General features: G+C 36.6%; 26 protein-coding genes and 17 non-coding genes across 63 annotated transcripts in view; 19 read left to right on the forward strand and 24 right to left on the reverse strand.

Moving 5' to 3' along the window:
* The window catches only part of LOC115443111, a 179,471-nt gene extending 171,997 nt beyond the window's left edge, over positions 1 to 7,474 (forward strand). Inside the window, 9 exon segments of the mRNA XM_037439568.1 lie at positions 1 to 57; positions 90 to 197; positions 352 to 425; positions 428 to 617; positions 4,455 to 4,515; positions 4,517 to 4,624; positions 5,005 to 5,217; positions 5,657 to 5,823; positions 6,077 to 7,474. The exon segment at positions 1 to 57 is cut by the window's left edge and continues 30 nt beyond it. Coding sequence (XP_037295465.1) covers positions 1 to 57; positions 90 to 197; positions 352 to 425; positions 428 to 617; positions 4,455 to 4,515; positions 4,517 to 4,624; positions 5,005 to 5,217; positions 5,657 to 5,823; positions 6,077 to 6,338 — 1,240 coding nt within the window. The 3' untranslated portion in view covers positions 6,339 to 7,474.
* Positions 7,475 to 8,205: 731 nt separating this feature from the next.
* LOC119189603 (plasminogen activator inhibitor 1 RNA-binding protein-like) lies at positions 8,206 to 9,662 on the reverse strand. Its single transcript, XM_037439777.1, is given in 4 exon segments — positions 8,206 to 8,802; positions 8,804 to 9,109; positions 9,111 to 9,350; positions 9,352 to 9,662. Coding segments are annotated over 4 exon segments (1,167 nt in total). The 5' UTR covers positions 9,481 to 9,662; the 3' UTR covers positions 8,206 to 8,310.
* Positions 9,663 to 10,757: 1,095 nt separating this feature from the next.
* On the reverse strand, positions 10,758 to 12,422 carry LOC115443072 (glutamine synthetase 1, mitochondrial). The gene has a single exon (XM_037439637.1). It carries the CDS (start codon positions 12,073 to 12,075, stop codon positions 10,861 to 10,863), a length of 1,215 nt encoding a protein of 404 aa, XP_037295534.1. The 5' UTR covers positions 12,076 to 12,422; the 3' UTR covers positions 10,758 to 10,860.
* Positions 12,423 to 12,483: 61 nt separating this feature from the next.
* LOC119189568 (glutamine synthetase cytosolic isozyme-like) lies at positions 12,484 to 13,918 on the reverse strand. Its single transcript, XM_037439638.1, has one exon. It carries the CDS (start codon positions 13,806 to 13,808, stop codon positions 12,642 to 12,644), a length of 1,167 nt encoding a protein of 388 aa, XP_037295535.1. The 5' UTR covers positions 13,809 to 13,918; the 3' UTR covers positions 12,484 to 12,641.
* A 353-nt stretch (positions 13,919 to 14,271) lies between these two features.
* LOC115443074 (DNA-directed RNA polymerase III subunit RPC9) lies at positions 14,272 to 18,452 on the forward strand. 4 transcript variants are annotated; one of them, XM_030168336.2, is made up of 4 exons: positions 14,272 to 14,473; positions 15,915 to 16,035; positions 16,330 to 16,482; positions 16,892 to 18,452. In XM_030168336.2, exons 1-4 carry the CDS (start codon positions 14,466 to 14,468, stop codon positions 16,988 to 16,990), a joined length of 381 nt encoding a protein of 126 aa, XP_030024196.1. In that variant the 5' UTR covers positions 14,272 to 14,465; the 3' UTR covers positions 16,991 to 18,452. The 4 variants fall into 4 exon arrangements, with proteins under 4 accessions (XP_030024196.1, XP_030024197.1, XP_030024199.1 ...); XM_030168337.2 differs by having other exon boundaries at positions 14,286 to 14,494; XM_030168339.2 differs by lacking the exon at positions 14,272 to 14,473 and adding an exon at positions 14,511 to 14,550.
* A 337-nt stretch (positions 18,453 to 18,789) lies between these two features.
* LOC119189569 (glutathione S-transferase 1-like) lies at positions 18,790 to 23,765 on the forward strand. 5 transcript variants are annotated; one of them, XM_037439640.1, is made up of 7 exons: positions 18,790 to 18,915; positions 19,286 to 19,388; positions 21,099 to 21,259; positions 21,881 to 21,939; positions 22,360 to 22,507; positions 22,777 to 22,970; positions 23,632 to 23,765. In XM_037439640.1, the coding sequence occupies exons 3-7, from the start codon at positions 21,116 to 21,118 to the stop codon at positions 23,762 to 23,764; spliced, it is 678 nt and encodes a 225-aa protein (XP_037295537.1). In that variant the 5' UTR covers positions 18,790 to 18,915; positions 19,286 to 19,388; positions 21,099 to 21,115; the 3' UTR covers position 23,765. The 5 variants fall into 5 exon arrangements, with proteins under 5 accessions (XP_037295537.1, XP_037295539.1, XP_037295540.1 ...); XM_037439642.1 differs by having other exon boundaries at positions 21,109 to 21,259; XM_037439643.1 differs by lacking the exon at positions 18,790 to 18,915 and adding an exon at positions 18,973 to 19,180 and having other exon boundaries at positions 21,109 to 21,259.
* Positions 23,766 to 31,284: 7,519 nt separating this feature from the next.
* On the forward strand, positions 31,285 to 34,888 carry LOC119189570 (glutathione S-transferase 1-like). Its single transcript, XM_037439645.1, has 5 exons — positions 31,285 to 31,437; positions 32,701 to 32,759; positions 33,155 to 33,302; positions 33,628 to 33,821; positions 34,705 to 34,888. Exons 1-5 carry the CDS (start codon positions 31,294 to 31,296, stop codon positions 34,832 to 34,834), a joined length of 675 nt encoding a protein of 224 aa, XP_037295542.1. The 5' UTR covers positions 31,285 to 31,293; the 3' UTR covers positions 34,835 to 34,888.
* A 2,202-nt stretch (positions 34,889 to 37,090) lies between these two features.
* Positions 37,091 to 245,238, forward strand: LOC115451782 (serine/threonine-protein kinase 17A). Its single transcript, XM_037439763.1, has 7 exons — positions 37,091 to 37,702; positions 238,135 to 238,306; positions 239,001 to 239,301; positions 241,694 to 241,922; positions 242,265 to 242,521; positions 242,855 to 242,988; positions 243,459 to 245,238. Exons 1-7 carry the CDS (start codon positions 37,557 to 37,559, stop codon positions 243,714 to 243,716), a joined length of 1,497 nt encoding a protein of 498 aa, XP_037295660.1. The 5' UTR covers positions 37,091 to 37,556; the 3' UTR covers positions 243,717 to 245,238.
* Positions 245,239 to 247,787: 2,549 nt separating this feature from the next.
* On the reverse strand, positions 247,788 to 270,715 carry LOC115451781 (protein HIRA homolog). The gene is made up of 20 exons (XM_037439717.1): positions 270,573 to 270,715; positions 270,332 to 270,505; positions 269,611 to 269,772; positions 268,962 to 269,119; positions 268,205 to 268,313; positions 266,346 to 266,509; positions 265,059 to 265,227; positions 264,056 to 264,150; positions 263,729 to 263,911; positions 263,047 to 263,156; positions 262,489 to 262,653; positions 261,930 to 262,128; positions 255,184 to 255,286; positions 254,770 to 254,913; positions 253,329 to 253,475; positions 253,022 to 253,118; positions 252,758 to 252,937; positions 252,265 to 252,389; positions 251,396 to 251,487; positions 247,788 to 250,902 (listed from the first exon to the last, which is right to left on the reverse strand). The coding sequence occupies exons 1-20, from the start codon at positions 270,607 to 270,609 to the stop codon at positions 250,762 to 250,764; spliced, it is 2,754 nt and encodes a 917-aa protein (XP_037295614.1). The 5' UTR covers positions 270,610 to 270,715; the 3' UTR covers positions 247,788 to 250,761.
* A 528-nt stretch (positions 270,716 to 271,243) lies between these two features.
* Positions 271,244 to 300,030, forward strand: LOC115451784 (solute carrier family 2, facilitated glucose transporter member 1). Of its 5 annotated transcripts, none has more exons than XM_037439719.1 (13): positions 271,244 to 271,492; positions 281,249 to 281,349; positions 286,663 to 286,852; positions 291,867 to 292,013; positions 292,415 to 292,575; positions 293,139 to 293,263; positions 294,118 to 294,258; positions 294,805 to 294,942; positions 296,200 to 296,399; positions 297,320 to 297,532; positions 297,928 to 298,030; positions 298,691 to 298,859; positions 299,149 to 300,030. In XM_037439719.1, exons 3-13 carry the CDS (start codon positions 286,820 to 286,822, stop codon positions 299,252 to 299,254), a joined length of 1,536 nt encoding a protein of 511 aa, XP_037295616.1. In that variant the 5' UTR covers positions 271,244 to 271,492; positions 281,249 to 281,349; positions 286,663 to 286,819; the 3' UTR covers positions 299,255 to 300,030. The 5 variants fall into 5 exon arrangements, with proteins under 5 accessions (XP_037295616.1, XP_037295615.1, XP_037295618.1 ...); XM_037439720.1 differs by lacking the exon at positions 271,244 to 271,492 and adding an exon at positions 276,187 to 276,259; XM_037439718.1 differs by lacking the exons at positions 281,249 to 281,349; positions 286,663 to 286,852.
* Positions 300,031 to 302,911: 2,881 nt separating this feature from the next.
* LOC115451787 (solute carrier family 25 member 35) lies at positions 302,912 to 315,476 on the reverse strand. Of its 3 annotated transcripts, none has more exons than XM_030180162.2 (5): positions 315,313 to 315,474; positions 306,286 to 306,575; positions 305,800 to 306,050; positions 305,246 to 305,464; positions 302,912 to 303,912 (listed from the first exon to the last, which is right to left on the reverse strand). In XM_030180162.2, exons 2-5 carry the CDS (start codon positions 306,564 to 306,566, stop codon positions 303,719 to 303,721), a joined length of 945 nt encoding a protein of 314 aa, XP_030036022.2. In that variant the 5' UTR covers positions 306,567 to 306,575; positions 315,313 to 315,474; the 3' UTR covers positions 302,912 to 303,718. The 3 variants fall into 3 exon arrangements, with proteins under 3 accessions (XP_030036022.2, XP_030036023.2, XP_037295620.1); XM_030180163.2 differs by lacking the exon at positions 315,313 to 315,474 and adding an exon at positions 306,666 to 306,714; XM_037439723.1 differs by lacking the exons at positions 302,912 to 303,912; positions 305,246 to 305,464; positions 305,800 to 306,050; positions 306,286 to 306,575 and adding exons at positions 308,008 to 311,224; positions 311,496 to 311,638; positions 311,915 to 312,241; positions 313,810 to 314,052 and having other exon boundaries at positions 315,313 to 315,476.
* LOC115451793 lies at positions 304,245 to 304,359 on the reverse strand. The gene has a single exon (XR_003939420.2). It is a non-coding gene; the product is annotated as a U5 spliceosomal RNA (small nuclear RNA).
* Positions 304,774 to 304,887, forward strand: LOC115451792. Its single transcript, XR_003939419.2, has one exon. It is a non-coding gene; the product is annotated as a U5 spliceosomal RNA (small nuclear RNA).
* Positions 315,477 to 315,808: 332 nt separating the features above from the next.
* Positions 315,809 to 320,206, forward strand: LOC115451785. The gene is made up of 3 exons (XM_030180159.2): positions 315,809 to 318,175; positions 318,244 to 318,347; positions 318,693 to 320,206. The coding sequence occupies exons 1-3, from the start codon at positions 315,889 to 315,891 to the stop codon at positions 320,190 to 320,192; spliced, it is 3,891 nt and encodes a 1,296-aa protein (XP_030036019.2). The 5' UTR covers positions 315,809 to 315,888; the 3' UTR covers positions 320,193 to 320,206.
* Positions 320,207 to 320,827: 621 nt separating this feature from the next.
* LOC115451786 lies at positions 320,828 to 324,296 on the forward strand. The gene is made up of 3 exons (XM_030180161.2): positions 320,828 to 322,304; positions 322,392 to 322,501; positions 322,573 to 324,296. Exons 1-3 carry the CDS (start codon positions 320,828 to 320,830, stop codon positions 324,118 to 324,120), a joined length of 3,135 nt encoding a protein of 1,044 aa, XP_030036021.2. The 3' UTR covers positions 324,121 to 324,296.
* An 862-nt stretch (positions 324,297 to 325,158) lies between these two features.
* On the reverse strand, positions 325,159 to 330,452 carry LOC115451783 (solute carrier family 25 member 35). 2 transcript variants are annotated; one of them, XM_030180157.2, is made up of 6 exons: positions 330,167 to 330,452; positions 328,982 to 329,221; positions 326,968 to 327,170; positions 326,470 to 326,593; positions 325,751 to 325,893; positions 325,159 to 325,355 (listed from the first exon to the last, which is right to left on the reverse strand). In XM_030180157.2, exons 2-6 carry the CDS (start codon positions 329,218 to 329,220, stop codon positions 325,165 to 325,167), a joined length of 900 nt encoding a protein of 299 aa, XP_030036017.2. In that variant the 5' UTR covers position 329,221; positions 330,167 to 330,452; the 3' UTR covers positions 325,159 to 325,164. The 2 variants fall into 2 exon arrangements, with proteins under 2 accessions (XP_030036017.2, XP_030036016.2); XM_030180156.2 differs by lacking the exon at positions 325,751 to 325,893 and adding an exon at positions 325,584 to 325,726 and having other exon boundaries at positions 330,167 to 330,451.
* A 14,360-nt stretch (positions 330,453 to 344,812) lies between these two features.
* On the reverse strand, positions 344,813 to 347,909 carry LOC115453651 (YEATS domain-containing protein 4). Its single transcript, XM_030182366.2, has 4 exons — positions 347,710 to 347,909; positions 347,280 to 347,561; positions 346,693 to 346,882; positions 344,813 to 346,442 (listed from the first exon to the last, which is right to left on the reverse strand). Exons 1-4 carry the CDS (start codon positions 347,755 to 347,757, stop codon positions 346,264 to 346,266), a joined length of 699 nt encoding a protein of 232 aa, XP_030038226.1. The 5' UTR covers positions 347,758 to 347,909; the 3' UTR covers positions 344,813 to 346,263.
* A 391-nt stretch (positions 347,910 to 348,300) lies between these two features.
* LOC115454246 lies at positions 348,301 to 356,330 on the reverse strand. Its single transcript, XM_037439797.1, has 7 exons — positions 356,095 to 356,330; positions 353,681 to 353,808; positions 352,500 to 352,713; positions 351,987 to 352,104; positions 350,126 to 350,193; positions 349,371 to 349,622; positions 348,301 to 349,195 (listed from the first exon to the last, which is right to left on the reverse strand). Exons 1-7 carry the CDS (start codon positions 356,188 to 356,190, stop codon positions 348,638 to 348,640), a joined length of 1,434 nt encoding a protein of 477 aa, XP_037295694.1. The 5' UTR covers positions 356,191 to 356,330; the 3' UTR covers positions 348,301 to 348,637.
* A 1,718-nt stretch (positions 356,331 to 358,048) lies between these two features.
* Positions 358,049 to 366,838, forward strand: LOC115453648 (dnaJ homolog subfamily C member 1). Its single transcript, XM_037439670.1, has 8 exons — positions 358,049 to 358,306; positions 358,612 to 358,760; positions 359,304 to 359,475; positions 359,698 to 359,924; positions 360,696 to 360,873; positions 362,383 to 362,610; positions 363,516 to 363,668; positions 365,084 to 366,838. Exons 1-8 carry the CDS (start codon positions 358,175 to 358,177, stop codon positions 365,219 to 365,221), a joined length of 1,377 nt encoding a protein of 458 aa, XP_037295567.1. The 5' UTR covers positions 358,049 to 358,174; the 3' UTR covers positions 365,222 to 366,838.
* Positions 366,839 to 369,030: 2,192 nt separating this feature from the next.
* On the reverse strand, positions 369,031 to 369,103 carry Trnaa-agc. The gene has a single exon. It is a non-coding gene; the product is annotated as a tRNA-Ala (tRNA).
* Positions 369,104 to 369,189: 86 nt separating this feature from the next.
* Positions 369,190 to 369,262, reverse strand: Trnaa-agc. The gene has a single exon. It is a non-coding gene; the product is annotated as a tRNA-Ala (tRNA).
* A 1,146-nt stretch (positions 369,263 to 370,408) lies between these two features.
* Trnaa-agc lies at positions 370,409 to 370,481 on the forward strand. Its single transcript has one exon. It is a non-coding gene; the product is annotated as a tRNA-Ala (tRNA).
* An 86-nt stretch (positions 370,482 to 370,567) lies between these two features.
* Trnaa-agc lies at positions 370,568 to 370,640 on the forward strand. The gene has a single exon. It is a non-coding gene; the product is annotated as a tRNA-Ala (tRNA).
* Positions 370,641 to 370,726: 86 nt separating this feature from the next.
* On the forward strand, positions 370,727 to 370,799 carry Trnaa-agc. Its single transcript has one exon. It is a non-coding gene; the product is annotated as a tRNA-Ala (tRNA).
* Positions 370,800 to 370,885: 86 nt separating this feature from the next.
* On the forward strand, positions 370,886 to 370,958 carry Trnaa-agc. The gene has a single exon. It is a non-coding gene; the product is annotated as a tRNA-Ala (tRNA).
* A 1,189-nt stretch (positions 370,959 to 372,147) lies between these two features.
* Positions 372,148 to 435,834, reverse strand: LOC115451500 (hemocytin). The gene is given in 79 exon segments (XM_037439762.1): positions 372,148 to 372,702; positions 372,926 to 373,105; positions 373,607 to 373,759; positions 374,357 to 374,530; positions 374,832 to 375,039; positions 375,310 to 375,456; positions 375,888 to 376,046; positions 376,512 to 376,631; positions 377,261 to 377,407; positions 377,799 to 377,957; positions 378,320 to 378,439; positions 378,988 to 379,203; positions 380,259 to 380,356; positions 381,022 to 381,240; positions 381,987 to 382,094; positions 382,833 to 382,995; positions 383,539 to 383,625; positions 383,792 to 383,921; positions 384,800 to 384,954; positions 384,956 to 384,964; positions 385,299 to 385,457; positions 385,736 to 385,885; positions 386,307 to 386,426; positions 387,943 to 388,056; positions 388,518 to 388,645; positions 389,251 to 389,442; positions 390,175 to 390,392; positions 390,734 to 390,951; positions 391,494 to 391,744; positions 391,970 to 392,118; positions 392,500 to 392,734; positions 392,988 to 393,209; positions 394,922 to 395,020; positions 395,224 to 395,491; positions 395,983 to 396,091; positions 401,125 to 401,305; positions 401,762 to 402,050; positions 403,576 to 403,734; positions 404,315 to 404,500; positions 404,882 to 405,075; positions 405,392 to 405,516; positions 407,202 to 407,491; positions 408,188 to 408,319; positions 408,845 to 408,972; positions 409,295 to 409,342; positions 409,625 to 409,888; positions 410,120 to 410,306; positions 410,579 to 410,737; positions 411,015 to 411,232; positions 411,515 to 411,643; positions 412,912 to 413,161; positions 413,373 to 413,519; positions 415,178 to 415,298; positions 415,541 to 415,671; positions 416,372 to 416,552; positions 418,929 to 419,107; positions 419,666 to 419,816; positions 420,459 to 420,577; positions 422,659 to 422,795; positions 423,602 to 423,772; positions 424,071 to 424,290; positions 424,581 to 424,669; positions 424,885 to 425,077; positions 425,332 to 425,527; positions 425,881 to 426,118; positions 426,438 to 426,539; positions 426,704 to 426,770; positions 426,979 to 427,103; positions 427,364 to 427,526; positions 427,767 to 427,909; positions 428,645 to 428,799; positions 429,223 to 429,437; positions 429,649 to 429,689; positions 429,896 to 430,087; positions 430,632 to 430,855; positions 431,495 to 431,654; positions 433,042 to 433,088; positions 434,326 to 434,631; positions 435,590 to 435,834. Coding segments are annotated over 79 exon segments (12,753 nt in total). The 5' UTR covers positions 435,685 to 435,834; the 3' UTR covers positions 372,148 to 372,580.
* LOC115451501 (cytochrome P450 6B5) lies at positions 397,522 to 399,913 on the reverse strand. The gene is made up of 2 exons (XM_030179842.2): positions 398,084 to 399,913; positions 397,522 to 397,705 (listed from the first exon to the last, which is right to left on the reverse strand). The coding sequence occupies exons 1-2, from the start codon at positions 399,450 to 399,452 to the stop codon at positions 397,533 to 397,535; spliced, it is 1,542 nt and encodes a 513-aa protein (XP_030035702.2). The 5' UTR covers positions 399,453 to 399,913; the 3' UTR covers positions 397,522 to 397,532.
* Trnaa-agc lies at positions 411,889 to 411,961 on the reverse strand. The gene has a single exon. It is a non-coding gene; the product is annotated as a tRNA-Ala (tRNA).
* Positions 412,049 to 412,121, reverse strand: Trnaa-agc. Its single transcript has one exon. It is a non-coding gene; the product is annotated as a tRNA-Ala (tRNA).
* On the reverse strand, positions 412,208 to 412,280 carry Trnaa-agc. Its single transcript has one exon. It is a non-coding gene; the product is annotated as a tRNA-Ala (tRNA).
* On the reverse strand, positions 412,367 to 412,439 carry Trnaa-agc. Its single transcript has one exon. It is a non-coding gene; the product is annotated as a tRNA-Ala (tRNA).
* Positions 417,333 to 417,405, reverse strand: Trnaa-agc. Its single transcript has one exon. It is a non-coding gene; the product is annotated as a tRNA-Ala (tRNA).
* Positions 417,492 to 417,564, reverse strand: Trnaa-agc. Its single transcript has one exon. It is a non-coding gene; the product is annotated as a tRNA-Ala (tRNA).
* On the reverse strand, positions 417,651 to 417,723 carry Trnaa-agc. The gene has a single exon. It is a non-coding gene; the product is annotated as a tRNA-Ala (tRNA).
* On the forward strand, positions 418,280 to 418,352 carry Trnaa-agc. The gene has a single exon. It is a non-coding gene; the product is annotated as a tRNA-Ala (tRNA).
* On the forward strand, positions 418,439 to 418,511 carry Trnaa-agc. Its single transcript has one exon. It is a non-coding gene; the product is annotated as a tRNA-Ala (tRNA).
* Positions 435,835 to 436,447: 613 nt separating the features above from the next.
* Positions 436,448 to 441,082, forward strand: LOC115451508 (kinesin-related protein 10). The gene is made up of 3 exons (XM_030179855.2): positions 436,448 to 436,545; positions 437,844 to 437,999; positions 439,636 to 441,082. The coding sequence occupies exons 1-3, from the start codon at positions 436,504 to 436,506 to the stop codon at positions 440,800 to 440,802; spliced, it is 1,365 nt and encodes a 454-aa protein (XP_030035715.2). The 5' UTR covers positions 436,448 to 436,503; the 3' UTR covers positions 440,803 to 441,082.
* A 4,545-nt stretch (positions 441,083 to 445,627) lies between these two features.
* LOC115451502 (tumor protein p63-regulated gene 1-like protein) lies at positions 445,628 to 453,895 on the reverse strand. Of its 5 annotated transcripts, none has more exons than XM_030179846.2 (6): positions 453,607 to 453,895; positions 451,935 to 452,151; positions 451,469 to 451,645; positions 450,879 to 451,016; positions 449,615 to 449,748; positions 445,628 to 449,311 (listed from the first exon to the last, which is right to left on the reverse strand). In XM_030179846.2, the coding sequence occupies exons 1-6, from the start codon at positions 453,767 to 453,769 to the stop codon at positions 449,109 to 449,111; spliced, it is 1,032 nt and encodes a 343-aa protein (XP_030035706.2). In that variant the 5' UTR covers positions 453,770 to 453,895; the 3' UTR covers positions 445,628 to 449,108. The 5 variants fall into 5 exon arrangements, with proteins under 5 accessions (XP_030035706.2, XP_030035703.2, XP_030035704.2 ...); XM_030179843.2 differs by having other exon boundaries at positions 451,935 to 452,166; positions 453,568 to 453,895; XM_030179844.2 differs by having other exon boundaries at positions 453,568 to 453,892.
* Positions 453,896 to 457,836: 3,941 nt separating this feature from the next.
* Positions 457,837 to 508,744, reverse strand: LOC115451507. Of its 2 annotated transcripts, XM_030179853.2 has the most exons (11): positions 508,343 to 508,744; positions 466,667 to 466,732; positions 465,663 to 465,801; positions 463,503 to 463,633; positions 463,113 to 463,222; positions 462,176 to 462,321; positions 461,688 to 461,895; positions 460,720 to 460,758; positions 460,597 to 460,647; positions 459,165 to 459,281; positions 457,837 to 458,835 (listed from the first exon to the last, which is right to left on the reverse strand). In XM_030179853.2, exons 1-11 carry the CDS (start codon positions 508,343 to 508,345, stop codon positions 458,718 to 458,720), a joined length of 1,128 nt encoding a protein of 375 aa, XP_030035713.1. In that variant the 5' UTR covers positions 508,346 to 508,744; the 3' UTR covers positions 457,837 to 458,717. The 2 variants fall into 2 exon arrangements, with proteins under 2 accessions (XP_030035713.1, XP_030035714.1); XM_030179854.2 differs by lacking the exons at positions 460,597 to 460,647; positions 460,720 to 460,758 and having other exon boundaries at positions 508,343 to 508,740.
* A 13,108-nt stretch (positions 508,745 to 521,852) lies between these two features.
* LOC115451237 (sin3 histone deacetylase corepressor complex component SDS3) lies at positions 521,853 to 526,108 on the reverse strand. Of its 2 annotated transcripts, none has more exons than XM_037439577.1 (7): positions 525,768 to 526,108; positions 525,278 to 525,341; positions 524,437 to 524,574; positions 523,862 to 524,039; positions 523,211 to 523,418; positions 522,568 to 522,737; positions 521,853 to 522,075 (listed from the first exon to the last, which is right to left on the reverse strand). In XM_037439577.1, exons 1-7 carry the CDS (start codon positions 525,931 to 525,933, stop codon positions 521,983 to 521,985), a joined length of 1,017 nt encoding a protein of 338 aa, XP_037295474.1. In that variant the 5' UTR covers positions 525,934 to 526,108; the 3' UTR covers positions 521,853 to 521,982. The 2 variants fall into 2 exon arrangements, with proteins under 2 accessions (XP_037295474.1, XP_037295473.1); XM_037439576.1 differs by having other exon boundaries at positions 522,568 to 522,740.
* A 1,068-nt stretch (positions 526,109 to 527,176) lies between these two features.
* LOC115452916 (SH3 domain-binding protein 5 homolog) lies at positions 527,177 to 552,538 on the forward strand. Its single transcript, XM_037439575.1, has 6 exons — positions 527,177 to 527,506; positions 532,408 to 532,470; positions 541,265 to 541,442; positions 550,532 to 550,650; positions 550,924 to 551,007; positions 551,340 to 552,538. The coding sequence occupies exons 1-6, from the start codon at positions 527,438 to 527,440 to the stop codon at positions 552,240 to 552,242; spliced, it is 1,416 nt and encodes a 471-aa protein (XP_037295472.1). The 5' UTR covers positions 527,177 to 527,437; the 3' UTR covers positions 552,243 to 552,538.
* LOC115451505 (F-BAR domain only protein 2) lies at positions 527,452 to 532,115 on the forward strand. Its single transcript, XM_030179851.2, has one exon. The coding sequence runs from the start codon at positions 527,569 to 527,571 to the stop codon at positions 530,236 to 530,238; it is 2,670 nt and encodes an 889-aa protein (XP_030035711.2). The 5' UTR covers positions 527,452 to 527,568; the 3' UTR covers positions 530,239 to 532,115.
* A 5,614-nt stretch (positions 552,539 to 558,152) lies between the features above and the next one.
* Positions 558,153 to 576,716, reverse strand: part of LOC115453027 (peroxisomal acyl-coenzyme A oxidase 3) — a 33,713-nt gene continuing 15,149 nt past the window's right edge. The window contains exons 6-13 of the mRNA XM_037439574.1: positions 576,101 to 576,275; positions 567,034 to 567,176; positions 566,508 to 566,641; positions 565,997 to 566,119; positions 565,554 to 565,673; positions 563,732 to 563,954; positions 563,119 to 563,558; positions 558,153 to 562,887 (exon numbers count right to left, since the gene is read on the reverse strand). Coding sequence (XP_037295471.1) covers positions 562,786 to 562,887; positions 563,119 to 563,558; positions 563,732 to 563,954; positions 565,554 to 565,673; positions 565,997 to 566,119; positions 566,508 to 566,641; positions 567,034 to 567,176; positions 576,101 to 576,275 — 1,460 coding nt within the window. The 3' untranslated portion in view covers positions 558,153 to 562,785. The remainder of the gene's footprint in view (positions 562,888 to 563,118; positions 563,559 to 563,731; positions 563,955 to 565,553; positions 565,674 to 565,996; positions 566,120 to 566,507; positions 566,642 to 567,033; positions 567,177 to 576,100; positions 576,276 to 576,716) is intronic.

Below are 576,716 nucleotides of genomic sequence, written 5' to 3' on the forward strand. Positions count from 1 at the left end.
GCCGGCGGGCGGGTGTGGTCCAACGAGCGGCGCGAGCGCGGCGGCGACAGCGGGCGCGTCCCCGCTGCTCTCGCTCGCTGCCGCGCGCGCAGCACGCGGGCGCCCGCGCCGCAGCGGCGAGACTTCGAGGCCAAGCTGCGGGCTTTCTATCGCAAACTTGAGAGCAAAGGATACGGCCAGGGACCCGGGAAACTCAAGTAAGTAACAAATGTTCTCTAATCTGAAAATTAAAATAACATTTGAATCAGAAATCACTTTTCTAATCAGTCTCAATCTTATTTTACTAAATAACTTACGTTTATGCATTTCAATTTCTGGAGTAATTTATAATATCTTAATAAATAATTCCAGATTACATATTCGAAGAGAGCATCTTTTAGAAGATGCATTCCGACGCATCATGTCATGTGGCAAGAAGGAGTTGCAAAGGGTAAGTTGTGCGTCCTGTGGGACGGCGAGGAAGGCCTGGACTACGGCGGACCGAGTCGGGAGTTCTTCTTCCTGTTGTCAAGAGAACTGTTCAACCCTTACTATGGACTGTTCGAGTACTCGGCGAACGACACGTACACCGTGCATGTCTCACCGATGTCCGCCTTCGTCGATAACCACCACGAATGGTAGGTATAGGGTTATATTTTCTGCTGATTTTTGCATTAATTATAAACCCTGAAAATATAATATTTTTAACTAAATATATTTAGTTAAAAACAATACAAATGAATCACGTCATCATGTCCACATACTTCTTGTTGTCAACCGAATAATATGCTGTAATGATCTTAGTAGCCTTCTGGTTCCACCTCCTGGTCACAGAAACGGTAGTTCATTATTATCTTATTATGTCGATCAATACTAACACGAAACACTATTATGCACCCTGATTATTATCCTCCATTACCATTTACCACACAACACGCGTTATTATTATGTTAGCGTGCCAATTCTCGTAATTAAGTCAATATCGAATTTATTTTTAACATCGGTTCTCTCGGAATTACTTATTCTAGATTCTAGAATAAACTATAGTGTTTGTTCAGCTGGGCTAAATTTAATGTGTTAATTATTTAAAATATTATATTAAAATTCACATCTTTATGACGTTAACAACACAAAAATATTCTTTCTTTTTCTTTAAGTGCCTCTTCATTGTCGAAGATTAGCCGTCAGCTTCTTGTATTTCTCTTTATCATTGACCAGGCGGAACAGGTGTTCAACGGAGATCATACCGGTCCACACAAAATATAAAGAATATAATTCTTATGATATAAATTAAATCTTCCAGACTCATAATTTCTCAGGATATTATATTTTATCAAAGAAGTTTACTGTCATCCGCTTATGTCTTGCGCCACAACATTACATACGTTAAATATTTTTATTTTTAAATTATATTTTTTAAAGGGTATTATAGATTGTATAATGTTGGTATGTAATTTTTTTGCCAATATTGTCATATATGAATGAATACAAAATTGCTCATTGCCAGGACGCGTAGCAAAGTATCGTGAGAACTTCCTTTACATTTTAAATTGTATTTTAATGTCACATTCATTACCACTTCCCAAAGTGTTGGAATTGTATTGTTTTTACAACTCATTACTAGCTTCATGCATTTTTAATCTTATGTGAAGCGAAATATGGTTAACAATTTCAATTGGTGTTCATTTTTTATAATGAAACATTTTGATTAAAGTTATTATCAGAGCCATTGATAAATTAAAAATAAATCTGAGAACTCTAATATTTAGTGATGATTGGATTTATAAGATACGTTTTATTAAAATAAAGAACTGCATGGTCACATAATATTGCATATACAAAGTCTTGCATCGTAAAATAATAGTAACTAGGGATGTTTACTCGCATATTATACCACGGAGTTTATCTAATTAATATATCGCATTTATATTAAACTAGGTATGGTTCACGGCTTCGCCCACATGAAAAGCCTTTCTCGCTGCAAAAGTGTCTAAATGACAGTAACTATCCATAACGCCACCTGGGACCTTATTATCTTTGCCACAAGTAATTTGTTTTTTGACAGCACATAACTCATGACGTCACGTTTAACACAATATAAATTGGCGTACAGAATATCACGTTAATTTAACAAAGAAGACGTAACCCGGTCGCGTTACGGGTTAACTCTGCCATAGAGGTGGCTGAACCGGTGTCTATGAAATAGTCTGATGAAAAAGAGTATGTTATGGTAATCCATCGACACATGTTCAAGAACATTCGCCAATTAATAATATAGTAAGATAACAGGAGAAATATAATGTTCATTACATTTAAACTAAAATACGTTGCAAATAAACGTAAAATAAATTACAAAGCTATATAATATGTATAGGTATATATAGTAAATAGTTTTGTAATTGCAATTCAGCGTACGTAATGTGTTGTATGTAACAAAAAAAACTTGCATACAAATGTTAATTGCAACACTAACTCCCAAACTAGACCACTACACGTTGTTTCCTATTTTTGTTATGAATCACACAAATTGAATTTTTAGACATAGCCTAATTTTTATATCACTTTTGTCGTGGTCGATATTTTGATTTCAAATGGCCCATTACTTAACACTTGGCAGGATATTGCCAAAAACACCGTAACTGCGGTCTTGCTCATTAAATTTACTACTTCACGAATCGCGACATTAATCAGGATAACTATTTTTGTGTCGAATTACATTAAAACCAGTTGCTTTATGTCCCCGAACACCTAATGCTTCCGTAAGTAATTCTTAAATGTGAATAAATTATAATTTTACTGTAATTATTATACTACGAAGTATAGATTATAATTTTTTTTATGTCATAAATAAAGTAGTAAGTTAAACTAAATATTTTAAGATAAATTAGCTTGTAAATTGAATTTAATATCGTTAAATATAAATATTGTCTATAGTATGACATTCTATAGTTTGACAAAGATTACGCCGTGTCGTTCGGCGAAGGAGAAATAAAGTTGTTCGGGTTGAATTGTTACAATATTTAATTTAAAATTTTAGGGTCATCTTTTTTCTATCTCTTTGGCAAGGCGTAGGGTCATCTCACAAGAACGTTCAAAGAAGCAATTTTAATTGGGATATTTTGATATCTACGCTTTTAACATCCGTCGTTAGTGCATCATGATAGTAATTTGATTAAAAGTGCTATAAATATTTATATTTATAAGATAAAAGTATTTTTTTGCATAAAAATATATACTTAGCTTCTCACTTTTATAATGATAAATAGGTTTGTTTCATTAGTTAGAATGGTGTCCACGCTTGGAAATTTTCTTTTTATTGCAAACTTACTTTTTATTGTGAATTAAATTTGAGAACTTACTGGTACAGAATTAGAACAATGAGACAAAGCATATTGTGTATTAAAATATAGACACCTTGTAATATTACCAATATCGATTTAACATAAAATTAGCTCCAGTCCCAAACAATGTCATTATTCAAATGCCATGCGATAATATCGACTACCGTGGCGTGTCGTCGTTGACGCGTGTCCATTGATTTTTGTATGAATATAGATTATTGTTGTCCAGACAATGCATTATGTGAATTGTTTCATACAATATAACAGCACTTGATTACATTATCATCGAGTGTAGTCATTGAATGAGCGACGCACTTTATTCTCAAATGCTCATGATAACTGTAAAGTGTATGGCTGAGAGCCAGTTTAGCACTGGAATTGCTATAATAATGAATGGGCATCCTGCCGCGGATCTACCATGAAGGCTTTTTGGACTGTAGCCCTGGGCCTAGATTGATAAGCAATCAGCGCCCTCTATATTCTGTTAAAATAAAACCCTTTGTAGTGTCATTGCGGACCATAACAATTTAGGTGTAGAGTTACAACAAACGTAACAAACAAACACGCGTACATTCCCAGCTGTGCACGGATTTTTTGTCGCGTCTCTCAGTAACATAAGTCGAAAATGTAACCCGAGATCGAGTTACAATGTTTTTAACTGATGTGTAACTAACGTTGAGACCGTACGTGAACTGTTCAAATGGTATTACGTAACGGGCTTGGATTTAATTTTTTTGTTATTAACGTATCTACTTTTGTCTTCTTTGGGCATCAACTAAAAGAAAATCAGTGCGTTTTTGTGACTTTTTTGTGAATAAACCACGAGAATCGCCGTGTTCTAATATTTTTCTATAATGACAAGTAGGCTTAGTTAAGTTTTGCGTTACTAATAAAAGAGGTCACCACAAGAAATCGATATATATAAACCGTATAGGTCACTCAGTTTATGCTGCCCTGCATTGCCTGCGTGCGGGTGCCTATTTGGTCGACCGAGCTCCCCGATTCAGTAACTCTTGGGAATAACCAAATACGACACTATGGCACATTTCCCTGTCTCATAATCACAAGATATCCATAGTTTGTATGACTACCCACTTTCGTTGACGGTGTGGCTAACAGTGCAGTATGGCGCAGGTTCCGTTTCTCGGGGCGCGTGCTGGGCCTGGCGCTGGTGCACGGGTACCTGCTGGAGGCAGTGGTTCACGCGCGCGCTGTACCGCGCGTTGTTGCGCCTGCCGCCCGCGCTCGAGGACGTCGACGCGCTCGACGCACAAGTTTCGCTGCTCTCGCTGCGCTGGCTGCAGGTATGGCGCCCAGTACTTACTGGACAAACGGTCGCAAGACTCCGAATGTACTCAAATATTAGAATTGCGATGCCTAAATAAAAAAAATTACGACCTGAGTGTTTTGTAAACTTATACCAAACTAGAATTGAGTGCACGCTATCCAAACGAGGCAGATCAAGTTACATGCCTATTATTAAAAAATAAAATTTGTCATTTTATGGAACAGCGCCATCTGTAATGGTATACTTGCACTAAGTGCGTAACTTACAGTAACAACAAACAACAGTAATTACCTATTTATGATCCATGAATATGACCTAATAAAGCTTAAAGGAAGACAATATGAAATAACTGATTTTCTGGTAATCTTCTAAATAACATTTTCATATTTCCAACAGTCCGCGCGTTGCGTGTCATCACTCGAGCTAACATTTGCGGTTTCGGAACGTCTCGCCGACGGGCGGGTGTTGGAACGGGAACTGAAGCCCGGCGGGAGGGACATAGCCGTCACGGAGAGGAACAAGAAGGAGTACCTGGAGAGGGTCGTGCGGTGGAGGGTCGAGAGGGGCGTCGCGGAGCAGACCGAGTGGCTTGTACGAGGGTTCCACGAGGTAAGATTTGATAGATGTTGATTATTAGTTTGTGTAGTTCTTTTATTCCTTGTGTATAGGTTCAATAGTTGTATATTATCCTACATTTCTAGAAGCTGTATTCTCTTGGCATTACGGTTTATAACGGATAGGGTAGATCATGTACTAGGTGTCAGATTTGCCCATTGAATTGTTTACTAACTTTTTTATATTTTTTTTTAAATCATTTGTTGGCAGACCCTAAACTTATACGTATATATTTTTAGATGTGTGTCAGTGTCTCATGTGGGTCGAATATCATATAAAATGGTAATAGTCATGTAAATTATATAACCCTCCGATCACGCATAGCTACAAATTCATTGTATAATATTGTTAGCTGTGTGCCTTTATACATTATTTGTTGTTTGTGTGTGTATCGTAAAATACATGGTTTAAAATGTGATGGTCGTTCCGTCAGGTGGTGGACCCTCGGCTGGTGGCGGCGTTCGACGCGCGCGAGCTGGAGCTGGTGATCGCGGGCGCGCCCGAGCTCGACGTGGCGGACTGGCGCGCCAACACCGAGTACCGCGGCGGCTACCACGACGCGCACCCCGTCATCATATGGTTCTGGCAGGCTATCGACAGGTATGCACTATGCGCCACACTCGACCCGGATTACAAATGTTGGAGTTTTCCGAAGCAATAGTAACGGAAATAGTTTGCACCATAATCAACATGAGATAAAGTTCTACTATTTCTTTGCCCCTTTGCTTCTCAGTTCTAGTAAAATAATATTGCTATTTGTATATATCAGATTAATCTAAATTTTGTTTTAATATTTTGGTGCCATTGCACTGTCGTAATTGATCTGTTTATTTAAACTGCATGGTGATTGCAGATTCACAAACGAGCAGCGTCTGCGGCTGGTGCAGTTCGTGACGGGCACGTCGTCGATCCCGTACGAGGGGTTCTCGGCGCTGCGCGGGTCGACGGGTCCGCGGCGGTTCTGCATCGAGCGCTGGGGCTGCGTGGAGTCGCTGCCTCGCGCCCACACCTGCTTCAACCGGCTCGACCTTGCCGCTTCCTACCCCACGCCGCAGCTGCTGCACGAGAAACTGCTGTTGGCCGTCGAAGAAACCAACACGTTCGGCATCGAGTGAAGCGGCGGCGATATCTTTTGGTCTAGAATTATTGTTCCGTGCAAATCGTAGAACGCTTCGGCGGCTCGCACGAACCGCAGTAATGTAGGTCGCGGTAGACTTAATTAGCGTTCAGTACTCACTGGCCAATACTGAAAATCTACATCCGATAAGGATTATCGGTGAGTTCGGTGACCTCGCGAACGTATTGAAAACGCATAAGCAGCTGTAAATAATCGTGACTAATATAAACACTTTTGTTGTCAATGTAAATAATAGTCAATTGATAAGGCAGACGAAGGACAAAGATAGTGTAGGGAGTGAAACATAAAGTAGATGTGCCTAGATATTTATTGTTGTAACTAAATAGCCACTTATCCTACGAGGTTTGTACTTTATTAACGCTTTTATTGTAAGTGAATGTATACTGTGGCTGTGAACGGGACTCAAGTCCTGTGTTTAGATATTACGCTTTACGTCACTAATTTATAATTATATCGTAAATGTAACCTATCTATGACCCTTCATAAGGATGTTTAATTTATTGGTACAGTAGCAAATACTTGAATGTGAGTTATGGAAAATAAGTATTTCAACAAAGTATTATAAATTTTGCTCATGAATTCAAATTCAGCAGATATAGGAGGATTACGTACGAGAGCCCTAGTCAGTTGTGTATATTACAGTAAATGGAGAAGGACTGGTTACTGGTGGTACTGGCATTTCAAACCTCTGTCTTCTAGCTTTCCTCGCATGTTTGGGGAGCACAGCGCTGCAACCCCTTGCTAACTCGACAACATACAAAACAATGTGTACTTGTGATGTGCAAATGTTGATGTTCCTTTGTTATTAGTAGTAATTTTTCTGTATGAACTTGTGTCACTATGTATTATTTCCCATATGAATATAATTTTACATGCAGTTCTTAGAACAAACCACCAAATTTGTATTTCAAATGTAAATAAATAACTTATTTATTGTGCTTAAGTATCCATTACAATACATAGTGTATGTTTAATGTTTATTTTTGTAAGTAATAGCTATATTGTGTTGAATATTTAACTATTTGTGTATTTGTTTATTGTCTGTGAATTTTAAATAAATTGTTTTTGTGTGAAAAATGGTGAAATGTGTCAATATACAACATTACTTACAAATATTTGTTTGATTTACCCAATATTATGAGCAACATGAGCAGCAGTGGGCTAACCACAAACCAAGAACAGATTGTGAAATCACACCCACTCCCACGCCCACCTATTACAAAACATGATCTTGCATATATTTAATAAAAGCAGATTAAGATAGTTGACACCCTTGCGTAGGCAATCAAGGGGGAGGAATGACTAGCAGGAAAAGAAAGGTAATAATGCACTGAATTTATGAAAATAATGAAGAAAAATATCACACATACAAAATGTTTATTTTCCAAGAAATTCGTGTAACAACAAAAATCAACCTTGTATTTTTAAAACCTTATCTTTTAAACATATACTATTTACAGTTCCCCAAGTCTGCATTTGTCAACACAAACTCATCTTGTTATAAAATGCAACAAGGGTTATTTTTTTCACAAATTACTATACTAAGTTGTGACGGAGTTATTTAATTATAGCATGTCACAGTCTGCAGTTTAAAATCTTAATTCTCAAGTTAAATGAAAGCTGTGATTACAATATAATAAAAGCTACTGTAACTAGATGCATTATTTGTTTAGCAGTGTATTCAAAATTAAAACTTAAAAATATCCTCCCCCTCCACTGCGACCGGGCGGTGCTTGAGCGCAATAAGTCAACCCCCTATCATAAACCCAAATAAGTCAAGTCGATTCACCTAATAAACTGTCAACATCTACATTGACAACACAATGTAATTATAATACACGCCCTCATGTAAATATTTTGTATATTTACTTCAAAAATAACGGTACAATATTTAATTTGTAACTCTATCGTAGTTTCGAAAGGGAGAAGAGCAAAGGCTCACTGCGAGTCTAGCTGAGAGAGGGGAAGTCCTTGCTGTCGTCCACCTTAGGCGGCGCCGTGGTCTGGCGCAGCACTGGACGCTCCTCGGGCTGCGGCTCTTCGCGGGGCGGAGCGCCCCTGCCGCGACCACGACCGCGTCCGCGCCCGCGTCCACCTGGGCCGCCGCGCCGCGCCTGGTCGTTGAACGTGAACTCAATGCCGAGCACGCGTTTTTGGCGGCCCACACGCTGCGGATAGTCCGACAGGTCATATTCCTCGTCGCTGTCCTCGTCCTCGCCGCGCTCGCCCTCCTTCTTACGCTCGAGCATCACCAAGTTCTTCCACTGGCTGAGGTCCTCTCCCTCGCCGGCCTTGCGCAGGTTGTACTGCGGCTGGGTGCGCTGTGCGTTGCGCAGCGCCTTGTACTCGTCGAGGGTGAGCTCGCGCGGCTCCTCCTCGGTGGGGGCGGCGCGCTCCGGCTCGGGCTGCTGTCCATCGCCGGCGCCAGCCTCGGGCGCCTTTCTCTTCTGTCGCCTCGCCCTCGGAGCCCGTCTTGTTAAACTCATCAATCTCGTCCTTGAGCGTGCCCCAGTTGTGCGGGCCGGCGCCCTCGCGCTTGTCGACCGGTTTCACGCCGGTCTTGTCGGATCCCGATCTCCTGTCGAACTCGCGCTTGCCCCGATTGTCATAGGGAGGCCGCGGCCCGCGCGGTCCGTCGCGAGGCTCACGCGGCGGTCTCGGTCCCCGGCGCTCTGCACCTTCGGGATTGTCGCTGAAGTTGCGCCGCTCGAAGTTGGGGCGACGGTCTCCAAACTCACGTCTTGGAGGGCCGCGGCGCCCCTTCCTTGTTCTCCACGGTGCCGTTCTGCGGCCGGTCTTCACGGCGGCGAGGCGGCGGGCGTTCCGCATTGCGCTCATTCGGCCGTGCTGGGCCCTTGCTCTTTAGTTGTTCGCCGCTCTTGATGTCCTGAGACTTCACATTTTGAGTCTCCTTGATTCCCTTCCGGGCGGGAGCAGTACCGCCTTTGGCGGGTTTCACCTCAGGTTTGCCTTTGTTCTCTTTTTTTCGGCATCTTTTGGTCTTTCTTTTTGAGCTCTTTCGCCTGCTCACGCGCTTTTAACGCATCAAGAGGATCGGACTCATCGTCCAAGAAAAGAGCATATCTGTTCACGACTCCCACACCGTAGGAATTCTCCATTGTGATCCTCTTGATGATTTAATCACACTAGAACTGGATGTTATTGGATTATTTTCACACACTTTAGTAAGGCGACATTTTGTCTTATTTTATTGATTTCATTTAATATGGCGGACAAAGCGAACACACTACTACGCCATATGACGAAAGGAATAGAGAAAAGATTGGAGATGGCGGAACACTTTTTTAAAAACTTTGTCTATGGTACATCACCAACAAATAAAACAAGTTGACATTCTCGACGTAAGTCTAACATGCGACCTACTTGCCGATAAATGTAATATACTTTATAAAATATATCCAATATTATTATATTATTATTATTTATAAGATAACTGTAATTTATAAATTATTTATAATTCTAAACTTGCGATTATAATAAATGTAATGTTACTATTTGCAAAAGTTTTATGAAATGTTAGGATGTCTGTCTGTATGTTTACTTATAAGCAAAGACTTAAAAACATTTCTTCGAAGAATATTATGAATCGACTATTTGCATGAATTATTGTATAGAAATTACCAAGAATTTGATTGATGGTTTTAAGTAAAAATATTTTTTTTATATTACTAGACTTACTAGATTTTACTCGTGGCTTTCCCGCTACAAAAGTCACTAAATCTTTATATTTTTCCATAGCACCATCTGTACCACGTCTACACCATTTATCTCAAAATCAGATTTAAAATAAACGAATACTCTGAGAGTAAATCATTAGGATAAAAAGTAGCGAATATATTAGTCTAGGACAATATGAAACATGCGCGTGCCAAATTTGATCCAAATATATTTAGTGATTTCTGCATTTACTTGTAAAAAAAGAGTTAAGTTTTTACTATATTATTATAGATGTTCACTCCTAAGCGTGAATAACTATAATAATATCGTGCTAGAGCTGTTCTGTATTTATTACTGAATAACGACATGTTGATCGGATTCAATATATTACGGCCGCACTGTTATTGTCTGTCGTAAAATCGCAATATCATGAAAGATTCTGACTTTTGTGATATTATGGATATATTTGGCAATACTGGCATCGTAGGTTTCTACTAGTTAGTCTTTTTTTTCTGGCGAAGGGATAAGTTAATGATTGTAGAGAAGAGTAAATGGGTTTTTCGTGCGTACGAATCTGAGCGGTTTTTTTAGGCTTAATCTTCAGCAGGTGATCCAATGCACGAGATCTGACTGATGCATCTTTCGACATTCGCCGTGACTGATTGAAAGCTGACTCCAGTAAATTTAAATGTCATTACACTACAGAGGAATGAAACAATTTTGGGAACTTCCTCTTTATGTATTATAGAAAGTGATACTAAATTTACAAAACGCCAAAACAATGTTCAAAAACCTTGAAATAACTGTTAATGAAACCTAATTCATTTCGTTGGACATGAACACGGAGATGATTTCGTGGACGCTGCAGGTCCTAAACAAGTTTCCATTAACAAGCCACAAACTAAATAAGGGTCACAATCACCGGCAGGTCTTCTGTCTTCTAAAAAGCCTTTACCTTTTTCCTTCACGTGCCTTTGGAGGCGAATGGAAGCTTTTCTACTAGCAACACCCCAAGAAAACTTATCGAAAGGTGCTGTTTCAAATTTCCCTGATAAACGCATTCTATTTGTAGTTTCATCATTACCGTATTTTTTCATATGCTTCATATGATTGGCTTCTAATTTTTTTATGCATTCTTCAATGAATTTAAAACCACCATCCGATCGCATTCTTTTTGTACTAAAATTGTGATGCATGCCTATACCAGGATGTAAGAGTCCCATAGGTTTAGGATGGTAGGTAATGTCAACGCCAAAATCTTCTGCTACGCGCGCCATAATATAACGCGACATCCACAGATCATCTGCCCCTTTGATACCAACCGAAGTACCTATCTGCCACTCCCAGCTCGCATGCATCACTTCAGCATTAGTTCCTTCAAAATCAATACCAGCATACAGGCATGCTTTCCCATGTCCTTCAGTTATATCTCTCCCAACCACGTATTTTGCGCCTACTCCACAATACGAAAACTGATATTTAAAAGATGGAAAGCCACCACCCTTTGGCCAGCCAAGTCCCCAACCATCCATATCCAGCATGGTGTATTCTTGCTCTAATCCAAACCAAGGCTCTTCAGCTGCATGATAATTACACAAGTCATTGCAGTACTTCCTATTGTTTGTAGCAGCAGGTTGACCATCGCCCTGATACACTTCACACATAATAAGCACATGTGGATCACAACGGAACGGGTCACGGTAAACGTAGGCAGGCTTCAATATAGTATCAGAATTATCGGTAGTAGCTTGCCCCGTAGAACTACCATCGAAGGCCCAGGGAGGTACTTGATCAGCTGAATATGGTACACAATGAAGGATTTTGTCCTTACTTCGCATATTTATGCCAGATCCATCAATCCAAACATATGTTGCTAATACTTTATTACATGGTAAAGGAAGTCTCATGTATCTGTCCATAACTTTTTTACCTAAAATGTGATTTATAGAATGTTTCAGTAAATTTCTTTTCTGTATATGAATCTGATAATTATTACTCTTCCTCAGTAAAATTACTAATTTGAACAAAGATTCCATAGTTTTTATTAAGAAGTTCACTAAAATTTTTCTATGTTTTACTTTATAACAGGTTTAATGACAGTAGTCAAAAAGAATTATGTATAAAAAACAATGCCTATTTATAAAGAGTATTATACATATTAGAGATATTTACAACAAAATATATTGTACCTTTGTTCCCTGTGTTGTACTTTGTAGCTACAGGAAGAAGCTGAAATAACTGGTTTAAGAGTCATTAATAATAATATGGATTAAATACAGGTCATCACAACAAATTGGAATTGGAAATTATTATAACGGAAATTAACTCCTTCTAACTTCTTCTTCGTAAAACAATGGAAATGACATTTCTCGTTACAAGGTGTAGAATATACGTCAATGTAAGTATATTATCATTTCTATGAAAAAAATGAAAGTGAATTAAAATATTTCAAATTATACAGTTTAATATCTCAAATCACAAAACTTTACCACATAATTTTCTTTCATCTATACTACGATTGAACGAAATCAATGATATTAAACAAATTGAGCTATAAAGCAGGCCAAAAATAATAATGTTCTGAAAATTACATTAAATGTTTTCAAAGACATGTCTCCGCCAGAAGAGCACATACTCTGTAGGGGTCACAATCTCCAGCAGGACGTCGATCTTCTAAAAAGCCCTTCCCTTCGGAAACTACACTTTTTTGAAGTCGGACCGATGCACCTCGGTCTGCTACACCCCATCGACATGAATCATAGGAGGCTGTTTCAAATTTTCCTGTTAGCCTCTTTTTATTTTCTTCTCCATTTCCGAGGCCATAATTTTTTATTAATTTGTCATGTTGATCACACAGAATTTTGCAGACCTTTTCTATTTCTTTTAATCCTCCATCACAACGCATCTTTTTGACGCTAAAATTATGGTGACATCCAATGCCTGGTTGATTTTTGCCGACTGGTTTTGGGTGATAACTAATAATTACTCCGAACTTTTCGGCTATTCTATTGAGAAGGAAACGACCTAACCACAAATCGTCAGCCGCTTTTACGCCCATCGTAGTGCCGACTTGAAACTCCCACGAACCTTTCATGACTTCCGCATTAGAACCTTCGTAATCCATTCCAGCATAAATACAAGCTCTAGTGTGGCATTCCACGATTTCCCTTCCGGCAACATGTTCACCGATACCACAGTAAGAATATTTTGATTTTGTTACTGGATAACCTCGTACTTTTGGCCAACCAAGTGGCCATAGATCGGTGTCAAACATAGTGTATTCCTGTTCTATTCCAAACCACGGTTCTTGGTCAGATATTTTACTGAGAATTTGAGCACAATGAGCCCTGTGGTTCGTCGGTGTGGGTGTTCCATCACCATAATAAGTTTCGCAAAGTACAATTACATGAGGACTTTTCCGAAAAGGATCTCTATATATGGCAGAAGGGATTAGGAAAGTATCCGAATCGTTTGTTTTAGCTTGTCCTGTTGAGCTTCCATCGAATGACCACTTAGGAACCATACTCAAGTCACAAGGTTCCTTATTTAAAATGCGATCTTTACAACGCATGTGTATTCCGCTTCCGTCTATCCATACATACGTGGCAAGTATTTTATTTTCTGATAACGGTAAATTTATATAATGGTTAAAGTAAGCATTTATTGGGCTTTTCACTCTAGACATACCTGTTGTAAAATTATCGAGACTTAGATTTCTGAAGAAAAATTTATTGATAGGCTGTCGGTTTATATATCTTAGCAGAGTCATTTTGGAATATTCTGTAAAGCTGTATGAAAATGTAATAACATAAAAATAATTTCAGACAAAACTTTGTATCTAGATGGCCATGCTTAAAACAGTCTCGAGTAGTTGTAAGATGGGTACATAAATAGGTAGTAATATAAAATATCAACCCAATATAATATACTGTCCCACTACAGGGCTCGGGCATTTTCTACTGGTCAGAAGGTTTTAGAACTTATTCCATCACCCTTCAACCTAGTAGCGTTAAAATTCTTACGGGAAACTCCTAGTCATACAGATTTACTTATTTTACTTCACCTTTAAGATGATTAATAATAATTAATTAACTAATGAAATAGGAAATAGAAAAATAATAAAAATATATATTATGTACCTAATAAAAAGTTTATAGTGGTTATTACCACTTCAATTATTGTTCTAAGGCATCACCAACGACCATAGCTTTCTAGAGTTTCTCAAATGTCAATCAAATGACAAAATAACTGTCAAATGAATGAAATCAAAACATCCGACATGGCGGCGCCTATTAAATTTTAATAAATATTAGAACATATCCTATAAAAAAGCAAATACCTAAAAGTACTGTATTAATAATAACAGCCCACTATTGCAGCTGCAGTGTTAAAGGATACACATATTTGTAACATTGGAGGAATCTAAATGGAAACGTAAATACTTATCCAATACCGGTATTTTACAACTATTAAAATTAAAATCTTATATTTCGTTAATTATTACACAGACGGTTGGTATTTGTAGCACAAATGTTTGATATATCATGAGTTTTACCTATATTCCACACCATCTTTAGTAGCAATAATTGTTCTTATTTATATTATTAATTTTAAAAACATTCATCTTCGTATCACAAGTCATTAACTATTGAGGTTATATTTTACCACATGATAATTTATATCCATGTGGTCATTCACATGTTATTTTTATGTTTATGTTGAAAGCATGAGTTTGACATGTGCTATAAATATAACCTTACCTACCTACTAAATAAAAACAACGTGGTTTACTGTTACGTAAAACACTGAAATTACGATATTTTGTTATACATTTTCGACAGCCATACCCTATATGTTATGAAAATTCTCGATAATCATAAGGGGAGAATTTTAGTTGACCTCTACAATGGGTAGAGGTCAAAATCTGTAAACAATTTTATAACCATAGTATTCAATATATGATATATTGAATAGGTGTGGTTTTAATTTTTATAAAATCGTATAAATTCTGTTAAGTTGGTCCCAGATTGAATTTAACTTCAACATCAAAAATAAATAAGAAATTTGTATGGTGTTGACCAATTTCTTTATAGAAACACACAGTTCTATAAAAGTATGTAACAATGAATATAAAAGTGCATTTCATCTGCAGATAAAATTTGATTAGTAATTTTATTGTAACAATGAGCAAGTCATTCCACTGACATTCAAATGTACTAGGCCTTACAAAAAATGATGTAATTGTTTAAATACATTTCTGTATTGTAAAATTATAGTTTTGTTGATGTCAGTGAACTGGCTATGTCTTGGAAACAATTGAGTATTTGAGAATCACTGTTATTAACACCACAATTAAAGATCAAAATGGGCATGTTCAAGTGGATAATAACATGTGCCTAATGAATATTGGAGTAAGTTTTTATTAACAAGACTGTTGATTTAAAATGCTGCTAATCTTTAGTCTAAGCTGACTGAGTACTTTCATCTGTTTGATTTTGTATGCTATTTTACATATATCAAAAATAATTTAAAAATAAATTCTCCCTTGAAATAAGCATTAAAATTGATTGAACATAAAAGTGATATTCATATTTGAAAAATTGTGCACTAAATTAGGGCCTATATTAGTTATTTATTATGAGTGATTAAGTAATTTATTATTATGGTTTCGATTATTCATATATTTTTGAAGAATATGTTTATAGAAGTACTTGACTACCCAGTTGTGGTATAAAATGGTACTTCAGACTATTGTTGTCCATGTCAGTAAATGTTAGGTTTAGTATTTATTTTGAACTAATGGTCCTTCGCCTTATCTCCAGAATATGTCAACACTGTTAACTCTATTAAACAAAGTATATTTGATTTATTTCAGTATAAATGTAAACGCCGCATTCCTGTGCAACTTTGAAGTGATGCAGATTCTTCAGAAGCTGAAAGATAACACACAGAAGAAACATAAGCGAGAGGCTTCATTGGCCACAGTCACCTATGAAGTAATCATATATTTTTTTTATTATATAATCTACATTAATCAGATAAGCACATTTTTTGATAAACACGATGCGACAATAAAGTTAAAACTTCAATAAGTTTATTTCAGCATAACATCATATTATTGCACTTCAGATATTATAATTGTTAAGAATTGAATACAAATACCTCTGGGCTGAAGCAAGATTTACATTTTAAGGCTTAGAACACAGAAAAATCATTTAGTCTGCTAAAGAAATATTGTGCAACTAAAAATTAGGTAACATTAATGTAAATAAAAACACTATCTGTTACAGACTGTTCACTATTTACAAGATACCGAATGTAAGAATCAAAATGCAAAGTCCATACAAAAATTTCTAGAAGCCATGAAGGTATACAAATTGACTAAAGTGGAGAAGTTGATGATGGTGAATACTCCACCAAGAACAGAATTGGAAATACAACTGGTGAGCTCTGAACTCAGATTATTAGGATATTATATTTTTATTAGTTATAAATTTTATTATAATACCATATTATGGTAATTATTCCATATTCAATTCAAAAGATGAGCACAAAAAATACTTTCCTTATTAATAATCTTTTTTTGCAAATTGTCTGATACATAGAACACATGTCGGTTACATTTCATTATGTCTTTTGTAGAATGTATTCATGGTAATATATTTATAAAAGTTACTACATTTATTTGTAGTGAAAATATTGAAACCATTTCTTGATATAAAACAAATATTACATTGGCTTACATCTCCTTCAAACAAACATAACAGTCCATACATGCCATTGCTTAGCGTCAGAACTAGATAATACAATATTACCATTCATCTTTGACTAAAAATGAATTTTTTCTTACAGATAGTGCAAGAGAGTGAAGAAAGGCTGTCAGAAGAACAAGTACAAGAAATAATCGCTTTGGTGAATAAATACCTTCCGGCCGCGCATGACAATACATGACCTTCGCCCTTGTCGCCTAAACGACCCAAATAGTGCGTGGGTACAATCAATGTAGGGTAACCACTATCACTTACTTGCGGTTAGATATCAGACGTATTGTGCGTGTAGGCTCGTTACAATGTATGCTAGTATGGCATGATGTCTGATGCCTAAATAATTGGAAACTCTTGTACAACCAGACTGATTTGTACCAGGTTAAGTTACTGATAAAAGGTATAAATTTATATTTAAGGTGTATCGAAATTATACATGCGCGTACGCGTGTTCAAGCACGTAAGAAGGTTTTGTAAAATCGTCAATATACATTTTAAAAGAGTGCAAATATGCCTAACGTGAGGTCTGGATATAGCTGTTATATTTTCATTATAATTCAGGTAGTTTCATGCTACATAAACAGAATTAAAAGCCTAAAACGTTAGACAACATACAATGTTAACATTAAGCCACTGTTGAATCATGTAGATCAATATTTTTTTAAACTGTGATCACGGAATAGGTCCTGATTTAGGATAGTACATGAACCAAACTGATTAACAGCACGTCGCCCCCTGAAGGATGAGAAATAAAACTAAAATTCTCATTGAAACTGCCCACCTTGTACTATGTATTATATGACTTCATGAATATATTCTATATTTTCACTGCAAAAGATGAGCTCAGAACTTGGAAATTTTTGGCAGGTGGCTCACAACCACTGATTTGAATAGTTATTTAACTAGTTAATTATCGGTTACAGTTATAATGGCTTAGTTGCATGTACCATTTCACATATTACATGGCGTCAATTCTAAAAACTTGTATGTCCAGCGGCATTAAAACTATAGGTTCGCCACCTATCAAATATTAAACCGGAAATATGCTCGGCGAAGTGTGGATGTTCTAGTTACGTCTCTGCCTACCTTCAGGAGGGTAAAGGCGTATGCGTATGTTCTATATATGTATATTTTCTTGTATGTATACCAATGTCGTATTTGATATTTCTGTGGCAAATATTCTATTGATATGTTTGTATAATGTAATGTAAATAATTCAGTATTTATTATGTTATTTTGTATTGTAAGGGTTACAATTTGTACATAGGTGTTACTTATAGATAAGTACAATATAGTAATATACTTATTTTGTGGTAGAATGTAATATTGTATTATTTCTTCAGGAAATTATCTTTTCAAAATCTGTATTAAAAAGTAGTTTTATATGTCCAAGACTGGTTAATACCTGCACCAAATTTTAACTAAATTCGTTCAGCGAAATATCCTAACATCTTGCTATCCAACATCCAAATTTGTTTACAAAGTATCGTTTTTTATACTGGGCCGCTAATACGCCGGTGGTCTACCAAAACAGTTTTTACCAGTTTTATACCAGTATGATCCATATTTATAGAGCATCATATATTTTTAAAAGATTTGTGAGAAAAAATATTTATTTTACCAATAAAACAAAAGGAGCTAAGTTTTAATTGTTGTTTTTTTTGTGTTAATAAAGTATCTATTTACAATTCATTGAATATTTTTATTCTTATAGGTTTGATATGCAGCTTAAGTGAGCTTAGTAAAATTTTATTCACTTTTAGTTTGTGATTTTTGTGAGCTACTTACAATTAATACTGTAGATATCTATAGCGCCATCTGTATGATGCCAGCGATATCTATTTCAAAATCAGATAAAAAATCCAAACATAATATAATATATACGCCACTTATTAACAAATGTGCAAGTGAGAAGTAAGAACTAAGATAAAATAATAGGATATAAGATAAGATGTCCTCGTCTATGGATTTATTTATCAGCAAGAATATGCCGTACATACACACTCGGATTTTGTGCAGGCTTATTATGGATAAAACCGTCACGTATTCTCGACATAGGCTCTTGTGATAGTAAAAATGTTTAGTTTTATTTATAACCGCACCGCGCCTCACGTAAGTTGTAAACTCAAACTTTGTAATCGCGATTATCCTCATGATTAATAATATAACTTATTATTATTTAAAACACTATAAAATACATTGCAAAACAATATTAAATGATATTCATTGTTTCTGTTAGTACTTATAATTGTGACTAGCAACACAGAAAGTTCAACAATTTGGTCCGAAGTACATTGCCGGCCAAGGTCGATGGAAACTGAATTACGACATTAGGTTATTGATAAACAAATGTGACTTAACAATAAAAAACAATTATGTAAGATTGTATAGTTTGAAATAACAAGGCAAAGATCACTGACGTGTTAATCTGTTTATAGAGGATTATTTTATTATAGACACGCATTGTAATTACGGCTTGCAGGTGCAAAACACTCGATGAATGAATTTCAAAATAAATAAATAAATAAAACCCGATGTAAGTTTATTATAAAGTGCAGCTAACTCGAAAGAAAGTAATAAGTAAGGTAAGTTGCTGCATCTATTACTTTATTTAGAGCTTATTTTTAACTGACTTCAAAAAAAGAGGTTCTATATTCGACTTGTGTGTACTTATCTTTGGATTTCCGCGTTTTTTCAAAAATGACTAATCTGTTTTGGATGTGGTTTCTTTATTTCAATGTTTATTTTTACAGCGTTAATAGATATTGCATTTAACGTGCGGGTTACGACCCGGCGTATGAGCACTAATTATTCGTAAATATTTGAAATCTTTCAGTTATTATGAAACTAAATATGAATTAAATGTCCAGTGTTACTTAAGTAATACGACTGTAGTAATCAGAGTAGTAATGGCACCGGTTACTAAGACACACAGAAAAAAAATCATTTTTTTATAGGTTATATAAATATCATATTTATTATCATATTTGGTTATGTGTTTCATACCTTTTACTTATAGCATGTAATATGTTTGAACATCAGTTTAGTGAATTAAATAAAAAAAAAACGATTTTGTTGGTGTTTTTATATGTTTAGAATGAAAGTGACGAGTTAATACTTACACTAAAATATATTTTTATCTTCCGGTAATATTGTTTATACATTATTCAAGAATAATGGTTCTAATAGAAAATCCGATTAATTCAGGTCATGATCTTTCTAGTGCGAATTTTCATCCAAATCCGTTCAGCTGTTTATACGTAATTGACTACTAAAAACTTCCAAACATTTTCAAAAACTTGCACATTTATAATGTTAGTAAGAGTGAGGTAAAATAGTTATGATTTATCTTGAATAGGTTTAAATTTGAGTATGTCAGATATATCAACTTCTATAATGAAACTTCGGTTTCCTTCAATATTAGTTCTTTTTTTTAGTTCCTAGTTCTACTATTATCAACATCGAACCCTCTTATACTGCCGTCACAAGGAAAATAACTTTTATATAATTTTATTTTTACACAAAATTAAAAAAGAAAATGTTAAATTTGTTTTTTTTTACGCATGTATATACGATACGATATGTATTTTAATTAAAATAAATGTAAGAGAAGAGACTTTCTTTTTCATTATGACCGCAGTATATCTAACTAAGTAGGCGACTTTAAATAACTAATCATAGTTCAGTATTCATTCATTTCTATCACCCGAATGTGTGTCGCTAGTATTAATATCAGTAGCCCGGGTAACCTATCTATAGGAATGCCTAGGCTTGGGCTCAAAGGTATATTTTATAAGTTATGGTTAGTACTAATGGCTTCATGTCCCCAAATCACCATAAATTTGGATTGTCAATTTTCACACTGCCCAGTGGTGGCCTTAGGCGGCATAAGGACCCGGGAGGAAGCAAAAAGAAAAGGCCTCATAGTACAATAACTTCGCAGACAAAATCTAAGATGCGTTGGTAACCAGGGTAGTAAGTACCTTCGTACATAAAAAGAGTCTTTATTTGGACATCGCAACATCCCTCGTTTAAGTGCGAAGCCCCGGGTGGATGCCGGTTCGCCCACCCCCTGCCCCTTAAGGCCGCTACTGCCACTGGCCGTCAAGGTGAAGAAATTCACTTCATTAATTAGAGTTTGTTTTTATGCCAATTACAAGGTCTAACAATATAATAGGATTTATAATGAGTACATAATTGCTTTTATAATCGTTATTATTGTACTTAGATGGCTGCGATAGAAAATACGCGAGAATTTAAGTCAATAAAAAAGTATAATTACGTACATTGTACAGATTTTTTCAGTGTTACAATGTCGCGGCTAATCCTCCACCGAGCTATAGCGAGTCCGCCGGCGCGGTCCGTCATGATGCTCGCCGACATACTCAGCCTAGATATGGAGATTAAAGACGTGAACCTATACAAAATGGAGCACATGACACCGGAGTTTAAAAAGGTAAGTTTTGTGCGTCATACCGCCATTTTCAATAAACGAACCCAATCGCTTTTTCGATCTGTCTCAAAAATTGACCAATCAGAACAAAGTATTTATTGACCAATTATAAATAAGTTATTTTGATTGGTTCATCCTCAGGATCGGATTGAAGATTGAGATTGAGATCGTTTATTGGAAACGATTGATAGTCTATTAGTATATTTCGACGAAATGCTGGTTTGGTACAATTTTATGGTAGAAAAGAAATTCACAGGGTATTGGAATTGATTGAAGAGCGCAATATGCTAAAAAAATCCATGGTAAACGAGTTGTGTAACTTGACTTAATAATACCAATTATCGCTGTCATGATTGTAATCAATAAAATGTTTTATAATTATGCATAATTAAAAATAATTATGCTACATTGTGTGGTTTTGTCTATACTATGGCTAATATATAAGTCAAATTTTCACATTTTTACAATAGAACAAAGTAAATAATAGCGTTAATATGATGATGTTTTTTTTTCATACACACTATGAAATATAAAGTAGACGGATTTCTTATTTAGTTCAATATAAGTTTTAGTTCGATATTGTTGGTGATATTTTTTTATTTTGTTGTCTAATTATGTTTTCAGTTAAATCCAATGCGAACAGTGCCTGTCCTGCAAGATGGGGACTACACTTTATGTGAAAGGTATTTAATTATCATCACTGCCATATTGCTGCTGTTAGGATATATTTTATATCCGCCGGAGAGCGACCACCGTACACAAGGTGTTAAAACCCGCCATAGTGGCTCACGTAAGTGTGTCGCGTTTCGGGATGATCCTGTGTATGCAATCTGGTTCCAACAGTCCGGCATAATTGTACCAACTGTCGAGGGGTAATCATCTCTCTTCAGTCGACATTCTATTGGACACTCCACTTACCATCAGGTACAGTGAGGACACTTTCCAGTGCCCGTATAAATTATTTAAAAAAAATAATACGTATAAGGTATGCATCGTATATCTTATGTAATATTTAAAAATATGCGATTAATGCCATGATAATACTTAAAAAGCGAGTAGAGATGATGTCATAAAATTGATTTAGAATGTATTCTTGGTTCCAGTCACTCAATTCTGAAGTACCTGTTGGAAAAGTACGGCGGGGAGCATCGCGAGCGCCTGTATCCAAGCGACCTGCGCACGCGCAGTATCGTCGACCAGTGCATGTTTTTCAACGCAGGCATGTTCTTCGTCCCCATCAGGAGTTTGGCAGTACGACTCATAGCTGTTTATTGTATAAATAATAATACCAACCCTTTATTATCAATTAGATTTTGACAATCCGTTCCATTTACAAAATTAATAAACTATCGCCACACCAGTTTGAAAAGTGTTATTATGAAAAGTCAATTGTTAATTGCATGACCTGTCGATAAATCTAGCGCTAGGATATTTCATTCTCATTCATAACATTAACAGATGTAGAAAGGCATCTTATCTACGAGCGCCGACTATTCTCAGACTCTACATTTATTTTTTAGTTCTTAACCTTCACGGGGCAGCTGTCAGGGCTGACGCCTGAGCACCAGGCGGAGATAGAGAAGTTGTTCGGCGTGGTAGAAGACTACCTCGCTGATCGGAAGTACATCGCAACCGATCGGCTCACGCTGGCGGACCTTTCCGCCGGCTCCACTGCTACTGCCGTGCAGGCTTTACACAGAACTGATCCTGATAAGTGAGTTGTGGTTCTTGCATGTATTCTTTGTTTTTTATAGGTCTATGTCGTCATGGGTGTAGCTGGTGTGGGTGGGAGGTAATTTTCGTGCTCCCACCAGCAGCGCACACTAGAAAAAAATCGCTTTGCCAATGTTTATCATTGTTTTAATGTCATGCTGTACTGACTAGGCAATAATATACAATTCTATTAGAGCGCTCTGAGTAGAAAAATTTTGCGTCCAATTTCTGGCGACCTTTTTTGGTCTTAACTGTATTTTTGTTAGCAGAACCATTATATCCCATGATAACAATTCAAAATAGTGGCGCTCTAAGCCATCGGCACCTCCTGGTTCAAAAAGGTCCTGTGGGTAAACAGTGGCTTCTCGACTCCCGAAGGCTCCTTGTATCAACGAGCTAAGTAAATATATGCCCAATAACCAACAGACTCTTATAGAACTAAAGGTGTTACATTCTCATTGGAAGGCAACACTAAAGCTCCCTCCGGTCATGTCGGATTCCCGTCTCAACAGACTATGAGAGTTAAAGAACATAGAGTGCTTGTGAATTGCGCACACACACTGCACTATATTTCCTTCGTGGCTGATCTCCGTTATGAGTGGCCGAAATTCGATTAGGAAGGAAAAATTTATTTGTAAAATAAAACTCTTATTTTGTTCCAGATTCCCCCTCTGCTACGATTGGATAAAACGGCTAGAACAAGAGCCGTTCTTCGAGAAAGTCAACGCTCCCGGAGTCGCATATTTTACTAAAATGGTCCATAACTTATGGGAGAAAAATAAAAAATCTAAATAAATTTATATTTTTTATTGTTATAATAATGTTGGTCTAGTATTGTTGAACATTCCTTCGAATTCCTTACAAAAATGACAACTAATTTATTATATGTCTGTAACCAAATATAATTTGTTTCTCAAAATAATGGTAATTTAACGATTTCATCGCGATTTTGCTTTATTTTTAAATCTTCGACGTTTCGAAGTTGGAATCTTGTACAAGCTTAGAATCATTTTGTGCCTTTAATTAAATCGCAACCCAAAAGACAAACTACCAGACCTCAAGATTATCCAAGTCCTTCCTGTATAGATCAGACCGCCAACATTTTATTTAAACCTATAAGTACATATTATAAAACAAAGTTTCCTTTTCTGCCTGTCTGTATGTCATAGATTTTCTCAAAATCTACTGAATGGATTTTTATGAAATTTGCTATGGAGATAGTTTAAGACTCTGGGAAAGTTATAGGCTACTTTCTATCCCGTGAAAGTATATATCAGGTCTTTTATCCCGGAAAACTCCTGCACGTGGGCGAAGTCGCGAGCAAAAGCCAGTTTGTATAAGTATACTTATATAATAAAGGTGCCTGGATAATAATGATTGTAACATTTGTTTTTGGACGACGAACACCTCGGTGACCAACGTGACTACGAAGGCCACATAGCCTTTTAAGCGTCGGGTGTAAAAAACGGCATATAACTTTAAATTAATTAGCTGGTAGTTTCTAAGTACCTTCATTAATTTTATGTTCCTTAATTTAATTCAGTTAATATAACCTGTTTGCGTACGTAAACATATAACTTTTATACTACAATTGACCGCATTTGCTCTAAGGTAGCGTTCATAGCCATGTTCACAATACCCGTAATTTTTGCGTCTAACCTGTGACGGGTGGACGGTTATCTCGGGCTCATCACTTCCGATTTAGCATCAAGTCATCAGTAAAATGACATCCGGTCTGAAGACTCATGCTCGTAATAACTCCAATCAAAACTCCGCGGTCTCTATCGGGGCCGCAAAGGGCGCAGTCGCAGTCCTTCTACGCCCGCAAACCCTGCTGGCCCCTTGTAAGTTACCTTTCACAACAAATAGGGGTAAGACGGCTTTGACCATGGCTGCTACCACGGATAGCAGAGGTTACTTCCGACGCTTGTTACAAAAGCGTTGCACTTATTATCTCAGGCTGGACAATCCTGGGACGTATGGTGGGATTTTTGTCGCATTGGAGACAGTACCGACTGTTCCTTTCCGGATACGCAGCACATCCGCGAGCATCTATGTCACTTCGGTTAGAACACACTATCACGGCGACCCGATAACCCGCATTATGGTTTCTTCAACCCTACTTCTTAATGGTCCTGCGAAGAGAGACGGGCTTAGCCTCCATTTCTCGTTCCACGACTGATGGCCTTCCTTCATTGAAAGGCGGCGAAGAGCATCATGGTAACCAATACCATTTTAAAGAAAGCCTATGATCACTCGTTGTGCCGTCATGCGCTTCGGCATATGAATAAAAGCGACGCATCGGTTGTTCAGAAATCTGGCCTCAACCGGACGGCAGGAAAGATCTGGATTGAACTACAATGTGCGCGTTAGTAAGTGCGGGCCAAATATCATGTGGCCACAAGGTGCGCTTGCACCGCGCCGTGAACATGCCTTATGAATAGAGACCGGATTATATGCATTTGCATATTTACATATGCATTTACATATTTGAGACGTTACCATATATAAGGTCAGGTGGGGCAAGTGCGCCGACGGGGTAAGTGCACCTACCCTAAAAAAATCGAGAACTATTGATGTTATACAATTACCGCAATCTTACATCTATGCTACTAACTGAAATACAGTTCCACTAAAAACATAAATGGCTATGTTCATTTTAATACGATTTATTCGCCATTTTATTTTAAGTGTCATTTAGACCTGTAAACCGAGATGACCCCGTGAAAGATAACATCAAATATTTCAAGATATATAACATATTTCTGTAAACCAGTAAGGTGAATACATAGTTTAAACCTTTTATTTTAACTTCCTGCCTGAATTTTATTTATATATACTCAAATAAATTATTTTTTAGCAATGCGAAAAATGTACCTAAAATTTTCGAGTAGGGCAAGTGCGCCACAGTTAATATTCGTATTGCGCACTTTCCCCTGATACAAATATAACCAAACTTTTTTGAGAATAATTTTTAATAATATGTATTATTATTATTAAAATGTTATACTTAAAAGCAGAATTTTTGTACTCAAGGTATTTCGTTTTGAGCCGACTTAAATAAAAGGGCGTATTAGTTAATTCGTTTTTACTAAAAGAAAAACTGAAATATCTTGGTCTAGAGCAACTTTACGTGAATAGGTTGCTGTTCGATCAGGCACGTTATCTGGATATAATGCAGCTAAAACATATCAAATGTCATAAGGCCAAATTCTAAGTAATTGAGTTATAACGCATTCAAAATTGTTAATTCCTAAATTTTTGTATGTTTTTTTAGTTTTAGAAATAAAATGGATTTTATATTAGGGCTAACATTTTTTTATTCCAACATAATATCCGCACACAATCCTCTAACATAGCAAAAAATTATAAATCAATAAAAATTCTGAAATGTTTTCAAGCCCTGATTTACATACATATGGCGCACTTACCACGAATTTGATTTGACAGCCATAGTTTGTTATAATATTGATTGATTAAAAATTATCCAAGAGCAATGCGTGTAAAACTTATTTCTCTATGGACTAAAGTGAGTGTTTTCTTTATAATGTTTCATATTGGCGTTTTTTTTACACAGGCGCACTTACCCCATTTCCGGAGGCAAGTGCGCCTACTACCATTTTTTTACGTTGAGCAAAATATTATTAATTTATGGTCCGATTTCCTTGAATGGCTATAGGTTGTTATCACAAAATACCAAATATTCTTAAATTAATAAAATTATATTCTTAAGTCAGCACAAAAAGAAATTATTTTGCATTGAATCCAGCTATGAAAATTTTATGGCGCACTTCCCCCGACTGACCTTATGTCATATTTTCTCTAAAATATGCATCCTGCATATTATCCATACATTTTACCAGAAACATATTTTTGCCAGAAACTATAACTACCGACATAGCACCCAAGTTCAAATTCTGTCTAGTTACCGTAGTGGATGTGGAGCGATCATTTTCCACTTATAAAAATATTTTGAATGATTGAAGTGACAATCTTACTACTGAACATTTGGAAGAGGACTTAATGTTTTACGTTTACAAAAATATAATGTTACTGTACCTATGATCAAATATAATGGATATTTTACTAATTAATTATAGTATGCTGAATTTGAAATAAAAAAATAAATCTTCGTTTTTTTTTGTTCCTAAAACTTATCATTTAATGTTGCATATTCTGCCAGTTTTCATGCATATACCGAGCTTTTTATGTTGCATATAATCCGGTTACTACTTATGAATATTCAATATGGACAAACTAGCGCCTCGACTAACGTACCGAAGCAAGAAGGAGTGGATAATATTTTGTTAAATATTTCTACTCAGATCTCATTCAGCGTATTACAGATTCAGAGAACGGATATCTCGTGAGTTCTTTTTAAAACAAGAAAATTTATAAGACAATCATCATAAGTGTTGCTTATATTTAACCCATATTCATCTGAATCTAAAAGTGGGTTTATCGTTGTGGAAAAGGTAAGTTGCTTCTTATTATATGTGCCTAATGTTACTTCATGTATTAGTTATTAACCTTTGGTTAAATGTATTAGACTTTTGGCTATAATATTGTTCTGAACACGCTATGTATATTTTTAATTATTAACTCGGCAAAATGAAGAAGAAATTAGGCAGGCTGGCATAATTGTTACGACCGTCAAGGAATACTTTCATCTTTTACTGGTCGAAATTTTCGTTGGGTTTTATTTTCCTTAAGGTGGTAGCTCAGGTCCATTTTCATACATTTTGTTTCGGCTTTAATCTGGGTAACTAAACAAGTATTGGCAAGTAAAGAATTTAAATTCACGTCTAGTTAGTGATTAGTTCTCGCAGTTGAAGAAAAATGTAAAAATAATTAATAATCATGGATATTTCTGCCTTTAAAATTTCGTCATATTAAATTTTAAAGGCCGAAATATCCATGATTATTAATTATTTTACATTTTCTTTCAACTGCGAGAACTAATCACTAACTAGACGTGAATTTACATTCTTTACTTGCCAATACTTGTTTAGTTACCCAGATTAAAGCCGAAACAAAATGTATGAAAATGGACCTTGAGCTACCACCTTAAGAGCGTTTACGCATCCGCGCGCCGTATGTCTCAAAAACAGCACTTTTCGAAGGAGATAATATCCATCAAAACATTATTTTAAAAACATATGAATTAGTAATTATTATAGAAAATTTTGTTGTCTAAAAAGTTAGTAGAGAAAATTTTTAGATTTATTGAGTATTTGTAAATTGTTTAATGATTACTGAACAGAGGGTTTTTCAAATTTGCGCTTCGAACGTCTATTTCGAAGCTCAAAATATCTTAAACCACTAAGGAACATAACAATATGTTATTTTTATCTAACTAAAAAGATCCTGAAGAAAAAAAGTTAGTAGAGAAAAATATCTTTTTATGTTTAATTCATGAGAAATAAAAATTCAAAGAAATCGAAAATTTCAGAAATGTTGGTCATTTAAATGATTTTTTTTTATCACTATATCTTACTTAATTGAATATAATTTTGGATTACTATAATAGAAGAACATCTCCTTAAAAACATACAATTTAAAAATTCTACAAAATTAGTTCTGTTATTTTTCTATAAATATTTTAAATACCACTATAAAACGCAACGCGCAAATCGTTTCAAATTAGTCCGCCTTGAGGCTTTCTAGAGAGAGGACGTATCGCTCGTCGCTCCGGTGAGACTCCAGTTGGACTTTGCTGTGCGTAGAAAAATAGTCACGTGTATACAGTGATTGCCACATCTTAGTACTTTAGTAAGTAAAATATTTTTTCTTTAATGATTAACAATAATTTTAGTAGTTACTATAAATTATTATTATATTATTATGTTTCAGACACAATGGGAAGTAAAGCTATTTCTAGGCAAGAAAAGGAAACGTAACAACGCTGAAACTTCGGCTAAAGCAAAAGCTAAAAGATTGATGTACTAATGTTATAACATGCGTCTGTAGTATGGTTGTTGCTTTTTTACTCATTAAACACTTGAGCATAGTTACTCGAAGGAAAAAATTGAACCTTAAGCTAAAAACAATTAGCCCATTGAAATGTTACATGAGCTTTGTATTTTTAGAGGACCCAATTTTATTTTTAGAACATGTGTCGGGGGTCAATAGAAGCTTAATCTCAAGTTTGTGAGGTCACCCCCTTGTCCCCTGGCCGCCATCATGGAAAAGTGGTGAAAACACTTTTTTGCGATATCTCAGAAACTATGCGTCTTACATAAATTTTGTAAAGTCATAATTTGTAGCAAATTGTTTTGCCTACAAATATGTTTATATAACTTTTTGCCCTAAATTAAAAATTAAAGAAGTTATAAGCAAAAATGTGAGAAAATGTTTATAAAAGTTTTGTTTTTGCTCTATAACTTTTTTACATTTTACAAAAAATTACCTCAAACTAACTTGTAAATGATCTTTTGAGGAAAATTGTTCCCTATACTTCAGTTTTATTTCATTCATTTAAAACGCTGTTACAGCGCTCCAAAGTTTACCGGGTTCGTCAATGCTCATGAGAATCCGGTCGAAACAAAATGTTTAACTTATTTTTGATTTTTTTTTATTGTAAATATATTATTAAAATTTTTTTGTTAAATTCGTACAACTTTACTTATTTATTCCTAACTCTTTTTTTGCCATAGAACTTACCAAATTTAACTTATTGAATGTTATGCAGGCAGAAAAGGTATGAGTTACCATTTGGGGATAAAGGAGAAAAAAACATATTTGCAGGCAAAACAATTTGCTACAAATTATGGCTTTACAAAAATTTTGTAAGACGTATAGTTTCCGAGATATCGCGAAAAAAGTGTTTTCACCCCTTTTTCCAAGATGGCGGCCGGAGGACAAGGGTGGCGACCCCACAAACTTGAGGTTAAGCTTCTATTGACCCCCCACACATGGCCAAAAATAAAATTGTGTCCTCCAAGAAATGCAATATTCGGTCCTTAAATTGTAACATTTCAATGGACTAAACGCACATTTCAAAACTCGTTTTACGCCCGCGGGGTGCGCGGTTGTATGCGGTACCCGCTGTATTGGCGGCCAACTATTAGAATCGTGCGGGCCACGGTAGCACCAGCGCGCTCTGTGGTTCGTAGGTGGGCGACTGCAGTAGTCGGTAGGGGAGGGGTGGTTACAGAAATCTGACGCCATTTCCCTCCATCGTGATCGTTTCTGATATGATATATAGCAATACCTATTAAAAAAAAAACTATCCAAAAAATATAACCAACTTCCGAAAAAAGAAGTCTTTTATTTCTCACTTTTTAGTTATACACCTAAAAATGACATCTCATTACATACACCTTCTGACTCAAAATATAAATTCCAATATGTAATTTCTAATGACTTAATTTAAACTTTCAATACGCTAAATATTAAAAACTGCAGATCTATGGAGTAATTATGTGGTCCATTATAAACATCGTAGCACAGTAATTTTCCTGATTTATTGTCTGATTACGGAGTTCTGGTGCCTATCTTTCGGCTTCATGATGAGCTCCACTTTACTAAAGGGTACTTTCTAAATGCAAATGCATTTGCATTTAAAAAGTGAAAAAAACAATTTGTAAAATTGCCGTTAAAATTTGTTAAAAATGTTTATTTTTTTTTACAATTACAAAATGATACATATAAACTATTTCATGATGAATTCTTATATATTTAATAATAGAATTCTTCATTTATCATAAATTCATAAATCATAAGTTACATTCCAATTAGATAATTAAAGCGAAAAGATCAAAATTGGTTGGTCTGACTATAAAGATAGCCGACGCGCTAACTCTACGCACACAGCTACGCAACGGCTCTGTGTGAGTGAATTTTGCGAAGAATTACCTATAGTTGACTTCACGCGCGGCACGTAAACGCTCTTAATACTAAGTACAGTGAAATCATTTTGCCGTGCAAGTTTGAAAAAAAAATAGTTAAGTAAATATAGGAAAAAGCAATTGACATACAATAGTAACAAAAATTAAAAAGGTTTATAACTGAATGTTTACAAAACTAAATAAGACTTTAATTACTATGATGATTAATGATTTTGAAAATAATTATGGAGAAAATATAATGTGTCGTGTCGCATCGAGCTTGAGACCGCCGTTTTCGCGAGTCATTCTCGTTACATCACACTATGGCTGGTATTAACATCGCTGGGTAACGCAAAAATCATAATATGAAATACTAGTACGATAGCACCCTTATCGTTTCGGTTTATTTTGTAGATAAGTGATTACAACGCCATAATCAGTTACGACACATTAAAAAACATAATATTTCGATATTTTTCTCCTCAGTCGGTCGATATGTCAGGCCTGGTGTTGTACAAGGTGGACGCGAGCCCGCCAGCATGTGCGGTGCGGGCGCTCGGCGATATGCTCGGATTGGCTTTCGATTACGAAAATCCCGACCTATTGAACTTGGAACACAAATCTGCTGAATTTATGAAGGTAATTTGTTTACTTATTTAGTTTTTAACGCCATTCAACCTTTTTTGTCTGTTCTGTTTTTTTTTTATATTTTCTGTGGACATTGTTAATTAATTCGCAGACTATAATATCGTTAATTACTTAATCTGTGTATATTATACTAACTTTTGGTTCGCGGCTTCGCTTGCGTGTAGGAGTTTTCCTGGATAAAGGTACCGCTATACATTTTCCCGGGATAGAAAGTAGCCTATAACCTCCCCTAGGTCAACTATCTCCATACGAAACTTCATTAGAATCCGTTCAGTAGATTTGTAGAAAACATACAGACAGACAGAAAAGGGACTTTGTTTTATAGGGAATATGTATAGGTTACAAAAAAAGACAAAGTTTATCTACATTAAATACTTAAGTCGATAAATGTATAAATAAATAATACCTATTCATCACGTAGGCGAACATAGTTGCACTTATGATAAGTCAAGGTACATAAAGTATTTATTTTGGTAAGAATTTGATAAATATTCTAAAATGAGCATTGTAAAAAAAGTATCTGATTTAATTATATTTATGGCTCATTATTTTGGTTATAGTGGCTTCTGTAACGGACTTTTATTTAGAACTATTTAAGATAAACAATCCCACGGTACATCATTTTTGTGTACTTAACTCCAACGGTTTCGACAGCGTACACCAATACAGCATTTTTTTTTCCGATTTACTTGATATGTATCGTTATGTTATGACCAAATTACACAAAATCATTATAAATTGTACCCTGTGTATTATCCTGGTGTATACCCATAATTACGGTAAAGTTTCATCCAAATTCGTTCAGTAGTTTTTTCGTGAAAGAGGAACAAACATACATACATACATCATCCATCCCCACAAACTTTCGCATTTATAATATAAGAAGGATATGATAGTAAGTTTTTCAGTAGGTGATTTTATATTCCCACGTCAGTGGACCGAATCGGGAAGATAATATAATAATTATATCTAAACGAATCTTGTGTAATTGGTACAAGAATAATAAGTATATTAAATAATTATTTCATAAGACGGCCTCAGACCCTTTTAGGCTCTATAGCTAGCAAGCATTTTGCTAGATAATTAGACATTAATAAGAACCACAGTAGGTTCGTTTGTAGTAAAGGAGTAAAATTAATTCGTAGTTCTTCAAAGTACTTTGAACCATATAAGAATAAAGAAAATGTAGTCACAATAAATCATTTTGGAAGAATAATAATATTAAATTGTTGAGAATAATATTATATATTTCAGATGAATCCTATGGGCACGATACCTGTGTTGAAAGATGACGACTTTGTTGTATCAGAGAGGTAAATTATATTTTTTTACCCTATCATGGTGTCTATATGAAAACCTAGATAGGTATAGTATGTAACTAGAAAAAACAAGTAGCTAAATAAACAAGGGCCCAGATACAACAAAAATGACGATGTTACACGTTACACAATCAATGGCTAACTTAACGGAGCTGAAAAAAAAGGGACCCCGATTAAACTTTTTGGGTGTTAGTTTTCACATGACGGTGACCTAAAAAAGGCACTAGTCAGGGTCCAAGGGCCCCGATGCACTAGCCCGCCTAGACCAACGGTAAATTCGCCCATGATAAAGCACATTATTTATTGTATCATTCTACATACATAGAGTTGTGACCATATTTCCCTGATCATATAATACTCAGTCATGCATTTAGTATAATATTTGACAGTAACGCCATAATGAAGTACCTGCTCGAAAAATACGGCGGGGAGCATCGCGAGCGGCTTTATCCGAGCGACCTGCGCACGCGCGCGATCGTCGACCAGTGCATGTTCTTCAACGCGGGCGTCTTCTTCATCAGGCTGAAAGTTGTTGTTGTACGTTTATTTCTTATAATTTTTTTAGAAGTAAAGTTATTTTGCAATTAACAGTTGTAGTATATTGCTCTTGCGCGCAGTGCTTACAGTAGCTACCCTGGCGAAACACATTAATTTTATCAACTTTTATTACCTACATGGTGCTTAATATAACTCCTGCGGATGATGATGAGGAAGTGACGACATCCCCTCCCACCTTTATTTTCGGTCACTATAGAACCTGTAGCGCCCCCTTAGAATTTGACGCCCTATGCAACCAATCACAATAAATAAAATAGATAAATCACTTAAAAAATATAAAGGAAACATTTAATATTACTTTCAGCTTCCAACAATACTCGAAGGTCTCAAAGAACCCTCGCCGAGGCAGCTGCAAGACGTAGACACCGCGTTCGGCGTAGTGGAGGCGTACCTTGAGAACAACAAGTACATCGCCTGCGATCACCTGACGTTGGCAGACCTCGCGGTGGGAAGCACCGCCGCGACTATACAGTGTTTCCGAAAACTAGATGCAGAGAGGTATGAGTATTGTCATAGATTTCGAATATCATTTTTTAGCCCTGTAATATGGCAGATTGTATGGTGCACAGCCCGAAAAGCTTTATTTTGTGTGATTTTCAAAATCCACGCAATGTTTAATAAGTTATAAAGCTTTAAAATTAGTTGTTAAATAACTAGTAGTAAACTGTGACGTCAACTAATGTCATTGGCCATAACGCTGCCATGCGTGACAAAGAAATAGCGCGATAATTCCCACGATGTTCCTAATTGCTCACAATATTTCAAATATGAATATTTAACTACAAATAAATAAATTTACCTTTTAAACAATTTTGATGTTGAATTCATAAAAGAATTGCTTTTTTGTATTATACTCTGTTACAACTTACCACGTTTAGAATTTTATTATGGTGAGTGAATTCAGAATATTTTAATAATAATATCAGCCCTGTATTATATACTTGCCCACTGCTGAGCACGGGCCTCCTCTACTACTGAGAGGGATTAGGCCTTAGTCCACCACGCTGGCCTAGTGCGGGTTGGTAGACTTCACACACCTTCGAAATTCCTATAGAGAACTTCTCAGATGTGCAGGTTTCCTCACGATGTTTTCCTTCACCGTTAAAGCGAACGATAAATTCACAAAGAATACACACATGATTTTTTAGAAAAGTCAGAGATGTGTGCCCTTGGGATTTGAACCTGCGGACATTCGTCTCGGCAGTCCGTTCCACACCCAACTAGGCTATCGCCGCTTCCCAGAATATTTTACTAGACTTTTAAACATTTGAAAGATGAACCTCAATTGTATACTTGGGGGGACAAATGATGACCAATTGACACTAAAAACTCTACAAGACAAATGTTATTATTATGATATTACATTTGTTTAATTTTTTAGATTCCCGCGCACTGCAAAATGGCTTGACTTGTTATATGAAGAGCCTGCGTTCAAGAAGTACATTGAACCTGCCACCAAACAACTCATCGAAATAATGCAGACCATGCAAGAAAAAAATAGGGCTTTATAAATAAATGATTCTTTATATTAAACGTGAAACAGTCAATATACATTCTGTTTTTCTTATGAACCTTCTTCTTTTCAAGGAATACTGTATACAGGACCATTTTGACATTTTGAAACAAACCTACAACCCCGGATCATGATATATTTCGTGGCGGGTCGAAATCTGGACAATGCCGCCCCGCCTTCCTTTATTAATTATACATTTAAATTAAATTTTGAAAATAATTTATGTGTTTAATGCACTGGACGTCTCAGTAGTCAAAGTTGCGTTAATCATGAGTTGACCGCTCGTCTGCCAAGTTAGAATTTGCCGCTCTTTGAATTCGCCGCCCGGGGCATGGGTCCTGGCTTGCCCCCCTCTAGATCCGGTACTGCTAACCTAAACCACATAGTTATAATTTTGATAATAACACTTTGCAATAAGTTACTTGACATGTAGATGTAAAATAAAAAGGGTAAGTTTCGAACAAAATAAATATCAACAGAAGTTATTTTATTTTCCATACCCTAATGCCACAACTGTACTACACTAATAGAAATTGTCGCAGCGGCAGTATCATGCAGTTATAGTTATGCATCAATGCAGTTAGAAATACATTCACGCACATGCCCTATAGGTACGTACTAAATTATAAAAAAATAAAAAGTAAAGCCGGTACTTTTGGTGAAAATGTTAGCAGAGATAAACATGAGTATGTGGTTTATTTTTGAATGCGATGTCAAAATAAAAATATATGGTAGGTACTTACAATAAAATAAATTAAAATTTTCAATCACCCCTATCACAAAAAACTAACTCATATTATAAGTACTTACTTAATAATATTTTGACACAAACGTCGTCATGTTAGGGGAATGTTAACGAATTATCCCCCTCCCCCCCTGGTTCATGACTCGGTTCCAGGAAACCTCTGTAGACCTGACTCTAATCCCGACCGCGGAAGTCATCATCTCCATAATTTTTCACTCATTGTCCCTTTCTTATTATAATTACGCATCATATTTTAATTTAAAAAAAGTCTGTATTAGAAAGTAGCCACAAAATATATCACGGTACACATTGTTATACATGAATCTGCCCTAACCTGTCTTCTTTTGAATGACGAGACGAACTTGCCGTTCGCTTGATCTTAAGCGACACGAGCCCATAAACAGTAGAAACATTATCCAACACGTTGAATTACAAAGTATTGGTTGGTATTCCACGACGCTGGCTATCCTGAGAAATGAGATGTTAAGTCTTATTATATCCAGTAGTTACACTGGCTACAATGTTCTTCAAACCGGAACACAACAGAGGCTACACACTACTGCTTGGCGACAGAAATAAACATTGCGATAGTACCTACCTAGGCGAACTGTCATATTTGAAAGACCTACCCCCAGTTTGCCTGTGTGCAAATATAAGTAACCTAAATATAAATTTTACCAAAACAACTTATTTAACACATTGTCAATTTATTTTTACACTCGCTATATTAACAACCCTCTATGAAAAAAAAAATACATTGTACTCTCTAGGAAGAATTCGGGAACGGTGAATGAAATTATAAAAGTAAATCAACGTTTTCTCTAGTCCCATCGCGGCAATGGAGGACTCTAAAAAACGACGCGCGGGAATGGGGCAAATGAGAATTACAACGTACACAGATAGGAATACCCACATAATACAAAAGATAATATGTCCTGCGGATGAATTTACCCAGAGATATATAAGAGCTAAATAAGTATCATAATATGATAATCTGTATACTAACATTGAAATTTGGCACGAATAGGGATAAATTTGCAATGACGGGAATACGTTACTGATTAACCACGATAAAATAATATGTTCACTTACCAAATAAAATAAATATACCAAATAACGTTAAAACTATAAGCTTTGCTGAATACTACTAACGCCATCTACCTGACATGATTTATTTACAATTAAAGCTATTACTTTAACTAGATGTCGCTGGTATACACTTTTCGAAGAAAGAAGATAGGTTTTTATAAATTAATGTTATAAATTATTTTATTACAATAAATCTAAGTAATTTTAACTTAAGTTTTATACATTTCTTTGGTGTTTATATTAATAAATAATAGCTAACAACGACATCTACATTTTATACGTTACAACTTTTAAGTTAGTTTTAAATTATATAAAAGCGCCATCTGTCAACAGTTGTTAATACTTTAAGTTAGACGTGGATTCGTGGAATGACCTTGCTGTGCAACTTTCGAACTTAGATCGTTGGAACAACGACATTCGCCGGAATCGGAATTTGAATGGCACGGTATCGCATGGTTGGCTGGTGAGCCGCCACAAACGGCAGAAACGTGTACGGCGAAGTGCGGTCGACTCGTCGATGCGCTGCTGTTCCGCCGCGCTTGTCAATTTTCAGTTTTTTCGAAACGCGTGTGTAAATAAACAAATTATTACTTTTCATTGCGATTTATGATGAAGTGATACAAATGTTTGTTTTATAATCGTGTCTTTACAAAGTGGAGCGTTTTGTATGTATCCGTAACCGCTTCTCGCAATGACAAGGGAGAGCACTCAGTTACCTTTTGAGAAACCGGAGGCATTAAAATGTTTCATGTGGCCTAATTGATGCCTCGTTTTTTGTATAAATAAGTGTATACGTTGATTTTAAGTACTACTGTGAATTGTTTAGTGACGCTTTTGAAGTTTAACCGTCGTTTCGACTCGGTCGTCAGTCGTCTACACGTTGAAAATGAGTGTGTTGAGTGGTTTGAGCAAAGCTGACTTCAAGACGGCAAGCGATGGGCTGCTGGAGTTGCCCGAGGAACGGCTCCGGAGTATCATGCGCACGGAGCCCATCACCTCCGTCTACCACGTAGAACAGACACCCTTTGCAAGGTTAGTCGCGACTCGCGCCCGCGCACTTACTATCACATGTTCTCAGTCGAAGGTGGAATGACCTTTTTTTACAATGATCGTACAGCCACTTGTTGTGACCGTAGATTCTTTTTGGTATGACAACTTGATGCAGTTTTCAGAGAGTTAACAAACTTTTGTAATAGTTAAGACGCGTATTGCGTAGTCATTAATCTTAGATAACTTAGTATTTTTACGGTCGTCGTCGATGTAAAAATCGCCAATCACGATTAGAATAGTGTGTCACTGTAATGAATACTAGTTAACAAGTGGTTGATTTTATTGGTGCTCAAGATAGCGTACTTATAGCTATTACTATTACTATTAGCCATAATTTCAGTACACTTACAAAATGGCGTGGTAATTATGTTTATCATTTTATTAAAGATAAAAAGTGACTGATGATAGTGGAAATGTTTGATAGGTGTAGATAAGTCTTATTTTTATATTAACATGATACTTAAACTGTGCTGTGATACCATTGTTCTATAAACATGATATGGTGTTATCTTTTACTGGAAACAATGCGAAAGTAATAATTATAGCTATGTAATAGGCAAACCATTCAACTAACTACTTAAAGATAAAGTTAGTGTGTTTTTCATATTACCTAAGTAATAACAATAACTTAATATTTATGTTTCCAGAAATTTATTAATCAATATGAGAATTCCAAATAAAATGGCTAAGGCCAATAAACTCTGTAGAAATAATTATTTTCATACTTACAATGCGTGTAACCTAGAGAAAACTTATACGTAGGTTTAACTAAGATAAACAACTGAATAAATAAGTGTTACTCTATGCAATGTTGCATTTTTAAATACAAAAATATTTACATTTCATATTGTTTGTTAATACATTGGATAACACATTGTGAAAGATACTCATACTTAAATAATTATATTCATGATATTGAGTCATCTGACATTTCCAATATTAATTTGTAATCAGGAATTAATTTACATTATTTAGAACATTGACAGGTGCCATTCTTTACACTCAGAATACAAGTAATATTTTCTTTTTTATCTGTGTGCAATTAAATATTAATAACATAGACAAAATAAAGAAATCAGTTCTAAATGACTAAGCACATTACATGATTCAATACATAAAATTTGTCACATATGGTATTTATTATGACAATACAAAATTGAAAATCGAAAACATAATCAAAAAACGTAAAAACTTTATGAAAAAAAATGCAACCTATTTATACCACAATATCATCTGAAATAATAGAATTAATTCTAAATAAAATTCTATAAAACTTTCAATAATCTCTGTAAAATAATCATTAGACAGGTCCATGGTATGGAATTTGTAAAGTGTAACTTTTTCTTTACATTTAATTTTTTCTCTTCCCTGAACATGGTATAGAATGTAATGATGTAAATTGTTCATTTATTAGTTGAGCTTAATAGTTCCTGGAAATTAATTCCATTTATAAGTTTAGACACATTGAAAGATATATAAAATTTTTAATTGCTTTAAATGTTGTTATAACATAGTTGTTCACTAGGATTTATATATCAAGTTCAAATTATGAAATTAGTTCTGAAATTTAATTTAGTGATTGTTTCTCATTTAATAAATTTGTCAGATACATTTTTTGTATATAATACCATACACCATTAGACTTCAGAATTACCAGGTTTTTGTTTGGGTTGTAAGTGCAACCATTTATAAAAATACTGACATTAATTATTTCCTTTTACGAAACATAAGAAACATACTTTTGGATTTATAAAAATATAGATGACAGTTGTAGGCTTTAAGAAGGTCACTGACTACAGTTGTTGCTATCGGTCGTTACGAGCTAATCGCACTTTTTGTTTGGCTGTTGCCATTTTTCTCTGGCTCCCCTCGCACCGCGCCGCGACGTCCACGCAACCGGTTTTGTGCGGCTAAGACCAGTTTGCGAAACGAATTGCTAACTAACGATTTTGAGACCATATTTTTTTTAAATACTTCCACTTTTATTGTTTGTAGCTTTGGACCAGATTGTTTCTGCCTACTCAATATATAAAAAAATATTATTATTCCTTTAATACATTCATGGCTAAGAAACGCAAATTATTTATTTGAAACAAAGGCACAGTGCCTTGTTTATATTTGACGATTATGTTTGTAGTCGAAGATTTATATTTTACCAAATGTGAGCCGTTTCGGAATCTGTTATCTCATTGCGTTTGTCAGATTGCAGGGTGCTGGCAGATAACTCGGCACCGGAAACTAGGCATAACAGATAAAATAATACCCTAGTTACAACAAAAGCGCTTCCCGCAAATTGTTACGTCACAAAATACTGACCTGACATTCAGTTCTGAAAATGACTATTTTAACAGCGTTTTTTCCGTCTGCATGAGCAATAATTCTGGGTATTCATACGGCACAGGATGATCAATTACCTGTTCAATTTGCTAACTATCCTTTTGTTTAAACCTTATAATATTGTATTATGTGCGTCATTAAAAGGGCTTGACCTAAATTGTGTATTGTAATTAGCATTGTTAGATAAATGAGTAGCGTGTATCGATTTAGGTCGTCGCATCGTAATGACCTGTTCTGTCACCGTTTAGTGTTTACCGTGTTTGTTTCCTGGTAATTTTCCATAAAGTTATATCCCATGCAAAGTGTGTTGCAATAGTATTGTACATTGAAAAAACAAGGAATATACAAATACAGAAACATTTATTCGCACAACACCATGACACATTCAATTCACAAAAAAAAAATGAAAAAAAATTGTTATAAAAACACACACACCAACAAATGGATGAAAATATAACAAGTAAATATATAATTTAATTACATTACTTAATTCCCTCAAGACATTTGTTTATTTTGCGCTTTTTTGTGTATTTATTGAAAGTAAATATTGTGTTAAAAGGTGTTATACATCGTGTCGCTATCTGTAGATATGCTTCCCGAGATCCAATGACGCTACTGCGGGCCTCAGATAATGTGGAGACCATTTATTGTTACAATAAAAAACTCTCGTATTAAACATAACATCTCAACGAAGGGAGGGCGGTTTGCCACTTATTTTCATTAATTTCAATTACAATAGTTGACATGAGACGTTTCAAGAAAACTATAAAAACATCGTACGTGTTTACTGAGAGGACTTCACCTCGCATGTAAACGCAGCAATTACAAAATCAAAGTGTAATACATTACGTGTTACAAAAGATTTAGGCAGTTATGGAAAGAAAATAACGTTTCAAAACCCGTTGGCGAGTAAAAGGCCCGATCCCAAACCGGATATGCAACTTCTTTCTAATATTTTCATACGAATGATCATATAAAAGTAACGTTAGATAATTTGGATGATTAGACCGGTCGCGGTGTGGCGTGTATTTTCGTGTATTACAAAAGTTAAGCATCGGAAATAGCCTGGGGTCAATAAGCGGCTAGTTTAAGTGAAATTCAACATTTCAACGAGCGTTCGCGTTCGCCGGTTGGCGTTTGAGTAAATGAAAGGAATCGTTTAGCGGTCGCCAGCGGTTATTCGCAATTTTCTCCGCGCGACGTCGCCCGGGGCGCCTCGTTTCCCGGGAGCCCAGCGCGACTCGCAGCGATAGCAGTTTTTGCTCGTCCGCCGTCGACGGCGCTGCACTGGCGAGATGTAATCTTGGACTTTCTACAGCTGAGCGGTTGCCGAAGCGGTTTCACTTTCATGCGGCGGCGGAATGCGGCCGGACCTCCGACCCGCGCGCCTTGTCACCGGCGCCTTACCTCCGCCCTGGCTGCCCTCGTCGCCCTTGCTCGCTACTGCACTGCTGCACCACCAGTGGAACAGTGCGTTCGGCAGCGGGTTAATTTAGACCACCATCGGCCCGAATAGTCGTGCGGGATGCCGGCGTCGGCGGGCAAGCTATCCGCGCTAATATCTTATTCGTGTCATTAGTGCGAAATGCCAGCCGTTTGGCACCCGCGGCGCCGGCCTCAGCGTTCCCTCGCGGCCGATGCACCGTTGGGCCGCACCGGCTAAATTCGGGACAGTTGCATCACGCATCACTTTCGGTTTCGTTTGTCACGCGACTATTTTAGATCGAGTGTCGATTATTAGAACGCCGTTTTTAGCGGTGGCAACCCATCGGTAGCGCGGGCCGCGTTGGGCCCGGCGACTAATTCCCGAAGCGCTTAGGAAGTCGGTTTAATCATTTTACTAACAGCGTAGCGTGGGTGTTCTCGCACGAACGTGACGAATAATGTTGATAAAGGACGTCGTGAGCCGTGAGCTGGGTGTTAGGTCCGTCGGGGCTCGGGGGCCCGCGGTGCGCGCCGTGCTGCAACAATGTCTGGTTTGCGGAACGAAACCTGATCCTTATGCAGCCGCGTGCGAGCGAGGCCAGCGCGTCCTCAGTCATACTACATTATATACTATTCGGTTTGAAAAAATCCGCGATCGTGACCTGTTCGTTGTTTCCTTTCCTGCTGAGCTTTTTTGCTTGGTGTTAGAGCATGATTTATGTTCACGTAAATACAACTAGTAGTCGATAGTGGTGTTTATTGCAATGGTATCCCATGAGTATGTTCGTATGAGGAATATCCACCTGCGCCGGGGAGCCGCTCGTGCGGGCGGCCCATTGCGCAAGCTGGGTGACAGCACAAGGCACGTGGGCGATCGTCGCCCAGATCGAGAACAATCGAGTGTTCCATTCAAATCGGACGGAGGAATGCGGGCTTTTGATATCGTTACAAAACCGTGTGTAACGGTGGGCCAATGTCAACACGGCTCCCGCGCTGATTCTAGATTGTGCGTATGGTAATGAACATGCCCGTGTCTACTGCTTAGGGTTACCATCTGCCTTAATCACTCCGGAATTGTCCCAGTGAGCAATGTTTTCGGGTAAATCCTGTGCTGACTGCTTAATGTCTAGGTTATCACAAAAATTATCGATTCGTGGGAAAATATTTATCTCATAATCGCTAAAACATAACACAAGCTAAATTGAGAATTTTATTACCAGGTTTTGGAGGACATTCCCTTTTATCCCTAGTCCAAATTTTGTCGACTTTGTCCAGCGTCAGCGTTAAAAGACGGTAAGCCTACTGGCTGCATCGAGTATTCACCACGCATTCGTGTAGGTGACTAGATTTTCCGTTGCTCGGCTCGGTCGCATAATGTGGCTACACAGCTCGCTCGCGCAGCGAAAGTCTGGCCGACCTTCGGCATCTAGATATGGGCGGCCAATATCTATCTAGGATCTCGAGACACCTGATACCGCGACACGCCGACATACATTATACACGCAGTCGACATCGCAAATGAATCTAGCGATGACTAATTTTAATTTGATTCCCGGCTCATTACTCAAATACACGCCGCACCGTTGACAACTAATTCATATTTATTACCTGAGTGCGAAAGGTGAAGGCGGCATGTAAACGGGCGGCGCGGACATAGTTCTCGGAATCAGTCGGATTGATCGCATGCTTGCCGAGATTATTCTCGAGATGTGATCGGCCGGCGACGGCGTTGTCCTGTCTATCGTTGACAATATTTTTAGTCCTAACAATCTCGAGTACTCGCGCGATTGCATCTCTTATCAGCCGTGTGTCAGTCGCTAATTTTAGAATACGATCAGATGGAATGTCGAGTAGTCGGCGCTTTCGTACCGCCTCGTCGTCGATCCGCCGTATCTCAGGCTGCACGCGTGGAATGCGACTGATTATCTGCTTGCATATAAAAATTCTCGACTGCACAGAAAATATGATGTTTACATTATACATAGATGGCCCACTGAGCCGATTAGCGCGCCTCGCGCCTGAATCAGACGCCCGCGTGAATCACAACCTCGCCACAGTAACAATGATGTAACGATACATGGGCTTTCCCAAGCAAGCTCACAAATTCGGACGACCTTAAAACCAGATTGCAATGTTTGCATATTGAAGTGAGCGATTTGTGTCAGCGAATGTCGAATTTCGAATGCGTTGGACGTATTTGTATGAATAAGCGGTGTGGCGGGCGCCGGACCGGCACAATAAATACGTTTCGCTATCGATGTTGATAAAGGCGCTAAATTATCTCGAAACTTGGTTAATGTATCGGCGATTTCTCTTTTCATGACTCGCACATATTGCGACGAGGGCACGTTATCGGCGTTCGTTATCTGGTGTTGCGAATTGGCGTCGGTGCAGTGTGTCGGCGAGAGGCGCGACAGGGCCCGCGCGGCCGGACTAATATTGACGCGAGGCGAGTACAATGTTTGCACGGTTGATGGATGCGGAGTGCGGACCGCGCCGCCGCCCCTGCCGCCCGTCGCCGAGATTCTGTGCGCGCTCCCTCCCATAACCTTGGTGCGAGTTCAGTGACTCGGCCACGGCACGCATCTCGCCCGTCTTTAATTGTACGCTTCCGGAGTATTTCCATCCGGGACCCGCGGTGGCGCGCTGGCGGGCGTCACGTTCCTTTGCATCCTTTTCGGTATCATAAATAAACATGACTCGTTGTAAGTCGAACGAAAATAGTGTAAGTGCGTTGTAATGTCTAAGCGTGTAAAATTTTATCGCGTCGTTGTCTAATTTCAAGCTAATACGCACGTCAGCGGTGATGGAGCCGGCGAGTGCTCGGTATTGGCCGTAAACGGCGCTGTTATTCCAACATTCCTGGAGGATTTATGGCGCGTCGACCGGCGCTGCGTAAATATAATTAGAGAGGCTATTTATCAGCTCGGCGGAAGGGCGCTCCGTATCGCGGCAGTAAATCTCGCGAGCCTCTGACGTCTCAATCCGGCGAAGAATTGGAATGTCATAGTTATCGCCAAGTCGGACCGGTGCCGGCCGCCGGCCGAGCGCCGCAGCCCGCGCCATACGTTACAATCATCCAGGATTACGGCGCTCGCGTCGCGTGTTAGTGTTTAGGATTAGATAAATTTACGGCGGCAGAGTGTTCCACATACCATCGTAAGTGACGGCCTGCTCGTTTGTGTGCTATGTGCTAAGTACAAGGGCGGCGTGGAGTGCCGCAGCGACGGCTGCGCGTGCGCACCGGCTTGGTAATTGGACCCGTCATCGATTGCGTCCACGCGTGTATTTCTGCTACCAACGCATAATGTGGCCCGCCCGACAAATATGCAACTGTTAGATATTCATGGGATATGAGCTATGCGCGATTTATATCTCGGCCGGTTTATAGTCAACATTTATAATTGTTAAGATTTTAAGGAACGATAATAGACCATGTTGTTACGAATTAAGGATCTGTTTTCATGAATTAAAAAAAACATTGTGATCTTATGTATCTAATCATAGTAAAGGAAATCAATTGATTGTAGGTATCTAAATAACAGCCATTCGGAATGGGAGTGTTGAGAACTGTGACTAATGTATGCACGCGAGCCCTCGGCTTGGGCCGGCTGCAGGGTGGTCAGGCTCGCCGGATTAGCATAAACCGTGCAGCACTACAGAAACGCCCCACGGTACGCCTCGACTAGCACCGAGGGCCTGGCGCAGATTGCGAATGACGCTTGACGAGGAAAATGTACAGGAAATATTTTAATGATAGACTTCATATAAGGTCAAACGTTTGTGGTGCATTTGGTTATACAAAAACATCACAAGTAACAAACTGGCGGTAAATCTCTTTAAACGTAAGCCTTATGTTTCCCACAACCACTTTATCTATTTCTGCCACCAAGCAATGTTTATATACAGATGTATAGGTTGACATTAAGCATACCATTATTCCAGATGATGTTATATCTGATATGTTAACAAAAATTCATTTTTACATTAATTCAAAATAGTTATTTTTTCATTTTCCTATAAAGTATAAAGAAAAAGAAAGAAAACGATTACAAAACTGACTAATCCACATGAATTAAAGAGAAGAGTCAGTGTGCTGTTACGGAGACATGAATGAGACAGCTTTGGTTTGTATTGCTAAAGAAGCATGACATTTGTTGCTTCGGCAAAAATATATCTCAATAAGACGAGAATTTTAAATTTATGTTTCCTACCACGCGATTACTTGCATATAGTGGGTGACTTCATTAATTCTCGTACGAAAGACACTTCGCTGTATTACTTAGTGGAAGACGACCACGCGACACATTTCCTGCGCAAATATTTTGACTGTGTGAGATAACATCGCATTGTATAATTTGGGTCAGTCGCCGACCGCACCGCGAATATCTTTCACAAATTGTGCCCGTTTTCATTCTTCTGACACGGATATGTCATTGTTGACTTCTGGAAAGCACAACGCTTTGTTGGGTTTTGAAAAGGTTTTTCATTATCATGACATTGTGTTCTGATCTTTATTCGTGAATTGTAAGAAATAACTGGGCTAAAAGAATTCATGGAATTCTGTCAATTTTAGTACGTTTTTCTATACAGAGAATCTCAGCTGAAACGTGTCTTAGTAATTGTTAAATTGTTAATAGTTTTAACTTGACTGAGGAGATGACTGCTTATTCTGACAGTGGAATGTCGAGAGAAAAGTTATTTAGTTTGATTCTAGGGCTCTCTTTTTGTGTTCAGAAATACATTACATACATTTATAATTATCATAAAGATGGATGATGATATCTTTAAGACAGCTAATGTAATTGCCAGTTTAACGTAGCTGTTTCGAAGATTTATGTGTGAAACGAAATTATATCTGTAATAAACAACAAAAACATTATAGTGTTGGAATGCCACGCTGATTATTACTGACATTGAAGGTAATATAAGAAATCACATCTTAATTTCATTATATCGTTTTACGACGGACCTCTGTCGGTTTATTGTCGCTGGTATCGCGGCGGGTGCATAAAAATATACATTTCCCTTTGTCGTACGATATGCGAATACCCCCATGAATATTTAATGGACGCACGCCTCTACCGTGACCTTTATTTTGGCCTTTCCTGTGGCCCATTGTTTGAGTTAACTGCGTTATAGGCAAAAGCTTGTGGTTGAACCTACGATGATTACAGGTGTTTAGCGTCAGTCTTGGACGTTCGTTAATTATTGCTAAATCAGGTAGACATCTTGGCGCTATATTATATATTAATTCATTAATATTTATTGTTAATTTTTGCTAAACCTTGCAGATATTTCAATATCAGTGTAGAGAATTAATAGCTCATTAACAATGATTAAATCAATGTGTATTCACTTTCTATCATTAAGTTTACAGAATGCCTATGTAATTTATATAGCAGGTTAGTTTGATTATATTGTCTGTTAGTAGCGAGTGGTATTGAAAAATACGGTAATACGATCGCGGTTGATCGGTTAACTATGACATAATGATGATCCTTTTGTTACGGGCTATAACTAAGGTCAACTTTTTGCGCGCATTTATATCCATCAAACATTATCTATTCTAGGCGACAGCTTCGAAAAAAACAAACAATCGCCATGTTGCCGCGGTGACGCAATCGACAGCCGATCTAACGATTATCCTTACTGCCGGTGACTCATCTGGTTGCCAAGGAGGGTGTGTTGAAATATTTCGATTTTAATTAATGCTTCCCACATGACTAATCCGACGAGAGCTTTTTATTTTCATTTCTTTGTCGACGAGACGGCTAGGCGGCCGCGTGCCGGCCACCGCGGGGTATTGGCGAATGATTCATTAAGACGCGAGTTCAACGTTCTATCACCAACTGGAAAACTCATAGGACGTTGTTAACTCCTCTAAAAAGACCATTAGTGATGTGACGGGCGACAGTGCTGCGCCCTGCGCGTCGTCACTCGTCCCTGCTTTTTTGTCGCCCAAGCCAACTTGTCGTCTTCCTCATCGGCCGCTTTGATTAACGACCGTAACACGATCCCGTGTGTTTTCGGTGTCACCTACCGTTCGGCCCACGTGAATAGATTAATTCCGCGCCGCGCACGCCCACGCGTGGGACATGCGCGGACTCGTAAATAACAGATTAACCATGTCGACTGTCGTTTAAATCATTGACGGACAAAAACTCAATTTACTCCCATTATGTAGAGAAATATTCGAGATCTAATTTTCGTATATGGCAGTAAATTGCGATATTAATGCTCCGGTCCGGAATTGTTTCGTTTGTTATTGATGTAATGGCTAAACGAGCGGAAATTGCGCTCAATTATGCACTTATGGTTCGGCGACCGATGATTACGGCAAACATCGAAACGGCTCGGTGACAGGCTGCCATTTGAGAAATCAACATCGCACGCCGCTATGGATTTGCGGCCCGTGCAGCTGTAGCCGCGGTGGAGATTCCGCGCGGACAAATTTGTAGAACGAGCATCCGATCAATGTGCGAGATCAAACAACCGGTGTAGTGCGGAGCACGGATGCCTGCACGCCAAATGTGCGCCTCCAGTGTGCTCGCACAATGATCGCGCGTCCCTGTCGCACATACGCGGCGTGCGCATCATGCGTCCCGCTCACGCGTCAGTTTGTTCGATTTTGGGCGATGACAAAGCGTCACTTTCTACGGTGAGCACGCGCAGCGCCAAATGAAGTGTGTCGCGTACGCAGACAGCTGCGCGATAGACTCTGCTCTAATGTGCACCGGAAACCATCAATTTAGATAGTGCGCCGGATTGCCGCGCAGCTTCTGCCCGTAGGACGCGACCGTTGCGCGGAGGAAGCTGTGATTTATGACCTTCATTGTTTTGTGGCCGAGATCTCGCGCCGCACCATCCTCATTTCATACACCACCTCGTTATTCACTTGGACGTTGCGACACGATCTGATACATTCGTAATATCATGTTATTTGACGATAAAGAAAATTTTGAACAATATTGACGGGTTTATTTAATTCGAAGATCCTATCTCAATCCATTTACCGCATTATTATTCGCGCAACATCTGTCAAGCTATTCCCCTAACCTAAATCCACTTATGCGATCTCAACCCCACGATGAATTTGTCTCTATTAGGAGCGGTGGAGCGAAACGAAGTTATAGCAGCTGTTTTATTGCCCGCACTAAACTTGATTATTGCCGTGTGTTTTTGATCAACTAGTCTATATACTATAGACAGTTGTTTACCGGAGCAGTTCCCACGCTAACATAATGTTTACTCGGAATCGGATACTGCTTTTCCGTGACTGAGCGAGTATTCAAATTTGCCTTACGCCAAACCCGGCAGTGGCCAATTTGACGTACCATTGAGTAGGTGCAGCGCCGTTCTAACTTACCAACTAGCAGTACACATTGTTTATGAGCTGTATAGTCCTAGATCTCTGTCAAAGCTGGTAATTTCTCAAGAAGTTGTAGTAAGATAGGCGCTCGGAGAATCCATATGGCGACACTTTGTTGCAATATTGATTAAACCTTAACTATTCCTTGTATAAAAGCAGGAAGATGTTGGTTATGTAAACTCTGATGGGGTATCGATTATCGAGCAATGCTATGGACCAGCACAACGATGGCACAGTGTTCTGGTCGTTGTCGACCACTTTCTCGCGTCCGAGCGAATGGATCGCCGCGCGAGTATTGTTTATGAAAAGGGGGTCATAAGAAAGCGATAGAGGGGCGAGAGCCGGCGGTCACTCGCTGATATCTCCCGGCGTAAGGTCACGGCCGTCACACAAAAATAAACCGAACACAAACGTTCCGCGGGTAACCCTTAATGGAGCGTTTTTTATCGCTGGTCGTTTTGTAACAACGGCTTTTTGTTACGATCCGTGAACGTCGTCCGATAAATGTTGGCCGATTTCTCTTTTTGCTCATTTTTCTGTCGCTAATTGGTTCTGTGTTTATTGTTGTGGAATTTTTATGTTTGACCACTTTCAAAATGAGAAGCGGCCGGCATTGTTCGCGTGAATATTCATTCAGTGCGAACGTGTTTCGCGTGTGTCGTCGTGGGACGAGCGGCGGTGGAGCGTCTTGACCAATGTTGCCATATGTCCTGGCTTATTTTATATGTTCCGTTTTAGCCTCAAGAAATTCTTCTATATATATCGAGCACTTGCATACTGAGAGTTCGAAATCCAGTTAAAAATTCTTTAGCTTACTAAAAAGCCACAAGTAGCTGACATGCGACTGTAAGGGAGAGGAGGTTCCATTGACTGTTACACGTGCATTCAAGTTGCGATATTTAGATTATAGCATCTGGTAACACTGGTGGTAGCTGGCAACGCCGTGTGGCGAATCAGGAATGCGTTCGTGGATCATGCACACCGACCATCGCGCGCCGCGCCGTGTCGCTGTCGGTGTCGCGCGATCGCGTTTCATACGCGATGTGTCGGGCACTGCCGACCGGCTGCGGACAATCGCCACTTCGCGGTTCTTTGTTTAAATGTTTTCTTGCCTCAAGGTCGGCGCGCGGATGCCGATATCTTTATTACTTATTCCCATGCCACGAAATTATTGGTTCCACATTTGATACACTATTCATCTCAATAGGCGTCAAGTTCAATGTGGCTTATGCTTCGCGAGTTCCAATCATGGCGAGCAACTAGCGCGTTATTGCCTGTCGCTTATTACCCGGAGCGGCGAGTAGCGGTGTACGCGCTGCGTCCATACATCAAAATGGCCGGAGTGTTATGGATATACCTTGATGATTGTTACCTCCGAGGCTCGGACGTGGTTAGGTTAAATAATAGACATGTATTTTCGCGTTTTATAATGGAATGATGGTAGACTTTGCTTTGGAAATATGTTAAAATAACATGCAAAAAACACTAGTTTGATGTGTATATTTAGTTTTGTATTGACGACGATTCATATAATACAAACGGCAGTGTAGTTGTAAAGCAAGTTCTAGATCCCAGTTCAAGTATACACATAAAGGTTACGTTTCTTTGGTTGTTTATGTCTCCACAGAATTCTAGGCATTGTATATCTCAACTAAAATACACCTCGAGCCATTCTGGACTTGAAAAAAACATGAAACCCACACCACATAACAACTGAAAAAGGACAAATGTTAATGGCAACGTTTTTAACTGCAATTAAAGCGAGATAATGTTTTTTACCCGCCACTATGGTTCAACATCTGGGCCATAATGTGGTGTTGCCAGATCCGTTTTTGAATCCGGGATTTGCATAAATAAGTTTCTACTGTTGTTTGTAAAACGTCTTCTGCTTGGAGAAACTTGAATGCAGTATACTTTGTTTTAATTTGAAATCCTTTGGAATTAAATTCTTGGCGGAAATGGACGGGTCTTCAGCGTTGCATGTTGGCGTACGCTTCCCGACAACATTAAAAGCTAAAAGCTACACATCTGGCAACACTACACTAACCATATTTATAACACTTGCGATTAATTAAATCGTGTTAACATTTCTCGGCTAATTGCAACTATTAGCGCAGCGAGTTTGTTTGTTCTTAAGTTTAATTGAACACGGGCACAGAGATTTCGCGATACGGCGCAACATTACTTTTTTTTATAGTTTTTGTTCTCTGCTCCGAGCCTTTTGCGCTTCGGTTTATGGGTCAATCTATCTGGGATTTGCGACTTTACGAGTTTGCGCAATTTATTTCATTTAATTGCTAAGCGCTAAGTGGTTCCATTCGCATAATATTCGTGTGATCATAAATTGAAGCTCGCTTACCAATATTGCTATAAAATACTCTATTTTAAAGGTCATTAAATTATGATTCATAGCTATAAACTGTAACAGCGCACCATAAACATTATAAACTAATGCGCCACAGTGATCACGTTTTCTTTGTGACAATGATTAAATGTGTATTATAAAGTTCTAATTGAACGGCTCTAAAACGTGTTAAAATATTAGTATGGTTTTATAATGGAGTCCACGTTGATCGTACGTGGGCCGCGCCCACTCCATACCGACTACTGATCAAAGAAGTGTGAAACTATTATAAAAACTATGTATTGGATTAGCAAAAACAAACAAAATGCTATTATAAACGTCAATACTGTAAAAGATATCAGATAGAAATTGGATAATGATATATGTTATCTGAAATGCCTAAGCCCCTATAATTAAATTAGCAAATAAAAAAACGATATAACACCTCTTTACTTATATAACTTTCAGAACTATTCTAGAGTAGATCTCAGTGGCCTATTAGCTTTCTAAATTTAAAATCCCATAGGCGAATTATTTGGTTAAATGACTCACAAATACCTGAACCTTAAACATAATGATGTACGATACATAAATTGAGGATATTGCATGAACTATGCAAACACATAAGTTTATCTCTCACCGCACGACCGTTTAGTCATCACGCAGGCCTTCCACACTTGCAGGGCGCGACCGGACGGTCCGACCGCTTTGCGTAAACTTTCCGCATATTTTATTGTTTTTTTTTTATTACCAAAGAGGCCTGACGTCAGGCCGGACGATTCTAAATTTAAATTTGAAGACGATGCCTATCACACAATGGTATAAGATTATTATGACGCAAGTATTGTCTCAAAGTCTATTTGGGACCTTAGTAAGGTAATGTATCAAATGATTTTAGTGTCTGTCTAAATTTATAGTCCGATTATGAAAAGATTCGGCATTCATGTTCTTTATTGGAAGTCCTAAAGCTACATTCGTTAGTGGCTAATATTTTTTCCGCAGGTGATTGTAGTGTCTATGCCTAAATTTATGATCAGATTATGAGAACTCCTAAAGCTAGATTTGGCAGTGGCTAATATTTTTTCTGCCACCGAGCAAACAGCTCGGCGTATCAACACATAATACCTAGAATCATTAGTCGCTAGGTTCGCCCCGATCAGTCTGAACTGTTCTTTACTTTTGCGTAATCAAATCGGCCCTATTCATTAGGATTAGTGACAAATTCAAGTCTTCGTTGGAGGTTGAATCTCATTACGCGGCCGGGAACGGAGCCAAGTTGGATGCTTTGCGAAGGCATTTAGTACCGTTTCCCTTCACCACAGCGAATAGAAATGCGACTCTAATCTTACGTAAAGTGCATGTCTAACACCTGGAATAAATAATGTGTTTATTAAGTAAATAAAATATTCAACGCGCGAACAGGTCTCGGTTATGCTCCTCGATTAAGATCTTTGTAGGCTTATATAAATATTAGATATTTTTACTACCGGTGAAATTCCTTTTCGCCTTCCTTTCAGTTCATCGTTCGATTAACCAATTTCTTAATTTCATAACGAGTTCTTTTGGTTGGTATTTTGTTAGTGGATAGAAATGTGCATCACAAAACTATGTACACTAAACTGATGATATGCGTTTAAATATGTATTATATCTCCTATATCACTATTATAGCTCCTAAACACTTATTGCGATAATCCTTAAAAAGATGGAGACGAAATAAATACACTTATAAAATACGAAGCTCCAAACCATGAACAGATGTCTTGAATATCAGGACATTTTTCGTCAACACGCATAATCAAACAGACATTTATCAAATCAGCTGCATCTTGCATCACAGATTACTGATGAATCGCGCCACGCAGAACAACATTGTTGCTTTACAAGAAAAATAAACAAACACGACATACAAGTTTATTCACGGCCCCGGGGAGTTATTTTAACAATTCGACATTTATTCCGTTCTCGTTGCACACACGGAACACAACTTCCATATACGAAGACAGGAAAGCTTTATTGTGGATTTGCATAAGGCGAGTGTCACAACTGATAATCTCGTTCAATCGTGTGACCACACCGGGCGCACGGCTTGCGGGGCGTCGCGTCGTGGTCGCCATCTTGTTAATAAACATTAGCTGTTATTGTTTTTTATGTGCCGAATGATAATTTTGTTAACGGTCTTCGTGTGTCGTTTTTAAATTTAACGATGTTAGGTTCAAAGATACGTAAGAGATAGGGACTGTCAGCCCGTTGGTCAGATGTATCTCAAGGTATGCCAGCGAATGATAGAGAGGGCGCGTATTCCTAGCAATGGGTGGATAGGGGCTAATTTTATTGATTGAAGGTTAGGTTAGTGTTTATTATTTATTATTTTATTATGACTGATCATAATAAAATAGACTCTGAAGTCTTTCTAGGGCTATAACCTTTACCTGCACAATCAGAGTCCCTTTAGGTTAATAGTCTCTCTACCCGCACCACTTAGTTTGTTCTTTTGCTATTTCACACCTGTTCTGTGGGAAAAGGTAACAACTAATATTAATGAGTCTGTATATGGCTTTATAGGTTTAAATAATTCAGACCATAAATTAGTTATTTCTATAAATAAGGAAAGTACTAATTATGTATTGTTTTAAGGCTGATTGTATCCATTTTTTCTACATACAAACCCACTTTGTTTTTTGGATAATATAAGCAACATAGGGAAAACAGACATTATAATAAATATAGCCTTATTTAGTAAATTTTGTTGCTGCGAATATATTGCGGTTATATTACGAATTTACTAATATAACCCACATTGTTATGAAAGTACAAAATATACAGTAAATGTTTCAGCGTACAAAGCTAGAGAAATATTTGTCGATGCCATTTTCAGTTGTACGTTGGTTACTCGGGGCGCGGTTGGAAGTCAATTTGGTAGTTTTTTTTGGCCATAACGGAATGATATGTGGGCGGATGAATCAGACCTCCTGCGTGGAGGTTAATTATAGACCGACAAATGGTTTTTAATTATCTGCCAGATTCGTTTTTGCGAGGAATGGAATGCGCAGTGAAACACAAATGCGAAATTATCGGAATTTTGCTGTGCTTTTATATTTTTATTAATAATAAAACATGATTTATGAGCTCTGCGCGAATGTCGCCGAGACACAACAAAACGTCCGTTTATTAAAAATGATCTCTATCGAAAAACCTGTTTTTCATTGATAAATTCACAAGTTTCACATCTATAAATTTTGATCCTTGTGCATAATGAATATTGATTCATGAGCTACATATTATATATAAATTTACACAGAAGAAGTGTTTGCAAACAACTTTAGTTTCTACCACGGAGCTGTATCCAAGAATATTACCTATCCCATAGTTTATTGAAAAGTAATTTATCGCACCATAACAATTATCTTCTTCGAAAGCAATTCATACTTAAAAGAAGACAAATTACCCTTTAAATCTCCGTTTGAAGTTATTTTCATACAGTTTTGGAGACAATGCAACACAATATTGATTTATTCACCTGATTCGAGTGTAAAGTGAAACCTGGCGGGTCTTTGTGTAAAAAACAATGGAATGCGTAATCTCGTGTACTTTTCTAGTGTTCAGCGATAAGATAATGAAAAGGAGCCACTGATAGCGATACGGTACGTGCTTCTTGTAACGGCCAGTGTTATATTTTACACTAAATTTTAATGCTATTGTTTTTTCTTTTCAAATTAGCACTGGCTAGTTAGGGATTCTTGTTAAGAAGGTTATTGTTTCCTTTTTTAAGTTAACGTTACTGGCTTTATATTTTTTGTTTTAAATTTTGTCTAAGGAAATATTTTTTAGGTAGTGTGGACAGAAACCGTAATACACGTGAGAGATTATGTTTCAAAGATTAATACAATTGTTATCGGCTGTGAAAATACGCAGTATGAACGTTCCATAATACGTTATGATTGCCGGATCGGATATGATTGATGATAGATATAAACATAATAAAATTTAAAAAAAATATCTATTCGTAGTAATGTGTGCTGTAAATGTTAAAAACATCGTTCACACATACCGCTATTTCAATTTTAATTATTTTCAATCATTTGGTATTAGAAATATTTTTTTTTTCGATACCTGAAATTTTACGACCTTCTTCAGTACATTCATTACAAATAACAATTTATTTCCAAATTCGGCCTTCATGGTTTCTCTTGTAACGTCGTCCTGATGTCGTATTGAAAATATTTCACGCCTATAAAGAAATAATTTTAAAAATACTCAATTTAAAATCTTATTGTTCTGTTATCGACCGTTAACGTTTCTCAATGTTTTGAAATGTTTGACGGTAGAGGATACTAGAGAATGTTGTTTTTTTAGGATAAAATAATTTATTCACATCGATATTCATTTTATATTTATAATGTTGTTCGTTAAATATTTATTTTAATACTATCGAATGACGTGCAGTTTGCTTTCTTAATGTGACACTGACTATACCAAAGAGTTGTCACTAATCCAAAATTTTTAAATTTTGAAACTATCAAGTTCTTTTGTCCTATATTGTCTAGTAATCACACTGGAAACTATTACGATAGTACTTAGTTAAACGACTGCTATTAAAAAAAATATTTATGTAAAAAATAATCAAACATTAAGAAAATCTGAATATTTTCGAAGTCACTTTCTGCGATTGTATTGATCGTTGGTATCACAAAACTGGAATAAGAGGAAAGTTGTTCATTGGCTGTTATAAATCTTCATTAATGTTTCCGTCTATGAGTATTGGTATACTTATTGCTGTACAACGTACAAAAAAGTTTGTAATGTATCGTAATTTATTTTATTCAGTCTTAATGGTGCAATCAGCAGCTACTTATTACTTAACATAATGTTAATGCGAATTTCTAATCGTGCGAAACTTGAAATGTTTGTGTGATGTATAAATTCCTTGATTGGATGCCTGTATATCGCCTAGAGGCTAGAAGTAGTTTTCGAGCGTACCAGCTAATGTAATGACATTTTAAAAGACATCCTATGTCACCCGGATGATGAGTACAATCTGCCATAGCAGCACTTTGTTATTTAATGTTTTGGGTAACCATCTGAAACCCAGCGCTACAACGCTTGCCATGTTGCAGCATTCTAAGTTGATATGGGACCCCTTGCGGACTCACACAACTGTTTAATAGGTACGGTGCACATAGCCTGTTATACTTGAAAGGCTTTTAGTGCAGTATCGTTTTATTTTATGTTTTTCCTTTTATTTTAAATTACTATAATTAGGCATCATTTCTGTTCATACTTATAATTATTTTTAGTGGGAGTTACCGCAATAAATGTATTTTCTTTCTTTCTTTCTATCTTTTGGAATGCGTTGAAACTGTCTCCAAGCAAGCGTGACAATCTCTTCCAACTAATTAACTTTATAAAAATAAAATACGTCAACTTATCCGAACTCTTTAGAACCTGCAGCATAAAACAATCCAACCCATAGACTCCGTTCTAGTTCCTTAATCGATACTCCGCCCGATACGACCGACCCATATTAATAAATTAACGTATAATTAAATATAAACAAACAATTACAATGCCTCCCACAAGTCGAAGCCCGGAAGCTGCCGCTGTTAATTTATTTCATTGGACGTTTCTCCGTCGTAAAATCGTTGGATTATCGCTCGTTCAACATGGGTTTAATGGGCTTGCGACATAAGTTGCAGTATTGCACGTGGTATTTGCTGATTAATTATGTTTATAAGAGTTAAATTTGCATTTGGTTAATTTTGATTAGGTATATTTTAAGTAAAAAGAGCAGACTGGCAAACACTTGATGAATACAAAAGTTACATGTTACAAGACGATACATAGCAATGATGTGACATCAATTTGAGCCTTGAGATGCTATGTCCCACAACGTAATCTAAAACGTTCTTTTATGAGGTCTGATATAAAATAGAAACATTAACTACAGAAATTACTATCGAAACCATATCACTAACATACATTGTACACTAAAAGCTCGACAAGAATTCATACACTCAATTCTATATTTAACGAACAAACATCCAAACAGTTTGCTATTTATACATCAACTTCCTTACTCCCGTACACGTCATATTTCAACCGGCCGATAAGATTAAGTGGGTTACCCACCGGGCTCTCCGACGTCGGATACACCCATCGGTTTGGCTGGTTGGCGCCACACTTGGCCATGTGTTCTTAATTATACAATTGGGCTGATCGGCTGTCTATATGGATTATGGAGTTAACATTGTAGATTTATTGCTCGATGTACGGTTTTGCGGATGTTGACGCATTTGAGATGGATTCATTTTATTGGTTGGTGTTATGTGTCGGATGGAGCTTTCGTCTATGTAAAATGGAAAAAACGTCAGTGGATGAAGTGACCTTTCTATAAACGCTCATTAAAGTCAACAGAATATACACAATCATTTTGAAATAACCGCGATAAACGACTGGGTAACACCGATCCAGATTCCACACCCATCAAGCGAAAGTGATATGACATTATTAGGTCTATAAATTATTTTTCTCAAAGACATTATCGTATCTGGTACCGCCTTTCATTTTCTGCGTGCAATAAAACGAAACCGTTGACGTCTCAATCGAAACACCGATAGAAAACATCGACAACGCATCAAATATGAAAGCTGATTTATATTCATGACATATAATAATCTGTGTTGCGAAATTAATTAGCCTAATGGGAGCCGTGAGACGTGTGGAAGTTATTCCATAAAGGTGTGTCCAAGGATGGGCGTGCAGTGTCCGATCCGTGGCAGGGACCTGATTTGGCATGTACAAAGAAAATTTATAAGGGTACGAACGAGTATACATGCATCGGTCGCCGGAGCTTCGAAGACTGTCAATCAGTTGTCAGTTCACTGTTCGTTTTGAGAGAATTCTGACGATATTCAAGATGCGGGACATCTCCTGCTGACATTATTTGGGTCAAACTGGATCGTACAGCCAGGTGTAGTGCACTCACAGACGAATATATTAAATGGCATTCCGCACTTCCTGACACTTGACGCCACGGGCCCGTTACGGATGGTGAGGTTAAATCTTGAGCATTACTCGCAGTGGACCGCGGCACTGCTTCATTTATCATAATATTGTCTGGCGGGCCCGTTTTATCTCGTTCCTGGCGAGGCAGGTGGGTGTCTGCCGCGACGTTATTAATTGATCCTGTGTTGCTGCACAATTGTTTTGTCCTTTTGCCTCCATTCTGCTGTTCCGCAATGGAATGTCTCGATATGTCATTTTATCTATTCGCATTGAGGAAGTAATGACTGCCAATTGATTTGCGTTTGGATTGTAGTATTGAATAATTGATCATAATGTTTTAGTCCTCAAAAAACGTACCGCAATCGAAGTTTGCAATCCGTATTACTCACGGTGTTTCTGCTGTTAATGAACTCGACTAATACAACGTGTTTGGACATGTTTGGAAACATTTTAATAATGACTCACGCGTGGTGGGAGAGCCTTCTTGTTAGAAAAATAGGATTGAGTTCGACATAACCAAATTAATTACTCAAAAAGATGTTGTTTTGATCCAAATATGCCCGTTTTAATTTATTGCGGGGCATAGGCACGCACACATGAATCCAAATAAATTATCGCTCGTCGAGAAACATAACATCAAAATTCAACGCATGCAAAGTCATTTAAGGAATAGTGATCAAATACTTAAACTGGTCTCAAAGGTCATTAAAAGAAGCGTTAGTGTCATCTGTGACCTTTGAATGGTTGTAATAAGAACCCGATCCAGCCTTTAAGTGCAACTGTGTGGAACACATTTCCTGATTGGGATTATATGTTAACAAGTTCCTTTGCTCACAATGTACTAATGCAGTATTTGTTAGTATTTCTCAGGCCAGATATCATCTATATCTTAGTACAAGTGGATCCCACAAGTAGAACAAAGCAGCAGCTTATTTTGATTTGTTGATTACTAGAATTCTTAGGATACGAAGCAGAAAATGCCCACGACTTTGCTAGTTGCTATATCATTTTGAACAAATTCTAAACAATAAAACAGTTGTTTAATTACATCAAGTAACACTGTTCCTATGTTCCGTATGACATTACACTCGTCTGAACTATGAACACGTGGAAGACAATCGCGCGAGGACGTTGACTGCTCACCAGCGCGACGCTCGGAATACGCTGCCAAAATGTACCAGATCGGACCGCCTTAATTCCATCTCGCGAATGTTTGCCCATACAGTTATCCGGCACACATTTACCGCCTGTTAGATGATTTGACGGCGCAAACTAGCCGCCGCGCTGTCGACCCCGCGACCTTTATTCAAAGTACTGATACATCGGCCGTCGTAAACTGATCCCTCATTCATTGATTGGTGTTCGGTAACGAGTGTCAGCGTTTATCGGCGATGGTGAGGGATGCCCGTTAGACTGGAGGTCATCGGCAGGTGCCGATTTGCACTTGACGAGCATGGTTTTCCTATTTTGGTTGTGCATTGTTAAGTGAACGTGTCTTGTTACGGCACAGCTTTAGTCGTTAAGGCGACCGTCGGCCGTCGACTTGCTGACGCGCTAAGTGCGCGCTCGGCAGCTATCGCAAAAACAATTACACATTCCCAACACCAATAAGTTAATAAGTTAATTGTGAAGTAGACGAGCACTTGGGATAATGATATGGTAGTACAAGGAGGTAAAAAATATACATTGTATGAAATCATTCATGATGTCATGTTATCGGTATTATTAATGGAATAATTTTAATTGATTTAGCTATATCCCATATCACGTTGTATGGAACAATATTAGATGTTTAAAAATGTATAGACACTACGTTCAAAATCCTAATATCACTGTAATGTCAGTATATTTAACCATTAATATAATATACGCCATAGCAATGTTAACTATAATAGAGTACAAGGTAACTGTAATCATTGAATAGCTCACTCTGATGTAAATAAAGCACAGGAGAATTTATTCATAATGAAAAGTACTTGCTGTCCAGCACAAACAAATATTTAAACCCTCATTATAAATCAATGAATGTTTTCCTAGTAACCGCAAGCCGATCATAAATTAATGCCGGGATTTTTCTCGATAAGCCGTATTAAAAAACAATTCCCTTGGATGCCATAAAAGATGTAATTGTCTGTCGTAATACCCTGGTGAAATTACAGCTTTCGTCGCGGAAGAGGCCCGTGGCCGAGCCTGGATGGATCATTATGTGGCGTTAAAAGGTAGTGGTGGCACATAAATTGATTAATCGTCGCCTATCTGACGGTAACGTTGGAAATTTAACACTTCTGGAATGTAGTCATGGCTGTTGTGATGTACGACAAACACACACACACAAAGTAACATACAGTCGAATTAAGAACCTCCTCCTTTTTTGAAGTCGGTTAAAAATGGAATTTGTTGTAGTTTTGAATTGATGAATGATTCAATTAACTTTTAATTGATCTGATTGGTTAATTTTATTAGTACCTATATTCAACCTGAAATATGGTTTAAATATATAAGTACAGAGGATTCTAAACAATAACAAAAAAAAATAAAAAAAATCACTTTGATTATTATTCACAAGAAGGGGAAGTAAGGCCTGCCGTACCAATAAAAAAAAGTAATTTTTAATCGCGGCACTATAATATTTTTCTTTATTAAAAATTGATGTCAATAAACAATTTACACGTACGCCGAGCCGTATCCTTTTTAAACGTGTCATTAAGAAATCATTAAGAAAATTCGATCGTTTATAAATAAAGCACATTAATATGGGCAAAATGAATTGGTTCTCTTTTTCGAGCGACGTACATTATGTTGACGTTGTAATTTACATATCATAATGGCAGCTCTTTCATATTTTCGTTAATGTTTCCTTATCGAAATTGTGTTTTTGCATTAATGAAGTCGTATTAATGTGATGTAGCGAGCGCAAGGACTATCGACGAGATAGCATTTTTATTAATTTCAGTTTATGAATAAGTTATGGGCTTTTTTAATTGGGAAGATTTATTTATAAAATTGCAAGTAATTAAATTCTTTATTCATTGTAATGTAAAAGTAATTGCGATTTGAAAGTGTTTATGATCGTTGCTGGTCGAAAGAGATTTATAGTGTTTTGTATTGGCTGTAATAATTTTATTTAATTAACAATTAATGTAATAACTCTTTGAGATCAGTCATGTCATGAACGTTGCCGATATTAGACATTATTACACGTTCTGCTGTATAAAAGGTTGGACTGTCTGTATTATTCATTGGTAAATATAGGTGCATAAGTTAGGTTCTGTAAGTGATGACCGAGCCATTAGTCTTTATAAAACAATAATTAGATTGTTATTACTTTATATGACTATGTAACTAAATACAACTTCCAGAGACGCTTACTTTGAACTTCGCATAGAAAGATCGCCAGTATAACTCATAAACTGCCTTATCACCTAGAAGAAATCAGATATATTAAAGTAAGTCTTACGAATTAAATTGTAAATATTGTCTATATTCCTGAATCCAGCAATGAAGCCGATCATAAAATTAGCAATAAAAGTATATCATATCCTTAACAAATTATTCCTATTTATGAATGTTAATTTCATGGATAATTTCAGTATGTCTCAAAATCCCATTAAATATTTTACATAAGCAATAAAATTATACACAAAAAGAACTAACAAATTCCTTGCAACTAAGTAAGTATGCACAAAAAGCAACATGATAAATATCAATGTATTATTACGAGCATATGTTCACCGAGCATTAAAAGTACAATTACGAATTAAGAAGACATCAAGCGGTTTGAAATGTGTGCGATGTGGTGCGAGATTAATAAATTACTATCTTATTAGCGTGTAATACGATCCGTGCGTTTTTTTAGCCGCCCGTGGTTATTTTAATTGTACGTCACACATGTCGACGTCCGCGCCGGGGACGTTTGGACAGCGGTGAAATATTTGAGTCGAGTTTTTAATTAATTGTAGTGTGAGATCAAATGACAAGTGTAGCGGGCTTTATGATTCTAAGACAGTTTGTTAATTGATACGCAAGAGTTTAGCCCTTAGTCCGGACTCCAGTAGTTGGATACTATTGGCATGATGTCATGCTACGACAGCAATTGGAAAGACACGTAAGCTTAGTATAGAAATACACTTTATAAGTACTTTGTTATATTAAAATCAGTAAATAAGTGCGTTTAGTAGCCGTTTAAAATCAATTTAGACATAATAACACCGAGGAATTACCAAAACTGATACATTACTCACATAGCTTTCGTTTTCCTCATAGTTTATTTACAACTCATTATAGTGGCGGAAAGTGAAACCTGTCGAAATAATGGAACATCCATACTAGCCCCATATTATCTAACATAATATAAGTTTAAGTAAACGTTTTCAAATATTTTGCTAGGCCAGTTGTTGTGTACACAGCCGCCCACAGTGGCCGGTACCCACGCTCCACCGTGGCAGAGTGTGAACCGTTTGTGTGTGGTTAGTTGACAGTTCCCACGAGGTTTGTGATGGTGAAATGTGAAATGAAATGATGACCCGTTATTTGTGGTTGCGGTAAACTCGTACTATCATTGACAGAGGTACAATACCAGCCCATTATAGATACAGTTTCTGTTGATACTTGATGTTTTGTTCAAAATCATCGTAGTAATGGATTAAGAAAAACATATATTTGCATAAATATGTTTTGGATTGCAAGGCGGTTTTGTTGCATGTTATTTGTATAGGTATAGCAACAATACATAAATCAACTATGTTTGTTTAATAGTATTTATTAAAATATTTATCAACTGATGTGTATACAGTGTTCATTTAATAAATCATCATTATTGTAATTAAAATATGTTTGTTATTGTTTTTATATTTGATTTATTGTAAATCTCTATTCGATTTCACATTACAATATGTTAAATAATATTTATGAGTCACTTCATAAGCCATACAAATGCCCCACTATCCCCGAATGGTTTTATTCATGGACCTCCAATTGACACAAATTAAATGTCTAGTAATATATTTGAAACGTTTTTTTAACAGTTATAATACCGCTACGGCATTAAGTTATCAGTGTACCGGTGGACTAATAGCGCACGTTGTTATAAAGTTGACATAATGTCGTTGTTTCGACATGACACATTAGCCGAACGGTTCTCCGTTACTTTGCATGACAACTAATTAAGATAACTGTTTTATTTAAAGTTCGGCACCAGTATTGAGTGACGTTCTGGCGCCGATCTCGTTTGGACTAAATTTTTCATAACATATTTCTCTTAATGATGATGTACGGCGGAACGTAAATGAAAAAAAAAATAGGTTTGTTTCAACCCTTAATTATGTCGTATGTTTTTGAAAAGAGAAACAATATAATATGTACATCAAGGCTACTGCAGAGATCAGTTTTTACACCCATTATAGCCTGACATATCCGGCTACTCACTCTCCATTATCAACATAACCACGTTTTTATAACCCACAAAAACACCTAATTATAACACATACAATGTAATGAAGGAAGTCCGTGGACCAATGGACGCTACGCACGTGCGACCGAATTCGGCTCGTTACCGTTAATTCGCGCTGCGCTCGCGCCGTCCGCCGATCCTTGCTCGATTTATAAGCGACGTAATCCAGTCCCGCCGACAGCGGATCCAGCGGCGATTTATGGGGAAAATTTGTTATAATCTTTAAATCGATAGGCTTTACGGCTTTAGCGAGACTTTGAATGATTACATTGGTGTACTTTATTGGTTCGTGAAATTGTAACAACTGCACTTAGAACAAAATATACCGTCGGTATAAAACTACTTTAATGTGGATAAAGAATCGTGAGTTCATGAGAAAAGTACGAACAATAAAACACTTTCAAATAATTTAACACATAATAAAATTTTGCGTTAATGTGAAAAGTTTAATTCCATGGACTCGTTTTCCCCACCACACTGTGAGACTTGTGATTTGCTCATTTGAAATTGATGAACATTATGGTATAAACAAATGGTAACTTTGACTTCCTTTGTACACTTGTTTAAAAAGAAACGCGTTTGAAACACTCTGAGCGTGGGAATACTGCACTCAGTTAGCCTCATCAAAATAAATTACTAACACTAAAAATATAAGAAGACGAAACTTGGAATCTAAATGTCTTGGAGAACGAAATTAATCTTTAGTCTCAATAAAATTGAAAAATTTGATCAACTTAATTTAAAATCATATTCTGTACCAGAGAATATTACATTTTCGGTAGCTTAGTAATAAATTTCTGTAAGCGAATCATTTGAATTGTGTTCACCTGAATAACACGTTTGCAACATTGTTACTACAATACAACTCGGATGCACACCGCCTCCGTTTCAACCCACAATCCACAACGGCACGATTGTCCAGCCTAGACACCTTCTGCGCCAGGCTATGTTAATCTCTGCATTGTTATTATGGATAACCTGCAAATTCTAGCCTGCTAATCAGCCACGTTTAAGGCATAACATAGACGTATGCAGGTCGTCGGCAAAAGAAATTGCGCGACATGATAGGGGGCTTCGTCCACCTGGGTCCGCAGCCTTACGGTAAACCTGATATGTTGCACACCGCTCCATAAAGCATGGGAGACACGCAACACGCTGTACACGTCACCATCGGCCCTCTTTGGACGCTTGCTCTCCCATATGTGTAATGGTTTTAAATCGGTCCGACATCGTCGTACGCATGCTGATTCTGTGCGGCTCGTTGATTCCTTTACGGACGTAACTGTTTAGTTAATGAATGACTTTACGTTTTTGATCTTGTTTTTATGCGTCGTGTGGCTTGTGTGAACGATGCGTGTACGTGTTTGGTGTTTGTAATAGCAATTATACCGAGAATATTAATGTCACTTCTGTAACAGCTGAAAAACGTCAATGGTTCTAGTCTTTTCCAAAGACGTCTGCGTGTCTTGGGCTGTGTCTAACTGCTTCCTGCTTCGCCAAGTAAATGATATTAAATAAATGTGCGTATAACTTCTTGCGCAAGTTTGATTAATATACATTTTACGTCCGAGATTCAGAGATAACATAGAACGTTAAATGTTATTTAGCTATTTATTATAACAAACTCTCAGATGTACAAACATTTCTGAGAGACGTAAACACGTCAATTTGCTTACTTCACGTAAAAATGTGTTTAATGTCGCCCGTTAACCTTTAAGCGGACAGACAGACAGATGTGCTCACAACTGATCATAATTGCGGAAGTGGATTGTCGCGCGACATTTGTACCCCGCTTTTCGACTTATCACACTATCTGCGGCTAAATGCCCGCGTATGGGACCGACGCCTTTGTCTCGACTCTCGCGCGACCTCCGCACAGATATAACATTTCTGTGACATTCTACATCCGCCTCGTAACGTTTTGTTGGATGATTTGCTTGTCTTTGTTTTGTTGTGCAAGAATTAATAAACCCAACGGTTACTATTACATGAGATTCATACAAGTTTTGTGGGAGGGGCCCGAAAAACTGTCAGTCAAAGATAATCAATAAAAGATTTTTCACAAAGCGGAATTCGAATTCGCAGTGTCTTGTTCCCCATAGGCTCATTGCCCGCTGCGCAATAAACGTTGACATACACCTCTATGCAAAATAACACTGCGTATTTACACTTACATTTTAAAGTGAGGTGTAAATAATATTTATGAATCTTATACACATTAAAAATGACTGCGCAGACACTTTATCAGTCTCGGAGATCGTATCTGTGTACTTCTGAAAGCCTTTTAGCATTTACGCCTTGAAGACAAAAGGAAATTATAGCAATCCTTTTGTTAAATTTCCGTACTGGTAATCCAGTAGTCAAAGACTTTAAAGGCCGTTCAAACCCAACGTCATAAGGAAAGTCGTAACTTAACGCGAAGGCGTGTTTCCGTCATGCCAAAAACGCACGACGTCTCAGGACGACGTATCAAGTAACGCGTGACGTTTATTAACGTCTGCATACTTTATGACACCTCTCAACACGATATACTTGTGATAAACACTCATAATGCACTTCTGATTTCCGCTATGTTGGTAATTTATATTATTTTAATTAAGATTGATTTTTATTTTTTCACGTTCGTAAATTGTTAATACTCGGTTAAAATTTTGTACATATTGACAATATTGTAGTTGCTTATAGTGTTGTGACATATGTCAAGTTGGTAGAAAAGAAAATGAACATTATATATTGGGAGCAGGGTCCAAGTTTCCTGCACGAGTAGTATAACCTGTCTACCAAGAAATGAAGTAATAACCCATGGCATTAAAGTAACATTGTGTTTAGTGGAACGGAGAGTTTGATTAAATTTTGAGTAATGATTTGCTTTGGTGTTTTAAGGTATATATACCTGAATAACTGCATTCTTTCTATCATACCTCTGCCCACCGACTTGTAAAGTTAGAAGTTTCTAATTTGCTGACCGACCAACGTCCAGCCCAATCGGCCGTGACGTCAATTAGTCATATCGTCACAAATCCTGAGTGACGTGTGCACGTAAGCCGACGGCACGAACGCACTCGCGCTGCGCCGGCGCCGGCGGCCGACCCAATTTCCACAGTGCGCCCGTCGCGCCAACACTTGATCCATCTGCATTATTGCCTCTTAACATTTATAATCCTTGGCGAGATTTACTGTGCCTTAAGCGATTGTATCGTTTTGGTGTGGTTTATGTCTATTCGTTTTCATGAATATGGTAGAAATTTGTATGCTGTGGTTGGTTTAAAAAGTATATGCACTTTTCTTTGTTTCTTGTGCCTACTATCATATTAAGAAATGATCTCCCCTTCAGTGTAGTTAAAAGTTTGTCCTTTGCTCCATAAACCATCTACACTTGAGCGAGGTGAATTTACATGATGCTCTAGTAAGCTATAAGGTCATCAAACGTGGCTTAGCGCATAATACCATCATATAGACAAACGTAACAGTGCAACATTGTCTTATGTCGGTAATTATCTTGTCCAACCCGTAGTTCTAACGACGCGTGTGTAATTCGGCGCTAGTTGTGGCAATGCGAGGACGTCAAAGTCACGTTTGTCTATGGTCAATAATGAGTGACGCTTAGAGCATGCGCGTGCGCCGCTCCCGTACACGATTGTCTATTGTGCAATATAATAATAGCGTGCCAGGGATCAAGGTTCTTATTTTTGAAACCGATATTTGATTAGTAGACCGGTTGCGAAATATATTATATTCAAAGCCAATAAACTGTTTTGGTTCAACCATAAACCTTTCATCTCAATGTGTTGTAGAAGATCGGTAAATTAGATATGGGTCAATTAATGGTAATTGATTAGTGTTCGTCATAACTGATGTCCACATATAAGAGAATCTTAACATAGCCAATCATCAAGAAAACTTATGGAGAATGAACAATTGGAACATTGCTTAGTGTCCAGCAATTTCACAAAACGCACGGTAACACAAGATGTTAATTCAAGACGGTTTCCTGACAGTTTGTGTGTTAAACTAAGTAGACAAAAAACTGCATAAACAAACAAGTATGTCGCATACTCGTTAGCTTAAGTGTGTTAGAAAAAGTAGTATCATTTGTGATATACCGTGAACAAGTGGTTAGATAAAATCTTCATGCGAGATGCCAGTGGCATGCAAGTCGCATGCCTTGACATTGATAGACAAGCCGACTGTCCCACTGCAAGCTTCGTTGAATAATTGATTCCAAACGGAAGCTCGTGTGCCATTTACTGGACATGTCGAAATGCCAAGCTGTGATGGCGATGCTATGGTTACATGGGCCATTGGTGTTACTGAAATTGTGCGCGGTTTAAGTCGTGCAGAAAACCTTTAAAATACCGGCAATTTATGTTGTTTCTCTATAACATTTTTGAACCCTTAATTCGTCCCTATAAAGTTTATATGTTATGAGACCATAATTTAAGTGCTCTCTGTTTGATGTACATTAAAACTGTCTAGAGACAGGCGATCTGGCGAGCGATCCAGTTTGCTACGTCAGTCAATTGTAAAAAGAAACATTGTTGCACTAGAACCCAACAATATTTTAACGTTATTGGTATCTACCATAAAATAATTTCCACTCCGCCCTTGCGATCGATGTGTTTACGACCCATTTCTGAATCGGCAATTGTTCGCAACGAGTGATGGAAAAGATTACGCGAACACAACGGCTTGCCGTGAATTAAATTCGAATCGATTCTCGCATAATAGCCCCGTTCGTGTCTTGTCTTATTCATGAGTCCGCATAAATATGGACAGTTTTAGACCGAAATGGGCGGCGATTTTATTTTTCTTTACCAGTAGACGCTTAAGCCACCATTTCGAACCTAACAAAAAGACCAATCAGATTCATTCCGTCCCGGCCCTTTGTGATATTTTGATTGATGCAAATACTATATGTGGCGCGTTCACTATGCACGTCGCAGCCGACCCTAGTTTTTTTTTAGAAATAAACATACATGCAACTTACGGTCCGTTTTCTTCGGCGTGTCCAATCAATCATTCGCACTCGATTCCAACGCAACGGCTGTCAGCAATTATGATGAATACTCTGCACACGATCCAATTCGATCGCATTAAAATAGTTACGAAACCGTATTGACTAGATTCAACGCAACCGTGAACTTCGGAGTGGCGAATCGACATCGCACAATAAAATATAATTAATCGATTACCATGACACGGTACAATCGATTCTCGGATAGCGCTCCTCGCGAGTCCTTGAACGGTATTAACCTTAATTGTGCAACATCGATATTGTGCGGCGTCGGTTCGGAATCGATTCGGCCCACTTGGCTCCCGTCTGTGTCAATCTATCGGGCGCGTTACGAAACCGCGGCCCTGCGCTGACGATGATGAATCGTCATTTTTACTACTATTATAGAGCGGTACACAATGACTATCGGATTGATTGTAATGATGCGAATCGATCATGAACCCGAATCAATTAGTTTGCTCTTTGATGCAACGCAGAAACAGGAAGTATGGTAATTGATGGAGTCCATTCATAGACGAACCGATTTATATGATAAAATAGTTCTTACAATACGAATTTGTATTCCGTTGTTAGCTTTTGCATGTCCTCAATACATGTCTAGACTGGACACTCAAATAACAAGCGCAAACAATGAAATGCCTATCTGTTATTCTAGAAAGTTGAAATATTTGATTTGTCACTTTGAATCCTTAGGTTTCTACATTTATTAGGAAATTAAGAAAGTGTTGTTTGTATAGGCTTTGACACGTGTTAGCATTTTGTAATTAGTGTTTACTTTCGACTAACTGTTGTGCAATGGTATGGAAATTTGGCCTTAATGAATGTTGCTTTGCTTATTAATTTTTTTTCAACATGTTATGTAAGAATTATTTCTAACAAAGTTATCTACAAATTATACAAAACGCATTGAAATGTTAGAAACAAAGATAATGAAATACACGAGTCCTTTTATCACTCACGAGTGGTCCAATTCGTACGACTACTAGAAACAAATGTTTACAACAAAATTGGACTCTAACTGCAGTGCAAAATGTCCTCGAAATTCATTTCTAACATGAACGTCCTAAGTGTGCTAATTGTTTAAATTCATACCATTAATCAAAATTATACCGTGTGTCGTTCAGTGACAGCGGAGTCTTGGGAGGATAAGTCCACGTCTTCTGCTTTTGTTAAAACGCGTGGGTAGATCTTGTATCTGATATGGATAGGCTTTCCAGCTCACATCATGCATTGGTGAGTGCACTTATTATGCTACTTATAGTCTTGGTATCAAAGATCTGCTACTAAGTGTTGATTAAATGCTATTGGACAAATAACACGTCCAATTACAAAAGTCTCGCGTCAGCTATCATCCCAAAAAAATTTATAACACTATAACCTCTCATATTAACCATGAGCGACAGAATTTGTGTGTTTGAATAATACGTGTCAATTTACCCACGCCTAGCCTACAGGATGTGTTCTAAATGTCTCTCGCATGCACGCTAAGTACATCGACAGCGCGGTTTATCTTGCACGAGTGGCCCACTTCGTTGTTCGTGGCTCGCTGTCTGATCATTGTTTAATTTGTGTTTATTAGTCGTGATTGTTGCGCGGGTCAAATGCAATTGTTCCGATACTATTGAGCTATTTGGGTTCACGTGCACTTGGGAACGAGGGCCTAGCTTCATGCTTGTTAGGAATATAGTGGGCTTTGTTTTATTTTGTTGTCTGGGATGGGTTTGTTTGATTTTTTGTTAGAAATTTATTAATTGATATTCCATAGTGTATCTAGATTTCAAAAGGATGTATTTTATTAGAGGAATAGAAAGAAATTTGCATCATCAAAAACATTTTGTAGAAAAACACATTTAAAATTACACTACGTAATATTTGAAGTTAAGAACACTTTGTCAACAAACTTATCAAATAGTTAAGACAAGTATTGCAAACTTTCCGATGATGTAAACACTGGCAAATTCAATGGAAAAGCGATGACTCCTCCACCGATCCACAGCGCATTAAGGATGCTCCACACGTCGCGAACATCGTATCGATTTATCGTCCGACGCGACGCACCGAGCGTTCGGGTATTTTCCCCACGGAATATTTATTAAATAACCGATGGTACGGTTTGAATGCGATATCCATTCGGCATTGTCGATGGTTGAGATAGATAGCTGCGATGTGAGCCGCATTAGTTAATCTCTTGCTGATTTACTACCGTTAGCGCATTCACGTTCTGTCCTTTGCGTGCGAGCGAGGAGAATATTGTGCCTTGATAAATGCTAATTGGTTCGTGATTTTTTTTTGTAATTTCATTTGCTAATCTCAATTTTGAGATCGTCTACACTCGAACGACTTATTGAATGATTTTTTTTTGTTTCAGGTAAGAATCGTGTTTGCTGTATAACAGACGTCAGTATTAAGTAAGGTTTGGAGAAACTTATCTATTTTTATATAGCTCATGAATTTGTCACGCGATCGTAAATATTAGCATAACGTATATGACATTGCTAAATTGAATGACAAAATCCCAGTGGCCGTAATTGGAAATTCGATTGTCCGGAATTGCAATTCCATTCTATTGAAATACGAATATATTTAAGTGTTACACCATAAACACGTCACATATCTATGTGAGTGTAATTAAACTGCGGCCAGGTTAAATGTTAATTATTCGTTTGCTCTGCTCCGGGCGGTGCTCGCTTAAATCAATTGATACGTCGGATTAGCCCTCGTCGGGGCAATTAGTGAATTACTCTCGACTTGATAAATTAGCTTCGTAATCAAATGATGTTAATTTAGGTTCGTAGTTAACGAGGTTTAACTAGTTTTCCAATGGGCACGCTCGCATTAACCTGGTGAAGATTTTAATTAACAAAAAGCGATAAATAAATAAGTTTTAGACGATTGCGGTCAAAGTGTCTTCTACAAGTACTTCAAATTAACAGATTAATATGTTTTGATTTGAATAAATTCTTCGTAATGATTTATTTCATGGAAAGATAAGAATCTACTTTAAATAAGTTGGCAATGATAACAAACAGTATACATAAAATATGTCCATTTTGTGAAAACACTTAATAAGTATTGGTTTCCTGATGCCAAGTCGAAGATCGATGCCAAAAGACGGGCTCATTTAAAATCTGACATTATGTTCCTAATGTGTTTAAATTTGTTAATTTAGTATGTTGATATTATGAAATCGAGAATGAATGTTTATTTGATCAGGCGACAATAAACAATGTTCTTTATTATACTTGAATTTGTGTGCATAACCTTATCAACTTGCGTATGCGCCGATAACAAAAACATTCGACCTTAAATAATGCAAAGGTTTTTTGTACGAATTGACAAATATTTATCGTAAAATATTATCGCTTATCATAATGTCAATTTAGTGTTTTAGTGTGAAAAGGATGCCGGAAACACGGCCTTGCTGGAGCCTTCGAGGTTTTTCCACGTAGTAATATGATGAGCTAAGTGACAAAATTTGAGGTAGCGGAAAGAAATGCCGATGGGGAATTGGGATGGGAAGGTCATATGAGTCTTCAGTAATCATAATCGACTCTAAATCAATAAAGATATGTTTTATTTTTTCTATGTATTATAATCTTATCGTAACAATATTATAAATGAAAATTTGTGCAAATGTTTGGGATGTTTGTAAGAAGTAAGCTCAGAAATAGCTGGAGGGACTTAGATTAAATTTAGCACACGGATAGAACGAGCCGTTGATTAACAAATCGACTAGTTTTACCCTCATGATATTTTTATCCCAATCTGCTAGTGGGATTTTAATCCATTTTTTTAGATGTCTCTGGCGTCCTCAAGAAGCTATATAAATCACTATTTAGCCCCTTTTTATCCCAATCTGTTAATAATACGATTATTAATCTATTTTTTTAAATAGATACCGCTACCGTCCTTCAGGTGGCGCTATAAATCGATAGAGTCTTAGGGACTTGTAGCGGGAAAGGCTTTCCACGCGAGCCAAGCCACGAGCGACGTCTTACAGTGTTATACAAGAAATATAATTATCTTGTATTTTGACATAGGTCCATAAAATGATAAGCCAATACCTATATCAAGTACAAATTCCAATTCTGGGTAACAGACAACATCGTGGCTTAACCACAGTATCTAGTATTATCATGACGTGAGGTCCGATTTGCTTGTGATTTCGGAATGTCCAGCTAGTTAATCCGGATTAACCGGCTAAGCACCCGGTACGGTATTTCGTTTCGTTGTTCTACTTATTTGTTACTAAGGCCAGTGTCCGATTTACGGCAAAGACGGATAATCCATCGAGAACTGTCCTTGAATATTAGCTTGACTCACGGATGTTTCGGAAAAGCCGGTTAACCGCAAGGTCGTTGGATTTAATCTTGTACTGATTACATAATTCGTCACTCATTATAACTGTCAATAAATAAATAACCATGACTGTACTAATAACTTATTAACAAGCTATTGATCGGTGTCGTGATATTGCAAATGAGGAATATGAAGAGAATGGTAATTAACGTCTTCACCTTGACTCTATCAAACGGTAAGAATTATTAGGGTGTGTACACATGACGTACTTCAATCGCAACTAAGACGCGCATTTATTATGTTTCAATTGCACTGGTAGAGATATTAACAGCTCAAACCGCGTACATAGCGCGCGTCATAAACTTTCCTTAGCTCTTTATAAAACTGTGTGTATACGCCCTTAGATTCAAAATCGATTTTGTCGTCCGATTACTTGGTCTTGCGATCAATCGATAAATCGTGTGGATATCGTAAATAAAATGGGGTGATATATTTTATTTTCCTCAAAGTTGGCGGCCACAATTCAGGGATTGATGGATGTTGGGCTGAAAGGATCTGTAATGGCATCCGTATAACTGGTGCAGATGATCCCTGTAGATGGATGGAGGGTTTAGTAAAAGTCGCGGGGGAACGTAGGGGATGAAGCAAACGTACAAAAATAGCATCCACCTGGCTTTTAGTGATGGGTTCATCCACATGATATTAATTTCCTTTGGTTCAGTAGTTCTAGAGATTTCCACTACAAACATAAAAACCTACCTCTTTTTAGTGTAAATTGCGACAATATTTTTCGATTAAACTATCTTATCATTACAGCTGAATTCAATTATAATCGACAATCGAAACATTTCCATTGACGTCATTATTACTTATGACATTTCTTGCGTTTTAAAGATATAAATATAAATCATGTTACTTGTAAATTACTTTATACTTTATAAGTGTTCAGAAAAAATGGTGTAAATACTTGGGAAATAGTAAAGCAGAGAGGCTTTAAAATTGACTAGCTCGATTTGAAATGGTCCATTGAATGTTACAAATAATGGATGCGGTCTAAGGCTATATCTAGTTTGTGCTCTTTACCGGTTAATCCATTTTGATTCTATACAAAATAAACAAGATACAATGTACGTTTACCAAATGCTAGTACATAGGATATAATAATGCATATAAATTAGGTTAGGTGTACACAGATAATAAGGCTAGCGACCTTATCGCTACGTACTTATGTTTGTTAGTCTCGTGTATACGTCCTACATTTGTATTACAAGCTTAATTAGTAATTAGAACGATAATATACTCCATATTATGTGCGCTATATGTTCATATGCTCGCCGATCATCATGGCAATAATGTTAGTAAATTGCATACATTGCTACTTTTATATTTCATTCTTGATGCATCAGGTCCTATTCCGCCCACAGGGTTAAATCCGTCATATTCCAATTACGGGCGTTCTAATCAAAGAATAGTTTTGATAGCTGAATCTCCTATTTACCGATACGTCTAAGCTGTCCTTCGATAAGAAGGCCCGTAATTACAAAAAGACGGATATCCCTCCCAGACGGTATTGGACCCCAAACTATAGAAACAAGTGCGAGCTTATGAATATGTAATTTTTATTAATTTTCAGTGTAAATTTATACTTATTATCCGAGCAGGGTTAAACAGAAGTGCAACTAGCGTTCTAACATTTGGCTGGTCTTATACCGAACCTATAATACTAAAGGCGGTGTTAAACATTTTGTCCAGTTTCACAATATATAATATTTAATCGCGTACATAAATTAGAAATCCGATGTCTGTATTTACTGCTACAAATCCCTTTAATCTATTAATTCATTACAACGGTACCTAAATACAATCCCTGATTTCCTATTTAGAACAATACAGTAGTGAGTGCTCATAAGATTTAGCGGCAGCTGTGGGCGGGCGCTGTCGAGCGGCGAGTAGGGCTCCGAGTGTCTGCAACAGGTAACGAATATCGATATTTAGTGCTCATTTGGTATTGGAACGTAAGATGTAGAACTATCCAGTTCAAAAATGCAATCATTCAGATGCTTTTTGGAAGAACGGATGTGTTTGGTCAAATTATTAAGCTATTTTGCTTTGTTGAGAATTTACTTTTTTTTCGATTCCTGGTTAAGAGCAATTTCAAATAAATTTCCAAGTACGGAGACAATACCTATAAATATTGTACGACCGAAAGACTCGTTATCTATCGACAAATTATCGATACCTCCTCATATCGATACAGTGGTATGATGGAACCCTAGCGGCGTGGCACGCGGTGCGCCGGCGCCGAGTTCCACCTGCCCACTTGCAACTAGATTTATGGGATCGGCAGCTGTAACACTTGACATAGAACAAGTCGAAAGTTGCCTTTACACGTGTGCGCGACATTCATTACGGTTTCCCTTCGATTATATTTTTAGATTGATTTTTATGCTTGCGTAGGGTGTAAAATTAACGATATGATCCTTGGACATGTTTGTAAGCGGTTTTACTTGGCTAAGCAGGACGAGGAAGCATGTAAGCAGATGGAAATACGATTACTGTCATGTATAAATTAGATCATAAAAAAAACATAATTTACCAGGTAGTGGATACAGAAATTTGTGTATAGTAATTGGTGCATAAAGCAAAATCTAAAGGTGAAGAGTTTGTTCGCTTGAATGCGCTAACTTAGGTTCTCCGAAACAGATTTTTAATTTTTTTCACTAATAGGAAGCTGCATTACTCCTGTGCTATAGGCTATTTTTTATCACGTAAAAACTTTTTCATGCGGACGGAGCAGTGAGCACAAGCTAATAATTAATATTGTTACCAACTAATTTTATATCTGCCTATGTTTAGAACGTGTGTTCAATTAATTAGTCCTCACATCATGGCATTCCAAACAAATTTCCTTAACAATTTATAGACTTATAGGAATATAGTCATCCCACGTTTTCCTCCATATAAAACGGCGCAAATCACGCCGTAATAAAATCATTTGTTTGTGACTCCACTCGTCTAAAGCATATATCTGGTATAATAGTAACTGTATAGGTAAGTAAGCATATAGCATCCGCAAAAAAAAACGAATCAATAGTTGCTTAGTTTACCACATACATCCACCAACCACTCCGACCCTTATAATATATGTAGTGCTGGCATATTGGGCGTATAGTTTGATAAAATTTTACTGTGGGTTGTAGTTCCGGAATGGAAAAAACGTTAGCGTGACTTGAAATAGTTTTTGGCATTTGCTGGGAATCCCGGTCTATTTCGGCTATTTGAAATTCTTTGTAGTTTCGCCGACTTAATTTTTTTATAGATTTAGCCCGGCTATTTAGTAAGTGAATTGGTAAGTGATACTTAAAGTTTATGAAATTACTGTATCCAAGGAATAGTGCTGTGATGCCTTTTGTTTTTTCTTGGTTGGGTAACAGGAGATAATACTAAAGGGGATCGGACGCCCGTTATAAGCTATGAACAATCTGATTGACTGCACTAAAAGCAAATCAGTTACTTTAATTACATTAATGACAACTAATCGTCTTATCATCTACCTGCAAGGTGGATAGACGACTTTATAAAGGTCGCAGGAACACGATGGATACAGGCCGCCTTCGACAGGACTGTATGGGAATCTTTAGGGGAGGCCTATGTTCAGCAGTGGACTTTATGAGGCTGATGATGATGAATCATCTTATAGAGAATATTAAGATCAAGAGAGCGACTCCACATTTATCGAATCGTGTATAATGGCGTCATAAAACTCCAAACAACTGCCTATACATGTTTCATCAAAATCCGGATATTATAACACAATTGAGCAACATCAAAACGAAAGTTTCGCATCGACAATATTAGTGTGAATTAACATTTATTAATACAAGCCGTCTGTGTTAACTTTCGTTTTGTTTTGATTACATCGGCTAACGACGCGGCCCGTGGGTCATAGTGTCAGCTTATGAAAGAGAGCGATTTCTTTATCGAAAGTGGTTGATCTTGAACCTGTCCGTCTGTACGTCACGCGGACTGGCGTACGCTTTCGTATGTGTGTAGATATTTTGTGCAAAAGGTGAATGTCACGTATGGAGATAAAATAAATACATTATTGGAAAAATAATAAAATATAGTATTTTTCAAATAATGTAAATAAACTGGTTTGCTATTTTTACATATGGTTCTTTGTAATTGAAATAAACGCGATTCAGGATCATGAGAATTGAGTTACACGTGGATTGAAACCATTGTTGCACTTTGTATCCTCATGAAATGTTGAGGAATATTAAGTTAGTGGGCCTTGTTGATTCTGTTGAAATGCTGTTTTTGTATTGGTCATACATTTTCATAGGAGTATTAAATCTTCAATGAATGTACTTTTTTAGCTTAGGCCGTGCCTGTGGCTTTGAAGAAGTCCACATAACTAGCCTCTTTCTTCCCTAAGTCCTACATTTATGTATTCCTCTTTAAAAATACCAATGTCTCAGGCTTACAAAGGTTTGGTCCATAACCTATTATAGTTTTATAGTTTGATTTTTAAAATATCGATTGTGGTGTCTTGTTACTGACAATCTTAAAGCACCGAGTATGTAGTTCATTTTGCATTGCACTTGATTAAAATTAATTAGTGAAGACATTAAAACCAACTTCTATTATTAGTGTGAGTGACAAGCGAAATGCTATCTTATATCTTCGACCTTTGAAGTTCTAATTACCCGATAAGTAATCAATGATGTGCCACGGTAGTTCGCACGTGACTCGGGACCCTGATCTTCCTGATACGGACACCCGTGACAGAGGTCCACACGTTGAAGGTCTTGCGATATCAAGATCGTTGCCCGTTACAATGTTTATGTTTACGAACATCTGGTGTTTATGCGTCGGCGCATAGGTCGTGTGTTTACTTTGTAAATGCCGCGTTTATTGCTTGTTATCGTTGCGTTTTTATTGATGAATTTGTATTGCATACATCAAGGGTTGTAATATATTTACCTATCTATTCTGATATAACGTCAGAGTAACTGTCTAGAGCTGTTAAATAGGATTTTGTTGGTAGGCATTTGTAATTTATTCGAAATATTATATAAAATGCTGTTTGGAAAGAAACAAATTATTATTTTGTTCGTAAACGAGATTTTAATGTTTGTGTAGGAAGTGCTCATTAGAAAATTGCGCGTGCGCATCTCACCGACCACTTTCACTGTTATCGAAATCGCGACCGTCTACTGTCAATGCGCCATCAGCCGGCCATCGTCGGTCTTAAACAAAAATATTCAAATGTGATGGTTATTTTATTAGTTCTATCGAATTCATAAATTAGGAATAGAATAATTTTCTTAGAAAATATATTAAAAAGCAGTTCTAAAACGTGGGTAAAGGAAACATAATCTCACTGTAATATGTTGGTAAGAATCGGAATGAACCACGTCTAGTTTCATGTATGTAAACATTTGTTACTAATAGTAATAATATAGATACGTAACAAAATGGGTTTGTTTCATATTCACAGCTAAACTACAGCACGCGATATGTAGATGTTTACCAAAAAACACATGTGACAAGACTAACTTTAAGAGGGTAAGAACTGTTGAAATTAGTTACACCTATTATAATTAAAGACGACACATGTGTGAGAGAAGCTATGTGAATCCTTTTTTATTTATAAAGGATAAAGGCGTGATGTGTGTCGATGTGTTTGTTTCGTAACAAACCATATCGGTACTTGACTAAGGTATCTAAAGGGACTCTGGCTACTTTTAGAATGTATATGTAAAATAATTTGAGCCCTGTATTATAAACTGTCCCACTGCTGGGCACGGGCTTCCTCTACTACGGAGAGGGTTTAGACCTTAGTCCAACACGCTGGCCTAGTGCGGATCGAGTAGATTTCACACACCCTCAAAATTCATTTACAGAATTTCTCAGGTATGCAGGTTTCCTCACGATGTTTCCCTTCACTATTAAAGCAAGCGATAATTCACAAAGAATACACACATAACTATTTTAGAAATTCAGAGGTGTGTGCACTTGGGATATGAACCTGCGGACATTCGTCTCGGCAGTCAGTTACACACCCAACTAAGCTTTTTAGAATGTATATGACATACTATTTTTTGTATAGAGCCATACAAGGCGTAATGACTGGCCGCGTCGGTCCGTTCATAATAGAGCTCTCGTTTTACACATTAGCATGTTTACATTCCTCCGCGGCACGTTGTATTGTTTCGTGTGACGCTACCAACTATTTACCACTTGCCAGCCGCTGAACGTCAATGTAAATAGTTTATTAGTGTACGGAATGTCAGCAGTGTGAGGAAGACTGTTCACATTGATTCATAAATCTTGTTCAAGTAATGAATGAGATATGTTGTAAGGAATCGTAAATGTCTATAGCAATATCCGCGAGATGGGAATTCGATAAGTGCTCCCTCGGTTTGGCGAGTCTGCTTCCGCTATTTGTGATTTGCGTCTGGTTTATTTCCGTAAAGTCCTTAAACCTTAAACAGTCTATTATGGTGGGGGATAATCTGTAAAATTAATAATCTTATGCTGAGAATTCTTAATAGGAAGCAAAATAACTTTTGAGTGGTATGAGGCTATTTTTTAACTTTTGTTTTACAAGTAAGATGGGAAATGTATAGGTACCGATCAAAGTGGACGTATGGAAATTGTAACATACGACAAAGGTCCTTAAACAAATATTAAAAATGGGTATAGTGTGGGCAAAAGCTAGTCGGGAATACAACTTAAATTCCGGGTTACGCGATTGAATTTACCTAACCTTGTTTCGACTGCACCAACAGAGGTTAGGAATTCATTACAATTTTAGTTAGCGGACGCATAAGGCTCAAAATGCCTTCAAATTCCTATTACATTATGGACCAGGATTGTTTTGTTTAAACTCCGTTGAGCACAACGAATACCCTCGTAGACAGCTACCCGACCGAAGTGTATAGTCTTCCATAGCCCACAAACTACAAACACGACAGTGTCTATGGAAAATAATAGTTTAATCATTGCGTAACGGGTCTATTAGAAAGAAACCGACGCAGAGCATTTGTACTTGGAAAAGTGTAATCAATCCCATTTCGTTTTCGTTGAAACTGGACGTGTGGATCAGCTGAAACTGACCGGCTTGGGTTCGAGCTATTGTTCATATTGTTTTTAATGCTAGGGATGCGTTACAACTTCTTGGAATATAAGCGAAGTTCAGTCACGGTTCGAAGCTTTCTGTATATATAAATTTATTATGAATATGCTGATTTTAAAAATAGCATCTGTAACACAGAATTAGTCTGTTAGTTTTACTGCGCTAATGGTAAGAATTTTTGATACGTGCGCGGCAAAGTGACCTGTACCTGATTGTAAGTGGAGTGGGGTCCAATAGAATGTCGACTGACGAGAGATGATTACCCCTCGACAGTCGTCACAATTATGCCGGCCTGTTGGTACCGGATATACACAGATTGAACCCGGAACGCGACACACTTACGACGGCCACTGTGGCGGGGTTTAACCCCTTTTGTACGGTCAAATTTAGTAATAATCGGGTACATATCGACCTCACAACTTACTGCGTTTCAATTCCACAAAACTCCGCCCATCACAATGTCATACAACAAACTGGACCACCGTCCGCCATTAAAATATACCAATTTGTTTGCTAAATCCGAATTAACTAACTACGTATCAAATAGCGGAACTTCCACCCCCCCCCCCCCCTCACTAGATGAGAGACACGAACTTTACCCCTTCTTTTGGAAAAAAAAAATCTCAATTAACTCGATACATGATCTCGTTACACGGCCGCCGTGTCCCGTTCCGTTCTCAAACGGTTATTACGTGAAATGGAAAGTGTTTCATACGGCACGGTGGCGGTTTATGGCGTACTTGTCACCTAATTACACCTCTTTAGCGTTGCAATCATTGTGTTGCAGTATGATTTGCAATTAGCACCGCGGGGGTGTTTCTAGCAAATTGTACGGTGAAGTAAGGTTTACGTGATTAGTTTGCGTTCGTAGTTAGTGGTTGGTAATATTATCGTGGGGTCTGTTAAGTGTAACTCTGGATAGATAGATTATGGATTGTGTACGAGCTTGGTAGAACACGTACGATTTTTTTAGTAGAAAGGTAGAAATGCGGTGTATTTATGGCAGTTGTGGCAATTTTAATTAAGAGAAACTGGATTATTTAAAGATATAATCGGAACTTGGAAAGAAAAGGATCAGTAATGTTTATCTGGAAAGGAAATCTAGTAAATAAATAATATTTTTTTATTTTATTCTGTATAATTAATATAGATCGAAGCTTCAAAGGCAATCATAACTCAAGCTATAACTGCCATATGCATATAGGTACTAATATGCATAAACGCGGTGTGCAAATTGTTTTGGTGACAAATAACTATATTCTACATAAAGGAAAGACGGCATTTGGGTTACATGGAACGTTCGCCACTGATACCTCGTTTAAAGAAATTTGATGCAACAATTAATCAGTATGAATTAAAAGGTACCTATCTCGAAAATAAAGTAACAAATCAACACGGTCACTGCGCAGCATACAAGATAGCCTTTTTATTTGCACTTCGCAAAATGGAGTATTAAGATCACCTTTGGTTAAAGCGTTTGTGCCCCCGAGCTGCGAGCGATTACGCTGAGTGCCCGTTGCCATATCTCGGATACATTGGCACTTTGATAGGGCTGTCACCATAGCGTTCCAGAAGGAAATGACCAGGAAAGGATTTCTTCTGGACTTAAAAATACAACTGGTGTGACAACCCTTGATGACTAAATAAGTTGAATTTGCAATATCTTAGAGCGTATTTTTGTTTTTAAATAAAGTTTTAATCGGGATTAGGGTTGCTAATTTTACTGATAAGCTCGATAATTATCACTTAGTATACTAAGATGAAATCTTTGCTCGAGATTTTAAGTGATAGTTTGAAAATAAAATAAACTTCTCCGTTATAGAGTTTCCCATCGAATTCGCTATTCTTACTCTAAATATCAACATTATACAGCAACCCTGCATATCAGACTTTATTGTATTTTTCATATAAAAGTGATTGATTTGCTTAATTGGCGGAGGTATGCACATATAAATTATATTGTAACGTGCTCGCGTATGTGCCAAAGGATTGGCCATTGGGCATTAAGCGGGAATACCAGTTTTTACGTCTCGCCGCGTTGTAAAATAAACTTTATTACGCGTTATGTTTATTTGTTTTTACAGGGCTGGTTAAAAAATCTTTTTATTCTCTACCCCGGTAGTCGATAAAGTGCACTGCGTCGCAAATTATACTTACTATGCGAAATCTTTTTTTCACATACGCATAATTTGCGAGTTTTTGTGATAATAAGAAGAAAAATGATGGTAATATTGTGCCTTGAGTTCAATATTGAGCATTAATAAGCGTATAAACCATTAAGCATAATAATGGCGATCGTTGATCTCGTTCACTTTTTTATGTCACTGTACTCGCTTTAAGTTCATAGTAATTAATTGTTTTTTACTACAGTAAGTACAGTTAAGTGCATAAATATCAATCGATTACTAACAATAGACGCAACTAATAACCTGTGTATTGCACTTTGCACGAGCGTCAAAACCCAAAACCTCATAATGACGCCCGTCGAATTTGTGGCCTGACCCTAATTACTTAGCCGTTAAAAGATAAAACTATTCACCGCCATGATACGTGCCCGATGACTTAATGACTTAATCATGTAATGCACACAAACACGCGGTAATGGCGCTTTTATTACGGCAAAAACATGTATTAGGCAATCTGTGTTAACGGTCCGTTGAATGCGGCTGTTAAGAACGTCATTGTTTGGCACTTTTGAATTTGGAAGGCAACTGTTTTGTTACAACGCCATCTTTTGATCGTAAATGAAAATATTTTTGACAACTTGATTTGATTTATTGGAGATCCTTGCTCCCCTTTTTTATTGGAAATCTTTTTTTTACACTAGGAATAATTAAAAAAATCCCTAGCTTCAAACTATTTCGTAAATAGGCATCTAATTGCTATGGATTATTATATGTCATCTCGTAAATAACTCGAGCGGCAACTGTGAAAAGAAAGTCCCCTAACGTTTGTGTAATGTTTATCGTCACCGGTTATCATGATTGATCATCTCCGTAGTGTTCTAATACTAGGAACACGGAGGTGAACTAGATATTATCGTATTACTTTCGTTCTATTTTTGGGATCAAACACATCACTGTGCTTTTAAAAGATCACTTCATACATACATACATACATAGTACATACATATATGATTTAACATATGACATACTGTAAGACGTACCGTACTAGAACCGTACGTATTGTTACCCAATAACAAAGTAATAAACTTTTGTATTGGCTTTATTTGGTTTGATTGATGACGGACCACCGCGAGCATTGTGTAACATTAACAACACCCTTATAACACATTGATTTAGAAACTATAATCGCTTGTGTTATTTTGCAAGATTTATAGAGGTCATTAGTTTATTTCAATTTGCCATATAAAACCGGTAGTTGGTCAAAGTAAGTGCTAATAAAGCACATTAATGTCCACACGGTATTATCTTTCAGAGATTCAATGTTAATCTTCACAATGGGCCTTAATTGCTTCCTGGATTGTGAACAGTGCGATGTGGCACGTGTAATGCTCTGGCTACATGCTGTCGTCGACTGAAAATATACTGAGAGTCATAACAAACTGCAGGGACTTTGTGACAGAAATGTTTGATCACGATTAGAGAAAAAAGAATTACCTATGGTTATGTTTCCGTAGCGCCTCGTTGCATATACAAGCCTATATCTAAATGTGCGTTATATATTTCAATTTTAAAATAATCTTAGTTGATTTTGTTCACGCTACATTCGTTGAAGACTAAACCTAGATTAGAAGACTAACTAGATTTTTATCTTTTACAATATTTATAAATGAACATATGCCCATCACCGTCCGGTTGTGTACCCAAAGGTTTAAGCTCCCGGCTCACGTAGGTAAATGCAGTTCCATTGATTTACGATATTGTTCATCGTCAGTTGCGTCTTAATTGCGTTACCTCGCGGGAAAGGCACGTTAATTGCAGCAATGGTTGTTATACAACGGCTTACACTTGTAACGTGTTGTCGGGATGCACTGTCGACGGTCGATTCGGATGACCGTTATGACTCTACCACGTCGGATGGTGATGGCAACAAATTACCATCGCTGCTCGTTTTCGACGCGCATTCGCTCGCCAAACGACGTCCGCCAGATTTATTCACTCGCGTGTGTAAAGCCGGCTGTTCAATGTGCAACAGGTTTGCTTCTGACTTGTCGTATGCTTGTTTAAATATTTGCACGTAGTGTTGTTTATTTTCATTAGCATGTATACTGTTTACGTTTAGAACGTGTTTTCATTTGTAATGCATAAATATGAGTTACGTGAAATTATGAATGATATAGTAAATATGTACAGGCGCATATAAGGTAGAAATGTAAATTGACAGCATACCTAACCTTTTAACCTTAACAATAAATGTAAAACCGTCCAAATTGACGTTAATGGAGCGAAGAATTTCTTTGAGTTTCTCAAAGAGCAGACGTTGTGCAAACAGTTCCGAGTAGAGTCGTGTAGTGTTAATGGTCCGGCCAATACCTGCGATTAACACGCGTTGTCGCAGCGTCGCGTCGCGCGCATTCCGCGTACAGTGAATGGGTCCGCTTACACGCCGCGCTGACGGTTTATGAACCCACTAACGACCGCTCGTAATACGACTCCACGTGTGAACAATCCCTGGAAGTTCGCTTATTATTAGTACCTGGAAGTGTTCCGCACCTAATCCCTAGCTAATGAAACCTTTCAATGCGCTATTGCTTTGGTTAAGTCTAGTCTCGAGTGAAAGTAATGAGTGGATAATCGTTTTGTTAGGAATTAATGTACACGTTGTGAGACTTTCTATGCTAATTAAGGGTTGATGTATCGATTACGTGTTCCTCGTGTGTATTGATTGCAAATGTAATTAGATTTGTGCCTGAATCTAACAATACCCTGGGCGGCTATAAATAGTAAGATGGTACATAACACCGATTATTTTATACTTACAAGTGACACCTCTTGTGTATTGGCACGCTAACATTCTTCAAGACATGCAACAAAACTATAGCCTAGTTTTATGATGGCGGGCGGTGGTTGTTTCGACGCGAAAGCGCGCGCAAATCGATCGCGAGTCGCGGGTAACAATGGTCACGGCGCTGCGCGGGCGCCGCCGGTGCCCAGCTCCGATAGCACGCCGGTACATACAGGCTGCTGCAGGAACTGTAGCACATACTGGGAAATGTGCTTCCTTTGTGGTTACTGTAATCCTAATCTGGCTTATAACTAAACAAAAAAGTACGTCGAATTGAGAACCTCCTATAAAATTTATAGATTCTTTCCCATCTTTCACTGGTGGGAACTGTTTCCTGAAAGAACATTAAAATTAAAAAAATCTACGTGTAACGCTTGGAGTAAAAATATTATTTTCATTATTCAACGAAGCGTGAATACTGTTTGGGTCGTTGATCTTCTTTAGCCTTTCGTCTTGTGAAGTATTCCGAACGACATCATTTACAGCTACATTTACCTCTAGTATGTTTTTTTTTCATAGGAATATTTAAATAATGTCACGCATGAAAAAATCGTTGAAAATTCCAGAAAAATACATTAAATACCCCAACATACCATGCGTAACGGCAGCCGTCTGCAGTCACCGTGGGTAAAGTAGAGCAACCTGTACGGTGAGGTCGGCGCGCGCCGGCGCTGCCTCTAATAATAGTCGCATTCCTTTCTTCCCCCTGGAAGGGCTCGCCTCGCCACCGAGCCGGCGGGCCGCGCACCTGCCCGCACTTTCCTTTTTCATTTTCCATACTTTCGCAACGTACGTGATTGCATTATGTTTTTTGCCGTGTTCAAGGTTGCGGGTTGAGCGGGATCGGCTGTCGGCGGTGTGAGGAATGTTGTAACATATATACTGTAATGTATAGGAACGTGTCACGTATCTTGTCTTGCTTATAATATAAGGTGCTTTAAGAAAGCTGAGGAAGCCAAAGGTAGAGTGAGAAGAGGTACAATATTTCTGATTATTCTTTTTATTTGTCTTACACTGTACTCACTAGTCACTATCAATGCGATAGTTACTGGTTTCAGAGGACAAAGAACAAATACCACTACTGAATACTTGCTATGCCAGTGAACACCGCCTTCGTACACCAGCTGGCTACGGAAGACAAGGGCATTGCTTCCACAAGAGGGGGCGATGTATCCAAACTATTAGGGCGCTCAGGAACCGTGGAGGGGCTAACGGAGCGGAACCGCGGCACGTAAGTGAAGGGCGACTTTTACTGCGTGAGAAAATTGTGAGGCCGTCGGTTTACGAGCCTTTAGCAATATTTTTAAAGTAGATTACGTTATTACACTTTGACCTACAGCTTTACCTTTAACGAACATACAGATGAGTATTTAAATGTAGAATTGAATTTCAAAAGAATTAAACGGTCTCATATGCGCAGGCGCAGAACGTAAACGTGAATTGATAGTTTCCGAATTCCGATATAAAACACATTAAGGACTATACCTTACTTAAATTCGAAGTTTAGTCATAAAGAAGTTTGTATTATATACCAAACCTAATAGTACACACCTACCCAAAATTATGCTTAGTAAAAATCAGCTGATGGTTGACTAACCACGTTATGAACGCAGTTCATTGACAACACCTTTTCCGATTCATCTCACATACAACATGGGAAAAGTGATGTATCATGTAAAACGCCATGAGAAACAGTTTTTGTTCGCATATTTCACTCGTGGTGTACCTATAAGAAGGCTCGCGTGTTGATTTTCTGCGTGTTACATCATGCAAAACAATTCTGTCTTATCGTGTTTGTATTTTTTCTGTGTTCTTGTAGTTACATCAGAGAGGATGATGTGTTTACATATTCATGTTGTATCCTCGTTATATAATCGTAATTGTAGTATTTGACAACTGTCTATGAATTTAAAATTTCAATTTTATTTTTACATTTGTATACATTGAGGGGGCCACGTTTGTTTCTTGTTTAGACCCTCGTCTCAAGACACTTAAAGGTCATAAAATGTGGATGCACTTATTAATAATAAAATATATAATTAACAATTAACATTACCTCTATTACGAACTCGACTCAACCACAACACAAATTCATAAAATATGACTCGCATAAAAAGACTCGAAAAAAAGACTCGACAACAAAAGTTTCGCAATATTAAAATCCCAGTTCGCATTCGCCGGGCGCTATCGGAACATCGAGCGGGCATTAATTAGCCGCGTTGAATATTCACGGCGGCATCACGGGGCGCGTGCCGGAAGGCTCGCTTCCGCCGCTCCGGGCCCCCCGCGCTGAGCTCCAACGGGATTCGGACAAGGACGCCAGAAGATCAGTGGAGATGGGGGTAATTCTAGACATTAATTAGCTCGGTTTTATGAGATGAGGCTGGTAATGAGATGATGTTAGGGGCATTATATTTGAGGCTTGACTATTCCAGATGTTATTGAACGGTGGGATTTGTAGGGTCGGGAATATGGTAATATTTAGGGGCAATATAATACATGTTGAGATCTGTTTCTGATGAGTTTTTAGATATTTATGCGAAATCTGGAATTATAATTTCTTATGTTTAAGCGAATGTGGGACATCGAAATATAATTAGTTTTCGGATTTCATTATTATTTGTATTTGTTCTGAAGTTTCGGAGACCTTGTAAATTCCTTGGTGACGGGACAGATATTGTATTTGTTGAACGAATTATGGAGAAGGCATGGACTTGCTATGCAATAAAATATTATACGTCTTCATTATTTAGTTCTCGACAATTATTACTCTTCCGCCAGTGCGGGTTATTTTATTTAATTAAAGGATGTGGCGAATGGGGATACTTTTGCCCAAGGCGATTGGGAACATACTCACCGCTGCAATGCGCCATTGCTGCTGTTTTTCTAACGGGTCTCAATCACGAGATATTTTTTTTCTAACATCCAATTCTACAAATGTATAATAAATTTCTAAGATTTCTTTCAGGATTTTGGCAGCCATTAATAAGACAATAAAAGTAATTTTTTATATTTGATATTTCTTTTAAATGATATATTGTACTCTAGCATACAATATTTATTTACCAACATCCTTTATACATATGACGAGCTGCAAACTGTACGGTGTTTGGTCTAAACTCTATAGTTACATCATAAAATGATTTCCCATACAAAGTGGCCGTGGTCCGTACGATATGCAGCGATGGTCCAATCGATGTGTAAATAACTTCATCGCATAAAAGATTATGGGCCGTGTGCCGGTGAAGGGTCAGGATTGCCACCTGACGTACGTAGGGGTGATGGAGTTTAAAAAGGAAGCCGAATTTGCTATTTATCATAGAATAGTTTAGTAAGTTACCGAGTTAGTTAGGTGTGTATGACTAGAGTTTTGCTACTGAATGACAGTTTTCACATTGTTAAAGCGATGTAAAAAAATGTTTATAGATCTGAATTATAATATATTTTTAGAGAAACATGAAATAGCACATTTGTATTTTTAAGTAATTATATACAATTGGTATGGAAGGGCTTGGCCAAGCACAGGCTTTCTATACGCTTGAAAGTTACTATAATTAACTAATATGGAAAATTTGTCTAAAAGTAAATAAAGATATTATATTTTATTTTTATAACCAACAGTTGCAATTTTAGTAGCGTGTGCCAACCCTGCGTATCAGGTGTTGAGTGCGGCATGGGCAGTAAGATGGGAGATTACAAGCGATCGCAGTCGTGAGGGCGTTGTCTGTGCGCATGCGCGTAACTATGCTATAAACTGTTAATGTTGTATGTCAGCGATGGGATGCTGTTTGTCGTGGTTCTAGAACGGGGACTTGAAGGTCCTTGTAGCGTTCCGGATGTATTACAAACATCTATTTAAATTGAAATGATTAAAACGAAGTTCGCGACAGAGTTAACCATGGGTTGGCGACGAAGATGCTGGCCGAGAGTCTTTCATATATAAACTCTCGTCTGTTTACTCGAAGTAAGAGTGGAAGTGTCATGCACCCATAGTTCGTCGAAACTATCAAGACTTAATGCGAAAGGAGCTGAGTCGATCGCCTGATTCCGCTTTGTGTTTTACGAATCTAAAAGAACCCACATTTATTAAAAAAAATCAGGAATTTTAATATTTCAGTACTCAAGTTTGAAACAACGCGCACATGCGTTTGACCGGTCAGTGTAACCGGTATCCGTGGATAATCTCACGGTTACCTAATACGTAACTCCATCCGTACACGTTTTAGGAAGTGGTAAATATGAAATAATCACACTCGAGCGCCCACGAGTGCGCCGCGCCGTGTCCTTCTGGTCTGTACGTTCAATTGCGACTTGTAGGTAACTTTAGCTTTTTATATTACGGTTCGACGGAAAACAGACGATAATTGCCCTTATTTTTTGGTTATTAAAGTTCAGTAATAGCTATTAATGGACGAGTAATTTAACAGCCAAAATCATTGACAATATAATTAATCTCAGAGTACCATATATCGAGTCCGTGCAAAATTGAAAGACTATATTACAATGACAACGTAGTATTATAATCAACACAGTGTATACATACAAGTTTAATTATAATTAAATTTAAACGACATTAAAGCGGGCCGGAAATGAACGTCGAAGGGCGTGCAACTGCATTTCTCGCTAACCAAAACACGTGAAGCGAGTAGCGACGCTGCAATCCAGTGTCGGAGAGCGGCGAGGCGAGGTGTGGTGCGGCGCGGTTCAACGGCCACCACGTGCATTATGCGAGCGTTCAACTTAAAAGGTTGTGACAGGGGTATTACGGTAATTACCTTAATTTGTAAACACAAAAAACGACCGTCCGCGCGGCGTGTTCCATCGAGCGAAAATTAAATAACAGACGACGCAACGTGCGCCTCACACCCGTTAATTCGAGTGCGGATTGCGCACCAATTAACGCATGGCCGTCCGTTCGTGAGAACATTATAAATTTTCCGTAGAAATTTATAATTGCGCAATGGTTTGTACCGAAACATCACATCACAGCTTTAGGAACCCGTTTGCGACGAACGCTGTCGAGCGTTTGTTGCGCGCGGTATCTTAGCGAAAAAATCGTCCGCGCCGGGTTCACACCGGGGCGAGTGGGGGCGCGCTCCTAACGGACGGCTTTGCATATCCTTTGCATGAATCTGCCCGTGACGAGGGCCGTCGGAATGCGTCCGGAGACCGCAGCGCCGGTCGTTGACTGATTGCCCAAACACAGCCCCGGCCGCGCGGCGCGGCGGCGTCAGCCATAGCGCGAGAACAAACGCGAGTGTCGGTGACTCACCGCGCCACCTTCGCGGAAGGTCGCAGGTTAACAGCACATCGGACAGGCACGCCAGGCACTGTGTAAATCGAATCGCTTTAACGAGGAAACATGATGGGCTGTCGACGACGAGCTAGCTTTAATTAAACATTGCCATAAAAGGGTGACCTTCGCCGAGACACCTCGAAATATTAATTCGCAAATGCGCATCACATTATACATTTAGCAGTACACTCATACCGAGACTTTATTTAATCATATTTTAAGATCATGTTTTATTTTAGCAACATATCAATAATGTGTTTATCATTTCTCGTATTAATCTCTACGCACCCATTCGTGTCTGCACTTTTCGCTTCACAACCGGACAGTATAAATTCGGAGCGAAATGTGAAATTTCCCGTTTTCACCTGAGAATTGGGTCGCGAGCGATTCACTTATCAGAAAATTTTCCGTTCGAGATGCTGTCACGCCACCCGGCTGTCGGACTAATTGGAGTGCGGATTGTGTCTTGTCCGAAAATGGTTCGCGCGTGACCATTGGCGCGGTGGCACGCGAGACCGCGACGTCTGTGATGTACCGCATTCATTACCCGGTGCAGTGCTTTGGGTGATGACAGCGCTAAGATAAGAACTGTCGTCATGACGGTCACTTTCTGTACGGTGTTTAGAAGCTCATTAATTTTATAATTCAGACTAGTACACATTTGAACAAAATACAAATCATGGAACTTAAAAAATGTTGAATATGTCATTTACATAAAAATACAACTAACAATAACAATACGTTCTGCGCAGTAAATAAACATTAACAAGCGAGCGTCTCTGCCCAAGTTGAGATAGCAATGTCAAGTGGACACCGCGACATTGTCGACACTCGGCGCCTTCGATAATGTGATTACAATGATGCTTCGCAAATTCGGCAGTGACCCACTTGGAGCAGTGAGATCGGCGCGCAGTGGGCGGCTCGCGGGCCGGAGTCCACTATCAACTCTTTAACTCCACACACGGCTTGCCAATTAGAACGGTGACTCGATCATTGTGATGTTTGTACACGTTTCGATTCGATTTTGCAATTTCAATTACGCACGAGATTTGTAATCGAACTCTCGCGGTTCGATTATTCCGATTTGGCGTTAGTCGCGGCGCGTTGGCGCGTACTATTGCTTCGGAATCGAGTTTGACAGATGATCGATAACGGAATGTTATGCAGTTTGCGTAAATGTTTATCGGCTGAACCGTTGAACTTTGCGTATCCGAAATAAAGTGGTTTGTGTGTTGAACTAGAAAATTATGTGTATTGGAAATTGATTGTTAAAATAATTTCTCCATATTTCGATCAAGCGACGAAAATGTAAACAATGTAAATGCATGTTTATTGTTTATGTTTAAAGTGTTACGCGGTGCGTAATGCCTGGTTGAGTAATTCAATCGGTTCGATAATCGGTATTTCATTGTTTGAGGGCAAGCGTCGTGTGAGATGAATACCATTGCGCCAGGTGTAGCGCTCTTTGTCTTCGCCACTTCACATATCGCGATGTTATCACTGTACAGCGCTGTATTACCAAAAGGCGGCGTCATCTCGACAGCCATTGTTGCGTTTCGCGGTCCAATTTCGACATGTGAACACTGAACATGCAAACATTCGCATGCAGCGTTAACGCGCTTGAAAGAGCTCGCCTTGACACAATATTGAGACAGGCTTTACAGCTTAATTAGTTGTTACTTATTATGCTTTAGATGGCTGACAATGAGCAGTAAAATAGCGTCAGCAAATTAGGTGTTTATATGCGAAACGGGTGAAGGGTCCGGCGATGATTAATCGGGGATATGGTGTGGTTGATCGTTTGGTATGCGACTCGTGCGCACCTCGTTCGTCATTTCGCCAGGCTTTCGAAGAAATAGAACTGGCCCACTGGCTGCCAGGAACTGCGCGCCGGACGCTATGGCCACCTCATACTAACTGTCCATTTTCACTTTTACCATTCAAACGGTTGTTTAGTTGCTATTATAGATGATACTGGAAGTTTTAGGATGAAAATTATTTAGATATAATGTTTGTCCATCTTCTTATGAAAATAATTGTTTTTGAGGATAATCTGAATCGCCTTCAAAGTGTAGTGTCAGTGTGAACAATAAATTAGGCGTCGAGCACCGTTCGGTTGTGTTAGTACTTATCGGTGCAGACAATACGAGTGTGGCGATGCGTCTGCGCACGCTATCTCGACCACCCGCTGAAGTCGTCGCAATGACGACGTCGATGCTTACTACAGCTCGGTATTCAAAATTTGACTACCCTTAATTCATGTATGGACTCGGAAAAGAAATTCACAAGAGCGAACGTATCATTCTCTGATAGATTTTTGTTCATTACCATAATAATATTATGAAGTTTATATTTTCTTAAGATTCAATAACTTCAAAGCACCACACACGGCCAATACTTGAAATAACCTGGATACTTCAAGAGCCAAAAATAACAACAACAACATATTTGGTTACATCTTTTCCTCAAATCTTAAAAGGTCGATTTAGTCATCGCCATGTTGGAATTGCAAACGCATACGATCAACATTGAGGTAACTAAGTAAAGTATAAGTAGCTAGATGTAGTGTTTTTATCTGGAGCGTTGTAAATCGACTATCGCCGAGAGCCGAGATTAATGAGATTATATTTTTTAATTAACGAGCCCCGTGCGCCCGCGAGTCGCGCACCGCTCTCGTATACTCAACAGGTAAATTATAAGCCGCTGTGGTGGTGAGGGGTGTTCAACTTATGGTATACGTTTCTATTTCCTAATATAGAAAGGACTATTGATGCAACTCAAGATTTTTTTTTAAATGGAACCAATCTGGGAGTAAAATAATCTTAAAGTATGTTAAAACGTTTATTCCTGTTGTCAAATTGCTTAATTTTTCCTAAAATTTTCACGAGTCTAACGATATATATTAACCATGTGAAATTCTTACATCGTCCTTCTCTCAATGTACATGTGTATCCAGGATGAAGTTTTTTGCAACATTGTCACGTAATTCAGAAAATGTTGGTCGCTCCTGGCGAAGTTGATTGCGTCCTTATCGACCACAGTCCGTTCCTCGTTCGATAGCGTTGTGTTTGTCATGCCGGCATGGCGTTGATTAACTTACTCTCTAAAGGCATGAGGGATGCCATTTTGGGATTTCGGATTGGTCATAACAACTTTGTTTATATGTTATCAGACAATATCTTGTACGTCATTGCCATATAAAGATATATAAACTCCATAGTGAGATGTATTGATCATATCAAAATATTTACTAGTTTGTTAAGGTATGGTAATTATGATGGTGATGGCAAAGCTTCTGTTGATATCTGAGTAGCTACGAACTCTTTGTTTCTTATTTCATGTTTGAAGGCAGAATTGGCTTTTGAGCAATAATATATTTTTACTCCGAAGACCTAGTCAACAACGGAGACACTTTTTCAGAAATACTGTTGAATACACACTTATCGTTATGTGAAAATGTACTGTATGACGAAGTATGTAAATTCATGGTTTTACACCGATTCGGGAATCGAAATGTTTACAACGAAATATGTGTAAATACGTCCACAATGTGAAAAGGCCAGCTCAAATTTGTAGTTTCCAATACTTAAAAATAAGGTGACGGGACAGTTTGTTGATGTTTATCTGATAGCGAGTGATCTCTAAATGCCTAAGCAAACCCCAATCTTTCCTGATCCCTATTTATTCTGTACTTAGGTTCAAATAACTGCTTCTCCAATTGGGACTTACCGACTTAACAATAGATGACTCATTTGATCGTTTCTCATATTATACAATAAGGTCACACCTCAGTCTAAGCTCATCCAATCACGTATAAATCCTTATGTAATACCATTTCACACGGTTCTTGTTCAGGTCGCACATTTTTATCACAATTTCAATATCATTAGCTACTAGTGTTTACACGCTCCGGCGCGCCTGTGTTTTGTACTCGAGATGCGTTGGTTCAACGCATTATTAATAGATTGCAATATCAGTAACGCGACCCTGGTGTTGATCTTAGTTGTAATTATAGACCTGTACGTGGGCATACATGGCGTTAAATGCATTCCGAACGGTTGTGTCGACTTTGCTATACTGCATGTGAAGGAAACGTATTTGTTAGCGGCAGATCTTTTTATAATGGATATTTTGAAATGTGATCCTCACGTTGTACTTGGAGGTTTGATAAATACATAAATACACTATTAAAAGTAACAGTTGTAGAGTTTTTTCGCGATTTGAAAACTTTCTGATTTGTTCCCATCCATTTAAATGTCTCCCTGTGCTACGGATATCCAAATTGATTTTTCTTAGGCTTCGTATTATCTAGGAGTAATGGTCAAATTATTAGATATTTAAGTTTTACAATTATTTGACACATAACACTTACCTTTTATCGTGAAATTATTCTCGCTATAGGAGACCATAATGGCGTCAGCACCCTTTCATTAAAACATAACGTCTAGCCCCAATCCACTTGAACTATGAACGAGATCTATGACAGTGTAGCCGGCGAGCGGCTCGAGTACCATAGCTAGGGTTGCCAGTGGAGCATTCAAAATATACATAGAAAATTTTAATGATGCTCTTTTTATCCTGCTCAGTGAAGAAAGCGAGGTCTACTGGAGACTAGAAAGTCTTTGTAATTAGGTTTCAGAATTCTCATTACCTTCTTCGATATATTTAATGTATAAAAAATTGAGATCGTTAGAAAAGCAGTAAAAACAACAAATGAGAATAACAAGTAATTTGCCAACCCTTGCGCCATTGTCGGACCGTGATCAAAAATTCCATCACCTTTTTGCGTCGTCCGCGGCGCACAGGTATCAGAATTGATACTCGACGTGCGAAGGGCTTCGTTAGCAAACTATTGAGTGTTGTCGGCGGTCTCACTTTACACTTTACACCTTTTGTAACGTGCCCTTTGAGTGCTAAATCTATTGTTATTCACACACTGTAGACGCAAGTGTCTGGATTTATTAGTCTTTGCATGTGGTCTGCGCTTTCTTTTCTTTGAACTTCGGTCATAGTGACTATTTTCGTGGTCAAATTACTGGCCAGTACTGTCTGGAGAATGAAATGCTCTTATGCAATGGAATATATTGTTTTCAAAACAATATTAGGATGTGTAGCTACTATTTTAAATATATCTTTAAGTAACCTGCTTGTATGTTCAGCCAATTATAATGGTTAATTATAAATTGAATTCTTAATATGAAATCAAACTTGAGGAAAACAATGGTCAGGCAATAAGTGCACCCAACAGTGTCCATATTTGGCAAACATTAACAAAAATCATCAGACTATTTGTCCAGACAGTTGAACAAAGACCTGAGTAAAGATCATAAGGCTCTGTCGCCCAAGTAGGATGTTTATTCTAACAATACAACCCTCGGTTTTGGCGTGTTTGCACACCGCGAGGTCTTTGTTTGGTTATCAGTGCGTTACCCTGGTTCGAGGTCGTAGCCATGTTATCATTGTTATTGCATTTATCCCTATTTGTACTACAAATGCAAACAATTATTTTGATTTAATTAAATGGTTTACCATACAATTAATTTAACGATTGGTTTCCCGTTTTAATTATACGTATGAGCTGATGTTTATTTATATATCGATGGTGCATTTTATGGCATTTATAAAATGCATAGGAACCTTGTTACTTGGTAATACTTGCCGGTATTGGACAGGTATGTGAAGCCTAACAATCTGCCTTAACCCTGTTTCAATCGTTGGGCGCCCAGCTATGGAACAAATTAATTTAAGACAGATTTTCAACTTGCATTATCTGGTATGCGATTTTGGTGCAAAACGCACTTTTTCACTTTTTTTTTTTTTTTTTTAATTTAATTCCTCTGACTTACGGCCAGAGACCTTATTCAGATTTAGATTTTTTTGATGTAAGTTTTTGTTAAGAGATTATTTCTTGTGTTATCTAAGCTATGTTTTACTTTTTATTCTATTTTCACTCTATTTTCAATCGTTTTATATGTACTTGCTTTTTCGACCTGTTATGTATCTTTTCTTTCTGTTTAAACTATTCTTATATAATCTTATATTATATATTTTAGTTTAATTTTTTATTTATTTCTTTGTATTGTTTGCCTGGCTACTTTTTTGCAGTATTCTATAAATTGAGGTCTTTTATCTTTGTTTTGCATGATGTTACTAATGTTCTCTATCGTGATGTTTGTTTCTATGCTGTGTTCTATTTCAAATCTTTGTCGCTCATATATAGGGCATTCGGTTAATATATGTGGCACAGTTTCTTTAATATCTGGGTCACATGGGCACGACGAGTTCTCCTTGCATCTGAAGCGGTTCAGATACTCGGAGAACCCCCCGTGCCCAGTGAATATCTGTGTCGTTGTAGGGTCTACTTGGAGCTGCTTCAAGATTTTGTGTGCCTCTACTGCGTTCGGAAAAAACAATTTGGTGACTGAGGCTGTTTCCCCGTGCTCGTACCTCCGGCTCCATTCCTCGATCGACTCCTGTCGGATTTGTCGCCGGAGGCACGAGACCGGGCACCGATCGTAGTTTGCCTTTGTTTTAAGGAGCAGCGCAGCATCCTTCGCGAGACTGTCCGCCCTTTCATTGCCCTCCCATCCTACATGTGCCTTGATCCAAAAAAGTTCAATTTTTTGTCTGCGTTCTTCCGCTGTTTTTAGATTTATGTTAATCTGGAACGCTATAGGATGGAGGGGAGTCTCCTCTAGCGACTTCTTCAAGGGCGGATCTAGCATCGCAGAAGATGCTGCACCGCTCAACTTTATTCTTTAGAGCCACCTCGGTTGCTTTTTGCAAGGCCAGCAATTCCGCCTGGTAGACCGTACAGTATGGCTCGAGCTTCAGCTTGACTGTTTTAGTCTCGGCGGCACCATCCCAAATCGATAGTGCCGCTCCGACTTTACCTTCTAGCTTACTACCGTCGGTGAAAATACACTGATTTCCACCGACGTGTCGAGCCAATTCCGCACCGTCCACCAGGCATTTGAATTTCTGGTCCGTCCGCTGAGAGGGGTGACTTTTTTTGATGAACGCTACTGGCGTCTCCACTTCTCGGTCCCCCACTAGTCGCCGGCAATACCCCTTTTTGGTCTCATACAGGAGGGCCGCCTCTCTTATCCTGATGTCCAATGGTAGTATGCCGGCGAGTAATAGGGCCCCGTTCAGGGAGACGGTTTTGTAGGCCCTCGTCAGTTTCTGTGCGAACCCCGTTGGACAGCGTCGAGCTGTTTTGACGCTCAATTTATTGGTGGCCGGTGCCCAAGCGCTCGCCGCGTACATTATGGTCGGCTCGACCACAGCCTGATAAAGTGTCTTTATGAGGTGTGGCCCTAGCCCCCACTGCACCTTCGCAGCTCGAGACAGGCATTTGTAGAAATTCAGAGATTTTCTGCATACTTCATCGACGTGGGCATTAAAAGTAAGGGCACTGTCGATGGTAAGGCCCAGTATTTTAATCTGTTTTGTCAGGCCAATATCGGTCCCGCCCATGTGCAGGATCGGGGAGTCATACTTCAACTTTTTTGTCACAACCATGGCTTGAGTTTTTTGTGGCGCGAATTTTAGTTTATTGCAGACTCCCCAGTCCCGCACATAGGCAAGGAAGCCGCATTAGCCTGTCTCTGAAATTCTTGCCCTGTGTGTCCCTCAAACACCATCACGATGTCATCGGCGAACGCCTGGCAGTAGTCACCTCTGTTTTCCAGCCCCTTGAGTAGTGGATCAAGGAGAAGGTTCCACAAGATTGGACCTCCAATCGATCCTTGTACGCATCCTTTGGAGGTCCATCTTGTGTGCTCCTCACCAGCATAGCGGACCTTGACTTTACGGGCTTGGAAGTAGCTGTCCATAACCCGTCTTAAGTTTTTCGGACATCCTTCCTCCAACAGTCTGACCTTTATGGCCGGCCACCACGCGTTGTCGAAAGCCCCCTCTATATCTAGGGAGACTACTGTGACGATCTTTTTCTCCGTCAACTTGGCCCTGATGTGTTTTAACAAGATATAGAGGGAGTCTTCCGTGCTCCGCTGGGGCATAAAGCCAAACTGTCGGGTACTCATCCTTGGGATTATGTGCCACTTTATTCTTTCCATCACCATTTTTTCCAGGATTTTACCCATCACTGGTAATAAGCCTATCGGTCTGTAGGACTTAGGATTCGTGTAGTCCTCCTTTCCGGGTTTCCGGAGAACCACGACCGTCGCCTCCTTCCAGATGGTCGGGAAGTGGCCTAATTCGAGGCATTTATTCACCAGTGAGAGGTACAATCCTGGATCTTGTCGGATGGCCTACCATGTACCTATATTACAGAAATGATTTATTAGATTAGTTTTTACGACCAGCTGCTTGACTGAATCCCAATACTGCTGGGGAATTTCAATTATAGGTTTAAACTAAAAAAAGACGACCAGTCGGAAATCGAAATCACGACACCTCGGTCTATGACGCCACACTGCCACTATACCAAGGAGGCGATACAGGGCTTATATTAAGTGTTATTAAATCGCCACTATCCGCGGTGTATTGCGAAGGCATTTTTCAATTAGAACCAACACCAACCACTTATCTAATAACGAAAACGTGACGCCGGTTTGGAAACATACCGTTCTGTTGCGACACGACGTGTAATTTGTATCGATTATGTATCTCGGATTAATATTTTACAGCGGCCTTGGATGTTAGCATACTTTCCAACCAATAGGAATGTAGGTGAAGATTTTTATGTATTGTTTTGTTTGTGATAGAGATATAATTTGGATCATTAATTATAGTTAGCTAAGGTTTTCGTATGGGAGAATTTTTCTGCTTGGGTGACGTTTTGTTTTTTTTTATTTTATTTTTAAGTATACTATAGCCAGTGTAATGGGTAATATGACGCTAGATATTTCTTGTCTATTCTTACTGTCTCTTTTGTCGGAAGAATCGTATTGCGCTGCAACATTTTGTATTACTATGTTCATGTATTTACATTGTTTAAGGGAAAGCCTGGCGCTTATCAAGCGAACTAACTTATTGTTTCATCATGAAGATACAAGATTGTCCTCATTTCTCAGATTACGAAACATTTTTTCCATAATGACATCACAGAAGATCGAATGCGGTCGCTCAAATATATTACAAACACCTTGCACAAGATTAATTCGCGCTACCTTTTGTGTACATAATTCAATGATGGAATCCCGTGTAAATGTCGTATTAATGATGATGGTAGAGTTGCATATCTATGTGGTGTTTCGTCAATGTTGGTCGGGTAATGCGTTGTAATGTTGCGCCAGTTGGACATACACAATCGTAGATTTGCAATGGCGCCGTGCCCTATCAGCAAATAATTATCATAATGTAATTCGGCCACATGTTATTTCAGCAAACTTGAGTTACTAACTTAAAATTATTTTTTGGGGTGGAACTTGCTATTTTTATACCTTGGTTGAGTTGTTTAGGCCGTTCCAATTATCTCAAAAATATTTTATTCTGTAATGTTTTGACAAAAATAAATGTAACGTATTTTTCTATCTTTGCAGGTAAGACACTTCCAAGTACATCAAAGAAGGGCCTAGATCGTGATAGCAGTAAGTGAGGGACCGTTGTCGAGATTGGAAACACGGCCTCGTAAGGAATCCACAGTGGGAGCTAGCGCATCAATATGCGCCCGCGCACCTCACGCGCACGATTTGACGAGTGACTCACAAGTCACTCCCGTTTCTGGGTAACGCGTGACGTCACGAATTCGGTGTCGCACGCGCACTACACTAAATTAAATTATCATAATTATTTAACATATCCGCTTGCGTAATTGTTCACCATCTCGAACGAGCGGTGAGATGTGTATCTTCACGGTTTGTTACCACTAAAATAGCAATGTTTATGTCGTCGTTTTAAGGTGATTTTGATCTTGTATTTACTGGGATTTACTGTTTACTTCACGTGGTTTTAAATCCGTTGCGCAGCGGCTAATTAGTCTGCTAAGAAAAATCGAGGATCTGGTAGTGCGAAGACTCTCTTAGAACAGAAGCTATCATCGCCTAGTTATCGGAATTGTATAAGTACATATTTCCTATTAAAACTGTTATAATTTTATTATTTATGCATATGATAGTTAATGAACACTTTTCTGGAATTGCTTTAAATTATTCTATACGTGTACTCAAATAGAATTCAGTTTTGGTCGTGTTAAATAATAATCATTTTATAAAGTGGATTATCATATAAAACACGATGAAAATATTCGTGACCGCACGACTCAAATGCTTAGTATTTGTATGGAGAAATCTTCATAATATTACCACAGGTGTGGCTCCTTTTGTATGTTATTTATGTCACTCCTGTCTGAACCCTCTTTCGTTGAGTGAATACGAAAATGTCAATTCACATCGTCCAGTCCTTTGTTTATTCGGTTGAAAATCCACGAATCCACAATCAAAGGACATGTACGGTGATGCGTGTAATGACGTTATGTATTTGTGAAATACAATCAACACGCGCCATGATATTAAGCGACGTTGCCAAATGTGTTAAGCGCCACAATGAATACATTAATCTAAGCAAATGCAGACAGCTAGAAATCTTCAAACGTCTATCGAAGGTTCAATAAAATAACATTCATACATATGCGGTTTCCCCGTCATTGTTCTTCAAATCATGTTCTGCGCTATTTTATATGAGTTACGGCCCTCCATTGTCTAAGCGTTCAATATTTATCGTGTATGCCAATAAATAGTGCGGCACGGATGATAATAAACATGCGACGTCGCCAGTCATGTAGATGCTCTTCGTCGGTCGGTACAACGGGACGCGGGCGCCCGGGACGCGCGGCTTTACGACCAATCGGTCAAACAGTGACGGGTGCCATTTAGTTTGCGCCTTGCGCCAACTTTTACGAGCTCCGGTCACCATTGTGTCGGTCGCGCTCAATCCGCACGTCACACCGCGGCCAAGCGAACAATGAGCGTTTGAAAAGTCACTTAGTTTCGTCGCGGGAATAGTGTAGGTCTGAGGGCCCGTAGCCCGGAATGCAATATTGCCGTGCGGTGAGGCGGCGCGGCGCGCGGCGTGCGGCGGGCAGATACCGTCCGCCGGCCGATCGCCCGCCAGATACGCACGCCATCGGACCGGCCCCCATTTCCATCATTATGCGAGTTTGCGTACTCCGGTTTTATCTGCCGTGAGCATCGAGCGCCCAGCTGAAAAATGGCCCACGAGAGCTCGGTACCGACGCGAAATCGAGCCTGAGTAGCGGTCCAGCCGCGGGGCGGCGCCGTAAGTAGGCCGCGCTGATTACACCTTTTCCTTAAAGTTATTAAACTCGCCAATGCCTCGGATGGCGTTTTGTCATGTTTCTCGTTAGTTTTCTACTGATATTCACATTACAACATCCGCGGTTGTCGCTCACGTTTGAAACGGACACTCGTAACCCGATCCAGCGTTCGGAGCTACTCTCTCCTTTTACCGCACGTATAGAAATGCAGAGCGGAACGTTTCCTGGTGTTGTTGGTGCGGCTTTTGTTTCCATTGTCGGTGGCACGTGCGTGGTTCGGTCACATGGCAGGGTCGGAGGGCGATCCGGCGCCCTCGCACAATAGCGAGAGTCCCGAGCCTTCCGCTGATGGTATCGAGACGCTCGTGCCGCACTTCCGACTCGCGGTCACTCTCGCTGCAGATGTGTTCGCGATGCCATTGTTGTCGCTATACAACTTTGATGACTATCTGTTTTTCTTTTCATCATCAACATTGTGATTTGTAGTTACTGTCTGCTTTTACTTTAAATATTCATACATCTAAATAATCATTAAAACGCAATACTTCTGATATATACCGACGAATATGGAATAGACGTGTCGACATGTTCAAAACTTAGATGAATTGATACGAAATCTGAAGGTAAACCAAGTTGCTCATTACCGCTGACATTGACGACTCGATGATTCTCACTTGGAGATTAGATCATATCCAAAACAGCACTCAAACGTAATTACGTCTAAGAAATGCAAATTAAAAATAATTACGGCCTCGCGTTTCCAACGCAGTTTATTAAAATTCCACGTGAATAACTCATCGCCGTGACGTAACCAAAACAAAACAACAAATTTGCCAAAATCGATCGTTTGCCCTCGATTTCGGGTGTTGCCAATTACGATGTTTACGAACTGCTGGCCGCGGTGTCCATGTATGGTACTCCCGGCTAACAAGACACGTAGTGCCGTGGGTGACCAGCTCGTTTGTGCCACGTTTTGTGGGAAAACGGCGGATGTCACGCGCGTAGCCATGTTAACGATGTTTCACGTTGCCATGTACGACCGAGCTGAGGTCGCTGTTTAATGTCGTAGGCGAGTTTTTGTGTTTGCCAACGGTTATTGCCGATTTTGGCGCGTAAAATTTGACCTTAATGAGTTTGTGATTTTTATGTGATGTGTCAGCATGTTTGGCTTTCTTTGCTAGGTTGTAATGACATATTTGGCTTCCCAATTTCTATGAATAGAAGAGTCAGGGTCATAACGCGTCGCTGGAACAATATGACATTGCTGGTGCGTAAATATAGTTTTTACATAATTACCATCCCCAAGGCAGATGGAAATCTAACCATTTGATTTGTTTCTGTTGATGCTAGACTACGCAATAAAGGATTTAATGTTTTTGATTCGAACATTTGACGTGTCTTAATATTATAATTATGATTTTAGTGTGTACAGTATTCTATATCTTACATTTATTGTGGAGATACCGCGATATTTCTCGGGAGCCCTGAGGGAGCTCGCGCTGCGTCTTCCGACCCGTTAGTAACTGCGTACAGGATTGCAATTCCATTTAGAATACTCTGTAATGTATACTGTTCAGATACTTGATTGATAATTTAAAAAATAGTAGTACTAAAGCTTCTTTTTTAAATTACGCGTAAACAAACTTCGTATTAATTAGCGGCAAAATTATTTATATTGGCAACTTTCAGAGGCGGCTGAGTGTTCCCAGTGACTTTCCAAATGTCATTGCTCGGTGTCTGGTAGTTTTCGATCTTTGCTTACAGCTTTCCGCAGTCTTCTAGTTTCGTCTAAACAAAAACAACAAATCGAAACATAATAAACATCAGTCCGTCACTAGTTCCGTGGTGGTTGCATCACGTGGTCTGGTTTAAACAATGCCCGCAGACAACTGATTGCGAGCTAGGATATTTGCATGAGCCCGACCCCCTGACCGCGCGGTACGGGCAGGCCGTGCGCATGCGCATTGTTTCGCCCCCTTTCAATGCATCGTTACGAGTGAGCATTCAATTTTGTAACACTTTAGAAATTGCCGACATTTACATGATTTCAGACCTTTCGTCTGTGCTATTGTTTTGTAATCGACTTGTAAAGTGATTTGTGTTATACTTTTACACTTAACAAAGGTGGTGCCACGTCGAGGTACATGTTTTGTGGGTATCTCAACTAGTTACATTCGCGAAACGTCCCACGACGAAACATTGTTTTAGGTTAAGAATGATACTTTTCAAAATATGCGTACATTGTGATATAAACTGTAAATTTTATTCCTCAGAAAGGTGTAATACTACGTATAATAGAGATTTCACGCCAAGTTACAAATTATGACCCAGGTTGTGTAAATTAGTGTTGCGATCGCTTTTTGCTATTGTAACAAAGGCTCGCGTATTGTCCGTCCGTATCCGACTAACTGGATCTCGGCTAGATTAGGAAAGCTGGGAAGCGGCCGCCGTGGCACTAACGGTCTGGGAGACTGAATTGTAATGCGAAACGTCAAGTCATTATTAACTCTGTAATATAATGGATAGGGTTTCTAATTTAATCGTATCATGGAATAACACGTATAATTCATAATATTAAACAATCTGTGGTTTTATTGCGATGTTATAAAATAGCTTAAAAATCTATAATTCGAGTGAAAGGCTAATTGACTTAAGAGTTTTTTTTTTGCGACACCATTTTTCATGCATTACATAATATTTCAAATCAGCTCTATTTTCTGTTTTTTTTAACCTAGCTAAAATTTTTGGAAAATAAAATGTCTTATGTCATTTAGTCTTTTTCTGCGACACTAAGTTTCATACGTATTCAAAATCAGCTCTCTTTTTTTGTTTTTTAAAGTAGACAAATAAAAAAAAAGAAAATTCGCTTATGTAACTTAGCCTTTCAACCGTTGATATGATAATACATTTCTGGTAGTGTATAATTACCACTGTAATACTTTTTCGATTCCTAATAAAATTGTGGGGATTCCGCGCTGTTTGTAAGCATAATTATACAAAAACATGTGATATTAAACACCGTAAACATACATACAAGTTATGTATGTAAGTGTCAAGCAAATGTTTCCGTGCTTTCCGTGTATTTTTTATCCCAGTGCTGGGCACGCACCCGTGGCCTCTCACAGTATGATCAAACTCTTACTGATACACTCCTATATGAGTGAGCATGCGTCCAGTAGTTAATCTCTAAGTATGACAAATCGCAAGAAAACAACAAAATTGCTCTATATTAGGTTTGCGTGTAAGCCGAGTGCACACTGAAGGGTCCATCTGTCAGTAACGTTTCGTCGGCTCGGCGGCCATTAATTATTCCATTAAGGCAATGGTTTCGTTGTGGAGTGCCAGTGTCCTTTGTGCCGCGCACCAATTGTATGCGCTGGTTCATAGTGTCTTCGTCTGTGTACGTAGCTTTATGCGTTATATGGATCTTGTTAGTAGTAGCTTATTGTTATGGATGTATTTGTTCAGCACGGATGAAAGTAAATTATGTCATTCTACATTCATTTTTCTGACAAACTTCGGACACCTGGTTAGTCTTATTGAACCAATATGGTCGGTGGCAAACCAAAATCCAATACCACCAAATAGGAAAGGTCGTACGTTGCCTACCAGTAGAATATTTTATTAACCAACATATTTTGACAATATAATCATAAATTGTTGTTATAATTATATTCTAACGTAAATATAGTGCTTGCAAGTCATTAAACAACTAAAATTAGACCTAAATCACTCACAGCACCTTGGAAAACGAGACAAAGAAGTTGCAATCGCGTCCTGTTCATTAATTATGATGAAATATCGAATGATGCATTAAAATAATGTCCATCATCACTCACAACACAAGTCATCACTCATCACCGGCAATCATCCCAATCATACGTAATTTAGTTACATTTAATAAAATAATGCGTGTGACTAATGATTATAAAGATTCACCACGTGACCCCGGTTCATTTGTAAAGCGAAGGTTGTGCTGCAAGCGGGTAAATGTAAACAGAAACGTTGTGTATAAGACAAAATGCTTTATCGTTACCACCACTTGGAGGGTGAGTAGAATGGTTATGTTGGTTTTACTGTTCTTACGTCCCAATGTCGGCACTCGGGAGTACAATATCATCCGAGCAGGCATTGGGCCAGACCGAGTCCCTAACCCCTGTATACCCTACACCGGCATACTAATCAAAACCTGCAGTGGCCTTCTTCGGCGCATACGGAACGGCCCCGGAGTATTTTGTTGTAGTGTATAGTTATCCCTGGAGGGGTAGGTAAAGGCGCTCTGCTTTAAAACGATGCTAACAAATAAATGGAGCGATTAAATAACAAATAAAATTCAATCTAGGTACTCGTGTTAATGCTTAATGATTATAATATTAGTATAACTCATAATTTGTGATAAAAGTAAAAGGCAAGAGCTAGTTATCGAACACTAACAGGTTTAGCATATGTTATGTTAGTTTGCCACGACTTTATAATTATTATGTCACGTTACATGTTATTTATTTTAAATCACGACGTCAAAGTATTGCTTGTAATTACACACGAAAAGCAAACACAACTCACAACTAATATCGGCAATTGCTAACGTTTGATATATTACCAACCTTCGGTAAAATAATTAGCGTCAATAAATCCGCTAATCGCCACCACTCCCACCACGGTAAAGGTGAAAGGCGTTTTCGTGATGCGTGCTCTCCCGCTCATTGCGCACGCGCACGACCCAATTCGTCTAAGTGCTCGTCTCACTGACGAATGGGGATCAATTTTAGTTTACGATAAAAACAATTTATTGCCCATTAATACACCGATAGTGAAGTAAAACGGCCAATTTGTTGTTTGATAATAAAATAGGTTGCCGCCAGCCCACATAACAGTTCGGTTGCGTCGGGCGCAGCTGTGCGAATTTAGTGGTCATTAAATTTGCAATAAAAATGTAAGACACGTTATGTTGATTACTACAACGGTTAGCGGTTAGGTTTATGACGTAATTTTAATTAAGAGCTTAGGATTTTGAGGTTGGAACAAAATCGACTCTGGCGCAGTCTCGCCGCGCCTCGTTTTGATGTGATGACATGTCAAAGTTTAAATTTATAATGTTAATTATTAGTCTAATGATAAAATGAGCACCGTTTTGAATACAACAAACATTAAGCCTTCTTTTTACTTCCTTAATATTGTCAGTTAATGATATGATTGTACTCATAATGCTAACAAACATCAGTTATTCGCGCAACGTCGCCTGTAAGCCGGCGCCTGCGCAGGCGCACTTAGGATCTGCTTCTAATTGTGCTAATGAGCGGCATCCTGCGCCGGTCGGCGCTACCAATCAGCTCGTTGCAATTAATTGCACTTTGTATTTACAGCACGTCACGCCTCGCTCTATACATAACAATTGCCTTCCGAGTGTGTTGGAAAAGTTTGTTTTACGCTTGGTTTATTGACACGGATTGAATTTTCTAGAGATTATCAACAGGTTCATTTGATTGCATTTTTAGAGGTGAAAGGTTGTTATGGATTGAATTAAATGCTACATTGGCATATATCTACTAGCAACTAACTAGCTGCAATCATTAGTGATTTTATTTGTCTCCAAACTTTTACATATTTTGTGCCATGCTAGCTGAAACTTGTTGCCTTGAAGAGATATGTACTGCAAACTGCATGTGTAAAAACTGCAAGCCGAGCTTACATAATCTCCCATGACCTCCAAACCTCACAACCATAGTCTGAGCTGTGAATCGGATCCAGTATCCGACAAGCTGCACCTCTTGAATGCTATTAACATTTTATGACAACCCTAAACGCGGACATGACGCGGTAGTTTTGTACAAACAAAGTCCACAAAAGCCGGTCCAAATTCGGGATATGCAGGCGCTCGCTAATCCATTTGGAACTCGTTTGATGCCATTGCCAGCCGCCCGGCAGCTGCGAAAATCCGTTGGCGGACGGACGAAAACTTTTTGTTGCATTGACAAGTGATGTACGAATTTTGACGGCGTTTTTGTGATGCTTTTGGGGGTATTTAGATGTATACTTAGTGTACAGTTGTATTAACATTAATGTGTGATGCATTATTATTAATACATGTGGAAGGGCGTCTGTATTCGAGATCGCGGGATCATAAATAAACGAAGGTCTAACAATCCCGAAACCCATAGTATTGTAATTAAAGGAATATAGTATAAATCAAATCCTTCCAAAATGCATATTGGGAACCTTTGGCTAAAAGTGACATAGACAAAAAATCGACACGAAATGAATTTGACCCATATTTGATCATGTGATTTGCATACAAACTGGAAAGTGCGACGTAACGTTACAAACTGTTCGTGTTAAAAAACGTTAACAAACAAAACGGTAGTTTCGTCTCCGTTACTTTGCAGATTACATTCCGAAATCACGCCAAACACAAACGCAAACGTTAACGTTAGCTCATCGACGCTCTTGCCATCACAATAGAAGCGCCAGCCATTATAATACAATAACAAGGTCAAAACTATTCACTTAGTTAATGCTGCCAAATAATATTCGACTAAATGCGATACCTTGATGTACCGATCAGGGTGCTTTCACATTTATCGGTTTATATGACGTATCCTATTAGTAGGATTGACGTTTGAATGAGTTGCGCGGCCGGCGACTGTTGGAGGGTCCGCGCATGCGCCGCTGTAATTAGGCATTTCAATGTCAGTACGAGGATTGTGCGGCCGTCAGTGCGCCCGCGCAACCGACTCTTCCTCGTCTATGGACTTTGTTTATTTTCGTTCTGTATTAATAGATCGATTAATATTTAATATGGCGGTCGGACGTCGCTCAGTCAACTGTGTAACCGTCATATCATGTCATTCCTTTGTGGGATATGTATGAGATTTGATCGTCCGTTTGTCTGTCATGAAATAATGTGCATGTACGTTACATTGTAAATGGTTTATGTTCTAGATACCGTTGTTATAAAGTAACTTTAAAGTTGTATGTTAACAACTGTACAATTATAAAACATTAATGCTTGTTTTATCCACCATGATTGTCATTAGAAGTTCCTTGAAGTTAAGGAATAAAGATAACGTGAGAAACAATCTTTAACGACGAAAGCGCCACGCTTAGTTATTTAAATAACAGACGCGAAGAAGCTAATGCAATGATTTTGCACAACAATGCCATGAAAACAAGTGTCACGTATTCGTGCCAGTAACATGGATTTGATGATCAGACAGAGCCTTGTGTGTCAAGATCATGCTCTTCAAAATGGGGTACCTTACAATAAAGTTTTAGGACATAGTTCCGATCTTTAGAAAACTAGATTAATGAAATAGTCGTCATCTAGTTATAAATTCGTCTTGGTTTACCACATTCATAGAAGACTCAATTGTAGCTATAGTTATTTGAATTTAAAAGGAAATACGAACGCAAAAAGAAACAAAAGTATTTTTAGCGAAGTCTGGACAAGTTAGAATATATTAAAAAAACTGCTTTTAATTCATCACGTAGGCCAAAATAGTTGCACTTATGATACGGCAAGGTACATGAGAATATTTAATTATTACTTAAATAATGTCGTTTATATAACTAAAGACATTTTATATTGGATTGAACTTGCAGATGCAAAAATACTACATAATGATGCAGCAATGCCCGACCTCCAATTCGCGAATCTTGGAACTTGACAGTGCGCAGTCGCCAGTGAGAGGTCTTACGCAAACGGCATGTCTAATCCATGACAAGCATCTAAATTCGCTAATTGAGATGCTCATTTGTATGCTTCTTACTTTACCGGTACTTTTCGTCAGTTGGCATTGAAGAATACCGCGTGATGGGATTAAGTCAAGACCAGAGTCGCGTTCTTCGAGCCGAATACGTTGATAAATGATGAAAGTAAATGAAATAGGCGAAATATTTGAATAAGAGAAGGTTTACGCTGCGGCCTGAACAATCTCATTAGGGTAGAGTCGAGAGTAGTCGTAGAGTCGAGTATCAATTACTCCATCTATCAATATCGTTCTCATCACAGTCCTTCAAGGAACAGTCACGCTAATTCCTCATCCACAATCCGCTGATGTTATCTGGAATTATGGCTGAGAAATGGAACTAGTTATCGCCGGTGACGACTATAAAACATGATTTATGTACGCACGCGAGCCCCTCGCATGATGTATGGATGATCCTTATCACCGGGTGATTTGTCTCCAGCGGTCACGTGACGTGATAACCGGTGAAAGTTACGCCCTCGACCGTTTATTGATATCAATTTTGAATGGGGTGAATGGGCTGGTTGTGGACTAGGAGATATAATTTTTTCTTAACTTGATTAGGTTAAATATTTTTTAATATTGATGTTGAGTACTATTTTTAATAGAAAAATACTGTTTAGAAATGTTCGGTCGATATTTTGTCAATTGTTTTCGCGGGAAAAACGATATTGTTTTAAACAGATTGGATTTTTAATAACAGAGTTGTTGCACTATGCTTATTACAGAGGTCATGTGATGCCATTGATACTTTTGTTTTAATAAGCATATATTTATGTTCTAATACGTGATTGATAATAATTTGAGAGATGAAATTTTGTGTCATTTAACAACTGCTTTAAAAAATGTAACATAAAGCATTTACCACATTTAGATCTGAAGTAATTGCTTCTCGTGTATACCCGTCCATATCCGAATATTTATTGCGTAATATTAGATTAGAGAAAGTATTGGACTATTATACGTTACAACGATGTGTGGTTGTAAATATAAAATTAATTAAGTGATGAAATAAAACCGAAGATTGGTCCGACGATAAACAAGATTAATGGACGAAACGTTTTGCACTGAACGATTTAAGTTATCAAACGATTTGCAAACATCTATCGTTCGGTATATTGAGCTACTGGTTTTTTTAAGTTTTCGATTTAGATAACGGTAATTAATCGAAGAGAGATTCCAGATGATTTTATGTAATAAAATGAGTTCACTGAAGCTTTCTATAAGATTAGTAGTGATGAAGACATTGGGAACAAAAGTGATGTCAAGTTGACAGCAGGATGTCGTGACCAGGCTGACTGACTTCCTGTATATTTATAATAGACCCATTTGAACTAATTTGAAGCAAAAAAATAATTACTCCGTTATCAAACATTACACGTTACGTTAAAAATAGCACCGTGTACTGTTTCGTTTTTTCTAAATGAATAGTTTTTTTTACGTGTATTTTTTACTAAGTATATAAATGTAAGTCCACATGATCTTCGAAATTAACTGTTAAAGTACAGTTAAGCATTCTAAATGTACCATTAGCGATTCTATGTATGTACGTATCGCGACGGGTTGTCTGTCGTTCGTTGTTCGGTCTAGATTTTAAAATTTGCATGTCTGAGCCATCGCGCCGCATCTGGGCCAACTGTCAATTGTGTATAAATTTATTTGTTATTGTCGCATTGCTTTAAACGTGGCGAATGAATGAACGAATCAGTTACGTCTTCTATCAATAGCTTTATTTGTTGGTATTTATAAAACTAGTTTGGTATTTAGGAGAACCCTAACAGGTAGGTAGATATAATCACACGCACAATCGCAAGTGTGGTGTACAAATGTACTATGTTGGTACAATGGTGATTGTTTCCTAAAATCAATTTATGGTGGTTGTTAGCGGGGATAAACCGCGTTATTACTACTGCCACGGGGGGGGGGGGGGGGACCAGTTATGTTGGTTTCACCGGTCTTACAGCCCAATGTCCACACTCAGGAGTAGAACATGATCTGAGGTTGGATTGGATTGGATTGAGTCCTTAACTCTTTGTACATTGTACAGCCTACAGATGACATATCAATCAAGCCCCGCGGTGGCCTTCTTCGGCGCATACGGGACGTGCCTGGTGTATCTTGTTGCATTAAGATAGCTGAGCAAAATCGTCGTTAAAGTAACATGACCTACAGTTTCAAACAAGCAATAATATTTCTCAAACTCGCGCCAAGAACACAAGTGCTAAACAAACATCGCAACAACTGAAATCATCGCGTACAAGTTATTACACGTATATATTACATAAAGTAACACGTCTGCGTGGTTTCGCAAACGTGTTACTCCACGCGATAGTATTGATGGGCTATTGTCTAGAAAATATCTGAATTATACGAAATATTTCTTTTTTTAAACACCAGTAGAATGAAATCTTTCGCAATGCTTTCTGTTTGTAGCTGGTTACTAGCGAAGGTGATGTGTGGCAAGGGATCTCCCTATACCATGGGACGGCTTTAATGTTATGGGAATTAATTATATTTTTGATCTATGAAAGAAATTAGGATAAGGTTGGTTTTTAAATTACGATGATTGCGGTAAACTTTGTCAAGTGGTCCAACCATCATTCTGTTAATGCTGTAGACTGGTTGCAACGCTGTGTCATTTAGTACCAGCATTATTCTGAATACACGTGAAATACGTGCAGTGACTACAGAATACCTGTGCCGCTCCGTCGACTCGAGGCCGGCGGGCTCGCGTGGATTTGAATTTGATACTTTTTCAAAGGTCTCGCCGATTGGATTCCACCGAGTGACTCACCGGGGTTAGTGTACGCACCTCCGCGACACCAACGCTTGCCAAATGGTAACACGTGGTGGTAACATTTTATAACGTGTTTATGTCATATGACCTATTTAGTTGGGGAATGCTTTGGCAAGGATCGTACGGGATCCGCGTATAGCGGTGACGTAATGTATGGTTAGATGAATTGTCCTATTGACTCGATCATGCGAGTGGCATCTCCCTTAGCAGGAATTTACACGTCATACTAAAGTATCGAGTAAGTTAACGTTTACGTATTTTTCTTGTTCTTTGACAATACTAAACGTCAAGAGATTCGTACTGCTGATTATCTTACGTTTTAAGTGTATGGTTACCATGGTTACACAATTTACTATTCAGAGTTTACACGTCTTGTTCACGCTACTGTATTTAGTTAAAATACGCAAACGGGCTGGTTAGTTTCTATGCAAAAGATAACTTTAACGAAACCATTACGTTAACGATACGATAACGAATCATTTATATGAAATACATTTCGTATAAAGGATGTAAGAGCATAGTCTAAATCAAATTAATAGCGAAAGCAAATACTAAAATTACTCCTTCCAATAATTTCTATATCCAGACTCCGGCGAAGTTGATTAAACCGTACAATAGGAACAGAAGGGGAGTATCATAGTTGAATATTCCTGTTCCCGTCCAAATTGGGAGACTGCAAATATTGAATTATCCTGATTAGTCCCGGGGAGACGGCGCGGTCGTGAGTGGCGAAACGTGAGCACTGCTCCTTCGAGATGACTATTTTTGATGCCAATACACCTTTATACAACAGTGGTTGGACAGTGCCGGCGCCAAGTGGGTCTTCAGGGGGTGGATTTATGTAGCAACTATGATCTATCAAATTACAGCGTGTAAGTAAGCAAAAGTAAAACAAAATGTTGTTCAAATTATTACAAATAACCGTCTCAATATTCTGCAAATAACAGCTGCTATTATTACTCAGATTAGTAGTAAAACGACACGCTGGCAGCAAAATCTTGGCAAACACAATAAAGGCTTTTTTCTAATTGCAATTCGAATAGAAATATGTATTGAATACAATCAATAAATCCGGCCCTGCCCGCCAGCACAATAAAACACGTATGAAACTGGCGGCCGACATTGTTTACGCAGTTGCGGACGCTCTCATTGTCTCGCTCACTATTGATAACAAAATTCCTCAGCTAAGAACAATAGTGGGGCTTACCTCGGACCATAATGTACAACTGCAACACTTTGAACATTTAAATGTGTTTAAATATGGAATATTTTTTTATTTTTAAACGGTTATAAAGCAACGTTCACGCGATGTAATCTAGCGTGTATGCAGGTTTAATACTAATACAATTCGATCAATTTCTTTGTGTAATTTGTGTCTTTTATAACTGTCACTTGGGTAAAATCTTTTGATGCTCATTATTATTTTAAAGAAATTCTTAGCAGAGCAGCTTAAAAATCTAGTATATTCAGCGTTTCTAGAACGGATGACAACCCTATACATAATCAATATGTTGACACTGCACTAGACTATGTAAAGAGCGCACGGCCTCGCGGAAAAATGGAATATAGAGTATAGACACAACAGTTAGCGCGCGAAGGTGATAACTTTTTATCTGTACCATTGTGACACGTCCATTTGCATACTTTTTCTGCTAAGTATGTACGTGACGCTTTTGACACGTCTGTTTTTGTGAGACGCTACGGCGCGCCTTGTCGCGGCGGCCATGGTTAGTGTCTAGACTCTTATTGCCTTTCTGGGATTGTGTTTTCGACGCATTCCGAAACGCAAGTGCCATGAATATGCGAAGACTCTTATTTAGGGCTGCCATCCGTCCGGAATTCCCCGGATTTGTCTTAGTTTGAAGGGCGTCCGGAGGCCGTCCGCAGGGGTATTTCAAAAGTGTCCGCTTTTGTTAGAGGAAATCCATTTTTTTTATAAATAAGTGATAAATTGAAATAAATCTTAGTTAAAAATTCATTCATAATAACCGTATTAAAAGAGGCATGCCAAAATAGTCTACGATTGAACTCCCCCACCTGTGCCCTGGGGCGTTGCTAAAAATATTTTTTCAGACGTGTCCGGGGAAATACCCATATTTCGCCCAAATGTTCGGGATATTTGCCGTGTTTATCCGGCGTCGGCAATTTAAGTGATGGCAGCCCTACTCTTATTTAATGCGTTTGTAGATAAAATGTCAAATAATTTTGTATAATAAATAACGGCTAAGTATACTAATTCGGTATTCAAATGACGATTCACCATCGAATCGATAAGATAGCTACGGATGATAGGGTTCTATTAATCAAATCATCATTTTACTGTTATAAAGGCCGGTTCACGTAATGGTGCCTCCGCACATTCCGAACATGTTTCTCAAGTTCAAAGCGCGTTTAATCAAACAAGCCATTGTCGCATATTTGACGCGTGGCTCTTCCCACGGCGATCGTATTATCTGCACTGACACGATCGCAGCTCTAAGAACCGTTGTGCTTACGATTAGTGTTGCCCAAATGCAAGAACAAGACGAGACTTAGCCAGTCTTGGTCTTGGTCTTGCGCCAATACACCTGATCTTGGTCTTGGTCTTGCGCTCCCAGTCTTGGTCTTGGTCTTGGTCTTGCAGCAAGAGTCTTGCAAGTCTTGCAATTACCTATTAGTCTATTACTATTTATTAAAGTTTACTTTAAATCTTAGAAAAACGTATTAGAATTGGAACATTGTGAGCTTGAATTAACATAGCCATAGTAAAGATCAAGCAGATTAATAAATAACTGAAGATTTGATAAGAAATTCGAAAAATCAACTGACCTATATGTCGTTTTCCATGGAAGTAACTGTTTCTTAACAAACATTTATGATTTATAAGCTTACATTTGCTAAAACATGTAAAAACAAATTAATTACAATAACTTGACTGTATTTTAAAGAACAATACTTATCTGTCTAGAAAGAGATTGAACCTTCAACTTTAAGAAATTTAATAAAAGAGTTTTACGATTTATCATTTATTTGAATAAAAATAAAATACAACACTAATCAACAGCTTTATCATTAGGTTATGATACTTTATATAAATTTTTTGACCAAGAATTAATACAAAGTAACCATCTGGCTGACTCATCACTTAACCTATTTCTATGTTTTCTAATTACTAATGATGCTTTAGAAAATAACCTCTCAGCAGGTACTGAAGTTGCAGGTATTGAGAGAAAATCACGGGCCATTTTCGATAAAATCGGATACTCTGTCTCATGCGTCCTCCACCAATCTAAAATGTCTTCCGAGCTGGCAGTTCTTGGTTTTCTCAGGTACTCCTCCAACTCGTCTATCACTAAGCCTTGAAGACAAGATCCAGATGACGTCGAGGGACATTCATAGAGTTTATCAAAGTCTATTACGTCTTCATCTTCATCACATACTTGATTTTCTTTTTCTGGTAATTCCAGAGATTTGTTCACTGAGTGTAGACTTTTATATTCTTCATAAAGTTCATTGAACTTGCGCAGACTTTCTGTTTTAAGTTGCTTCCCTCACATTGTCAGGTCAAAAGTCTGAGCCTTATGCCTTGGGTCTAAAATTAAAGAAGTATCAATAAACTATCAAATAAAGCGACGAATGTAATATTCCCGCTTGGACCAGTGGTAACGTGAACGACTGATGATCAAGAGGACCCTAGTTCGAGCCCAACTGACGACAAGGATGCATTCAACCAATAGTTCACTTTCTAATCGAAATATAAAGTTATAGTACCATCAGAGTCCGTAATTCAAAATTATTTTTGATTTTTGAAATTTTAGATTTTTATAAATTTAGATTGGGATCTGATGGCGATTTTCAATTGGGCCCCATTTGGGATTTTCCCAATGGGGGCCCATTTGGGATTTCCCAATGGGGGCCCAAGAGGGCTTTTGCGTGACATCCCAAAGTGGGCCCCAAGAGGGAAGCCCAAGAGGGGCCCCATTGGTCGCACTTTTAAATTTCTAGTCGGGCTATCCTTACCATTTTATCCCAATCATAATACTACTTGCGTGATCAGTATAATGTATTCATTTTCATTCTAAGCACTCTGAAACTTATTTATTCTTTGGAACACCTGTAGGTACTCTTAAAATTCGAAATTATTTTGCATGAGTATACCTACGCCCTATGGCGGCAATCAAATAGTGTCAAATGTTATGATTTCGGCGTGGCGGCAACGATTGTTTTAGATTTCAAAAGAAGCCGCCGGCGCGTGTATCATAACCATGTACTTCCGAAAAGCGGCAAATTTCTTTGAGAAGTAAGTACAAAACCTTTGATGCCGCATTATCAAAGTGCCGATGGTTAAAACATAGCTATGCATGCACTCAGTTTGATTTTAATAGATATTTTTTATTCGCTATGTTTATGGTATTAGTCGTAATGCGCATAGGTCCAGTTTTTCATATTCTTTGATACAGTTTTTGCGTCTCATAGAATTCCTAAGCGTACCTACCTATACACCGAACTGTTACACCTAACTACTCAGTGAAATAGCGCTAAGTCCTAGCTGCAAGACGCAAGAGTCTTGCAGGCTATGTCTTGTTCTTGCTCAAGTCTTGCACGGTCAGTCTTGGTCTTGGTCTTGCTAAAAATACGCGGTCTTGTTCTTGGTCTTGGTCTTGCAAAAACGCAAGAACAAGACCAAGACTGCAAGACCAAGACTGAATTTGGGCAACACTACTTACGATGCATTGTGATTTGCGCCGGCGCAGATGCCGACCGCGCGGCCGTTTCAACTCTAACATGCAGATAGGTATTGATTGAAGAGCAAACATCGAAAGGAGGATGCTTCGTAAGACCAATCGGTGATGGTCCAACGATTTGCGAATAGCCGATAAGAGGTCCAATTTGGCGCGACCCAAATACAACGTCCGATACGGTCGGGCGTTGCGATAAATCTGTGTGCGTTGCCGTAATTGTAATACAATATTATATTAATTTGGAGCACGCCAACGCCAGCGAGAGCGAGTGGGCGGCGAAGGGGCCGGGGGCTGGGACTGTTGCGACATCACTCAGATGGTCAACCGATACGATCACATGCAAATTAAACTAATAATGGCCGTATTCGCGACCGCTTTCCAAAACCATAGATATTTAATCGGAATCGGTCGAGGCATTATTTATTATCTATTTCCAGTTGGGTGTTCTATTGAAACTCCAGTCGGTACTAGTGGCGATTTCGATTCGTCTAAGTTAATGTTATGGTAAACACGTTGCTTTCCTGGATCCGTAAATCGAGAGGTACAAGAGTTTCCCGTCGCGAGAGTGGTTCGCTTGCGTAAACCGGTGTCGTGTGTCGTGCTGGCGCTGGCGGCGGCGGCTGGCGCAAGCGCATTATCTCCGCGCATCTAGAGCGACGATCCGCGACAACTCAAACGCCCACCGTCGCCGGTTGCGCAACACGAAAGGCTCGCGAAACGTGTATAAGGGCATCGGAATGCATAACGCGGATATCTGCCCGGATCATTACGGCGATCACGTTCTATCGCGCTCGGATGCCACGATCTCGATAATTGGCACATCTGAGGCAGGACTGGCGGGGGACGGCGCGGCGCGAGGCCTCCGCAGCACGTCGAGATGTGTCGCAATATTTGCACGGCTTCCAGAGACGGCGCCTTATCGCAGTGATAACAGCGCGATTGTGCAAACTGTTGCGACACGGCGCGCGCCAAGCGGCGCCGAGTGCGCAGGGATTAGTCGCCACTAATTGAAACGTCCGCATCTTCACTGTGGGCGGTTGTTGCGGCCGCAGCGAGACAACTTAATTACCTCTGTAAACAAATCGTGAACACCGCGCCTTACCGTTGAGCAACGAGACAGTGACCGCGGGAACCTACGCCCGATGTCCCAACTAATGTTGCGATACGCACAATCACACTTTCCGCTTGCCATTGTTCTGTAAACGTTTCGATATTTCGGCTGCAATAACCTGAGAAGGCGCGCGGGCCGCGGCGGGCGCAGTAAAAACCGTCGTTCGTTTGTTTAGTTTCGGGGAAGTGAACTTCGACGAAGCGGAAAGAAAGGAACTCGTTGATGCGTGCTCAGTGGTTTGTTTACATTGTGCCCATTGTGCGGCGGTTATCGAGCGCGTGTATAAATTTGGAGTTTGAGAAGTAAAGAAATATGTTTCTTAATGGATATATAAATAGTTATGTTGGCACCCCGGGGTGTGGTGAGAGCGTGCGCGTGCGCAATTAGCCGCGCCGCCCTCCCGTGACCCCGCTAAATGTCACCGGCTAGAGGCCGAGCCAAATGTAAACGAGATTTTAGTAAGTCACCTATGAGACGGCCGCCAGGGTCCGCCGGGTACCGTTTCCGGGAAGTAACACTTCGCCGCCGCGCCGTGCGGGGTTTTACAGCGGCCGTTAATTATTGAACCGGTCGCGCAGTTCTCGAAGCGATATTTCTAACTAAATGCTGGGTATTGGTTTGTTATCTAATAATGTTTTAGGAAATGGGCCGGGCCCGCCGACCCTGTCAGGTACAATGTGTACGTAATTAGCAAGCACTCTGTGAGAATTAATTAACACTAAAGCGTCGGATATCGGGTGCGCTCGTGTGAGCCGTCCGGCGCGCAGCGGGCCCACGTAAACGAGAGTACACCGCACTTACAACACCGCGTGGGCGCCTAATCGTTATAATTATTGCAGCTTAAACGACAGGTCAAGGATATAGAAAAGCTGAATGTGCCAACAAAGAAACAATACGGTTCGATATTCACTTAATTATAAATGTCAAAGTCAAGAATGGCATTGTGCCCACGACAATACGTCAAACTGACAATCGGCGAAAGGGTGGTCCGCCGTGGCCGATAACGATCTATGGCAATTAGTTGAACATAATCGCATTAGAGCTAACAATAGCGTCGGCCGTTGGTACCGCGGCGCGGGCGCAGCGCTGCGGGGCCGTAGCTAGTATTAAACTCAAGACAAGGTGTTGCAAATTAACGCGCAGCATTTAGGACATATCCGTTGAAATATTATGTCAAATTGTTGAAGGAAAGCGGCATAGAGACCCCTTTTGCAAGCAACAAAAATAAACCAAAACAATATTCTTGGATATTTAAGAAAGCAATTTAGATTTTGATACCAGATTAATACTGGAATTAGGTCACTGAACCATTTTACAGGACGTTATCCCTCAACATAGCCTATTTACAAGTCGCCGGGTGATATGCAAAGCGAACTTGCGTTGTCACGCTGACCTTACGTTCACTGCGCCCGCATAACTTAGGCATCAACCGGACCGGTTGTCGGTTCGCAAATTGCTATTTAGGTTCATAATTTATTGACGTTTAATGTCATGCCGTGTCCTTTATTTAGTACGCCCCATCCATCGCGTGATTGACGTGTACGAGCGGCCCGCGAATTATCGACGCATTCAATGAGGTAACAATCTATTGACAAAGCAATGTGGTCTTAATGACCTGTTTGTATAAAGCGATTTGAGATTTTCTTCTTTGATTAGAAAGGGTATGTTGATCTATGATTAACGAAACTATATTTATTTATTCATTATATTGTGTATTTTGTATTTCACTTTATACAATTCCCTTGCTCAATTTATGCAATGGCGACATGTAAAGACGTAACTTGTCCAATGGACACTCATTTTATGCACTCATAAGCGCCTGCATTTATGAATGTGTTTACTTATCGCTAGGGTTAGTATATTCGCATTTCTTCCAAAGATTAATAGACAACATTTTAATAATCCCGTTAGCCGTCAGATAATAAATCAGACTGGACCTTAGTCATAGTTATTCTGGACAATTCTATATAAGTCTCTATCAAAGTTAGTAGAGCTACTTCTTCAGAAGTAAATCAATTAAATTATAAGACTAACACTACTCATACGCGGAAGATAATTTTTTTATCATCCCTAAATTGCTTATCGTGCACCAAGATATTTCACTGCATTCCTTATTTACATTTTCTCAAGCTGTTTTCCACGATTGAAATTGCATTCACTCGCTATGAGTATAACTGTGAGCTATATGCATAAACTATAAGCGTTCTAATTGGATTGCTCGCTTTTAATGAATCTGTTACGTGGAAACGGAAAGTGAATACTGAAATGACGGTACACAGGAAATAATCCCGGCCCTAATAGTGGAATAATGACTAGAAATGCTAAACAATTTGCGATGATGATAATTGTTTTCCTGTCAGGGTTTTTTATAATTTAATTATTTTTTTATTTTGATATTTTTTTTTCTTTTAATGACTGTTTATGACAGGACATGCGATCGTCGTATTATGTTTAGATCAAATGAAAAAAGTTCAAAAGTACAGTAAAAACCGGTTATAGTGACATCGAAGCGATTGGCGAATCGGAACGCTAATTGCGATAGTCCTTATAAACGATACGCTTTGTATATGCACTTATTTAAATAGACCTTACTATTTAGTCGTTATAACCGATGTGTCGCTATAACCGGAGTCGTTATAACAGGTTTCTACTGTATAGCGATTTGCGCCTCAATAAATAGATGTAACAATAGCATCTACTTAGACCGGTTTACAAACTCATTAACAACTTAAGAGTCCGTTAAAATAGCGGTAAATTGACTGAGTAACTCAACGTCCGGTTGGCAAGTAATTAGTAGAACATAGAATCTGCCAAGGCCGGCAGTTTGGAACGTTGTCGCCAAAACAATGCGGACGCCTGCCGCTTATTGTGCTCGGGTCACGCCCAGGGTGCGGGCGTTATTACAGGACTCTCGATATACTGTCTGATGATAATAGTTGAAAGTCGCATAGAACAACAGGCAACAGATTTCGAGGCTTTTAGAACTGTACATTATACATTGTGAAAATATGCGAATTTTTGTACGATTCGTGTTTGAACTTTATAGACTTTTGAGTAAACTTATCATTATGTCTATGAAATTACATTTGCAGCACACTTTCAAACTATGCTTCATCATCATACTTAGATTTTATTCCGCAATATGAATATTTTTTTTTTATTCACATTCGTGCGAAATGTAGCATATTATTTTACCCTATACTTTGTAATTGGTTCACTATAACAGTTACAATTTAAAATGTTTTTTTTTTAAACTACGTTGCTGAATCATATTTTCTTACACAATCGAATTATTTCCTAACTTTTTTACATTACAACTTTACCAGCGACAATGTCAATCGTTACACAATATCGATGTAGTTAGAATAAAAAGTGCTTGTGTTACGTGTCTATCGGTGACGGATGCGGCAGCTTGTCACTTCCAGCCATTGATCGCGACCTTAAACTGAGCGCCATTGTGGTCGGTTACGCATTATTCGACATATTTGTGTCAGTTCCTTCCCAGGCCGTGCGCATTGTTGTCTATCGACTTGTAGAATAGTGTACTTTTAATAAATAGAACTAATTGCTTGGAATATTTTGTAGTTTGTAGACTCAAATCGTCTAGTGTCTTTTTTGATAATATTTTCCACTTTTGCAATAAAGGTTGTAACTTATTATTACATAGTTTCTAATGTTTGTTTTCATCTCAAATTCCAACCCATGTCGATATAGTAGTCGTAGCATCCATAAGGCCTTATGTCAAGCGGCATCAGCAATCAGGCTGACTAAATACGTAGTCGTAGGTAATTCAGTGGTCAGTATAGAAGGAAATCGCAGACGCGGGAACATGTGATACTGGTACAGGATTGACAGGGGTGGCGGGTCGGCCAGTCGACGACGAAGTGACAACCCTACGTCCCTTACAAGGCGGAGAGAATCGTGTTAGCTCCCATTCAATTGGATTTTTTAAACGATTTATTTGTCTATTTTAAGCCTCGGGTTATTTTAGCATATGAGTGTAACGCCTTCATATAATTAGCGTTGACGTAAGGCAGAGGGTAAATAGGGTTGTTACGAGTTTATGTAAAAAAATGCGAGATATCAAATATTAAAGGAACTTAGAAATCGACTCAATTTACTCCACAATTATTGAAAATATTGTTAATTATACAATGAAAATTCGCGTAATAATTTATGCTATAAATACGTATTTAAGATTATGCATTGCAATACCTTCGTGCCTTTACATCATCCTCATTAAATTCTAGAATAACGATATTATATCAAAACTTGGTCATCCAATTAAAAATATCTAAATCTACGAAGTCTCAACTCGGGTCAAGTTTGTAAGTATTTTATTTTTGGTTGCCTCGACTTGTGAGCTCTTGGAACTGGCATCGCTAATTGTACGAGCTGCTTGTGATGTCGCCTTCCCAACGTGTGGAGGAGCAAGTGTCAAGAAAATTTCGGCGGTAGTTGTAATTACACTTTCCACGCGAAAACAAAAAAGAAGAAAAAACGGGCAGGAATATGTATTTCAAGTCATGTGAGTGAAAATATTTACTTCTCGGTAATTGATATTATTTACGATGCATTTCATTTATGTTCAGATACGGTGCTATAAAAAAGAAGTTCTGAGAAATGCGGCAAAATAAATCGTTTATTGAAATAAAGTACCAAAACGCTAGCTTATTAATACAAGGTTCTGTTATATTTTTTTCACATATTCAATTATAACATATATACACATAATTCTATGTTTTTTCAGTAATCATTTCCAATAATTTCGAAATATAAAAAAAGGAGATTCCTGAATTATTGTCTTCTTTAATTTTTACTAATATGAACAATTTTATATAATTTTTCCAACATAAAGAAACATAATAATAGTGAACCAGCGAAATGTTGGCAATGGATGTTATTCCATGTTGTAGATCTGTTCCGAGTATTAAAGGTTTAAAGTATTATAGTGATGATAACAGTTGACGTCAAACTGCATGACTTGCATTAAAACACGAGCTGTCTTTATTTTCTTTAGTGGCTTAAGGCACAAACTTGATGACGTAGTGTGAAATTATCTATATTCCTGTATACTGGAAGTGACTGCCCAATGGTTAATACCTTCAATTCAGCTACAAATGGCAGCATCAACTGTATATTCTAAAAGACACTTCTTTATTATTAGAAAGCAATAGATTTGACTTAATCATACAAAAACCGCAACAAGTAGTCACCTGTGTCGTAAACTTTAACAGTAAATATATTCCGATTAGTCATCGTTGTTAGTGTTTTACACTCACGTTTGAAGAAATGATGCTATTGTATAGGAATGTTCAAATCTTTAGGCAAACTACGGCATTAGGTTAGTGGTACGACTGCGGTTCGTATGGTCCGAAGTGATAATATGTCATGGAAATAGTGTCAATTGAACATTCACGACCCTAGATCTCCAAGAACGTCTCTGGCATCTGCACTATTCAACAAATGCTTTACGATCTTTTGTTATACAGAATTATATTCGCCAAATATTAAGCAAAGACCTTCTAAACGATATAAAAGTGATATAATTGAATCGAATAAAATAAATATTGAATTTATAACATATTGCACTATAAGGTATGAAAGTAAAGTGTTTTAGCTTATCAAGGTGACAAGATTATCTAGCTTGTTGAGATAATGTCTTGCAATGTGACGACATTTATTGTATAGATAAAAGAAAAGCCCCGTCTCAACGATTGATATCTTAATTAAAAAATGCGCAATTCCAATATGGCGCGTAAATGTTGACAGCTGTCAGTGCAAAAAAATGGACGACAATGTAATCTGTTGTGATTTTGTAACTTAGTTTTGCATTTGTTTTATCGCGTAACAACAATCGATATTGTCTTTTGTTTGCCAATTTATTTAAACAATACAACGTATTATTTTCAGTTTGTAAGTTGTTACAAAATAATTAAATGAAAATGAGTTAGTGTGTAACCCACTGTGACTGATCCTAAATAGGGGTTATGTTTTATGACCACATAGATTATCCGTTATGCAGTATTTAAGTTAGATTATTTAACACGAGTGGGTTGTGTAAGGTTTATTAAAACTAGTTTGAGAACATTCCAATTACATCAATTTAAGTTTTATTAAACAAGATTTAAATTATATTGCTATTTACGCAAACTCTAAGAAACAAACAAATGACGTAAAACGAGCACTGTTTACTAAAAATCCTACAACTAGAAACACTTTTTTTCCAATAATCTGCATTAAAGAGTGCGCAGGCGCACGCACAAACAAGCGGTTACTGCGATGTCCTTGCGTCATTACATTTTCGCCACATTTAGGTCTAGGGAAGGCACGTATTCGTATTGCCTATAATGTCGTCGTTAGTTGATACCAAGATCAGCTTTATTACCTGTGGGCGTTTGTTTACGTAACTATGTAAGGCTGTATGGCCGCTGTGACTTTTGCCTGAACGTTTGCTGTCGATTTAAAACATATTTATGAGAATTTAATATTGATTTCATTACGTTTATTAAGGATGATAGTCTGGCGTTATTGGAACGGACTTCGGACGTTAATCTCGGGTAATATTCCTGGTAAAGAGATGAAATTCTGTATACATAAAAATTCCAGGAATTTTGAATGAATATTAAGTATGCCAGCCAGAATAAGCCAATCGCAAAATATGTTCGTGCATATGTCTTAGACAATAATTTAATAGAGATTATATTAAATGGCAAATATTACGGATAAAATAATAACGAGGAAGAGCATGGACCAAGCCTATGACGTCATTATTTACCGTAACGTTGGTTTTGTAATCTAAAACCGCGTCGGTTTTATTGTTCAAGTTATATTTGTTTACACAAGGCTGTCCGATTTGAGTGCCTTTGCCTGTCATTTGCTTTTCTGTCTTATATGTTGAGATTTTGTTCCAAGGTTGCGGTCCTTTACGCCATATATTTTTTAAGAAGAGCGCATGCGCAAATTGTCTACGCTGGCATGAAGTAGATTGTGTTAACTCTAGCTTTTGTGGGGGCTTGCTTTCGTCTAAAACAGGAATGATCTACTGTAGCTTTTTAGTTACCACACATTTTCTTACTTTTCATAATAGAAAATAATAAAATCCTATATTCACTATTTCCATATTAAGCTGGGATGATTCGGGTGAGAATTGTACAATAAATATTGTGATAGCTCTACTTGAGTTACAGTAGTGCAGCGTAATCACTTGCCTATGATAAAAAGAAGGCAATAAATTTACCAGTTCGAACTCAACATAAACCAGGAACAATCCGGACCCCAATCATCCAGATCGCTACCTGATTGCCGATAATTCAACACCATTCGCGCACAATAGAAACTTAGAGCGTTGCGTATGCGCAGTGAAAACGTACCATTCTCGCGTTTCTGCAAAGGCGAAACAAATTAGTGCACACCACGCCGATATCGTTTCCTGGTGTTGGATCGATTTCACCAGCGGCACCCGTGGCCCCGGTGGCCCATTGTTCGCGACCGAACTAATGGTTATGACCATTTTGAGTGGTTACCTTTGGTCTTTGCCGGTTGCTTGACCTCCGATTTGATTCGCGTTTACGTGAGTTTTGTTTTGTTTGTTTTTGGACTTCGTTTTCGACTTCGAATTAATGGTGAGCGGTTCCAAAACATTATTAAATGTTAAAATAGTGTTAAAAATAATCGACGGAAACTAAGAATGTGTTGAAAAATTGTAACCCGCTCAAGCAGTGTTTTGATCTCTCACTTATTTCGACAATCATCAATATCATTCAATTATGCGTTATACTTAAAAACTATGTTCTGTGCCTGCGCCCATGAATATGTTAGATGGGACTGATCCAAATAATTTGATGTACTGTCCCGTTTTCACTATAAACAGACTCTCCACTGTTGTGAATTTGCCTTAAGTAGTTTGACCAGTAAACCTAGATCCTAGTACATCCATTACACGGCGCTGTTCCACTCGCGTCACTCGCAGTCACTCGCGGCGCGGGGCAGGAGGTCGCCCTCTGAACTGGCCGTGGGCTCCAGCGTACGACTAACAATTTAATCGTGCAATCCTGCACGCCCCATTGTCTGTTCGTCATATTTGGTTTTGGTAATAGTAGAGATAAGCAAAAGTTTTTGTATTGTATGGTTTAAGACGTATTCGAAGTTGTCACTGATTATACATGATCACCGCTCATAAACTATTATGACAAGAAACGTAGATGCGTCCATAATTTTAAGAAAAGAAATAGTGCGCACGCGCGTCTCAAGATCCGCTAGTTGGGTTATACTGTACGCAAATTTGGCTACAGCTTAACTCTACCCCCGTGAAATTATAACGTGGTATTATCTCATGGCTAGTTACTCTTTAAACTGGTGTATCATACTCACGAATATCGCCAGTCATTACGCATTTTCGAATAACACCAAGGCTGGGAACACTTACACATTTGCCAACATTCGTGGTAACCCCGTTTCGTCTACATTATCACGTAATTAAGTTTTCGTGTCGTGCATGTATTGTTTACGTTGCAGTCCGGTTCAGTTTGCGGATACTGACGCGACCTCAGGCCGAAGGCTGAGCGCAGTCATTAACGCAACGGCTTAATTTGTTAAATAATTATAATTAATTAAATTTTGTAGTCGCGCTGCAGTTTGGGCTACTGTAGTACGTTGTTTGGCTATGTTAATTATAAATACAGCCTACAGTCAATTGTCACACTGAATCTTGAGTTGAGACCATAATTGGAACTTGGGATTTGGATTCTACACACCTGTTGATCCAAGGGTCAGTAACAGTATATAATATTCGTATAATAATAAATATTATGACGTCACAATAATGATGTAATCAATACTTGTGTTCTGTAGTGCGGTCGTTTATATCACTGTTGTTTACATAAACAAACGTATAGTTTGTATGTTCTTACAAATTAATATGATAGCGTGATTGTAAATTTGTCACAAGTAAGAATGCGACAAACAATAAGGTTAGACTGGGAATTGTACTTGCGTATTGTTGTTTCTAAAGCTTTTTTTTTACCAACACGACAAAGTGACCTCACTGCACCTGATGGTTAGTGGAGTGGGAACAGAATGTCGACTGACGAGAGATGATTACCCCTCGACAGTCGACACAATCATGCCGGCCTGTTGGAGCCGGATATACATAGGCTGATCCCCGAATTTGTGCCCGATATGGCGATAGGCTCGCCACCTGTCACATCATGGGACGGAACATACTTGGCGAAAAGTGGGTGCCTTAGTTGCGCCTCTGCATACCCCTTCGGGGATAAATGCGTGATGTTATGTATGTATGTATGATCCCCGAACGCGATACACTAACGTGGGCCACTATGGTCACTATTCGGGTGGATATAAAATATATCCTACCACTAGTAAAAACTCCTTTGTAATGGTAAGATATTAAATAAGGACGATTTACATATTTTTATGTTGATAGATTCATTTTTGCTTGGCTTTTATAACTTATTGCATTAAAAAAAAATCAAGTATGTTTTATGTAAAGTGCTAAGTGGCCATTAGTAACTTGACTTCGCTTAATGTCAACAATTAAAGTAAAAGTGTAACGCACGTATTCTCCACTCGTTCGACATTAACTCTACCACTGACTGGATGGATTGCCCACGTAACAAAGTTATTAGAGCTGCCATTAATATACTATCTATTACAGTGCATAAGGGTTGCCACAAGGAAAATATATCGTGAATGTTGTCATTTCTTAAGATAGGTGTTTTAATAAAATATTAGCTGTTTCAACAACAGACAATACAATCGCGACTGTAGGTAATTTTAGACCCCAATTCAATTCAATCAATATATTAATGTCAAATAACAGCTGTAATATTTCAGCACTTTAAATTAACACGTAATTGATATTGTGAAAAATACTCCATTACACCAATACAAAGCACTATCTGACACTCGATCTATAGAGCCGGCAACCTTATTCGCGAGAGTTGTTTTAACTTACTGCCGACAAATGCAAATTTATAGAATGTGAATATCACCGTGTTTTTATCTAGACCAGTTTGTTTTATAAGCTTATGATATGAAAATAAATCTCGAGGTTGCACCGGTGCCGAGATCACATCGCGTTGATACGCCGAAAATTAATTAAATAGCATGTGTTAACGGCTAGTTTGGATCGAGTGACGACGGCGTGGAATACACAAGCAGATGCATTGTTGTTCCATTATGTAGCGTAGCCTCTGTGATAAGCGTGAATAGGAGCGAGGTGCGCGTGCGCAGCGGGCAGTGCGCAGTTTCCGCTATACTTGACCCGATTTGCGGTTATTATATCTCTTCAAATACTATAACATGGCAACGATACGTAAGCAAAACAATAGATATACATTTATTGCGCTATTATAACAAATGAGGTGATTTCTCACGGGAAACGCAATCTGAGCGTTGATTCCCGAAGCGCTCAGCGTTAACGCGTAACGCAATTGCTAGTATTTGTTTGATAAATCGTCGGTTGTCGCTCTATAGACAATTCGACGGGCGACGGTTTCGAAATCCGCGCACGGCCGAACAAAAGCGACGGTTAGCGCGCATTCTGAATGCGATATATCGAAATTTAATCACGTAGCTAATTTCGCACGCGATATCTCACGTACCTTTTCGGAGATCTTAGAATCGGGCCCTTGAGGCTTTACTAAGAAACTGTCGCTTATTTTGTCTTTTAAAATTAGAGATCTTTTGTATTTGTTAATTTTGTCTTTATAAGACGACCGACTCGCCACCAACAGCCACACTAGAAATACGGTACTAAGGTAAAATAATTACATTAAGTGTCTAGAATCCAAAGAACTTTTAATCACTCAACTTAGATGTAATTTATCAGAGAGAGCACTAGATATTTAAAAATAAAAATAAATATGAAATTTTCTCTATAATTCGATAGCGGAACTACAACACAAATGAAACTGCAGTACACAAAAACCGTAAGGACAAGTTGTGGCTGTCGTTCGTCAAACACACGTCGTGTTTGAGCCGAGCGGCGGTTCCGCGCGGCGACAAATCAGAAGTGTCCGGCGATACCGCATGTTTATTGGACCCGGCTGGATTTACACGGGTTAACTGGCTGCGGTGCGAGTTATGAGAGATGTTACTCGTGTAAGCACGGATATACTAAGTCCGACACGCGTCGTTAAGACGGCCAAATACAACCATGCGATTAAATAATGGTAATCCAGTTCTATTTATGTTATCTAATAAGGTTTATGTAAAGGGGTGTCAGATTAGCGATACATATTTTTCCTATTACAATTATATTTTATTTGTTAATAATAAGTTAAAATCCTTGGCATCTGTAAAAACTAGAAAATCTCAAAATACAGTATGTCACCTAGCATGCACTATTGACCAAACATAACGTCTATTATAGACAGTAACAAAACCTCGCAGATTTTTTTATTCTAATTCATGACACTGCGCTGCGCTCGTCACCCTTAAACAAAATGTTATGACAAATACTGGCCAATAAAATTCACTTTAATAAAATTAAATTCCGCCACCACTCATCCCTCGCACCACACAAATCTTATAACCGATACGTGTAAAACTCAAATACGTGTATATACGTGCACATATTGAGCATAAACAAAATAAATCCACATGTTGCGCGTGTTAACTGCGCGTACACGGGGCGTACGGCGATAAATCTCGGCCGCGGTCGCTTCCACCACAATGCATCATAGGGTTAGATGCGCGTGTGGTCCGCGGTTCAATGCACTAAAAAAAATATACGTCTATCAGTCTAAGGAAGGGTTGATTTTCTATAATTGGTCCTAGTTTTCTGCTAATGTTGACCTAATGATTCAACTGGAGGAGCTTTTGGCTAACATTAAGATGGTGTGCCTGAAGGCTTACATTACTCATTTGCAGGCAGTCACAAGAATTTCATTTTCAAATTGATATTGTGCTCGATAAAAAGTTCTTAGTATTACGTGTTTTTTTAGATTAGTCCTACAGATAAAATCCGTGGGAAGCGAATAACAAAACAATTAAATCAAACTCATGAAAGTCTATATTACTTCACATATTCTTTACAAACTTTTGTTTTTTCCGCGAAGTTTGCACACCTTTCACCTTTGAACTGAAAACTATATTTATTTTAGCACAAAAATCGCTCTTATGCATTTCAAAATGCCGAGTAAAATCTAGTGCAATTCCTAGGCGTTAGGGTGGTTATCGCGATCTATACGAGTGTTGCGCACGCGCACTGTATTGTTCCGCTTGAGATGCGAGCGCGATACCGCTCGGGTCACCGCCTGTTGTTATATGTTGAATAATGTTACATATGCATCGGTATGCAGATTTAAGGCTACTTTTGCTATACGGTTATATTGGACTTACAGCCAGGAGAGTGTGGTTCAGGCTCGGAAAAGGAATTGTGGACTTTAATCAAATGCTAAGTCGGCGCATTCCGAACATGCCTTATTAAATTTTTGCGATTGTTCGTTGACGTTGTATATATAGCTCATAGTAGATGCTGTTTCATATAACATGGCTATTGTTTATAGTCTACATAAAGGACATGAAAATGCAATCCAGCTTCCGAATTCGGTTTAAAAGAAAGTATTATAAATCACCAGTATTAGTTCACGCCTTACGTATCTGACCTGACAAGTTCTAAGTATCGCTGTCAAGGTTACACATATTATTAGAACGTGACGGAATTAGGACAGGCGAGGCGGTAAGTTATTAAACGTTACATTCTTGACAATCATAAATTCACCATGTCGTATCAAGTGAAATAGGCCAAGGTCTCGGACAACTAATTGCCGTTCAGCAGTGTACAGTCATATTAGTGAATAATTTGACTGTTTGTGCTTAGAAAATCATAAATCATTCATGGGCTTAGAATTCATTAGAGTGAACTCTTATTTATCTTTGTCAATTTATCAAAAAATAATTTCAATTGAAATAATAGGCATATAGTTCTTAAGGTCAAACATAATTTGCTGGTGGTAGGATATATTTTATATCCGCCCGAATAGAGACCACGGTACACAAGGTGTTAAAACCCGGTATAGTGGCTCATGTAAGTGTGTCGCGTTCCGGGATCAGCCGTGTATATCCGGTTCCAACAGGCATAATTGTGTCGACTGCCAAAGAGTAATTGTTCTCGTCAGCCAACATTCTGTTGGACCTCACTCTACATACCATCAGGTGCAGTGAGGATATTTGACGTGCATGTTTAAAAAAATGTTAATTCCCGCTATTACAATTTGGACTATTGATTGATATTGATTATGTTACTAACAATTCGATTGTAGCATAGCCGCGCCAGGTGCACATGAGGTATTTTTGAAAGCAACTCCCAGGATTGCATTAAAAAAATATAATAATGCGTAGTTCACGCCAAAATTTTTACAAAAGTATTCTCATTTCAACACAAAGACGGTTAGAGAATTTGAAAGTAGGATCAACAGTTACTCCGAAAATTCGAATAAATTCCACAGCTGGAAGTGTCCATATTGCGAAACTCGTCGTTTGATATTTACCGCGTAAAGTGCGAGTGCCGATCCTTTGTTCCCGTCGTTGGATGCTCCGCGGCCATGAGAGCCGCGTGCAGAGCGGGATACTGCCATTTACTATATCCAGAATGGGTGCAAAGATCGCTTTTCATTTGCTCCATTGTTATCTGTCCTTTTTTTGTAACGGCCGGTTATGCATTGTTCTTATTTGGACTTTTTTTTTTATAAAATTTGTTCCAAAAGTGCACGACCCGTGACTTTTAATGGTGATATTTCATTTCCAAGGTAAAGTAAATGTTGCACGAGTCTCAGGCGCGATGAATAGAAATAAACAGACGCTTTGATATCGTGAATGCGATATTTGACATGTTTGTAAACAAAGGCTGTAATATATCACCAATTTTACTAAAATTTGGTACATGTATGAAAGAGTTAATTAAATCCCAGAAACACATAAATATAGCTCTTAAAGTACCTAAGGGCCCGTCCAAGTATTACGTAATGAATTTGGAGAGGCGGGGGTCTTGTAAAATGTTACGATGCGTTACTTGGGGGGGGGGGGGGTTCTAATATCTTCAAACATTGCGTTACGTAATACTTGAGCGACCACTAATACATATTAGCTTATAAGAATTTTATAAATTGTTTTAATATTTAATGGCCCGATATCAACTCGCACACTCACTAACGTCCCCTTTCGTTTGTTCCAGGTAAGACTCGTAAGCCGCTGAGGATTTCTGGGAATCGGTGGAAGTTGCCACGACTCAGCATGACGGATGACGTATTAGCAGCTTTAGGGGATCCAGGGTAAAAACGGTAGGGTGATGCGAAATTTCTTGGAATAGGATTTGTGTTATTGTTGTCATTTGACTTTAATACTTTTGACGTTTACAATACGGTCTAATGTCACATATTTGTGATGAATTCTATGATAATATCAGGGGTATATATAGATAACCATAATAGGAATATTGAAACTTGATAAATTAATTGCAAGTCTAGTTAGACATGTCGCACGATTAAATATTAATTCCTAGATTGCAATCTAGACATTTATTACACAAACAAGCAACCTTTAAACACAATAACCCAGGCTGAATTAAAGGTTACGCTAGTTCATAAATCATATCCAGCGTGTTACAATCAGTCATATTTTTACCTACGTACGAGCATGAATTAATAACTGCAATGTCCGATTGGATTACCGCCTTGAGCATAATGGCAAAACTTAATATACCAATATAATTTATGCAAGTAAGTCACCTACAAACGGCAGGTTTTAAACTTATAATTGATCGTATTGACAACTGTATTGTACTATAGTTTGCGGATGCAATACAATCATTAGTAGATTGATCACCAGAGCTAGTTAATGATTGGAAATATTTGTCATTTCTTTGAGACACGTTAAAATTTCTAGTGTATAAATATCGAATATTAGATAATGTGTAAATGAATATTATTCCAAATTTTTGGGAATTACTAGTTAACTTTACCAAACTATGTCTCTCAAGTTACTCATTGCAGCTATGTTAGACAAATTATCAGCTTTTAGAATCTTCTATAGGCCTCTAGCATTTACAGTGTTTTGCCTCGTTGAGTGGCATTTGAAGTCAAACGAAGCGAGACAAAACATTGTTTAACGATTACAGATATATACAATTATTAGTAAAGCTCTTTATCTTAAATGTATAAGCAAAGGTCGTAGGCGGTGCCTAAAGAGATCTCTCAGATAACCCAAACCTTTCGGCTCACATTTAAACGCGTGATACATACAAATCAGGCATGCATAATCAATACGCGACATTTTACAAGTTATAAATACGATCATAAAATACAAAATTCGAATTTTAGTAGCGACGCCACTCAGCATCTTCACTTTTTTCTTCCCTTCAGCATCTAAAATAAAAAAAGTTATATTTGTACAACTGACTGAATGACTAGACGACCAAACGACTCGCCTTGAGTAAAGTGCAACATTGTCCATAAATAGCAACAGCACTGTAAGACTGAACTGGATTCGTCATCCTGAGACATGAGATGTTGGTCTCGTATTGCGCAGTAACAACACTGGGCCACAATGTCCTTCGGATCCCGGAAACAACAGTGCTGGCGTACTGTTGCTTGGCTGAATGACGTTTCATGTTTATCAACATTCACTCTTTACGTCCAACTCTGTTCTACATAAGGAAACATGTAAATGCGTTTTGAATAATAATGCCGTACTAACATAAAATTGCTTCAGAATCGAGGGTTTAGCCCAATAGATGTATTATTAGCGAATTCGCTAGTAGAAAGGTCTAAATATGAAGTTAAACCAGTAATTGTGATACTTGGTGGTCATGATAGAAGATTAATAGTGATGCTCGTGGTGCGTAAACTCTCACGACACCCCCAAGAGGAATTGTCAAAGTGTTGCCAATCAAAGAAAAGACAGAACTGGGTGGATAAGGTAAATTTAGGTGAAGCATACTACGAAATATACTGAACGGGGTGTGATCATCGCATTATAAATATATTATGCCTTCCAGAAGAATCTTGAGAGTCCCACTGAATAAAAGAAACCAAAGATATGGTGAGGGGTATGCTAGAAAAATCTCGTGCCCAAACGTATTGTTATTTTGCATTCATTTTTGTGAATCAGTAGCAACCTGATGTAGTCGCCTTACATCTTATACACAAAATTTACTTGCAATTGGTATATATAGACCTTATATGGATATAGTAATTGCTTTCAAACAACATAAGGTCATACGTATTGATGAATCAAATGTTCCTTTTAATTTGACGTTTGATAACCACAAACCAACATGAACGAAGTTTCATCGTTGCCATACGAGTATATTGTCGTTGTCGAATTATTTTTGCATCATGTAGGACAATAAACTGCAAATTTTCTGAATATAGTTAGTTCCAATATACAATTAGTCAACGAGTCAATGGAAATTAGGACAACCCTTTAATTGTTCATACTGACCTGCCTTACTTCATGCGCAGTGTAGACTGACGTGTGACTGACTACGAAACGAGACACTATGACGGGTTTTTCATTAGTTATATATTGACCTCTGAGTCGTGAAGTGCTAAATACATCCTGTGCTCTTCCTCGAATTCCAATAATAAAATCATTTCAACGCGATTGCCTCATCTCTACGTTTTCATAGTAACATTCCATACACGTTGAGGAAATTATAACGTCTCTAATTAACTCTGTTATACCGATTTGCAGTTACAGTTTCTAATGAAATTGTGTTTCCGTGTTTGTACTCGAGTGGAATTTCCAATGTGCCGATCGGTACACCATCGGCGAGATTTTGTATCGTTTCTCGGTGGCTGTATGCTTATCACCGTTGCCTTTAACAGTACACTTGTGGCCATATCAGGCGTTATCAGGGCGTGTTGTTGAGTTACTATCGTGTTTGCTTGCTGCTGTTGTTCGAGTTAGTGTGTACTTTGTGTATTTTTACAAGATTCGCCGGAGCAATGCGTTTGCGCCGATAGTTACTCTAATCCTATAGCGATAAAGTCTGAAACTGATCTAGATAGTGGTTTAGTTTTATTCATATTGTTTTTTTTATCTTGCCGCTGTAGAGGTAGAGATACGTTATTTGTGTAAATTATATTAATGTCAGCGAATTATCGTTATGGTCAGAGAGACTCCAGGTGGCGAAGTCCCCAATCCCTAGAGCGTCTAGACAGAAAGTGAAAACCACCTAATTATCGTAGATACAGAGTCAATAACGTCATATAAAACCATCATAATAGATGTTTATATGAATACCAATAGGATTTTATGCGTGCGTTCAGCTTTTATTTTCATTCCGGTGCGCAAGCGCAGGCCTCGTTCGAAATTAGGGTTGTCGAATGTTAAGTACCAATATCGACTTGTATTTGAAATAATTTGAATTTTGCGTCATACGTTCTAAATCGGTTGTTTCGAAACCATTGGTTAAAGTGTTGATTAAAGGCATTGGTTGGTTCGCTAAAATGAACGTTCGCTAAGAATATTTTAATACTTGGACATTGTTTCGAAACTGCATAAAACTTGTAAAAAAAACTTATTGTGTGTCAGTACTAAGTATTTCATGCTTTTGTAAATTAGGACGTTTAAAATTTAGCATATGAGGTCATATATTCATAAATTTATTAAAAACAAACAGATGTGATATTGAATGTTTATCTAATCTAGTTTTCTCATATGATTATAAAAAACATTTTCTAGGCGTAACAGATAGAAAAAGAGTTATAATAGAATTGCACAAATCTAGGTCTTATCTATTTACGCTAAACAGCCCCGACGTGCACGTTAAAATGAAAATTTATAGCCGATTTCCTGTAAAGTCAGGCAAACACACGCTTATGACAAGATTCCGAAGCCGTTCCGATCCGATAAAGTAACTTAAGAAGTGAGTGCCAGCCCTAATCCGATGCATCTGAGAACGGTATCAACTCGTTGCGTGCGAGGTGGTTATGCAACTCGGAGGCGGCGTCCTTGCGCGGGCGCGGGGGTGGGACGAAGGCCGCCCGGGGCCGAGGACCCCGGCCCGTTCCCTAACCGGTAACCACCCTGGATTTTTATTGGCCAACCTTAGTTTGTTCCCGTTGTGATATTGGTAATATATATTTTTTTTAAATCATGAGTGTCTTTGGTCATAAAACACTGAATTAATGGCGACTGGTTAGTGGTTGGCCAGTAAGAAACGTGAATGAGGATGGGACGGGCTTAGTGAATATAATCTAGCTTTATAATGACGATTAAAACTGGAAATTTCAACGTATTCAATGGGTTTTATGATGATAAAACACAAATGGAATGATTAAAGTTATGTTTCAATTGTATAACGTGTGTTATGTGCAAAAATTTAGACGCTTATCATTTCCATTCCCCGAATGAAATAGATCGCGGAATAAATGTAGGTGGCCTGAATCCCGTTTCCTCTGTTGTTTAATAATATGTACGTGTTAACGAAATTTTAGTACTGCGTAATAGTTTACTGTACGCAATTTTCTCGGTAACATTTTTATTACGAACATTCGCGAAATTTAGATCATAACGTGAACCGAACGTATTTGGGTCGTAAATATTTTGATATTTCCAATAATTCGAGTAACAAAAGCGGTTTGTACAAAACAGTGGGCAGAAATGTGGGTTAGAAGGGGAACGAAGCGGTGTCGACAACTCGACTCGCCCACGGTCGCCGCGTCCGAGAGTTATACCCGCTGATAGAGCGAACATAATTTTTCGATGTAAGAATTGCAAATTCCATCGGGTTTCGGTACGGAAGAAATGTATTTCTCGGCAAAACGAGACCATAACTGACTGTTTACGCTGGTTTCCTTTGCATAAAGTGTTGTGTGTTATAATTAGTTTACGTGGCTTGTTTCAACATTTAATGTTGAATAAGTAAATTGAAAGTGAGTAGAAAATGAATGCAATGTTCTTCCGTGCTATCGGGCGGTTGATTAAAGTGCGTTGAGGCTGCGCCCGCGCACCTCATGGCAATATGGCGCCGCAATAAATAACTACAGATATGGACATTAGTTTCAAACGTACATTTTGTTGCCGACATTGTTGTTTTTTTTTATAAATGATCTAAGGATTTATTGTGGTTTTAGATTTCCTTTGTTCGTGTTTAAAAAATAATAAATATATAATAGATTTTTAAATCGAATGAATTTGTTATTGGCATGATCATATCGTGTTTAGTGATTAAAAAAAAATAATGATTACTGAGTAAGATGTCAAGGTACTCAGCACGGTTATCATACTACTATTAAAAATGTAATCAATTCCTGGGATTTTAATTAACTTAATGTCGACTACGAATCAAATCACAAGGTTGCGACTTACGACCCGTCGATTAATATAATTTTTCTAACGACATAAATATTTTTTAAATTACATAAGTATTTTTTTTAATCAAACTGTCAGAATCGCATTGAAAACAACCTTACCACAGTCCTTGACACGCTCACACAAAAATACTAAAATTGCGATGAAATAAATTTACCACCTAATTACGTAAATAGATAAACGTTAGCCGATCTGACAGTGATGGAGTGTGCACGTTTGCGACACTGTTTCGCTTCAAGTTTTGGCAATAGTTGGGTGTTGACGAAGTGCAGCGTACGCGTCTATGGCAATCGCGATCGCTTTTTTTTCTGTTAATTACGACCGGCTCGACATTGACCAATGAAATTTGAATTTAGAATGAATTGCCATAGCAACAATGGTATGTAAGGAAATGTGTGAAAAAGAAAAAAGGAATCGATTTCGACTCCAGACTTTCGACTCCTTACGTTTTTCGCACTTTAATGTTACGTGATAAATTCGACGTGTTAAGTGGAGAACAGCAACCATCAAGTGCCTTCTCTGTTGAATACGCATCCATTAGCTCAGTCGCAGTGGCCGAAATCGTTTATTAGGACCATCATAACAGCAAGTTATTTTAACATAGCCATTAGCCATTTTAGCACAAACCCTCCCCTTAAAAAATTCAAAACATTTTTCCCACCAACACGACACCAGCACCCATCGGCAAAGTTGTATCACGCAGTTTCGTTCGTGTCGGTTAATTTGGCGTGGAATCGCGCGAAATGCACACGTTAGCGATGTACGACTGTGACATTGACCCGAATCGTGTCTTCCTCGTGGTGTGTTTTTTTTTTCCTCGTTACGTCACTATTGGATCATCGTTGATAACAATTTAATGTATTGTAGTATTTTAAAGAAACTATTATTCTTTTTGCTATACTTGACGGTACAGGTGGTAGAAGGATAGTGTGTGTGTAATGTGTATACGTTTAGTTGAAAATCATCAGTTAGTCTATTTCTGTCGCCATGTAGCAGTCAAAAACGCTATGTTATTCACATTACTAATAGGTGGTAGAAGGATAAATAGTTGGGGTATCAGTCAGTTAGTCTATTTCCATCGCTAATTAGCAGTCAAAATGAAATTTCTAGTATTCAAGCCTATTGTATTTGTATGCTGATATTTTGAATAATTTACCCAAGTTTTATGCTCAGAATTTGACCCGCATTTAATTTCGACCCCCACGTTTATAATTGCCCATTGAACACAACACCCAGCCATAACTATTGACAACAATGTTGCCAATATTTAACAGTACAAAATGCAAACTTTCCATTAGTTTCGTAAGTACCGCGCTCGCGGGAACCGTTTCTTGTAACTTGTGATTTAATGAACTAGTTCGTGGCCGCGTCTATCGCCGTTTAGCTCTTTAATGGACTGTTTGTTATAAACGCCATGTTCAGTTATGTCATTCTCCATCGTGGTATGGAAATTAAATGGTTTGTGATTTAAAATTGTACTTGGATAGTTGTTTTGTTGAGTATGTAGTTAGTATATAAAACGTATAATGCAGTGTGTTCAATCAGTATAATAAAAAGGGAAACACTATCAACACGTCTCTATATTAATCCGACCTTATAATACATAAGTCACTTTAAAGCATTGAATATTTGAGAAATTGTCGTATATACAGATAGCTGATTAGGAGGAGCATAAAGCTTATACCTATTATACAAAATGTGTTATAACATTTTTTTAAAAATTCTTGACAGTCCATCACTAGTTAAATATCTACACATCTCGATTGCAATGCTTAAATTTCGTATCTTGAATAATTGAGTAAACTAGACTACAATAGATCGGATAATATTCATTGATTGTGACAAAAAAGTGTTGAAATGCCTACCACCTGAAATGAACACAAGTAGTGAAAAAAAAAGAAACAAAAACTATTGAATTTGACGTTAATACTAGGCTGTCAGTAACGCCAGCAAAAAAAAACCTTTTTTACGACCGCAACGTTTTGACGGTCTATTTAATATTCTAATTCAATTTTTTATCATTAAGCACACTCCATTAGTCATACACAAATCGTAGTTGAACACGAGGAAATATAGTGTTTTAGTTTTTTGATTCGCAGGCCGCAAAGGTAATTTACCTGAGCCCAACAAATCGATTCGGTTTGGTGCTCGTTTAAAAACTAAAAAAAAAAGTTAGAAGGTCAACACGGAAAGGGCATTCAGCCTCGCAGACGATCTGCAGGATTAAATTCACATCCGAATTCGATTAGCCACACTGTCGGCCACGAAATTATTGCCTCCATTTTTAAATGGTTTTTCGTGTAGTGATGCGCGTTCTTAAACACGGAGGTAACGTTTCCTATGAGTTTCGCTTTACGCGTATTTGTCTTGGGTTTAGCAAAATACAATGAAAATAGAAAGTCCGCGATTTGCTGTCACTAACATATTCCATTTCCAGTTTAACATTGTCTTCGACTTGTCCATTCGGAGTTATCTAATGGCTAGTTTCTTTCACTAACAAGTATTGCACGTCATTGTTCCTATTTTCTCCGTCGATCGATATCCTATTAATAAAATAAAAATTCCGCCCGATTAAACGTCCTATTCTTATTCACGTGTCCCAAATAAATTCACGACAACGGCGAAATTACCTGCCCGGCATTATAATCAGCCGGTGCCTTTGGGCGGTTCGGAGAAAAAATGGTACCGCATTAAAATTCGTTCGTCGTACTAAAAGAAGAATACGCGTTGGTGTCCTTCGGGAGAGGCGCGTGTGCCGCGGCCTTCGCTCGGACACGCTAAAAATAGCCCGGCGCCCTTGAGGGATACGTCGAACAGGATTTATCGACCGCCACCCGTCCGCGCGGACGGCTTTGCATTTTCTAACGCGGTGCCCATTGTGGCTCCGGGGGTTTTGTTTATAAATTTTTATGAAAATGTTATAAAAAGAAAGTATTTGTGGGGATTTTTTTTTTATTAATTTGGATGACGTGACTTGCTTGCCGTTCGCCTGATGGTAAGCGATACGACCGCCCATAAACAGTAGAAACATCAACAGACAATGTCTTTCAAACCGGAACACAATAGTGACTACACACTGCTGCTTGGCGGCAAAAATAGAAAAAGAAATATATTAGATGCCTTTAACTGCATAATGGAGAAAATTTATTTAGGAATTACAGACAGTTCCTGTCTTATTTCAAACACTAGAATTTTAAACGTTACTATGCTCGCTCGACTGTTTGCTTTCTGTTAATTGAATCGAATTGCAAAAGATATTTATCAAATAGTTCATTGATTCAAAGAGGAATGAACTTAAGGACAATGACACAAAAATAAAAATGAACCTTTCTATACAATGTCCGTACTACAAGTTCGCGGTCAGTTTTTTATCGTCCTGTACGACGTCAATCGAGAAATTAATGAGCTAATCGAACTATATCTACTCGTAACAAGGTGTTTGATAGACACATTGAATGCATTACTATGGAACCGTCTCGAGAACGCATTAAAAACACGACACGTCATATTTATCATTGCATACAAAAACGCATTAATGCTACTTACAAATCTCACTATAAAGATTGTCTTTTATCGTAATAATGGGGGTTGAATTAAAAATGTCGACAATCGAAACAGCGCTAAACAACGCACTAATTAAGGTCCATATTCCAGTGTGGGAATCCTTGTCGATATTCGATATCGGCACACGTGGCCCATTAGTGTACGCAGTCGAGATACAGTCGCAATGCATCGGTAATGCGCGTGCGCAACCACATACAAATGTATTATTTTTACATGCCCAATGGTTGCTCGCCCTTTCATTAAACGGATCAAGTGAAGTGTGCTAATAAAGCCTCGTTATTGTCACTTGTGCTCGTAATAAAGTAATCATTTATTCATGTGTGAAAGGAGTTAATATGTTAAAAGCCTTTGTGGTTGGTTTTGCATTCGCAGTTTGTTTTGTCTGGACTTTTTCTGCGCCTGAATTGCTCTAAAGGACTTTGTTCGTCGCTTACTGCGCTATATTTTTTTCTAGAGGAATACGATTCACTACCCGTTAATGGAGTACAAAGAGGTCCTTTATGGACGAAATAAAGCTTCAAAATAGATCATGTTACATCCTAAACTATTTGGTCTTAGTGTTTTTATTCAAAATACGCTGCGGTGTTAGGTTGCAAGAATACATCCGGCTAGCTTAGCAAATTCTGTACTTCAAACAACTCAAATAAACATACAGACTGTCACTTCGATGCGAACGGCGCGGTGGCAACTAGGTTAGCAATATTAGCCGTTTAGGTTTCAAAATGTTTTCCTAGATGGTCAATAAGCCGCGCACATTCTATTTTCACTATCAGCGAGTGCAAACGTTGCAAAATGTTGGTGTCACCTCTTCACAAAGTGGGTTAACACACTTTATAACGGTGCACGCTACTCGTGGGTGTGACAAAGATACTTACACTCGGATTTCTATTCCAATAATACGTGATTTTCACTCAAAATGAACACCAATTTTAAGTTATCGCAATACCTATCTAATCCTATCGAAATTCGATTTATTCTGATTGTGTGAACAGTTCTGTTATATAGTCTTTAATCGTTTTCCGACGATATATTTTAACATAATGAGTTGCTAATGGTAAGGGAAAGTTTAAAGCGAAGGAAACGATGAAACGTATGAAAATAATTAAATACAAATACATTTGCGATCCAATAAAGTCCGTCTGCATCATTGTAAGCGCAATTAGTGTACATTTATTAAAAGCGCGCGGTCGGCCACGTGGCGAAACCGCCGGGCGTCGGGAGGGGGCGCTCGGATCGCATCGGGTGGTCTTTGATTACTCACACGTGAAATATAAACACGGAAACGGGAGTGTTTGGCCGTGAATATTGTTGGGCATGGAGCATGTGCGAAATGGAAATTTCACCCACACTGCACATTATGATTTAAGAAGTTTGATGTGAAAAGAGCTGAAAGTTGCTTAAACTTATATTTTGTAGTCATTTATAATAACTTCATTTTTCTATGAAGATCTGCCACAACACAGTTTTTATTTGATTTATTAAAGCACAATTACACGCTTACAGTTTAAATTATGAGAGCCTAAAAATAATTAACTTTGTATATATGTCGCAGTACTCATAATAAACTTAAATTCAAAATTAATCTCAAATCGTTGAGTACAATTTAACATTCACACATAAATCATGTACAAACCCATAAACTTAACTTAGTGTGAGGGAGTATGATTCGAGGCGCCCCGCTGACGCCGATGGCGCCCGCCGTGGTGCTATTATTTTAAGGTACGATTCTCAACATCACCGCAGCGACAACATCAATCGTTTGGTTTATAACTGCTGATTAAATTCTAGCCGGAGTCTAAGGTATAACAACGTTTATTGAAGTCGTAAACTAGTTGCGATTTGCTCGAAATTTATATATATTTATTTTTTTTATTTATTATTATTAATCAAGTAACACAGACTCATTTGGGGTTAGTAAAACAATACTTATATTTATATTAGTAAGATTATATACCGTGGAAATATAATAAATTTGTTTTTTTTATAACAGACAAGCTCAAGAAACTAGTGGCGACTTAATAGTGTGCCTTATTGTAACTAATAACCCCTGTTTGAAAATACTAGCAACATTTGCGGCGCGTTAATAAAATTTGAAGGTTATCAACCATCAGTTACGTACAAAACAGTCCCTTTATTCCTTCACTTGAGTTAATGTGCTCCCGCGAATTGCTGATCTGTTTGCCAAAGGGCTCTGATAACGCAGCCCTTGTTTATAAGTTAAACAATTGCTTCAAACAATAAATCATGGTTTGTTTAGGATGCGGAACATCAAACGCACCGACGCGCGGCGCTGCCTCTCGTGCCATTGTTTACCCAAAAATGGACGCGGTAACGGTTATCTGAGCAAACCGTATGTTATTACATCGGCATTGTTTGTGTGTTTGTTTCTGAACGTGTGTTGTATTTTTAACGCAACTGTAATGTAATTACTGGGTAGATATTAGAAGAGTAATTCGTGTCTGTTAGAAACAGGCCAAGCTTCAGCAACATCTAACGGTGTGTGTTTGGATCACATTCGCTACGAGCCAAATTCTGTCGGCCGACTCTAATATGCGTAACGGTTTTTGTCATGTCACCATAACAAGACCGTATAAAGTGTGCGTATAATGTGGAAATAATTCACAACGTCGGATATTATATCGCCCACGCTCGCGTGCACGACAATTAGTCGGTGTGCGCGGTCGTCACGTGTATCCGCACTCGGAAAAATCACATTGCACAATATTCGCCACCTCTGATTGTTCGCTCCTTTGATAGAGCATCGGCGACGATTGTTAGTCGTAATGCGAAGTGATCGGCTATTAATCGCGTGGGTCGCCGTATAACATTAGGCTCTGTCGGAAGCGTACCCAAGACCGCGAACAAGCCATGCCTGATTTAATTAAGCGAAACAAGAGTCCCATTATGGAGTTTAGCAGAACGCCGACATTAACGCACAGATTATAGATTAATACAAGTTTAGTTATATGCTATTAAGTTTTTCTCAATGCTAAAACGTCGATGGATCGGTCGGGTGTAGGCGATGTCTCGGAGACTCTCAGCCACTTGTGTTAGATTCCTAACTGTACCCGCGCACAGTTTATGGCCTTCACGACATACATTCACACGTAAAATAGACAATAAAAATTCAATTCAAATGTATATTCTTCATTTTATGTAAAAAGTTTTGTTGCGCAAGGTTCGTTGGCGCCGGTATAAAACGATGGCTCTTATTGGGTGTGTGTTAATGGTGTTACGTAGCTCCAATTCCAATTCCCAAACTGCGGATAAGCTGATAATCCTATAATACTATAATCGGATAAGCTGGTTTCGTAATTTAAGTAATTACCGAATCTGAAATGGACGCAGACGTTTGGTGGATGTCGTAAAGCGTTGTTTTTTTATTTACAATAGTATATCGTACCATGTATATTTGTGTGCAAGATATAAAGATGTTCTATATGTCACTCCTGGCGCCATAGACATTCCTCTCGTCAGATTTTTTGTACATTATTTTTTCTGTCGTCTGAGCAGCAAATCACTTTTTAATTTAAACATAATGATAGCGACAACGTTATGTGAGCGTTGAAATTAACAAACGGATTAGATTGTGTGAAACCGCTCGAAATTGTATAGTCTTAATTGAATGTAGTATCTGTTAGTTTTTATGTATTTAATATTATGATATGGACTAATAACCAATAAACATTTGACAAACCGGTTAGACACGGTGATGTTACAGACAAAAAAACAAATCTCTATAAAATATTTCATCGCTCACCGACAGGTTTACGTGAGAATATCCTATCTGATATAAATGAGTATCTGTAACACTCGTGGAATTCACACGATTTTGTAACCCGCTCCCGGCCGCCCGACGCGGCGTGCGAGCGACGTCTATGTGACATTTGCCAAAGTTTACTGTTACATGGTCTAGCCGTTGAAAGGCGCACCGAGCGTGTGCGGACGGACGGTTTAATTGCCGCTCGTGACATGCAAACTTGTCATAGCCGACGTAATTAACAGCGAGCTTGTAGCAATTTGTAAACTCGTGGCCAGGTTTTTGATGTATGGATTATTTTTAGTAGAGTTTGCTGCGTGTAAGGGATTTGTATTTTGTATATTACAGAAAGATAGTATTGTTTCGATAAGCGTTAATGATTATATAAAACCTTTTTTACATTATATTGCCACAAACATATATCATTTAACGCAAAATCCTTGGTATTTTCTGTACCACATGCCCCAGGGGAACAAGGTCAGGATTATGCAAATCATACATTATTTCCAGCTAAATCTCATTGCTTCTGTTCAAACAGCGGTGATCTCAACCGAAGCAATCAAGATCTTTATCATCGCCATCCTACGCGTCAATTTTGATGACATTCCATTCAACAGAACCTATAATCTAATGCGTCTGTCACGTTGTTAATTTTTCACCACGGCAACTAATGGCCGATAGGTTTTTTGTGTACATCTGTGTTTACACAATGACTGACTGTAGATCTGGACGATTACAAGTCAGCTTTGTGTTGTCGTCTCCTTGTATGTATTATTAATGATTTCGGTTTTTGTTGGGATCATGTTTCCTATTAGTCTTGGAGAGAGACTTGTCTCTTGGCTAGTTGTGAAGGGATTTGAAGCTTACTTGTGTTGTAACAAAGTTTTGTTACAATAAGATTTGAAAAGATATTTTTGTAACCCAATCTTAATGTGGCATTATCTGTCTGTATCAATTACTTACCTCGATTAATTGCATTTTGTGAAGGCATATAAGCCCGTGTTTTTTTTTATAATTTGCGAACTATTTCTCTGTAATTTATTTGATTCATAAACGAGAGTCATAAACACAAGAATGTTAAACCCGACATAAATGGTATTTAAAGTCGCGTTGGTGTAAACATACGTGATATATTTCGTAGATTTGCCGTGGCGTATAAATCTTGACGAGTGGCCTGTTGCGTGGAATGAAGGAAGACATTAATTAAACGTCGCGTCACGGCCGTTTTTTGCGTTCACGCGCGTATTTTATGCGCGTATGTGTTGACTGCGCGCATTTTATTGTTCTAGTGGCGCCTGCACATCTTGCAGATACAGTCGGGAGGTTTTATTGTAAATGTTGTGTATTTTTGCTAGACGAGACATTTTTATTGTTATTAATAATAATGTTCAAATGTCTAACTTCTCATGAATATACTAGTTTCTTCACATGTCTAAGAAAATCATTCTTTGTCGCGGCGTCGAAAATACGTTAGAAATCCTTTGAGTTTCAACTTTTTTTTATCAAAAATATTCATCTTAAAGATTCTCTTCGATATTCGTTAAAACATGACGCGATCGCATCATACCCCCGGCATTGGCATCACAGCAAACACATCCTTATTGCCTCCCAACGGTTCTCAGAGGTCGTCGGTATTACTCCGTGACTGTACTATGGTTTTTTGTGATCGTAAATTTGTGGCGAGATTCGCTTGACGGACTGCGGAGGAAGTTATTCGCTGCGGCTTCATACAGATTTATCTTCTTTTTAGCGATTTATAATTTAATTACGTTGCAGGATATAAATATAAATAACGACTTCGATAATATTTGAAGAGTGAATTTGTTATCGGAGTTAAATAAATATTAACTAAATGCGATATGTTTATTGAATTTGTTTGCTGTGTAGTTCAATCATATATTTATTTTTAAATTTAAGAACGTTTATGGTTGAGTTTTTTTTAATGTTCCATAGAAAAATTATATGAATACTAATTCGTGTATCCGCAAATTTAATATCTTCATAGTTCCAAACGGCGCGACCTCAATCATTCCATTTATAGTCGATAATTATTAATGCTCAGTGCATGCTAATTTTGCCAAAACTAACAGCCTTGGAGTCAATAATTAAACAATGATTATAAATCAACGTTTGCTACGTGGGACGCGAATTAAATTTAAATGAAGTAAACAACAACGGTCCAATAAGGCAAACGCAATGGCAAACAAATCGTAAATAATTGTTATATCACGAGCGCCATAAAAATTGATTCGATTTGAATTGTTTATAAGGTTTTTGTTCAGTGCCCAGTGGCGGTGTATTAAGAATATTAATCCATGGACATTGGTTCGAATCTCAGGTCTGGAATTTTTGTGACAGAATTTTTTATTGCTTTGAATGACGAGACGAGCTTGCCTTTCGCCTGATGGTAAGCGATCGCACATAAACAATATAAACACCATCCAACACCTTGAATTACAAAGTATGGTTTGGTATCTACTGCGCTCGCCATCTTGAGACATGAGATGTTAGATCTTATTATGTTCAGTAGCTACCCTGGCTACAATGTTCTCAAAACCGGAAAACAACGGGACTACACACTACTGCTTGGCGGTAAAAATAGACATTACGGTGGTACTCTCTCTCTGTCTCTCTCTCATACATATGGGAGACCTACCACCAGTAAATTCCATCCCGGTCTTTTAAAACCATTGGCAATGTAAGAGAGCTTTAAGGTAAACACAACTAACAAGACATAAGGTAAACGCAATGACAAACGAATCGTAAATAACTATATTATATGATACATCATGGTCGCTATAAAATGGATTAATTTAAATTACATATTGGAACTATTTATTGCAATTTAATATGATCATGTCGAGCGTTTCTTTTGTGAAAAATCCACAATTTTAATAGCTTTACCAAGTTTATGGCAAGTATTAAAATTCGTTTTGTATATTATGCATTTTGTGGTATTTTTGTTCGGTCGTCTAGTGTATGTTATGTCTAAGTTATATTGATCAAAATATACATAAAATCAGTGGCGAAGCCCATATAATCCGATTCCTGCCGGCTTTCCTTTCATAATTTATGTGAAATTTAATTATCATTAGAACGATATTAGTATCTATATGTTGTTTCGGATTCCCTATTCAAAAATGTCACCCTACGCCGCTGATCCATATCGATATTTTATACCTGCAGTTATGTATTTGTTTTATGAAGCCGCTAATTTAGACTTACTTATTATCAAACAATCTTTGAATGTACGAAAACCATGTCTAGACGAAAGCGAATCTTGTATCACACAAATTAACAAGAAAACGAATACAATCAACTCAATTGTTACGCAACGTGTGACAAAAGATTCTTCCTCGAGTTAATGATTAATTAATGGATATCGAGGACACTTGTGAGTGCGCTCACGATGCACGCCAGGTGGCTGTTGATCACAGATTTCTATCGTATTGATACTATCGGTGTTAAGGATAAACAGGAGGTTTGCACGTTGTAGATTCTAGAGAAAAACAATGATTTGCGTAGTAAGCATTGTGACGTCGATTAGAGATCTTAATTTAGTCCGACGTCAGTTGTTTTGTGTTGATACCTTATTTTATTAGGTTTTTATATTTGACCAAGTTAGAAGCTAGTTATTCCTTATTGTTGCAAAGGTTTGGGGGATGGAATTTTTATTTTATTTTCAAAATAGAGTAACCTCTTTAATTTCATATTGGTAAACACAAGTAAGTGTTTAATTGAGATATAACTTAACATTGTTTCTTTAATGAATTATTTACACAAGGACCATACAGCCCCAAAACATATTACTAATAGCAAAAAATATTTAATCAAATCACTAAATCTGAACCATAGGGATTAAAGATTTCGTAGTATAACTCACCCCAGAGTTTTGTCATACTTTCGATTAACAAGTCGCCAGCTACGTCAAGTCTGCAAGGGTGGTTTTAAAAGCAGGGGATGCTTTAATACGAGCTAAAATACACACTCACACACATAACATCGAAAAATGTCACACACATGTTTATGATTCGTATCGTTTTTTAGTATTAAAATGAAACCACACTGTCTGGGGAATTACAAGAGGTACTCTGCATGGTAATAACGAGTGATTTTTCGAAAACATAAAAACGAATACTCTGTGTGTTGCTGTTACTTTGTGCGGCTGTTTTAACAGGGTGTCAGTTGTACTCCCACAGGAAAATGGGAAAAAATGTTGTCGCCGAATGTCCTTTTACTTTGTTTAGTAATAGTAATATATAAAATGATATTTTTTTTTTTACTAATTTAAATTTATTTTGTTACAGGTATGTTCCGAGGAAATCTTTTATGCTAGTTTGGAGTAAAATCATAAGATTGGTATGCCTAGAAATTTTGTTATTTTCATACGACCCTAAATTAACTGCATAGAGGTTTTGCTGTGTTTTAAAAATTAAGCAGCGCGGTAATTAAAAGTATGATTATAATACAATCACTATATTGCCTCGATGGCGTAGTTGTATTGCGTGCGCGGTATGACTACTGCTTTGAGGTCTCGGGTTCGACTCCCGGGTCGGGCTGATATTCTACTGAAAATGGGCTCTGAGTTTGTAATTTGTGGCCGATATGGTCACATGCTCGCCCTATTACACTATCACATCGTGAGACTGAACACACATGGCAAAAATGGTTGCCCTAGTAGCACGTCTGTATACCCCTTCGTGGATAAATGCGTGATTTGTGTGTTTATACACAATAAAGATTATACCAGTCATAATAATAAACTAGACACCATTTGTAGTTATTTAATGTTGCATAAGTAAGACGTCAATACCCTCTATGTTGGTAACACAAATTACTATCAATTCGGTTATCTATCGCAAACATTGTGACGTGTCGTGTGACGCGTAGCTACGTGCCGTATCGGCGCCGGCGCAGCTGCGCGTGCGCACGCGCTATTGACACCGCTGCATAAAGACAGCTGGCTCAAATTTCGACTATCTGGTTTCCCTAAATATTTCGAGAAATAGAAACCGTTCCCATTTAGTGCACATCGATAAATAGAGGTTGATTATTCAATCAACAGCAGCAACATTTTAAGGCAATTGAGAAACTGAGTTTTATTCGATTATAAGAACTTTGTAGTCTAAATATAATATCGACTGACGGAAGACACTGCGCACATGAACGTCCTTAAAATGATGCTTAGCACACAATACTGCATGCGTAATGGCCGGCACACATCTAGAGCACATTGCCAGTTAGTGGGGGGAGCTTAGGCAAGAAGATTAACGTACAAAAAATCAAAATCTACTGAACGGATTTTTTATGAAATTTGGTATGGAGATAGTTTAAGACCCTGTGAAGGTTATAAGCTACTACCTATCCTGAGAATCTCCTCATGCGGGTGAAGCCGCGAGCAAAAGCTAGTTTATGATAAATAAGTAAAAAATACCCATGCTTGTTTGTTTAACGATTACATTAGGATGCTTATCTTATTTCCTTATACGATTGTCCTGTCACTTATGTAATGGAATAGTGGTAGTATTACTATTATCGAGTCGTTTATTACGACTCTGGTTTATTATAGGTTAGTTCACAATGTCAATATATCTATATTAATTCTTTGACGTTTATGTTAATACAATTATGCATTTGTAATAAATCATGCATCGATAAAAGAAAACCGCTTGTTAATAATGTTAATTGTTTAGAATTCTTTACTGTAGTTTTTATATGTGAAATAGTTATTTCAGTACTAGCCCGTAGCTAAGGAATAAGAGAACTAATTAATATATTAGTGCTTTTCTGTCTGTGTGTATGTTATCTTTTTAATCAAAACCTACTGATCGCATTTTTATGAAATTTGGTATGGAGATAGTTTAAGGCCCCGGGAAGATTATAGGCTACTTTCTATCCTGGGAAAATATATAGCGGGACTTTTCTTCCGGAAAACTACTTCACGTGGGCGAAACCGCGAGCAAAAGCTAGTGTGATATAAAATAGTACATTAATTATTCGATAATATCAACAAACTGTACAGATTTAACGACCAAGGTCTCACAAAGGCTTTTTCCAACTTCAGCCATTTAAACACGGAAATACTTGAGCACCTGCCGAGACGAATGAAAAAAACCTCAGGCCGCCAGTTGTATAAACCTAACAATGTTCACATTACCATCCACCACACTAATGTACTATGTACAATGAATTACGAAGCGTTTAGTGTTTACTGAATAAAATACAAGGTGAAATGACGCGATGTAGGGTTACCTTTTCTTGACAGTATTTAACAGACTTCGAAAAAAGGAGCAGGTTCTGAATTCGACTTTTTTCATGTTATATCAGAATTTTTGATTAGGTGAACCGATATTGATGATCCTTTTTTTATTTGAAAGATAATGTTAAATTATTGTTTAGTTTTTAGTGGTTTATGAAGGTGGTATAATTTTTGTTAAAAAGTTTTTATTTTAAAATATATCAGTGAACTAATAAAATTGATAAATATTGAGACGAATAAGTAGTTCGTTTAATATTAAATCATTGATCATTAATAATTCTCACTATAAATATTTAGTGTAGCGTAGTGTGCCGAGACTCAAAACCTCATGAAGATGTTACTGTTAAATTATAATTAGCAGATCTCAAGTAGGGCCAAGTCTCTTACCCTGGAAGACCCGATTGACCTGGCTTGAAAAATCATTCATGAAAATAGTTTTGCTTGATTGTTAAATGTTCGTGAAACTATTGATATCAAATATCATTTAAGACCATTGATTTAATTTCTAACCGTACTTCTTGAGAATTTCTGCGCGATAACTACAGCGAAGCATCCTTCCACCCAGACCTTCACTTAACACATCTCCAAATATCCACATTTTTTTTCATTCACAGGCATTGTAATTGTCATGTCAACCCTGTATTTTGATAGGAAACGCGTGTCGACGCAGGGTCGTAGCATCGCTGAGTCAGCTTCACCCCTGTCCCCTTTGCTTCTCCTTTCCCCTTAGCCGCAGATTGATGACGCTCATTGTTTACCGGCACCAGACTCTCACTGACACACGTCTGCGGTCGTTTTCGACGGCGCCCGCTTCGTACGGTGAATGTGGTTGCATAGCAATTAAAATAACAGTGCGTACAACGCAATTGGTTGCTATTGTTTAATGGGGAAATGTATTATAAAGTTGTATACCTGTATCTACAAGATAGACAAGTGTAGTACGTGTCGTCGCTCCTTCCTCATGATGTTAATAGGGAATAGTCTTGCCACATTTAGTACAGTATACGGAAACCAATGACGGCAACTCACGGATGCTTTTTTATTTATACTGGTGGTAGGATATATTTTATATCTGCCTGGATAGCGAACACCGTACACAAGGTGTTAAAGCCCGCCATAGTAGCCCACGTAAGTGTGTCACATTCCGATATCAGCCTGTATATCTCCGGTTCTACCAGTACGGATATACACAGACTGATCCTGGAACTGCCAAGGGGTAATCATCTCTCGTCAGACGACATTCTATTGGACCCCGCGCAACTTACCATCAGGTGCAGTGGGGCCACTAGCATCCTAAAATTTATTTGTGGCTTAAAATAATCTCGGTCTGTATATAATAAGTGCAGTACGTGTCGTCGCTTGATCTCTCTCCTCATGATGTTAATAGATAAGAATCTGTTGCAACATTTAGTACTCCACAGAAACCAATGACGGCAACTCACGGGTGCTTTTTCAATTAAACTGGTATTGCATTAGCATCCTAAAAAATATTGTGGCTTAAAATAATCTCGGTCTGTATAAAGTGTATTCACGAATTGTCGTGCTCGTCGGCGGCTGTTCAATTCAAAATACATAATATCTCATGTCATTCCGAGTCGCGTTTAATAAACACTTTTTGCTCACCGTGGGAATCTCTGAATAGCTCGTTTATACGTAATTAGTTACTCATTAAGCACGTTTTGTCCCTTTAATCACGATACGTTTCGTTTTTCGTGTAATTTAGTCGTTTTGTGCGCCGACGAATGCGACTCACCGCCGTGCGTGTATGTACACTATGCCCATTCAGATTGCACGCGATTTAAACGTGTTGACGTCTTGTTTGTTTTTTTTTTTTATATATTAAGCTATAATTTCTTATTGCTCTTGTTTTAATCTGGTCATGATTTATTATTTATTTAGCGTTGTGCTTATTTTTTGCTTTATGAGTGTGTATAAAAACTAGACGAGTATAATCTTAAGCTCCAACTGAACAGAATCGCGTACGCTCATAAACCATGTAATCTTTTGAAATTCTAAATGCCTGGTTCTGACCCCCGTTTATTGTCTAAAAACATCATATATCAAATCCCTTAATACGAAATAATTTCACCACCTCCTACTCCAAATCAAAACAGCAATACTCGTAAATGAACACCAACATCATTTACATACACCGTACAAACCGCGTGTGATTTTTTGCGCAAAAACAATTTCTCACAGCCCTCACCTACATGCGAAGTTAAAAATCCATATCATAACATGGTATTGCTCGGTATCGCGTGAGTCATTGCAAATACCCTCGCGGCTGGCACCGCCCACGTCCCTACACGGGCACACATGTATCACAGCGCATTTTTATCCCATATATGCGCCAAACGTGGGAACAACTAGATTGTCTCGCAATGTGGCGTATTGCCAACTGCCAATAGTTTGGGCTGCGTGACTATAGGGATAGGCGGGTTTCCCACGCGATGGTTTTCATGAGGATCGTTTTTCTAGATAGGTGAGGAGCGAAGACTTCGTGCGGTAGCAAATCGGTCTAGTATAAGAATGATCTTGTGTTTGTTTCGGGTTCCAAGACAATTGTGATTTTGAATACACACAATACGACTTATAGTAGAGTCAGGCATGACTCAGGACTAAATGTGTGTTGGATCATGGGTCATCATTTGTTTGTAAATATCATGATTATTACTTTGTGTAACTTAATATAGACAATTCATCTTCTACATAAAAAACTTCAGTTGTAGTTTAATCGGTTTCAAATGAAAATGCAATGAAATCTATAACCAATGAAGGTACCTACATAGTTGCAATTTGCCGCTCTAATCTCGCCTAGGAGAACTCCGTTTGACATTCATGTCCATTGTTTCCCAATAGATATTTTACAAAGTGTAATCTGGTTTTAGAAGGCGGCGCAATGCTGAGATGTCATAATATCTATTTAATGGAGTCGTGGAAGGTAAATGAAGCGGTCATGCGCCTGCGCAGCGTGCTGTGCGACCGACAGTGTACCGCGCCGGTGATAAGTTTAGCACTAGTTGTGGGCAGCGTGGACTGACTCAAATATCTTCGTGATGGCTATTATGAGGATAAAGATTGAAGTAAAATTAAAGTAGTAAATATAATTGTTTCGTAGGTTTGGCAAAATACATATTACGCCGAATATAATGATATCGAACATACATAAAATATTAAAATTCAAGACGAAAATTGCAGCATAGACGAAAGGAAGCATATGGTAAAACAAAAGACATTAGATTGTCTGCGCCAGATACCACGTGATCTAATGCCGTTGAAACGCTGTCATGCGAAGTTTTGCCATTCCCTTCCTAAACGAAATAAAAATGTTCTCGACCAATAAAAATTACTTCTATTTTTATTGTACAAACATTTCCTAATAGTAAATCATCAATAAATTGTCTGTGTGGATACTAACTTCACATCTCTTGGAAAGTTGCCAGAGAAAAACATGGAAATGACTTGGCACAAATGAATGGCGCAAATTAATTTTTAATTCTGCTAATGTTATCACTTTTATGAGCAAAACTGCTGATGACTATGCGTGACTAGCACATTTGAAATGTGGGAATTTTTTATAGCTCCAATGTTTGATCAAATGTCGTCGCTCATAAATACCTAATACTGCTGAGTCTCGAAGGACCCCTGTCTGGAAGGTCGCCAACCCTGTCTCCATGTGGTGACATTGATACGAGCTTATGTCCATGGCAGAAAAGAAACCAATCTACTTAATTAGGTATTGTCTTCAAAAGTAAAATCGCAGTTACTTTTGTTTATCGACCTTGAGATGAAAATCAAGGACGCAGCTTAATTGACACTTATTGTAAAATGTATTTTAATTGCTTAAGGTTTCTATTTGTCACATCACCGTTTATTATTTTCTTCAATTGTTCATGTCAAAAATCAAGTCTCGAAATTATTGTCGCCGAGTGTATTGTGTAAGCGTAACGTAAAAGTTTGCGATTCCCTCAAAATGGAAAGTGGTAAATTGCCGTTTTCAAAACTGCCAAATTGCTAAACTGTCGCACGAGTAGTTGCGAGTTTCGAGATAGTTGCAAAATTGTTTAGGTATTGTTTCCTTTGCCAAGTGATCTGGCGGTGGAAATACAATTGCCAACTTGATAGCGACAGTTTCGCATTTAATGTTGCAGTTTGTTGTCTCCTTTGCCAAATCGTCGGCAATAAAACCTATACAAGATCCTTGACTGTGAAAAAATATCGCCAACAATTACCAACTTCTTATGACATTAAATTACTAAATTATTATTGCGTTTATCTTCATTATTGCTGATGAATCTGAATCCTTATGGAGTAAATTATTATCCTATTCAGTTGAATTTTCAACTCTTTTCCAATTACTACTAAGTCTTCAATCCTTCACGGCATCACAAGAATGGTCTATCGGCGTCCGGTAATACAACTTAGTTGGAATATGACGTAATGGCGCCACAAGGCTCATTTGTAACAACAATTAGCTGCAACCGACGAACCAGTCTTCAGCTTCCCTTAACCGTTTCTCCGGAACTATAAAATTACAGCACAGGTATGCGGTCAGGGGCAAAAACTGCAAGCGGACTGGTCTCGACTAAAAATAACGCTCATGTTAATGGACACCGAGACCGGATCGTGTGTGACAGACGGACAACGGCCTGATGGATTGTGGATTGCTGTAGAGCATCTAGAGTACATGGGTGAAGCGATTTTTGTGTACATTGGTGTTAATAATAGATTTTAAGTGCAAGGAAATGCTTGAGGCTTTTGAATGTTTGAAATATACGTTACGAAGAATGGATATTTGTCTCGACTTAGTGAGGGTAAATTTTGGCTGAGATAGGGCACAAGGAGAAAGGTTCTAACAAGGTTTTCATTGGTTTGAAATAAGTATGAAAGGTTTCTCATGAACTGCCCCACACACTTGTAAGAGCTTTTTGCTCTATCAAACGACTAGTTTCAGGATACATTAGGGACCGTAATCGACACCTTGAGCATCATCAAATTGCACTTAAGTTTAAGCATCGTGTTCACAACATTTGAAGAGAATCATAACAAGTTGATCAACATTATGCAAAACATATTGTGTTATTTAACCAAGATATCTCCTCATTGATAGAGCAACGTATTTGGGCTATGAATCGTTCCAGGTTTGATTCTCTGTATATGAAATCTAACATATCCATATAAAATAAGTTCACCCGACTAAATTCTCTAGTAGCGTTTTTCCTAGTTTTTAGATTATAATAAAGACATGAACTCGATCTCATCACGGACATATTCGCGTCACGTTGCGCATCCTCCGTTGCAAAACCTGTGCAACAAGAGATACCTAGTGCACAACACTGCATTTCCCAAGACGGTGCACAAAAACCACCATCGAGAGGCGCAGCAGCGTTGGTTGCGCAAACCCCCGGCGCCGCGGCCGACCTATTTCGATTAGATCGACAGTCGGGACGATTGTTGGCCCGTTACCGATCACGAACAGTTTCGCAAAGGTGAAAAATACATAGAGAATGCCACGACTTGTCATTTCGCAGTCACGATTCCACTTCCAAATGTCATCTGGATGTGTGGAGCAATGAATGGGCACGGCACGAGCGTTGTTCGTGTGCGTGTTGCTTAATACGTGTTTGTTTTGTTGTTGTCGGTGTCACGTGATGTTTGTTTACGTTTTAGGTTAGTGTAGTTTTGCATTAGAATAGGATAAGGTATGGTGAACGGTAGAGTATTATGTGTGAAGTAATTTCAGTCACGTCAAACTACGTCGGTAGGTATTCGGTATATTTTTTTTGTTATGTTTATGTACTTTTTGTTATGTTAGTAGATATGGTACGTCGCATTGTAATATGTGACGAAAAACCCGATTCTTAATGCTGCTGTAGTGTCATGGAGCTCTAGATTATACGAAATTACGTCAATTAAAGCATATAAAAAGATCGGAGGCGAAATTTACCTGTCGACATACAAAATGTAATGATTTTCAGGTAATCGTATTAAGAACATCGAAATCGATGAAATTATGCCGATCCGATGTGCAATAATCACATAAAATCATACATTCACCTGTTACCCTCGTTGTGCACACCTCAGGAGGCATTAGGAAGTCGTAAAGTTTCTCTCGATAAAGGCTCTCTCGGAGCGATTTGAATCGGATTATTACGATGGCACCACATTCCTGCTTTTACAACTGTTGACTTAATTACAAAACCACCAGTTTTGAAAGAAATCGGGTCAGTGTGGCTTTTCCGAAAATGTGGTAGTGTGGCCTTTATTAATTACAGACTAAATAATTTATAGAAAAGTTAAGAGTATACTTCTTAGGCATAAGCAGTCTTACTTATAAACTTGTTTTAGCGTTAAGGACGTGGTTAAGAATTGCTTAAATAACTGTCAAAAACATCACCGGTTTCCTAGTTTAAACCTTATTTAGGGGATGCGGGTTTTGACTTACAGCTGGTCGAGTAAATTTGTGTTTTAACTAAGCATAGCTTTGCGATTTTTTTTTAAGCTAAGGCTGTTAGTATTTAAACTGTTTTAGAAAAACGCATGCAAAACTGCGCACTGTGTGGAAGTGAGGTTATAAACACGCATACAGACGGATAAGTTCCCATTTACGTACTGTGACTGAGTCATGACAACGTATTATTAAAAAACCGATACAAAAAAAAAAAAGATTTTTTTAATTAACAAATTTCATTTTAATACACCAACAATCTCCATACGTACTTAAAATCAAATCTTAATTGTACCGTTACATTTATTTAATTCATTTACAGTAAGTGACATCCGACATTAGCCACCCGTATCGGATACTTATAGATACCAGTTGCATACCGTTGTGGGATTGGCATTTTTTTTTATCAACCGATAGGTGTGACCCGTCCGACAAGAGTTAAACCGGGTTCACATATGTGGCAATTGACTGATCCGACAATTCAAATTCAAATAGTTTATTACAAATCAGCTTAAAATATATAAAAATAAATAAAATTACAGGAAATTATAAACAACAACGCAAATTACCAGGGGTATTATATTCGAATTATCATTTGACTAGCTTTTGCTTGCGGTTTCGCCCGCGGGATAAAAATCCATCTATATAATTTCCCGGGATAAAAAGTAGCTTTAACCTTCCCAGGTTTTAAAGTATCTTTATATCAAATTTCATAAAAATCCATTCAAGAGATTTTGAAGAAATCTATAACACACAGACAGACAGAAAAGGGGTCTTTGTTTTGTAATATATTATATAGATATGTCGTGTCTATCAAGCTTGGTATCTAAGGGATTAATAAATAAATCTCAATTTTAAGCAGGATATCAAGTAGACAATAAATTTATTAAACTAAAATTGTTTTTAAGAGCTTGTTCTCACCTAAATCGGTGTTGTTTTATGAACAAAATCCAGCTGTTAAATTCGTCGTATGTTGTGACTTAAGATATCATTTCAGGCGTCGTTGATTTCTGTTTATTAAATAACAACGATCTTAAGATGCTAATTTTGATTTGACAGCGTCTCAGTTGATATCGCACTTAAGAGCGGTACTGAATTGAGGTAATCAATACAAGCCTAGTTGTCAAAGCCATGGTTGTAGTTTTTCGTCGAGATTTTCATATTGGCTCGTATCAGTTATGGCGCCTACGTTTATTGCTTTTGATTGGACTAATACAGACTCGAAATTTAACAGCCCATGTCTCGTATTATATTAAAACGGCTTAAGACGCAATCCACACAAGACAATATACACATCAACGAATATTTTTAATGGACATGTGGACGCAGCTTTAGGTACGAGTGACTTCCCGAAAAGGTCGCGCGTTATTTATCACCCACATTCGAATAAACGTTTAATTAAAAACAGATTCCTTTCGTCAACGCGGAGTCGATCGGCCATCGACATATTCGGAGCAAGAGCGCTCACGCTTCGATTATTAACGTAGATTTAACATATTTTTGAATATTGTCTTCGAATGGGTTTTTTCTTCTTTATATGGCTTAGATTGTATTAAGTTTATATGGAATTAAATATGCTGCAGTTAGAATTTATAAAGTCATGAATGATTCACAAGTACATTGTTATATCGTTTTAGAATGTATGGGATTTTTTTTTTTAATATTAAACAATTGTAACATATTATGTTATAATAGTGTATTTTCCTAAAATATCTATTAACTGCAGATTAGATTTATAAATCACACAATGACTATATTAAACGGAAACGTTTATACAATTGTGTATAGGTGAAAATCAGAAGAATAAATGCCATGATTCGCTTACAAAAATCAGTGTATCGTCATCTTAATTTATAATAAATGATCTGTTTGTCGACATTGGCGCGCAGGTAATTGGGCACGGACGCGTTGCTAGTTGCTATCCCAATTGCCATTGTCGGCAATTAACCGATGTTTCGGGAGTAGCGCCTTGCATCTCTTCCTGCTCCGCTAATGATGCCGGATGTGCGAATCATCACGGACAATCCGTTTTTTTACCTCATCAGCGAGGATATCGGTGAATCGAGGTTTTTTGGAGTTGAATCAGTTGTGGAGAGCTACTTAAGTGAGAGGTTGAGTATTCGATTATTTAAACATATGTTTATTATCACTGTCTGAGAATAAGAGTAATATAAAAATGTTTGTTTTTTACATATTACTAAATTCCTGTGCCTTTTCGTGAAGATAAAAGATTTACAAAATTCGCTGATCTAAGTTTCCAATACCATACAGTCACCCTATACACCCAACTTTTAATTCTATAAAAAAAATCACATGAAGTACATAGAGCATACACGGCGAGCGCAAAAAGTGTGCAGCGCTCGGTATGCCGGGTCAGTGGTACAACGAAGCCGGATCAGTGACCGGTGCGGTACAATGTCGCGTTACTGGTGGGCACGCGGACCTCGTGAGCTATCTAACGTTCATATTGTTTGGACAAAGGTGATTAATGGACGGAGAGGTTGAAAATTTTTAGTGGATTTAAGGTTTGGTTTTGTTTGGAAAAGCGACTTGTGGAGGATTGGGGTAGGTCTATGTTGTGAGGCAAGACAAACAGATCACAGCAATTGACCATTCAGGAGAGGCATCTGGTCGTCAAAAGGAATTTGGTAGCCTCTGAATCTCATTTCTGACTTTTATTAGGTTATCTATCAATCTCGTGAGTGGACGTCCGGTGCTGCGCTTGCCAGTTCATGGCTTCCACTTCAGAACCTATCGCATGCTGACTCATTAATAGTCTAAACAATATCTACATGGTCTTTAGTTACAAAACACATTGGCAGCAATACCCTCTTCTCCTTTTAATTTCATCATTAACATGTTCTTGATGACTTGTCTATAACATCATTATCGTTTTAATCATTACAGTCAATGTTTCAAATGTTTCACGTTTAATATTCTCATCTATTCTCATTCGTGAAGCAGTGTTTTATCACAAAGCAGAACGCATTAACCTTTTGCACGCGCGGACGTTTCCTCGTCCAAACGACAATATAATTGACATAGCACCGATGAACCTTATGGCATTCTTTTGGAACATTAGCTTACCATTAGGACTATAATCCTGCTAGTCCTCCTAATATTAACGTGGAAGATTGTGAAAATGTTTGTATGTTTGTTTGAAGTAGATAGATTTGGACGAAATTTGGCACCCATTTTGATCAAATATTGGATTTATATGAACATGAAGACTATAATTATGAGAAGTAGAACAGGCAGTTAATGATTCGAAAACAGCTGTTTATTAGAGTAAAAATTATAGATTGATTTTAAATGAAATCCCGCCCCTAATGACGTATTCATTCGAATTAAATCGATAAGTACGATTTATTCGTAATGCCAGATCGATCGATACTTTCGTTGAAAAATTGAGATTAATCAAAACCGGATTTGCGGTTTTATTTTTTAACACCCACATCGGTTTGTATGCTGAAATTAGTATAACGGAACGCATTGTCTTCTTCAATTATACTTATTTGTATTACAGAATTTATACTAGAAAATAACAATAGCGAAAAAAACTGTTCATTGAAATTTAACATATATTAATATTCTAGAAAGTAATGTCCGAAAAGCTATGTCAGATAAAGGGTCCGCGCCAGGATGACTAGATTCCATTGGGAATGTCAACAACTCCTATTTTAAATTGGAATTAATGTCTATAATCATTTTACTTTCTTTATATCATTTACTACCATAATCTTAAATAAATTTTATTTCTAAGTTTCAATTATCATTGACTAATAAAAATATGATTATTTGAAAGAAAATATTTAGTTAACATTGAATAGGGCAAAACGAATTCTCTAATAATAGAAGGATATTGCGGATACCTCGTCCCGACTGCTGTGACCTTGCACTGATACTTTGGACAGGGACGCATTTAAACCTTGTTGTGGGAGGTCGGGCCTCCACAAATTTCCCAATGTTACGGTAATATTTTGATAGTTTCTAGATTTTGAATCTTTACTTTTGCAATATAATTAGAAAATATTCATTGTAGAATTACATGATATTTATTTATTGCAGCATTTCTTTTATATCATATTGTATTACAGCAATACTTATTGATAAAGTTTACGTAAGAAATAAATGTATTTTACATGACGTGATTAAGAAATTTTATGTCTTGATTTAGAGAAAAAGATTTTAAATTCCGATAACATTGATCTAATTATTTATAAAGATAAAATTAATAAGCTCAACGCTCTGTTTAATGTTTTCTTAGCGAGTACATTATTGTTTCTTATCTGTCCTTCAAATATTATTAATCTGAAAGTAATATTGGGTGTTTGTTTGTTATTCATTCACGACGTTCTATAAATAATGTCACGAATGCCGATTTATAACTTGATAAGCTGAGATTTCAACATCGAATCGTATTTGCTTTGTTAGAATGATTGCTGTACTTAGATTGAAGTTTTTCGATTATTAGTTATAAGAAACTATAAACATTTAATGAAAGAAATGACTAATAAAATTATATAAAAAAAATGTAAGACCCCTACCATGGTCTCTCGAGTACAACCAGTGAGATCTCGTCGCAATTATGGTTGCCCCTTAATAGCCGCTAATGACATCGGCGGCTTCCTCGTGCCGGCCGCGTAACGTGACCGCGCCGTCATTCAGATGATTCCGCTCGCTCTTAATGAACGCCCCTGTGACGAATCGGCAAAAAACCACACGCCCGTTTAATTGATCATGAACTTTGTCAATTCGTCTCGATCATTTCCAACGTAATTTGACTATTTTGAGAACGATGGTACGTTATTTACGGATGTGTGTTGTCGATTTTTGTGCTCAAATTGGTTTTACCTTTACTAGGGCTATGGATTGCGTGTTAATTATGCCCTGTTTAAAATAAAATGTTAATTTCGTAGTGATCGCAGGTAATAAATGTTTTTAATTCCAATTAAACACCCGTAATTGACGTGGTGCGCCGGTGTATAAACAAAATTACACAATTAAAGGCCATTCGAACAGCAATTATTCCACGTCATTAATACAACTATTTATTAGTCTATTAAACTATTTTTACTATACCGCGTTTTGACAAGTCGATGTCATTCCGTTGTCATTATGTGGGACGTGATAGAATTAAGTGCTGTTTTACATCGAGTTATCTTTGTAGGGGCAAAAAGGTTTGTAAAATAAGGAAATGGTTGGTGCAAGGCTCATAAGGCACGCCGGCGCACGTACCACGGGTTCTCACAATCGCAATTACAATGGCGGTGTGTTGAAATGTTTGAGCAAGGGCCGCTCTCGTTTCACTGTCGAGGGATGCCTCATGCGGCTGTGGTTATCTAATGTCGATGTTACTGTTGACATAACAATTATTGTTATCATGTATCTGAAATTGTTGTGTATCAGTTTGAGTATACGAGTAAAGCATCAATAAATAGAAATAAAGTTGAAGTTGTTAATAGTGCAGCTCTAATACCTATTTAACTGCCTTCCAAAGTAGAAGACTATTGTATAAGCAATATTTAATTGAATATATCAAATAATGTTCCATTATAAAATATTAAATTCCATGTCAAAATGTAAATAAATTTTATCACATTTTTTGTCATCTTGCGAAATTGTGATCGATTAATTTATATCAAGTTTTATATTTGTGCAATAAACTATTTTAAATCACATTCATAATACTAAAAGTAAATGCAATCAACGTAAATCAACAAATCCTCTGTATCGATAATATAAAATAAGAACAGCACAACCCTAGCGCGGCATGGTAATTAGTGATGTGCCGGGCGTCTCATCAGCGCTTACCATTTCGAGCGACACGTTCGATTCGCACGCTCCACATCGCTCGCTCCGTCCGCAATCCGTCCGCATTCGTCCTCAATCGTCCGCAAACGCCGATACCATCCGCCATCGGTTGCGAGTAAAAGTTTTTGCACCGGTTATTAACCACGATCCTCTCTATAAACGGGATGAAAGGCGCTTGCGATAATTAAATTAATGCAACTTTGTATGAATATGTGATGTGGGGTAGTGTTTTTATTTAGATTAGAGCTTTAAGATAAAATAACTGAAATTTTGTAACTGTATAGTGTTATTCGTAGCTGTAAGCGAAGTCTTCTCGAAGATATTTTTAATGCCAAACGGTGATAACCTCCTTTCCTCTTCTTTAAGTTAGTATTATCACTGTTCATACAAAAGGATGGTCAATTACAATCAGTTGACTAACTCGCTTCCATCAGCATACGAACAAACTTCAACAGCTCAAAAAATATCAAAAGGAAATTTCTAGTTTTCTACAATAATAACAGAAGCTAGCCTTTACTTCAAACCGTATATATAAAAAAGACGCACCACTCCCAATACTTTCCCTTATCTCCGCGGGTCCGCTCGGTGCCTTATCGAACCAACCGCGGTGTCACGCAGGCATTGTGCTCCGGTTTAGCAGATAGGATCGCGCTGCGCCATCGGCACCGCGGCACACGACAACTATAAATTTAATTAAAACCACCTGCTTAATCTCGCCTTGTTGGTGTAGTAGTAGAGGACTGAGACATCAGGTTCCAGTCCCAGGTCAGAAAAAATGATGTAGCTTCCATTTTGATTGGGTTTTACTTCATCTTCAGAGTGTTTTTGTAAAGCAGGATGGTTGTCAAAACTAAAAACCAACGTTATTTTTTTGGCACTATGATGAAATACATTAAGCGACGTTGAAGTTTTTGTAATATGGTTTAAGGCGTGCGTTGGGTCGACTTTACTTTGAAGAGGAATAAGGGAATGTAACCTGTTTTCACCGTGCCGTGATTATCTGCCGCGAAATACGCACGCGTTCGGGTTAAAGTGCCGGGAAATTACTCTGATAATGTTATCGTTCGTGATACCCGTGATGTGTTGCTTTATTTTTGTCACAATTATAGGCGGTAGTAATTGGAATGTCTAGGAAAAAGTACTAGATATTTACATGCATTGAACTGTCGTAAGTTGCGTATGGACTATGATGTTAAATCTAAATAGTTATACGAATTTGTCCTATTGGATGTCCAAAATACCGTCTGCTTCATAGTTTTCATCCTTATCTAAAGTAGGCTGCTTGGATAGCGACCACCGTACACAAGATGTTAAAACCCACAATATTGGCCCACGTAAGTGTGTCGCGTTCCGGGATCAGCCTGTGTGTATCCGGTCCCAACAAGCCGGCATAATTGTGTCGACTGCTGAGGGGTAATCATCTCTCGTCTGTCGACATTCTATTGGACCCCACTCTACTTACCATCAAATGCAGAGAGGTCACTTTGCTCTGCACGTATTAAAAAAAAATTATAGTTCATTTAAAAACTAATCCATCCGCTTATTAAGCTATATTCACATCAAAAGGGTTCGTAATGTTGTTTATGTAATAAATATCAATGTCTTGTAGATTATCCCGATCGTTTCAAAAGGGTATCGTTTCGTAGATCACCTCCAGTTTTGTAAACACGCTCTCTATGACCTCACCTAAACAACATTTAGTTTTACCGCTGCAACTTGATTTGAATGGATGTCATGATATTTATTGCTATTATGTTGTTTAGCACCAAACAACTCACGCTTGTATGTTGTTGATAAAGTTTTTGTATTTTAAGACACCTGCTGTGTCTCTTTATAGACTTATATGTTATTTAAAGTTGAGGTCCTCTTTGAACTTGATTAATCAGATGTATTTTTGAGCGTTATCGATTGAGATTAGCGTTGAAATATCCAGCAATATACACTCCGTCAATTTATGTTTATTATATTATTATAAAAGTGTAGATTTGGCGGTTACGATATTTTTTTTTACTTTTCTCCTAATTTGATCTAAAATTCCAGAATCTATTTTTTGAAACTGTCCGAACGTAAAAATGTGTTCACTCCGCCGCTAATGAACTAACGGCCTACAAAAGCTGCGCTTGCGAGTACAAATAAAGTGTAATATATTGCGCAATAAACTAAACCGAACCGTGAACCAACAAATAAGTCCAAAACTCGAACAATACGACATCGTTAAAATTCATTGCGCATTGAAACGTGTACACAAAATGTATGTTTGTCTGTCGTGACGTCGGCGCGTTTCCGCCCGCCGCTAATGAGACCAGTGGTAGTGGGTTTGTAACCTCGTTACGGTATTAAATATGGTTTAGAATTTAAGGGTCCGTTTAGAAAAAAAATGGCCGCTGTTGAGCGTCTTTTTAGGCAAGTTTTTTTTTTCGATACTATTCTCTGTAGGGGAAGCGTGGAATATTAAGGTAACATATATTACAAAAATATGGATTCCCAATTCAATGCAGCACTATGATGCTGGCGTTTCAAAACTGTTCATCAGTCTTCTGATCCGCATTGGCGCGAAAAATGTCGAAATAGCCCAAATCTAGGTATGTAAATTTGGAAATGATTAATTACCTATAAGGAGTTTAATAATCCATCGCGACGCTCCGCGAAAATGTTCTGAAAACGCGTAAAATAGGGTTGAATGATATGTTTATTTTAGTTATGTACGGAACACTCAACGTCCGAGGTACTCGCACTTGGCCAGCTATTTATAAATAAAATGTAATTAGAGGGAGGATGCTCGCTTGCCCGCGCACTTGGAAATTGTGTGGGGATATTTTTTATTTTAGATTTTCAAGTGAAAATATGCTAGAATTTTTAATTATTTTTCTGGACTTTTAATCTTTCGAAAGCTTTAGTAATGAATATACCAATGCCATTTTTAGGGGAGAATATGCACAATTTAAATAAGCGAAACAGAAAATTAAATTCAACATGCTAAACTAAAATGGTTAGAAATTTTAATTATTTGCTTTTAGTTATTCATTCCCTTGACAAAATTGAAGCTAACAAGTAACAACGAACAAACAAATTTGTCTAAAGTTCAAACTCTTCGTCTAATTACAAAAGTAAAACATGTTTTTGTTAGGTCATATCTTATTAATCAGTAACGATTCGTCGAATTCCGAAGGACGAGCGCGATTACGTCACCGGGCCCATCCGATGATATAACTACGACAAATCGAAACAAACTCGCGACGCGTCCGCCGTGTCGAATCGTTTCGACGCGTGACGTTTCGATCCTCGCTTTTTGTCGCCAAACGCCATCAACAGCCACCGCAGTTGCGATACCGGCAAAAACCAACCGACGATTTAATGTTCGTCTCGTGAAGTGCGTCCGATTGATAAACGACGTTTTGGCATTATACTTAATTGCTGTGGGCTCAGAGCTTATAATGTACTTCGATTGCCTCAAATAAGTAGGTTGAAAAAAACAAAGTTTAAATCTTAAAAAGTACTTCGATTACTTCAAATAAGTAAGTTGACAAAAACAAAGTTTAAGAAAAAAAAACACTTTTTTGTACTATTACGAAAATGAGAACTATGAAATAAAAACACCGTATATCTTAATGTTTTTATCACTTAGATTGGATTAAATTGGATATAAGCGACAGGCTGTTTGATAACATCGCGCCTCTCCTGAATATTTGATGAAAATTGTGTAAAAGACGCAGGAGTAATAATACATCAGTATGATTTATAACTCAGATGACGGTTTCGATCTTGATCTTATTCATCATGATATCCCCATAATTAACTCGCGTACGAGCATTTCATTTTACGCCCAAATACGATAGGCTACTTAACAATGATTAATTGGCATGGGAAAATCCTTCATGTGTAGACTTTTAGGTCAATAATATCGTTAACCGAACTTAGATCAATGCATAGATAACTAACGCGTACACTTACAGTCTTACTTAGAAACTTGTTTTAGCGTTAAGAAGTGATTGAGTATTGCTTAAATAGCTGTCAAAAACATCATCGGTTTCCTAATTTAAACCTTATTAAGAGCCAAGATCGCGGTTTTTGACTTACAGCTGATCGAGTAAATTTGTGTTTTAACTAAGCAAATTTTTTATAAGACTGTTAATAAATCATAAATGTCGATTACTTAACAATATCGCATGGGACAAGTCGAACGGATCTCAAGCGACCCCTAACCTTTGCAATGGTCACGCGGGACCTTGGGTATCGGGCCCCTTGGTTGCTCTTTCTAAACGTGACTAGCCGCCCGGCCTTCGTAGTCCGCTCCCTTTTATACAGCCGATACGGATCTGCACTTATTTATACGCTTTTGTTGCGGTGCAAATTGTGAGTTGTGGGAAAGACGAGTTGGTTTTCATGGGAAGTGACTTGTGATCTTGACTTGACTGGTGAGCGTTGGTGCGCTTTCCTTTTTGGGTTTATCTGGATTATTTGGTGTTGGCGAGTATGATTGTAATGATTTGATAGTTTAGAAGCTTTACAGAAGTCAAATCTAATATTTACTACGAGTATTTCTCGTATAATTCAAAAGAGACCTTAGTCCATATGACGGTCTATAGTATAGACTATACTGTAGCGGCTGTTTTGAATTTGTTTATATTGTGAACGAACTAGATTTACCGCTTCGTTAGTAGTCTTTTAGAAAACTTATGTGAAGTAAAAACTTTACTGTTTATTGTTTTGCCAGAAGCCGTAGACACCATAAACCTACGTATAACCATTATTACATCCTTACGTATTAATTAAAAATGTGGACATTCTTCGACCATAATGAACATTTACAAAGAAATAAATAATTTCCTTATTCACTGACGATAAAAAATAATTATTAATTAACCAGAACGTAATACATATTAAACAATACCATTTCAAACAATGCAATGTAGTTTAAATTATTTACACAATGTTTGCGATTAATTGTAATTTTCCGTTGAATTGTGACGGAGAGCGCGCCGCGTACTTCGTGGCCGCACCTTTTTAACCACGATAGCGATCTGAGAATGTTATTGCTAGGTTATTATTAGCGAATGGATGCTTGTGTAGCTAAATTATGTCATAATAGTGTCGTGGTTGTGAGGAATTCTGGCGCTGTTAGGGTTTTGGTTCGTGTTGGGACAAATGTTTGTGATACGTTTATGTTGGCTTAGTTATTGGAAGTATTGCTATGTGGATATGGTGCATATATATGTTTCCTTTTTATACGGTAATGTGACCCCACTGCTGATGTTAAATGGAGTGGAGGCCAATAGAATGTCAACTGACGAAATATGATTACCCTCGGCAGTCGACACAACACAGGCTGATGCCAGAACGCGACATTCTTATGTGGGCTACTATGGCGGGTGTGGAAGGCTTGTGAAAGGTCGCTATCCGGGCGGATATAAAATATATCCTACCACCAGCAAAATCCTCCGTCAATCGCCTTGCCTCCAATTATGTAGAGTATACGTTTTTAACCTAAATCGTATTTTATTGCAAAATATTTTTATTAATATTGTAAATAAATGTGTTTTCTTGTTTACCGATCAGAATCCGCGGTACACTATTGCTATCAATTTTCTTTAATTCTACTGCTCTAGTGCTTAACATGTCACCTCTTTCTTTTAAACACATAAATCAATCAGGGTCTTATCGTAAACCAATCGGCAACTTTCAAAACACCTAATGCGTTCATTGGTGTACACTTGGTGTACTTAGTCAACTTAATGAATCCCTCCTAACCGAATTTCGGCCACGGCGGCCAATCTCAACGGAGATCAGCCAGGTACGCAGGATATATTATAGTGCACAAGTGTGTGCGCAATACACAGGTGCACTCTCTGTTCCTTCACTCTCATAGTTCGGTGAGACGGCAACCGGAGAGAGATCAGGCGCAGGACGAACGGCTTTACGTGCTTTCCGAGGCACGGGGGTATCACACCGCCAACTTCCTGACTCCGAGCTGCGACTGAGTAATTTTTTAGATGGAAAAACCCAGTCACAATTATTTTGGCCCGACCCGGGATTCGAACCCAGGACCTCAGCGCGGCAGTCGTACTTGTACCGTGTACGATGTACACTTACAACTACGCCACCGAGGCAGTTAGTCAACTAAATAATTGTAACTGGTCATGGTTTCATTATGACCATATCCTTTTACGTGGCTGTTAACTAAAATATCACTGTGATTATTATAATGTATTAAAATCGTACTGGTATTTTGATTACTTCACTTGGTAAGGGAAAACGGCCGACTGCCGCCGTCCGCTACACGATTCTGACAATGTTGTAATCCACGATATGTGATATGTTTGGACGGAATTTCATAGGATTTTTATTGCAGTCGCCGTGTGTTTTGTATGAAAATTGAATTGTTAATTTGGTAATTGATACTTCTATTACGTAAGATTTTCTCACTTTCTTGACGCGTTGTATTTAAAAAAGAGTTCTTTAAACGATAAAATAGTGATTTATGAAAGGATTTTGAAGCAATCTTTGAGCAATTTCATTAGACACCACATATACGATTTAATGTTAATTTTGGATTGTACAATTAATTCGAACAAAACAACTCTAAATGCATCACACGAACCTTGTGTTTCAAGAAATCCAAGATCCGCGATCAAGAGTAACGTAAACAACAGTTTGAGGAAACATAAATGAATAAATTTAACGGATCAACGATCCTGCATATGCAAATACATTGGACACGTGATCTGTGAATCATATAGCGGGTGATTGCGCATGCGATTAATGTAAACTATTAAATACACTCTCACGCCAACGTACGTTTGATAACAAACGCGGTGTCGAACGTGTCGTGACACTGCTGACCTAATAGGTGGTGTGGTTTAGGGTAAGATTTTTTGGATGAACAGGGGTTTGGTTTTAAGCTGTTTAAGGTTATAGCTTAAGGTCCATTTTTCATACATTTTGTTTCACCTTTAATCTGGGTAACTAAACAAGTATTGACAAGTAAAGAATTTAAATTCACGTCTAGTTAGTGATTAGTTCTCGCAGTTGAAAGAAAAACGTAAAAATAATTAATATGCATGGATATTTCGGCCTTTAAAATTTCGTCGTATTAAATTTTAAACATTGACAGTTCTAGAAGTTTCATTAATTTGCGAATTTGTTTTTCTGGTACCGAATATCGGTAAATCCATCATCGATATAATTGTTGATAGAATTACATCGTATTCGTTTGAGAGGTAGCAAATCCTCGTCATAATATATATTTTTTTAATGACTTTTTTAAACTGTTCAAAGAAAAGTTCTTAAATACAATAACATTTAAAACGATCGTTCGAATAGGCCTCGAAACTCGATATCTTTGTATTTAATGTGTGGCCCACATATCAATGGTCAGTCGTAAATCACCAGGCCCATTGTTAAAGCCGAAAAAAACACAATTGGCCATCAACGTCGGTCGATTAACATGGTGATAGTCGTTTCGCGAATTCCGAAGTTTTGTTTTACAAACAATAAAAAATCCTTATGAGACGACTCGGATTGGGGTTAAAGATTTAGCTGAATTTAACATGGCGATAAAATGGTCTTAAATGTGGAGAAATTTTTGTTGTTTTGACTATAATCGGTAGTAAAAGATAATGTTGGGTCGAAAGTGAACAGTGTTGCGCAATACGTTGCTCAACACTGAAAGAATGCGACGTATTAGGAAATTATGAATAAACGTATAGTATTACATTAGTTGTTAATTGCTATATGATGCTTTATAAGGTGCGACAGATATCGAGATATGAAACGATCGAAACAAAGATAATAATTTTAAAATCAAATGGTTTTTATAAAATAGGCAAAGAATTTTTATTAGTAATTATAGTTATGTAACCTCTGGAAAGTGAGCGGTTCTAGTATGCTTGGAATCCAAACAAGCCTATACGTAGTGCTGTTAGCTTCCAGAGGTGGGTCTGGTGGGCTATCAAAACCTCCCATTGAGATGGATTGTAGTCTTACAACAGCAATGAAATATTTAAAAGACTGTAAAGTACAGAAAAAAGGAAGCTTCGAAAACTACCATCTTTAGAAATCAATATCTTCAAGTAAAGACATCAAAGAGTAAATATGAATGCTTCAAACATTAGACGATGTATCGGTTGGCAATAAAAAGCCACTTCCCGGTTGAGTCAGCCGTGAAGGCATACCATCAAAGCATAATTATAGCTATTTTATCGTATCTATTGCCAATATAGTAGAAATACTTTTTTCGTGAATTTTGTCGCGATGTTAGTTCCAACGCTTTGCAGCTTTCTGGTCACGGGGCAGAAGCCTTAAAATCTTCAAGAGTAAAATTAAACATAAAAACGGTAAATAAAATTCCATTGTTACAAATCTTTGTATTCTTAGAAATTAGTCAAAGAAAGAATTCAACACCTATTAACAAAGGCCACGCACCTACAGTGGCGGAGAAATCGAGAGATGTCGCCGACCTATCAAGGTAGGAATGATGATTAGGAGAGTGGAATTTTTGGACCTCAAACAATTTCACACCATAGGAAACTCCCCAACAATGCAACTAATGATCATGATTTTATGATCGAATCGGACTATTTATAGCAAAATAGAACAGCCTCAGTTTACCGCATACAAAAATTATTTTGACATTGCTTTGTGCGTTAGCGGGCCTTGAACTTCTTTTGTTGTTCGAAATAATTTGACATTTCGACAAAATTCGTTTCTAATAATAACTGTGCTGAAGAAAACGTATCGACCTTGTATTGTAAAATTGTGGCTTTAGATTATTCGATACAAAAAGTTACAACACTAACGTTATGTTGCAAAAACGTTTCGTTGATTTTGTTTCCTTATTTTGTTATATTTATGATCTTGTTTCGGATTTTTAACGTGCATTTTAACGCAGTAATATTTATGTAGGCTCTCTCGTACTGCAAAAGGTGTGTAAAGTTTACGATTATTACTTATTTTGGAAATGCCTAGGTTTATGGACAACACACCCAAAATCCACGTTGAGTATTGCTAATTGTACCCGAACAGCTTTCGCTTGCAGTATTTAACAGATCGATTTAGAACTCTTAAAGTCTATTCGTATAGTAAAATCCGACGACTCCATGATTTCTTTATTATTGTGTGCGTTAATGATCCACTGGTTCATGTTCCTCTTCTATCAATAAGGATAATTAGACAATCACATAAGTCACAAAATATGCTATACCTTTTCAAGCAAATCTCATGGTTAATGTTTCCTTTCCCACTTCGGTGGACACACAGCCCAATACAATTACTTACAACCGGATACAAACGGTTGTTTACTCCATAACGAACAGCTCTGAACTCGAACTGCAATAACTAATAGCCAATAAAACCTTTTACAGCTTTGAACTAGTATTTACTAAGTTTAAACACCATATAAAAACTAAACGATGTCTTAATTCGAACTCTCGTTTTAATATCGGCGCGATGGTTTTTGTATGCATTTCTTGACTGCCTCAGTAGAGTTGTGTTGAGGGCTCGGATTTGTTGCCCGGGTTGTAAAGTGCTATTTTTTTTGGTCGCTAAGAGCTCGGAATAACTCATGGTCGATTTGGCATTAGCATCCTATCAGGTTATAGTTTGGAATGGCGAAAAATAGGTGCTCCGGTCGCGTCTCCGACTATACCTTTAGAGATGAAAGGCGTGAATACGTGTGTATTTCTTAACTCGGCATAAATTCCACGCGAGTTTTACATGAGATGCGAGACGCGACGTTTCTCTCGTTAGTGTCATCCGATTTTTATATTTAATAGGTCTGCGGCGCTGCGATGTATCCGTGGTGCTGTCGATGTGTGGGGAGATGCAGTATGCCGACTTTAGAATAGGACAATATTTAGTTAAGGAAGTTATCGTCATTATATAATTATATTTGAGATGAGGAAGATGATGAAATTGTGATTTGTTAATAGTAAATTTGTTAATTTATATCAATTTAATGTCTGATTGAGAAGTTATATAAGATTTCAAGTAATATGCTATCATAAAGTAATTAAGTAAGGAATACTAAATATCGCAAGAATAACTTTGTTTAAGTTTTACAGAGTAATGTCCGAGAAGGTATAAAATGCTAATGAACACGAATCTTAAAGACGAACGGCCCGTTTCTTGTTATGTTTACATTGTGTATGTGGTACAAACATGCAATACTGTTAATTCTGGTTATTTATATCTGAGTTAAGAATGCGCACCACTTCCGCCATATGGCCGGCGGCGCCCGCGCACCGTGCGCTTTACGATGCCTGCGTGCTGTCGCGGTTACACTTTGTTGGTTTTTCTTTCTCTAAACACCGGTTTAGGGCTGATTGAACAACATAAACCTGACTCATTTTCACGAAAAATATTGATTTCACTGAATATTTTATTGTACTAAAATTTAATACTATTTACATCTTTATGCCAGCGAGATACAGTCGAACACCTTTTAATGATAAAAAAGGGTGCACCTGCACTTTTACTTTACCAATTTAGTATTCCATATTACATACTAAACATGTCAAATGACAGCCCTACACAGAACTGGAACAAAGCTCCTTTCATTGAGACCACACGTCGCGTCGCCCAAACACACTGTATCCTTACGTGGCACCTGTTTGTGTGTACATGTACCCAGGCAGTAACACGGGTTCCGTGTGTGGTCCCCCGCCGTACGCGGTTCCTAGAATATCGATAACGATTGACGATACGATCGAGTGTCCTTACTGATGCTCTCATACTTGTGATTGTTATTGTATTTTTTAAAATGCTATTTTTTGTGTTGTGTTTGTAACTTCAGGATCAATTGGAAGTTGTTACGACTAGATTGGTGTTTCTTGTGTGAGAGTCTATGTGGGAAGGTTCTATCTTGCCTACTGCCATCAAGTAAAAGAACACAGCAATGCTGTGTTTCGGTTTGAAGGATATTGCATTTAGTTTAATTGGTGTTCTTAAACTCTATATTTAATGTTTATGCGTAAAGAGGAGAGAGCTTTGCCATTGAAAATTATTTATACAATGTTTCTTTGTAAACAAACTAACAATTTTTTTTCTTGTCCACAGGTAAGTTACTGATACACGACTGCTGTAAAACTAATGTCTGTGAGTATAAAAATGATGCTAGTCGTTGCAAATATTCCTGATGTTTTAAATAAGTAACTGTAATTAAGTAACAAAACTAAATTTATATTAATTTCATTGGCACTTTACAAAATGTCAGTAGTTGCGGAAACGAAAGCAAGAAGGCGAGGGTTGTGAATATCACAAAGTAAAATCCTCAGGAGATTTACGGGATTTCAGTAATTTGTCAAAATGTACTTCTTTTTTAATTTCAAGTTTTAAATTGTAATAGGTATTAACTTTTATTTATAAAATATTTAGATAATACGCATTAATTAATATCCCACACATCGAATCCAAAACCTTCGACCGCAACGCGCCCCGCACGCAGTCCTCGGTTACCCAATAAATAAACAAGTACCCTTGACCCAGGTAGGTACACCTGCCCATCCGTCGGACTTGGGGATAGACAATAGCTTCTAATGCGCGAACAATGGCCGCTAATACGCACCCAATGTCTATTGTGATGGCTTTTTGTATCGGAGATAGATTGTTTGAAAGTTGACCTTGATGGTAATTTCTTTATTGTTTATTGATTTTATGACTGTTGTTGTCTGGATTTTTTTAATGATTCACTAAATTGTTAGCGTTTCGCTTAAAATTAATGGTACTAGTATCTTATGATTAGGGTGTTAGAGGAGGGTGAGGTTCTGCTATTTGTTACGTAGCTCAACCCCATGTCGACTGGTTGTAAATGCTAAACCAAGTGTATGTAACATGTTAGTATGCATCAAAAAGTTTGTTGGATCAACTCCCCATTACTGTAGAAGGACAGGTAGAAGAAAAAACAAATATGGTTCAATTATAAATATGAGGGAATAAGCGAAAGACATGATTAGTAGATGAAGTAGTTTTAAATATGTCGTAATTTTCTGAATCTAAAAGGAGCATTTTATTTTTATGTCTAATACGGCATCTTTTCTTGTTAATACAATGTAGATATAACGATAATAAACAATTGTTTTATTAATTCTTCATCCACGTTAGAACTAGCAAAACACAAAAGTTGTGATGTCATAAATTAACAACAAATAAATGGAAATTTGTGACATAAAAACTGATACAATACCAAATGACACATTGCCGAGTAATACCTACATTTTACTTGTGAGGAATAAGTCGCAGTACCAAAATACATGTCGTAAATCTGCCAAAGCCGAGAAGTTAATTGGCACCAATCAAGGTGAAAGTTATCGAACTTTTTCGATCCTTCATCAGTATGTGATCGGGCTTTTGTGCGTAGATAAGTGAGACAAGTGGAGTAGAGTTGAGATGCGAGTTGTGACTGACGGAAGACTGTTCTTCGTCAGGCGCCAAAATTATACAGGCTTATGTATGCGTCGAAAGAACTGTCACCTAACGTGATAGTCTTCTGGCTGTAAGTGATCATAGCCCACGATGTACATTCCAATATCAGAGAAGAGTTTGCGCTTTATTTTATTACTTCAATGCTCGAAACCCAAGAGGAAAGAAGAAAAGAAAAGCCTGTATTCTAGTTCTATGTTCTGTGAGGCAGTGGTCACCCGGTCGAGGTACTAGCTTAAATAAGACGAGCTTTAGTAAATTCAATTATGTAATTGAGAAAAATGAGCCTTTTGAGTGTAGTCAACTTATACAAAACTATTATCATGTATCTGACTCATAGAAAGACGCCGCTGTGGCGGGTAAAATATAGGGTACATTTCCACCAGACCAAAACAATCAGTTATTATAATGAATGCACTCCTTAATATAGCTATTAAGGGACTCCATCCATCTGCACTCTATCATTGGTCCCAAGACATTATATTTTTAAGAAAAAGCAACTGAAATTTCATCATCAATTGGGCATAATTCGTGCTTCTGTCCCGGTTTGCCATTGTCTGGTCGAAAGCCGGCTCCGTCTCGGGCGCGTTAATTGGCGGATATTAATCATAGCTCAGTGCTGCGAGCAATTTATGCCCCCATAAAGATACACATTTACCTGACGCCGTGATGTATGTCTCAGTTAGTTCTCAGGTAAGGATTTTGTGTTTATGTTTCTCGGTGCGGTTTTACGCGAGCGATTGATTGGCCGTTTATTTAGGTCGAGTTGTGGTGAAATGGAGCGTATTTATGGGGTGAAATGGGTAGAAAGTTGCGATTAGAATTTTGATATAATACTTTTTTTTAGAACATGAATATACATCTTTTTTTATTAATTTTATTTTATACATTTTTTTGATAATGTCGCTTTTCGTGTTGCAATGTGTAAAATTTTTAGATATTTGACATTGTAATTATACAAATATACATAATAAATGATTACTTTAATAGTTGCATTTAACTTGAAGTTAGTACTTCCTGCGTTTACTGTAATAAGTTTGATTAAATTCAAAATATTATGGTCCTTAATGCTTTGCATTAAAACACAAGACCATATTTATTATCAAGCGATGTGTCGTATAAGTTATTTGCTACAAGCCATTGCGATAATTACACATAATATCTGAATTTTATATACATCACAATATCTTGATGATAAAATAATTCTATAAATCTGATCGAAACGATTTCTGAAGAAATACATCAGACGTTCATGTTGAAATGTTTAGAATGGTACTACATAATTACAATATATAACTGTTAAAGGTGAAACTATAACACCATAGGTTTTCGTAACATCCTCTATAAATTAGTCTTGTTTTGAAATAACAGTTGCTGCATATGTGTAACACATTACAGTATTTTTAAATGAGAATTGCAGTGACGAATATTTTATCATGAAATATCATAGTTCTTCATATTTGAGGTGGGACGTATCGCTGGCTCATTATTACAAGGTCCTATATACATTTTTATTTATGTTGTCAAAATAAGATTTATAAAATTAAATATTAGCAAAATTTTAAGATAATATTCATGGTTCATCCTTTATTTATCTAGGGGATTATTGAAAATGTTTACTGAAAAGTACTTAGAATTATGTAATATAATTATAATTAAATTTTCAAGGCAAATATAATGTAGAACCGTGTAATAGCAAACCAGCGATATAGTCTTTATTCTGAACAGCACTAAAGATAAAAAAAGTCTAGTTTATCTTTGAAGTGTACTTCAGTCATACATTCCATCTCCCATTGCTCTTATCGCCTCCATCTAACATAGCTAACGAAATGTGAACGTGTGACAACTCTGCCTACACCTCCAAAGGGAACGCCACGATAATATATTTATGTTTTATATCTGCCCCGTTTAATCACAGAGAATTTCCCTTACATCCGCCCAACGTCCGTGTGGTCCGCAATTTTTCACCATCACAGTAAAAAATGGATGTCGTAACACCAATTACGTTGTCGATTCATCATCATCACCGGTGATGTACCGTTGCGGGGTATTTATCGTCGTTCCGAGCGAATGCGATGTACTTCAATGCATTACGGTCGTAAGTCAACGGTTAATCGCCATGCAGATGGAGCCAAGTTTCTCTTTTGAAATTCGGCCGTTTCAATAATTAAACGTTTCATGGAATCATAGTGGTATTAACTGAAAATAAGGCCGATGTATTTAATTAATTTGGGTCTGTTTTATTGCAAGGTATATGTTAGTATAGATCATTAAATTGTGAAGACCACAGAAGCACGTCAAACTCCTGAATTTTCAATATTTATTTTGGGCTGTGCGTATGAAACAATGGATTAATTCCATCACTGTTTCAACGAACAACATTTAAATTTAATAAAGTACAAATAGGTAATATAACATTAAAGTAATTCGAAAATTCTTTACCAAACGAGATACAAATCAAAACGTAAATAATTTCGCCAACATCACTTAAAATTCTGCATAACGCGCATGCAAATTTATGCAAATCTCATGACCCCAAAACTGATAGCTTTTAGTCGGTCCGACTTTGACGGACGACCGCCGTGATGCGTGTTGTATAATGGTTGGAAATTGTTTTTAATGCCGTCGTTATCGGTAATAGGTGTGATGCAACCGGATAATTCACGTTTGTTTCGACGCAAATTACGTTTTCACTCGCTCATCTGATTTCAACGAGATTTGTGTGACACGCGATGGTTGGCTGTATGATGTCTATTATTGCGTTGTTTCAAAACGGTTATGAGTTGAGATTGTTACGTAGGAACTACTAGTGGTACTACGAATTTTTATAATTAAATTTATTACGAAATATTTAATACTTACGTAGGTCAATAATTGGATTCAGAATTAAATATAGAAACGAAAAAAAAAATTGGCAACAGATTAGGTGGTAAACATAATTTACAATAAATTTCTTATGAGGTCGAAAAATCAAAAAGAAAATATTTTTTATAGTTACGTACGTTTAGACATAAGTACTCAGAAATTCCACACTTCTGAGCACTGTTTGTACGGTATATGACCTACCACAACAGAGCCAATAGGATGTAGATCAACAAATGCTTGACGCTGATTTTCCAGACCCCAGAGTAACATCAAACAAAAAAAAACAAATACACGAAAGAATATACGATATGTAAATGTGTAGATTTCATGAATAACTGTTGTTTGTCTTTAAAAAAAAAAACAAACGAGCCCCAGTAATAAACGTTTAAAGTGATACTGAAGCAGTCACAGTACTAATTTTTTTTTCGTTTAACACACTCTATAACTTATATTTTTCTATGTCAAACACTAATGGATTTTTCGAAAGTAAAATATTAATTAACATAATGTGACTTTCAATACAAATGCATGTATAAAAACATTAATACTCAAACGACAGGTGCGTCTATTCTAAGAATACAACAGAACAATATTACATAACATACATAACAATATTTTATTCTCGCCAAAACTAAAGTCGTAGTCATAAACTAGACGATTAATTTAAATCTAAACGTTCACAATCGACATTACGGTGTAATTTGCATACATCCGGTAATATCGCGTCATCGATTGTTGCCAAAAACTGGGACAGTGTTTTGTTCTTGCTCGATTTCACTCAAAAGACGTAAAGGCTTCGGATGCAAGAAAGGTGTTGCATAATTCGCCCAGTGGGACCTTTTCATGCTTTCTAATTAATTGCATAATTTTAATCTTACACCGCTAATTGTGACGGTCGGTGATTCGCGATATCGATTAATCGATTTTAATATCGATAATTCGGTGCGCGGCGCGTAATCGTTTTTTATTTCGCGCGGAACTAGTTCCGTTAAATCCACTAACCTGGTTATGAACCCGTCGGATTCTTTCATTAGCCGAAGATTTAAATCGATTCGGGTCACATTCGATGTAAATTATTTTCGTCTTTTACGTTACGATTTCTTCGTAAGCAAATTGTGTCGATTAATTTGTCGGTGTTTAAACAGTGTATTTATATCTGTAAGAAATTGTTTGCGTTTTGTAAAACTTTTTAAACGTTTTTAAACTATCGTTTACTTTTGAAATTAATTCATAGTATAATAAATCAGTTAAAGTAATGTAAAATGACGCAATAAAACACATTAGTTATAAAGCAGATGTGCCAAAAGGATTTATTGGGATCCAATGTATGAAATACGATTTAAATTTATCAAAATGAATACGTAAGAGTTTTAAAACATTAATTATCAAAACATAATGTAATCATTTGAAAAAATATAGTCAAGATAAGTAATCTTCTACAAACCTCAGTTTAACTTTTTTTTTTAATTATATGTCTTCTATTTACATAATGGTTAAAAATAAAAAAAAAAACTTTTTTTAATTCTCAGAACCGTCACATCTTCATTATTTCGAACGTTTAAACTCCCTTATCATTACCGGAACCCATTAGCCTCTCATTTAAAACGCACTTACAGTTAGTCGAAGGTAATATACAAAACACCGGACGTGAGTACGAAGACTTCGTCCATTCCGCGTTCCTACGCTAACTCATCTTAGCTCGGCTGTTGATATGTGGGATTTAGGTGTGCAGGGGCGTTATTCTCTATCCCGCACGTTATTTTAACCGTGCGTAACAAGCACGTAACACGACGCATCATGTTTAGGACTATAGAAATGTGGCTTACAGAATAGCATTCCACGCACATTTCTCGAAGATAACATGACACGGCCGCGTTACGCGTTTACACTACCATACAGAATAAGGGCCCAGTTTGTGATTAACCTCATTATACTATGTGTTATGTCATTAAAAGTAATGTAACGTGTGCCATAGGCTCACATACTTATTCACTTAGGGGTAGGCAGATGTGCAACTACATTTCACCGAACCTGTGTCAGTCATGACGTGATAGAGGGCGAGCCTCTCGCCATACTGCGTATAAATTCCATACAAATTTCTGGGTAATTGATTTTTGAAGCCGAAAATTACACAAATGTATTATTATTCGACCCTGAGAATCAAAGCAACAAATTAAACTTCATAGCCAAAATACACTGTCACTAGACCAATGAGACGATATTTCTGTACACTAACGTAGTTATTTCAGCGAATACTCTAGACATCATGTAATATTTACAACATATTTCCTGCTAAAAACGCCTCTAGCGCGAGTACAATTACAACTGTCACCTTTCTATTAGTGTGTCACGTTTGACAGCTTGACTACAAGACGTCACTAGGAGGAGGGAGAGAGGAGGAAACCGTGCAAAGTAACAGCTGGGACACGGTGGCTAATCGCTATTTTTATGTGCGGCTTTTAAAAACCGTGATATTCTTGTTTAAGATGGTTGTTACCGGTTACTGGCTTTGTTCCGGCAGTTCAGAAAATTGTGCGGTTGTAAATCGCTCCTGAGAGGCTGGTCTTAATTTGCATTTTTTCGCAGTGTTGGGGCTTTTTTAGTACTCATTTTATTGATATAATGTATAGAAATATTTATTATCTACCCACTCGAATAATAAAATAAATAAAATGCGACAACCCTAACAGTAGCAATTGACAGTGCCCACGCGCGGTGCGTAAGCGCAGGCGCTATTTGCGAAGCCCTTGGCACCTTTAAACCCTGACAGCTAAAAATAACTACTCGTTATATTTTACAGTTTATTTTTAGCTAATACAATTTTACTTAAATAGTTATGCTCGCAATATAAGTTACTTTTAGTATTTATTCCACACAACGCTGAGCTTGTCCCATCCCATGATGAGTACGAGTTTAATTCGGAATCATTATTTATACAAAAGTACCCATCACACAAAATGTACTTATCTAATTCAGCTATACTCTAAGTGTGTTCCGCGGAACCCTAGGGTTCCGTGATACCTCTGTCGGGGTTCCGCAAGAATTTAGAAAAAAAAAAATCAAAACACCTCTCTCAATAATAATTAGTAACTGTGACATTGTACTTTTATTATGCTGATTAATAAAAAATACACTTATAAAAACAATTGTTTTATTGTAGGGTTCCATCAAGTATTTTGCTTCCCAAAAGGGTTCCGTCATTTAAAAAGTTTGAGAACCACTGATCTAATTATATATTTTTTCCATTTCAATTGTAAAGCCACGTTTAGTATGACAATCGAAATGGAAAGCCAAATAAACCTGCACTCATCTCTGATTCCGCAATTACTTCCGCAACAAAAACATAGCAGTTGCAACAAATCCTAGGTAAAACTTGAGTAGTATGATAATAGCTCTCACACAGGATTGTAAAGTACTCGGCTCTTTGTTAGACGGCGGTTAGTGAATAACAGCGCGGGAATCCGCCCGTCATCGCTCTCAACACCCGGATAGACGTTTTGTATGTCGTGTTGCGGTGTCGCTTAGTACATTTGTTTTAAACTAACTAAAGTAATTTATCCAATGTGATGATCGGTTAAAAAGCTTTTGTGTAATATAGAACAGCAAAGACCTTTATCGGTAAGTACGGAGTCTTTTGGGCCACCGTGGCCCAAATTAAAAGACGGCTCTTGTCAACGAGATTAATGAATATTGTGTGATTAATAAACGATTGTGGTTAAGTCGTCAAGTGCAATTTTGGGGTACTGCTCTCCCTTTATACAAGCCTAAATCATCTCCCGCACGACTGGTGTAAAATTAAGCGAAGTTGTTCTCTTCTACAAAAAAATAAGTACTAAGCGACAATATAATACTAAACATTAAGGAAGTCATAATAAATTCTTTATTAACAACACATGTGGTTATTATTATCAAATACAATAACAATTTGCATTTTATTATAAAGTACAGCGGCGTTGCGCTGTTGTGTGATCATCTTTGTAATGAGCTAGCGATTGCGTTATGTGTTTGCGGTTGTAATGTGGATATTATTTCTTTTATGATAGTGTCGTTGGATAATAATATGTTAATGCATGTATTGTTTACATAAAACGTATGTGTAAAAAAATACTTTGTGTGATATAGTAATTTTTATATTTTGTTTTACATTTCTCTTGCGTGTGGATAAACTACGTCGGATAAAAGTTATAGATATTTATAAAAGTATAAGTTACTGTCATAAAAATATTTGCTACAAAAATTTAAATTATTGCTTCCAGTTTACTTTTTTTTATTAGTTTTTAAATACGAATGCTTTCCTTTTATGAAGACAATTGTTGTAATTTTTTTTGCCAATACACAATAAATATCGGACATTTTAAAAAGGATTTTAAAATTAAAGGTAACATCCCAAAACACGGGACAATACAAATACATCCGGTAAAACCCCATTTAAATTTTCAAAATGGTGCATACAAAAATTACTGAGAAATTTGTGGGTATTACCCGGACTATTGTTGGGCGTCTTCTCGAAACGTGCAAGTGCGTTTTACCACCGACAAAATTGTCGGTTATCGTACATAATGTTCGCGGTAGTTGATTTATAGTATCGCTGTAACGTAATTCGTCAGCTTCAAGTACTGTTACACGTCGCTTGGTAAAAATAATTATCATAATTCCCGTGGCAGGGGTAACGTTTCGGTTTGCGTTACGTTATTTTGTACTATGACGTGTTGTTTTGTGTTGGCCCTTTTTTATAAATTGAATAAGCCCGCGATAGAGAAATGTCACAGTGTAACAAAAACAAAGTGAAGAGATAGAGAATTCATAAGTGCCAATACAATGTCAATCTTTAGTGAAGATTTTTGTCCTCAATTAGCCTGGTATATTAAATGTTTATATAGGATAGCTTTTACCTGCGGTTCCGCCCGCCTGCAAAAGCTTTTCCGGGATAAACATGTTATATAAGATATGGATAAAAAGTAGCATATTGCACTCAGAAGTAATGTAGCTTTCAACTTAAAAAGGAGTCCAAATCGCTTTAGTTGTTCCTAAGATTGGCGTGTTCAAACAAACTCTTCAGCTTTGTGATAGTATAGATTAAAAGATTGCTATTAAGTGAATTAACTTCACATTTCCTCGTAAGTTTTTATTGCCTGTCCAATGATTTAAAACAATACACTTAACACAATTGTTGGCAATTACACCTAATCATTGTTACGGCCGTACATCCTCCACTATAAGCTAAACACAGTTATGATATATACAGCGATATATCTTAAACAAATTGAGTTCTAAACAACAAGAAATAAAGCTCTTGTAAAAGTCATTTCTCATGCGCGTCGCACCGCATTAAACTCCACTTTTAACTACATTCGTTCGCAGATAAAGACAAATGACACGGATAATAATATTTTTGTAAAGGATGGTCGCGAAATGTAAAAAAAAACATGCTGACTAATTTTGCGGCGCTAGTTATGGTTGTGTACGATTTTTTTAAGTTTTTCCTTGAACATCTTCGTGTTATAGCTTCTCGGAAGATGTAATAAGTTTTATTTCGAGTTAAGAGTTGAATGTACACGTGCGAAGTTGTTTTTTGTGAAAACATTAATACAATGCGTCTTTTGGAAGTTATTTTAACGAGATATCAAGATTACTATGACGGAATTTACCCTTAATGTATTAATTTTGTAAATTTTGTATAATTGTAAAAATGTGGGTAGATATTTTAACTATGACTTTTCGGACGATCAACACCACAATCCCCCCTGTGATCATGAAGGCGGCAAAATCTTCGAAACATGGGAGAAAATTCTAAAACCGCAATAAAATCCGAAAATAAAACTATTTCGATGTTGTTATCAAATTATAATAAAACACAGTACACACTAGCAAAAGTATATGTATTTTATAAAACAATACAAGATTCGCAATATATTTTATTTACGCACGTTAATTACAATAAAATTATTACGAAACGCATTGAGCCCGGATCAGTCCAATTACTAGCAAAAAACAGAACCGGATTTAAAATTAAAGCATGTGCTTATTTTTACCTGTATTGTTTCCACTATTGATCCAATTAAGCGTATAAAGCATGCTCATTCTACGATGGGGGACAATTAAGATAGATTGCTTAATTAAGACCTCATTAGCGGCTGTAAAAGAATCTTGCCAACAACCTGGATTACATTTCTAGTTTTTTTTTGCCTACAGAAGCGGTTTTGTCCGGTTTTTGCTTGATTGCATGATTTCTGTTATGATCTGAAATACTTTATTTAGTTGGTGAAGGTCCACTAGGTTGGTGTTTATACAAATGTCACACTGCTGGGCAAATGTTTGGTCAAACTTGTGTTGTAGGATATGAATGATAATCCGCCATGTTTGAATAAAACAAATTGATTTTCATAATCCAGGTCCTGGTCTTTTAACCACTGAACAGTATAATATACTTGTAATTAAAGGTTTGTCTTCGACAAACGTTAGTTACAAGGGCGTAGTTTTCGCTGCAGCAGCCGTATAAGTGACACTGAACTCCGAGCTTAAGGGGCTCCTCTTAGCCCTTACGCTAAAATTAAGAAGATGTCCCACTTAAGAATATTTAATTTGCTCCCGCCCAAAATGCACCCGGACAGAGGACATTCGGGCCATATCTAAATAGACCTTTACTTGAAGAAACTTTAATCCCATCGCTGGAATAGCCTCTAAAAATGTGACTATAGGGCCTTTCTCCGGCAAGCCACGCCGTTAGTAACTTATACTAGTCTTGATAAAAATAGATAGCTCATATTTATAATGTTAAGCCGTCTGCCAAAATATTTTAGAGAACTCCGACGCGGCTTAACAACAGCTGTCATTTGACAGCCGGGCTTAACGGGGCTCGAGGGCTTAACGTTTTGAGATCTGATTCGAGACTGTCCCGTTTGATTTCTCTTTGTGAGTTTAGAGGTACTCTATTTAATTCATTTGTGAATTACTACAATGTGGATTATGTCGAGTAATTTTGTTTTACTGATATTGTCACGCATGTATACCTATTCGAAGATGTAGGTAGAAGTGTATACCGGCATTGCTTGCCAATTGTATAAGCGTTGCATAATTCAATATATGTACATGTATTATATGTAATCACTTAAATTCCTAGATCTAAACTCGCTTTTTTTTTAACTCACATGTCTATCGAACCCAAGATCCCAATGGTATCGTAACGCGCACAAACATCACCCACTGCACCAATGAGGCGATACTTAAACTAATTCGCACTTTATACCACTTTTCAAGCGACTACTGCAGACTTCCGATGCTTTTATTTTACGGAATGTTGGGAGTTTTTGAGGGTCTCTTAGTGGGCCGTTGCTGTAGAGCTTTGGCGAGCGCTTAAGGCGCTTTAAAGCTCTCCAAACAAAATTACACTCATTTGGCGTACGAAGGAAAATTGTTCTCAGAAATCTTAAAGAGTGTTTATTTTTCAATATTGTTTGGTTGAAAATTGGCGAACGTAATCAATCTTCTTCAATTCGTTTACAAAGTTACGCGTTAACAAATTATTGTGTTTTAATTGCATTGCTGTTTTGATTCCGTGATGACTATCTGTTCGAAACGTGAATAATGAAAGTAATTGTTGTCTAATTTCCTAATACTAAGCACGATCATAAACAAATATAATCAGAGAACGTAAAAAAAAATTACAAGGAATGTCTTCATTAAATCTTTTTATGCGAATTACATAGAATATACGACAGATAATTGTAAAATGGTAGACTTATGTTCATTTAAACTATGGCGTATGTAATTGGGTTTTTTGTTGTCATTTGGGTGTTTTAGTATTGAAAACAATGTGCAAGAATGTATTTATTTGGTTTATAATTTGTTTTGATTAACATTTACGGATGGTCCTAAACAAACAGAGTTAATATGATGATATTCTTTTAAGAATTTTCTGTTAAAATGTTAACGTTGGTGTTGGTTACATGTTTATTAAAGCAGTAGCTGTGTAATTTTATTCTTTACTTATTATGTGTAACTGTTATCCGTTCCTCTTGAATCAAATAAAATAAAAAAATACTTTCACCACTTATTTGTCCAGTCGTATTCAATTTGTCAAAACTAGAGACATACGTTGTAAAGCTGTAAATTATTTAAAATAGATCAACAGTGTGAGGTTATTGTTCTGGTGGCGTAGTTGTATTTCCGTACGACAGTGCTGTGGTCTCGGGTTCGATCCCCAGGTAGATTATTATTGGGTTTTTCTACTGTCTTAGCCCGGAATCTGATACTTGCTAAGGAAGGTTCGCCCTTTATCACATAATGGGCGGAAGACACAAGGCGGAAATTCGGTGCACTAGTTGCGCCTCTGCCTACCCCTTCGGAGATAAAAGGCGTGTGTGTGTGTGTGTGTTAAGTCATCTATCACACATTTTTAATTTACATATACAAAAAACCCTACACACGTTTAATGGAGGTCTTTTTTTATAAATTAGTTATGTTCATTTGAATTACTCTTTAATTTCAGTAGCCGTGACTTTTTGTACGGTATTACGAGGTGCCAAAGTTAAATTTATTTATTATTTTTTTGCCGTCATAACAATGATTGCAATCATTTTGTTGATTGGCTAGTTATCGTAATACAATATTGATTTTGTATTCATTATAGTGAAGGTAATATGAAATTTTAAAGTGAGATATTAATTACACCAGCTTGTCTACTGATGTTCGATGTCCTGGCAGCTTCAAGATAGCGCAATTATATGAACAATGATTGACAAATGATAAACAATATTAGTTAATATATATAACGTAGGTTACATACCTATATGTATTAATATTATTTTATACCTAATAACGCGTGGTTACATCTCACGCCCAATGCAGTGTTTTTTTTTAAATAACTGTATAATGAAATGTACAAATAGCTTAACGGCAAGTTACATGGCGACTGTCAATAAGTCAACCCAAGTTAGAACTTTGAAGCAGTATATGCAACTGTTCTGCGGCCATTATCCTGCGTCATTATATGTTAACTCTCATAATTCCCAATATTTATATTGTTTTTTTAAACAAAACAGCACTTTTATCGCTGTTTGAAAGTAGAAATAACCGGACTCTATACTAGAAACCAAACAACCGAATAACAGCCAAAGCTTTCCTGTCCTCGTCAATATGAAATCACTACAGCCCGCCACATAAGTTCGCAATAATGTTAATCATTGGACGTGTAAACTTGCGCTGTTAATTACATACGTACAGTCGTACGCGCATGTTGCCGCGCGATTAACTGTAATTACAATGCGTGTTGCGAAACTGCGCGGTGCGTTGTACGCAACAATGTTTGCTGGGCGAAGTTATGATTATGTCCCGAGCTTTTAAATGTTTCTCGTTGTATTGTTGCAGTGTAAATAAAAGAACAGGGCGATGTAAAAAGTAATATGCTATGTTAGAGTGTAGTGCTATAATAGGGTACTTTTCCAAGGTCTGTGCATTATTTTATATAATATAACTGAAAATAATACGAAAAATAAATTGTTTTGTGGGAATAGCATCAAAATTAGTTGAAAAATAAAGCAGTTATTCATATGTGAAGTATTGTGAGCAAAATTGGGGGCGTGGTAGAATTATTGCACTATCTTTTCGCACACTCATAACAATATGGCCAGTGACACTCGATGACGTCACAGTTTGCTATAACGGTAATTTGACAGCCAATTCGTCTTCTAAATTTAAAAGCTACATAACTGTATTTATTATTGCCGATTCTTTTATTCTTTTTCAGTTAGTTTTTGACGTACATTTTGATAAAAGTATTAAAAACAAGTAGTCACTTGCCCTAATGGGGTCTCAATGAATCTCGTATCGACGAATATTTAGTGACAATCGCGACATAATTTTTCGATCTTAAGTTACTTGTGCATGGTTTTTTCACAAAACATTATTATGTTGTCAGCTATGAATTCCCTTTTATTCTGAGCATGCGTATTTGATGAGGAACTATGCAAACGTAGGCAATGTGTCATAAAGAATTCTTCGGAAAGTCCTAACTGGTACATAACACGTTATACATTGTATTAAATTCTTGCGAAGTGTGTTAACATGAAAAACTATTTATTTTGCATACTCGCCACGTTTTATCATTGTGAAGGCAGGAATATAAATTGTCATTATCACTCATATCTTTCCTTCCAAACCGTGGCGACGTATATTGCTTATCATAATGCATTTGTAAACCAGGATATGTATTTGCATTTTATAATGCTAGATAATAGTGGTAATGATATGCTAATATTGCTAAGCTATGTTTAATATATAAATGTATTTAATACTAGATATCGCTTACGGATTCGTTCGGGTAAAAGTTTTCCTCGAATGAAGTTTTACTGTGGAATTTTCCAAGATAATAAATAGTCTATAAATTAATTCACAATTATCGGTTTATTCTTTGTAATCTAGTACCCTGTGCCTCTGGGAGTCTCCGTATTTGAGAGGTCCGTATTCACAAACTTCGTACTAACCGAGGACGGAGCAATGCTGAGTTATGTCTGTTTCTCAGTGCTTTCGGTATGATAGCCTTCGCAGAGCGTGGGCATGGGGGCGCTATAATTAGCTAATAATGAAATACAACTTTATTTTAGTTGGCCGTCGGGTAAACAAAGTTGAACAAGATAAGGAAAACTATGAAATTTCCGATACTATCCGTTGGGCGCACTGTGCGTCCTCATGGCATTGTTTGTGAACACAGGCATTAGTTTTCCGGTATTCTAGATGAAATAAATCACTTTTAGCCTATAAAAAATATACAACATTGTTCAAAATATAATCTGTATAATATTTTTGCAAAACATAAGCTACGATATTACATAAAACTAAATTGTTATTCTAAGGTCGCCACTCGCCAGTCTGCGCCTTCGACCGTTTGATCGAACCAATTATGTATGATTTTATAATTTTAATTGTTTTGTTTTAGGTGAGTCATGCAAGGTCACACGTCGCGGTCTGTGAGTTGTTTATAATCTAAGGAACCTTATTTGAACGCGGTTTTTTTATTTTAATTACTAGGTTTTTGCTTGGCGAAGTATCATTGGCTTACATATTATTAACAATAATTTATTAAAACTATAAGATTTGATACTTGATATAGGATCTGGTAAGTCAGCTGAACCAATTTTGATGCAGTTCTGATTATTGTGTTAAAGGAAACGTGAATAAACTATAGGCTATAAAAATAGCATGAATGTGTTGTAAATAGGATTAATTCTATGTAGATCGAAACCCTGACACAATTAGTGCGAAAAATACTACAATGGAATTATAAATACATCGTGTATTCATACATGGAATATGAAATAGCACAAAAGGTCGTTTGTTTTATATACTATTATTACTTGGTATTGTTGTACAGAATGTGTAATAATTTTATAAATACTTTAATAACAAATGTTCTACTGGTTTAATACGAAATTGTTACATACCATGGAAAAAATATACCTATTTGATAGTAGAAGAATGCTATAATGTTTTTTTTAGTTTATCCTTGCTCTGTAATAAACTTTTATTTAATTAACAAAGACACAAACAAAGATAAGGCTAATTTCTTGAAAATAATTTTAAAATATACGCGCCAACATATAACCACTTTTATTCGTCGGTAATAAAATGTGGTAATCAATACTTAGTACTTAATATTATGATGAAGCCCATTAAGACTACAAAAATAAATAAGTAAAAAATAATTCCAGCACTCATCAATGCGGGAAGTCAAAGGAAAAAAAGCATAAAGCCAACAATGTTGCCAGACATTTTTTCAACCCTCTCCCACGGAAACTACCGTTCCAAGTAATTGCCATTAAGGTTATGGCTTAAGGTCCATTTTCATACATTTTGTTTCACCTTTAATCTGGGTAACTAAACAAGTATTGACAAGTAAAGAATTTAAATTCACGTCTAGTTAGTGATTAGTTCTCGCAGTTGAAAGAAAAACGTAAAAATAATTAATATGCATGGATATTTCGGCCTTTAAAATTTAATATATGAAAATGGACCTTAAGCTATAACCTTAAGAGCTGTTGTGAATTGCGACAAATGATTTAGTGTCGGTGAAATGTCCCTCTTCCGCGCATGCCCATTGTGTTAATTGCAATGGACAGACGGACAAAAAACGGCACTCCGTTTTTAAATTACAACCCCGGGAAGGACAAATAAAAGGAATGTTTTGGTAAAGCGCGTTTGGCGAGCGATGGGTGGGTTCCGTGAGATTAGATAATATTTACTGTTCGACAAAATGGTATGTTGATAATTACACGCCTTCAAAGATTTGGGAAAGTTTTTTTTTACTTAACATTTATTTATTCGAGTAACATAGGTCTCATATTGAAAAGGATATTTTTTTACTTAAAACTATGTTAGTAATTAAAATAAAAATTAATTAATTTTTTTTATTGATCCGCCAGTCGCATTCGCTCTGACGATTTTCACAATACCCGTTGTTCTTGAAATAACCATCAAATCAGCGAATACTTTGACGTATTTCAAATCTGCGAAATGTGCAAAAAGTAATAAATAAATGTTTGTCCCGCATCGGTCCGCAGCAATATTTCCATACAAATGGTTTATTTGAACAGTCTTATTGCCGTCTGTTGTATTGTTAGAAAGAAAAGAAGTCTCACTCGCTAGGCGGTCTAGTGATTTCGTTGAATGACTTAACCGCGCACCCGTAATAGCTTTTGACAAGAAATTGCGCCTCCCTGCGCGCCTACCGTATTGTGAACAGACACAGAGATTTTATTATTTATGCTACCTTTATTATGGTACTTAAGTTGTGATACTTACATTTTACGCTTAATATTTAATTAAATTTCCTTAGAAGATCGTGGTCTGTATTTATTGAAAAAAATAGCTGTATCTAAGATCCATTTATAATAAATGTTTTGTTATGATGTCCGACTAAATTCCGATAACGGTAAATAAACTATAAATCAGATAGATTTAACGTTTTATTTCCATTGACGGAACCCCAAAAAATAAAACAATAGTGTTCGTTTGCCGCGGTTCACAGTCGCCGTTATCTTCGCCCAAGGACTATTACATGCGGTAACATAATAAAAAGGTTCCCACCTACGTGGTGCACACAAAAAGAGGGGGTTGGACGGACAGCTGCGCACGCGCATATATCAGTGTGTGTTTGTTATAGATGTCACGAGAGGATAGCGGCCCTCGTGTTCTTTTATAAAGTTTTAAACCAGTAAGCATGGAGAAGTCTATGTTGAGCAATGTGTCGATTATAAATTCAATTAGTATTTCGATGCTTTGATATAGAGTGATGACGTAATCTCCGACTGTAATACTGATGGTATTCTATGAAAGTATTATTTAAAAAAGTTCCTACAGTTTTTTTTGCAACATCCTCACATATCTTTATAACATATAGAGCAAGACACACGTGATTCTCCACTTATCATGTGTCGATGTAAACTCAACCTTATACCTATATTTTTAGAAACCGCTTTCCGCTACCGCTATCGCTTTACACTCACACCATCCCTTATGTTCGTATCTCAATCCACTGAATACTGATACAGAGCGGGGCACAGTTAAAGCCACATTTGTCATGCGCCGACGTACTCGACAATATGATAATATTTTTGTCCCCGCGGATGAGAGGGAAACGCAAAGTTGGTAGGGTTGCCATGTTCAGGGGTATATCCAGAACTTATCTGGGGGTTTTTCGGAAAAATTTGGAGTCAAAGATTAACTTTGAGATGATAGAAAAATTTATTAAACTCAGGAATGTAGCATTTTTTTAAAACAATAAATATAATCAAAAAAGAATTGGTTAAAATTATATTATTTAACATTAATTACATATTATTACGTAGTATACACTTATTTTTGCGTATTAATATTTTTAACCCGCCACTGTGGATAATCATAACTTAAAAACTAGAATTTGAAAGTTTCGGAACAGTAAAGTACAGTACGTAATAAATACAGTACAGTTTAAATACTAAACAGACGGTAGATCGCAAAACTCCCAAGATTATCCCGAATTTCACAGTTCTCCGTCACCCTCAGAGGCAGGCAATAAATAACAACACTACATAGACATTTTTTCCTCTTTACATTCGCATTAATGTTGAGAATGGGTTACAAATATGTCGAACGGTCCTGTGGTGTTGTGTAAATTAGGTTAACCATAAAAGGGTGACAGTTGTGAACCACTTTTTACAGGTTAAAGAATGTATGAAGAATGCTTGTATTAAAGTACTTAAGGCTTATGAAGTGATAAATCTACTTTATTCTCTTTCATTTTTTTTAAGTGTTTGTTCCCCATTTCGTGTTTGTTCCAAGGAATTGTGAATATTTTAAATACATTTTGAAATTTGTGTATTGGATTTTGTGCTAGAAGTGGCCTTATGTTATTAAATCGATGAGATCCAGATTTCAGTTCTCAGGTCGCGCAATTAGGTTATTCAATTTGTAGGATTTTTTTTAAATTTTGGTTTTAATTTCGCGGTTTTTATCTTTAGTAGTAATAATAACCTCATCATAACTTGTTACAATGTAAATACATAATGTAATTAAATAACATAGTCTTGATACTGCTATTATCGCCTATCTCTTCGGACTTACACCTGAGTTTACTTTACTCCAAGTCTTACTAATATATTAATATTAAAACATTAATTAATTACATTTAAATTAAACTATTTTACGATTTTTTAACGGCCATGACCGTGAAGACTGCAAAGTCTTCGAAACGTCGGGAGAAAAGTAAAATATTAAAACCGCGATAAAATTCGTAAAATAGTCTAATTTAAATGTCTAACATTCGCGTGAACATAAGAAATCATTATTAATTTATCACGTTTACATACGGTACATATTTCTCAAACAGGATACCATTCCGTTCACGCCGTTCCGCAATCATAACTAACAGTCAATGTGTCGATAATATATTTAAATTTGAACCGTGTGTGACTTTCTCCTTTCACGCCTCGGACTATATTTATAACGCCATTACGGTTCCCATGCTCTTGTGTTTGGCGCGTGTCTATGAATATTGTAGCGGTGGATGCGGTGGCATGTCCAAGTTCTGTGGGAGTATATAATAATATCAGCCCTGTATACTGTTCTATTGCTGGGCACGGGCCTCTTCTACTATTGAGACTAGGCCTTAGTTCACCGCGCTGGCCTAGTGCGGATTGGTAGACTTCATACACCTTTAAAATTCCTATAGAGAACTTCACACGTATGCAGGTTTCCTCGCGATGTTTTCCTTCACCGTTAAAGCAAGCCATAATTCACAATTAATACACACATAATTATAGAAAAATCAAAGGGTGTGCCTTTGGGATTTGAACCAACGTATAGTCTCGACAGTCCGTTCCACACCCAACTAGGCTATCGCCGCTATTTATATAAGAGCATGTGGGATATTTTTAATAAATATCTATATAAGACGGAATTATCGATAATTTGTATGATTGATACAGCCGTACGCACACAAACTTCACCATAGTGCATCATTCCGATGAGTTCTTTGTCATATGCATATATTCACAAAACATTCACTTCTTGGAGGAAATACGGCCTTTTATGGTCATTTAGTAGTGCTAAAAAATTCAAATGTCTTTAGTTATGATGTAATTTTTTTAAAAGTAAAGTCAAAATACGTTAACAAGATGAAATTACTCACCGAAACCACAACACCGGCTCTTTCATCTCATCATTTTATCAGCCGATTTGCCGAAAGCTTATCGTCGCATCTGAAGATGTTTGCGAGCTGGTCGGCGTTTCAAACAACGCTCCCGATATGTCTTAATGTTCTTTTGCGTGTGACCAGGTCATACTTATTCGTGAAAGTGGTACATGAGACTTATGTCTAAGCTGCGAAATTTTTGTTATAAATATGCAGGATCTAGTTGTTTTACAAGAAATGGATGATGTGAATCCTTAAGTGTGACTGTTGTATTTGAAAACAAATATAGTAGGAAGATAGGAGACTGACAATGTTGTATAAGGCGAGTGTGGATGGAAAACAGAAGGGGTTGAAGATACCGAACTTTTGAATGGCAGATATCTAACATTTTCCGTAAATATCGGGTCAGAAGTACCCTGACCTAGCGGAAATGCACTAGAAGATTGACGAAAATGAAAGAAGCTGGTACATAATCCGTTCCTAGATATCGGATAGAGGCGTGATATTATACTATATGTAGATAAATGTAGTAACACCGTTCGATCGTCACCAAATTCTGTCATATCCATTGTAATACCACTGGTTTGGACGTCCTTCAAACAGGTCTGTGCTTGCACTCTTCTGCTTGACAGAAATGGTTTGTGTTGGTTTACAGTGATTCCTTCTTAATTGAATTTTGGCCACGGTAGCCAATCTCAGCGGAGATCATACAAGTACAAAGGAGATATAGTGCACAAGTGTGTGCGCAATACACAGGTGCATTCTGTTCCTTGCTTCTCATAGTGTACAGACAGTCCAGTACGAGAAATCATTCTGTAACAAGTTTTTCTGACTCCTAGCGGGAACATGTCTCCGCACCTACGCAGCTTGGTCTGTTTTTTGAATTCCCGCCAACGAGTGAAACCATTTTTTCCCCCCGAGTGCTTCGTAGAATGCTGAGCCCTGCGGGCGGTCGATTTATACTCAATTTTCTCGAATTGATAACGTATTTTTTTTTCTTATACAACACGTTCCCATTTACCGCGGGCAATATTTCACCTTGACGTGGGTGGAATATGGGACCGGCCATTTTTCAGTCGACGTTTTTTATCATGTATAAAATGGTATTAACAGTTGCGCATGCGGTTCGTTTTTAATACGAATGCGTTCGTGGCCCGCATTCGTTGTCGTAAAGCAAAAATACCGATGAATGATATTAAAAACAGTCGTTAAGTTTACGATAGTAAAGTCTGGTACGCGATCGGCAATTATAACAACAATGTTGGAGTAATGCAATAAAGGAAATACCGCGGCGTTTGCTCTATGATTAGTGTCGGTTGCATTGTAAGGGATGCTAGAAATAGATTCGTTTTATAATGATTTCTTATGTTTAGGCGAATGTTGGACATTCAAATAAAACTATTTTACGGATTTTAATTTTCTTGTGACGTTCCGAAGACTACAGCCATTGTGGTCACGGAGGACTGAGTTGTTGGTCATCCGAAAAGTCAATTACAATATCTACATACATTTTCCATTATTATTAGATTTATTTTATTGAAATTCTCCATTATTATATTTTAATTTAAAAATCAATGTTAGAGTAAAAAGTAGTAATGTCACTTCTAGAATGAAATTGGTTACTCATTTCGTACACGCCGCTCTGACGCGAAATTACCAAAAAGATTATCTTTATAATAATTCCAAACAATGATTTGTGTGACTTAGGTACTTAAATATTTCACTTAAATAAAAGTAATATTTGATTTTATTGTTACAAAAAAAAACTATTATAAAACATATTTCCCTACACCCGACATTAATAAATACAACAATAAATTACCCCAACACGAAAATAAACAAAGCCAACCGTCACAAACACAATTACAATAATAACACGCCGATTGAGACGCGTTTAAATACGTCCACATAACTCGAAGTTAATTAACAAATTCCACGTAACAAAATAAACGATTGTGACGATCGTTTCGTTCTTATTTCAAAATATTATGGCATTTTTGTTGGGGAAACTATTTAACCGTTTCTCTGCGGCATCCGGGCGGCGACGGATGGGCTTCCTGATGTGGTGTGATGTGCATCTGTTTGTTTGATTGATTGTGTGGGGTTCGTTTAGGGTTAGGATTTAGGGTTGTATTATTAATGATGGTTTGTGTTTGAGGGTTGTTGAGGTGTGGATTAGAATTTGCGTTAATTTTACTACATCTATAAAGTGTATATAACACATTAGTTACTTTTATTATAGCTGTAGAATTATTATGTCCACTTGTGAAACCATGAAGACTACATGAAAATGTATGCAGTACAGAAGATAGACAGAAAAGAGAAAAAATCGTTCATATGTATTCTATTACTCTCCTCCAGTCCTTTTTTATCAATTTCAATGTACAGACATACCAAATTCTGCTGTTTATTTATATTATTATTATATTCATGAATTATTTTGTTATAAAACATTACATTTAATATTATAACAACGTAGATAATACGGACAGCAATAACACCACAACATAAAGACGAGAGGTATCGTGTACCCTCGTTGTAACAATACGCGGCCCTCTCGGTTAATGAGGTGATATAAAACGCCAACCTCCATTGTCGGCGCTATAAAATGTTTACGATCGGAGCTGCTACGCATAGCAGCCGTGCCGCACTGTGCAGTCGATCAGCTCGGGTTCCTGCACTGCACTGATTAGGTATAAACACTGCATGGGAAAGTTTTTAGTTGCTACTTTGTGCACACAGGTTATCGAATCGCGTGTATTTTTAATTTTTTGAAATCGCATTCTAATTTAAAAAAAAAATATTTAATTTTCGAATCATTACGTAATATACTAATGGCTGATTTTTTAATAATCAGATATTATATAATTTGGTCTGACTATTGACAAATTCGCCTTTAATAAATTGCAATAAAAAGTTCATATATTTCGCAAGTATACACGATCCTCATTTTCGCTATTCACGTCGCGTTCTGTCGAGAATGAGATAAATTGCATAATAATTGAATATTTTCGCATATATTTGCAATTCATAATGATTCCTAATTATGCGTATTGGATAATTGAATTCGTTTAGTTGCGTTAATCACTACGCGGGATGCAAAGCGTTACGTGTACGTTGTTAATGTGTGTAGTGACACGCGCGTTCGGAGAATTGTTGTGATTTCTCCAACGTGTGTTTGTGTTGCTTTCCTGTTTACAAATACTGTCCTGCACTTGTGGAATGCGTTTGTGACGTATTTATTATAGGCTACTGAGTAAAGAGTCGGCTTTGAAATTATTTCGTTAATATTTATCGATCGAGCAGCTGTTATATGTAGACTCAATGTTAAGAGCGAGTCGTAAAGAAGTTAAGGTACAAAGGTTATAGATATGTATTAGGACTCGTACACAACCGAGCGAATCATAAATGACATAGAAAAACATACAATAAAGTACAATAGACATGAGCGACGTTCACACGTATAACACTAGTGAGCCTACGTCCCAGTTCGCGGCACTAATTTGACTACAACATCGGTTGGTGCGCACGCGACTGACAACAGTGTCGTGTGTGTTGCAACACATTCTTAGGCAACGCACGCTATCGTTTTGGTAATACGCGATCACGTAGATTTTTCGTCAGAGCGCATCCTAAATTGGCTTATCGCGTCATCGCGTGCATGCGCAACGACAATGAACTTGCGCCTGTGCTTGCGCCGCTCCGCCCCGTCCCGCTGCGCCCCGCCGCTCCCCGCCCGACGTCGATTCGTGTGATGTAAACCGCGGTGAACTGCGCGTTTGCTGTCTTTTGCGCTTTTCACAAGTACCAATATGCGATATTGTTTTGAAGTTTATTCTTGCGTTTGTCCATTTTCGGTAAAAAAATTCGATAAATCGATGTTTGCAGGCCCTATATGAAAATATTATGGTACAGTAAAATCAAATATTCCTTATTTCTCTGTCGTGTTACACTCAACTATCAAAAGAACACTCATATTTGTTTTTCAAACATCCCTTTCCACACACACTTGAGAATGTCCTCAGGGAACCTCTTTCATGTCTGTCTGGCATCAAATCGAAATCCCTCATCGCGTGAAATCGCATCCACCCGACATCAATGAGCGCGCCGACAGACACTCGACATAAAGCTCTCAGCCGAACCGTCAGAGGAGCCCCGCGCAGGGCTCGCAGACTAGGGCCCACCCGCGCCTCGAGAGCGCTGATGCACAAATTTGAAAAACACATTCGCGGAACGCATAATGAGTCCCCTCTCCCTCCGCAACCCTACCCTCGTCTGCAAGCAGATGCACGTGTGAACAAACGCCGCGCGAGCTTTTCGGTATTTACACGCAGTATGAATATCAAAACGCCGACGCCCCGCGCCGGTGTAAGGTTTCAACGTAACATTTTTTTTTTGCCGCTCTTAAATGTTTCCGCGAGGGTGCGTTGACCCCGCGGTGCGGGTTCACGACCGTTCCGGACACTTCACGCAAAAAGTGCGAGTCCAATGCAAATCTACCGCTCTATGTGCGCTTGATGGATTTTTTTTATTAACGTTCATAATGCCATGTTTCGTGTAGGCCGGTGTTAATCGTTTAGGCTCTACCACGTTGTTCTGTGTTCTATTTTTGAAATAAATTATTTCCTTTTTTTAATAACAGCTGGCGCTGGGCAATTCTTACTTTTTGTTTATTGACAATTATGATTTTAGAAATTAATTTCTTTTTTAATTTTATTTTTAATTCATTGACTTTAGGAAGTAATAGTAATTATGTCTAATAACAAAGAAAGAAACGTCATTAAAATTGTAAAAAGTCAGTTTCACTACGATATATTTGTTGTGCAATATGTTTGGGAACATTACCCAAACAATTTGTGTATATTTGCCCAGTAAATACAAGGCTTTTAAGCCAAATGTTATCATGAATGACTCAAAGTATACAAGAATCCATTGCTCGTACGAATTTGAACGCAAACAACGCTCTTTATCCACACTTGATTTTTAACCATCCGCGAATAACCAAACAAGTATACCTAAATCAATATTTGGCAATCCACCGAAAGAGGCCAAAATGTTTTTCTTTTTAAAACCAACATCGACGGACCGTTAAAGTTGTTCGCAATACAAACACGGACACGAGATTATAGCGAAAGAGCCCGGGGTTGAAATATATATTGTTTGAGGTTCAAATGAATCTTCTTCGTAGTCGTACACTCTTGGTTGTGGTAATATGCGGGCTATTTGAAAAGCTGCCGTTTTCGAAATGCGTCGCCACATCCCTTGACATACGTTGAAATGCATGAAAATAAAGAAATTGTTTAAAAAATACAGTTTCGGACGTTAATAACACTTGGCTGGCTCACTAATACAAGGTTTTATGCTATATTTTATGCACAAATTACATTACAATGTTAAATAATCCCAAAACATAAATAAAGGGGAGACATAAATATATTATATATTCTAATTTTTACCAATGATGAAATTTTTATATTTTTTCCAAAACATGTAATAATTAACATAGGATCATGTAAGTGAGCCAGCTACTTATGTCCAATGCTTTGGACTTTGAAGATTCTCATTTATTACAAAAAAATTACATTCCAAAACTTTCTTCCAAAAACCCACAATACACGATATTATGTCGGTTTTAAAGTACATTTGTAATATCTACGATGCCAACAGGGGACCGGCCTATGCTTGATTTTGTACATTATTCTATATGTAATGGTTAATAATACGAAAAAGAAGCACTCCTGCAAAAACTGCATAACAATTGGTTAAAAAATGAGCGAGTAATTCATATTTAAAATATTGTAACGTGCAGAATTGGGCGCGATGTGGGGATATCGCTTCATCTCTTTTTCGCACGCGTCGTAATTCCCGATGACGTCACATGTGGATATTTCGTCTCTTTTCTGTTTCTTGTTAATTACCCTTCCACCGAAATTCAAAGACTTATAACTTGTTGATTTTTTACCGGATTTTAATAATTCCTTCTGTGTTATAATTTATATTATGTAAATATTTGATAATAGTAAAGAACAAAAATGAGTCCGGTACCCTACTGCATGTGTGTTATTATGACGAAAAGTGTTTCGAAATATTTTACAAAAGTAATTTTCTTATTGCATATATCAGACGACACGTTAAACAAGCTCTTGAGACCGCAAATTAATATCATGTCGAATAACCAAATATATTACAAGAGGTCCACCCTGCATGTAGAGATAAGTAATATTTTTTTCAATACAAAATGGAGATGATAATTTTTTTGTGTTGCAATTGAATGTCAGATAAGTTAGGAGGCCATGACAGCTCTTAAATAGTTCATGCAGTATTTTGAATTATAAATTGCATCGAAATGATCTGAGCTCGCCATCTTGGTATCACTATCTCATAGAAAATATACGTGAAATACAACTGTCGTTTGGTGCCATTGAGGCTTGTCAAACCCAAAAAAAATCTTTATTATTATTGACTTAAAGGTCAAATACAGTGACTCACAATTCACATGCTCGCTGGCCATCTATAAAAAACTTAACATAAACAATATTGGATATACACGTGAAAGAGAAACTCTTCGGTACCAATGTTAATAAAGCGGCGTGAAGTGTGTTAATATGTGTAACATATTTAAAATTCACACGACCCCGATAAGTACCGGTTCGGTAATGACCGCCGCCATGTTTGTTTTGCATCTTTTAAAATCTGCCGGTATTCGGAGTTTTCATACGATCAAAAGATTTTGAATGGGTGATGATTCGCTGTCTGACTTGGATTTAGACCACTACTATACCTTTTTTTTATAGCGGGCAAAAACGCGTTATCGCTACCATCACTTGGGGGGTTGGAATGGTTATATTGGTTTCACCGGTCTCACGGCCTAATGATATTCGGGAGTATAGCGTCGTCCGAGCGAACATTAAACCGAGTCCCTAATCCCTGTATAGTCTATATACCAACCAAAACATGCAGTGGCCTTCTTCGGCGCATACGGGACAGTCCCGGGGTATCTTGTTACACTAAGATAGCTGCTCAGAACTGTCCCTCACTACAGCTTTACCTGATATCTAAGATCGTATTTCACTTATGTCGTTATAATGCTTGCGATATATCCGTAAAACATTATTATTCTTTGTTGTTACGCTATACCTCACCTCTGGCTCGAATTGTATCGGCCCAAATCGTTTGGAGGTGATAAATCAAACAAAGCCCTTTCTCTCGACCGCGCCAGCGCAGTGAGTCGACTGCGTAAACATCTTAATGACACACGACGAGTGATCGGAACGCATGCGCATATACCGCTGTCGTTTACGGACGGACGGCGGACGCTGGTCAACTAATTCAAGTTGGCGGAGTTTAGCGGTTGTTTTGGCGCGTATTTCTTGTTCTATTTTCAAGTTTGACAGATTGTTTTTTAATTTTTGAATTTGTTCGAAATCCTGCAATCTTGGTCTGTTTTATAGAGCGAATTCCCGCTTGCGCACATACAAGTGCTTAACCTTTTTATTTTAAGAATAACCTTAAAAGCGTTACGCAATAGATTCTAAGTAGCTCTCAAAACAATTGTATTTCGCTTATTTCTAAAATATTAGTGTGATTAGAATGCTAGAATACCATAATTCACCGTTATATGATGGTAACATCGCGTATCATGTGTCATACACAAAAGTATTTAAGATTTTGCAATGTTTGTTCACTATGATGAATTTTATTAAGAATGTCGTATGTTCTACTTATTTCCTTCTACGCGATATCATTTTCATCTTCACAAAGTTTTTCAGAATCCTAGTCTAGTACTTCGAAGCAGGGACAACCCCAGACTATTTGAACAAGTAAAGTGATATTTTCATTTTCTAGTAGTTCACAATGACTCATGTAGTTTTCTGAAAACTAAACAGATAGGTAATAGTGTTAATCATAATTTCATTAGCTCCTTTTTTTCACTGATTAGTAATTATCTTGTTCTTTTTCCTTATTCATTATTTTGAATCTATTACTCAATCACTTCTAAAACTTAGCATTTATATTTCGATAAACTGTTACTTTTTTTAATAATACACGACCCTTAATCCAATACACTGATAGAATAACTTCAAGAAATGTCAAAACTTCTGCTTGTAAATCGAGCATGTACTGCCAAAACCCACTTTTGATTCGAAGATTATTCGTCTTACATTTAATTGTTTTTTATAATATCGCGTAAGTTTATCTCTTAAGCCACGGCGCATCGCTGGCGCCTCCTCCTCTCATACAATATTAATGTTTTCGCCCATCGGCGGCTATGATCGAGTAATTAACTACCTATTGCGATTAAAAAAAACGCATCGAAAGTACTCGCAATCGTTTTCTAATACACGGGTTGATAGACTACATAGATATACTAACGGTTTGGTGTCTTAGTAAAAACTTATAAAGTAAATTTTGTTTATGATTTTTTTTTATTTACAATTCCGAGTGTGTGTCGCCCCATTTCGCTGGCAGACTTTTGAGCTGTCTTTTGAATCGGTTTAAATGAAAGCAGAAACATCGATCATATCAATTTTGTAAGTATGGTAAGTAAATAAGCAGGCCGGCATAATTGTGCCGACCGTCCGGAGATGTTTACCTATTGCCGGTCGATACGTTTTGGGCATCTCTTCACTTACCATCAGGTGCAGTGGGGACACTTTGGCCGCGCTCACAATAAAAATATAAAAAAAAAACTATCTTATTTAGAGTCAGCGTAGCTATCCTCAATACAAATGATATCACTGTTATAATAACTTAGCGTATCCCTTAGTCTGCAGTTGGCATTATGCCGATCCTTGTAACGCATGAGTGATTTTGCTGAAGTTCTTACAACTCTACTATCATCTTATAATTTCCTCGAGGATCAGCAACGCACTCATGATCCTCTTGTGCTATGAGCGATGCCAATCTCTCACTGTCAGGTGCCCTATTGACGCGTTTGCCAACACTGAAATGTTTCGCAATACATTTCGTTACAATTTTGTTTCATTACGATGTAATCGCAATGTACATTGTTTTATTTCGTCTGATCTATTTCGCCATATTGATTTAGAATGTTTGGACGTTTGTAACTGTTGAGGATAATGTAGGGTATAATTTAGTTTCATCATTTATTCGGTATCTTGTGTTATACATTCTAATGAAATATATATAGAATTTCTTAAGCTTTTAGATGTTGTAAACAAACATGTAATGTTAAAAGTTTCTAAGACTTTTAAATATAATGAAATAGATAGTAATTTTATAATTTAAATCAAAAAAAAATTTAGGCATATTATATATCGTTATCTTACATTGTTTACAATTAAAGTCAAGTGAAACACACTGCGTACTTTTCTCTCCAAAAAAAACGTTGCTCGCGCCGCGCAACCACTTTAGGAAATTGTTTTTAATGCTCATTAAAACCGACCAAGGCATCAATAACAAGTTTTTATTATAGCAATAAAATCAATGTGAGCCTCGGTGTAACGCAATTCCGACATACATTTACAGACTTTGTTGTAGAAATCACGTATTGCCAGCAAATTGTACGCAGACAAGATGGGAAAATGTTCATGGGACTTTTTTGTAGTACAAATAGGCAAAAGGCGGGTCGTCAAGACTCTAGAGTGATCTCCACTGCGCAAAAATATTTAATGTATTGTTAGGAACTGAAGGGATTTTTATTAAAATGAAAAGAAATATTATCACTGAGTACAGATATACTTTCAAAAATATTACACAAATGTTGGCTTCAAAGGTATATGGATTATAGGAGAGGGATTTATCAGTCCTACCTTCTTTTAAATAGTCCAAAACATTCCAATTCCACTTCTCATGATAGTATTTGGATTATGGTTCAAAAATGGAACAGTCTTTAGTTCAACAGTTGAATGTGTGTCCCAATAGGTAATGTGCAATATTGTGACATGCTAACACTGATACGTATACCTATAAATATATATTAGAAATGTATGCCAACGTGATAAAAGTGAATTTCAAAAGTTCATTACATAATTATTACAATAAAAATCCTAGTTGATAATAGATTCATGCCGACAGGATAATGAAGATTGCCGCGCGGTCGATAATGCACGTTTGACATTTAGCTATGTCGGTGACGGCTGACGTGAGCTGTCAACGTCAACTGACGTTGCTGAGGCATGAGATCAGACTTGAGTTATAGTTTTTGCACGAAATCTTTGTTCAGTTTGTTCTTTAGTTTATATACGACTGAGTTCATATATCATTCCAAGTAATGCAAAAGACATAAAAGAGAAGGTAATAGGTATCAAGCAATTTGAAGTTACAGTATTGTTTTGACAATTAAATGACGAAACGAGCAAGACGCTCGCCTGAAGGCACCACGACCGCAATGCCATCAACCAAAACAAAAAATTACAAATCACGTCACGCCTCTGGATTAGTTTTAATACAAAGTGTAACCAACATTGATATTTCTGTTTAAATTCGTCACAAATCTAATTTCCAATATTGAATAATTTTGCAAGCATTGTTACGCTTTAAAAACTAATATCTTGGTGGAACATTTCAATTATGTGCGTCAGGAATTGCATGATTGGTTTGTAATGACTTTTAGGCGTAATATCGTTAAATGCCTTCAGATTTCGAGTCGAAAACTACTACTGCTACATAAGTTTGTGAATAAATTTGATTGTTTACATGTAGCTTGAAAGTGAATGAAATAAATACGGTTACCAAACAAAATAAATACAACGATCTTTGCAGTTTCATTTAAATCCATTAGCAGATACATAAACAAATGCGAAGTAGTAGTTAGTACTAATTTGTTTTCATTTGTAAGGTGTAATAATTACTAAAATTTTATAGTTACAGAGGACATTTCTTTTATATCTATACTTGTATATAAAACTGAAGAGTTTAATTGTTTGTTTGAACGCGCTAATATCAGAAATTACTTAAACGATTTCGAAAAAATTTCACTAATAGGAAGCTACATTACTTCTCAGTGCTATAGGCTTCTTTTAATCCCGCGAAAATATAAAGCGGGAGTTTTATCCCGGAAAAACTTTAGCAAGATGGCGGAACCGCGAGCAAAAGGTATCTAAAGTTAAAAATATTCGCTTCACCATACATTCATAGATAATCACTTGTACTATTTATTGTTTCACATAACGATGTTCTCGAATGTTCTACGCTTGTTGCTGCATTAGTTTACAATGTCGATGTGAATTGATTTCATTGATATTGCGCGCACATTTGGCGCGGCGACCTTCGGCATGTCAGTGAACCGGGGCTCGGTGCCGGGAACTGCGGAAACCGTTGATGCGAGACCGCGCGTGACAAGTGCCTGGTGATGACAGCGTCCCGAAATTATATTCAGTCAAGGCTGACAGTAGGAGTTAATGGCGGGTTGTTTTAGATGAATAGCTTTTTCTCTTTGTTTTGAGGCAAGGTTTGTAAATCAAGGGTGACATTTGTTTTGTTCAAGGGCCGATGGTGATGAATAATAGCGGGTTGTGTTAGACGAATAGTTCTCTCTTTGTTTTGTGGTAAGGTTTGTGAATCAAGTGTGACATTAGTCAAATGTTTATGTCTTGTATGCGTCGCGAAGTAAGGTCCTGTGATGATGTATTAAGCTGTTAAATAGTGCAGTAACCACTGACTAAGAGTTATTGCAAACATTTAAAGAAATGATGAATGGTACACACTGTATCAAAATTTCTATTATAGAGAACGAGCCGATCAAGTGTACTCATCACGAAAACTACAGGTTAGACGTTAAGAAATCAAAACACACTCGCAAATGCAATTGTTGCGTAACCCAATATCCATCACATTTCGCTACTGTAACGTCTCGCGTCATTAAACAAATCAGCAGCATCTATAAATAGGCAAGGTCGATCAACAGCCGAGGCGGGTGACCGCACGCTGCACACTGGATGTGACCAGGCCGCAGCGGCGCGTGACCAGCCGCCACGGGCGACCCTCGCCCTTGACACCGGCGCACTTGACTTGCCTCATGCGATGTGACAGGCTGGCATGGACTTGTGGACGGTTGTAAGCATGTTATTGGAATTATCATTTACGGGCTACTTATTGGGTTTTATAAGGGATACTTGCTAATTTTGGACAACATCGGATGCTGGATGTCGCTTTTAGTATACTATCAAGCTTGCATAGCAAAAACTACACTAAGTTAATGCCAGTCCAGATACAATGTTTCCGAAAGACTCTTCGTTCTTCAGCGATCGCCAGAATTATGTCCATCTGACTCGCTCCAGGTCTAAAGGCGGTCCTTCACCCTCACACCTCCAGTCACGTACAAAATTCATCGGATCCCTACTCACATATATCTACTCACCGTACATCGTGCATGCCACATAAAAGTTACACTAAATTGAAGTGAGGTTTCATAGGTCCCCTGAGAGTTGGAGCTCGATAAACTCAAAAGTACAACGGTCCGCTGAGACTGCTGGTAATACATTTTATCACTTTATTTTGATTGCCAGACGAACAAGTTACGCAAGAGGTTATTAAGAGAATTGAGTTGTTAAAAAAGGGAAAATTGGATTTATAACAAGACAGAGACATTCCTGTGTAACATTATGGCCAATCGAGGCTTAAATAACATATCATATTTGTTTATGAATGTATTGTAATTAAAATTGGAAGAGAATCTTATTGTTTTTATTTAAACAATGATTATAGTAGCAGATAAAAAATCGATTGAACTGTGTATAAAATTGAGAGGGAAACACTGGGTGTCTTGAAAACTATTTTCACTTCTACCTATACTATTGAGTATATAGCGTAAACCGTTGTTATACATATCTAAAAACAAACTTACGAAACAAAACTAAGCCATCTAATTCCGTTTCCAAATAGACACAAAGAAACGTTTGTTTTCGTAACGCACGATGCTCCTTGACCCGTGTCGTTTCGTGATTACAACGAGATCTCGTCTAATTACAGTTGTAATCCGTCTGTAATAGAAATTACAATGTAATCGGTGCCCGCGGTGCGATTCGTCAGCCGTCATTGTGCCGAGTTCCGCGTAAGGTTTCCCATGACCCGGCGTGTTCCACTTTTATTCATATTGCTTGATTTATGGATGCAATGTTTTTGTAAGTTCATTGTACAGGAGTTTATGTGGGTGTTGTTTTGTTTGTGTTTTATACTTTGTCCTGTAATGAAATTGTTTACCTTATGGTGTTATTGCAAACGCGAAATTGACGATTTTATTCCCACTCAATGCGTTTCCTCGGATAGAGAGTAGTCTATAACCTTCCCAGGGTCTTGAACTATCTCCATACCAAATTTCATAAAAATCCGTTCAATCAATTATGGGAAAATCGATCGCATACAGACAGACAGCTTTTGGCGACTTTGTTTTATAATATGTATAGATAAGATCTTGTCACATTGGATACAGCCAAAACCAATTATTCTTATACTAATACAGAAAGAATAATTCACTTCTAGTACATTTCATCGGTTATCTTTACGACCTACCTTCATTGAAGAAAACCTTTGTGCGACCCCATACTGCCGATAGACAGCGGCCATAGACAATATACCCATTCAACCAGAGACTAGGAATTTAGCGGTATTTTTAGATGGCATTCAAGGGTCAACCGTCAGCCTCGTACGTTTCGCGTGGGCCTGAATGGGTCTCTTTGATCCGTCGGTGAATGGACGGGTCATTCATGCGGACGGACAAACGATCTTTGTTATGTGTAGGTGTGAATACTTTTTGCCGAGTTGATGGTGCGGATGGTCGTTTTCTATTGTCTAAGAAATAACTACATTGTTAATACCAACATTTCAAGTAACGGAATATTTTTACGACGATTTCATCAAGTACTTGTTTAGTTACCCAGATTAAAGGTAAAACAAAATGTATGAAAATGGACCTTGAGGTATCGCCTTAACGTAAGTTGCGTAATATTTTTATGCAGTTCCATTTTTAAATATTTATTAGATTAATTTTCAAAATGCATTTATTGGTGGAATAATTTGTGTATTTTAATTGAATTACTATTGGCAGCAATTATTAACAACTACAATTGAATTGCAATATTGAATATTCTTATCCATTCACCACTTTATATCGACCAGTCACAACTCACAACACAATTAAATCCATTCAGCGCTAACACGAGTGCCGAGCAATTTCCAACATTAAACACATCAATTTATACCCAATAAATCACATTTTAGTATGACAACAAATATTTATGCCGCGATCATGCCATTTTAAGCCGTCCGTTGTCTCACGGCATGCCTTATTGGGCGTTTAGCATCACATCGAGGCGCATAATTGGCATGTCACTGGAAACAACAGGTTCATGTCGGGCAATTAAATTATCATACCCACGTTGCCTTTTAGGGGTGTATTGTGATAATAACAATGTTAGTTGATTTATTGCTTGTTGCACGTCCGGTTCGACGATATGACGGTAAATGTTAGGAATTTCATTCTGTTCTAGAAATTGTACGATATGTTGTTGAAATGTTACAGCTTACAATACAGTAGCGGACGGTTGACAGAAATGAAAGGTTGGTTCAATTGCTGCAAATTTCGTTTTAACGGGGATAACTAGATTATTTTAAACTTTCCAATAACATACAAGCGTTTGGGAAGATTCCCGATAAATTCACTATCTTCGACACGTCAGAAATGGCTCAGAAGTCATAGTGTGGGCCGTAGACACACAATCAGTCCAATGACAGTTGACCTAACAAAATTAAATTGGCAACACGGCCTTATTTCACACACTCGCACATAAAACCGACGTATGCAGAGATGTGGTTAATAAACGTTAACTATGATGCATGGCTTTCAATCAGTGCGCTATGGTTGGTAATTGAAGGGGCGAGCGGATGAACGCTCGCGAGTTGCGCAAGCGCAAGTGTACCGCTCGGAACGCTTAAATTATCGTCTTTATTACGTTTTGTATATGCAGTTTACGGCTTTTTCTAATGGGAAGTAATTATTGTTATCATTATATGGATTGTTTGGGATTTGTAGAGTGTTACGCAATTTAACTCAGGAAAGTAATCCGGTACGTTTGGTAAAAATATTCGTTATTCATGGATGACTTTTGGCACAATGTTAGCAGAGGTAAACTTGAGTATGTAGTTTTTTTTACTAACGCAATGTCATAACGACTGTATAACACGAAAGTTTTAGGAAGCATAGATACTGTTCATAGCCAAGCAATTACAATCAGAAGATATTAATTTAAATAAAGAACGCCGGCACAAGTTTTAAATTCCGAATTCCATTTTCAAATTTCCACTAACGCAGGCTTCTCATATCGTATTACAATAGACTCACGGTATTAAGAAGATAATGAGCTTAGAACACCGTGCGTGTCACATGAACGTACTCTGTCAGTGTCACACGTTGACACAATCTAATCTGCGGACGTGTCAGTACCGCCGCGTGTCACATTTCGCCGCGTACAATACCGCTATCGATCATTTTTATTTATCTCATAATGGCTTTGTCATTTTTATTGCAAGTTTGTGTGGACTGAGAGCTGTTTGCGAGACATATAATAATATTGTGGCATTTACGAACTTGAAGGCATTGACGTATATTCTATAGACACGAACGTCCTTATAAACTATTTGTTCAAAATCTGAACTAAAATGGCAACTAAATCGTCACTGTTATAACCTATTTATTCACTTGAACAACAAATAATTATACTTATTTTAGTAATATTTTTTATTCAAATCCAGGTTTACACTTAGACTCGAATACTCATCACACTTACACTCCGTACATAACCACAAGCTGTCAATATTGACCATACTAAACTCAGCTTGAATGGATTGCAGTTCAATTCAGTTGAACACAATGAATGTTCGCCAAATCTAGTACGTAGTACATATATATCGATGCTTGAGGATATTTTTTTAATTTCTCAAAGGAAAAGAAGCACGATTAGTCTATTTAAAATGCGTGGAGCTAATATCCGTCCCAAGATGTAGTTGAGCCTATATCCATATCAGGCACAAACTCCAATCTAAATTAATTGTCATCTTTCTCTTCTCAATCGAAAACTTATCCTTTTCAATTTTCAAATACAACCACGATACTAAAATCGATTATCATTTTATATAGAAAATATCGTTTATCTTAATGTTAAAAATAAAAATGCTCGTGCTACAAATATTGTTAATATACGTTTTGTAATCAACGTAATGAATAAAAGAAAAAAAAAACGTAATTACACGAATCCGATAATCGCATAGAAACCAATTATAACCATGGCCATCGCGATGCAAAAAAAAAACAAAAAACGAATGAAAAATTATGCAAAAATAATTTTCATTAACAAACGGTTCTCATTCATTGAGTGCGAGGGGAGGTCGGGCCGCGGCGGGCTCGGCGACGGAAACATACGGACGGGCGACGCGACGCATAAATTGTTGGATTGTTATCGCCGTTGGTCTAGAGTCTAGACCACCGCGATTTGGGCGTGCGCTAATCAGCTCGCGTGACATTTTAGATTTGGTAATGAGTTTGTAATGTATGAACGTTGTTTATTGTATCATGCAATGAAATGTATCTTAAGTAATTAAGGAATCTATGCAGATGAGTTATGGCCCAAAACGCCAGTTTTTAGCAATTAGCCTTTGCTTGTTTTGCAAGTTTAGAGAATTCAAGTCTTTTCCATGTTGAAGTAAACTATACTAATATTTTAAAGAGGAAAAGTTTGTAAGTTTGTTTGTTTGTAGGGGCTAATCTCTGGAACTCCTGAACCGATTTTTAAAATTCTTTTATTAAAAGGAAGATAAATTACTCCTGAGTTCTATACTTTTACCCCATAAAATATAAATAAGTAATTTTATTCCGGAAAAACTTAACACGCGAGAGGAGCTGCGGGCAACAGCTAGTAGAAAATATTTTGCTCACGTAAATACATGAAATTGAACCCATAAATATTTATAGCTTGTAGCGCGTAGTCGTTGCCATGAGTTCTTTGCTCCTTCCCAATTCACAAGTGCCAATAAATAAAAGTCGAGTGCGAGGGGAGGTCGGGCCGAGGCGGTCGGGTTCAACGCGATGTAAACATACGGACGGGCGACGCGTCCCCGCCGCCGCGGCACATAAATTGTTATCATGCGCTGTCGGTCTAGACTCGACCACCGCGATAGGTTTAGGCTCGCCACATACGATACTCAATGGGTTGAGAGCTGAATTTTGTAGACTTTCTGTTAAGTTTGTTTAATCCATTGTAATATTGTGAAGATTAAAATGTTATATTTTGCCTTAAATTGGGCAGACTGCTGAGGGCAAAAAAATTTTTTTTTATCGCCACATGAAACTAATTATAGAACTAGAGGTGCAGGTTCACCGACCGAAGTCTAGTACGTAAATCACGATGACGGATGTAACTATGCTTGACATTTTAAACATTTCCTTAATGAAAATGATCGATGCAACTTTTAGATAACGCTTATCAAAAGTTTACCACAAAAATATCTCGAAATCAATAACACCGTAAAAAAATATTTGCATTCTTATCTAACTCGGTTAAGTCGAAATGATCTCAAAGTAAACATGATTCAATCACTGCAAAAGGGGTAAAGTGAGGTAATTTGACGAAATATCACTTTTGTTGACAACGCAAATAGATGCCACAATCGATTCCGATTTAGGCATCGGATGACGCAGCGCAGACTACGAAACATGACGTAGTGGAATGTTCTGGATTTGAATAGGTTTGTTTACGAAACTTATGACAGGACATCGGCTTGGTCTGGTAGCAACATTCTTAATTTGAATACCGCGACGTCATTATAGAGAAATTTAGTTTTTAAATTTACGACAGCCAGTAGTGAAACATACTTTTTTTTATGTGTTATTAAGATTACCTAATTAAAACCAGCCAGTCATAAAAAAAAACTAAACTTTGATTCCATTTCTAGGAAAATACGTTCTAATACGAACAAGGAGTTTAAGGTTAAGGTGTGTTCCGAACCTAACAAAAGGATTGTACATACGGGCATAAACGAAACGAACATTTATGTTAATGAACCGCGGCTTCAATGAGCGTGGTTTTAAAACGCACCCCCGATTCGTGTCGGCGTTAAAATCTCAACATATTGGACGGTTTCGTTTTGTTTCAAGTGGGATTCGATTAATACTTGCTTTTAATCGAATGTGGAGATCGGCAAAGATGAACCGCTTTTGAAATAATCAACGTTTTATTCGCATTCATATATGCTGCGCTAATCTGAGAATACAGAATTACTTTCGTTATGTATATTTTTTAATGAATACTCTTTTTAATTATTACAAAATGATTAAGTCGTACTTAAATTATGAAATACACTAATACATAGAAAAAATATTTACAACCATTACAAATCAAAAAAATAATCCTAATTGACACAAATGCCACGTAATTAAATTCAAGTTTTTATTTCTTAAAAATTGCACGAACAATACCTTTTTAATTGGCAACCTTTATGGTCAACGGAGGTATAATCTCTCAATTAAACACGAGCAGCAAGGCCGGCATTGGCGGCGCGTTGAGTGATTCGTGATCATCCGCCTTGCGAACTTGGTCATTAACACAATTCCTACTGTTATTTAGCAAATTGTTTAACATTCGTGTAATCGAATCGAAGTTATTGCAAATTACGTTGGACGGCCTTTATTATTTTTTAAAAATGATTGAAGTCGTTGGTTTGAATGTTTCTTTTAGGCGGTTAGTGATATTGTTGTTTGATAATTTATTAAGTTCTAGCAAGTGTATCAGGCTGGATTTCAGCTATCAGTTGACGCAAAGCAACAGTGGACAAACACCGATACAATTTGAGTTACAATTTGATCTATAATCTATACTATTATATAAAGCTGAAGAGTTTGTTTGTTTGTTTGTTTGAACGCGCTAATCTCAGGAACTACGGGTCCAAACTGAAAAATTCTTTTTGCGCTGGATAGCCCTTTATTTGTGGTGTGCTATAGGCTATATATCATCACGCTATACCCAACAGGAGCGGAGTAGTAATGGCTAATCTCAGGAACTACCAGTCCAAACTGAAAAATTCTTTTTGCGTTGGATAGCCCTTTGTTCGTGGAGTGCTATAGGCTATATATCATCACGCATTACCCAATAGGAGCGGAGCAGTAATGGCTAATCTCAGGAACTACCGATCCGAACTGAGAAATTATTTTTGTGTTAAATAGTCTTTTGTTAGTAGAGTGCTCAAAGTTATATATCATCACGCTATGACCAAAAGGAGCGGAGCAGTAATGGCTAATCTCAGGAACTACCGGTTTGAAATGAAAAAATCTTTTTGTGTTGGATAGCCCTTTGTTCCCGGAGTGCTATAGGCTATATATCATCACGCTATGACCAATAGGAGCGGAGCAGTAAAGATACATGTTGCAAAAACGGGGAAAAGTTTTGAGAGCTTCCGTTGCGAGGGCTGCGTAAACGGTTAAAGTTATGCAACAATGATGTATGACGGGATTGTTTCTCTTAAAAAGTTCTAAAAAATATATTATAAAAGAAAGTCCCCCGCTGCATCTGTCTGCCTGAACGTCTTAAACTCAAAAACTACCCAACGTATTAAGATGAAATTTGGTATGGAGACAGTTTGGGACCCTGGGATGAACATAGGCTCCCGGGAAACTACTACTTTTATAACGGAAAACTTTAGCCTGAAAAACTTTATAACGCGGGCGGAGCCGCGGGCAAAAGCTAGTAATATTATAAAGCTGAAGAGTTTGTTTGTTTGAACGTGCTAATCTCCGAAACTATTAAACCGATTTTGAAATTATCTTCACTGATAGAAAGCTACATTACTCCTGAGTGCTATAGGCTACTTTTAACCCGAGAAAATATTTATCCTAGAAAAATGTGTTTCACACTGACAGTACCTAGTTAACTAATATAATAACTGATTATCCCACGATGTTATTGTAGTACTAGGTCAGTAATATGCTCTTTATCTATCTATATATATAAAAATGAATCCCTGTTTCCCTTGGTCACGCCATCACGCGTGAGCGGCTGGACCGACTTCACAAATTTTTTTTTGTTGTGTTTGTTATTGTCACAGGAGAAGGATCTTATGAAAGAAAAAATTAAGGAAGTTGAGCGGCACGTAAAAAAAATTAAAAACAGTTAATTTCAGCGATTGACAGAATGCGCGCTGCAAATTCATAGTTAAGACGGGACAACGTCTGTCGGGTCAACTAGTATTAGATAAAAAAACGTCTATGAATAGGGGGTTTATTTACCATACAAAAGTATACAAAATCGTGACATAACTCCATTTAACCATCGCACCCTCACGTATAAGCGACAACGGCAACAAACGTCGCGGTGTCGTCCGCAATCGTTTCGTTTCGTGTAAACATCTCGCTTGCGCGTTTCGTCACGCGATCCGATTGTGAAACGAGTTCGTGCCCCCGTATCTGGTTGGTTTTGAAATCGATTTAAATGTGTTACGGACTTATTAAGGCGTTTTAAAACGTCGAGTGACTCTGCAGCGTGAGTGGGTCAGGAAGAATGAGAATTTTTTCGAAAAAGTAGATGATTATTTTTATTTATTGAAGCGATTATTTAAAAAAACAACACACATTATGCCTTTATCACCGAAGGAGTAGGCAAGTAATTATTCAAAGTCTAGTATATTTTATCAATTTCATAAGTTTGCAAGATTAGCCTGTACCCAACCAATCGGGGTAGCTCTTTAAAAAAATAGACAATTGAACCGCGATTCAAATATTATCTTTTGAAAACACCGTCAATATATTTAATTGAAAATAGTTCGCTGGAGATTATTAGTGCATTTATTTGCTAGAAGTCAATAGCCGTGTCCCACGTTCGCAATATCCGAATCCGTCCCCGGTCGCAACTAGCCGATTCTCGGCATAAATCGAAACGCGTCGGGTGACCAGTTTCGGGTGCATGTGGGCGCCGTAGGTGTACTGACCGCGTGCCGCCCACACTACGCCGACGACGTTGCGACACCAACGACTTGCACATTTTTGTGCCTCTTTATGACATCTGAATGCTGGCCTGCGTGATGGGTCAATTGGGGGATAGAATTGTGATTATGATGTTACGGGTCCTTATTGTAATAATGGAGTATGCACTGTCGACCAATAAGCATTAGGCTCAAATCATAAAACTGACATTTTGTATGACTTAAAAAAAATGAGCTCTGATGGGACTCTGCTACCGTTTACAAATAATAAATATAACGATATAGAATAACATACCCTTCTGTGCACCCTCCTAGGACGGAGCGCGTTTGTGTTAAATATATCGTCGAGTCCAAGCAACTCTTACTATCCATAACAATGCAGCCCGATGTGCGCGTTCCTTTTCTCCAAAGCTATGCTGCTAATCTCATTGTACCCACTAAAATGGTGTCAACAGAGGATTACGCCTCAAGGCCTTTCTCCGAGCGTCGCTGATCTAGTTTAATACGTACTTAAATATACGTGAGTAGGGTTTTTTCAACAGCCCTACAGTGTAAACAAACGTTGCGAGATGGTTGCTCTCATATGTGCGTGTTGGATGCAGAGGCGGCCTTAGGGGCAGAAGAACCGGGCAACCAAGATGTCAAGCTAAGATGACATAGTTTACTTGCATGCAGAGCTTGGTAACCCATATCTCTGGTTCTAATATTATAGATGATTATTCCGCTTACTATCAGCCGAGTTACTTGCTAAAAAAAATCACATTTTAAACATAAAAATTATAAAAAAAACGTCAAAACGCGTAAATTCCAAACAATAGACGATCGTGTCGCGTGCAAAAAACAATAAATAATTTATCAAAAATCCAACCGCAGAATGGTATCGTGCGCAAACTAACGAAACGAATTAACGTTCGCTAATCTAGTTTAACCAAATAGAACGATTTTGTGTTTATGGCATTATGGCTTCCCACGGCGTGTTTGATTTATATCGGCTTATCGAGGTTTAGAGCGTTAAGGTTCTGCGATGACTATTATTGGTCAGAGTCGGGGCAGTAGAGAGAGAGTGTTATCAGAAACAATTAGATGCATAATATATTCCACCACAGTCACTTATATTTGTAGTGATGGAATTTAATAAGTTAAGAAAACTTGAGGGCGTCTTGCTAAAAGATTATTTCTTTTATTATAATTAACAGATTCATCAGTTGGTGTTCTGTAATGCGGTTGTTGTGGTTTGCTGTGGTGTGTAGTCATTTCTTGCAGTCGATTTCAAAACATAATATTAATAATATTGAATGTCCATATAATCTCTAGCAAAAGAGCCTATGTTGATGTTCAATTTTCATTACAAAAATCCCTATCAACGCACTGCCCGGACACTGCACGTAAATATACCACAAAAATCGCTCCGCAGACGTGCGCCGGCGCCTCCTCCAATTAAAACGTAATATTAATATATCATTATTTTGTTTCAGGTGAGTCATACACAAGGTCGACTAAACATCGTCGCGGTCTGTGAGTTATGTTTACGATATTTCCTTATTCAGATGAGGTTTTTTGATTCGAGCAAAAAGTTTGTTATTATTATTGCAACTTATATTTAGGAACAATGTAACGTGTGATGGAAATCACAATTAATTCAGATGAATCTATTCGCGTTATTACTACGATAGTTAGGCAAGTTAGAGATGAACTGTTTTCTTGCCGATTTAATGGCAAATTTTCCTGTAAAAGTCTATCCTTTGTAGTCATATTTCATCTGTTCAAGAAAGGAGGATATCTCGCAAAATCTATAAATCACTTTGTTGTTAATTTAATATATAATGAGATGCGTTATATTTGAGATTTGCGTTACAAAACATAGGCTGCTACTTTGTACCAGTATTTAAAAAGTATGTTTTCAAATTTCGAACACGTTTGACAGCTGTCTAACCAAACATAAGCAATTACGTGTCTATGGCGCGTAGGCAGGCTCAGCGGGAAACGTTGCAAATTGTGCGTTTTTTAAAAGTCCGTGATGTCCGTTTTAGTTGATTTAATTGGTCGTTACGGCGAATAAGTTTCAATGCCTTCATTATTTTTAACAAATTTGTTTTGGTGCGTTTGTTAATTGGTTTATTGTTTGGTTTAAAACTTGCGCTCACGTTTCCTTATTGCGATATTCCAATTTTAAATTTTGTAATTGGATTAATATATGAGTTGATAAACGAAGAAGTTTTAATATCTGCCAATTATATTTTTGTTGTTTCATCTTTATTAAGGTTAAATATTTCCGTTTCTTTTTTTTTTTTGTAAATTACACGTTGATATTGGCATTTTTCGCCAATTCTGTTCATTACTGGGTACAAAAGTCATAAAACGATTATATTCGAATATTATGATTTCGTTCGCGTTTCGACAGAATATGTCAAGGGTTGATATTTATTGAAGTGTACGATAATTATCATTGACATTTGTGCACTTATTTACCTTTATTAAAGCTTTAATTAAACACTATTTACAAGATAAATATATACTAATTGGATGTACGGTTTTGAAATAATTATTAGATGGTAATGAATTCTGTTGTTAAGTATGTATTTACATACATAGATGGTTGTATGTTACGCATACATTATCCCGATATGGCGATAGGCTCGCCCCCTATCACATCATGGGACGGAACATACTTGGCGAAAAGTGGGTGCCCTAGTTGCGCCTCTGCATACCCCTTCGGGGATAAAATGCGTGATGTTATGTATGTATGTATGTTACGCATACATAGATTAATATAGTCTCAAAACTGGCAAAGTTTATCATCCGGTTCTATTTTAAAAATCGTCAAAATGTTCGTATTACTATATAGAAAAATTTCATAACAGATTTTTGACTTAGACGTCAATTTAGTAAATTTTTCTTAGTCGGAATCTTAAATATCATTTTAATATAGACTTTTTTAATTTAATAGACAATTAAATCTAATATAAATGTATAAGATTCCATGTAGTGCTTATTATCGAATATAATTCCTTTTGCCTTTCATCCTAACAACAGATTTTTATCCCTCAAGTATTGACGTTAAATGTGATGTTAATGTGACATTACCAGGAATTCTTTAACACGTATAAAATACTAAATAGATACACCAATACATACACTTAACGGTTATTACAAGCTGTATGTAATATTCTTTATATTATGTCTGATGACCATATTTTTTTGTTTCGAAGGGATAGTCTGTATCTATATTTGAAGCCGATGTTATATTCTACACAAAATAACATCGGTTTCAAATATAGCACCTATAAATTTTCCTTAAGTTATTTAATTTTTTTAACCGTGTCGATAAATTCGTAACTACGTGCATACTTTTTGTTTACAATTGACGGATATAAAAATATTTAAATCGGGACATATCCATTGTTATCCGCACACAAAAGCACAAGGCGTGAAGTTGATATACTAAACGGGCAATTAAATTAAAAGTTCTCAACTAAACGTAGACAAGCGGATAATTATCGGATAAAATTCAGTGCTCGTGCGTTCCCGCTGTGGGGCCATTAGAATAAAATTGCACTGTTTACGGCGCTCGGGACGAACATCTTAATGTTTTAGCCGTACTATAAATATATTGTTTTAATGTACGGCTCGGGTAAGCGCATGAGTTGAATGCGTTTCGCAATAAAGTGATTGTCATTCTTCCGTTGAATTAGGATTGTGATTATAATTAAATTATATTAATTTTTAGATTGACGTCCCCCGCGTGACATCGGCTTCCCAAAATTTAATTCCAAAATATGTCGACTTTGGATTTGTTGTCTCCTGTAGTGTTTATAGTCTTGTGTGTGTTTTTATTGAATATTCTAATATTCGGGTACTTTGTGAGAGTGTGCTGCTAAATCCCAAGAGCATGCCTTTTTGATTTTTTTCTCTAAATACTATCGGAAATAGTGTTTTCATTTTTGATTGAGGTCACGTTTTATTTATCCGAAAAACAATCTCAAATTACCTGATCCCGATTCTATGATGGAACTATGATTAATAACAATATTATAAGACGTCTAGACCTCTGATAGCTGGTTAACCCTTCGGTTATAAGGTCTGTTTGAGGTCAAACTGTAACAGGGCAAATTATAATCCTTAGTGGGTCACCGTGTTGCCCTGAATTACTGTAATCTATGTGAGCTGAACTAAAACATTTCCATCAGAAAGGTCGTGAGTTCATCGTAAAGATATAACATATTTGGAATTGACCGTCAACGTTGGACCAGTGGCAGCGTACTTAGGCAGTATACTGTTAGGTTCTGGGTTTGATTTGGAAGCTTTGAAGACATAAAGAGTATCCAGGTCTTCTTACAATGATGCTACAAACGACCGCCTTGATACACCCTTTTACATATATCATTATCCTCTTGCACCTAGATAAAATAAATGTGCCCCAACTCGCAACCAACTTCAAACCGGCAATCTTTAAATCGCTTTACTATACAAACAAACTCACAAACCCTATATTAAATATAGTTAGCAGTCATAGAACCGCGTTAATGCTCAAGTATTACAATAAATATATAATTTTAATGCGCTCGTTGTCGCCGTAAATTATTGCGCGCCGCGTCACCGAAAACCATCTTGTTTCTTTGTCTACTACAGTACTTAGTTTAGTGTAAGCCGTTGTCTATGGCTGGCTTTAGTGATACTGTTTATGGAATGAGAATGCTAGCGGTTGCTTGTTGGGTTTATTTAAATATATTGTATGCATTTTGATTATTTCGTGAATTAAAAGCCGGTAGTTATAAGACAATGGAAATCTTTTGTGATGCTTACCTACTCACAAATTAATCAGCATCGATACTTTTTACACTGAATGGATTTTGCCTGAGTATATTATGTTAAGGTTCATTTCAAGTGCTATTACAATTTGCGCTCATACGAGAAACCTAAACAAATTCTTTTAGGTAACATAACACGTGGATACAAAAGCCTCCGCAACTTCTTAGAAATTTGTAAAAGAGTTTCATTTACACCCCAAATTCCATCGTGAAACGTAATCGAACACCAAAGTTAATCGATAGTTGTTAAACCGCACTCAACGGCTTCCGAATTACGTTAACCGGCGCGTTTGCGTTATGTCCCCGCGTCGATCTGCGTTAGGGAATACGGTGTAGACATCAACAGCACCTTGCATCGCTCTCACTGCCCGCATTAGCTCCGGCGAGTCCGCGTTTATTCTGGCGCGGTTCGACGAACCGAAAATATGTTTATTTAACAAATCGCCTCGCTATGCGCCCGTCACAACTCACACCGAACGGAATGCCGCCGGCGACGTATCGCCTTAATGAGCCATAAATCCATTAGATATTATTGAGTGTCCGCGGCCGGAATTAGAGTCGCGGACGGGTCGCGGACGAGGCGCAGACGGGGCGCGGACGGGGCGCGTGAGCGTTGACCGCGCCGCGGCATCTCATTCATGCGAAGGCCGATGGGGAATGAAAGGAGAAAATCAAACGCGCCGTCGCCGTTTCCGTTATTCTAAATTTAATTCTGTTACAAACACATCGCGCGATAATGAACCTTATTTTATATTAATTAAGAGTGATGCGCGATTGATGAACAAAAAATAATACGGCTCGGCGGGAGTCATACACGGACTCATTGCTGCGCGGATGATTCACGCAACACCACAGACGTACTACAGACGGTATGTCTTGAAATTTTGCCAATGGTTGTTATCGTAAAATTCTACTATGTGCTGGCAATGACCCATATTGAGGCGGGTCACGGGCGGAGTTCGGCGGGCCGTTGATCCTGCGTATCGGCTGTCTAGAAATCTAGATGCTAACTGGCCGCTGTAAGCGATACTGATCTTTATTGCGACGCTCTGACCCCATAACTCATATCGTATTAGATCGTTCTCGAATATGGCCAGTATTATTCATCATTATAATCCTAGACATAGTTTCGTAGAAGTGTTTGTCGCAATTTTTCCTTCGCTTTTATTTAATACTAATTTTCTAAACAGTTTATTAACAATTTATTATACCTCTCAAGTTTTTAAGTCAGTGTCAGTTCAAATAGTCCAAATTGCTGCTTACTCGATGAATGAGTAAGATGCTAATCTCGTAAAAACACTAATAGAATGGATGATAATACAAAGACGAATGCCACCAAGCTCCGGGCGCCGTCGTGTGGGCGACTTGGCGAGCAGTAACATAGTCGCACTGTCCTTTTACAGCTAACACCTCGACCAGCTGTGCAGAACAAAGCGTCTAATGCGAGTTACTTGTTAGCGCTGGGAATAGCCGGAGTCGGCTACAGCTGTAGCGAGCGGATGTCACGTTCCGATTGTGTTGTGGATTGTATTGGTGGAAGCTGTGTTGAGTTTGGTTTAGTTTCCTATGTTCTATGTTGACGGGCTCCTTTTTCCGCACTTAGCTCGTAGTAGGTCGGGCCGTTGTATGGATGCCGACTATGGGTCTAGCCAGCCTAACTCCTTCCAGAAGCGCACGATCTTCCTGATTCCTCCACAAGCTTCTCTTAAGGCTTGGTTTACTTCCCTCAATGAGATTATTTATTATAGAATAATTTATTTACTAACGTTGCGTTTGTCCTCACGACCAATAAAAGCAGGGTTTTCAAACCTCTTAAATCATACATACTTACCTCATTTCATCGAATTCATTAAGACTTGCCAAGACTATGGTTCATCTTCGAGGCAACGCTATAAATATTATGTTAAATTAAAATTTGTATCGTTAGCCGTAAAAATATTCAAGTTAGTGTAAACAAAAGATATAAAACAGCGTCCTATTCGCAAGTGTCACGCTAACCCGTCCAGCGCGGGCGCATCGTTATCACATGTCCATTTCCGGCAATACCGCGGCACCGGCGATACCGGCATCGGCAATACCGTCAACCGGCAAAACCGTCAGCCGGCGATACCGACGCGCCGTCCCTCGCCGAATGATTTATTGCATCTCATTACGTTGAAATTGTACAATGTAATCTTCGGTCCCGCTGGATGTTACCGTTTTTGAGGTTATGTGTGAGCAGTGGAGCTCAGTAGCTCCAACGGCATTTTGCTTACCATCTTAATAACTATCCGGTGTTAAAAACAACTTGCACGCAGTATTTGTATGCGATATTGTTCGTCCTAAATAGTAAGTGGTGGGCAAAGAAACGATGCAATATATGTCATGTTTCTTGAATTAATTACCATATTCTGATACAAAAGATTAGTGATAGTCGAAAGATGGTTATAGAGCTGCTATACTTAAATGAGGTTGGAAATAAAAGAACGGAATACTATTAATAGATTAAATACTGCTACAGTTCAACCCTTAAAAAATAATGTTGACGTCATGTTTACCTGCCTACCCTATCAACAATACAAAAGAGGGTACCATCGGTTTTAAGATAACCATCACTCATCCAATATAGGAAGCAATGATTAATTGCTTTACACGCCAGTCACATGGAAGAATGAACTTTAAACCACAATTTTAAGCCGGCATTTCGCATTAAACCTGGTCAAACGAGTCGGCTAATGGCACGTGAAAACCAGAGATTATTGATGAGGAAATATCGATTTGTACCACGCATTGAATTTAAGTAATTAAGCGTAAAGTCCTTGCGCGTGTAAGTTGGCTAGGGTAATGTTCATCATTGGTGATACATCAATTTACTGATGGTAGATCTCTCATATGTGAGAGTCCGCCTGAGTAGGTACCACCGCAATGTCTATTTCTACCGCCAAAGCAGTGTGTAGTCATTGTTGTGTTCCGGTTTGAAGGACATTGTAGCCAGTGTAACTACTGGACATAGTGAGACTTAACATCTCATGTCTCAGGATGGCGAGCGCAGTGGAATACCAAACAATATTTTGTAATTCAAGGTTTTGGATGGTGTTTTTACTGTTTATGGGCGGTCATATCACTTACCATCAGGCGAACGGCAAGCTCATCTCATCATTCAAACAATAAAGCAATAAAAAAATAAAAGCACGTCAAATAAAGAAATGATTGTATGGAAGTGGTATTAAAGGGGTTGTTTGCGATGAATAAACTTAGCATAGAGGCCTGTCTAAGACAATTGCAAGTTGGTTTTCAAATACGTTTGAGAATTCCTAATTCATATCGAAAAGATCTGTAGCTGTAGTTTGTAGGTGGCATAATTGATTGAACAATTAATCCGCATAAATAACTTCTTAGTGAGAATTGCCACCCCTGGGATCTTAATACGTTAAGAACTTGTTCATTTTGCTTATTTTTACGGGGTCAAAATTAAACTACACTAAAAAAGTAATAACACCATCCCTTCCGTCACGCTGATAAGAGACGGGACCCATTGACACAGTGGTTCGGTAGAAATGTACACAGCGATACCGCCGACCTTGCTCTGTTTCCGCCCGCATTGTCATCGCGATGCCGCGCCGTGCGCCAGATATCAATGTGTTTGCTTTTTGTCCCGTCCACAAACGTATCGGATTTTGTTAGGGTTGTCACTAAATTTGTATATTGATTTTCAATTGTGAACAGGTACCTTTGTTTTTTGTTATTATTAGGGTATAAAGATAATGTAGTCACTAGCGATGATTCAATGGGCTTACGGAATAGTTTTTTATCTTTCGATTGTGGCTGTTCGTGTGTTTTCAACTGTCAAACAAGTCTATAATATAGTAAATGTATGAGAAAATTATTGTAAACCATATATACAAAGAAAAACTATGTAAAAGTAGTAGTAGTATGTATTATAGCAGTAATGCACATCAGCACCTATTCCGGTAGAATATATTGGAAAGAGAGAGAGATAGAACATTTTTATAATTAAAAACCACCTGCATATTAGGTATCTACATTCTGCAATAAAGGATTTCTATATCTATTTCTAATGTGCTAACGCTTAATCATTGTAGAAACCGCGAAAAATATATTAAATAACAAATCACGTGGATGTTTGCAATTCACGGGCGTACAGCCAAGAATTAATAACGACGCATTTATTGGCGGATTTATTGTTTATGCAGATTGTATGAATTATCGTTTCATTACAAAGTAGCATAATAAAAACAACCACAGGATATGAGAGATATAATCAAGATTTATTAAGGCACTCTACATTTTTTTTATTTATTTATGCAATTTAATTTGCCAACCCTGCATATTATGAGTCCACACGCTGCCGAAGTTTATCAGATAGTAACAGCTCGGTATAGAAAGCGAAGCGGGCCGAATAAGGAGCGGGTATGATCGACCGCGCTCGCCGGCGCCTGCGCTCGTGAGGTCGCCGATCCAGCATCACAGCCCGCCGCAAAGGTTATCGGGAGAAAGTGTTACCTGGCCCGAAGGACCCCGCCGTGCATTTTTTGACAATGACTCCGCTGATCGATGTCGGCTCATCAATATCGATTTGATCCGGTCGGTGATTTATTTCTTGGGGGGTTTTTTTTAATGACATTTTTTGTTCTTCGTCGTCTGATTAACGTACGTGTTATAACTGGACAAAAAATAATTTTATTATTTTATTACTTGAATCTTATTACTGGTTAAGAAAACCGAAGACTCGATTACCGTTTATAAACCTTTATACGCAAAGTTTGCAATTAGAACCCGCCTTCGACGAATAAAAAAACAAATACTCGCAAATGCGACGCGTTTCGAAACAGTTTCTGTTTTTCTTGACGTGCGATATCCTCCACGTACAAGCACGCGGCAATTGTACCGAGTCACGTAACCCTTTGCGCGAAGGACGCACCGCCTTCCGGGTGCGCGATATCATACGCATTTGCATCGGCGCAACGGGCCCGACCGGTCCCCGGGCCCAATAGACCGGTCCATTGTCGCCGGCTATTAAGATCGCCGGCTTCCGATACCGTGATAACGTACTGTTCGGTCCATTAGACCCGCTGATGGACGATTGTTTCTAAATAAATGTATGCGTCGGAGGGTTATATTTCATATTGATGTGTAGGAAGTGATTTGATGTCGGATCGTGTTGGAAGGTTCTTGGTAATGGGGCCGTATTGTGGAATACTGGAATATCCTTAAGATTTGTTTTTCTTTTAATTGAATGATTAGGCGAGCTACTCGCTTTTCTAATGCTTGTAGTTACGACTGACCATATTATATGGTAGCAGCACAAGACAGTCCTTCCAATTTAAAAGCAGTGTACGGCACCGAGCAACCTAAATGACAAGTCTCTGCATCAATATTACAAGGTTCCATATTTTATTTCTTGCACGAATTTAATTAGATAATTATGTCTTTTGTAAGTAGACATAATCAATTAATCCCGAAATAAATATAGGGGGAATCTTATCAAATTTTTACCAACACGAAAATTTTCAATCTCATTTATCCAACGTAAGTAAAAAATTACATAGTACCTACCTTGTAATAATGAACCAGCTAAAAAATAGAGCGAGATTATACAATAAAGTTCCTGTTTTATTTATTTTCGTTTTAAAAAACCCAACTATAATCAGTTTACTGCAAAAATCGTTACAATAAATATTCTATTAATATCAGATCTATTTTATCATTTTGCGAGGTGGCGACGTGTGGCGGTATATTAAAAGTGATGGGCGTTGCGCGTGGGCCGACCAATTACGATATTGTTTGCAGCGACGCTTCCGCGCCGGCGCCCGCGCATCGCGCACCTTGATTGAGAACGCCATTGTTATCGTGCAATTAGGTTAATTATGGATATTTTAAGATATGAGAGTGTATGTGAGGCCTGAGATGAGTTGTTTGGTTTTGATTAACCCAGCCGTAATATAGGTAATTGCTTATTCCATTCATAAACACACATAATAGAGCAGTGAAGAAGAATCCAAGGAACCCAAATCCCGAGGACTTCCTTTTCGAAGTTTATATAAAATTTAATTATCATAAGAGCGATTTGCAGACCGAAATTATACGTATGAGTACTTACATGCTGTGTCGGGTTTCCCTTTCGGAATATTTCACCTTTCACCACTATAATGGTAGGAGTATTTGTGCAACTAGACCGCATACTAGCCCACGACACTCACTGACAATGCGGCTTCCCATGAGTTAAAAAATATTCCGATTCACAAGAGTAATTGCATAATGGCGCATACAAAAATAAGCAATATCTAGCCTTATACAATTGTATATTATTTAAGTTTAATACTTTTAAAACGTTAACAAGCCTTGTGCCAATTCTTTTAACAAGTTGTTAAAAAACTGGCATCGGACATAAATTGCATTAAATAATTGATATCAAATCAAAATCTAACCCAAGGTTGAATAGTAAAACGAAATTAAATATATCCATAACAAATGAATGTGCTAAATACTTAAAACGTTTTACAACTCAGTATACTATATTTTAACCAGTTTTTACTTGCGATTAAACCCTGTATCCATGTAAACTATGAATTATAATGTACCAGATGACATCAATAGTGTTGATGTTGATTTATTTCATTTCAAAACCTACACAATCTCACGCTTTGATCCCGGAAGGGTTAGGTAGAGACGCAGAGAGTGCACCCACATTCCGCCGGAGGCCGAGTTTATATCCGTCCTATGATGTGATAGGAGGCGAACCTGTCTCGATTTCGGGCAAAATCCAAATCACCGGTAAGTGAGGTGATTTTAAAACGAAAAGCTGACACAAAAATTTTCTCGACATGGGCTTCGAACGTCGAAATATTAGTTAGGCCTTTTTTTATTATTATTTTTTTGCTTCAGTAGACAAACGAGCAAGCATCCGGCGCCCGTGAACTAAAGCAATGCCATATATTACAGGCAATAATTGTACGTTAATTCTAGGTCAATAATTGTAATCATAAACATATCAAAACGGTTCAATCCCAATACAACTTCGATCCAACTCTTCCATTGTCGGTCCAACAGACCCGCACGCGTATCAATTCAAGTTCATTGCTGCGTGATGTAACAAGTGTTTGGTACATGAGCGGCGCTCGCGAGCCGCCCCCGTCGCGCTGCAGCGCTGCGAGTAGCGAATTAACGAGCGCGGAAACAGCTTGTTAACCGAAATCTAACCTTATAGTCGTATTGTAGTTAGTATGTGTATATTATATGTATATTTTTATTTGGTGTTGTTCGCTGCGCAGAATAAGATACCCACTGTTTATTTTTCAGTAATAAAAATTCGAAAACTTTCTTGCGGTCGCAGCTGCGATCAAAAGTTCGTTTAATAACTGGAATAAATACCTAATAACCTAAGTCCTGTATAAGCCATATTGCTATAATTATTCCTAATCACCCAATTTGTGATGTTATTAAACGTAATTTGTTAGTTTTATATGTTGATTGGGGTCGTTAAAATCCAGATTTCCATACGTAATGCGGCATATGGCAGGTGTGCATTGCAGCTGCGCGTGCGCACGTCACGCTGCAGGTATAATGCAGTTTTTGCGGGCTACACGAGCCCACGTGTTAATATTTTGGGAGTGGTGTTTTTGCGGTCCGGTAATTTTGTGTCATGTGGTGTAACGGAGAAGTGAAAGGGCGCGTCTGTTCAGAATATGCCATAGTTTTTGATAATGGGTCATATGCTGGCTAATAACCAACTTTATAAGAAACATCAACAATGTCAGAGATGTTTGTTCGTCCTTTAGCTAAAGTGTTTATAATGTGTTGGAAGCTACCTCAAACTACACAGCAATTTTCAAATCCTATAGTAGTAGGCGCCAAATCTTAAAAAACTCTCATTTAAAACGTCGTAAAGTACATTTCTATATTTAATAAATTTTGTGTACACATTTCAATCCCGATTTACTCAAACAGTTTGGGCTCTACTCGGCATCGTCCGAAAGGCGGTAAAGGCTAAGCATATGTTATATCGATGAGCACAAAACAGAAAAGCATATTTCAAATAAAACACTTAATTTTCACACAATGTATAAGGTTCTTTATGCGAATTAACGTCGCTTTCAGTTCCATACATGTTCAATTATAGTTGTGACTTTTATTATTTCTTTGATTATGAATCATTATTTTTTTTTCTGTACTGGCACGACAAAGTGTCCCCACTGCAACTGATGGTAAGTGCAGTGGGGTCCAATAGAATGGCGACTGACGAGAGATGCTTAACCCTCGGCAGTTGACACAATTATTCCGGCCTGTTGGAAATGGATATACACAGGCTAATCCCGGAACGCGACACACTTACGTGGGCCACTATGGCGGGTTTTAACACCTTGTTGACGATGGTCGCTATCCGAGCGAATATATAATAAATTCTACCAAAATCAATCCGTGTTCAACTGTGCTGTGTCGAGTACACTGTATCATACACGCATTACAATTCTCGTTCCGCATCACGGTGAGTGTTGCCAATAAACGCAAATTATCTGAACAAAACACGACAATTAACATGCAAGTTTTGACACTTGGTCGAGTTGGCTTTATTTCCAATCTCTGACATTGAGATGTGACTAACGAAACGAGTATGTGGGTAATGCACATATGTTTCTATTAATGTATGATCGATTTGAGTTGCAATTAATTTGTTTTACTTTAAATTATATTTATATTTCCATGTCATCATTTTCGTGGGTTAAAAATAGCTAAACACAAAAAGGTACATAACAGATTTAACAACTAGTATAAAAGAGATTTCAAAATAGAGTTGTCCATAAATATAGATGTAATATAAAGAATATCGATAAAGCGGTCGATACACATGTCTCCATTAGGTGAGCCACGCCTCCGCTGCGCCCGCGCAGCCTCTCGCTCCATAGCTAATAATACGGACGGGCGGATGATAACTGTGTATATTTCATTATTTTCTTTATTATTATGATGGTTGGTGTAAATTATCATTGTCAAGTAAAGTTTTATGTTTAGGGAAGTTACTTACGTGGTTGTTAATCCTTATTAAAGTATGAGTACTTTATATTTTACTATTTGAAATAATATATCTTAGTTCGTTGTGTTTCTTTTTGGACCTACAGGAATACCCAAAACATATTATTGATACGTGAAAACGTGTTTTATGTTACGCCCAGATTATTTATTTTAACCAAACCAATTATTATTATGTCGTCCCTTATACGTTGCGCAATAGATACAGTAAACCTATCTGATATTGAGCAACGCGGTGCGATGCGCGCACCGCCCCGGCCCGGGAGGTGTTGCGTTATCTTCTTTGTATGCAAAGCGGATCTGTTTCATCTTGATAACAGTTTTCAAGGATCGTGACGCGTGTGGGGATTTGATGGCCCTTTTTACGTAACGCGACAAAGAAAGCCGGAATAGTTTCGTAAACACAGAATTTTGAATTAGTAACTTAAAGTGTATATATACTAATAGGTATAGTGTTATAACTATAACACAAATAATTACTTTTTTTTTTAATTTTTTTAACCATACTCGATAATTGTAAGGTAATGGAACTACTGATGGCTTATTTAAATTTAAAATCTCCATCCATGAAATATAAAGAATGAACTTTGATTAAATTGAAACATCAATCACTACATAATATAGAATTCAATGATAAAAGAAATAACACAATTGTTGTGTTTTATTGCATTAGAACACTAAGAAAAAAACAAAAATATGGATAGTGGGTCAAGTTAGGAACCGGGCTATCTTCGGTCACACTATCTTACAATCTTACAATTACCTCACAGTGTACGATGCGTGTAGTTGTAGTGTTACGCTTGTTGTAGCCTCGACAGTCGAAATCGGCGTGTATTCTAAAACGCGTTTCAATTCCGCCATCATTCATCATTCGGTGCTAATTATGCTCTGAGACGAAAATGATGTCGACGAAAAGTGGATGCACCTTCCCCTAACAAACCCTGATGGCACATTGGACGTAAAGTTTATTTCATTGAAACATGACTCCGACGAGGGGACGATTCTAAGAAAATAATTATATTTATTTATAAAATGACTAGAATTAAATATGAAATGAAGCAACGTGAGACAATACACGCAATTTGAGACAATTGTTCCCCGAACAATAGTTTGTAACAGCCCCAAAATTATAACAGTGTGTGGGGGTGATTCATTCAAACGATGCCCAGCTTTGTTATTATTTAACAACAAGCACGCTTGATAAGCCTATGTACTAGATTTAATATCGCGACGACTTGCAGCTAGCTGTGGCAGTGTCACATCTTTTTCAATTTTGAATGACGCGACGGGTAAGCCGTTTAACAAATTGTAAACAGGACTGCTTATTGTACTATGTTCTGAGTAGTATTATTCGTGATTCAACATTGTGTTGAACTATGCATGAAATTTTGAAATACAATGAAGTTAGTATAGAATCTACTCAGTCAATAGTACCCCAACGTGTTGTACAAATTTTCTTAATCTCCTGTCTACTATAATAAGAGTGTGGAGATGCCGTGTCCTCGCACCCTTAAACCATCCGTCTGGCACGGACTATTGACCCCGCAGTTCGTCTACATACGCAATAAACCTTCCAAAAACCGAATGGTGTGAGGGCCCTCCAACAACCAACGCAATACTGTACGACGACTGCCGCGCGAGCGTTCGCCCGGCGCGCGAATCTCCGCGACACCGCGAAGGTCGTCACGCGTGTAATTAACCGGTCGCAAGGCCGTCACGTCCGCACCTCTCGTTATGTCGCTTAGACGGTTGATCTGCATAATTGTGACCAAATGTGGTCGGCGACAGTGCGACCAGCATCGGTGGTAACCGTAATTGTAGGTGGTTGTGCCTTTTTCGTGTGGCAGCTAAACGCCGGCGTTCGGCCCGCCCGCGTGTCCTTATATACGGAATGTAAGCTTTTATGACATTCACGACAAATGATTCATCGAAGGCGGGTTTGAGCTAGGGTTAGCATGTTTATCGCCTTTACACTCTAGATGGCTACGGTTCAGAGTATGTAAAAAAATATATATAAGTATATGTATAAGTTTATTCAAAAATAGTGTACTAATTATCCCAAAAATCTGAGATTTTGACATCTTTGCAATGCATCAATTTAAATTACCATGCGATGTATAGGTAGCTTATGTTCAATTTTATTTCGTAATATTTTAAAGCTGTTATGGTGTCGAAGCGGTGAGTGTGCGTCAACCTTTCAAACGCGTGACGAGCGACGGCGCGTCGAATAACGAGCGATGATAGATCGCCGCGACCCGTTCCTGTTACGGTGGCCGATCATCGATGACGCTGATATTGATCGATATCGGCCGCCGAAGCCATCGCCTCGCCGCACTGTTGCGCAACTCATGAATAATTACCGGGACGGCGCGTTTCACTGTCAAGGACGCGGTTTCGCTTTTGGCCGGTCATCGCTCCGGTGCTTGCGCAAGTGCGTAGGTATCCGGGTCCCGCCGCAGGGCCCGTTGCGCCATGCTAAAGTGCGTGAGTTGCCCAATCTGAACACGAATTGTGCTGAAAGTAAGTTTAAAGATCGATGCGACTCTTGGTCAAGCTGTCACAGCATTTTAGGGCACTACCATTCACTACGTAAATTTAAAACTCATATATTAAGTGACGTTACTACGGTCTTACCGTTTAGGCAAACACCTTGCTAACCACGTTATTTAATTCTATAAAAATTAATTGTCGATAGCGATATTACCGATACGATCGTTCGCTATCTACTCCCGCAAAACCCCTACGAAATTGACCGCTGACGCACCGATTTATAGTAATTGTGACAAACGACTAACATCGTTCACATTGCCGTGTTTATATGAAAAAATGCGAGTTTTATCATCTCGTCGGACGCTCGCATATTCATAAAGCTGGCGCTCGTAAATATTTGTCGGAGTGCAACTTCATCATGGGCACGGCGAGCGATAAATTGCGCAATTGAGTGAGATCGGCGCGTCGCGTAGCTATCTGATTATGACGTTCTAATGGGTTCGCCATTCAATTTGTTACGCAGGATGTCGGCTGATAGCGATTGTGACCCGAGTGGCTATGCGGACGTTCGATACGTTGCAACTAAGTTGAGCTAATGTGGAGTACTTTGATTTTATTGTAGAATTGAAGACGCCACTAGCGCGACGTCTGATCTATCTCTACATGACACGTAAAGTTCAGAGAAAATCATACAGTGGAAACTTTGTTTTCTCGTCTTTTAAATCTGTATGGTTTCGATTGTACTGATCTAATCTGCCTTCATGCCTTCTTCTGAAAACAAAGAGTCGCGCCGCGGCCACAGTACTAACTTTTGTCCATAGCCATACCTCGGACCGGGTAAAGACATGTGCAATACATAGTGTATGAGTCTGGAATGTACGGTTGTTACGGAAGCGTTCGTTACGGGACAGCGGGGAACATTAATCCATAATCTAGCCACTAGTGTCCCCATTTGTAATGTAAACTATTTTGTATCTATACGAAGAAAAGTTGATGTTTTATATCTGCACCTATCCCTGAAGGAAGATAAGGAATTAATTCGTGATATTATGTTGTCTACACAAATTAAGTCTGCCCCTTATCTGTTAAATCAAAATTAGAGTTTTTCTTTAACTTAAAATGTCAGTGAGATGCATTATGAAAGAACAATTAATATTCCCACGGTTAACAAGCGCTGTTCACACTTAATTTGAAATTGAGTGTTTTCTACTTATAGCTAGAGTTTACCATCACCGGCCGGCTTGCTCGTCTCGGCAAATAAAAAAAAAAACCACGACTCTCAGCGATCGACATGACAATGCGACAAAAGGCAGGTGCACACGAATCTCCCTTTCACACAGTTGTTTACAATTAGTCTGCCGAAATGCTCTGCACCTCCGCGGCCCATCCGGCGAAGGTTTTTTCGCCTGCCATCTGCTCTCGACAGCGGCAGGTGCGCGCCGTTTCGCCGAATTCCCTCGAAATGTGCGCCCGCGCATGCAGGTTTTGTACGGATTGTGTGTTCAGGATTGGTATTTAAATCGCATACCATAAATTAGTCTGGACGGTTAGTGTTTTTGCTTTTGCGTTCGGTTTGAATTGTTGCATTTCGATGAATTGTAGTTTGATTTTATTTTGTAACCATTTTGTATATAATAGTGAACATAATATATAAACTCACGTGCATCTTCGATAAGACAGGCAGACTGCAAAGCCGCACAGTGTACCACACATCGACAAATTTATATCCATCCACGTGATTTCATGCCATCCCATCATGACATTAAGGGCCAATCTTTCATACAAGTATTGTCGATTCTCGATATAAATCTCGAATAAATCCCATAAATATTCGTCCCGTGTTTTTTGCAACGCAATTCATCATAGTGACACAAGTTCTTTCCCACAAGTCACGTATAAAAAATAGTGTTTGAGTAATGACACGTCAAAAGTCTTGTAGTGAGGTGACACGGCGAGTTGAACTTTTTGCGACGTCGCGGGCTCAAGTCACGGCTAAAAATATTCAGCATTCCGATTTATTGACGATACGGTTGATGTTATTGCATTACCTGGACCAAATTGAGTATTTTTAAACAGAAAATGATTGATTGTGTAGATGCATTAAGATTTAAGAATGAGAGAAATAAAGACGAACGAATCTCTGGATACGAAGAATAATAAAATCAACTTGATGAAAAAGAACATTAAATTCCAATGATCCTAATCGCTCTCAAATTTTCCCATTTGTACACCACAACTTGCACCATTGTACCATTGGTCGAGCTACGTGTCAAATAGCGGAAACTCGACCACCCCCCACAACCGAATTGTGAAACACCTTTTTGATTCATTTGGAAAAAGAAAAGAAAGCCAAGTACACCCATACCAATTATGATCCCAATCGTCCCCAACTTTGCCCATTTGTATACCACAACTTGCACCATTGTACTATAAGTCAAGCTACGTGTCAAATAGCGGACATTCACCACCCCCCACAACCAAATTGTGAAACACCTTTTTGATTCATTTGGAAAGAGAAAAGAAACCCAAATACACCCAAACCAATCATCGAAATGACATTTCACTTCACCAGGCGATAAACTTGTCCTATTCATCATTCAAACGGTCGCTGCTCGGAGGGGGCGAATCGCAAGCAGTCCGCGCCGTGTCGCGGCCCTTCGCCCTTATCTAGGGCAGTGTGACGGCCGCCGGCGCATCGATCCGTTGTCGTCCCGCCCTTTGTCCTTTAAGGACGCGTGGGTACGTCCTTTGGGGTTGAATATTCGTGCGATGAAATTACGTATTTGTTTTTGGGGTCACTTGATGTTCAGTGCGATGTATTATTGTAGGTCAGTAGAGCGACTGGAGAAGATATCTTGTAGATTTTGATATTGAGACAGGGTAATAGGTGCATATTAGAGGAGGCCTATGTCCAGCAGTGGTCAAAGATGATGATAATGATGAGATGTTGATATTGTGACGCCAGACTTAGTGTAGGGTCGGGATTGCGCGTGTCAATTGTATTTCTTTTGTTTTAATTACTCAACATCTACTGGTTAGGTTATCGTTCAATTTAATATACTTTTTTATTGAATTGTTTTATAAGGTTTACCCTATCAATATACCTCTTTTGTAAATTGTTTTATAGGGTCAATAGGGACCCCTATAAATAGGCTCGCCCCCTATTATGTCGGCGATTGTAGTGGACCTAACTTATCGCTCACACTTAATCTTTAGCATTAAACTGATTGAAGGGTTGGGCTTTCAGGTCAATAAAGTAGGGCGAGGGAACATCACAATACCTGCCTATTCCCCACAAATCTAGATATATGTTAAAATTCCGAGAATGTCTCGGAATTTCAATTGTATTTTTTATAGTCTCAACGTAATTGCTATACATTTAAATACGTTTTTATACTCCATGCGCGTTGAAAAAGCCATTCTCTAATAGTGTTTGTGTTATTTTTATTGAACCGTTTTATTATTTAGTTATTTTAACATTCGAACGTGGTTATGTAATTTATTTAAATCAGTATGGCAACACTGTCAGTGTCGTCATATTCGTGGAATTTACATAGAAATGTCGCTTGACGAGACATAAATCTGTCGCGTATCGTTACGTACGGTTCATTTCGTTTTTGTAATAGAAATATCTGTTTTTAAGACGTGATAGTTGTATGGATTACAGTATTACTTTATAAGAACATAGGTTATCATATAAATTAAGTATATTTTTAAAGGACAGTTCTAAAGTCGACGGTTTAGTCTACGTCGTCGGATTTCAGTTTACATTCATGGTGTAGATTCCAGAGGATGTATGCAACCTTATCACTTCCTATTTTGTAACCAACTACGGTTCGACTAGTATTATGAGTGTTTGAAGCATTTTCTACTGGCTTTATACCATTTGATTCATTTGCCTGTTATATTGATTTTGGTTATTAAAACAATCGATTTACTTAGTAATTTGAAGTAACTATGTTGAATTATAAACTTTACTGTACGTAAAAATAAGGTTGCCTAAATACCATTTTGAACATAAATATAATTTTTGCATCGTTAATTTATTTTCACATGGCAACCCTATTACCACCCCGCAGTGGAGCGCGCCCAGTGGCATTGACCCCGATGTTGTGTTCAACATAATTCAAGTAACAAATTACTTATAAATACGCGTTTAGAGTACATCAACGGCATTGAACTACATACGTGAGAAATTTCACTCGTAACTTTTTATTAAGCGTTTCTTGAATATACTCGTATAAGGCGTCATTTAGGGTTGTCACTAATCATCTGCTTTTTTGTTATTTAATAACAGCCCTATGGTAGTATACTGCCAAATTTATTACAAGATATTTGATTTAATTACTTTAACCCTGTCACATTTTTTTTACCTATGATAATTGTTAATTGAAGCAAAAAACGAATTTCATAGAACAAATTGCGGATGAATGAAAACACAATTATTTTGTATTTATGGATTTTCCTACCGCATTGTAACCACGTAAAACTGAACTGAAATTCTTGTAATGTTTATTTTCGGCGCGTGCGCATCACGAGTTATTTTTTTGACCACAAAACGTCTCTACACACATTGTTTGAGAGTTAGAAATCCCGTCTAATGAATTAAAAACGGCTGATTCACTCGGTTTTAATGAGTGACAAATTGAGAGTCACCGTGGTTGTTGTCTAGTTATGACCTAGTTCCATACAGTATAAATATTATTATAAGGCTTGGTATTTCTGGTAATATTGTTGCACATTAGGTGTATTTCACATATACACCCGTATAACATTAGTTATACGGGTGTATATGTGAAATACAAATATAATATAATACTGGTAATCCAGTCTTATTTTAATCTCCCTATTCTGCCGTGCTTACCTCAAAAGCGGTATCTAAAAAAAAAACAATATCATGATTTTTACGTCGTCAGATATGTAGCTTAAAGAAATAGCCATCCAATGAACTTACCTAAATAACGCTATCTTGTTTAGAACTTGTTAAAAAAACCTTAAAATAGTTTCTTTATCTTAGTTTTACATACAAAACTATATTTACAAAACTTCGATTATCTCGAAATACGGTTTCCCTGACATACCGCTTTTGCGCTTAGCGCGGTAGTATTCCTCTCATCCAATACGAAAATCGTATCCTGCTAATGCTGACACACATGCACAATAGCTCATTAGCATGAGACCACCGTGTGAATAAACAAACGCACCGGTGTGCACAAGGCCTTATACAGCGCTGTACATTGTACAGCTAGTTCCGCGTACAGCATAAATCCGAGCTGGCAATTAACACGTGGCGCCTGCGATGTCGCATGTCGACGAATGCGGAATTACGCGCACGTCTCGATCTGTGTCAAGTGTATGCCATGATGAGCTTGTAAGAAATACAATCTACAATTAATGTTTCTACATAGTGTTTTTAAAGGATTTTTTGTCGGTGTAAGCTCTAACAGTTCGGTGGAAAAGAAGCGTACTTATACATATGTTATGATTTAGTCTATTGAAGTTCGAGACTTAGTCCGAATTCGTTCAGCGTTTACTTATAACAAATGTTCAGATAATAATTTCTTGTACGTAAGTGTTCGATATTGAAATTAAACAACTTAACAATTTTTTTCCGATAAATTTCTTTCATTTTGTCTTCAAACGTTGCAAAGACCTTCGTGGTTATGAAGGCTGCAAGCTTCGAAACTTCGATTACTTGTATATATCTTAATATGAAAATCCAACCCAAAACATCTGAAGCAAGTTCAGCCTTAGCTATTCAGAATTGTTTTTTAGGCTCCTTTTTTCTGGCGACTTTTTTTTAGATCCTAATTTTATGCCTGTGGTGGCTTCCCTTGGACCTGGCGCCCCGGGAAACGATCAGCCCGCACCTAGAAGGCTTCGCCATCACGGGTCAGAGGCCGTCCCTTGACCCTCGGCGCCTGGTGCGGCTGCTACGTCCGCCCGATAGAAGGGCCGGCCCTGTTCCCAAGTCTTAGCGTACTCACCATCCAAAGTAATAAACCATGTCGCAACCAAACACTAGTCCATAGCTCATAGCTCTCCCGTGCTAATAATTCACAGCGCGGGGTTAATTGCGGTGAGTGACGCGACCGGCGCCGCGTGAAGTGTTTATGGCTCTGTTTGTCATGGCTCGAGACAGCTTAATGAAAATGCACTATGGTCGGTTGTTCGGTGTTCTCTGCTCGATGATTTGTTGTGCCGCTTTCTACCCCCAGTGGGGAGGCTGTGTTTCGAGTGTTGAGATTTCTATTTGAATTTTGGTCATTTAATAATCTTTATTTTATACGCGATAATTTGTTATAATTTCATTCCAAGCTGCTCATTTATTATGATCATAAAAACTAAGAAACTGTGAGTTTCTTTAGCTTATGCAAAGGAAATTCTGTTGTATATATCATGTTTACTAAAGAACCTAGAATAAGTAAAGGATTCAGAGAGATATACCGAATTAAATGCCATTAAGCTTGACGCGAATTAAAAATAATTCATGTTTTACTTTTAGGAAATTATTATCAATTCCATCTTTGAGAGACTTTCCCGTCCTCACACCCACCACTACAACTCCTGTAAGCCAGGATCAGCAGTGGCGCGCATATTGCACCGAGCAGTGAAGCTCGGCCAGTCTTAGGGAAAACAATTTGTCATTATTCACAACGAAATTGATTCGAGGAGTTGGAAATATGAGTTCCATATATAATTTAAACGCTCTTAACAGAAACTTGTCTATCACAGTGAATAACAATTCCTTCTTCATGTTCCAGGGGCAAATTCGCGTCAGTCCGCAAGATCCGGCACCTGGTGTCGGGCAAGGAGTACGCGGCCAAGTTCATCAGGAAGCGGCGGCGCGCGGCCGACACCACGCGCGAGATACTTCACGAGGTGGCCGTGCTGGCGCTGTGCGCGGACTGCACGCGTGTCGTCAGCTTGCACGAGGTACTACATATGCCATATTTATAGTATACTAGTGTTTGCTCGTGGCTTGGCCCGTGTGGAATTCAGGTTGTAATAAAATTTGCCTATGACCTATCTTCCTGTTCAAAATCCTCTGATCCTCCTCCTGAGTGCTCTTGAGTATAGTCATTTTATCCCGGGAAAATATTTATCCCTGATTTTTTTCACGCGAGTGGAGCCACGAGCATAAGCTAGTAATATTAAAATGTAATCGCTATTACATCACAAACGGCAAGAACTAAAGAACAGTTAGAGTTACACGACATTAGCGGAGAAGACAAAGGTCGAAGCGATGGCGCCGCGGTGGAAAACCTCTCTGCCGATGTAATTGCGGAATTATTTACTCGTTACCAGCGTTTCAAAAGAAATGTTATCGCTAAGCTTATATGTGTAAGAAATGAGACATGAATTATAATGTAGATATACTTTTTGGTATTAACATAAATTGTTTCGTGATGAAATGAGATGTTGAATGATGCTTTAGATATATATTTTTTTCCTTTAATGTTAATGATATTGACATTGCTATATCGCAGTAAAATCATAGGAAACCGAAAAACAATTATTTCTACATTAAACCGAATAGAAACCTTAAGATATAACGTAAAAAATCTATGAAACAGTTGTATATATTTATTAAATATTTATTAAATAAATATATTTTCACAATTTCCAGGTATACGAAACACGTTCAGAAGTGGCCATAGTGCTAGAACTATGCGCGGGCGGCGAGCTCCAGCGCTTACTAGACGAGGAGGAGCGGCTCTCGGAGGGCGCGGCGAGGCGAGCGCTCCGCCACGTGCTGGAGGGCCTGGCGCACCTGCACGCGCGCCGGGTCGCGCACCTGGACCTCAAGCCGCAGAACCTGCTGCTCACCGCCAGCGGGGAGGAGCTGCTCATCTGCGACTTCGGCATCAGCAGAGCGATACAGTCCGGCGCACACGTCAGGGAAATATTAGGCACGAGGGATTATGTCGGTGAGTTGACGATGTTTTTTTTATACCGCCACGAAAAGGTACACCTTAGGGTTCTCACAAAGAGTCGACCGACGAGAGGTGATTACTCCGTGCCAGTTGACATTATTATGCTGAAACCGGAATACGACACTCTTACTTGGATGTTGGTAAACGGTACTCGCTATCCGTGTGGATACAAATATCTTAATAGCAATTTCAATGTCTGGGAAGTTGCAAGTGATTCAATTGGTAGTCCAAGACCACTGGTAATGTTAGGAAATTGTGTGGAAACTACCTTCAAAGAAGCAAAGATTTGGAAGTGAAAGAGTGCTAACGAAATATTTGAGTCTCCGTTAGATTCACAGTTAGGTATTCAATTCTTAACTAAACTTAGGTTTTGAGGGGAAACATTATGAAATTTTTATTTAGCTAGACTTTAGCTTACCGTTTATTTATTTATCATTTGTACATAATATCATCTTTAACAAATATGCAGTATGTTAAACAGTACTGTGGATGTAATGAAGTCACAAATAATGCAATCTTTGCGTATGGCCCGCGGGCCCGCGCGCGCTGCGTTATAACGTGAATAGGTCCACAATATTAAAGTTAATTGAGAAATTTCCAGCGCTACGACACGCAAACTTATGTGAAATGGGGGCGTACTTAGGGAGGCGATTGGGGGGCCTTGGAACCCAAAGGAAAATTTGTCAAAGCCATAACGGCACGTTTGAAAACTATTAATATCTTTATTGTAAATAAATTATATTTTCCATATAGATACTTATACGTTAAACGGGTAATTTAATGTCAAAAAGATCCCTTTGCTATTGGGAAATATCAAACTTGCGAAAATGCTATTTGCCAACTGTCACAATAAAAAATAAAAGGAATATAATGTTTGTGACATAAACCACTATGTTTATTCGCATTAAGTCCACCTAATAGCAAATGAAAACACCTTTACGCTACATGCTTTAATTATAATTCAATAAGACACCCAACAAGAAGCCTAAATACCACCCTGCCTGGATGTAAATATTTATATTTTGTCATCCAAAGACTATGGTTACGATCTCGTATGAATATGTACATGGAACAGCTCTCAGACTCACTCGGATAATGACAAAATTATGATACTTTACTTTAACGGTGGGGTATATTTAATTAATGATATTTTTATTATATACATTGAATTTATTTATGGACACGGAATAAATAAAACTTGTCACGCATAAACGTATTTATGTAGTTTTATTATAATAAGTTTTTATATAAAAATGATTCCTGCGTCCTAAGCGTTGAGGTCGTTATTTGTTTATTACAGTAGTTTTATGATTTTTTGCTGTACTGTTTAAATTAGGTCATTGGAGCCAGTATAGTCATTGGATATTATGAGATTTTACATCTTTGATTCCCTAGGGCAGGGATGGCGAACCAGTGGCACGCGACAAAATAAAAATAATTCGGGCACGCGAGTAATATGCCAAACATTGATATGCTTTTTTCTTTGGGCTTAACTTCGTTTTAACATCAGATGCAGTGAAGGCTCTGCCGAGTCCAAATAAAAAATAAATATGGATAGAAAAAGTCGCTAAAAAGGAGCACTTGGATAAATAAAACCGTTCCTGGAGGGCATGTTACCCATTAAAGGTTCGCCATCCCTGTCCTAGGGTGAAAGATATATTGCAATGACATATAGTAAATGAAACTTATAATCCAATATTACTGAAAAATGTGCTCGCCTTTTTAATTAATTGAAAAAAATATAAATACATTTTTATTACGCTTTTCTTGGTAGATACAGATTTTTTCAGAGAGTGATTTAATCTTTATTAAGCTATGCCCATAGCCGCGAATCAAAGCTACTGCCAAGTTATATCGAAATAAAATTTGTTCTCGGACTTTGTCGAGGTTTCTTATGTTCTATTTTTTCCCGACGTTTCGAAGGTTTAGCAAATTTCATGGCATGGGGTGGGCTGAGTTGTAGGACATCCAAAAAGTCAACGTAACAATATTTATCAACATTTTAAAATGATATAAAATTAAAAAAATGAGCCCATGCGGGTCCGATCTGCGCAGAACAAGCTCACAATGCCGTAAAGTTATCACCAGCAAAGCTAGTTTCATTTCGATGTCTAACATTTGCGTAAACATAACAAAAACAGTACACAATTAATTAATTAATTTATTTGAAGCTTTATTGTACACCGAAAATATAAATAAACGAAGACAAATTTTTATACAGACGGTGGAAATGATTAAATTGGTGGTACAAATGGCGGTCTTATCGCTCGAGGCGATCTCTACCAGACAAGCATTGGATGGAGATGATAAAAATAGTCGAAAGGGCAGTTTAGGGCGTACGTAAAATAGATAATAAATTAATCGGTAACAATGTTTCCTGTTCCAGCGCCAGAGATCCTGTCATACGAGCCGCTGTCGCTGGCCGCGGACATATGGTCCGTGGGGGTGCTTGCGTACGTGCTGCTCAGCGGGTACTCGCCGTTCGCGGGCGACACCAAACAGGAGACGTACCTGAACATTGCGCAATGCCAGCTCTCGTTCCCGAGGGACTTGTTCCGCGGCGTCTCGCAGCGCGCCGTGCATTTCATAAGGGAGACCCTTGTTGTTGATCCGAAGTGAGTTTGGTTTATTGGAGCCGGTGTTATTACCTCCTTTAATTACTATTCGATATCTTTACTTTTGACGTGAGTTGGTATTGTTGTAGGAAGATCATAATGACTTTTTCTTGTTAAATATTTAAGACCATGTAATGCAAGCATTCTTGCAGTATATGTGCAAGTCCATGAGCTGTGGTGATCACCATCAGTTAAACAATTCCCTGGTCTTCCTTTTGCTAGAACAAAATAAGTATAACTTTCAGATATAATAAAAAAAATACATTATAAGATTTGGATATGAATAAACTATTGATGACCCTTCCCTCTCTTCACTTCTGTAAGTAATATTTTCATTTCCAGGGGTCGTCTTACAGTGGAAGAGTGCCTGGAGCACCCCTGGTTGAAAGACGAGGCGGACATGCCGCGCGTCATCGTAGGCGTCGGCTACGAGGCCGCGACGCACTCCGACGACGAGGCGGACGAGCACAGCCTTAACGGAGTTAACGGCGTTAACGGAATTAACGGCGTAAACGGTATTAACGGATGCAACGGCATCAACGGTGTCAACGGTCACAACGGATGCAACGGCACTAATGGCACACACGACGACGAGACAGGTGAGGCTTAGGTGGACATTGTGTTTATAATGGCCTATAAATTTCCTTTCCTTGAAAAAAAAGGGGGTGCCAATTTTGCTGTTAGTTTGTATTAGTCGTGTCTGTGGATGATGGCAAGAGAACCCTCTGTATCTGTTATATTAGTAAACATTATTAATAAGCGATGTATATTTTTGGTCCTTCGAGTCGGATGAAATCAAAAACTATAGTGGAGTGTACACCAATCTCAGAGTTCATATTTTAAAATGAGCTGGTATATTTAGCGAGATAGTAGCAAGCGGGGAATGCAACGTCTTGCCTTCATTAAGCTAACATTTGTGTGTTTGTTTCCAGAGTCGTCGCGGCCGTCGTCGCCGAGCGCGCCCGGCGCCCGCGACGAGCGCGACGACGAACGCGACAAACCGCTCAAGCATGCGCATGCGCGCGACAACTCGCCGCCCTGCACCGACGCACCCTCCACACCCAAGGTCAGCAGACTCCACTCACTCGAGTTGTACTTGTAGCTGCCGAGAAATACGAACAGTATTCAAGATATCGATAACTCTTGATAAATTCGTATTATCAATTAATTTAATTAGAAAAAATTCAAATCTTTCAATTTTAGAATGTTATTAAGGTGGTAGCTCAAGGTCCATTTTCATACATTTTGTTTCGGCTTTAATCTGGGTAACTAAACAAGTATTTCGTCATATTAAATTTTAAAGGCCGAAATACCCATGATTATTAATTATTTTTACATTTTTCTTTCAACTGCGAGAACTAATCACTAACTAGACGTGAATTTAAATTCTTTACTTGCCAATACTTGTTTAGTTACCCAGATTAAAGCCGAAACAAAATGTATGAAAATGGACCTTGAGCTACCACCTTAAAACACATTTAAACTTTCTAATTTTATGTTTTTTTATAGTTATTTAATACGTATCTCCTCGGGCAGGTGTCGCGCAAATCACACCCACATCCTCCGTCAGTGCTGGCGCTCTGCAAGAAATTTCAACCCGACTACGAAAAGCCGGCGAAACTGTCACACGCCCTGTCGCCGCCCGCGACAACGACAGATTGCGCGTGCGCAAACACACGAGACACAGCGGGGAGCGGCGCGAGCGTGGGGTCGGTGGGGTCGGTGGGGTCGGTGGGCACGTGCCTGCGCGTGCGCGCGGCGCGGCCGCCGCCGGACCGCGCCGTGCTGTGCTAGCGCTACCTGTGCTGCGCGCTGCGGCGGCCCTAGCGTCGCCGCCGCGCCCTGCAGCGCGGAGCCCCCGGCACCACCCGGCACCACCCGGCACCACCCGGCCACACCCAGCCTCACCCGGCCTCACCCGGCCGCTCCTCCGCCGACGGTACAAAACGCATAATCGTCACGCGAGCGTCGTCGCGACCCGCGGCGACACCGCCCGCTCCGATCGATATACGACGATGGCCTTATTCGGTGTTCAGATTGTGTAGTAGATGGTTAACAGAGTACGTACTTATCGGACAAGGATTCGCCGAAACAGTATGTTATTATATTATGATAGGAGATGTTTTGTTTTGATTTCTATGGCGGGGAGCGGGCGGTGCCGCGGCGCGTCGCCAGTGTAGTGCGGGAGAGAGAAGGGAGGCGTCGCACGCGGACCACGCCACGCCGCACCAGTTGTAAATAATCTAATAATGTCGTGTTTATTTATTTGATAATGGGCTGCACATGCGGACGTTTCCGTCGATGTCGATAGACGCAACTTCGACCCGCAAGTGGACAAAATCGACTTTTCGACTACAGCCGTGCTATTCTATTGTATCGATTGAGTCGAATGATGTTTGTGAAGTTTGTACAGTGCGTAAAGCCGCAGCTGTACCTATCGCGCCCGTCACGCGTCCGTGTCGTGCCCGTAACGCGCTCGTCACGCGTCTGTGTCGTGCCCGTCACGCGCTCGTCACGCGCCCGTCACGCGCCCGTCACGCGCCCGTCACGCGCCCGTCACGCGCCCGTCACGCGCTCGTCACGCGCCCGGCACGCGCCGGCGCCGCGCCACGTTACATACTTACTTAGTTATTAAATGAAATTGTTAATGTGTCGGTCACATCGCGTGACGTCTATATTGTAGATGTAAGTGTTCAGATTGATGCAGAGGAGAGTACTTGAGAGGGCGGCGGCGCGGTGATACGCCTCCGCCCGGTCGCGTCGTCGAGTGTCTGGGACCAAAATTTGATTGTCTAGCAGTCGCAATACGAGTCCGCGCGGATTGTGAAGCCGCGCGGATGGATATTTTTAATAAAATGGCCGGATGAAGTCGGTCGAGTCAATTGTGACAGTTAATATTGTAGCTATGGGTACCTAATCGTTGATCTATCGCTTATGGCCAAGAGTTGTTAAATGTTTGATATGTACAATATTGAAATTTTATCACTAGGAGTGACCGTTTTCGGGTTGTTATTTAGATAGGATAAATTACGTAGTTCGTGCGATGGTCTTATGAGCTCAAATCTTGCGTCTCGTTATATTTTGTGTTGATGTTTATCATCGAAGTGCTTAAGCGCGATGTCTAGTTAGAACATTATTTCCACATTGAAAAATCTATTTCTATGTCTCATTGTGTATTTTTTTGTTTTCTTTGTCATTCATAGTGATTTTTTTGTTTCATTTTAACCATTTTCTTTGAACTAAACACGAAGATTACCTTTTGAAAACTGTTGTGATTCAAAACTCATTTGTAAAAAATAAATTATTGTGATATAAATATGGTTTTTCTATTTATTTTTATACCCTGAAAATTACACACTTATCTTAACTTTTATTTTAGAAAAGTAAACAAAACATCTGCCCACAGCTTTATTGTTACTATCGATAAAAAATCGTAATTCGTACTATTATTTGACAAGTGAAATTACGTATAAGGTGTTGAAACTGCTACCTGGGTATGGCTCATATTTTTAGCGCATTTTGTAAAATGTTTGTGTCCGAAGAGTTAGACTCCAAAAAATAAATAAAAAAAATATAATAAATCTACTTTTTATAAATATGAAATATAGTACGTACAATTTTTTATTATGTCAAATTTTTTCATAAACATATTTCTAGTATTTATTTCTCCACATTAAAATAAAAAAAGTTCGACTTTTTCATTCCATACATTTTGTTGGTGTCTGCATACGCCCACTCCACATAAATCATTACACATATAATTTTTTATCATTATGACTTTTTATTTTTCGTATATATCTTATTCTATAGGATATTAACTACGAAAAAAAACGACAACAACTACAATTAATCACCCCGTATTGTTTATATTAACAACTTAAGAGGTGTCCCAAATTTTATTCTCTTGTAACACGTCAGTTGTGTAACGCGATATTTCCTGGTCTTGTTTATAATCTACCATAAAGAATTAATTTATTTGAAGTGACAATACTAGCTCATCGTACTTGACACCTGATTCCTGAACAATTCCGCCATCTTTTTTTCGTGTTAGTTAAGAAAAGGTAAGATTTATTCCTTGGAATTATCATTAATTAAATAGTTGTCCTGATTTTTTGTTTTAAATCATACAAAACAATCATTTCTTTGTTGAACTATGACAGTTTTTGAAGGCTATATTTATTACTTTACATGTTATGATTTTTTTTAGGTTAGTTCGTGTTGTAAATTACATCCGTTGTGCGACAGAGTGACACAAATTGTGCGACGTATTACAACGGAAATTATAAAGGAAAGTGTAGATTGTAATATTTTAGAACAATTAAATTTTTGATCACTACACAAACTGTATTTATTTTTCCACAACATTTATAAAAGATAATTTAAAAATAAGTCAGCTGAATCTGAAAATAAACAACTTAATAATACGTCATATATAATAAAAAATATATACAAAAAATCATGTTTTTAATTTAATATTATTATTTATTTTATCAATTTATTACACACAAAATAATTCGAAAACTAAATATACATACTAAATACAAACATACATAAAAAATGAAATATATATACCACTCACTTATTTAAAATGCAAAATAAGCTCTGTCAGTCTTACTGTGTAAAAAGGTTTACAAATTCTGTTGTAACACATTATTTCAGTTGTGACACCTTCTGTTGTGATCTCATGTATGCGATAGCGCTAAAAATATGAGCCTTACCCACCTAAGACTTATGGCAGTGTAAGGATAGAATTAAATAAGTTATTAAGAAGTCTGGGTAGATATTTGTTTATCTTATTGGAATAAGATCTATAAACCCTCATGTCCGAGAAAGTAACTTTTTCCAACTTAAAAAAGCATTTGCATTACAAAAGTTCTAGTTTCACAATTCTAAAGGTTTGCACACTATTGTTTGATTTTGGCATAGCACTGCTTCAATGGGTTCTCTTAAAAACAAAAATACTAGGTCCAAATAAATTCTATGGGGCGCATTATTTTTGCATAGTATGTAGTCTTAATATCTTATTTATACTACCGGAGAATAATTCGCCGAATTATTTGTTCATGAATATGTCTGAATTACGAGTAAACATTATTATATTAATATGCAATAATAAGCTGTTTAATGTATGACAATGGGCTGGTCACATGACGCAGAACAGATATTCGCTACAGTAAGCATGTTCTGGAGTGGAGACTGCGTCTTGGCAAACGTAGTGTGGGATGCCATCTGGCCAGATAGCGGGACGACTTACATATGAGGGTCAGTAGCGACTGGACGGATAAAACAGTAGACCAGGCTTGTGGCGTACCTTGGGAGAGGCCTATGTCCAGCAGTAGATTGCAATGAGCTGAGATGATGAAGCTGTTCAAACATTCGTATTTGTGACTATTTGTCTTTACTTGGCAAGTATCTAAATCAAGTTCAAGGTTCGAATTAAAACAAAAGTATTAGCCTCACATAAAGATAATGGTTCAGTAGCGAATTATGTAACAAAACATCAAAAGTACTAGCCTAGTAAAGCCAAAGCAGTTGATTGATCTAATATAATATGAAGTGAGCAAGCTGGTAGAACAAAAAAATAAATTAAAAATTGCACACAGGGTCTATTTTCCTGATTATATATTCCATACTAATGTGGGGTTGGTATATTCTTTGCATATTGCAGGTTATATTTTGTTTAGTTCCTTAATCCCAGCGCTTATTAGAAATTAATCCTTTTGACACCTCCAAACCTGGGCAAATGGTTTAAAAGCCAAGTCAGCCAAGTGGATATCGAACCCAAGAACTCTATTCCATAGCTATTTATACTGTGTAAAGTCGAAACCAAGGAGCCTAAAAGGTTTCAAAAATAAAAAATACATCTGATGTATAAAAAGATTTTAATTACATCTTTAAACATAGTTATATGTTTTAATTCACATAATACATTATGCCTTTTAGAAAAGGGTATATTAATTCATTATAACACATAATATTCATATATTTTTACATAAAACATCGCCCCGTAAAACCGAGCGAAGTGAATTATTCATTTCTACCTACATGCGGCAGTGTTGAAGTAATTTAGTTATCTAATTACATTTAAATCATTATCTAATTACACTTTCTAGATTCGTAGCCTAAAATCACAACGTATGACATATCACTTCAATAATATTTTTAAATAGGATCCAGGGAACTGTGTAATTGTGGGTAAAGTATTAATTGTTATAAAAGTTTCTATAAGACCTACCCACTTTTGTACACGGTTTTACCCATAATTTCGTCTAATTGTAAGATTAAAAATATTATTGTTATAGCCAGGGGCGTAGCTACCGCCGTATCAGTGATCCGGGTCCCCCCGAGCTTTGGGACCCTCTTAGCCCATACCTTCATTAAACTAAGCGGGGGCCCAAAAGTTCGCACTGCCCTGAAGAGCCCTCAATAAATATAGGTTTAAGGACCCCCCCTATGGCAAGCAACGCCACTGGTTATAGCTATTGCATACCTACTATTAATATCTTTGTACGAATCACAACTTCGCTACATTTTGATATTCTGGGCCTGTTGGTACAGAACCAAGACATCTTTCTGCAGTCGTCTACGCAGAAAATAAAATTTTATATAATATCCAAACGACGGCATGACAACATGGCATTCCCATATTTTTTTTTGTCTATTGATTTACAATTGCAGAAGCCGTCTTGGCTCCAACCTCTGGGTAGATATCTATTATATACAGGGTCATTTTAACATTGCGTTCCTAAATAAAACCACATGCTTATATTCTTGAAAATAATACTACAAGAAGTTATTGGAACCGTAGATGATAGTAAAAAAGTGGAAGTTACGAACAAAATAAATATTGAAAAGTAATTTTAATTTTAAAAGCCCTCATGCCACTGCTTCTACTCTAAAAGAATTCATCATGGTAGCAATATCACTTTTTTACTCAGATATACACTCCCTCACACGCCATATTCTCACTAAACTATAAAATGATCCAAAAATATATAAGTAAATTAGGATATTTGGTGATAATATTCAATATTTGTGAAACATTTTTGGCACAATGTTAGCAGAGATAAAGACGAGTAGGTATGCGTTTCATTAATCAACGCAATGTCAAAAGAATCCTATATTTTGTAAATAAATAACCGTATTACTATAATAATAGAGTACAAATTTAAGGTTTACTGTTGCGCTGCGCTCGGCTTGCCTGCCATAGGCTGACGCTAAACCTCCAATAGACTATCATCCTTATTCATAGACTTTTTTTACCTAAAGAAGAAGCATTGCTGTGATAACAAGTCTGTTTCTCAGCTTTGTTTATCTGACAGGCCAACTAGATTCAAGTTGTATCTCAATATTAGCCAATCACAACGGCCCTATATCTACGCAATGGGAAGGCTGTCATGCCGTCAGCACTGAGAAACAGACTTTTTATCACAGCAATATTCCGTCCTTAGATAAATAACGTCTATGAATTAGGGGGTATAAACATATCTATTAGTATATTATACCTTATATAGTATACATTCTACATTAGGTTACATTTAAAAATACTTCCTAATATTATTTATAATACTTTCAAACGACTTTTTCGGCCAGCACTTCAGACACTGGACAAATATTTCTGGTCCAATAATATATTTTTCAAGTGTTCCGATAATAATCGATTTTAATCGATATCTCCATATCGATCGCTAAAAATCGTTTGATGCTAAACATGATATCTTATTTCATTCATTGATTTATTTTCTCAATGGATTTGGAAAGTTATTTATTAGGCTAGTTAAATATAACATATAGTTACAAAACTGGAAGTTATTTTCTGAGAAAAGTGATAACTATCTGAAATTAGTGATGAAAATAAAATGAGTTAGTGTTTGGCCAAAATAGGGAAAGTGAAAATTTTTCGTGGAACAAAGTGAGTCTACGGGCTATTTACTTTTACTGGTCTAAATTTACTTACTCGTGATGTTACAATTATATGTATTGACGATGGATTTTGACTTCACATCGACATTGTTTATTGCGCGTAATACAAAATCTTATAATTTAAAATGAACACAATAATTTTATAGCTAACAAATCCAAATGCTGAGGCCGTGTTAACGTCTAATGACATTAACTATCGCATTAATTTATATGTACGTAGGACGTGTACCCACTTACCTTAATAATTTTACGAGATTTTACATACATTTTAATGCAGTATTTTAATGCGTTGATTAATGCTATAATTAGGTTTGATATTAATGTTCTCCGGGCACAATAGTACATCATGGGATTGATATATTTATTTCATTAATACCTTAATTAGAAAGGTGATAGTTACCCCAGTGGACATAATGGCGGCTCATATAAATTTATAAAATCATTTTTTTGAACCAAGAGCAAATGAGAGCTTCACCAATAACTTTAATACTTTAAAAACATTTATCAAATTTGAGCAAAAAATGCCAAAGTTGTGTTGTGATAATTATAAAAAAGACAAACATACATTATTACGAATTGTCGATAAATTTCTATCACTCAATCAAACAAAAAGCACGCTTTATGTAATTATCGTGTTTTATAAAGACAATATATCTTCCAACTGCATAACCGAACAATAAAAAATATTTTTTAGCCCTTCATAAATAGGTATTGTTTTCACCGGACATTTTAACACTATACTAAGTCTCGACCCATACTGTTCACAATTTCATCGATAACATTTTTAACGTCACTTTTATCGATAACACTAGCACTGGCAGATATAAATCTCATAATCTTGTACAGCGATTATTTTCACGCGCAATCTAGCGGGTAGCTCGCCCGCGCCAGCGTTTCACGCCGTAGCGTGCGCGCGTCAATGACCGTTCATGACGCTATTCGACGCGTTTTTTAAATCGTTCAATTGTTCTGAATACTCGGTGTACAGGCGTTGCCATCTCAACTGGCGTATAAGGAGTGCTAGCATTTCTTCCAAGATATCGTGTTTGTTTATACCCTGAGAAAAAAAAGAAGTTTACAGCAATCGATCACATCGGAGCGTTGGGCGTCATAACAACCAGTCATGAGTGTGCTCACGAATTGTGCCGCTATCTGTTCCAACTATATTATCAATTACATTTATCTATCGATTATTTCGGTTTATGTATTTATGAATCATGTTTAATAACTGTATTTATCCATTAATATCGATATAAACATTCGATGTTATAAAGACAACGAACAATGGAGGTGATGTAAAAAGTATGGACAACTTTCTAAAAGCCGTTTTCAATAAATAATCCCAATCTGAATCTTCAATCCGCTTCTGAGAATGAACCGATCAAAATAACCCATTTGCAAGTATGTCAAAAAAATAGTTTGTTCTGATTGGTACATTTTTGAGACAGATAGAAAGTAGTGGATATGCCATCCGCTATTTATTGAAAACGGCGGTTAGTCGTCAAGCAATATTCTGACATATCAAATAAGTAATCAGTACGAACACTTACTAATATAGTCGATTGCCATTTCTTAGGCGTTGATGTGCAGTGGCTGGGCCCGAGCATGTCGTCCAATATCGTCCGCAGCTGTTCCTCTGTGCCTGGAATTGTTCAGTTAGTATTGTTGAACGTTTGTCACGCTTTTTATTTAAGTTTACACTATTGATATTGGAATGGCATACATTTTGTAAGTGTGGATCTTATGATGATGATGATGAATGATGATGAATGCGGCTGATAGTGATTATTCATTATCAGCCGCAGGAGCCTTATTCTCTATCCCGCACGTTATTTTGACAGTGTGTAACAAGCACGTAACACAACGCATCATGTTTAGGACTATAGAAATTTGGCTTACAGGATACCATTCCACGCACATTTCTCGAAGATAACATGACACGGCCGCGTTACGCGTTTACACTATCATACAGAACAAGGGCCCAGGATGTTCACTGCTGAACATGGGTTGAGTATGGGTTATTATGAATTTATCTATCGAAATTCAGTTAAATTATTTTTGTATTGCATATCAAATATCCAATAAATATTTTCGATAAATTATAATTTTGCAACACCTATGCCTATTTCTTTCATAGGTAATATTTTCGATAGTTTTTGTCTAAGAAATAATGTATCAATATTTATCCATTTTGATCCTTCAGTCAATCATCTGACATTCATATGTATGAGAAGGATGAGTAAACAATACGATATATAAGTTACTTCAATTAAGTAATAATTAAATATTCTCATGTACCTTGACTTATCATAAGTGCAACTATGTTCGCCTGCGTGATGAATAAAGCATTTTATTTTTATTTTTTTTAATAGGAAGGAGCAAGGTAGGCTGTATAGGGATTATATAACTATAACAGTACCATGGTTGACAAGGTGTTCGAACAGCGATGCTATCCAGTGTCGGTAGTCCTTCGCTAGCCGGAGATGTAGACAGGACGCCACGTGTGCCTCTAGCCAGCTGCGAGCCGCCTCTGATACCATGGAGCTGCGAGTGTAATAAAATATGGTATAGTATTTACATACTCTTACTAATTGACGAGGCCTAGTAGTGGGTCATTACATTATAATATAGGTCTGGTATTATAAGTTAGTAGCGTATTTATAGTATAAATTTGAAATACGTTGTGGATACATTTATTTCATTTATGTTTGGTTATTTAAGAAAAAAAATTAAGTCATCTTTTTTGTAACAGCCTGTATACGTTATACAGGTAGGTAGGTAGGTAACAAACTCGAAATATTATAAAAAATAAAAAAATATATATTTAGCGAGTTAATACGAAAATATGTTGAAATAGGTTACTTTAGATCGTAATAAAAAAAATAGATTTTAATAAAAAAAACGGTATATACCTTTCGGAGTATACATGCGCGCCGGTGGCGGACTGCGCCCGCGGGTACAGGGCGGGCGGCAGGCGCGAGGCGCGGTGGGTCGCGTGGCGCAGGGCGGGCGCGGGGGGCGCGGCGCGGGGGCCGCCCGCACGCGCCGAGCACGCGCGCCACACCGGGTCCACCGGGTTGCACCACACCACCCTGTGCATACGCAAAAACATATTTATACTAAAGTTACAGTTTATACTAAACTTAATAAATACTTCTTTCGTAAAAATAACTTACCAAGCGCATAATTTCTTGCAGTATATATAACTTTTTCCATTACTCAATAAGATCATAGGGTTTCCGTCTTCTAATAAAATGCAGTTCGTCACCGTGACTGAAAATTCACATATCAGTGTAATATAATTTGATACCTAAATTTTTCAACATGCTGTATACATATTTTTAAAATTATGATTTATTAATTAAATAATCAGTGTCCTCAAAATAAGGTAACACAAATACGAAATTGTGAATCCAATAAAAATAATTTGTGCTTTTATAAAACAACTATATACAGTGAATTTTTTTTCAAATAGTAATATACCTGTAGGTGACAATAGTTCTCTGAAGCACAGCGGTTTCACGAGACAGGTGGCGGTGGCGAGGTCCCACACGGCGAGCTGGGCAGTCGTGGTCACCACCGCCAGTGTGTCACCGTTTAACGTCAGCCGAGCCGCCGGTGAGGGTAGAGCTGAAACCAAACAATTGTCATATAAAGTATGCTTTTGGGTGCGTTATACCGCCATTTTTATTGAACAAACTTAATTGCTTTTTATTATCTATTTCAATAATGGACCAATCAGAACAAGGTTTTTTTACATGCTTTCAAATGAGTTACATGATTGGTTTATTCTTAAAATCGGATTAAAGATTGAGATTGGGATCGTTTCATGAAAACGGCTGTTAGAATGGCAATAGTACGAGCTATATAAAGCATGTTTGGTAAACTGGCAAGTAGGTCATTGAGTATGGCGATCTCCACGACCCAATAATACAGACCTAGAAAACACATAGATGCGGCCTCGAAGGAGTAAGAAAGGCGTGGTATTGTTTATGTTACAGGGAACACTCAAAAGAGAACACCATGTATAATACACTAGCTTTTGCCCGCGGCTCCGCCCGCGTTATAAAGTTTTTTAGGCTAAAGTTTTCCGTTATAAAAGTAGTAGTTTCCCGGGAGCCTCTCAAACTGTCTCCATACCAAATTTCATCTTAATACGTTGGGTAGTTTTTGAGTTTAACACGTTCAGGCAGACAGATGCAGCGGGGGACTTTGTTTTATAATATATATTTTTAGAACTTTTTAAGAGGAACAATCCCGTCATACATCATTGTTGCATAACTTTAACCGTTTACGCAGCGCACGCAACGGAAGCTCTCAAAACTAATAATTTTTCCCCGTTTTTGCAACATGTTTCATTACTGCTCCGCTCCTATTGGTCATAGCGTGATGATATATAGCCTATAGCACTCCGGGATCAAAGGGCTATCCAACACAATAATATTTTTTCAGTTCAAACCGGTAGTTCCTGAGATTAGCCATTACTGCTCCACTCCTATTGGCCATAGCGTGATGATATATAGCCTATAGTACTCCACAAATAAAGGGCTATCCAACACAAAAATAATTTTTCAGTTTGGACCGGTAGTTCCTGAGATTAGCCATTACTGCTCCGCTCCTATTGGGTATAGCGTGATGATATATAGCCCATAGCACTCCACGAACAAAGGGCTATCCAACGCAAAAAGAATTTTTCAGTTTGGACCGGTAGTTCCTGAGATTAGCGCGTTCAAACAAACAAACAAACAAACAAACTCTTCAGCTTTATATAATAGTATAGATATAGATTTACGAGCAATATAATGTATACGCATTGGACACTATGTCACTTCATAGAACACAGTCGGTTATTTTATAGGGTGGATATTGTGACTTCGCTTGGTGTTTAGAGTTTAGATGAAAAACATAGTGTGTCGATGCGTACCGATGGGCGGCAGCGCCCTCTGCGGCGTGTAGGCGGCGGGCGCCACGGTGCCGGGCGTGGCGAGCGACCACGCGTGCAGCGCGGCGTCCGCGCAGCACACGCACGCCCACCGCGCGTCGCACGCGATGCACGTCACCGGCGAGCCTGGCGCACGGGCAACGGTTACACTAACGCACTTCGAGACTAATGTTAGATAATAATATATGGGGTGAATTGGGATACCAAGGTGTATAGATACAATTAGACGTATATTTTTTACATATATGTGGACTTGGCTATAAATCTTTTATTTTTAATTTTAGAAGCAAAAATGTATTTTTTTGTGTTCATGAAATTTTCTGTGTATTCAGTAATTTAATTTTTATTCCCATAAATTGTGGTTCAAGTCGTTTATAGCTTGAATATAATTTTTACCTAAGTAAGTTTCCCATAAGGGATCGTTGGACGCAGAGTTGTTTGGTATAAGCTGCAGCCGAGACAGTGTGCCGTACTGAGTGTTGCAAGCTTTGTTTACAACCTGGGAATGGAAAAAAAAAGAATAATAAATATTTAAGAATTTTTGTTTTTATATGAGCATATTATAGTCATATTCGTGGGCCACTATGGCGTGTTTCACATGTTGTACGGTGGTTGATATCCGGGTGAGTACAGATATCCTACTACCAGCAAGTATTTACGAGACTATCGCCCGAATACTGAAACGCTACTCAACCAACCAACTTGTCTGAGGCCTACTTAAATTTAACAGGCTACTTAATTTAAATGGCATTCTCAAACGTACATTAACGCCCGAATACTGAAACGCCACTTAAATATTTAAGATGGCCTCACGGATTTAAGCATTCGTTATCTTTGAAATTGGTATACTGAAACGTCACTTATTTCCTAACCTTAAATTTAAGGCGACGAAGGTTTAAGGTCCGCTTATTGATTCAAACGGTATTCACAAACCCTGCTTAAAGTTTGACAGCTATTTAAGGCCGCCTTATATGGCTGTTAATTGAGATTAATTTGAGAGTGCTTGCGACTACTCTCAAATCTTTACGCTAAAATATTTATTGTTGTGTTAGTTGTTATTATATTCTCTTTCGATTTAATAAAATGTCTTTTTCTTCACTATCATCAATGTCTGAAGAAGAATATAGGGTCAATCGAAGAAATCGAGAGAAATTAGACACTTTCGAAGAGTATTTATGTTCATTAATTCAGGAATTGTCCTAAATTATGCTTTTTAATTCAGGAATTGTCATTTCAGCAATGTTCATTCATCATATTGATTTAAACTGGATATTGATCCAGCCTAGCCGGTCATAACAAGAAATACCAGATATTTATTGCCCTTTGTTTCTTTACCACAGGCACCAATCAAAGGGTCTTCTGGGATATTTTTCATGTGTAGGAACCTACGGTACATCATGGTGTACTCATATCATGGCACTAGTTGTGCCTGTGCTTATATCATGGAACTAGTTGTGCCTCTGCCTACCCCTTCTAGGATGATTAGCTTTATTATGTGTGTATGTAACAGTTATAAGGGAAATAAATTTTATTGAAAGTCAACATGTCTGAATGAAGAAATAATTATTAGAGAAGCAAGAAGAAACTTTATTGTAATCATTATATTTTTTAATTGTAATTCTTATATATCAGAGATATAAACATTAAATTACAGACATTTTGCTACACATAGTACATATATATAGATATAAGTACAATATGGTACATCATATTGTACTCATATCATGGAACTAGTTGTGCCTGCGCTCATATCATGGAACTAGTTGTGCCTCTGCCTACCCCTTCTAGGATGATTAGCTTTATTATGTGTGTATGTAACAATTTTAAGGGAATTTAATTTTATTGAAAGTCTGAACATGTCTGAATGAAGAAATATTTATTAGAGAAGCAAGAAGAAACTTTATTGTAATTATTATATTTTTTAATTGTAATTCTTATATATCAGACATATAAAATTTTATTACAGACATTTTGCTACACATAGTACATATATATAGATGCCTGCAGAAGTCTATTTCTTGAATAAATTATTGATAGATTGATTGATTATATATATCACACAAGAGAACCCACGGCCTCTCACTTCACAGCCGGCTACTCGCCCACAGCTCACTGCTTGTGTTCCTCACGAGAGCTGCCAATAAAACAAATATATTTTTAAAAATTATTATAAAAAAACATTATCAGCCACATGATATCCATTGCTGAACAAAGGCCTCCCGCAAAATTTCCAGATTGAATGTCGGAAGCAGCCCGCATCGAGCAATGCCCTTTTTCTTAATTCGATGGGCCTCCAAATAAATCCAATACTTACTTTTCACTATATCCAGCATTTCTTGTTTTTCTATTTAGGTATAATTTCAACCCCTTTTTTGGGTTTTGTTATTTGCAGACTCCATTGATTATATTTATATAAAATAGAAACTTCTGTGGTAAGACACGAAATAAGAATTATGTTGTTAACAAAGAGAAAATAATCACTACGATTTAATTGTTGACGAAAATTTGACAGATACAGAAGTCTCTTTTTCTAAAGTGACTAATGTCAATACTGATCATGCTGCCAAATGGCAAGTATAAATAAGTTGGAATGTATTTACTACATCAATGTTGAGAATTTAATAATTAAAAATCATTTTTAATTAAACTGCGTATTACGTTATTTGATTTTTTATGTTTCATAAATTATGCTGCGTGGAACGACACATAAATATCATTTTATTAAAATTATGTAAACGAAAACAAACTTTTATAATCTATAGCAAATTAACTGCTCCTCAACTGAGTTTTCCGTAAAATCTTTTAATGTACGTTTGAGAATGCCATTTAAATTAAGTAGCCTGTTAAATTTAAGTAGGCCTCAGACAAGTTGGTTGGTTGAGTAGCGTTTCAGTATTCGGGCGTAAAAGATTTTACGGAAAACTCAGTTGAAGAGCAGTTAATTTGCTATAGATTATAAAACGTTTGTTTTCGTTTACATAATTTTAATAAAATGATATTTATGTGTCGTTTCACGCAGCATAATTTATGAAACATAAAAAAAAATCAATAACGTAATACGCAGTTTAATTAAAAATGATTTTTAATTATTAAATTCTCAACATTGATGTAGTAAATACATTCCAACTTATTTATACTTGCCATTTGGCAGCATGATCAGTATTGACATTAGTCACTTTAGAAAAAAAAACTTCTGTATCTGTCAAATTTTCGTCAACAATTAAATCGTAGTGATTATTTTCTCTTTGTTAACAACATAATTCTTATTTCGTGTCTTACCACAGAAGTTTCTATTTAGTAATTATACAAATATAATCAATGGAGTCTGCAAATAACAAAACCCAAAAAAGGGGTTGAAATTATACCTAAATAGAAAAACAAGAAATGCTGGATATAGTGAAAAAGTAAGTATTGGATTTATTTGGAGGCCCATCGAATTAAGAAAAAGGGGCATTGATGGCATCGATGCGGGCTGCTTCCGACAATCAATCTGGAAATTTTTGCGGGAGGCCTTTGTTCAGCAATGGATATCATGTGGCTGATAATGTTTTTTTTTTTTATAATAATTTTTAAAAATATATTTGTTTTATTGGCAGCTCTCGTGAGGAACACAAGCAGTGAGCTGTGGGCGAGTAGCCGGCTGTGAAGTGAGAGGCCGTGGGTTCTCTTGTGTGATATATATAATCAATCAATCAATCAATAATTTATTCAAGAAATAGACTTCTGCAGGCATCTATATATATGTCTGTAATGTAATGTTTATATCTCTGATATATAAGAATTACAATAAAGTTTCTTCTTGCTTCTCTAATAATTATTTCTTCATTCAGACATGTTGACTTTCAATAAAATTTATTTCCCTTAAAACTGTTACATACACACATAATAAAGCTAATCATCCTAGAAGGGGTAGGCAGAGGCACAACTAGTTCCATGATATAAGCACAGGCACAACTAGTGCCATGATATGAGTACACCATGATGTACCGTAGGTTCCTACACATGAAAAATATCCCAGAAGACCCTTTGATTGGTGCCTGTGGTAAAGAAACAAAGGGCAATAAATATCTGGTATTTCTTTTTATGACCGGCTAGGCTGGATCAATATCCAGTTTAAATCAATATGATGAATGAACATTGCTGAAATGACAATTCCTGAATTAAAAAGCATAATTTAGGACAATTCCTGAATTAATGAACATAAATACTCTTCGAAAGTGTCTAATTTCTCTCGATTTCTTCGATTGACCCTATATTCTTCTTCAGACAGTGATGATAGTGAAGAAAAAGACATTTTATTAAATCGAAAGAGAATATAATAACAACTAACACAACAATAAATATTTTAGCGTAAAGATTTGAGAGTAGTCGCAAGCACTCTCAAATTAATCTCAATTAACAGCCATATAAGGCGGCCTTAAATAGCTGTCAAACTTTAAGGGGCATTCCACGTGAAGCGGGCACGAAAAAAAACCCGATGTCTCAGATTTTCGTAATATTTGATTATGTTATACCTGCATATGTCCTCGATCCAGATACAAAATATTATTAAAGTATAAAGCCTGGTTAGCGAGTAAAAGGACTTTGAAGTTTTGACTGGCCGGCTGGTATACGCCACTTCGAATCCAATTATCAAGTTTTTAAATGTTACAATAAAATAAATAAAGCAATGAAATTAATACTTCATTTAATGAGCTTTTTTATTGTATGTTTGGAAATTGAAAAATGATTTTTTTTCTTTGAAAAAAATGTGTTTGAAAGTTTCAAACTTGAATTTCACAAAGTTGGCATATTTATATATTTTTTTTCTAAAAATAGCTACTATTGTATAGATAATCCCTGCGAAGTTTCATAATGGGTTGAGAAGTAGTTTAGGAGCTAAAACCGATTACAGTGCCGAAGCGCGGCGGTCGCTAGAAAGAGCGAATTAGTAAAAACTTTCAATTAAACTAAATACTTTCGATCAGAGTATTTTATCATGTTTTGCATCGCTCTAACGATTCAATTACATCTATACTATTATATAAAGCTGAAGAGTTTGTTTGTTTGTTTGTTTGTTTGTTTGTTTGTTTGTTTGTTTGTTTGTTTGTTTGTTTGAACGCGCTAATCTCAGGAACTACCGGTCCAAACTGAAAAATTCTTTTTGCGTTGGATAGCCCTTTGTTCGTGGAGTGCTATAGGCTATATATCATCACGCTATACCCAATAGGAGCGGGGCAGTAATGGCTAATCTCAGGAACTACCGGTCCAAACTGAAAAATTCTTTTGCGTTGGATAGCCCTTTGTTCGTGGAGTGCTATAGGCTATATATCATCACGCTATACCCAATAGGAGCGGGGCAGTAATGGTTAATCTCAGGAACTACCGGTCCAAACTGAAAAATTCTTTTTGCGTTGGATAGCCCTTTGTTCGTGGAGAGCTATAGGCTATATATCATCACGCTATATTCAATAGGAGCGGAGCAGTAATGGCTAATCTCAGGAACTACCGATTCGAACTGAAAAAATATTTTTGTGTTGAATAGTTCTTTGTTTGTGGAGTGCTCAAAGTTATATATCATCACGCTATGACCAATAGGAGCGGAGCAGTAATGGCTAATCTCAGGAACTACCGGTTTGAACTGAAAAAATCTTTTTGTGTTGGATAGCCCTTTGTTCCTGGAGTGCTTTAGGCTATATATCATCATGCTATAACCAATAGGAGCGGAGCAGTAATGAAACATGTTGCAAAAACGGGGAAAATTATGAGTTTTGAGAGCTTCCGTTGCCTGCGCTGCGTAAACGGTTAAATTTATGCAACAATGATGTATGACGGGATTGTTTCACTTAAAAAGTTCTAAATAATATAACAAAAGCCCCCCGCTGCATCTGTCTGCCTTAACGTGTTAAACTCAAAAACTACCTAACGTATTAAGATGAAATTTGGTATGGAGACAGTTTGAGACCCTGGGAAGAACAAAGGCTCCCGGGAAACTACTATTTTTATAACGGAAAACTTTAGCCTGAAAAACGTTATAACGCGGGCGGAGCCGCGAGCAAAAGCTAGTCTGATTATAATATAAAAAAATATATTTATATTACTGACGGTGCACAACAACATTTTAAAAAGATTTAATTGTATTAACTTGTTATATTTCAAACAGGATTGTGGTAAAGATGCAGAATTTCATTTTCGTGCCACTTCACATGGCAGAAGGGCAATTTGACGGTCTCGGTGGTAACCTAAAACGCCTGGAGATACAAGATAGTTTACATAACGCATCAAACAAAGCCATCACGATACCCGACCGCTTATACATATAGGCTAGAACATCAATGCCACAAACTCATATTTATTATTACTACTACTATTTATTATTATTATTCATATATATTTTAATGTTTCAAACTTGTATTTCACAAAGTTGGCATATTTATATAATAACTTTTTTCTACTAAAATAGCCAATATTGTATATAGATTATCCTTGCCAAGTTTCAAATGTTGTTGTGCACCGTCAGTAATATAAATATGTTTTTTAATATTATAATCAGATGTACTTGAATCATTAGAGCGATGCAAAACATGATAAAATACTCTGATCGAAAGTATTTAGTTTAATTGAAAGTTTTTACTACTTCGCTCTTTCTGGCGACCGCCCCGCTTCGGCACTGTAATCGGTCTACCTCCTAAACTACTTCTCAGCCCATTATGAAACTTCGCAGGGATTATTTATACAATAGTAGCTATTTTTAGAAAAAAAAAAATATAAATATGCCAACTTTGTGAAATTCAAGTTTGAAACTTTCAAACTCATTTTTTCAAAGAAAAAAAATCATTTTTCAATTTCCAAAAATACAATAAAAAAGCTCATTAAATGAAGTATTTATTTCATTGCTTTATTTATTTTATTGTAACATTTAAAAACTTGATAATTGGATTCGAAGTGGCGTATACCAGCCGGCCAGTCAAAACTTCAAAGTCCTTTTACTCGCTAACCAGGCTTTATACTTTAATAATATTTTGTATCTGGATCGAGGACATATGCAGGTATAACATAATCAAATATTACGAAAATCTGAGACATCGAGTTTTTTTTCGTGCCCGCTTCACGTGGAATGCCCCATATATAACAAGGGAGGTAATAAGGGGGTAGGTGTTTACCTGCAGCCGCAGCATCCCGGCGGCGCGCACCACGGGCCCGGCCAGCCCCAGCGCGGGCGGCGCCAGCAGCGCGGGCGCGGGGGCGAGGACGCCGGGGGTGGCGGGGGCGGGCGCGCCGGGCGCGGCGGCCGGGGCGTCGGGCGCGCGCGGGCCGGGCAGCGCGCCGCCCCCGCGCTTGCGCAGCCGCCCGTCCAACCCGCTGATACACAACAAATGATAACAACTACACGTCACAACTCTTGTAAGCGTACCACATATCATAATCACTGTCTTCAGATCACATACAAAGATAACCCTATCGGAATAAACGTCTGCGTCCCAAATTCTGATTAATACTATTTGTGAAATAATAAGTCGATCAAATACAAAAGTCACAGTATAATCTATCTTCCCAATAAATGATAATAAAATGAGTACCATCTACTTTACCTGTTTAATATGATAACTGTCAATACAATTTACTTAAACTTTGTGCCCTAAAATTCAACGTTCATATTTATAAAAAGATCGTATAAATTTATTAAACCTTCAACAATAATTTTAACTTGTAACCACTTACTTGTCAGGCACCTTAGGGTTGACGGGTGTGGTGGGCGTGGCGTGGTTGCTGACGTTTGGATGTATGACGATGTCGTCGCGCACCTCCACGCGGATCCTGGACTTGCTCTGCGAGGATGTGCTGAAGCAGTTCTCGGTGCCGCCCGGCTGAGAGCCCAGGGATTCGCTGTAATTATATTATTTTATAAAACCCGTAATATTAGAACAGCCTGTATATAAATTACACCCAGATCATTTCATTATTTAATTAAAACCGACTATAACAACACGCTGTATGTTATGCACAATTATTTTTCAAAATATGGCTCAATGTCTATGTTAAACTTGGAAAATAATTTCATGTATATACAAAAATTGTGTAATAACTAATATAACCACACTTTTCAGTTTTTATTTCCGTCCCAAGATAAAATATAAGATCAAGAACCCATCGCTATGTCAGAGACAACTAATTCTTATAGAAGTCGTAATTGGGTTTTAAAAATTGCAGTCATTCTTTCAATGGAATCCACCATTTAAAAATAAGATCTAAGTCAATAGTAGTAAAGTGCATGTTTACTTGGCGTCGGCCTGCGCGTAGGGTATGAAGACGGGCGTGATGCGCCGCTTGCCGTCCGACGTGCGCGTCTCGATCTGCCGGTCCATGGGACGCAGCGGCGCCGGACCGGGCTGGGGAAACGAGACTTGATATTTAAAGTGAAAGCAATAGGGGTTATTTTAGCATGGGCACATCTATTCTATAAATAAAACTTATCACTAATAAATAAAGATATTTTTTTTACCAAACCAACATCTAGAAATACTGAGTAAATTGTCACTCCGTTCTTTTAGTGTGCATTTTATCGTTTTTATATTGAAAAATAATGTCAATATTATCTAGTCTTACTAATATTATAGTTGCGAATCTATTTGCTATTGTTGGGATGTTTCTTATAAGTAAACGCGGCAACAGCTGAACTGATTTGGACGAAATTTTGCACAAATATAGACCTCGTCTTGGATTAATATATGCTATAGTTTTTATCCCGGTAATGTTCTGCTGTGGAAAATATTTTTTTAAGTAGATGGCGCTGATGTCGTACTAAAAGTTTTAATGATCGCTCATAGTTATATAGGGATTAGTGTAGCGGGAAAGACTTTTCCAGGCCAAGCCGCGAGCAACACCTAGTCACAGATAAAATCAGTCTATGGTCTGCTAATGGCTACTCCATACATCTGGTAATCTTATTTCTGGTTCTCACCGGTGTCTTATCAACTATTTTTGGTGTTATCTCCAAGGAGGTGTCCTTGACGGCTTCCTTTTTCGCCTCCTGTTCCTCCCTCGCCAGGAGTATGTCTGGGCACTCCACCAGCAGATTAGAAGAGAGGTCATCCACAGATTCATTCGCTAAGCATTTGCCGTATATTTTTTCGTATAGCGCATTCTGGAAATATACAGGATGTTTTATAAAGATTACATAACGGATCCATATACAGGTTGATTCAATTTTGGTATAATGAAAAATTAGTACAAAAAACTTTTTTTTGGTGCATGAGCTAAATAGCTTATCATAATTGATATATCATACCTTTTCGTCTAAAGTGAGAGGCGTTCCAATTTCTATATTTGTAAACTGTATGCATGCCACCGTGCCGTCGGAACTGCACGCCAATAGATTAAGACCTGAAGGGCAAAACATGTTAAATCTAAACTAATATATAAAGCTGTAAAGTATGTTTGTTTGAATACGCTAATCTTGGAAATTACTAAACGGATTTTGATTTTTTTTCATAATAGGAAGCTATGTTACCCCTGAGTGCTATAGATATTTTATTCCAGGAAAATATAAAGCGGGACTTTTATGCATGAAACACTTTTTGACGCAGGCGGAGCCGCGATTAAAAGCTAGCCATATATTTTTATATGGCTAGCTTTTAATCGCGGTTCTATCTTATACAATGCATATTTCGAACAGTCTTCGCTGAGATGAGACACAATGATACAATATGTAAATTTTTTTCGACCTTCAAGCATTCTCATTTGTACATTAGTTCGAAAATGCAACAGAAAACTTACCACTTCAAGTCTGCAAGACACTAAAAGCCTATATGCCTATAGCCATGACTTCAATCACAAATATTTATCTCAAGTCAATGATTCTCACAATAAAGTTGTTTCCTATGTTTGATTTAGTTTATAATTTTATATGTAACAGAAAATAATATGAAAAAGAAAATCTTCTGTGAAATCAGCATCAAAAGTGGTTGTAAAATAAAGCAGTTATTCATATTTGAAATATTTTTGTGAGCAAAATGCAGGCGTGATGGAGGTATCGCGTTGTCCCTTTCACACTCACGCAGCGTTATGGTCATTGGCACTGGGTGACGTCACATTTCACTGTTCACTGTAATTTGACACCTTCCCTTTCCACCAAATTTCAAAACTTTATAATTTATTATTGCGTGTATTTTGAAAACTCTTTTACCGTTCGATTTTAAAATAAATGTTTGATAAATGTATTTAAAAAATTTCGTCACCTACCTTATTGGCTCCTGTTAACGCTCTACAAGGACTATATTATAAATACTCACCATCAGAACTCCACGAGAGGTCCAGCACGCTGTCACTGAACAGTTCGTGCACGACGACTAGAGGTCGCTTGAGTGAGGTGAGCCAGATGCTGAGCGCGCGGTCCCGGGATCCTACCGCCGCGCAACAACACTTCTTTCCCTCTTTCACGAATATGTTGCTGTTGAAACGCTGTACACAACATGGACTATCAAGTTAATGTTTTACTTAAATAAAAGTTTTTTGTTTTGGTGCCCATGAAGGCGGCGAGTCATCGAACGGTCGGGAGAAAATTGTAATATAAAAAACTAGGATAAGATAGTTTTATTTTATTGTCTGATATTCGAATAAAGATAGAACTTTATAATTGATTTTATGCAAAGAATTGTTGTTACTTCGACGTTTTAACATGCAACCATACAAAAATGATCACAAACTTTTTCTCTTATTAGTTAGATAAAGGCGGACTTAATTCAGAGGATCTTCTCAGGTTGGTAAGGATATAAAACAGATGCAGTGTAGTCTACTCTACGAGACGTCGACGTTAATATGGCGATCAAGATGTAAGCCAATAGACTCGAGAAACTTAACTTGGTGGTTGTTATCCAGACGAAATATAATTTAATAGCCTTCCAGTTTATCTATATTGAATGAACAAGTAAATACTTGCCTTGTCATGCCTTGGGAATGGCGTACTATATCGATTACTCACAAGTACATGGCTCGAAGGACCACACCTTTCACACAAATTTAAACTTTGATCTATACCTATCTTATTATGTAATCTTTATTAACAATTCGTGTATTTTCTTTTTTTTTTTAGTCTATCGCGTCATCGTTGACTGCTATTCTTGTAAATTAATTCAGAATATTGATAACAGATGGCACTACACCTACAAATGGCAACTTTGGTTATGGTAAAGTATTCATATCCTTCCAGATAGCAACCAGTGTATGGGTGCCAAAACCATAGTGGGTCACGTAAATGTGGCATTCAGACATTAGCCTTCGTATTAGCAGTTTGCAGCAGCATAACTGTGTCGACTAGCCCTTGCTAGTATTTGCAACTAACAATCGGCTAACATCTCGACAATCAATATTCTATCTAGAGACTTTACCTAAGGGGGTGAGCTATGTACTAAATACTACATAGCGGACCTCGCACCCCTTCGGCACCCAAGTGTAAAACACATTATAATTATGCATTATTAATTATAGCTTAAATATACAAACAATATGCGAACTCATTTGAAATAAAAACCTATAACGTATTAGTCACTTTGCCTTTAAAAAAAATTTGATATACTGACCGAACAAGTGACCGCTTTCCTATGACCCACGAAGTCCTTGTCGCATCGCCATCCGTCCCGCTCCACCACCTGTGCTGTCGGCCCGCCTCCATTCATCGCGTGGGCTGAGAGGACGTACTGCCCGTCAGGGGACCACGACAGTCGCAGCACGTGGGTGGTGCCGGCTACGGAGATTAGACATTATATAATGTAACTAGCTTTTGCTCGCGGCTCCGCCCGCGTTATAAAGTTGTTCAGGCTAAAGTTTTCCATTATTAAAGTAGTAGTTTCCCGGGAGCCTATGTTCTTCCCAGGGTTTCAAACTGTCTCCATACCAAAGTTCATCTTAATACGTTGGGTAGTTTTTGAGTTTAAGACGTTTAGGCAGACGGATGCAGCGGGGGACTTTGTTTTATAATATATTTTTTTAGAACGTTTTAAGAGGAACAATCCCGTCATACATCATTGTTGCATAACTTTAACCGTTTACGCAGCGCACGCAACGGAAGCTCTCAAATCTAATAAATTATCCCCGTATTTGCAACATGTTTCATTACTGCTCCGCTCCTATTGGTATATAGCGTGATGATATACAGCCTATAGCACCCCACAAATAAAGGGCTATCCAACACAAAGGATTTTTTTAGTTCAAACTGGTAGTTCCTGAGATTAGCCATTACTGCTCCGCTCCTATTGGTCATAGCGTGATGATATATAACTTAGAGCACTCCACAAACAAAGAGCTATTCAACACAAAATTATTTTTTCAGTTCGAATCGGTAGTTCCTGAGATTAGCCATTACTGCTCCGCTCCTATTGGGTATAGCGTGATGATATATAGCCTATAGCACTTCACGAACAAAGGGCTATCCAACGCAAAAAGAATTTTTCAGTTTGGACCGGTAGTTCCTGAGATTAGCCATTACTGCTCCGCTCCTTTTTGGGTATAGCGTGATGATATATAGCCCATAGCAATTCACGAACAAAGGGCTATCCAACGCAAAAAGAATTTTTCAGTTTGGACCGGTAGTTCCTGAGATTAGCCATTACTGCTCCGCTCCTATTGGGTATAGCGTGATGATATATAGCCCATAGCAATTCACGAACAAAGGGCTATCCAACGCAAAAAGAATTTTTCAATTTGGACCGGTAGTTCCTGAGATTAGCCATTACTGCTCCGCTCCTATTGGGTATAGCGTGATGATATATAGCCCATAGCAATTCACGAACAAAGGGCTATCCAACGCAAAAAGAATTTTTCAGTTTGGACCGGTAGTTCCTGAGATTAGCCATTACTGCTCCGCTCCTAATGGGTATAGCGTGATGATATATAGCCTATAGCACTCCACGGACAAAGGGCTATCCAACGCAAAAAGAATTTTTCAGTTTGGACTGGTAGTTCCTGAGATTAGCGCGTTCAAACAAACAAACAAACAAACAAACAAACTCTTCAGCTTTATATAATAGTATAGATAAAATGCACATTTTTAAATAAATAAAATAAAATACTTTATCACGTAGGCAAACAGAGTTGCACTTATGATACGTCAAAATAATGTACAAAAATAATGATTATTATTTTTAAATAACAATTAAAATTACTTATATGCCTATGGAAATTTTAAATTACGGAAAAATGAGCTTTTATAGACGTGTTGTAAAACATTTGCAATGGTACCTATCCAGGCGGATTCTCAGCAGTAAAATAAGATAACAAAATCAACTTATGTTTAAAAAGATGTTAAATGTGCACTACAACAATATAATACCAATTTATTATCTAGACCGCAAAATATGTGTACAATTAATGTTTGATAAAGCCCAGTTGTATAAAAAAGGTTTCTTGTACATTCAAATGTAAGTCATATAAAACAATCTACCTCCACATTCATAAAAGGGCTCTTTGATCACAGTCTCCTGAGCCCAATCAGCTGTCTTCCACACTCTTAACGACTTGTCATCTGATTGCGATGCCAGATATTTGCCTACCTGAAATATGTATGAAAAAGGAAAAATTCTTTATCTATATATATATAAAAATGAATCCCTATTTCCCTCGGTCACTCCATCACGCGTGAACGGCTGGACCGATTACACAAATTTTTTGTTATGTCTTATGAAAAAAAAAATCCAAAAATTGCGCGGAAAATTACAAAATTTAAGAAAACTTAACGAAAATATTCATTTTATGTAACTGTCAATTGTTGGAATAACTGTCAACGATTGACAGAATGCGCGCTGCAAATTCATAGTTAAGAAGGGCAACGTCTGTCGGGTCAGCTTGTTTAAATATAAGAAAGATACAAAAAATAATAACGAGAGGTTTTCAAATTAGGCTGAGCTTGTGTCTTGATAAACCAATTAATTAAAGTGAAGTTAAGTATCACATGAATTTTATAATTATTTTGCTTTATATTATTTCGATTATTTTAAAATTAAGACTATTTAGATTATTGCTATAATAGAATTTGAAACGGTTATCAAATACATATAACTTTTATAAACACAATTAAAACAAATTATAATATTTGAATAGAAATAGGCAAATTAAAAAGAAAAAAGAAATATAAAAATTGAAAAATAAAATCTATATGATGAAAGTTACAATTTTCAGTAAAATCACTATAATTTACTCACCGGATCCCAAGTAACACCCTTCACTAAACCAGTGTGACCGTTTAGCACAACAACCATCTCTGGAAACTTCTCACCATTCCATATGATGATGGTGTTGTCCACACTGCAGCTGGCCAGCCATCGATCCAGCGGTGACCACGCTAAGTCTAATACATCGCCTGAAAATATTAGGGTGTACGATTGGATCTTTAAAATGTATTTAAAACATAAAATTTGGTAAATAAGTAATGGTGTATTGTTGGATGTCTTAGTAGTTATGCTACAGGCAGGCTGTTCTCCATTTGATCATATACTAGAATGTTTATAAACTTTTATATTAATCACTTCCATATTTCATAAGCTATTTTATGTTTATTCCATACATGCTTTTTGATTTAATGCATGAGATTTTTAAAAGCAAATATTGTACATTATGCAAAATTATAAAACACAAAACAGATTCAATTAAATAATTTACGAAATATAACTATTTTTCATATTTCATTGTGTTTTTTTATGTTATAATTTTCTCCTTACATTTCAAGACTGCAACCTTAAATTTCCTTGAATTTCACATTACTATGCAAAGTGGATGACTATATTATTGAATTTTTTTTTTTATCGCAATACATTAAGTCTGATATTAAAATGAGAAAATATAAACAATAACCTGCATGGCCTCTAAGTGTGGCGAGACACCTCCAAGTCTCAGCCTTGTGCTTGCCAGGTGTACCGATAGCACCGCTCAGCCCCCAAACCATCACAAGCCTGTCGTCCCCTCCAGATGCCAGATATTTACCACCATTACTCCACCTCACCGAGTTTACACAAGCTGAAATGTTATTGAGGACTTAATTAAGGAAATAAAACAGTACGGATTGCATCGGAAAAGGTTGCAATACTTCAGTGGAACTGACACTTTTATGTGTAAAGCAATAATTATGGAAGATGTGTTATACACTCGACATTTAAATACAAAAGCCTGTATTTACTTTAAATAAAGTACATTATTTAAAACTTTAATTTTAGCCATATTTCACGCAGTCCTCTTTAAAGCTTGTCCTTTTGGCAAAACACCTTCTAACATTCTTTCAGCTCTTGTTCACTGGTCCAGCAACCTTCTTTAGGTTATCCGACCACGTTCTGAGTTGCTTATATCTTATAAGTTATATTTTTCTTGACAATTGCACAATGGACATTAACCATATTCAGAATAAATGAATGTTTCGATTTGTACGCCTTCGGACTGACAGGTAAAGGAGAAGAAATTATGACTATAACTTAAACAGCTAGCCATAGCCATAGCTAAGAATCAATATTTTATAAAGAAAAATATTGTATGAGCTGAATAAGAATTTCTCTTTAAAAATAGCATTCGTATCGGTGCTTACCCAAGTGGTTATCCATTTGACACAACATTTTCGGGACATTAGGATCCACTTCAACAGATTCAAATAAAACTGAGTTTAAGTTCCATACAACCACTCGGCCGGAGTCGCCGCCTTGTCCGCCAGTCGCGAACCGCTTCCCCGCCGGGTGTATGTCCACAGAAAATATAGGTTTATCTGAAAAAGTAGCGCTCCAAATTAGCACCTAACAAAACTCTTCACGTATGAAATCTAACGAACTTACCATCGTGATTTACCCAACTGGGTTTTAGTAGCTTCATTTAAGATACGTTATGTGTGTTTCTGAAAATAAAATTGGAAGATGTATTTAATAAATAAAGCAATGCCACTTTATTTATTTTACATAAAATGTATGACATTGACAGATGCAATGCCGGCATTGCAATCGGGATGCGTTCGAAAATTACGATTTCTAATTTAATAATTTTGCACAACCAAAATATTATCCGAATTATGAAATAAAAACACACCCTTTTATATTTATTACCATTGAAACAATAAGGAATACTCACGTTATTTGTTTATTTAGATTTTACTAAACGAAGGAATAAAAACAGCAAAACCAAGACATTAAAACCTAACACATTTTAAGTTAAAAATACGAATGATATAGATTGTTTTTCGTAGTTAAAAGTTTTAAATGAAAATGATATAACAAATAGGACAGATAAAAAACTTCAATGTTTATTGGAAAGTAATAATTATTTTAGATGGTTATTCGGATTCAGTTAACTTCATCGAGGTCATTGAACCTCAGTTGAATTTGCAAATCAATATTTGCATGTTCCATAGACTTCAGTTTCAATATCTAACTTTTCTAGCATTAACTCTCTTTCTAACTCATTAAAGTCAAACACATGTTGGTTGGCAAGTAACTATTTATTTCAACACTGACACGAAACACCATTCAGAAAATTTGAATGCCGGACGTGCTTCTATTTTATCGACGTAAAATTTAAATTGCATATTATTAAAACAAAAGAACGGCATGAAAGGAGTAGAGGCGCTGATTATTGCTAGATTCCTGACCCTTCTCAGCCATTTGGACGTGCTGATCAGCTTATTATGGGAGAGCGAGAAGACGGTGCAGCATTGTTTGCCGATGGGGTACCACGAACATGTTTTCCAGACATACTACAGGCTGTAAGTGACCATTTCCATTGTGTGTACTAAAGATAGCTGTAACCTACTTTTGCTACAATACGAGTATGTACAGTAGACACTCGTGAGCGATTTTAGATATTTTTTTACCACGTTAATAGAGTAAGGAAGTTAGCTTATAATATTATTTTTATAAAAAAAACTTACGCGTCGTCACAATATTAAAATTACATTAGTATTTATAGTACCGGATGTAAAACATTAAATAGTTAAATTGAGGTACTTTATTGGATGTTGAAGTACCAGTATTTTTTTATGAAATAATTAAAAGTAATTGTTTCAGCTGGGATGTATTAGCTATTAGATTACTATGTTAATGTTTTCGCGCGAAATGTAACTTAACGCCTCGTAGAAAATTCATAGCAAGTATTAAGAATTTAAATGTGTGTCAAATGTAGGTAAGGAGTGTATGCTGGGGTGTACCAAAAATTCACAAATTTAATATTTTTTTCATCTTAGTAAAGCTTGATTGAGCTGCGATTACATAATAATTATACTTACAATGCAAGTATTCACACTTTCAGCTGTTTATATTAATTTAAATGAAATTTATATTATCATTAAACATGAATTTATAAATTATTTGAGCATAATAATAAAAAAAAAAGAATAGATCAAAATGTTCACAGATACAATATAAAATAATCCCACATTAGGAAAAGCACTGAAAATTATTAGACATAAGTTTTCATTAATACAAAATAAACTAATTTAACATGAGGAAAACAAAAATATTTGTCAATATACTAACTAGCATGTTCCTTGTTACTCAGTTACATGCACAATATTGTTATTTGTTATGATATCATCAGTTTACAGTAATGCTGGTCTAACAACACATTTACTCATGTTTTTGAATCATACTGTATATGAAATACCCTATGTTATGACAAATCCTGTTGTGTATGGTACTTAATATATCAACTACAGTTGCTACGGTAATCATAAAGGAATTATTAATAATAACAGCTCTGTTTGTTTATTAGTCTTGCTTTATGATTTTAAAAGGTGACATACAAACATCATAACTTATTCAATATATGACTAAAAAAAATATGTCTGTTATTTAAAATTTTGATTTCGTACCAATATTTTGTCTTATAATTTTCATTTAAATGTAACAATTATTTTTACGCATTGTTACAATATATATTTTTTAAAATATTGAAGTCTGTTGCAGACTTAGTTACAATATTGCCATAAGTATATTACTGTGAAAATGTTTCATGTCGTATTCTAGTAAAACAATTTATAATTATTTAAGCTTATTTTGTCTCTCCACCCGCGTTAAAAGCTCGCTCGCTAAAAACACAATGAAACTTATAAAAAAAAAAGTATTATGTGAAAACATTTTCAAATTTCCGAATCCGATCAGTAGCTTACGAAATCATGTTGATGCAAAACTCTTCTGCTTTAAAAATAATGGCGTAGATAATCTACTTTCTCATATGTTAACAATAGTTACCAACCGACGCCAGGTGGGAAGCTGGTTGTATGAAGAGCACTGAACTGGTTAAATGCAGTTTAATGGAGTATGTGTGTTTATGCGGCGGACTTGTTTAGGATCGTCGGGCTATTGTGAGTTGTGTGTGTGCTGTGTTCAGCGATAGTCGTTGTAGGGTTGGTGAAGTACTTGGCAGGAATTATTCAATATTGCGATGGGTCGACGTAATATTAAATAAACATATGAATAAAAAATGTTATAGCTAAGTATTTCAAAGTTTTAAAGATTTTTGTTGAACTATGACAAATTTAAAAAGTTTTTAATGTTTAAATCGCTCTCCTGTAAAGATGTTGTTTTTGCCATTGTACTAGATACGTAGGACCCGTCGAATTTAGATACAATAATGGGTAAATGAGAAGGGTTAGGTTAGAGCGTCGTTTCTGTCACACATGTATGCTGCGTTGACTTCTAGATTCACTCTAAAATATTACTGTTAAGCAGATTATAGTTAAGGTAAGCCTTTGGTAGTCCACTGCTGAACGCATGCCTGTTCTAAAGATTTCTAAACTAAGCAGCCTGCATCCAGCGATTTTGCTACTTTGTATTTAATAAATCCTTTAACATTTGTGTAATTTGTGGATATTACGAGGCTTGTCTAAAGTCTCAGTCTCTTGCCGATCGTTGCTTTTCTTAGAATTCGCTTCGTTAACATCAGGTGCCGTGGAGTCACTTTGCCGTGCGTCGCTAACATCGTTGCCTGTGTAATGGGTTTTCCTGGTATAAAAGTTGCCTACTTCTGGATATAAAAGTGTTAATTCGGGACATGAGCTCTTATTGCAAGCAAAATCCGTTCACCGACTTCTTTTGTCTCCGATCATTTCCCAATACAAGAATGTCTACTGTTGAACTTACGCCTTATAATGATTTTCAGACCGATCAGAATTATTTCGTGGAAATCGAAAGGAGTAGCGAGAAAATCAACTTTGATAGATCTATGAAAGTACAGTAGAAAAACCCAATATCACTGCTCGACTCCAGGGATCGAACCCGAGACTTAAGCACTGCAGTCGTATCGTAATACAAGTACGCCGCTGAGGCAGTCTTGGATATATTATAACAACACGCATCTTGCATTCATCTCCGAAGGGGTATGCAGAGGCGCAACTAGGGCACCCACTTTTTGCTAAGTACGTCCAGTCCCATGCTTTGATAGGGGACGAGAGCCTATCGCCGTATCAAGCACAAATTCCTGATTCAGGGCTGATGCCTAGCAGTAAAAACCCAAATATCACTTCTCGACACGGGATTCGGCCCCAGGACCTCAGAGCGCTGCCGCAACTACGCCATCGAGGCAGTCTATTACTGGATATATTACAATACCTAGGTGATACATTTAGACTACAGATTTGAAGGATTTTATAGTCGGAGCTGGAAAGCCTGTCCCCTATCAGGTCCGTCGCTGAATAGTGCAGCAAACAGATTTTAGATTTTTTTGGATGCTTAGATTGTGATATGAGAAATTTTCCATAAATACATGAAACAAGGAGAGTGGTATTGAATGTAAAAGTAAGCGTTAAATGTACATTAGAAACAATAGGAAATTACAGTTAATTTCCTAATATATAATATAGTTATCTGCATAAGTATTATATTTACTCTATTTAAACATCTCTTTGTTGTATATGTTAAGATCAAATGTTTGCAGTTGTTTTGCAGATCTTGTCGGTAGTTTTTGTCAACAAATTAATGCAAATGTTTGTAATATTTTTATTGCGGTTATAAATAAAAATGTTTTCATAGAATAAAGGCAAAGAATATATCTATCTATAAACGATATCAAGAATTGTTGCTAATTTGGTTTTTGACGAAATCAGGTAATATTTGATTTTATGGTATAGTTTCCCGTTTTGTACACATACAAGTACAAAGGGGTGAGCAGAGATGCAGTAATTTCGGTGCTTAGTTGTTAGTCTTCGTTGAGTTAAACACTAAGTGCTGGTACTAACACTAAATGCTTGTGATCAAGGCTCTTGTAGCTCGTTGAGTTGTTTACTGTAATGAGAAAAGGTAAAATAATCTCGGTGCTAATTTACTTTTGCCAATTGTTTTTCGGCGGCTACTCTATAGTTTATACCTTTATTTAAACCCAAAGCGATAGAGCCTTTCATAAGTGATAGACCTTCGTATTAGATATAATCGCCCACATTGTAGATATCTTATAGAAATCCCAACATAAATCGACAGCCTGGTAGCACTTCGTGTGGTGCGTGTGATATCTGGGTCTAAATTCTTTTGAGGTTGATAATACCTTATGCCAGTTACCAGTGGAGCTTACTTAACATCAAAGGAGTCAGAATATGATATATTGGATAATAAAGTAAAAATACCTAAGGAAAATAGATTGTATTAAGATTTTGCTATTGATTTATTAACTAGGAAATAGGCTTCATCTATTACCTGCTATTGTACTCCATTTACTAATTTAAAGGTGACAGCCCTGAGTACGTTGACCTACCTTAATATCCAGATATAACCGGTGACAATTGTCAACTGCCATGTATAGTTTATAAAACAAGAAGTTATATTAGCGACCACGGGCCGGTTGCGCGTAGTGCGCCCGCGCTTCTTGGTGCTGCGGCCCAGTTACCGGTGTTAAGTGATAGAAAACTGAATTTGACAGAGGATTAAGCAAGGATTGGTCTGTTTGAGGAAATTAATAAGTTTATAAATAAATTACATAACAGAGGATTTGCTCAGCGAGTGCAAATTAAAAACGCAATTGTATAAACGGAAGATAAAGAAGGCCTTGATCTTCAGAACTCAAATAAAATCGGTTTATAAACAGGAGATAAAGTTATTGCTTTGCGAGAACAAATTAAAAACATAATTAATTAAAAGAGATAAGTGGGTACCGATTTTTTTGCGTGACCAAGCGAGATAGACAAAATTGAAAATACAGTAAGAAGAGATAAAAGAATTGTTTAACGAGATACTACAAACAAAGCAAACTAGATTGAAATCACAGTTAATAATCCAGATTTTCACAAGGAAGCTGTAACTCTGCGTGACCTAGATTCATCTTATGGGTTCATCGTCCTCAAGCATCGGATCGGTACGTTTTTCAAACTCTTTTTCATTTATGTGTTGATTACTGCGCGTCACGGCGTGCGGTTCAAGGTTTCTGACCTAGCGGCATATATTAGCTGGTATCAGTATGTTTTACCTCATTCACATCTCGTCTGTACTAAAATTAACTGTGCCGCGAACAGTTTCAGTCAATAATGTCGCGTGAATATGAGAAAAAGGTTAGTTGGTATTGTGTTATGTATTTAGTTGGTGTTTAATGTGCGTGTGTTGGATTATGTAGAATGTAAGTCGAAAATAGTTTCACGGAGTTTATTTTTGTTCGTCGCGTTGTCTTTAAGAGAGCACGTTTCGTTTCGCGATTGAATGAAATGCGATTTATTTAACATTTTGAAATTATAAACAGTTTCGTAATTTACATCTGGATTGCACGTATTTCGGTTTACAGCTGTTACAGTTGTGTTAGAGAATTAACATGTTTAAGTTAAAAAACCTCTCGGTGAAGGTTATATCATAGTGTGAACTAAATATTACGTTTAACATATATTAGAAAACAAGATGTATATTTGCCAATAATTCTATATGACATAATATTACGAAGATGGAATGCAATTAAACTCGAATTGATTTTATTATAGTATTTCCTATATCTAATCGTCCTGCTTTATTACCACGAAACAAGCTATCTTTATAATAGTTTTAAATACCTAGAATTATCTACTGTTTTTATCCCTATATATGGTGTTACATGTTTATAAAATTAATTAATTTTGACTTGCGACTGTTTTTGCGAAAATTAGTAACGATTTTGGATTAACTATGCTATGAAGAATATTTTATATAAGTATAATATATAATATTTGTAAGATAATGTCTATTCAGATAGTAATTGTATAAGTGCATTGTGTTTATTTTTGTATAGTGCAGATCTTTTTATAGACTTGAATATTTGTATTTGTGTCAAACACGTAATACTAGTATTTTAATGAGCTCTCCATTTTCACAATCGATTTTTTATGCTTATAATCGTGGTATAATAATGTTTTAGATTACAAATTTACAGGCGTTGTATACAGCCATATAAATCATATATAAATTATTTTAAAATTTAGTATTTAATACTAACGGCTGTAGATACGCCTGACTTTTTAAAAATAAAGATTTGCTTAAAATTTTGTTTATAAAGTAACTTTTTAAGTTTAAAGTAGTATAAAAATAATATAATTCAAGGTGAACGGCTTGAAAACAAACTGGAATATTGTGTGTAGTTGAAAAATAATTCGCATATTTACGAAAAGAGCGTTACGATTCGATACATAGGTTTTTGACCTTAAAATATCGTAAACGGTTGAAAATGTAAATTTGAATATAAACATAATAACATCTATGCCTATAATAAAAAAAAAAAACTTTATAATTACTACGTCTGAGTAGGTACTGTTGTTGTTTCTATTTCTGCTGCTAAGCAATGTGCCAGTGCTGTGTTAGGTTAAGATATCTGCCTCGCCATGGTTTACTTGGCAGGTGCAGTTTGGACCAGTGGATTGATTAGTCTGTACCTTAAAGACCTGTGCAGGGCTCACCTAGGTATATAGGGTTTACACGTGTCTAGAACAAAAGGTGCAAGTGGCTTGCGCATGCGCACGTGTGCTTATTTCCTCACCGTGCCAAAGGTTACGCATTGTACTTAATGCATAAGAATTTGATTGTATGACTCGCAGGTATCGAACGTTTTAACCGTTATTTAAGTTCACCCCAATTTTTTAAAATGTGCTTAGATATGAGAAACTGTTTTTTTTAAAGTTAAGCTGATTATATTTACGAAGATATGTCTGAGAATCACACCAAATACTACGTTTATTGGCGACTGCTTACAAATTTAAAGAACCCGAAATTTTGAGGCTATCTATGTGATAGGAAACCTTACATGTTTGAAGGATGCCCTTGTATTGTTGGGTGTCTCGTGCGGGTTTGGAGAAATGTAATGTTAATTTGAAGAGTCTTTTCGTTCTCGAAAATAATTTATTGGATCCCTTATCTTAATAAACTGATCACAGTAAGTATATTAAAAAGTTCTTGGTAATCAATCTTGGTAAATCTTCATCAACTAACGAAAATCCGAATTTCCAATATCGGCGATTAAGTACCTATTATTTTGTTTTGGGAAGTTCTTTTCTTAATTATTAAGGACTGGCCGCGGCTTCCAATCATTAGAGGAGTAAAAAAAATTTATCTTGTTATTAAAAAAATCCTAATAAAAAAAAAAAATCATAAAAATAGGACATGCTGTATTATCTCACATAGATTTTATAACATTATATTTATTAAAATGTTTTTTCCTTTACTTGACAAGTAACTTGCTTCAATGTTTGTGACGTACACAAATACTAGTCATAAATCTTGCCGTAACACAAACATCAGCCAGTTCCAAGGTTGCCATAAATTAACTAGAGAAGTAAGTCGAGAACTAAGCTATGTTATAGGTAGGCTTGATTGGTTATTGCTTTTTAAAGTTTTCTAATATTTATCTAATATAGAAAGGTCTTACCGAAACGAAATTATAAAAATTGCTCGGAAAACTGAAAAAAAAGACAGAAATCTTAGAGTATTTTAATTTCGCGTGTTTGACAGTTCGCGCATCGATGAACGTCAATTTAGCAGACAGCTTAATTTTTTGCGTGAAACCGTGCACTACATCACAGACACAATTATAAAACATGTTTCGTTTGGTGTTTGTTACTCTAATAAAAATACCTATATCCGTTTTTCTTCAATACAATGTACATTGTACAGGCATCAGACGGTTACAGTTATATGTAAAGGTATGAAGCAGAATGTTGGTAGGCACTAGTTTCAGTGCCGAATTAATATTTTTTATGAGTGTAGGCCACATTTTTCCGCCGCCCATTTAGGTAAGTTTATGTATGTGGGTATTTAAAATATTTAATAATTTTCTATTTGTTTGTATTATGGAACGCACTAAAGTTAAATAAACGAATGATTAATTAAATTAAATCGAGTGAGCGTCCTCTGAAATCTGCCGCCCTTACGAGGCTGCCGCCCATAGGCCGCGGCCAGTACGGCCTATTTACAAATCCAGGTCTGCTATGTTAGTGTTTAGAAGTAGGATATTTTTTTTAGCATAGTCCCTATAACTATGACAAGTATTCTATACTATACCATGTTTGTAATTATACAAATGCTTTCGACTTCGCTACTTCGGTCACGCGACTGACCCATTTAGTTGCAACGTGTTTAAATTGTCACGTTTCTGGTTACGCAGTATTATCGGAAATTTCATCAACACAGCTTGAACTGAAGCCTATGATTTGATTGTTTTAAGAAGCCTTTGGAATGAAATTTATTAATATAATGTAGAGTAAAGTAGGGTACGAAGGGGCTGGCATGGTGGAAATGTCACCAGAAGCCTTTAAAATACAAAAGCATCAGAAAGAAAAAATGTAGAGTAAAGTAATGCAGGCCGCTTGCGACAGGTCCATTTTGAAATATTTAAGGGCCTATGTTAGCAGTGATAGAAATAGGAATAGATTAATTAATATCTTATTTAGGGTCACTTTTTATTGTCTTAAGTCAAGAATTTTTGGTTAAATAATTAAAACTTAAGTTGTCAATTAAGTGCTTGTTTTCAAACTAGTCGGCGTTTTTTAATAAATAAAACTTAAATGTCAAAAACCGTCATACCTTGTGATTCAAGATATCATTCGAGATATTGTTGATATCTGTTTATTAAATAGCGACGCTCTTAAGATGCATCTTAAGAGCACTTTTGCACTTCAGAGTGAAACCGAGTTGCACCTATTAGCGCGGCCCTAAGATAAAGATATAGAAGTTGTTGTTTTGCCTCTCCGCTATATTTACGGAGGTTGGTATACTCCGTTTATAGAACACGAATCAATGAAAAAATAAGTACCGAAAATTATACTTTTAAAAATAATTATTGCTTAAAAATAAAACCACCTTGATTCACCCCGTGTGGCATCGATGATTTTCTATTCATCGTAAAATTAAAATTTAATCAAATATTTAGATTCCAATTTGAGGTAGGACTTATATTGTATTATAAGATGATTATGTGTACCCATTACAATGGACTCTTCAATCATGTCGGGGATGCAAAACAACACCTTGTCTATATGTGTACGAATAAAGTACGTGTTTTATCGTAATTTTACGTTTGTTACGATGTTTGTATGTCGCCTTATACACTACCTTTTTGTAATTCACCTTTACTAATTAACACATATTTAAAACACTCACTTTTAAACCTACATTACATAATAAGAAATTATATTATTTGACATTTATTATGTGACATTTTATCTTCGTAACGAATTAGTTAAAAAATAACTAACAATAAAAAAATCTTGTGACGAAGTAACGTAGAGTTATGCAATAATAGTAATTTTCTGTAAATATTACTATCGGCGTGTGACTGAGTAATAGGGTGGTTGCTCAACGATGTTACATACTTTGCTGATTATTCCTATTTAATAGAACTTATGATGAAGGTTAGTTTCATGATTGAATAACTTACTTTTACTATTAATTTTCTTAAAAAAATAGCAGTAACTAATTGATTTAGTGTTAGCACGTAACACAGCTTCATAAGAACATAAAATCATTTTCATATTAAAATATTTACAACTTCTCCGCTCGATATCTGCTAGTAACTAAAAATAATGTAACGGATTAATTTACTCCATAGTTTTTATGCCGATAGAATTTTGAGCTTGTTTACAATATTAGTGTAATTCAGAAGAAAATACAGGGGATTTTTAATCTCCCCTGGTCATTACAAGCGGGTTACGAGTACCACGCTGAGGTCCTGGGTTCGAGTCCTGGGTCGGGCAAAATTAATTGCGACTGGGTTTTTCATACTAAAAATTTGCTCAGTCGCAGCTCGGAGTCCGGAAGTTGGCGGAGTGATACCCCCGCGTCTCAGAAAGCACGTAAAGCCGTTGGTCCTGCGCCTGATCTCTCTCCGGTCAAGTCGGATTGCCGTCTCACCGGATTATGAGAGAGAAGACAGAGTGCATCTGTGTATTACGCACACATTTATGCACTACATCTCTTGCGTGGCTGATTTCTCGAGATTAGCCGCCGTGGCCGAAATTAGTTTAGGAAGAAATCAATCATATGCGGGGTAATTATAACGTAATGTGTATACTAACAATGGTGCATGTTCGCAGGTTGCTAGCGGGCTACGCATCGTCCTTTTTTCTCATAATTGTAGAGCTGATGACATTCCTGTCAGGACTTACATTAACCTCAACTAATGTCGCTTTCATTTGTATCCTTTTCATCGATGCATGCGTTCGCTTTCGCTTTTATTTACACGAAATTTTTTGAAAACACAATTGGCAGCTTTATTAACGCTTCATTATATTTTATTTTTGAATAAACAAAAATACGGCGTATTGACTGCACTGTACAGTCAATTATTCGATAAAGTTTTTGAAAAATTGGTGAGGTTTCGTCGTGGCGTTTTTTCGCGGTCTATGTATAAATTTTTTTTGTACGTGCACGGCTTAGTATCCTCACTTTACCTGATGGAGTGGAGTGGGGACCAATAGAATGTCGGCTGACGCGAGATGATTAACCCTCGACAGTTGACACGATTATGCCGGCCTATTGGAACCGTAAATATACAAGCTAATGCCGAAATGCGACACTTACGTGGGCCACTATGGCGGAATTTAACACCTGGTGTACGGTGGTCGCTATCCGCGCGGATATAAAATATATCCTACCACCAGCAAAATCTCTCATAATCATAATGTATCGTAATACACTGAAATTCATATTGGAATGTGACACACATTATTGTTGACACGGTGTTTTGCGTTACAAAAATCTTGACCGTCAGAAACGTCATAACTGAAGTCATAACTATTATAACCTTGGTATTGTCATTAAAAAATATACAGACAAAGATCCAAAAAATAAACATTCCTTTTCCGGTCCCCTTAAACTTAAACTTTGTCAACGAATTTCTTTTTTTTGATCTAAAGAATTTCTTTTGGTCCCTCGTTCACAGACAGCACACTGCTTATTGCAACGATTATGTCAAATATGAATTAATTCATTAGCTTGAAAAGTGAAAACGTTTGACCACAATTGAATGTCTTGACTTTATCCAAAAAAAATTGCCAGATAACCTCTTGTTATGGAAAAGTTAGAGTAATATAAGTTATATTGTTAAAATGTAAGTAATTAAGTAAATAAAATGTTCCTTAATATCGTACCGTTAAAGTCCAGTTTAATCGGACGGGTAGGCGCGGTTTGCACGGGTCTGGCAGCGATCAATAACCTGCAATGCGTTACTGCAGATGCGCTGTGACGTCACTGTACATTAAACAACTTTAATGGCAGCTATGTTGTGATTTTTCATGAAATTCCTGGTTGATTTAAAAATACAGATTCCTTTGTAGTTAGGGAGTATTTATAACTGAAAAAAATATTTGTGACCTATTTAAATATAGCTAGATACATTAAAATAGTTGGTAGGTATTTATATAAGTGCGTAACAAGTAAAAAAGAGTCGAAAACTTATTAGATTCTTATTCAACGACTAGTCATATTAAAATGAAGTAAGTATGGGAATTATATTGTTTAGTAGTACGTTCATTACGAGAATCGTATTTAAACTTGTGAGAATAATGTTATTTAGATATATTTATACATATGTAAATAATACACGGCGAATTGATAAGCTCCTCCTTTTTTTGTAGTCGGTTAATAATAATTGTAAACCATACATACTTATTCACATTTTTATTTAATCATCGGATGTTAATGACGTAAGAGTTATGTCATAAACCGACCTTCTTACTGAATAAACAAATCTAGTAGGCTATGAACAGAATGATTCGAGTTCGTATGTAATAGGCACTATGGATTATGTTATATATTATACTAGCGACCCGCCCCAGCTTCGCATGGGTGCAATATTTCTCCACTATTTAATGGATATTATACATATAAACCTTCCTCTTGAATCACTCTATCTATTAAAAAAAACCGCATCAAAATCCGTTGCGTAGTTTTAAAGATTTAAGCATACAAAGGTAGGGACAGAGAAAGCGACTTTGTTTTATACTTTGTAGTAATGTCAGAGAAATATCTGTAGCGATTAATTAAAATCGTTTGTGTTTAGTACCTAGATATCTAATATTTGTGTCAAGAATGTTATAAGCCTCGGGTAGTCCTAGCTCCGGATTTATTATGAAAGTATCGGTTAGTAGTGTCCATATATTTGCCTACATATGAATTGCGGTAAAACCGCTAGGTACTTTCGCGTACTGACATGGTAATATATTAGTAATACTATAGTATTGTTTGCCATATTTTAATTAAAATTGACATTTGTCTACAGAATTAATGACCCACCCCCGAGCAAACGGCTAGAGCATTCGTTCCATAGAATCAAAATTTTAAACTACCAATTTATTATTAAATTATTTGTTTAATAGTATTAGTTGCAAATTGAAATGCTGTTTAGAAGGAGGGCACGGAATCAATAAATATTTTAGCGGCATTTTTAATGTCAAATTAATGACACGATATCGTTATAATCAAAAAAAATGAAACTGCCAAAATAAAGATATGTTGTAGAAATATAATGCTTAATTATTTTTTCTATATGTTTTATAAATATCGAGTTAGCTTCTAAAAATACGATTAGCGCGCTGTTTTGCTGGGGGAGCAACTAAATAAGAATTTACTTCTTTGCGATATTTGACTATTTGGCTAAAGCGAGCGATAAGTGTGAAGTCAGAGGTCCCCAACACCGACCCGAAGTTTACGTTTTGGCGATGTTATCCTTCGCCTGGGTTATCGCTACACGTGTGTTAATTTAATTGAAAATCGCCGCTGCAGTTGAACTAAAATTGTACTGCAGCGTTCTTTGTACCTATATATAGAGATGGGTTCATTACGTAAAGAACGCAATAATTTATACTGCCAAAATACTATTAAAAATCGAACAATATTTTGTATAATATGTAATTTTCATCAGTTTTATTGTATCTATGTAGTACATATTATAAAACGAAGTCCCCGTTTCTGTTTGCCTGTATTCGATTTTCTCAAAATCTACTGAACGGATTTTTATGAAATTTGGTATGGAGATAGTTTAAGACCCTGGAAAGGTTATACTACTTGCCTATCCTGGGAAAATATATAGCAGGACTTTTATCTCGAAATACTCCTTCGGCGGGCGAGGTAGTGAGCAAAAGATAGTTGAAATATTATTTACACTGCCTTTAATAATACAAGCAGCAAAATTTCGTACGCGTGGTTTGAATAGATTGCGTTTAAAATTTTAGTATACGATATAGTTAGTTCACTTTCAAATTTAAAGTTCGGATGCTTTTCGTTACTAGTGTAGCAGATTCACAAATATCAAAGTCAATTATGATATTATAAATTTTATAGAATTTGTGTATTTGTATTTATGTAGATATATATGTTTTATATACTTACACCCACATTGTCTCATCTCTGCATCATTCAAAGGTCGACTGTTAGAAAATGCCTCGGGCAAGTCCACCTATATACATCTACTGAATGAAACTTCTCATGAATATAAATGTTCAGACTATGTCACACTCTGGTTCCATAGTGGGTTGGTGCGTCTCTAGAACATCGCCTGTTGCCAAGAGAGAGCAAATGAAAATGAATTTATAGACGATGTTGATAGGGTTCGAAATAAAACACTTTCCATAAACATGCAAGGTGGTAAATATTTGACGACCGTCCAGGCAGCGGCATAATATAGTTGTTGCGGAGAGAGCGGCCTGCCTCTGACGTCACTTTTAGGGCGGCGGCAAAATGAGTTAAATATAACCTTTAACCTTTTTTTTACTTTTGCCGTTGTACCAGTGAATAAGTCACGTGCGTGATTCTTATTTGTTGCAATAACTTTTTTTGGTCGCCCAGCAGCCTGAAGGGGCAAATTTTGGGTTGTGGCGCCAAGAATCAAGCCTAACCCATTGCGTTCAGTAAGGTCTTTCATTTATAGATATCGTATAGACTTCACTGTAAATTCAACCGGGTCTCAGGGAATTTTCTATGTATCTATAAAAATCTTGAATGAAATAAACAATCATAATTGTAAATCGGTGTTACCTCACTCGCATGTAATGTTTTATAGGTTTGTTTTGCACGCTAGCATGCGATTGCATTCGTTGTACACAATAGCCTCATATAGGTTAGTGCACACTGTAGTCAACAGATTAGTACATAAAAAAAAATTTAATATCTATATATATAAAAATGAATCCCTATTTCCCTTGGTCACGCCATCACGCGTGAACGGCTGGACTGATTTCAATATTTTTTTTGTTGTGTTTGTAATTGTCAGGAGAAGGTTCTTATGAAAGAAAAATTTCAAAAAATTGCGCGGAAAATTAGAAAATATAAGAAAACTTAACAAAAATATTAATTTTATATAACTGTCAATTGTTTGAAATAACTGTCAGCGATTGACAGAATGTCGGGTCAGCTAGTTTCCAATAATTTTCGGTCTACTAAATATGACATAGATCTTTGTACGCATCGAAAGTTTTGTTTTCCATTCAAATTAAAAATTAGCTATAGGTATAAGCTTAGCTTTTAGGTATAACTTTGCTTTAGTCGGCCATTTTAAATTACCTATATTGTTGGTTCTTGGTTAAAATTTTCAATGAGCAATTTACATGTCCCAATTGAAGTGTTAACAATATAAATTATGCCGGCACTTCAAGAGTCTGCAAGATCATTTCTGATAAGTTTTATGATATCGATTATTGTATCAGATAACTTGAGATTCTAGCTAACATAGAACAATTCCGTTAATGCGCATATCACTAGACACAAATATGGAATATCCAGGCTGTCATTTTTCTTAATTTTGCTTTTTTTTATTAATTTATTTATTGGAAAATCAACAGCTAACATTAATCTTAATAATTATTATTAATTTATTTATTGGAAAACCAACAGCTAACATTAATCTTAATAAATAACAAAATAAGTTAAACAAATCACTATTTACTTTTTCGACATTCTTTTATTATCGGACCTTCAAATTTAAAACGCTCTACTGACTAAAGGCCTGAAATACTTCTTTCTCCCTTTATATCACGTAACTGCAGCCAGTAGGGGATAATAATATGTTTCCCCTGTGCGTTGTGTAGCGCGAGTACACTCTGATTGATTCTTCATGGCTAAGCGCGCTTTCCAGCACTATTCAATTTGTCGTTTGAACTAGTACACTTACAACAAAGCTTTTCACGTTTTCTCAAGCAACCTTCTAACACGTACTGTGCTAGATATAGCAGAAACAGAATACATATATTTTATTATATTGAACTTATTATAAAATTGTTAGATCAGCTGTTTATAGATTACACTATAAGTAACCGGCGTTTATTATAGCATCTTTCAGACGTTTGTTGCTTCACTTGTGGACAGTGCTTTACACCTTATCATATTTAATTAGCTAATGTTTAATCCGAAGATCGTAAACCTCTCTTTAAACACATTTCATTCAGTCACAAAGCACCGTGTGTACACAGCTTTATAAACAAGAACGGAACGAGTTCCTTAGCCGTAGTATCAGCTGTGATCGGGCACGGGTCCGCGTCAGTTCTCCTCACGTACTGGCTGGTGCAAGGCTGGCCGTGCGACGTTTACTGGGTCATTTTTGTCCTGTGCGTTTTGTTACCTTCGCTAGTGGACATTTCTGCCGCCGCGCGCACGCTGTTTAAAAGAATTTGATGATGAAGTGCTGGACTGCTTTTATTAGATTTGTAAGTAATTCTTATATATAAAATTGTGCTGTCTGTGAACAGTGTTAGGTTACGTGGATGATTTGTGTCGTTAAAAATGAATATTTTTGTACTCCGTATGCCTGTAAAACTATAATAAACAAGATTTACTCAGTGTTACTGAAGACTTTTATTTGTTTCGAAACGCGTTTTAAATCAAAGGTAAGTGTTTGTTTGAAATAAAACAATTCGCAAAGAATTTTTGAATGGCTTGTTTTCATACGCCAATAATTTCCATATTTCACCAATAAATATCTTTCGTCATTTCGCGTCACCGATAAAACTAACAAAAATGTTTGTACTAGTGTTTTCCAAGTGTACTGAAGTTCGCTTTCTAAAAATATACTTAGTTTAATGTTACTAAGTCGATCAATAAGTTCCTTAAGTGAACTGCAGCGCACATCTGCCACGCCGGCGCCACTATTATCCTGCAGCGAGGAGCCAGGGACGGAATGCCGTGCGGACATTTTTGGCCGGTGTTCTTCTGGCTAACGCTGCTACCAGCCTGCGTTGACCTTGCTGTGGCGGCTCGCGCTCTCCATGCCGCTAGCGACGCGCGTCGTCAGGACAACCGCTAAAAACTACATTTTGGCGCCTCGTTCGAATTTTAAATTTTATTTATCTGTGATTTATATTTAGTCCATTGAAAAGTTACATTTGGGGTTGCGTTTTTTAGAGGACGCAATTTTATTTTTTTGAAGTGTAGGGGGGGTCAGTGTAAAGCTAAAACCAAGTTTGTGGGGTCGCCACCCTTGTCCCACGGCCACCATCTTGAAAATAGGCGTTAAAATGGTTTTTACGAGGTATCTCGTAAACTATTTATCTGACAAAAAAAAATATAAACATTTTTTGTGGCAAATTAAATTCTCTACAACTTTGGTTCAGTAACTTTTTGTCGTAGAACTATAAATAAAAAAGTTATAAGCGAAAATGTTAAGAAATTCAATGTTAAGCAATGTCCATTGCAACGTCATCAGAACGTGTGTTTATAAGGTTCATAATACTTTTTTTGTACTCTCATTACGTACAACACAAACCCGTGGTTGTCGGCTTGTACGCGAATTACTTAGATCCTGAATCGCTTTGGCACAGATGAAGCAATTGTTCACCAAATCAAAGTCTGGCTCTGGAGCTTCTGAAACTGACTATAAACTACTGGAGCTGCTGTTGCGACGACGAACAACATTATCGGTTCGGTTGTCCACGTAATAACAATAACACGCAATATGTACAGTAAGTAACTTCCGAAACAGTTCGTAAAAAATTGTTTTTGTGAACAATCAGTCGTCGCAACAGCAGCTCCAGTAGTTTATCGTCAGTTTCAGAAGCTCCAGAGCCAGACTTTGATTTTGTGAACAATTGCTTCATCTGTGCCAAAGCGATTCAGGATCCAACAAGCCGACAACCGCGGGTTTGTGTTGTACGTAATGAGAGTACAAAAAAAAGTATTATGAACCTTTTAAACACACGTTCTGATGACGTTGCAATGGACATTGCTTAACATTGAATTTCTTAACATTTTCGCTTATAAGTTTTTACTTATAGTTTTACGACAAAAAGTTACTGAACCAAAGTTGTAGAGAATTTAATTTGCAACAAAAAATGTTTATAATTTTTTTTGTCAGATAAATAGTTTAAGAGATACATCGTAAAACCATTTCAACCCCTATTTTCAAGATGGCGGCCGTGGGACAAGGGTGGCGACCCCACAAACTTGGTTTTAGCTTTACACTGAGCCCCACTACACTTCAAAAAAATAAAATTGCGTCCTCTAAAAACGCAAGGTAAGGCCTAAAAAATGTAACATTTCAATGGACTAATTTGGTTCCACCGACTAGTAAATGGAATTATTTATTTTAAGAGCAAAACTATTTTGAATTTTGGTATGATTTATTTATGATTTTGTAAGAAGATAATTAATTTTATTGTTTTTAATATTTGAAGCGAAGTTAATGCAATCATTTGCATAAAGCGCGATATAATGGCGACTTTAGCAAGAACATTAAGATTTAAATCAAAGATTTTATTTGTGGACATATTGTTCCAAACCAGAAATGGCTAAGTAATAGTAGGTGCATTTAATTTTTTCAAACCTCCAGCTTTGAAAGAAGTACTTATAACATGTTTGAATTTCATGCGAAATATTATTTAATTTTGTTGTATACACCATATCAATTTCGATATTATATTTGATCAATTAAGACGGTTCGAATTTATCAAAAAAGTTTTTAAGGAATTTACCATATGTAACCCGAGTTTAATGCTGTTGCAACACCGGAAACAGAGTTAGCAGCGAAAAAAAATCAATTTTAACAATATAATTTAAATCCATTTAAATAACTTTTTATTATATACATTTTTAAATAGGATTCATAGTTTCGATTTGTAGCGTCCGAAACTTTTTGCATACATTCTATCTCATAGTAGTGTCTGTAGTGATGTAGTAAATATATGTGATATGGTCTTACATGACCCTTTTGTAGGTATTTATATACATGAAATGTATCTTAGTAGTACGTATAAACATTGTAACATTTTTCTCTAATAAACTTATACTGCATATTTGATTGTTTATTGATGGAAAATCACTTAAAATAAGTCTTAAGGTTTATAGTATTTTTGGCCGAGTATAAGTCCATAAAAAATTACCGTCTAGCAGAAAAATCCTTGTTTTTTATATTTAAAAATATAGTAGCTGCTGCGTGAAAAAATCAAAAAGGTTTTATAGGTATCCATTGACACCTCGTTTACATAAAATTATATGAATTATAATAAATTTAATGAAATATAAATAAAGTTGGTGTAGTTCCTACATTCATTAATAAAGGCCAACGTAATATAAAAGTTGAGGAGCTTAGCTTTTCTTATAAGTTGACAATTGATATTATATTTTTATTACATTAGATTCCAGGGTAGAACCAGCATAGTCACGACATTGCCAGGGTATTAAAAATAACTATAAAGTTTAGCTTTAAAACGTACTAATAGCTTTGAAAATTATACTATGTAAAAGTTTACTAATTTCATAACTGTCTATACTACGCAATAAAACAAGAATGAAAGCTCTCACCGTGTTAACTATATTGCTAGAAAGGGCAGGGGAAAGTAACTACTCTCACAACGAAAGTTTCAATCAATATGGGCAACTGAATTGTGGTCAGTAGTAATATACCATACAGTAAAATGTTTTATAGATTATAGTAAGTAATACCGCTGAAGATTGACATAGCCAGGGAGTCGTATATTGCTGAACTCTAAGGGCCTCCCCTGAACATCAGGCCAGGCCAGGCCAACATCGAAATAGCCAGGGGAATTGTATACTATTAGGCTAAACTATTGTGATATATGGCATTAGCAAGCCATCCTCGACCACCTCTACGTGCAAGTGCACATTGTAATTAGTATTTAGCAGTTTAAGCATGCCATTGTCCCGAGGTGAATCAAAGCAGTATTTTTGTAACTATTATCATTTAATTTAAATTATAAAGCTCTTACAGTAGGGTATGGTTAATGGTATTATGGTTGGTAAAGATTCACCTGTTGTGCATTTCCGCCAGGGAACGCTCTTTAGGGACGAAAAAAATTTAAACAATGTACCAATTTACCTTATGAATCTATCGTTTTTATTTTTCCCAATATATTTGTTGCCAAGGTTTTCTTTGTAGTACATTTTGTATTTTCCTTCCTGGCAATAGTGAGTCCTGGATGTTTATTAGAAATGTCGTGGCTGTAATCAAACATGCGAATTGTTTGTCTCGTCTCGGCATTTAGTTATGTAAAACAATTGATATTTCCATACTTAATCTTTAGTCTTAGTCAACTCAATATGAAGATGAGTATTATTGTCTGAATTATCATGAAAACTGGAGTGGGCTTAAAATACCTTATCTGTGTTATTTATATAAGGATGAGATCATAAAACTTAAGTAATGTAATCCGGAGATATTGTTAGGTTATAGTCTGCCATATATCTTGTTTGGCTTCGTACTTTAAACTTACCGCCATTTTCAGTAAACGATCCTAATCGCTTTTTCAATCCATCGCGAAAATCGACCAATCAGAACAAAGTTTTTTTGACATGCTTACAAATGACCTATTATGATAGGTGAAAGCCATCTCAAAAATGGACCAATCAGAACAATTGTTTTTGATATACTTACAAATGACTTAATATGTTTGGGTTATTTTCGGGATCGAAGATTAAGATGGCGATCATTTATTGAAAACGGCTGTTAATCGAGTCCTATATGTCTTATTAGTCGTTCCTATGGGGAGGTGAATAACGAGGCTGGTATCTATATTCATATGCTTTCTACATCATTATAATTATTGAGGGTACTAAATGAGGTATGCCTTAAGGTAAACTGAATTCGCCATTGGCATTGCTTAAGACTATGGGCGGTGGATGCTGTTAACCATCAGACCGACTACTTGCTAGTGCCTACTAAGGCTATAACAAAAAGAAAAAAAGCTATTTGTCTAATTTGGCAGAGAGTACTCTGAGAATCGAAGAAGAATTAGATACACGCGAAGAAGTGGAAAATATTTTGGTTTCCGTTGCATCCAATGGTCAGGTTGGGATATTTCTGTAGACCGAGGGATGCTACGACTTGGTATGGTAACTGGACTACTCAGCATCATCAAGAATGTGGAGTGATTCATCAGTTTTGTACTAGAAATGTGTACACATACCTATTTATTTATTATGGCTAATTATACTTCCTGTAACTTTATAACACGTCTTGGACTTAGGGCCTATCTACACGAAGGTTTAAACTCAAGACAACATTCGTAAGTATGTAAAATAATGCATCGCATCGCATTTAATACGCGTTTATAGTACGCTGTGATCTTTAAAAAACGTCTCTGAGTATTACTAGCTCATAAAAAGCCATTATTAAAAAAGTAGGGTAGATATTTGTTACTAAAGATGCTCAAGGTCAGAGGAAAAGGAACTTTCAGTATATGTTACATACGACTCATAATAAAATTGCAGATAACCAACGAGCACCAGCATTTGACGCAGTCCAACGAGTACAAGAGCCGATGGTCGTTCTACCTGGTGCTGGCCGGCGTGGTGACCACCTTCGGATCCTCGCTCCCGGTCGGGTATAACATTGGTGTAGTTAACACACCAGCGGAGGTAATTATGCAACAGTTATGGTTTTTTAATACATATTAGTAGCTAGTGCTCGCGAGTACGTCTGTGTGAAATATTTTCGTTGAATAAAAGATTAGGTCTTATTAAAAAAAACCCTAAAATCGAAAAATGTATTGAATTGAATTGTACTAGATGCTACTCAAACGTTAATGCAAAAAAGAATAAATATATAAAAAAAAAACTTTAAAAAAGCCATCCCAGTCACTTCCCTCTAAATTTGGGGAAAAATCCTCTAAGTTGGGAACCCTGTCCTTATTTATAATTCTTTTAGGCTCTTTTGGCTTACGTTATGTTGTAACTATTTATAAAGGAGCGAGTCAATACACGAGTTAATTCGCGCTAATACAGCCACTAACCATTGTGTTATAAATCCGTTTTTGTAGGTAATAACACAGTTCTGCAACGAGAGTGTGATCAGTCGGTACGACGTGATCCTCGATAAGAGATGGCTGGACCTGCTCTGGTCTTCCGTGGTGTCCATCTTCATCGTGGGAGGATGCACAGGATCTATAATGGGCGCATTCTTCGCCGACAAACTTGGGCGGTGAGTTTTTGCGTTTCGAAGACTGCAGCCATGGTTACGGGAGGGGGAAGGATTGGGAGAGGAGGCTGCAAAGTTTAAGTAGTGTTAAGTAGTTTCCTTCAACGCCAGTTTAATTACTGTGCTATTAATCTGACTTGTAAGTCTTAATCAAACATAATAATTGTGCAATTAGAAGTTACGCAAACCGTATTTTTATTATTATACGCGAATTATTGTAACAATTGTGGCTGGATTAAAAAAGAAAAATAACAGTCAAATGAATGTTGTCTAAATAATAGTGGCGTAGGATGAAGTTTCCCGAAAAGGAACCCGACACAATATATAGGTACTAATATGCATAAATGCGGTTTGCAAATCACTCTAATGATAATTATTTGAAAGGGCAGCAGGCAGCCGGCAGGAATCAAGTTATATGGATTCTTCACCACTGCTAAATAATTCTGAAAAATGTACCCTAAATGACTACTTCCTCCATTCAAAGTAATAAAAATAAAGGTGCTTAAATCACTGCGAAGGTCTTGATATTTGCAACAGTAATAGAAAATTCTCATCACTTTTTGCAGAAAACGAGCCACGATTGTGACAAGCGGCTTGTGGATAATCGGAGCGTTGTTGTTCTTGCTGTGTGAGAGAGCCAATTCCGTCGAGATGCTTATACTGGGGCGGCTGGTGGTCGGACTTTCTGCTGGTAAGAATCTCTATTGGCTAATATAATGTTCGTGTAAAGGAGAATAGACTAGAACATTTACTTGTATTAGAACACCGAGCACCGAACACTGAACACCGAGCATTTGGCGTTTTTAATTGTATCGACCCGCACTTCGAACATGATGTCTGATGTTTTTTTACAACTTCATTAAAACCAACGAATGTATTGGTGTAAAATAGAGCATTAAGTACTTTTAACAGAACATCGAGAATTCGCCGTTTTTTTTAATTTGATTGAACCCCACTTCGAACTCCATGCATGCTCCCGATGTTTGTTACAACTTGATTTAAAAATGAACGAGCTTATTGTTGTAACATTTTACCGAGCAAAGGCGCGAGCGACGGTGATAGGCACTCGGCCCTATATTTGACTTGTAAGTCCGACAATTCAGCTAAGAGTGTATGCAAAGTAAAAATGTTAGGGGTAAATAATGGTGATTTGCCTTCAACATTACGGCGAACGCAGCTACGAGCATTCGCAGGAATGGTACAGTTAGCAAAAGTAGCCTTCATTTTCGACTATTCACTTTTTACTAAAATACATTATAATTTCAATTAAAAGCAATGAGGGGCAGAATTTTGAAGTTTTGTTAATTATTCAGATACTTTTGTGGCTTGACAGTACATTATATAGAAATGCTTTAGGAAATTGACCTTTTGCCTGTATTATACCATTTTACATTACTTTTTAATGCTTTAACAAATGCTCTAATCATACTCACCTTTATATCTATTTGAGATCTTGTAAAAACACGAATTAAGTAAAAAGAAACGTTAAAATCATTGTATTAAGGTTGACAATAGTTAAATTGCAAATGTTAATATTGTTCCTAGGTTTGACCACGGCCATAGTACCTATGTACCTAACCGAGCTAGCCCCGCCAGAGTTGACGGGGGCCATGGGGGTCGCGTGTCCGATGGGGGTCAACGTGGGCGTACTCGTGGGCCAGGTTATGGGCCTTAACTTTTTATTGGGTAAGTAAGTTAGTGTTATATAGGGTCACTTTGAATTATGTTAATAAATGAAATGATATAGTCTTCGGTGGCGTAGCTGTACTGCGTGCGAGGTACGGCAGTGCTCGAGGTCTTGGGTTCGAATCCCGGGTCGGGCAAAGTGATATTTGGATTTTTCTGCTCAGTATCAGCCCGGAGTCTGGAATTTGTGCCCGATTTTGCGATAGGCTCGGCCCCTATCACATCATGGGACGGAATACTTCGCGAAAATTGGGTGCCCTGGTTGCACCTCTGCATACTCCTCCAGGGATAAATGCGTGATGTGAATTTTTTTTTTTATTTTTTAGTACGACGAAAATTTAATACGACGAAATTTTAAAGGCCGAAATATCCATGCATATTAATTATTTTTACGTTTTTATTTCAACTGCGAGAACTAATCACTAACTAGACGTGAATTTAAATTCTTTACTTGTCAATACTTGTTTAGTTACCCAGATTAAAGGTGAAACAAAATGTATGAAAAATGGACCTTAAGCTATAACCTTAAATATGTTTATAATTCAGGCCGTCCCGAAGACTGGACGTACTTGCTATCCGTCTACGCGTTGCTAGTCATAGTTAGTTTGCCGTTATTATGCATGTTGCCAGAGAGTCCGAAGTATTTGTACGTCGTGAAGAGAGATGAGGAGACCGCATTGAAAGGTAACGTTTAATATTTAAATTTATTTACTTCACAATTGAACACTTTTGAAGACTGGAGTTTAAATCGTATTTTTGCTATTATTGTTTTTTATATTTTGTTATTAAAAGTTCAAATTAGCATATTTTGACTAAGATGTTTTTACTGAAGGCAAATATAGACTTTATAGGTTAGAACTAATTTGGCATGCTCGACTCATTTTCGACCATACTGTGGTTTGGATCCCTTTTGCGTATCTACGTCCAATTATTGTTAACAAAATTTTATATTTAAACATCCAACCAGTCATATAGTACACATGATTGATCATCCGAAGTGGCAGTGGTAAGAGTCGAAAATCGATTATTAGATATGACCAGCCTTAGATTAATCGATCGCGTATTGGAGGTCTGTGTACAGCAATGGACTAAAATATAGCCTGACTAGTTGACCCGACAGACGTTGTCCCGTCTTAACTATGAATTTGCAGCGCACTCTGTCGATCGCTGACTGTTATTTCAAACAATTGACAGTTATATAAAATAATATTTTCGTTAAGTTTTCTTAAAGTTAATAATTTTCCGCGCATTTTTTCTTTCATAAGAACCTTCTCCTGACAATAACAAACACAACAAAAAAAAATAGTGACAACTGTCCAGCCTTCACGCATGATGGCGTGACCAAGGGAAATAGGGATTCATTTTTATATATATATAGATAATAAACAATACAGTCAGGAACATAATAGTGAACACAACCGGGCAGGCATACATTAAATATTTATTTGAAGTGCATACATTATTTAATATTTACTATTCTGAAATGAAAGGTAATGTAGTGGTTGCTGTATATTCATTTATTATTTTCATTTGGCATTGTGTACTCATATATGCCAGTAATAATAATAATAATATCAGCCCTGTATTATATACTGTCCCACTGCTGAGCACGGGCCTCCTCTACTACTGAGAGTTTAGGCCTTAGTTCACCACGCTGGCCTAGTGCGGGTTGGTAGACTTCACACACCTCCGAATTTTCTATAAAGAACTTCTTAGATGTGGAGGTTTCCTCACGATGTTTTCCTTCACCGTTAAAGCGAACGATAAATTCACAAAGAATACATACTTACATGATTTTAGAAAAATCAGAGGTGTGTGCCCTTGGGATTTGAACCTGCGGACATTCGTCGTGCGAGCATGCGGTAAATCGACTTTCCACAAGATGTACGCATACATACCAGCTTCAGTATTCATTGAGAACTGAAAACCATATCTTTGTAGAATTAAGTCGCCTCCGCGGCGTATCAGCCAGTGTACTGACGGAGGACATAGACATGCTCCGCGAGGAAGTGCAGGCCGCCGAGGCGTTGAGCGACCAGCAGTGGAGCATGTGGCGAGTGGTCACCGACCCGCGCCTGCGCCTGCCGCTGCTGCTGGCTTGCTCCATGCAGGCTGGCCAGCAGACCAGCGGCATCAACGCGGTGAGTGTTCCGTTTAGCTGTACCGGGACCAGCATGAGACGCTTTTGTACTACCAGCATGAATTATATAATTATCTTTTGTACTACCCAGCATGAATTATAATTATAAGAAATATAATGTGAATTACATACTGTATAAAAGTTACGACTTTATTGAGTACACAGTGTAGTAAAATTGTATTGCACACCGGTACCTATCCCGATAGAATGTATTAAAAAATTTTTGCACCTACATTCAGCATTAAAAAATTGTATTTGTATTTGTAAGGATTGAACACTGTGGCAAGTCCAGACTGACTAGGTCTTTTATTGGTCGGTATATTAATGTATATTAAGTTATATTGGGGAGGGGGGGGGGGGGTTCGTTTGAATGCTAACGCTTTATAAGACGGGCAAACTGCGTTAAATGTATGCAGATCATTAAAGGCGACCTTATGACAAGGTGAGTAAGGAGCGAATTGATTATAAAGATCGCGAGTCATACCCTCATGCTAACTATCAAATAACAAAATCTGCAACTGTTGCAGTAACTGCTCGCGAGCGGCGAACGTGCGAACATTCGCTATATTTTGACACGCGCTTTTGGACTTAACTGTACATATTGTTAGAACAATATAGTCACTTAATAATGCATCCAGTGTAACTACTGGACATAGTGAGACTTAACATCTCATGTCTCAGGATAGCGAGCGCAGTGGAATACCAAACTAAACTTCATAATTCAAGGTGTTGGATGGTGTTTCTACTGTTTATCGGCGGTCGTATCGCTTACCGTCAGGCGAACGGCAAGCTCGTCATTCAACATAATAAAAAATAATAAAAAAAAATAAACAAAAAATATTACCTGTCATTTTTGTGATATTTTAAAGTTAGTTCTTATTTTTTATTTTTTTTTTACATTTTTTTATATTTTTTTCGCAGGTGTTCTACTACTCTACGACTATATTCAAGCAGGCCGGCTTGTCGGAAGCCAACGCGCAGTACGCGACGATAGGGTGCGGGTTCATCAACGTGTGCACGGCGATCGTGATGGTGAAGTTGTTGCCGGTGAAGGGCCGCCGCACGCTGTTACTGCCTTCGATTCTCAGTGCGACCATATTGTTAGCTGCTTTGGCCGCTGCCATGAAGTTTATCGTAAGTTATATATAGTTTTGCTCGTAGTTTCACTCGCGTATAAAAGTAGAATAAACTGGTGCATTTTTATCTATTTTTACGTGAATGTTAGACATTGAAATTTTTTGCGGATTCTATTGCGGTTTTTATATTATAGCATTTGTCTAAAACTGTAATTATTGGCTGAATGTGAATTTTTCGTGATATAAAATTACTATTAACCAGTTTTTGGTAATCTGTCAAATTTCATCATAACCAACAATGATCAATGATTCACACATATAAATTTTACATAATAATTAATATAGTCATATTCACAATTTTAATTTCGAGCATTGTTTTGCAATTTATGATGGTATTTGATACTTTACCTTGCCTGCTATCCGCCGATCAGTTTATTCTATCGTTGTTTCCAGAGCGTGGTATCGTTCATGCCGTACGTGTGCATGGTGGCGGTGCTCTCGTACGTGCTGGTGTACGGGTTCGGTCTCGGGCCAATACCTTACTTTATAGCGTCAGGTGAGTTCCTAACATTATTACATGCCGGAAATCTACGCACTTTGAGCAAATATTACCTCTTTTTAGGGATATTCTTTTGATAATTTTTTTTTAATATTTCTTCAGTGAAAGAAAATAATGTTAGTTTTATTGTTGGTAATTAAAATCTATTGATATATAAAATATGTTGGGTATTTTTATAGTATCCAATTGTTCACATATTTTTAAGAACAGTATTTCTTCATAATTGAGAATCATTAATACATTTTTAATTTTGTTCTTTGCTTCACGCACGGATAATGTTTGGATACGCAATAGGCGATATAATAAATATGATATCAGCCCTGTATTATATACTTGCCCACTGCTGAGCACGGGCCTCCTCTACTACTGAGAGGGATTAGGCCTTAGTCCACCACGCTGGCCTAGTGCGGATTGGTAGACTTTACATACCTTCAAACTTCTTATAGAGAACTTCTTAAATATGTAGGTTTCCTCACGATGTTTTCCTTCAGCATTAAAGCAAGCTTGACAAATAATACACACATGATTTTAGAAGTCACGAGGTGTACGCTCGAGTTTTGAACCTGCGGACATTCGTCTCGGCAGTCCGTTCCGCAACCAACTAGACTATTGCCGCTCATAAGTAATAGACTAAATTAAAAATAAACATCGTTTCAGAGTTGTTTGAAGTGGGTCCCCGTTCAGCGGGTATGGCGTGGGGTTCGCTGGCCAACTGGGGGGGCAACTTCCTGGTGGGCATGTGCTTCCCGCTCATGCGCGAGAGCATCGGCGCGTACTCCTTCCTCGTCTTCTCCGGGGTCACTGGCGCCCTCTATGTGTTTCAGAGGTAAGTGGAGTCTATGAATATTGTGTTTACACAAATTAGTCACAAGATGGCCAGCGCAGTGGAATACCAAACAATACTTTGTAATTCAAAGTGTTGGATGGTGTTTCTACTGTTTATGGGCGGTCGTATCGCTTACCATCAGGCGAACGACAAGCTCGTCTCGTCTTTCAAAGTAATAAAAAAAAATCATAGCTGTATCAACCAACATACATTTGCCTTATTCACACCAGAAAAAAACTAGTCTAAATTCGACTTTAGTTGATAGTAATAAGAACAAATTATTCCTCAGATTCTATTTCCCGGAGACGCGTGGTAAGACCCCGGCTCAGATCACTGAGCTGTGCAGCAAAGGGTTCCGGTCAAGACCGCGCTCTAGCCACGAACTTAAAGTGTGATGGCAAACGAATTTATAGCTGTAAGAACGCTCAAGTGGTTGGTGGAGGATGGACAGTCCAAACTGACATTACGGCTTGTTACCAGATGATAGGTTCATTGGATGTTTATATCACAAAAAAACATTAAGAATTATCAGACTACACATTATAAATCTCTCTCAACCCTATTTAAAGCGTAATGTATAATAAGATTTATATCAAAATCGATTAATCATTAAATATACATGTTGATTCGTTCTGACGAGTCCATCGTCCTTCGCAGCGATAAAAAAATCCTAAACATCGACACATAGACTGACATAAAAATTGCCAAAATCGTGCCTATGTTCTAACTATTCGTTCTAGAACATTCCGTCTCCACCAATCATGATAGTTTAAAAACATCCATCCTATATCGATCGTCTAGTCTGTAATTTTATACATCACTCGAAAGACGTTAGATTTTTTAGAATTATATTAATTTATTACGTACCAATGGAATAATTAGTTAATATTTTTATTAGGTAACATCGCAAATTATCGACTGCATTTTTATCGATGTATATTTTTTTATCGATTACATATCGATTGAGCGTGGGTTTTACGCCGTTAGTTTTTTTTTAAAAGGAGTATGTTTCTGATATTGTTTTTGTAATGTATTCGATAATCAGCGATGTGGTTTAATATTTAATTAGCAGCATTAAATGGTGCTCTGGTAATGTTAAGTTAGAAACAAAATAATTTGAAATACACCCGAATAAAAGAAGTTGATAACAGTTAATTCTACTAGATTGGACCACGTACCTACACTCCGCATTAGGTAATGTGCAGTACAAATCAATACTTTAAAGAAAGGTAAGAAGTTAAACTAATTTTCCGGATTCTATCACGGTTTTTTGTTTTTTATTTTTCTCCCGACGTTTCGAAGACTTTGCAGCCTTCATGCCTGCCCAGGATGATTCGCGAGGCTATTGAAATTAAAAAACATCCTAATTTCAATAGGGAAGATGGTTGGAAGCTTGCACAAGCCTGGGATCCAGTTTTACATTTAATTAAATCGGAACCCAAAAGACTGGCTGCCAGACTTCAAGACACTGTGAGCTCATTCTGCGTAGACCGGACCACCAACAGCTAAAATTTTAAAAAAGTTGTATAATTGTAAAATGTAGGTAGATATTGTAACTTTGACTTTGCGGATGAACAACACCTCAGTCCCCCCCGTGACCATGAAGGCTGCAAAGTCTTCGAAACGTCGGGAGAAAAATAAAAAACAAAAAACCGCGATAGAATCCGGAAAATTAGTTTAATTTCAATGTCTAACATTCGCGTAAATATAAGAAATCATTAAAGGTAAGAAGGTTATTATTCGCTTGGTAATCTTTCGAAAAACACTTCGAAGTGTTAACATGTTTATCGACTTTATAGTGTTGGGTGTATGATATCATTGTCGATAAATGATGTACGAAACGCACAATCTAAATATTTATGCGGAATTTTAGTGTTTGACTGATTTAAATCCTGTGTTTTTGGGAGTTTTAGGAGGCACTCGTTTTTAACTTTAATACAAAGATGACGCTATTTCGTGTAATTACCGAAAGTCGATGTCAAATTCGATAATTTCTCACTTTTCAAATGCTGTGGATTATAAAGTCAATTTAACGGTTAATTGCACTTGCGTTGTAATTTTAAAGGTGCGATGTGTGCAAATACCAAACATGAGGTACATACACAAGGTCAGACCATCAAAGCCCGTTTTGTTTTGACTTAGTAAAATGAACTATATAATTTATTTTCCCAAGTCAGATTGCACTGGGCTCTAAGTCCAGTATAGTCCAGGCCGTAGCAAAAATGCCTTTTTATAATCGTTAACATTAAAAACATAACGATAACCATATTTAGTATATGTCATTCACATACATAATGATAGGATTCTATTGGTTAATCGCCTTCAATCTTAAAGTACTGTGACAGTTGTCACTAATGCCTTATGAAAATACCTCATATTTTGCGTCTAGACCAACGTAATTCAGTTATTTCTAGGCTAGCATAGCGATTGCAACTGACGACAGTTTCGTCTTATTTACGGCCGACAAAACGATCCTAATTGCTGACTTTGCTGGTAGGATATATTTTATATTCGCCCGGATAGCGACCACCGTACACAAGGTGTTAAAACACGCTATAGTGGCTCACGTAAGTGTCGCATACGGGATCAGCCTGTGCATATCCGGTTCAGTCCGGCCGGCATAATTGTGTCGATTGTCGACAGGTAATCATCTTTCTTTAAAAAAAGCAGCGAAAGCTTAGTTGGTTGTGGAACGGACTGCCGAGACGAATGTCCGCAGGTTCAAATCCCAAGGGCACACACCTCTGATTTTTCTAAAAAATGATGTGTGTATTCTTTGTGAATTAACGTTTGCTTTATCGGTGAAGGAAAACATCGTGAGGAAACCTGCACATCTGAGAAGTTCTCTATAGGAATTTCGAAGGTGTGTGTAGTCTACCAATCCGCACTAGGTCAGCGTGGTGGACTAAGGCCTAATCCCTCTCAGTAGTAGAGGAGGCCCGTGCTCAGCAGTGGGCAAGTATATAATACAGGGCTGATATTATTATTATAATCATCTCTCGTCAGTCGACATTCTATTGGACACCACTCCACTTACCATCAGATACAGTGGGGTCACTTTATCCTGCCAGTATAAAAAAACAAGGATCATTGCTGAGAATAAACGAATCAAAGTAAGTCTTTACTTTGACTTAAAGAAATTTTAGTCTGATTGGTCCATTTTTACTGTCGATATCGTAGCGGATAGGATTATTATAATCGACCGTATGGCAACGCAATAAGGGATAGGTAATAAATGAGGAAAGGAAGACGTATAACGCCTTATCACATTTTATATTTTCTAAGTAATAGTGTTAGATGCAATTAGTTTAAGCGAAATAAAATCCGTCGTAAGACAAAATGTTTATGCATAATCACAATAGTTCTCTCTTATTAAGTTATTGCTATTGTTTTCACAAATATAATGAAGCATGGTTTATTGTGCGTATTTGTAATAAAATATTTAAATGACAAATTTGGTTTTTATTTAAATAAAAAAGTGATATTGTAATGTATACTATAACGAATACTGAAGGAGAGTTCCATATTATTTCATTGTTTAAATTCGTAACAATAGTTGAAGCAGGCCGGCATAACTGTGTCGATTGGCGAGAAATAACTATTCCTTTTCAGTCGACACTATCAGTATACCTAAAATGTCAACTTCAACTGTCAACAAAATGTCGACTGTCAACGTTTGTATGGAAATTTCTCAGAAATTTTAACAGCGCCCCAGTGAGCATATTTGGAACTAAAATACGACGTGAACATCGCACGCGTGTTACTTTGCTCACTTTAAATAGCTAATCACGCAACTATTGTAACGGTAAACCTAAATGTATGGAAATGACAGTAAGTATTCGTTTTTTTATGTATATTATTATCACTTATCAATCAATACGTAAACGTTAACTTTTTCGATATAAATACTATACGATAACGCGTAAGTTTCTTCTAGGGGCAACGGAACGCACTTATGTTACCGTTAGTGACCCTTTTTGTTCAAGATCCTTTGGGTAAATAGCAGTAAAGCATTAACAAGCAACATTTGATTTTTTTAAATAAAAAACAAGTTATTCAACAATGTTTAATGTCACAATTTAAAATAATGATGTCACATATGAAGTATCATATTCTCTATTTCCCCATTCCTGTATCCCGTAAGTGACTAAATGTTCACTTTGTTCGTGTGAAAGTTACTCGTCACTTAACGTATTACAGATCCTAATAACTATATTAATAAACCAACAGTATAGTTAGTTATGGACCGGGCATAAGGACCAAATGTGATCCAAAAAGTACCTATTACCAATTGGTAATAAGTCGTTGTGTTATTTAAAATGTCCCTATGACATCATTTCACTTAGATATTAATACAAAAAAACATATTTACCGAAAATTAAAAAAACAATTTGTATTAAAAATTTTAAGATTTATACAAACCTTTCGTAACATAAATACATTGTGCCCAATTGTGTGCCTAGAACTTAATAATTCTATACTCCTATTTTATACCCAATGTAAATATAACCCGACCAGAAAAATAAGAACCTCGCCATGTTGTGGTCAAATATTGGGTAATATGTAGTACTGATAACTTTAAAGTTAACGTAATATGTGAAAGCAAAAGTGGCGCAACGAATGTAGGGCTTTATTTTCTGGTCAGGCTACACCATAATATTTTTTTAAAACAATATTAAAATAATATTAATATTTAGCTATCTCTCTAGTACGGCTGCACCATATTGTGATGGCGTCATACTTTATCATAAATGCATCGATTTAATTACATTTTCAAATTTTATCTCGGAAACAAAAATTGTTAATATATATTGATTGCTGAAAGATCAGCATTTATAAAAGTTTGCAAGCAACATGCGTCATCTACGCAGATATTCTTCCAATATCTTCAACTGGTCCCAGCAGACGAGCAATAGTACCGTATGTGGACCAAGTCTGAGGTAATTAGCTCCCACGCCCTTGTAGAGAGAGGCGGCTCCCTCCTTTCGCGCCATTTTTATGAAACAGTCGATCATGCCGCTGTACAGTTTACCGCGATTTTGCGCGTCCACAGCTGCAAAAAAAGGAACTTTGAATTTTATGTTTTTTTTGTCATGGCAGTTAACATGTGACGGGACGTGTAATCAAAGTGATGGGTGCACAGCTAATGAAGTTATTCTCGTGGTAGTCGTTATTTACACTGTTGAACAAACAGTACTATAATTTATTTGTTAAGTTCTGATAGCTGATTTGATGGATCACAAAATCCTTAACCTGTTAATTATGGGCAATGGTATACTAATAATTAGACTCGGAATAAAATTGAGACGAATCTGTAAAAGCGTGTATTACATGACTTTAGTGATTACACTTAAAAGTTGTTACATATAATTTTCAAGAAACACAAGCCCTGCGAACGCAGAGCATCAAAAATTCTATAGACTCATTTGAGTGTTCCCCTCCACGGAAATCTTTAGTAAAAGGCGAAAGATTTATACGTTTTGAAGGGAAACCAGAGTAATGTGTGAAATGTTGTCCGAAACTCTATACATAGTGAGCGAGAATCTTGACAGCGCGATTCAGCTTCCCATACAATAATTTGTTTGAACTACTCGTAAATGTACAGCGACATCTAGCGACGAATTTGTGAACATATTACAATTTAGCAATTTTATTGATGTGTGTGCCCTTGCTTGTCATAGTCATATAAAATAAATTAGGTAAAGGTATCTGTTAATTTTATTGTTACTTCTGTAATTTTATTGTAATCTGAATGTACAATTTTATGCGTTTTCTTAATAATAAAGTTATTCTGATATGAGTGCTCGCCGCTAGATGTCGCTGTGCATTCCGAAATTTACTTGTATGTAAAGCTTAATCGCGCTATCAAGATTCTCGTTTACTAGATATGGAGTTCTGGACAACACTGATATCATTACTCTGGTTTCCCTTCAAAACGTATAAATCTTTCGCCTTTTACTAAAGATTTCCGTGGAGGGGAACACTCAAATGAGTCTATAGAATTTTTGTTGCTCTGCGTCCGCAGGGCTTATTATCCTGAAAATCGATTTGTAAAAACGTATTATATATCCCTTTAAGGGGTAGTAGGCACCAGGCTCTAGCCTTAAAATAAACTTTCTATTATAAGGATCGTATGACGTTACTCATAACTCGAAATTAGATGCCGGGATAGTTATTTTTGATTTTCTCGCACTACAGAGTAATATATTTTGTACAGTGCGAGAACGAAGAAAAGTGCAATCCTGCCTACTGGATTTTCTTAGATTGATTTATACGATCCTCTACCATGATATTGGTGGCATTGTGGTTGTTTATAGGCAGTGGTAACTGTTCATCCTGACACCACTACCATAAGCATTCCATTAAAAATAACAGTCTTTACTCACGTTGGTTAGACAGCCTGGTAGCGACGACGTCGAAAGGATTCAAGCATAGCGTCATCACCAGGCCTCCAAGGTTAGCGCCAGCAAACGACAGCATCAGCGGCGAGTTCACAAACAAGTTGTGATCGCGGAGCCACTGTTTGGCGTAGGCGAAGCTTACCATCTGCGAACTGCTGCCGACAGCCCCGCGAGGAATCTGAGGATACACGCCACGGAAGAGACCTAGAGGATACAAATTAATAGAATTGATAATCAGTTGAAAACGTTTGTTATACCATTATAATGTTATACCATTATATGTTATGCCATCATAACAATCTTGCTTTCTTTGCCTTTAATTATTATAACCTTATTATTGAAAAACTATTGTAACAATGTTTAGAAAAAAAAATCATAACCGAATTTAATAAATAACATTGAATGCAAAAGTAAAATTAAAGTTAAGGAAATTAGTATTCATTACCTGGAGGTTGTTACAATATTATGTACGTGCAATTGACGATGAATAATATAATATTGTTTGGACTGAAAGGACTTTTATGTCGTCACATGCTCACCCTTAACTCCTTCACGCCTGTAAATGTCCATCAAGGCTCCCAAAGTCCCATCATGTTTATGCTGATGGCCCACTGCGATAGCCTTCGCTGCCTGCGCTTGAAGCCTGGTCTTCACCAGGAAGAACGGGGTCCCTGCTATTGAACCTAAAGCCCCACCAACTCCTGCTGCCGCTGCGCCTTTTATTATGGAAGTACGACCGTTAGCGTCCGTGGTATAACCGCGACGTTCAGTTATACGGTATACTCCTAATCTGTAAATAAAAATACCGTCTGAAAGGTTCATCAAATGATAGGTACATAATATACATTACAGGTTTATAGCCGTTCGTTTTATAGCCCACGGTGCAGTGGATATCTAATTATTAAAAAATACCTTAAAATAGGAACATCAACACAGCTTTCAATTTACAAAAAAATTGTATTATGTGCTTAAGTGTAGACTTAATTAGCAAAATAGTAGAAGTAAAACACTAGTATTAATGTTACCTGAAAGTGTTCAAACAGAACTGAAACCCAAGCATCGCAGGAAGACCGTTCTGCAGCGCCACCAAACCCTCAGACCTGGCTATAACAAAAAGCCCGTGGGATACGTTCTTGTAAAATACTGCATGCTGTCCTTTTGCCTTCATCTCTCCTTGGAGCTGAAGCCTGGTCTTCACGACTTCGATTGGGTTCGTGAACAGCGTCGCAAACATGGCGGACACTCCGCCCATCAGCAGGTCTGTGACGTCACGCGCGACGCCATCTTGTTTGGTTTTGGCGGCCATTTTATTAACCTGAAGAGAGAAAAAGAGATCGTGTAATATAAAGGTTAAATATTTTATCAAAAGCATGAATGTCTACAAATTAGGAAGAAATTAAATTACTCAATACATAATTATGTCAGTGTTTATGTTTCAGTATCTATTCAGAGTAAAGTAAAGAAGTTTAAGGAAATTGTATGTACTTTAGTGTTATCATGTTATCTATATCCTAAGTCTTAAATATGCTCTGGCGTAATGATAAGTGTTTTATTGGAATGTTATTTGATTTTATAACTACTTACAACTTTATAAGATGCTACTGATTCATCGGCTATTGATTGCAATATGTAATTTACAAACTACAGTTAGAACTAACTAATTGCCGACGGAGTGAAATAGAATATAAAACTATTAACGAAATATTACCTAATTATTATGTTGTCTCACTCGCACTCGTAGATAACTTTAGGTCAATCAAGGAATTGCTCGTATTGACAACTTATAACTGTAGTCAGGTTCTACTACATTTTAATATGTCGTAATGACTGCTTAGAAGGATAAGGTATCTAATATTTGGATTTGATATTTCACTTAAAAGTGCAGTCAAGAGTCAGTTGTTTTCAATTCCTACAGTTCATGGGCGATTTTGAAGTAAGCGCCGCTGTCTAGAAGTTAAATTATTTTATTAAAATAATTAATTAAATATTTCGTTTTTCATCCTGCTAATCCTCCATCTGCGTATTTTGAGGAATAAAACAAAAACCATTATTAAGTCAACAATTTGTTTATTGCACTAATAATTGTAAGCCAGCTATAACACTAGATGGCTTACATTACATAATCACATTTCGCATGAAAAAACATTTATTGTAACAAATGAAATATGTAAAACAATTTAAGGCGATACCTCAAGGTCCATTTTCATACATTTTGTTTCGGCTTTAATCTGGGTAACTAAACAAGTATTGGCAAGTAAAGAATTTAAATTCACGTCTAGTTAGTGATTAGTTCTCGCAGTTGAAAGAAAAACGTAAAAATAATTAATAATCATGGATATTTCGGCCTTTAAAATTTAATATGACGAAATTTTAAAGGCAGAAATATCCATGATTATTAATTATTTTTACGTTTTTCTTTCAACTGCGAGAACTAATCACTAACTAGACATGAATTTAAATTCTTTACTTGCCAATACTTGTTTAGTTACCCAGATTAAAGCCGAAAATGGACCTTGAGGTATCGCCTTAACAAGGTTGGTACCAATAACAACTTAATACCTATTATGTAATATTAAGTAGAAATGAAATATTTTTATTCATTTAAAATCAGATACATATAACAATTGTACTATGGCACTGTAATATTTTAATCTCAGTAACATAGAAAATAACTCGCAGAAAATCTGAACATTATATTTCCATATCAGCAGGCAGTCTCCAGAATTGTGCAATTTACTATACTTTCCTTTTCTTCTTTTATAGTTTGGCTGCTATCGATTATTTATCGGTGATTTTGCGAAGGTCGAGTTATTAGCAGATACAAAACAGAGACTAAAATATCGGGTGATCAAAAAGACTACATTTTGAAAATCCTTACTATATTTTGTAAAATTTTGGATAAGCCCCATGACAGCTGTCAAAGTAACCTGTCTGTTGTCGGAAGTATGTCAAAATTTTATGATTGGATGAATAATGAATAGACTTGCCACAAATTTTGTCGAATAAACACATGTTTAGGTTGATAATTAAAAGCATCTAATACTTAATATTTCAAAGAAATTAACTAGCAATCGTACATTGTATGTTTTCATCCGTAGATGTTTCAAGTGTTTGTAGTTTTAAGTACACATCTATTTTTTTTATTTAAAATAAGTATTTGTAATCGATTTATTTTGTTTGATAAATCGAACCAATTGGCGGTTAAAAAGATTACTATATGACATGGCATTTCCATCAATAAATTATTTAACATAGCTATAAAAAAAATCATAGGCGTGGATATCAATATGTCACAGGGCTTATCTTAATTTTACAATGTATGAGTCCACCTGCTAATTTGTTTAATTAGCATTAAGTATAACCTATATTTTATTTGTTTATGTCAATTGAATGTAAAAAACTAAATATAACAATACAGCTTTGGTATCCTTAAATATTAACAATTGGTACATAACAAAATAACAACATGCTTAACATCATTCAAGATCTAATAACTGATGTTCTTATTTTTTTGGGTTTTTGAACATTTCACAGTAGTTATAAAAATATATAATTACTTTGAATATTGTAAATAATTATATGGCCTATAACATTATATCTCTGGATTGTATTTTATCAAAAAATATAATAACTTTTGCTCATATATATTAAAAATACATATTTTTACACAGTTCATTAAAAAATATACTACGACACAAATTATGTTGATGGTATTCTATATTGTTGTATGAAACTATAGTAAAGTCATTGCCATCGAAGTGTGCTACGACTTTGAGCACAAACATTTACATTTACTAAATATTACTAACAAATCATATACTAAAACTAAAAAAACACATTTCATAAACGGCAAGATAACATAAATTCGTATGTTAACACAAACTACTTTGTACTCTTTAAATGCTAAGTTACGATCATTTGAATACTGTAATATTCACGACACAATGCTTTCTTTGATGATTTTTACCATTTATAGTAGATGGACAATACAAGCAATTTAAGTTGACAGATCTGAAGTTAGTAATAAGTCGCGGAAAACAAAAGCTATCTAAGACGCCGATTGTGGATAACTTCAGTTCAATCAAAGAAATTGCTCTTATAGTATTTGTATTCGGTTTTGGCAATAAAAAAACAACTGCGTTTTTGTGAAAGATATCAGATCAGTCTAAAAACTCTATCTAAGCTATTACGATGGGATTTTTAGTGACAGGAACACAGAACACAAAAAGAAATCCAACGCACAATTCACTTGTAAAGTTAGATTGCCAATGAATTCCTAACTTCAGATTGATATACTTCTATAACAGTAGAAGTGTATATAACTGAATAATCCTACTGGATAAATCTATTAATGCAATATTTTTTTCCTTGTTTGTTGAAATGGAAAACATAAACAAAAATAGAACATATTAAAAACTTATCAAACATGGCGGTTGAGAACAGAACAGTGGGGACAAACAATAAATTTGTATAATACTGATATTTACTGGTATTACTGACATAAAAAAGCGTATCGGCTTTACGCGGTAGATACAACTTTTTACTACGGAAGATACATAGTATGTTGGAGTACTGATACTTACAATTTTATCTATATTATGATTACTTATATCATTAAATCCTTTGAGCATTTTATTGATTCATTCATTCGTAAATAATAATTACAAATTTACATTGATTATTATATACTATGACGTTCGTAGGTCGATTCATTTCGTCTATATTGCTTGTGATACTAATAAACACTACAATTGAAATTCGAATGGGTTTTTTTTTTCATTTTTTGGTAAAGGACAGCAATTTAACAGCCAAGACGCATAAGTACACATTATCTTTCATATAGAAAATTCACACTAATCACAAGGAAAACGTGTGAAAAAACAAAACATCTTAAAAACCGAACATGACTGTCATAAACTAAGTCATATTTAAAAAGGCATTAAAAATAGTTATGATAAATATGCCGAAGTCACATTATCCTCAATTTGTATAATTACATTTATTTTTTTCACTCACTGTATGTTTGAGTAGAGATTCTGAAGGGGAAAGAATAAATAATTTAAATCGTTTACAAACAATGGAATGATGAGGAAGCGATTTAGAGATTCTACTGAGATTTCGCTTCGAGGACGTTTGGTTATCATTTCGAACTGTTTGCTTTTTATCATGTTATGTAATTACGGAATTATTTATCTTTATGACTCGATAATATTATTATAAAGTAAATTTTAATGTCCTGAGTGACCAAGTATTGATATTTTTAATGATCCGTATTTTTTTTTCTACTCTATACTTGTTTAACATAGTATACTAGGTAGTCAGATTACTAACTAGTAACCGAATTATGAAAAACACAAACATACAATAAGCTTTTCATTATGAAAGAATAACCTATATTATCTGCAGTATTTGATACCGAGATTTCACTAGGACTATGATCCTTATATACTTTGTACTAAATGTTATTTTTATTGTCTCTTGGAAACTTAAGTATTCATCTTGCTGATTAATGCCTACATTAGGAACCATATATGTGCCTTACGGGTATTTAACTAAGATTGATAAATATATTTGGCTGCATTAGTGACGGTATTAAGTTTTCTTTTTTAAAATAGGCAACACTACGCGAAAGGTCACAAGCACTCGTTCGTAATATTTAAGGCTTAAGATATTCGCGTTTTAGGATACAATAATTATACTAGATCTTTTGTACTACATAATCACTTACGCTACTTATAAGTATTTCTCGAACGTTCTTCGTGTATCACGCCTTCAATTCGATGCTTTTTCTTAAATCCTTCAGTATGTCCCAGAAGACAAGTAATAATACCGTGTGAGGCGCTTGCCTCAAATACGTAGGTCCTATGCCCTTGTAGAAAGCCAATAGACCTTCTGCTTGTGTGATTTTTCTAGCACAGTCGATTACTCCATTGTATAACATGCCACGGCCGTTTGCGTCTACAGCTGGAAGTAATAAAGTTTATATTACAATAAATCGCAAGCTGACAACTACCCGCATTTCTTAGAATGGAGTTTCGAATTTTTAGCTGAATTTAGTTGACATTTTCCATGGAAAAATTTAAAATGCGTATATTCAATTTATCTGATATATTTTCGTCAAGATTTTTTAATTTAACAGTATTTAAAATGTTTTCGATTAGTGGTAATTTGATTCAGCTTTTCTAGATTCTAGAAAACTTGAAGCATCGTGACTCTAGGGAAATTGATTGTATACCTTGATTATAAAGCCTGGTCATGATGACGTCCATAGGCGTCAACCCCACAGTCTTGGCCAGTGCTCCGACGTTACTCGCCACAAACGCCGACAGATATTTGGATTGCTGGAACATGTTGTTGTCATTCATCCATTCTTTGCATCTGAAATTAAAAAGCAAAACATGCTATCTTTTTCGAAAAATTGTAATGCGAAGGAATACCGTATATTAGTATCTAACTCTTTTTTTCTTTTATAAATATTAAAAGCTGACGGTGCATATTACTTTTTAGGACCTAGAGCGTATCTCTCCGAAGGTTTTATATATAAACTCTTAAAGTTACAACTAACACAACTCTATGGGGATTTGTGAACGTAAAGCATTGATCAAAGGGCAGAAAAAAACACATGTCAAAAAGGATGACTGTTGTTATACTTACATAGCATAAGAAGCTATCTGCGAGGCAGAACCAATGGAATTCCTTAACATCATCCCATGAGCACCTCTCCACAATCCTCCTAGACCGTTTTTTACATATATCTTCCTCAGAGCGTTTACCATCCCAGGATGAGCGTGCTGGGTTCCCACCGCGATATTCTTTGAAGAGTACGACATCAACTGGGTCTTTACTAGTTGTAAGGGACTGCCGAAGAATGCCCCACTCATGCCCGCCACAAATCCAAAGAATAAACTATTAGCAAACTTGGTGTTGCCTTTTTCGTCTCGCAGTAGACCGTAGTTGTCTGCTTGTTGGTATATACCTAACCTAAAATTCAACGAATAGGTAAACATAGTAGGTACGTATAACCATTGGTCCATAATTAGATCTCTCGATAAATGTGGAGAGGATACTCAAATAGGCTCATTTGTGGACTATTGTTGATTGAGTTTCCCTGTTAAAGTAATGAATTATGATGCTAATATATACAATATATTTTTTTTAAACAGGCACGTCAAAGTGACTCCACTGATGGTAAGTGGAGTGGGGTCCAATAGAATGTCGACTGAAGAGAGATGATTACCCCTCGACAGTCGACACAATTATGTCGGCCTGTTGGAACCGGATTTACATAGACTGATCGCAGAACGCGACATTTACGCGGACCACTACGGCGGGTTTTAACACCTTGTGTACGGTTGTCGCCACTCGGGCGGATATAAAATACATCCTAACACCAGTATGATAGCAGCAAAACAACAGTGCAGCGATCAACGCCATGCTTTGTAATATTTTAAAGCAACCTATCGCGATCCTCGCTAATGCCGGTCGTTATTTACATTGAACGTCATCAGACGAGTTAGAAGTTATGTATAGATGTAATATGTTTCCTTTGTCACACTTTATAATTAAATATGTGTAGTATATAGTAAGTGAAAACAATATATTATTGCTGATTAGGCTAAAGTATTTTACAAGTGTTATCCAATTTATAATTTACAGTTTGATAATGTGTATATTAGATCTTTGAATGCGATATAGGACTTTTCTTCTCAGAATCAGGACGAGGCTGGAATTTATTTAGGATTAGCCCCGCCCCTATCATATCATAGGCACACAGATGGCGAAAAGTGGGTGCCCTGGTTGGACCTCTACCTACCATTCCAGAGGTAAAGGTGTGATGTATGTTTGTTTTTTGAACTTTGATACATTTTCACCAGAATCACTATCCACCAGTTTAAAACATTGTCATTACTAATTCTCGCTGGAATTTTAACCTTATGAACTGATAAAACCAGAAATTGCGAGATACTCATATGAAATATTTAAATAACAAAGGAAAACATAGTTTACATAATATTATTATGTTTATCATATTTCGTTCCACATTTGGTTAAAAAAATATTATCCAGTTATAATTAATGTATGTTTTGGTAATAAACTGGTTTGTTTATGTTGAAATCTTATGAAGCATTGATGATTGTTTACATTAAAAATTTGCATAAAGTAATAATATTTGCACAATTATTAAAAAAATGCATAGTATATTAAGTTATGTAAGTATAACATAGAAATGTCAGTGATTTTATATATTTTTTTATTGAACTAGCTGACCTGACAGACGCTGTCCTGTCTTAACTGTCTTCCTGTTTTTAAATTTTCTAATGTGCGCTAAACTTCCATAATTTTTTCTTTCACGACAACCTTTTCCTGACAATAATTAACACACCAAAAATGAATTAACGAAATTGTTCCATCCGTTCACGCGTGATGGGATGACCAAGGAAATAGAGATTTATTTTTATATATATAGATGTGTCATTATGAAAGTAATCCTTTAATATAAAGCCTTTAACACCAAAAGCAATGTTGATACAACACAAAACATCACATACCTTACTCCGTTGACAACCAGTTGGAACCACAGAGCCGGTGCCAGACCTTTCTGCAATGCTGTGATTCCATCATGTTTCACTATAGTAAACATGGCGTGTGGTATGTTCTTATAATACACCGCATGCTGACCCCTGGCCCGTAGCTCTCCCTGGAGCTGCATGCGGGTCTTTACAACGTCAAATGGGTTGCTGAAGAACCCAGCACCGACACCAGCCATCCCACCGATCACGAAGTCCATTGTACTATAGAAGATTGAGGTTTTGTAACCGGATGTAGTAGATACTTTGGTAGTTCAAAGCAAAAAGTTTTGTTAAATATAAGAAATAAATAGTAATAAATATCTTGCCAGTATCTGTCACAATACTTAAAGCCAATTAAGTTAATTTCAAAGGAAATTTTGTCTTACTTTTATATTATTTTATCTTTTTGGGATTCCAAAGTTTTATTATCTTATCTTGAAATATCTTTTATGTTTGTGTACTTGGAACTCCATGGTTGAACTGTTTTAAATTATAATTTATTGTTTTAAATTTTTTCAAAGTTTTTGCACACTTTTTATAGCCTATAGATATATTTAATTTCATGCAACAAATAAAAAAATAGCATGTATAAAAAAAATTAAAACAATCACATGCTCAAAATAATTTGGGTGTTTTTAGAGGTTGGTACAATAATACCTCGGTGGCGTAGTTGTACTGTATGCGCGGTACGGCAGAGCTTTGAGGTCCCGACTATGAATCCCGGCTAGGGCAACGTGATATTAGGGTTTTATTTCGCAGTATTACCCCGGAGTATGGAATTTGTGCCCGATATGGCGATAGGGTTGCTCCCTATCACATCATGGGACGAAACACGATTAACGAGAAGTGGGTGCCTTGGTTGCACTTCTGCATACCCCTTCGGGAATAATGCATGATTATGTGTGAGTTAAATACTATTTACTATTCACATATGATATTTTTTTAAATCTTCTTAATACATTTTAAAATCACTTATGATTTAGAGATACCTATGTTTTAATTAATTCTTGAAATATTGTTTGACTTATCTCAATACTCTGTTTATATTTATGGTTTAAAATTGATTAAATATTATTAGATCAAATAAATACAAATATGATTTTTTAACCTACTTCAGTGTGTATAAAAGACATTTATTGAAATGAACAAACTCAGTAAAATGTAACATTTAGCCTCTACATTTCATTTATTTTTAGGCCGTCACATCCTATTTATAAGCATATAGTATAAATTAATGAATTTTTAAAATATAATTCACAAAGTTACAGTGAAGAACATATACCAAGAACAATGATTTCCATTTAATTTTAAACATTGTTTTCACTAGGATTTTAGTAGCGAAAATTGATAATATGCATTGAAAACTAATTTTTAAAAATAGTTAATGACATAAGACGAGAAACGCGGCACGCATAGTTATATTAAAAATGATTACTGACTAAAAGCAACACAAAATGTACTGATGGATAACGCAGTACTCACCTAATTTAATTAATATCACAGCAATTGTTATAAATTACGAAGTCATCTTGGACGTTTCGTCAGATAGTCGGGCTCACGCATCATGTGCCTCGTTAAACTGGAGGTCACGGCGGAAAAACTTCTTTTATCATTACTTTTTCACGATTTCGTAATAATTCATCTCGAAAATACGTCAACTGTACGTCAAGATGACATATCAGCTGATAACATTTGTTCCATATACCAGTGTGTGTATGGTTATATATTTGGCATAATTTGTTATGACCTACAGCTTAGCTGGGCAATTGGTATCGTTACCCATCTATTATGATTTATAATTGTACAAAATTACTTAGCAAAAAAAATCAATTTCCTGTCCTACCTAGGTATAGCATCTGCATTACATTGATCAGATCTTTTTTTATTGAAAGGCTGAAAAATCTAGATAACTTATATAATTGACATTTTGTCATTTCGACAATTGTTTATATAAAATTATTCGTGTTATAAAGAAAAAAATAGTATAAAAACCCCTTAAATATTATGTTTATATAAAAGTCCTGTGATTAAAGAAGGAAAACATAAAATAAACAAAATATGGCTGTATCAAATGCTATGTTTCTATTTGAGGTAGTGGTAGAAAGTGTAAAGAGTTTGGTCGAAAGTCGCAATCTCGTAATAAGAAGCGACTTTGCTGATGTGTTTTCTCTAGAATTAAAAGATCCTAAACAAATGCACATAGTAATGCCTGAGCCACCTCCCTTACCGCCGGAGCCACCTGGTAAGAAAAAGGCAAAGAAACCTCCAAAACCAAAGCCAGGAAAGAAAGGCGCTATCGAATTGCCACCTCCCGAACCAGTAATACAATCTGGCCAGTCAGTCTTGTTTTCTAGCAGTGCAGAATTTCTTATCCAAACCATGAAAAAGTTCCCAATGGAAGTTTCACTTTGGAGCAAAGAAGATAATTTGGTATTCATAGGATCTACTTTTATACCTTGGGATCCTATGTTTTTGTCGTATCTGGAGAAAATAGCAGATTTTCAAGTGATACCGCCAGTGACATTAAATGAAGAGTATAATATATTTGAAGAAGGCACTGCTAAACCAATGGCTAAGTTGGGAATACAAATTAAATTATCTTATTTAACTGATAAAGTGACTACATCGTTTCGCACATTATCGGAAGATCCTACAATAAAAAAATATTTATACACTGGCATCAATTCTAAAACGACATCTTACATATGCACAATGAAAACTACTGATGAAGATTTTGTAGAAAACTGTAATAAGATAGAAAACAACTACGTCGTAGATAAACCTAAACCGAAAGCAATGATTTTTGCAGATTATAAAAACGCTCCTGGTGCGAATCTAACATTCTTTAATGAAGGAGACTACTGTTGTATGGGTAACGCTGACAAACCCCCAGAATCAATATACAAAGCTCCAGAAACTGCTCCTGACATTGATCGAATAATAGATTACATTAGGAAGATCGTAATATCTTGCAATGACAATATGAGAATGTTAACACCCCGTCCAACGATAAAACCGAGGGTGAAGGCGACTGATATTGACAAATTATGCTACTGCAAAGAGACCTCATGGCCTTCGGGCAAATTAGCTGAAAGATTTAGAAATGAAGTCCAATCTGGACCATGTCCTATATGTAGGGGCGATAGGAATACTGCAAGCAGACCTGGAGCTACTTTCGATATTGCTAATATAAGAGGTCCATGTGGTAGACCAGATTGTAGAATAGCTAGAGAAATCAGAGCATATATTGAAAATCTTGTCGAGGAAGATAATACAGAAATTGATATTGGTGAAATTGTTGGACCTTGTGGAAGTAAAGCTTGTACTCTAGCCGAAAAAATTAATGAGTTTATTAGACACGAAGGTGTCTTCAGTCAGGGTTCTAACTTAGAAGGTTTGTCTACTCAATGTGCTTGCATGAAGCAAATGCAAGATGCACTAGAAAAGAAAAATTCTTGCGATTCTGTATGTGAAAAGAAATGCGACGATAGCACAAGTGACAGTTTTTGTGGAGGAAAGACATGTCCTTTTGGGAAATCAAATAAAAATCAGGTATATAACGTATTTTATTTTACCGTCGAACATGACTTTGAAAAAGAGTCAGGAGGAAGCAGTACTCCTGTCACGGGATCGTCTAAATACAAATATTGTTCGACGGAATGTCCCAGCGTAAAAACGTCGGAGAAAACATCGTGTTCTAAAACCGCTTGTTCTACGTCTCTGACTGACAAACAAGAATTTGCAGAGTCAAAGTGTCAAATGCCTGTATGTCCTGATAAAAGCGCTACATCTCCTCCGAGTCCCGCTGACAGCGATATAGTCATAGATTTTACCGGTATCCATAATCCTTGTTGCGTGAAGTCATGTGATATTGCGGAGCGAGTGAAAGACTTTATAGTTGACGGAGTGATGAGCAAGAAACGCAAGACTATGGACACCGAAGACCCTTGCTATTGCGACTGCGTATGTTCATTTAAATTTTCGAACAAAACAACTTATTGTGCTGTTTGCGGTGGATACGAGTGTATGGGGGATGATATGAAAGATCAGCCTGAATATGCCAAGCCTCATCCTTGTCCCGTATACCACAAATTGTATGATAAAAAATACATTAAAGTTCCTAGTCCTTGGCCTGAAGAGGATAAGCAGAAAAAAGCTCCGGATACTGTAAGTACTAAGAGTGCAAGGACTGTTGGTTCTCGATCTGGGCATTCTGACCGAAAGTTGGCTAGCTCTCGTTCTATGAAAGGGTTGTCCGAAAAAAAAGAGGTTGAGGAAAAAACTAAGAAAGTAAAACAGGAAAAGAAAAAGGTCGGAAAATTTACTGCAAACGTGCAAGAAGAGCGTAGGTATCAAGTGACGTTTCCTCGTAGGCATTGTTTTTATTTTTGCTACATAATTTTTCTGTTTTAGCGCAAGCCATCGTAGAAAAGAAACCAGAAACGAAATATCCGTATCCTGCTGTACCTAAGCACATGGGTTGGAACTGGACTGCTGAAGACATACCAGGGATGAAGGTAATACAAAAGTATCTGATAAAAAAAATCGATAATGTCCCATGGGAGTAAATTATTGCGATAGTATAGCTTGTGTTAGTATAGGAAATGGTCTACCAGTGTCCCAAATTTTATCATGTATATCCAAAGCTGTTTCTACGTTTATCTACTTTTTAGAAACATTCAAATATTTTCACAAACTTTCGCATTTATAATGTTAGTTAGATTAGATTGGCATTTTTTGCAAATATAAAACAACTTTTATACAGAATATCGAGAGGTATAATAATATATTAAACTAAATAAATGTGGATAATAAATTTATAATAGCGTGGACAAAGTTTATTTTTCTTTTTTTTTATCTAGCCCCGTCCGAAATGGAAACCGGGCGCTGCTAATAAAATTCTTGTAAGAAGATACCGCGCCATGAGAGAGGGAGTTGATACAATAGCAAAGAAAAAACGAGCTATGTTGCAAAGGAAGAAGAAAGTAGAGACAAAACCTACGCTTGTAGTAAAGAAACAAGATGGAGAATACACAGTCCAAATGGAGGTATTCAAGAAATATTCAAAAGAGAGATTGCTGTTTCAATATCCATATGATGAACAGCCGCCCATAGTTTACACTATAGGAAAAACTCCAGAAGAGAAATATAAAATACAGAAGCTACGTGAGAGAAGAGAACGGAGAGAAACACGAAGGAAGTGCAGATTGCTACAATCATCATTTAAAGACAAATGTCAAGAGATTTGTTTAAAAGCGTACAATCAAGCAATAGGATTGCTCCCTACACCAAATCCTAACGATCCTGAATGTCCATGCTCTGCACAGCCAGCTCAAAATTTGTCACCTGCCATAGAATCTTGCTCATGTTCTGAAGAAGGAAGTATTTCAAGTAGCGATACTGATGGTGACGAATGGGTAATTGAATTCAGTCCTCCAGCATCTAAATGGGATTCTAAAGCTAAACATCCGCCAGTGTTAACAGATAATGACTGCCAATACAACTATTTAGATTATAAAGTCAAACTATTGGACAAACACGGCAATCCTGTGCCAAGGTATTTTAAAGGTCCTGATGGTAAACAGGAATGCAGTGATTTGGGTGGATTTTGGGGACCTAATCACGTATGGATGGAGATTAATAAAGACGGATATATCGGCGTGGATAACCGCTGGGTGCCAATGAGTTTCACCGGCCCAGATGGCATGATTTATACCGCTGATGAAGGATCATTCACTGACAGCGGCGGGCATCTTCTTAAGATTGGAATAGATGGTTATATCGATAAGGAAGGTAAGTGGGCATGGTATTCTAAGAGAGGTAGGCCGAGAAGTGATAAGTCCAAATCGACGTGTACCACATCCATAATAAATAAGAAAGATGTAAAACCGTCGAAACCAGAACCTCCGGGGAAAGGAGCACAGGATGTGAAGGGCAAGGTAACCCCTGCTAAAGGCGATGACAAAAAGAACCCTTTGGCACCCCAAGGTAAAGGGAAAGATACTAAAGTGAATAAGACCGTATCACACGCTTCTGACAAAGGTAAAACTCCACTCGTTATGAGTATCTCCGTCGATTATGATAGAAGTCACATACAACATTCAGCTGGAGGCCGTAAAAAAAGCGTTGACTCGAAAAAACTGGCTAAGTATAAAGAGATTATGCAAGGTCTTAAGTTATATGATGATTTGTGCGAGCTAAAGGTGCCAGCTAAGACTAATAGGGCATCGAACACACATAGAAAGAAGATTTCGCCGTTCACTATTTTCGAGGGTCCAAACAAGCCACCGATTAACATTGTTAATTCTCCAATTGATAGAACTCCCACGTCTTCAACTAGAAGTGCGATAAATAAAATATAGAGAATACATGTTTTCATTGTTTTTTTATCTCAGTAGGTATGTAGACCCCAGAAGACGCAAGAGGCGCTTACGATGCTGTTCTAATATCTACCTACGACCTATATTGATTAAACTTATTAAACCTTATTATTTGCACAAATTTGTAATAACATTACTGGCCACAAATAAAAATATACAGATTGACAACTACGTATTTGAAAAATTGACACATTCAAATTTCGGCTATGTAATAAATTGCAAGTTTTTTCTTATTTTATTTTGCAAAATTTATTATTAAGTGTTAAAAACGTGTGATCTGACTGTTTACAGTGTAATTAATGGCTGTGTAAAAACTATACAAAATGGCTCTATCGGATTCGATGTTTTTGTTTGAGATTGTTGTCGAAGAACTAAAGAGCTACATAAACTGTAAAGAATTTTATATAAGAAGTCAATTTGCAGACGTATTTACGCTCAGTTTAAAGGATCCTAATGAATTGAACTTACTATTACCTAAGCGGTTAAGAAAAAAAGAATTAATAGGCAAAACGAAGGTTAGAGACAATAAGCCTACTAAAAAGTCACCAGCAGACTCTAAAATACAAACGGGTCAATCTGTGTTGTTTGTTTACAATATAGACTTACTAATATCGAGGATGAAGAACTACCAGATGGAGGTGTCGGTTTGGCACAAGGATTACCTTGAAGACAGGCTTGGTTCTACGCACATTCCTTGGAGTTACGTTTTTATCGATTTCTTAAACAGACTGCACAGAAAAGAAGAACTTTGTAATGTTTCCGCTAGCGGTGAATATAATATATTTGATGAAGTCACATCAAAACGAATGGCTTCTATAAAACTGAATATAAAGTTGACGTACCTAAAAGATAAATTTACATCTGAATTTAGATCTCTGTCTGAAGGAAATCAAAAAACGTTTATGTATACCGGTTTTGATTCTAAACCTACAACTATTTTAAGCACAGTCAAAGAGAATCCGCGGACTCCACTAAACATATTGGAAGAAACCGGAATCATTAAAACGCTGTATCGAGGTGCAAATAAGAAAACGAAAAAATTAAATTCACTCAAAAGTCCTGCCACACATGATAATGTTACAGAAAAAGATCAGCCTGAAGATAAACCTATTATAAATAATATGAAGGACAAAGTTACCGACAATAGTAATCATTACCCGTCTGTCAAGAATATTCTTACTCCCGTAAGAAGTGACACAGACGTAGACAAATGCAAACAAATTGAATTAATAAAATCTAAGTCTTGCACGACGGTTAATCGCGATCAGTACAATATACTAAATTACATCTTTGGTGGTAATAATGGTCCGTTTGGTAATAGCGTTTACTGTGTGGGTTACTTTACGGTAGAAAATGATTTCGATAAGGATCCTAATTCGTCTAAGGCTTCAGTAAAACAGTTAAGCTCGGAAGGGAAATCTGAAGAATCAAAGGAAAAGTATAAATTTAGGATTTGTGATAGCGAATGTCCAAGCAGAAAAGATGGCGATAATACTTGTTCCCAAAGCGTTTGCTCGTTAGATTTACCAGCAGAGGCTGCCAATTTGATAAACATCACTAAATGCAAACAAGTTGAATGTAATAATAGAAAACATAAAGAAGTTCCATCACCTCCCGATGACCGCATTCTTTTAGACATGTCTAACCTTAATAAAGAATGCTGTGGCATTACTGAAAAAATAGAAGAAGTGGTTGGTGGAATGAAAGCAAAAATGAAATTTGGGGACCAGCCATGTTTTTGTTCATGCGAATGCACTTTTGGTTTCACAAAAAAAACTACTTATTGTACCGTATGCGGGGGTTATGAGATTACCGGCGATGATATGCCAACTAAACCAACAGAGAACACTACATTTCCTTGTCCTATTTATCATAAATTGATAGATAAAAATAAATTAAAAACATGGAGCACCTCAGGCAGCGATAGTAAGAAAAAACCCGAGGAAAGTCAAAAGAGTTTTAAAGGTGGTTCGAAATCAGCAGGATCAGATAAACGATCTATTGCGGACAAGAGCGCTGAATCCGAAAAAGAGTCAAAGAAAGGAAAAAAGAAAAAGAAAGATGACAGGTTCAAGTTCAATTACGGTTACCAAGGTATACGTATGTATTTATTAATTTTTTTTGTCTGGTTAAGATATCCCTTAGTTCGTTTTATAACTCGGTTTTATGTAATTTTTGTAGCTCCTCAGATTGGACACAGTCAATGCACATTTCCATGTACTGGAACTTTGGGCGTGGTTCCTAAGCATATGGGATGGTTATGGACTGCTGAAGATGTGCCTGGGATGAAGGTATGTGGCAATCTGCATCGTGATAGGTATAGGGATTTAAGGTTTTTTTTTATGTTTTCTTTTTTTTTTAGTTTCGTCCTATGTGGAAGCCAGGCGCAACTAATAAACATGTGGTTAGGTTACTCAAAATGGCTAAACATCCAGGTCAAGTAATCACTAAAAAGAAGAAGAAAGATGCAACAAAAAAGAAACGACCCATTCAGAGGCCTTTGTTGGTCGTTCAAAAGAAGGAAGGGGAATACACTATTACTATGGAGACTATGAAAGCATACGCAAAACCCAGAGCTATAAATCAAATTCCATTTGAAGATAAGCTTCCATTAACTTATACAATAGGCAGAAGCGAAGAAGAGAACCGTGAACGGCAGAAGAGGAAGGAGCGCGAGCAGAGAAGGCAAGAGAGAGCTCAACGCCAATTTATACAGAGTGCCTTCAGGGACGTGTGTCGTGATATCTGTTTAAAGACATATCAGCAAGCTTTAGGTTTGTTACCCGATGCTGAAAATCCTGAATGTCCGTGTTATCCTGCTCAACCTGATGCTGAACATACGAACCTTGACGTTTCTTGTTCATGTTCCGAAGCAAAATCATCCATAGGTTCTGATACAGACTCTGATGAATGGATAGTAGAATTTACACCGCCTAATGCGATGTTCAATCCTACTTTCAAAGGAAAGAAGGTTATTAAAACAGATAATAGCAGTCAGTACACATACCTTGATTACAAAGTGAAACTCATAGATAGACATGGTAATCCCGTTCCGAGGTTCTTTAAAGGCCTCGATGGTAAGCAGCAATGTAGTGACCTAGGTGGCTTTTGGAGCCCTGAGCACAAGTGGTTGGAGATAAATGTTGATGGTTACGTAGCACCTGACGGCCGGTGGGCCCCGAATGCCTTTATCGGACCCAATGGTGAGCAAATAGACACGGATACTGGAAAGTTCCAAGTAACTGGCGGTAAGTGGTTAGTGGTCGGCATAGATGGCTACATCGACAGTCAAGGTAGATGGAAGTTTTATTCAAGGCCAAGAGACACCTCACCACAGAAAGGCAAAGGCGTGGGTGGCCGAAAAGGCGCTGGACTGAAACTAGATTATAAAAAATCAGAAACAACATGGAGTTGTTTCGGTGATATAACTCCGAGACAGTTGTCTAAGATGGGCATTGTTGGCCACGGGCAAGACAAGAAATTGCTCCTAGCTGCCTTGAAAAATATCTTAGCCACTGGAGAGGATGTGAAAATCCCAGAACCATCCGTTGTTCCGCGTTTAGCGCCATCCAAAAAGCAAAAACGACCAGGGAAGCATCAACCAGGAACTCCTGGTGTCTATGATTCTCGTACATATTTCCAAGAAAGGCATAAATGTCGACATCCTGTTCCTCCTGAAAAGGGTGTCATTTCTGTAGACGCTCGCGGTCGTAAAACTTACTTTAAGCTTAAAGACTACAAAAATAAAAGACCGGATGAGAGAATTAATGCACTTAAAGATTACGGAATCAGCCTAAGCGATTTCCACGAGCCGTGTTTCCATTCGTTCATAGACAGCGAAACTTTGAGGCAGCAGCACCTGGAGAGATATATGACAAAAACGAAATGTGCGTCCACACAGATTGGTTGACTGTTGTCCTGGATATGTCCAAGTATATGGTTTGAATAACTAATTTGTTGTTAAGTTATTTTACTAAGTGCAAGTACATTTTGGTAATGTGATAAGTCAAATTATGTAACGTTCTATAAAATGTAAGTTAAATAAAATATTATTGACCTATGAGAGTATTCTGTTTTATCCGAGAACACGTGTTTTATTTGTAATCTCGGGAACACAAGACGCAGGATAGTGCTAGATTAAAATTTAGAATTATTCAAGTGTAATTATTGAGTATATTCAATGTTATTGCAACGTTAATGTGCTTGGAGACATCACGTGTTTTTTTCAAGTAAGCATTTTTGTTTATTTTTTTATATCATTAACGTAAAAAATGATTTGTTAATGCTTGTATTAAATAGTCCTTTGAATTCAGGTGGCTGGCGGTTGGAAGCCAGGTGCTATCTCTAAATGTCTTCTACGCAAACTGAACAAGGCAAAAGTTCGACGTTCCAATAATGAAGAAAAAAAGCCAACGAAAAAACTTAAAAAACGTGTTGAAAATAAACCTACGCTCATAATAAAGAAGAAAGATGGAGAATACCGAGTTGAAATGCAAGTAACAGGAGAGAAAGATACAGAATATACTCCAGTAGTATACAAGATTGCTAATGAAAGCAACGCTGAAAGACAAAGGCAAAAGGAAGTGCATCGAAGACGCGTAATACTTAAAGCAGTTGACGAAGTCTGGTCAGATCCTTACCATCCGGAGTTATGTGAAGACATTTGCTACAAAACTTACCAACAAGCGATAGGACTTATGCCGTATGATGCCAATAATCCAGATTGCATTTGCTCTGATGAGGATATTGAGACGATTGCTAGTTGCTCCTGCGATGATGTGGATGTTAATTCCGATAGCTCGTCTGACGTTGAATGGGAAATACAATTTTCACCACCTAACGCTCATTGTTAATAACATTTGTGTTTATTAAATAGTTTTAGTAATAAATTTGCTTTTATTTAAAACACGATCTCAATTTAATGAAGGCTTATAAATAAAACCAATGATTAGCTTCAACTTTTTTTATGTAACAATATATTATTTAACATGTCCCATATAACCAGAGACAGTGTGGTGTGGGGTGCTATTCTCAAATATAAAGGTCCAAGACCTTTGTACAAGCCGTATAGGCCTTCTTTTTTGTATATCTTCGTTAGGCAATCTAGGATCCCTGTATATAGAAGACCTCCTTGAGCACCCGATCCTGAAATGATAAATAAAATTTTGTTAGTGGTGTGAGATTAGACATTTATTAATTTAGAATTAGCGTTAATAAATCAATAACCAGTGCCGATATATAAGACGTGGTTAAGTTGAAACCCCCAACCTAAAGGCGTATACTTGATAACATACAAGTACATTAATGCAACTGACAGAAGCGCGTGAGAAGTTAGAACCCAGCCACAAGTACCCAAGCTCTTAAATATTTTACCCTGATTGTAAAGCCGCGTATTGACCACGTCGAGCGGCGTTTCGACAATGACACATAAAATACTGCTAAATAAGCTCGCAACGAACGCGAGCATCGCAGGCGAATGCTCGTAGAAGCCCCGCGCGCGAAGTTCTTCTTTCGCTCTGGAATATTAAAATGAGATTTACCCTGGTTGTAAAGGCGGACGGTGGTAACGTCGAGGGGGCAAATGACCAGCGCGACGACCACCCCGCTTATTGCGCTCGCGCAGAATGCAAGACCGACTTGCGAGTCTGTGCATATGCCTTGCGCCAGTAACCTCTCTTTTGCGCTGAAATATTAAGATCTTGTAGTTAGTATGATGTATCTATTCTTCCATTAACTGAAAAGTAGTGTAGCCAAAATTGTTTCCGGCATAAATTGTATGGAATGGCCGATCGGGCGATTATCGACGTGAAGAGTCAATTTGTGTTGCATTTTGTGTTTTGAGAGATTTGCGTAGAATCTTCTCTTCCCGTTTCCTGAACTCAATTTTTTTTCATAAGTCTGATGGTTCATCCATGATTATATGTTTATGGGCAATGGTTTTTCCTTAGGTTACTATAGTTTGCAGACCAATGGACTGTGAAAAAGATAAAACTTTTAAAAATAAAACATCTTTACAAGAACAGCTACGTCTACTCTTAACTTTTAGGGCGTTCTACAAATATATGCTTTGTCATAAATACTAGATCCAGTAATCAGTTTGGTAGGTAATTGGTGTACCTACATATATTGTATTATTTCGTTGTTTTTCTACGATCCCCCTAGCATTGACGATGGTCATAGGCTGTTAAAATTATCCTGTGATTATTGTCGCTTTCGGTCTTCTGGGATAAAAAAGAATTTAAGTTCCAAAATTTCTTACGCGGAAAATGTGGTAAGCTGTGCTGCGCTACCGACAGCTAGCCTGGTACACGTCGCTGTGACTCCAGCGAAGAAACCTTTCATGCCTTCAGTCTTGTAGATGGTCGCTATACCATCGAACATTCCTGAAAATTACGTAAAATTTTTCATCTGCTTATAATAAATTCTGACATTATTACGCACTAAAACATAATAATTGGAATTTTACAAGGTTTATTTTGAATTTTGAAAACAAGTAGGTGTGGAAACCAGCTAGAAGTATTCTAAGGGAATCTTTACTATTATATAAGACTGAAAAGTTTGTTTGAACGCGCTAATCTCGGGAACTATTACCGATTTTGATTTTTTTTACTAATATGACGATACTTTACTTCTGAGTGCTATAGACTACTTTTGTCTCAGAAAACTTTAGCACGAAGGCGGAACCGCGAGCAGAAGCTACAATTTACATGAAATCACGATATAAAAAAACTAGGTATACATTATTTCGAAATAGTACCGTTATATCTATGCTGCCTTCCTACTGCTATACTAGGATGCGCTGCAGCTTGTATCCTGGTCTTCACTACTGATGCAGGGTTGGCAGCTATGCCGCTCATCACTCCGCTGGCACTTGCCCAGAATATCGCTTTGTTTATACTGATGTCGCCATCTTTGTTCTTAGTCCATCCTTGGACTTCTGCTATGTGGTACATGCCTAATCTAAAAAGGTTTAATAACATGTTGTATTTTGGTTTAGAACGGGCTGGTGTAATATGCTACCATCTCCCCAAAAATTAAAATTGCCCGTGCTAAAAAAAATTGGTAAATGCATGCCGTTTACAGAATTATTTTTTATTTTGGAAAATGGATCTTGTTTTAAAATGACCCCTTGCATTCTATTCTTTTTTCCCTTTTTTAAAGGTAAGAAAGCATTCAAGCCATACATCCATTATAAACAGGTAGCGATAGATTATAACAGGAAAAACGTAATTGGAAGGAGGGGAGTCCAACCAAGAGTCCATTTAACTCTATGAGAAATGATTTATCAGTAAAGGAAGCTAATGAATATTTAAAAAACGAGAAACAATGTTTGTTTCGAATACTTTGATTTCCTTTGTTTATTTTTTGCTGTACTAGGAAATAAATGACAAATCGGGAAACAGATTAATTTCGGTAAATTCACGAAAATTTTATGTTGGATGTAGGCAGCTTACGTATATATGAACGTAAACAAAATAAATTTTTATTCTGAAACGCAAATTTTTATGACAATTCTGTAAGTGAAACCAGATCTCCAAATAATATTTAAAGCCATTTTTATACGTATGTTTCAGACTATACCGTCTGTGCTATAATATATTTAACTAAACGCTCCACGACCTAAACAACACGCATTTCCTTAAATAATAGTTCAATACCATTTAAAAGTTTAGATTCCATAGTTCTGTCTTGGACCTGCACTCGAATATTCTTTTACATTTATCTTCTACGTCTTATTAATTCTATTTATCTTTTACTTATACATTGACTGCCTCGGTAGTGTGGTTGTTATGCGTACGCATCACGAATATGACTAAGGTCTTGGGTTCGAGTTCCAGATCGGGTCAAAAATAATAATTGTGACTGGGTTTTTCAATCTTAAAAATTACTCAGTCGCAGTTCGGAGACAGGAAGTTATCAGTGTGATACCCCCGTGCCAAAGAAAGCACGTAAAGCCGTTGATCCTGCGCCTAATCTCTCTCCGGTTATATCGGATTGCCTTCTTACTGCACTATTGAGTGAAGGAACAGAGATTGCACCTGGGTAATGCGCACACACTTGTGGACTAACAAAATCTCCTCTGTACTTGGCTGATCTCTGTTGAGAGTTTCCGCCGTAGCCAAAATTCGACTAGAAGGGATTAATTCATTCACTTATTAATTATATAATAATATAATAGAGGTATATCGCCTTATCAGTCTAGTCTGCCCAAAGACCTTGTTCGTAGAAAATTAGACAACTCGTGATAAGAAAAGTTTGATAACGTTAGCGTAACGTTTTCCGTAATATATTTATTAGATAATCATTCAACAAAGTCAAGAGCGATACCATCATTGGATATAAAAGGGATCTTATTTTAAAAAAAATTGAGGATATTTAATATATATTCATGTATTTGACCTTCCGTAAATGACAGGGTTCGGTTAAGACGATATTTTATTGTATGGTGCTACCAAATATTTGTAATAATATATGTAGTAATACCAGCTATGCCTGACTATCTAACTACTGGACTAGGCCCTTTTTTATACAAGCACGAAAAGTGACCCCACTCTAACTGATAGTGTTGTGGGATCCTGTAGAATGTCGACTTACGAGAGATGATGACCAATCGACAGTCGACAATCATGCCGGCCTATTGGAACCAAATACGCAGAGGCTTTAGGCCTCATTCCAACACGCTGGCTTAATAAAGGTTGGTATGTTAGGTTTTTTGCAATGTTTTCTTACAACGATAACGCGAGAAATTTTTACCCAAAATGCCAACAAACCTTACAGAATTCATGGTGAATCCCAACACCATGGCCGGAGCCAGGCCTTTCTGCAGAGCCAGGGCTCCATCGGCTCTTGCTATCACGTATAGGGCGTGGAATATGCCCCGGTACCGCGTAGTCTGCTCACTCTTCGCTTTCAGCTCTCCTTGCAGTTGCAGTCTGGTTTTGATGACGTCCATCGGGTTTGTGACGATGGTCGCCCCGGCGCCCGCCAGACCTCCGATCACGAAGTCCATTCTGAGAATTGTTGATCATTAACTATCATTTATTTATTTGTTATTATGGAATTGGTTTCCCATTGATACCATTTTATTATTGCCTCCTTGGCGTATAATACGCAGAAATTAGTGATAATTATTGTGTACAAGCTTCTTGTTAGAAAGATTTAAAAAAACGTAATATGTAAGTAATTACTCGCAATCATAGTAACTAGATGAACATCCTTGTTAATAAGTTTGCTTCTTGCGTACATTTTATTTCAAAAGCTACGGTATTTATATTTAGGTATGTACTCATTTATGTCACGGTTTTATAATACTGCGTTTAGACTATTTATTTAGTAGACTATTATTATTACCCTAACGACAATATTTTAATAATACATAAGGGACTTGCAACTAGTCCTGATAGCTGTAAAATTAGCAATAACTTTCTTTGATTATTCATACGGTTTAAAATACCCACCAAAATCGACTACTGCAATTTTCTTGCTTATTTAATCGTCGGTTTACGGTGTTATTTTGCAAATAAAAAACTATAATTTTGTTTAAATCACTTTTTAGCAAGTATCCAAATCATTCGATCACATGTTACCGCTACCGACTATGACCTTGTGAAGATAAATAACATTGTGATGAGAATTTCTAAGCATTAATTTTAAACGTCACTCACGTGTGAAGAGATCATAGTAGAGACGTAAAACTGGTTAGTTCATAGATTACTATAGGTTACATCTTGGAAAAGTAGGTCAAAATAGCTACTTATGCTAGTAATCATCCTTTTAATCCAAATTTATATAGAAAAATAATTTAAAATAAAAAAAATATCAAGAATTATGTAATTATAGTTCAATAACAATTGATTATATTGGAAGGGATTCAAAAATGTTTGATAATTCGAAAAAGGAACATTGATTGATTGATTATGAAACATCAATTCATTAAATTATTTAGATATAATTACCTTTATAACGTATCACACTATTCACCTCCAAACAAAATTTGCACTGGAAAAACTCACGGGCATTGCACACATTTGTTCCACAGATAACGAATATCAGTTTTGACGAAGCATTAATTTATTCCCGTATTTAATCACATAACACTAAATAAACACAAAACACGACTGAGTTGTGGCATTGAACGTGTATCACTGAATCGCGCTAGATATGACGTCACGTGACGTTTTTGGCAACTGATACGAGGAAGTTAGCGTGATATTGAATGAATGGATGATTCGCGAATGGCCAGTTAGCTCACAGATCGCCTTGGACCTTTCGCTCGGTTGTAAGTGAAAACGAACGTGGCAGCGGCAACTAGACGCTAGCGTCTAGACGCGAACACGGTAAAACTAGGGTTTAATTATCTGTTTGGACTTGGTGCAAAATTTTAAAAGGCTTTTGCCATTTGACTTATTCAAATAGCATTCCAGTATCATTAATAATTACTTTAATCTTATCTGGCAGAATCAGATTAAATCGGTACTAGGTAATTATAAATTAAAATATTCTAACGATTGATGTACAAATTACCAAATAATGGTAGGATAACAACGTACCTAACAATACTGCGACTATCTCTATACTCTTTGTTTTTCGTATGCCTCTAAATTGCACTTGGCTGTAAATACCACACTGACCAGTAAAAGTAGGGCTGTCATTATCTAAATTGCTGATGCCGGATAAACACGAAATATCCCAGATATTTGGGCGAAATACGGGTATTTCCCTGGACACCTCTGAAAAACTATTTTTTGTAACACGCGGGGGCACTGGTGGTGGCGTTCGATCGTCGACTATTTTGCCATGCCTTCTTGAATGGGGGTTATTATGAATGAAATTTTAACTAAGATTTATCGCCTATAAAAAAGATGGATTTCCCCTGATAACAAAAGTGTCCGGGTTAAACAGGACACTTTTTAAAACTCCTCCTGGACGCACCCCGGACGCCCTTCAAACTAGAACAAATCCGGGGAATTCCGGACAGCCCTTAGTTAAACCAAAGCAACCTATATTAAAGTAGGATATACAACAAAAAATGTTAAGGAAAAATCACATAATATAAAGAAGGATACGAAAATATAATACGATTTAGAAAAACAAATCAAAGCAAATTGAAATTGTTTGTTTTGCGTTCTTCAAACTTGGTACACCAGAACTCGTTTTGCGACCTTCAGAGACTTGTTTTGACTTGTTTTTGCCATAATAAACTAGTGTTTATGATCGCAGTTCTGTACACGTTACTCTGTTTTTGGGTCAGTGGTGTAAAGTGGATTATTGGCTCCCGATGCGGACCCAATATTTACTGCCTCAAGACATCGCACGAAAGCAAAAAAGGCGATATCCACAAAAGAAAAATAAGAGTCACGTTCATCTTTTTAAAAAGCTGCGATAGCCTAGTTGGGTGTGGAACGGACTGCCGAGACGAATGTCCACAGGTTCAAAACCCAAGGGCACAAACCTCTCAGTTTTCTGAAAAAAATATGTGTATATTCTTTCTAAATTATCGCTTGCTTTAACGGTGAAGGAAAACATCGTGAGGAAACCTGCATACCTTGAGAAATTCTCTATAGGAATTTTGAGGGTGTATAAAGTCTACCAATCCGCACTAGGCCAGCGTGGTGGCCTAAGGCCTAATCCCTCTCAGTAGTAGAGGAGGCCCCAGCAGTGGGACAGTATGTGATACAGGGCTGATGATGATGATGATGACATCTCTTTACACACTGATACAAACGACAAAAGTTAAAATGTTTTAAACGTTTTATTTTACGCATTTTTTTTCCGCCCTATTAAAATTGCTCCTCGGGGCAAAACGTTCCGTCCACCACAACTACGCTTCGCCACTGTCTCAGGATAATATTATGTATCTCTTAGTGCTATAGATGATATTGTCCTTGGTCTCCATACTTGGACGGATTTACCATCTGTAGTTATACCCTGCATGAAACTGCTCACCTTCAGGAAACTAATTGAGGACCAGCTTGATATGCCATCAACCGCTAGTCTAGAAACATAATCACACACGCCATTATCCCTAAATAGGTAAGCGGAATTGCAACTAGGACATCCACTTTTTGAAGTGTATTCCGTCCCATGATAAGGGGCGAGTATAATGCCATATCAGGCTTTACTAAACTCCAGGCTGATACCGATAAAAATACTAATACCGACATTCCGTTCCATTCGAAGCCAGGACTTCAGATTGGATGTAATGGAGACAATTTTTAGAAACAACTTTATTTTTATTAAGTGGCCATATTGTAACAAGATTAGTTCAAATGCTCCATATTCGCAATAGTTCAAGATCATTACTGTATTTTTACTTTAACCAGCGGTATGAGGGCTTTTCCGACACGCAAAGGTCTCTCATTCACTTCAAGGTCAAATGTCAAGGTCAGAATCGTGAGCAATTCTTACAGTTAATGGGTAATTGATTAGTTTGGATTTAAGGTGATTTTGCACTCGATGGTGTATATCATATTTGTGCCAACAATAGGGTTAGAATAAGATAATGTTAATTAGATAGAAATGAAGAATTAACTTTACAAATTTTCAAAGTAGATGACAATTAAACACAAATAGGGATATTTTTGGGTGGTAATTAACTTAAAAGACCTTATATGCAGCAATTTGTAATATATTTACTCGATTGTAACCTGTTTTGTGTATAATAAAGTAAGAAAAGTGTGAGATATACTCTTCATTTTTAATATGATGTGTACTTGTAAAACAAAAAATATATTTGTCCGCTGGGTAGAAAATACATCATATTCATTAGATTTAAAGATTTTCAATTAGATAGCTAAGTTAATACCTACATCGGAAGGCACAGTCAGTGACAAAAGTAGCTGAACTAATTCAAAACTTGAAATCGCCTTTAAACTTTTGTCTCCGTATCAACAATTATTTTGTTTTTAAATAAATTTCAGAGGCTTTGTTTTATTTTAAACAAGGAAAAATGTATATTTTGATTGAAGTTAGTTTGTAACTTGAAGTTTTTAATTTGTTCAGCTATTTTTGTAGCCGACTGTACTTACTGAAAAGAGACAGATTATAAGTCACGTGACTATAAGTAAGTTCAAGTTCATTCAAGTTCAAAGGTTTCGTTATGAATCACTAGACATTATTTATTTTAACTACATTGCCACCATCAAGGTAATAGCCTCTACAAATAATTCATGTAGATATCAATAATCATTAATTCTTTGAAGGTTTTATAGTGTCCGATAAAGACTGAATTCTCAAACTGTATAGGATTCTATACTGCTTGAAGTCAGAGACGGAAAACAGGTCTTATCTCAGTGAATTATCTTAAGTCTACACTTCTAAACCTATCTTACAAAACCTATCTTGCAAAAAACATTAAAAATTCACTATATTCGTTCTAGATAAACAGATATTCTATGTCTACTTACAACACAATATGACGACTGACGAGAGATGATTACCTCTCGGCAGTCGACACAATTATGCCGGTCTGTTGGAACCAGATGTACACATGCTGATTCCGGAACGCGATACACTTTCGTGGGTCACTACGGCGGGTTTTAACTCCTTGTATATGGTGGTCGCTATCCGGACGGATATAAAATATATTCTACCACCATCAAGGTCAATCTTGTTTGAAAGACCCAGACAAAATATATCTCAACTAGGAAATAGAGATCTAGTAGCTCCGAATCGATATCCCATATTGTAGACTAAAATAAAAACTTTGTAATGAAAATAAACCACATGTAACCCTTGATGGGAAGTTTCAATAGATAAGTGGCTGTCACGCGACCTTCTAATCATTTAAGTATGGTTGATTCCCATTAATAATGTAATTGTAAAGGCCTTGCAAATTGCATTCTATTGATTGTTGGTTAACGTCGCATTTAATAAGAAATATTATAACCTCACGCCTACGATTTGAAGTGGTAGATATTCAAGACACTTAACGTCAGGGAAAGCAAAATACCCAATGATAAAAGAAGTATAGAGGATGGGTAATATGGTCACGTGACATGCGGCACATTTCATGAACAAAATGGTGCCGACTCCGCCCCTTACAATAGTGATATGCTAGTACCGAAAATTTTGTATCGACATCGAAGAATTAAGAGAGACAAACAAGCCCCAAAAGATCAAATACGAAAGGGGTTAGGAACTACCATAATATAAAAATAACAAATCATAATGTAAACAAACAAACTGAAACTGATTTATAAGTAACAATTGTTAAACAAAGCAGTACCTGTTGTGACAAACATCCAGTTGTGTTTGATCTATATTTGTATGTTGCACTATTCCTTGCTAAAAATTTAAATTACAGATTAAGATATTTATTTAATACATGATAAATGGAATAAGATAGCGTAGCCAGCAATTATTTGGTTGGTTTTATTTTATTTTATTATTATGCTCTTTGATCGAGAAACATAACTATGGTTCAGCAAACTAAAATCAATGACCGTAAAAATGGTGGTTAAGATAATCAATTATAATAATTATTTGCAATAACAACAATATGATTATGTATCTATTTCCGTGCATGCAAAGGTTGCTCGAAACATAAGACCGCCAATTGTAAAAATATATCTTACATTTCATCTTTATGTTGTTTCTTTTATGTTTATCTATTCTTTTATGTAACAATTCTAATTTTATTCATAGCAATATATTAAAGTAATATTACTACTTATTAGGTGAAGTATAATAATCATTACTATTTTACTTATCGCGAATATTGTTGGAAAACAGTTATCTTTACTCGCGTTAATTAAACGTGTGGTTTATGCATATCTTCTCAAAATGTAAAGAAATATGTATTTGGTGTAGGATTCCAATCACGTCGCTCAATATTCTCAATTCATTTTGCCTTGGATTTAAATTTTTTGGTTATCTTAAAAAATATTCTAATTTCACTTAGTTTGTCCTTCTGAATAATACAATATTGATGTGTGCTCTAACATTCTTTCAAAGACAAAAACCGTAACTGATAAACGGGCGTCTGTTAAAATATCGATATCAATAATTTCTAAACAAATCCACCCACCCATCCCTAAGCTCGTGTGTAAACAAACATAATGATTTTAATGTGTATAAATCACGCCTAAAAGGGTCCAAAGCTTAACAAACCAGATCCACATATCATTTTAATTGATAAAAACACATCCAAAAAGTAATTATACAAAGATATTTGCTAATTTTCGGTAAAAACAGTTACTAACCTATGAAAATATATTTCGGGGTCTTTCTTGCGTGAATTCGATTTGCATCCTTTCACACAACACTGAGTCATTTTCGAAACTTAACAAATACACTAATAAACACACTGAACAATTGAGAATATGATTATATTACTTTAAATTCAATATTTATGAAGATTTGTTTACATCGTCTGACACTACATGTACTTGCCGACTGGCCAGCATAAAATGGCGTTTCTGCCGCAAGGCGGTCCCAGTGTGTTGAAGTAAACGAAATAGTGCCATATGCGAAGAAAGCAATTATTTTTGTCTTTTTTTGTTGCGTTCCAAATAAGCTTTGAGTAAAAGAGATAGACATATATATTGACAATTCTGCGTCGATTTCCCTAACATAAATATAACTTATTCATATAGCTAACTTTTGAGGCCTGTCCTCTTTATATTTAGTCATTGAAAATACCGCGTAAGTGCCAAATAAAATTTTGCAGGAAAGAGTTAACACTAAAAGTGTTATTTACTGTCATAATCATCAGCTACAGGATGTCCACTGCTGAACATGAGCCTCCCTCAAAAACTTTCAGAACGACCTATTCGAAACAGCATTACCTGTTATTTTATCAATTTGGATTTTTTCGTCAATTGTAGAGTATTTACCAGTGCTAATTACGCACTACAGCACAATCTCGACGTTATACATCATTAGACTTCTAACTTAAAGGGTAAGTAGAATAACTAGGCATTGAGAACTTACTGACCTTTATCCGTCTTAGTGTCCGATTTAAAAAAAATTGTCGCGTAACGGGACAATGGGATCAATGCTATGTAGATTTTTGCCATTTATGAGTTATGAGTGGTCACATTATGAAGACACTGTTTATGGGCAGAGCAGCTAAATCTTTAAGAGCAATATAGTACGTAAATTTGCTTGGAATTACTGTGATGTAGATAAAAAATGGAGCGTGTTTATAATATAATCTAGTCATAAGTAGGGACTCTACATTAGTACCCTTAAGCCTATTATAAATTTCTTATAACACCAGGAATCCAATATTGTCTAATCTATTGAAATAGTTTAATTACGTGGAGAATAGTAAAACAATGTTGTGATAAAAGTAAATCTTTACTGACTGTACCGACAAATTAATTCACCTTTTTTACGATAATTTGTTTAGGACGTAAACTGTAGAGCTTATACTACAAATATATTTTGTTTAAACTCTAAAGCACACACGAAGTAAAAATAATACGCCATTAGTGTTTAATAACCAAAAATAAAAAAATAATGTTATCTGCTGTCGTTACTAAACATATATTTGATGAAAAAAACAAAGATACGATATCTTAAATTATCCCTTCAAAAGTTAATATTAAAGATTTATTTTTATGTTAAGAAAATTAACTCTTTGTAACAGAAGAGTATCGAGTTAAATATGCAGCTAGATAAATAATAAATGGGCTTCAAAATAAAGATAATCTGTAGAGTTCAAAAGCCACGCGGTGACAAACATCGATGGTTGAAGGTCACTGTATCGATCTGGTGACGGTAATGATGGTCACCCACAACGTGTGACGTCATCGGTGGTAGGTGTCGATAGCATGTAGTCTATCTATATCTATTTTTTATTATATGTGCACATACATATACATGCATCACGCTATCCCCAAAGTGGTAGACAGAGGATCAACCATGGAACCCATTTTTCGCCTGTGTGTTCCGTCCCATGATGTGATAGGGGGCGAGCTTTTCACCGTATCGGGCACAGATTCTTTACTCCAGCCTATTTCTAAGCAGAAAAATCTAATATCACTTCACCTGCCTAGGATTTGAACCTGGCATCTCAGTAATGTCATACCACGCACGGAATACAACTTTTTTCTAAAAAAGATTTATAAATTGGTTACGAGTTGAGTATTGAGTAGTGTTTTGCTTTTCCGTATGTATTTTAAAACCTCCCTGATTTAAGTAATACTCTTTACTTTTTTTTGTCTTTGGATGCAACGTGTCGTTGACAGCAAATATTTTTTATTTTCATCTGATTTTCATTTCTCAAATAATTTACCGTTGCGATTAACAGTATTATACATGCTCTTTGCGATTACATAATCATAAGATAGTCTCGGCACAATAAGCGAGAGTTCGACATCGGCTGATGCAGATCGCGGTGCGACGCGGCCGGCGGTCAACGGGAAGGTGCGCGGTGTTCGATTGCCGGGCAGGCAGGCCAGGGAGGGGGCACCACGCCGCCCAAGGGCATCGGCGGCTGTCGGCGGCAGGGCTCGCGCACCTCCGCACGCCTCATGCTGCCCACGCCTCTAGCGCCGCTCGACCCGCACAAAACCCGCGCGCTCACTACAATATACGCGCCGCGGAAACTCACCGTCCGTAAGAACAAAACAGCGCAAGCCAGCATGCTCGGGAGCGATATTCCAGTTAAGCCCAGCCTCTCTCCTTTCCACCCATTGCCAGCAATAGGTCAGAAACTGGAGAGATCAAAGACAAAGGTTATACTTTTTGATTTGAACAAAAATGATTCGTTGGACCGTTCTGTCAAGTTTCAGAATGCGTTGCAGCCGTTAACTCCGCTTGTTGGCTTTAAGAGAAGAAATTCGTCTGAACAGTTAAGGAAACCGCAGCAGTTGCTTCGCGAGAACACGTACGATGTTTTGGAACCGGTGTTTGTGAACGCTCCAAGTGTTAAAAAAGTGGAGATGCCAAATAAAACACCCTTGAAAACAGTGGAAAAATCACAAATAGAGAGGCCGAAGATATCTCCCAAGACGAGGTTCAAAAAAGCAGCGTTGCAGGTGGCGAAAATGTCATCAATGCCCGAAAGAGGGAAGCTGTTGTGTTTAAGAGAACGACAAACTTTCAACGTGTGCCGAAATATTGATGGTAGTTTGTGTAAACTACAGGAGCTACCCCAGTGTCCCGAGCAGAATTTAAACAAACTCTCTGAAATATTCCAAGACCTTGAGATGAATGGAAGGCATCGAGACAGAATTAAAAAGGAAAACAGCTGGTTTTAAAGCTATTTTAGATTAAGCGTGTGGGATTTGATTTACGTGTCGTATTTGCTGTTTTACAGAAGAAATATTTAACTGATAAGTCGTTAGGAATAAGCGTTTATTTTTTGTTCTTCGTTGTGCTACACGACGGAGTGATATTGCTCAAAGTTTTGGTGTTAAATGTGTCTGTTTTTATTAAAATTCACGTATGAAGTATGTTTGTATTTATTCTATATTCTACATACAAAATATAGTGATTATCAATTAAAATAATAGTTAATAAATACGCATAAGTCACATGTATGATCTAGTACCTATTAAGCTTTTCATGAATCAATTCTTAAACGAATATATAAGTTTACATACAATTTGTGCAGGAATTGTACCTTTGACGCGGCGTCATGGCATTGAAGGGGAGATTTCTTTTTTATCTTGTACAACAGAGATCAATTACAATCAGGTGCTCCGTTTACGCATTTCCCCATCTAATAAATTTCTGAGTTACCAGATTGAACAGCCTTAAATGTTCGCTCTAGACGTAAGATATTTGGTATAAATATTGCTTGAATAACTTACATAAACACTAAGTAAATATTAAAAAAAAATCTAAACGAATTAAATAGGGTGAGAAGTTGTTTAGAAATTAATTTAATAATGGGAAATCGCAGGCACACGGTTAATCATTAGTCCTATAAAACAACAGTGTTCAGTTATACATGATTATCGTTTGAAGTTTATGGGAAACGACTACTGTGGATGATGGCGACGTGACCTTGAATGTCAACAAGTGGGCTTGCGCGGTTACCGTCGTAAGTACTTGCTTAGAAATTATAATGGACGAGCTAAACCAATTATGAAGCAAATCGCAACTTATATGTATATGGTTTAACTTTTAAATTAGTAAACTACTTGATCAGGAGCCGTATTAATATCCCTTTGTACAATCGTAAACACTAATAAAAAATAGAAAAATGTATGGGATGACATACCCAATCAATACTATCATTAAAGATCGTTGTATTTTTGACTGTGACTCCATTTTTGTATTACATATAAGACTATAGAAATTATTATAAGAATGTGGAAATATTTTTTAATTCAATACATGCGTGTATACGTTCAGGTCTTAAGATGGGCGGTCATGGAATTTAAAACAAATCCTCTCTACAACATAATTGGAAAAAGTGTGTTGAACTAACTCTAAATTGGAGTGACCCAAGGCAGGTGGAAAGACAGACTTCATGTCCAATGTGACAGGTCTCTTAGAGTTCTCTAAAAATCTAGACAATCTTGGCCGCTGTTTTGCGATCCTTCTATAATCCCAAGGTAATCACAATGAATTCCATTATATGAAATCGAAGGGCTAGTAGTCGGAAAATTATAGGTCAATGACAATATTCAATTGTAATATTTGTCACATGTTATACAATAGCTTTACAAATTCCAACTCGCGGAAATGTCTACAAGTTTTAAATGTTTGCGGTTATGAAAGACAAAATTCTATTCATTTTTATGTAGGTAACCTTATTATATCATTGGTTGGTTTGACTAAGGTAAATTAATTTATCTTTTGTTAATGAGAAAGAAAGAGCAAATAGGTAATCGCTAACGGCCTTCGATGTTCGTAACTGTGTCAATGATTCAAATTAACAAACAACATAACGTTATCTTCATGCAGGCTGATGACACTGAAAATTCGTGATGCAATTTCGGCTCTGAACAATACTGTGCCTCGGTGGGTTAGTAAGTAAGTTAGTAGTAAGTTGTACTGTATGCGCGGTACTGCCGTACCGCTGTGAGGAGGTCCTGAGTTCGAATCCCGGGTCGGGCAAAGTGATATTTGGGTTTTTCTGCTCAGTATCACACTGCAATCAAGAATTTGTTGCTGAAATGGCAATAGGCTCGCCTCCTATCAAATCATGGGACAGAACACACTTGGCGAAAAGTGAGTGCCCTGGTTGCGCCGCTGTGTACCCCTTCGGGGATAAATGCGTGATGTGTGTTTGATTGTTAAACAACACGGTAAAATTAATAAACCTTTCATATTATTACCAGTAATTTTGTAGAAGTATCCTTGTTTAGACAATAGCAAGGTAAAGCCATCCTTCTATGTAATAAAAATAACTACGCCACAAGGCAGTTAGATAAGCACAAAGCTCAATCAAATCACTAATTATGAAGTTTATATTATGATACGCGGGATCTAATTGAATACAATTAATAAAAATCGAAAATAACTACTATCTGCTAAATTTAAATACTGTATTTAAATATATTATTACGTGGTCGTCTCGTCATTCATTTATTTAAACAAATACCTATAGCGTCAATTGTTATTATATTTATAATAACTAGTGGAACAGTGGGCGAAATCGACTGACAAATTCAATATAAACACATGTTATAGATAAATTCTATTCTTCTGCACTCTTTTATATGAACTTTAATTATGCCAAATCTCACACTCCTCCGTGCGCGCAATGCTAAAAAGGGGCACAAAGTTTACTTCACGCTACATCTATATCGCTAGATTTATGAAAAAAATGTGTTTTTTCACGTGTCAAAGTTAGTCACCACAATAAATAGGACAATCTGTTTAATACTTACTTTAATACTTAGATTAGATTCAGTGATTGTTTTCCACATCTATCTTTAACGCGGTTGAATGATAATATTATCTACGAATAATAAACTTAATACCTAAGTATGTGTTGCTATAATATCTACTGTTGAGCATAGACCTTCTCAGAGATTTCTGGTCTGACTTGTAGAAAGCGGCGAACCAGCGATATTGTATGAATCTATTACTTGTAGATGAACAATGTATCCAGTGCCTACAATTCCTTTGATAATTTAGGTGTTGTTAACCCTAGTAATTAATTATAATTATTTATCACCAATCCGCTATCCGATAAAATATAATTAGTGTGATTGCGGAATTTTGTGTCCGCAGTCCGATATTCCGAAAGGCTTCACTATATAAGATTACTTATATTATAATTATGGTTATTTAATCTTAGTTGACGACAAAGATGCTGCCGTTCGCTGTGTTAAAGAGAATCTATCAGAAACGCTCGCGCATTAAACCAAAGTATAAATAAAAACGCTGTAAAATATCGATTTGATTTCACTTTCTGTCTATCATGGGAATTATTGTAGTTTGTGTGAATATTAAAGCAGGGCACAGTCAAATGGTAAGCGCAGTGCTGTCCGTCGAATGGTCACGCGATTCATGCCCGTGCTTGCATAGCCTACTTCTCGCTAACAACTTCGCTAATTTTAACGACATTATTTATTAGGAAACTGTTGAATATTATTTTTGCTAAGTAGATTTTTGAAAAGCGGCGACAGCCTAGTTGGTTGTGGAACGGACTGCCGAGACGAATATCCGCAGGTTCAAATCCCAAGGGCACACACCTCTGACTTTTCTAAAAAATTATGTGTGTATTCTTTGTGAATTATCGCTTGCTTTAACGGTGAAGGAAAACATCGTGAGGAAACCTACATACCTGAAAAATTCTCTATTAGGAATTTTCGAGGGTGTGTGAAGTCTACCAACCTGAAATAAGCCAGCTTGGAGGACTAAGGCCTATTCCCTCTCAGTGGTAGAGGAGACCCGTGCCCAACAGTGGGACAGTATATAATACAGGGCTGATAATAAGTAGATTTTGCTTGCAGTTCCTATCGAATATAAATAACTTCTTTTTAAGCTAAAATACTGTCAGGGTGGAGTTGTTGTATTGCGATGTGGAGATCTCAGGTTTGATACATGGGTCACATAGTAATAACGGGTTTTTCTGCTCAGTCGAGGATTGAGCTCAGTTACTAGCATAAGGCTCGGCCCCTGTAAAATGGGACCTAACATAGCAGAAAAATGATGATGATAATACTTCTGTTTACTCCTGAAACGGGAAAAAGATATGATATGTATGTAAATACCTATGGTTATTCCTTAATTCGTATGGTTATATAGTTCTTGTTTAAAACTAAACACTTGTAGTGTTTGAGCATATCTCGGAAACAGCTAAACCGATAAAGATGCGCTTTTCATTGGCACAAAGAGCCTTTCGGATATGTATTTATAACGCGCATAACTCAAAAAAAGACTTTTGGCTTACGTACCTACATTTGGAATAAAATGTCGGCGTGTGTTTTATTTATTTGCAGTACATAACAAACAGATTTTATGTTAAAACCTGCACGTGTTTTCGCAGTGCGAACCGGACCTTAATTTTACCGAAGTAAGACAAGTAAATATCTACGTAATAAACACTGCAGGTTATGTAGGATATCCTTTAAATCAGGTAAATATCATCACGCATTTGATAATGTTATCGTAAAACAGCCTAAGTAAAAAATATAATTCGGTAAAGCTTATACGACAATGATTGTGCAAGTATTTAAGTAAACAGTTAGTAGCAAGAATATTAAGATATTATTTAATAATGGTTGTGCCTACTTAATAATAATAAATATTAATGTCAGCTCTGTATTATATATTGTCCCACTGCTTAACCCGGGCGTTCTCTACTTACCCTTAAAAATTATACAGAACTCCACAGGTATGCGGGATCGCGACTAACACAATACAAATACAATATTAATAATTCCTTATATGTATACTCCATTGCTAGAGAGTCGATTCCTCTACTTAGAGTTTTCGATCGATGCTTCCTCACGTTTTCCATCACTGTTACGGCAAGCGGTAGTTTACGAAGAATACACATATTTTTAAGAAAGTCAGAAGTGCGTGCCTTGGGTTTGGAACTTGCGGACATTTGACTCGGCGCGGCGGTTCGTTCCACTCCCAATTTCGCTATCTAAAGTTTTTTTTTGTATTTGTATGAAAATATGTGAGTGTTTACTTTAAAGCTGCCTTAAGGCAATGACCTAAACGAAACGCGCGTTATCCGTATTTCTAACCGCTTTTAAAAAATCGTTTCAGTAGTTTGGATTTTAACTAAAATAATTGGAATAAGCATGTTATACAAGTAGACGAAATTGCGAATTTTGCTTCCCTGTGATTTTGTTGAATTTACTTCATACGTATATACTTACGTTATATAGGATCACACCTTTTCCCCTTTTCAGGGGTAGGCAGATAGATTAACCTTGGCACAATGGTCGTACCGCGTGTGCAACACAACTATGCCATGAAAGTAGTCCATCTTAATAAAAAAAAGCAAAACATAAATAACAATAAATGAAACCGCCTTCGAAAACCGCTAAAAAGCATAAAAATTTAACATTACCAATATTGATTACCAATTTTAGAGTCGGTGACTAATTAATTTTGAAGTTAACACACCATGTTGAAAACGTTGTGTGAAAAACAATCACCATGTGAAAAACCGATCAACGTTGAAAACGTTGATCGGCTGTCGATTAAACTTGGTACACAGATGGATCAAGCCCGGGATTAAATGTGAGGCTTATCAAGGCTCTAAGAATTATGATTATTTACAGAATGATTTCTTATATTTACGCGAATTATAGACGTTAAAATTAAACTACTTTTACATTTCAATTTTCTCCCGACGTTTCGAAGTCCTTGCAGCCTTCGTAGTCCCAATTGAAATATAAAAACATCGGTAAAATCCGAAAAATAGTTTAATTGTAATCTTTTAGACATCAAACTTTCATTCTAGACGCAGGCGAAGTCGGAAGCAAACATCAGTATCATATAAAACCTCGACGAATATTGCGTAAACTAAAACAATTCAGTGTTAACCATCCGTGTGAATGATAACAAAATGTATAATGGTGATGCTAAAAATATCGTGTATTGACGTGAAACGATGACTGTTCATAGCCTTCGGACTATCGTATCAACTCCATCAATTAGATCGATGCGCACACGTGGTAATTAATGGTAATTGTAGTAATTTAAAACTGGTGGTTGGATATTTTGTTGGCTGTCAGTGGTTGACATGCCTACGTTTTGTCCTTAAAGAGGTAGATAGAGGTGCAAGTGTAACTATTCGCTATGGTATTCCTTCCCATGTGATAGGGGGCGAGCCTATCGCCATATAGGGCAGAAACTATAGGTTGATACTGACCAATAAGACCAAATATCGCTTAGGCGACCCGAGGATCGAACCGGAGACCTCAGCACAGCACCCTTACGCCAACAACTACACCACGAAAGAAGTATTTAAATTGGATTAAATTATATAAATTTGCAATCAAAAGTTGTGTACGCACTACGCAGTACAAATAAACTACAAACTATAAAGAGTATTTTTTTAACGAAATGTTTTAGTCTAATTCGACCATTGTTGGTTGGTTTCTTGAGAAATGAGTGCTTTGCCTTTAAGTATATTTTTTAAGTATATAATAAATTCCTTCTTTTAATACTTTTTTGACACAAGTATTTAATATTGAAAAGTTATAAAAACAAACAAATAAAACTTCGCATTTAGTGTCCTACACTGTATATTTATTCAGTCTTTACACTATTAAATTAATCTACACTTTACAGGGTCATTTTGACATTGTGTTACTAAATGAAACCACATACTTATATTCTTGAAAATAACACATTAAAATAAGTAACGAACTGTATATGCAAAATAAAAAAGTGTAAGTTTTGTACACAATAGATATCGATAAAAAGTAATTTAATTTTACATGTTATTTTACATCTCACTATTACTATAGGGAGAGAATTTAGCGGAGCAGCAACATACTTTCAGTGAGAAATAAACTCACACGCCATATTCGCACTTAACTACAACATAATCGAAAATCGGAGAAAACTAAAACGAAGATTTTTGGCAAATATATTGTTATTAATGGATGATTTTTGGCATAATGTTAGCAGAGGTAAAGATATATGTGGTTCCATTTAGCAACACAGTATATAAACGACCCTGTATAGTATATAAAGATGGAGTTTCTTTGAACGCACCAATAACTAAAATGAGTTTTATAATTATTTTTCATTAATAAGAGACTGATAACAGCCTGGACTGTGGAATACAATACATGAAGCTTTATTATTAGCAAATTATTTAGTGTCAGTAAACGATTTTACATTTTGAAAGTAAACTTTCATATTATGGATATGCACTATTTTACAAAATTTAAAGTCTTTATAGTGAGTATACTTCCAAATACCTACTTATCTTACCACTAAAATGATATACATAGAGAATAAAAATCACTTATATTTGCCTTAGCTCATCACTTGAACTTTTATATACGAAAAACACTCCCGTGTTTTTTTCACAACACTTTAAAAATGTCTATATCTCATCTGTATCCAGTGGTACAACAATCAATAGGGCTTTAGGCTTTGTTTTCACAGACAAAATTGTTATTTCTTTGTTTGCAAAATATTAGCTTAGGTGGTAATGTTGTCCATTCGTTTGTAGATTTTCATTTTGTGGTTTGCTAGAGGTAGGATATATCTGTCCGAATGGCGACCACCGTACACAAGGTTTTAAAACTCGCTATCGTGGCCCACGTAAGTGTGTCGCGCTCCGGGATCAGCCTGTGTATACCTGGTTTTAATAGGCCGGTATAATTGTGATGACTGCCGAGGGGTAATCATCTGCCATCAGTCGACATTCTATTGGACCCCACTCCACTTACCATCAGGTGCAGTGGGGACACAGCCACGCTGATATAAAAAAAACAGTCTAAATTAATTTAAGCTCATCAGATATCAGACTGGATGGGTCATAGACTATTGTTATCTTTGATTTCATTTTGGTCAGTCGTAGGTAAAATTAAGGTTAAGTTACATACAAATAAATTAATTAAGCGTCAATTCGCCCATTACACCGCGGCGTTGCACTAATAGCACAGAAATCTTGCATTTGATAATTTTTACTCATTTTTATTTCTTGGAATATATAATTTTATACACCCGCTACTAAGCTGTTTCCAGGATTATTCTGTATCTTAGCTATTTCCTCTTTGAACTTTGCTATGGTTTCTTTCGCAAGGCTAAGTTTTTCTTTCAATTCTGATATCTCTGTCTTGACTTTCATTTGCGCCGCTATAATTTTTTCTAGTGTCTTTTCTTTCTTTTCTTCAACTGTAAACAAAAATCATTGCTTTATTATTACATATTTATGGTCTAGGAAGACAGATTTCTCACATGCCACAAATGTTACCATAGATAAAATACTATTGTAAAATACTTTTTTATTGGTGTTGTGGCTAAAAGTAAATTATATGCTAATTAAATTGCTTTATAAGTTTTCTATGAGACAGTTATATTATCCCACTCAAGACAGCTCTTTCAAATCATAGACATCAAAGTGAGCCAGCCCTGTGTTACTTACAGTTTGTATCATGATTCCAAGCTCCATTTGTAATGGGTTTGATGCTGTTCAGTAGATGCTGCATCAACTGTGTCGGTTCTTGGAACACTATTTCCTCATAGGATTCACTGACAAGAGCCCTGCCCACTGTCGGAGGAGCACCGTCCGACACTGGTGATTGGAATAGCTTGAGTATGTGGTATAGTGTCACCTGTCATGAACATTAATTGTAAAATTTTTGTACATAGAATTCCATCTCAATTAAAGTAAAATAAGGATGTAATAGTATTTATATTACACTAAAATACTTAAGCCATAAAATTGCTCTGCTCTCAATGGTCATAGTGTGCTGTTATATAGCCTTCCTTGATAAATAGACTATCTAATGTTAAAAGATTTTTTAATTGAAACCCCTAGTTCTTGAGATTAGTGCGTTCAAACAAACATTTTAAATCTCATTTTCTAACATAAATGTAAATTAACATAGTACCTTGTAATTGTGAACCAGCTATATGTTTTTATGGTTTAAAGATATCATTTAGAGATATTTGCATTTCCTTTATACAAAAAAAATATTGCAATATTTTCTTATAATATTAAATACTTACCGGTCTCTCATTGGGGTCATGGAAATATATTTTAATGACGATCTCGAACTCTCCCCAACCCGTCTCCATGAGCTCGTAAGGAGGTTTCGTCACTATCCTGTTGGGGTTCGCATAACTTTCATGCAGTTTGAAATGCACTTTTTTTATATAAACTGACATGTCTTCGTTTGCATAAGGCTTCAGGTAGACTGTCCATTGATGCGTGTGCCCATCTTCTTCGCGCTTCTTGCCGAAGTAGCGTGCTATGTTGCCGTATACTATAGGCTTTATTATGACCAGGCCCTGAAAGTTTATAGTTTTTATTTATTGTATATGGTTATTTTAAGTGTTTATAACATTGATATCGTGTAAGCAAATTATTCGATATTTAGACGCTTTGTTTACTTTTTAGAAAGACAATTTAATATGCGATATATTATATGGATGTTACCTTAACTCTACCGCCGGAGTCGGGCCCGAAATCCGTCGGCATGCTCATAGCTGGTTCAATTTTAGCGTAATTCAGCTTGGATAAAATATAGTAACTGTTTATTTACGAGTAATACCGACAAAATTGCCGATTTTACCGTAAATCTGCACTCTCAGTTCACGAACCATCAATCGACATTTGTAACTGTCACTAGTCAGCTGTCAGTGTCAAGTGTAGTGACGCGAGCTTCACTGTATTCCACCTGCATTAATCGATTAAATAAATAATTCGATTCAGACGAATGATTCCGGAAATAAGGAAATAATTTATTCTCTTCACTTCTACTAAGTAATTGGACAACATAGGCAACTCTCCAGATTAAATATTATGTAATGCATCATTTAAGGATAAAGCAATCTTTAGGGCGAAGTTTTATTTATGAACCGTTACATGTGTGACCAAGATATTATTCATTACTAATAATAATTATTAGTCATGTGATTGTGAACATGATTCTAGTTATAAGTAATTTTCGAATCACATGTGTGAATTAGTAGTTCCAGAATATTCACAGTCCATCAAACTATATTATCTGGTTAAATGAAACACACGTTTACATATTAATTTTCATTTATTTTTATTATTAGAAGGCAAGTGAACAATGGTCCAACAAGCTCTTTTCTTAATGGCAATATAATTGAATAACATTTACACTAACTATTTAATTGCTGCTCTACCTTATAATGAGCACAAATAATCACAACATTTACACTGTGGTGTTCACCGACACTTTGGCTATTAGATGGCTGGGGTTCCGAGAGTATAGGCCGTTACTTCCTTCAGACTATTTTCATTAAATCAGTATTTATACATTAAAGAACATGCTTCAGGGAATTTATTAGGAAAAGCTGTGTCATCCACTGGTCACCCTCCAACTGTAACTGTAAGTCTAAAACTTGTGGTCGGTGTGTATTTCCGTCTCGGTTAGTAAGGGGTCCTTTTCTTCTTCTAGTCTCGACGACCTTGAGCTGTGCCTTGATGCGGATACCCTCTGGGTGAACGTGAGGATATTGGGCACAAGAGAACTGCAAGGAGTAGCGGGGGCGGAACGCGAAGAAGCACGTGCTCCAGGCGAGATCCGCGAAGTCCTAACTGGGTATGCCACAGAAAGTGGCATGTATAAGCTCGATTTTCTCGCTTTCGGTGTTTTCTTGGCACATTCTATACGCCGGTGACGACGATCGTCACTTGGCCTACGGAGTGTGGAGTCGCGTGAAGTCTGGGTAGGACTGGTTGGCTGGGGTGGCGACTCGCAGGTACCAGGAACTTCTGGTGAAGGGCAGGCGAATAAATGCCGCAAGCCATAGGGCTCGTGTTCCAACAGAATTTCCTCTGCGTTGGATGGCGAGCGATGTACCGGCGGCGAAGAACCTAGCCGCGGTTTGCAGCCTCCATCGCAGTACATCTCGCAGTCTATCAGTTCCAATTCGAGGTCATATGAAGGGTCCTGTGACATATATGAAAATGTGTCAATGGTGTTCATATTTTAATAAACTCTAGTTTATTTTGTTAACTGTCTTATTATTATTTTTTTAAATATTTGTTTGAATTGATTACGTGTATTGCACACATAAAATACTTATATTAAGAAGTTAGAATAAAATTATTTTTTCTTTTCTCACAAGCGGCTGGACCGGTGATGTGATCAGATTTTCTCGAAAAGTGGTGGGCGCTTCGCGATGTCGGATGGGCGCGTTGTCGGGGGCGCGGCGCAGGGCGATGGCACGTGAGTCCCTCGGTTCGCGCGGCTCCCTCGTCTCCCGGGGCTCCGTCAGTGAGGACAGGGAGCGTAGCAGCGATCTCCCGCACCCCACCGCACCGCACTCCTCGTAGTTGCTCGCGCATGAGTACGGTGGCGGTATGATCGAATTTGCCTGTACATAAAATGCAATATAAGACATTACTTTTTCATGATTCTAGATCAACGGGAAGTACCATATAGATTTGAATTCCCGTATGAAATCGCAAAATATTGATATAACCGTTTATATCGATAAACGGTTATATCTTTTGATCGCATTGACGTATAAGTTTGATTTTTTCACAGTTGAAAGAACCTGTAGACGCGAATATTTATTATAAATTTCAACCTGATAGATACCTTTGTGTTGCTAAGGAAAGGGAGTTGATAGACAGACAGACGGTTAACAAAGTGATCCTATAAGGGTACTTTTTGAGAATTTTGTACGGAACCCTAAATAACGCCACAAGTTGACAAGTCAGAGTGTAGGTGAATAAAATAATTGCATTACAATATAAAACATTTTAGCTATGTGGGTAATAGGGATAATTCAGAGACTACCCATGATTCTTATTTATATGAATTTGTCAATTATTTTACACTGTTCATAATTTTTACATTTCTGTCGGTACCGACCTCATTTGCTGCGTTGCATATGAAGCTGGAATTGAGAGATTCTGCAGTACTCGTCGCTGATAAAGAGCCTGGAATTACAAGTTAAAAAAAAATAATAGTAATCGAGTCAAGATGATCCTGTATTAAGACGGATGCATGAAGAAATTGATATAAATGGTTAACGAGCGAAAGGTAGGTACTGAGATAAGTGCTTTTAATTTATTTGTTTTATTGAAACAAATGTTTTAATTTTTTTTCAATAATTTTACTTGCTTTGTAATTTTACTATTACATATAATTTTTTTTCTAAGATTTATATTGCATTTCGTCATGAACGCGTTGCAGCGTATGTATTTATCTCATAACCCACATTCAACTATTCACGATAAATCTATAATTCACTAAAAACGGTACTAACATTGGTAATTTTCAATTTCGCCAATCTCAAAACACCTTCATGTTTTTTAAATGACTCTTTTACGGGATCAAACATTACTACAATAATACTAATACTACAATACTACACGCCATCTGCCACTCGATTGACTATGTCATATAGTATTTCTTCTAATCGAATTAGTGTTGAGCTGATTAGTGCGGGAATGCGTAGAAATTAGAGTCACGGGGGTTGTGAGTGATCGTAAATTACTGTAATTATGTTTTCCAATATTTTTTACATAATAATATTTTACATAATATGTCATATATTTTTTATTATTAACATAATATTTTACATAATATGTCATATATTTTTTATTATTAACATAATATTTTACAGTATATGTAAAATATTATTTGTTTATAATTATAACATAAACAGCGATAGATAATTATAATTCAACTAAGTTCGTTTCAAGACAAGTCACGTATAAAATGAAGTGAAAATTTTCTATGCATTGGTTTTTTATGCATAATTTGATGTCATCACATATGCGTAAATAGTAACACAATAAACATAAGTATATCTACTTAGTATTATAAATTACCGTCAACTTATTATATTACGTTATTACAGGTTTGACAATAAAGGGTCGGAATATAAAATACATACGTCTCGTAGGTACTATTCCATTTCTACTTATTTTTACCACTTTATTTTAAGTACGATTCAACATTTGTTTGTGCTTAAGACTTTTTTCGTCCAGAGTGCGATATATTATGCGACAATCGACATCAATATAAATGTTTTATGGAATTCGGGGCTGAAAATGATAAAATGTCTGGATCTACTAATATGATAACATCTGATTCCTTTGATGAACTTTGTCTAATAAAACTATTTACTATATCAATGAATTATTTAGTAATAACTGCGATCAATACAACATACTTATTTCGACAAAGATAATAAAATAATAACAATGGCCATTGTGGTTGTAACTTCACCATCCCTTTTACGGAAATATGATTACGATGTAAATACTCACTACAAAAATAATATGTTTGTCATATAATTTGAAATATTATATACCCAAATAGATTTCAACAAATTAATACTTCGTGTGTTTAATTTCGTAGATATTTTGTATAACTTTTATTTTACTCTTAATTTGTCTCACTGCATGCTTGCTAGAAACTACCTGCTTTACCGAAAAAAGTTCTATTGTGCACTGTGTTCATTCAGGAGTTGATTTATATTTGTGTAGAATGTTCAAATCTTTTCAGTGATTTTAGGCTTCACGTTTAAATGATATTAAATATAGAGACATTATCACCTTTTTTGCAGTAGCTACAACTAAGGAAATAGCATATAGATAATAGCTATGTAAGTAAATAATATCAATTATTTTTAAATACTGTCTACCAACAACAATCGAATTACATTATTATACGTTACAGATTAAAAAAGTCTACAGTAGGTATAGCAGCAACAACACGGTACCTGGTGCTCTTATCACGTAGTTCCTGAAGTAGTGTACCATAAGGTAATTGCCCCCGGACTTGGCGTCATTGTCTCCGTACGTGATCACCAGGGGGTACAAGTCTGGTTTGGATGTCACCTGTCATGACATATAAAGGTATTAGCAAAATTTTAATGATACGAGACTGTTGCTCTCATAAGTCACACAAGCATGCATAAGCCTAAAAGCCAGGATTACAGAACCTTTTTGTTCACCTTGAGTCGTGAAGCTCAGAGATTATACACAATATTTCTTTTATTCATCATGAGAAAGAAATACAAGAAAATAAAATCAATTGTATATAAAACAATGATGACAGTACCACTTCAGTAACTTGCAATTACTGTAACTGCGAGTGATCGGTGTAAAACCATAGTGTGCGAACGTCATACGGCGTTTCTATACTTAGTTTATATTATGTTTCTAAATAAAGTAAATAATGAATAAATATGGGCAAGGAAACAAAGCCCCAACCGTATGAACGATAACATCACTTCAGAATAAGGCGGGGGCGCCTGATGGAAGGAGCCGCATCGACTGTATCGCGGCGGCGGGTACACGGAGCCCGCAGAGTCACGTTCCGAGGCTGGCCGGCGCACGCAACACGCGAACGAACACATGAACACCTGACCAGACCTCTTGTACAGCAGGCACCAGATGCAGCAGAACAGGATGCCGCCCAACGTGCCCAGTAGAAAGAGCACCGGCCTGTAGATTTAAAGGTTTAGATTGGACATTTTAAAAAGGTTATATTGTCGCCACCTTTCATTATGTCATTAATTATAATCTCTCTTTGGTTGCAAAGCGCAAGCACACACACAGTATTAGATAAAGTACACCATAATATTATGGTGAAGCATTAGTGATAAGTAATCAATCCCCCTAACATTGTTTCAGGACCATTCAACTTAAGTAGGTACAAAGTTCAATTACACTGTTCGTGATCAAATAGTACCACACATTGATAACCATCGTTTAAGTATCATAAAAGGTTTAGCAGTCTAGAACATGAAACACTACAATAAAAATAAACTAAAATAAATAACTTTTAGTCAGATGCCTTGACCTATTTTCAGTTGCCAAGAAAAACGAATGTTAAGTCCTACATTTGTTATTAGGTCTGTAGTTCGCTTAGTAGACTACTTTCACAGTTCGGTATTTACTGAAAATATTGGCAAGATTCACCATATGCCCGCATAGAGAGTGAATTTGAGAATTGAGGATAACAACATATATTTTGAAAGAATTACGCGGATGAGTGGAATGAGTTAACATGTGGAAAGAAGATTCGATCCAAACACCAAAATTAGGTACTACTATGCTATTCCTTATGATTTTTTGATATATTATTGTTTCAGGTTTCAGTGCAATGGAATTATATCATAGAAAACATACTTTTACAAGTTCGTGTTGGGAACCAAAACTATGACAAATATACGCACCAGTACACGAGAATATAAATGAGTCAATTTGCCATCATTAGGGGTCATAGTCAAGATGCCTTTCGACAATCGTAGATGCTAATAGAAAACAAAAAAAATGTATGATATATCTTAGCGTTTAGTCTGTCGCTAAGATATGTTATTTTTATACATAATACTTTGCGTTAACGATTATAGAATGGGTATCTTGGCAACAATTTATAAGAAACAAACTCACTGCTATAGGTACTTACCATTGGGCGTACCAAGGGTAACCATACTCCTTGATAGTTTCGTCGGGGTCCCGCGAGGGTGAAGTCGCTGGGTCACAGCACGACGCTGGACATGGCTCGCCTTCAGGACACGGCGTTTGGCTCGCACACTACAATCATAGGACTCAGTGACCATAGCAGAAAATAGATATAAATGAGGAATAACAACATAAGAATGGTTAGAGCACCCATCTATAATAATAAAATGCGGGAAGTTCTTCAAGTAGGTACATCAGAAGTTTTTGTATCCCTGGTTAACATTAAGTTACTATAATGGATTTAATATGTAAGTGAAAAACGTTGCACTATCAAGGATTTAAAAATAATAGGTTTTGGCTATAACATGAATCTAAAGTTATAGCTGCCATTCAGTCCATTTAGAATTTTCTCAATTGATTTGTATTTATGTCAATGATTTCATTAGCATTCACTTCTTCGATTCCAAATGAGGCTAAGGGTTTTTGGCATGTCGCCAGCTGCTACACTTTGTAATTATGTTATATGACGGAAGTTTATTGAGAATTACGTAGTTTTATACTTCAATGGATCTGTTACGCCAAAATTGCATTACCTGTTTTATCTTACAGTGGAGAGAGTGTAACACGTTTCTATGAATGGCAGACAGTGCTAACAAAGGCAGTAAAGATACGATTTATTGTTACTTATTTTACGACCACCTGCTCTTCTAAAGTCTGAAGTATCAAGAAAATATGAATTTTGTTTATAGTAGTAGGCAAACCAATGAAGAAGCTGATTACCTGATAAAAAGTAATCACTCATTCAGAGCCTACAAAATTGTGAATGCACTGCCGATATTTTACGAATAGAAATGGAATTTAAACAGTAGGAGGGCATCAATTCAATGTAAGAAAATCTAAATGACTGTAAAAGGGATAACAGTGAAAATAACGGCATTTTTCTGCAACATGATGATCTGAGTACCAATCCAGTCTTACCGGTTCATTCATTTTTCGGGCAAAAATATTCACAGCGAGGCTTTACCACTTAAAAGCTTGCTAGATATTCGACATCAAAAGATTCCGTGAACTGAAATATGTAGGCTTTCAGAAAATGCAAATTTTAGACTGCCTTATATCAAGATGCTTTTTACAAGCTTTTACCTACTGTTTGTTCTGTTCAGAAAGCTGGGTTTTCTTTGGCATTTAAGCATCGGCTCATATGTGAGAAACCGGAGCTATTCATTAGGTATTCATAGCTTTCCATAATACTAAAGCATTTTTACTGCAGGTGTGTATAAAAAGTTGAACATTAAAATATCCAGGACAAAATCGGGTCACGGTATAGCCCATAGGAAACTCATAGTATTTATTTAAAAATCATTTGGTAACTAATTTCATATTTTGAATTCAAAAATATGTTTTATTTAATTCGATATAATTATATAGTTGCGAAAAATTAAATATCTTTTCTTAAAAAATACTTTCTGCAAGAAAGGTAAAACTCTAAAAAGTTAGTTTAAGAAATTATACATTCTGTTTAAGTATTTAAAACTAAATATAGAACTTTCTAAAAATATTATAGTAGGTAAGGTGCTAAGTTAATACTTATTCATCAATAAGAAAGAGGGCTATTTGTTTGTATGTACTACATATGTTCAACTACAACTATACGAAGCCTGGGTATTCCCACATACCGACACTAAATCGATAAAATTGCATGTTGAGTCCCTTGTAACGACTTTTGCAGCCTGTTACCATGGCAACGCCTCGGCCTATCCCTTTTATTTTATTACCTTCAAATTAACTTCTATAGGCAGGTATTTATTGTCAATTTAAATAATTGTCAATAGCCTTAACAAATACAGCGCTGCACACTCAACACTGAATTGAAAAAACGATTCAGTGAAGGTATTGAAATTCCCCGGAAATTATATAAATAGCATCAAGTAGGCAGTTTTAGCGGGAAACCCGGCTCCAGTACCGCGCATGTTTTTCAGACGATCGATCGTTCTGTCAAACGTAGCAAAGGCGCGATGCTATGAGGTCCTTACATTCAACCTCATTACCCAGATTTGGAAGCGATTTTCATAATATAGTAACATAAAATCATGTTATGTATTGATTTTTTTATATTATGCATATTATTTAGTTATAATTAGGACCCCATTATGGAGCTCATTGCTATAATATTAATCAACTGCGATTAAAAATTCCGGGTAATTAATTTGTATGGATTTATTTATTCGTCATTTTAAATTGGAATTAATATCAAATTATCACTTTCGCTATGCGGTAGCAAAAAAACTCTTAAGAGTATATTTTATATGAAAAATGAAAAGTTGTTGAATTAAAATAGTACGACATATCAAATTAGAGTTGCCTTTCAAAAGTGACGTTTCAAATATATTAATTGAATAATCAATCGCTAATACTTACAGGTGTAGGTTGATTGACAATTAAAAATCCGAGCATACACAAAGCGTAAAATGCGAAAATCATTATTGAGACCAATAGCGCGATCTTGTACGGCATCGAGGATATTTCACATCATTTATTAAACAGAGCTAATGTGCAATGTGCACACGTTGATTGCGGCAAAATTGAATTACATTTAACACACGCCATCTCCCAGCGCCATCTGTTTCCCGCAAGGCAGCGAGCAACCGACTGAGCCGCTTCGCAGGGCGGCTGTGGGGAAGCATTCCCTGCCTCCCTTGCGGTGAAAACTTGGGGGTGAGATTGAATTTCAAGCTTTTATGTCAATCGTTTTTAAGCTTCAATTTTAACTAAAATTAAACTGCATTCGAAAAAACTATCACTAGGTACTATTTAAAAAAGACTACTGTATATTTATTATTGCCTTTACCTTCTTTCAAAATTAAGAATTTGGTGTCCGTAGGTAGCCTTAGAAGGGATATACTTATAGTTGTTTTTATTCAGTATCATAAATAGGCGCTGCTCGGTATACTTCGCAAAATAATTCTAGCTCTTAAAGGATATTGAAAGTATATTTTGAACCGAATCAACATTGTTATAATGTAACATAATATTATGCTCTAGCTCTTATCCTTAGGAGATCAGCAAGGACGAAATTAGTGCACCTTTGCTTTGAAATGCAACGGCTCGCAAAGTTTATTTCCATCATGTAGGGTGATAGTTATTTATCGTTATAATAGACAGCCCAAGAATAATTTGTTTGCTCGAAAGTTGAACCCAAGACCTCACAAGATTTATAGCCATGCGCTAATACTAGACTAACGAAGTAGTAGATTCATTTTAATTTATATAAACAAAAAATATGTAATCGTTAAAGCGAGATCCAAGAAATAGTATTCATTCTAACTTTAGACATATTTTTCTGCGCTTTACAAGGGTCCACATTACAAACATCTTCTTGCGGTCGGGAAATGTCCATTTCATACATTTTTACCACAAAAAAGGACGTTCATTGACATTTCCTGCGGCAAATATATTTTTGTTTTTAAAAGTAACATGTAGTGTTGGCAATAAATTGGTATCTTCGGATCTGCCACACGGCCGTTTCGGGCCTTCTGGGGATATATTTTCGACATATGACATAAAATGTAGGGCATAAACACAAATTAAGGCGTATGGACAAAAAAAACCTTATGCTATATGCGTAGTATGAGCAGAGAACTGTAGTTTTTTTGTGAATAACTAATAAAAGTACTATTGTTTCATGCAGAAAGATATTACATAGTCCTTTAGTACTTATTCATGATTTATGAAATAACTAATATGGTCGGTTCTAAACAAATAAAATATTATCAGCTTGACTTAATATTATTATAGCAGCTTAATTTAAAGACTTTAATTACTAAAATTACGTTTGACATTAGGAACTTATTTATTTACTACTACTGGTTTAAATCAAGATCATTTTGTATAAAGGACACCATGTTTTGTCGAAATTATAAAAAAATGGTTAAAACTTATCCCGGTAACCTCATCTTCTATGGAATTACAAATTCAGATAAAATTTTGATTACTCTAATTCAAGAAAATTGCCGTTTTACATCAATGTAATTTGCTTTCAAATGGCTATTGGGTGAACAGAGCTCTTGGTTTTCATAATCTAATATATTGTATTAGAGTTATGAGATATTTTTTGATCCGAATACAAATTAAATGTTATGAGATTTAAAATGGAAACTTTAAGCTGAGTTATAGCTTAGAGAATTTTAAAATCTTGATTATAATGATAATAATAATGTATTATCTACAGTACATTTGTCTGTAGAGTACAGAATAATTTAAAAAATAAAAAATATCGATTATAATGTTTATTCACTAAAACACTATCATATCGAATGTGTAATCGAGTTGTTCAAGTACTGAGTACTAACAACTCTATTAGTCCAGCTGGCGACTTGTCATCTGCCACTTGACGTATAATACGAATCTGTCATAATATGAAACTTGTGAATTTTTTTTAGAATTTGTAAAAAAAATATGATTTTGTAAATTAATTATTAGGTAACAAAATATCTGAAATATGAGGGGGGCAATAGTAATACTTTTGGGGTTGGTGCTAAACGCGGCGGCGTGGGACGATGGCGATTTCGAAGTTTTCGATGTGGTTGAAGAAGTGAATCAGAATTTTTACGAACTTATGGGAGTTGCACAGGTAAGGATTATTTTAGGATAATATTTAGAGTATAAAGCTCGTCTGCCGGTCAGAAACCTTTAGTTTGGTGCCGTAGTTTTATCTAAAATTCACCATTTATTTCTTATCTGTTGACACTTGGAGACACATGTACGAACTTAGCTAACGAATTATAATTGATGCCTAAAGTTTTGTGCTACCTAATTAACATACGTAGATTCGAAGTAAATACTAAAGTTATGTCTTTGATAACTTTCACTTTTGTGTTGCATAATTTTTGTATTAGCAACAAATGCAAGGTATTTTTACAAAAAATGTTATTACAGGATGCCTCACCAGCAGAAATAAAGTCCGCATTCAAGAAACTAACATTAAAACTACATCCGGATAAGAATGACTCCCCTGATGCGGATGTTCAGTTTAGAAACTTAGTATCTGTACATAATATATTGAAGGACCCTGGGAAAAGAGAGAAGTATGAATTCCAGATTTTTTTTACTAAAACTTTTCCGGAGAGATAAAAAACGTTCCAGTTTAAAACTCTATAAAACTTTGAACTTCATTGATACTATGCTTGGTATTGTGTTTGAGAAGTAATTATCACTTATTGCTTTAATACTTGCTATTTTGTACATATATTAAAAATGTCTTACTAAAATGACAATCATGACTGCTGCCACGGCATAGTTATATTACAATATGACTGCAGTGCTGAGGTCTCAGATTTGAACGCTGGGTCAGGAAGTGATATTGGATTTTTCTTCTTAGTAACTGCCTGAAGTCTGAAATTTGTGGCCAATGTGGGGTTAAACACGGTCCTTATCACATCATGGGAGGCAAAAACACTGGAAAAGTTGTTGCACCAATTATGCTTCTGCCTACCCCTCAGGGGAGACAAGGCATGAGTGTGTGTGACAACCAGTACATTCTTGATACTAATAGTGACTATGGATACAAGGCGTGAGCGTGTGTGACAATCATAACATATCTGATACTAACAAACTACAATGATTTTTAGGTATAATGAAGTGCTCAAAAATGGTCTTCCTAACTGGCGTTCAGCTGTATATTATTACCGACACGTCAGGAAGATGGGGCTGGCAGAGGGCTCTCTTATACTGTTCATTATTATCACATTTGGCCAGTATGCTGTTGGATGGGCAGCGTATGCCGAGAAGAGATATACAGCGGTGAGTTTTAATTGTTTAATAAAATATTATTTAGTGGGTATGGTGAAACTGTTGAGATTTTATTTGTTAAAGATAGAGATAAGTTAATTTTTACAAGTCAGAAAACACATTTTTTAGTTTTTATTTAAACTGAGAATTGGAGTTTACTGGTTAGTTTGGACAGTTGATGTATTGACCAGACCAATTAGTAATTTGTACTAATATACCTTTGTTTTTTAACAGGAGCAAATCTTAAACAGTAGGGGAAAAAAGCATTCGAAAAAGTCTGGATTTGATGCAGGTCTTGCTGAAATACTAGAACAGTTGCCAAAACCCAGTATAAAGGATACATTACCATTTCAAATACCAAGATGCATATGGTGGAGTATAACTGCTATACCAATGGCCATTATAGAATTCAAGAAACGCATGAAAGAGAAGGAGGAAGAAGCCAAAAGACAGAAGAAGAGGTAAGTGGAGAATATTAAGTAATAGCATTTGGGTGTAAAAATTTTAATTACATTTTTATTTATATACTTTTTATTTATTTTGTTCAAAACTGGCATTTCTTTATTTTATATACAGTTCGAGTAACTCATTATAAAGTGTTATTTACAAGAATACAAGTGTATGTTTCTATCGGTTCTATTTATTAATCCAATGTCAAAATGACCCTGATTGTGTAGAAATACATCAAAACTAAGTGCTATCACATGCACTTTTGATAATATGTTTCAATCTACAAATACTTTGCAGAAACAAAGACTCTAGAGCATTTTTTCTCATTGCATACTATCTTTTATTGTATCTTAGTGAATTAAAGTCTTTTATGAAAATACTGACATAGTGATTAATTTTGATGAAAAATTTGATTTAGCAAGCGCTGTGAGGCATCTACAATTCTAATATTTTGACTTCAAAGCATTTATTCAAAATTTGATAATTACCCATTAATCTTATGATAAATAATTGATAGAGAATTTATCCGTAAAATATATTTGATAAGATAATTATGTCATTAAATGAACTACCTACATGTTTAGAAAAAATTATAACAAATCTTTTTTTTTTTTATACCCGTTATAAATTCCTTCACTATAAAATAACTTCAGATGAGCCACAATGATAGTTTTTATCATGGTGACTATTAAATCACCCCTAAAATTTATGTAGTATAGGTAGTCTTAAACTAAGGAATATGTCGTGTAATATAATTATCCTGGTAATATATTCCACAATAGAGAGGAAGAAGAGAAGCAGCGACTCGAGCGTGAGGCGGCAGCGGCGGAGGCAGCCAAGGCGGCGGGCGCCGGCGTGCGCAAGCGCCGCGGCTGGGTGCCGCCCGCCAGGGACGACTGCCTGCTCGACCCCGCCGACGAGCCCAGACCCACGGGGCCTGTGGGACCCGCGCCTGCCCCAGTGAGTACAATCAGCTAATATTATGTAAATAATTTCGGCAATTGTAGATGCACAATGTATTGAAGAACTTAGTAAATTACGTCTAATGTCAACATTCATTTAATATAAATATAAATTTCAAGTAGATTTAATTAGAAAGTGTTTTTATATTGTTCTAAAATGTTGTTGTCATATTACTAGGCCATTTAAAATTCTCTTAGTAACTTCTTTCACATATGAAAATATTTCCATTCGAGATAAATCTATGTTTTTTTTTATAATCTTCTTATGCTAATGTGACATATATTCATATTAGTTATGTATCAGTCGTGCCACATTTATTTATTATTGAATACAAATGAACAAAAGACGTATAACCTATTTATTGCAAAACAATATTGTTTGCTGTTTTCACACCTGCGTAACGAATGTACGACTAATTGCTTTGTTAGAACGTTTAGTTATCGCAATAAGGCAACGATCAGCACAGATATTAAATAATAATAATAAAAAAAAAAAAAATCTGTGTAATGCATTTTTATTCCTTAAACAGATTTTGACTACTATTAAATAATATAAAAAACGAATTATATATTTTTTTCTGTATCATGTACTGTAGTTTATACCTTAAACTGATTTTGAAGAGCAACACCAGAGTTTCTTGCCCGTCCTTCTCTGGTGAGAACTGCTTTCCTAACCGGTGGTAGAGTAATATTGACGGAATCTATATAATATGTAACATAATACAGGTTCAAAATAAATTATTTCGTTTCCAAACTATTGTGTTGCGTCTATTGTCACTTCCAACAGTTTGTGACGCTTGACTAAGTATGATTGCTGCTATGCGGTTACGCAGGTCGTAATTTTTTTCGTGTATTTCAAAATTGTGTTTATGTCACTCGATTCCCGATTATCTTTGAAGGGAACAGAGGTGAAACTGGTGCACTTTGCGTCTGCAACTGGTCCACCTAGACAGTCTGATCCCGATTTAAATTGCCGTATATTCGAGCTACATTATTTTAGTTACACTATTGTTTACTGCGGGGCTTTTTTGTGGCGGCACGCGGGGGCACACGGTACCTCCAAAGGAAATATCGAAAATATCTAGAAAATTGCCATCAAAAAGTATAGGAAGAGAGGGGGGTACAAAAATTATGGACTTATAGCTTTCAAAAATTAGCGTGTCCCCAATAAAGAAGTGACAAAACAGCTTGGCTTACTGCAATACTCCGTCTATCAAAGCCAGTACTGAATTAAATCTGTAACTATGTCGCCGGTCTTATTTGCCGTAATGGTCAGTTCACTATTCAATTACATTGCAATGGTGACTAAATCCAGTGCCAGATTTACACCTACGTAAGTGTTTCGCGTTTCGTGATCATCCTATGTATCTGGTTTTGTAGAGGCCGGCATAATTGCTACTACTGGCGACAGATATTTCACCTGGACGCCACTGGTTATCACGTCCGTATAATGAAAAACCTGGAATACTGAATACAGCTATAGGTTTTTACTGTGTTTTTTCCTCAGGCCCCACCAGTGATCTCCGGCGGGCTGTGGACGGACGACGACCTCTTGGAGCTGGTCCGTCTGGTGAACAAGCATCCTGGAGGCAGCTCGGACCGGTGGGAGAAGATCGCGGCGGCCATGTGCCGGCCCGTGACAGAGGTCACGCATATGGCTGCCAAGTTGAAGGACAATTGTTACAAGATACCCGGTCAGGAGCAAGAGGAACCCGTGGTTGAGGTGCCGAAGAAGGTAGGTGGTGGAGTAGGTTCTGTTTTGTGATTTGTAATTTCTAGCTCAAAGTAATTGCTAAAGGATATGTATGCAGTAAGTGGACGTTCATTAATTGGGAAAGCATTTAGGGAGGGTCGAGGCAGATCATACTAGAGGTGGGAAGGAGGATAAAAAAAATGTTACGTAACTAATGGACGCTTCCTAAGATATTGAAGAACTGATGTTAAAATTGCAAAAGATCAGAAGGTTTGTCATCTATTCAATTATAATTAAAGACAATGTCGTGTTACGCAAATGATGGGAATCAAGCACGAATATCCTATCGTTTGTTTACTGATTCTATAGAATCCCATTATTTTTGTTATTGAATTCTGTAATATACGACGTTTATTTATTTCTTTTAATTCTTTATTGTACACGTCATACATACATGAGGAAAAAAACACTTAGTATATTCATTTATAAACAGAGTACAATTGGCGATCTTATCACTCGAGGCATTTACCTTACAGACAACCATATAGCATGGACCATCGATATACTTTGTAATACGTACTAGATTTAGCGTTCCGAACATTCACTGTGTTCAACTGAATTGAACTGTCATCCATTCAAACTGATTTTAGTATGGTGCCAATATTGATGCTCGTGGTTGTGTACGGAGAGGCGCTCATAATATAAAAACGCGAGTCTAAGTTCAAACCTGGATGTGAATAAAAAATATTAGTCAAATAAGTAAATTTATTTGTTGTACAAGTGAATAAATAGGTTATAACAGTGACGTTTTAGTTCAGATTTTGAACAAATAGTTTGTATGGACGTTCGTGTCTATAGAATATACGTCAATGGCATGGCAAAAGGAAAAGAAAGGGCAGTTGTGGTGTACACTACGGCTATCATTAATGTGACAAATACATTGTTAGGTGAAGACCCGTAAGACCGAGGAGATCAGCCCGGCCGGCGTGTGGTCGCAGGCCCAGCAGAAGGCGCTGGAGAACGCGCTCGCCAAGTACCCCAAGGGGGGCGCGGGGGACCGGTGGCAGAAGATCGCGGCTGCTGTACCCGGGAAGACGAAGGTACGTCACATATACACAAACATCGACGTTTGAACTTTAAAATGGGGAACCGGCCTGTGTTTGATTTTGTTCATTATTCTATATGTAATGGTCCATAACACAAAAAAGAAGCACTCCTGCGAAAATTGCATAAAAATTGGTTAAAAAAATGAGCTAGTAAATTAATATTTTAAATATTGTAACGTGCAGAAGTGGGCGCGTTGTGGGCATATCGCTTCATCTCTTTCTTTCGCACACGTCGTAATTCCCGATGACGTCAAATGTGGCTATTTTGTCTCTTTTCTGTTTCTTGTTAATTACCCCTTCCACCGACATTCAAACACTTATAACTTGTTGATTTTTTACCGGATTTTAATAATTCCTTTTGTGTTATAATTTATACAACGTAAATATTTGATAATAGTAAAGAACAAAAATGAGTCCGGTACCCTATTCAAAAGATTATTTATACTTGCACGACAAAGTGATCCCACTGCACCTGATGGTAAATGGGGTGGGGTCTAATAGAATGTCGACTGACAACAGATGATTACCCTCGACAGTCGACATAATTATCTCACAAGTGAAGCCGTGAATACCTAGTCTATAATAAAGGTCTTTTGTGGTAATAATCAGTATCAACAGCATTTGCTGTGTAAGAAAGGCAATTGGAATCTGGTGATAAGAAGGGTCAATAAAATATGAAGTACTAGGTTTTGCCTGCGGTTCCGCCCACGTGTAAAACTTTATCCGGCATAGATATATTCCAGGGAAAAAAGGCAGCTTCTAGCATTCAGGAGTAATGTAGTTCTATAAGTAACATTTGCACAATCGGTTTAGTACTTACTGAGGTTAGCGCGTTCAAACAAACTCTTCAACTTTATATAATAGTACAGATTTCTTTCCTCCATTCAACTCTTAGGAAATCTATTGACAAAATTAAGTGTAAAAATGAAAGCAAGACTAAACATGTTGCGGTACATCGACTGTTACGTATTACTTTGTCATTATGTAATTGTACACAATTGTTCCTGCTTTACTGTTACTAACTGATGGCCTCTGTGGCGTTGTATTGCGACGACTGCAGTGCTGTAGTCTCGGGTTCGAACCTGGGTTGAGTAAATTGATATTGGATTTTTTTACTCTGTATCAAAGCGGAGTTTTGAATTTTGTGCCTGATATGGCGTAGACTCCGTTCCATTTTAAATCATGGAAAGGAAAACACATGCCAGAAAGTAGGATAAAAGGCGTGCGTGCATGCGTATGTGCGTATGTATGTGTGTAAGTGTGCGTGCGTGCTTCCGTCTCTCTCTCTCTCTCTCTGTGTGCGTGCGTGTGAATGTATGCGTGCGTGCGTGCGTGTTTAAATATTCATATTTTTTGTGTCGAAAATTAATGTTATAAAATCTTATTTATAAATATTACGTTATTTTCAGGAGGAATGCATGCAAAGGTGTAAATATTTATCGGATATGGTGAAAAAACAGAAACAGAAAGAGGAAGAAGAGCAACAGAAGGAGTCCGAGAAGGTTCAAAGCGACGACGGGGAGAGTATCGAGAATGGGGAATCGTAATATCACAATTATCGAGCATTTATGACAAACGAATTTAAAGGCTGACGCACACTGGTCATGTCGTGCAGGGCTGTTTCTATATGCAAAGCTATTTTAAATCTTATTGTTATAGTATTAGTTATTATATTTCTTCAATACAGTAACAACGATGTGTATTTTGGTGTGTGTACCATCAAAAATATATCAATGAAATTATAATGTGTACGTAAGAATTTGAATTTGTTTTCATATGAAATCAGTTATGTTGTCCTTTTCTGTCCATTGAAGCGTCAAGCCTTAACATAATTGATCGAGTTATATACATTTTGACCGCTTTATACCTGGTTTACGGGGGATGTAAATAAAATGCCACTGTTTGACCTAATTAATAAAGCTGAAATTTGTCTACAGGATAATAATAGTGTGTGAAAATCTTATTTTATCATGGGTACAAATTGGCGCCAAAATTGCAACGAGGCAATAGTGCGCATGCGCTTATACATTTAGGACTAAGGCCCTTCGAACGCGTGTCGTTGCTTAATAATATTGTAACGCGTTGTATTTTTGGTCTTATACAAATGTAATGCAAATATATAAGAAATATCTGTTTCTAACGTTGTCCTACAACTCTAACTACGAAATGTTTACGATATTTCTTTTAAGGCACGGTAAAATGACTTCACTTCACCTGATGGTAAGAGGAGTGTGGTTAAAAACTGACGAGAGATGATTAGCCCTCGGCAGTCGACACAATTACGCCGGCCGCTGGAACTGGATATACACAGGCTGATACCGGAACGCGACACACATGGGCCACTATGGCAGGTTTTAACACATTGTGAACGGTGGTCGCTATCGGGACGGATAAAATATATCCTACCACCAGCGACCTACCTACAGTGACAGACGAGAGATGGTCATCCCATTCCAGTCGCCATTTTAGTGTCCAATATCCTACCACCAGCTTATAGTAGAGGAGACATGGTTAACCCTTTCCAGTCGCCATTTTATTGTCCATTGCAACTTGTGTGCTAAGGGTTAAATGTTAGTTGGACATGAACGGTCAAATGAAAATGCGTAAAAACAATATTATTATAATTAGTCGATATCTCATACCGGTGATTTTTCCTAATTTTTTGTGTACAGACTTACAGTTTTATATTTTTGAAAATATTATAATGATATTTGTTGATTTCTCTTCCCAGTGACAAGGGTCATATTCCTTTACCGTGTATAGCTTACCATTCATGCAAATTCAGTACATTTCTTTTATATATTTTCTTTTACTTTAAACTCTATTATGATAGTTTTGTGCCCATTATTTCAAGTGAACTATATTTTTAATTATACCTATGTTATTTGTCGTATAAATGTTTTATTTAAAAGTTCCTGTATTTTTCGTTTTAAAAACGCCTAACTTAACTCCTACGTTGTGATGTTATTTATGTCATTTTGTATATAAAGGTGCTTCCACACACCACTTATTTAATGTTAAATGAAGGAAAAATTATGATACTTTGTTTTTTAAATATTTTAAGGGCTTCCTGGTAAATCGTTTTGATATGTAATTTATGACAATTTGTATCCATCGTGAACATGTTAAAGGTTATTTTAATAAAGTTAAGATTTACTACGGAATTGTAATTCATTTTTGACCCAACTCAACCCGAGGAGGCATTTTGTCTCCATTTGTAGTAAAATATCAATTATAATTATAAAATGCTAACAATCTTTAACTTGTACTTTATTTTGGGTTAGTGCTAACATCAATTGTATTCAACATTCAATATTAAATAACCGCAGTGTGGGAGCACCATAAATTATAATAAATATCGATAAAAAAATATATTCACAATATATCTTCAGAAATACTATATTAACCAGGATGTTTGTTTTGATGCATTTTTTCATATATTTATACGTAAAGTTTGAAGTGGTTTTAGCAGTTATGGACATAATGTGACGTCTCCTTAAAGTTTTTAATCAGCTTTTTAAATTTGTATTGTGTACCATTTTTTTAATTAACATATTTAAGAATGAATAGAACTCTGATTAAAAATATAAAGGGGTATAAATGGTCAATAAAATGCATTTAAAATCAATTCTGTATGATTATTTACAAAAATAAATAAATGTGATCTGCATGTTATTTTATTATTTTTTTTGCAAATTTTATTTGGAGTAATAATTCCTCCATAAAATAATTGAAATTTTTAATTGAATTTGATTCTCTTTATTATATATAAAATGTCAAAGGTATCTCCGATAAAGGTTCTGACGATTCAAAACTTTTTTCCCAGAAAAAAATATTTAATAAATAGTTAATTATTTCTTTGGTAATAACATTTAGGCCAGTTACCGTTCACTGTATCATATTATATCTATATATATAAAAATGAATCCCTATTTCCCTTGGTAACGCCATCACGTGTGAACGTCTGGGACGATTTCACTATTTTTTTTGTTGTGTTTGTTGTTGTGAGGAGAAGGTTCTTATGTAAGAAAAAAATCAAAACAATTGCGCAGAAAATTAGAAAATTTAAGGAAACTTGATGAAAATATTAATTTTATATAACTGTCAATTGTTTGAAATAACTGTCAGCGATTGACAGAATGCGCGCTGCAAATTCATAGTTAAGGCAGGACAACGTCTGTCGGATCACCTAGTTTCAAATAAAAGCGATGATTAAAGAGATCACACTGGATACAAAGGTCATATAGGGTATATGATGGCCCAAACCTTCCCTAGTCCTTATCCCCTTCCTTTAAAGCCGTCACGTTTTCATGATTCTTCCAGCATTGTGGGTGATGAGATTAATATACGATCTTTAATATACGATACTATTTTTTCTCGATCGATACCGAAAATATACCTTTTAAAATAAAGTTTAATGGCGTGCTTACATTTTATTTATTCAGGTTAGTATATTACGCTATCGAATTGAAAATTAAGGGCCTTATTAATATATAATCCTGACCTTATAGTAATATCCCAAGTATATTTAATGTATTAAACTATTTACCGTCATTTTTAATAATCGATCCCAATCCCTATTCTCGAACTATCTCAAAAATTAACCAATCAGATTAAAGTATTTTTGACACGCCCACAAATGTGTAATTTCGATTGGTTCATACGTGGATTCGGATTGAAGATTGAGATTGCGATCGATTATTGAAAATAGCTGTTAGTAATTCAAGATTAAGCTGTCACTTAAGATTCCAGGTATCTGCGGTGTTAAATAAACCAAACTCGGCTGTCAAAAGTCGTCATATACTGTGAATGAAAATATGATTTCGAGCTGATGTTAAAATGGGTTTATTAAATATCGATTATCTTAAGATAAAAGAAGAAGCTGATCTTAATCTGTTAGTATCTCAGCTGATATCGCACTTCAGAGTGAAACTGAGTTGTATCCACAAGGCACTAAGGTTTTCATTGTTTTAAAATTGATCGTTAGTTTCAAGTGTCTCTTATTTTTCAGGTTTATAAACCAACTTACAGTGCACGCCTTTGATTTAGATGAAATTTGACACATGGATAGACTCCATGATTGTTATAAAGGTTACTTATATCCCAGTTATATTTGCCCGTAGAAAATAAGTGAAAATTTAATTAGATTTTTTTAATCGATGACGCTGACTTCGTACACATTGCCCTATTGATCACTATGAAAAGAACCTGGGGGCTTTACACGGACGAAGCTGCGAGCTACGTCTAGTAATTAATATGTCTATTATATACTAGGTATAAGGAAACGTAATATTTAACAAATAATAACTATAGGTTAGTGAACAAATGCAATATACATTTATGGGAAAAGAGTAGTTGGAGGCGCCGGGTATCGATCCCGGTACCTCTCGCATGCTAAGCGAGCGCTCTACCATCTGAGCTACGCCCCCTGATGAAGAAACTTCCAAATAGAACGTATAGTATCTGATAATCAATAAAATGCAACAGTTGAAAAAAATATTAAAATGAGGGTAGTTGGAGGCGCCGGGTATCGATCCCGGTACCTCTCGCATGCTAAGCGAGCGCTCTACCATCTGAGCTACGCCCCCTGATACCCTAACACCCGAAGTAGTTGACCAGATAAATACTAGTAAGTACATTGATATGCGTGATGCGTATAAATGTTTACCTTTCACTTTATGTAGAGCACGGACAGACGTGCCCAAAGTGCCTTTTGAATTAATGCTGCGTGTCAGCATGAATGTTGACATTCAAAGTCATTTCATAATATATCGCTGCTATCAAGATAGATAAGATGTGAAGAATAGAACAATGTTTAGCACATCTGCACCCAGTAGAGATGTCTTGTGGGATGTCCTGTCTATCAAACCTACATATGAATGTAGAGTTCCTTTGAATCTGTCTCGGTTGCGGAGTTTAATGACCCAAGTTTGCTTTACCCATAAGAGTTATCAAGTAACTTTCTGTGGATCTACGGGGGTAGAAAGGGGGTTCCTTAGAATAAAAAATAAAATAGTCTTCTTGATGTAGTAGGAAATGGGTAGACGACGAGGGCCACGGAGCTTCTGTTTAGACTTCCAGTTCAGGCGAAATTATTTTGTTTTTTCTAACTTAATTTGCTTAATGATTTCTTGTATCAATTTGCCTGACATTGGATCCTCAGAGGTCGTTGGCGTCAGAGAGGCTAGTCATAAACTAAAATAAAGCAGAAAATGTGTTAAACCTAGACACTTTCCCGCCTTAACACCCACCACTACAACTCCTGTAAGCCAGGATCAGCAGTGGCACGCATTTTATGACACCGAGCAGTGAAGCTCGGCAAGTCTCAGGGGAAACTAATTTGTCATTATGTGATAAGCCTATTCTACATTTGATTATCTCAAAACCTGCTCTTGAAAAGATGAAATTATAAAATATGACGTTTAGGGCTGTCGCCAAGAAAGCTTACCCCAATCGCTTATGGTAACGTTATGTGAGAATGATGTATCCAAGCGATAAAGTGGTTCCGATACATTTTTCTGTTTGCTATTCGCGTTAACGATTTAGAAAGAATCTTGGTTAAGTCCCCTAGTCTATGTATGATACCTAAAATAAAAATACACAAAATAGTTAAATTAACTTTACCAAATTACTAAGCAATATTTTTGTTGCTTAACATTTAGCAAGCATGTAAATGAGTATGAGACTGTATAACTTTGAGAACTGTTACTTTAACTTTACTTCTTGCCACATGAGGGGGCGTAGCTCAGATGGTAGAGCGCTCGCTTAGCATGCGAGAGGTACCGGGATCGATACCCGGCGCCTCCAACTACCCTCATTTTGATAATTTTATTTCTCATTCCATTTTATTGATTATCAGATACTTTACGTTTTATTTGAAAGTTTCTTCATCAGGGGGCGTAGCTCAGATGGTAGAGCGCTCGCTTAGCATGCGAGAGGTACCGGGATCGATACCCGGCGCCTCCAACTACCCTCATTTTGATAATTTTATTTCTTATTGCATTTTATTGATTATCATATACTATTAGTTTTATTTGAAAGTTTCTTCATCAGGGGGCGTAGCTCAGATGGTAGAGCGCTCGCTTAGCATGCGAGAGGTACCGGGATTGATACCCGGCGCCTCCAACTACCCTCATTTTGATAATTTTTTCGTCCATTGCATTTTATTGATTATCATATACTATACGTTTTATTTGAAAGTTTCTTCATCAGGGGGCGTAGCTCAGATGGTAGAGCGCTCGCTTAGCATGCGAGAGGTACCGGGATCGATACCCGGCGCCTCCAACTTCTCTTTTGTTAGATACAGATACATAAACGAGAGTTTATACAAATCAACTCCATGTCAGAACGCACTAAAAGTTCTTATAACAATTGGATAAATTTGTATCGTTCTGCTGACATAGATTAATTTCATAGGTTTATTTTGAATCGAACGTATCGAACAAGGCATCAAGACCGTTTATTGATATCGACGGAGAGTCAATCAACGAGAGGGTGTTACGCGCCGCTATCCTAGTCGATGACATCGGGCGTTTCCGGAAGTATTCGGCTGCGCGGACAGGCTGGCAGAAGAGAAAATATGTTATGCATGATGCGGCGACTATTCTATCATTCTCTCTGGTTGCACGTAGTCAAAAAATGTGTAAATTTGTATTCTGTAATTATTTTTGCTAATATAATGTTTAATACTGTAAAAAGAGCGTTTAGCATAAGCTAAGTTATATCAGAATTGCTATGGTCTTGAGTCGAGAGTCACCGATGACAACTAGCGACAGTCCGTATTTTTTTCGCGCGGAAAAAGGCTTTATTACTGTCACTACGGGACACGAGAGGGTTGGGGGTGGGAGGGTATTTGGTGTAAGTGAAATGGTTATTTTGGCCTCACCGGTCTTATGGCTTAATACACTCGGGAGTATAGCATCATCTGAGCGAGCATTGAGCCGAGTCCCTAACACTATGCAGCCTATACCGGCGTATCAACTAAAATCCGTGGTGCACTTCTTCGGTGTATATGAGGGGGGTATGTTGTAGCCCAAGCTTCATTATTTTGTTTTTATCTGTAAACACCTACCTAGTACCTACTGTAACTCTCTCAATCTTTAATTAGCGATGTGGCCAGTGCCGGATTTATATTTTTTATGAGTGTAGGCCACTTTATTTCCGCCGCCCCATGTAGGGAGGTTTATGTATCTATGTTTGTATGTATGTATGTAGGTTTCTAAAATACTTACGTAATAATTTTCCATTTGTTTGTATTATGGAAGGCACTAAAGTTAAATAAACGAATGATTAATTAAATCGAGTGAGCGTCCTCTGAAATCTGCCGCCCCTAAGAGGCTGCCGCCCATAGGCCGCGAACTATACGGCCTATTTAATCCAGGACTGGATGTGGCGTAAGTAAAGAAATGGTGAAAAATAATAAGTTATAATAATTTAAATTAAAGCTGTCACAGGAGGTAGTAAATAAAAATACTTTTTTTATTAATTGCTGTACGATTTATTTACAAAAATATATTATAAATGTGATCTGTGTATTATTGTCATTTACAAATACATTTAATTCAAATTATTTATAAATAATTAATTATTTGGTGTCAGCACTTATTTACAAAATATCTCAAAAATCAGATAAATAATGTGAATAAAATATATGAAACTTAAATTGTTTGCAAGTACAAGAACTTAGTAATTTTTTATTATAAATTAATGTAATTATCACAGTGTTTTTAAATTTCTAATCTTTTGAAAAATGCAATCATTTTAATCTGTCAAATCATTTCGCCAAATTATTTCTAAGAATTTATGTGTACAGTAAATTTTCAGAGTTATTGCTTCCTTATTTACACAGACCTACATTTCAAATGGTTTAATACAAAACTTACATTAAGCATACTGTTTGATTAAGTTTATCTACGCGGTGGCTTCTCTGACGACACTTCTCCAAACCTACGGGCGAAGGAAGGAATGTAATCTTCTTCTTCGTCACGATCGTGTGCTGGAACTTTTGGAGTCTTCGTTCCAGTGTAGCCTGAGGAAGGTAATACAACTTTACAACCTTAATTACATCGTATGATGATAAGAAATAACAAAGGTCAAATAATCCATTTGTACTTCCTGTTTCCTTTTTATAATCTCTATTGTATATTTACTTTTCCATAATGTACAATAAAGAGTTTCAATAAATAATCCCCTGGTCTACCCAAATTAATCAATGGTTGCATTCACGTCACTATAATTGTAAGGGTACTCACGCGACTTGGATCCGTGCCACTTGGAGACGGTGGGTCCTCCGCAAGGCTGGCAGGCGCACTTGGACGGAGACGCGACCTGGTGCGCCACCGTGCTGCCGTCCTCGCAGGTCAGCTCCGCCATCACTGGGCTGTATTTTGACGCCTGACAACACTCGCACTTCGAGTCGTGGCTGCCGGTCTCTGTGGGAACATGATTAATGCTATAAAAATTCTGTATCAATCTGAGGGCTTATGGTGGAAAAGTCTGACTGGTTTTTTCTTTGATTTCTTTCTGTAGCCATGTGTGGTGTGAATACATCTATATAAGAATTTTGGAAAGCGTATGAAGTCTGTTAAACCGGACTATTAGTAAAGACCCTTGGAGTGTGTATAATACAGGACTGGTGACATCAGTGAGGGGCTTCAGGAGTGGCAAACGGGGCAACTGTATTGTCTTTGATTTCACTCTGTAGCTATATAGTTGGCACAGGGCTAGTATTATCATAATATTATCAGTGGGAGGTTTGAAGAGTGGCGAACGGGCAGCCGACTAAGGCCTCGCGCTTCAAGGGGCTTTGGGATTACAAGGGGCACAAAAACAACCTTTCTTCGAAAATCGCATGGACGGCGTCACTTCCTCACTTTGTGACGTCACCTTCTGCCTAAAGACTAGCATTAGTTAAGGTTGCCATTATTACTCACGGTTGTTATACAGCGTGCCGGAGTCGCAGCTGCCGCGACACTCCGCGAACCCTCTGAGCGGTACGTTGTTGACGCAGAGGCCGCGCACTCCCTTGTGCACGCGGATGAGGCCGAGGGTCTTCGCGCTGCTGATCACCTCCGGCGTGCATTTACCTGCGGAATTAAATATAGTTATATAGGTAACTAGTTTTCCGGGATAAAAGTCCCGCTGTATATTTTCCCGGGATCGAAAGTAGCCTATAACTTTCCCAGGGTCTAAATTATAGGCTACTTTCGATCCCGGGAAAATATTATATAAATATGTTTAAATTTCATAACGATCCGTTCTATAGATTTTGAGAAAATCGGTAACATACAGACAGACAGAAACGGGGACTGTTTTATAATATGTATATGACTGTTTTATGATATACACGTTTCAACCCAGTAGTAAAAAGTAAACTTATCAGGAGGAAAACTAATTATAAACCAATTTCAAGAAGTACGTTCCCAATTCGACACGAATGTGTCTTTCTTTCACGTATTTACACCGATTTCTCTGAGATTTGACGTACATTTTGCCTGATTCTTATCCTCCACAACAGAAGAATATCTTACAGTGGTCCCACGAATAGAAAAAATATTGTGTATTTATTTTTTTCATTATTTTTTTCATCCACTACTAACTATTCTTTTATGATGGATTTCGATTTTTTTACAATTTTTTTGACTCCTAGTATTCAGTAATACAGACTATGCCAATATACTTACTGTGTGCCAGTCCCTTCTCCCTGCACACCTGGCAGCAGGTCTCATTGACGAGGTCCTCCGGCTCGCACTTGGACACATCGGGGCATATCGGCCGCGCTGACGTCACGAAGATCTCCTCGCCGGCCTGGTCGCACGAGAACGTGGTGCAGTTGTCTTCCGATTGCCATGTAGAGCCTGGAACAGAAAGTATACTGTACTTGCCAAACATGCCGGCATATTTATGTCGATTGACGAGGGGTAATCACTTTTTGTCAGTGAAGACTATCTTGATCCTACTTCACGGAAGGTAGTAGACCGTCCGCCATTAGTGTGTGGTGGCCCCCGGGGTGAATAGCAGCGTGGAAGGTATACCTCATGCTGCTGTTGATACTGAGAGCGTCCTTCGCAGGAGCTTCTGGGCCATTTCCTCCACAACAAGAGACGGACTCCTCTATACAGCACCGCGCAGTTACACCAACGTAAACACAAACCGTACCGGGCTCGACGAGCCTGTCGGGCAGCACGCACGCGCTCTGCACGCAGCGGCCGCAGCACTCGGCCGGCGCGGGCGCACGATACGTCCAGCCGCGCCGACACGACTTGTCGCACGCCTGCACGCTCTCCGTGTGCGCGAGCTTGCCGTCCGCGTCTCGGCTGCACGTCACGTTCACGCACGGGTTCGATGACGGCCACGTTTGATTCTCCTGATGAATTAAGTATTAGCAGTCAATACGAGTTGATAAAATCTCTTTTCTAAACCTTCTAATATGTTGTTAAAAAATAAATTATTATTATTAGTACCTAATTCTTGGAGAAGTAGAATTTTTCAAAGCACTAAAAGCTCTTTATTATTTTTTATTGTATAAAAATACAGACAAAATATTTGAGCAGATTAAATACACACAAAATTATATTGATAATTATAAAAGATTCAGTAGAAGCACCTATAATGGACACTGGCTAAGCCGAGGTACCTGATAGATCTTGTTTCCGACGCGACACGCGACCGCCTCCTCGATAGGGCAGCATTTGCCGGGCACCTTCTCCTCTTTGAGGACAAACTGTTTCCTTACAGCCTCCGACACTTCTGGACAGGTCTCGTCTGAACTCTCCACTTGCAGCTGTTGTGGATTGAGATAAAAATCAGTATAAATTTAAGCTCAATTAAGGGTACCATTGTATACAAATACTAATTATTGTATCCACTAGATAACGTCTACTGTAGACAATGTCCTATCATGAAGGTTTATTTTACTAATAGACTCCGTCCAACCTGTTACAAAGCCAGTAAAGCAGGTTAGCAGTAACACCACTGACTGACGAGATACTACCTTCCTAGTTAGTTTATATTATATTTGAACTATGTATTAACAGTGGGTACACTATTCTAATAAAAAAATAGATATTAAATAATGGCCGTTATCAATGAGCGATGCCAATCTTAAATAATTTGTGAGCATGTCCAAAACTTTGTTCCGATTGGTGCATTTCACGATAGATTGAAAAAATAGTTTGGGATAGATTAAAAATAAAAGAAGTGAGTGCTACTGACCGTTCCATTGATATCGGCGCAGGTGTAATTGGTGCAGAAGTCTGCCGACACCCACACGTCCCCCACGGGCCGCTCCAGCCCCTGGAACACGCACGCCACCGGCTTGCAGCGCCCGCAGCACTCCCCGGACTTCGGATCCGCTGCCTCGTACTTCCAACCCTGGAGATAGGTTTAGGATATGAAGGTTAGGTGAGGATGAAGGCTACGTTGGTTCGAAGGACCATTTTAAGGATCAAGCTAAGAGGTGGGACTACACTCATTACAATATACGTAATTGATATAATATGTGGGTGGGTATTTTTTTTATTGTAAACATTTTGAAGTACTCCATTACCTGCAAGGTACTTTAACAACACTGAAAAAGTAGTTATCAAAACGATTAAGAAGTTGTATTATCTATGGTTTCGCCTTTTAGCTTAGAATGCTGAGTTCTAGGGAACAATGAATTAACGGTAGCAAACATGCTCTTGCGCAGCCTCATCCACAGTTATACTAGTATTTACTAGTATAACTGACACTGACATACATAACATGTCCCTTAATTTTCATTGGAGTAAAGATTGCTAAAAACACATTCTTCCATTAATGTTTCTTGAACAAGACCGGAGACAGTATACAACTTACCAGCTGGCAGGTGGTGTCGCAGTGCTGCCTGGTGGTGAGCCGCTCGAGCTTGCCGTCCTCTGCGCGTGCGCATGAATACATCTCGCATGGGTCTGTCGGGTCCGTCCAGTTCTCGCCAACCTGCACCACAAACATCATGTATTTTTAAAGTTATTGTAAAAAGGAATCGCGAATCATTTTCGCAACAGACCGTCTGAGTAATGTTAGGTCTCTAAGATCTAATCCTGGACAAATAGAGTTAGAAAAATTTACACAAAGTTGGCTAAATCAAGAAACTCTCGGTCTGCGACCAACATACTTCTTAAGAAGTCAAAATAAAAAGGTGATTCGATTAGCAGAATATGCTATGAATATTAAAAATCAAAGTGACCAGGATTTAAAATTTCTATCTTATAGGGCTCATCAAATTATGGGCCAATGATTATAAAGTATAGCTTGAGTAAAAGAGATAGTAAAAACCAACTTATATTATTATTTACTAGCGACCCGCCCCGGCTTCGCACGGGTGCATTATTTCTCCACTATTTAATGGATGTTATTATACATATAAACCTTCCTCTTGAATCACTCTATCTATTGAAAAAAACCGCATCAAAATCCGTTGCGTAGTTTTAAAGATTTAAGCATACAAAGGTAGGGACAGAGAAAGCGACTTTGTTTTATACTATGTAGTGTTTATCAATAGCCATTAAGTTTATGCAATCATCTATTTTGTAGAAATAATGCTTGTAAGTAAAATATTCACGTACCTTATATACTTTGTCGCCGAACTTGCACGCGACCGGCTCGAACTTGGGACAGCACTTGCCTTCCACCTTCTCCGTCTCCACCACGAACTGCTTCTTCAGGGTCGAGGGCATTTCCGCACACGTCTCGTTTGAACTTTGCACTTGCAGCTACAGAAATTCAAATAAAATATTTCATTATATTGATATCGCAGAGGTAAAAAAAGATTTTTATTTTTCATGTTTTGATGGCTAATACAAAATTTGGTTTAGTGTGTTGTCATGACTATGTAATAGATAGTAGAAACTACGAGAATCTTCCAGCCTCAGTATTCAGGCTTAAAATATTTATATTTGCGAATCACTTAAATTTGTCATGACAATGAAATTAAACTTATTTATTTTATTTTAGATCAGTACGATAAGTAAATTCCAAGCGTGAAAGTATCTTTCTACCTTTGATAATAGAAGACAAAAGACAAAGGAGACAGAGAGAGAATAGGAAAGAGTAGGAGAATCAATTGTCCATTGTAATATTTAAACTCTAAATCCTATCACTTACGGTTCCTTCCAGATTGACGCAAGTGAAGTTGGCGCAGAAGTCCGAGGAGGTCCATTTCTCCCCGATGGGTCGCTCCACTCCGTCCACGACGCACGCGACGGGCCTGCACTTGCCGCAACACTCGCCACTCGCCGCATCCGCCGGGAAGTACTTCCAGCCCTGCAACAAGATGTAAACAATCATTCAATCAATCAATGACAACAGAAATTCAATTTCAATCAATGACAACAGAAATTGGCATACAGAATACAATTCCACACTAATTTCATGAAGATAACGTATGAGCTTACACTAAGACAGAAGATAAGCTCTTGGTGTAGTAAATTCACTGTGGTACGTTTTGCTATACACAAATACTTCGTAAGAATTATGAAAGTAAGATTGTAATATCCTTACTTCGAGCTACGAAGAGAGAAACAGTATCTAAAGATGCTTCTGTATTGAAGACAGGACTTGGTAAATCCTCTTTAGCAAGGTTTGTTCTAGTTTCAATACGCTTATAAATAGTCAAGTATACTCACGGGCTGGCAGTCGTCGTCGCAGTGCTGCACGGTGGTCACCTTCTCCAGCTTGCCGTCGTCCGCCTGCACGCACTGGTACTTCTCGCACGGGTTCGTGGGCGACGTCCAGTTTTCGCCAACCTGTTAAGTATCTTATTAGTTTTCCTTCCAATATTACAGCTTATCTTTGGTTTTATCCAAGAATTACGAAGCAAATTGACCTTTACAATAAAGTTTTCTAAATCCCTATACCAACACAAACGATCCCATTAAGTTCATTCCAGGCCCGCACTCAATTATTACGAGGGGTCAAACCCACATATATAATATTTATTTATTGCACTTGATATACAAATGTATATAGGTGGATCCCAGTCAACTGTAGGATGGTGCAGTGATAAACAAGGTACATCGTGGTAACATGAACATTTAAAAAGAGGAAGAAAAAAAGGTACATATACGATAAATACCTATATACCAAAAAATTGGAATATCAAAATACATAAAATAATATTGTAATGGAAGATGAGTATAATATTATGTTGAGACATGTTGATGGTTTTAGGCTCTTCATTTCATTGTACTCATTATACTACCTTAATACTATACATTACATGACATATACTAACTACACACACTACAATATTATGATTATATGTATATAATGTAAGTGTAGATGGTGCCATTACCTTGTAGACATTGTCGCGGTCGCGACACGCGACGTACTGCGGCACGGGGCAGCACGCGAACGGCACGGCGCGCGGCTCCAGCACGAACTGCTCCGAGCTCACGACCGGCTCGCACTCGGTGACCGCGCAGCGCGGCGCCGGCCCCGCGCCCGCGCCCGCGCCCGCCGCCTCGCACCGGCACGAGCGGCACGGACCGTCCGCCCACACCGCCTCCGTCTGGGGTGCAAAACATTTCAATGAATGTAGATACATACAATTTTGTGTTTTAAGTTGTGTTAGTACCTAGCTAATATGTTATGTAAGTAGAATATAGTATAGAGGCGGTTGCGCTCACAACGTAAATAAGTTAATCTTCTATCTATACTTATAATAAATCTGTAGAGAGGTCAATTCTGTACATGAAATATATTTCCAAAATAACTATGATGGGGTGATTAGGGATCGACACTGATGCCAAAAATGCAATTAGTAAAATTTTTGTCTGTCTGTCTGTCTGTCTGTATAACCGTTATAGAAACAAAAACTACTCGACGGGTTTTAACGAAACTTGGTACAATTATTTTTCATACTCCTGAGCTGGTTATAGTATACTTTTCATCACGCTACAGTTAATAGGAGCAGAGCAGTGAAAAGAAATGTTGGGAAAACGGGAGAAGTTACTCCATTTTTTAAGCTTCCGTCGCGTGTGCAACCTTAATGCTTAAAAGTTCCTTCGATTTACCAGGATCCCATCATCAGACCCTGACCGGACAATCGGACCACCTGTATACCACCATACATTAAAAAAACATCCCGACAAATTGAGCACAAGACAGACACAAGGGTACACACTTCTGACTTTTCTAAAAAATCATGTGTGTATTTTTTCTGAATTTATCGTTCGCTTTAACGGTGAAGGAAAACATCGTGAGGAAACCTGCACATCTGAGAAGTTCTCTATAGGAATTTCGAAGGTGTGTGAAGTCTACCAATCCGCACTAGGCCAGCGTGGTGGACTAAGGCCTAATCCCTCTCAGTAGTAGAGGAGGCCCGTGCTCAGCAGTGGGCAAGTATATAATGAAGGGCTGATATTATTATTATTATTTATTCATAAACTGTTTTAGTATACCGTTGTGTATTAATGGTTTGCTCATATAAAACGATTATCAAGCTGAAAAAATTTTCTTTATGATCACGATAGAAACAAATATTTATTTAATAGTGAATATTTATAGCAAAGAGTGTGCTTTTAATTATTATGTGTACTGTGTTACCAAAGTAAATGAACTTACATCTTTCAAAACAACTTCAGGCGTCTTCCTTGCTTTCTCACCGCCCTTGGAAGCGGACTCCCATTCTAGGGTTACCACGCATTTGTCTTTGGGCAATTCTGTAGGACAAAAAAACCGTTATTATCACCGAATAATATAATTTATAATGTCATTTAATAATTAAGAGATAAAGCGATACCAAAAAAAAATATACTCTTAATATCAAAACCAGTAAAATCTATTTACCTAAAAAAATACATCATACAGATGAAAATTATATAAACACCAATGCCAACTCAACCAATTCTACAAAATTATTTATGGAAAAGTTTTAAATCTCCTGGACACTCATCAAACCAATTCACCATTGGTGCCGCGAAGATTATTTTTAGGGAGGTGCCACTGCATCTAAACACTATAGTAGGTAGTACAAAAAATCATTAATTTCTTTTTTCTTTTCAAATAAAAATCGCGCAGGCATTTGTATATGCTAAACCATACTAAAACCTCTGTGGTCAATGGTTACCATTGTCATTCAGTTATTTTTATTGTAATTTGTTCTGGATAGCGGGGTGCACGTGCTCTGTCGCGTTGCTCGCGACCTGCCTGCTTGAAAGACCTTTCCGAGATAAAAGTCCCACAGTTCTCCGATATAAAAGTTGTCCCAATTGTGAGCAAAGTTACAACCATTTAGTTACAGCGGGTTTTACATCTACTTCTAACAAATGTCCAACCATCTTCGCAGAGTTTTGTATTTATAATGTGCATAAGAAGATGAACTTACCACAAGAGTACTCCGGACAGCACTTCCCACTAACATTAGCAGTCTTCAGGTTATGGAACTTGGGGCAGGTGGGCGGCTTGGGACAGGTCTCCACGCGGCAGATGAAGTCCACGCGTGGGCAACAGCCGCTGTTGTCGATGAGCCGCTCCATGCCCGGCTCCATGATCTCCACCTCGCTCTCTGAGGGTATCTGCTCGCACTCGCTTGCTGGTTTGCATTCTGAATACCAAATGTAATATAATTTACAAGAAAATTAATCTTAGTTGTAGTAAAATTATCTAGAAAATTTTAAACAATATTGCTTAATAATCTTTTAGACTAAATTTTAATTTATTGCTAATAATCTAGATTAAGAAAGGAAATTGAAAAATACGTAAATAATGAGAGTCGTCCTGTTTAATTTTTTGAGGTTAAAAATAATATGTTCATTCCGTATGTCAAATATTATCCAAATTTGTTGAGCAGGTTTGCGTATACTTCTAACAAACATCTTTACATACTTACATACTATTATATAATATGACGTAGTTTGGATAGTTGTTTATAAGCCTAATTCAAACACTCTCCTTTCTGTATTCACTTAAAAAATATATATTATTAATTAGGGACAGTAATAACTCTCTCCTTCGGCGGTGTAGTTGTTTAACAGCGACAGTGCTGACATCTGGGACTCGATTCCCGAGTCATGTAAAGCGATTTTTGGTTTTTCTACTCGGTATCAGCCCAGAGTCTGAAATGTATGCCCATGATCCCCGACCCCTATCACATCATGAAACAATATACGCGACAAAACTGGGTGCATCAGTAGCGCCTCTGCCTACCCCTTCCAGCACAAAAGGCGTGAGTGTGTGTACAATTATAACTTCTGATACAAGGCTATCTGTGCCTACTCTACATATCACATGACTTACAAAATTTTTTAGGGTCTGTACAGACATTCTACATACAAAAGCAATCTGACTCACCACAAGCGTACGTCTTGCATCCATTAGGCAGTGTCTTCTGTTTTAGCACCTGACCGAAGCCGCACACTATCTTCTTGGCTTCCTCGCAGTGTTCTTGTTTCTTTGGTGCTGTAAGGAAATTATTTAATGATGACTTCTTGAGATGGGGTAAGAAACTCTATGTATAGAGATCTCTAGTGGCTCTATGTGATCCAGAACTTAGAGTGCAAAGTCTATTGCACTTACGCGGCTTATAATGTCTGGTTTTTATACCGGCTCCATAGGTTTAGATTAAGTGTCTTTTATATATTTCTTTGACTCCCGACAACTGTTTATACCAATAATATAAAAACAAATACAATTAATTTACATTTGGGCAAAGCCTCTACAAGTCTTCTCCGTGTAGGGGTGTTTGGAGTATTCTACCACGCTATTCCTTGCCTTTCGTAAGAGGCAACTAATAGGGGCTATCATGATAGGGGGCTGTCCACCGATAGTACATACGTGAACTTGTTTAGTACATTATTGTGACCCCAAAACAGACAGCGATAGAGTTATAGATATGTCAGTCGCATATTTTTCTTTGTTTTCTAGTATGAACTATGGAAGAGGTATGTTGGCGAGGGTCCAGGGTATTAGAGACTTTCCCCTCACACCCCACTACAACTCCTACAAGCCAGGATCAGCAGTGGCACGCATTTTATGACACCGAGCAGTGAAGCTCGGCAAGTCTCAGGGAACACAAATTTGTAACCCGCAACGCAATTAATCATATAGGGAGAAGTTGGAAATATTAAACGCCCACTTCCCTCCACAGCAAAGCCGGAGACAAAATAACGAACAAGGGTCCAGGGTATGTGGTCTCACCGCAGTGGTACTCGGGACAGCACTGGCCGGGGCGCGGCGGCGGCGACACGAGGTCCTGCGCGTCCGAGCACGTCGGCGGCGCGCAGCCCTGCGTGGTGCACGACACGTGCGCAGAGTTCTCGCCCGGGATCTTACTGCACGTGCAGGATGTGCACGCGTCCTCCTGGAATCAAGATGCTGATTAAAGGACCAGTGGCGAAGAGTGAATTCTTCTGAGTCTTCCAAAAGGGAATCTGACACAACTCATAGGTAGGCATTAACGTATATTCTATAGACACGAACGTCCACATAAACTATTTGTTCAAAATGGTAACCAAAACGTCACTGTTATAACCTATTTATTCACTTGAACAACAAATAATTTTACTTATTTGACTAATATTTTTTTTTATTCAAATCATGAGCGTCTTATATCATGAGCGTCACTTCGTACACAACCACAAGCTGTCTATATTGACCATACTAAATTCAGTTTTAATGGACTGTAATTCAATTTAGTTGAACACAGTAAATAGTTCGGAACGCCAAATCTATTACGTAGTACATGTATATCGGTGTAAATGCGTATAAATTTTATAAATATTCTATCAAATGTATTACTAATAACAAAAATTAAGGTTGATTTAAAAGTGTTCCAGAGTCAAAGAGCATTTAAATTATTACTAGCCTAGATACTAAAAGCCTAGATGATAGAAACAAAGCCTACCTTCCATTCATCGCCGGCGTAGTGTTCCTTCTTCGCGTCGCACGGGAAGCACTTGCTTGGCTCTATACACGTGTTGTTTAGACGAACCTGAAAAAAAATGTATAATTTTTTTTTTATAAAATGCGTACTATTGACACACATCGACCATCCACGGACCTATAAATTATGATAACGTCAATGTTAAATCTTATAATGCTTAGTAGTATTTATATTTGTTCCTATGACCTGGAAGAAAAAAGTCTGTTAAACCCACCATTCCCTCAGGACAGAAGCATCCCTCCACAGGTTTGTTGGTGCACTTCTCCGGGCTCTTTTCTAGTTCCTCGTTGTTCTCGCAAGTCCTCTCGCAGTCCACACAAGTTCTGTACACTAGTGGCGCCTCGCTGTAAGGGGAAAGTATATTTTCAACTTGCTATTAGACCGCTCAAGTATTGCGTGAGTACTAAAAGTGGGGGGGAGGTTTCTGGTTTGCTTATTCCCGATGATATGGGGAATGAGGAGGTCTGAAGAGTGATTACGTCAGCAATATTAAATTAATTAATTTTGAAAAAAAAAAGTTGTAAACATTGTACCTATTTATGCTTACGTGAGCATGAGATAGGGGTGAAAACTTTGCTAAATTTACTTACAAGGGCAAGGTGGTGGACAAGGAAGGGCAGGGTGTTAAAAATGAACATGCAAATATTATAAGTATAATGGCTGCCATACATGCTACGGTCCATCGGAAAGGTCCACCGGTGCAGGTATGCCTGCGCCGATAGACCGCAATGTGTGTGGGAATAGACCTGTGCAGATTTTTGAGCCTGTGCAAGCAACCGGCGCAGAATCGAAAATCAATTTTTTCAATTGATACCTGCACAGATGACCTCTCCGGTAGACCGTAGCGTGTATGTCTTACATAAATAAGATAAGGCATGTCTCACCAAGCGGCGATAGCCTAGTTGGGTGTGGAACGGACTGCCAAGACGAATGTCCGCAGGTTCAAATCCCAAGGGCACACACCTCTGACTTTTCTAAAAAATCATGTGTGTATTCTTTGTGAATTTATCGTTCGCTTCAACGGTGAAGGAAAACATTGTGAGGAAACCTGCACATCTGAGAAGTTCTTTATAGGAAATTCGGAGGTGTGTGAAGTCTACCAACTCGTACTAGGCCAGCGTGGTGGACTAAGGCCTAATCCCTCTCAGTAGTGTCGGAGGCCCGTGCTCAGCAGCGGGCAAGTATATAATACAGGGCTGATATTATTATTATCATGTCTCACCAGGGGTACGGACAGAGGTCCCGCCTCCAGTGCGGCAGACAGACGTCGTGCGCGCTGCAGGCGGCGGCGTAGCGCCCGAGCGCGGCGCACGCGTCGCTCGCGTTGGCGCACAGGTCCGCCTCGCACGACACCACGAACGGCTCCGGGTCCACCATGCGCGTGGCACTACAGCGGGGGGGCGATCAGGCTAATGATTTATTATGTTTACGCGAATGGGCACAGAAAAGTGACCCTTCTGCACTTGATGATAAGCAAAGTGAGGTCTAGATAGAGTGTTGACTGACGAGGGAAATTATCCTTTACCAGTCGACATAATTATGCCGGCCTGTACCTTTGTACTTATATATTATTAGAGGACATAATGACCCAGTAACTACATCTTTACATCCTTAGGCTTCGGAGACGTTTTTATCACACAAAACTATAATAAAATTTCTCTTCCTAATTCTTTCTAAAGCTCCATATATACCTAATGATCCCCAAGTATGACTGAACGTACCGGTCCGAATCTATCAGCATTGTACAAGTTGAAGCACGGGTTGTTCTCCGGAGGTGGTGTGACGCATTCCGGTGGAGGTTCGGGTTCCGTGCACTGCTCCTGCGGGGGGATGTCCAGCTGCTCCAGGGCCGCGGGACTCGCTTGCCAGCTCTTGCCGTACTGTTGGGGTGAATATGGAATTAAACTATTGCGTAAAAGTCCTGATTACGTCTCTTGATAAAGAAATTATAAATATAGGAGGAGGAGTATTAAAAAATAAAACAAAAAAGGGGTATTTAAATATTAAATGTACAAAAATTGATGAATAATTTTACAACAAAAAAATCAACCATGGTTTTTATTCTTCACTTACATTGAATACCTTAGGGTAAGATGACAGAACTTATTTTAAAGCAGGTAAATATTTTTTGCAAGTATAAAAAATTAAATCAGTTTACCTCTTCAAAGTCGTTGGTGGCGGTGCCGTTGCTGGTGATGAGCTCCTCCTGGTACCCGGCGCAGACGCCGCACAGCCCCTCCGTCTGGTTGGCGTACAGGAACGACGGCACTTGCACCGCGAACTCCATCTTAGACTCCAGCACCGTTAGCTGTTGGGAAATATAGGTTTTAGTGTAACTTCACTTTCAAGACATTTTTTGCTGTTGCGTAAATGTCATTTCCGTAATTAATGTTACGTTCTTTTGCTGGGCACTATTTGTGTGGGACTTTCTGAAAAAGAAATCGGGACTGGATCCCTCATATAAGATTGGCGCCAGGCAATGCTTCTTATAGAGTGCTTGAAAATGTATGTTTGGCCGACCTACATTGAATTGAGTAGGTAGGCTAAGGTGCAACAGGTGCACTCACTTTTCGCCGTGTGTATTCTGTCCCATGATGTGATAGAAGACGATCCTATCGCGATATCATACACATATCCTAGACTCCGGGCTGATTCCGAGGATCGAACTCAAGACAGTCGTACCGGGGCAGTTTATATACTCTTTAATAGAATAATAGTATGTAATTCACCTCGACGTGTATGTCTTGTATTCTGACGGTGACGTCCTGTCCGTTGACCAGGCTGATGGTGCCCCACTCCTTGTTCACGGGGTATTTGTACACGGTCTTACTTCCGATCATTGTTAGCAGCTGAAACAAACACTCTTTTCAACCCAACTTCTTTATTGGTACTTGAAGTATATCGACGGTTAAAAGAATAATTAACCCAAGCCACATTTTTTTGCAACACAAGTTTCATACATATTTAAAAGCAGCACATTTTTCTATGTTTTTTTATAGTTACATTTTTTCGAAAAAAACATGTCGCTTAAGTCAATTAGCCTTTCGACCGTCGATCAGGGCCGTAGCTAGGGGTGGGGGGGGGGGCATTGTGGGGCAATGCCCTACCTCAAAGTACTAATGTCCTACCTTAATAATCAACTAATAATAACCAAAGAACTGTAAAACACATTATGACGAAAAAAAATACAAGCTTAAAATAACATCTAAACAATACCGAAATACATAGTTGGATGAAGTTCCCACGGAAATTGGTCCCGTAGTAAGAGTTGTTCGTATTGATGGAAGGAATACTCCCTTGCAGGATTTAAGGGAATTACCCTAACAATTACGCAAATAGTAAGTTGACACATTAATGATCACAAGTCAAGAAAGCTAAAAATCGATTGACCAGATCAGATCTAGTAACATTTTAATTTCCGCCCTACCTGTAAACACAGCTGCCCTACCTCAAATTCAAGTGTAGCTACGGCGCTGCCATCGATATGTAGGTACTTTGTTACATTATTAAATTAATAATGTAAATATAAACGTAAACATAAATGTTGGGCGCCTGTGACCGGTAGGTGACAGCATTCATACTCAGCACTCGTATGAAAAACCCACCACCAGTATTAAGGAGAACTTTTTAACCGCCATTTTCAATAAACGCTTCCAATCAATTTTCCCTCTATTTCAAAAACGAACCAATCAGAACAAAGTAATTTTGACATGCTCACAAATGAGTTATTTTGATTGGTTCGTTCTCGGAATCGGATTAAAGGTTGAGATTGGGATCGTTTATTGAAAACAGCTATAAATTGCAATAGAAAAGTCCCTAGTCCATCGCTCAGTCGTCTCGAGACAAGGAAGGAAAGCACTCTTTTAATTCAATATATAGGTAGTACAGGGTCATTTTGACATCGCGTTACTAAATGAAACCACATACTTATCTGCTTGGAAATAACATTTTACAATAAGTTACTTGAGCCGTAGATGTAAAATAAAAAAGTGTAAGTTTCGAATTAAATAAATATCAATAAAAAGTAATTCAAATTTTACGCGACCTAATGCCACTACTACTACTCTGGGAGAATTCGTTGCTGTGGCAACATTATACTTTCATTCAGAAATACACTCACACACACGCTATATACGCATTACACTACAAAATGAACAAAAAATCAGAAAACTAAAACCAGGATCTTTCGTGAAAATATTAGTTATTAATGGATAATTTAAATTTTTAAAAGGTGAAGACGAGTATTTGGTTTCATTTAGTAAGGCAATGTAAAATGACCCGTATAAAAAGGCCTCAGTCCATCGCTCAGTCGCCTTCACAAAAAGTCAATCACAAGTCAATCACAATGATGAACAAAACCCTGACCTTCTTACTGGCGTCCTTGGTGATGTGGATGACGTCCTTCCCGTAGACGAGGTGCACGCTCTTGGTGCAGACCACGGCGGGGTTGTCTTCACACGGGCCGTTCGTCGCGAACACCTGGAACCGAATTTGTTATTAGCTTTGTTGATCGATTAAATATTAAAAATTACAGTTAGCTTTAAATGATTGAAAATTAGTAGAAGACGTTATAATTTTTTATAGATTTCTTTTATGTGACTCAACGTCTAAATATCATAAAAATAATAATACCAAAACTAATGATAAATAATAATAAACATCAATTATATACACATATAGATACATACATCACTCTAGTTTCCTATTTTTTTTTAATTTAACACAAGGCATAGCACAGAACACAATCATTATAAACAATACCTAAGCACTAAATAACATTAAGACTAGATTGTCTGCCTTAAACATATGCCCTAATCCAAATTATACGAGTCTTCAAAAAACTATTAACAACATTAACATTTTATTAACAAACACACAATTCACCATCTATGTGATTCTATTGATATTCCTTAAATAATATTAAATATAGGTGTAAGTACCTGGTACTTGTGTTGTCCGGTCTCGTTCCTGTCCTGGGACGCGAGGTAGGTGCAGTTGCTCAGGAACGGCAGGTCGTCGCCTTCGAACGTCACGTATTTACCCGGGGTACCCACTCCTGTGCACGTGCCTGGACGCAGACACATAGTTTTAATTTTAATATAAGTATATATTTTTTTATTCTATTCATATTCATTTTGACATAGCGTTTATAATAGGAAATACATACTGTCTTCTTGAAAACAACACTGGGGCCTTATTCTCTATCCCGCACGTTATTTTGACAGTGCGTAACAAGCACGGAACACAACGCATCATGTTTAGGACTATAGAAATTTAGCTTACAGAATACCATTCCACGCACATTTCTCGAAGATAACATGACACGGCCGCGTTACGCGTTTACACTATCATACAGAATAAGGGCCCTGACGTGAATTATTGTAACCATAGATGTAAAATAATAAAGTGTAAGTTTCGAAGAATATTTCTTCAACAAATACCTTTTTCAAATGTTTTTAAAGCTATCCCTTGAACCCAACAAAAGTCAAAAATGAGGGTAGATATTTATTCATCTCTTCATTCATATCTTTTCATTACCTGAATCTGTCAAAATATTAACTTATATCCGTAAGTCAACGATACTCACAATCCAGACAGTCGGAAACGAATCTATTACCTGAATCTGTCAAAATCCCTAACACACGTAAGTCAGACGTCAGTGACGATACTCACAGTCCAGACAGTCGGCGGGCACGACGCACTGGTCGCCCCTCCTGAGCGTGCCGTCGGGGCAGTAGCAGCCGGGGAAGCACTGGCCCTCCTCGGCCGGGCACGCGGCGCGCGCCGGCCCCCAGCCCGCGCACGTCGGCTCGCAGCGCTTGCGGTAGCAGTCGTAGTGCACCAGCGGCGCCGCGCACTCCGCCGCTGTGGGGATGGTACTCTTCAAACAATCTTATTCAGAACCGTACGGAAAATGGACGGTACACTCTTCAATCAGTCTTCAGAACGTGGTTAAGAAACCTATTCTTTGTACGTTTGAAAGATAGCAAGGCTTGCCGTATGGTAAACGATATGACTGGACAGTGCTTGTAAAGAATAACAATACTATTGTTACAAATATAAAAACATAGAAGAAAGAAAGAAAAACTTGAAATGTTAAGTCTTGTAAATACGCTACAGAATACAAAATTTTGCAGACACTTACCATTTCACCAGGTCACTATTAAGGTTCTATGTTATATTTGATGTATAAATGGACTTATATGCATATATAAAATGATTCTAATAAAATTCTAAATATCTCAAATAATAAGTAAAGGGAGATCCATGAATTATTGTTTTAAAAGTTTTACAGACATGAAAATTTTAAATCTCATTTTTGTAACATATAAATCACCATACGACGTTGTAATAGTGAGCTAACGATTCAAAAATATATAAAATACTTATTAATGGCCTCACTAATAAATGCTGTAAACGTCTGTCTTACACATTTTGTCTCACTTGCTCTGACGTTAAATGTTATTCATCAGAGGAAAACAAAACACTGAATAACTATCAAAGACATACGTTTATTACCAAAGGGTTCTAGCAATTTTTTCCTTCAAATATCCCAAAAGTTTTGATACCTTAATGTCTTATTAATATGTTACTCACGGCAATCCATCATGATTCTCCACGCAGCCACATCCAGGTCCTTGGCGGCAGCGAGACACTCCGCTACCATCTGCTCCAGGAACAGGCAGCGACACTCCTCGTGGCTCCTCTTCGAGCCGTTCACTACCAGCTGAGAGCATTCCAGAACATTCTCCAGACAGATGTGGCGCCATTTGTTCAGGTTCAATACTTCAGCGCATTGGGACAGAGGCTCCTCGCTGTGATAACGAATAATGGGGAACTGTTAATTATAATTAAAATAAAAAAAGTTACCTCACAAAATATCAAGTTCTTTATTACTGTATGTAACTGTGACAAGTTCGCAGTCATCAAGTCTCAAGACGCAATGGATTGAAAAAAGCGATTAGAATCGTTTATTACAAATGGTGGTTTGGTACTTTGTATTTGTCATCAATCTGAAGATAAAGGTCTCATTAAACTTTCAAGTAGAAAACAATAACTATTAAGCTGTAACTAGATTATAAGGTATTATGGGGTTGGCATATCGTTGATAGATAAAACCCTCTAACTAAATAAAGATAAAGAAGCAGTAACTTACGTGATAACTTTACACAGATCCCAGACTTCACGCTGTTGGACGGGCGGCGTGATCCGTGGTGCGCAGGCGTCGGCGGGCAGACCGGGCTTGCCCCAGCCGCGGCCGAACTCGTCGATGGTGGTGGCGAGGCGACCGTCGGGTAACTGCCGGTCGTTGCGCGGGTTGCCGTCGAATGCACCGCACATGCCGTCCACGGAGCCTTGGAGTTTTTTCAGCACCTAGAAAAATAAAAACAGTTAGTTCAAGATATTTTGACAGAGAAAGAAAGAAAAGCGATTTGTTTATTTAACGGTTTCAAACAGGCCGGCAAAATTATGTCAATCGATATAATTAGTCGTCAGTCGACACTCTATTTTAACCCTACTCCAATTGCCATCAGATGCAGAGGGGTCACTTTAAAGTGTCTGTATACAAATATATAATGGGATGTGCAATATTGCATAAAGGTGGACTTTGAAAAATGTATTTCCTGCTACTATCGAGTGATGCAGCAATAGACAATAATTTGTAAGTAGGTATATGTTAATTGATTTGATTTTTTCTACGTCCGGTTACGCTGTTTCGTTCTGTTTAGAGTAAATACTGTTTTGACAAAGAGAGTCATCTATCGATTCGAGGGTAGAAATAAGGAACTGTAATTAAAAGCGATCATAACACTTACCCCATAAGAGAGATAATTATAAAATAAAAAACCGCAATAAAATCCAAAAAATTGTTATTTCAATGTCTAACATTCGAGTAAACATAAGAAATCAATTACCCCAATCTTAACATCTCCATTCTTAGTAAACAGGACAGTGAAGTTGTATTTCCTGGACTTGATAGAGACGCCATCACCAAGCCGGTCTACATCGAAGCTGTTCTTCTGGAAGCAGATCTTCCTCGTCTGCTCGATGGTGTATTCGTAGTTGTCGTACTCAATCATCATGTTCGGCTTAACCAGGATCAGCTGGTCGTCTTGCATGACTATCAACTCATTCTGGCATCCGTCTTGGACACATTTCTTGCGGACTGGAAATTGGAGAACACGTCGATGGATAAAAAGAAAGAAAGTTTTTGTTTATTTTGGCACCGTTTTCATCATCATCGTCAGTCGGAATCCATTGATGAACCATTTTTATTACCCATAATTGAGGTAATTATGTATCTAAATTGAACTTAACGGCAGTATCAGGTATTTATAAAAAATTCTGATCGTCTAGAAAATTTTTGGTATAGGTCATAAATTTGACTTACGGATGATGAGCCACGCGTCAAACCGGTTGTCTCTGGCGAGGATGTGGAAGCACACGTCGTACTTGTACTCGTTGCCGTCAAACGTATTGAATGTTCGCCCGGTCATGTTGCAGAACACCGGACGCTCTGGCGGTGGCACACATTCGTACCTGCGACGGGTTTATAGGTTTGGAAATTTAAGACGTCATCGGTTGTCGACTATAAGATACGTTCTTACGTCAGATATAGCCATAGAGCCTAGTAAGGCCCCTTACTAGTAGAGAGAGGGTGTACAGTAAGCACTAGTCAGATGACTGAGATGACAGGGCGAAAATATAGTTCGCGAGTATTCAGTGAAAGCAATATCGAAGATATCTCGAAATTTGTTTAGAAAATGCTATGAGAAGACTCAGATTTAAAAATTACGTGACATTTTTCATCAGTTTAGAATTTATAATATTTTTAAGATTAAAAAACGAAAATCAAACGTGGACTGATATGGTTGTGAGGAGTTGATTCACCTCCGTAATGTAAATATTGTCCATACTCACTGAGGACACATGTTGGATGCAGACTTGCTGCGTTCCAACTTCACCGTGTACCCTGGTGGGCAGGTGGTCACCGTGCAGACGACGGGCGGAGCAGTGGCGCCGGGTGGCACAAACGGTGGCAACTTAGGAATACACCTGAACTGCACGCACTCCTTCTTCACCGCTAGGTGACTGTTATCCACATCAGGCTTGTCGAGAGAGAATGCTTGGTTCGGCTTCGGTGGTGGCGGCAGACCTTTGAGAGATATCATCATTAAACAGATTATAAAGTAGCAATTCGCTATAATGGTGACTAGTGCCACTGCCTATTGTGAGGACACAAAACAGAACTTTTAGTAATATATTAATTTTGCAGAAGTAAACTGCGTGCCACAACCCATAATGATTCAAGAAGGTTGTTTGTCTTTATCGCTTAAATTATTGTATATTTTTGACTGGAATATAACAAGTATTAGAGTTAAATTATGTGAGTGAGTTTCGCTACATACCTCCTTTAGAATATCCTCCTTTAGCGTAACCGCCCTTGGCGTATCCTCCCTTCGCGTATCCACCTCTTTCATAACCTCCCTTGTATCCCCTATAATATCGCTGGTAAGAGACCCTCGGTCTTGGCGGTGGCAGGTCACTAGTGGCGTATCGCGTGTAGCTTGACTTCGTGGCGTAGCTTATGATGTAACCAGGCGGACATTTCACCTCCGGACATTCTTCAGCTGTAAATGGAGTAGTACTGTGACGTATTTAATTTAATAATTTAAAGCAATGATAAGAAATTGATTCTGATGATGTAGCTAAAGTGGTCAAGCAATAGTTTCACATACGACGATGACACGATTGATATTGATCTCGGTCAAAACTCTTTTGATTTGGATAGCAAAGATTCGAAATATGCAAAAGTTCATAAGAGGTGTCAGAATAAAAAGTAAAAGAAAATCATAAATACTAAATAAAGTTATGCCCAAAATATGAAGACTGTGTAGTTGCCCATGATCATAAACACCTTCTTCCTAATAATATACTCTGCCGTTAAATGGATTTAACGACAAATAGAAGCACTTAGAAAATTGAAGAATTTTATTTTGTCACGACAACGACAACATGAACTGTAGTATCCTAGAAATATAATTATAAATGCGAAAGTTTGTGAGGATGGATGTATGGATGTATGTATGTATGTTTTGTTCCTCTTTCATGAAACAACTAATGAACAGATTTGGACGAAACTTTACATTAATATTAGTTATACATGAGACTAAAACACATAGGCTACAATTTATAATGATTTTGTGTAATTTAGACATAATAAAACGATACATATCAAGTAAGTGGAAAAAAAATTGCTATCTTGGCGTGCGCTGCCTGAACTGTTAGAGCTAGACAAAGATGATGTATGGTAGGATTATTAATTGTCTAAAATAGTTCTAAATATAAATCTGCGACTGCAACATTACATCCCTTTTATGTGGAAGCCACTATAACCAAAATAGTCATTTTCTCAAAATCTACTGAAAGGATTTTTATCAAGTTTCGTATGGAGATAGTTGACCCTGGGAAGGTTATAGGCTACTTTCGATTCCGGGAAAATATCAAGCAGGACTTTTATCCCGGAAAACTCCTAAACGCGGGCGAAGTCGCGAGCCAAAGATAATCTATTCTAAAAAGAATTGATGAAACTTTTGTACAACAAGTGTTACTATGATTTGTGCGACTTTGTAAATGATACTTTTAATTAATTTTATACTAGCTGATATTATGATTTCTACATGGGCATTACATGAATACCTTTGAATATAATCTATTGTAAATTGTTTGAATTTGAAATTATTCTTTTTCCATATTATATAATATGCCCAAAGTTAGACATATATCTAATATAGACATTAATTTTAAAATCTAATTTTGATATTAACTTATGTTGTATTAATGTTGAACTTTTATTTTGTATTATTCTTGTATTATTAATATTATTTATTTTAATTAATTTAGCTTAACGAAGAAGTTAAGACTAAACTGTTTACTGTCTCTGTACATTGTATGCCAATATTAGGCTGATCATAGAGCACTAAGCATAATATTATTAGTTCGCAATGTAATTACCTATGGATCACAAGTGAATAAATTACTGATTGATTGATTAAATAGTATGTATACCAAGGATAAATTACGTCCTACACCCGTAAAATTTCTTTGAAGATTTGACAACACAAAGTATACACAAATGTAAAAAATAAATTGTATACAATCGTGTAATCACCGTACTAAAGCTTCATAAATTACACATCGCCAAGTAGCCATTACAGCAAAGAAATGAGCAGCGTAGCTTCATTAATTTGTGCCAATTGTCAGACTCGCAATGAGACTGACGGTAAGGTTTAAGTTCAACAAAATGTTGAATGAATAGGTACAAAATTTAGAAAAATGCTACATTTGCGCTGCATCCATGTCTTCTTATGTTTATTTACTTTATTCGCTATGTTTTCTTTGCGTGAGCGCGAGAAGGATCCTTTTTTGATAGGGTTTCTACCTGCAATATCAATTCGAAAAATAAGTAGTACAAGTACACGCGACAGAGTCAAAAACCCTCACGATTGTGATGTACTTTACATCACTGATATTCCGTTAAGCAAAACTGATATTCCATTCACAGATCAAAAGGTTCATATTTGACCATCAGCGTAAATGACGTCACGGCCACATCCATAACCCATAACGCAAATGTCTACTCACGTTTGGTCGTAGTGCTTGGTGCAATCGTGGTGGTGGTAGAAGGCTGGGTGGCGGCGGCTGTCGGTGCCACGGTGGTAATGACAGGTGCCTCGGTGACGGTGACCATCGTGGTGGTGCAATCTCGCTCGTCGTCAGGACAGTCTTGCAATCCATCACACCACTTCTCAAGAGGAAGGCACAGTTTGCTGGTGGGACAGATCTTAGTACCAGGCGGGCAGGGTTCGCAGGAGCATTCACATGACTTAGGCGATAGCTTTGGTACCAGGTTCTGTAAAATAAATTAATTATTTTCTTTATTTTAAAGGATTTTTTATTTTTAAATATATATTACTAAAAAAAACATGCATATAAAAAAAATAATGACCCTCCGATGGCGAAGCTCAAGACCCAAGCCACCGGCAGTTAGGGATTCAAAGTGAGGAATCTCCTCACAATGCGCGCCATGTCCAACAATACAGATTAGTTATATTCAAATAGTATTCGAAAATTATGTAGTTTATAGGTAGTACAATTTAGTTTCCATACAATTTATGTTTATATAACTCAATTAAGTATAAGTAGATGGTTACATTGTTAAATGTTTTTTGTAAAATCGTTTCCGTAGTATAATTTCAATTAGTGTTAAATAATAAATAATAATTATTATTATGGTTTAAATGAATCTGTATGTAAACTCTACCAAAGCCTTGTAGCGTCTTTTATGTAGCCTTGAAGTTGTGAGAGGGTGTCTTTAACATAGTACTACAGATTTGTACTTACAACATTGTCACACTCGCACGCCTTGACTGGCTTGCAGCTAGGCACTCCGCCGAGCTTGCAAACACATTCGTCGCAGTTGGTGCCTCGGAACGTTGATCCCACGGGATATCTGGGAATTGACACGGATTATTTAGAACTCTTTTTTATTAGAGGGTTAAAGCCTTATTTATCTCTACACTCAAAAATAAATGTATTATTAAAGACGTAATTGTGTATAGGCGATTTGAAATATTGAATTCGTTCATGCCTGTGAGGGTGACTACCTTTTGTGGCATCTGGCCGGGGATAATTATCCCTCGTCAGTTGAAACTCCATTTACTATTAGGTGCAGTGGGGTCACTTTACCGTGCTCGTGGCCTTGTAGGTTTTGTAGTGTTCTTAAGGCGTAAGAGTATTGCGACAATTTCGAGCTTAAAGATTATGCCGTCTAATTATAATATATATTTCATTTATTATTAGATTTTAATAATATTTAATATCATTGTGTGAGCTCTGTTTTTTTACGTCGTTTAAAAACCTAAGGTATTCATGTACTATTTTAATAGGCGATAACCTAGTTAAAAAGGGAACAGACTGCCGAGACAAATGTCCGCAGGTTCAAAGCCTAAGGCACACAATTCTGACTATTCTAAACTTGTTTATTTATATATTTGCACTTCACATGCAATAAAAATTGTACATAGGCGGACCTAATGCCATCGGCATTCTCTCCCAGTTAACCTTAGGGTGGAGCAGAGATGAACGACTTATGTGTATTCTATGTGAATAAAATAATTGCTTGCTTTAACGGTGAAAAAAAAACATCGTGAGGATACCTGCATACTTCAATAGTTTTCTATAAAAAATTTAAGGGTAAGTGAAGTCTGCCAATCTGCACTTGGTCATCGTGGTGGACTAAGACTTCTTAGTAGTAGAAGAGGTCCCCGCCTAGCAATGGGTCAGTACTCAGTTCATGAGACAAGGCTAATATTATATTATTTTTTTATTTTATTGTCAAACAGTCTGCAAGAATTATTACAAAATGATGTTGATAGTCATTAATAATGATAGTAAATATCCTTCAGTCGGATATTACAACTTAAAGGGATAATTTTGTATAATTAATAAATAATAGCTTCATTGTTTTCTCGGGTAAGCAATTATTTCCATTCATAAAAAATATACACGATTCATCATTACGCGCTGTTTAATTGTATTTGCTAATGCAATTGGCTTGTTGTTAGCATTGTTTGAGGAAAAACAATTTCAAATGGACTAAGCCCCCAAATATATTATTGGGTAAAAAAACGGCTCCTTATTTACTACAATTAAAATAAATCGTAACAAGCAGTGTTCATTGACCATTATAAAAAACAGTTTTATTTAATTATGTATGGGAACCAAAATTAATATGGTTATTTCAAACTTTTTGTCTATTATAATTTGTTAGTCAGCAAAAAAATTAAGCTAAACTCAGTCAGTAACTTGAATTAAAAATATATATTCCGCTAGCTGTACATTGGGAACATGGACTTGAAAAAGAAAATAAAAACAAAAGAATAAACCATAATTCATTTATTTCTTCTCGTCAACCGCAGTGGTAGGCCTCCTTCAATGATTTGGATTAGAAACGAAGACTTCTTGAAGGTATGCTCTCGCTTGGTAGCCGCTGACGGCTCCACGTTGTAACTACGAAGTAGAGAGGCAAGCCCGGCCATCGACTGTAGCTGCCCTAAACGATTCCCTGTTCAAAGGAAGTCATACATTAAGTATATTCTTTTATGAAGATATGAGCAAGTCACTGGTGTGGTCAATAAACAAATAGTACCCAGACATTAAATGCCAATTTTTTGCATCGCTCTGAATTACTAACTATTTATAATAACTTTAACTAATCTATATGTTATCTTATGTAATATGTATTAAAAGTTATGAGACTGCCTTATAGTCAAGTTTCGGTAAACCCACCAGTGTATTGGCCAAGGGGGCCTCAGAAATTAATAAAATCTGAGGTGTAATTAAAATAAGTTTGATAAAAACTACGAAGTACATTAATAACGTCTATGCCACTTCTGGACGTGTAATGTAAAGTGTGTATGTATAAGATGTATAAAAAACTTACCTGGGCATTTCCTTGGTCCTTCTCCGAAAGGCATGAACACGAATCTATGGCGATCTTTAGAGGCTTCGGGGGAAAATCTCTCAGGCCGAAATTCTAAAGGATTATCATAATATTTCGGATCCAGATGTATAGCTTGAGTTGGAATGAAAACAGTGACTCCAGGGTCAATGGTCACATTCGTTCCTGGGATCGTATATTTTTTAGTACATTTCCGCCTATTTATACCGGCTGGAGGTAAAATCCTTATGCTTTCATTTAAACTCATACTAAGTAATGACATTTCATTTACGGCGTCATAGCACAGCTTATTGTCATATCTTGATAAAACCTCATCAATTTCCTTCTGTATGTTACGCTGTATCTCTTGATGATACGCCAGCTGGTGTAGCAAGACGCTAGTGACGTGAGCCGAGGTGTCGAAACCAGCTAGTAGGAAAACAAACACTTGAGCCGCTATGCAGTAAACATCCATCTCCAGTTCAACAGTAGCTGGGGAGCCGTCAGGATTTTTGGTAAAAAGTGACTCCATTTCTAACTTCTCCATAGCCTCCATTTCAAGCAAAATGTCCATAAAATCATTACGACCGCTAGGTTTGAAGTTTCTTTGTTCACGGACACTCATTGTAATATCGATGATTGCTTTCTCGAATTCTTTTTTAACACTATAAAATCCTGGTATCACGCTCGATATGTTGAAAACATCATCAAAATTAAGCATGAACGTTTGAAGCTTTGTTTTATCGAAAAATTTATTCGCTAATTTAATGAAATTGTCATTCTTGTTTGCGATGGTGTCGAGATCGACTCCAAAACCGCAAGAGCCGATAATTTCCATGCTGAAGCGAGCCATGAGGTTCCATGCGTATACATCACCATTACTGTCCACTAGGCTTTCACTGAGTTTGTGTAGCTTCTCAGCGCAATGTTCTATGAGAGGAAACATAGCTCGGATTTTGCTGACCGAGAACGCAGAAGAAAACCGGTGTCGCAGCAGCCGCCAGTGGTCACCGTTCACTAAAAACAGATTGTACAGCAACGACTTCCTATGCCCCTTTACTAAAGTAGCGCGAGAGTAGAAATGCATGAAATCTTGAGCCAGGACTTGCTTTATAATATCTGGGTCTTTGATGATCAATTCTGGCGTATTTCCTCTATAGTACCCAACGATTTTCTCTTCTTTATATTTATTGTAGTATTCTAAGCCAAGTTCTACGGCACTCCGCCTTAAGAGAACGTTGGGCAGATGGTTCCCAAAGAACGGTAGCGGTCGATCGTGCTTGATATTCCTCTTAGACCAGTAATCATGGTTTCTTGTTGCGTAAAAATAGAATATTATTATGGAAATAAACAAGAACAGCACCAAAAACATGGTTCAGCTTTGAGTTTACTACGCGCAAGTCTACTGAAACACTACATCAGAAACACTTCCTTTTATTCTTGCCGCAATTAAAAAAACTATAATTGTATCTTAGAGATCCACGCGTGGAGGGGCGAAAACCAAGTTAATTAAAACTAAATAGACGAATATGTTTAAAGTCCAAAAATGTTTTTTGTCGATATTCAACTCACGTTTCGTGTACAAGTAAATTTAGGGTTATACCAACTCATCACGATACATCTGGAAATTAAAGAACTTCATACGTCATAAGTTTAACATCAATCCCTATTATTATACTAAATTTTGGTTCAAAGGACTGCAATAGTGATGGAAGAACGTACTGTTTTAAAAATACAATTATGGTATTAAATGTTAAATTGCTTGTAGCAAAAATTTATTTTCTTGTAATTAATGGTATTTTTACTATCATTTGTTATCTAGATAGTACGATGCTGTCTGAAACAATTTAGAAAGTACAATACGATAATATATTTAAAGCGCAATAATAAACGATCTCAAGAAAAACAAATTAAGTCATTTGTATGTCAAAAATATTTTTAATCTGATTTGTCCATTTTCGCGATAGATCGAAAAAGTAATTGGCATTATCGATAACGGGAGACAGTTGGTAAATTTGTTTTGATTTACACAAGTTTAATGAATGCAATTAAACGCTACTTGTTTAAAACCTGTTGAACCGGGAACAATAAATCTAATCTAATTATTGTTTATACTTAAAAATACCAAACCCAACTTGAAACAAAGAAAAGGTGCATGCAATTATTGCTTACTACGGAGAAAATACTTAAGAATAATTAACGTGAGAAAATATCTATTTCCTCACGTTAACGCATTATAGACTTTACGCTGTAACGAATACATTCGAAACGCGCTTCGCCTCTATAAGATAAAATAAAGATATACAAAACTGCAACAACAACTCAGCAATAGTCAGACTACGTTTTATATTTTAGGGTTCAGTACTTCAAAGAGAGTAACTGAAATCCTATAGTAAGCTTCTGTCACGTCGATCAAATGATGGGTATTTGGACTTTCCTAGGCTAGATAGTTTAATACATCCAACGACACTTATAAATGCGAAAATTACTGTCTAAATAATTTAACGTATAAACCTATGAAGCGATGAAATTTGGTGTGGTGGTAGTGCAACCCTGGGAAGGATAGACTACTTTTATCCCGGAAAAACTATTTCACGCAGGCGGAACCGCGAGTATAAGCTATATTTATGACCCTAGTTTTCTAATTCACTAATGCTCACGTGTTTATGTGTTGTTACGCACAGTGAGTGCACAGTACACATGCGCGGTTATTATTGACGTTAAGTTTACAGCTAATTAAATTTTGGCGATCGTTATAACAAATTAATTATTTTACAGAACAATTCTCTCGTATATAGCGAATATTATAATGAAAGTTAAAAATTCAAATGAGTATGTCCATACAAGAACCATTTATTCACAGTTGTTGTTTTAGATCTCTTTTTAAAAGGTAATACACAACCCCTGATATGTTTATGTAAATCATAAAAAAACTGGTGCAAAAGGAGTACGAATCGAGTTTGTGAAATCAGTTTTAAAACTCAAAATAAACGCCATCTAGCGAAAATAGTTGACAGTTCGTTCTAAAGTTATAAAACACTCACGTCATGAAGGACTCGACGCACGGACACTGGTTGCGAGCCACGCAGTTCTCCCCGTCGTAGTATGGAGCGTCTGGAGATTTGCAGTCGCAGTCGACGACGTCCTGCACCCCGGGACAGACCTCGCACGTCTTCGGGGAGAACGTTGTCGTCTCCTCGCGTATTGGTACCATTTCTGTCACTGCTGTTGTGAAAAAAAAACGAGGAAATGAACAACCTTTTCCAGTGTTGTAGTCGGTTAAAGACATATTTTTTAAGGACCTATATGTAGAGTTGTATATTTTTGTATGCTTTATAGTCTCGAAGACTATCAGAAGGATTTTTTAGACTAATGGGCAGGTGATCATGATCATGACTATTTACACTATATTGATGCGTGTTGTTCGTTCGCCACATTAAAAAAAAGGTTCCAACGGTGGGTCCCTACAGAGGATGTAAATATAGTATATTATAGTCTAAATATAATCAGGAAGCCAAACACGTGATTAGCCTCGAATATCAATTATTATGCTGGCTTGCCGTGGGCGTAGCCAGAGGGAGGATTTCTGTGGTTCAAAAATTCCTTAAAATGAAGTATTTTAACTAACAATTTATTGGTACATTATATTGCGCACCAGCTATTTCCTTTACTAAACCTTACCGTAAGGCTCGAAGCATCCAATAGGCTCGACCCTCATCTCCATTCCTCCCTTCCACTTCAAAGGCAAGATCTTCAGGTACTGCGCATGTATCGGGGGTCTGAACTCGTTGGTCACTGCCGAATCGTTGTCATAGTTGGCCGGGAACACCTTCTCCTTGCCATCCTCGTCGATGATTGGGTTGAAGGTGGTCAGGTCTGACGTGTAGAGGACCTTGTATGACGTCACCCATCCGCTTGGACCACCTTTAGTGGTGATGCCGGTGAGGTTACGCGGTGATGTGAAGTCGAACTGGTGACAATGAAATTAATGATTAAAGTTAAGGCGTCTCGCAAACACTGTCACATTGTTGCCGTCTGCGCGATGTCTTATAGTAGTATCGGTCTGATGACAGGGTATCGGTAGCATTCTAAGTTTTATTTTGATTAACTAGTGTAATATTTCCGTTTCCAGCATTAGATATAATATATGTTACGACATCGATAACTTGAGTACCTAATAGAAATGTGTGTTTTTTCGTTTCGAGAAATATTTTATTCCAGCGGTGTCGGTCCCTATCACTCCCGCAAACATCAATTACCATAGATGCGTCTCTGTTCACCCCGTTAGGCTTACAACTCCTATTTGTAGCAATCACTTTAACCGTACAAAAATTTGCAATTAATTCCACGTCGATTATTCTCTAAACAACTTCATCACCGTTTAAAAAATTCATACTGTAAAAATGGTTATAAGGCTGGCGACTCTAGTACGGCCACTTCTTAACAATTTCCACTACATGATGTCCACCGCTAGGTGGCGCTGTACATATTACCAAACATTCCTGAAACGCGACGTCAATATTCACAGAGATAACGTCTAGTGGAAATGTAAATTTGATTCTGAGCTCTTGGTACTATTAGTTAGTAGAGGTGCTAATGAGCGTGGAATTAGCCTGAACGGTCATCGTAATCGCGAGTCATTTGTTCCCCTATATCTATCGGCAGGTGTAGGGGATAGCTGTACATAATGTGACTCGGGATTTGAGCCGAATTTTTGAAGTCCAGCTTTAGCTGGGCTTACTATGATGTGAAAATGTGTAATTATTTTCCTAACTGCACAATATATTTCTTAATTAATTAGTAACTATTGTTTTATGTAATTTATGTTCACATAAAACAATCGTAAACATTTATAACACTAATTAAATTTTCTTTCTACTAATAATATGCAAAATGTGAACACGTTACAAATCATGCCCAAATTTGCGGGAATATGAGTAAAATGTTTTCTACAGATGACGGGAGAATGGATTAAAACAGCCTTTTATATTTATTAAAATTAAAGCTGGGAAAATACGAACCTAAAACATTTAAAAAATATTATGGTACCGTTACGCGGTATTTCTTTACCAAATAAAGAAGGAATCATGCAAATTGGCCTAAAATCTCAGAGAAATTTGTGTAAATACATAAAGAAAAAAATAAGCACATGATTTGAGGATCTTCTTTCTTGGAAGTCAATTAACGAGATTAACATGAGGTCATTAATCTGGTAAATATGTAGGTAGGGTTAAATAAAAAAATTGAGATTTTTTTTTTATTGCTTTGAATGACTTGACGAGCTTGTCATTCGCCTGATGGTAAGCGTCATCATTGCCCATAATAAGAATCATTTCGATAATCAGCATCAATCAATACCCTGGCTGGCTAATACTGAAGCGTTGGCTGGTAAAACAATCTATATTTAATATATTGATTTTGATATCAGTTTATGAATGAAATGACAACCTAATAACAGACAGTGTATTTTCCGTTCTGTCTGGATATGTACTTACCATGACCCATTCCCCTGGGGTGCTGTACAGCGGCTTCCAGCCTCTCTCTCCGTCCAGCTTGAAGTATCTCTTCGCGTCGCTGTTCGAACTCACGTCTATTTGCCGGAGAGGCAGATTTGACGCCAAGCCAAGGGGCTCCGTGCATTGCATTGGCTCCAACTGCGACAAAATGTATTCAATTTTAAATTCTATTTGTATTACCTTTTGACTCACACTTGCCAATTATAGCGGCTGATAAAAAATAAGAGATATCATGAGGTAGAAAAAGTACAATAATGATTGGACCATCTTTACTTTATACTAATTCGGATCGATCGCGATAATAAATTATTTAGATCGGCTTATTCTGAGGATCGATCTGAAGATATCGATTAGGACCGTGATTTCAGCCAATAGTTTTAACGTCTCTCTGCCTGTTGTCTAATTCTTGACTATAAAAATCACAGTCAACTTCATAATGCTGGCGGAGTTATATTGCTTGCGCGGTTTGGCAACTGCTCCGAGGTCATGGCTTTGGATCCTCGACGGGCTGTGATATTGGGTTTTGTGAATAGTATTAGCCTAGAGTTTGCGATTTTGTAAAATATTGCAATAGGTTCACCCCCTATCACATCAAGGGATGGAACATTGAAAAGTGCCCTAGTTGCATCCTGGTTCTTTGATTGTTAATATACTGCCACCTGCTTTTCCTCAACCTCTTGGTTTATGTTTTCCACTATAAAGCAAAGTCCATACTCACAGTGGTAACAGTGGTGTGTCTGGTGGTGATCGTGGTGGTGGTGAGCTCCGCGCAGCCGATGAGCTCCATCCTGACCGCGATGTCGTCGTGCCACGTCAGCGGGTGGATGCGGACCACCTTGGCCTCTATCGGCGGTTCGAACATTTGCTTCAGCGGGGTATTGTTGTCCACGGGGCCGCGGAACACCTGGTGAAGAAAGTACATAAGCTCTATAATTTGTTGGTGGTAGGATATATTTTGTATCCGCCCGGATAGCGACCACCGTACACAAGGTGTTAAAACACGCTATAGTGGCCCACGTAAGTGTGTCGCGTTCCGCGACCAATCTGTGAGTATCCGGTTCCAACAGGCCGGCATAATTGTGGCGACTGCCGAGGGTTAATCATCTCACGTCATTCGACATTCTATTGGACCCCACTTCACTTACCATCAGGCGCAGTAGGGTTTAGTAGGAGGCTCAGTAGGACCAGTTGCTGCATTATATTCATCCCTATTACCTACTGATTCTTACCGCTAAAACACATGTCATCAATTTAACAACATTTTGTACTGCCTGGATGTTCCTACCTTGCTCTTGCCGTCAGGTCCGTCGACAGTGGAGAAGGTGTGACCATCGTCACCGTACAACACCTCGTAGCTGGTCACGTACTGGTTGAACAAGGGGCTTCCTTGCATCACCACGCCGTAGATCGGCTCCCGTGATGGCAACTCCACTTGGATGTACTGGTTCTTGTCTGATATTTGTGGATTCCAGCTGCCGGCTGAATTGTGAAAAAATAAGGTTATGTCTTGAATTTGAATGTCCTTACAAAGGTAATTGTAAAGGTAATTCCGAAATATCTTTATATGCACATATAATATACGTAATAAGGGAATAAGTAGGGTTTCGAAAAATTCCAAAATATCTCTAAAGCGTGCTTATAACATATAAGTTCAAATATAATAAATTTCGAATTCAAAAAGCATAAGCAATAGAAGTGAAATAACGTGGTACGGACTAAACTTAAACTGTCCATGATTGGTGCCTTTACCTTACTTGAGCAGCATAATATCAAGAAAGGCAGTATGCTAACTTACCTGAGACATCAGTAGGGCGGCTGAAAAGCTTAGCGTTATGGGGAGCGAACAATTCACTGGCCTTCGAGCTGGCACTGAACGAGGAGTCTGGCAGAGGTTGATCGCCCATCATCAAGTCTATGTACCTGTAGGATCAAAATAATATTTAACATGTACGTAATATTCTGATTTGGTAAATCACATATTTTTTTATGATATTTTTTTTATTGTAAATAGCTTCCGCCCGCAGCTTCGCCCGCGTGGATTTCGGGTTTCAAAAATGGAGAAGGTGCTCAATTTGTCGGGATGTTCTTTTAATTTATGGTGGTATGCAGGTGGTCCGATTGTCCGGTCAGGGTCTGATGATGGGATCCTGGTGAAATCGAAGGAACTTTTAACCATTAAGGTTGCACACGAAATGACGAAAGCTTAAAAATGGAGTAACTTCTCCCGTTTTCCCAACATTTTCCATCACTGCTATGCTCCTATTAATTGTAGTGTGATGAAAAGTATACTATAACCAGCTCAGGAGTATGAAAAATAATTGTACCAAGTTAAGTTAAAATCCGTCGAGTAGTTTTTGTTTCTATAACGGTTATACAGACAGACAGACAAAAATTTTACTAATTGCATTTTTGGCATCAGTATCGATCCCTAATCACCCCCAGTTATTTTGGAAATATATTTCATGTACAGAATTGACCTCTCTACATATTAATTATAAGTATAGATATGCAAAAGTAGCTCAAAAATTGTCAATAACGAAAACATGCATTTTAAAGTAAAACAAAAGAAATAATATCGTGAAGCCAACCAAATAACTAATGATATATTAAATTTTGTGACTGTTCAATTTAGTCGGGTCCGCGATATCACTTTTGTTGAGTTTCAGAACGCGACATTACATTATTATATTCTGTGCTCCAACGCACACTGCTTTGATGTTAGGAACACACCTACATTGCTTAGACAACAGTGAACTTTATACAATAGCAATAAAGCTCAAATTGACTCTACGTATTAGTTAGAAAACGTTTGTATGGGAAATAGAAAAATGCTGTTTTGAGGATTTTCCCGGCAATTATTCGAATTTTTCTCACCTTTTAAACCTTCCCTAGACCTCCACGAATAATTCAAGACCAAGATAAGATAAATCCGTTCAGCCGTTCTCGAGTTTTAGCGAGACTAACGAACAGCAATTCATTTTTATATATATAGATAACCGAATTTGTTTACAATTTCAATGGTTACAAATTACAAGCTTATTATGAAAAAACAAAAAATAACATATTTGCCAGGGGTACCCAAACTAGGCTAAGCTTGTACCTTGGGATACATCATCTTTGTAATATTATTTAAAGCTCTCAAATAAACAAGTCTACGCATATATTTCTTTTATTCTTTAAAACTAGCGAAAATCTAATACACATATTACTTCCGAGGTCAACTACGTACTGCATGTAGTATTGAAACAGTAGGGTAGGTGTTAGATTTAATAATCCTATACGCAATAGACATAATAGCAAACTAGCAATAAAACTGGATAAAAAATGGTAGAAATAATTAATATTTTAAACAATACAATGTTCAAAAGGGGACGTTATCCCTAGCGAGATTATGCTTTCTATCACGCGCATCGTATCTCTGATGACGTCACAATATAGTACTGAGTCTTATTACCGTTTTCTGACATTTAGCCCTTCTATAGGAATTTAATACATCTGATAGATTTTTAATGGATTTTGATCAAGGTTTCTTTGTTATATTTTAAATGACGTACATTTTTAATTAAATTTAATAGGAACATATGAGTGAAATAGTCAATTCTCACCTCTCTGGCGCACATTCTGGTGGCGGCGTCACAGTCGTCTTGATTATCAGTGGAGGCGAACTAATTCCTGGCGTAGACGGAGTCGATCCCACTGATGATGTTATTGTGATTGGAATCTTAACTGGGGCTTTAGTAGATGGCGTGGGGCTGTATATGGGGTAGACTGAGGGACTGTATTCCATCATGGGCAAGTGGGTGGAGCCTATCATCGGGCAGTGGCTGGAGTCGCAGTGCAGCTCGTTGTCCATGCATTGGCAGGAGACGCAACCTTCGTGCACCACTCCATGGGGCTGGAAGAAAATCAAAGACATTGTAGATATATTGGTCAGCACGAATAGCGTGCTGGTACTGTCTCGTAACCAACTATCACGCTTTGTATGGCGAATGGAACATCCGTAGAACAAAACCCCCCCTCCCCTGTTATTTAATCTTTACTGATTTCCTTCAACACTGTTACTGCATCTTTGATCCTTTACAGTGCAGTAGAGGCTGTATGAGGTAACCCATCTGTTCCTCTACATCTGCATCTATAACTATAGGCTGAACTAAAATATTAAGATTTTTATGTTTTGCTGTCTATTGGTGCACATCATTGATCCACAAAGTGGTCCAAGACTCCAGCGGTTCACGGGAGACTCGACGGGGGCCTACGTTGGCGTGAACAAAAGATGGGGGTTCACAATTTGTAAGCGAGGTCCGCGAAAATTAATCTGGTTTTGATAGTAAAGAATTAAAATGTTGACTTGATTTCACCTATTAATATAGGCAGATAATGTTTTAAGAATCTAAGCGAATGTTACATTAAAATAATTATTAATTGCATATTCTGGAGGATATGGTAGAAACTTAACTGCAGAGATTTTTATAAGAAAAAAGATAGGGATCCTCTGGTGTCCATTATTTTGGTGATCAATAAATAAATAAGGCTTGCAGGAGCAGCCAGTGAGGTAACTTATTAGGTTAAGAAGTAAGTTTAGTCTACATACCCTGACGATATCCCCGTTCCTGAAGCAGGTGCAGTCGTGTACGGGCACGCAGGTCTGCTCGTCGCGCCAGAAGGACCCGAAGTTGCACTCGATGTTCGCGACCGACTCGTCGACACAACCGTCCACGCAGGACTACATACAAAAATATACCATATAGCAACACTATTAGAATTTAAAATACAAATAGTTATATTGAATAAAGTCGCTTTTGTACTTTAAGAACTTTAAATAGAATAAAACTTCTTACCATAACTAAGCAACGCCAAACGTGAGGTAGAAGCATTAGTATAATATAATGATAGTATCAACCCTGTATTATGTATTGTCCCACTGCTGGGCCCGGGCCTCTACTACTGAGAAGGATTAGACCTTAGTCTGCCACACTGGTCTAGTCCGGTTTGGCAGACCTCACATATCCTCAAAAATTGTTATAAAAAACTCAGTTATGCAGGCTTCCTCACTATGTTTTCCTTCACGGTTAAAGCTAGCGATAATTTGCAGAGTATACACACATAACTTTAGAAAAGTCAGAGGTGCCCTTGGGTTTTGAACCTGCGAACATTCGTCTCGGCAGTCCGTTCCATACCCATCTAGGCTCTCGCCGCTATATACACACAAAGTGTGTTTTTTTCACAATTTAATTATACAAAGTCTTACCTCCAGCATACATCTGCCTTTATCCACCAGTATTCGTTTGAAGTAGTCGCAGAGTTTGTCGCATGGGTATGCGCAGGGCTTGTACACCTTGCCCGGGGGACAGCGGCTCGGGACAGGCGATGGCGGCACTGGATACAAATGAGGAGTTTAAATAATGTCAAAATTAAGGTCTTTTAAATGTAGAGACTTGAAAGCTTTTGTTTTTGTGAAAGTTCTACCAGATTAAAGAGATTTCTCATTTGAACAAAAATATTTTAAATTAAAAGGAATTTGAATCAAAATGGATTTATCCACGGTGGAATTTAATATACTGTTTTTTTTTAAACATACTGTAGTAATAAGAAATAAAAAAAAAAACATTTTTGAGTACATACGTCTCGGAAAAACAGTAACCACTGCATATAAGGATTCCTGTTTAGCTGTGCTTTATGATTAGTTAATATATCTCACCTTTTATTGCCGGTGCCCATGGGACTTTCGAAATTAAAGTTCGTTGTTCTGAAAAAAATTAAGACCATATAGCTTTTATTTAACGGTTAATACTAACATTTTCTAGAGAAAAAATCCATAAATTGTATTTAAAAAGTAAAATAATAATCATTATACAGGATGTGGTTTGATTAATATTGATACCACATATTAAATTCAACTTTATTTTAGCATAACACGAAAACTTTTTAATAATAACATTAATAAAGCATTTAATAATTTAAACGGTAATCCACTGCATTTCCTATAAACAAGCATTATACAGGGTGTAGTTTTAATCAAAACGCAAACCTTCTTCTTCCACTGTAGTAGGTGTACTAGGTGTTGCAGCCAAGGTGACCGTTGTAGGCGTGGAGGCAGTAGCAGCCACCCCACACTCCGGCCTCATGGGGATCACGACCGCAGGCCAGTCGCACACCATGGCTACCGGGTTGTACAGGGTCCCGGGGGCGCAGTCCTTCAGCGTGGGACCGTGGGGGGCACACTCGTAGAACTTGCTGCAGTCGGTTGGGTGGGGGTCGTTGGGACGTTCCGAGGTGACGCAAGCTTCGGGTACTGGGGTGACGTTACAAAGAGTTGAAGTCATGTAAGTATTGGAACAAAAGAAGGTTCTTTTTACTTGGGCCAAATAAGTACTTACAAAAATAGTACTTCCCCCCCCCCCCAGGCTATGCCCATATTTACTTAAGGAATATATATACAACACATTTATTTACAGAGATATCCAAAAATGAGAATACACTACTATTCCATAGTCTATTTTTATTTGTCTAAAATACAACTCACCCTCGCACTCGCAGAACACGCGTATCTCAAAGTCTGGACAAGCCTTGCCGACCTCCTTGCACACCAGGCCTTTCTCCAGGCTGCACTCCACGTCTAGACCAGTCTCCTTAGGCTCCTTGTGACCCTCGACGGTGCGGCACTCAATTTTCTTCATCATGTCCGGCTTGCACATTGGGGAGCCAATTTGCTGGAAATTAGGGAACTTTAAATTTTGGTTCGGCGGATATTTGTAAGATGCCATTTCAAAGAAGAAAGAAATAATGAAAGAAAAAAAGAAACTAAGCGAGTCTCTGCTATTATTATGCGGTTTCAAAGACCGTTTGTTCCTAAATTGAGTAAAAAAAATATTGACTATGACTTAAATGACAAAGATCAACATAACCTGCACACTATAAATGACACTAAATTTAGACCTAAACTATTGTAAGCTACTACAAGCTAATACAATATTTTACTCACCAATTCCTTAGGCTTAGGGAGTGGTTCGTTGTCAATGGACTCCCCATTGGGTCCAGTTTCTGGGGGACCCCTGTTGATCCAGTTGGTCCATCCAGTGGCACATTTCAACGGCTCGTCGTGTGGCTTCTCACTGGATGGTTCGGTGGAGCCGATGTGTGGCTGTCAATATAAATAGTTAATGTAGTATGGTCTGGCTCGAAGGACCATTACTTCCAATAGTTTCGTAATTCGAAAAGTAAAGACAATTTATAGTCTGAGTTTTTCCTTCACTTCAATATCTAGTTTTTATTTATACGTAATTATAAAAGCACTGTTTTGTATAACGTTAATACATAGTTAAATCAGTTTTAACAAAATTTATTTGCCGTTATTCGTTAAACTCATTAACATTTGCAAACCCTCACAACTTTTGAGGTTAGTTTTAATAAAAACTTACCGGTTCAGTAGAGCACGGCTGTCCTGTACAGACTCTATGTTTCTTTGAACACCTGCAGGTGTGGCACGCGTCCTCTTCGATGACCTCTCCCTCCAATATTTCGCGGCCGTCCTCGAGGGTCATGCACACTGGTTTGCACTTGGCGCGCGGCACACAGTCTGTTAGCGAGCTGTTCTTGTACACAGTGCCTTCGGGACACGACTTCTTTGGCTTGCAACCTGTGAAAAGATTTTTTTATAAGTGTAGTCTGGTGTCTCGGTCCCAGTATACCCCCTCCCCTCTTATACCACAATTCGACATAATTTCGTTCGTTTACTATCTAAAGAAGCGGACTTATAAGACTAAACATCCCCAAGGTAGACTTAATAAATCCATCCAAAATAACCCATGACTGATGATATGATATTGTGATACCCACCTTTGAATAAATTATAGAAAAAAAGAAAAATGATCTCAAATCTTTGTCAGATTCCTATTATTAAGTCAACAATAATATATACCTTCAACACAGGTGTCCTGTTCGCAGTTGGTTTTCATTTCTGTGTAATACAGGGTGTTGTCGCAAGTCTCCACCGGGCACGCGGACACACACGGGTCGTAGTTCGAGCACTCTTCGTCGCACTGCATCGCTGTTGGATAGTGAGAGTCGATAAATATGTATACTGTTTGAATTATCAAGGTTTCTTTTAGATACTGAGGAAAAGTTAAATTTCTTGCCAACACAAATATGTGTCTCCAGTGGAGTTTTCAACGATACTTGCAGTTTGTTTGTAAGAATTTGCTGTAAGCTTTATACTATTTATTCTATGGGCACTTGCTAATACACTATTTCATCGTTTGCTTAGTGTCTAAAATAAGCCAAAATGAGGGTAGTTGGAGGCGCCGGGTATCGATCCCGGTACCTCTCGCATGCTAAGCGAGCGCTCTACCATCTGAGCTACGCCCCCTGATGAAGTAACTTTCAAATGAAACGTATAGTATATGATAATCAATAAAATGCAATGAGTAAATAAAATTATCAAAATGAGGGTAGTTGGAGGCGCCGGGTATCGATCCCGGTACCTCTCGCATGCTAAGCGAGCGCTCTACCATCTGAGCTACGCCCCCTGATGAAGAAACTTTCAAATAAAACTAATAGTATCTGATAATCAATAAAATGCAATGAGAAATAAAATTATCAAAATGAGGGTAGTTGGAGGCGCCGGGTATCGATCCCGGTACCTCTCGCATGCTAAGCGAGCGCTCTACCATCTGAGCTACGCCCCCTGATGAAGAAACTTTCAAATAAAACTAATAGTATCTGATAATCAATAAAATGCAATGAGAAATAAAATTATCAAAATGAGGGTAGTTGGAGGCGCCGGGTATCGATCCCGGTACCTCTCGCATGCTAAGCGAGCGCTCTACCATCTGAGCTACGCCCCCTGTTGCTATTGGAGGCAAAGTAAAAGGTGTAATAATATCGCTTGTACTACATTCATTATTCGTACAAGGAAATGAAAGCATTGCAATATTCATTTACCTTACGCAATACGACATTGAAGAATGCGATTTCTTAAATAGATTTTTTTAATACTAGTAGGTTTTTTTATCATGAAATATACTTATATCTTAAAAATAGTCTATTTTCAGACAGGACAAGGATACAATGTATGGATTCCTAACTATTCTAGGTTACTATTACGGAGTAGATTCTTCATAAATCCAGCTACTATTCAACAATCAGAGCCTTTAATATCTCGTATTAACATTGCGACGGGAGAAAAGCTAAATTATTTTTTATATCATTTTTCTGTTTTTTGAACCTAGCTAAAATGTATTAAAAAAAATCGCTTAAATTAATAAGTTATCAACCTGTCGCTTCGATCGAATTTAACATCAATGAACATGAACTCACGGCACAGTTGCGGCGTGCGCCAGCGCAGGTCGAGTCCGCGCAGCGAGCACGCGTGCGCGTACGCGGCCAGCGCGGCGCACGCGCATGCGCAGTCCCCGCCCGCGTCGCACGCGCACGCGTCGCGCTCGCAACGCTGCACGAACGCGCCGACCGGCACCTCCGCGTGGCACAGAGATAGAGGGTAACGCTTCAAGGCACCGCAGGTCTCTTGCGCCCATTCGCGACGCTCTGGGCGTTGTTTGCAGTGATCCTATATCACAATTAATAAATCAAATGTTTTAGGTTGTAAATGACGCTGCTTCAAACAGTTCAGCATACTTACCTAGCGAAATCGAAATTAAATTAAAAAAAAATGTTAAGTATTTTGTTTCTGACTTATGTTTTCACTTTCTATAGCTCGATACTAAAACTAATTATATTTTACAAATTTAAACACATAAGTCAATGGACTTTATACTCACAATAGCAGGCTGCGGTTTCGGGCAGGTAGGCTTTAGTTTCCAAGAGTCGGCGAAGATGAGAGCCGAGGACTCAGCCATCCCTCCGCCAGAGGGCGTTTGGAAGTCGTCGCGCATGTCTCCATTATAGTTACCGCAAAGACCTTTCACCTTTTGAAATAAACATTAAATATGTTATATAACAAAATAATAATTCCGGAGAAATCCTATCGGTAGTGAAAAACTTACCTATTTACTGACACGTCCACAGACACAATGGTCGCCAAAATCCAAAGATAATAATTTATAGTACCTTACCTAGTATATTACTTACTCTATAGTACCTAAGTCACGTAGAACACAGTCCCCGGGCTATATTAGAGAATCGAGCCCTATATTATATGCTACTTATAGATAAGAATGGGCGTAATATCTTTCTGAGACGTTTTCGGTATCCATAAAGCCAGGTAATGTGGTAACGAACAGCATGGTCTGACCAGAAAAAAAAATGCTTTAGGGGCACCACTTTGACTTTTTTGTTTTAAAGGGTACTTTTACTGTTACCTTAACTGTTAACTGTTAGGACAAGATTAGATTCATATTTATCACAACATGTGAGGTTTTTTTTTTATTTTTCTGGTCAGGCTTTATTAGTAACTAGGTATTGCTCGCGGCTTTGCCCGCGTAAAAAGCCTTTCTCATACAAAAGTACCTAAATTACTCTATTGATTCATAACGCCAACCGAACGACGCCAGAGCCATCTATTCGGAATAAAAGGTTGCCTATATGTTAATCTAGAACATAGTCTTTCTGTGTGCCAAATTTTATCCAATCCGTTCAACTGTTTCTGCATTTACTTCTAACAAATATCCTAACCTCTAAACGTCCAAAAATGTTCGCTTTTATTATATTAATGAAAAAATAAATTATAATATTAGTAAGACTAAAGACGTCTTAAGACGCGGAGGTACTCGCTGTTTTGTAACCGGCGACCTTTATGTCGCCAGTCCAAACCACTAACAAAATATAGGCTATAGATGCTTTTTAAAAATATTTTAGAACACGGAACCACAAAAAAGTTAAACATAAAACAACTACGATTGGTTAAACTAATTATAGAGTTTTCGTTATTTTTGCTACAAAGCTTGGAAAATGCACAAAAACTATATAAAATTAATTAGTTAGTTATGAACTCATTATTGTCAGTGATTGAAATCATAAAAGGACTAATTAATACAATGTATAAAGCGTGGAAAAATATGAAAACGAAGTGGTGTCGTTTAATTGAATATGTTCATTGTTTTAATACTCATTGCTTTTTAGGATTCCAAATGTGAGTAATTAAAAATATTTAATACCCATTGCTTTCAATTTTCAACTATTGCAAATGTGTGTAATTAAAAATATTATTTGCTGTATAATGTGGGAAATACAAATTAATACAGAGATACATTTTACTTCATTTACTTGCCCTATGTATATTTAATTAAATTTTTTATCAATTGTTTATTTTGATTGTTATTACTGTGCGTGCAGTTATAAGTATAGCGTGGTGTAGAGATTACGGCCTGACGAATTTCATTCATACATAATTATAACTATTATAATTTTTGTGAAAGGTAGTCGAGAAAAAATGTTATTACCTCATTATTTTTATATTATTTCTTGTAACTCCGTTTATTTAAAAACAAAAGAATATCTAACAATAATATCAATCAGAATGATAGATAGTGAAAAGTTATGGAGAAGCTGGTTACCAAATCGTATAATACAATAAGGCGGTATAAAATTTGGTCCTTCGAGCCGGATAGTGTAAAACAACACTTACCCTGTTCTGCCACATGGAATCGATCTTGACGTAAACACGCAGCTCTCTGTCCCACTGCAGGCTCATTCCCAGCGACGGGACGTCCAGGAATACGTATATTCCCGCAATGCGGAGCTTGATTCTAATGAAGAGAAGCAACAGTTCATCAAACTAACCTAAAGTAGTCTAATGTCTAATTTTCAAAGCAATTGTTGTCAATAAAAGAAGTTTTGTTCAAAGAGTCAGTTTATCAATCAATTATAAATCCCCAAACGCCATTTTTGGGTTGATAGCGAAAATAGATCAATTCAAATAAAGTTAGTTTGACTGATGACTCATTTTTACTGGTATTTTAAAATTAAGATACCAGGAATTGGATATTACCGCTTCAGTTTAGAGATGTCGGGAATTGGAGCGTTCTTGGTGAGGGAGACTATTTCTTCGTTGCCTCCACCACCGACCTTCAGAGTCACTGATTTAGAGCAGGTCGCGCCAGTTGTACCACAGGGGACGTTCTGTTGACAATACATTGATACTCTATTATGAGTATAACAGTATCCTATAAATTCGTATACTATGTCGTTGTTCGTCGGTAAAGAAGAGCAGTATCTATAGTTTCCATTGATATTCAAAGTGTACAGTCAGCCACAAATGCAGCTTAATAAATTCAATACGCTTCTACACTTTCATTTTTTCATTATCTAAAAGTTCGCTTTTTGAAGTTTGTTTTAGTGAAGAAACAACGAGGTTTTAATGTTTAAAGGCGACTTAAAATTTTGAATTTGTTCAGTTACTTTTGTACCTGACTGTACTGGCATATAGATTTTTCATATAATATGGAGTGCCTTAAGTAGTAGATACTTTCTACACTTGTGGATAATGGTTACTACTGAAATTGATTGCAATCATGGTTCTTAGGGTTAAACATGGTTCTTAAGATCACTTGCTAGCCTCATCATTCATTTCGTGCCTTTTCAAAAACATCGTAACCGACATTTCGCTCTTTTTGCTAGAGCGGCTTTTTTTCCTTATTAATTTTAAAATATTCATGGTATATTTGCAGTATTTTGTTACAAAAATAACTTTTTTTAAAATACTGAAAATTATCCATAAGTATGTGTGAATAAATAAAAAAAAACGTTTCGGCAAACAGTGCGAAATGTCGCATACATTTCCTGAATAGTCTCAATTTGTTCAAAAATATACTAATGATACCTGAATCTCAACGTCGAATCCATCATTGCCGTCCATCACTCCCTTGGCGAGGAGGTAGGTGCAGACGCCCTCGAAGTCGTAGTCGGTGCCGTCGAAGCTGGTGACGTGCGAGTCGCCCCAGGCGCTGCACACGCCTGCGCACTTCCGCTTCGTGCAAGTCCAGTTGCCGTTCTTGCATTCACTATACGGCAAAATTAAAATCTTACTAATATTTAACTTTCAGTGTTTTCTCTGACTCGAGCTTTTTTGTTCGGGTTGACCAACCGCCCTGACACCTTCAAGGAAGAGGTGATTCAGTTTCCCTGTTGTTCGCCGTGTACGAAAAACATGTCCCCTAACAATTTGCTCAATATTATAGACGTATGGATTGCTGCTTGTTTTTGGAAGATGTTGATATCTATGGTGGGATTTAACGTGTTGAAATCTTACTAATATTATAATCGCGAAAATTTGTGAAAATTTAGCAACACCTGATCGGATTTAGTGTAAATTGACCTATTGCCCACGTCCTGGATTATTTTATGGGCTATTTTTTAACCTGGTAATTTACCCTAATAGGAAGTAATTAAATTTTTTTGATCTAATTTTTTATATTTATAACGTTGGCGCCGTACAGCTGGCGCTATGAGTCGATAGTCGATGCAGTATTTTAGGGACTTTTGTACCGGGAAAGGCTTTTCAGAAGGCTGAACACGCAATTAAAAGTTAGTTGTCAATAAAAATGAGCTTAGAAAACGCATGTTTGGCGAGAAGTAGACAATTAGACGGAAGTCACGGATTAACCCCGTATACGCAAACATAGGGTTTCATGCACTAGCTACGTACACTATTTAGATTTTACTTAAATTTATGAGCTTGCAATTTATAAAAAAATATAAATGAATTTATTTCTAAGGAATCATAAGGACATTTACGCAGATAAGGCAACTTAAAAGCTATTATTTATATAAAAGAGTCCTATTGGAGGCACCGGGTATCGATCCCGGTACCTCTCGCATGCTAAGCGAGCGCTCTACCATCTGAGCTACGCCCCCTGATGAAGAAACTTTCAAATAAAACTAATAGTATATGATAATCAATAAAATGCAATAAGAAATAAAATTATCAAAATGAGGGTAATTGGAGGCGCCGGGTATCGATCCCGGTACCTCTCGCATGCTAAGCGAGCGCTCTACCATCTGAGCTACGCCCCCTGATGAAGAAACTTTCAAATAAAACGTATAGTATATGATAATCAATAAAATGCAATGACAAATAAAATTATCAAAATGAGGGTAGTTGGAGGCGCCGGGTATCGATCCCGGTACCTCTCGCATGCTAAGCGAGCGCTCTACCATCTGAGCTACGCCCCCTGATACCCTAACACTCGAAGTAGTTGACCAGATAAATACTAGTAAGTACATTGATATGCGTAATGCGTATAAATGTTTACCTTTCACTTTATGTAGAGCACGGACAGACGTGCCCAAAGTGCCTTGAAGTAATGTTGCGTGTCAGCATGAATGTTGACATTCAAAATTACTTATGTTTTGTAATATCAATATCAGATAAATGGTCTCTATATCTCCTAAAAGGAGGGAGAAAGTAGTCCAGTGACATACCTGAATGTAGAGATCTAGCAACCAGATTATGGTGATGAAAATTATTTTTCTGCTATAACTCAAATAGCTGTTAAAATTAATTTTATAACGTATAATATTTTTTAATACTGTAAATATCATATAACTTATATTGATTAAGATACATCGATATTGTGTTGATGCAGTAACCAGTTAAATTACTTTAAAATCGACTTGTCTTGAAAATTACATAATAATAATATAATGTAACGCATAAGATAGAGCACAAATTTCTTAATTGATGTCGAAATTAAGAAATATAACCATTAATTCGACCACTTTCACATCAGGGGGCGTAGCTCAGATGGTAGAGCGCTCGCTTAGCATGCGAGAGGTACCGGGATCGATACCCGGCGCCTCCAACTTCCCTCATTTTGTTACTTTTATTTCTCATTGCATTTTATTGATTATCATATACTATACGTTTTATTTGACAGTTTCTTCATCAGGGGGCGTAGCTCAGATGGTAGAGCGCTCGCTTAGCATGCGAGAGGTACCGGGATCGATACCCGGCGCCTCCAACTACCCTAATTTTGATATTTTTTTCAACTGGTGCAATTTATTGATTATCATATACTATTAGTTTTATTTGACAGTTTCTTCGTCAGGGGGCATAGCTCAGATGGTAGAGCGCTCGCTTAGCATGCGAGAGGTACCAGGATCGATACCCGGCGCCTCCAACTACTCTTTAGTTCGTTTTTTGAAAATCTATTAAGAGAACCTACATAAGACCAATACTTGAGTTGTGTACATGTTAGGGGGCGTAGCTCAGACGGTAGAGCGCTCGCTTAACATGTGCAAGGTCCTAGCGCCTCCAACCAACTCTCTTTTTTTTTCTTTAAATACCATTTATAGAAAGTACCCATAACTACAATTAACAACAATCTTAAGATCATCTCGGCTTAGTTTCTTAAATAAAAGTTGTCATCAGCACATACCATTTATTGCACTCCTCCTGCATGACGTGTCCATCAGGATAACTCCTGCCTCCGTGATGGCAGGGGCACTCTGTCGCCAGGACGCACTTCTTAGACACTGTTTCTAACACATAACCCTTCTTGCACTGGCAGCCTGGACGGCATTCAGCAGTTGTTGACGATGGCGGAAGATGCATGTTCTGAGAAATAAAACATTTTATATATGGTATTGTATATTATAGGCATAGGTATCTCAATCAAGATGTGAGCATTCGGAGGGATTGAATCTATAAAGGAGACCAACATTAGGCAGGGAGCTTATCATAATATCTAATCTAAAATGTTTTAGCAATAAAGATGATGAAGTGTATTGAAGAGGGATCATTTCAAAAAAACATCAAAATGTCATCCCTGGGAAGGCATAAAGACATGATTCTATGTATGTAATAATAACAATATCAGCTCTTATTATATACTGTTCCACTACTGGGCACGGGCTTCCTCTACTCCTGAGAGGGAAGGCCTCTAGGCCTTAGTCCACCACGCTGGCCTAGTGCAAGTTGGTAGACTTTAAACACCCCCAAATTTCTCATAAAATTCTAAGGTATGCGTTTCTTTAACAAAGAATACACACATAACTCTAGATAAGTCGCAGATGAGAGACCTTTAGTTATAAACCTGCGGACATTCGTCTCGGTCGGCCATTTCACCCCCAACTAAGCTATCCCCACTTTCTATGTATGTGAAACATATCTCACCTTGCAAGTAAGAGGTTCAGCGATCTCACAAGTGGTGAACTCCATGTTGTTGCTCGCGCTGCAGTTGGTTCTCAAGTCTTCGGCTGGAGGGTAGTTCTGGATCTCCTCAGGAGTGGCGGGAGCACAGTCCCAACGGGCTCCCACACACGTGCTGTGTAAAAGGAGAGAGCTTAGCTTATAGAGCTATGCATGGTTTTATCGGCAACATCCATGGATGAACCCAACTAGTGGAGAAGAAGGGGGAGTATGTATTTTATAAACAATTATTTTGACTAAATCAAAGCAAATTAACAACAACAAAATGTATTCAATGTAACATTATAAGCCCTTAACTACTTGGTAATTTACTGGCGAAGACTTGTAATTAGCATAGGACTTTATCTTGTGTTTAACCTCTACTGATGTAAATTGTAAATATTCCTAAAATAAATAAATAATGTATTAAATCCCAAATATCAAGGGGGGAGCGCGGTAAATGTTATCTTACAAAAGATTAGAATGACGTGCTTATTTCGTAAAGACAGTAAAGTTTCCCTCTTGGAAAAGAGTAAAATTGTATTAGGTCTAAAAGCTGCAGAAAATGTTTGGGATAGTCAGGCCTCGGCATTAAAAGACACCAAGGGAGCCACGCTTAACCAGTATTCTTTCCTTTATTACTTACGACTAGGTGCTACACTAATCGAAAATACCCTTCCTTAGATACTCTTTTTAAAGCATTTTTGAATAGTCATGACGCTGCCACCGTTCTGAAAGTATCATAGGTTTCAAAATTAGTGTACTAGTCGGTACTTACCAAAGTTCTCTTTCTCGCTTTCCCGCTCTGACTTCTTTGTACCCGGCATTGAACTGCAGTCCTTTGTGATAGCAGGGGCAGAGTCCCACTGGCACGCACACCCCGCTGTCGTCTAACAGCTAAGAAACATATTGTGTTTAGAACATAAAGTCTCAGTATTATTGGTCCCTTCATCTCAATCTTATAATATAACTAGCTTTTGCCCGCGGCTCCGCCCGCGTTATAAACTTTTTCAGGTTAAAGTTTTCCGTTATAAAAGTAGTAGTTTCCCGGGAGCCTATGTTCTTCCCAGGGTCTCAAACTGTCTCCATACCAAATTTCATCTTAATACGTTGGGTAGTTGTTGAGTTTAACACGTTCAGGCAGACAGATGCAGCGGGGGACTTTGTTTTATAATATATTTTTGTAGAACTTTTTAAGAGGAACAATCCCGTCATATATCATTGTTGCATAACTCTAAGCGTTTACGCAGCGCACGCAACGGAAGCTCTCAAAACTAATAAATTGTCCCCATTTTTGCAACATGTTTCATTACTGCTCCGCTCCTATTGGTCATAGCGTGATGATATACAGCCTATAGTACTCCACAAATAAAGGGCTATCCAACACAAAACGAATTTTTCAGTTCAAACTGGTAGTTCCTGAGATTAGCCATTACTGCTCCGCTCCTATTGGGTATAGCGTGATGATATATAGCCTATAGCACTCCACGAACAAAGGGCTATCCAACGCAAAAATAATTTTTCAGTTTGGTTTGGTAGTTCCTGAGATTAGCCATTACTGCTCCGCTCCTATTGGGTATAGCGTGATGATATATAGCCTATAGCACTCCACGAACAAAGGGCTATTCAATGCAAAAATAATTTTTCAGTTTGGACCGGTAGTTCCTGAGATTAGCCATTACTGCCCCGCTCCTATTGGGTATAGCGTGATGATATATAGCCTATAGCACTCCACGAACAAAGGGCTATCCAACTCAAAAAGAATTTTTCAGTTTGGACCGGTAGTTCCTGAGATTAGCCATTACTGCTCCGCTCCTATTGGGTATAGCGTGATGATATATAGCCTATAGCACTCCACGAACAAAGGGCTATCCAACGCAAAAAGAATTTTTCAGTTTGGACCGGTAGTTCCTGAGATTAGCCATTACTGCTCCGCTCCTATTGGGTATAGCGTGATGATATATAGCCTATAGCACTCCACGAACAAAGGGCTATCCAACTCAAAAAGAATTTTTCAGTTTGGACCGGTAGTTCCTGAGATTAGCCATTACTGCTCCGCTCCTATTGGGTATAGCGTGATGATATATAGCCTATAGCACTCCACGAACAAAGGGCTATCCAACGCAAAAGAATTTTTCAGTTTGGACCGGTAGTTCCTGAGATTAGCCATTACTGCTCCGCTCCTATTGGGTATAGCGTGGTGATATATAGCCTATAGCACTCCACGAACAAAGGGCTATCCAACGCAAAAAGAATTTTTCAGTTTGGACCGGTAGTTCCTGAGATTAGCCATTACTGCTCCGCTCCTATTGGGTATAGCGTGATGATATATAGCCTATAGCACTCCACGAACAAAGGGCTATCCAACTCAAAAAGAATTTTTCAGTTTGGACCGGTAGTTCCTGAGATTAGCCATTACTGCTCCGCTCCTATTGGGTATAGCGTGGTGATATATAGCCTATAGCACTCCACGAACAAAGGGCTATCCAACGCAAAAATAATTTTTCAGTTTGGACTGGTAGTTCCTGAGATTAGCGCGTTCAAACAAACAAACAAACAAACAAACAAACTCTTCAGCTTTATATAATAGTATAGATATGACAGATCTTATATACATATATTTTCTTATGTGTAAGAAATTGTAAATGACTAACTTTATGGAACTTAAAATTGAATGTCTAGGTTTAATCGAATTGATGTTATGACTACTTGCTAGCAAATGTAAAAAAAAGGAATAGTGAGTGAAGAATAATTTACAAGAAAATGTATAACATTTTTCGTATATCAACATTATCAGTACTTAATAATTTTTATAATAATTCACTAACGGCAATTTTTAAACGATCCCAATCTTAACCTTCCATCGAATCTCGAGAATAAGCTAATCAAAATAAGTTATCTGTAAGTACGTAAAAAAACTTTATTCCGATTGGTCCATTTTGAAGATAGATAGAGTATTAGAACCGAGATGAACTAACTTGTCCAGTAGGGCAAGCGCATCCCTCGACACAGCTGGGCTTGCAAGTGCCGCTCGCCGCCAGCGCCGTGTCCGAGCACTTGCGCAAGCAACTGTCCGCGCACACCGTGTACTCCTGACCGCCGGTGCACGACAGTTCTGTGGAAAGAGAGTCAACTTATTATGGAGGAAATTCTGTAACGCCAAGAGATAGCCAATAATTGTAATGTTGAAAATAAGGGCATAGAACATTCTGAAAAACTTTGATTACATTTCTGACACCGTCATGGAAAATTAAGTCATGGTTGTCGATCCAATCTATGAAACTTACATACTAGTCATCCAGCAAATCTCTTTAAGTGTAAAAGGTATTCCGCTGTGAGTCATTCGTAACTATGGCATAACCAACAATTACCAGGTATCACTCATTGTTGGGATATCAGCCACTCTCAGTAGAGAAATATCCATACAATATTTCACTTTCTAACGGCTTACTTTTGCGAGACTTTTAAATCGGTAATTGTATTCAATGTGTGGCGGTACAGTTAGTGCAGATACCGCCATCTTGTCAACATCGCCGGAACTGCACGAGGATCGATGCAGTGACACAACTGGAGTGATAATCACAAAGCAATCACGATAGATGGCGACATCGATTCTGAATCACGCTTGCACAATTTGCGCGACGTGCAGCATATATACCACCTCCGAATAGGAACTGTCGGAGGGACCGCGGCCGGTCACAAGCAACATCTGCCTGACTGGGAATCTTTCCCTTCCATAGAGGAACGCAACCATCTGTTCCTCCACAGCGGTGTTTACCTTAATGCTGCTAAAAATGTTTACTATTAATTTAAAGTAAATAAATAAAAGTGAATAGATTCCCTTTTAAAAATGTTCACCCTTCATCACCAGTACCGTAACTAAGACAGGCAGCAGTATAAAATTTGTCATAAAAAACTCACCGCACTCCTTAACGTTGTATCTCCACTGCACCATCACGCCAGCCTTGGCGCAGGCCATGGCGTAGTCTCCGAGGATGGGGCACAGGCAGCGCGTCACGTCCCCGGCGCATGCGCACATATCGTACAGGCAGGACTCGTAGTACGGCTCCACGTCCACGTACCAGTGGCATGCTATAACAAAACATTAATGGTGACCGAAAAAAGAATTGGTAAAATTTCAGGATACTGCCTTGCATTTATTGTTCAGAGAGGTCAATTTGCCCAGAAAAGTGTAAGCAAAAACATTATGTCTTTTGCACTAGTTGGTGAATACTAATTACGTACAGCGTTCTGCTATAAAAAGTGAAGACTTTGCCCTAAACCACCACTAATAAACCTATGCCTTATAAAAAAAAAATTGAACACTTCATCAAAATCAACAGCAAACAATACTATTCCATATTTCATATAATATAATATAGGTACTTACACTCAAACAGCTTGCTCTTTAACTTGCTGCAATATTTCTCGGCGGCTTCTTTGTTCTCCACGTTGGCCTTGCAGGGATGCTCCGGTTCCTTCGTGTCCACGTCGAGACAGAACTCCCTGGTCTTCCATTTGTTGGCAAACGCCAGGACTGATTGCTCTACATCGTTCTCCGGTGTCAGGAAGTCGTCTTTTTGGTTCAGGTTGAAGGTGCCGCAGAGACCCTGAGAAGATGCATTTTAAAATAAGCATAGAACTGTAGAATTTATGTCAGTAAATCATTAGAAATAAAAAAGAAATTTAAGACAAGAATTATATGCTTAGAGAAAAAAAAAATGCAAAAATATAGAATTATAACTATAGAAAAAAAATCATATAAGAGAAAAATAAATTGCGGAATAAACTGTAATAGAGATAGGATAAATATATACAAGAGAAAATAGAACTAAAAAAATAAGAAGTAGAGTTCACAATTCTCCGTGATTCTGTTGCTGTTAATAAGAACATAGCGTACCTTGGTCTTGTCGTGGAAATCTGGAGGCACGTCGACGAACACACGAGTGTTGCCGTCCCACCAGAGATCCACTTTATTGGGCAGTTGTACTGAAACAAAAATAAATGGAATTAAAACAGTCATACTTAGAACCAAACAATTCTTCTCTTGGTTTTCAATTTTCAGCGAAATTAACAGTAATCTGTAATGGGAATAAAAATTAATCTATCCTACTAATAGATAATCCAGACATGAGTTTAAAAATAAAGGTAATTTTTTGCCATACCTAAAGCTTACAATAAATAGAAGATAATCACAAACTTACCAATAAGGAAGAGAGAAGACGCAGCTCGTATCCTGATATCTCCTATCACAACGGGCAGCGTAGAGATCTCCTTCCCATTAGCCAGGACGAAACCACCCTGCTTCAGATGGATGTTGACTCCATTGTACGAGAGACTGACGGCCTTAGTGCACGACGGCTTGCCTTCCGCTGTGTAGGGGGCTAGGTTCATAGCCTGGAGGACAGAAAAAATATTCCAGATGTTTCTAGTACGTTAGTGAAAATGGTAGAGTAAAATAAACAAAATTGATGTTACTCTACAAGCTTTCGTAGCTAACATGTCCAGCAGTAGTTGCTGGAGTAACTTTAGCAGGAGTCAATTTATTAGTAGAGAATTTCTTAGAAACAAGATTACGGCATACAATACGACTTCCATTAATTGAATTTCAACTTTAACTTCTTTGTGATTAATTTGGTTTTACAACATACCTCGGTGATAGCTCCTGAGCACGCAATGTTTTCCACTTCAATATTGACGTCACCAGAGTTGAAGAGAGTGTAAGTGCAGCGGCCCATGAAGTTGTACCGCAGCCCGTCGAACGTGGTGTAGTGGGGGTCGCCCACGGCGCTGCAGCGAGCACCACAAGGGACCTGCGTGCAAGTCCACTCGCCGGCCTGGCAGGTGCTGTGAAAATATTGACAATTCAGCCTTTGTTTGAGAGGAACAATGAAGAACTTAAAATTAATGGAAAATCTATATACAAAAAGATTTTAGATCGCGAACTCTTTGGAGATATCAAAAAAGAAGAAATTGGAAAGAAGCGACGCAGGCACATTAAAGATGACTACATCCCTTTCAATGGCTAGACAAAAGGAATAATATTTTTATAATACTAAGAAACGACATATCTAAACTAAATTTACGAGTATATATTTTCGAAACAGAAGAACACCGTAGGTATCTTTAGGCGCCACATAAACCATTGACAATACAGACATCAATTCAACATTATAATCTGAACAAGCAAATCCACTTACCAGGTGTTGCAATCCTTCGGCAAAACAGTTCCAGGTTTGAAGCTCTTGTTTCTCAAACGGCAAGGACACTCGGATTTCGGAATGCACCGACCTCCTTCTAACAGCAAACCCTCGGGACAGAAGCAGCCCTCGACGCATGAGGAGTTGTCTGCCTTGTTCGGGGGCGAAGGGAACGCGCAGCTGGGCTGGACGTCCGGTCCGCATGATTTGTACAGTTTGCCATCGGGACATGATATTGCTGTAAAAAATCGTTTTATTATTGTTTATTTAAGATCAGAAATAACGTGTATACGTTATTTAAAATGTGGTAAATTATAAAAGAGAATTAAAAAAGGAAATAATCCATTTTAATGTTCTCATTGGATATAAAGAATTAGAAAAAATGTTTGGAGAACTTCGATGACTCCTGTTTCAAGAGGTGACAGGATAGTAAAAGTTTTCCTACAAATCTTTCAAACTTGAAGAGCGAAACTGTAACTTAATCTCTACCACATAAAGCCATGTTTTGATTGCTAACTGCAGACTGTACAAAATTATAGTTGACACAATGAACTCACGGCAAGTGTCAGCATCACGCCAGTTCTTCATCTCCTCTACTCCGTGACGCAGACATTCCTTAGCGTACACCGACACTGTGCTGCAGGCACATTCTTCTGGACCTGCATAAGACCTCTTATGAGATTCACGTACTTGTTCAAATATGCTTATCACATTACGACTGTAATGAAATATAATCAGATTTACCTACTTCACGAATGAGCATAATTTAATCCAATATTTTATCAATATCACAATATTTCAACCAAATTTTAGCAGCACTTACTGAGGCTAGTCGTACACGCGCAGTAGTCCCACTGACAAGCTTCGAGCAACATAGACACGTCCATTACCTGTAAAAATCGAAAACATCTTACTTTCTTCTCAATATTTGGCAGAGCACTAACATAAAGAACCTAAACTTTGACAATACAAGGAAACCGTACAATTTAATAGAATACAATGAACTATGGAATAATTGCTATATTTGACAAGAAATGAAATCGTTTCCTCGCTACCGTATTCTCTGTCCTAAATATTACGTAAATTTTATAGATTTACCTTTGAACACTTGCGGAATTTCTCTTTGGTGAATATTTTAGTGCAGAACTGCATGGCCCTCTTCATGTCATCGTCAGATTTAGATGCGCAAGCGCTTGTCTCGGTGGGATTGCTGTCGCATAAGTCTGTGGACAGAAGAAACAAACTAATTTCTTCGACTAAATAAAATTAATTTTGGTAGTATTTTTTCTTTTCTTAATTCGAGTCTAAAATGTTTTTTTTTATTCCAAATATTTACTTATAATATTTAAATTAATTTACAATATTAATTCTAACTGTACCCTTTCTACTATTTCTGGATCTTTCTCTTATCAAATAAATATTACTTAAAAATTTACCATTTTAGTAATTTACATTACCAAGTACTTAAATTTCAGTTACGTACCTCCAATTTTGTTGATCTGCCAGGAGGACGCCAACACTGCCTTGGTCTTCGCAATGTTACCGTCTTTGGTGACGAGGTCGTTTTCAGGGTTTCCATCCAGTCTACCGCAAAGACCTTCGGTGTTGTTCCACAGCACGACAGTGCCTTCTATTACGACTATGTTCTACAAAAGTAAAAAAATGGTATCATGTGGTGTCCATGTTTTTATCTATATAAAAAGCGCCATTAACAGTTGAACTATGGTAGGTACATATAAGAACTTAAACTAACGCAACTTAGAATAAAATTCGCGTCGAATTGATAACCTCCTTCTTTTTTTGAAGTCGGTTAATTATAAATTCAGAATAAAGACAGCATAGGACATGATATTAAATTGTACAAAAATAAACATTTCAGAACATACGTTCATATCCCATTTGATGGTGACTCCCATGTTGTCCAGATTGACCTGAATATAGTCGCTGGGCATCGCCACGCGGATTCCAGGGAGAGATGCTGGGATTGGAATCAGACGACGGGTGGTTCTGAACACTACTGACCCATCCTCTGTGGAAAAAGACAGATTTCTGTATTTTCTTCGACCATCAACACAAATAATAACAAATAACACCTAGCCCTGAATCAGTAGTATTATGAGGTATCCAAAATTATGAAAGGCTTCATTCACGGATCACTATAACTAGAAACAAATAGTTGGAGATAAATGCTTCTTGTAATCAAAGAATTAAACCGATAGTCACTATGTTTACCATATTTATAGACATAAGTACTTCTAGTGTCTGGTTCTTGTAACGTCTTAGTAAAATGATATCTGAAGCTTAGCATAAATAAAAAACAAGATAAATCAATCATTTACATATAAAAGATAATTCAATAATTTATGAAATAATTTTAATCTATCTACATTAAAAGAAAGAACAACCTGCACCTTCCCTTTTACATTGGGGACGGGATAGCGGCTAAGGAAGAAGTGGAACTTATGAAGAAAAAGGAAAGAAATATATTAACATTACACGGACAGAAAAAGCTACAGTCGATGTTAGCTATGATAATAAAAGTCCTGGACAAGCTGACCTATCAGCCTTTCACCACCTAAGAGATAACGACACAAAAAAGGAAGGCAGAAATAAATTCCGGGCTTATTCTTTTCGTCAGTAATTGTCTATTTGACATAGTACACTGTATTAGTAAACATTACGTTATAACATAGGTCAATGCAATTCTGCTTTACAACTGAAAAGAAGCACTTTAGTTTATGGAATAATAACGATAATGCCTTACCTCCAACAGCCAGGATATAAGGCTTGTCTTCCAAGTAGATGGTGAGCTCGCTGGGACAGTTAACCGGTGTCTTACAATCTCCATGCTTCACGGCAATTTTGAATTTATGCTCCTTAGAGTCTTGTACTAACACGTGTTGGCATGGTGATTCGAAACTGAAACAAGGTTAAATATAGTAGTCGTAAGTATATATAAGATCTAGAAATACAGTGCTCGGCAGTAAATTATATTAGCTTTAGAAAGAGATAATCAGTTAGTTTCGGCTTCATAGACCTTCCCTATCACATATTTAGATGTAAAGAATTTGAACACATGCATTCTATAAATAACAACTAAATTCTAAGAGATTCCATCAGCATCATCATAAGCTATGGCAGGGTCTATCGGCCTACTCAAATAGACTTCAATCCTTTAGATTCGTTATTGTAAGCTAAGGGCGAGTATGGTATGCATTTTATTGATACTAAGCACTGTAGCTCGGCGACTCTAGGAATAGCTAAGTTATCTTTAACCCACAAATATTAATAAGCTAATTAAGAATTGGAAATCGAAAATCTTCTATTGTAATTAAACCATACCTATAAATCACTCCATCAAAAGTCTTGTAATGCACTCCAGCCCAGGTCATACAGGTCCCTCCTTTAGGCGTTAGGTCTTGTACAATAACTTGAACTTTCTTCTGACTCTCAGCGTAGGTGTGAGGGTATTTTGTGTTGCGCAGGGTGTCGATCACTTGCGTGCTGGTGACGTTGTGGCTCTCGCTTGAGGTGTCCGTGTGGATGTCCGTTCGATGCTGGAGATGTAAGACGAGATAGTTATGGTAGACTTATAATAACTACTAAGGAATTTAAACTTAACAGGGTTATGGGTGACGTTGTATTGAATAATGAAGTATAAACAGTAATAACCTCCATAGAAGGTGTTAAAGAAAGTACTTACGGAAAACATAATATTATTAACATCCCAAATCAACTCAAAAACTGGAATATTCAAAAACAACATACCGTAGATATCTGGTTGCTGGGTGTGATGATCACGACATCGTCTGTAAAAAAAGACCACTACATCACAAAACTGGAACTTTAAAAAGTTAATATTCAATTCTTTCTTACTCCACTACACCATATCAGTGGCGTGGTATCCAAAGGTATCGGCTGAGAGAGAGTTTCCTTGGTAGCAATTGGAGTCACTCACCAGTCAACACATTCCACCCCCTTTGAACCTCAAATCTGATGATAATAAGATACTCACTGAACACGCAGTGCGGTATAGGCTGTGGCTGGTAGATGCCGCTTGCGTAGGTGCAGGTGTAAACCTCAGCTGGAGGAGTGCTGTAAGTAGACCCTGGGGGACAGTTCAACTTGCAGCTGAACTTCTCCGAGTCGCCGAAGCACTTGTAACCGCCGTTGAAGGCAAGCTTGCGGATGTCGCACACGTTGGTCGCTGTGAGGAGAATGAAAAGTAGATAAACACTTTTTGGAGAAAATAATGGATATTATCACCAAAAATCCCGGATACACTTCTAATTTTTTAATATTTGTATAGATTATTGCTTATATTGCGCGTGCAAGAGTTTGTTTCTGACCTAAAGTGACATGTCGTCTCTGCAACGAAATCTCTTAGAGTAGCAGTAGTGGGATTTTAGGGCGTATAAACTCAAAATTACGTTTATTTTTTTTTCTTGCAAAACACACGTTTTTATTTTCTATCTGCGGCTTAATGTAATTTATTGTTAAGCGTTATTTTTAAGAAGATAACTAGATGATTTGTAACGTTATGTATATTACTGAAAACCACAATTGAATAAAGAAAAATTTGACCATAATCAAATTATTAAAAAAATTCGACATGAATCCTCACGTAACAACGTAAAATATTAACAAAGTTAACATAATCAATAAAGTAATATTTTCTCCTCTGTAAGTGTGTTAAAACCAGAACTCTGACCCCAAATTTCATCAGGATGTAATCAACGTAAATTTCTTACCATACTGGCACTGAGGTCCTCTATAATCAGACGGGCACTGGCAAGTGTTGAGGGCGAGACAGACGCCGCCGTTCAGACACGGAGGGTTGCACTCCGGCTCGCAGTCGGGGATGCTGGTGAAGTCCGCGCGGGTGGGCGTCCACTGACCGTCCGTGCACCGCATGTTCGCCACGGTCGAGCCGTCGATGAAACGATAGCCTTCCATGCAGGTAACTGTACACAACCTAGAGGAGAAGTTATATTGTATAATTACATTCAAACTGCTGTTAGACAAGCTTCTGTAAAAGACCCAGCCCTGTACCTTCACGTTCTTTTGAGTACATTTACAACACATATCGACATTTTTATAGCTAAGTTGTGATCTAATTCTTCTCTGTCGTAGTTGCGACATTTATAAAAAGAAAATTTTACTACTTCTTTCTAACGGCTAGTGTTGTCATTAAAGGTAGCAGTCCAAATTACTTCTCCTAAAATAATATTATCTTGTAGCAGCTCTAGCTTTAACAATAGCGATGTTTATTTTGTACTAATAGAATTTAATTAACTGCTATTTTTTATTTCACTGTACATCGTTGGTCACAAAGGTGTTAAGACGTAAGCTCAGTAAGAAATTCTATATAAATCATGGGGGCAACACATTATCATTGTAGACACAATGCAGCTGTGGCCTCTTTTCTTATAAAATCTTTACATTTATTCTTATTACAAATTATACTTCTGCTCATTTTGTTGGGAGGTGAATTTAATAACATATGTGGAGATTATGAGCAATATGTATTTTTAAGTATTTATGTAATTTAAAATTCTATTAGTCTGTAAGCCTTTCTAAACTGATCAAAAATAGAAGATAATAAATCCCTTACTCTGAAGAGCATTTCCTCATGGAATTCATCGGTAGCGGTGGGTACGAGAGGCATGGCTTCTTCTCGAACTCGCAGTACTTTCCATAGTAGTTGGCGGAGCAGAGACAAGTATTCGTGTCCACGCAAATACCCGTGTTCTTGCATTCAGGATCGCATTTAGCTGTAACAAAACCCATTAATATAATAAAGGAACATTGACGCGTAAGTAAGAAGGGTTAGTTATTACTGATTAGTGCTGGCGTTAGTTAAAAAACATAACTTACCAACAAATAAAAAAAAATATTTATTAATTGTTGAGCCTTGAATATGAATCGCTCGCGTTATACTTCCAAAACATTTAAATAACTCGAACGTGGCAGTAGTTAACACGAGTCTATAGTCACTCTTAGAGCTCTGAGAGATTATAAATTCGTTCTTACAAGTACAACCCCAATGTCATATTTATCTATTTTGACTGGCGAGGAACAATCATCACCTCTCATCCGTGGACCCTCTATCTGGATCTTACTCTGCTTACCATCAACATTTCGATCGCTTTGACTAGCTTGTATAAGAAAACAAAACTATAAAATCTATACACACGACAGTTTGCCCAACAAGTTTGCGATACATTTAGTCGTAGTAGAATATATTTTATATCCGGCCGGATAGAGAGCATAAGGTATTAAAATCCCCTATAGTGGCCCACGTAAGTGTCGCGTTCCAGGATCAGGCTATGTATAACCGGTTCGAACAGGCTGGGATAATTGTGTTGACTACCTAGGAGTCATCATCTCTCGTAAGTCAACATTCTATTGGATCCCACTCAACTTACCATCAGATGCAGTAGGGTAACGTGCCCGTATAGAAGAAAAAATCCCGAGTTTACATCCTTGACCAGCACGTTCATTTATCAGAGACATTGAAGATTTAGGTCGTTATAAAAATAAATAAAAAAAAAAACATGTAAATCGCTGGACGGACGTGCGCGAGCTTAGATTTGCGTTAGCTTCCGCTGTGATAGATAGCGCCCCACGCGTCATGATAATCATGCCCACGTATAGACCACATCTAATTTTATATCCACATATATATGAATTTTAAAATTAATTTACAATTTGATTTTAAATATCTCTTCTAGAACCTTTTCACAACATAAAAGTCCTAATTCGCACTTAACAAAAATAATATGCTTAATCTAATTTTTTTTATCTATATTTATTTCGGGGTTTTATCCATAAGGACATGCCAACCCCATCGGAAATTATATTAATACAAGCATAATAAATGAAAATATATTAAGTACATATATTATGGGATAATTACATATGTAAATTTTAGAATTTTTAATTAGCTTTAGAGCTAATCATCATCACTAATCTAAATTTAAATTGCTTACAATGTTAATCCAGGATTAGGTCTATCTGTGTGACAAATCTCGTCCAAAGGAATGGTCCAAATACTTTAAATAGTTTCGGCATTTAGTTCTAACTGAAGATCAGACTGCCAAGACAAAAGTCGCAGCTAATTATCAAAATATTCCGAAAGTGAAATTGAAAAATACTTACGCTGGAATGCCTGGTTTGCGTTATTGTAGAACTGTTGGTAGTTGGGTCTGAAAATAAAAAAAGGATACTCTCTGTACTGTGAAAAATATAAATCTAATATAGGGTGGTGTAGCCGGTTTGCTGGCCTTAGTTTTCGGTCATTAAACAATCATATCCTAATAATAAGAAATGCTCACATTACTAGTGTATAAATCATTGATTAATTCTTATCAATAATACCTCCTTAAATTTATAGCATTTTAATGATCGAATTTTCTTGCTAGTGTACCTTGGAAATGAAGCTACGCACATGTTCCACAAATTAAAGAAAAAATACGGTTCGCGAGTATTTAGCAAGGTAAATAATGAAGATGTTTAATATATAAAGTTGAAGAATTTGCTTATTTGAAAGCGCTATTCCCAGGAATTACTGAACCGATTTTGATTTTCATTCCAGTAATATGAAACTACATTCCTCCTGACTGCTATCTACCTTCTAATCTAGTCTATCCCTGGAAAATATTTATTCCGGAAAAACTTACGCATAGGCGGACCCGCAAGCAAAACCTAGTGATATAAGTTCATTCGGATCAGTATTAGGGGTAAGATAGTAAAACGCAAAAATGCCGCAAAACTATGTTTTTTTTTATTAGCCATATAGGTAACGCCGTTTGTTTTTATACCCTATCTGATGCTACGACCAAGAAAATGAGTGCTATGTGCAGTGGAAAAAAGGTGGATTTCACTCTTCTTAACTGATCTGGACTACTTGATTTAGAAGCTTTAGAGCTTTAGAAGCTTTATTAGACCGTAGTCCGAACTTAGTCTGCGAACGTCCGATTTTTCTAAGCGTTTTAAATTTCTATAAAGTAATTATCACCTATTTTTAAAGTTCCTAAGAAAAACATTAAAACTATTTTTCGGATTTTATCGCGTTTTCAGCAATTGCCCATATAGGACAATGATGGAACCTGTTTACCCTTTTCAGAGTGCAGCGTAATGTACCTATTGTGTTTAACAATTTATAAATGTAGATAGTAGTTCCTATTTCATCATGAAACTACGTACTTATATCTTTCAGGGTTTAATCCGGGTTATTTTTTTCGAGTTAGACAAAAAGCCCTTCGACAAGCGAACGAGTTTTCACTTAAGGTCGGTTTTGGCGTCTAAATAATTATTATTCTATTATTAATTTTGTTAATCAGCAATATAAAACTGTCAACCTATATACTTAACTTTAACTATTTTAATTTACTGAATATGTTCAGATCTTTCTCAGATAAAAATAGTAATATAAAAACTTACACTTCGCCAGAATGTGAGTGCCAAGACCTGGTCTCAGCATATCTAGGGGATGTGACCCAAGGGTATCCATAACCGGGTGTCGGGCTTCCATACCCGCCTCCTGCGTCTCCGTAACCAGGTCCGCCGTACCCGGGACTCACATATCCGGTATCACCGCCCCCGTACCCGTGTTTCCAACCTCCATACCCGGTTTTAGTACCCGAGAAAGTTTTTGTGCCTGAATATGTTTTGGAGTGGCCGGTTTTCGCGAAGTTGTGATGTTTCAAATACGGAGGCACGTACGCAGGCGCTTCGGCGTCCGCTTGGCTGAAAATAAATATATTTCCAATGATCTATGAACTTAAGTACTTAGTAATTAAGTAGTAATTGGAGGATATTTACTATCAGATATATTATGTTGTTTTATGTGTGGATTTAAATGTTAAAAATGCAACAAGGTGAAAACCCGCCATAGTGACCCACGTATGGGATTAGCCTGTATATCCGGTTCCAACAGGCCGGCATAATTGTGTCGATTGCTGAGGGGTAATCATCGCTCGTCAGTCGATATTCTATTGGACCCCACTCCATTTACCATCAGGTGCAGTCGGCTCACCTTGCCGTGCAAGTATTAAAAAAAAATAGTAACTGTTACGCATTCACGGCTTAACTATTAATTCGATTTTGATGAAATTTAGTTCTAAGGAACCATGAAGCATAGAGAAGGATTTATAGGCTGCCATATACTCGAAAAATATATAGTATGACCTGTATACCGTTAGAAGTTAAGGACGCGGGCGGAGCCACGAGCAAAAGCTAATAATATAAAATTCTAACACTATTCATTAATGGATTCATAGTGGTCCTCATGTAAATAAATAAATAAAACTGAAATATTTGTCATTTAAAATAGTTGCTGGGTTACTTTTTCTTCGCAGTAATTCAAAAGGGAAATTATTATAAATAAAACGTAACTTATAATATGCAGGGCAGGAAAATCGAAATATAAACAAATAGTAACTGGGTGTTTACCTTTTTTAAAAAATGGCTTGAATTTGCTATTTATAGTATTTTAGGCTGCGTGCAATAACATATTTTAATCTCATTTATTTTATTTTGGAGTAACGGAATTTGAATTTGGAATCAATATACTTAAAGGATTATGTTTTTTTTCTAATTGCAAAAAAAAAATTAGAAGCGCAAATATACTGACGATTTTAATGAATATTTAACTAGACAAATTCTTAATATGTCAAAAAAAAGATATTGACAATTAATTACTTACGAATATTGACTGCCCGAGGATGCAGGAATACCGTACCCCGCATCACAGACATAAAGTCCAAATACCAAAATAAAAGTTTGTATAAACCAATCCATTTTTAATTATATTTCATATAATTAAATTAGTAAAGTACTAGTTGCCGCGGACGGCAGAACCGAACTGATTCCTGAAATGCTGAACCGTTTAACGTTATCTTCTATATTATATAAATTCATAACGCCATCCTCTGATTACTGGAAATTTATCTTAATTCAGGATGCGCTGTCCGCTGCCTTTATTTTAAAAATAAATCCGTCGTTAGTCACTACGCAAAATATGAGAAGATAACAATTTCTTATCCATAACTAGCTACCTAATGTCATTTTATAAGTAAATCAATAATGAATGGTATTGTTAAAAATGATAGTATTTTTTATATTATGTTTGTACATAATTTTAATATTTGTTTACACTTCTTGTACAACAAAGTATAAAGGCGGACTAATACCGAAGACATTCTGTACAGAGAGTCAACCTAATACTTAGATACTACATATTCCGACCTAACATAATATCTATTTTTATCTTACTAGCTTGAACTGTATAATCAATTCAGTCGTTATCGCAATATACAAACAATGAAAAATCTTAGAAATCTGACGTCGTATACAGGCTTATCCGCATGAAAATTAAAATTTCTCGATATACCATATTTCAAAAGTCGATCATACCCTGAGAAAAATCAAGAAATATATTTAAAAAAATATCATCACAGTATTGAATAATTATAAAATAATGAAAGGCTGTATGATTTTTTTTCCTTGGACAGAAAAAACATCAAATGAATTAAGCGCGCCAATGCATGTGGGTTATATTTTTTAAGTATAAAAGGTACAATAATCCTATCAAAATTATCTTCTTTACGTATAAATAAAATGCCACGGAAGAGAAGGAAGAATATTTCTGTCATCAAACAGGTTTGTAAATATCTCCAAAATCTACGTATCTAAATGTGTTGTGGATGCACTTTTAAATAGTTGCGCCTCAGTAGGATTCAATTTAATTCTCGTGTTAATAACTTTAACAATTTATATCGCATAATTTTATTTATTTAAGCATTTATAAAAATCATACTCAAAATCCAATAAATTTTATCATTTACCCCGAGTATTTAGGCCACTATTTGTACACCGTAAGCGGGATTAGCCTAGTTGAGAGCGGAGTGTTCGCAGTTTAAAAAAACAAGGGCACGCACATCTGTGTTTTTTAAGGTTATGTGTGTATTCTTTGCGAAATATCTCTTTAAAGGCAAAGGAAAACATCGGGAATAAAACCTGCCGACCTGAGCAGTTTTGTATAAGAGTTTTGGGCGTACTTAAAGTCTGCCAATTCGCACTTAAGGCCAGCATGGTGTATTTAGGCATAATCCCACTCAATTGTAGCGGAAGCTTGTGCCCAGCATTGGGATTGTATATAATACAGGGCTAATACTATTAGATATTCGTACACATGTACAGATGATACTCTTAATTTTACGGCGACACTACCCCGAGACTCTTGTACAAAATCACACGCGCTCAGGCTTTTTATGTTTGAAGGGGTAGGCAGTGGCGCAACTAGTGTAAACTTTTCGATATGTTTTGCATAGATTAGTTGTCAGTTTGATTACCTTAATAAATAACTATAAAACTGACTGCATGGGAGGCGTAGCTGTATTGCGTGCACGATACAACACTCCGAGGTCCCAGGTGACAGGTTTGAATCTCGGGTCGGGCAGCGACATTGCCTTTTTCTGTTCAGTACCAGTTAAGGGACTGTAATTTGTTCTTCTTGTACTTTTTTTATTGTTTTGAATGTTGAGACGAGCTTGCCGTTTGCCTGATAGTAAGCGATAAGCCCCTGAACAGTAGAAAGACAATCAGCACCTTGAATTACAAACTATTGATATTTATATGAAATCTTGTCTTATTATGTCCAGTAGTTTCACTGGCACAATGTTCTTCAAAGTTGAACGCAACAGTGACTACACACTGCTTAACGGTAGAAATAGACATTACGGTGTTACCTTCCCAGACGGACTCTCAAATATGAGTCATTTACCACCAGTAACCCTTCCCAGGCGGACTTTTACATATGACGCACTTACCACCAGTAACAATAATTTAAACACCCAAGGCAAGTGGATAGTCTAGTTGTACTTACCTACCCTTTCGAGATAGAGGCGTGAAGTTCGTGTTTTGTTTGTGTAACTACAAAACATGACTGTCATTTACAGAAAAAAGCTATTGAGACGAGACTAATTCAAATAAGTCTCATTATGGACGACTATGTATATCAACAAAGAGAAATATCTCAGTGCGACGCTACATCGTATATTGAGGAAATTTCTTTACTTAAAAGCAAGTGCAATAACGACTCTAGAACTCTACAGGTAAGTTTACTTTAAGAATTTTTTTGTAGAGCAATTGTCGATGAGCTGAAATTGTAAAATCTAAGACAAGTATCTGATGCGCGAATGTTTGCTGCAAGTTTGAATGTTGTGGAACAGATTGTCCCTTGACTTGATACCTACCGCCGATCTTAAATCGACTCTCAATCTCACAAAACTTCAGATCCAAGATAAATAGTTGCAGACCATCCAAATCCGTGCCCCTTCGATTTACAGGGAACTTTCGTTGAACTACCACAATTTATTTTTACAAGAGATTTTTTTTGTGTTTATCGACTTGCAATGGTATCCCATAACCTATTACAGTGTTTACTTCAGCGGCCAATTATACAACTACGCCGAGGCAGCGCTAGGCAGTTCGTAGTTATCCAAAGTTCGAATCGAAACATAATAAATTAGCATTAAGTACAAATTTATAAAAAGATCTATATCGTAGTTACGTTTGCTTTGTAATTATTAGTTGGTAGATTTAAGTTTTAATTTGTCTTTTTGTATAATATCAACATTGCGTACTAATTTGTGAGTGTTGTGTACTATAATTGGTACACACATCAGAATGTGACTTTATTACTTTTATGTTATAAACAAGAAACGTGTGTACTGTTGGAGAACCATATTTAAATAAATAAAATAAATAAATTGAGGTACCTAATATTGCTACTGTTAATGGGCAGAGGTTATGCTTACCATCTGACTAGCGACTTGCCTGTCTCGAATGTTTCAAACAATCTATCTAAATATCTGAAATATCGTAAAATACTAGCCTTTGCCTGCTGCTCCGCCCGCGTGAATAAGCTTTTTCGGGATAAAAAGTAGCACTCAGGAATAATGTAGATTCCTATTAGTGAAAAATAATTCAAAATCGACTTAGTAGTTCCTGAGATTAGTGCGTCCAAACAAACAAACTTTTCAGCTTTATACATTAGTACAGATTGTTTTTTAATCTTTTAGAAGAAATAATTAAATCTATGTCCACTTGTAAAATTACTTACTTTAATATATTGGTCCTATTTAGTACTTACTCAGTCTAAACTAGGAATAAATGCAATCAGTATAAATTTCCGCTTTCCGCTCTGACGTACCTATTTTCAACTTAATAACCATTGTAAACACTGATAAACTTTTAAATAACTAATATAAAATTACCATACAACGAGTTTCTCGAAACAATATATTTTTCCATCAGCAAATGGCGCCAGATTCGCTCGCAGGATGTGTTATTCTCGGCGGATATAGATACAGTGCCCGACAGGATCTTCTTGGAAATCCATTTTCCTCTTAGATTACACGCCCTATTGACCTATATATACAATGCCATTCTCTTGGTATAGCAATTGAAACATTATGGCATTTTTTGGGTTTCAAACTGTACGCAATTTACCTTAATTGCCTACCATTTAGGGAGCTCGCAAAAATGCTCTGAAAACTGCAACAAGTAAAAATACTTAGATACCTATGCAGTTACATTTATTTAGTTTATCAATCACTGGAAAGTGTTTTATCGCACCTATAGGCAATACGTTGTTTAACAATATAAAGTGATTAATATATTTTGAATCCTTAATATTTCGGGGTTTAATTAAGAAAAATGTTATTATAGTTAACTATATAATTACAGGTTATTGAAAAATTAACACGATGTATGAAAGCTATCATAAATGAACATAGAAAAAGAACAGAAAATGACTATGATTTAAACAATGAACAAATTACATCCAAAGCGGACTCTGAATCTACGGTAGCGTCTCAAATAAACTTTGATAAAAATAACTTTACCCAATCAATACCTGAAGAAATTAACACAGTTCCAAGAGAAATAAATCATTGCAATGACATTATTGATTTATGCGAAGAAATTAATCATAAAGATTCCCAAGATACGAATAGCATAATCAATAATAATGATGGAAACAAATATATCTCAGAATTGTTTATAGTACATTCTAAAGATAAAGACAATTTTTCTGCATCATCTCATATAGATGATTCTAGAAGTATGTTAGATAATTATCAAGACGTATTAAGTCAAGATTTATTTACCATGCACACACAAGATGAAGATCAAAATATTGATACGGATAATTCTCAAAATACATCGAATAAAGAATTAATCAATGAAAAACAACCTTTAGAGAATTCTTACCCAAACATATCCAATTATACAGAAATGAATTGTTCTCAAAATATACTTTCCGACCACGATTTTGCTGACAATGACCTGTTGAATATGCGATCGCAGATAGAAAACACACCGACTTCCCAAAATATAATAAATCCGTGTAAAAGTTCTGAAAACCATGTCAAAATATTTCCTAAAGTTGGAGTTAATTTAGCAAATACAGATAAACTCGTAGAAAAAGACCATCTGGGATTAGTTAACGTCACAACGAACAAAATATCCGATCGTAATTTAGATAAGTTTGATATTCCAGTTAACTCTGTTTTGAAACCCGCTGCCAATATTACTGATACTCGTAATAGAGAAGTTACGAAGGCCAAAAAGGCTCCTCGGAAGAGAAAAGTAAGTACAAAATCTCAAGTAAATGACATAACCAAAGAGGTCAAATGTAAACCTAGGAAGAAAAAAGATATAAAACCAAGGAAAAATAATAATAAGGATGATAACTCAATTTATGAAAATTCTGTAGATTTGTCGTGGGTAGAAAACATCAAGTATGTAAGAGAAATATCCAAAGCAGAAAATCATACTAGAACAAAAGATTTGAGTCATAGTTTTTGGGAAAATTATTCATTACCTAATGATTGGGACGACGGTGAATTTTAATAAAATATAAATTTCAGTCTTATAAAAATTTCGCAAAGCTATGCTTAGTTAAAACACAATTTTACTCGATTAACTGTAAGTCAAAACCCTCCATCTTGCCTCTTAATAAGGTTTAAACTAAGAACCGGTGATGTTTTTGACAGCTATTTAAGCAATTCTTAACCACCTTTTAACGCTAACACAAGATTATAAGTAAGACTGAATATTGGCAATTAATGTATCGTAAGAAAGACGCCTAAAGAGAAGATATTACAAATGTTTGATTTAAAAATATAGTTAAAAATATAATAAATCCTACTGACATACTTAAAAATTGTTTTATTTTCATACGTAACAAATAACTCTCCATAAATTCATAAGTTGATAATTTTAGTTCTGTCCTCCCAGATTAAGGCCAAAACCGATTAATAATCCTAAAATACACAATTGACATTGAGAAATTACATAGGGCATTGACGCTTTTAACAACGGAAACTAGTTATCGTCAGTGATAATAGTTTGTACTTTGCTAAATTTAAATACATGTTATTATTTATAGATATGAATGAATGAATCGCTCGTAGTCAAATTACGGCCATGGGGGCCAATATCAATAAAGATCAGCCAGGTACGCAAAATATATTATAGTGCACAAGTGTGTACAATACACAGGTGCGCTCTCTGTTCCTTCACTCTCATAGTCGGGAGGGACAGCAAACCGAAGAGAGATCAGGCGCGACCAACGACTTTACGTACTTTCCGAGGCACGGGGGTATGTCACCGATAATTTCTTGGCTCCAAGCTGGGACTAAGTATTTTTTTATTTTTGTAAGTAGACCCTCAGAGTCCGCCCCGTGACCACAAAGGCTGCAAAAGAAACGTCGAAAGAAAATTAAGTTATAAAAACCAAGATAAAATCCGCAAAATAGTTTAATTTCAACGTCTAATATTCGCGTAAACATAAGACAATCGGATTTGTCGTGACGTAAGAAATAGAAAAATCTATGCGACCACAGTATGACATCCCTTGAAGCTTCGTAGCTTCCGCCTGCCGTCGCATCACCACCATATCTGAAGATTACATGAACCGGGATCCCGAGAAAGTCCAGACAGGTTGCCGCGTCACAGCAAGTCCCTTATTTTATTCCTATCTGTCTGTTTAGCATATATTTTATACATCAACACTGCAAGTTACCAAAACCGCCTATCTGTACAGTCCACTATAAACTAGATCAAATTGTAAGTGTTTTATAACCACCATATTTTTTGGTAGAACGGACGTTTCTAACCAGAACAGGGTAGAAATAAAATTAATATCACGATTCAAAATATTTAATAGTAAAGTGAAGATAAGGTATAATTACAATAAGAGTCAAAATATAATCTCAAGATCTTACATTTAAAGCAACGCATAGAACAATGTTGAAGGCATAACCTAATATCTACATAGTATATTATGTCAAATAAATTACAAACCAGTGTATTTAGTAGTATTTAAAATAATTTTAAATATTATTAAAAACTATACGTATAATAAAATCATACATTTTCCTTTTCTATACTGTAAATATTTTTGGAAAAAATAACGTGAAGAATAAGTAATAGAATATAAAACAACTTCTGATTTTTTTGTCTTATCTGACTGCTAATTAAAAAAGCCTGTAAAGGAATAGGGATCATGTTGGAGGTATATAAAAAATGTTCATAAAATCAGTTGTTACTATTTCAGCGTAATTCTAGTACAAATCGACGTCATATTCATGTCTAGAAGATACACAATAAATCTAATATTCTCTCGTACAAATATTTGTAGTACTAGGTAATGCATTCAAACACGTATAATACATTTTGCAACACATAAATGTAACAATAAACTTAAAATACATAGATAGAGTTTAGTATAAAAATATGAATATAGATAAATGTATATTCATATTTTTACACTCGTAATCAGCAACAGCGTCATTCAGACATCTTAGTCTTCAACGTAATGCATTACTGTTCTCTGCGCACCTTAGTTATCCATTACTCGGCAGTAAAAATACTTAGGGTCGTATGAACAGTCACACCTGAGTTCCACTCAAGTGCGATATCAACTGAGACGCTATCAAATTAAGAGCAGCATCTTAAAATTGTCGTTCAGCATCAACATCTCAAACGATATCTTAAGTCAGAGGGTATGACGGTTTTTAACAGCTGAGTTTTGTTTAACAGCGCCAACTCAGCTGACAACCTCTTAAATAACAACTTGAGCTTTGTTTATTAAAAATTTCAATACATTAAATGTGTACTTGAGATTTTACTCAAATGTGAGGTTGATTTATTGACGAACCTTACTTATCATAGAAAGAAAATCAGCAAGTCAGCGACAAAAAGTCATAGTGTGACAGAAACTATACTTCCCGAAGAAGTTTACCAATTATCGCTTCTTAAAGCTAATATTATAATATTCACTGCCGAGTATTGTATCTTTCTAGCACGATAATTACTGCTGAGTACTGTAAATATTTATGTACCATCATAACTGTCACACTCTGTTACTATTAATATAGTAAATAATTGTATTTTAAAACATTAAGTAGGCCTTAACATTTGAAACTACTCAATAATACACATAGCGACGAAAATACATTGAATCAAAAACACAACAATGATATACTGATAACATTTCAAACAATAAATGTGAAGGATATTTTTTGTGACAAATAACATTATATTATATTCAGCCTTACGGCCAATACAAATTCAACCTAGTGGTGTTTTTGCATAAAGTTTTATTTTATACGGCAATAACACCAGTTCCTTTCTCATAGCATGCGCCACAAATACCCATAAATATTAACAATGTCATCAAAAACCCAGAAAACAAACTATTGCAAGTTACTTCACTGCACTCGTCCCCTGGGATATTAAATTTTAACGGCCAGCGATCATATTGGCTTCAATAGCTTGTATACCATTTAACCATATTGCATTGACCAAATAACACAAATGCAAACAAGACAAAATATCGTTTACAGCTAGCCATGCAGGCCATTTCATCAAACCACACAATACTAAAACAACACGCCATTTTTCCTTTATGGAAGTTGGCAGAGATGTAGCGCATCCACATTTCGTGACCTACGTTATAAATCATATGATAAGAAGAGACTAAAACAAGATATTACAAAATATATATGTAGTATACATTGCCTTTACAATCGATGCCTAACTCAATACATTCAAATGCAACTTAAAATACTAAAAACAATGCATTACTTTTGTAATTTTAATGCATAATGAGCATTTGCTATATTTATTATTTATATAGGATATGCATAGTTAATACAATTACGTTCATATTTCCAAAACCTTTTCTTAAAAATGCAATTCTAAATGCCTTTACACAAAAATTACACATTTCTATTTTGATTTTAATATTAAATACCTCATGTATTAACTTGGAAGAATATTGTGATATTAATAAATGTATATTTAGCCACGAGAATTTATCATATTTATAGTTATGTCAACTCAGGATTGAAATAAATATGAAACAAAATTCGTTAATACTGTTTATGTATACGGAACATTACTTTAGTAAGCCCTATTGATTTCATCATGAACATAGACCTCTCTCAAAAATTTCCATATCGACCTATTGGAAGCGACCCGCATCCAGCGACCTCTTGCGACTTTTAGGTCATCTGTCCACCTCGTGGGTGGACATTCTATTGATTTATGAGAAGGTAAATCTAGCAAGCTAATCCAGGTTAACATTTCATAGATTCCCTTATAAGTATCCTCCTAATAAATTTACTATTAATCCGTGTTGGAATAATGTATGTTTTGTAACAATCTTTATTAAAAGTTAAATAGGCTGTAGAAACAATATTCTAAAGTTGATAATTTGATATTTTTATCGATAAAACCCTTATTTGTTTCTCAAGTATGTTATCGATATCTACACCATTATTATACGATATATATATATTACTAGCTTTTGCTCGCGGCTTCGCCCGCGTGAAGGTGTTTTCCAGGATAAAATTCCACTGTTTGATAAAAGTCTTGCTACATATTTTCCCGGTACTTATAGGTTCAAACTAATTTTATCCCCAATCTATAATTTCAGTTCAATCAGTCGAAAATCTAAGAACATTTATACAAACTTTCATCCCCTATTTTATCCCCTTAAGGGTAGAATTTATCAAAATCCTTTCTTAGGGGATGCCTACGTCATAGTAGCTTTATGCATGTAGTCTTAGCCCGATCCGTCCAATGGTTTGGGCTGTTCCTTGATATATCACTGTCAGTCACCTTTGAGTTATATATTATATTAACAACTGAAGTTAGCTAAAATTGAGTTTCTCGAAGCCGACCACTATTTATGTACTATGTATTTTGAGACTATGCAATTTTGTCGCGTTCGCGATTCACTTTCACTTTTGTTGAGTTTCAGAACGCGATATTAGATCCTCCAACGCGCACGCGAATTTGAACTTTATGCAGCGGTAATAAATTACAAATTGACTCTCCATTTTATTTAGAAAACGTTTGTATGGGAAATAGAAAAATGCTGTTTTGAGGATTTTCCCAGCAATTATTCGAATTTTTCTCACCTTTTAAATCTTCCCTAGACCTCCACGAATAATTCAAGACCAAGATAAGATAAATCCGTTCAGCCGTTCTCGAGTTTTAGCGAGACTAACGAACAGCAATTCATTTTTATATATATAGATATATATATATATATATATGAAGAACAAAATTTTAACATTTTATATTGTAAAAAGAATATTCTGGAGTTTTAGACATTTTGTATCCAATTAATTTCTGACTTTAATATCATTGAAGTAAAGATTAGTTTAGTTTAAATGTTTCAGCAAATAGGTTAAAACTGATTCTTTTAAATATATTTGTACCTATTTTGTAATTAAGGCCAGAGGCTTCTATTCCGTCTTCAGGGGTATATCCGTTCTTTTGCAACCACGGTCGGTCTAATCAGACTGCATTGGTGGCCGTATAGGTAAATTGTTTTTTTTTACTCTATTACTTTTACAACTATTGAACCTGTCCCTCAAATAGAACGCCTGTAATTGCAAAGACGAATTCGCCCCTAGAGACGAAATAGGGGCCCCTGACCTAAGCTAATTTTTATGACAAATTAATGGTAACTTTACGTCCCTAATCATGCAAAAGCTACGCGCTTTACCCTTAAAACTCTCATTACATAACATCAACCCTACCTACATTACCATTAACCTCTTACACACGACCCTAAGAATACTCGGAAGGTTGTGCAACAATGACCACCCACAAAATCTATACATATAAAAATGAATCCCTATTTCCCTTGGTCACGCCATCACACGTGAACGGCTGGACTGTTGGCTGTTTGTATACGGGACAACGTCTGTCGCGTCAGCTAGTAACCAATTTTTTCAACGATATCAGTATCAATTTTTTTTATTTTTATTTTTTTCAATTTAAGGTAAACCAAATTGTAAATTAGAAGTTAGTAAATAAATAAATAAATATCCTTTCCAATAATTAATAAACCAATTAAAATAGGTCTTATAAGCATATCTGAAATACTTCATTCTGATTGGTCCATTTTCGTGATCCATCGAGAAAAGCGATTCGAATCGTTTATTGAAAATGGCGGAAAATAAAGCGTCGCCTTGGCTATCCGATTATTTGTTGTATCTGGTTATACAATAAATAATCGGATAGAAAGAACGCTATGCAATGCAAGGAAATATTTTGTTTATAAACAATAGAAATTGTTCCGTGTTTATTGTGATAAAATAATTTTCGTATCAACTGGGAAATAGATAGCCACCGAAAAAAATGTTCTGAATTTTAATGTGGAATAGTTTATTTTTTGTGTCTCCTGGATAATAACAAATCATATTCACTGAGTAATTTTATTCAATTCGATTATTTTTTTATAGTTTTTAAGGGTTTAAACATTTTGCACAACGTGTTCCAATTATAGCAAGTCTTTAAAAAAATCTAATGTCATAAGTATATAACTTTTACAAACAATGCAGGCACATTCGAGAAAATTCTTTTTACTGTAGCTTTTTCTACACAAATCGAGTAGACTATGTAAACGACCATGTTTTTCTAATTTCTGTTGGCAATGAAATAGTTGTTATCACATATTTCATGTTGTGACGATGACGTTTATAGCAAAGCGCGGATATATTCGGCTGACGAACAAATTACAGAGAATAATTTACATAATTATAATAACAAATTAAAATTTGCACTATTCGTAATTCTCGAGCACGCCGTTGATTTAAATATCAAAATTTTGGCTAAGAATTTATTAGTCATACATTATCAAATACGTAAACACGCGCCAAAACCTAAATAAGCGTGTTCAAGTACGATAGCTAGGAATACACGGAATCAATAATCAAGACTAAAACCACCCATTATGTAATTTATAAATTATATTCAATTTCCCAACAGGCCATATATGCCCGTAATATCGTGTTCAGATACGACTCTGACGCAGCTAGGAATACACGCAATCTATAATCAAAACTACAACCGGCCATTAAAATATGACTTATGTAATTTATAAATTATATTTAATTTCCCAACAGGCAATTTTATCACGTTAACAACACAAACAAAAAACAGTTTAAATTTAACAACGATAGTTATGCATCCCGGATTAATGCGATAATTTATCTGAATCCGTTACGTCCATAATCCGAGTGTTTACGTGCAGTTATCACCGTTTCCTTTAAATACAATTTTATATTTTTACATTTCCATCCCTCGTATCGTCGAAATAATCAAATATTTCGTTGGAAAATGGGTCTTAAAGACGTCTAGCTACTTTAAAAATTTGCATAACAGCTACGTATTAGTTATGAGGATAATAATTTATGAGTATATAAATACGTATTTGCAATGCGTGTACGAGCAGAGACCAATTTCTAAGACGTACAAGCCAAGAGAGTCGAAATTGAATATTTCTCAAAATAAATGTACGTAACGAAATAGTTTTTACGCAATATTATTGCGTTTTTTGTCTACAGTCATTGTATATATTTGATACAACAAACAAACAAAAAAGACAAACGAGACAGATAATTTCGTAACAATTTTTCATAAAAACTATTTCGTTACGTAAATTTATTTAGAAACACTCATCTATCAAAATACACGTCACACGCTTTTGGTTTTGTTACAAAAAAACTAGCTCATACGCACCCCAAAATTACCCAATTAATAACCGATATAAATCAATATTTTGTAATACATTGTCTGAGGCTAAAATATGAAACACTAGAGATACAAATATCAGTGGCAAAGGGTCCATATATAACCGATTCCTGCCGGCTTCTTTTTAAGTAGAATTTCTGTAGAATCTAATTATCATTAAAACGATTTGCAAACCGTATTTAATGCATATTAGTACCTACATGTTGTGTCGTGTTCCCTTTCGGGAAAATGCCACCCTTTGCCAGTGACAAATGCTATAATTAACATTCAATAAGAACATGTTTATTACTAATATACATAACAGATAACTATGTATATAATATATATTTTTTTTTCAGAGCTAGCGTATTATTACATTATAATAATTACAAATATTATGCGTGTGCATATCTTACATTGACTTTATATAACTTTAAAACAACAATTTACGAATACATATATTATATCACACATAAAATTTTTAAAATCAATATATCAATGGAGCACAACAAAAAATCACAACGTAATTTTAATAATTCGAATAAAATTAATTTAATTAAGCAAAATTTTATCGACAGTTAGGTCAACAATTCGAACATGTAAGGATTTTAATGTCAAACATCGATAAATTTGAGACATTTATTGTGATCGAGATCGTAAAATGAAATATGGAGTACCACAGAAGCTATTTTAAACACAGCATTAACATCGAATATATCTTTATTAATAACTCGTAATTGTAATGCTATTAAACACAGGCAGCTTTACTCACAAATTGTATCACTTCTTTTGAGGCAAGAGATTAGCACATATAATACCGAAAAATATCGATGTATTGATACATGGTACTCAAATACACAGATCAGCCACATCGCTACTTTAAACTTAACATCCTAATACTGAAATAATTACAATCACATATCGATAATTATTAGATAATTTGAATGTATCGATAAAATTTCATAGACCACATTGAACATTCCCAGCTCGATTCAGGGCGATGCGTGTGCTAATCGATACAATAGATATATATCGATAGCGAATACCACATTTTACAGTTCCGCATATCGATTTAAAGCATGCCGTGTAGCCACATAATCCATATACAATTTTTTCTTTAATTAGAAACTAAACTTTCCTCTGACCTTGAAGAATCCCATACTGGTCTTGTTGTGAAGTAGAGATGTGAGACCCACGTAGCTCTGGATAACGATTGGTGAGTGATGGATACAACATGCTGATGATGGCATGCATTCTATCGCCCTCTGGAGCTTCTGCGCGAAGGTTTCCATATCGTAAGTGACTTTTTCTTCTAGTCCTCCTTCTGTAATTAGGAGTGAAGAAAGAAGAAAAATACTTGAGTCTTGCTATTAAAAAGCGCAAAAGGCTTTCAGTTTATTTGTTAAAACTTCGACAAGTGTTATTAAATAAGTATAATATAAATTTTAAATGGAGAGAAAGCGTAACAAAAATATTAGTCAGGACACTTGGTGAGCCCCTGGCTCCCCCTTCTTTTCATCGAAGCGAGAGGGGGCGTGGGAATTTCTATTTCAGGCAATACGGTTGCGTGGCATAAATACTTAGGGTACTCCTGGACCGTAGACCGCTTCTCGCTTGATATACCAACCTTTATGCCAAAATATAGGATGCGATGCGAATGTAAGAAACGGTACGTCCTGACTGAACGGGTTCCACACAGTCTTCAACGGCACCGGCTCACCCTTGTTCCACATCAAGCGAACGCCGCGGAGGTTGCGTTCCCTGTAAAAAAAAAGAGATGATGCATTGACTTTACACTGGTATTTTGGACTCGAATCCCAGCTTGAACAACATTAATCGATTTTTCTAACACGCATTGCTGAGGGCTTGAAAGCCGGTCGTTAATTGTAAACCAGAATATTTTATGCAAAATGTTATAAAGGGTGTTACGAATTTGTGATGACCCCATGTTGGAGAACGATAAGTAAATGAAACATCCTATACTACTTAACATCAGATTATATAACATGCCAAAAGAATCAACAAAATAATCAATTTTCTAAAATGTGCCAATGTGAAGCTATTTATTTAAGTACATACTAAAACTTACCGTATTAGTTTCACAAAATTAATTGTGTTAGTGTTATTATAAAGAATATGCTCATTATTATTTTGAATGATTTTTACAATAAAAATGATTGCATTTTTAATAATTTTAGGAAAACATTTGTGGAGTACTCACATACATCCGCGCAGAATCTGAACTAATTATTGATGTCTCGGTGTTAATGTCTACAAATTTGCATTATAACAATAATGCTCTGGACTAAAGAAAATAGCATGACATAAGTCTACCAGAGACACTGATGTAAGTGAATAAACCACAAGTGAGTCAATTAACTTCAATATCTAACCAAACAATGCCACCACATGTTAGTTAGCACAGTGATTAATAACAAACAATCCAAACAATACCTAACACAACAATGTAAATTGTATTATTCGTCATTTTACAAAATGCCTTGTCTGTAAGACATTTGTATATCTCTATGATTTATTTTTCAACTACACTCTACTTGCCAGCACTTTAAAGTTATTGTTGGAGGAGAAAATGAAAAGACCATAATCTGGTTATAAACATAATAAAAAAAGATAGTTGATTATTATTCAAAGGTAGTAAAGTATTGCCAGAATGGTTGCGCGAGTCGACCAAACGACAACTTGCTCCAACAGTTGCGGTCTCACACACTCTCAGCATAATATGTAAACCTAGAAAATTCGTAAAATGACAAATTATACATTCGCACGTCATGAATATTCAAAGCCTATACACAAACAATAACGTCTAATATAAAAAGCTAGCGACGTAAGCATGAGAGCACGGTGCGGCGGCTACGGCAACTCAATTGTACCTAGGTTCAAAATACTTGGGATCGAACAGTCTGTCCGCGACATCGGGTTGCCCCTCCGCGCTGGGCCGCCGACACAGCCGGTCTATCACGCAGTCCTTTACAACCGTCGTCACGCCGGTCGCAATGCCGTTTATGCGGCTGCGAACCGTTAGTGCAGTTCAGCATATTAGTATGATAATGTCTATTTCATTAATTTGTCATCATATTTTAATGTATGTACACTGACATAAATTTCTGTATAATATAATTTATATCTTCTATCTACCCATCTACATTGTTCAATGTTACAAATATGTACAAAACACAATATTCAAAAATGATTGAAAATGTATAATATTTTGTACTTTACAAATAACATTGTTGTAACATGTAAATAAAAAAGAAACCTTAACAATGAAATACACAACCGTAACCCACAGAAAAACAAGTCTTTTGTCATGGATACAAAGAAGAATAAGGGAATTTGTGTCTCAAAGTATGATTTAATTTCTTAGTACATACATATTAAAGTTAGTGAATACATTTAACCCCTACTAAAATCCACAACCCTAAATCCTCCACCTATAAAGTTTAATAAAAATAATACTCACGGTACTAGAGAAGATTGCGGGTACACTAATTCCCCAATTACGATGGTATCCAGGTCATCTAGATAGGTCTTCTTAAAGTCTAACTGCTTCATGGCTATAAAATCATACTTAATTGTCATGACTAGCCTTGAAGTGAGCAAAACAATTCTCTCTTTCTCATTGTCCCATAATGTTATTCTGAAAAAACAAATATTCATATCACAATTAATACTTTATATTGGTTATAAACATTATTCATCATACAATACACTATTTATTGTGCTAACCAGTTACAACGATTCAATCATTCAGGAAACGTAAAAAAATACCCTGATGGCCTTTTCTATAAAAATAACTTTTGAACTGTACTTAATTCAATACTAATCATATTTCTAAACACATTGTTCAATATGCATTAAAATGAGTGATGCAATCATTATTAACATATATAATGGAGTAATAAAGTAACAGCAATTTATTTACATACTCAGTCAACAGCCATGATCCCAAATATTCTCCGTCTTCCGGAAACAATAAAGCGGTAATACACTCCTGTATGGCCGTCTCGACCACGCCTTTTCGGAAAGTGAAGAAATCTTTAATATTCTCCTTATTGAATGGTACATCATATCTTGGATAAACGGTTTTTACGGACTCAGTCGGTGTCGCCGCTGTTGCGTTCATCTGTTCTTCATTCCTCGCATCTGGAAAACAAAATGCTGCTCATGTTAATGTAACATCTGTACAGGTTTAACAGCATCTTATGTGACGCCTATAAAAAAATTTTGTTTTAAGATGGCATTTATGGTTGAACTATGAAAACTGGGGAAAACATCAGTTTTATAATCTTTGTTTTTTTATACTTGAATTGTGATCAAGGGTAAATAAATGTTTTATCTTTACGGGCAATAAATGTTTTACAAATTACAAGTCTTAAACTTATGAAGTATAAAGATTTTCTTATATCTGACATTGATAATGTTATGTAGATAAAACCTTTATACAACGAATTTGTGTGATAAATATGGAAATACGAGGGTTCTCAAAGACATAATGTCCTATTGTCTCAGCTAAGTTACTTCCTATGTTATAAGAGTGGACACTATATTTATTTACCAGCTTTAAAATCACTTTACACAACCTAAGATTCATCTTAAGACCTCAGAATTACATTTATAATAAATAGTGGCATTTTGCTGATGGTAGGATATATTTTCTATCCGTCTGTATAGCAACTACCATACACAAAGTGATAAAACCCATAGCGGACCACATCAGTGTGTCACATTCCGGGATGGACCCATGTATATCCAGTTCCAACGGGCCTCCATAATTATGTCAACTGCAAAGAGGTAATATGTCTTTGTATATAATGTCCTATGATAATAGGGTTAAACAAGGTGCGAGCTTATTACTATATTGAGCATAAATCCTAGACTCCAGACTGATACTGAGAAGAAAAACCTAATACTTTGCCCAACCCAGAAATTAATTATAATATTACCTTTTTTTTATGGTAAGTAGAGTTAAATCTGAAAGGGTATTTTAATATAAAAGTGTTGTGAAATAATTTTAGTCAATGCAGCATTCAAATATTTTGTTCCCATTATCCAACATAATTTGTCTCTTATTTAAAGTCATGTGCATTTTACATTACAAATGTTTCCTGCATAATATTCACATTGTATTTTTATTAATTGATTAATTATTGAGAGAATAATTAACAAACTATTGAAGGAAAATGATTTCCAAATGCCTAAGGCTGACAACATTAAAATAATAAATAAGATGTGAAGAAAAAATTTAGATGACATTGAATGGTTAGTCCAGTAAAGAAACTAAATGAACAGGTTGCACAACGACCGCGAATTAAATACTTATGTAAATATCAAGCATAAAAAAATGTGTCCTTGCATCATTAGATAATTAAATTTAGTAAAAGAAATTCATACATAAATAAATAAACTTTGTCGTCAAAAACTAGAACAAAAACTAAAACTGTCGAATACATGTACAAAATTAACAGTACTAAGTATAGAAAACAAAATATTTCTTGCATTTTCCTGTTACATATCACAACACAATTTCCTGTGTAACACATGCGGTTTTAGCCCACTCACCTGCAAAAGACGAAGTAGAAGAAGTAAGAGAATCAGCACCTGACAACACAGAAGGATTTACATTCGACGGAGGCTTCCTTCTGGCCGGATTCTCCGAGACGTTGCCTTGTTGATTTTCCACACTCTCGCTAGGGACATGGTCCGCGGAAAGCTGCAAAGTGCCGCCTCGGAACTCTAAATCGTCATCAAGTAAATCACTCATTTTTCCGAAACTGAATTCTCTTTGTGTATTTTTTAAAAATTTAATATCACACGCTCCGTGTAAATATAATCGACCGATGCTGATTGATGATAAGCTACTGTCCAGAGACCAATAAACTAGACTACTGTCATTTCACATTTGTCAATGTCAAATAACGTTCAGTTGACACAATATGTAAAGGTCCTTCTAATATTTTGAATAAGTTATCACTAGAAATTACACAGAACGAGTAATAAACTGGTTCTAAGTTATTTATATAAATTTATTTCGTAATTCCTTTAAATGTTTTATATTCCTACTCACTTCAATGTTCGCTTTGAAGTGTTAATTGAATAAAACGCATTACATACCTATTCCATTACTTTGGGAGGATATCGTGTTTAAAGTTTTGTATTTTGAATTTTTCTCTCTGATTGGTGACTTTTGTGGATAAGTTAACCACTCAGCCTCACACTTCGAGCGAACTCGCACTTGCGAGGCACGTAAAGAAAAAAATATTAACTACCCTTTTTTGGCAATCCGGTAAAATTGCCTCAACAATCTATTGATCACATTGACGTATGTATGTACAATTCTATAGACAAGCACGTCCATATAAACTAAGTATTTGTTTAAAATCTGAACTAAAACCAAAATTTCACTGTTATAAGCCTATTGTTTCACTTGAACAACGAATAATTTGACTTATTTGACTAATATTTTTTATTCAAATCCAGGTTTACACTTAGAAAATCGAGTTCTTTATCAGGAGCGCCACTCCTTACACAACCACAAGCTGTCAATATTGACCATACTTAAAGTCAGTTTGAAAAGATCGAAGTTCAATTCAATTGAATACAGTGAATCTTTGGAACGCCACGTCTAGTACGTAGTACATAATATATATATCAATGATCCACCATTAATTCAGTAACTCGCCATTATTAATTTTTACATAGTATTTTACGTGTGTAGCTACGCTTTATTCTTCACTTTCACAGCTAGGCATAAGGTGCTTCCCCCTAGCAAAACGGCGCACTAATCATATTTTTAGAAGCTGTCTACTTGAAATTGAAAATAGATAAAAAAACTGAACATATTTATTTATTTAGCACTTCATATACAAATGTATACAGGCGGACTTAATGCCATAGGCATTCTCTAACAGCCAACCTTAGGGTGGTGCCGAGATAATATGCTATCTTAACTTTGGTAGTTAAAATTTATATAATTTGGATATTGTGTCAATAAAAATGCCACTAAAGTTGTTGATTCCATGCATCTCCTAAGAAGACGTATTATATTCGTCCAACACTATTAGGTAAATAATTAGTAAATAAATAGTATCCTTACAGGATAATTTTTTCGAAAAGATCTAAAATTCATTTTTTTATTAAATGATTTCTGAATCTTTGCATATTCCCGCCGTAATTTGTGGGCCGAAAATGTATGGAACGAATGCTAGTGGAAGAGTCTTAATAACTTTTATATTATACTAGCTTTTGCTCGCGGCTCCGCCCGCGTTGTAAAGTTTTTCAGGCTAAAGTTCTCCGTTATAAAAATAGTAGTTTCCCGGGAGCCTATGTTCTTCCCAGGGTCTCAAACTGTCTCCATACCAAATTTCATCTTAATACGTTAGGTAGTTTTTGAGTTTAACACGTTAAGGCAGACAGATGCAGCGGGGGACTTTTGTTATATTATTTAGAACTTTTTAAGTGAAACAATCCCGTCATACATCATTGTTGCATAACTTTAACCGTTTACGCAGCGCAGGCAACGGAAGCTCTCAAAACTCATAGTTTTCCCCGTTTTTGCAACATGTTTCATTACTGCTCCGCTCCTATTGGTCATAGCATGATGATATATAGCCTATAGCACTCCAGGAACAAAGGGCTATCCAACACAAAAAGATTTTTTCAGTTCAAACCGGTAGTTCCTGAGATTATCCATTACTGCTCCGCTCCTATTAGTCATAGCATGATGATATATAGCCTATAGCACTCCACGAACAAAGGGCTATCCAACGCAAAAAGAATTTTTCAGTTTGGACCGGTAGTTCCTGAGATTAGCCATTACTGCCCCGCTCCTATTGGGTAAAGCGTGATGATATATAGCCTATAGCACTCCACGAATAAAGGGCTATCCAACGCAAAAAGAATTTTTCAGTTTGGACCGGTAGTTCCTGAGATTAGCCATTACTGCCCCGCTCCTATTGGGTATAGCGTGATGATATATAGCCTATAGCACTCCACGAACAAAGGGCTATCCAACGTAAAAAGAATTTTTCGGTTTGGACCGGTAGTTCCTGAGATTAGCGCGTTCAAACAAACAAACAAACAAACAAACAAACAAACAAACTCTTCAGCTTTATATAATAGTATAGATAAGTACTTACCCATATACAATCGACTAACATAATTTCCAAGCGGGTATAACTATTTTACAAATTATAATAAAAATTAAAAAACCTTATGCAAAAATGTGCAAGCAGACTATTTCGTAGTGGATATAGGTAATAATGAATACATAAATTATTTAATATGTATTAATATTACAATTTACAACAGCCAACACACTATGATTTCTTATGTTTACGCGAATGTTAGACATTGAAATAAAACTAAAAACTATTTAAACGGATTTTATCGCGGTTTTTTATATTATTATTTTCTCCCGACGTTTCGAAGACTTTGCAGCCTTCATGGTCACGGGGGGACTGAGGTGTTGTTCATCCGTAAAGTCAAAGTTACAATATCTACCTACATTTTTCAAATATACAACTTTTTAAAATTTTTATCTGTTGACGGTCCGATTTACGCAGAATGAGCTCACAGTGTCTTGAGGTCTGGCAGCCGGTCTTTTGGGATCCGATTTAATTAAATGTAGAACAGGATCCCAGGCTTGTGCAAGCTTCCAACCATCTTCCCTATTGAAATTTGGGTGTTTTTTATTTCAATAGCCTCGCGAATCATCCTAGGCAGGAATCGGTGTTCTTTGGCAAGGATTTGTGGCTTGCCTAATCGCAAATAATGATTGGAGCCTCCTTCAGAATGTTCAGCGACTGCAGACTTCGTAGAGCGTCGGGGTTTCACGTCAGCTATATGTTCTTTTACGCGGGTCCCTATATTTCTTTTTGTTTGTCCTATATAAGAGAGGTCACAGTTGCAGTCTATCTTGTATACACTCGGTTCTTGCAGAGGTATATGGCACTTGACAGGTGGTAAAAATTGACTAATCTTCTTAGGCGGCTTGAAATAGGTTTTTATTGAAGCACGCTTCAGGATGTAGAAAATCTTGTCGGTGACTCCTCTCACATATGGTAGTACAACCGGAACACGTTCAACTGTGGCTGGTTTCACTCGGTCTCTGTGACGGCGGCGTGGAATTTGGAGCTTGTTGTCTCGCAGTACTTGCTTAACATGTTGTAGCTCAGCGGCCAGGTGTTTCTCATCACAGATTCCTCGTGCTCTCTGAAACAATGATTTGCCCACGGTAGCTAACTGTTTTGGATGGTGGTGAGATTCACCGTTCAGATATTTATCAGTATGGGTCTGGTCGATATGATATGGTGATCGAGGCTATTGAAATTAAAAAACACCCAAATTTCAATAGGGAAGATGGTTGGAAGCTTGCACAAGCCTGGGATCCTGTTCTACATTTAATTAAATCGGATCCCAAAAGACCGGCTGCCAGACCTCAAGACACTGTGAGCTCATTCTGCGTAGATCGGACCGTCAACAGATAAAAATTTTAAAAAGTTGTATATTTGAAAAATGTAGGTAGATATTGTAACTTTGACTTTACGGATGAACAACACCTCAGTCCCCCCCGTGACCATGAAGGCTGCAAAGTCTTCGAAACGTCGGGAGAAAATAATAATATAAAAAACCGCGATAAAATCCGTTTAAATAGTTTTTAGTTTTATTTCAAAGCCAACACACTGTCTACAAATGTCATAGTAGGTACGCATTTATTTAAAAATCTATTTTGTTTATTTACTTCTAATTATAATCGTGTGGAAAAAATCATTTTCACCAGGGATGGATTGCGAAGTTAATATGGGAGACAAATACAAAATAAAACTTCAATTACAAATTACATACGATTTTATTTTACAAAAATAATGATTCAAACACATTATTTTTACTTACAATTACATCTGGCATCTGTTTATCGATTAGATACTAATATGGCAAAATATTGACGCCATCGCGGCACTATACAATTTTCGTATTTGTTTTAGTTTGATATTTTTACATGACTTTTGGACTTACATAACCTATTACTGTACAATGCTTAAATTCATTAAGAAAAAATGATATAGACAAATACGTTTTACATATAATATACAAACAAATATAACTTTATGTTGATAAGTTATATTTGAACAGGTAAGTACCTATCGATTAATTATATCAGAGTATTGAGTCGACGCTATTCAGAAGTGGTAAAGTTTCTAACTAAGGTGGTCTAGTAATTTGTTGTCAGTCATTTATTTTAATACCACTTCGTTATACAAACACCGCGTTAATTATTTTGTCAAAAAAGTTAATTAATCATTGATGATTTTATTTAAAACATAATATGGTCAAGTTTTTTTATTTCATAATATACAAGGGCTCAATTCAAAATAAATGGTACATCGGTGTTATAGAAATAAAATTCGAAACGTAATTAGTAATTTCAAGAGTTTTTACAATCAAATGTTTGAGACATTTGGGAAAAAAAATTGGCGACAGTAAAAAAATGTAAACATTCAAATGTGGAAATTTTTACATAATACCATATTGATTACCATTATTTTGTACGTAGATGTTTTAAGTAAAACAGGCTTAAGCGTAACTTTTTACATGCTTTCCGGTCAAATATTTTTTACCTGCCTACCCTAAAAGCAGGGTAAACAATTAAACTGAGATAGTTACAACATAGGGTCTAATTTTGCTGATACTGTCGCCTTGTTCTGACTATGCTAATAACAGCGGCACTTGTTGGTGGGACACTTGGGTGGATACACGATGCAGAGGTCCATGCAGTACACATCTGCGCCTTCCCGACCCTTATACTCACCTACAGCTTCGCACGTTTGCCTGTAAATGTAAATGAAACGTTAGAACTAATTCATGGCTTTCCAAAATAAATAAATAGACAAAATGGACTCTTGGTTAAATAAATAAGAGACAGCAACGCGTAACTATGTCTTTTGGAAAGGAGTCCGATATTATGCTTTTGCACCCATTAGCCATAGTCATAATATGAGCAAGTTAAGTCTTATTTAAATGTTTATCTTTTTTGTCAAGATTATTCTTTTGATAAATGTATCCTTGCGTAGTGTTAATGTGGTTTTGCAAATAGAACGCACAAATTTTGTTTACCTGTTGTTGCAATTATATCAAAATTAACTGAAACAGCAACTTACGGGCAGGTACAAAGCGCTTCGGGGCAGTTGGGTGGATACCGGAGACAGTTGGTCTGACACCAGCTCAGCATACCAGGCAGCTTGCGGAAGAGGTCCGTCGGTACACACACTTGATCCCTGGAATCATTCAGATCGCAATAATTAGATTTAGAAAGCAGCGGTAGTTTTTAAGTAACAAATGTTATGTATTGACCATGAATATTTTATTTGTTGCTCTACAGTATTGTTTTTTTTATGTAATATTGTAATATAAAGATTAGGAAAAGTATGTGTATTGACGTGTACGTGTGTGTTGTACGTGCAGGTTTAAATTTTGAAAATATATAAGGTAAACGTGAAAATTAAAAATAGTAGTTTAGTATAACAAAAAATGTCTGACAAAATTGGAATGAATAAAATATAAAACCAAAGATAGAAAATGTTTGTATAGTAAGTGTATATATATATATGTACATTATTATCAAAACTTCACACCATCTATAGTCACACACAAAACAAATTATACAAAACACAGATCATTTTACAAGGAAATTGAGATCTTAGGAAAACATAAAAGTGTTCAAATCTTGCAAGCACAACAACATTCTGTTAAATACTACTACGAAAAAACAACATTCTGTTAGACAAGACAAAATAAATGAAAAGGAGATTTATCGACAACAGGATAGGGTTCAACATTCAGGATCCACTGAAAAAAGGTACAAAAACGAGCAACAATTGTTAGTCACAAGAATATACAGATTTGTACAAATTCACATTCAGTTAGTCACGACCGACGAATCGATAATTTACAATATTTTAAGCCTGCCATTATTCACAAAAACTTACAATGAACAAACGTAAACGAAATAAAATTTACCAAAATAAAAACAATACCTTTTTTGAGATCAAGTGAGTACCTTGTTGACTCCTTTTTAATTTCCAGTTCAGGTTGTAATACGAAAACGAAATTTAGTAATAAATTTTTCGATCAGATAAATAAAATATCAGAGAAATTATTTTATTTACTAAAACTTGGATGCCTTGACTGCCTCGGTGGCGTAGTTGTATTGCATGTCCGGTACAATAGCGCTCTGAGGTCCTGGGTTCGAATCCCGGGTCGGGAAAAGTGATATTTGGGTTTTTCTGCTCAGTATCAGCCCGGACTCTGGAATTTGTGCCCGATATGGCGATAGGCTCGCCCCCTATCACATCATGGGACGGAACATACTTGGCGAAAAGTGGGTGCCCTAGTTGCGCCTCTGCATACCCCTTCGGGGATAAAATGCGTGATGTTATGTATGTATGTATGTAACTTGGATGCTTGTCCTTACAATCTTGGTAAATTGAAATGATTATGTATGGCAGGCCTAACGCTAAAACGAACAATTTATTCACACAAATCTACCACCGTATCTGCAGCCAAACCCAGTCTAAGGACATGGTTTTATACCTAATGACCGGCGGAACGAATTCCTCCTGAGACTCAGAGTCAATATCGTTGCTGCAAAGAAAAATCAACTTACAGTCAGTGTTAACACGTACACAATTTATACAAAATACGTTACAAGTTTACCTAACAACGTAGGATTCCAATTGCGTGTCTTTTGGCTCTCTGAAATATTAAGCACATTAGAGAAATATTAAACATATACGTGCATAGATATAGTGATTGAAGAAAGACACAAAATATACACAATACATACATTTGAATATGTAGGACAATGAAATCGGATTTGCTTTTATAATGAAAAGCCTAATCCTGATATTAAACTTAGAATTTGCCAGAATAAGACCAAAGGGGACCTAATAAATAAAACGATAACACTATACTTCAAAACACAAGTTGAATAATCCCCATAGCAAAATCCTAACTCCGCTCCTGCAAATAAAGTACAACGTTTTGGTTTAAAAATTTGTCCAAAGTATTCATGGTATTATCAAACATATTTGACAAATTAAGTCCGTCTTATTTATATATAATAAATAAATAATTATTATTTAAGTACAGTGAATAATTAGAAATAAATATCCCATATTAAATTTCCCATCTGCAACTACAATCTTAGTATCCAGGAGTGACTGTGGCCAAAGAGTATCGTAGCTCGGCGTAGGTATCTTGAAATACAATTTTATTCCTAAATCATAACTAATTATTAAATTAACCAGGCAGATATTCGTCGTATTGTAGATATTCTTAAATTCTTAAAGTCAACGATACAATCACTACTTCTAACAGGTTTTTTTTCGCGGGCAAAAACAAGTTTTAGCTACGATCACTTGGAGGATGAGTGGAACGGTTATATTAGTTTCACCGGTCTTACGGCCTAATGTCGATAGTCGGGAGTATAGCTTCATCCGAACGAGCATTGGACCCCTGTATATCCCCCGGCATACCAACCAAAACCCACAGTAGCCTTCTTCGGCGCATACAGGACGGTCCCGGACTATTTCTAATACCTACATCAACTTCTTCATACACTTCACAACTCCAATTCTCACATGACACATCAGATCATACCAATTCAATTTCAATCTTCTCACCTGACGACAAGAGGATACACGTTCTGTGGCATCTGGATATCGCGGTAGTACAGCAGGAATGGATAGTCGATGCGAAGGTCACCGGCGAAGGCAGGTGGCAAACCACCGGTGCTAGTCACAACGCTCACGTCAGCGCAGTTCCTGAAGGTTTCCGAACGACCGCAGCCGACAGCTTCCGTGCCATTGGGACAAATGCCCCACATGTTGCCTGGAAAATCATTACCTTTAGTTATGGCCTCTATTTTTAATACTACTACATATGAGACAATAGTAGGTATCCACTCAATTGAGTGTAACAATTCCTTCGTCATAAAACTGCCTAGAACTTTATTCCCTATCATTAAATTAGAATAATATTGCTTATTACTTATCAGTATTATAGACTAAATGATAATTTATTGCTATGAACCTAGCTCTTACAACAACGGGAAAGAAATTGTCTACGGCGTAGCTCTACTCATTATTACTTCTCTATGAACATAACTTACCAGTATAATAGGTCCATTGTAAAACGCACTGCGTACACGTCACGTAGGGTGGCAGCCGGACGCGGTACCTGAATATCTCCTTCTTGGCAGTGTCCAGCGGGATCAAGAACCTGTCGTCTCGCGTCTCGGATATATACAGCGGATATCTGGAAATATAGGTACTCAATAATATTAATTGCCTGATTGGGCTTATGTACTTTAACTTTGGAATACGCTGACGCCGTGCCCTTGACTCGGCCTTTGAGCTAATAAAAATGTGATTTGGAGTTCGTTTTTTGACATGAGTAAGATTCAGATGCGAAGCGTCCAAACAATCCGATTCCTACCGGCTTCCTTTTTAGGTTTATTTACGTTTGTCTTAGTTTTAGTTTTCTGTTAAATTGGTCGGGATACGTTAACTACCGCAATTAGTTTGCATCGGGTTACTTTTTGAACATTTTCACGCTTCGCCATTTGTAAGATTCTCATCATAGACAACAAATAATTAGTATTGGCAGATTTTGGATTCATTGAGCAAGAAAAGGCTTCCTCAATCTAAATATTAATACATCCCAGAGTGCTACTAAAACCCAGCTCCTAACCGCTTTTATAAATTTACCTCTATTCAAACGCTCTTGTCTGAGTGGATTAGTTGCATGATGCCTGTCTACCTTTTCTTTCTAGGGAATTTAACACGAAAGCATTTTTTTTTCTGGCATGGCTTACTGACCCCACTGTTTCCAGTAGAGTGTCGACATGAGATCATCATCAGTCGACATCAGATCATTACCCTCACCAGTCAACACAAGTATATCAACCTGCTTGATACGGATATACGCAGGCCGATTCTGGAACGCGACACTTACAACCTTGTGTACTGTGGTCGTTATCCGAGCGCATATAAATATCTCACCACTAACAATTACAATATATGTGAAGCTATTAATAAAATGATTACCTATCGAAACACTCCTGGCTGGCCTCTTGTTTGGGATTGTTGTTCGGACACATCTTCATCACGAAGGTTCCGAGATGGTTCGCCGTTAACTCCACTTCTATCTCGATTTCCTGTAACATTATTAAAATGTCTTTATAATCAACACAACATAAGACATCCCCCTTGACTGGCACGCTACGATACATATGTAAGAAATAGGGAAAATCTATTACCAAACTCTACCTATCTATCTAAAGCCCACTTTTTTGACAATAAATCACAATTCCACGGTTTTAATAGAATCGTAATTTTAAAAGACGTTTATTTTAATTTTTAATGGTACAAAACATAGTTATTATTTTTATATCCTGCTCTATGATTCTATTTACCTACTATTGTTTAGAAGCTTACCTGACCCACACTATAATGTCTGGTGACTATACCCTTAGCGTACATGCCCCCAGCCTCGTGCGGTCGCGGCTCCGAGAGATGATGGGCGTCGCCACATACACCGCATTTTCCTTCGTTCTGCTCCCATTGAACTGAAATTAACAACATTAATCGTAGGTATATAATATCATAATATAATCTATATATATAAAAAAGAATCCATATTTCCCTTGGTCACGGCATCACGCGTAAACGGCTGGATTTCACGATTTCACAATTTTTTTTTTGTTGTGTTTGTTATTATCAGGAGAATTTTCTTATGAAAAAAAAAATCAAAAAATTGCGCGGAAAATTAGAAACATTAAGAAAACTTAACGACGCTATTAACTGTACATAACTGTCAGCGATTGACAGAATGCGCGCTGCAAATTCATAGTTAAGACGGGACAACGTCTGTTGGGTCAACAAGTTAGTAATAAAAATAAATGATACCTATACATTGTTCACAATCACCGCTAGATGGCGCTACTATGTGCTCTTTGGAACGATAGAATGAATAATACTAAATATTTTTAGTCGACACGCTAAATAATATAATTAGGTAGACTAGTAGGTAGTTATATTTTCAGAAGGATCTGTTTATTAGTCATTAATGAACGGGTCATTGCGATTGGATAGGTACCATAGAATATTACAATTTAATAACATTTTAAAAACTATACCAGTAATCCGAGATATTATGATTAAAAAATATTTTATATTTCTGCAATCAACAAAGTTATGGTTGTTTTTTATTATCGTTAAAAACTAAATCACACATAAGTATTAGATACAAGTAAATATTACATTTTTTACTTCACATAGCACATCCGTGTTTTAAACCAATAACAACGCACACAATCGATGTAAATTAGACATATTCTCGTCTCTATTTATTTCTTACCGCTCGCGAAGGTTGCGACACAAAATAACAATAAGTTCACTGAACTATACATTCTAAAGCATTTGACTTTGCATTGATTATCCTCCGTTTTTTAAACAGGAGTTTTTTTCTAGGAAGACCTCTGACATTCAAACTTAATGCTCCTTATTGATGGTATGTTTTTTTGTTCACATAGTCTTTTAATTACGTCATATTTTTAGACAATTAATGACAATAGGCAGACAATATTTGGCATATTATGTTGTTTTCTACACTGTGTAGAGAAAATCGACGGTTAAGTCTAATGCGGGATGCTTTTTGGTTTAAACTGAAGGTTTTAGACAAAATATTCAGTAAATTGATCGAAACCTGACTTAGACCTCAGATTGCAAGTTACGGAAAACCTATGACTGTCTAATCTAAAGTGAAAGAATAAATTAAAATGCTATTTACGAAAATTATATTTATGACAGCCTTTTTCCTGTATATTTATTATATGTATTTATTTGCTATGTATTTCATTCTATATTTTTCTAGACATTAACAGAAAATAGCAAATTCGTGCTGTTTTACTTTAGCAGTTCATTCTTTAAAGAGATTTTTGTAGTTATTATTATTATATTGTTTTCTTTTCTTTCTGTAAACTTGAACTTCGAACTAGAGTCTAACAAATTGAATTACTGTAATAGGTTTGTAAATGATACGAGATACAAGTACTAAACTTAATGCGCATCCTAATTCAGTTGTAATAAGCCATATTATGTAAGTGCTATGATTTGTAAATAAACAAATATTTGAATAATCTTTACCGACAGAATCTAAAAAGTACCTAACATCCCAAATGCGTCACGGAATTCATTTTAAAAATTGATTGTCACAATTCGTATGATGGCTCTGTCACCCACAATACCGGGAATGCAAATTAGTGTGTGGGATGACATACTTTTATATAGGAAGACGTCAATAGACCATCAAATATACCTACATCAATAACTAATTTATAACAAATCTGTTTAAGCACTATTAAGAAAATTAGAGCAGGTGGAAGCTACTACCACCTCAAACTACAATGGCAATAAAAGATAAGGAAAACATCGTCAGAAAATCTGCATAAAAATTTCAGAAGTCCGCACTTGGCTATCAATGTCAACAGCGTGTTTAATCCTTCTTAATAGTGAAGGAAGTCCTGCTCTGCAGTAGGTCAGTAGTAATATAGGGAAAGTTTTTTCATTATTATGGTAATATGCCTTTTTTCTTACCGGCGTATCCACCACAAAACAGCTCATTGTCGTTATAGTTGACAGGGTTGGGGAATCCAAACCGCCACATAGAGTTCCGCGCTGGGGGGTCCATCAGTCTTCCGTGACCCTCGGCGCCGCGACGAGCACTGCCCAACATCTGAAACACAGGTTAAAGGAGATTTGAAGAAGCCAAAATCTTTATTATATTTGAATAAGGGAAACAGCCTTAAGGTTGATTTTAACTTTCCCTTGGATTCTGATGCATGTTGTTAGAGGACGTTGTTTCATTCAATTTAGGACTGATTTGACAAATATTATAAAAATTATTCGTGGTATAAAACGACCAAATTGAAATAGACAGTTGTACGAATAAAATTATCTATATTGTGTGATTTTTGTTTTCTACGGTTAGGTTGCTATTTGAACGATAGCTTTTATCTGAAGTTTGAAAATTCAACCCCTATTTGACTTTGAGAAAAATTTGCGGATGACCGAAATAAGTATTTTGTAATTTTAAGTAGTAATCAGCATGTATCCATGCTGTATTTCTCTCAGAGAATTTGATGAACCTTGGGCCAAATCTAGTTTGGGGGCCTACTTATCAATCAGATCAAGAAACGATTTTTGACAACAATATATAAATTATAAGAATACTGTACAAGAGAAAAACGAATATAGTAAAATATATTATTATCTACTTCATATGACTCAGACAATCACAACAAATATAATATAGTGTCTACTGTCTTCAATGAGAACTAGGGGCCTCAGAATAGTCGGTGCCCTGAGCTACAGCTCAAATAGCTCTCATGTATGTAGTAACAAAAGGAAATATTGTATCCAAAGTAATTAGAAGAAAGTTGTAGCCTGCAAAAACAAATTTTCGAATTGCATAACCATTTTCCTTATTGAAGATTAAAGTCCTTCGTCTCGCTTCTTTCCCTCCCCACTATAATATCATCGGTCTAGAATGTAGAACGTGCGATTGAAAATCACATTTCAATAAAATTTTCAATACTTACTTGCAGTAGAAAAATCCAATACGTAAGGAAAGAAGTCCGACTTGATTTGTACCTTCTCATCTCCATCTGCAAAAAAGAAAACAAAATTTAAAAGGGATTCAATGTAAATTCCAAAACATGTTCAATCATTTTGAATTGCCAAGAGCGTAACAGTCCCTATATCTTATCGATAATGCGCAGGACCAAAAGACACCTTCTTTAAAGGAAGGTCTCGAAATTTGATAACATTTACCTCACGACAACAACATATCAGATTTACATTAACGTCGAATAAATAACAGACTAAAATGTTCTTTATTTATGTAGATATCCGTTAATAATGCCATCCGATGTATGAATTAATTTTAATAATATGTCTATAAAAATCATGCATGAATTGATATATTATAAATAAGCATGAACGTTAGACAATGAATCCATAGATTTGGATGTATTAGGACTAATTTTTAAGCAAATTTAAAACAAAAGCCTACGTATAATATATTTAGATTTTTATTTGTTAATATAATGGATTTATAGTGGTTTTATTATAAATGATCCCGACCTCAATCGTCAATCCGATTCAGAGAATAAATCAATCAAAATAACTCTTCTGTAAGTATGCCAAAAAATTAGTTGTGATTGGTCACTTATTGAGATAGATCGAAAAAGGCGATTAAGATCGTTTATTGAAAATGGAAGCCGCGCTTTTTCTCTTGTAAAAGTGAATAGAATTGGAGCAGCTTATCCTAGAATAAAACACGAATACATATACTATCCCACCCCTGGAGACATCTGGACCCTTCAGTAATTATAAAGTTGGACCGTTGGCTCCGAGCGACATGCAAACTAAAGTGAATTGAAAAGCGATTATCTTACTACTTGTGACAATCTGTTTTATGTTTGTTAGAAATAAATGGAGAAACAACTGAACGGATTTGAATGAAATTTAACACACGGGTAGACCATGTTCTGGATTACGATGTAGGCTACTATATTATATCCCGGTAATTTGCTCACATAGGATTATTATTTTCTGAAATTTGAAATAGATGGCGCTGGCATCGCACGGTTTTGAGTGACTTCTAGCGGCAAATGCTTTTCACGCGAACGAAACCGTGACTCGTAGCTCAGAGTAAGTATCTTAATATTTATTTTTGTAAGCTCTCGTTTGAGTTATATCCAACTTTAATCAAATTTGTCAAATATTATATTCAGTTTGATATTTATGCGGCGTTATGGAAACAAGTTTCAATTCCATTAAGCCGAGATTATAGTATATTAATTTCTTCTTGAATTATTATTTTGATACAGTAGGCATACACTCAAATATTTTATTATTGTTTAAATAACACGTCCAAATTACTGGTTTGTGTTCAAGAAAATGTCAGAGAGAAAATATCAAGAATATTTATACCTATAATGTATGGTTAATGGATCTTTTGTTTATTTTCCTTTTTAATTCTATATCATTATACTTTAGCTGGTTCTTTATAAGGTAATAAATGATAAGCCGTGTGGGTGACATGCTTCCTCATTTTTTCTTGATAAAATTTACATAAATGACCAATATAAAATGTAATGATAAAATGTCTTTAGTTATATAAACCACTTTATTTAAGTAATAATTAAATATTCTCATGTACCTTTACTTATCATAAGCGCAACAATGTTTGCCTAAGTGATGAATAAAGCATTTTATTTTATTCTATAATAAGACCGTTTCATTATTAAATAAGTTAACTATTTTGCTCTTTCCTTCACATTAAAAGGTACCACTTCAAAACAGATTTCTAATGAAACGTAATCGACAATACACATCACGCTTTTATCCTCGAAGGGGTAGGTAGGGATGCAACTAGCACACCTACTTTCCGCCAGTGTAGGCGAGCCTATCACAATATCAGGCACAAATTTCAGACTCCGTGCTGCTATTGAGCAGAAATACTCCAATGTCACTTTTCCCGATCCGGGATCGAACACCAGTCACCAAAGGTTGTCGTTTTGCGCACGCCATACAACTATACAACCGAGGCTTATATGCTTCGGAAAATGGAAACTTTTGATAATTTTTGACCCAACTTTATTATCATATTAGTCTGGACTTTTGTGACTTTTAGGTACTTAGAATAAATGAAATAACTATACGGATATATTGATATAGGTAACATTGTACAGTGGCGAAAAGGGATTTTTCCGACAAGTACCCAGACACTGCATATGACATCCAAATACTAATAATATACATCAATACGGTCTGCAAATCGGTTTAATGATAATTAGATAATACATAAATTAAAAAAGAGATGCCGGCAAGAATCGGATTATATGGATATGGGACCTATATCAAAATATGATGGAAGCCCTTAAGTTTAACGTAGCTATAGTCTAAGAGGGACCTCCAAAACTCATGGGCCCCGTAATATTAATAAGGTTGGTACGGCTGTACTACACCCCTGCACTTACTTTATGTTCCAAAATGACAAACCAAGAGAAGTTTAGAAAGGTAATTGACCTAAAGTGGAACCTTTTTAAGCAAGTAAAAAATCCATGATTAATTTGGATTTTACGTTATGGCACTATCTAAACATTTCAAGTTAATAACTTCGTCTATTTCATTATGTACGGGCCGACGACCTGATATTTGTTTTGTTTGATCAGACTAATCAAACAGTAATGTCTGCGGTCCACAGTGAAGAGCTCTTGATAGAAGAGTGTAGTCAATTATGCTTATTTAATTTTAAATAAGGTTAATCGCACGACGACGCTAACATTAGACTAGGCGTATTGCATGTGACTGCTACAGGCAAGCGTCTATGCATCACCTTAGTAAACAAACCAATAACCTTATATTCATATTTATCAGAGTTCTAAGATTATATAGAGCGGACATATTGTTATACAAAAATTTTGCGCTCATGCGATGGTTACTCAATCTACTGCGAAACAGCAAAACATCAATGTAAAATACTTCATATTTTTTCCATATCATGATTTGGCCCTGATATTCGGTCTGTAAATAACTATATATAATGTCTTTGATATTTAATTATTTTCCCGTTTTTTTGATAATTCCTCAATTTCTCACATTTCTTTACAACAAATAGTAGAAAACAAGGATACAGTGAGTCAAAGAGGTCATACTCCTAAATCAGATATTACTCACGCGTCTTTCAAGTTAAAAACTAAACTCACATCGCATTTATGGGGAATTATTAGCATAGAATGGAACATTGAATTCAACCCGAACAATACTATGTCGCATGTATTTTATTGGAAATTAGCAGTTAAATGACTGTTAAATAAAGCTCACAATGAGTTAACAGGGCAAAAATCTCATTAATGGTATAATTTGAAAGAATAAGCGAGTAAATATTTTTGGATTCAACGCGTCCTCTGGTTAATTAGGTCATTTTTATGTAGGTGATTCTTTTAAAATTTCACGATTTGGCACCTCGAATTGCTGATGATGTTTACCTTAATAATCGTGATGATGAAATGAAATCTGTTAAATAATGACCTCGATTTACACTACCTAAATATTTAACTATCGCATTTAATTAACAATTAAATGCGATATTATATTATATATAACTTCCAAAGATATGCAAGCATTTAGCATGAATTGTGGTTTTCTGAAGAAAGGAATTTGCGCAATTATTATGCAAAGAAAATAAATTTATATAAGAGGAAGCAAGCATTGACTAGAAAATATGAGGACAAAATAAAAATTTGCCACAAAAGTAAAAGACTATGTTTCAAATTAATTTCCTATTTTCCTGTAAGTTAATGTCTTTAACTATAAAAGTTTAACTCTCCATAGCCGATGGATCTCTGTGCATATACAAAAACGAAACAAAATCTAATCAATTTATTTCTAATCAAAACGGCAGCAATCACGGCAAAAATTTTAATTAAGTAAAATAAACTATCTTTTGCTCGCCGCTCCGCCCGCGTATATAAGTTTATCCGGGATGAAAGTCCCGCTATAAATTTTTATATCATAAAAAGTAGCTTATGCGCTACTCCAAACAAATTTCATCCATATCCGTTCGGCCGTTCAGACGTGATCGAATAACAAACATCCATACAAATTGTCGCATGTATACTATTCGTATAGATTAGTATTAATAATTAGAAAATATTAAATAACCCGCTACAACTTTCAACCTAGACCAAGAGTCAAAGTTAAAGGGCGTTGACAGGCATGTGCTGTAGGCGTCTAGGTCAAGACACGACCGGCCTTGAACATTAGGATGCGCACACGCACCTACATTAGACACATTATGTCATTGACTCACTTTGAAGAACGTGTTGATTTCGTAAACTATCAGGGTTAATTACTTGTATTAAAAAATATGATTTAGATAGCGTCATTTATTTGACTTTTTCTAAGCTTTACATTGTTTAAAACTTGATGTACAAGTTGGCGGTTAGATACTCCCATGCCTCCGGAAGCACGTAAAGCCGTTGGTACTCTTGAGTGAAGGAACAGAGATTACACCTGTGTATTGGGCTCACACTTGTGCACTATAATATCTCCTACGTAGCTGACAGATCTCCGTTGAGATTGGCCGCCCTAGCCGAAATTCGGCTAAGAGGCATAATTCACATCCGTCTTGAGAAAACAATACATTAAATTCTACTGAGTATAGCCTGAGATACATAAATCAATCTCAGCTTGTCATCTGTCATCACAGAGAGGTGAAATGTGTAATAAAATACTTAAATTAAATGTTGTTAAATGTTAATTACAGTGTGATTACGCGTGTAATTAACACTTGCATTTTATCACCTTTGCGCGCTAATAATTCGTCGAATTGCACAACGGCCAGTTTCTCATTTAGGTGTTTTTAAATATCATCGTAATATAGATTACGATTCGTAATATACTACCTAGGTGGCGTAGTTGTATTGCGTGCGACGTACGACATTGCTCTGAGGTTGTGGGTCAAAATTCCAGGTCCAGCAGTGATATTGGGTTTTCACATCAGTATCAGCCCGGAGTTTGGAATTTGTGCTCTATTTGGCATTGTCCCTATCACATCGTAAGACGGAACACAGAAGTAAGTGCCCTGGTTTTACGTATACCCTTCCGGGGTTATAGGTGTGATGTGAGTATGAATCGTAATCTGAAAATTCTGATGAACATTAGAAAAATACAGATGCCACAAGCAGACGAAAATAATATATTGTTTGCAGCATAGAAGTTCTGGCTGGTTGCGGACATCACCATGACTTAATCGTAATTTCAGGTATATAAGGCCATTGTTAATATTCTAAGAGAATTCGTCGCAGCGGTAACATCACCCTTTTAGTCAGAAACACACGCATTTGCCATTTTCGCACAAAACTACAAAACAAAATACAATCAGATAAGTAAAACCAAGATTTTGGTGAAAATGATCGTTATTTATCCATGGATGATTTTTTGTACAATGTTAGCAGAGGTAAAGAAGAATTATGTTAAGTTTCATTTAACACAATAAAGAAGAAAGACGATTTAGACATTTGTCTGTAATATAAATGGACCGGCAAGACCCGGGTAGTACCACAGAATACAGAATAGTACCTAATTGATGAACACTGTCTCAAAGAAAAGGTCCTTAAATACTTTACCATACTAGTTTCTAGTCCAATTTATCCCCACAACGTGATTGTTGTTTCCGATGAGAGATATTTTCGTGAATATGTTAGTTAATCGATCAACGCAAAGTTCACTAGCTGGACTAGTCAAAGAATTCGGTTGTCAAGGCGTGCAACTTCGGAACAATACATTCCATATCAGATTTAATTTTTGGTCATGCTTTTAGTGAAAGGATTATTTTTCTATTTTGCTTTATGAATCATTTTGAAATCAGTTATAGAATACGAGTTTTTGCTTGTTTATTATTAAGTGTCGAAATATTTTTATTGGCAATAAAAATGTTTTATTGTAATTTTCTGATCAAAACGGAAATAATGCTAAAACAAAAGAGATCTGATAAAAAAAATTATACGAAAAATAAGAACGAGTAGCCATTGCGCGGAGAGAGGGATGTAGAGTTGTCAAGAAATATAAAATTATAATTTATCGTCTAAAGAGTCTAAAACAGACAATGAGAGGAAATAGATACATATTTTTGTAGATAATAATATAAATTATATGTTTCCATGTTAGAAACCCCGAGTCGACACCTTTCTTGACGTAAACTATGTAATTTCGTTCAAAATCCTCCTGCTTGCATCTTTTAACTCATTGCTGAGGGTCGTGGTTTCCTGAACACTTACTCCGTGTTTTGTTTTGTTACGCCAAGGATAGGCGTTGGTATCGTCAAGCGCAACTTGAAGTTTGGTGCTAAGCGTGGAGGGGATTTGGTCCGACCATCTGATGATATTATGACCTCCCGGACATTTGTCCTCGACTTTGCCAGTGACCTTAAGTTGTTCGTTCATAATATCACGATGAATCCTACATATACTAGTACAAGTGCAAGAAAACAACTTTACAGGAGAGTGATTTAAATATTCTAAACTTTGTAATTTTGTCATAGTTCAACAAAAATCTTTGAAATTTTGAAATGTTATACCTCAGTATTGTACTAGTATGCGTATAAGACGTCAATCAGAGGTATTCTATTTTTAATTATTTTTCTTAAAATGCCTATTTGCCCCCAAGTGCACTAAGGAAAAACAACATTCGATTAGTAAATAACTCATCAAAATTCCAAGTAGCGGCATCGTGGGTTTCGCAGAAACGCTGTGGGTACTTTTTATTTTAGTATTGCTTTTCATTTCACAGAAACATTTATTGTATTCCCCCGGGAATAATAATAAGGATGTTTATAAAGGTGCATCCACAATGAAGTTACCTTTACGGAACGAAACTGTAACACAGTAACGTCTGTAACTTTTGTGAACTTATTACTATTTGCTCAATGTTTGAGTTTATACCGCCATTAACAGAATTTAGCAAAATATAACAAAGAGTAAGTAACTTTTAGCAATAATCATGTCGCGCGGCATATGTTTTTAAACATCGCAGGCAACGGTAACAATCGATAACAATCTTATCGATCATTACCAAATTTTGACTGTTTTTCAAAAGCTAGGCAATATTACTTAACGTACTAACAATAAATAACTTTGTGTTAACAGATGTTGCTGAGTAACATTTGGAACGTTGCTCCACAAAAAGTAACTACGGTGTGCATGCACCTTTACACAAGCATTTCAAAAACATTAGTGATAATATTAAAACAATCTTTTAAGTCCATTACATATTCGATAAAATTTTAGGGAGCCTAAATGGTGCGGCAGTCCATAAAAGTTTTGTTAATTATAATTATCTTCATTAAAACAAAAATAAAATTTTATTATGTTTTAAAAACAAGGTCTTATCCATAACAGCCTTCTATTTAAAATTAAAACAAATTTGACACATATTTTCGCATTGCTCCTACTGAACGAATGTATTATACTATCATCTGTATTCTAGTTTGACTCAAGAAAAGCTATTTTGAGACAATGGGCGACCAATAGGTACTTCATTGTTACATAACCTGTTGGCAAAATGTACATATATTAATCTACACACAAAATTAATCCTTTATGATTCACCTTTGTCGAAAATGACCCCGAAGATGTCATCCTAAAATGTAAAACACAAACAAAACGAAGATCACGCCCGTCCCATATATTACAGTACAGTTTATATTATTACACTCAAAGCACAATAAAAGTGATTCACTGCAATTGACCAACTATCGATGCGTCCAAATCTGATGGAAATGTATTTTATTTTTGGGATAGACAATAAACCGCACGTTTAAGAGACTTCGTTATAACAAAACAACACTAAATAACATTTTCGCACCTTCTGGGCAAATGTAAATTCGTTTTAAACGTTAAAAACAAAACATAATTTCGGCCAAAAATTTCGTACCCTTAAGGCAGAAAGCAGTAAATTGTGATCTTAATTTCTTTTACGCTTTTTTAATACGAATTAATTTATTCGAAAACTTAAAAAGGTACGACAACAAACTTTTCAAACCACATCATTTACCCAACAATATTGAAGACGCTAATATTGAAAACTTTTTAACCGATTTCAAAAAAAGGAGTAGGTTTTCAATTCGGCAGTATTTTTAATAATTAAAGAAATTAAAATGACATCTCATAAGCAGTTTCATTAAGTTATGCAAAACAAACAGGTCAATTACCCATTCAATCACATCACATAATCAGTTTCATGTAAACTTACTTTCTTTGACGTGCTTAAATTAATTTAACCTCAACTTAAATACATAATAGCTACCTGACAGTAAAGTTATCATGTTTACTTAAATTGTAATTGGATATAAATGATAATAAATTACTAGGAGATACGCGAAGATGTGGATCCTGATAATGAAGGGAAAAAATATATTAACATTATTTTGGCTTTATTTTTTGGTTGTTATTTGCTTGCAAATTCCGAGGTATTTTCAAGACAAGTAGTTTAGATGCAGATTGAGACAAAAGGGCATTGTTCATTTTGTTTTGTTCATTTTAAGAACATGTTTAGGTTAATATTTTTAACAGAATGACGTGATCAGTCCTCGGCGATGACAAGAACCACGCCTACTTTTAAATATTAACTCAGAATCTTGACTTGCAAATTATAACATGACTGAACAGTGTTGTATAACTCACTGAGAAGCCTTTAGTAAATATTATGTATGCTTTTTTTATCAGGCACGGCAAAGATCAACCATTGGTAGTCGTTACAATTGTGATAGCCTGTTGGAACCGGATATACAAGGCTGAACCCGGAACGCGACGCACTTACGTGGGCCACTGTGTGCAAATCCTATAAAGCCAGGTAATTACAACTATCACAAATGTTTGCACACCGCTGTTTGCCAACTGACTATACATAAAACCAGAAAGTTAATTTGAGATTATCGACCGTATAACGTAATTTCTTCATAACTTCAGCTGTTCAAATTACGCCATAAAAGTCCACGAATATATCTGCAACATAAATAAATGATTACATCCAACGACACTTTGAATGCTTCAAAAATGCTTATAAAGCTCATATTACTGTAAAAAATGAATTTTATCAATAATATTATGTTATAACTCAATGGACAATATCTCTGGGGACCAATTTTCATATCTCAACTGCATGAACGTCACAGCGAGTACGCGACGTCAGGTTTTTTTAAAAAACAACCAAACACTTTCCGGTTAATGTTCCAACTAAAAAACCTAAAAGGTTACTTTATAAATTACCAGGAAATTACGCAAAATAGTTGTTTTAACGTGAGAATCGAAAGTTGTGATTGATTGAGGTTTTCCTCTTACAATATCCTTTATTTATTACAGGGGAAGTACATTCTTGATAATTCAATGTTTAAATAAAAAAGAGAGTACATACTACATACCAACGACTTTTGTATAAGTTTTTGTATCTATTATCATTAAAATCCTTTAGAAATAGCTCAGCCATCCTACGGTTTCTCAACACATTCGATTCGAAGATATTAAGACCTTTTTACAACAACAAGAATTGAATGCGTTTTTTTTTATAATAATTATTATTTATCACACCGACACTGTAAACATTTTAATGTAAGAACAAAAGTGTTACGGCGGTACGTATATTAATTCATATTCAGATATTTATACGCTAAGAGGAAATCTTTAGACTGTCAGCGAAATGATTGAAACTAAAACTTTTACTGCAGCATAAAAGCTCAATGATATACGGCATTGCGAGCTTGTAAAGCAATCCCAGTAAGTTGAAGATAAATTCTGCTCACACGAAAGGGATTTCTTATGAAATAAACACGCTCATTTTGATCACCTTTTTATCGATATTTTTATTATGAAATATTACGCAAATCGATAATTTGTATATCGATATGTTTAAGTGGGTGGTAAATACCTCTGGTCTGTCGGTAATATGGCAGGGTCTTTACGCTTCGTGACAGAAGGATTATAATAATACCTCTGATGATGAATAAAGGTCACGGAGAATAAAATATTCACACAAGAATAAAGATCACGGAGCAAGGTACGCTGTAAAATGGATTAAAATCAATAAAACTGTTATACTTACGCTGAGGCCAATTAATCCTTCATTTAATTATAATTTCACTAGGAACAGGTATCGAATTCTCTTTAAACCAAAATATATATGTATATATATTTTTATTCGGGCACAGCAGTCACCCCATTGTATCTGATAGTAAGTGAAGTTGGGTCCAATAGAATGTGAACTGACGAGATATGATCACCCCTCGACAGTTGATACAATTATGCTGGCCTGTTGAAACCGAGTATACAGACTGATTCCGGAACGCAACACCTAACGTGGACCATTATAGCGGGTTTTATCACTTTGTGTACGGTGGTCGCTATCCGGGCGGATATAAAATATAACATCCTATTTCTAGCAAAATTTATACACGCAAGCGGTTTTGAATTAAGCCAATTCATCAGCAATAGTGAACGAAAGCAGTGCGCTGCTGCAGCGCGTTGATACAGAGATCAGAATGATGTAGAGCTGTTTATACATGGAGAGTCTTGGTCGCTCTTCGGATTATTATTCATCATTCAGATTTAAAAATAATATTTAGAAGTAGACATGTAAATAAAGTTGATGCCGAATTATAATGCAGTTCCCATAAATACTGATAATTCCTAATACTGCCGTAAAATAATCTAAAATTAAACATAGATGTGACAGCTCATAGGTTACTGCATTCTATACATGATCTACAAACAGATGTAAACCTTACGCAAACATCCCACATTTCAAACTGATGTCAGATACCCCGCACAAAACGCGCAAGGCGATACAATATCAAATGAAAACGCGGAAGGAGAGCAAGTTGAATGCCAAGGTTGTACGCTGGACTTGTCACGCTGTCAAAGCGAACGATTTTTTGTACGTCTACTATGTAAACAAAAAACTGGAGTAATTAGAGCGATACTTATTTGGGAATTAGCATGGACAGTCGGCTAGAAAAGTAGGTGAGCAAATTCCTTCATAGCTTTTTTTGTGTCTTCTTAATAACAATTTCATAAACTATAGAGTATGTATTCTTGATAAATAAGTATTGTTAGATACAATTGAACATGAAGTGTATGCCAGATTTGAAGTTTGAGTTTGTTTCGATACAAACAGTGCCAGTTAATACTCGACACAGAAATGATGTAGAATTTTCCGTTAGTTAAAGAATTTCATCACAATGAAATAGTTTTCGGACGTAGTCTCCCTTAGGGGCGTCCGTCCAGACATTTCCTCCATTGTTATATAATACCACCTGTTTATAATGTTAATTTTATTTTTTCCCCGGTATACGTTTGTATCTATACATATCTGTCTGTGGAAATTAAATTACTTCCTTTTTTGCATTGTATTTATTTTTGCCACTAAGCAAAGCACGCCAGCGCTATGTTCCAGATTGAAACGCTCTGTAATCTGCGAAAACTTAATGTAAACATATTTGATATTCTAGACAGGATTTTCGGCCTTGTTTATGCAAAAAATAAAAATTTTCAAAATTGAGAACGTTATACAAATTATTTATAATAGAGAAATCAATTCTGTAGTGTGAATACCTATAACGTTACTAATCTGTACAATTTTATAGCCGTTGGTTCATTAAAACTATACACGAACGAAGAATCAAAATAAAATAAATATCAATATATATATGGACTCGGCAGAATATACTTTAATGAAAATAAACAACATTTCACATCTTCTCCACATCCATAATTAATAGACCTGTAATTAAAATTATTTTGAGTCGTAAGTTGTAATTAAGTAATTTGAAACTGATCTTGATAATCCAAGATTCCATGAAAACGTACGATAACAATATTTAATTGGTAATGAATTAATATTTCTCAGTTCAAGCACGCTACAAGGGAGAAGCGGCAGCGTTGGTTTAGATAAGTAATATACCTGATTCGGTCATTCAGTCATTCACTCACTTATACAATCGTATATTCATCCCTTGGGAAGTTATTGCCAAAAACACATAACTTTTTTGGGATTTCTCCAGCTTTTATGTAATGTGTTATAAAACTTTTATTATGAACATTTACAACATTACATGTCGTAAAGAATAAGCCTTGAAACTCATTAATGTTACATATAAGCATATTTTTTGTTCCATATGCATATTCTTGTAGCCTTGAAATATTAAACAAAATATTTCATCTAAAAACAAACCTGTCATGTTTTGCGATCGATGACAAAAAATCGAAAGTACTATAATCTTTATTGAAATCGTGTTTTAGCAGACTAAAAAAACTTATTAATAAGGTAGGTTTTTTATGGATCGAAATCGTAAGTAAAATCTACGATGTCAATAGGAGGCCAATTACTAAATTTAACTCTAAATTCAATCTGTTCAATATGATATTAATATTAACTTAGATTTTTCACACACACACACACTCGTATACCATTCATCTCCAAAGGGGTAGGCAGAGGGCCAAATGCTGCACCCACTTTTCCCCGTTTATATTCCGCCGTGTCACGTTTACTTTTTTAATTATAAACAAATATCTACACCAAAAGTACCAAGAACCACGGGAAACACTATAGCATATACCAACCTCACTTTTCCGCTACCGCTTATGCCTTACGGCCGAGTGTAAGCGACAAGCGATTATAATTAACGGTGTTTACACCGAGGTTATCGCCACGCCCTTGGCATTCTATATTTACGGCATCGGGCGGAGGCTCGTCCTGTAAGAGATCTTGAACGCGATAGACTTGGATGAGGTGCCTATCTAAACGAAATTACCTTTAAATTTTAATTTAACATTTTAATCTTACGGTTCAGTCACTAAAGTACATAATTGAACGAGAAGCGTATTTTGTGACGGTCAGCAGAATAATACCAGCCTGCTCTATGCACCGGCTTAAGTCATAACATGTTATACGACTGGGGGTGACAAGAGAGAAACTTAAATCTAGACTATTAATAACCAAAGTCTACACCAATGATTCCCAAAGTGATCCAGGCGGCCCCCCAGAGGTTCACGAAAGACTTGATGGGGGTCTACGTCGGTGTAACCAAAAAAGGGGCTCACAATTTGTAAGCGCCCACGAAAATTTATCTGGTTTGTTAGTAAAGTACTAAAATATTGGCTTGACTTCACCTATCAATGTAGGCAGATAGTATTGACAGAGGTCGTGAGGCACGGTGACCCCAACATAACTGTCCAGACGCTCCCCGCGATGGCTAGGCGATATTTGTAATGCACTTTCTGTGCGAAACCAAAAAAAAGCTCTACCGGAACCAGAAAAAATTTGAAAAGGATCCATTTGAAAATAAATATTTGGAAACCTCTGGTCTACATTATAACTACATGGCATATAAATATTTAAAATTTTCATCGCTCGGTACCAGACCAGCGCCACTCTATCACAGTCAAAGTAACGCATAGAAAAATTAGGGCTGGCGTGGAGTACCTAGTGTAGAATAGAAGCGCTCCGTTGCGCTTTTCTAATTGATGATATTTCTACATACATAGCAGGTGAAAAGATCCAGTAAGCCCGGTCCACGCCAGCCATTATAACTTCTCCAACCAACAACCGTCAAAGAAAAAGACAGCTACGGTATATTATACTAAATGATGGCAAATTTAAAAGAAACCGCTAACATAGTTTATTTGTTACGAAATCTGAATTTTAAATTATGCTGATTCATTACTCTGGTGTGGCGCGTGTACGGTATTTTGTTAAGAAAAGTTACTTTTAAAAAAAATTTACATTGTTATACTTATAATGTTAATTAAGGACTTAAAAATTGTAATAAACAGCTAAATCAATTACACTGTGCGGATTGCAGACCGAAAAATAAGCTAATTTAGTTCAGATTAGCTTACTTAGCTGAGATATTTTTAATACTTAAGTGCAGATTGCAAGCTATATAAACTAAGCTATGTATATACAATTAACTCATTCGAAATAAGTTAAATAACTTCAATTTAATTTTCAGTCAGCAACCCAATGCGGGTTAAATTAATTTTTAATGTTCATATTCTTAAAATTACTAAGATATATGTACCAATACTGTATGTACCAATGTAAAACTTATTAGGTACATTCCAACACCTTATAATGTATAAAAATGGAGTCCATATGTAGCCAGATTAATCGGTCTTTAACAACAATTAACCGCCATTTACAAATCGTGAACAGTAAAATATAAGGTGTCAAAATGGACACAAAATGGCTTACTAATATTAATTACCTCGTTTAAACATGCGTACGAGCACGGAGACGCGTGGCGGCGCGACGGCTATAATCAACAAGCATTAATAAAAACGACTCCACCTACTGCATCCAGTTATATTTACTTCCTCGTTAATACATATTTGCAGTACAGTGGCTGTTACATGGTATATTTATGGTATTTTTATTGGGAGATATACTAAGACGCGCAGACGCAGAACTAACAAGAAATTGCGATGAGTAAGTTTCTTAGAAGCAAACAAAACACTGAACAAATATTGACGAAATGTAGCACGAAGATAGACCACTTTCTCGATTAAAATAATAAGGGCTACTTTAATTTTTAGTTCCAGAAAATTACATCTTGTACTGTAATATTGCAAGAAAGGTCTTTCATCGAAGGCGCGAGCAACAACTAGTAAAAACCACATAATATTCGAAAACCTACTAATTTTTAAATTCTTTATAAAAAAAAAGATCAGGGCATGCAACGGCATTAACAATAAAATGCAGTGTGCCCTACAGAAAGACAATAAACCAGTAGGCACGTTCAACAGACCGTTATTCGAACTTCTTTGGTCATAGTAGACATATTTTGAATATGTGTTCCGTTTGGTTTGCTACCAATAATATTACTCATGACCTGGATCGGTTCTTGTGTTTGGTTTACATACGTAACTTCATAGTGATAATCGCGAAAGTGTAGGTGCTACTAATATACTTAGTTGCATTTCATTCGTTATCAGCTTCGATATTCGCGTTCTATGACAAAAATGAATTTATCGTCATATCGAAAACTGAGGCAAAAACATTGATGTTCCGGATAAGATAATTTCCTTTTGAATCAAAATGCACCTACAGTAAAATAATTAAAGCATTAACTGATATTTTCTGGAAAGCCTCAATGTTTTCGTCGTCACATTTATTCATTGGAAATAGAAGCGATCATAAATATATTTTGATTGATAATATTTTATTTAACATTTTTTTTTTAATTTATTAGATAATTTTTCATTTTCGTATCTGGATGTTGTTTATTATATAACGGCAACATTAGTTTACTTGATAGAACTAATTCTTCCAGAATTCCACCACCTTTCGAAACCTTCAATAATTATCAATTTTCTTTGTTCCAACATATCGGTCGTGCCTACATTACCATATTTACGCATACGCCTCAGTTACCGTACTTTTCTGTGCATTCCTCGGTCTTTTTATTATTCTGCAAAAATAAAACTAGAGCAGAGGACATCTACGATAACTGGTCCACTTTAGGGCCGTAAATATCCACTGGTTTTATTTCAGATTCCGCGCATAGCGCACCCCACACGCGATCTCTTCCTAGTCAGTTTTATTTTTTTCATTTACCAGCTGTTTATATCAGTTTACAAAACTTGGGAACAGAATGGAAAAAGGCTTGTGTATAGGTTAATTTAATATAAAATTGTTTTGTGCTAATGTAACAATTAAATGTCGAGATGATGAAAGTATTTTCAATGTCCCACATTTATGAATACCACTTACGGCTCATTAAAATGTGCATTAGGTTACTTTCATTGCCGGATACTAACGTATTTAACAACACTCAAAATATGTCTTTTGTTAAAAATATTTAAATTCAGTGCCAGTTGGTCAATTTCGATTGTAAATTCTTTAAGAATGATAACTATTTTACTGCTGACAAGATCCCAAAAACAACTAACGTCAAATTGATTTAAATCTTAATAAAATTTTACATAAAATAATCGAATTAAACCATATTTGTCAGCAAAACACTAAAACTGGCACGCGACAAAAAAGATTACAAAATGTTAAAACAAAAGGCCAAAATACGATTACCATTTTTGGCATTTAGACCATATTTCATTTAAATAGGATTGTTGAAAATTAATTTGTAGTTTTAGACATTGATCCTGACAGAACAAAGATAAATAAATATGAATGACAATTTAATGCAATGTCTGATGTTAATACTTAATCCTTACTGCAATCTGCGCCCACGCATATAAGATGGCATTACAAATTCTTCACTAATAGATTTGTCAATGTCGTCTGAAGACTTTTAATTTTTATCTTGTTTTATCTTGAGGTTTATTTTTCGTTTTGGTTTTATTTTTATTAGCAGGTGGCAAATAAAGATTCAGAGAATTTCAGAAAGCGCATTCGAAGTAAAAAATTAAAAGCATCGATAAGAATGTCCACTCTCTTTATATTCGGCTTCTTTAAGTCGGCTGGCTAAACAATGTGACTATAAAATATTTTTCATAAAATACTGGCTAATTATTAGGTAATTTTATATTATTTTACTGTAAAACATAGACCAGACTACAAACAAAAGCCATTATTTGGCGCCATAAAAATTATTGTAAGAAAATGTCCCTTATATTATATTCTTTAAAAGGAATTAACTGTATCGAATTATGACAACTCACTTGAATCAATTTTTTATTTAAATTGAAGTCGACTGTCAGTCATAATAAGATTCCTTAAAAGCCATCAATTTAATGCAGTTTTAATAACGATCACAACAATGTTAAACGGTGCGACGGCGGTGGCTCTGAGGTGGCATTTTTTGTTCCTTTAATGAAATATTTAAGGCATTTTCATAACAAGTGGAAACGTGTTTAAATCTCATATAATTTCATAAAGATTTTTATGGTATTAAATGTAAACATCGATATTATCATCTCGCTAGATCTTACGAAGGTAGAGTTCGACAACTGCCACAGATAATATTTCATCTAATTTGGCGAAGTTACTCGGTATGTAATAATTAAATACTAATAATAAATGTATACTGTAAAGTTAGTCAATGTTATTGGTATTTATGAAATAAATCTCTGATTTAAGAACTCTTTCGAGGTTTCCATTTCATTGGTTATTCAATCATCATAGCGTATATTTTAATAAACTGGGTAGTCTTCAATTTTCATATTCTTTACATGTATTTGATGCACATGCACGCCATGATAATTTGCAAAAAGCGACAGTTCCGCAACACGGTTAATTTCGAAACCATCGGCTCTTCGAATTACAGAAGGCCACACATGTAATGGCAAATTCGTACGCAGATTGATTGAACCAGTTTTGGACGTAAGTGATAATTTCACTTTCGTTTACTATACTTACCTACTGCAACCTCGCAAGTCAGGAAGAAGAAGAAGCTTACTCGGTCTTTTAGTAGTAACGCACCTATAATAACAATTTTGAGCGTCCGCCTGAACGAATCCATGGACACACCTTTATATTCTTCGACAAAATGACCATTAAACATAAAGTCGAACTAAAAATTGCCTCAGTTAATAAATTCAACGTAAAATGTTAACATATTTGTTGATATCAACGATAACAAAGGTAAAAATAAATTGTGAATACATATATATGTGAATGTAAACCAGTCTGCGAGTTAATTCCATTCATTTATCGATTCAATTGTCGCGGATTCTGCGATTTTCCGCCAACACCGAGATGTCATCGCCTTTCTCAATGACTGAAAAGTCGTGTTCCAATGACGTTGATTTACGGTAGTAAATATTCTGACAGCACCCCGCTGTGAACATCTTCACTAATTTCGCTAACCGTCAAATTTGAACTGAAGTTATATTTTCTGCTCAGTATCAGCCCGGAGTCTGGAATTTGTGCCCGATATGGCGATAGGCTCGCCCCCTATCACATCATGGGACGGAACATACTTGGCGAAAAGTGGGTGCCCTAGTTGCGCCTCTGTATACCCCTTCGGGGATAAAATGCGTGATGTTATGTATGTAAGTCAAACTTGAAACTGATTATACCTAAGAGATAATAAATTATTACATTATACGAAATACCAAAATGTTCAACAAAAAGCGTGCAACTCCCGATTATTGTGGAATAAAAACAATGAGCGACAAAGCCATGTTCCTAAGTGAGGCAATAAGTACACAACGTGTTGCTATTATAGAATAAATTCAACTGAATCTTCCTTCTACTATAAAAGCCCAGGATGGAAAGGCATTAACGCATAGAAGATAAGATCATGATATCCATGACCATCTGATTGTAACAATGTAAAAATTTCTGACTATCCTAACACTTTTACAACTCAAGAGTACAAAAGCATTCATGAATTGTCTATGATTCCATGCAATGCAATTTTTATTGGGTTTATCTCTAGGAATATAGATTGGATTTCTTAAACCTCTACAATAAACACGATGTTTCAATTGTGTGTTGGTGTATTTACATTCACGATACAGCACGCGGTTCCCATAACCTTGATAGCGTCATCAGGATTTCCCAAATCTCGGTGATAACGAAAGGTTTTATGAGAATATAAAGCATGATGTGCGTGGTAATGCGACTTGCCTGGTGAATGTTTTATCATACCAGATGGTAGAAATTGTACGCAAGAAGCAGTTTGGATCTGTGCCACTGGTTTAATTCCTTCTTAAAGTGTAGTCTTTAAAATAAATATCAATTAATCTTGTAAGTTCTTGCTTTCACCATTAAAATAACTAAGAAAGGAACTAGTTAAGAAGATTTAAATATAAAGTATTACAATACCCGGGTTGGACAAATTGGTATTGGGTTTTCTGCTCAGTATCAATCCTCAGTCTGATATTTGTGCCTGATGTGACGAAAGAATTACCCTCTATCACATCATCGGTCGACACACACGGCGAAAAGTGGGTGTCCTAAGTACACCTCTGCTTACCCCTTCAGGGATATAGCCGCCATGTGTGATATACTCGACAATGAATATCAGACATTCGTTTAGAAAGAGGTAACGAACGCTACCTTCGGCGTCGTACAGCTTCGCCCTGTCACTTACAAGCATATTATGATGTTTTGTCGCAGACTTGCAAATTCTCTTTATAAAGCTGGAATTGAAGTGAACTGTCTTGTACAGTAAGAACCTTGGCATTGACTAGGACAAGATCAAGGCATGCTAGCGTTTCCTATTTTCGCATATAGTAAATGCATTTTGGCATTTAAGAATGTTATTCTAAGCATTGAAAATGCCAAAATGAACTTAATATAAGTAGTATTCTGAGCTTAATTTTAGGATATTTTACAACAGGGCCCTGTTTAAGGTTAATTTTGATGATATGAATTAAATTTGGTGCAGGTAATAATTCGGATTTCTGTGGTTATAAGACGACGGTGTAATAGACAAAAATGCTCTTTTGATTTATGTTATGGTACACTTTCTAGATTGACTAATTGAGTGAAACCTAAAAATTAGAATCTTAAAGCCTTAAGTAAGTCAAATTCATCGTTTTAATGATTATATGGCATGGCGTATGCAACTTCAATCATTGTTTAAAGTATTTGTTTCAGTTTTGTGTCAGGTACGCTAATTATTTTTAGCTCCTTACATATACTATTTATTGTCTTTCATATCGCACAATGAAAAACATCAAATATCGCTATATTTACAAGTATGAGTTCCACTGTGGCACCAGTGCTGCAGAAACAGCTTGAAGGGTTAACGATCTGTATGACGCTGGTGTCGCAAAAGACGCCAAGGAAAAAACAAATAAATTATGTACTGTTTTCGAAACTCAAATATGCCAGTTAAATACATTTATAAATTTGAATTTAGAATTATTAACCAAAGAGGAGATATTTCAGATGAAAGTGGCCAGTACGTCAAAATACCAATTTCATATATATAAGAACCTTATACGTATTCCTTAATATCCCTCATTTACGTGCAGAACCCTAATAATAATGCGAACTGAATAATACAAACAATATTAAGCACTCAGATCAAATTTCTCGCCTGTTTAGACTATTCGTTTTTATTAATTCACGTAACAAAGGATAACGATGGTAACCTGAGCATATTACGACAATTTTTGACACTTTGCAATAAAATACCGCCGAAATTGGAGGATAAACTGTTACGCGCGTATTCTAAATCAGATACAATTTTAGCAAAGTCGCCTTGAAATTAAGGCAGCAGCTTTTATTATGTTCCTAGCTAGATATGCTTGTGAGGTGGTAATTTGATAGACTGATAGAGAGTACTAATCTATACCGCGTAACATTTAAAAAAATAAAAAATATAGTTTTTAGGTATTTGTTTATATAAATGCTCGGGCTGACCCGACAGACCTTCTTCTGTCTTGACTATGAATACACGCGCGCATTTTGTCAGTCGCTGACGGTTATTTCAAACAACTGTCAGTTATGTAAAATTAATGTTGTCGTTAAGTTTTCTAATGATCAGCTCAACTTCCTTATTTTTTGTTTCATGAGAACCTTCTCCTGACAATAACATAACAAAAAATAATAAGCGGAATTGTTCCATCCATTCATGCTGACGCGATAATTTTATATATAAAGATAAATCTCTATAATTATTGTTCCGATTCTAAAATTTCTTACACTGATAAAAAAACTATAATAAACCATTTATTATTCCGTAAATGGATTTTAGGTGGACAGAAAGCAGAAAATAAACTTGTTAAAAACGAGCATGAACTTCATAGAAAAATTGCTTTATTTGTTCGTGGCAACGTCCCAAATACAAACTAAATTAAACAGCACTTAGCATTACAAGAATTATTGTCGTATTTGATTATCAAACACTACTCTCTCACGCATATAGAAACTTAAAAAAACAAAGGTCATTAACCGGGCCTAGACATTTTGCGGACAAACTATATATTGCATACTAATGCGAAGAGGAATAATTATGAGCCACTTTACAATCAAAGATAGAATCGGTACTGGTTTTATGGTTTCATCTCTATGATGTCATGCTTAGAACTCGTCTTGATTTTATCTTTACGACCTTTTTACCTAGTGACATGGGTATATAGGTCGGTTTAGTAAACGTTAAAGTGCGCGCGCGCAATAAAAAAAAACAAAATTGAAACGAGAGGATGTGCACACAAAAAACTGGTATTCTGGTGTAAAAATAAATACATTTTCAATATTATGGAAATCAAACGAGTTTCTTATTACATATGAATATCGATAAATTGTTTTGAGAAGTAAAAGATGAAACGAACGTCTTCCTTAAACCAGAATTCGAAACAAACATGTGCGTTAAATGAATATCATGAATACGTGGTCGACCCTAAAGGAAAATAAGAATTAGAATTGGGTGGGATTTGTTTGTACCTTCGGAAATCGTACTCTATTCGAAAGGCATGTTGTCACTTTATGTCGGTTTTCGGAACCAAAGCTTCTACCATGCGAAAGACACCATAGCAATCCTCTTACTTATACTGGATTAATTTATTGGATAATAAACGTAAACCCTTCTATTCAAAATAAAATGTAGAGCTTTGCCCTAGACGTCCATGGAATAGGTCGGTAATGAAACTCCAATCAAGGAATATCATGTAATGTTTTCATTATCCTGTCCAACAATCTCTACTACAAAAATTGCTCACCGCATAAGTTACTAGGAAACTGTTGTACGAGGAACACCTGTCGCCGATAGGTCCGTTCCAATCGATTAACAATTGGTCTTGACAAAAGCAGTGTTTATTAAAAGAACACTATGATCATTGATAATGCACTCAGAATAGCGAGCAAGATAATGCCGAAAATATTCTAGAATTCAAAGTTTTAGTTTAACATCTAAGCAGATGCTTGGTATTGATTTAATTATATAAACCATCCTCTCCACATGGTACAATTTCACAAATATCCACCTTCAGGGGCCTCAGAAGCACGTGAATCGCAGCCCATGACACCGTCCCTCGTGTGTTCACCTTGCTGGTGACGTTTGCATACTACGGACGACATTGTTGCAAAATAAGGGCAGTTGCAGATGCGATGTGTTGCGCAGATAGAACCCGATGATACCTAATTAAAGATTTAATACATCTTCACATTAATGAAATGAATACCAATAAAAATTCTAATCGTGACGTAATTTGAGAGAAGCCTAGTAAAAAAGGAGGAAGTAAGCAAATTATTTTGGATTTTACCAACACCAATTCTGGGACTTTAACTTGAATAGATATTGCAACGAATCTACATTGGAATGGGAAGTGGCAAATGGAAGAAAAAAGGTTGCCAATTATTCGCAATGAACGTATAAAGGTGAATTTATTGAAGCCGAAAGGTCTCGTCTTAAATCGGTTAATTTAATTTACCCGGCGCTTGATTCATATCGCGCCTTTGTAATGTTTAGTCGTGTTGAAGTTAATAAGAACGTAGTTTTTATATTTGCATTCAAATTAGAAGTTTGTTAACGAGACGTGCATTTTAAATATCTCTCAAGTCAAGTTATCGTAAACAAGAAATGTGACTTTGTATTTTAAAAAGCTAGACATGAAATAGTGAAAGATAACACGTTACCTACTAAGGGAAGTACAAGGAAATATACATTAAAACTTTCAAAAAATCCTTAATAAATGATTTTTTACCAGATTCTATTAATCTAAATAATGAATCATCCAAAATAAGACTTAAATCATTTCAAAGAAAACTCAGATTTTAACTTATTTTCCGTCATAAATAAAAATCCATTAAAATTAATCCCGAACATTCGCGTAAACATAAGAAATCATTACAAAAATCCATTAGTAAATGCATTAACGAAAGAACACATCACTCAACACGTCAGTTTCGTCAATGAAATGTCCTTAAATCCCAAACGATGAAAGGACTTCGATTGTATCGTAATCTTAATATTTTGGGAAATACGCTAATAAATCTTTAGTGACATTTTACAAAAACGGTTGGACATTTATATTATTTTGCTAGAAATCAGATCATTTTTTGAAGAGCAGGATATGCAATAGCTTTGGTTTTACGACTGACAATAGGAGTGAGAGCTTCAACTGCAATGGGAACTTTTGTAGTATTGAACAGCACATTGTTATTATAATTTTTAAGTACATATTAAAGTATAATGCATGAAGAAACATGTTTCCTGTTATAAAATTATTAGTAAGTAATTTTACGTTCTCTGATCTTTATGTCAACAGGTCAAACTTGCATCCTCTTTCAGAATTATATTATTATTTTATTTTTATTTATAGCAATTTTAAATCTGCTTTACTATTGCACTCGTTCCACGTCTCGGGTTTAAAAAGGCGCTAAGAATTCTGCGCGACAAAGACATTCGCATACAAATCATTGATTGTTTCGGATTCCACTTGGACAATAAATTGTTTATCTGCCTCGCTGATCAGTCCTGAGAGACAATACGTGGCGCCCAAGCGCGTCTTTATTTTTATATTCGTCAGCCGATGGCATTCTTTTTCTATTATTGTATTCAATATTCTGACCATGGTCCGAAATGCGATATGTTGGCAATCAAATTATAATTTGAGTTTTCTTTGCACCGATCATTACCGAGTTAAATATGACCATTTATTTTCAATTCTTTCATTGCAATGGACTTGTCTTGTTATGTCTGAAAAAAGTCCTTAATGGTAGTGTTCCACTGCCTTTCCCCAAAACCTAAACAAACGAACATCAAAGCCGCACTTAATCTACCTTTACGTTGCGCTACCATTTTGAAAATTAATTAATAGAAGTGAAGTTATCTAAAAGTATCATGTCTTTTGATGGTGGTAGGATTTGTATTATATCCGCCTGGATAGCGACCACCGTAATTATCAAAAATCATCTCTCGTCAGACGATATTCCATTGGACCCCAAACCACTTACCATCAGGTGCAGGAATATTTTTTGAATGACCGCTTTACCATAAGGTACCGTTCTGTGCTAGACACCCAGTTCAAGTTCGTTAAAATAGATGCGCCACCTGGTGATTTTATCTATATTTCCACATACTTTACTTTTATATTCTCCAAATAAAGTAGTAAAATATTAATTGTCAACATAACGGTCACCTTTCTCCTTTCCATCCCATTAACTAGCTTTATTTATATAAAATTCTTATGAAATATTATCGCCGGCATCTTAGAACTCGTTTATTTATTTTCTAATTTACTATAATATCCTTTGAACGACATAAAAATTTTAACGAATTTTATGTTTTATAAGCAAATGCTCTGGGTGAACCTAAAACTGATTAGTATTTACTAAATAACTGTAACATGTGGAATGTCAGGCTGTTGTGAATAGATTATGAAAAGGGATAGATTTTAGACAAATCTGGAAAGTGTCTTAACTTGACCCTAAACGCAACACCTTTACAGTTGGGTTAAAAGAAAACATTTTAAGTAAAACCAACATATTTAATGGCCCTCACATTTAAATTGAATCGGAACCAACAAGATTTATTACTTAAAACGAAATACGACTCTTCCATTATACGTACAGGTGAATTGTCACCACGGCCAACATATTTCAATTATGGAAATAAATAAAATTCTACATCACAGAAGAAAATAGCTTGATTCTTATCATCTTGAAATGTGGAACTTGCCTTATTTGATTGGGGTTTATTATTTTAATTCGCTGACTGATCTTAATTCTAATGAAAATGTCGGTCTGTAATGACTAGAAAAATGTTAGCTTCCTTCAGTACTGAAGGAAGGAGGTGTTGTTTTAAATAATAAAAAGTTCTGATGCAATACAATCTTTCGAGTACTTAAGTTTCTTAAAACTAAGGAAGTAAAAGATAGCTTGTAGGTTACACGCATTAATGAAGATTTATTCGATGTTTTTAAAACATTGCGATGACAAAAGCAGTGGAAGACCGTGTTCAGCCGAGGTAACTTTTTTCTCCATCTGATCGTCATATGTTGAAAGGGAGGTGTTGTCCCTTAATTACATTTTCATGCTTCACATGTGATTGATGACATTAACGCGGCACGGAATGTGTTATTGCGGAAAATATTGTTAAACTCTGTTGCATTAAAATAAATTGTTCATTGTTCAGTTTTTTATACACTTATTTAAAGGTAGCTCGGATTAATTGTGCCGTTAATGTGGTCAACGCCATCTGTGGCATGAAAACACAATTAGCGGCACAAAACCTCGGCGACATATTGATTGACAGATGTGAGAAACGACCTTAATTAATATATTTATCCAGTTTCAATATTTAAATTAAACTGGTATTGAGACAGTAGCACGTTTTATTAAAATACAATAGCTTCTGCATAGTAGGCGCATAACTGGCAGATAAATGTAAGACGTGCGTTCGATTCCTGGTTTGAGACTTTTGTTTGCATGATCTGCAATTTTTTATGTCATATTTGAATCTTGCAGGGCTGAAACCCTTTCAGAATTTTTAAGATATACAATATTTCATATTGTGTCTTACTCACAACTGCTTAAATAACGGTCCATTTTTCAAAAGTAGTCCTATCATAATGTTATATAATAAATATTTAAATATAAAGTGCATTTTGTTAACAATAGATAAATTAAGAGTATATTAATTTGAACACCAAACGACCTTCTGCTCGGAGACCTGGTGCTCCCCGAACAATTGACATTTGGTGTGAACTTTATGTAACGAAACATTATGATCAAAAAGCAATACCATAAACTAAAGTGTCTATTTTTATTGCCATTTTGTCGTCTTTAAATATAATGCCACTGATCGCAGCAATCCATAAACATGAGTATAAAATATAATGCTTGCTAACGATTATTAAACAAGCAGTAATCGGATTAATTTGTTAAATAAAATCAAACTGTTAACAAGCATCCGATATTGTTGACAAGGTTATGCACCTAAATTAGGACTTCCTGCAGTTCAATGCATAGTCTTTAATGTTAAACTGATCTTCACATCCTACTTATATTATAAATGCGAAAGTTTATGAGGATGAATGTATGTTTGTTCCTCTTTCACGAAAAAACTACTGAACGGATTTGGATGAAACTTTACAGCAATATTGGTTATACATCAGAATAACACATAGGCTACAGTTTATAATGATTTTGTAATTTGGTCATTATATAACGATACATATCAAGTAAGTCGGAAAAAAAGTTATCCCGGAAAAGTCTTTCACGCGGGCGAAGCCGCGAGCAAAAGCTATCTTGTCAATGTAATTATGTATTCAAATAAATGATCTGAAATAAATACCCTTAGAAAATTGCTAGTATAGTGCATTCCTATGTTTAATTTTCTACATAACTTTTATATATAGCAGCAAAAAAATACGAAAATGATTTTTCTTTGCCATCAGCATCATTCTTTTTTTAAAATAAAGCTGTTATTCATATTTAAAATATTGTTGTCAGCAAAAGTGGTAGTGCTAACTCTTGCGCGCGCATCATTATGGCCGGCAACTCACAGTGATGCCACAGTTTGGCTTTTTTTAGTAGTTACTCACCCCTTCCTTCGTTTCTACAAGTCTTTAAACATTTTCTATACCTATGAGCGAACCACGATCGCATGTATTTCTCAAGGATTGTCTACCAGCATGCACATTTACGTGTCTGAACTCATATTTGATTGGATTTTGAGAAATATTACAGCTGATTATCGTATCTCTACCAGATAGGCACATAGGCATCATTCAATAGTAACAACTAAAAGACAAACCAACCAAGACCAAGCCAAAATTAAGTGTTGGTAAGCATATAATGGTGTCTCTACCACGCTTATACAAGACCATCAAATTAAAATTAAATTTAACACACAGGTATATTAAGCTCTGGAGTTAGTAGGTTACTCTTTATCCCAAAAAAGTTTTAAGTGGTCCTTTCCTTTTATGAGATTTAACATCATGTCTCAGGGTGAGCGCAGTGAAGTATCCCGCAGCACTTTGATATTCAAAATTCTGTAACGTCTTGCAAATGTTTGTGAACTGTGGTATCGTTTACCATCAGGCGAACGGCATACGCGTCTCGTCATTCTAATACAATAAAAAAGTATCAAAACTAATAAAGGTACTTCATCCAGACAGAGCCGCAAGGTCACATCTAGTCTAGTTAATATCATTGCAGATTCTAGAGATAAATAAATTAAATTGCAAAATCATAGGCTAATTTTAGCTTAAAGTGCTATTAGTTTTATCAGATGTTATTCTTTATTGCGTCTATTGTTCGTTTAATGTTATAGGTGCAGTAGCAAAAATGAAATGACAAGGACGATCCAGTGTCATGCTCACAAAAGAATTATAGATAAGGAATAGCTTTGGAGATGGCAAATGCATCGTAAGGATATTGATTAGAATATTATACATTCATACTTGTAAACCTAGGTTTTTATTTTTGAAAGTGCAGGTAGAGGCGCATGAAGTAAACTATTTTCCAAGCTAGGTTATTTTCTATGTGACAGAGGAACGAGCATGTCGCCACTTTTTAATTCTAATTTAGACCAACTGAAATATTGTCAATTATAACAAGAACCTGGTCAAAACAAAAGAATTTAAAACACATTTTGATAAACATTTAAATTATCAAAAAACAAAATAAAAGGCGAAAACAATTACATTATTTGAATTTCGAGCGAAATTGTCTCTGGCCCAATAAAATATAAAGTGTCGTGTTTATTATTATAGTCTTTGATATTATACTAACATCCTAAATGTTTCCCACAAGCGCCAAAATACAAAAGTAATAATTTTCAACTAAACTCACCGGGCCAGGGTGCCGGCCGTTTACAAATTCAGATATTTCCGCTTTATCTTACTTTGTTGTTTTTATACATCCAGTTCATTACCGCATGTTTTTATTTCAACGAAACCTCAGTTTATCGATTCTCGTGTCCAATAAATACAAATTGCAATGGCGGGTGTATCGGTGCCGCTAATTGGCAGTGGAAGCGCGCGCGTACAGCCAACATCATGTTTAACAATGAACGTTACCAAAGAGTTTATGTAAGATCGTTTAACGTTATTGCACCTGTTACTCTGCTAGATACATAATATGCTGATACAAATAAATTATTCTTTAGTAATACCTATTTCAATAGTCTTTTTTTGTATTTGTCCTGTCTCAAAAAAAATCGCAAGTATTAAGAAACAATGCCCTACCTATACAAAGTGAATCGAAAGATATACATGATTCTCCTTACTGTGACTGCCTGGACCTACCACCAGCTAAATATACACAATACTACAATGGTATTCCTACTTTATGATTATTAATAAGCCTACAGCCATCTTTCTCCAAAATATTTCAATAACATTCCTGCATACTTTGTTGTGCTAAGACACCTACATTGTCAGTAGAAATGTCATGTAAGACCAGTTAGCTAGCCGATGGCCCTGACATTAGACTACACAGGAAGTTTCAACAATCGCATTGTGTTGAGTAACAAGCCCGGGATTTGAAGCCCGGTAAACTGGGAAATGCGTCTTCTTGGGAAACAATTGTAAGGCCAGTGATGAGACAGCGTTCTGATAATCCTATCTGTGTGTTCTGTCTCTATTATAATTATGAGTATAATGATGCGTTTAAAACGAAAATTAACGGCCGTATCTTTTGATAGCGTTGGCTTAGAAGTTTGATTTTTCACAGCTCCAAGGGACGGTAGACCTGAGTATTTGATATAAATTTCAGCTTAATGCGTTCCTAAGAAAAAGGGTCTTGACAAATGGACGGACGGACGAACAGACGGACAACAAAGTAATCCTATAAGGGTTCCGTTTTTTCCATTTGAGGTACGGAACCCTAAAAACAACAATAATACAAGGACGCTTTCTGAAAAAGGTACGAACAGTTATTTTACGGGACACTCTATAGATTCTGATGCTGAGTGAAATTATCATCCTAAGAAATATAGATCTTGAAATTTTTTTTAATATCACTTTTACAAACCTTTGTAAATCTCATTAACACCTAACAGGTTATTTCGAAAACGGGATCAAAAATAAATCAGCATGTATCTATAATAGTGAGGTGACCAAAATCGATCGCATTGCTACAGTAGCTACAAGATAGTAGGCTCAATAGGAGTGTCCGCTTGAATTTTGTACTTCAAATGTCAGTGATCACGTCAATAGATCCGTATTCCGTTCTATTGTAAATGCTTATCGATTATTAACTGATTGCCTACAAGGTAGTACATCCGCATCTTATCTTACTTTCTTACTCAACATTGGCATATAGTCCACAGACAGGCTACATTCTAAATTAGCAATAGAAGTTACATTATATACCGGCTTATAGACACTGTGAGCGTATTGTCGAAAACAAAGACTTTTACAAAATTTCGACTGAACGCCTTTTTGTGTTATAGTTAATTCAATGGAATAATCTTCAATTTCCTCTTTACTGTGAGTTGTCATTAAAAATCAATAAATAAAAACGAATCTGCAATTCCCACATTATCAATTCTGAATATGTTACAAATTATCGATTAGATACGATAATAAAATAGTCCGTGAAAAAACACAGCTTTTTTTAACATTAAGAGACATTTGATATCTTGGTCCGCAAAGATCGTGCATTTGACATAAATCCGCAATATTTTTTGTCCATTCTCTTGCATATCTGCATTCAGAAGCAGGATTAGAACAATAAAGGACACACCTGCATTATTTTTACATTATTATTCAAAATGAAGTCTTAACACTAAATAAAATCGTATAATTCTGCAATCTAATGCGTCTAATGCCAAAATATTGCATTATTATTTTTGTTATAACTTGGAGTTAAATCTGACCGATTGATTGCCGACCTATCAATGTAGCAATATTATTTGGTATAAGCCGGTCTTTGTAGAATAATTTGTGTTCATTTTTTCTCATTGATATTTTGATAAATTGAGGTTGTTTTGGGTGTGGTTTTGTCGTACCATTATTATTAATTTTGTAGAATGCACTTTACCTTTGAAGCTTCACCGCTCGGTGTCATAAAATACGTACTACTGCTGATCCTGGCTTACAGGAGTTGTAGTGATGGATGTGAGGGCGGGAAAGTCTCTTATAGTAAGTCAGCAATATATCAGGAATTGTAATTAATTTGTTAAATGAATAAGCATCGATGTTACATAATGTTCGTAATGCATCATCCCTAGTTCTCAAAGCCGCGCGTTCCTGCGCGAGGTGAATCAAGCTGCAAGATTTTCGATGCAAGCTTTCTTAAAGCTGTGAAATATTCAACACAACTATACCTAAGAACATAACAGTCACATAAATAGCCTAAAAATAAAGATAGGTATTTGATACATCGTTAATCACTTACTATATTTTTAATTCTGAATAGTTAAAAAGTGATTTATAGTGGAGTATGTTAATTAATCGTTTTTTGGTCTAATCTTTTATGTAAATGAGTTCTTCTGAAATCTGTGTTGATTGCTTGGTTGTATTTCGTGTCATTAGGTCCTTGTTACATAATATTGTAGGTTAGTGCATTTTCAATTTTATATGATTCATAAATGAACTAATGAATACATCAATTAATGTCACGTATTGATAAGATACAAATTTACCCACATTCAGTAAATTAAAATTTTACATGTGGTAAAATAAATACCTAATGGAAGACATTATAAATGTGTAATCGGAATTTTTGACTGCCTCGGTGGCGTAGTTGTATTGCACGTCCGGTACAATAGCGCTCTGAGGTCCTGGGTTCGAATCCCGGGTCGGGCAAAGTGATATTTGGGTTTTTCTGCTCCGTATCAGCCCGGAGTCTGGAATTTGTGCCCGATATGGCGATAGGCTCGCCCCCTATCACATCATGGGACGGAATATACTTGGCGAAAAATGGGTGCCCTAGTTGCGCCTCTGCATACCCCTTCGGGGATAAAATGCGTGATGTTATGTATGTATTTTTGTGACAAGTTAAAATTGTCATAAATATATCATAAAATTATGGACACAAGATAATGTAAAAAATACTTAGATCACACGTCAGATTGATGTTTATCATAAAAGATTACTAAATTAATGTAATAAGACATAGTAAAAAGTATAAAGTTGTACAAATTTACTAAATGACGCTACAAACACACGATTATGAAGGAAAGTAACTTTTGACTAAACATTTATTTTTTAATAATGACAAAATTATATGACATCATATTTTTTTCTTTTTTGCCGAATATGTGTTCAGTAATGGCAGCAAATATCGTATTTGTTTAATTTTGGCAATTATAAATTAGTGATGTATAATAATTCCACAACTTTCGAATCACGAATGAGTACCTATTGATTTCGAAATAAACGCCATATTAAACATCATAAACTAGCAATTACTTTTAAATCAACAATTTCGTATGGGATATTTTATGGCCTTACGCGCATGATGCAGGAAGCCCAGAGTAATTGGAAATTGTCCGCGGGGATGCAATTAATAACCTGTCAGTTTGAGGCCCACACTCAATGCTTTTAGCAGATCCTGAGAAATTTAAATGATCCACAGGTTCTCAATGTGGAGGACAAGGTCTCTACAATTCATTTTATAACTGATATAACTACATTAGAGTGTTTACTCTCTTTTAAGTTGTGGCGATGATGGTGCTATAGAGCCAAATTTCAGCTATTGATCAGGTACCGACTTGTTTCTAAAAAGTAAAAACAAAAAAGAAGAATACAGCAACAATAATTCATATCACATTCACTAAATGAAAATATCGGCACCATTTCAACCTTTATTATACGTACATTTTAATGTAGTAAAAAATTATTTCGCTTGACTAAAAACTATAATGAAAATCATAACCAGAAGAACTGTCATCATGTTTGTTACATGGCATTTTGTTTTGATAGATCACTTTCGAAAGATCAAATTATTAGATGCCTTTGATATCTAGTTACCTAAATAAATAAATGATTAATCAGTATTCAATTACTAGCTGTTTAACTACTAAAAAAATGGCTTGAAAACAAAATCTTAAAAAGCCACTTAATAAATATTATTCTCTCAAGGGAGAAATGTTGAAAACTATTTCACAGTAACAATACACACGCTTGTGGTTATGAAATAATTGGCCTCATACTTCACGGTTGTCCGTGTACGATGCACATAAATAACGGACGCAAAAAGGCAATGCATTATCGACGTTTATTTATTATTGGCGGTGACACGGGAAGCCTCGCATGAAGATCTTAATAACTCCTCTCCTGTTTGATTAAGATATATTGTATCGATTACTTTATGTTTTAAGAATAGGTAAATAAATAAGTGGTCTCTTAGTTTCCCAGAAAACGTAGTATTTTAATTTTGATCAGAACCTTCTTTAAGTATATGAAATTTGAGCATTTAATTTAACAACTGTCGTAATAAAACATAAATTTCTCACCTCGTGCCCATTATCATAACATTTTTAGTCATAATCTTCTATTGAATTCTCTTGAGAAAAATACACTTAATCAAAGTCAAATGCATAAGTAGTACATTAAAAGTTTCGAATCATTTTCAATTTGTCAAATTCACAATCAATCAATCATCTTCAATTTGTTTTTGTCTCTAAACACCGTATCTTTCATTTTTATATTATTATAATAGTGACACATTATAGATTTATTTGAAAAAAAAAGGGCTACGTAATATATAGAACCAATAAAATATAAGTTCACCAAATAAGGTTTGAAAACCTCGGAAACATTTCAACTCTTCTAAAGACATTTGAACACGTTTGTTTTTTCTTAACAATGTAATTTATTACTAATTTAGGACCTTAGGCATGTCAATATTAATAATTCATTTGTAGGTGTGGCAATATGTTATGATATTGCCAAAAGATTATGATAAAATAAGTTAATGTTAAAAAAACAAAGGAACGTTAAGGTATATATTGTCTTTTTACTGAGAGATCTGGATTTTTTCTATTTTTATCTAATAATATTTAGAAAAATAAAACAGACTTCAAAAACCACTACAAACCAAAAAAATATTTATCTTCAGAAAGGGATTAGTAATAAATTATTAAAATTCAAGCAATGTAATCTTCTTTCTAATTTATGTTTTATGTTTATACGATCTCTCTATATTTTTTTGGAGTCGCTGTCTAATTTATATTGAATATCGCTTTCGTATATTTCTTTGTGTATTTCCTTAACTGACAATTTAAATTGTATTCGGAGTTTATATCTGCACCTGACATTACATCATGGGACGAATGGTCACCACTTTTAGATATGCTGTAATAGCTTTATATTTCCTTTAAAACGAAAACCACACATCCCTGTCTAGAAGCATCTAAGGAGACTGTTACTGGTTTCTCGGTAAAAGTATATTTTATGAATACAAAACCCGATAAACAATGCTGAGACGAGGTACATTAACCTCTATGTTGACATTTAAATGATTTATCCATATTTATAGGTAATAAAATACCTGAAATATTAGACATGGCCAGTGATTCGGTATATTTTGTTAAATCATTATTTTTTATATGGATATTTTAATAAAAGGTAAATTTGTTGACGTAGAAAAGGTGGATTAGCCTCGACATAAAAAAAATATATGCAAATACAGAACACACAAGGAAAAAAAGCCAATTACAAAAAAATATATAATTATTTATGTTTCAGATTGGATAGATTTTTTTTCGAACAATATAAAAAACTTAACACAATAAACTAGTGTCTAAATTGCAATTTATAGTAAACACAAATGAGAATTAAATTGGTAGTAAGGATGACCAGTCTTAATTGATTGAGCCCCAAATCCGAAATACACTAAAGACTATGATAAAGTAACAATCAATTAAGATATGGGATTGATTAAAGATCAGACTGCTTTTCTCGCATTCGACAGAATTCATTGCCAAGGTTATAACAGCTATAAAATTGTTAATCAACATATATAAATATCTGGAAAGCTTTTAAATGTCGTAACTATTTTTATGTTATCACAATCAAGACCCGAAAACTTGCCTCGACACATTCACCTGTATTTAAGTCGAGAAATTCGAAATGTATAGAAATTCGTACAATACTAGAAAAAATAGTACTTAGGTCTTAGGTGAACGGGAATTGGAAACAAGAATAACTAATATCGCAAATAATTACAGCGTGGGACATTTTTTTTTTGTACTGGGTCCTTGGTTACCTAGCCACACCACCATGTAGTGACATATGTATAATTAAATGAGTGTTATGTCCATATATGTAACATAAACCACGGGTTACGTAGAGAAGCCGCAATTGGATGACAATTAATGGCTGATTTTAATAAGCGATCCCAAGCATTAACTCACGACCAAACGCATAACAAAAATAATAAAATTTCGAAAAAAAAATTCACATGTAATTAGTCACGTTGATTTTATTATCGGTCCATTTTCACTATCGATGATAGATGGCGGTTAGAAATGTTTATCGACTTTAGCCAGAACTCAAAACACCGATGAGTTCTTGTAACAAACTAAATATTTGCAAGCTGGATATTCCCGCGGAAAAAACATCTGTCAACGAGGTCCAAGAATTTCTTCCCAAGTGATAAATGTTTCGCCGCAGGTTATTTATCTATAAGGGACAAGGGCGCACATGACAGAATATTGATTAACAATTTCACCTCTTGTCGCTAGGGTAATTAGTTCAAAAAGCCATACATCATCGTTACAATCAATATCTGGTTTGCGGTATTGTAGTCAACTGTCAGTGGAAAAAAATGATAAATTATAATTAATAAAAGAAACCATTTCTAGACGTGCCGTGAAATTGTAAAGGGCAAGAAATGAGGGAAAGTTTACTCTCTGAAGGATGGCGACTGTCTGTTTGTAATTTAAAGTTCTCTATTTCTGGCTCCGCGCTTTTACACTGGCAACACCATCCAAAACTCTTAATTACATAACCCTAAGTTCCATAATGGCCACTAATTATCTATTATATACGTCAAACGAAAATACTATATTGCTAAACCTTGCTTAGATTCAAGAATAGAAAAGAAACAGGAGACACCAAACCAAAATTATCAATAAAAAGAAATAACTATAAAATAAGCTAGGTACCGTAAAAACAATTTATTTCACACCTCGTTCTAAATCAATAATATTAAATTCCATACCACATTACAATTAATGAGTATGAAATTGCTTGTACGATGTAATAACATTCTGAGTAATGCACTTTAAACATAACCTCATAAATATTCAGACGTGCAATCAAAACACCATTTACAAAATAAATCGGTCCCATTTACTGTTGATAAATTCCACGATAACACACAATAAGTCGTGGACATACTATCCTTTATTTGTGAGCCGCGAGCTTCGACGGAAGGCATTTAAAAAATAACACATTTCGACGTCATATTTAGCAGATTTAAATACTTTATACTCATCTATATTAAGGCGATACCTCAAGGTCCATTTTCATACATTTTGTTTCGGCTTTAATCTGGGTAACTAAACAAGTATTGGCAAGTAAAGAATTTAAATTCACGTCTAGTTAGTGATTAGTTCTCGCAGTTGAAAGAAAAACGTAAAATAAGTAATAATCATGGATATTTCTGCCTTTAAAATTTAATATGACGAAATTTTAAAGGCAGAAATATCCATGATTATTAATTATTTTTACATTTTTCTTCAACTGCGAGAACTAATCACTAACTAGACGTGAATTTAAATTCTTTACTTGCCAATACTTGTTTAGTTACCCAGATTAAAGCCGAAACAAAATGTATGAAAATGGACCTTGAGGTATCGCCTTAATTTAATATTACTATCACAAACAAAACGGCCATTCTTCTAAAAAGTTTTTAAATAATAATTGTTTTTTTAGAAGTAAATTATCAAGCAACGAGTTCCAGGTTTTACTGCAATTACTATTTACCGCCATTTCAAATATACGAACCTAATCGCTTTTTCGATCTATTTCAAGGACCAATCAGAACAAAGTATTTTTGACATGCTTTCGATGAGTTATTTTAATTGGTCAATTCTCGGAATCGGATTGAAGATTGAGTTTCAGATCACTTATTAAAACAACTGCAAGAGATGAACTTCTTTACAAAATTCTCGGAATGGCCTTACAGGATAACTAGTTTTAATTTACCTTGTTATTTCTGATTTGTGCAATTTAGAATTCATGCACAATGTAGTCTCAAGCTAAAATGTATTAATTATATTTAATTAATTATCTTTCGGGTTACTTAACATTCTATCTCGAGTGCATTACACCGCAGAATCGTGATCTTTATTACCATAACAAAGTAATAACATAAACATCATTAAAAGGCTCACTCCTTACAAATTTGTGCGTTTATCTCCCATCGGAATTCAATTTAATTTGGTCGTAAGTCAGCCGCCCGCCCTGAGAGCCTTTTCATTGTATGTTTTTTGTATGACAATTTATTCTTTCATACAAGGAAAAGAGACATATTATATACGGTTTGGCCCTTTTAGACCTTCTGCGAACCACAATCAATAACGGAAGCCATTACGCTTAATGTAAGATACTGTAGGTAGTTTACAAATTGATGTGGAGGGGATTTTTTTTTTTATGATGATGAAAAAATATTTATATAATTGGACGGTTCAACTTACGGGGTGGTTAAATTAGGTTTTGTGTTAAATGAGTTTTATTTATAGTGCCTTAAAAATTTCAAACTCGGGTGTATTTATTGAACCAAAAACAAATGGTCATAAGCGGTGTTATATATATTAAGCAGTAATAAGCAGTGTAGTAGCGGTAATAGTCTAGTTGCAATGGAACGGACTGCCACAGTGGTTCAAAATCCAACGCACCTCTAACATTTCTAAAGTTATGTGTGTATTCTTTGTGAATTTTCGCTTGGTTTAACGGTGAAAGAAAACATTTTTGAGGAAACCTGCATACCTGGGAGCAGTAGGGGAGGCTCGTGTTCAGCAGTGGGACAGTATGTAATACAGGGCTTATGATGATGATTATGATTTAGATTTATGCCCAAACTTTTACGTACACCACACTTTTAAAAATCAAGTTCTAAATCTCCTGACAATCAACCTTACAAAACAAAAACCTCCGACTAGACTTTAAAATGGCAATTAAACCTACTCTATAAGCATTTTTTATATTTATTGGAAAAAGAACAAGAAATGTGGTCGGACTTGATTTAAGGATTTTTTGCTAATAAACATGCTCCATATTAAATCCAGCTCTATCATGACCTTTCCGATAATAACGCAAGGCAAAAAACAAGTCGCGTACTTTGATATATTTTAATGCCAATAAAGCCTACTGAGCTACAAAATACGTGTATTGAACTACCATCGACAATAATAAATGTAGTAAAACCTGGAACTCGTTACTTGATGGGTGAATTAGTATCATGTAAAAAAAAAAACAAATTGTTATTAAAAAATATATATGTGACAAATATTTTAAAAACTCTTTGGACCGAATATCCGTTTTATGTGTAATAGTAATATTAAATTAATATAAGAAGGTATAAAATATTTAAAAATAGAACAATGCCAGGAATTGGAGTTACAAAAGTTTTGTTTATAAAAATATAAAACCTCAACATAGGCTTTACCTGGGAGATTGGCTATACGTACACGTGATACGAAAAGTAAATATGTGACACAGATTTAACAAATCCCGGTAAGAATAGCTTTGTCGTTTGTTTGGTTTAGTGACATTGTAAATTCGTCGTGCAACAGAAGGTCTGGGATTCATTTTTCACTTCACACAACACTGTGGGTAGATTTTCTAACACGATTTGCGCCTGAATCTCCTATCTATATCAAAATTTTATTTCGCTTATTCATCATTAGAAGGAACAAAGCTTTTTATTTTGCTTTATTTTCCCATTTACTTTATAGTCCATATACAATCTCTGCCTGTCTTATCAAAACTATAAAATTCTCCAAACATAGATTATAACATTAAAAAATAAATAAAAAAACAGTTGACGATTGGCGTTTGGCGTTTACAACGTTTGGCGATGACAAATAAATTATATTTTTACATTTAATATCTCATTAACACAGAAAGTTTTATTCGAGTATGTTAAATGTTGAAAGATTTATGATATATTTTTATACAAGTAAATTTCTATATTATTTTATTTGCGTTTTTTGTATTCTGTGTAAACGAGTAGAGAGTGAAGCTTATATATGTACGGAACGGAACATGTTAGAAAAATATTAAGTAGATATTATAAAATAAAAATGTAGTAATACTAATTACGTTAATATTGTACATAATAATAATCGATACCAATTAACACTACGCTAACTCGATGTCAGCTTTACAGTATAGATTTTAAAGAGAAAAATTAAATAACTTTTATAATACTAGAGCTTCCATATTTCACATTTTTTTGTAATTCAACTTCTTTAGTTTTTAGAAAAAAAAAATGATTATAAAATATATTATACTGTTGCATTAAAACGGAAATTGGCAAATAATCGACTGAACTTACTGTTGATTGCTGGTATGCATATTATGATATAACTTAGGCTAAAGAATATGAAAAAAATAACTTTTACAATGAGATGCGACTGACTAATATATAAGGTTTTATATTAACAAACCAATATTTATATTAAGTGCGAATGATATTTGAGAAAAAGAACTTTATTTCTAAAAGCATACTGCCTAAAGATTGTTTTTGGCGCCAAACACTTCTCTTTCCCGCGTAAAACAACCGAGAGAACCATTTTAATAGAGCCCATCACAGTTTTAACTAGCAAGGATTCAATTTTATACATCTTTTAATAACTTGACATTAAAATCAATGCGTCATGCATTATTAATCTGATTTTAATAAACTTTAATAATATATCAAACGATTTATAACATATTTTTTTTAAATTAGAGAGGCGAAACATTTAATTTATTTAAAATTAATAATGTAGGAACATATACGTATGTACAAAAACATAAATCTGTGTAAAAATTTGAATCATTATTTATGTTCGTTAATTTGTGATATATTAGGTATGTTAATATAAAATATGTTCTATCACAAAAACCTTATATTTTTTGTAATCTTCACAATCTATAACGTCAAGTTTGATTAAAAAGGCCAAAGGGCATTAACTCATGTTTTTTATGTTTAAAAAAACGTTATTATACAACCATTATTCCGATTTGTAATCCGCAAAAATACAAGAACCTGATCTTTGGAACTCATTTTTTTTTATGTCTCATTATTGTGTTTTAGTCTAATAAATAAATAAGAAATATCAATGTGGAGTTTTATTGACATTGTAAATTACTCATATTTTGTACTTATCTACAATGCAGTTTAAAAGTATAAATCTTTTAACAAATATTTCGTGAAAACAATATTGTTGGAATTAAAGCTGCCTTACCCAATAATAGCCATAGCATTTAATACAAATCAGGTCTTTATATCATCGAAACAGGTCGACAGATGTATCTTTTCGTTTCATTTCACACCTTTTTGCTAATGAAAACAAGTTCTAAAGTCACAGAAAGGATGCTTGCTTAAAGAGATCTTGTTATTTCATCGAAATAAAATAATTTTATTGTTTTAAACATTAAGCGACCTTTACTAAAAATCTAAGTACTAAATTTTAACTAGGGAAGTAGTTTCGGCGTAAAGCCTGTATGATCAATTAGATAAGGATTTTAACGAACATTTTTATGCTCATTATTTGTGCAATACAAGGCTCACAATTCACATAAGTTCAAGTAACATAACCAAATTTCTTCCATTTTTAAAATGTCAAGCAAAAAGATGTCTCAAGTAGCATTTAAACGAAATTATTGCAATTATAATACCTTTCACGTGCGTTTTCCGGGATAAATGTCCACGGCGCAAATATATTCATTGCAGGACTAAGTGACCGCCCGAGGGGCGACGCCGAGCATTTACATTACAAAACGTAAAATTATTGTCTTTGATTCGTTCTGTTGGCGGACAGGGCTGTCGCACGCCGCTGTTTTATAAATCAATGGTGTTGAACTCTGAACAAATATAGCGAGTGTCATCGACCATTGGAACAAACGGAAACGTTTCAATTAGCCCAATGAGTATGAATAACGCTGTTAAAGTAATATGAATTTATTTTTATAAAAAAAATATATATCTACGTTTTGTGGATTAATATATAGGTTTTTCGTTATCTAGGATTAACTTCGTTTTTTTTATTTTCTAAAAAATAGTTTTACATAACAAGGTTTTGGTCCCCCCTGACACCCAAACTAATTAGAAGCTTAATCTATAGAAACGCCTTATCATGTCTTATAAAGCTGTTCTGTTGAGGTGAAATATTCAAAATGCAGAATGGTGAAAGCATTGCAGTCTGATTAAACACTGTAACGAACTTATCTAGCGCTCTTCATTATGTAGGCCTTTGAAATTGACGCTAAATTACAAAGCGTCTGAAAGAACCAAGGTAACGAAGACGTCTAATGATTACATTCAAACATTTCACATAAGTATACTAGTATAATTATTATAAAGTTCCCTGTGAACCATATTTTTCTTTCCGCAAAGCAGAATAAAGAAATTAAATCTTTATTTCAACTTAATAAAGTTCTTTATATTGATTAATACAATACGCACAATCTATACAGAAGCAGTGGTTCCAGGACCCTAATATTACAACATATTTAGAAAAAAAATTGAAAATTGATCCTCCTAAACGGTTACAGACATATTGACACTTTAAAATTTTAACAGTCACAAAAAGTGAACCATAAAATTATTAAAATTAAAAAAAAATCGGATTTTATCGCGGTTTTAATTATTTTAGTTTTCTCCCGACGTTTCGAAGACTTTGCAGCCTTCATTGTCATGGTCACTTCATTTGTTATTGTTATAAAAAAAAATAATCCAAATTATTATAACTATAAGTTCTGAATTCAAGATGACATGTTGAGAAGTTTGCGTCAAATCTGGCAATAGGAGTATTTACTACTTCGCCATTCGCACATTAGTGCAAATATTAAAAACAATTTGTTCCTTTAAACGTGTTGAACAACAGCTAACGTTTTTAATAACGTCTGTGTTTTAAGAAATTGATTGACATATCCTGTATTTAGGATATAAATGATTATAATTATTCAGCCTAGATTATATTTATAGATTAAATTCTACAAATAGTGTCCGAGCGGCGACCCTAAGTGATAGGTGATCATATGAAACAGAGAACGGCATATCATCTTTTTTTAAATCGAAAATGTCAGGCACTATAAGTCGTTTCGATATTATTACCGGTTCGCGGCTGTTTGTCAATTCAACACTGCCTTTTGTTCATTAGTTGTTAACATAAATAGGCAGTACTTAATAGGTTCTTGACATTGGAAACGGTAATCTTTAGGATATTATGATATTTTTAAAATAAAGCTTATCAAATCTGGTTAAGAAAAAAAAATTAAAAGTAAAGTTCACGTTCCATTTCACTAAAACACGGACATTGAAATGAACAGTTTTTTTTTTATTTGGCGCAATCTTTTAAATATAGCCTATGTGAACGTAACGTAAGAAGAAAATGTAACGTAAGCAATCAATTTTGTGATAATTTCTAGAATTCAATATATTTATCGATGACTCGTAAAAAAATTTACATTAATAAAGTTCACCGCGCATCATAACAACCGGTCATTAGTTACCTACGTGGTTGTCCAATAAAATAATATGTTATTGCAGACATATTTAAGCTGTATTAAAATAAATGGAGTACAATTAACTTTCATAAAACTGAATTGCAATATTAATTTTAAGCTGTGCACAAATAAACAATCCGTACTGTGCGTATACTTCGATATAAATTAGCTACTTACCATAAATAAAATCCAAGGAAATGAACCTTCACGGCGTTCCAAAAACACTATACTCCCGAACAGAGACCACGTGGTACTGGCACAATATTGTCAGAAAACACCGATTCGAAAAAAAAAACAAATGAAAAACTATTCTAAATTCAAACGGCGCGCGATACAACAGAAATGTGTCAGTGGCGCGACGCGGCGGACGGCCTAGGCACTAACCGTGCTTCGAATTACAATTAAACACGGTATGTACCAAAACTGAATTTTTCGAAATTTTTGGGAGCGGTAGTGCCGCATCGAAGGCGAGGATTTGAATGACGATGCTCCGCGGGGCTCGCGATGTGCCTCCGAGACTGGCCGACGAGGCGGCAGGACATCGACTTTATAAATTGACTTTGTGGTAACTGTTATTCGACTAGGTGCCTCGATGACACGCTTCAAACACACATGTATATTAGGGTTCCAGCGGTAATTGGCGCCGATAAAATATCGACGCAACAAACCGCCTTCGCCCTACAAACGACTTTAAAGCTGCATATACATTTAACACACGACAATTTTATGGTATTAGAATTTCACGCAAATAAACACATAAAACTTAAATATTTTTACAAAAATACGGTCACCTTAGCATTAACAATATATTCTGAAGACCGCAATAATTGGTGACGGTTCAGGCTTCAGGCTAGTCTACAGAGATTCCAATATTTCGAGACCAATGTATGTACTACGATCTCCATCTGTAATCTGAACACGCCTTTTCGGGGCAATTTATATTATTAAAAGGTCCTTCTAATTTATCTACATTATAATATAATGCGAACCTAAAATGCACTCAAAATCTTAACTAAATTGAAAAATGCATCTCCTTTCTCCTGAACCCACTCCTCAATTTTTTTTATTTACTTAATTATCTATAGCAATATTTCTTACAACATGAAGGGTAGTAGGTACACAGAAGATGATTACAGAAAACAATTTGTTATAAATAGAGTTAAGTAATTACAGACTTTTCTATTAAAACATGGAATTGCTGTAAATATTGCCTTAATAATAAATGTGGCTACAGCGTCTAAAAAACACTAAATGGCGTATTCGGAAGATCCACTCTCACAATCCCTTGTTTAAAAATGTAAAATTTAACACAATTCAGGTACTGGCCACTTCGCGTTCTTTATCTGAATCACTCGAAAAAAAAACAGTTCTAAATATAAAACATCGAAAACAAAGGGTCAAAGATTTTTATATCAACATACCGACGTGTAAAATTGGACAAGCTTTAATTAGCACCAACGAGATGACAAATAAAATAACACCTTCGCAATACCTGCTTGACGTATCTCAGGCTCTTAAACAATCGATTATTTGTAAAATTGAAATAATGCTTATTGTACCAGTAATGGACTATTAGGCATAACTTTACTAGGTTATCTCTTTACTCTACCTTGCGATAATCAACCTAGGCAGACGTCAATGTTTTATATCTAAAAAGATAGGTACCTACTTATATTTTTTTACCTTTTCACTTTATGGTACCAAGAAATATTTACGAAGAACTTTGCAAGACAATTATATGTCCAAACAAACAGCCACAATACTGACTACGGTTAACGAACCTGCTATTTGCCTAACAAACCGCAGGTATGCTAAAATGTTTGCAGCTTAAACTTTAAGTCCCAACTAGCTTATTTACATACTGTCATTAGACTCAGCTAAGAGCTTTAAATTATCACAGTAATACAGGGACTTTTTGACATTGCCTTTATAAAACACATAGTCGTTTTTACTTCTGCTATCGTTGTACCAAAAATCATCCATCCATAACGAATATTTTCACCAATAATCACAATTTTACTTTTCTTGGGTTTTATCATTTTATAGTAGTAATGGGATGTGTGAGTGAGTGTATTTCTGACAGAATGTGTGATATTGCCGCTGCGACGAACTCTCTTAGAGTAATAGCAGTGGCTTATGGCATAAAAAATAAAAAAAAATATTGATAGTAATTTTGTTCGAAACTTACACTTCTTTATTTAACATCTACGGTTCCAGTATCTTATTGTAAAGTGTTATTTTCAAGAAGATTATATGGTTTCATTTTGTAACGCAATATCAAAATGACTCTGTATAGCACCGGGTTCTAGGTACCGGTTTTTTTTTTCACTTTGAAAAAGCACAAATGAATTGTATTACCTGGATTTAGAGGTTCGCCAACTATAATACCATACGTACACACTCACGCCTTTCATCCCCGAGGGGCAGGCAGAGGCGCAACTAGGTCTCCCACTTTCCACCGTGTATATTCCATCCCGTGGCAAATGGGCAAGCCTATCGCCATATTCCTATTCTGGAAATACTTTCACTAAAAGGAAGTTACTTATCCCTAATCCATGTACTTATTTCTTTTATCCCATCATCGATTTGATAAAAGTTGTCGGCTGTAAATAATATCAGTAATTCTTGAGTTTAGATAAAAAGCGCAGTCTTACATTATGATACAATAATAACAATATACTAGATAGTATGAAAGAAGTAATCAAAATATTCGAAGTAAGTGCAGTCATCCGCAAATGCGGCTGAACAAATCCAAAACTTCAAAACGCTTCTACACCATAATTTCAATAAAAATATTCTTTTTTATTAATCAAATTTTAGTTTGAATTCTATTTTGGTAAAAAAAATACTATTTTTCATATTAACACAAAATATTAAAAGCTATTTGAAACCTTGATTTTGTTCGACTACATTTGAGGCTGACTATACAATTAATTTATTTTAATCAAGTTTTTCTACTGAAATACCGCACTTTCCACTTTCCATACTTGGAATCAATAAACAAAATCACTTAAATTAAGTATCTTATCGCAAACCTTTAACATTGCGGTATTTAAGAAGTATCCGGTACTTACTCTATTACATATGAGCTTTGTATAAATGGGATCCAAATTCTTTGCCAACTGACATTTAAAGCTATAGTAACGCAAGTAAAAAACACGCAAATGTAGTTCACTCATAATAATACCTTTGCATATTAATTATATGTTTTTCGGAGTATATTACTTCAAAAGGATATCAAGAGATTTGTGCGGAATGCTACCGAGCATTTCGTAGTATTTATTAATTCACTTTTTCTTTTTTATTACTTTGATTGACGAGACGAGCGTGCCGTTCACCTGATGGTAAGCGATACGACAACCCATAAACTGTAAAAACACTATCCAACCCCTTGAATTACGAAGTATTGTTTGGTATTCCACTGCGCTCGTCATCTGGAGAAATGAGATGTTAAGTCTTATTTCCAGTAGTTACACTGGCTACAGGGTTCTTCAAACTTCACAACAGTGACTGTTGCTTGGCGGCAGAAATAGATTTTGCGTTGATACCCACCGAGGCGGACTCTCACATATGAGAGACCTACCACCAGTAAAACACAATAGTTACGAAATAATGTTCCTGGTTTTTATTCGCGATACGTTTCAGTAAGAGGATGGTAATTAGCGAATTTCGAAATATTTAATAATAGTATAATAATATCAACCCTATACTATATACTCTCCCACTGATGGGCACGGGCCTCCTCTACTACTGACAGGGATTAAGCCTTAGTCCACCTCGCTAGCCTAATGCGGATTAGTATGCTTACTTCACACACCCGCAAAATTCCTATAAAGAACTTCTCAGGTGCGTAGGTTTCTTCATAATGTTTTCCTTCATCGTTAAAGCAAGCGATAATTCATAAAGAATACAAACAAAATTTTAGAAAAAGCTGAGGTGCGTGCCCTTGGGATTTGAACCTACAGACATTCGTTCGGCAATCCATTCACACACCCACCTAAGCTACCGCTGTTTTTTTTTACATGTTTATCGTTCATTATCAATTTGCATTAACAACAGACAGCCTAATTGAATCATTTTCCAATCCCAATATAATTATTATTATTCAATATCAACATGTATCTCTAAATGTTTTCTTATTTGTTGACATTAATTAGTTTTGGTTTAGTAATAAGATATGACCCATCAAAACAATTAGGTTCCTTAAGCACACAGTAGTCTTGAGATAATTTATAACCAGCCAAAGTTTAATAAGCGAACAAAACGGCTGTCTTCGCTGTCAGAAACATTTAGCGACAACTCAGCAATAAACAAGTGGACGGCATAAATCCAACAATATCGATGACCGGTAATACGGACCGTTTATGTGTGGTACAAAATGCAAAAGCAGGCGGTTTTGGTTATTTATTTTATGCGTGGCAATGCCTATACTACGTAAAATAATAATGTGCTAATTTCTGATCAGTCACCTAATCTATAAATCATAAGGAAAGTACATGTTAATTTTTCGACGTCCAAATGCCAAATTTTATAAGCATAAATATAAATAGTCTTTCCTTTCTGCTAAGGTATAAGAGCACTACACTTGCCAATTTATTAAAACTGTTATATTATAATGATTTTATATGTTTACGCGAATTTCATACATTGAAAATTGTAATATAAAAAACTGCGACAAAATACGTAAAATAGTTTTATTTCAACTGTTATAGTGTGCGTAAAACAAATAAGCGTTTAAGATTTTTTTAATTGTGGTTTCGTAACGACACATAACAGTGTACCTAGTATGTGTGATGCACTTTCTATGACTGACAGAAGACTGAAGTGACATAGTTTTTCATCGCAGCAATAAGCACATGGCGCGTCCCTTATCTAAAGTCTAAGCAAAAAACATATAATACCCCCGTAAAAGTGCTTACTTCGAATTTCTTATGTATTTGAAACTTGCCCCATTCGGTTTCACCCAATGCTACAAAATGTTGGCACACGTGCAATATTCCAAGTGCTTGCAGTTACGTAATGTGTATAAATACGATTAGTATTTTACAAATAGCCTGATTATATCTAACTTGAGCTAGGATTTGAAGTCATAGGCTAAGTTAGATATCCATCAAATAAATTGTAACGTCCCTAAATATAAATGAACACAATTGGACTATTTTATTCAAGCAACTGGGATTCTTATTTAATTTACTTAGGGCTGATTTTGCAATGAAATAAAAATTATTTATGGTGGGTATAACACAAACGAATTAAAAACGACAGTTGCAGGAAACTAAAACTAAACTACAAGTGATTTAAGATTGTTGAATTATTATATTTTTTGTCATATTTCGTGTTTCTTTTTATAAATATTACAGTCTGTTACCTAAACTAGTATAGACTTATAACAATCATATTTATTATTGACTTGAGACATGTGAGGAACAAATGTCGATTTCTGTCTTAACGATTCAAATACTAAATAATGGTGCCTCTACTTCATTAATGAAATTTGGTAAATTAACTATCTTGCAAGCAGGCTTTGAAATACGTTGAAGATAAAAAAACATTTGTATTTTTAACCGACTTCAAAAAAAGGAGACAACTTCCCCGTTTTTTTGAAATCGGACTCTCTAAAGACTCCAAAATTTGTAATCAGTATATACGTAATGTTACATATTTTTTCGCATTTTAGTGGTTTTTCATCGAGAGCCATTTAAAATTGAGAGAAAATTATGCACTTCGAAAATTTCCGTAAAGAGCGTGGTTTATCTCTAAATTTAAAAAAACAATGATTTTAACTATTATGGTCATTACAAAGGCCAACTACTACACTTATTTGAGTATCAAAATCACAACTATAGATCCAGTAATTTTGCTTTAATTACGAAGTTATCAAAAATCAAGACAAAAATAATGCCAAGGTTAAATCCTTATTCTAAATAGCAAAACAATTATCGTTATCTACGCGAAGGATAATGTTATCTGGCACCCTGCCATGTTAGAAATCGTACGCCTAAGGATAAATGCTATTTACTTTATTTGTAGTATAAAATTTCCTCATTTTGTATGGTATTTCATTCACCTAATATCTATACTGCCGTTCTAGGCTCAAAAGCAGTATCTCAAAAAAAAAAACAAAATCTTGAGTTATGTCGTCACATAGCTTAAAGAAATACCTATCCCATTCATCTTGTTTAGAACTTGTTAATAAAAGCCTAAAATAGTTTCTTTATCTTAGTTTTACATACAAAACTTCGATTATCTCGAAATAAGGTTTCCCTGACATACCGCCTTTGCGGTTAACACGGTAGTATATTGCAATTATGTTTTAACCGGGATCACTTCAGTTACATCAGCGCATTTGCGGACCTCTGCTATTAAAGAAGTGTTGATGATTGACTGTATTATGTTCTTCACTTTGATGATTATTAATATTTACAACATTTTTTACAACACCGAAGTGTAATCAGTTTTGGGTACAATAAATCCAGACTGTAACCATTTAGGGACCGTAGAATCTATTCCAACGTTAAATACTGGCAAGCCATAAATTATTCCCCAATTCGGATGACACTTTATAAATTTGTATGGTTAAAATAATAAATAAAAATGTATTCACTACAAAGTTGAGTCGGAATGTCGTTTTTCACTTCGAATCCCATTATTAGTACACGAGTCAAGGAAGGAATGCACTTATCTTCTCTTAACAGCTTAATGTCTCATTACATCCATTATTTTAAATTAAATTCTTATTATAATCCGTACATAAAAATGTGCTTAAGTACATTCAAATGTCAAGGTAGTAAAACTTAATTTAAGTAAGAACTCTTCCCCGTGTCAACCGTTAGTACGCTACCGGCATACATACTACATTTATGTACTAATTCAATGTTTAGTAAATACAATGTCGTTATAGGTATATGTCATTATTAAGATCGTGTTTGTAATAAAATATCTATGCATAACTCAGCTGAAATGACACCTTTCAGTTTCGTACTAAAAAGACTGTGGAAGTCTAAAAGAAATAATTCCTCTCACGTCACCTCTCATCCTGTAGACTATTCTGCGTGTTGACGTCTTCCTTTTCTGATCCATTCCAAAACTATAACACGCTAATACATATGAATGTATATGAAAGACAATTATTACCAGAGACTTACTGATAATAAGGAAACCCCTCAGGAGTAAAGAAAAACCGTGTCAGCACTGAGAAAGTAATATACAGGCATTATATTATTTTTAAAAAAAGGGAGGGGGTGCAATTCACAAACCGCAGAAGACTTCTGAATAGCCTACGAGAGATTGCGATGGATATAGAATATCAGAAGTATAAGGATAAATGTGAGGTGTATTATTTTTGCATAATACTAAAATATACTTGCTAAATTAATTTATTAGTGAGATTAAAATATTCACATAAATAAAAAACATACATAATATAAATAATACACACCTTTGCTTTACACTAGTGCTTTGTAATACGCAGTCGCAAACACATATCTATAAAAAGAATAAAAGGATGCAAAATGTAGTATGCTGGCTGGTTGAACGCTGTTCCTATTTCAAATATCGTGACGCATCTTCATGTCATCGAGATTCGAGAGCAAATCACGATTCTAAAGAACTTTCAGTTTAAAAATAATAACAAACTAAGATTTTCGCTTTTACCTTGAACCAAAAGTAATATGCAAATCATATTATTTCATTCGATTTGGCGCTTCATCTATATAGCACACGTTGCTTTCGTTGCTAACACGAGTTTTCAATGTCAATAACTTTAAATATTGTGTCACTATACCGTCACTATACCTATATCTTTATACTCGGAGATTAAACTGTTCACTTTACATCTATAGTAGGCAAATTAATAATAAATTGCGATTATCTAGTTCTAAACGCCTAAATGTTTAGGTATAGCAAAGTTAAGTTGAAAATAATGTAAATGGCGATGGCAATAAGTAATAATGAAAGAAAACAAACCTCTTTACATCCACCTTTCGTAAAAATTACAGATGGGTACTACAATTAGGATAAAGTTACTTGAAAAATAATCTTCGAAACGATTTTCTGGCGAATAGCGAGGGTACTAAATCTATATTTTCACTTCGCATTTATGGCAGCTTGCGAAGCTTAATTTAATTACAACGCCATCTCGTGATATATGTAGCGAACTACTTTAGTACACAAAATAAGTTTATATTTTTTCTTAGATAGATAACGTAAACCCAATCTGGAGGACTAAACTAGGACAAATTGTGTTATAACTGGCTTTAATTATTATTCTGAGGCACAATTCTGTGGTAATAACATCGAAACTAGAATTATACGGTATGGCCGGGCTATAAAATCAAACCAAAACGGCGGGTAGCGGTTCATACTGCCACCGGAATAACAAGCCAGAGATGAAGGCTGTAATATTGCCTTATATAAGATTAAAACAAAATGCATCTCATAATACATATATTTAAAAGATCTTGTCTCAATATCATTTACATTCGTAAAAACTTCACATAATATTTACAAATCTGTCGCAAGTCACAACGCATTTACAATAAAATAATTACAAAAAAAAAACATTAAAAAAAACCGTCCGTAAAGGCGACACTACAAATATATCTCAATGTACATTTGATCAGTATAGTACATTAAACAATTTACAAAATATTTACAGAGACAATAATGCATATTATGTACAGTAAGTGTTGACAAAAAATCAAAAATGTCCATCCTTACTTACTAAGGCCGAATTCTTCCAAATCTATTTTTGAAAGAAACCTCGCTTTTCAAAATCTATATTACATGTCATTAATTTTGTAAGCCAACACTTCCCACAAAACTTTATTCAATTTGAATCTACCCGCACTAAAAAAGAAATTTAAAGAAAATAAAATTCGAATTGGAATTATTCAAATATTTTAAACACTTTTGATTTTCATCAACACGATCAAATATCCCTCAAATAGGCATCCTACTTTCCAGTGCTTATGTGCCTATAGACAGGTAAGTGTCCAATGCTCGCACCATTTCAACACAGTCGACCTGTTATATACAACATAAAAAATGCACACAGAATGTATACATTTTCATCACAAAATCGTATTATGGAACTTAGGAAGATCGTTGCAGTACAACCAATTTTATCTAGTATTTAATTTTCAACAAATTAATACATGTACAATGTATTTATTGCTTTGAAGTTTTCATTTTGAAAAGGAAATGTCTTCCTTTATACTGTCCATTACTGTTTGGTTGTATCGCAATAGTATTTTAACTGCGTAATATAAAATCCTTTAAATCTTTGATACAGAATGTTATATATTAATATAATCAAATCGCAACAATTTCTTCCCGGTTTCTAATTAATGATGAACTTTGTTAGATCTGTACTTGGTATAATTATCGGAAAATGAACACACTAACTCATGATGGAGGGATGTAATATACGTAATTATAGCTATACTAAAGTACAAAATCCCCCAACACATGGTAGTGTGTTCAAGTTGTTATTGGTTACAATTTATAAATTATTAAGTATAACTTACGAACAATATATTGACGTAAACAACTTTGTAAACTGTTTACAGTAACACATTTTTTTTTCGTGTCTTACAGCGTATATTATGTACATAATTGTGATACTGTAACTGGCTTACCAAATTGTTACATTAGTTAATTGTTCGTAAGTATCTTGCGTAAGTAAACGTTAACGAACAATATTTCTTCGGAAAATGATTGCAATTAGTTTGTTACTATTACCGTATGGGAATTTTATGATTGCTATTTAGTTACGCTTTTAACTTTACTTATCAATGGAAATTTAATCATTGCTATTTACTTAGGCTTTTAACTTTTCAATTCATTGTTTCATGGTTAAGAAATCACCATTGTATTTACAAATACCAAATCATATTTCGTGTTTCAATTACAATGTTTATGGAGAATAAAAATAATAAACCTTATCAGCATTTTTAATCGGTGATTAAACTAATCAGTGTTTTGTTATTATGACTAATTATTTGTAGTAAGAAAGAAAACTACAACATAGTAAATACCTCAATACTGTTTAATTACAATGCCTGATAGAACGTGGTTTAATTAATCGCTTTTTAACACGCTTTTATTAGCTTGGGTTGTATCTATGTATGTATGTATTTAACGGAATCTTTGAGCTCAATTTTCACCAATTTCCAGAAATCTGATTAATTTGAAACTTTACACACGTATCAAGGACCGATGACAATGCAATAATTTGATAAGAGTTTCCCATTATCCTTATTAGGACCGCCAGGATTAATAAATTCTTTTATAGATCCGCTGTGAAAGAGTAAAAGAGATAGAGCTAGCGCGCGATCTGCGCATGCCTGCGGTTTCGGACGAACAACCCCATGCAACAGTGAAGCCTTAAATGAAATGATTAGATTACGAAATGAATCATAAGACATTTCAATACCATATTTCTACAAAAAACTAATTGATAAATCAAACTAAAAAATGAAAAATAAATAATAGTTTAAAAAACTAAAAAAACCCGCTTTTAAATACTAAGTAGAGAAAATCATCTAAGTACAAAAATATATTAACTTGAAGTTATTAACAGAATAATTAAAAAAGTTAAATTATTCTGTTAATAACTTCAAGTTTATTATAATTTTATTTTGAGGTACTTAAGTATGATTGATCCTTCAACCTTCTACTACTGTAATATAAATTCTTTGTACTTAGAAATTATTTTCTCCTTTTTAGTTCGATTAGCAATAAAAGCGTTTTTTTAGTTTTTTTAATTTATCACTCTTCATGACATTGAAATAAATTTATTTTGGATTTTATCGCGGTTTTATTATTATTTTCTCCTGACGTTTCGAAGACTGCAGCCATGGTCACGCGGGGTAAATGGCCATGAAATCAAATGAAATCACTCTTTTCATGACTTGAAAATCTTACGCATTTTTACCCCCTCTAACTACCAAAACACATCGTAAAGTCTAATGCACGTATTGAAAAACATTACTTGGCTGAGTACAGTGCGATGCTAAAATAAAAACCTATTTCTCAGTGCTTTCGGCATGACAGCCTTCGCAGCGCGTGCCATAGTACAGAACACCGCGCCGAAATCTATTAATATTGCAATAAAACTTAACTTCAGTTGGCTGTCAGATAAACATACCTGACCAAAGCTATAGAGTCGAAATTGCCGACATTACCCGTTAGGAACACACTGCAATTATTATTGTTTGTGAATACAGTCTTTTACGCACGTTCATCAGTAAGCCTCCTAAAGGAAAGAGAAAACTGGCGAAAGACAAAACATTGATTGATTAAACTCCGATTAAAAATACGACATTAATACATCTTCGGATTAACGTGAAGGGCTGATGATAAGGAATGGTCGATTGTTAATCTCAATTCACAAACACATCGCGTTCAAATAATACTTTCATGTCAGTGAATACATCCAAATAACTTAAAAGTGTGGATGAGTAGTGCTATATAAAGAAATTGTAACTGTTATGTTTGTATATTGTTTTTAAATACACCACTAGTGCTGTATGTACATACGACATATAATATTATTTAAGTCAAAACTGTTGCGAAATAAACAAGGAATGTCCAAGGTCATTTTGTCATTGTGTTAATAAATTGTAATCACATGTTAAAATGGTGCCAAGTTGTCCATGAATAACGAATATTTTCACCAAAATCCCAGTTTTAATTTTGTCATTTTTTTTAGATTTTGTAGTTTAGTGCGAATGTGGTGTGTGCGTGAGTTTATTTATGACTGAGAGTGTTATGTTACTGCTGTGACAAATTATCTTAGAGTAGTAGTAGTGGCATCAAGGCGTGTAAAATTAAAATGATTTTTTATTGATATTTATTTTGCTTGAAACTTACGTCTTTTTATTTTACATCTACGGGGCGAGTAAAGTATTGTAGTGTTATTTTCAAGAAGATAAGTATGTAGTTCCATTTAGTAACGCAATGTCAAAATATCCTGCAGAAGTGTTAAATATGCCTCTCCAACTAATCAGTCGATTCAAACAATTCTCAATGTTTGTATTGTTTATAATTTTTAAATAATATAATTTATCTCATTATTAGCAAGTATATTAATATTCGAGTTAGCTTTAGTAAGATACTTTAGGTACTATCCGGTTGTGATGACCAAAACGATTTATTATGTTTTCAAAGACAAATTAACATTACAATTGCCCTCATTCGTTTTTGTCCTATTTTATAATAAAGGCAAACATTTAAAGCTATCACTTATCGCCAGTTTCTGGAGACACCGGTCTCGACACGAAAATAACTGCAATTTAATTTCCCGGTTATTTCCCACTGTATAGCACTACCCACCCCCACATCGTACGTAGTCACATTATATACCGCAGTAACAATAAAACACACACAGTATTGCGTATTGTTAAACCCTGTTAATTTCAATATTCTCTCGATTTGACGCGATCGACGTCGGAGCAGACGCGTTGTCCTGATTGTTGAATATAACTTTTGTGTTTGTAAGAAGCATTGAGGTTTAAGAATGCGTGTTTTGTGTACGGGCAATAAAAATATCTTGATATAATTTAACCAATATTTTTTATAAACACACCCTTATTTTCAGGGGAAATAATTTCTTTATTAATCTTGAAAAGCTTGCTTAAGCTGGAGCCAGCATAAGTGAGGTAAAAATAATAGTAACCTATTTCACCAATGTTTTTTACAAACACAAATTTACAATGCGATATATAACCCATTGAATTTAATTCATTCCCAAGCTAATATTTTGGCGAAAGCATACGCAATGTATTCTTGCCGTCATGGTTAAACCTATATTATATACAACATAGCAGACAATCGCGCAGTCCCCGCCAAAATAAAAGCAATTTCAGCAAATGTAATACTGTTTGATGGTTTTCTAAGGTTTTGTTATCATATATATTTTGTACTTGACTGCCTTATTATGGTAAAAATCAGTCAGTTAATATAAAGTCATAATTCTGTCTATTATCAAAAACCAAAATTTGTAAATTGTAAACATATTTGACTATACATACACTTTCAGATCCAGTATGACGTCAAAAAAAGAAAAATACTATAATATATATTCATAACATTTACAAGATTTATTACTGCAAGTCAATGTTTTTATGTTGATTTCATTATCACATATCAACCAACAATATTTCTTATTTGAATCTAATACGTAATTGCATAGGGTGTCAGTATTCCTGTGGAAATCGGCAGGATTCTAAGACTACTGTTAAATACTCTTTAAGTCAAGTTATACCAAAAATTCGGGAAGGACTTTACCTTACTACATGACATTCATGTATTGGACTTTTGCGTGACTTTTGAGAGATAAAGATGTGAGTTTATGTTTCGCCTTTCATTGAAAATTAACAAGATATTATTTGACACAACATAGTTAATTCTATGAGATCATTTTGTATGAGGCTAATAGACTGACAATATAGCTGTTTTATGTTAGGTCAAAGCAATAAACTCGCCATAATGGCTTGTTCTAGAGTTCATTCCTAAGTCAGTCAGTCTGGCAAGCCTGGTGACTGTTGGTATGTAAGGTCTCACGTCAGTAATATATTTACATTGCACTATATTCACCATTAAGAAATAAACACTATTCCACAAATGGAACGTAAAACGTAGTACATTATCTGACTTTAATCACATGTGACTTAAAATGACTGACTAGCCACAATCACTGGAGTTGTGACGTCACCTGCTCCGACGGCGACGTCGCCGTATCCTGCGCACGCGCACACCGCAGCACACATCTAGCCGAACTAGTCACACAGGCAGTGGTACATAACACTGGCACATTACGACGCGCGCCTCTTTATTGTCACTTTACCGCGCGCTAACTGTGAGATGTATATCCTTATTCGTTCTAAGTTTGTTTTCTTCACCCATATCTGTAACAAAACATATACTTAGTTTATAATCATAATTCTTAAATGACTCTCGTATGACTTAATTTGATTAGTACAAATCCTTTTACACCGTCAAATATGGTGGTAGGTCTCTCGTATGTGAGGGGCTGTCTACATAGTAACTATTGCAACACTATTTCTACCGCCAGGCATCAGTGTTCATACACTGTTGTATCCCCGTTTGAAGGATGTTATAGCCAGCGTATTTATTGGGCATTACGTGACATAACATCTTACGTCTCAGGGTGACGAACACAGTGGTGTGCCACGCAGTACGTTGTAAGTCCTGTAGTATTGCTAATATTTATGAGCTATTCGCTCACCATCAAGTTGCCTGCTCCTCACATCATTCAATTGCAATGTCAAATATGATATCACTAACTCTAGGCTAAGTTTAAAACTGTAAAATTCACAAAAGACAGTTAAATTATCCATTGCCATAAACTTTAAGGCTACATAACACAATATACCCACCGCCTCGTCAGTGATGGCGTGTATGTGCGCGGGGAAGCGTCCCAGCTCGCGGCCGGTGGAGGACACGTAGACGCTCTGGCCGCGGTGGTACCAGCGCCGGTCGTACAGCAGCTTGCCGTCCTCCACTCGCGTGTCCGTCGTGTCGCTGTTCTCGCGCACTGGAGATTCACCTGCTTTGTGTATTCAAATTGAATAAGGTTAGCTTTTCTATGTATCTTCTTGCCGAAGGTTTGTATTTACGAAGTATGTGTAGTTATTTTTATAGCTAGAGTTCAAGTAATTGACAATTGTTTCTTTACAATTATTATTAGCAATGACAGTCTTCATGAATAAAATATTGCAAGCAACTACAGCTAATATAAGGATTTTAGTTAATATGCATATATACTCTTACTCAAATTATAATTAGAAAATCAAACGTCTGGATGTTTGTTAGAACTGAAAAACAAATGTTAATGATATTTGGCAAAAGATACTTTTCATCCCAATAATTTGCTCTGGAAATATTTTATCTAATTTTTAGGTATGACGCTAGTATCATACACATGACACTGTGGATTGAAAGTGATTTAAAAGTTTTTAAGGCAGAATAGGATTTCCACATGAGTAATATCTATTATAACATAAATAGTGTTGTACTGACAGTTGTTGGAGCTGAGTCGCTTGCGCGGCGGCGGCGGCGGCGGGGCGCGCGGCGGCTCGGCGCGTGCGATGGCGCGCAGGTCCGCGTCGATGTCACGGTCGTCCAGCATGAAGGTGAGCGCTGTCGCCAGCGGCTTGCGGCGCTTCTCCGGCGCCGGCGCAGGCTCGTTCGCGCGCCGCCTCAGGATGCGTTTCATCATCGGCTTCACCTGACATGGATTGTATATTTATAACAAAACACATGCTAAGATCTCCTACAATTACACTTATAATTCTGGACAGCTGTATTGCACTATGTGTAATCTGTTTTGAATCTAAAATCGTATCTACAGCCACATCTCATCTAAGACATTATACATATTTATAAAAAAAATATATAAAATGTGTCTAAGTTTTTCTGTATTCTATGGGAATTAACAGCTGCCGAAATGTGTGTGTGCGATAATACCCCATAAAGGAGAATTAATATAGTCTTTACAGCTGACAATACTTGTACTTCTATAATGTTATCATTTTATATGTGGCCGATATTATATTTAAACATTAAATTATTATCAAAATATAATATTAATGGCCATAACAGTGTAAGCTAATTACCATTTAATGAGCCCTTTTCATTAGCAGTATAGTAAAATAAAATAAGTTTATATACCTCTGTAGAATCTCCGTTAAGCTCCATACTGTGCCTTTCACTTTCTATCATCTTCCTCTTATCCTCAAAGTCACTAAGCAAGTTCTCCTGTAACTCCACTTTCTTCTCTTCAAACTCTTTCGCTGCAGCCTTTTTCTCTGCTACATACTCCCTGTCTACCACTTCATACATGTGATCTCTAAAAATTAAAAAAAACATATATTGATATTGAACATATTTTGATTATAAATTATGAATCAGCCTATTTTTCTGATAATCTTTTTAAAATTATTAAATAATTGACTGCCTGAGTGGCATAGTTGTGTTACGGTACGACTGCAGTGCTGAGATCTCAGGTTCAATCCCAGGTTGGACAAAGTGATATTTGGTTTTTCTACTCAGCATCAGCTAAAAGTGTGGAATTTGTGCCCGATTAGGCAATAGGCTCACCCCCTATTATATAGTGGGATGAAATAATTAACCAATTTCAATTTTATTTGCTATTTACATAACTTAGGCTCATATGGGCTACTTCTTAAACAGGAAATATTTTTTTGTCAGAATTGCAAGTATACTTTAATATTTCAAATGCTTACTTATATATTTTATTCAACCGCAGCCTCTCATGCAGTTGGTGTTCCAACCGTTTCACCCTTTTCAAATATTCAGGGTGGATGCCATCTTCCAACTGCTGAAGTTGCTTTTTCAGACTGGCCAGCTTATCTTGGTACATCCTGAAATTATGCACACAAGGATTTAGTAGTTATTTCTAAGCTCATTACTTAAATTAACGGGTAGAGTGTAACTTAAAGTTATATAAAGTTATCTTGGAGTTGTAAATATGGTAACTTATCTATATTGATAATAACATAAAATGTAAAATAAATATGTTTTAATAATTTTATTTAGAAAAAAATGGTCTCCTCATATTGATTTAGTTATGATACTGAAAGCGTTGTAAGTTTTTGAAATAAGTAACTATCAAAAAAAATAAAAATGTAACATATTTAGGTAACACTTTGTACTCATGTATATGTTATAAATACAGTGTGAGGTCATTTTTCCAGTTTTAATGCTTAGGTAGTGTTTTTCTTTAAAAAATATGGTAAATGTTTTATAGTTGAGTTGTATGACTAATAAAATAAAAAATATATAATTTTTAAAATTACAAATTTATAAAGTTGTTAAAAAAGTACTTCTTTGTATATACCAAAGTGTTGATGTATTACATTATTGTATAGGCCATAATGCTAACTTTTTATTGCTATATTAACAAAAAATAATCAAAGGACATTGGGCTCGAAAACATTTGTAAGAAGGGTTAATACAATTTCAAGATTTTACATTTACTATAGAGTGAATCAAGTTTATAGAAGGTCAGCATGTAATGTTAACATAAATTCTGTTATTGTATGCACAATATAAAGTGTCTCTTACTGTTCTTTAACCTCCAAAGGTTCATCATTGTTTGGGATGTCTGTCTCACTTGCCTCCTCAGTATCTGCAATTTCATAATGTGCATTATAATATTTTGTAACTTCATATCTTGCTATGTTGTAGCATATGACGTAGCTTGTCAAAATAAACATAAATAGATGACAGATGAAAATATATGTTTATATTGACTAACAACATTTAACCAAAACTTATTTACTTGGAAATATTGTACATTGATATAAAGTTAAACATTTTTTACGGTGAAAGTGACGTGAAAACAGAACAATTACGTCATCAAATGGTCTGATCGAGAAATAGGCGGGAACAATAACTACGGGCATACTTGCTGACACGATAACCTTGTTGTCATTACATAACCTATGTTTACATGTCATTTAAAACGTGATTAGATTGTTGTGCGAGATCTACAAGGGCTTATTAGCGAGATAACAGACCAAAACAGGTGTAGGACAATGATCGTAAACATTACCTTCGTCGCTGTCGTCGACTGGCGGCGGCGGCGGCACCGTCTCCTCCCGTTCCCTGTATTCGTCCAAATCGTCGTACCCGTCGTCCTCGAAGTCATACTCATCACCCGGGCCCGAATATGGTGATCCTTGGTAAGACATGGTCGAGGCGACGCGTAACAGTTGCATACAGATTGAATGCGAACACCGCTTCACAAACGAAATCTGTACACAGGAAACGCGGGCCGAAACACGAGCAATAAATGGCAGGTGCCAGTTATGTCACTCATATAAAGAATTTATCATAAATTCCACTCAGACGAAAAAACGAAATTGGAGCAAGTTGAAGCTGTTTTACGTCAAACTGGACAAAAAGCATCATACAATACGGCTAATGTGAATTGTCTGGGTTTTCCATACTGAGTGTCGCTAGTGAGGCGGTGTTTGTAATGTATTAGAAAGAGAGATCCGAGTGTTTGCATAGAAAATCCGAAAATAATTTGATAGGATAACTATTTCCATAAACAAAATAGAGTGATTTATGTGATCGATATTATGAATTTAAATCGAGTTCCATGACATTTAAGTTATAATGTAAACATATCGATATAAATTAAAATGAAAAGGTAAGTAATTAAAGGTGCAATTTATTAAATCTTTGCTTCATGATTATTGTCGAATATCGGGTAAATTTCCGCGGTGACATAGTTGCATTACGGTACGACTGCAATGCTGAGGTCTTAGGTTCAATCCTCGGGTCAGGCAAAATTTTATTGAGTTTTTGTACTTAGTATTAGCCCGGAATCTGGAATTTATGTCCGATATTACGATACTTTCGCTCCCTATCATATCATGGGAAGGAATACACGCGACGAAAAGTTGGTGCACCAGTTGCGCTTCTACTTACTCTTTCGAAAAAAAGGCGTGAGTGTACATGTATGTGCGTATCGAGTTACTTAGGTACGACAGTATTTAAAGAAGAATCCATTTATTACTTACCCTGTGCCAGGTATAGGTAATTTAAAATCCAACGAACTGTGCGTCTTAGCACTCTTAATAAAATCAAAGACAATATAATTACTACGTTTTAGTGGATAACAGTATTAAACGCACTGTGCAATTTTTCGAAGTAGACTTATACATTAAATAGGTTTTTATTATTTTTCTTCTAAGTACCATATATTCAACATCAACTTTCTAGTAGGAACCTTCAAAGTTATTATGAAAACTTAAGTGGACTGTTTTAATATTATATAAGGCTCATAACCAAACCAGATACTTCATATAAGTTGTGTTGTATTTATTGATTTAACACAATATTATGCACCTTGCTTATATGAAATTATGAAATGAAAGTACCCGAGCTATGATATCGATTTTAACTTTACTGCAATGAGTCATCCACTTTTAGTTAATCTGTGAAATTGAAAAACAGAATCTTGTCTATTGTTGTGATTTGACGTCACGAGAGTGGACGTCATCTTGAATAAAATTCTTATTTTTATTATTTATTTTGTTAAATTAAACACGTAACTAGTACGATAATAAGTGTTTCCAAACGTATAGCTAAAATATTAGGCAACCTTGTGATGAGTTTAATAGTTGTTTATTGTGTTTGTATCGAGTGAAGGTGACGCTTTGTGAGGTGATGTAATTTAGGTGATTGGGTGGCTTCCTAGTTCTAGGCAGTACAATGGAGGAATCTTCATTCACGATCCCGGCCGACGACAATGGTGATACTGAGCTCGACCCTAGAATCCAGGTCAGTGAGTGACAATATAATGTTCTGAGTAAAAGTAACGGTAGACCTTCGTAACAGCAAAGATGAGCGTTAATTTTGTAGATTATTTCGCCAACGAGCATAATGGATACGATATACTTTATCAAAATATGAAATACGGACTCATTGCCAGCAAAGAGCTCTCCGAGTACCTTAGAGAGAGATCGAACATAGAAGAGACAAATTCTAAGTCTTTAGCGAAACTAGCTAAGCAGGCGAACAGTAACTGCGCACAGGGGACTTTCGCGCCCTTCTGGGGCGTGCTGAAGTGTTCCGCGGAGAAATTGTCTAACCTACACCAACACATGTTCCAAAAAGTCAGCGAACTGGTGAAAGATGTCGCGCGCTACGCTGACGAGCTCCACAAGAAACATAAGGCTGTAAAAGATTCCGAGTCGAACACATTAGAAGTAGTTCTACTTATACAAAACACTAAGCAGGCTCTGCAGAAGGCCAAAGATGTGTACACCACCAAATCAGCAGAGATGGAGAAGTTGCGGAAAGACAATGCATCTGCTAAAGATATTGAAAAGGCTGAAGTGAAACTGAAGAAACTGCATGAAGATTACAGACAACTGGCTGAAAAGTACAACCTTGTGAAGCAAGACTTTGAAAAGAAAATGACACAGACATGCAAACACTTCCAGGATGTAGAGGAAGCACATTTGAAGCAGATGAAACAGTTTGTAAATTCATATGCAGACATCATACAGAACAACCATGATCTGATGGGACAAGTACACAGGGATTTCAAACACCAATGCTTAGAATTAACTGTGGAAAAATTATTGGAACAATTTTTGATAGAGAAATATAATTCAATAGAAAAGGCAGTTTTAGTTGAGCTACCACCAGCGCTTCCTAAGCCGGGGTCAGCAAATAACTCTATATCTGAAGCTGATCAGATATCTACAGTCTCAAATGGGTCACACAAGCCTCCTCAACCAGCTAAAGCACCTAAAAAAGAACCATCATTTGCCACTAAATCTTCAAGAAGAACGACCTCCCTTTTAAATCTGTTTACACCAAATTTCCAAAGTAAAGATGAACCTACAAGCAGCATTGAGGGTAACGCACCATGCTCAGCTCCTTCAAGTCCCAGTGGAACTCCGGCAACACCAGTGGCACCTGACAAAGATGAGAACATGATACGGAATCCAATTCGTGAATCTAAATGGTTCCGGAGACCCAAGCCAAAACAAAAGAAGTCTAAGAAGAAAAAAGACGAGATATCTGAAAATGCTAATGCAAGTGATAAGGCTGATATAGAGGAAAAGGAAGAAGAAGCACCCACAAAAGAAGACTTGATCAACTCTCCTGAGGTGGACGATGAGGGATACTGCATCAGACCAAAAGACGAAAAGGGCAGTGTGTACTCATCAACAGATTCAGACTCTGAAGAGGAAAGGGAACAAAAAATTCACGTAGAAATTAAACCTATTTCGAATGGCGACGCGCCCATGTCGGCCAGCGTCGACGAGCTGCGGGCCACTGTGGAAAATATTTCTCTGTACAAAATCGGCACCACGCGGCGCGGCTCCAATGCGAACACGAGCAAAGCAAGCAGCGATTTATTAGATTTGAATTTCTTTCAAAGCCCCTCTGTTAGCAATCCCACTTCGCCTCACGCGAATGTTTCAAATCCTTACGCGCCACTGCAAGGAAATCAGTCACATTTACTTGAGAGTCCAACGCCCATATCGAACGCGGACGTCGGCGACCTGTTCTCGGAAGTGGGCGAGATGAGCCAAACAAACATGCGCACCTCCACACCGACGATAACGTCAATTTCCCTGCCGCGTCCGCCCTCAAGACGCTCCGAGGGCGACTTCCGGACCGCCGGCTCCACCGGATCCCGCGGCCCGTCTCCCCTCACCATCGGAATGGCGGATACAATACCGTTGGCTGTCGCTTTCCACGAGATAATACATTCTTATTTCCGGGGCACAGAGGAATCTAAATGCCAAGTGAAAATGTCGGGCGACATGATGCTATCGTTCCCCACTGGAATAGTGGGTGTGCTCGCCAATAACCCGAACCCGGCGAAACTATGTTTCAGGCTGAAAAACATTCACAGATTGGATAACGTTCTCCCCAATAAACAGCTAATCTCCATAAACATTATGATGTCGACACGCGACAGCACTGTCGTAGAATTCAACATGCCCGCACTGACCTCACTATTGAAACGACAATCCGAAAAGAACCCCACCGCGCAATACTTTAACGTTGACATACTAAAGTACCAAATACGACCGAAAAGCGGGGCCGCGTCGTGTCCCTTCCAGCTGGTAGCTTATTGGAAATGCGAAAAAGACCACACGGATCTTAAAGTTGATTATAAATATAATTTGCATGCGATGAGCCCGCCGTCGCCGCTGCTCAACGTGTCGGTATGCGTGCCCATGAACGGCGCTGTCAGGAATGTGATCGCAATGCCGAAGAACATTTGGAACGCGGAGAACGAACAAGCGCTATGGCGGTTCACCGAATTGTCTCAGCACTCTGAGGACAAGGGCGTGGGCTCGCTGCGGGCACGCTTCGAGCTGGGCCAGGGTCCGTCGAGTAAGTCGACCATCTCCACCCAGTTCAACTGCGAGGGCGCGACGCTGTCTGGCATTGAGTTCGAGCTGATAGGCAGCGGGTACCGGCTCTCGCTGGTGAAGCGCCGCTTCGTGTCCGGCAAATACATTTGTGATAGTGAAGTGCACTGATAGGTCCAAATCCCCTGTGAATCCGCCAGTCTGTGTCGTAAATCTCGTTGTCATATTCCTAAGTGCGTATGCGATGCGTAGATTTTTACATTGAGGTATATGCTCGAGTACCTTGTAGGACTTGTTTCCTGTCCATGAATGTAAGCCGCAATTTATATCACAACACATTTTTGTCAATTTTCGAAGTAAATTGTTAGTTTATAATTTCGAAAAATGTATTAATAATTAAGGATGTATTATGCTGGATTACTAACTTATTTTTTCAGATTAAAAATCGTGCCATTTTATACTGTATTTAAATGTATTTTACACTGAGTAATGTTCCTTGCACATAATGTATACAATGTCCATGTTCAATGTACAGACTGTTAGAGCATTCAAATCATATGTCACTTTAAAACAGTGATTGATTTTACTAATTGCATAGACATGGAGATTTTTCTTTAACCCCAGATGTGGAAATGCTTCAAAGAAATATTTATAAGCAAGTCAATAAGAAATATTGACTTTAGACTTTAAAATTACCCTCATCCTCCTACTTTGAGTTGAATGGAACATACATTATTAATACATGTACTAAATTTGATTTTTACAATGTTTGCACACATTTGTTTTCTTTAGAGGCCTAACTGTATGCAATAACTTTTCTCTTATTTAAATGTGAATTAAAGGCCACAACTGACACCTGATATGTTTTTTTTTATCAACAAACAAATCACATTGTTTTATACACTGATAGGCAATGAGGATTTGTAGAATCTCTGTTGTTTGGAACAATATTTTTTTTATTTCAAATATATTTTCAGTAATGAAAATGGTTTATTTTTTGAGTGTGTTTAGTTTGAATATAAATGAGGAATGTTTGGTGTCCATATCTAAATTGTAGATGTTTGCGAGTAGCATGAGCCCAGCATTTATTTTGATCACAATCTTAAAGTTATGTTACTTTTGTTCGTTCAAGTTTGTCTTTTTGTTACATTAACTTCAGTGCAAATGTAACTTATTTTTTTTATAATTTTTAAATCATTTGTAATCTCATAATTTATATTTTAGTTAGAATACTTTCGTCATTTGATTTGTCATCCCAGCGGCCTAATTTTACTGCATGTTGTCATAGGTAAAGATAAAAGTGACTGTGTTATTTTCGTTGAGCAATATTTTCTATAGGAATATTTTTATTTTATTCATACCACTTCTCTTTTCACCAAGAAGAAATGAAAATTTGATAATATTTTTTATTCAAAATAATACTAATATGCATCATAGCACATATTTTTGGTTCTTAATGTAGTAAATAAATGTTGCTCAAGAAAATCAGCACAATTTTGGTTGTCTTGTAAAACCCTTACCAAATGAGAAGTGTTCATACCAGACCGTTGCTTTAAGGTCAAACCATTTCTAGTACCTACTACCGAACCATTCCATTTGTCTTTATCATTTTTATATTAAGTATTATTTAATTTATATTCAATCATTATTATATTTTAATAATTTGATGGAATTTCATTCAGCAGGAATCCAATTGGATTTAATATGTTTTAATTTATTTATTTGGATTTTTATTGGTTTTTAAATCTATTTGAAGTGTGAGAATAAGAACTTACTTACTAAACAATACAAATCAAACATAAAGTACATCACAATATAATGGTATTGCCAGAGAATAAATTGTAATTTGAAATCATACATTCAGTATTCAGCTAATAAAGTGTACTAAACAAAATTTACTTTGCTCTTACACACGATAAAATTAGATTAAAAAAAATGTGCAAATACCAACGCGTAAAACATATTTTTGTATCGTAAAATTTATGATATGTAATTCTAATGTAATGTAACTATGTTAATTTTGGAAATAAAATGTAATTTTAGCATTTCACACTGTGTTTTATCGTTATTTGTTTATGCCAACATGTCAAGATAAATAAGTAAGTAACGTTTGATTTTGTAGTCGCTTACGTTTGTAGGGACAGGAAACAATCCTAGCAAGGTACGTTTAGATAAAATATTTTAGTTTTTATCATTTTTAGATAAATGTAAGTTTGGTAGAGTATTACAGTAATGGATGGGATGTTTCCAGTCTCTACATGTTGCTTGTTGTTGCCTTATGTATGGGAGGTCGGAGTGCGCGTGCCGTGCAATTGTCTCAAGTTGTTCACCAACTTTCAGGTGGAATTGGAGAAGCTGAACGCTGCCACTGATGAGATCAACAAGCTTGAGCTGGAACTAGATGTGAGTTTATTTTATTAAGTACTATTAGTTCACCACTCTGACCATTTTAAAGATGAAAAGATTTATTCCAAATAGTGGTCTTAGTCTGTCAAATTTCATACAAATCCGATTGGAAGTTTCATCGTTTACTTTTAACATCTAAGCGTCTCCGCAAATTCACATTTGTATTTATTAGTAATAAGATTGGCTATTGTGATTTGCTCTCGGGTGTGCCTTAAAAGGCTTGAACGTCATCGTTATTACTATGCCACATAGGACTATTGTCATTATGAATACAGCGATGGCTATACAATTTTAATTGCTCTTAAAACTAAATTATTAGACTTCTTCCCGATGGCTACCTAGGGGCTGATTAACGATTACGAAGAACCTAAACATTTGACAAAATAATATTTTATCTTGTGTTTTAGTCCAATAATCAGTGTCATGTCAGAAAGGAAGCCCTTTTAACATACAAAACAATGAAACAATAATAAGAAGCCTGTTGTAATGTCAAAGGCTTTTTATTATTTATGCCATAAAATTTATAATGCGTTATCATAATAATATTCACAATGACTATAAAAACAAATATGAAGTTGTTCAAACCATAATCTGATTATCACGTTTCAATTCACACAGATTTCTGATATATATATATATTCAAATGCTACTCATATTTTTTTATGTAAACAAAAGGCAAAATTCGCACCGCGTTAATACAAGGTTGAATTAAAATGCGACCTACTATTCTAAACTGTTTGAGGTATACTGGTTTTTATCAAAAATATTTAACTTTTTATTCATACTAAATTACAGGTTAGCGATTTGCCATATTTTGGCATAATTATCGTAAAAACGATACAGAAAATCAAAGCATATTGGAATTTAATTAAATTTGTGATCTTAAAGTTTGGTTGATACTGCTTATAATCTATGGGTAGCCTCACAACTTCACAGCTACTTGCTCGTTGAGTCGTGTAATATAAATAAAATCACCCATTGCCTTCAATTTAGGTATATCAAGTGTCCTTTACAAAACTACCATCCATAATGGATTTTTATCGACAGCCGTCTCGATACGTATTTCGTTGTGTAAATGCGCCATGACCGACAGCGAAGCATTAATCATTGACAGAGGTACAGCCAAGGTCCCGCGCTTTCTTTATGTTGGTTTTATTTAAATAATAGAGTACCTTCGGGAAAGTCCAGGTCGGAAGTTAAAGGTCAATTATTGTGACCTTCCGAATGGTTCTGTTGTATCAACGATTCGAGATCATTTGTTGAGTCATAACTGTAAGTAGATAAACCTTGTCTAAACTGGTTAAGCAGCATGTCATTATTTAATATCAATCCTTAAACATTATTCTAACTCTTAAATAGAAGATGAAACAAACCATTAAATCATGATTCCAATTGTATTCTCAGTGGAATCCCTTTAACTTTTCTCCAAATGTCTCTACGACAAAGCCACTTACTTCAAGTGATTCTGTTCGTGTAAAGAGCCGGCTCCCCTTACTATGGTTTCAATCAGACAAGGCTAAGGGTCAGCGCACACTTGGCGAAAAACTACTCGAGCTATATATATATTTTTTCACTGAAAATACATTATGAGATTCAATTATTGTTGAATATATTAAGAATTTTTTCCCTTTTGAATGTTTGTGAATATTGAAAATTATAGGTCATAAATTACGCATCCAAATGTCAGCCCTCAAAAAAGCCATAATCAACACGTCATAACCGATTTACAATTTACATAAATCTAGATCATTTTGGCTGTGCAATTCACGGCTACACAGCTCATAGACATTGCCTCACATTGCCTCCAAAACCCAAAATTAAAAAAAAAGTGAAGTCTCCCGTCAGGTGTGAGCCATCCCTCACTCTCTTGGACAGTGCATCTCCAATCCATCGTACGTGGCCGACACAATACACGGCCGGTTCAGAAGGCGCAACCGTGAAATGACGTCTTGCGTAACATAACAAAGGAATCCTGTTATGAGCCCACTTCGCATCTCGGAATGTTAGCTTTCTTGGAATATTAAGTGGAGATGAGTTGGTTGAATTATTTTTGTAAAGAATTCGACTATTATAAAAAAATACATTATGATCAATATTTCTTGTTAAAGTCCATTCTATGTAGCTTTCTTTAGATGTAGATTATGTTACTAAATATATATTGTTTACATGTTTATTTAGGTTAGATTTTTTAAAAACGTTTATAAACGTTAAACTGTTCGAGTAAAACGTGTGAAAAAACCATCTATTACAACATATTTCTGTTGTCGTTTTTCTTAAGAATTAACATGACGTGATGTTACGTCAATTTTCTAAATGAAAATAAACAGTAACTACCATTGTTTTAAGTAGCTGAACGTAAATTTGCATTTAATTATTTCAAACACATTTTCCAGCTTGCATTGAATGCTGGACGTATATTTACGTTTTTAAGTCTAGACTTATGGTTGAAGTGGGTGTATTCACGCGATGAGTAATTTGCATTTGAGGTTACTGCGGAAATAAACCTAACCATATAAAACTTTTATATTTGGCTGCATTTTCGCCAACAGGATTAAATTTGGCACAAAATCTCTTCCAGCTAATCTCGGTCTAGTTCCCAAATGGGCCGGGTCGTGAAGTTCTATATCTAGGACAGGCGGTGAATCTCTATGATAGATTGCATGGATGCCCCGAAGTATTGAGGCAAGGAATTGTCAATTAATCGCTAAAGAACCTGGAAACTAATTAAATATGAAATGTAAATTATTTAGTTAAGATACATCAATTTATTTGTTTGATGATACGACGTATATACACGTGCGTTGTAAAAACTCTAGTGGAGTCAAAATTGTTAAAGCTTATAGATTCTGGTTTGAATGTGTTATTATTGCTTATAATTTACGACACACGCTATGACATCATTCGACAATATTCGTGTACAAAAATAGATGTTTATCCGCTTTGTAAAAATGTTATAATCAAATCACCTCTGGCCTAATTTTACGTGTTTATTAAGCGATGCCAAATGTATATGTTCCTGTAAGTTGAAACGTGATGTTGAATATGTTTTGCAATGATTGATGATGCGATCCTGTTCATATAACAACAAATGGTTTGGTATCTTCAACACTCTGAACGGCACTGATTGTCATGGTATAAGCCTTAACCTTTTAAGCTATAAGCTTTGTCTTCGTCAGCTTTAGGCATTTTGACCTCTCCATTAGGGCTTGTAGACCTGTCAGCGATTCTTGACGTAGGTTCGCTTTGGTCGGCCTTTTCTGGCAATCGCGTTTACGCTTGCTTTTCTTTGTATATTGTTTTAATTATTCTCTGGAGTATGATTTTCTCTTTATTTAGGTAATTGTAATAAAGTGGTAATTCAAACAAAGTTAATGTTTAGTTTGGCTTTCCTAATCGTTGACGTCTCATCCTCTCCCAATAGCTCATAGCCCGTTAGTGGGTTTCTCTCAGCATGATCACTTGCTTTCAAAGCGTTGTATGGGTGTAAAGCATTCACCCAAAAGTCCGGTGTGTTTGTAAAAGCCGACCCTTGTCGGATTAACAAACGTAAGTCAAGTAAAAAAAAGTATAATATATGCAAACTTTAGCTACATTAATAGCTAGATTGCCTTCAGAATAATATTCACAACCATTACATATGAAATAATCAGTCAACACATAAATGTTAATTGAATAACATAAACAAGTCACGAACGCACTTTAATTAGAAATATTCCATGTTGACACAAAGTAACCTACATGCTATATCTGAGACATAAAGCAGTGTGAGGCAATGGGCTGGGCCGCCATAATTGTGCTGGTTTCATGATATGAGTATTTATTGGTCGCCAATATAAACTGCATATGCAGTGTACATTGTCGTAATAGAAACACTGTTCGTAATCCAGTTTCTAGTTAGAAGCAGATAATTTGTCATATTTTAATATCGTTTTTTTTTTATTCCATCTACCATCGGCTTTCTTAGCCATAATTATTAATTAGACGTGAACTCGGTTGGGTATGATATTTAGATACAGTCACCTTCAAGTATAATCTAGACCCTTGGGTTAAATATGTGTCAACTTTTTGGTCAAGTTACATTTTCATGTGTGTTGAGAAACTTTTTAGCTAGTTAATTTCTATATTCAATATGTCTCTTCTTATAGCGTTAACTGTTATTATTAACCTCTTTGTTTACTGTGGAGAATTCTAGGATTGCATAGATTTTTGTAGATAAAAATCCTTTTTTTGTTGTAATAGTAAGCTTGCCTTCATAGATCTATCTATGTCCGCTAGATCAATCTAAATTCTCACGGTGCATTCACCTTTCTGTATTTGGTATTTATTTCCATGTAGTTTTTGTTCCGTGTTCCGAGCAACCGCTGTGTGCACGGAAACGGAAGTTGTAAGTTAACAAACGTATTGAACATTAAAAACCGTTGTGGCACAAATTCAAATGACAACAAAATAATGAGCAGAAGGCACGCTCCATCTGTTAAATCGGCAGTGAAGGATACATTTTGTTTGTGATGTATCAACGAATTATCGACTTACTTTGATACGCGAAAATTGAGAATTTTACACCTTTTATATGAACTATTTTTGAAAACTAATGATAATGTAGTATCAGCCATGTTTGTAAGCGGTCCCACTTCTGGGCACGAATCTCTTCTACTAATTTGGGGGATTAGACCTTAGTCCATCACACTCGCCTAGTGCAGGTTTGCCACTTTACATACCCTCAAAATTCTTATAGAGACCTTCAGTATTCAGGTTTCCTCACGATGTTCTCCTTCACTGGAAAATCAAACGATAATTCACAAAAAACACACACGTAATTTTAGTAAAGTTAGAGTTTTTGCCCTTTCGTTTTTAACCTCCACCACTCTCAACTAAGGAATATTGGTTTTAAAATGCAGCAATTAACTTAAACCTTTGTATATAAAAATTCAAGGATCAAAAGGACTCGGGAATCTAAGAATATCATCTTTCAAATTTTCAAAGTCGATGCTGAAGAAGTTTTCCCTGTATTTAGTAATGTTGTAGTAATTGCCCCGATAAATATTGGTCATATTATGCGTTAGTCCATAACACGTTTGGAAATTAATTGTTCCTGTGAGACATCTGTTCGCAATAACCTCGTTCATCTAAACTCTGAAAACCTTTTATCGTGCAATACGCTATGCGGATGCTGATTACGCCATATTGTCATTAACCAAAGCCACAGGTCATTATCAGTATGGCACGTTGCGGGTTCGTTTGAAGGATATTGATTCAACTATAGTTTTTTCAATTTTGCGAGAAAATTGACCAATATTGCAATAGATTCGATCCATAAACAGGAGTCCTTGGTTTACATATGCAGCTAGACGAACTCTTAGAACATCTATCATCCCTGTTTCGTTAAAATAAAATACTTTATTTATCGCGTAGGCGAACAAAGTTGCACTCATGATACGTCAAAACAATTTATAAAAATTATAAAACAAAGTAGCCAACACGGGTTGGCAGGTAGGGAGAAATATAAGGCTAACACGTGGCGATCCTCACCGGTGAGGACATGAGCCCTAGCCTAGCTAACCTACCAGTTATTACCTTCCAAGCAATATCCATGCATATTCCAAAAAAAAAATACTACAAAGCTATACATAACCTTATTCACGCAAAATCCAATAACTTAGATCTTATGTTCGAAGAAATCTCATAAATATGAACTTGGACATAATGACGTCGTATATCAAAGTACATTACAAATATTTCTACACAGCCGCTCGCCTGATCGGTAAGGTACGAGGTCGGAGTCGGCAGATTAGGTCAATTGCACCGCGGCCGGCTGTATCATAGTTGATGTTTGTTTTCGTCATCCGTGCATCGTCAATTGGCTCTTTGTCATCTCTAACTATAATGGACAGATGGATATTTCTAGATTCTTTTGCGTAACTTCGTAGATATACTGGATTCATATTTGATGTACCATTGGGAATTTTATTGTTTTTGGTGCTGTTTTGAAAAACGATGTCCTTGTTTCGAAGTCTAGCTATTCTGACTATTGTGATAGCGGTTGTGTTAAGTTTGTTAAATCGAAGTACATTCAACGATTTTTATTTTGGAGTAATCATCGAATATTTAAATACTTTTTTCGGGTGATAATTGACTTCTATGTTAAAAACGATTATGAGTTTTATAGATGTAGGAATTGTTTAGTTTATCGATTACCTCACTATAATGGTAAACAATACTGACAATAGTTTTACAGAACAATAATTAACAAACGTTTGTTGAGCGGAAGATCAGAATGTGCATTCCACAGCATCGTCAGGGTATTCAGTAATAATGAAATGCAAATTAGATTGATTGTATGCCATCATCCAATATGCATCCAGGGTCTTCGTTCTTAAAAGGTTCCTGTGTTGTTTATGTATGAAGCTCGGATCTGCATAAATTTGTTTAAGCACTTGTGTTTGAAATTCCAATTTCCAGATCACAAGCGCATTCCAAAGCTAATTATATCTCAATTGAGCCAATCAGAGCACAAACGAGTTGGAATTTGATTGTTTATCAGCAATAATCTAGCTAAATACATATAAAAATACATGTATGTAGGTATGATTCTTATAGACTCTGAAACGGCTGGAGTGATGTCAATGATTTTTGTAATTAATCTATGGATTAGCCTAAAGCATGATCCTTTAAAGTTTAGACTACCAACTTCTGGTGGTACGATTACTAAGTCGGATCACCAGAAGTCATCTGGTTCTAGATAACTAGTGCTTCCTTTGTGTAACTGAGGAGGATTGCTAGTATTACTATGAGGGTTTCTATAAAACCCGAGCTATATATATTTTTAATACAACAAAATTTTGAATCAAAGCGCTCCCCCCTAATATTACACGTCAAGTCTCACAATGCTTAGTAATTTCACTGGCTTCAATGTCCTTCAAAGCGGAACAACAACGTCTGTACAATGCTTGGCGTCAGATGCAAACTGGTTAGCGATAAAGTTATAAGATTAACTGAGGATTTCGACTGATTTCTGAATGCCTTACGAAAATATTTTTTTTTATGCGTGCACACCAAAGTAACCCCAATGCATCTGATGGTAAGTAAAGTAGTCCAATAGAATGTCGACTGACGATAGATGATTATCCCTCGGCAGTCGATGCAATTATGCCGGCCTGTTGGAACCGGATATACACAGACTGATCCCGAAATGCGACACACTTACGTGGGCCACTATGGCGGGTTTGAACACCTTGTGCACGATGGTCGGTATCCGGGCGGATATAAAATATATCCTACCACTAGTATTAGTCAGTTTAATGGAATATCGACTGTATAAGCAATTCGGATATGGCGAATGTTTGGATAAAAGAATCGTATTATAGTCCATTGAAAAGTTACATTTGGGGTTGCGTTTTTTAGAGGACGCAATTTTATTTTTTTGAAGTGTAGGGGGGGTCAGTCTAAAGCTAAAACCAAATTTGTGGGGTCGCCACCCTTGTCCCACGGCCGCCATCTTGAAAATAAGGGTTGAAATGGTTTTTACGATGTATCTCTTAAACTATTTATCTGACAAAAAAAATGTATAAACATTTTTTGTTGCAAATTAAATTCTCTACAACTATTCTTACAATAAGAGAGGTTAGAAATAATAATAATAATAGCAGGCAGATGTTCTTTTGTTCCCTAATAGTCCCTTGGGTATTTGGGTATTAATGAGAGTACAAAAAAAGTATTATGAACCTTATAAACACACGTTCTGATGACGTTGCAATGGACATTGCTTAACATTGAATTTCTTAACATTTTCGCTTATAACTTTTTTATTTATAGTTCTACGACAAAAAGTTACAAGACCAAAGTTGTAGAGAATTTAATTTGCAACAAAAAATGTTTATAATTTTTTTTGTCAGATAAATAGTTTAAGAGATACATCGTAAAAACCATTTCAACCCCTATTTTCAAGATGGCGGCCGTGGGACAAGGGTGGCAACCCCACAAACTTGGTTTTAGCTTTAGATTGACCCCCCCTACACTTCAAAAAAATAAAATTGCGTCCTCTAAAAAACGCAAGGTAAGGCCTAAAAAATGTAACATTTCAATGGACTATTACCTAAAGCTAAGTAGTAGTAAGGCTTGCGTCATTTGTAAGTTGTGACATATCTGTTATCGTCATATATTCTTTGTTAGTTACTTGGTGCCATGTATGTTTGTTCGTTTCTTCTTTGTTAACATAGTTTTTATCTCACGAATCTAAGACTCATTGCCCTTTGTCGAGAGTGCCTCTTTTATCGTGTTTGTTTTGTAATAAGAGATGCATATTGTTTTCATTAACGATCCAAACAGAATTTCAGAATATAGGTCTGTGAGTAATTCGGATTAAAAAACCCTGAACTTATACTTATGGTTTCGTACTGAATCCTTGTGCCCTTTAAAGTCTTGTTCTAGTCCGGGTTGATATTCGTAATCTTTTTAAAATATGATCTATGCTACATCTTAGCCCTGAAAAAGTACGTAAAAGTCAAAAATATTAATATATATTCATTCAAGATCACAATAATTACTTAATAAAAAAAGAAATTCATTATTTTCATAATAGATTAGATTCAAAATATTAAACAAACAATACTACGTCACAGATCCTAAAAAATAATTCACACAAAAATATTGTTTATTTGCTTTATCTTACAGGTACAAATATCCATTATTAAAGCACTCCTCTTAACTATGAAACATACTTAAAAAGAGTGCTATTGAGACATATGTAGACTGCTACTGTAACATGTATATAAGAATTATCTCCCACTTCCAGGAGTCGATGAAAACATTCCATTTGCTGCTGAACGAGACGTCGCGCCGGCTGCAGGCTCTGTCCAAACGGCTGGGCACTTGCGTGGACAAGTCGCGGCCGTACTACGACGCTGTGGGTGTCGCGGCTAACGCCAGATCTGACTGTCAGAAGGCTGCTGTCCAGTACCAGAGGGCTAGTGGTAAGATATGATTATTACTAGTTTCTGCTCGCGGCTTCGCCCGCGTGAAGGAGTTTTCCGGGATAAAAGTCCCGCTAAATAAGTATCCGAATTAATTATATTTGTGACTCACTATTTTGGTTAAAGTAGCTTCCAAATAAAAGGTAGATATATACTGTCGCGGACTTTTATGTAGAACTTTTTAAGACAAACAATCCTACAGTACATAATCTTTGTCTAACTCCAACAGTTTAGGCAGCGTACGCCAAGATAGATTTATTTTTCCGACTTACTTGATATATATCGTTATATTATGACCAAAGAACACAAAATCATTATAAATTGTAGTCTATGTGTTATTCTGATGTATAACCAATATTACTGTAAAGTTTCATCCAAATCCGTTCAGTAGTTTTTTCGTGAAAGAGGAACAAACATACATACATCCATCCTCACAATCTTTCGCATTTATAATATTAGTAAGATATCTGGAAAGACAGGATTCAATAAGTCCTGACTTCAGTGTGAGGAAATATAACCGAATTTTGGACTCACCTAGAACTATATTTGCAGTATAATGAAATAGAAAAACTGGTGAAAAATGCTGTCTAACCCGATAATCAAAATGAGTACTTCACGGTACAGAACCTAGCTATTTATAATACTAATTCTGTGCTATAAATATTAAACAAAACTTTGCCAATTAAAATTTTCGTACAAGCAACTTTGCGATATCCAAGCCTTACTACGCCCACCTTGTTTACAGACATAAGCGGATTATTTGCTTTAAATGGCTCTAATGTGCGTGATGTCATTTCTTAAACGACTGCTAGTTAATTATTTTACCTTTTTGACATTTGTGGAGTGGACACGCGTTAATTAACGTTGCATTTTTCGACACGGCAGTTACATTGCATGTGATAATAAGCAATCTGCAAAACAATATATAGAGTCTGGCCAACGAGTCCTGTCACAGAAATATAGCGGCAAATTTATAAAAATCTACGGTTTGTAACCCCGTGAAGATTAAAAAGATGAGTTTATCTTATAGTTATATTTTTATTAATATTTTTTTTAACGATCTTAGATAAAAACATTAGTCACTTGATGTTTACCCGTAGTTATAAGGTATATTTTTTTAATTTACCGCCATATTTCTGTGCCACGATTCGTTGGGCAGAGTCTAATAATAATACTATTGTAATGCCAACCATCAAATAATGCTGCCATCATACCATTTCTGTGAAAGAGAAGCGACAGCTTTTGCGTCAACGTCATTAGATATCAAATGTTATATAGAAAATACTTGCCCTAATATAATCAGACATCTATCACAATTGTCATGTCTCAGGATGGCGAGCGCAGTGGAATACCAAATACTTAGTTCAAAGTGTTTGATAGTCTTTGTACTGTTTATGGGCGGTCGTATCGCTTACCATCAAGCGAACGACATGCTCGTCTCGGCATTCAAAGCAATAAAAAAACAAAAAAAATTAGCATCGCATTCTGTCCTCTCGTTCGTCCTTGACCGGTATCCGATCTGACTGCGCAGGATGTCCGCCTGCCGTAGTGGGTATCACATAACCAAATATGCTGACGATTTACTATTCTCGCCATAGATAATTATAAAATAATGCATACAATTTTGCGGCTGTTGTATACACGATTAGATTTTAATTACTGAAATATGTGTTATTTGGTGCCGTTTCTGAACACATATTCGAAAAAAAAATATGATATAAAATTATTCCTAGAAAAAGGAAATTTTTGGTCAATAGTTATGTTGATTCTTAATTCTGGTTTTCTAATATCCATTAGTCAATTCTTACAACTTGATGGATTTACTATTATGGATTAATCTTATTGTCCAATCATTGAATAATCATTTCTTACGCACATTTAGTATTCATTGATGAACGTCAATCTAGCGTGTGTTCTACATACAATTTGTTATTCACTACGTGTTGTGTCCATAATTTTATGCAGGATATATGAAAATTTTTCTTACCTTTTCCATGTACCCCACTTTCTTTTTGTAATTAAGGTCTATTGTTACCAATATTTTTGTTCTGGCTGAAGTTAGTCACGATGCGGTTATTCAATAGAGATGTTAAAGAGTGACAGGAATGTACAAGTAGAGTTAACTCCCAGTCAAAATAATTAGCCCTACTGCGATGATAAATATGACGATTTTATTTTTTTTTTATTTTATAAACGCTAATAGCTCGATTCCCAAACCTGTCAGAATAACGTATCGATGCTCGTTAGTTTCCCATCAATTCGACAATCCGCAGTGACCTGTCTGACCTTGGCCTTGTCCACCGGGTGCAAAACTACGCCCCACAGGATGTCGGCTATCAGCCGCACTCGAGATTTGTCGATAGCGTGAATAGCTAGGGTGGATTTATTAATGCTGCAGATAATGGAACAGACGCGCAGGCCGTGAACTTCCGACGGTTCCTCAAACTATGAGATTCGGTAGGGCTTGGGATATCGAATAACATTATTTATTTCCTTCCATATTGTCAAAGTCCCTCGCAGTATCTATCTGAATGAACACGATAAATTCAAAAAATACTGAACGGATTACGATGGAATTTGGGTTGGAGATATTTTGAAACCTTGGGAAGAATAACTCTTTTCACGCAGGCGAAATCGCAAGCAAAACTACACTAGCTTTATATCTAAAAAAAATAATTTTTCGCTATCAAATTAATTACTCAAATTAACCTTCTAATTATTGGAGGTTATCATTGTATCAGATAAATATTATACAATATTAGGCAGGTTAATGAGTTATTGAACATTCAGGGAATGGCTTGTTAGTTTTATCGCAGTGATGTAACGGTTACGGTTATCAAGCACGTGCACCGTACAGACGGACAATTGTTTGTAATGCGATACGTACAATTTGTGCCAATTTACATACGCCGGGTGGCGCGCTGTTGACTGAGATCGGAGTCATGATTACGTGTACTGCTAGTTAAATATTTGATTCTCGTAAGGTGTATATTTAGAGGTTTTCTTTGGGTTCTCTACCGTCGTTATATAAATGTTTTTTTTTTCCAAATGATTCTACTCTGGGTTATTTAATTATGGGGGTATGTAAATGTTTTGATTTGTAAAGGTTTCTGAGCTCGTAGTCAATGAGCCTTTAACAATCGTTAATATTAGAAAACGAAAAAATCAAAAGAATGACATATCCAAAACAATAATTGGTAATTGAAGGTGTTGGATGGTGTTTCTACTGTTTATGGCGGTCGTATCGCTTGCCATCAGGCGAACAAGTTCGTCTGGTCATTCAAAGCAATTAAAAAAAATCGGAACGATAAGTCAGTCCCCAGGAAACTTCATTCCTGTACATAACATTAGCGTTATCGATTGTAGGAAGGCATTTTTGCTTCGGCCGTTGGTTGTTGATAGCAAATAAGTCATTAATTGGATTAACATAGGTCGGTTAAATTTTTAGGGTTTAGGCCGGCGGAAATCGAGTAGACTATTAAATAATAAGCAAATTTTATGCATCTCTCAGGGACCACATAGCGTAAGGAGGTAACTTTAGAATTCAAATATTAAAGGCCCATTGAATTCGGTCTCAGGTGGTTCCCATTATGGGTAAGTAGGTGAGCGGCTTTGAAAGCCTCGCTTACGTGATCCGATTTGTAAATATGAATAGGCTTATTGCGGCTTAGTTTATTCTAGTGTTTAAATTGAATAAGCGATCATATTTTGTTGGTGTTTCCGTACTTTTTTCTGTTAGAAAAATTATCTTGCCCTTTTGAATCCAGATTGAATGAATCCCTCCTAGCCGAATCTCGACCACGGCGGCCAATCTCAACGGAGATCAGTCAGGTACACAGGAGATATTATAGTGCACAAGTGTGTGCGCTAAACACAGGTGCACTCTCTTTTCCTTCACTCTCATAGTCTGGTGAGACGGAAGACGTGAATCCAGATTACTATCCCTAAATGTAACATACCATTCCAAATCAGCGGTGGTGATACCTTACCATCGACCACCACCACCACCTTACCCACTCGATATATGCTGTAATGATTTTCAAATAAATAAATTGCGGGGACGTTGCCGCCCACAATTTCGCGTATTCAGTAAAAAAATTATCATACGCCACACAGGAAATCGGTTATCTGTGGGCAAATAAATCAACGCGACACGTTGTGAAGGATGCTACATCTGTTTGTATGTCTATTGATAACGTACGTATGGAATTCAATTATATAGTTACATAGCAGTTATTCTGTCTGAGTAGAATAGAATATGTTTTATTTCAGGGAACATAGGGTCATTTTCAATAAATGATCTTGATTTTAGTGTTAGGTCTGATCTGGAGAATAAACCAATTAGGTCATTTATAAGCATGTCAAAAATACTTTGTTCTGATTGGCCAATTTGTGCGATAGATCGAAAAAGGCGGTTAGGATTGTTTATTCAAAATGGCGGACACATAAAATATATTAATTAATATTGAGGTGTTTTACATTTGCTTAAAACTGAAAATTTAATTGAATGAAATTGAGATTGTTAAATATCTATGTTTAATTGATCTCATATTTTCTTTCCTCTGTTATTGTTGAGTCTAGATACGTCAAGAATATCACACGAAATTCCAGACAGTATCAAAACGAGACAAATGTTTATATGATTCGCAAGTAGTTTCGGGTTATTGGCATTGAACGTCTGGAATCTGAATCATTATTTGATATGATAGAATACTTGGGCTCAGTTTGGGCTTCAGTTGAAATATATATTGTTTTTAATATGGATTCTCAATATTTTTTAATATGGGTTTTTTTTTCTACAATCCCTAAAAGTGCTCGAGTCGCGGAATGGAGCTACACTGCCACCTTTAAACTGACAGTTTCGAGGAAAACCAAATTAAACGTAACGTAGATGAGATGGTAGTTATCTACAGTTTAGGTTGCAGTCATACTTGGTTTGGCATTTTATTAAACGGCCAGAGGATTAATTTGCTATTTTGGAAAAGTGTTCTATTTTACTGTTGGTTATTCTTTAATGAACTAAATCAATTCCATTAGGAGCGTTTTCGTGTAAAAATGTTTAGCCATTCTCGCATACAGAATTAAAATATGTCAATTGGTGCCTAAATTTTCGGAAGCTAATCCTTTGGTTGCATTTCGTCCTTTGGCTTTGCTCTTTTACCTTAATAATGATTCCGATGACCGCAAACTGCAGACCGCAGCTGCTGCCATGTGCCCAGTTAATTCTAGTTACTTGATATAGAAATACCAAGTAACTTCCAAATAAGGTAGCGCCGTTGTCTGCGGTCGCATATTTAGTTTCTACGGAATGCTACTGCAGCTTGTATTGATGTTCGTGATCAATACAAATTAGTATTACATTACGTCATTTAAAAACACTTAACACAAATTTGGACCATCACCTAACAAGTCTTGAGGTATCATTAACATTAGAGCGTTGCAGTCCACTGCTACACATAGGTCTCTCCCAAGGTACACCAGAGAGACCGGTCTGCTGGTTTATCTTGAGGTATAAGTATAAGGAATTACTAGAGACTCGATCCTACAACGTGAATTCGAAATAAATTATTTGCGAAGTATACCAACATTTGTATCCGCCACCTGTTATCTTCAAAATCACTTTTTGTAATTAATCATTATCGTTTTAATAATTTTGCCGTTCTTTTTACAATACTAACTACAACGAAACACGAAAAACAAGGCGTCAAAATGTACGCTCCGTAAATACAAATAGTGTTAAAAAGTTTGTAAAACTATATTTAGAGATTAGATAAGCGACAGACATGCGATATTATAATGTACGGTTATCAGACGACCTTGCGTGACTCACGATAACTTGGGAGCTGTGGATATAATAGAATTACAGGAATGTCTCTAGTTTATAGGTTTGTTTTTTTAAACGTGCAAGGTATAGTGCCACACCCCACCACCCCACTGCACCCGTAAGTGGAGTAGAATCCAATAGAATGTCAACTGACTTGTCGAGATATGACCACCTCTCGGCAGTCGACACAATAGGGGACCGGCCTATGCTTGATTTTGTACATTATTCTATATGTAACGGTTAATAATACGAAAAAGAAACACTCCTGCGAAACCTGCATAACAATTGGTTAAAAAATGAGCTAGTAATTCATATTTAAAATATTGTAACGTGTAGAAGTGGGCGCGATGTGGGAATATCGCTTCATCTCTTTTTTTCGCACGCGTCGTAATTCCCAATGACGTCACATGTGGATATTTCGTCTCTTTTTTCTTGTTAATTACCCCTTCCACCGAAATTCAAAGACTTATAACTTGTTGATTTTTTACCGGATTTTAATAATTCCTTCTGTGTTATAATTTATATTATGTAAATATTTGATAATACTAAAGAACAAAAATTAGTCCGGTACCCTATTATGCCGGCCTGTTGGAACCGGATATACACAGGCTGATCTCGGAACGCGAAACACGTGGGCTACTATGGTGCGTTTTAACACCTTGTGTATTGTGGTCGCTATCCAGGCGGATATAAAATATAGCCTACCACCAGCATATGTAAGTATAACAGGTATGTCTGTTATATAATAAAAGTTGAGGAGTTTGGGAAGAATTTAATGTTAGTTATGGTTTTTGGTATTTGGAGTATGATTTAGAGATGGTCCCGTTTGCACATCTGCTTCTAAAACCTTTAGCCAGGATTTACAATACATTGAGCTCTGAAAGTCGAAGCTAGTGTACATTTTTACACCCACGGATTAAAACAAATGAAAAAAATAGTGAATTGATAGTCAGTATATTTTGTTAATGTTTTACTTAATTTGCGTACAAACTTAATTGTGAATAAAGTAATACGGAATGTAGGTAATAGGCAGTTTCCCAAAGGAAATCCGACTACATAATATACACACTACTAATATGCATAAATGCGGTTTGCACATCGTTCAAATATAATTAGATTTTATATACATAAAAAGGAAGCCGATAGGAATCGAGTTATACGGACCCTTGACCACTGGTCTTAATCGGACTTCATAAACCCAACTTTCACGTTCTCGATCGCCAACATGATAATGAAAGTGAAATCGCAGGAGCAACGTAACATATGTTTTAGATACAACACTTTAATAGACAACACTAATTGATGTGTTCTTGAACACAACTTTATTAGCGATGGTATGTGCTCGCGATTCTGTATGAATAAACGGCGAAATTAAAATGGGCTAAAGTCATCGATATATACTACGTACAGGATCTGGCATTCCGAACATTCACTGTGTTCAACTGAAGTGTACTGCAATCCGGTATTGGTTCACTTATACTCAATTTAAAGCACTTTAGTACTGCAAGTTTAAAATTTGGTAAGATGATGGTTGATGTTTTAGCGCTGCAACAAACTTTAGTTCTAACTCCAGATTTTGAACAAATAGTTTATATGGACGTTCGTGTCTATAGAATATACTTCAATGGCTATAGCACTCAGATTGCAGGAATAATGTGACTTCCGATTAGTCTAAGAATTTTCATAACATCGTTGTTCTAGATATAACCTCATAGTGTATGAATCGTAAATACAAATTGATATTCTTATACCATTATAACTGAATACTCCTCTGTACAAAGAAATGTATCAAAAATATCTTTATCAGTGATATCTTTAAATTGTTGAGTAATAATTTGCTGCGTAAGTAAAAATCAAAACGTATTGATAACGGTGAAGAATTGGTTGTTGGGCAATGATAAAATTGAATTGGAGGATAAGAATGGAAAATTTAGGATATCAGTGTTTCGGTCGTTTTTTTATCGCTTGGAATGACGAGACGAGTTTGCCATTCACCTGATGGTAAGTGATACGACTGCACATAAACAGTAGAAACACCATCCATCACCTTGAATTACAAAGTATTATTCGGCATTCCAGTGCGCTTGCCATCTTGAGACATGAGATGTTAAGTCTCATTATGTCCAGTAGTTACATTGGCTACAGAGTCCTTCAAACAGGAAAACAACAGTTATTACACACTGCTGCTTGGTGGCAGATATAGACGTTGCTGTTTTACCTACCCAGGCGGACTCTCACATAATATGAGAGACTTACCAACAGCTGGTCGTTTTTCTAGATGAAGAAAAGAAACCGGTTAATAAGGTTTTAAAAAATTAAACCTTTAAAAAGCATTAGGTACCATAAACCATTTCTACTTGCTAAGCAAGGATGTCTGCGCAGGGGGTTTTCCCATTATTGGCGCTTGGGAAGTCCTTTTCTTTTTGCCAAAGGGATGATTATAGTGGACTCCAACTTTTATCATAGTACCGAGTCGTTGGAGTTGAGAGTGAAGCAATACTTCCGACTTGGAGTGGCATTACTAATGTAATCAGCAGGGCTATCACCCATCTATACTATTATATAAAGCTGAAGAGTTTGTTTGCTTGTTTGAACGCGCTAATCTCAGGAACTACCCGTTCAAACTGAAAAAATCTTTTTCTGTTGGATAGCCCTTTGTTCCTGGAGTGCTATAGGCTATATATCATCACGCTATGACCAATCCGAGCAAAGCAGTAATGAAAGATATTGCAAAAACGGGGAAAATTTATTAGTTTTGAGAGTTTCCGTTTCGTGCACTGCGTAAACGGTTAAAGTTATGCAACAACGATGTATGCCGGGATTGTTCCTCTTAAAAAGTTCTACAAAAATATATAATATTATAAAGTCACCCGCTGCATCTGTCTGCCTGAACGTGTTAAACTCAAAAAACTACCCAACGTATTAAGATGAAATTTGGTAAGGATGCAGTTTGAGACCCTGGGAAGAACATAGGCTCCCGGGAAAATATATTGCGTGACTTTTATAACGGAAACCTTTAACCCGATAAACTTTATAACGCGGGCGGAGCCGCGGGCCAAAGCTAGTATTTTATAATAAAAGTGACTAGTTTCTGTTCGTGGCTCCGTCTATAAAATAGTCTATTCTGGATAAAAGTATTGCATAGCACTCAATTATAATGTAGCTTCCTACAACTGATGGGATTTTCAAAATCAGATCTGTTGTTGTGGTCAAACAAACAAAAACCTTAGCCTTATAATATTTAGATCTCTTTTGTTACTTACAGAACTGCATGCAGCCGCCAAGGAGACGGTGACCCTAGCCGAGCAGCGGTTCGTCAGCAAACAGGATGAGTGGCAGTTCGACAGTAACTGGCAGGAAGTGCTCAACCATGCCATCATCAAGGTACACCATCAGGCTTTAACCAAAGATCAACCAAGTACAGTTATTTGATATTTTTTATTGAGGACTGGGATAAAGTTACTTCGCTGCACTTGGTGTTTACTGAAATTAAATCCAAGGAATATGTCAACCGGAAGGGATAAAAGTATCCATTGATGGTCAGCACAAATATGCCGGCCTGTCTAATGACTTCTTTACGCTATGTTTGCAGCACCTCATGTCGTGCTAGAATTTGAATTTTGATACACAATTGATAAATTGTATTATTGATTGCAGGTTATGGATGCTGAGAAAAGGAAAGCGGAAAGTGGACGTGAACATCAGAAAAAAGCGGCCGCGTACATCACTGCTGAAAGAAAGGTATATACAATCTGAATTTCCGTCAATCTTGTAACAAACGCTGAATGTAAAGTATCATTATCCAATATACAGTGTTTATTAATTATTATATTGTGAAACGATACATTAGACTTACTACATCATTTTTAATTTGATTCCATAACAAAACAAAAAAGCGCGCCATTTATATTACCATCTTGAAGTTAGTCATTAAATTTATTCTCTGCGCCTCCCTTCAGTTTTAGGTTAATAATAAAAGGGCGTCGTCGTATTTCAGGCCATCATAGTCAAATTGTGGGTATATTATCTAAAAATCAAATTAAATAGTAAAGCAAATTTTATTAATTTCCCAGGTGGCAACACTAGAAGAGAATCTAAAACGAAACATCATAAAATCCCGCCTATATTTCGAAGAGAAGAAGCTATGTGACGAGCAATTGCAAACGCAGAACGAGAAGATTGATAAATTGCAGCGGTTGATAGCCGACGCTAAGTACCGCTACTCCAAATCCTTGAAGGCACTCGAAGAAATCTCCGAAGAGATCCACAGACGCAGAGGAGAGTATCCACCAGGAAAAGACAGCATTCCCGTAGGACCACGAGAGCCAGGCGTGGGCGCAGAAAGAGATCCAGTACACGATGAAATAAAAACTGACAAGGACGAAGAGTCGAACCTACAGGAGTTGAGGATGCGTGTGAGGGAGCTAGCTTTGAAGCCGATAGACAAAGACATCGAAACGGATGAGGCCTGGGCTTTAGAGCTGAACGAGACCATCAATAAGCTGGATCAACTGTTGATGATGAAAGAGAACAACCAGCAGAAGAGATCGAAATTCACGGCAAGCTCACCGAGGAACTCAAGCGCACCTTCCACCAGTACAAATGCTGGTAATAAGTACCAACCACCAAGCGACACTTGGAATAATGATAGCAATTTAAACAGAACCAAATCGATCAGTCGTGAAGTTGTTTATGAGCATACTAACCCACCGATAACTAAGTCAGAGAAATCTAAAAGTATGATGTCCCTTGATGTTTTGGCTTTAGCCAGAGATACCAATATTATGGACAGGGAATCTTATTTAAAGGCAGTTATAGAGGACAAGTCTCCCACAGGAACTTATACAGAGAGTAATTCTGACAGAAACGAGAGTCCAGACGAGATACTAATGGTGGAATGTGATTCCAGTGATTCCACGCAAAATCCTGTAATCAGAATGACAAGCTCTACAGTTTCGGATAGTGACAACAGTTAAATTTGTCGATAGGGGCGTTTGCATGATCATTTTACATCTATCGGATTATATTATTTTGTTTATTGATAAATACTAATTGGATAGATTCCTTGGTCAGTGACAATTTATAAAAAAATTGGTCATTATAATTGTTTTTAATGATTGACGAAATAAAAAAAATATTTAAAATGATCGTGTAAAGACACAATAACAGCGTCGTATTTGGTGACAAAAAATCGTTTTGTTTCAATTTTTAAATGTTAGGTGTTTTATATAAAATAGAAAAGTAATAAAAATAATAAAATTAAATTTCGTAATTACGGTTTTTGTAATGTAGTTAGTTGTACACACCAATGCTATATATAAATTATTGCGCAAAGTGCTTACATTTTTCTTCCAAGATAAAAATAATTTTCTACAATAGCATTACGTCTATTATACAAAATTTAGAAACAAAATTCAATGTGATTTCGAACCCAATTTAGTTTCAAAACGAAGGTTAACCATTGTCGTCCAATGTAACTTGATTTCGTTAACATTTGAGTTACCTTTTATCCCTAATTATGAGTACTATAACGGAAGCCTAAAGGAACAATAAGCCGAGATATACACAGTGCACAAGGTGTCAAAACCCGCCATAGTGGCCCACGTATGTATGTTGCGTTCCGGGATCAGCCTGTGTATATCTGGTTCCTACAGGCCGGCCGAATTGTGTCGATTGTCGAGGGATAATCATCTCTTGTCAGTCGACATTCTATTCCACTTCTCTCACCATTAGGTGCACTTTGCCTTGCTCGTATACAAATATAAAAGTTTAGAGACTATTAAGCGATACGTTTCTTAGTCATTTGACGTGGACTTTATATTACTTTATACAAGGATAATTTTAATTCTGGTTAAAAATATAAATATGTGTTTAACTGTTTAGTACATTCTAATAAAAATATACTAAGGCAATAAAATATAAGCACTTTATGCGACTTCTTAATCCCCTTTTCTAAATCACGTTCTATCTTCTCTCTAGCATATAGATGAAGCTGATGCCTCTGTAATGGCTTTGTCAAACCATAAGTCAGTTTTGTAATACGTCGCATACACAGAATGTGTTGCGAATTCGCATTGGTAATTAGATATTTTGACAGTCAGCAAAAAAAAACTATTATAAATTTAATAAGAAAACCATGTTTTTTTATTTTAATAAAACACTTTTAGTTTCACAAAATTTAATCAGTGAAATAATTATGATTTCATTATTAACTATATAACATTTCAACCACAAAAATTAATGTTTATCGAACTAAAATAAAAATTATAATAGATTTTTTATGCCGACTGTCCTTTCACTAGGTATACTAAAATGCCAAGCTTAATACACTAACTTATATATGCACGACAACTGAAAACAAAATATTAATACCAAACTAAACGTTCTGGGCGACGTAAAGGTTTCAGAGCTAAACTGGTTTTAATAAACAGCAAACTCGTCTCGTCATTCAAAGCAAAAAAAAAACTGCTCCGCGCTTCTTAAATATAAAGGTGGATTCAGACACCCAGGAGCGGTGCCATAAATAACCTTTTATGTGCCTTACGAGAGCCTTTATAACTGTGTGCATGACCCAAAACTTAGTTCTGGTCTGATCATTTCTGCGCCCCTCCAGGTCTGCTCCATGTGCTTAGGCACTGCTGCCTCCGCACTAGTTATGGCGCAGGATAGGAGGTTGTGAACGACATCCAGGAAAGAGCTATTAACTCTCGGTATTATACCTTATTACTCCTGCGCCGACTCCACGCGTTTGTTTTATGTAGTCGTGCAAGTAACTCGCTTCCAAGCCATAATATTCCACCGAACTAGTTCACAAATGTATTGTAATCTTGATGGTTGTTTACGGGCATGGTTGTGGATGCTGATTGATTTTATTTTAATTTAGAAATGTACTTAGTTAGAGACCTCTTATATGAGGATTCATTAATTTACGATAATTTTGAATTAACAAAAATGTTAAGTAAATTAATGTATCATTTTTTAAATCGAGAATCGTATTTGATTATATACTACGTATTATTTTAACATATAACTGCCAGGCTTGGTTTATTGTCAATTTGTAATACTCTTACATATAAACAAATCGTGTTTAAATGTATTTAAAATGTAATATTGGAACTATAAGTTTCCAATTAAATTCTTAGTGCCTTTGTTAGTCAACATTTCAATCAGTAAATCTGCAAACGGAAGACTGTAATGGTTGGTACTTACGATGGTTGTAGATTTAGATCTTAATATATGACTAGGAAAGGCGTTTTTGAAATTTTGTATTATATGGAATACATATGGAATGTTCATCGATAGACATTTTACGGCATATTTTCAATACTTATATTTATTATGTATCTACGAATATTCCTTACAATTTATTCTTTTATTTTTTTATGTCCCTTTTTTTTATAATGCAAAAAAAATCTGATGATAAGTAAAAAAATGATAATTATTAGAATAAAATTGTTAGTATTAAAATGACAAAATTTCAAAAACGTCACACGTCTAATTCTATGTATAACAGTGTCTAAGTTGAATATTGAAGATAAGGGTCCTTAACATACTCATAAGTCTTAAGGATTAGTTAATACGTATAGTATAAATAAGGCATTTATTTCAAACAACGAGTGAAATAAGGATTTTATTTTATAACTAGCTTTTGCCCGCGGCTCCGCCCGCGTTATAAAGTTTTTCGGGCTAAAGTTTTCCGTTATAAAAGTCACGCTATATATTTTCCCGGGAGCCTATGTTCTTCCCAGGGTCTCAAACTGTCTCCATACCAAATTTTATCCTAATACGTTGGGTAGTTTTTGAGTTAAACTCAACGTTCGGGCAGACCGATGCAGCGGGGGACTTTGTTTTATGATATATTTTTGTAGAACTTTTTAAGAGGAACAATCCCGTCATACATTATTGTTGCATAACTTTAACCGTTTACGCAGCGCACGCAACAGAAGCTCTCAAAACTAATAAATTGTCCCCGTTTTTGCATCATGTTTTATTACTGCTCCGCTCTTATTGGTCATAGCGTGACGGTATATAACCTATAGCACTCCAGGAACAAAGGGCTATCCAACACAAAAATATTTTTTCAGTTTGGACCGGTAGTTCCTGAGATTAGCCATTACTGCTCCGCTCCTATTGGGTATAGCGTGATGATATATAGCCTATAGCACTCCACGAATATAGGGCTATCCAACGCAAAAATAATTTTTCAGTTTGGACCGGTAGTTCCTGAGATTAGCGCGTTCAAACAAACTAACAAACAAACTTCAGCTTTATATAATAGTATAAACCTATAGCACTCCAGGAACAAAGGGCTATCCAACACAAAAATATTTTTTCAGTTCGAACCGGTAGTTCCTGAGATTAGCGATTACTGCTCCGCTCCTATTGGGCATAGCGTGATGATATATATAACCTATAGCATTCCAGGAACAAAGGGCTATCCAACACAAAAAGAATTATTCAGTTCAAACTCCTAGTTTCTGAGATTAGCCATTACTGCTCTGCTCCTATTGGTCATAGCGTGATGATATATAGCCTACAGCACTTCACGAACAAAGGGCTATCCAATACAAAATGATTTTTTTAGTTCGAACCGGTAGTTCCTGAGATTAGCCATTACTGCTCTGCTCCTATTGGGTATAGCGTGATGATATATAGCCTATAGCACTCCACGACCAAAGGGCTATCCAACGCAAAAAGATTTTTTCAGTTTGGACCGGTAGTTCCTGAGATTAGGCATTACTGCTCCGCTCCTATTGGGTATAGCGTGATGATATATAGCCTATAGCACTCCACGAACAAAGGGCTATCCAACGCAAAAAGAATTTTTCAGTTTGGACCGGTAGTTCCTGAGATTAGCCATTACTGCTCCGCTCCTATTGAGTATAGCGTGATGATATATAGCCTATAGCACTCCACGAACAAAGGGCTATCCAACGCAAAAAGATTTTTTCAGTTCGGACCGGTAATTCCTGAGATTAGGCATTACTGCTCCGCTCCTATTGGGTATAGCGTGATGATATATAGCCTATAGCACTCCACAAACATAGGGCTATCCAACGCAAAAAGAATTTTTCAGTTTGGACCGGTAGTTCCTGAGATTAGCGCGTTCAAACAAACAAACAAACAAACAAACAAACAAACAAACAAACTCTTCAGCTTTATATAATAGTATAGATTAACGTATTAAAATGAGGATTGTTTGAAAACGTTCATTTCATTTCGAACAATCGTTAACACGGTTATAACTGTCAAATCTACATATGCTAAAAATATATATTATTACTTTTTTTGACTATCAAAATCCTAATACAATAAACTTATGACTGCTTTGGTGGCGATTATGAGATACATCATTTCAAAACAATGTTTGACAACTACATATTTCGTAATAAGAAACCATGTGAAAATGAATGTTATATAAAGTTAGATTTAAATTTATGAATCTAAGGGCCTATTTCACAACTTCCGAGTAAATGTTACTTGTCACATAACTATAGGCATATAAGTCGACCAAATACAAGGCACACATTACTTACGCTCCCAAAGAAGTGGTAATAAAATCAGAACTGTAGTCGTTGTCAGTGTCATCTACGTTAACTTTTCAATACAACAATAATTGATGAAAACTTTTTTTTTTTCAAAATGGCGATCTGATGTTATAGTCCCTTTTTGTTTTGTATCTGCTATTATTCCTCGACATTCGCAAAACCGATAAATAAACGGTGGCACCCATAATACAAAAGAAGAAGATAATAATTGTCAAATAAAAATTACTTGAAGCTATGAAATAGGCCCCTAGTAAATTGTAATAAGTTACAGAAATGTTTTAAAATGCATAGAAATGTCATGCTCTGGCACTGTCGACAACAAATATTAAATACCTGCCACCAAAGCTAATATGTATTTATGATATAATAGGACTGGTTTAAAATTATAACCTATTGTAAAGTAATAATTACATTATACCTATACCGTTGTGGTAGGTAGATTGTGCTATGGATTTTTTAATTAATAAAAATTTCGAATATGTTTAGGAATATAGTCACCCCACAATGTGTTATCAACATTAGAAATGAATTTCCATTAAAGGATTCTTTCTATGAGCGAGTTTGTCGTGGCGTTACCGGTCTCCACTGGTTTAGCCACCAACCGCCGTTTTCAAAAAACGAATCAAATCGTTTTTGTTGTCCATCGTGTAAATGGACCAATCAGAACAAAGATTGTTTTATCTTTATGATTATTGATTGGTGTATTCTAGGGAGCGGATCAGAGATTAAGATTGGGATCGTTTATTAAAAACGTACATAAAAATGTGAAAGGTCAAACAGCTGAAACCTGCTTTAAATATAATTAGGCATACACTTGAATACCAAACCATAGTAAACAAAATCAGAAACACGGTGTGTCTGGATTTCGTATTAGTTGACAGTGACTTCGTATTATCTTGTTAACTGATGTTTTAATTAACTCGCTTGGTGAAAAGTCTTTTGAAAATTGTATAGGTAGTCAATATGAAATGTTAGTTTCTTGAGTACAGAATCTGGTTGTATGTTCCATGATTCCATGTTCTGCACTAGTGAAGCACTCAATGTTTTATTAGACAACTTGTGTACCCTACGTCATGTACTTTTAATGTTTTCACGAATAAATGTTTTTATTATAAATTGTTTTTTTACACTACTAAACCAACACACATAACTCCTTTATCCCCGAAGAGGTAGGCAAAGGTGCAAGAAGCGCAACCACTTTTGACGCAGATATTAACTCCTTTCTGTAGAATGTATTTTGTTCATATTATTTCAAGGTATTGCGATTCTCGGCATGTAAGTCAACATTTTCAGAAAAAAAACTAACTAATGAGTAGGGTCAGCAAATAAAAATAAACGTAAAATAATTAATCGATTTAATTTATCGTTCCACAAAGTCAACGTTTCCAAAAACATTCAATTACGTCTACAATAACAGCACACGTATGTACACCAATAGAGGAAGGCACTTACAACAGGAAAATACAATATTTGAAAATCCATCCATACAAATACAGAGGCGACACAGCAGTTTCTTTAATAGCGCCATCTACCTCCATTTACTAGAAACTATCCTAGAATTGTTGCTAAACATTTATCTAAAATTACATATTCTATACACTGATTTGCGCATGGCAGATGCACTAAATACCCCTGTCTACCCATTTGTAATACACAAGTAAGACATTTTAGTTGTTTTTTACATGACTTACGTTTTTTAGCCTGACAAGGGTCGGCTTATACAAACACCGGTTTTGGTTGAGCGCTTTAGACGCTCGCAACCCTTTATCACATTTTAGTGACATTTAAAGTTTGTATAGAGTTCTATAATATGTAATAACACATCTCGGTAATAAAGATATTAATTTGTACAATTGGATAAAATATCGAAGTCCTTTTAAAAAAATATGATTTACTGGACGCTTCAATAAATATCCCGTAGAGTAGATAGACTGTTAAATGACGTAAATTCGTCATGGTTAACGTTAATAACAAAAATCCTAAACGTTGACTATTACATACACATAAAACCTCTACAATTAAAAAAGGGACCCGATATGGCATAACTATTTCCACTGGCCCACTACGGGATCATAGCTTCTATTTTCGTCGTAGTGTGCGAAAGAGATAAAAAACTGTCATTCCAAGGCCCCTTTTTTAATTAAACAGGTTACAACAGTTAAGAAACGTTAAATCCTGCGTTACATATTCAAAACATTTTTAACTCAGAACAGATTTAACACAATTTTATTTTCTTTTGTTGTTTATCAATTCACAAACTTAAATACTTATACCCATGTTCACAAACAATACTATGAGGACGCACAGTGCGCCCGAACGCATAGTATCGGCAATGACAGTTTCCTTTTGCTTTACTTATTTGATAGCCAACTGAAGTAGTTGTAACTCAATATCAGCCAATCACAGCGCTCCTATGTCTATGCACTGTGTTATATCGAAAGCACTGAAAAACAGGCTTATTATCATAGTATTGTGCCGTACTTAGCTAAGTAACGTTTGTGAATACGGGACTTAAATAATTTCATAAATATCTACATACCTTAGACTTCTACAAAATTTTAATGGTTTGAGGTTACCTATAGCTTAATAAGATGGACGAAATGCCAAAACCAGGCCCAGCTATTACGTAAAACAGGGCTGATGTTAAAATCATTATAGAGAAATCTTTTGGATAGTAGCTATCTTCTATTACTAGGTGAACGTATTTCAACCACTGAATTAAATGTACACATATCAAACAAACACATGCTGACCGTATTAATTTGTAATTCAATGTATTTTAAAATCTAATGAATAATTTTGAAACGATAATATAATCACCAATAATTTATTTTATTACTAGACAATTTATTTAGTTAATTATTGGACCTTTAAATATATCTGAGCAACCAAATATAATGGATGTACTAATTCAATATAATTACTACTAAAGGGTACAAAAATAATTAGAACTAAAAACACAATTCTTTATAATATAATTAACATTTGTGTGAAATAACTCTATGGAATGGTCCAACATGATAAAGTACAAACGGAATCAACTATTCGAAAATAAATACAAATATAACTTGCACATAATGAGGTATACCTAAAATAAATATAACAATACAACATAACAAAAACGAGCATCAGACGAAATAAATGTAAATAAACTTTTAAACGAAGGTGGACAGTGTTACAAAAACACGTAATAGTAAATATAATGTATTTGTACACACTTTAAAGTGTAAATGCGATATTGGTTATACACCAAAATACTGGACGAACAGACTAGCAGATACTACGCATGTTTATATAGACAAATTATTGAAATGTATAACGCTGCTGCTAAATTATATTTTCTCATAATTCTCGGGCAACCATTTAAAACCATGATTATCATATTCGTATTTACTATAAAAAAAAAACATAAGATATTAACTACTCCGCATATATAAAAGAAAACCTTTTTAAGCCGAACCAGAATACCTCCAGTTATGAGCAAAGTAGTGACAATAATCGCGTAGAAATTGGTAGATATCCATTCCTTGTAGGAACAAACCCATTAGGTAAAAAATCAATTCACGTCTTTTAAAATACAAAACCATATTTAAAAATAAAAAATACTGTTAAATATGGCATTTTAACCCACAGAAATATTATTTGCGCTACTAGAGTTTACCATATAAATGGCTACCCGTTTACGTCCGAGTTAAAATTTACCTACTTCCACAATACACATATATAAAACATAATATAAGGCAACATATTGTTACACCCTGATAATAGGAATGAGCAGGCATAAAAAAAAATAAAAAAATATACATTCAACGATACTCCGTATTTATCTTAAAAAAAATCAACATTTCTTAAAAAAAATATGATACTAATAAAAACTATAATTTGTAAAACATCCATTCACTGTTGAATGATTTTTGATGACGACATTTATTACAGAAAAAAAAAACATATTTTGATTCGTGTTCAGTATAAATATTCGACTTTATTAAAATTAAACTATTTTTTTTTTTTTATTTTATCGCGGTTTTAATATTTTAGTTTTCTGCCGACGTTTCGAAGACTTTTCAGCCTTCGAGGATACGGGGGGACCGCCAAAAAATAGTTTAATTTTAATGTCTAATATTCGCGTAAACATAAAAAATCATTATTCGACTTTATTGTAGTAAAACTAAGTCGCCATTTATTATCTCTGGCAGTGTTGGATTTAACATGCAACAAAAACATTCCGCTATACAACTAGATGTGTTACATTACTAAATTTGGCGATCATTTATTATCTGTTTGTTAATATAAATGCATTTAAATGCATTTAAATGCATAAAAGATGAGTGTTATTTTTTTCAACATTTTTACTGATATGTCGCGAACTTATTATGTTATAATGTTACTATTGTTATATTATGATCGAATGATTTTGTTTTACTATTTTTGCACGAATGATTTATAGTCTATGGTATCGCGGACGAAAAATTACATTTCGTGACTTACACATCTATATAACTAAGTGCCTTTGTTTTTATTCAATAAACTTAAAACGAAAACTACCCTCACGATCAAACTAAATAGTTTCGTCGATAACTAAACGTTTGGACGTAAGCTATAAAATTACTTCTTTATCAGTATAATTACTAGATAGCGTTGTCTCTTCCACTCTTAAACCATTATGCGGAATAATTCACAACACTAAAGTAAAAAACTTATAAAAGTGTTTTAGAAAGGCTATTCTATGTTTTGTTTTTTTTTGTAATTTAAAAATATAATTCCCAATTCAGGAAAATCGCGTCACAATTTTATCACCATAATCTAAATGTATAAAATTAATCCTTCATCGGATTTAAATCTCAATTTTAATACCCTTAAAGTTTTATTTCAAAATGTTATCGAAATGCATTTTTTATTCGAATCTTTACAGTAAGATCTAGACATCTTTAACATCATCAACAACTACGTGGGCAAGAGTTTGATTCTCACCACTATATAAATTGTAACTACTATTCAAGTAAATTTTGCGGGGCGCAATAGACAGACGATCGCGACGGGTACCATACCTACACCGGCTACCTTAGAAAGTCCCAAAAAACGTGACTCGTAAGTCAATATTCTCTTATTTGGATGTTTGTGATTGATCGGGAGGCCAATGCGTCAGTCACGTGTTAATTCTCAACCAATGAAACGACACGAAGTTGTATATGGTGTAAAACTCGACACGAACGTCCGTGTTTAAACTGATTGGTCGAGAGAGTACCATGTGACTCACACGTTAAGCTGTCGACCAATCACAATCAAACGAAGCAGATGTTCGTGTCGTGTTTCTTATACTAAGGGCGTTGTGGTGTCTGTTTAGTATAAATGTTTAAGTTTGCGCTGTGAGGTTTGTGCTATTTGTTTCACCCTTGGAATTGTGGAAATGAATATTTTTTTATCCTCAACACAAGATTAACACATTAAATAGAGTCTAAACTACTCCGTGGCTATGTGTAAAATGTGATACATGCGTTATCTCATGGCACAGTTATCGACCGCGCACAAAAAATACTTTTAGATCTGATAGACCATTACAGACGATGATTGCTATACAACGATCATACAAACAGTCTAAACATTTAACGATGAAGCTCCAACTAATGCTAATATTACAAGGTTTATTTCGCCTGAGTCATTCAATATTCCTAGCTTGACTATTATGACCAAACAAGAGGCAGCGTCATACACAAAGTTCGGTTTTCTTGTATACAGGGTGTACGTAATACCGTGCTGTATAGGTTTAAATGCACATACCACCGACCTGCTTCAATTGATCCATCGATCATTTTACACCCTGTATAATATAGTATTACTAGCCAGTGGCCTTAAGAGGGGAGGTCTTTTTTGGACCTTAAGGCCGCTAAAGTAACGAACAGTTTTTTAAGAACCCATAACTGTCACCCAGATTTATGAAACAATGTGTCAACAAGTAAGTGGTGTGCAGCAGTTATAGTTTGGAGGCGGGCGTGGGGACGACCTGCTGCCACCACGGCGCGCGCTCGAACGCGCCGGGGTGGCTGAACAACGCCTTCTGCAGGTTTTGGTATAACTGAAAAAAATAGAAATTGGTTAAAATTCATATTATAATTTCTAGAATGGAGTAAGACTTGTAAATCACGTCTATACATGGTAGAAAAAACTCTCCTGTCATTTTCGGAGATAAACCAGTGTTTAATCACGTATCACCACACGGAGGTGGCTATTTAGTTTCAAATACACGTACTCAAGCAGTAAATAGTACAGACAAAATCCCAGCCTTTTTACAGAAATCAATACTTACGTTTCCATCGCTCTTCCCCAACACAGAATGAAGCACGAAGTCTGTAGGCGCCAGCGCATCCACCACGCTGACCACCTCTCCCTTCAGGTCATCACACAACTCCATCACAGCTTCCCTCACGAGCCTCGCGCACGCCTCTCCCCTGGCATATCCCCCCTGGTACAACTCCACCAAATGACAGTCCAGCGACCAGAGACAGTATAGACTGAACAACTTGTTTAACACCGGCTGTAAACCCTTCTCTTTCTTCTCTAACGATTCTAGCGCAAACATTATCACTATGTGTTCCGCGTACACTTTACCAAGGGTCTTCCATTTGTACACTTGCGATTTGGCTCGAGCCTCGAACTTTGATAGACCTCTTGCTAACTCCGCTTCGTATTTATTATGCGTTTCTTTGATAAGATAGCATAGCAGCCATTCGTATGTTGAGGTTATAACTGTAACAAATACAATATGGATAATCGCAGTACTCTTATGATGTCCACTGCGAATAGTAACGAATCTTAATAATGGAGGCATCAATAACAAAAATGTAATAGCGACAGGAGAGGAACAGAGAGGGAGAGAGGGAGACAGATAGAAATTGCAATACGGAAAGAGTAGTACTCACATTGTTTAGTCTTGACCTCATCGGTAGTAGTGCAACTAAAGGTCTGTCCTAATATATCCCTTGTCCTGTTGAGAAACAGCGCGGTGCCGAGCGGCGAGTCCACAGTGCTGGCGCTGTACTGCCGCAGCAGCCAGTTGCCGGCCTGCTGCGAGAGGACGTTATTGTCACCCTCGTATGTCACCGTCGGCTCGTGGTTACTTCGGATGTCGCCTAGATTTGCACACTGGAGGAAAAAAAAATATGAATTTATCGATATGCAAAACTCGTGATACAGGGAGGAGTTGGGTCTGAAAACAACAGATATTAATTATAATGAGTTTTAGTTCGTTTTTTATTGCTCTTGTACGGAAGACACAAACTACGTATGAAATTTTACGCCGAGTACAATACACAGTTATTTTTTTTCGGTACATGCCGTTGTATTCCCTAATTCTCCCAACATAAAACTCTTATCGTAATATTGAGTGAGCAGAGCTTACCTTCAATTAAATTTATCGTACTCCAGAAATATTGTGGAAAAGGTTAGAATAAACTTTATTGTTAGGTACATAAGGAGTAAGCCGTCCGTACCTTGAGGAATCCGTGTCCCCCGCAGGCCTCGCGGCAGTGCTGCGCGGCGAGCAGCACGCTCCACGTGAGCAGCGGCTTGCAGCTCGACACCATCGCGTGGTACATAAGGAGTGAGCCGTCCGTACCTTGAGGAATCCGTGTCCCCCGCAGGCCTCGCGGCAGTGCTGCGCGGCGAGCAGCACGCTCCACGTGAGCAGCGGCTTGCAGCTCGACACCATCGCGTGGTACATAAGGAGTGAGCCGTCCGTACCTTGAGGAATCCGTGTCCCCCGCAGGCCTCGCGGCAGTGCTGCGCGGCGAGCAGCACGCTCCACGTGAGCAGCGGCTTGCAGCTCGACACCATCGCGTGGTACATAAGGAGTGAGCCGTCCGTACCTTGAGGAATCCGTGTCCCCCGCAGGCCTCGCGGCAGTGCTGCGCGGCGAGCAGCACGCTCCACGTGAGCAGCGGCTTGCAGCTCGACACCATCGCGTGGTACATAAGGAGTGAGCCGTCCGTACCTTGAGGAATCCGTGTCCCCCGCAGGCCTCGCGGCAGTGCTGCGCGGCGAGCAGCACGCTCCACGTGAGCAGCGGCTTGCAGCTCGACACCATCGCGTGGTACATAAGGAGTGAGCCGTCCGTACCTTGAGGAATCCGTGTCCCCCGCAGGCCTCGCGGCAGTGCTGCGCGGCGAGCAGCACGCTCCACGTGAGCAGCGGCTTGCAGCTCGACACCATCGCGTGGTACATAAGGAGTGAGCCGTCCGTACCTTGAGGAATCCGTGTCCCCCGCAGGCCTCGCGGCAGTGCTGCGCGGCGAGCAGCACGCTCCACGTGAGCAGCGGCTTGCAGCTCGACACCATCGCGTGGTACATAAGGAGTGAGCCGTCCGTACCTTGAGGAATCCGTGTCCCCCGCAGGCCTCGCGGCAGTGCTGCGCGGCGAGCAGCACGCTCCACGTGAGCAGCGGCTTGCAGCTCGACACCATCGCGTGGTACATAAGGAGTGAGCCGTCCGTACCTTGAGGAATCCGTGTCCCCCGCAGGCCTCGCGGCAGTGCTTAGCGCGGCGAGCAGCACGCTCCACGTGAGCAGCGGCTTGCAGCTCGACACCATCGCGTGGTACATAAGGAGTGAGCCGTCCGTACCTTGAGGAATCCGTGTCCCCCGCAGGCCTCGCGGCAGTGCTGCGCGGCGAGCAGCACGCTCCACGTGAGCAGCGGCTTGCAGCTCGACACCATCGCGTGGTACATAAGGAGTGAGCCGTCCGTACCTTGAGGAATCCGTGTCCCCCGCAGGCCTCGCGGCAGTGCTGCGCGGCGAGCAGCACGCTCCACGTGAGCAGCGGCTTGCAGCTCGACACCATCGCGTGGATCTCCGACACCGTCTCGCTCTACACATAACACAACTTGACAGTACGGGGACCGCGATACACAACCGGAGCATAGGGTACCAGGGTATAGAAACAGACCAATTGGTGAGATAAAACTAAATTGAAACATGTAGTTTATTAACATTACGCTTTCCTCTTCGTATAGAAGTGGGTACTCATCATGAAATAAAATCTATTTTGGTTCAGCAATATTTAATTACCCGGAAATCCACGGGTTAAAGATTTTTTTAAGGCTATGTTATAAGTTAAAAATTAGTACTTCGTATAATCTACGAAACGACAAAGTTAAAAAAGATAAAAAAAAAAGAGTTATGTGTACTGACCAAGTTGTCGACCTTCATGCCGGAGTTGGACTTCTCCACGATGCCGAGGTACACGCGCGTGAAGTTCTCCACGAACAAGCGGAACACCACGGCCGCCGACACGTAACCGAACAGCCGCCATTGCTGAGGGGGACAACCATTTGCAAGGTAAACATTTGACATTAAAACTTTATTAGTATAATATTATTCTAAACAAGTTTTGAATATTTTACATGTATGTGATTTATAAGAATTATGTCGACTTTACTGCATGAATGAATACTAAGAAAAGAAGGGTGGAAGGGGATCTGTTAAATCAATAGCCAAATTAAAAACAGCAGCAAACGGCTACTAGTATTCTAGGAAGGCACCCTGGTCGAAACCATGCACACATGCTACAATATAATACACGGTTTCTACTTATAAAGATTCTACACAAACTTATTTTCGTCCAGTTCTTTTAATTCAAACTATAGATATTTTCATCGAACCCAATCCCATAAGGCTGTAAGGCCGTAACAAACCGACTGACATGCAGCGAGTACTCGATGAGCGGGATCTCTTTGTCCCTCTCGCCGAACTGCGTACGCGTCGCGGCGTAACGGATCGCGATCGCCACTGCACTGGCTAACGAGTGGCAGCTCTCCTGCATGATGCCGATACGACCTGTGAAGGAGAAATTATTTTACAATTGATTATATATGCTCTAATGGTTTTTTATTTTTGCATAAATTTTGGACACTAATATAAAATTACTTAGCGCATTTTTACGGAGATTTTTTATTTTTACTCCCAACATTTCGAAGACTTTACAGCCTTCATGTTCACAAGGCGGACGGTACGTTATATTTTTACAAGAGAGTGGCCACTTGTCCTCATTGGTCACGTAGTGTTACAGTAAGAGAAAAATGTATATTTTTTGTAACCATTGATTAACAAATAAAAACAAATACAAAATAAAATTGTTTAACAACTTGTTAGTTCAGACACTTTTGAGCATCCAAAGTCCATATATTGGTTACTTTTGAAATCTAAAATCCTGAGATGGTCGTCCTCACCAGCAGAGAGGTTTTCCAGCGCCGCTCCCAATATCCGCGAGGGGTCTGAGAACGAGCTCTCGTACGTGCCATCCTCGGTGACGTCAGCTGTTCTGTTGAGCAGGTTCTCGCGCGGTATCCTGTACTGGTTGAACATTATGAACCTGGAAGCAAAGGGAAAATCACAAAGTTAAAAATATATCGTAACCGTTAACCAGTCACAGGGAGTCTACTGCTGAACCTATGTTCAATGAACCTGTGGTTTGGAAGCATAGGTCTTCCCTAAAAAATTCCAGACCGACCTGTTAGAAGTGGACTGCATTTAGAACGTTCCTGTGACATTTATCAGGTTGTCTAATACACATAACGACTTCAATGATTTCGTAGCGGAGTAAAGAAACTTTAGTCCAAGAGACTTGTTGAGGTTCAATGCATGCAAAGTATCCGTGATTCTTCGTATATTGTAGGTGTTTATGTACAAATCAATTCAGAGACCAAGTCAGATTGACTCGCTCATTTTCCGGCCTATACTATAAAAATGGTGTAGAGTGATGCAGACTCCTAGATGGAGATACAGAGTGTTTTTATAATTAGTGGATATTTTCGAAATATAGGCTTAATAAAGTTATTACAAATCAATATTATATTATGTTGCGAAGTGTAAAAAATGGATTTAAAGGATTATAATTCTAAAACAAATGTTCAGCCGATAAGCTACAAAATTCCAAGTACACTATTAATCATATAATGATGTCTGGTAATGACTAGCATGACAATAAAATATTATCACTAACTACTGTCATTTCATTACTTTACAAGTCTGATTGCTAATTAATTCTTGATAAGGATGATTGTATATTTTAAATTCAAAAAAATATCATTTTTTTTTTTCATTATAAAACTAACATTTATCTACTATTATTGCACACAATCAATAACAAAACCCACGTAGATCGTTCAACGAAGCTCTTCAAGGCAATATTTGGGCTTTGTTTTTTTTAAAACGATCTCTTAATTTATATTACTATAATCGTGATATGGTGAATAAATGATAATACAATAAGTGTAGTTATTTTTGTTTTAATTTAAATTTTAAATGTTTATTTAACATAAATAAAATATTAAATAACAGCCTTGAAAATTACACATTTGTGTCGCAAGTACGCAATTTTCCACGTAGGCGTATTGCGAGTGAATCAATTCGCAAATTTGTGCGGTATCTAATCTTGGATACTAACAATCAGCAAGGTCGATGGTTGTCTGTATTAATAATGTACACATGACTTTACATTTCATTTATATACAGGGTGGTTCTGTGTAAGGTATATTCAAATAGCCGAACAGAATCATTAATAGATGTCGCTGCAAAGTTTAAACTTATTGGAACACATTTAAGGTTTTTGACTTTATCACGTATTGACCTAGTAAAGTTTGCTTATTAAACATGTCCAAAACAAAAATGTTTTGCAACGTTTTGGTGAATATGATAAACATTGAACCATAGCGCTTGGGAATCGCATTTATATTCATTAAATGCGTAGAATTTTATTTAAATTGGAAACATAAGGCATGCAAATACCCCACGCTGCGTAATTAGACATAAGGCCCACCGAAATCCAAATACAATTCAAAAATATTTACCCCCTTATTCATAAACGTTTTTTATCTAAGGACGGAGTAAAGCTGTGATAACAAGTCTGTGTCTCAGTGCCCAACGGCACTGAGAAATAGACATAGGGCCGTTGTGATTGGTTATTATTGTTGTATTTCAATATTAGTCAATCACAACGGCCCTACGTCTACGCACTGCGAAGACTGCCATGCCGTCAGCACTGAGAAACAGACTTGTTATCACAGCCTTACTCGATCGTTCGATAAAAAACGTCTATCAATAAGGGGGTTAGTTTATACGAGGGATATAACAGGGTTATAACACCCTATAATCTAAACATGACAATTATGTAAAATAATGATTTCTTATGTTTACGCGAATGAAATTTAAATGTCAATTATGTTTATATTAAAGAAGTTCGGCCATCAATTCCGAAAGATAACTAAAGGGATTTATTATATACAACGCAGAAATAATAAATTGTTCACACAAGTCCGATTGACGGAATGAATGAGCGCCAATAATCATATAATTTTAAGGTCACCAGCTATCTCTAGTAGAGCATAACATCACGTATTTATCCCCGAAGGGGTATGCAGAGGCGCAACTAGGGCACCCACTTTTCGCCAAATTTGTTCCGTCCCATGATGTGATAGGGGGCGAGCCTAACGCTATATCGGGCACGGATTCCAGACTCTGGGCTAATACTGAGCAGAAAAACCCAAATATCACTTTGCCCAACCCGGGATTCAAACCCAGGACCTCAGAGCGTTGTCGTACCGGGCATGCAATACAACTATGCCACCGAGGCAGTCAGTCTAGTAGAGCAGGTGTGCTTTATTCTAAATACTATTCTCCTTCACGCGAGCGAACCCGTGTGCAAAAGGTAGTTTCCTATACATGTATTGTGAAAGTTATTTTTGCAATTTCTGACCTTAAACCTCTAATGGTCACAGTCTTTTGGTCCTTGAAGGCAACAGTATCGCATTTTGCATATACTATATATTTTCTTGCGGACTATAATTATTTTCACGGTCGATAAATACAGATCTCAATTTCTTCAAAAATGATGGACAGTCGCCTAAGTTTTCTTATGGCTACAGCGGTTAATGTATAGCTGCTATTACTGCCCTGTCAATACAAACCACCTGTATAAGAATACAGGGTGTATTGTTTTGACATAAGAATGCCAATACTATGATTTTAAATAATGGCCCTTGAAATGTTTTAACGATTAGCGTATTTCGTAAATTTTTGCAAAGCAATAGCGTTATCTATTAGTTTTTTTACGTGTTATCTATCATAAACACATGGCAAATCCGGACAAAAGTAAACCAATGACATTTTAAAATATTTTTTTTAATGGTCTACATTAGTAGAATAAAATATTTCCATGGGGATTCCAGTATACCGTTTCTCCCGGCGCTAACAACGGGACCTGATTCTTAAAAAAAAATCTGCAACACCGGTCTAGAGAATCGAAGTAATTCTTTGAAAGTATAAGGGTCATAGATTATAGAAGGCTAAATAACGACAAGCTTACAACCACGGGCGTCGGGAGGGGGTGCAAATATGTGCACGAGCACCCCCTACCCAGAAATAAACCACAAAAAATATAAGTCACTAAATAAATCTACAACAATGGGAACTATCGACCAGAGGTTTTTTTGATAAAGCATTAACAAAATAGCGGCGATAGCCTAGTTGGATGTGGAACGGACTGCCAAGACGAATATCCGCATTTTCAAATCCCAAGGGCACACACCTCTGACTTTTCTAAAATCATGTGTGTATTCTTTGTGAATTTATCGTTCGCTTTAACGGTGAAGGAAAACATCGCGAGGAAACCTACACATCTGAGAAGTTCTTTATAGGAATTTCGAGGGTGTGTGAAGTCTACCAATCCGCACTAGGCCAGCGTGGTGGACTAAGGCCTTAATCCCTCTCAGTAGTAGAGGAGGCCCGTGCTCAGCAGTGGGCAAGTATATAATTATTTTCTAAAACCCGCGCGATTTGAATTTGGCATATTTGAATCAATCATTTACAAGCTTAATGATATTATCTAGTATATTGCGTAGGTGCAGATGCACCTCCCTAAAACAAATCTTGGCTGCGCCCATGCTTACGACTATTAAATTTTATCAAGATCTATATCTTACATAATTGAACAATAAAGTTCGTCACAGGAGCTCATTTGAGTGATACATTGACATGTAATCGGATGATAAGAATTCCATTAGTCCCAGTCAGCAGATGTAATTCAAATTATCATCACTCACACGTTCGGATAAGATAAACTCACTTGACTGACACTTGAGAATTTCAGACCGGTAAATACTTCACTCGACGAAAGTTTAGAACATTGCTAAAATTTTATTCTATACTAAATTAAATATGTTATTTGAAACCACAAAATGTTCTACAATATTTAGATTCAGCATTTTTTTTTACCAGCACTTTGGAAAGCAGTTTCTGCTATAGAAGAACGGAAAAGAAACTCTAGTATTGTTATTATCAAAATCAATATAAAGTTATAACGTCAAATAACAAAAAATAAAGTCGGTTAAAAAACAATCCGCTTTTTATTTTGTTTAGAGCAGGTCAATTATTTACAAAATGCTTCATTTTCACTTCCCATGAAACTGCACAACCCTCTCAAGAATCATGGAATATATTAATGTAGATGTCACCATTTCCGAAATAATAATTCCTCAGGGTATATAATTAATGTTATTCTAACATTTTATCAAAAACAACCCTATTTCAAGGATTAAACTGAATACGAATACACTCTTATGAACCCTCATGAAACATGCGCGCGACCAGCCGCAGTAACTGCTTGCGAGCGACGAGCGGCGCGCATGTACACCATATTTGGACGCACTCTAACGAAGCAAAGTCCAAATTGTTAATTAAATTGCATTGGTTTGACATCATCCCGCCTTTTATGAATCCGAAGGTCACCAAACAGGCGGAAATGTCACCTTACAGTCACATTGTAAACACCTCTAGTATAGAAGGAGTTGTAGACGCATGCCAATTGAGCCTGCGAATGTTTTAATGACCGTGTGAAATGGTAAAGGTTTTGTCGGTTTTGGGTAAGATATTGCTAAAGTCGAGAGTCAAGGCGGACTTGCTACAGCGCGATTCTACCCAAGGGCGGATCATTGGGGTCATGACCCCCCACGCCCCTCGACTGGGTCTAGGTGACTATAATTTCGGTCATCAATCCATACAGAATAAATATTTTGTATGGAAGCAAATAGACGCGAATGACACGCATAATATCACCTCATGCTGTTATTACTTAATTTATGTTAAAAAGAAAATTGATTTCGTAATTATATTATATTGACGTTTGATAATAACAAAGTACTTCTTTTGTAATTATATTAATTATTGTAATCGATTTCAAGTGTATGTGTGACTTGAAAGCTGGATCCGCCACACATAATATTCAAAAAACCACAAATAATAGAAGGTAACTTCACAGTACAAAACCATCTATACTCGTAATATATGTATTCTTTTGCGAATCATTTAAATGCAAACCACTGACCTCAGGCGATCCATACATTTTAATATGACCCAATTATAACGATAACGTGATCTCAAATTTCATAATATTCATCTCAAAATCCCACATTTGTAATACGTGAATTAATTTGTTATTTTCTACTGTAATTTGTACTATCAAGGATGTATTTGGCAAACGTTAAGATGTGTTCATACTGCATACAAATTTGCAATTATACAACGAGAATTGAGCAATGCGTGAGAATTATAATGACTATAATATATTATTTTGGATAATGAATTGTTCACTTCCAGGAGTCATGGCTAATGCCTTCCTGATAATGATGGGGTACTGCTAGGCGTAAGGGAATATCTGATATCTGTGTTACGAAAACACTATTATACTATTTATTAATTTATTTTCGGTGGCATTTCGATTATTCATTACGCACTTAATCACAACTTGCCCCTTCCATCACATATTAAATAAATACAATACTCGAATATTTCCTTAATTTCAAAAAAGCGACGATAGCCTAGTTGGGTGTGGAACGGTCTGCCGAGACGAATGTCCGCAGGTTCAAATCCCTAGGGCACACACCTCTGACTTTTCTAAAAAATCATGTGTACATTCTTTGTGAATTTATCGTTCGCTTTAACGGTGAAGGAAAACATCGTGAGGAAACCTGCACATCTGAGAAGTTTCTCTATAGGAATTTCGAAGGTGTGTGCCTAAACCCTCTAAGTAGTAGAGGAGGCCCGTGCTCAGCAGTGGGCAAGTATATAATACAGGGCTGATATTATTATTATTATATTATACAATACAAATATTTGTAAATAATATTCATGTTCCGAAAGTGCGTACACGCCTTTACAACTGAGCGACGCATTAATAAAACATGATCAAACGTTTAATGGTTGGCTTATTTTTATCAACGTATAATAAGAAATATTTGTAATGCCGAAGGCCGTTGAATTGTCAGAAACTTTTATAACTTCGGAGGATTATAGAATAATTTCAATTAGAGATAAATAGATCAGTAATCCGCATTTACTAATGGCTGTAGTCTATAAAAAATGATAATAATTTTTACAATGGGTTATTCCTTATTATAGGCGTAATATAATTTTAGATATATAGCATATTTTTAGTCTAGATTTAAAGTCCGAAGGTTCGCTAATGAGTTAATCTAATCAGTAAAATGTAAAATTTCTGAGTACCTGATCGAGTACTGGCTGACTCATTCTAAGACGCGATTCATATCAATAAGTCATTTGTAATCATAATTATCTTTGATCACTCAGCCTATTATAATATTATCTATTACTTTCCAATAAAACATAGTATTTTTTTATTATGAATACAATACTATAATATTCCTTTTATCCTGGCTTTTGTATGTAATTAACACCAAGCCTCTAAACTCACTTTACAAGTTCTTATACGGAAACAATGAAATACAAATTGTAAATTTGTTAAAACAAGGACTACATTAATTTAGCACATACAATACTTTGCTATTTCGCATGAATCGACGAGCATCTATTATAATATATATATAAATGAATCTCTTTTTGGCTTCCTCATCGCATCAGGCATACACACTGTTTGTGTTAATTATTGTCAAAAAAAGGTTCTTATGAAAGAAAACATTAAGGAAGTTGAGCGGAATATTAGAAAGTTTAAGAAAACTTAACGACAATATTAATTTTACATAACTGTCAAATGTTTGAAATAAATGTCAGCGATTGACAGAATGCACGCTGCAAATTCATAGTTAAGGCAGGACAACGTCCGTCGCGTCGGCTCAACTACTATAAAAATAAATCAAACAGTTATTTCGAGTGTCGAATTCAGTCTATTTTCGTCATCCATTGTACTGAGCTGACGCGTTTTGAATCAATAATGACGCATAAATACAGTGGAGTGGCAGACAGCACAACATATTATAATTAGACATGGCGTGGTTTGCTACAGATAAAGATTATAGCGAGGTTATGTCACTAAAAACTTGATTTTATAATAGGCCGTTAAGCCCATTTAGCATCGGAATGTTTGCCGGCAAACATGACAGCTACATGAGAGTTACATGACATTACGCGTGTCACGGAAAAATAACCTTATTATGTTATATATAATGTTATATTCCTGTGACACACGTAATGTCATGTAGCTGTCATGTTTGCCGACAAACATTCCGCTGGTAAATGGGTTAACAAAAATATATATATATATTGTTACTGACTTCAGGCGACTAACACCTCAGCGTGAAGACTGCAAAGTCTGCGAAACGTCGCGATAAAATCCGTAAAATGTTTTTTTTAGAAAGATGAATAATAAGAATTGTATTATTGAAATGAAAACTAGAATTTTCCAGTCTCCTTACAATCTTTAACATCTGTACAAAATTGCTACAGTTATAAAGTATGCAGTCAGACTGTTCTCCGGAGCAAAATAAAAAGTTCAGTTTGATATCACAAATAGATTTAAGTAGGTGATTTTTCTGTTACTCCTCGCATAAATATTATCGCGAGTATTTTTCAATGGTCGAGGGAATGTAAACAAATTAGTCAATACTTCACCACAAGCTCTCACATTTCGTCTAGAATGGTTCAAATCAATTAGAATTTAATTCATCATGAATTTCAAATTTACATTTTAAATTAGAATTATATGTCCGTCAAATAAAAAAACACTGCGCTGCGAAGCTATTTTGATTATCTTGATGTAAAGAAGAATATGTTTTTAGAGCATAGATATTTAATTATGTATTAACTCAGTAGAATATACGTCAATGATAATAATACTCTAAAAAAAAATATGAAATATTATATTATGAAAACACCAAAAAAATATTTTACCATTGTAATACAAATAAACAATATATTATATGCGATAATATTTTAAATTAACATAAAATAGATAAGCATATAACAATTTATGAATAAACAAAATGTAAAGGAACAATTCTGGGAAATACAGTCACTTACAATAAAATACTAAAATTATCGTTTCAAAATATAATGATTAAAATATATTTCTCATATGTAATTGCTACATGACCGCCTCGACGGCATAGTTGTATTACGTTCGCAATACAGCTTCCGCGCCGAAGTAACGACTTCAAATCCCATGTCAGGCAAAGTGATATTGAGTTTCCCTTCTCAGTATCAGCCCAGAGTCAGGACTTGATAGGGCGACAGGCTTGCCTCCTGTCATATCATGGGAGGAATTACACACATCGAAAAGCGGGTGCAGTAGTTACACCCTGCCTACCTTTCGAGATAAAAGTGTGAGCATATGTATATCACTAAAAACATACACTTAATGATTATAAAACGAAAAAACACACGTGTTCACAAACAATACTATGAGAACACACAGTGCGCGCGGCGCATAGTATCAGGAATTTCATAGTTTTCTTTGGCTTTATTTATCTGACAGCCAACTAAAATCTCAATGTCAACCAATCACAGCACCCTTTTGCCTGCGCACTGCGAAGCCTGTTATACCGAAAGCATAGACAAACAGACCTATGATCACAGCAATGTTCCGTACTTAGCTAAGTAACGCTTGTGAATATGGGGCTAAAATTATTATTTTTTTTTACTCAAAATTTCTGACACCAATACAATTTTAAAACAGAAACAATCAATATAACTTATAAGCACCAAAATTTCTTACAGGCTAGTTCCACATGCACAAAATCACTACATAGTATAAAACAAAGTCGCTTTCTCTGTCCTTTGTATGCTTAAATCTTTAAAACTACGCAACGGATTTTGATGCGGTTTCTTTTAATAGATAGAGTGATTCAAGAGGAAGGTTTATATGTATAATAACATCCATTAAACAGTGGAGAAATATTGCATCCGTGCGAAGCCGGGGCGGGTCGCTAGTAGGTTAATAAAACATTAAAAGAAAATTATCATCTCTATCACAATTTGACTTAAACTCACCCATTATCGATACCATTAACGCCAATCTTCTCGCCCATATCGCCCACAATGAGTCCAGGGTACGTCTCCAGCGTGGCCGCGTCTCGAATGGGCACCACGAACGCGTGGAGTCCATGGTTGGTCCCGTCTGGTGTGATCAGTTGCGCGAACAACAGTGTGTGCGTGCACGTCCTTCCTGAAAACATTGGGAATTATATTATTTGACTTATTAGACAGTAAACCAACAAACAGGAGTAAGCTGAGTGACTGAAATGCGACTCCATGACAATTTTACACATCGTCGCTTGTCAGGCAATCATATCTAAGCGACAATCAGTAAACTTTTGAGTAAAGAGATTCAAAGTTTATTTTCGTAAAACAAAATTCATTACAATTAAACTATTTACCGTATAGAAGTTTAGTCTATTAATATTAACATTGTCCTGTAGCTAAAAAACCTAGATCAAATAATGCACAGATATTTAGCGATTATAAATATTTATAAAACTAATTTTCGGTATATTGTCGCTTAGATATGTTTGCCTTTCATACGTCTACATGCATTCCTCTTAGAAAAATACTTTGCGTCCACATGCTTTGTAAAAAAGATTATTTGTGTAAGTACAACCAAATTCTG

The sequence above is a fragment of the Manduca sexta genome, chromosome 17, assembly GCF_014839805.1.
Source record: "Manduca sexta isolate Smith_Timp_Sample1 chromosome 17, JHU_Msex_v1.0, whole genome shotgun sequence".
NCBI lineage: Eukaryota > Metazoa > Arthropoda > Insecta > Lepidoptera > Sphingidae > Manduca > Manduca sexta.

Excerpts from the sequence above, each read along its gene's own strand:
- LOC115443072 (XM_037439637.1), bottom strand. The coding sequence starts at position 12,075 with ATGGAATCTTTGTTCAAATTAGTAATTTTACTGAGGAAGAGTAATAAT.
- LOC119189568 (XM_037439638.1), bottom strand. The coding sequence starts at position 13,808 with ATGACTCTGCTAAGATATATAAACCGACAGCCTATCAATAAATTTTTC.
- LOC115443074 (XM_030168336.2), top strand. Across the intron at positions 16,036-16,329 it reads TGGCCACAGTCACCTATGAA|ACTGTTCACTATTTACAAGA; the intron begins GTAATCATATAT and ends TATCTGTTACAG. Across the intron at positions 16,483-16,891 it reads CAGAATTGGAAATACAACTG|ATAGTGCAAGAGAGTGAAGA; the intron begins GTGAGCTCTGAA and ends TTTTTCTTACAG.
- LOC119189569 (XM_037439640.1), top strand. The coding sequence starts at position 21,116 with ATGTCGCGGCTAATCCTCCACCGAGCTATAGCGAGTCCGCCGGCGCGG. Across the intron at positions 22,508-22,776 it reads TCCCCATCAGGAGTTTGGCA|TTCTTAACCTTCACGGGGCA; the intron begins GTACGACTCATA and ends TTTATTTTTTAG. Across the intron at positions 22,971-23,631 it reads CACAGAACTGATCCTGATAA|ATTCCCCCTCTGCTACGATT; the intron begins GTGAGTTGTGGT and ends ATTTTGTTCCAG.
- LOC119189570 (XM_037439645.1), top strand. The coding sequence starts at position 31,294 with ATGTCAGGCCTGGTGTTGTACAAGGTGGACGCGAGCCCGCCAGCATGT. Across the intron at positions 32,760-33,154 it reads GACTTTGTTGTATCAGAGAG|TAACGCCATAATGAAGTACC; the intron begins GTAAATTATATT and ends AATATTTGACAG. Across the intron at positions 33,303-33,627 it reads TCAGGCTGAAAGTTGTTGTT|CTTCCAACAATACTCGAAGG; the intron begins GTACGTTTATTT and ends TATTACTTTCAG.
- LOC115451782 (XM_037439763.1), top strand. The coding sequence starts at position 37,557 with ATGAGTGTGTTGAGTGGTTTGAGCAAAGCTGACTTCAAGACGGCAAGC. Across the intron at positions 37,703-238,134 it reads GAACAGACACCCTTTGCAAG|GGGCAAATTCGCGTCAGTCC; the intron begins GTTAGTCGCGAC and ends TTCATGTTCCAG. Across the intron at positions 239,302-241,693 it reads AGGCACGAGGGATTATGTCG|CGCCAGAGATCCTGTCATAC; the intron begins GTGAGTTGACGA and ends TTCCTGTTCCAG.
- LOC115451781 (XM_037439717.1), bottom strand. The coding sequence starts at position 270,609 with ATGAAGCTACTAAAACCCAGTTGGGTAAATCACGATG. Across the intron at positions 263,912-264,055 it reads CTCTCACTTTAGACGAAAAG|AATGCGCTATACGAAAAAAT; the intron begins GTATGATATATC and ends GTATATTTCCAG. Across the intron at positions 251,488-252,264 it reads CGAACACCTTGTCAACCATG|GCACAGAGGAACAGCTGCGG; the intron begins GTACTGTTATAG and ends GAACAATTCCAG.
- LOC115451784 (XM_037439718.1), top strand. The coding sequence starts at position 271,415 with ATGGGAGAGCGAGAAGACGGTGCAGCATTGTTTGCCGATGGGGTACCA. Across the intron at positions 292,576-293,138 it reads TTCGCCGACAAACTTGGGCG|AAAACGAGCCACGATTGTGA; the intron begins GTGAGTTTTTGC and ends CACTTTTTGCAG. Across the intron at positions 298,031-298,690 it reads ACCTTACTTTATAGCGTCAG|AGTTGTTTGAAGTGGGTCCC; the intron begins GTGAGTTCCTAA and ends ACATCGTTTCAG.
- LOC115451787 (XM_030180162.2), bottom strand. The coding sequence starts at position 306,566 with ATGGCCGCCAAAACCAAACAAGATGGCGTCGCGCGTGACGTCACAGAC. Across the intron at positions 306,051-306,285 it reads TTCTGTTTGAACACTTTCAG|ATTAGGAGTATACCGTATAA; the intron begins GTAACATTAATA and ends TTTTATTTACAG. Across the intron at positions 303,913-305,245 it reads TACCAGGCTGTCTAACCAAC|CTGTGGACGCGCAAAATCGC; the intron begins GTGAGTAAAGAC and ends CTTTTTTTGCAG.
- LOC115451785 (XM_030180159.2), top strand. The coding sequence starts at position 315,889 with ATGGCTGTATCAAATGCTATGTTTCTATTTGAGGTAGTGGTAGAAAGT. Across the intron at positions 318,176-318,243 it reads TGCAAACGTGCAAGAAGAGC|CGCAAGCCATCGTAGAAAAG; the intron begins GTAGGTATCAAG and ends TTTCTGTTTTAG. Across the intron at positions 318,348-318,692 it reads AAGACATACCAGGGATGAAG|CCCCGTCCGAAATGGAAACC; the intron begins GTAATACAAAAG and ends TTTTTTATCTAG.
- LOC115451786 (XM_030180161.2), top strand. The coding sequence starts at position 320,828 with ATGAAGAACTACCAGATGGAGGTGTCGGTTTGGCACAAGGATTACCTT. Across the intron at positions 322,305-322,391 it reads GTTCAATTACGGTTACCAAG|CTCCTCAGATTGGACACAGT; the intron begins GTATACGTATGT and ends TAATTTTTGTAG. Across the intron at positions 322,502-322,572 it reads AAGATGTGCCTGGGATGAAG|TTTCGTCCTATGTGGAAGCC; the intron begins GTATGTGGCAAT and ends TTTTTTTTTTAG.
- LOC115451783 (XM_030180157.2), bottom strand. The coding sequence starts at position 329,220 with ATGGACTTCGTGATCGGAGGTCTGGCGGGCGCCGGGGCGACCATCGTC. Across the intron at positions 327,171-328,981 it reads TTCACCATGAATTCTGTAAG|ATTAGGCATGTACCACATAG; the intron begins GTTTGTTGGCAT and ends AAACCTTTTTAG. Across the intron at positions 326,594-326,967 it reads AAGGCAGCATAGATATAACG|GAATGTTCGATGGTATAGCG; the intron begins GTACTATTTCGA and ends CGTAATTTTCAG.
- LOC115453651 (XM_030182366.2), bottom strand. The coding sequence starts at position 347,757 with ATGAGCATGCCGACGGATTTCGGGCCCGACTCCGGCGGTAGAGTTAAG. Across the intron at positions 346,883-347,279 it reads ATGACCCCAATGAGAGACCG|GTGACACTATACCACATACT; the intron begins GTAAGTATTTAA and ends TGTTCATGACAG. Across the intron at positions 346,443-346,692 it reads TTGGAATCATGATACAAACT|TTGAAGAAAAGAAAGAAAAG; the intron begins GTAAGTAACACA and ends TTTTGTTTACAG.
- LOC115454246 (XM_037439797.1), bottom strand. The coding sequence starts at position 356,190 with ATGCCGTACAAGATCGCGCTATTGGTCTCAATAATGATTTTCGCATTT. Across the intron at positions 352,714-353,680 it reads TACCCTTGGTACGCCCAATG|GCCGGTGCTCTTTCTACTGG; the intron begins GTAAGTACCTAT and ends TTAAATCTACAG. Across the intron at positions 349,623-350,125 it reads TATGCAACGCAGCAAATGAG|GCAAATTCGATCATACCGCC; the intron begins GTCGGTACCGAC and ends TTTTATGTACAG.
- LOC115453648 (XM_037439670.1), top strand. The coding sequence starts at position 358,175 with ATGAGGGGGGCAATAGTAATACTTTTGGGGTTGGTGCTAAACGCGGCG. Across the intron at positions 359,925-360,695 it reads GCCAAAAGACAGAAGAAGAG|AGAGGAAGAAGAGAAGCAGC; the intron begins GTAAGTGGAGAA and ends ATTCCACAATAG. Across the intron at positions 363,669-365,083 it reads CTGTACCCGGGAAGACGAAG|GAGGAATGCATGCAAAGGTG; the intron begins GTACGTCACATA and ends CGTTATTTTCAG.
- LOC115451501 (XM_030179842.2), bottom strand. The coding sequence starts at position 399,452 with ATGTTTTTGGTGCTGTTCTTGTTTATTTCCATAATAATATTCTATTTT. Across the intron at positions 397,706-398,083 it reads AGGACCAAGGAAATGCCCAG|GGAATCGTTTAGGGCAGCTA; the intron begins GTAAGTTTTTTA and ends TCCTTTGAACAG.
- LOC115451508 (XM_030179855.2), top strand. The coding sequence starts at position 436,504 with ATGCCACGGAAGAGAAGGAAGAATATTTCTGTCATCAAACAG. Across the intron at positions 436,546-437,843 it reads ATATTTCTGTCATCAAACAG|AAAAAAGCTATTGAGACGAG; the intron begins GTTTGTAAATAT and ends TGTCATTTACAG. Across the intron at positions 438,000-439,635 it reads ACGACTCTAGAACTCTACAG|GTTATTGAAAAATTAACACG; the intron begins GTAAGTTTACTT and ends ATATAATTACAG.
- LOC115451502 (XM_030179843.2), bottom strand. The coding sequence starts at position 453,769 with ATGAGTGATTTACTTGATGACGATTTAGAGTTCCGAGGCGGCACTTTG. Across the intron at positions 451,017-451,468 it reads CCGCAATCTTCTCTAGTACC|CCGCATAAACGGCATTGCGA; the intron begins GTGAGTATTATT and ends AACGGTTCGCAG. Across the intron at positions 449,312-449,614 it reads TCCTATATTTTGGCATAAAG|AAGGAGGACTAGAAGAAAAA; the intron begins GTTGGTATATCA and ends TCCTAATTACAG.
- LOC115451507 (XM_030179853.2), bottom strand. Across the intron at positions 460,759-461,687 it reads GTGTATCCTCTTGTCGTCAG|AGAGCCAAAAGACACGCAAT; the intron begins GTGAGAAGATTG and ends TTAATATTTCAG. Across the intron at positions 459,282-460,596 it reads TTCGTTCCGCCGGTCATTAG|GGATCAAGTGTGTGTACCGA; the intron begins GTATAAAACCAT and ends GAATGATTCCAG.
- LOC115451237 (XM_037439576.1), bottom strand. The coding sequence starts at position 525,933 with ATGCAACTGTTACGCGTCGCCTCGACCATGTCTTACCAAGGATCACCA. Across the intron at positions 525,342-525,767 it reads AGTCGACGACAGCGACGAAG|ATACTGAGGAGGCAAGTGAG; the intron begins GTAATGTTTACG and ends ATGAAATTGCAG. Across the intron at positions 524,575-525,277 it reads CCTTTGGAGGTTAAAGAACA|GATGTACCAAGATAAGCTGG; the intron begins GTAAGAGACACT and ends GCATAATTTCAG.
- LOC115452916 (XM_037439575.1), top strand. The coding sequence starts at position 527,438 with ATGGAGGAATCTTCATTCACGATCCCGGCCGACGACAATGGTGATACT. Across the intron at positions 550,651-550,923 it reads TCAACCATGCCATCATCAAG|GTTATGGATGCTGAGAAAAG; the intron begins GTACACCATCAG and ends TATTGATTGCAG. Across the intron at positions 551,008-551,339 it reads ACATCACTGCTGAAAGAAAG|GTGGCAACACTAGAAGAGAA; the intron begins GTATATACAATC and ends TTAATTTCCCAG.
- LOC115451505 (XM_030179851.2), top strand. The coding sequence starts at position 527,569 with ATGAGCGTTAATTTTGTAGATTATTTCGCCAACGAGCATAATGGATAC.